At 45.2% G+C, this 576,716-nt stretch overlaps 2 protein-coding genes across 2 annotated transcripts; one reads left to right on the top strand and one right to left on the bottom strand.

Moving 5' to 3' along the window:
- The first annotated feature begins 135,198 nt into the window (after positions 1-135,198).
- NPHS1 (NPHS1 adhesion molecule, nephrin) lies at positions 135,199-427,122 on the top strand. Its single transcript, XM_078653831.1, has 28 exons — positions 135,199-135,424; positions 135,534-135,656; positions 136,058-136,189; positions 158,105-158,186; positions 160,947-161,050; positions 161,522-161,643; positions 176,351-176,522; positions 178,611-178,768; positions 199,887-200,028; positions 222,336-222,460; positions 229,078-229,267; positions 231,347-231,476; positions 241,944-242,116; positions 304,334-304,474; positions 321,274-321,414; positions 329,592-329,713; positions 332,391-332,556; positions 333,529-333,685; positions 335,101-335,252; positions 337,851-337,962; positions 348,163-348,344; positions 359,060-359,119; positions 360,659-360,775; positions 377,481-377,505; positions 379,750-379,873; positions 417,205-417,319; positions 418,836-418,993; positions 426,238-427,122. Exons 1-28 carry the CDS (start codon positions 135,199-135,201, stop codon positions 426,373-426,375), a joined length of 3,789 nt encoding a protein of 1,262 aa, XP_078509957.1. The 3' UTR covers positions 426,376-427,122.
- An 86,200-nt stretch (positions 427,123-513,322) lies between these two features.
- Positions 513,323-567,744, bottom strand: NFKBID (NFKB inhibitor delta). The gene is made up of 12 exons (XM_078653830.1): positions 567,681-567,744; positions 559,238-559,347; positions 556,248-556,281; positions 554,348-554,613; positions 542,915-543,150; positions 534,641-534,746; positions 530,600-530,746; positions 528,898-528,952; positions 528,034-528,191; positions 518,430-518,546; positions 514,468-514,632; positions 513,323-513,551 (listed from the first exon to the last, which is right to left on the bottom strand). The coding sequence occupies exons 1-12, from the start codon at positions 567,742-567,744 to the stop codon at positions 513,486-513,488; spliced, it is 1,524 nt and encodes a 507-aa protein (XP_078509956.1). The 3' UTR covers positions 513,323-513,485.
- Between the last annotated feature and the right edge of the window lie 8,972 nt (positions 567,745-576,716).

Genomic DNA, 576,716 nt, shown 5'->3' with positions numbered 1-576,716 from the left:
GGTATTAGTTCTCATATCTCCATTCTCTTGATAAGAGATTTCGGAAAGATAAGGATGTATGGCAGTAGGAATGAGTGTTTGACTCTGGTGCCACTGGACCGAGCCTGTTGGGTAAAGGAACTTGGAGTTCTGGAAGGGTGTGGGAGGATAGGAATCAGAGGGAAAGGACCCTTTTGGGAGCGGATTCATTGGAATGGGGAACGGATTCGTGGGGATAGGAAAAATGTTTTTATTTGTATTTAGTAGATGCCTGTAAAAGTAGCCCAATGGGAGAAGGGTTGTGTTAAATTCCCATGTAGAAGGTGAGGGGGCCTTAGCTAGTGTTTTCTCGGCCCACTGTGGATTTCTGAAGGTGATCACTACACAATCCCCCTCGAATTTTTTCCGTAAGGGGCCTATCCAACCTACTCTTTGGGTATGGGTGACTTCCCCAGCGCATTCTATTGGAAAGTTACAGTTCAAACTTAACCAATGTATTGTTTTGTTTTTCAGGGACGATGTAGTTTCACTCTGCTCTCGTTTGAGTGTCGGTACATTTACCAATACAATTACGTAGGCTCCACATTCAGGGGGGAGGGCAATGCGTGTAGGGATCTGTCGTGACCTATATGGTTGTTCATATGATGTCTGCGGCTGTTGGCTCTTTGCAGCCGTATGAATAGATTGCGTTGGTACCTGTGACCCTTTTTGGGGTGGTATGTGAGAGTTCCCTAGCTGATTAGTAGGTGTATGGATATTCGTTGTGGGAGTGAAAGAAGAAGTGTTTGGTAATGGGGGCTTATTTACAACTGTTAGATTATTGCTGGAAGGGTTCTGTTTTGAGATAGTTACTGGACCAGGAATAGGTTTTGGTTGGGGGATAGTCAAATTGCTGCTATTTGGTTTAGGGTTTCGCGGTACAGTACTATTTTGGGGCACAATCAGTGCTGGTTTTGTGTTTAGGGATATTAGCTCTTCAATTCGTTTTTCCAGTCGGGCAAGCCTAGTTTCGACTGGTGACAAGTATATACTTAATAGATCCCCAATTCGCTCAATCAGGTGATCGCTGCCTATGGTAGTTTCGTGCTTGTCCCTATGTTCCTCCCCTACATTTATATCTGTAGCCCCCGGAGGTTGATGTGTTTCATTGGATGCCTCCCTACTTTTCTGCTGTCTCACGCGTTGGCGGTTCTTTGAGGCCCGAGGGACGGCTAAAGTCAGTTGATTACTTGATTTCGGAATCGCTCCCCCTTGTATGTGAGTTGATTCGTTCACTTGTGTATCGTTCACAGTTTCAGGTGTTGAGGCCACATTGAGGGCTGGGGATCTCTCTAGGTCTGTACTCAGATCGCAGTTAGTAGAAGTATCTGACACTGAGAGATCAACTTCATTTGTTAATGTCTGAGGGTCATTTTGGGTTTCTTGAATAATGACTGAGTTGGTTGTGTTAGATTTGGCAGGTGTGACAGCGAGTTGAATGCTTCCTAAAGAGGAGCGTTTAGCAATACTCAAGTCATGGGATATTCTTTGCTGTAACAATGAGATGCTAAGATCAAAGGCGTCATGTGTTTTGGTTATAAAACTGTCTATTGGCCCTATGACTGCCGCTGCTCCCACGGCGGTCTTACTTCTGCTGCCTCTCGTGGTCATATTACAGGTAGTCAAATTTCGGCAGTTAGATATAGTTACTTGTAAATCTCAATGGCCGATAGTGGGTGTCACTGTTACTCCTAAGTTGCACATTTAGGGCTAAGTAAAAAAAAAAAAAAAAAAAAATTAATATTCAAATATTGTGTCCTACTTGATACGCTGGCTGAAATGGTAGGGCGGTGGACCCAACCCGACCTCTGCATCCTCGGACGGCCACAGACGGCCCGCCCTTTGTCCGGGCTTCGTCCGGGCGTCCCGCTCGCGTCCCGCGTTGCGGGCGTGACCCCGTTTTGTAGCGCCACCTGGCGCTTGATGATGACGCGCTCCAATGCGCGCTGACACGGCCCCCTGGGAAGGCGAGTTTCTCTCTACTGCGGCCGCTGTTGGGATTGCAGTGCGGCGGCAGGAGGACTCAGCCTGTATGCAGCAGCAGGGCGGAAGCTTTCGTGGGACTGCTCAGGTCACTGGGGGCAGAGGTGAGGACCGGCAAGTCTCCTGGAACTCTCGGGGGTTTAGATCACTGTCCCTCTAAACATAAACTCAAAATCCTGATTGTTGAATTGTTATCCCATGAATTTATTCATTCATTTGTTCAATAATTATTCCATTCGTTCATGTATTCATCATAACTTGAGCAGAACGGAGAACTTTTTACAAAACCCAATGCATTTCGGGTCCTCTCGACCCTTCCTCAGGAGTCTAAGGGATAAATACAAGGAAAACCAAATCACAACCATATTTCATTACCAACAATGTCATTGCATAATACAAAATTCATTGATAGCGTGAAGGTGTGCCAGTGTGAGAAGTGTACTCTCTTGAACTGCTTAGTGAACCGCACTCTATGTCATCCCACTCTCAGAAACCACCCAGGGGTCTCGCGTACCTTTCATCTAGTCACATTACATTGACAGCGTTTTTAACTGTGCCATAGAACCGATGTTAAAAAACATGAACGCGCCACTAAGCCCGCTCTTAGGAACCCCCCAAGGTCTCCCAATGTCTTCTGAGCACTGGGGGGGCATATTACCAAGGCAGGCAATATGTGCGTTTTCGCCAGCTAAGCGGCGATAATTCTATCGCCCTATTAGCAAGCTGTCGCTAACAGCAGTTAGCGACAGCTTGTAGGCGATAGCGAGCGGTTTGGGGCCCGCTTTGCAATGTCAGCGATATTTATCGTTAATGACATGCAAAGTGGGCGTACCCAACCTGTTAGCGACGAAACGCAGTCGCTAACGTCGCTATCGCCTATTAGCAAGGCAGGCATAGCGATGGAAATATTCGCGCTAATAGCGAATATCTCCAAATACCAGTTCTTAGCCATTATATCCAATGGGAATTGGATATTATGGCTAAGTCCTCATTAGCAATAATGCGTGAATATCGCTGGATTACCAGCGATATTCACGCATTTCGCCATTAACGCCGGCTGTTATATCCCTTTAGAGATAAACGTTGCTAATAGCACGTTATCTCTGCGATAATATCCGGCGATGCTTGGTGTTAAAAAAATACTCGCTAAGCCCATTTAGCGATAAATATCGCTAGTTGTTGGTAATATGCACCCCGGTTTTGTAAAAAGTGCTCCGTTCTGATCAAGTTATGATGAATACATGAACGAATGGAATAATTATTGAACAAATGAATGAATAAATTCATGGGATAACAATTCAACAATTAAGATTTTGAGTTTTGATTTGGAAATATTGGAATTGAGAATAGAAACGCCTAGTTTCAAGTAAAGTTGCACACATCCACGGGACGGGCTTCGCCCGACCCATGTAGTTTTGTATGATTTATTGGCACTGCTAGACACAGTGTAACGGATGTGGTAGCACACAACGAATCAAGCGAACTTTGAATAAACAGTGAAATTTGAAGTGCACAGAAAAAAACAAATTGCATGATAAGTAATTACATATGCATAGAGGGTTAAAGAAAACTCCAAGGTTTTAATCAGAGAGGAGGGTCAAGATGAACCAGGCAGAGGGCTGGATGCAGAGGATAAGCGAAAGGAGATTACCTCAGTTTTGGAGGGGATTAAAAGGAGAGACCTTGAGGGAAGTCCGTTGTCAAGGAGTCTGCCACAGGTGTGTTATTGGAGGTGAGGTGAGGGTGGACAAGGACAGCCACAGACCCATAGGTCTATCATGTATTGAGACACTAGGATCCATCTTCAACCCACAGACCCAGAGGTCTGTCATGTGGTGAGACACTAGGATTCATCTTCCAGCCACAGACCTAGAGGTCCTCATTGGGTGGGACACTATGATTCATCTTCCAGCCACAGAGTCAGATGTCTGTTTTGGGGTGAGACACTAGGAGCCATCTTCCACCTACAGACCCAGATGTCTGTCTTGGAGTGAGACACTGGGATCCATTTTCCAGCCACTGACCCAGAGGTCTGTCATGTGGTGAGACACTAGGATCCATCTTCCACTCACAGACCCAGAGGTCTGTCATGTGGTGAGACACTAGGATCCATTTTCCAGCCACTGGCCCAGAGGTCTGTCATGTGGTGAGGCACTAGGATTCATCTTCCAGCCACAGACCCAGAGGTCTATCATGTTGTGAGACACTAGGATCCATCTTCAACCCACAGACCCAGAGGTCTGTCATGTGGTGAGACACTAGGATTCATCTTCCAGCCACAGACCCAGATGTCTGTTTGGGGTGAGACACTAGGAGCCATTTTCCAGCCACTGACCCAGAGGTCTGTCATGTGGTGAGAGACTAGGATCCATCTTCCACCCACAGACCCAGAGGTCTGTCATGTGGTGAGACACTAGGGTCCATCTTCCAGCCACAGACCCAGAGGTCTGGCATGTGGTGAGACACTAGGATCCATCTTCCAGCCACAGACCCAGAGGTCTGTCATGTGGTGAGACACTAGGATTCATCTTCCAGCCACAGACGCAGAGGTCTGTCATGTGGTGAGACACTAGGATCCATTTTCCAGCCACTGACCCAGAGGTCCTACTCGGTGTGGAACATTAGGATTCATTTCCACCCACGTCCCCTACATGATTATCTTTTGATGAACACATGGATTCTTTTAACTCGCACAGCACAGACCAGGCTGACTCGACACTAAAAGTTTGGATTTAGGGTAGTGGCATGTGTTTCCTAAGTAGCACAGGGTCGGTGTGTTAGTTACTTACTTACTCCCACGAGGGGAATAAGAACCCACGACCCTACAGCTTGTTGAGCAAATAAATTAATAGGGGTAGTGACTGTTCACACTGCTGAACTGTACGGTGAACAGACGCTAGAGAAGCAGAAGTAAACAAATCATCTATGGTGCAGGCAGCAAGACTTGAGCTGGGAATCACCTCCTGGGCTATAACTGCTTGTAGGGCCCTTGTACATTTTTGGCAGCGATTGGGAGCAGGAGAGTTTCTTAAAATCTCCCAATGGGCCAAGGAGGAAATAGCCACTAGCGAGCTACCCTGGGCAAAAGAGACTAGAGCTTCAATAAGTAATGCATATGGGGTGCTTGACCTGAAGGTATGTCCGCCGCAAGACCTTATAACTATTGGTAAGAAAGAATTAAGGCTTCAAGGGGCCGATATGTCTCGTATCTATGATTGGGAGTACCTTTTACAAAAGACCTCGGTAGCCCACATGTCATTGGCCTGGGAGAGCGACCAACATTTCCCCTATGTGGACCGGCTACCAAGTTATAGCTTAAGGCGGGAAGTTTTAAAAATGCGAATTGGTATAAACCCAAGTTATGCGAATAACGGGGTTCGAAACCTAATGATAGGATGTAATGGTAAATGCACTTGCACATTAGGCACCATCTGCGATATTTTACACATTTTACTAGATTGTTTGAGGCTTTTAGACATACGAAAGGAGTTTTTATGTCCGATTTTTAAAAAGTATAAGATTATGAACAGGATGCAAGCCCTTAACCTTTTGGTGGAAATGGGGAATTTAGATATAGCCTGTCCTTTGGGGAAATATATTAACAAAGTCAAGGTGTTCCTCAAGTGCACAGAGTAAAAACTAAAACAGCCCCTCCTTAATATCACATAAAGGTGGAACAATTAAGGGATAACAGTAGTACGTGCTGCATGTTGAAGGAGTTGATGTATAGGAATGAATTAAGTGATTTTAATAAATGTCATAATACTCAAATTTTAAAAAGAAAGTTAAATTATATGTATTTTTGAGGTGTAATATGTGTTGTGATACCGCCGTGTTACGTTTCGTTGTTCTTCTTTTTATCAGTATAAGAGGTAAAATGTACTTTTATGGTTGTAACAAACCAAATAAAGTTTTGTTTGACTGACTGACCATCTTCCACCCACAGACCCAGAGGTCTGTCATGTGGTGAGACACTAGGATCCATTTTCCAGCCACTGACCCAGAGGTCCTCCTCGGGTGGGACATTAGGATTCATTTCCACCCACGTCCCCTACATGACTATGTTTTGATGGACACCTGGATTCTTTTAACTCGCACAGCACAGCCCAGGCTGACTCGTCACTAAAAGTTTGAATTTAGGGTAGTGGCATGTGTTTCTTAAGTAGCACAGGGTCGGTGTGTTAGTTACTTACTTACTCCCACGAGGGTAATAAGAACCCACGACCCTACAGCTTGTTGAGCAAATACATGAAATGGGGTAGTGACTGTTCACACTGCTGAACTGTACGGTGAACAGACGCTAGAGAAGCAGAAGTAAACAGGTCTGTAGGTAACATATGTACCTTGCACTCAGGCACAGACACTTATCACAAACTCACATATCTAGCACACACGCACTCTCATCTCACACTACACTTACCCATTAGTTTTCACTCACACACATGACAGATGTATACGTCTATCACACACTAATCACACTTTCATGACTTTTACACATAGACATATCTGACTGCATTCACCCGCTCTTTTTATTGTCTCTACTACACAACGCACGTGCATCATATGCATCGCAGACACCACAAAAGCCACTACCCCGCACATAATAATATTCATGATTTTCAAGTAGTGCCAAAAGCACTGTTCTGCCTTTTTAAGCACTATAAATAACAGACGTTTCTATTCTCTTTTTTAAGTCCCGCTCAGGGCAGCAGCTGCTGTGCTGACACTAGGACCGCTAATTTATTCCTATAACTACAATTTTAGAATGCTTTTAGGAAGCGTTATAATAATTTCCCACCTATTAAATATCAGTGTTTACAGTTGTAAATTAGGATCGCAGCACAATCCGGGGGTTGTTGCTCATATGAATAATACCTAGAAATAACATAGTTGAGCCTCTTCTACCAGGACGTGAGCTTGTGACCTTTTAATCACCGCCGATGTCAGCAGCGAGTGCTAATTTACTGAGCCACAATGCCAGCTACTTTACTTGTACACTTTAATTATTCACATCTATCACGCGCACATATGTTCAAACGTGTCCCATATGGTTACCGCACTCTGACACTTGCATCGCTGTCTCACCCACACATTATTCACACATACTCGTATCACACTTTGACGTGCTCACCAGACTGTATGCAAACCTGCCTCACATTCACACTTTTATCTGATTCTCACACATTCTTAGCACACAGCCTAGTTTTATAACACACACACACCCTTTCCCCATAACTTATCGATTATTATGAGGACCGGTCATTGACCGTAACGAAGTGTGTAATTAATATTCTAACTCCACCCGCAATTTCATCGTGGGGAACGTCACAGAGCGAACCGAGGCAAATCTAACTGCGGTTTCAGTTTTGTAATGCACTCGCTGGAAAGTACCAAAAAACACTACTACGACCGGGCCTCACAACGCTCCAGTCCTCGCAAAGATAGCGTTTATTCGGTTCTGACCATGCAACCAAAGAGCTTACAATGTCTATATCAGGTTAAGTTAAAAAGTAAGGGCCTCATTTATGAAAAGAGACGCACCGCTTTGTGTTATGTTGTTATAATGTCTTTAATAAAATTCTTATGAACTTTAAACAGCGATGTGTCACTTTTCACTGCGCCCTCCTTGCGACACCAATGATGCATCATATTTACAGTATGACGCATCATGGCGCAAGGAGTTACAGATACGTCAGTATTTCTGACGTATCTGTATGGCGCAAAAGTGACGCATTGCTGGAGTGTGTCACAAAAGTGAAGCAACTCCAGCAATGTGTCCTTTCACATGGGGCAAGCCTCATGTGAAAGGGCCTGCGTCAGTCTTACGCCTGCTGTAAGAAATTGACGCATTTGCGTCCTAGAAGTGGCGCAGTGAAATCTTATAGATTTCACTGCGTCACTTCTATAACCCTTTCTTGCTCCAGAACGCCCCCTTGCATACATTATTCCTGGTGCAGGTATAATATGGCGCAGGGGTTTACAAAGTGACGCATCTACCTAGATGCGTCACTTTGTAAATTTGGCGCAACAAGGCACATTTTTTACGCCGCTGGTGCATCACAAAAAGTGGTGCACCGGCGGTGTAAAAGTGACGCACAGCCTCATAAATGAGGCCCTAAATGTTTAACAGGAAAATTGACACACCCCTCTGCAATCTCTCTTATCCAGTACATTAGTGTACCATTCTGTTTGGTGTGTCTATAAAGTTATCCTCGGAACCAAGACAACCCAAACATCTGAGCATAATATCTAAGCAGCTCAAGGTGGTCAGTATGGTTTTCTTTAGGACTAAAGTTGCGTATGCTCTAAGGCATGAGACAATATCACAGTGCATACCTTACAATTTTGTCCGTGTTTTACTCCATTTGAGTTTCTGTGTGGACTAAAAAGGGAGAAAAGCATCATATGGTACTATGGTAGACGATACATTCAAGGTAGCAAGGGCACAGCACTTTGTGTGCTTACACCATACACATAGTCCCCCGAAAAAGAGCCTCCGTGCCCCTGAATGAAAATAGCAGAAGACTGCTCTCTGTGCTCTGCATTATCCCATCATGCATACAAATCAAAGGCACAGACAGGTTCCTGGCCTGTGACGTTCTGCAGCTCAATGTGATTCTGCATGCTCTGCTGTGTAATGACAGAGTGACGTATTTGAACATGCATCGCATTGAGTAATAAGGCTCATAAGGATTGTTCTCAAAGTGACAACGCACACAAAGTGGTGTGTAGAAAAGGCATGCAGATCATGCTGTATTTACATCCGTATTACTCAGTATTGTATTGTATTGTACTGTAAATGCATTTATATAGCGCTTACTACCCCTGACGAGGCGTCAAAGCGCTTTTTCGGCGGGTAGCACGCTACTCCGGAACCCATAGAGGATTAGTGTTGAATTAGTATAGTGAAACATGCAAGTACATTTTAAGTGGTGGATTGGTTAGTCAGTTATTTGGATTTGGAATGATAGCAGGAGGATAGTGGAGGAAAAAGGTTTGTATTTATTTATCGCTCGCTTGTTGACGCACACTCTTCAGGAACCCTATAAAGGATTAGTGGTGAATTAATATGGTGAAATATGAGGTAATTTCAGTGGTGGATATTAGTCTGTTACTTGGAGTGAGAAGGATAGCGGATGGATAGAATGGGAAGAAAGATTTGCATTCATATAGCACTTGTTACCCCTGATGGGTGTTGAAGCGCTTTTCTGGCGAGTAGCACGCCACTCCAGAACCCATAAAGGATTAGTGTTGAAAATTAGTATAGTAAAAATATGAAGTAATTTGAGTAGTAGATATGTTATTCAGTTATTTGGGCAGTATATTAGTATAGTTGAATATGGAATATAAAATTTGAGAAGTGAACATGTTAGTCTGTTACTTTTGATTGAAAAGGACAGTGGAGGGATAAAAGAGTGAAGGATTTTTTTTTAGGTCTTAGCAGTAGGAAGAGGCTTTGGATGAGTAAAAAGGAGTTTTGGAGGGAAGGAGTCAGAGGGGAGAATTTAGAAAGGTTTGTTTTAGGGGATCGGTATAGTAAAAAGAGGTGTCAGATGATGCAAGGAGGGGTAGAGTAGGAGAGAGTCAAGAAAGGGTTATTTTGGCGATCATAGTAGTGGTATGGGGTTTGGGATAAATGAGAGAGAGGATGTAGAGGATATATTGATAGATGTATAGGGTGAGAGATAGGGTAGTGCATTAGAAGGAGTAGTAGAAATAAGTTTGAGATGAGTCAGAAGGTTGGGCTAGAAGATATATTGAGCGAAGTATAGGTTGAGAAATAGGCTAGTGCATTGGAAATGCTGAATTAGAAGAAAGTGATAAATATATAGATCCATAAGTACATTGAAAGTATATAGATACATAAAGGAAGTGAGTATATTTAGATTAAATATATTCATAGAGGCACAGAGGCACTTCCTGGACTCTGCTCACTGCAATCTGGGGCACATGTAGGCTGCAACTCACAAGATGGAGGAGCATGATTTGGGGTACACTCAGCAAGGCCTTAAGGGGCCTGGGCAGGTATGAGAGGAGGGCTCAGACTTGCCTGGTAGCTGAATAGCCAATGGTCTGCTGGCCTGGGGTGGGGTCTGGCCAGCTGCTTCTCCTGTACAGAATCTCCTAGGAGACAGACAGGCTCAATCCACAAATATTGGATTTCTGCAGGTAAAAGGCTTCACTAACTCGAAATCTAACAATACTGTTTGAATAAAGCTTTACTCCCCCTGCTGACCAAAAAACGAAGTGCGCAGGCCCCAGTAAATACAGTTTAAACAGCTCACAGAAGCACCCTCTGATGTAGAAAATCCCTGTTGCTGGGGGGTGGGGAGTCAGGGGGCTGGCCTCACTGGCTTGTGAACACAAAATGGTGGCTGGGGGTGCACTGTTTTAGCACACAGGTCTAAGCACAGAGCAAAGGAGAAGTTTGGAGGGAAAACAGATTTGTCACCAGGAATGAGAGGGACAAACTACAGAGGTTGGACTGAAAATCCCACAATTCAACACACTAAATGGAGGCAATCATGGGCAGGGAAAACCACACATTTAAAACACAACACAGGTGATAAAATATGCAATTACAGGCAGGCTAAAACTAAAATTTTTAACTGTAACAACTACAGGCATAGACAGTAGTTCCTTGCAGCATGGAGGCGCCCTGGGGGCGAGCCCTGCAGTCACACACTGTTAGGAATCATATAGTTACCGATCCTTCCATTGTTGCGGATTTGCTCAGGGAAAAAGGATTCAACTGCTCTAACTGCCCAGCCCATACTTACTTCGTCAAGGGTGACCGCCCGTGTTGATACCTAATTTGTGGCCTAGGGAGCCCTGTGCCTTGCCTCTGCCCCAGCCGCTCTCGCCTAAATAGTTGGCACGTTGACATGAAGCCACATGGGCACGTGGCCGTGTCGGTAGCATCCTAGGCAGGCCCTTCCGGGTACACGTCACGCACACGTGGGCATGCCTATGGAATCTGCTGATAGAATCGCTATGAAAACAAAGTAGGATCCATGCTGGGACTGCTGCAAGCGTCCTTGGCTAACAATAACAAGCATTAAAAATGTAATAGGTCTCGCCTTTGATTAAGTTAAAGCCGTTTGTTTTGCTATACAATACCATTAGCAAAGCAAATGGCTTTAACTTAATCAAAGGCGAGACCTATTGCATTTTCAATGCTTGTTTATTCCTGTTTTACTCCCACTTAGCACCCTTAGCATCCTTCTCTTCTCCCCTCTGCCCTACCACCCCCGATCGGTGCTGACTGCTCCTGGTGCAGTTGTGGTTAGGTGTTGGGAATTCAATCCGTAGCGGCTTGCTTTGAGAAATCTGTGTGCTCTGCAAAGACCTTGGGTACATCCCCCTGAATGAAGAAGGTCGGGCCTTCTGTGTCAGTGATAGGTGCACGTGGTCCGCGAGACACTGCATCTGTTTCAGAAACATTTGTTGTGTCCGCTTGTATGTGGAGGGAGATGACGTGTGTTTACTGTAGGGAACATTTAGTGTTTGCATCCATTTTCAGTGGGAGTGGCCAGCTGTAACACAACTCAGTGCAGGGCATTTTCTGTCACAACAGCACATTGATATTAGGTTATATTCCTACCTCTCCCTCCAGCATGTGTACACTTTAGAAACGATCTATGGCACAACCCTGCACACAAGACGGCAACACCAGACAGTTGGCTTTTAACCTCAAGAGCACATGATCTGAAGCGCGGAGATGAGACGAGACGATGGTGCCGGCCAGGAGGGGGCACTCCGTGCCAGCAGCAGGGTGACGCTGACGAGCGCGTGTACATCTTCTGTCTGTCCGTACGTGTGCACATCTAGCTGCGGAATCCATATCAATTCCAAAGGCCCTCGCATGGCGAGGGCAGCGCATGCGCGCTGCAAACGTTAGGCGGGACCTAAAAAAACCTAAAGAACTTTGCTAAAGGATTGCAGACAAGACTGAAAAAGTTGGTAAAAACACTGCCATATTAACCAACAATACCACAAAAGTAATAAAAAAAGGAAATGGTGCATAATGCACAGTATTTGTGAAAAAGGGAGGTTGGGACAGAGGGGTTTGTCCCTAATTTGTTTTACCAAAGTGCATTGGAATTATGCAACATTTTGTCATTCCCAAATACGGTGGAGTTAGGATCATGTAGTTTTAGGCTTTCATGAAAAACCAGGGCACACCTGGCAACCAGTACTTGGCAATGTACATACATGCCAACATTCTAGGATAGGGACGTGAGAGTTTTAAAATAAAAAATCGGGAGAATGAAAATTTCCCATTGACTTCTATTGTAGAAAATGCAATTTCAGGCGGGAGACAGCTAAAATAAAGCCATTTTTTATTGAAAAATCGACAGTCCCCTGCCTGAATCGGGTCTTTTGGCATGTATGACAATGTAGTAGTTGCACAGTCCAAATGTTTTTTTCATATACCATAGAGAGTTAAAGGTTCATAATTGTGAGAAAGGGCCCTCTTTTTGAATGGTCACCCCCACTTTTTGCCAAACTGTTATTGTACTTTGACTGAGTGTGCCCTGGGTTCCTGCCAATCAGGTACCCAGTGCCTATGTTCTTTCCCTAAACTGCATTGAGACCAAACCCAATTGGCACTCTTTGGCCAAATGTCCCTTCTTGTAAATGTTACCACAGGTACCAAGGGCTCTGTGGCCAGGGAAGGCCTCTAAGGGTTGCAGCACTTATTATGTCATTGCAGGCTGTGTGTTTTGGTTCAGAACAAAGGGAAGAGTCAACATGGCACACATCCCTGTGTGCAATGCCTACAACCCACTGCCCTGGCATAGGTCAGACACCCCTCTAGCTGGGTGCACTATACCAGTGGTGAGGGTACAGGTGATGAGCCCTATACCCCTACAATGCCTAAGCCAATTCTTAGACATTGTAAGTGCAGGAGTGCGATTAAGAGCATATGGTGCTGGAAGTTTGTCATTACGTACTCCACAGCACCATAATGGCTTTACGGAAAACTCGGAAGTTTGGTATCAAACTTCTAAGCATATTAAACCCACACTGATGCCAGTGTTGGATTTAACGAAAAATGCACTTAGAGGGCATCTTAGAGAAGCCTCCTGAAAAAAGACCTAACACTAGTGTCCTGGCCGAGTGGCTGCTTGCCAGCTGCCACCACCAGCCATGTTTCTGGACCCTTGGGTCAAAAGCCTGCTGCTCTCGGGGGTTTGGAACAATGTACATCCTTGGTCGAGGTGCCAGGCCTCCTCCCCCAGGATGAGCAGGGTCAACAAAGGGGATGCTTCAAAGGCTTGCCACCTTTGTGAGACACCCCAGCCATTTGCTGCTTCCAGCAACTGGCCCCCACCGGTTCTTACCCCCACGTTTGGGTGGGAGAAATGGAGGGAAAACCAAGTGAGGAAGGGAGGTGTGCCCACCTTTGCCAACCCCAGCCATTAGGTGGGGGAGGGGAGGTGAAGCACAACTCTCAGTCCCCGCCATCTTGCAGATGGGGGGACCCAACCAACCAGAGGGAGGCATATGCCCCCCTACCACTGGAGGGTGGCATAATAGGGGGTGTACGCACCCCAAGGAAGGGACCCATTGGTCCTGACCTTTACTTACCTGTAATGCCCCTAAATCTAGTATTTAGTGGCAACCCTGAACTTTGCCTCCTCAGACAAGAACTGACGAGAAGAAGAGAAGAAGAAGGACCAAAGAAGTCATGCTGAACTAGAAGAGGAGGACTCCCACTGACTTGTCCCCAGCCCTACCAGCCTGTCTTCACCTCAAACCTGCTCCAGCAAAATCCCAGTGTGTCCTGCGGTCCTCAAGAACCCGAAGGATCTGCCCTGCCTTCCAAACCAAAGGCTTTCTCTCCTGTGAGCATCGGATTTGCTCACCCACAGACTCTGGCCCAAACCGTGAGTCTACACCATTCCGCATCCGATACCCACGGCCCGCGTTCGAGTGGCCCAACACCATGAGGCTATCACCTCGGCCATCCAGACTGAAGATCTGGTGGATCTCTGATCTGCCTCGAATCTCCATTCGACGCCTGCAACTCCCTTCTTGAGGATCCCCACAACGCGACCTGAGCTGGTAAGAAAACCTGATGCCTAAAGATACCCCTGCATCCGACGTCTCACGGCCTTGGGTAGCCCAATCGACAGTGTCCCAGCATCCCTAGGCATCCCAACTCTCCAACCAGTGGTCACCTCCAGAAGATCTTCGTCTCCAAGCCTGCAGTTTTTGTTGCAACAGAGAATCCCCATTTAAATCAACAGGGCACCCAAAGCCAAAACAGTACCCTGCACCTAGCCGCCCCTGCGCTGCTGCGGGTGTATTTTGGGTGCTAACTCGGATGCCCCTTTGTCCTAAGCCTAACACCAGGAGCTTTGCTCCCACAACCATGGGGCCTGCCCTTGAGCAGCCACCAACCAGAGGTCTCCTATCCCCCATAGGATAACATTGGGCATCAGCACTCTGCACCCGGCCGCCCTAGTGTCGCTGAGGGTGTTTTGAGAGTGCATCCTTGACCCTGGGGGAACCCTGGTTCTACTTCCAGAATAACAACTCCCACAAATAACTACTTACCTGTAAACCGATAACCCTATTTCCTCCCATAGGATTGCATAGACTGCTTTTCTTGAAACTGTTTTAACACCTTTAATGCTAAGGCAATTCCCGCTGGGTGCTGAGCATCCTGGAAACCCATTGTTCATGACAAGGTCAGCTCGTCATAAGCACAGCTCCAGTAAACTGCATGACGAGCTGGCCTTGTCATTAGCATGGAAGTGGTTAAGAGTGGAGTTGGTGGAGGAGGAGTCACGTGGGCATCCAAGATGGTCGCGTGAGCACAGTGCTCCCCGGACCTGTGCCACCCCTCCCGCTTATCCTGACTACATCCTGATTCCGTCAACGGGCTTTTGTTCGCTTATCCTTGCTGATCATCGAACACTTTGGATTTTCGAATTTGGACTTCGGGATCCACTTTTACGTGGTTTCTACGTTCTGGGGCCCACCCCGAGGCGGACCGGGGGTTCGGTTTCGGGACTAGCCGTGGAGTAGTTGAACAACAACGGCTGCCAGGGTCTCCTTCTGACTTTCGGTTTCGATTCTGCTCCCGGCTCCACTGTTCAGGGTGCTGCCTTTCACTGTCTTCGACTGGCCCGTTGCTCTCCCTCCTGACGGGGGCTGCCTGGCTGCCTGGTTACGGCTCGTTCTAACTTGTGCCTACGGAGTTTGGACTTGGTCTTGTTGATTGTTTGGACACTTTCCCCCGGCCATTTTCACCAGGTCGCAGGGACCCCTTCGGGGTCCCTTTTCCAATATGGCCACCGGACAGCCTCTCGAGAAGCGTAAGACTAAGGCGCCTCTTCGTGGCGGTCAACATCAGACCAACACCATGGACCACTATGCACATGCCAAGGGATCTCCCGGCGCTGTGTGCCGTGTAACGGACACTCCTAAGGCCCTCTTTCCGGTGTCTTCAGACCCATCTTTGAAGGACATTATGGGAGCCATCGCCGCCGTGCAGACCTCCATGGGGCAGCAGTACGAGGCCTTGGCCACTAAGATCGACACGGTGGCTATCGACATCACGCTGATTAGAGCGGATCTTTCGAAAACCAATGAGAGAGTGGAATCGTTGGGCTTGAAGACTTCCAGTCTGGTCGCTGATGTCTCGGACGCCCAAGCCGAAATTGACACTCTTCGATCCTCGTATGACCAACTTACCCGTCGTCTTGAGGACTACGAAAATAGGGCTCGCCGCAATAACATTCGCCTTATTGGTGTTCCGGAGGGTTCCGAAACTGAAGGAGCTGGCCTCCTGGTTGAAGACTTGATTATCAACCATCTGTCTCCCGCGGGGCTTAGTAAGTTCTTTGCGGTTGAACGGGCTCATCGCGTACCCGGCGGGAAGGCTAAGCTGGGTGCTCAGCCTAGACCCATCATCGCCAGGCTGTTCCATTTTCGAGATCGGGACGCAGTGCTGCAGGCTTCTCGAGATAAAGGACCGGTGAAATTTGAGAACGCTTCTATCTCCCTTTATCCGGACTTTTCACCGCTTGTCCGAAAGCAGAGACTTGGTTTTCAGGGGGTCAAACGGAGATTGCGAGACTTGGGCCTGAAGTACTCCTTGTTGTTCCCGACCAGGCTGAGAATTGAATATCGGGAACATACTTTCTTTTTTGACCGCCCTGATGCGGTCAGTGACTGGCTTGATACACTCCCTGAGGGACTTGATCGTACCGGACACCCTGGCGGCGCCGAAGGGGGTGCGGCCGAGTGAGGACTTCGCTGGTGGATCCCAACGCCTGGACTTTGTTTGCTGTATCAGCTGAGTTTGGCCTTGGGACTTCTTAGGCCTGGATCTGCCCGGGGGTGGCGGGGGGTGAACGGGGACTCTCCCTCCTCCTGGGTTCTTAGCGTAGTTTAGTTTAGTCATGGGGCGACAGGCACAATGCAAGTTGGGGTGGCTTTTTAGTCTTACGCAGGGGTGCAGGGCGGGGGGAGTATCATGTTTCTGTTTTTTCACGAGGCATTGTCTTGATTGTGGTATTCTATGTGGGTCCTGCTCCTTTCCTACATCGGGGATGGGGGGCGGTGAGTTGAGACTTTTATCCTGGAACGTCAATGGTTTGGGGGACAGAATTAAGCGGGGTATTGTTTTGAGGTTCCTCAGGCGCCATTCCCCCGACATTGTCCTCTTACAGGAGACTCATTTAATTGGCAACGCATGTCAGGCTCTTAATCGACGTGGTTACCGCCTAGTGGCCCACGCGGGGTTTACATCTGGGTCTAGAGGGGCTGGCATTCTTCTTCGGTCCTCTCTCCCTTTTGCAGTTGACAATATTAAACTTGATGACAGGGGGCGCTATGCTGTGCTCTCTGGCAGATGGGAGGGGAAGACCTTGTCTATACTTTCTGTGTATGTTCCTCCGGGTTTGCAGTCCTTAACCTTTGCTGACTTGTGTGGCGTTCTTTTGGGTCTTCCTGAAGGGCTTCTGATCCTGGGTGGGGACTTTAATTCTGTTCTCTCTGGCGCTTTGGATCGGCATCCACCCAGGGACCTTCCTAGGGCGCACAGGTGGCTTAGCGACTTTCTGGAGACTTTTGGGCTTGTAGACGCTTGGAGGCTGCTACACCCCACACAACTGCAATACTCTTTCCACTCTGGGGCCCACGGTAGTTTGTCCAGATTGGACTACTTTTTATTGCCTGCAGTTCACTCTACCTCTATCAAGGAAATCCGCCTGCTCCCCAGGGGGATTTCGGATCACTCCCCATTGTGGCTCAGTTACGAGGTTGGCGTGGGAGTCGAGGGTAGAGTGGTCCCGATTAACCCGTGGTATTTTCATAATCCTAAAACCCGCTCCAGCCTTGTTGAAGCCATTGAACACTATTTTGATGAGAATGTGGGGTCTGTCTCCTCGGCTGTTTCATTGTGGGAAGCGTTTCAAACTGTTATACGTGGGCAATCCTTATCCCTAATAGCTGCTGCGAAACAGGCCACTGCTAAGGAGGTTGTGCAGGTTGAATCTGAGATTGCTGCTTTGGAGGACGACCTCTGTCTTGGTGTAACTAGCGCCAAGCTGCATTCCCTTGCTTTGAAACAGGCGGACTACAAGGCTCTCGTTACAGATGCAGCGAAAGTGATGTTCAGAGAGCAGCAGGGCAGATTGTATTATGTGGGTGATAAAGCGGGCAAGTTGTTGGCGTGGTTGGATAAGAAAGAAAGAGTGCATCGTGTGGTCCCAGTGGTTGAACGGCTTGATGGTGAGTGTGTTACAGATCCCGTTGGGATCGTTCAGTGTTTCCCGGATCACCTTGAGACGGTGTATACCTCAGTCTGTGATCGAGATGAGGAAGACTCTCGTTCACTATTACGGGACATTGCTTTGCCTCGCCTTTCTGACTCGGATAGGGAACTCCTGGACGCCCCGTTGTCGGTGGACGAAATCGCAGTAGCGATCTGCTCCCTCCGCTCGGGTAAGGCGTTGGGCCCCAATGGTTTGCCCATTGAACTCTACAAGTTGCGACCCGACAAAATGGCGCCCCATCTACGGGACATGTTTCTCGAGGCTCTTGAGTCGGGATCCCTCCCCCGGGACCAACGACTTGCTACCATTGTTGTTCTTCCTAAAGAGGGTAAACCTCGGGACCGTTGTACCTCCTATAGGCCTATCTCATTGCTTAATGCCGAGCCCAAAATTTTGGCGAAAACTCTGGCCAACCGTTTGGTCACTGTGATCGGAGACCTGATCCATACGGATCAGTCCGGTTTTATTCCGCACCGCAACACCGCTTTAAACCTGCGCAGACTTAACGGGGTTCTCGCGAGAGCCGGGACTCTTTCGGAACCGGCCATTTTGGTTTCTCTCGACGCTACCATGGCCTTCGATACTATCGAATGGCCCTACCTATGGGCGGCCCTCTCCAAATTCGGGTTTGGGCCAGGCTTTATAGCCTGGGTAAAACTTCTTTATGAGAAACCCTTAGCCCAGGTAGTGGTTAACGGACGAGTTTCTTGCGTCTTTGAGCTGGGACGGGGAACCCGGCAGGGCTGTCCGCTGTCTCCTCTGCTTTTTGCTCTTGCTCTTGAGCCGCTGGCGGAATGGCTCCGTTGGGAACCGTCCATGCGGGGCATTCGATGGTCCCCTGATTTTGAAGATCGAGTCTCGCTGTATGCGGACGACATCCTCCTATATCTTACCTCGCCACGGAAGTCTCTCAACGTACTTTTTGATGTGCTTGCTTCCTTCGGCAAGAACTCTGGTCTTGTTATCAATTGGGCTAAATCCTGCGTCTACGTTTTGGCGGGAGATCTTCCTCCGCTGCCGCGTAGATTTCCAATTCAGGTGACGACGACCGGTTTCAAGTACTTGGGGATTTATGTTTCTCTTGACCCCGCTGTGCGCTATAGCCTTAACCTGTTGCCTCCCCTTCAGCGGCTTAAACTTGATGTAGCTCGCTGGCGTAGGTTGCCACTATCGCCCCTCGGCGGAGCGGTGCTCTTTAAAATGATGTCTTTGCCCCGTTTTTTGTACGCACTACAGAATTCCTTTGACCCGATTGCTTCCGGCTATTTCCGTGGAGTGGAAAGTCTGCAGAGGCAACTCGTCTGGGACGGGCGTGCCCGTATCGCCCTTTCCAAGCTTACACTTCCATGGTATGATGGCGGTATAGCCCTCCCGGACATCAGACGTTATTACTGGGCGTCCCAGCTCAGCGCGATCAATCATGCGACATACACCTTGGGCCCTGCTCCGGCTTTTTCCATGGATAGGCTTATTCTTCCAGGAGGGTCTTTTAGTAGAGCGTTGTACTCTGGTGGTCATCACGGAACACTGACCGGTCCCACTAAGATTGCGGTGCGAGTGTGGCGTGATGCGACTATGGCCCTGGGCTGGAATGATAGATTCACTCTGGCCACCCCCCTGTATGACTCGGAATGCTTGGGTTCTCTGTGGCGAACGAAAGGCTTTGATAAATGGGACATGATTGGTATTAGCAGAGTGGGTGACCTGTGGTCGAAGGGGACGGTCAAGTCCTTTGCTGCGCTGCGTCTTGAGTATGAATTGGGTGACACTGAATTCTTACGATATGCCCAGGTCCGCCACGCTTTGCTGTCGGTGTTCCCAGCGGGCGCTGACATCCCTGAGTCCTCCCCTCTGGAGGAACGCATTCTGGATGGTCACGTACCCGATAGTACGATCTCCTTAATATACAAAAAGCTTATTAACAACAGAGCTGATTTACTGGTTCGTCTTAGAGATGCGTGGTGCTCTGATGGCCTGGAATTGGACGACGAGGACTGGCAATCTGCTTTGTCCTCGCCCAGGGAGGTTGCTATTCCCGCCCGCTTGCGGTTCGTCCAGTTGAAGATACTTCACAGAGTGTATGTCACTGGGCCAGGTTTGGTTCGGATGGGGTTTTCAGCGGATGGGTTATGCAAGAGGGGCTGTGGTATGACTGGCACCTTTCTCCACATATTGTGGGAATGCCCGGATATGGTACGATTCTGGGCCCGAGTGCATGATGTCATGCAGAGTGTTACGGGAGTGTCTCTGCTGCCGAAGCCAGGCGTTGTCTGCTTAATGTTTGGGAGCCTAATGATTACAACTCCGCGCAAATTACATGGGCGACCCTTGGTAACATGGTCGCCAAGAGGGACATTGCCCAGCTTTGGGGTTCGCATAGGCCACCTACCCTGTCCACGTGGAAAGACAACATGGATTGGTGTATGTTTCGAGAGAAGACTGTGTACCTCTCCCGGGGCCGTCCCAAGAAATGGGGTCGTATTTGGTCTCAATGGAATGCATATCGGGGTAATCTTTGTATTCCCCCTCATGATCTGTCCTCCGAAGTGTCGTTATCCCCCTAATTGGCGTTCGCCTGTTATTGTTGATGCGTTTATTGCTTGTCTCCTTGCCTGCCCCTACCTCCATCTTACTCGTTTGTAATATGTGAATTTTGTTTTTGAGCTCTACCCGCATGGATCCAGGTCGATGTACTGCATTGCTTCTTGCCTTGTGAAGTGTGTTGTTTTTGTATGTTTGTTATTATTCAATAAAAATAAAAAAAAATAAAAAAGAGTGGAGTTGGTTTGTATGCAATATTGAAAAGCTGCATATGTACTAAAAGTGAATTACTTACCTTTTGTCTAGGGGATGTCTCAGTGTGATATCTAGGCATATCACACTGATTAGCAAAAGTAATCTGAAAAGTAATGTACATAGTAATCTGTAAAGTAACTAAAAAGTAATTATGAACTGTTGACTTACCTGTAATTCAACCAACTGCATTTGAACCTGCATTCAACTGTAAAATACTGCATGAGATTTTGCAAAGCATTTATTTCACTTACCTGCACCAGGCTTGGCCAGGTTCTAGAAATAAAATAACTAAATAATATATTTGATACAAACAAATGTGTGTGAGTTCAGTCTTTGAGTGTGTGACATCAGTTCTTGCCTGAGTTTGTACAACAAATGCTTAACACTACCCTCTGATAAAGCCTTACTGCTCGCCCACACTACTACAAATAGAGAGTAAGGTGCTATCTACTTTTTCCTCTGCCTAACTTTGGGGTTCCTCTGGACTCTGTGCACACTGTATCATTTTGGCATAGTAAATACAGAGCCAGTTCCCTACAATAATTGGATGCTGTTCCATGGAATACAGTAATTTAAACCGGATTTTTGTGTAGAAAGCCAGTATATCCAGTGCTGTTCCTTATCGAACAGCTATTTCCTTGTGTTGCTGTTGTTGTCATCCAGTTCCTCAATTATGACCCATTTCATGTTGTTGGTAGTTAAGCCTTCTCTAAGAAAATGCTCCGTCATTTTATTTGTATTCCAATTGCAACGCATGTTGCTGCAGTATTTTGAAGGTGCATGTCTTAATTATCCTGGTTGTCATGCCAACATAGTGGAGACAGCACGGGCAGGTTATTAGGTATACCACATTGTCAGAGTTGCAGTTAGTATGTGTTAGACCTGTCAGCCCTAGGGTGGTCTTTCCCTATTTTTTTCGCCCTTGCCTCATTTTTTCCCACCTTCTTTTTGTTGGCCTTAGGTCTCTGGGCACCTTCCCATTGCTAATCAATGCTAAGGTGCAGGTGGTGTCTTCTTCCAACATGGCTGCCACTGACCCCTGCTACTGCGGCGTGGTCTTTTCAGGCGCACTCTAGTTACCAGGAGCTGGCTGGAATCCCTAAACATTGTAGCAATACCAGCCTGCCTTGCCTGCCCATAGCTAGACCAGGGAAGCTCCTGGAACCTTCCGGAATGGGGGCGTGGTCACCAACTGCCAACTGCCACTATAAAAGAAAAGGGAGGGAAACTTTCTAGTCAGTTGGGGCATCACTGACCTGGGGGACCCTACGCAGGAGACTTAGGCGGTAGGGCCTAGTCAGAAACCTATACCACTGGGGGTGTCAGGGTTTAGGCGCTGCCCACCAAGCTGAGTAAGGAACACTGAACTAGCCCACTGATCTGGCCCGGCAGGAGGGGAACCCAGGGACCACCTGAAGTGACCTGCTGAGGAAAGCCTTCAACTCAACCCCTCCCCTTTCTCAAGAAACCAAGAGACTGTAACCTATCAAGGGCGCAGGAACCATCAAGTGCCAGGAACAAATCCAACTGCCAGGTCTACTGGGGATTAAACAGGTACCGGACTGTGTCCCTTCTGCGCCCCTCATCTGGGCCTGCGCTGACCTGCCTAACCTCCCTTTGCTGTCCTACATCCTCTTCCATGTGGTGCTGCTTGCCCTGCCTACCCAGCGCCCCTCTACTGTGCCCCTTTGAAAGCGCTGTAATCTGACTCCAAGCGCTAGACTGTTCAAGAATGGCTGTGCCGGAAAAGCGCTGGGCTGCGTGAGACTTGCCTCTTTCCCCCCGAGCGCAGTGGCTGGAGAGCTTGCTGCCGATCACCACAGCCCGGCCCGATTTTGAAGGGATCCCGCGGCGGCCTCCGGAGCTTGAGGAAGGCCACCGCGTATTTCAGTCAGGCCTCGCTAGGTCTGAAGCTTCTGCCGACCTGCCTCACGTGACGGGGGCATCGGAAGGGACACCGCCCCCGCCGCGCTCCTATTGGCCGCTGATGACACGCCCCCGCAGGCCACACTGCTATTGGCGGCTGGGGGCGCACCTCCTCCCTGCCGCCGCCTGATTGGTCCTGGTCCCTCGGAAGCCTCTGTAGGCCCGAGAACGGGAGAGGAGCCGGCACGAACGCTCCAGAGGAGCCCGAGAGCCCCCACCTGCCAGCTCAGGCCCCCGGAGGGCCTGGAAACCACCGGAAGGCCCACCGGAGGGCAGGGGGGCCCTCCCATCCTGCCAGAGCCAACGCAAGGGCTCCGTTGGGGGCTGAAGAGACCAGGTAACCCCTGGGGAGGCGGGCGTAAGCCCAAAGGAGGCCCCGAGTTCGCCCCTCCCCTGGGGCACTTTGTTGATGGGCCCGTTTGGCCCTTGTTAGCCCAAAGAGAGCCCCCTGAACTGGGCCAAGACTTTAGTAGACCCCTGGATCCGGGGCTAGTTAAGTTAACCCCTGTCTGGGGTAAAGCTGAACACCGGACCCTGTGGCTTTATGAGTGGTCCATTCTGGAGATCTGAACTGCTCCTTTTAGGCCGGATAGGTGGTTTACTCATGCCTGATGCGATGTTTATTTCTGCCTAATGCATGGTCTGCTCACCTACTGAAATGGTTATTCTGGCCTACTACAATGTTTTATGAATGCCCACAGTTATCTCCTAGGTTGCTCCTGTGATGAAATGTTTATTGCTCAGTAAAGAAATGTTATTCGAATGTCTCTTTAAGGAATTCCTTGCAGGTGCTGACTGGGAGCAAGTCTGATGCCAGGCTTACAGTTTTTTACTATTTAATATTTATCTATTTATGTATTTATGGCTGAGCAATGCAGAATATGTGCTTTTAAGAAAAGGTAATGAGTTATCACTACTGTGATTTTTGATTGCCCTGATCTTGCTCTTAGATAAAACTTATGTATTTGAATCAAACATACTGGTGTGGTCTCAGTCTTTGCGTGCATTTGTTGTCTCAGTGGATGCGTGTGCTGTGCAGTCGCTTAACACCTAAGCTTTCGGGTGCCTACCCGCTCGAGCCAGGCTACCCCCGGGGATCTGGTGATCCCAGTTCCTACAGTATGTCTCCAGGTTATGTATTGATGGTAGTTGTTAAGTGACATACTCTGCAGTTCCCACAAGCATAGTGTCCTGTGACATTGGGTATCTCCCAGTTATCCATTACAGTGGTTCTGATTTCTGGGTTTTTCAAGGGGCTAGTGGGCACCAAACTGTCCTTTAAGCTTCTTAACTTTTGGAAGGAAAAGAATGGGTTTTCCCACTTTAGCTTGCCCATTTTTAGTATGCCCCAGTATTTGTTGATAACCTTATTCACCCGGTTGGAAATTATGTCATAAGAGGTGACACATTAGCGGGATGCTGGAGTTGATACATGTATGCCTATCCAAAAGAGCTTCTCTATTTTGGTTGTTTGCCCATTTCTGTGTAGTTACAACCCTTTTTGGGTAGTTGTTGTCTTGCAACTTATCTGTCAATGCCTTTGCTTGTTGATTGAAATCGAACGTTTTATCACAGATTCACAGTAAAAATGTGGTGTGTCCATGTTGTGTTTTGGCCCATTTCCTGTCACGGGCACTAAGCCTACCTACACATGTGAGGTACCATTTTTATCTGGAGGCTTTGGGGAATGCGGGGTGGGTGACATTTTGTGGATCAAAGCAGATTCAAGGACTTTCCATCACAGAAATGTGAGGAAAATGTGTTTTGGTTTTTACAAAGTTTGAGGTTTGCAAGGGATTCTGGGTAACAGAACCTGATGAGAGCCAATCAGGTCACCCCATCCTGGATTCCTCTGGGTGTCTAGTTGTCAAGAATGTATAGGTTTGCTAGGTTTCCCTAGGTGCCGGCAGAGCTATGGTTCAAAATCCACAGCTAGGCACTTTACAAAAAAAAAGGTCAGCTTTCACTGTAAAAATGTGATGTGTCCACGTTGCGTTTTGGCCCATTTCCTGTCACGGGCACTAGGGCTACCCACACAAGTGAGGTACAATTTTTTTGGGAAGACTTTTGGGACTGTGGCGAGGGTGACATTTTGTGAATCCACGCAGATTCCAGAGATTTCCATCACAGAAATGTGAGGTAAATTTGTTTTTTTTTACAAAGTTAAGGTTTGCAAGGGATTCTGGGTAACAGAACCTGGTGAGAGCCACTCAAGTCACCCCTTACCGGATTCCTCAAAGTGTCTAGTTTTCAAAAATATATAGGTTTCCTAGGTTTCCCTAGGTGCCAGCTAAACTAGGGTTCAAAATCCACAGATAGGCACTTTGCAAAAAAAAGGGTCTATTTTCACTGTAAAAATGTGGTGTGTACATGTTGCGTTTTGGGCTATTTCCTGTCACGGGCACTAGGCCTACCCACACAAGTAAGCTACCATTTTTATCAGGCTCCATTGGTTTACAAATTAGAACAGTCTTCCCTTTAGGGGCGAAATGTTCTAATAGCCTTAGAGTCCTCTGTAGCGGGCTGCACCGGCCATTAAAGGTCCGCTCCCTTGTTAAAGGCCCTCGCCTTTGGCTTGGGCTTTTAACACTGGAGCGGGACTTTAATTGCCAGTAGAGCCGCTACGTCGTGCTCTAAGGCTATATTGAAAGAATTCACCACCAAAACCCACCTCAGCAATGATATCAACTTCTTTGGCAACTACCAGTATGTCACAACATTAGTTGCCAACAAGATTGCATCTCCAAAACTCAAAGAAAGGTCATCTCATACCCACATAGTGAGCACTTCCCTCTCAGTTACAAGGTCTCCTCTCAAGTTTCATGCTCAGCCACCAACAAGACGTATGGTGCATTGTATTATCAGGAGGTTAAATTATGCTCAAAATGTATGAAGAGTGCTGCCATTCTTAGACACTATAAGGTAAGGTATAGGGACCTTTAAGGGCTACCAAAGGGGAGCCAGTAATAAAATTATTAATGTAGGAAATCCTTCACTAAACCATCAACACATAACTATTTCATTGTCAATTTCCCATTTGTATTTTAACTTTATTCTAGTGATAAAAAAAACTTTATTTTCTGTACACTCCAAATCGTCTAACAAAAATAATTCCTTCAATTTTTCGCAATTTTTGTCACAGTTGATTTCCCTCCACAAATTATAAACAAGTCATCAGAACTTCTAGTATCAGTTTTCATTGTTTTGTGTAGTATAAACCACCACAATGTGACAAACATAAAGTTAACATCCACAAGTGCAGGATAGAAAGTAAGCTGTTCTTCTTTATGTATAATTCTATCTTTAAGATGCTCATCAGACCCACTGAGGACAGCCAGGCCCGGGCAGCTTGGTCTTTTACCACATTCTGCTGGCTATTTCTTGTATCTTTCATCCTCCTATGCTGTGCTAGCATTGCAATGTTTGAGGACCTATTTTGCACCTCAAAAGTACACTGAATCATCACACGTTAAATTCTTTATCTTACGGGGCATGTTATGCAGAAAGCATCATTGTTTGTTTTGGTTTTCACTGCAGCAGACATTTCTTTAATGTTTTAGTCAGGGCTCAAAATACAAGCTAGGCCCATTGCTTTCGCAGATGCTTGTTTTCATTTTGGATCTGCTTATTACCAAGAGGATCAAGACCTGTCTCTTCAACTGAGACTTGCAACAAGCGCCTGGGTACCCTCTCGGGTGACCAGCCACGCTCTACCATTACAACTTGATTGGTTGATTATAATATGTGACTGAGGATGTTTTGGCAGTTTGCACGACTCTATTTAATTCATAGATGCCAAATTCCATATAACTGAACTAGTAAATGGTTATCATGAAAGCAAAATGTTGTCACACATACCTATCTATTGTTGTTTTATTTAGGAAGAACCAAACAAGTATCCTGGAGCACTTGATAGATTTTTTTGGGTCGTTGGAACATTGATTCTCTGGTTTCTACAGCATAACACCAGAGAAATTGCACCAGCATCAAAGAAATTTCTAAAAGAACAGCCTGTCGCACTGAGCCTGAGGGTGATGGCTGTTCTATTGAAGTTACTTATTTTTTCCAGGCGTAACTAGTTTACAGCTTTTATTGTTCAATCAAGTTAATTGGTACCCCTATTGTCATAAATGTGTGTGAACTGATGAGTCGTTTCTTTATGCAAGTCATAAAGATGTTTACTTCATATCCATTTCCTACTTATAACATTAGCAGGTCATCAATGTGCTTTTCATGAAGATGAATCTTTTCAACTGCAGAGATAGTACTAAACATAGGAATTTTATTTCAAACGAAACAACATACAAATATACAACATTAGCAGTGAAGCCACCTCATGATGATGTGCCTTGGATATCTAACTCATGAATGTATCAGAAATAATTCTGGATTATGGTGAGAAGTAGAAGTGATATCAGATAATCAGTACAAACGTTCTCAGGTGAAAATCCTGGATCTGGGTGATCAGGGAATTTTTTTTTTTTTTTTAATGACTTTTATAGCGCACGGCTACTCAGTGAGTGTCCCGGCGCTTTATTGACATCCTGAAAGCAAACATAACACATAAAGAATACAGAAGGGGACACAAAATAATTTAAAATCTAAGAAGCAAACAGCCAGGTTTTTAGAGCCTTTCTGAAGGATAGCAAATTGGAGTTGCTTCGTAACGCGAAGGGCAGAGAGTTCCAAAGCTGAGGAGCCCGAAGCATAAAAGAACGACCTCCCAGTCGGGCCCTCCTCACTCGGGGAACAATGGCAAGAAGCTGCGATTCTGATCTCAAGGATCGCGACGGACAGTATTGCTTAAACCTCCTCTGCAGGTATTTAGCCCCGGTGGAATAAAAGGCCTTATGGGCAAGAGTCAAGGTTTTAAAAACTATCCGCTGTCGGATAGGCAGCCAATGAAGTGCCTGTAACAGCCCAGAAACATGCGCTCGCCTGTGCAGACCAAAAATGGCGCGGGCCGCCGCATTTTGGACCACCTGCATCCGCTGCAGGAGGTATTTGGGCAGGCCAAGATATAACATGTTAGCATAGTCCAATCTTGAACCGATCAAGGCCTGCACCGTAATCCTCCTGTGATCCTCTGAAAGCAGCGGAAAGAACTTCCGCAGCATGCGGAGAAGTCCAAATGTGCCTGTAAGGGTAAGGATCTGAGATCTGAGGGTCAGGCCGTTGTCAATTTTGACCCCCAGATTCTTCGCCACCTGTGAAGACTGGCTCGGAGGAGACATGTCCGTCGGCCACCACATCTGCCAGTCCGGGTCGGATTGACAGCCGAAGAAGAGTACCTCCGACTTATCTGAGTTACACTTGAGGCTGTTCAGTTGGAGCCATTTAAAATCAGCCCCAAGGCACTCACGGATACTCTCTCCGTCAAAGTCCTCCCCTTTCCGGCAGGTGAAGAGCAGCTGGGTGTCATCCGCATAGGATACGATCTGGGCTCCATAGGACTCCGCCAGAGCCGCCAAAGGGGTCATAAAGATGTTAAACAGAGTCGGGCTCAATACCGAGCCCTGCGGGACTCCGACTCCCAATGGCGGCATCTCGGCGGAAGCCGAGGAAACCCAGACCGACTGTCGGCGACCAGCTAGAAAAGATGTAAACCATCTGAACACCGTCCCCCTCAGACCGATCTCATGAAGTCTGAGGAGGAGACCCTCATGGGGGACGGTGTCGAAGGCCGCCGACAGATCGAGCATGATCAACATCGCTCTACCACCCAGATCTAACATCTCCTTGATGGCCTCAGAAACCTCCAACAACGCCGTCTCCGTGCTCAGATTAGGGCGAAAGCCCGACTGAGTGGGGTGAAGCAGGTCGTTGGTTTCCAAAAAATTGGAAAGCACGCTGTGAACATGCTTCTCCAGGGTCTTGGCTAAAGCCGGAAGAAGAGAGATCGGCCTATAATTGGCCAAGACCTCAGGAGCCAAACCGGGCTTCTTAATCAAAGGAATGACCATGGCCCGCTTCCACGCCAAGGGGACCTCACCTAGGCTAAGGGAACGATTCAGGAGAGGGTTGACCAGCGGGTTAACTACCTCCGCCTTCCTCGCCAAAAATTTGGCCGGGCATGGATCGAGCGGTGACCCAGATTTAAGATTGGCCAGCAAAGCCAAGGAGGAGGCCATAGGTAAAGGCGGGAAGTCTGACAGGACAGGTCCCGAGGGAATCGGTGGAACAGAGCCAACATCGGGCCAGGCAGAACAGCCGCCGGCCGCGGTGGAAACGACTCCTGTATCGTCTTGATCTTCGCGGTAAAGAAGCCAGCCAGATCCGAGGCCCACTTATGAATGGGAGCGGACTGGTCTTCTCCCTGAGGTGTTTAATTTTTTTTTGTTTAATTTTATATAGCACAAACTAGACCCGAAGATATCAGTTATCAGAACGCTTTACATGAGCACCAGTTTCGTTACAGATGGACACATTCAATTTTTGTTAGGCACGGGGAGATGTAGGGGCATATGTATCAAGCCCTTTTCCCATTCCCAAACGGGCCAATTCTCAGAACTGGCCCGTTTGCGAACGGGAAAAGGACTTTTGGGATATATCATCCCAAAAGGGCATTGCAAATTAGAGATTCGCAAAATTTGCGATTCTCTATTTTGCGATTACATTTAAGGAATCGCAAATTGCGATTCCTTAAATGCGATGTAGAAAGCACCAAAGTTGTGCAAATTTGGCATAAGAAATCGCAAATTACCACCACTTGACCGTTGGTGGTAATTTGCAAATTCTTTAGAAAAAGCCCTTTTTTGCTTTTATCAAAGTGCCTTTGAACTGCACACACACAGGCTGTAATGGCAGGCCTGAGACACAATAAGAGTGCAAATTTTGTGGGTGGCAGAATCAGTTCTACAGGCCCACTGGAAGTATTTAATTGACAGGCCTGGGCAAATGTTGTGCCAATTTACTAGGGACTTACATTAAAAGTGCCAATTGGGTATAAGCCAATGTTACCATGCTTTAAGGAGTGAGCACATGACGTTTGGCTCTAGTTAGCAATGGTAAAGTGTGCCGTGTCCTAAGGGCAACAAAAGCAAAAATCCAGCAATAATTGGGACTCTCAAACATGCCTGGAAGAAGCACAGTCTCTGCACTTCTCATATAAGCGAAGAGCACTGCTTTTGATAAAAATCTATTCTTAGACGTCCTTGTCAGCATAACCCAACAGCATAACCCAACAATATAAGATAAACTTCACTGATGGTGTGAACTGTACAGGCAAACAGCCAAACACATCCTGCAGGTCATGAATTGTGTTTACTACTTCTGCAGTACAAAGGCAGAGTTGCTGTCACCAAATACCATTTAGATAACAGTATGTTGTCCATTTCTTAGCAAAAGTCTCCCTTATGACCATGTAGAGCAGGAATACACTGATATCAGAGAGTAATACTCAATGTTTTAACTGAGTCCTTTCTTGGAAGCTTGAGACAAAGAACAGGACAGTGTGACCGGACTGCTGGAAAGGAGTTTGCATGCTGGAAAATGAGATAGGTAGAGAAGTGAGGGGAATAATAAAAAGTTACTTGGAAAAGCAAATTCAAGAAAAAGGTACAAAGAAGAGAATTAGGAGCAGGAAACAAAGAAGCAAGAATAAGTAAAAGGGCTGAATGAGCAAAGGAAATAAATAAAAGCAAAGTTCTCTACAAGCACTGGAAAAACATAATTCCAATGATTTTTTACGGAGCAAAAAAGATTAACCGGTGATGACCACAGATTTATTCCAATTTTTAAAACATTGTAAAAAACCTCACCAGATTTAAAAACAAATAGAAACTAAAAACACTTGGAACACTGCAGTCAATACATCCACCGTGTTTGTGAAAAAAGAAGTCAAACCCAACCCCTAGCAAAGTGGAAAATCATCCTGGGGATTATGCCAATCAACCTGGGGGTTATGGCCTTGTTTTGATAGCAGGCGGTCGGACTGCCCTATTAGGGCCGCCGTGCTGACGGTCCGAAAGTGCTCTTTAACGAGACGGCTTGTACTGAGGCTCAGGAAAAGGGCCACAGCATGAGCTGCAGTGTTAAAGAGCACTTTGTGCACATCCATGCACTGTGTGCCATGCTGCATAGATGTGTGTGGGGGCACTACATGTGCCTCAGGGCCACTTTTACAAGCCACATCGCAATTTGTTTTTTGTATGTAGTATTCAGGAGCTCCAGATGTTGATAGAAATTGTATCCATTGTACATCAACTAATGAACAATTACAATCGGTGTTGTCTGTTTGGGTGTTCACTGTCGATATGATTGAAGTATGGAAGTGTGAGTGTCAATTTATGAATCAATAATAATAAAATCTGGTATATTGTACAGTGAATTTCTGGCCGTGGGTTTGTAGTATGTTGTGGTTTTTAGCCTACCTGCCTCTGCCTTAATGTTGAGGTCTAGAAAAGCAATGTTCGTGGGGCTGGCTGTGCTGGTAAATCGTAAGTATGGATCACGGTCATTGAGCCAGGTGTGAAAGGTGCCTAAGGTGTCTTGTGACCCAGACCTGATCATGAAAATGTCGTCGATATATCGACGCCACAGATTGATGTTGTGAGAGTGAGGGTTGACAGTTGTTAGTATGTGTGTTTGCTCAAAATGATGGATGTACAGGCCCGCTACACTGGGGGCAAAGACGCTGCCCATTGATACTATTGGTCTGAAGGTAAAATTCACCCTCAAACTCGAAATAGTTATCTTTTAGCGCCAATGTGGCACATTTCAGGATAAAGGCCCTCGGGGTGGTATACTCCCACTGGGTCTCCTTCAGGATGTTGTGGAGCACTTGTAAGGTGGCATCTTGAAGGAGACTAGTATAGACATTCTCTATATCTAGCTCCACTAAGAGTTGAGAAGTGGGGTCAAACTGCTGGTCTTTTATGACGTTGAGAAGATGTTTGGTATCTCTTATATATGTAGATGCTTTTTGTACCTGTGAATTTAAGAAGAAATCGCAGTACAGGGAGAGGGGTTCAAGGAGGGTACCGATCCCCGAGACGATAGGCCTACCGGGTGGTGGTCTGGTCTCTTTGTGTATCTTAGGGTTGGTGTAGAAGTATGGTACCTTGGCGTTGCCAACGCAAAGGTAGTCTGCCTCCTGTATGGGGATGTGTTGATTTTCTTCTGCATTTTTAACTAGAGATTTGATAGTTGATTGTAGGCAATTTGTGGGATCATCTCCCAGGCGTCTGTAGTTGCGAGAGTCACTAAGTAACCTTCTGCACTCCTCATTGTAGTCCTTCTTCCTTCTTGTTCTGAATTACAATGTTGTCCCCTTTCTTGGCTGGTTTTATGGTTAAGTTCGGGTTGTCTTGTAGCTTGCAAACTATTTCCCTTTCTTCTTTGAAAGGTTATTGTAGGTCTTGGGTTGTTCCATCCTCTCGACTTTGTTGTATACTGCTTGTTCAAATGTGGTAATTTCCATGGGAATGCTAGTTGGTCGTGGTAAGAACGTCGATTTAGGTTTCAGGCCCGGTTCCTTATTGTTGGTGTTAATGGTAGGCTCTGTGGCTGATTCCTTTTCAAAGAATGCTCTCAATTTGACTTTCCAGGAGAATTCAGCCAGTTCGGTGTGTAGTTGAAACTTGTCTAGCTGTGTGGTAGGTACAAAGGACAGTCCTTCATTGAGCACGTATTCAATTTATCTTCAATTCCCCTTACACAAAAAGAACTTGAGCAATTTATAGTTTTTTTATTCATCATTTACTTTGTCTTTGTATCTGTTTTCTCTGTTTGATTGATTTACTTATTATTATTATTATTATTATTATTATTATTATTATTATTGTTTTTATAATTTGTTATTTCTTGTAACTCAATAAAAACGATTTGAAATCAAAAAAAGAAAAACACTTCCCTTACTTTTTGTGAAAAGACAACCTTCTTGGGGTGGTTAATTCTGAGAGTTGAAAGAGTCTTATGTGTTGTTTAACGGAGGGAGGAGCAGACAGCTAAACAAGCCTTCTTGCAAGGGTGCCTGCTTCTCTGAAGTGTAAATATGCACACTGGTTCAATCTGAAAATGTAAAGGGTGCTTGAAAGACAGTATTTGCATTAATTGATGGAAGGGAGCTACCAGCTAAGTTGTGAAATGTGTGCTTTCAAAAGACAATTATAAAACAAAATTACACTATGTACAATGTTGCAACCTGCATAGAATGGATCCATGTTCTGGTACCATGGACCAACACACCAAGAGTCCCCAAAAATCTGTTGTTTTAATGGCTGTTAGTGCCCTGAAGTAACTAGCATTTACATCCAGATCCAGTTAAATGCCACCAGAACACTGCGAGCGTGGACCGCAGCGCGAACAGCAAAGCTCTAATCGCAGGCAATACAGCTGAGTCTCCAATGTCCAAACGGCTTTCAGCAAAGCTTGCACAGCAAAGCCCCGCCGTAAGCATAGTGACCATGCTCAGCTGACATGGTGAGCCAGACATCGTGTAGGCATGCAATGGCAGGAAAGAACAAACCAGCGCACTTTATAAGTTGAGTAAAAATCCACAGTGGTTTGACAAGAAGACTTGGAAACACCAGAACATGTAGTCCCATATCCATAACGACGTAGAATGAGAATGTGGAAGTAGTGAGGCATAACTGTCCTTATATGAAGTCCAATGAAGCATTTACAAGTTGGGGCTATTTGCTGACAAGGACATAGGTGGATTGCTGAGGATAACACAAGCTGTCGTGGAAGCAGGAATAGGCAACCCTTTAGCTCCAAGAAGTACAAGCAGGCTGGAGCTGTCCAATGAAAAGGACACTGGTAGGGCTGACATGCCTTGTACTTCAGACTGGAGGTTTTCTTCTTAGTTTCTGAAGGATTCTTAAGAGATTTCTTGTATCAGAGTCCTTTTTTTAAAAAAACGCGTAGTTTCGTTTCAAGAATCGTTGCCAAAAATCTGCAGTAACGGGGTCGGTAGCCAGGATGTATATTTAAGTAGTTTTATTGAGTTCAGTTACAAGTAGATGAGTTGTAGAGATGCAGCCCCACCAGGAGCAGTCTTCGTGCTGATCAGCCCATACTTCAGCTGACACACTCAAGCATCCAGGCACCTAAACATTCCACTCAAGACTCTCACACCAACATTCCATGCATCACATTCACACTGGCTGAGCAGCTAGGGTGTAAGTAACCAGATAAAAACAACACACGATAAAAAGGCAAAGAAAAAAGTGAGAGGCAAATGTAATGAGAGTTTTGAAGGAATGAAAGAGTAATAAGTAAAGAAAGCAGGATGGAAGTAAGAAAAGAAGAATGGAATGAAGGAAAGAAGGACAGAAAGGGGGAAGAGAAAAAATGCAAGAAAGAAAAAAGGAAATGAGAAAAGGGAAATACAAAGGATGGAAATGAAGGGGGCAAAAAAAAAGAAGGGAGGAAAAAAAGAAATGAAAATGTAAATCTGGAAAGGAAGAAGAAAAAGAAGGAAAATAGAATGGAATAAGAATAAGAGGGAAAGATGGAATGAAAGAAAGGACAGAAAGAAAAAAGATTGGAATACGAATGAATAGAGGAGAAAACCTGGGCATCTGGTTCGATGAAAAACTCTACTTCGATTCCCAGATTACTGCCCACGTAGGAAAATATTTTGGGATGCTGAGATCCTTGAGGAAAATCCCCGATCTCCTACCTCTATCTGACTAAAAAAACATTAGTCCAAGCCCTGGTGAGATCCTGCCTGGACTACCTAGGTGTATGCCAGTCCGTCTCAACACGGTTCAACAGGTCCAGAACGCTGCCACTCAGGCACTGCTCAAGCTACCCAAGCGGGCCGCTGTCAGTCCCCCTCTGAGAAAGCTGCACTGGCTGCTGGTGAGGCAGAGTCACCTTCAAAGTGCTCTGCTATTGCTATAAGGCTCTTTCCTCTCAAGGCCCCTATTATCTTCGGTCGATTGTGAAACCTTATGTATTATCTAGACACATAACAACAGGTGAAGCAAAACAGGCCATTATTCGAAAGTTTCAAAAAGGCCAAAATCTGGAACTCTCTTCCTGTGGAAATTCGGCAAGCCCCATCCAAAATCCTTTTCAAGAAAAAACGAAAAACCTGGCTTTTTGGATCTGGCTTAGAAACTTCTCTTGCGCTGGGTAACTTATCCTTCACTTGAGTCGGTATCCTAGCACTGGGATACTTCATAAGGAGTAGCTATACGCTCTGTAAATTGCATTATTATTATTATTATTATTATTAAGAAGGAATAAATAGGAAAAGAAAGAAGGATAAAGAAAATGGAAAATGAAGAAGATAGAAAGAATGAAGGATTGTAAGAAGAAAAAAAACTGAAAGAAAGACTGATTAATGTGTATCTTTTTGAGCATCTTCTTTCAAAATTTTGCTATAAATGCATCCTTCTGGCAAATTTTTCCCCAAAATGTCCTACGTAGAACAATTCCCACGTGCATTTATAGAAAGGTTAGGGTACACTTACTTTGATTTGCTCATTCACTGTCATATGCCCAATGTCAAACATGACGTGGGTCTCAGTAAAGCCAGAGCAGAGGCTCCTCCAGCAGACATGTGGTGTCCCCAGCTCTAGAGTTGGGGGAACTGCCATGTGACAGAATACCCTGACAAGGGCTGTCTCTTCCCAAGACAAAAAGTTGTTTAAAAAACGATTTTCACTTTCTGTGTTTACTGTCTATGCCTGTGGTTGTTACAGTTAAAAATTGTAGTTTTAGCCTGCCTGTAATTGCATATTTTACCACCGGTGTTGTGTTTTAAATTTGTGGTTTTCCCTGTCCATGATTGCCTCCATTTAGTGTGTTGAATTGTGGGATTTGCAGTCCAACCTCTGTAGCCCCCCTGCCTCCCCTCTCAGCGACAGGGATTTTTTCTACATCAGAGGGTGCTTCTGTGAGCTGTTTAAACTGTGTTTTACTAGGACCTGTGCACTTCGTTTTTTATCCAGCAGGGGGAGTAACGTTTTTATTCAAACAGTATTGTTAGATTTCAAGTTAGTGAGGCCCTTACCTGCTGAAGTCCAAAGTATGGATTGAGCCTGGCTGTCTCCTAGGAGATTCTGAACAAGAGAAGCAGCTTCCAACTCCCTGGCCAGCAAACCTTGTCTGAGTTCGCTGGGACCTTATATGGTCTGCTAGTGGTAGGTACATGTCTACACTGATTGGTGGTTGTATCTGGTGTTTCTATTGGATTAGGGTTAATGTCCTCATTGGTTGGGTAGTTGAGGGTTCTGATTGGTTTCTGGGTCTGTGATTCAATCATTGTAGGGTTGGGACTAGGGCTAGGGTTAGGATTTCTATGGTAAGTAGGCACTAGGGCTAGGGTTAGACCTTTAATTGGAAGTAACGATTAGGGCTTCTGGTGTGATTGGTTGCTGGACTAGGTGTGGGACTTAGAGTAGGGTTAGGCTTTCTATTGGAAGTAGGGACTAGGGCTACCTGTGCCATTGGTTGCATGGACTTGTTTTGGGACTACTGGTAGGGCTAGGGCCTTTATTGGACGTAGAGATCAGGGTTTTTGAACTGATTAGGTGCTTGGACTATGGCTAAGATTGGCTGTAAGGTCCTGGTCTCCTATTGGTTCCTAGATTGTAGGGCTAGTGTTGTGATTGGATAGTGTTAGAGCTAGGGTTACCATTGGCTGAAGGGGGTCCCCTGATTACTAGGGCTATAAAAAAGGCCAGGCTTAAGGCGTCGCAGCCCGGGTGTCGAGGCTAAGGGCGGAGAGGACAAGGGCGGAGAGGACAAGGGCAGTTGCCTGTTTGAGCCTGTTAAGGGGGGAGAGGACAAGGGCAGTTGCCTGTTTGAGTCTGTTAAGGGCGGAGAGGACAAGGGCAGAGAGGACAAGGCCAGTTGCCTGTTTGAGCCTGTTAAGGGAGGAGAGGACAAGGGCAGTTGCCTGTTAGAGCCTGTTCGAGACTGGTCGGGACTAGGGCCAGAAATGCCTTTTTTCTCATTTAGCAATACCCAGCCCACACCATCCACATCCACAAAGAGAGCAACACACTCACACCAAATGTACACCACGCACAACACTATGCACAGATTAATGTACCAGCCTGCACTACAAACCCAACCAAACCACATCTACACACCCTACTATTCCAACTACCACACATATACACCATCACCTACACACAGTACACAACTCTATCCTATACCACTAACCAATACACTCATCACTAACACAACACCAATCATAACCATACATAACTACATCCCATTCAGACACACTTTCCCTGCTGTAATTACACCTAACAGATCTTCCATCAGTTGTCCAACAAACATCCTCCTCTCCCTTCTACCATAATAACACTAACGCACAACACACACACTGCACACCACCACACTTTGTAACTCTTGCAACACATATACTTTTCAATGTAATTATGGATCTACATATTTATCACTTTCTTCTAATTTAGCATTTCCAATGCACTACCCTATTTCTCAGCCAATACTTTGCTCAATATATCTTCTAGCCTAACCTTCTGACTCATCTCAAACGTCTTCCACTACTCCTTACAATGCACTGCCCTATCTCTCATCCTATACATTCATCAATATATCCTCTACATCCACTCTCTCATTCATCCCAAACCCCATACCACTACTATGATTGCCAAAATAATCCTTTCTAGACTCCCTCCTACTCTACCCCTCCTTGTATCCTCTGACACCTCTTTTACTATACCGATTCCCTAAAACAAACCTTTCTAAACTCTTCCTTCTGAGTCCTCCCCTCCAAAACTCCTTTTTACTCATCCAAAAGCCTCCTCCTATTGCTAAGACCTAAAAAAAAAACATTCACTCTTTTATCCCTCCACTATCCCTTTCAATCGAAATTAACAGACTAACATGTTCACTTCTCAAATTCCATATTAAACTATACTAATATACTACCTAAATAACTGAATAACATATCCACTACTCAAATTACTTCTAATTGTATTTTACTATACTAATTTTCAACAGTAATCCTTTAAGGGTTCCGGAGCGGCATGCTATTCACCAGTAAAGCGATTCAACACCCATCAGGGGTAACAAGTGCTATATGAATGCAAATCTTTCTTCCCCTTTTATCCCTCCGCTATCCTTCTCACTCCAAGTAACTGACTAATATCCACCACTGAAATTACTTCATATTTCACCATATTAATTCACCACTAATCCTTTGTAGGCTTCCTGAATAGCGTGCGCCAACAAGCGCTATATAAATACAAATACAAACCTTTGTCCGCCCCTATCCTTCTGCTATCATTCCAAATCCAAATAACTAACTAAGCTATTCACCACTTAAAATGTACTTGCATGTTTCACTATACTAATTCAACACTACTCCTCTATGGGTCCCGGAGTAGCGTGCTACTCGCCGAAAAAGCGCTTTGACGCCTCGTCAGGGGTAGTAAGCGCTATATAAATGTAATTACAATTACAATTACAAGTCACTATTTTCCTCTGCACCAACCAGGATTCCATTTGGTGGCTCTCTGGTTACCGACACAGCCCTCTGCAGTACATTAACTAATAGAGGTTTCATAATCTACTATAGTACATTTTCCCATTGATTAACACATTTTTATTTACATTTAATTTAAGCTGTGCGCTAGTTTATGTGTAGTTACCCGATGGTGAAAATCCCCCAAAAGTTACAGAATATTTTGTTTTTTTAGCCACACCTTTGACCACACCCCCACGCTCACTGACCCCACCCCAAATGCATGCAGCATCACAGTTTCCATGCTATTTTAGGAAGCATGTGAGAGCATGTGCTAGCGCAATGATCTCTCTTGTGAGTCACTGTTGTTAACAAAAAGGGCTTGGAGCACGCCCATTGCTTACCATTTGTTGGCTTGCCTGGCACTCTTCTTTACAGCCTCGTAATTCATCAAGTCAGGCCTGACATAATTTCTGTTCCTCTCTGTCAAGCAGGGACCAAACACTGATTGATTTAACTTAATCAGTGCCTGTCTGCTGCTCCCAACGTGATTGAGGTTCTATTTTGTTCTGTTTAACTTTTAATGCCCTGAAAACAGAAGGCGTGTGACTCGCAAAAAGATGCCCAGCAGGACAAACAAAATGGTGAAGATTTATTTTCTATAATAAACTTTCTTTTATTTTGCCAAGTCTTCTTTCTCACTTTGCACTCATGTTTTCTTTTGTTTTTGCTTGTGGGCGCTGTTCTCAAAAGATGATTATCTTATTACAAAGTTACATTGTTTCTTTCTTATATGTAATTTCTGAAATGTGATGTTTTAACACATAATCGTGCAGTACACCCCAATCCAACCCACCCCACTGCAATCCACACCAATTTGCCCCACGTCACCTCACCCCACACCAATCCTCCAAACTAAATCCAACACACCCCAGACCAATCCAGTCCACCCCAGGTCAATCCTAACCACTCACCCCGATCCAAAACATTCCAATCCACCACACTCAAATCCTCCCAACCCACCTCTTTTCAATCCGCCCGACTCTAATTTGCCCCACACCTATCCAAAACTATCTGCCCGCTCCAATCCAAAACAATTTGCCCCACTCCAAAATAATCACCCCATTCCAATCTGCTTAACTTCAGTCCAAAACAATCCGCTCCACTCCAATACAAAACTATCTGCCCGCTCCAATTCAAAACAATCTGCCCCACTCCAATTCGAAACAATCTGCCCCACTCCAATCCAAAACAATCCACCCCACTTCAATCCACCCACCCACTTCCTCCCCAATCCACCCCACTCCCATTCCAATCCACTCCCTCCACTCCGAAACAATCTGCCCCACTCCAATCCAAAACAATCTGACCCACAAAAGTCTTCCTCACTTCAATCCAAAACAATCTGCCCCACTCAATGCAAAACAATCTGCCCCACTCCAATCTGCACAACTCCAGCCTGCCCCACTCCAATCCAATCCACCCCACCCCACTCCAGTACTTCTCACCCCAATCAAATCCGACCCACTCCAATCCAATCAACCCCAATCCAGCGAAATCCAATCCACCCCTCTCCAATCGACCTCACCCAACTCCAATCCACCCCACCCCAATCCAATCTACCCCACCCCATCCCAATCCAGTTCAGCTCAATCCAATCCACTTCAATCCAATCCACCCCAATCCAGTCCAATCAACCCCCTTACAATTCAATCCAGGTCACTCCAATCCAATCGACACCACTGCTATCCAATCTACCCCTTGTCAATCTCCGCCCTTTATACCACCCCACTCTATTCCTCCCCACTCCATTCCACCCAACTTTACTACAATCCACCCCACTCAAATCCACCCCAATCCAATCTGGTGTTAGCGACAGCTAGGTAATAGGGCAATAAAATTATCGCCGCTTTAGCGGCGATAAGGCCCTTGGTAATATGCCCCGTAATATTTAAATATCTCCGTCATCTCATGAGTGATAACTGTATCTGGCAGAAGTAAACACATTTCACGCCTTCAACTACAGACAGGCCTCACACTCATCGTCTCTTTAACGAATGAGCATATTATGCTTAACTGCTTAAGGCTTCGAGCACAAACATCTGTTTCTCCATTCCAGTTCTTCATCATCTTTGGAAAAAGTCGCTCACAGCCATTCCCAGCGTTACTGAACACCCTGTTTTGAATAATACATCACATATGTGCTGCCATTTTCAGCAGAGCCCTGTGTAAGTGAAGAATGTCCCGCCTCTGGCCTGGTTCCACATTTGCTCAGTCAAGAGGAAGAGAGCTGGAACCGAGGTGTCCAACATAGGTCAACACAGGACTGGATCCCAGGATCACCATGGAATACTTTTACATATATTTAATCGAGACCTGAGTGATATTGTATTTCTGCCTTTGCAATTTGTGGAATTCCCAGATTTTGTCCTATTCGAGTTTTGCATTATACAAAATGTTGCATTCTGTGATTTCACCGAACTTATTTTATCTCAGTACTCACCTTAAAAAGACCCTGCAAGATACCGCTGAGGTAAACCAGCATAAACTAATTAAAGCGGGATACTGGCAAGAAGCATTTGGTCACGAAAGCGTAACTTTATGACATTTTCCTGGAATTACATAAAATTCCATTACAAAAAAAATAACGCAATTTCGCACGCCCTTAAATTGTAAATTATTTACATGACCATTGGTTATCCTGAAAATCTTGTCTGAATTCGGTCCATGTGGAGAGAGTAGGACACCCTTTCCTTAGAAAGATCTCTTCTTTGAGAGTGCCCATACGAGCCCGACAATGGGACTGTACTCTCCGAATTAGAATTTAAAATCTGCAGTGGCCCCTTGGAATAAAAGTACTTCACCCGGGCTCTTTGGCTGCTAAAAGCAGCGAAGTGGGAGGTCATTTAACCAGCAAAAACATATGGAAATCGGTGCAAAACACTGAATCCTGTGTATTATTCCCTAAAATCCTAGGATCAGTGTTTGCCCTGCCCCCCACACACCTCCCCCACAGTCACAGATGTCCCTAGTTTCGAATGATAATGGTAAAAAACCTGCCCCACTTCCTAGATGAGAAAGAAAAAGACTTCCTGCTGTGTTCCCCTAACCTGCTTTGTCTGTGCAGCCAATGGAAACGCAAAAGCTCATTTATATGATTGTACTAGTGACTATCAACCCCTAGAATATGGTAGTACAAGAATATTGAGGATAGAATATTGAAGTACTAATATCAAAAGGTACATACATATAGAAAAGATATAGCTTTACTTTTCCTAGCAACACGTCTATGGATCTTAAAGATGTATGTACCACTTAGGTACGTAGATGGGGAGTTAGGTATAGAAAATCTAGACTTACCTGTCAGTATTTATTTTCCCATATTTTGTTCCTCCATATTGTCCCAACGATATTCTGAGGTCCATATTCAAGATGCACTCCTAGTAAGTGTCCACCCAATAATTGCACTTGAGGATCTGTTGGTTTAAAGGCGATAGATAAACCATTTACATTCCCAAGGCATTGCGACCAGAATGCACAGAGTAACACAGGCTATCTGTGGCATATGATCCTAATTAACTGCAGATTCCCCCCAAAACATAAATCTGAATTATTCATCTTTTTCTATGACAATCAGCCAGATGCTCTTTTTCTGATGGAAACATGGCTTGAAGATTATTGTTGGCCAGACATAGCAGTAGCACTTTCCGTCAACTACTCGATCGCAAGAAGTGACAGAGTTGATAAGATTGGGGATGGGTCGCAATATTTAACAAGCATTTGCAATGCAATAGTGATAGAGATCGCAGGTCACCCGACCAATAATTACACCTCTTAGGTTTCGGGCCCATCTACTTCACTTCACCATATGCATTGATCAGATGACCTTACAATCCACTACCAATAATCATTGAGTCCCTTTCGATTATTTCCAGTGTACCCGACTTACCATCCACCGTTACGGGTACCTATGACCACGATGGGTCAGGGAGCTAGCTGTAAAAAGGAAAGGCAGCAAAATACAAAACCCAATTTAAATAACTTTTATATTCATCAAATGACCACAGACAACTGGGAAGTTTTAAGAATTTTATCTAGAAATCAGTTTCGGAAATTATAAGGTTCACAGTTAAAAGGCAGTCAATAATCAAGATGACGAAAATCACATATCCATAAAGGAACAAAGTAAGGGTAAACATTTAGGTTTTCTAAATGATAGTGCAACAGGGAATATGCTATAAATGGAACTTAAGAATAGACATCTTTAAAGGGCAAGTATATGCAAGAATACATTTATACTACGGGAAACATATTTCATGAATATGAATGGGAAATTAGGAATCCTAAACAACTAAATAAGAGTGAAAAGTGAAATACGCTATAACTCTAGAAATTTACTTCAGTTAGTTTTATATGAGAAAATTAAAGACCACATCAGAAAATTGCAAACTGCAATGGAGAAAATGATTTCTAAAAGGTAGGGTAACATAGGAACACGCTATGAAATTTAATGCAAAATGACATTAGGATATGCAATGGTTGCGGAAAGTATGGAAAACTTTCATATGCAAAGGTATGTCTTTATTGAAGCAAAGACAGAAAAATAGAAAGGTGCAGTTTTAGAGTTTTCGGCAAGATATTTACCTAGACTGGTGTGAAAACCAACCCTGGCCACGGGTCAGTTAAGGGCAGGAAATACCCACAGGAAGGACAGACATCAACGGGACAGCAGGTGCAGACTGGACACCCCAGGACAGGACAGGAAAACCAGATTAGGATCAGGACAGGACCACCAAGGCACGACCAGCACCCGCAGTTTGGAAGCAACGCCTGCGCTCCACCCTCTCTGCATGCGCACCCTTTCCCTCCAGAACTCCAATTACGTAAAGTCACGTGAGTGTGACTAACGCATGCGCAGAAACAGATCCTAAAGCAGCGGCCATTTTTAAGGACGAGGGTTAATCGTATTAGTAGAACACATAGGCAAGCATCACTAGGATACACACGCACATTCAAAATTACATAAAATTAGTAAAACGTACAATTGGGATTACAGGATTATAACAGATTTCGAGGTTCTTGACTCGAGCAAGTCGCGATGCGAAATCTTGCTCTATCAATAGGTCTCGCATTTGCCAAAGTTTGAGCTATTGGCAATGTAAATGACAATGCCTTTTATTTATATGCTTTGAAAACCTGTAAGCAGTGTGTGAACACTTTGTACTTATAGTTGTTGCTTACGAGAAGCAAGGCTAGCAGTAACGGCACCTCTTTTGCTGCCAAGCTTACTTCTCATAAGCAAGGACTATAAGTACAAAATGTGTGTTTACGCACTGCTTGCAGGTTTTCAAAACACATAAATAAAAGGCACTGTCATTTACAATGCCAATAGCTCAAACTTTGGCAAATGCATTGCAAACGTTTCTTAAAAGTGTCTGTGGGCGGAGGAAAGTGGTTTAGACTAGGGAGAAACCCGTTTTTAAAGTAATTGCATAATGCACTGTACACCAGATCCCGAAAGTTAACAGAGTTTGGTTGCTGGTGGGTAATAGCCGTTTTATATGCCCTATACACCACCATTGTTTCTGGTTCATGGCATTTTAAATAACAGCTGTTTGTATCAGCCAATTCATTAGTGTACATTTATTCAAATGGAAAGCTGCATCAGTTAAGTAGGGATTCAAAATATATTTACTGAAGAATTGAGTAGACACACACACACATACACATACACAAACACACAAAGGTATACACACACAGTTGTTCAATGTTCAGTTTTATTGTTTTTGGCTTTATTAATGTCATTGTTAGATTTGGGGGTCTCTAGTTGGCACAGGTAGGTACCTGTGACAAATAGGGACCCTCTCCTCTAGTCAGGACAAGGGGATTACACTCCTCACCCTCTAGGCTGCGTGGCGCGAGCAGTCAAGGCATATTTCAGAGGCGATGTAAGTTAAGCAGTTGTGACCAGATACAGTAACCCAGTGACAACACTACAAATGGACACCACACAGGTTTTATATAAAAAATAAGTAGACTTTATATAGAGTTACCACAAGACCATAAATGACAAAAATACACACTATGATTACTTTAAGAAGGTAGATTTAAGCTTAGTTCAGTTCAGTTCTTAGATGAGACACTCTGCGTCAATGTATCTTAAGTTGCGTTGCAGTTCCACGACAAGCAATGTCGAAGCGATGGGAAATGCGGCAAAGTCAGGTGCAAAGAAATAAAGACGTGAAGATCTTCCAGATGCGGCGCGCTTCTCGGGGATGCGAGAAACTCTCGGTTCGATGCGTGGACTGCAGCAGCGACACCCTTAGGATGCGACGGTAACAGCTCCAGCGGCGACGCTCTTCTCCACGATGCGTGAAGCTTCCACTCGATGCGACAACTACATCGGCGACATCCAAGATGCGACGACAGCAGCTCTGACGGTGGCGCGCTTCTCGGGGATGCGAGGTGCTCTTGGTCGAAGCGGTGCAATGCGACAGCTCCAGCGGCGACACCCTCCTGCTTTGGAGTTGCGACGGCAGGCACAGCGACGGCGACACGCTCCGACCTCGTTGCGGGATTCTTCTCCTGATGTGGTGCAGTGCGACAACTACAGCGGCGACACCCTCCTTCTTCGGAGTTGCGACGGCAGCAGCGTCGGCGACACGCTTCCTCTTTGTTGCGGCACGCTTCTCTCCGATGCGGTGCAGTGCGACAGTTCCAGCGGTGACACTCTCCTTCGGATTGCGATGGCAGGCAGAGCGACGGCGACACGCTTCTTCTCGTTGAGTCGCTCGTCCAGCTCCTTGCGACACGCAGTCCCTTAGAAGGCCCAAAACAGCAGCAGGCACTTCCACAAGAACTCTGGGGAGCTGGGGGGTATAGTCTGTTGTCCCTGAGACTTCAGCAGGAGGCAAGCTCTTTTCCAAGCGCTTGGAGATCCTTCACAAGTTGAAAGCAAAGTACACAAAGTTCCTTTCCCCTTCCTTTGGCAGTAAGGTAACCACTACAGGCCAATCTCCAAAGCAGCACTTCAGCCTGGGAATAGTCTCTCCTCAGTTTCTTCAGGTTCCTCTCCTCAGTATAGGTTTCTTCTTGTAGTCCAAAGTGATCTAATTTCATGGGATCAGGGTCCCAATATTTATACCCAGAAATCCTTTGTTCTCTGAGGGGAGAGGGGCCTTTGCCCAGTCCAAACCAGTTCTGAAGCACTCTGTTTACCAGACTTCTCCTTTCCTTTCACAGTGCAGGGCAGAAACATCAGACGCCCCAAAGGAGGTGGACAAATAATAGGGCGACCCAATATTCCCAAGGAACTGGGTATGATCAATAACAACAAAACAATGTTCCTTAGGCAAATTATTTCACATTAACTTCACAGTTATACAATTGTCACTACAGTGAGCATACATTTAATTTTTCAAGAGAAGGTACAAATCTTAAGTCATTTGCATTTATTTAATCCGGAGAATATATGAACACATTATATCTCAATCCACTTTCGGCAACACAAAGAGGTATACTGTTTTTTCAATTTGTGGCAAAATATATACAGTACCAAAAGACACTTTTGTAAAGAATATGGACAGTGTTGGCGTATCTTCCATATATACATAAATTTTGCAGAGGTTATATACAAAATTATAAATCACTCAATGTTGATGCTGTTTACAAAGAAGTGCCGTTGCGTCGACGTTTCGGTCTCATACAAAACGAGATAACGAGACCATCATCAGGACATAGGTTGCACAATGGACCTATAGTGAAACAATATAAATATCAATCACAACTAAGTCTGTACATAATCTTGAAAAAACAACAGATTCATAGGTCTACCCACACCGAACCAAGTGGTGGAAGAATACTGAATAAGAAAGTGTCAACACTTGTGTCCAAAGATTAAAATGTCCTATTTACAAGTATACATATGTGCATAGTGGTCATGTCCCAAATCGACATGCACCCACACCATAGTACCACCGTGAGAGAAAATAGATTAATACATAAATAAGTACTCACTGAAAAACCAATGGGGAGGATTCTGATCCTATTGGAAACACAACAGATAGCGAACAATGTCCAAACTGGCCAAAATGAGCAGAAAGGAACAAGACCGTATTATACATTAACACCAGGAAAAACGGAAAGGTCCTACCTTAAGTAGTGTCTTATAAATCACTAACTTGTGGGGGCACTTTGGTCTGCTCAGCTTTATCTGTGATAAGACAGAACCAAGCGCAACAATCAGCTATTTGGTATTATGTACGGTTTCGTTTTATTAAACAACGAAAGAAAATCAATCACAAGGTGATTATAAAACAGAATTTACTTACTGGACAGCGAGTAAAACAGCTTCCAAATCAGTCATGGTCGGTAAACACACGAGCCGATTCTGGCGTTTACCCAGAGTATCAAGGGAGAGCTCGCGGTCACATGATGCAGCGTGACACGTCATGGCGGCCATTTTGGGATAATAATTACGCCTGACTATACCTATAAACAATATTAGGGGTCAGGCAAGCCATCAATAATACGATCCTGGCATTACACAGAAGAGCTCGCGGTCACATGATGCAGCGTGACGTCTCATGGCGGCCATTTTGGGATAAACATGTCGCCTGACTCTACCTATAGACAATATTAGGAGTCAGGCAAGTCATCAATCATACACTAAATCAATCCTTGATAGTGCGAAAGTATAGCAAAACAAATGAATCACACTAGTCATAAATCATTCCAAAGATTAGTATCGATTTCAGTTATAGCGAGGGTTGCATTAAGGGAAGTCTGGCTCACAAATTGAAAGATACATGAATGGTAAAGACATGGAACTCGAGAATTTACATATATAATATCAGTGCAAAGTTGCCAGAACCTGCCATTCAACATAGGAATTTAATCCCTTGGACACAGTATTTGCTGACCAAATCCACCTGTTTTCTTTCTGTGTGAGTAGACGGTCAATATCGCATCTCCTTTTTGACTGTTTTACACTCTCCAAAACAAACCATTGCATATCACAAGGTAAATGTTGTTTTTGTAAATAGTGTTCCACTAGAGAGGCTGTTTCTATCTTGCATCTTATTCTGGACTGATGTTGCGTAATTCTTTTCCTTACTTCTTGTGTGGTTTTACCTATGTAGTATAGTGAGCAAGGACATTTGATGCAGTATATGACATTTTTTGTTAGACAGTTGGTATGGTTTCTTAAGGTCCAGTTTCTTCCATTTATGCAGCAAGTCTTAGTTATTGTTGTGGTTTGACACGCGGTACATGAACCACAGGGAAAGTGTCCCATTACCGGTGGTAGGCCCCAAATGTTTTGGATGGTACTGCCGATCGGTTCTTTGTATGCTTTTACCAAATGGTCCCTTAAATTACGTGCCCTTTTGAACGCAAAGCGTGGTAATGGTAATTGTGGTTCAATTTTTTGGATCAGATGCCAATTTTTTGTTATAATTTTCTTGATACGGTTGGAGTCTGATCCAAAAGTGGTAACACATGTTACTATGTCGGGAGCAGGATTTGGTTTAGTGTTTCCTTCCAGAAGTGACTGTCTGTCATAGTACCATGCTCTTTTCATTGAGCGTTTTACTAGACTATAGGGGTAGCCTCTCATTACTAGTTTAGTTTGTAGTATTTTTGCCTCTGTGAGATAATCATTGCGTTTGGTACAGTTGCGTTTTATCCTTAAAAACTGTCCAAAGGGCAGATTGTCACGCAAATTACGTGGATGATGGCTCGTATATTTTAACAACGTATTACGTGCTGTAGGTTTAGTGAAGAGACTTGTTGATAAATGTCCCTCGTCATCCCAGATTTTGAGATCCAAAAAGTGGATAGATTTTTTATCATATTCAATAGTGAATTGTAAATTGCTGTTCTGTAGAGTCAACCAAATGTGAAAGTCCTGTAGTTTGAATAATGGACCGTCCCAAATTAAACAGACATCGTCTATATATCTTAGATATTCCAAAATATGATTCTTAAATGGGTTATCATTGTAAATAACTTTTCCCTCAAATGCGGCGACATAGATTAGCTATGTCGGGGGACCTTTCCGTTTTTCCTGGTGTTAATGTATGATACGGTCTTGTTCCTTTCTGCTCATTTTGGCCAGTTTGGACATTGTTCGCTATCTGTTGTGTTTCCAATAGGATCAGAATCCTCCCCATTGGTTTTTCAGTGAGTACTTATTTATTTATTAATCTATTTTCTCTCACGGTGGTACTATGGTGTGGGTGCATGTCGATTTGGGACATGACCACTATGTACATATGTATACTTGTAAATAGGACATTTTAATCTTTGGACACAGGTGTTGACACTTTCTTATTCAGTATTCTTCCACCACTTGGTTCGGTGTGGGTAGACCTATGAATCTGTTGTTTTTTCAAGATTATGTACAGACTTAGTTGTGATTGATATTTATATTGTTTCACTATAGGTCCATTGTGCAACCTATGTCCTGATGATGGTCTCGTTATCTCGTTTTGTATGAGACCGAAACGTCGACGCAACGGCACTTCTTTGTAAACAGCATCAACATTGAGTGATTTATAATTCTGTATATAACCTCTGCAAAATGTATGTATATATGGAAGATACGCCAATACTGTCCATATTCTTTACAAAAGTGTCTTTTGGTACTGTATATATTTTGCCACAAATTGAAACAAGCATTGGAAATGCAATAGGTCTCGCAATAGATAAGTTTTAGGTTTGGATATGTAAAATGTCAAAGTTATTTTGTTTTGTGTGAGTGGCGTTGCGCGGGTGAGTGGCGTTGCGTGGGTGAGTGGTGTTGCGTGGGTGAATGGCCTTGCGTATGTGAGTTGATTTTGTTTTGTGTGAGTGGCGTTGCGTGGGTGAGTTGCGTTGCGTGGGTGAGTGGTGTTGCGTGGGTGAGTGGCCTTGCGTGTCTGAAAGTGGTGCTGTGTGGGTGAAAGTGGCACTGCGTGGACGTGAGTGGTTTTGCGTGAATGAGTGGCGTTGCGTGGGTGAGTGGGGTTGCATGTGTGAGTGGTGTTGCGTGGGTGAGTGGTGTTGCGTGGGTGAGTGGCATTGCGTGGGTGAGTGGCATTGCGTGGGTGAGTGTGGCGTTGCGTGGGTGATAGTGGGCTTGCGTGGGTGTGAGTGGCGTTGCGTGTTTGAAAGTGGTGATGTGTGGGTGAAAGTGGCACTGCGTGGGTGTGAGTGGCTTTGAGTGAGTGGCGTTGCGTGGGTGAGTGGCGTTGCATGTGTGAGTGTTGTTGCGTGGGTGAGTGGCGTTGCGTGGGTGAGTGGTGTTGCGTTGGTGAGTGGCGTTGCGTGAGTGAGTTGCGTTGCGTGGGTGAGTGGCATTGCATGGGTGAGTGTGGCGTTGCGTGTGTGAGAGTGGGCTTGCGTGGGTGTGAGTGGCGTTGTGTGTCTGAAAGTGGTGCTGTGTGGGTAAAAGTGGCACTGCGTGGGTGTGAGTGGATTTTCGTGAGTGAGTGGCGTTGCGTGGGTGAGTGGCGTTGCATGTGTGAGTGGTGTTGCATGGGTGAGTGGCGTTGCATGTGTGAGTGGCGTTGCGTGGATGAGTGGTGTTGCGTGGATGAGTGGCGTTGTGTGGATGAGTGGCGTTGCGTGTGCGAGTGGGGTTGCGTGGGTGAGTTGTGTTGCGTGTGTGAGTGGTGTTGCTTGGGTGAGTGGCGTTGCGTGGGTGAGTGTGGCATTGCGTGGGTGATAGTGGGCTTGCGTGGGTGTGAGTGGCGTTGCGTGTCTGAAAGTGGTGCTGTGTGGGTGAAAGTGGCACTGCGTGGGTGTGAGTGGCTTTGCGTGAGTGAGTGAGTGAGTGGCGTTGCGTGGGTGAGTGGTGTTGCATGTGTGAGTGGTGTTGCGTGGGTGAGTGGCGTTGCATGTGTGAGTGGCGTTGCGTGGATGAGTGGCGTTGCGTGGATGAGTGGCGTTGCGTGTGTGAGTGGTGTTGCGTGAGTGAGCTGCGTTGCGTGTGTGAGTGGTGTTGCTTGGGTGAGTGGCGTTGCGTGGGTGAGTGTGGTGTTGCGTGGGTGATAGTGGGCTTGCGTGGGTGTGAGTGGCGTTGCGTGTCTGAAAGTGGTGCTGTGTGGGTGAAAGGGGCACTGCGTGGATGTGAGTGGCTTTGCATGAGTGAGTGGTGTTGCTTGGGTGAGTGGCATTGCGTGGGTGAGTGGTGTTGCGTGTGTGCGGTGTTGCGTGTGTGTGGGGTTGCGTGTGTGGGGGGGGGTTGGGTGTGTGGGGGGGTTGTGTTTGTCGGGGGGTTGTGTGTGTGGGGGTGTGTGTGTGGGGAGTTGAATTATTATTTACCTTGCAACCGAGCAGCTTCTGTTCACAAGCTTGAAAGCAGCAGTTACATAAATCGAGAGCTGCAGCATGCCCATGGCTCGCCAGTGCATGTTGCAAATGAAACAAAGCATAATGTATTCGGATCGCATTACAAAGAAAGCCACATGTAAAATCCAGACCCTCTCTTGCCACAGTGTATTAAGGCAGCACACAGAGAGGGAAAGGGGAATATTTTAACCTCCTCTGGGCTCATGGAAGAAAAAAAATGGGAATCAAAAGGCGCGTGTCCCATGACATACAAGCCATTTCGTGTGAAAATGCATCAGCTAAAAGGCAGGGCACTGACAGAAACACGAACTTGCCAACAAACACGAGCCTGCCAACCAAATGTAAATATTCTGCGTGCAGTGGAGCGCGAAGAGCAGCACGAAGAGCAGCATGAGTCTCTGATGTAAAATAAATACGCTGTGAGTAGTGAAGCGTGAAGGAGACCTCGAGCCTTCAAACTGAAAGGGAAAAGGCGCGAGGATCAAAAAGCGACGAATATCTCAGGCTGGAAACACATTATATTGACAGCAGGGGAGCTCGAGCCTACTAATTAAATATAACAAAGTGTTTAGGGAGTCACGGCCTGTGGCCGTGAATAAGTGACGGCGGGGGGGGGGGGGTGGGGAGCAGAGCCTTTGATGTGGCCTGGCGCAGGAGAAATGCTGCTGCTGCTAATTAAATATAAAAAGTGTTTAGGGAGTCACGGCTGCCGAGAGTAACAAGGCAGTGCTGGGAGGGGGGCTGCGCACCAACTGAAGTGCTCTGGTTGCACGGCCTGCGGCCGTGTGAAGTGATAAGCCTTTGAAGTATGTCACGGCGCCTGAGGGGAGCAGAGAGAAGAGAAGGCTCGTGCGAGGAGGTGTGGGAGGAGTGCTGCTACGGCCTGGGGGAAGCTGGCTGGGGAGGGGGAGGAGAAATGAATGTAAGGCTGTGTTTGCGGGGAGAGAGAGGGGAGGTGCTGGAGCTGGGGAACAGAGTTTATGGCCCAAAAGCGCATGCCTGTGGCCACGTGAACTTCAAGAAAACCGCAGGAACGAAGCCCTTGGTTTGACGAGGATTTCGAGCACTTGAATTCTCGCTCCCTCAATGCGCTTGCGCGCATTGTAGGTCACGAGACCTAAAAACAGTATACCTCTTTGTGTTGCCGAAAGTGGATTGAGATGTTATGTGTTCATATATTCTCCGGATTAAATAAATGCAAATGACTTAAGATTTGTACCTTCTCTTGAAAAATTAAAAAAAAAAAATAATTAAAGTTATGCTCACTGTAGTGACAATTGTATAACTGTGAAGTTAAGGTGAAATAATTTGCCCAAGGAACATTGTTTTGTTGTTATTTTCCAAAGAAGGTGGAGCCAGCATTGCGGAAGGCAAATACAGTCCTGGAGCACTTTGTTGACAGGACTCCTTCTCTTCTTTCAGTGTGCAGGTCAGAGACATCAGCCGCTCCACAGGGGGTGGAGCCAGCATTGTGGAAGGCAGGCACAGCCCTATTCAAATTTCAGGTGCAACTCCTCCCTCCCATCTAGATGCGGATCTCTCTATTCACCACTGGGTGACTCAGCCTGTCTCCTGGAATTCCCCAGCCTTGTCACTCTCAAAACAAGACATAGGAATACACAACCTAGCAGAGGCAGGTTTGAATGGTTAGACAAGCAAATACTTACTTTCTAAAAGTGGTATTTGCAAACACAGAATATTAAAATAAACTTTACTAAAAGATGTATTTGATTATTCTGAGTTCAGGCATTCTAAACTCGAGTTTCCACCCTGTTCTCTGAGACAGTTAGGATTATAAAATGTAATAACTCTAACAGCCCATTCTGGCATATGGAGAACAGGTAGCCTTGCAATAGTGAAAAGCGAAAATGGCTGTAATTCACTATTAGGACATGCCACACACACCAGGGCTTGTCCTACCTTATACTTACAATGCACCCTGCCCTTGGGCCTACCATAGGGGTGACTGATATGAAGGAAAGGGAAGGTTTAGGGACTGGCAAGTTGGTGCACTTGCCCAGTCAGCATGACAGCACCAGACTGCACGTAGGCTCTGCAATGGCAGACCTAAGACACATTTTACAAGGCTGCTTCTGTGGGTTGCACAACCAGTGCTTCAGGCCCACCAGCAGCATTTGGATTTACACGCCCTGGGCACACTCAGTGCACTAGACTAGGGTCTGACAAGTAAACCAAATAGCCAAACATGGAACCACTGATTAGTACATCAATTCAAAATAGGGAGCACTTGCACTGTGGCACAGGATAGCAGTGGCACAGTGCCCAAAGCATCTAACACCAGCAAAAATACATGAGGCAACAGCAAAAATGGAAGGGAGACCCACGCCAATGGTGCCAGGTCTAACAGTCATCTATTCCTTTACGGAGTCTGGAGATATGACCATTTGATTTTTCTTCACAAATTGAGAACGTTTTACAAAAAAAAGAACTAACACAAAAAAAGGACCAACACTGGACCTTGAAATCTCACTTGAAGGAGTTCAGCTGCTGTACATGAGAATATTCACTAGATGGATGGAAGAAGGGAAACAAGATAGGTTTGTGTATTAAAACTAAAGTAGTTCACAATAACAAATCATGATTCGAGGCTTCTCAGAGCACACTGCTTTAGCAGTACATGGTGGGATAATTTCGGGAAAAGTTTGAAAGTGACATTTTGAAACACACTGGGACAGACAACTGGGCAAAACTGGGGAGGATGTTCAGTAATATGATGAGGGACTATCGTGATAAACCAGCAAAATAATTTAGGGATAAGATTTGTAGTAGATGGTGAATTGTGAGGCATGTCAATGAGTTTGTTCAACCCAGCTCGTAATGCCGCATAAATACAGCGCTTACAGGCCTTTTGACTAATGGTCCTGTCAGCTGTTCTTCCTTCCACATCTTGCCCCCAGCATGCCATCCTCTCTCCACTGTCCCAAGCAGTGCCATCAGTCAATCCTTCAATTACAAAAGCTCTGAATTGTTACTCACAGGTTAATACTTCGCGTAAGACACTGTTAAGGTTACGCTGTTCCTCCTGGAGCCCCTGTGATTATTTGGTCTAGCCTTGTGATGGTCCAGTCAATAACATTACTAGTAGCAAACATTTGTTAATACAGCTTCATTGCAAGATGTGCCCTTTCTTCCATCAAAACTGAACGTACATGTCCACTGCATAATGTCAGAAAGCCATTATAGCAAAAATATTTCTGTTTTCGGTGGTGGGTGGCTGGGGGTATGGGGGTCGGGAGCGTGTGAATAATAACTATAGCAAAGATTAGGGACGTTCTATTGCGAGTAAGTAATAATTACAAGAAATAAGACTGAGCGTAGGTCCCATTCAAAAATGGGTAAGGCCTGTCGACTCTGAAAATTAGTGACCCAAATAGTTAAGTAACAGGCATTATTTCTGAAGACCGAGTAAGGACAAGGTGGGGCGGGAGATCTACAAATCTGACGATGGTGTGAAAATATGCCTTTAATACACTTGCAAACAGATACTACGCCAAGAACACAGTACCCTTTTCGTTTCCGTGAAGGAAGTAACAACAACAGGGACAGCCTTTCAGTGCTTAGAAGTGTCCGTTTGGTAGCGCTGAGGTCGTCTGCTAGCTAGGTGCGCTTGCGCTAGGATGCTTTCCCTTTCTCCCCAAAGCTGGTGCAGTTCGCCACATTGTGCTGGACTTCAGTATTTCCACGATAACCATCAGTAGCTCATTCATTGTACTCACCATAGTCGATTGCATCGTCACAGTGACCTAGAAGTAAATTCCTGCGGCTTTTTCGGTTTGTCCGTAGTTTTCAGAAAATAGTGAGTGCGGAATTCAGTTCCATGTATGATGTTGCATAGGAGACTAAGGGGCATATTATCAAGGCGGGCGATAAGAGATTATTGCCGCTTAAGCGGCCGCTAAGCAGCGATAATTCTATCGCCCTATTACAAGCTGTCGCTAACAGCAGTTAGCGACAGATTGTAGGCGATAGCGAGCGGTTTGGGGCCCGCTTCGCATGTCAGCGATATTTATCTCTAATGACATGCAAAGTGGGCGTAACCAACCTTAACATCGCTATCGCCTATTATCAACGCAGGCGTAGCTATGGAAATATTCGCGCTAAGCGTGAATATCACCAAAACCTAACGCCTGCTCAGACCAGTTCTTAGCCTGTATATCCAAAGGGTGGTGGATATTCAGGCAAAGTCCCTGTTAGCGATAATGCCTGAATATCGCTGGATTTACAGCGATATTCACGCATTTCGCCGCTATCACCGGAAATGGTATCGCTTCAGAGATAAACGTTGCTAATAGCACGTTATCTCTGCGATAAAATCCGGCGATGCTTGGCGATAAAAAAAATGTCGCTAAGCCTATTTAGCGATAAATATCGCTAGTTGTTGATAATATGCCCCTTTGCTCGAACCCAGTCACCCTATGGGGCTTTGCAGAGTACTGACTGCAGGGAAGTAGACAGAGTAGCTGTTCTGAGGACTGGCGAGACTCGCAGCACAAGTACAAAAAAGGAAAATAAAAAGAGCATCGCGAGTTAACAAAACAGTAGCGCTGGTGAAAAGCATAGCGCTCTAACAAAAAATAACATGCCAAAGGAGGCGGCACCCCATATTACAAGCAAAAGCACGTTGTGTAGATACCTAACTTGACCCACCAAAAAAAAGTAGTCCTGAGTGGAATACTTTTAAGACTAACTTTGTAGGGAGATAGTACTTGAACAGTGCTGCATAGCTAGAAAGCGAAAACAGAAAGGAGGGAAAAGAGGAACAAGAGCCCAGTAGAAAGCAAGGATTTCCTAAGGACAGTGGCATAGACAAATAAAAAGCAAGGGCAATCAGTGGGTGGAGTTTAATTCAACAAAGCATCAAGAATAGGTCGCTAAGCGACAGTGCAAGCGCTGTTACGCTCGACCTAATAATGACCTTGAATGCAAGTTAGCCTCAGTCATAATCTCTGGATGCGAAAGTCTCCCACTCTTGATCAAATTTTCACACACTTACATGTTCTCGGGGCTGCTCGTCTATCGCCCTCCAAGGGCTGCCTCAGAGTTTGTACAGGCCATGTCAGAAATTCTAGCTTCATAAAGCTACCTTTACGCTATTAGGAGACCTAAGTATTCATTTAGAAGATAAAGCATGTACTTGTGCCTCTAATTTTCTGCAGGATCTATCAGAAGCCATGTCTGGTGGCTCAGTGGACTAATGTGTCCACTTCCGGTGGCTGTTTTTGACCTCATGGTCACAGGTTCAAATCATGGTGGGTCAACTCAGCCTTTCCTCGATCTGAGGTCAGTAAAATGAGTACCATTGAGTTGGGTAACAATTAGCATCTGTTTTTCAGCACCAAGGTGCCTATGGGTGAGCGTGTGCTTTACAAATACACATGCTATGTTATGATATCAGCAATCCAGCTCTCCCAACTCATCACATGCCACACACACATAAGGATCATTTACTAGATCCCATTTCTAGCATTACAGCAAACGTCCACCTGCCAGTTTCTTGGTCAGATTACTTTGTGATCCCTTTTTCCATCCCAAAAACAGGAAATAAAGGCCCACATGCATCAAGCATTTTTGTAGTCGCAAACGGTGCGATTCCTTAAAATCGGCCGTTTGCGAATGCAAAAGTGCTTTTTGGGATGCATGAAGCAATTTTAGAATTCGTAACATGTGTGCGAGTTCTAAAATTGCGGGTGCTTTTAAGAAGTCGGAGATTTGCGGTTTCTTAAAAGCAATGCATCATTAAATTTAAAGCTGTAAATTCGCAATTAGGGTGCCAAATTTACCGAGTGGTTGAACCACTCGGTAAATTTGGAAAAAGTGTTTAAAATGCTTAAAATGTTTTTTTTTCAACATTCATGTTTCACACACACATGTCCTTAGGACATGTGTGTGTGAAACATGATGCGAAAAATACATTTCAGGGGTGCATGGGGGGGTCCTTTGGACCCCCCCCTGCACCCATGAAATTTTCAAAGTGCCACTCGCAATTCCCATTGACTCCTATGGGCCTTTTGGCCCACAGGAATCAATGGGAATTGCGAAAATTAACTTAAGAATTCGGTATTCATTTGGGATTCGGTAAAAATTGCGATTTTTACCGAATCACAAATGAATACCGAAAATAATGATGCATAGCATTTTGCACTTCTTAATTTGCGATTCCTTATTTTTCGCAAATTAGGAAGTGCAAAATGTCACAATGATGCATGTGGGCCAAAGAACTTACAATAGTGCAATCAAGTATTTCCCGCAGTGGTCCAAACTGGACTCTATAAGCTGGGAAATCTTCTTGAGCAACTCAGTCTCAGTACTATCTGGAAATGTCTCCCACATTGTATATTGCTTTGGAAGAATGGGTCAACACCACCTTAGACTGGATTAATCCCTTTAAAAACCAAAAGAAAACTCGGCCATGTGAAAAAAACAGTGGTTCTCGTCAGAGCTAAGAGAATTAAAGAAAGACTGCAAACAATGTGAAAGGAACTGAAGGGTTAACTACGACGACATTGAAAGCTGGCCTTCAAAAAAGCCTTGAAAAAATATCACCATGCCATCTGCAAGGCTTGGATGGATAATTTTGTGGTTAGGACCAAACTCAAACTCCTTGATTGTCAACTCCTTTTTAAAAGCTGACACTTCAGGTGCAGACCCTCCCCCCTCTGAAGCCCGATGTGATCTACTTGCTAATCACTTCCTTGGTACAACTCAGGTTCATCTACGCCGCTCTGTCAGGACCACCAGATCATAATAACAGGGCCAACGCAAAGTCAAGAGCCACTAAAACCAAGGGCGAGCTCTCCACCTTCCCTCAAATAGGTAAAAATGAAATCTTATCTATGTCAAGTACGGTGAAATCAGGCTCTCTGCTTGACCCTGCTCCATAAGACATCCTAAAATGTGGGGTCACTCCCTGTCTGACAAATATCCATTAGACATCCTCCTGAAAGGAAGGGGCATCATTCTCTCAGCCCTGACAGTCATATAGAACTCCTCCTTGGATGCTGCAGCGTTCCAGATGCATGGACCCATGCCATCATTCACCCCTTATTAAAGAAACCATTGCTGGATCCTGAGGTGATTGAAAATTATAGACCTATCTTGCAACTTCCAGTTGTCAGTAAAATCCTCACAAAAGTGATAAATAGCCATCTTTCGGAGTCCTTAGAATATAACAACAACCTACACCCCACTCAAACCAATTGCTGACCAGTCTGCAGTATGGAAGCAGCACTCCTGATTGCAATGGGGGATCTTAAAAAAGTCCTTGATCAGAGCAGTTCATCATTGCTTATCCTCTCTGATTTAAATGCAGACTTTGATATGGTTTCCTATCCCACTCTCGTATGCAAACAGGAAAAAGTCTGCATCACATGTAGCTCATTAAAATGGCTTTCATCATTTCAAAACAATAGGAACTTCCAAGTTGGCGAGGGGCCTTTTCTCTCTACTAACGATCTTCTAAAATGTGGAGTGCAGCAGTGCTCATCCCTCAGCCCCATGCTCTTTAAATCTACATATCTGCCCTTTATCTGACATTATTTGTTCCTTAGGCTTTACCATGGCTACGTACGCAGAGTCATGAATGATATGCAGATTACTGTCTCTCTCTCATCTAATATGTTATGTTATGTTATGTTATTTATTCTTTTGTATAGCGCAACGGTTACTCAAAAAGAGTGTCCCGGCGCTTTGGGTAAGGAGAACTAATTCAGACTAACATAACACAGTAAAAAAGAGTACACGACAAACAGATAAAACAGGACTGCTGGGAGGACTACTGGGTAAACAACCAAGTTTTAAGACCTCTCCTAAAATCAAGAAGAGTAGTGGCCCCCCGAAGTGGGAGTGGAAGCAAGTTCCACATCTGTGGGGCCAGCAGGCTGAAGGAACGACCGCCCAGGCGGGCTCTCTTAACTCGAGGGACAGCCGCCAGGAGTAGAGATTCTGACCTCAGAGAGCGAGCCGGATGGTAAAAGGCCACTCTCTTTTGGAGATGCTTTGCCCCCACCGCGTGGAGTGCCTTGTAGGCCAAGGTCATAGCCTTAAAGGCAATCCGTTTGCGGATGGGTAGCCAGTGCAGCGTCAGCAAAAGCCCCGAGACGCTAGTACGTCTACTTAGACCAAAGATGGCCCTGGCCGCCGCATTCTGCGCAACTTGAAGCCGCTGTAGCAGGTACTCTGGTAGGCCCAGGTAAAGAATGTTGGCATAATCCAACCTGGAGCCTACCAGGGCCTGCACAGTCAGCCTCCTGTGCTCCTCCGACAAAAGAGGCAAAAACCTCCGCAGCATTTTTAATAGGCCGAAACAGGTGCCGGTCACCCCAAGGATCTGGGCTTTCATAATACAGGCTCTATATCTCAAAAACTAAAGATAAGTTTCAAGCAGGTCACTAACTGGATGGCAGCTAGCTGCTGGAAACTAAACGGAGACATAATGGAGGTCTTGGTAGTTGTAATCCATCAGTATGGGACCAACTTAACTGGCCCCCTTCCCTAGGTGATCGCCTGGGTGTCACACTGGGCATAGTGGTGTACAAAAGCCCCCACAGCCCCTGTGGTGGGAGCAGCCCTGAGCTCCTGGAGCCCCCTCTGCATTGGCAGGTCCCTGACCTGGGAGCCCTGGAGACTGGGTCAGGAGCATGCGGGCCGTCTGCATGTACATTGGAGGGGAGCCCTCTCAAGATTCGTTAAGCCACTGACTGGACAGACATCATACCATGGCCTCTTAGACAAAGAAGGGTGTACAACTGAATGATGCATGATAAACTAGGTGCAGCAGAATATTCCACCTCTAGAGCGCCCTTGGGAGAACGTTCATCAGCAGCAGTCATCACAATACCAGCAGCCTATGAAGATTTGAGTGAGACGATTACATGCTGAATGCTACATGCTTAATGTAGTAAAGGAAGATGCACAGTCCACTGTGTATGTCAAGATCCTTTATTGTAAGTTCCTTCCAAGATAATAGGTACAGATGTAAAACCCCACCAGGAGCCAGCTGTTAACAGCTCAGCCTGAGTTGACCAACTGCCACAGTCAGGTAGAGAGATACACTGTGAGCCAGAGAGTCACCCAGGCATTCTATGATGTCACAGATGTCATAGTACAGTCTATCTAGTGAAGAACAGTGGAGAGGACATTTACTACACATCCTCTTCCCTTATGGAATAGGAACAGAACAGAGAACACAATAGGCAAAATACCTCAAATGCAACATCAGCAGAAAAGTACAAGAAAGAGCCAAATGAGATGTTCAAAGATAACATTAGCATGAGGTATCATTAGCAGAAATGTGAACAAAGAAAACTAAATTTAATACTATATGCCTCATTCCCCTCCCTTGATGAACCAAAGCAGCTAAGCTAAGTGGTCACACTCATAACCTCCCCACACACATGGGTACACCACAGGGTAAAGACCCTAGAACAAAAGTGAGTGTAGACGGAGACGCTAGAGAGAGACACAATAGGGGTAAAATTCACTCAAGACAACCCTAAGAGAGCAAACCCCTATCACAAAAATTCGCCAAAGAAAAACAATCTTTTAAAAAAACTAGAGCTTCCCCTGATAAAGACGTGCTGACACTAAAGATATAATAAATTCACAGCTCAAAGTCTTACCAACATGAAACCCTGACCACGAGTTACAAGAAGATAGACGTAGACCAGAACATAGTGCACAAACAGTCTCCACCAAAAGCAGGGGACAGCGCAAAGTATGAGGAATGGGCTACCTGCAAACACCAACCTCCCCTGAAAAGGGTACATCGCAGGACAGTAATCCTGGGAACCAAAAATGGGGCGTGGACTACCCGCAAAGACTCAACCTCCCCTGAGAAGGGTACACCGCAGGACAATGGTGCTGGGAACAAACATGGGGCATGGACTACCCGCAAACACTCAACCTCCCCTAAGAAGGGTACACCGCAGGACAGTGGTCCTGGGAACAAAAATGGGGCATGGACTACCCGCAAACACTCAACCTCCCCTGAGAAGGGTACACCGCAGGACAGTGGTCCTGGAAACAAAAAAAAATGGGGCATGGACTACCCCCAAATACCCAACCTCCCCTGAAAAGGGTACACCACAGGGTAAGGACAATAACCCTGGGAATAAAAATGGGGCAATAACTACCCACACACACCACTACATGGGGCATGGACTACCCGCAATAACCCTGGGAACAAAAATGGAGCAAGGACTATCCGCACACACCACTACATGGGGCATGGACTACCCGCAAACACAACTACATAGGGCATGGACTACCCGCAAACACTCAACATCCCCTGAAAAGGGTACACCGCAGGGTAAGGACAATAACCCTGAGAAGAAAAATGGGGCATGGACTACCCACAAATACCACTACCTTACAAATGGGAATTGACAAAAAGAAATACACAAACTCCCATAGATAGACCACCCATCAACACCAAATAGGGCACACCCACTGGAAAGAAGAACAACACCCTAGAAACAAGATGGAGCGTAATTTGACCTCACAACCTCCCCTGATAGAGAAGATCTTAGTACAACAAACAGTACAAATAAAACTCATGTTGTAGTTCAGACGTAACCTTTGAAGACAGAGCGTCAATCAGCATAACAATAAAAACAAAAGCAACTCCGGTGAGCGATCTCCCACCCGGTATCTCTGTAGACATACAAATGCAACTCCGGTGAGCGATCTCTCACCCGGTATCTCTGTAGACATACAAATGCAACTCCGGTGAGCGATTCCTCACCCGGTATCTCTGTAGACATTTCCCCTCAGACGCAGTTGAATTTCACCAGAAAAATAGAATGTCATCCAGACTATGAGGAAAGACACTTTCCCTCCGCTGCTCCGCACTCTCTCCAAACGATACATCTCGTTTGCCAAAATGAAGGAAGAGCGATAAACAAACATGTACCACCAATTCCAAAATGGAGGCACGCTGCCTCACGTCGTGCCGAGTTGCTCACAGCACGTTAGAGCAGTAGAATGTCGATCAACATAACGTGAAGAAAGGAGAAGGGTCACTTGAGATGTCACGAAGAGAGCATGACAAAGGTAACAGCGCGCGCTGTGGAATGAAAGCAAATATTTGAAAAGTACAGCTCGCGCTGAATCTGAAGATCAAACCGCTACGCCACAAGGAATTTCTACCTGCGCCATGCGCAACATGAAAGTTACCTTGAAGACATTTTCCAGGCTACGCAGTAACAGTCACAGTAACTGCCCAGTGTGTGTTGTTCAACCACAAGTGTTCAGGTTGTTCCGATTCGTTGCACCACACCAGAAACAGGACCCTCGCATGACACCAGACTTTGAATGCACTCACCGACAATAGTGCAGCGCCCACTTGAATCCGGTAGTCAAGAACAACGCCGGTCCCTGAATGCAGTGACACAGATCTGCGCTGCCAATAGATCTGGCACTCACCCAGGCATTCTATAAAGAAAGGCGCCGGTCCCAGAATGCGTTCACTAAGAATAGCGCTGCCAAGCAAGTGAAGTAGATGTGACATCTCTCACTAGACCGAAGCTTTTCTCCAAAGTGTAGGGCACAACAGTGATGCCCAAACACCAGCTTCTGCACACAAAGCAGAAAGAGTTTCCAGATGACAGCAGAGACAGCCAAAACGACAAACACCAGGTCATAGGCTGTCCATACACGAGCAGATACCAAATAAAGACACACGCCCAAGGTGCTGGCTGTCCAGGATGAACAGGACACTGGTGGGGTCAGCTGGGCGTTACTTTTTTTTCGCTTATGTATAATTTCCAAATGTCTTTAGTTCCTTTTCTTGTAAAAGCTTCCTCAGTTCACGCGTAGGTTCATCCTCTTCAAAATGTCGCCAAGTTGTAGTAAAGGAAGATGCACAGTCCACTGTGTATGTCAAGATCCTTTATTATAAGTTCCTTCCAAGATAATAAGTACAGAAATAAAACCCCACCAGGAGCCAGCTGTTAACAGCTCAGCCTGAGTTGACCAACTGCCACAGTCAGGTAGAGAGAGAGACACTGTGAGCCAGAGAGTCACCCAGGCATTCTATGATGTCACAGATGTCATAGTACAGTCTATCTAGTGAAGAACAGTGGAGAGGACATTTACTACACTTAAGCTGTACAAATGTGTTATGTGAGTCTGTTTTCACTTTTAAGGTACCTGTTGCAATGACTGTATAGGGGTGTGAATGCATGTATCATTACTTATCAGGGTGTGATTGTGGCCCTTAACTTAATAGTAAATATATTTATGACTCTACAAGTATATTTTTTAACATATTAGAATACAATTGAAACAAAACAATTAACAAACAAACATAAAATACATTAACTATTTACAAGTACACTAGCTCACTGAAACTTGAACTTTTACAACAAAAAGTAGTACCATTGGAAAAGATGAGATGATTCATAGAAACGTAGAGCAAGAAATAGGTAAAGAGGTACAAGGAAGGGGTAGACATGCTCCTGTGTATAAATGGGAGTGCAGTAATATTTATATTATTGGCCAGGAATCAATTGATACAGTAGGACCCCACAATATACTTGCAGACCTGCTGTCTATTTACTTTACCTCTGCAAATATTGGGACAAATGAGTACCAAAATCAGGTTCCATACCTTGGCTCGCTGCGGTCAAAAAAAGTTTAGCCAGTGTGAAGTTGGAACATATTTTTTTACATCCCCTAGCCCTAGAGGGTATAAGCAAAAAATTACTTATGGTGACGCTGTACGACCTGTACAATAAAGAAAGATACAACACTGAGCGCCTTAAACCATTGGTTGTTAGGTATATGCCCCTTTTGAAGGTACCGGGCATTCAACATCATATGCCACGCAAATATCTCCTGAAGAATATAGGGCGATGGAAAAGGAGATTACTTTTTCACCTTAGGGATGGCAGTATAAAATATCTACTCTGTTTCCCTTTGGGATTTAATAGCAACCTTGAGCAGATGTGCTGCCCTTGCAGCATTGGTAACAAACAAATGGTGATACACTTTTGACTCTTCTGTAAGTTTTATGCAAAATACACTGAGCAGTATTTGATTCCGTACTTCAAAGCATCGGCTATTTCTGATTTTAAATTAGCACATTTCGCAATTTTACAGCTTGGAAGTGACGATTTGATTTTTCGTGTAAGTGCATTTTTACAAGCTGCGGTACGCTCACGTGCCTCTATGAGTGAATCTTAATGTGATAAACGCACTTAATACTGCTTAGTGAAATACATTTATTACCGCTTCTTTTTCCATATATTAATTTATCTTATGTCGTTGTTATTAATACTGCCCATATACAAAGCACTTTATTTGATTATGTTGCCACCAGTACTGGCATGACCAAGAATGGGGGATATAATTAATCGTATCTGCACCTTGCTGCTAAATGCTGCTACATTTATCGCACCTTATTGCATTTTATTCATAATATGCTGCTGATTTTGTATTTTGGCCTAACTTTATATTTGCACTATGTTGTCAATGCTGTTAGATTTTGTATGCCCGTCCAACCACTTTTTTAATGTGATTATTATTATATCTGGAAATGTATTGTCCCAATATTACATTTGTATTGGACTATAATGTGGATCTATGTGTTTTTAAACTTGTATTGTATTTTTCCTGCTGGTGGTGATGAATTGTGCTTTTATGGATACTTCTATCCGAATAAGTCAAAGTCAAAGTCAAAAAGCTTTATTTCGATAAAATTTCGTTATCATAAAAGCAAGTTAATAAAATTGGTGACACATATCCAGTTAATAGCAAAAGGTAAAACATCACTAGAATGAATATTCTTTAAAAAAGGATTAAACAGAATATTTAAGCTTCCTGGCTCGAATAGCCCAAGCCCAGAATAAAAATTTTGCTAGGGCACAAACATAGGGTACATAGCTGTCCGAAACAAGTATCCTAATTGCCACATCATGGCTCCTGGTTCCCAACTGACGGCATAAATTCTTCAGCCACACCCTTCTTGGGTTAGCATATTCCTTACAGACAAATAAGAAATGGGCTAATGTCTCTGGGTGGGCAGAACATGATGGACACAAGTCAGTTTTGCCTGTACGGGATTTCCATGTTTTAGTAAAAGTATTCAGTGGCAAAGTACCCGTTCTAAATCTAAAATACAAAGACCGGGCAAATGGTTTCCCGATTATGTCTAGGTAGGGTTCTCGCCTGGGACAGTCTTTGAACATCAAAAAATCCTCTGTAAGCCTGCCAATGGATGTGCTAGAATGTCTTTGGGAGCAAATCCAATCCCGATAAAGCTTTTTGAGTACTTGTTTTGGAGGTGAAGTTCTGTTTGACCAAGAATCAAATAGGCCCAAGTTCAACAGTAAAGTTTTCATGTCTTTTAGCCATTTGATTCTGGCCCAATCTGGTGATGCCATTATTTCTTCCAGACCTCTGGCGTAGCCACTAAGTTCCTCTACCCGCCAAATACGGGCCCATAGTAAGAGAGGACGAAATTTCGCGATTTCGCCGATCTGGGTACAGCCAAGGTCCATAAATAAGGGTAAGAGTGGGGTACTTTGAGGGAGGGACATTATTTGTCTACAGAAATTGTTCTCGGATTTTTGTAGAGCTTCGGTAGATGCAGAGCCCCAAAGTTCAGCTCCATAAAGGGCAGAGCTGACACCTTTTGCAGCATAGATCTCAAGGACTGTTCCTATTGGTTTGAACGAACTGGAACGTTGCTCCCTCAATAGGGCACCTGAGATCCTTTTATGGTCTAACAGCATCTTGTCTAGATGGGGGGTCCAGTCCATTTTGTCTGAGAGGCGTATCCCTAAGTAATCAAATACTTTTACCCTTTCCAGGGGCTCGGTGTTTAAAATAGGGGGACGCACTTGCTGTTTAGGGGAATTAAGGACGAGGTATTTTGTTTTATTGGTGTTTATTACCAGGCCCCGATCAGTACAAAATGATTGGAAATTATCCAGGAGTTTCTGTAGTCCCATTGGGGTTTTAGAAATTAGGAGCGTGTCGTCCGCGAAGAGGAGGGTCGGTATACGTACCCCAGCCAGGGATGGTTCGTCAGATGGAAATTTAAGTAAGTACTCAACAACCCCATTGATGTACAAGGAAAAAAGGGTTGGAGCCAGAACACATCCCTGGCGGACCCCTCTCTCGACCGGAATACAGTCCGTTTTCTCCCCTCCAGAACCCCACCTGATTTGGGCAAAGCTGTCCTGATGGAGCCTAACTAATAAGGATAATAAATACTGTGGCAGCCCCATGTTGGCCAGAACCTTCCATAACAAGTCCCTAGGGACAAGGTCAAAGGCAGTCTTTAAATCGATAAATGCGAGATAAAGACTGCCCTTGCCTATCACTACCACCTTCCAGTAAATCATCATAAGCCTGAAGGCCTGCTCTATCGTTCCAGTACCTACTCTAAAACCAGCCTGAAAATCGGTAAGTATTTTGTTTTCATCTACCCAGTTGAGTATCCTGAGTAAAATAACTTTACCGACAACTTTCTGGCTGACATCTAACAAGCTAATCGGCCTATAATTGGACGGATCATCCCTTGGGCCTTTCTTGTGGATGGGAACCACCTCCGCCCCCTTCCATGACACGGGAATGGGGGCTCCCCTACAGATGGCAAGAAGGAGGGAGTGGATAAGTTTGCCCCATTTAACGCTATCGGATTTTAGCAGGTCCCCGGGGATGCCATCTGGTCCAGCAGCTTTTTGTGGAATGATGGAGTTTATAGCATATTCTACCTCCTTCAACGTAAAGTCGGGATCGCTAGGGAAAAACATGTAGTTGGTGTAAGGAGAGGATTGAGCAGACCCTCTGTCATTCGGGCCATTGTGGCAGGAGTAAAGTTTGGAAAAGTGAACCTCCCATGCCTGTCCCGAAATATTGCAGGTTACAAGGTCACTATCCGGTCTGTTTCGTGTCCTTATAGTGTCCCAGAAGGATTTGGAATCTTTTTTTATACTTGCTTCCTTGAGGGTTAACCAGTAGGCATCCTCCCAGGCCCTTTTAGCTACCTGCAGGGCCTTTTTATGATCTCTTCTGGCAATTTGAATTAATGGGGGGGACTTCCCTTTGACTGCCTCTATTAGGCGAGATTTGGCCTTCCTGCATGTTGCCGAGTACCAGTCATGTTTGCCTTTAGGTTTAGAAGGAGGTTTCTGTTTCCCTGAGGACGATTGTACCCAAAAGAGGTCCCCTATGGTTTTTACGGCAGCTTCAAAAATAGCGGTGACCTTGGCTGCTGCTTTAGTTAGGTCAATAGAGCCAATTTCGGCTTGCGTGCCCTTAACCACTTCGTCTATGGTGGATAGTTTGTCGGTGTTACACATAAACTTGCTCCACTTTAGACGCCTGCCACAAGAGGAAACAGTAATCCCCTGTGGGCGGATTAGTAGGACTGGCAATAATTTAATGGGCCAGGGATTTTTTAAAGATAAGGAGAGTGGATTATGGTCGCTCTCTATGGTAGTAGTAACAACCATATCATTAACATGACTCCAGAGGCCCCTATCCAGCAGAATATAGTCAATCCGTGTACAGTGACCAACTCTGTTGAATGTGGGGGCACCCAGCAGGTCAGATCGAGTGCGGCCATTGGCAGCTCGTAATCCAAACTCCAATGTAAGTGCATTTAGATGGATTGCACTGCGTGTCCAGCGCTTGATGGGTGGGATAGAGAGGGTAGGGATACCCCATCTGCTATCCTCTTCTCCTAGGTCAGATATTCCTTCTAGGGGGAGTGGCTCGTATGTACAGTTAAAATCCCCTGCTACTAAGATATGTCCAAGTCCACTCTGCTCTCCTAGCTGGGCCTCAAGCTCCATCATTGTAGGTGAGATGCGCCCATTTTTTGTTCCCCTAATATAGACATTGTAGAGGTCAACAGATATTCTTCCCTGTAGGCCCAATAGGGAAATACCAAGAATATCCGGTGTTCTTGCCTTCTTAGTAATCAACCTGCAATTGAGCAGGATACTTATCCAAATGATAAGCCCCCCCGATGGCCGCCCCTTCCCTGCCTTTGGTTTTACTGCTGGTGTAAAAAAAGTGACATACCCAACCCGATGCAGTGGTTCAGTAGCCCATGTCTCTTGAAATATACAAATTTTATGGGCATCAACCAAGGCATTCCACTCCGGGAGGCCTAGTTTCCTTAAGATCCCAGCAAGGTTCCAACTGAGGATTTTTATCTCGCCATGTGCTGGATTTCCGTCGGGGATCATAGTACATTGGGGGTTAGATGGATCTACACTGCCCCTAATTAGTTTAGGTGGTAACACCTCTAAGTTTGTGGGGAGAGATGTGCCCAATTCTGCATCCTTCGTAGTGATATTAACATAGGGGAGGTTAGTAACTAAACCTCCCTTAAGAGGAAGTCAATCAACCTCATCTAGTACACAGTACCTATTTGAGTGGGCAAACTGTGAATAGGTGGGGTTAAAGGACAAAGACGAAGACGGATCCTGCCATGGCTGTTGCCATTGATGATTAGCAGAAAGTGATGGCTGAGGGAGTTGTTGCCACTGCTGGGCAGGTTGGAAAAAAGGTGGTGAGGGGTGGAGAGGTTGTTGCCACTGAGGGCCAGCATGATGCGGGACAAAAGATGGAAAATTAGGCAGCTGCTGCCAGTGGTTAGGGGCATATTGTGGGGGACGTGCAGGCCCTTGATTACTTGGAATAATTGGCCGGTGGAAGTTGGATCTTGGCAAGTTGGGGAGGAAGTAAGACAAGGGGAGTGGTTTAATTTGGGTGGCAGGACCACTGTTAGGTGCATTACAGATGAAACTCGCAGCTCCCACATCCCTGAAATTGACAGTAATTACATCCCCTGATATTGTTTTCTTGCTCCTACCCACCCAATCCCCTCTACGCACAGTAAGGATTTCCCCACTCATACTACTGGGTAGGGGTCTGTGTAGTTGGAGCCACTGGGCACATTTATTTCTTAACTCTACATAGGTCTCTTTGACTCCTTCCTTCAGTGGGGGGACAGCAGTTAACACAACCACAAAAGGAGAGACTTCTGGCGGCAAACTAATAGATTTGAAACGAGCCTGCCTTGGCTTAGGAGCTTCAGAGTTATTGGTAGAGTGAGGGGCTGGGATATTCGTAGGTTTCCCTTTGGAATCCTTGGCTTGGGAGATGGTAGAATTGGTACCAGCGGCTAATTGCTGCACGGATGAAGGATCGCTCGCCGCTTTTGAAGTGGAAATAAGTGGCGGTTGAAGAAAATTGTTCCCTGAATGAGGAGAGTGTGTTCCAAGTTGGTGGGGTATTTTCGCCTTATCGGTTATATTCTTAGTGACCTTAGCTGGGGGTTGGGGATTGAGTGGTAATTCTCTGTGCCCCTGTTGCTGAACAGGCCCAGGCTCATTAATCTTATTAGGCCATTTTGTATTAATGAGCGATGTTAGCCTATCGAGTTTCGAAATCAATGGTTTGATTTGGACTGCTATTGTAGCCTCAAGATCATGCTTGAGGTCCGTAACCATGTTTTCGACCCAGCAAGGAATGCCAGACGCTGAGTATGGAGTAGGTGTTACCAAATTATGGTTACTAGCTTTGGCTTTGGTCTTCTCCTTGGGTTTAGACTCCTTGGGTTTAGGCTTAGGCACTACTTTTATAGGTATAGAAGTAAACTTACCCCCAGAGTCACTGGGCACAAAAGGGGTCGACTTGGCGGTTAACCCAGACAGGCCCGGTTCCGTCTCTCTTGGTGTCCGGCAAGCTTCTAAGTCTGGAGTCGCCTCCAGATCCACAAAGGACGGGTCCGAATCCGAACAGGTAACCGACAAGTCGACGGCACTCGGTACTGTAACAGTGCCTGTGGTGGCCAAGGGCAAGGGCAAGGAGCAATTGTTCAGAGCTTGCTGGGAAGGTGAGTTTGCATTGGCAAGGGAGCCCAGGGAGGAGCGTTTGGCATTCATGAGGTCCAAAGAGACTCTTTTCTCTAGGAGTACAATACTCTTGTCAATTGTCTCATTTACCCGTGAGATGAAAAGGTCAATGGGACCAGTCACTTGTGCTACCTCCATGGCTTTTTTGGTACAGCTTCTTGTCTTGTGTCGCATAATTGACTTTAATAGGGCTGTACCAGGTGTTGGCTGGCTGTGGCCTCACAAAAAAGTAAGCGACAATCGGCCTGCCTGGATGGTGGTTTCAGGGCGATAAGACAGGGATTCAGGGCCTGGGCCGTCCTCTGCCGTCCTTGAACGGCCTTAAACGGCCCTCTCTTTGCCCGGTCTTCGCCCCGGCCGTTGCCCCGCGCGCGTCCCGCGTGCGCGTTGGTCTGCACGATGTTATAGGAGGAGCAGATGGAGGTGAAGGGGGCGGGAAGAGGACCAGCTGCGGCCAATCAGCGCCGCGCTGCACGCTGGTCCTCGCAGTCCCGCCTCGAACAGAAGGGTTGATGAAGACTCCCTGGAATCGCGTTGGTGCTCCTGTGCACTACCAGGTATCCTTGGGCGAGTCAGGCAACAAGAGTCTTGCCTTCGAGCGGCTCCCGCGGAGCGGGGGCCGCGAGGCGTGGCGCTGGAAACAGGCGCTGGAAGCAGGGAAGAAAAGGCTAAGAGGCAACAGGCAGCACTCTCAGCGTCCCAAAGGCAGAACCCACACTGCTCACACACCGCTAGGTCTTTATCGGTGGAGGGGGCGGGAAGAGGACCAGCTGCGGCCGATCAGCGCCGCGCTGCACGCTGGTCCTCGCAGTCCCGCCTCGAACAGAAGGGTTGATGAAGACTCCCTGGAATCGCGTTGGTGCTCCTGTGCACTACCAGGTATCCTTGGGCGAGTCAGGCAACAAGAGTCTTGCCTTCGAGCGGCTCCCGCGGAGCGGGGGCCGCGAGGCGTGGCGCTGGAAACAGGCGCTGGAAGCAGGGAAGAAAAGGCTAAGAGGCAACAGGCAGCACTCTCAGCGTCCCAAAGGCAGAATAAAGATTATTTGAATTGAATTGAATTGAGTACCAAAATCCTTCTTTGCTGCATTACCTGCTGCTGCTTTGGGGCACAAGAGACCGCTGCTGGGGCCCCATTCACGCCTGTCCACCGAGGATCATCGCCGCTGACAGGGGACTACATCCCCCATCACTCTTAGCGGCGCGCACGCCGCGCACCGCGTTTTGAGCGCCAGGGCACCTCTTTTACCTGAAAACCACTTCGGTTGGTACGCAAACTGAGATGACCTCACACTTATCAGTGTCAAGCACGGTTAATACCAAGGCAGTTATGACCGAGTTTGAGGCAGGAGTGAATGATCCAGGGTTGGGAGTAGCTTTAATTTATGTCTGTGATTTGGTTGAAAAAAACTTTGCCTTACTATGGGATAAAATTAGCCTCCTGGAATCTGCAATAATAACCTTAGGCTGTAATAATGTGGGTCTGCAGTTAACTAGATTGGAAAGGGATGATTCAAGGTCAATGGTGGGTAGTTGTTTATCATTTTATCATTTTAGTTGTTTATCATTTTATCATTTTTGCATGATGGGAAATTCGATAGAAATCCTGTCAATAACCCCATTCCTAGCAATAGGGAAAGCAATTTGGAGGTATTACCCGGAGGGTTGAACGTGGTGGGCTCGTAGGGGTCAAAAAATGGACATGGGACATCTTTCACTAGGGGAGACGATGTGAGTGCCCTTGCTAGTAGCCTGAGAAATGAGAAAGCTAATGACTCTTCGATTCCTAACATGGAGGTACTACATCTTCCTCCGGCTTCGTGCCGTTATGTTCTGATTTTGGCAGGGGTTCCCACATTAAGGGTTGGGCAGAAAGAAAATTGGAATGACCTAAGGAACAAAACTGTAGACTGGCTGACAAAACATAAGAATTTTCATCCTTCGGATATTGATGAAATCTTAATGGTCCGCAGAGTAGGGTGGATAGGGCAATCTACTAAAAACATAAGGGGTGATTGCATGTGGTTAACTTTCGCAGACCAAAGGTGGTTCAACCTTTTGCTCCTAACACTGGGATTAGTGCACTTCCTCTAGGATATTTCTACAAGCCGCAAGCAGGGAACAAAGTCATCAGATTTTCACCAGTTATGACATTTAATAGGTTCCAAGCAATGTCAGACTTGGATCACCAGGACTGACAATCACAAAAAATTCAGCGGGGAAGGATACTGGTAACTGCCCCTAAGGCTCTGAGACCTACAATTACTGACAAGGTAGCGGCAGGAACTCACACTAGTAGTAAGAGAGCTAAGAGAACTAAGAATGAATACCTGTCAAAGGGACCGGACAGCTAACCTTAATAGGAGTCAGAATTATATAGTATGTTGGAATTCCGAAGAACTACTAAAATGCACGACAGATGAAAGTAGTGTGGATGCTGAGACAGGTTTATTAGTTCAGTGTAGCAACGTGGTTAATATAAATAATGATAATTCTACTGCTAACTTTGCTAATGATTGTGAGGAAGACCTAAGGTTAGGAAATGAAGTTGAACGAATAACACGTGAACAAAACATGGAAGAACGTAAAATAGAGATAAAATTGACTTCATGGAACATTGCAGGGGTTAAGAGAAACCAAAGGGATGCGGTATAGCAGGAATACATCAGACAAAGTGAAATAGTACTATTCCAAGAAACTTGGGCCTTGGAAAGCCCATACAAGGTAGGCTTTAAAACCTTTAGTACTGCTGCTATTCCCTCAGTTAGAGGAAGGCCTTCGGGAGGTCTTGCCATTTGAATAAAAAAAAACTCTAGGTGTCGATATTAAGAAAATCGATTCCCCTTGCTAAGATATTTTGGGAGTAAAATTTTTAGCGCCTGGTAAAATGGAAGTCTACATTTTTAACATATACAGTAGACCGAACGTAGCAAACAAGGAATCGGAAGTTGTTGAACATCTGGATCCACTCTTAACCACAATCAACCAAAGTGCTTTGATAGCTGTGGGGGGCGATTTCAACCGCAAATTCGAACCTGTGATTGGATTCAAAAATATTTTTTAGGGTGAGGATTCGGCCAATAACATTCCATTACTGGACAGCAGGCCAGCAGTACCGTGCACATGTGCCGTTGCACAGCTATTAAGGCTGGTTTCAGGCCATGGTTTATGCACCTGTAATGGACGTTTGCCTCCTGACAGTCCAAATTCACCAACATTCAATCAGGATAGTTTTAAAAGCTGTATAGTTTATATATTGGTATCCCTTGTGGCCCATGGTATGTGATTTAGTAATTGAGGATAGAACAGAGAGTGACCATTACCCCTTATGTCTGACACTTGAAGCCTCCCTCTTCCAGTTAAGTTACCTAAGGAACAGTGATCCCAGTTATAGTCCAATCGAGCCATTTCTAACGAACAATCATAGAGCACTTAGATGGCCGCTGATAATGGGAAACAAAATGATTATTAAAAAGATTTATGACACCTACGTAGAAATAGTTTCCCCGTGCATAATCCTACCAACAACAGAGATCCCAATTATGGAAATGAATGGTAGGTTGGTAGAAGAATTTGAACCTATACTTAGTAAGGTTCACAAAGAACCTAAAAAAGGGGACCTCTGAGGTTGCCACACTAGAAAATCAATGGTATAACAAAGAATGCCGCAATGCAAAAAAAGATTGATTCAGGCAACCAAGATCAAAGATATAGTAACCCTAAAGGAAAAAATAATTCATTACAAGAGGGTACTAACCCAGGCTAGAAAAAATTGGGAAGACAACATTTGGACCGAGCTAATTGTTGCAGGCAAAACAAACGACCATTTAACCTTTTGGCGTTTGATATCCAAGGGTAACAAAAAGGGGAATTGCAATAAGGACTTGTTCCTAGATGCAAATACTTGGGTAACCCGTTTTCCCGGCTCTATTCAACCTCTAGTAATGATATTGTATATAATCTAGAAGATTTTGAAATTTGCTCACATAGTGCCCCACTGCATTTTAGTATGGAGGCAACAATAGCAGCAAAAATGCAGTAAAAGCATGGAAGGCACCTGGACCGGATAAGTTACCAGGTGATCTATGGAGACATGAAATGGAGGTTTGGGCTCCCTACATTAATCTTTTATGTAATTCCATTGCAACAGGTGCACCAATTCCAGAAACGTGGAGGGGGGCAGAGATTGCAACCATTACCGACGGGTTAGTTTAATTGATGTTTTACAAAAAATATATGCATGTCAAATTTTAAATAAATTGAGTAATTGGATTGGCAAGCACATTATTTTATCCAAGTATCAGGCAGGTTTCGGAACCGAAACTAGCACAATTGACCAGGTTTTTAGATTTCTTTGCATAATTTGGAAATATATTACAGTCAAGAAAGCTCACTTGTACATTGCCTTTGTGGTTCTTAAGGCAACTTTTGACCTCATCCCCAGAAATCTCCAGTGGAAATCATTAAAAGATCAGGGTGTTCCAGGGGAAATCCTTGCGCAGATTATAAGATTACATGAGGACAACTTTGCAAGGGTTAGATGGGGTCCAAATGGTGAATTTACAGATAACATACAGGTAAAAAAGGGGGTAAGGCAGGGATGCGTGTTGGCCCCCACCTTATTTTCGTTGTATGTTAACGACATCCCTGAATACCTCTTGGGCTGCAAACATGATTCTCCCAAGTTAGGGGGGGTGCCAGTACCGGCACTTTTATTTGCCGACGATACAATTTTAATATCACAAACCCCCAAAGGTCTGCAAAGCTTATTAAATACTCTCGAAATTTATTGTGAAAATAAGGGCCTGGAAATAAATTCTACCAAAACAAAATTTATGGCAGCTAATCCACATAAATATTTTTTTAAAAAGCTAACTGTCAAAAATGAGAAGATAGAATATGTGCCAAATTTTAATTATCTAGGAATTACATTGGACTCTAAAATGAACTAGAGACCACAGCTGGAAAAAATTTGAAGTATACTACTCCAAAACTCAATGCCAATAATAAGGAAGCATGAGAATGGTTTGAGTAAAGCTCTCTCCCCTGCACTTGAGTTATATAAATATAGGGTGCAATCTGCTTGCTTATACGGGGCCGAACTGTGGGGTCACGCAACAAAGAATACTTTTATGGTGGTCGAGAATACATTTTTTAGAAAACTGTTAAGATTACCTATGCGTACACCATTAATGCCAGTAATAATGGCTTTAAATATCCGTCGTACTGACCACCAAGCAGTATTACGGCCACTACTGTTTTGGGTCCACCTGTGGTCAACAGATGAACTTTTTCATTACAGAGAAGGCCTAGAGGAAATTCTTAGAATTAAAAATGGTACAAGGTTGCCATAGTTAATTAACATTTGTGATTGGTTTTATAAAGTAGGACTCAAGCAGTTTTGGGATGACTAAGGGTGGGCGTAGTTTGCGAAGTAGCGCTACGCGTAGCTACGCAAAGTGCACTTCGCACTACGCGAGCTACGCGTAGCATTACGTGAACTGTGTAGTAGCATGTTCGCACTGTGCAAGATGCACAGTGCGGACAAGCATCCGGCACTGTGCAATCATTGAAAACGGCATCTTGCACATTGCGAGCTGTACTTTTCTGCTGTTCGAGTAGATTTTTACTCGAGCTGCAGCTTTCTCAACGCCGACTGGTAGTTTCTCATCGCGAGCGGCCGCGAGCATGTGCGACCACTTGCAATAAGAAACCTGACCTCCCCGCGTTGAGAATCTCGCTGGGAGGTTTATTTTCCACGCTCGGGATCGGCAACTTGATGTTGTTGATCCCGAACGAGGAAAAAGTTTCGCGAGGATGTCATTTTGCTTGTTCGCGGTAGCCAAATTGACGTTGAGGACCGCGAGCAAGCAAAAAATGACCGCTGCACTACGCTACGCATGTGTGCGCTGTGCTACTTGCAGTTCGCGTCGTGCGAAGTTGCACAAACTTCCCAAACTACGCGAGCGTAGTGTAGTGCTTTGCCCAGGGTTAGGGATGACCCTTGCGTATTGTCCACGGGCTCAAAAAAATTGCTGAAACTAACTTTTTGGGCTTTTAATCAAGACACTCTGTCCCACTGCTGAAAACTAGGCACTTTGTCCACAAGGTTCCTTTCAATAAAAATACATGGGAGGTTTGAGTCCTTTTTGGACGAAATACAACCACAGCTCGCTAAATCTCTCTACTTGAAATTTTGCTACGGTGTTTTACAGATAAATGCAAACACAGTAAAATGGTCCCATAGCGTTGGGTATACAAGCGATGGTTGTTGTGTTATCTTCCATACAGATGCAAAAGAGAATGAACTGCATGTACTATTCTTCTGCCCAGCTTACATATATCGCAGGAGGAAATAGATCAAACCCATTTGTCTGCTCTTGGGTATTAGATCCTGTTATGAGGTGGCAAAAATACTGCAATCAGATACGACACAAGCAGTAGTTTTCAGTGTCAGTAGATATATTTTTGGGGTAGATCTAATAAAAAAGAGAATAGGTCTGAAATTTTAGATATTTATAGAAACTTGTGTGTGTTTTACTTGAATTTATATTCAATCAATTAATCAATCATATCATTTGTAAAGCGCACTACTCAAGGCGCTGGGGTGGGGAATGCTGCTACTGCTCGAAAAGCCAGGTCTTGAGGAGTTTTCTGAAGGTCAGCAGGGCTTGGGTCTGCCGTAGGTGGATGGGGAGGGTGTTCCAGGTCTTGGCGGCGAGGTGGGAGAACGATCTGCCACCTGAGGTCGCTCTTTGGAAGCGGGGGACTGTAGTGAGGGCGAGGTCGGCGGAGCGGAGCTGGCAGGTGGGGGTGTAGAAGCTGAGTCGGCTGTTGAGGTACGTTGGTCCGGTGTTGAGGAGTGCCTTGTGTGCGTGGGTGAGGAGCTTGAAGGTTATCCTCTTGTTGACCGGGAGCCAGTGCGGGTCTCTCAGGTGGGGTGTGATGTGGCTGTGGCGAGGGATGTCGAGGATCAGGCGTGCAGAGGCGCTCTGGATGCGTTGGAGCCATCTCAGGAGTTTGGCCGAGGCTCCTGCATAGAGGGTGTTTCCATAGTCCAACCTGCTGCTGGCAAGGGCCTGGGTGACTGTTTTTCTCCTTTCAGTGGGGATCCACCTATAGATCCTATGGAGGGTGTTCAAACAGGAGGCGGAGACGGCGTTGACCTGTTTAGTCATGGAGAGGGTGGAGTCGAGGATGACCCGTAGGTTGCGTGCGAAGGTCGGTGGGTGTTGAAGTGGTTCCCAGTGCGGTCGGCCACCAGGAGTCGTCACCGGGGGAAGGGTTGGTTCCGAGGATGAGGACCTCCGCCTTGTCCGAGTTCAGCTTCACTCGGCTGTTCCTCATCCATTCAGCAACGGCCTTCATCCCTTCGTGAAGGTTGGTTTTGGCGGTGTGGGGGTCGTTGGTGAGGGAGAGTATCAGCTGGGTGTCATCGGCGTAGGAGAGGATGTTGAGGTTGTGTCGAAGGGGGACGTGGGCTGATACCTTGTTGGTCCTGTATTAGAGGGACATTAGGTGCATGCCATCAAACTTTGTATAGTTTTATAGATCTATTAACAGATTAGAATTGCTAAATTATAAAATATGTACTTGTTTTATGATTGTTTTATGAATGTATGACTCTAATTACTGTTCAAATGCCATCCTATTACTAAATGCAATTATTGACGGGATTTTACTTATATTTATTCTTTTTTAATATCCAAGAAAGGTCTTGCATTGGGACATCGATTCTCAATAATTGCGTACTTGCCTGGCGGGATTCCCTTCGAAATGTTGCAATGTGATTTTTTGTTAATTAATTGAATGTACTCTTTTATGGTTTTTTAAATTGAAATAAAGATCATTGAATTGAATTGAATTGAATTGAGTACTGGTATTGTAGTTATGTAGAGCTTACGTACATGTTGTGCAATTTAGGAACACTATCTTGGTTTTTAACCCTGAGTTGTGCAGAATATCCATGGGATCACTTACATTTCTTTCTGAGAGAAGCAAACTCTAACATTAAAGGTATCATCCCTTGAGCTTCAGAAAGGGCTTAACGGTACAGTTGTGTATTTTCCTTTAGATGTGAAACACAATATTGAAACTATGGGTGTAGATAGAGATTTGGAAAAAACACTTGTTATTCTAGTCAATGCTGTGCCACGAAAAACAACAAAATGTGACAGGAACTAATGGATGTAAATACATTGAGGAAAACGACAGTATATCTTAAAAACAATAATGTGTACTATAAATATGTAGATGTCCTCTAACATGGAAGTCGCATGAAGAAAGAAATGGTGCCTTGAAGTGGACAGTTTGAAAAAGTGGACATGAGCATTACAATATCCATCCACTACATTCAAAAGAGATTATGGGGATGCTGTTGAATTGTATCAGATGAAACAAGTTAACAGAACTCCAATGAATGTCTGGAGAAAAAGTTCCTTCTTCTCAGCTCTCTTTGAAAAAAAAGAAAGAGTATAAAACTGTTAAAAACACCTTCTTAAAACAAAACAATACTTTTACCAAACACTAAAAAAACTAGCCCATAAAATCCTCCCAGCATTGTGACAAAGTTTCTGACTAACACTGAATTTCAAACTGCACTCCTCTGGGGTTAATTCATACTTATTGACAAGGACCTCCTTTATAGTGGGCTACCTCAATGTCTTCCCCTTCTCTAGAGCCAACGTGGTGTTGGCAGCGATGTAGGAGAAAGAGTGGCCACAGCTATGACTGTGACAGATACACAGCGTTTTTTTGAGGGTGAATGAAGAGTAGCCCATGTGTCTAGCAGGTTGGTGGACGTTCAGTCGGTGGTTGAGGTAGTAGGTCCTGGGTCTTGGAGGGCTTTGTAGGCGTGCATGAGGATCTTGAACTGGCATCTCTTCTAGATGGGGAGCCAATGGAGCTCTTTCAGTTGGGGTGTGATGTGTGTTCCTTTGTGTGGTAGGCCGTGGAGTTGATGTGGTGGTGATGGCTGCTTTCTTGGCTTCTTTGATGTGCCGGTGATAGTTGCTGGGAGCTGTTTTCTGAGCTGCTCTGTTGAAGGGCTTCTTGCTGGTGTACCATTGTTTCTCCAGATGGTGGCAGTTGTGCTTGTTGGTCCTGAGTTCTGGGGTGTCCCAGCTGGCATGTTTGGCGCTCTTGTTGGATTTTGTAGGTTTCAGTAGGGCAACTCTGTCTGTGCTGTTGGTGATCCAGGCGGCAAAAGTTTTGGATGGACTGGTTGAGCTCAGTTGAAGCCTCGGGTTGGTAGGTGGTGAGGGCCTATGCCCACTGAGTTTCGGTAACCTGGCTTCAGCAGCGGGTGGAGGAGATCTGACTTCTGGTGATGGTGTGCTGGGCATCATTGATGGTGAAGTGTACAATGGTGTGGTCAGTCCAGGTGAGTTCTGTGGTAGGGCTGATTTTAATTCTGTTGCTGGAGGTGAAAACAGAGTTCAGTGGGTGTCCTGCTTTGTACGTACATTTGGTGACCAGTTGGGTGTGGCCAATGTTGTTCAGTTTCTCCAGGAGTGCGATGGAGTTGCCGGCATTGGGGTCGTCCATGTGGAAGTTTAGGTTGTTGAGTAGGACGTAGTGGTGAGAGTTTATTGCTATGGGGGCGAAGAGGTTAGGGATGGCGTAGCAGAATGTTGCTCGGGGTCCCGGGGGTCTGTAGGCCACAGTGCCTCTTAATGTGCTCTTTGAATATGACTCCAAAGGCACCTCTACAATCCTCCTAAGATATCCTCTGTACCACTACAGCCACTTCTTATGCCATAATAATCCATCCATATCAAACTCCTCCTTAAAGTCAGGCACCGAGTTTCTGAACTCTTTCTTCTGCACTGGACACAGTAGTGGAGCGCACACCTTTTTTGTCTCTAACAGCTATTTAGCCTTCAAGTGCACCTCCTTAACACTCCAGCCAGCAAGACCCTTTTCTCCTCCAAGGTTCTCTTAGCCTCACCTTTTATCTCCTCTGCACCCAGCTGGGTCAGCTGCAGCCTCAGGTCCCACTCAGCCTGTCTGTTCTTGAGGTCTTCAGAGGACTGGGTTTGGGAGGAGACAGTACAACCTGCATTGCATCCAATAGAGAAGTTTCTCTCTGGGGGATCACCCCTCTCCTCTGGAAACTTTACCTACTCACTTCTCCACTCCTCTCTCTCCTTCTGAAATATACTACCCTTTGGGACCTTGATTCTGAGGTCAACTACAATCAGGGTTCTCCCTTTTCAAGAGTGCTGTGGTAGTTTTCTTCCAACTCTTTTTGTGGTGCAGACTGCATTCTGTGCATGTCCTCCCAAGCTCTAAGGGCCAACTAGTACTCAAACTTGGACAGTAGGTGAGTAATTCAGTGTGTGAATGGTGTGTGACTGAGAGGTGCAGTGACTATCCTGCTATATGAGTGGTGAGTACAGAAGTGCTTTGTGGGAGTGTAACTGGATATGTAAGTGCCTGCCTCACTGTGTGAGCATGTGCAAATTGCATGCTAATAAAATATATACCATAAGTAAACACCCAAATCTAATTTCTAACACATTCTTTCATACTGACTTAACACAATTACTGTACTTTCAGTATATCAATTTCTCTTTATCCTTTCCTGCTCACTGTATTTTTAGTTAATGTTCTCATCTAAGCTCCCTTCTATTTTGCATTGCAGTACAGTGTCCAGAAGGTACATATTTTCTTTCACCTTACATACACTCACAATGCTTTATATAAATATCCTTTTATATAATACAACCTAATTAACATACCAGTAAAACCTCTTTGCTGTTCTCCCAGTTTTCTTTCTATGTCTAGTAACATTTGTTTTCATTCCAAATATCCATTTAGAACTCCTGCAAACCACCTCCTCTCTCAGGAGAAAAGCAGGTAAAATGGTTAACCCTCACCATGTGCTTTTACTTATGCTGCTCTAGTTATCAAATCACAGACTTCCTTTCATCTTTCTTTTTTATTATACAACTTCTAAAGGGGTCAGTATTTCTTTAACTCTTTCTATGTTTCCTGCGGAGAAGCACAATTTGGTTGCTTTTTGTTCATGAATCCTCCGCAACGTTGAGCACGGCCCCTCTGTTTAACTTTGCGGCGAGGTTCAAAGATTTCCACAAGGGGTTGCGCTGAGCTCGTCGGATCTCGCGAGTGACAAAAAAAAAAGTTTTGAGACATTTTACTACCCAGTACACATGCTTATCCCTCATTTTTAACACACACAAGGGGTCAGGACACCTCTCATCTGACCCCTCCATTCACAATACATACAACTTTTCAGCTCTGGCAACCGTTCCCAATAAATACAAAGGTGGGTGCAACTTTTCTGTGAAGGTGCGACCAGCCAATCAGGACCATAGTTTGGTTCCTGAATCTGCTGATTATCCACGAGTGGATTTGCAGAGGGTCCGCACCCCCAGATATACAAATTTGGCTCTCATTTATTATCTCCAAAAATGATTAAATGGATTTACACCAAATCACAAAAAACACGCTTTCTGGACCAAGAGCTAGCTTTCCGCCAAATTTGGTGTAATTCCGTACAGCAGTCCAGGCTGCTGTGTTCAAAACACCGATGGGAATTAACATGGGGAAAATGCATTTTGGGACCCTCCCCCTTTTTCTCTGCCCCCGCTTGGCGCACCCCCACCCCCCAAAACTTTGAACACTGCATTTGAACTGAGCTTCATATTAGTTTTGAAAATCATGTCACTGAAACACTGAAGGTGAAAGTGGCTTTAGAACTGAAATGAAAAAAACAAAGGTTACGTTGGTATTATACTTATACATGTTAAATTACATCATCGGTGAAATCACTGATGGCAGCCAGCCACCCGCTGGACGTGGACTACAGCCTGCACAATTGTAGTAGGCTGCAGGGTCTGGTCTATGACCAGACCCATGTATTTTTTTCAGTGGTACCAGGGGTGCCATATTCGGTGCCACGATTCCAGGTGCTGGTACTGCTATAGCCTGATTTTTTTCAATTTGTCATAAGGAGGTCCCTTAGGCATCTCTTCCATCTAGGGGTCAGGTCAGTGTAGTCCTGCTCTGTCCCATTGAGGCTTTCCGTTTTTTCAGGACTCAGGGACTAAGTCCCTGAGTCCTGCAATGGTAAACCCAACATTTTGTTTACAGTTGTGGCCATCCAATCACATTGCTCAGTACCACAGTACCAGGTATGTCTTTTCCAAAATGGCTAATGAGAGAAAAAAAGCTCCCTCGGCCAATCAGATGGCCTTAGTTTTTAGCACCCACAGTGCCAACTATCCAGATATATGTTATTTTATGGTTTTTGTAGAGCTCGCTTATTACCCCAGGAGTATGTATTATCCGTGTATGCAGGTGCTAAAGTGGGTGAGCAGGCCATTTAGGCTCCTAGCTATAGCTAGGTCTTCAGTTTCTATCAGAATTTGAAAAAGGATGTGGCGGTCCTGATGTGCTGAGGATGGTTGTTTCCGGATTTGGCAGCAATGTATGAAAAAGAGCTTCTTCTTGGCTTACTCCTGCGGTTATCGGGTACTTGTGGGAGGAGGAGTGAGACTGAGCGCAGGCTCAGTGATGATCCTTGAGGGACACTACAGATGAGGTTCTTTGGTTCGGAGGGAGGAAGCCTGATTCGCTGCGTCCAGTTGGAGAGGAAGGAAGCTAGCCAGCTCAGGGCAGAACCATGAATTCCAGAGTTGTGGAGTCTCATGATAAGCGTGCCGTGTGAGACGGTGTTGAAGTCAGCAGAGAGGTCGAGTAATATGAGTGCGGTGGTTTCTCCTCTGTCCATGATGGTCCATATGTTATCAGTTCCTGCAATGAGGGCGGTTTCCGTGCTGTTGTTGCAGAATCCAGACTGTGAGATGTCTAGCAGGTTGTGTTGTTTGAAATGATTGGAGAGCTGTTGATAGCTTTCTCCATGAATTTGGATAGGAAGGGCAGGAGTGAGATGGGCCTGTAGTTGATGAGGTTCTTTGGGTCTGCTGGTTTTTCTTTTCAGGAAAGCTGTGATTTCTGCATGTTTCCAGTTGTTCAGGAAGGTTCTGCTTTGGATGGAGATGTTGATAATGGTGGTGAGGTGGAAGCTGATCAGAGTTCCTCCAAGGTTGAATATTTGGTGATGTCAGCGGTCAGTCGGGGTCCTGTAGTTGATTGTTCCCATGATTTCAGCAGTGTCTTCTGGGGAGAGGGGTTTCCAATTTGTGATCTGGTGGTCTGATTTGGTGGAGGTGATGGGAAGATGTTTAATGAGTTCTTGTGTCATTGAAGTTGCTGTAGATGTTAAGGATTTTGTTGTGGAAGAAATGGGAGAGGTTGTCGCAGAGTTCTTGCAAAGGGGTGATGGAGCTGGTGGCAGTAGAGTACTTGGAGAATTTCTTGACTATGTTGAAGAGCTCTTTGCATTTGTCTATTGGAAATGTTGGTACTGGCAGTAGGTAATATATATCACTCAATGGGGGGCCACTTTGTAGTTATAGTTAGATCAGAATTTCAATGGAAAGAAAATCTTTTGTTTTGCTAACAACTTTTCCCCCTTTCGATGAATCTGGAGGAAATAAATTTCACTCACCTCAGCTCCTTCATGGAAATGTTTGTGCTGATCCATCAAGCAAGAGCCAAGAAAAAGGTGGGTCCCAAAAGAGTGATCCGTGGTACAGTAAAACAGCTGAATGGAATTACACCAAATTGAATGAAAATTTAGAACTTTACTCAGAAAGCTTGCCTTTTGTGATTTGGTGTAAATCCGTTCAGCTATTTCGAATTTAAAAAGGGCATTGGGTTGGCTTGTTCATGCGCTCCTTTTTCTCGCCTCTTGCTCGCCCTCCTCTCCATCCTTTTTCTCTTTCTTTGTGCCCTCTCTGTCCTTTTTTATTCTTTGTGCTTGTTTTCCACTTTCCACTCTTGGTCTGGATCCACTTTGTGTCCGTTTTCCACTTTCCAGTTTCTCTCTTAGGCCTCTTTGTCCCTGTTTTCCACTCTCCACTCTTGCTCTTCGTGCCTTTTTGTGCCTTGTGTTGTCCTCCTTTGTGACTCTTTCTGCCCTGCTTTTTCCTTCTTTGTGTCTCTTTGTGCCCTGTTTTTTCCTTCGCTGTGCCATGCTTTTCCTTTGCACCTGTTCTCCTGCGTTTTCCTGTCTGCCGCTGCCGTGATGGATACAGTGGGTGTGTGAGAGGGCAAGTGAAGTGGATCATAGGTGGCTAGAGGCTTGGTGGAAGTTCAGTCAATGATTGACGTAGGCAGGTCCTAGGTCATTGAGGGCTTTGAAGTTGTGTGTAAAGATGCTTGCTGCAGGATTCTGTATGTTCTGGAGTCTTCTGAAGAGCTGGCTGGAGATGCTGGTATAGAGGGATTTGCCGTAGTCGAGGCAGCTGGTGATGAGGGCCTGGGTGATGGTCTTTCTGGTGTTTGTTTGAATCCATCTAAAGATTCTGCAGAGCATGCAAAGTATGTTGAAGCAGGAGGAGGCAACTGATTTAACTTGTCATTTCATGGTCAGTTGGCTGTCGCGGATGATACCGAGATTGTGTACATGGTCGGTCGGTGTGGGTGTGGGTCCGAGTTCTGCAGGCCACCAGCTATGGTCCCATGCAGAAATGTCCTTCCCGAAAATCAGCACTTTGGTTTTGTCGGAGTTGAGTTGGAGGCAGTTCTCTCTCATTCATTTGGCAACATTGCTCGTGGCATTGCAGAAGTTGGTGTTGGTGTGGGAAGTGTCCTTAATGAGCAAGTGGATTAGTAGAGTTTTGTCTGCTTCACCACGAATATCAATCAAATAATCAATCAATCATTCTCCCTCTTAAAAATTTCATGGCAGGATGAAAAGAAAGGAGGGAGAGGACCAGAAATGCCCAGGTTGTCCTTGCCTGGAAGAATCCCTGGGCCATTTCCTCTTTGCATGTAAAGCATACAAACAGGCCAGAGATACATGGTTGAAGCCAGTCTGTAGAAAACTAGGAGTTAGGGACCATAGATCAGCCCTTCGCATTATTGTTTCCGACACCTCTTGCATGGTTATTGTTTGCGGGGTTGCCAAGTTTTTGGCTAGTGCCTGGATTATCCGGTTAAGGTTGTTGTCTCATTCGTGCACAGATCATGACTCAGTATGAATTTTAACTATGTTATTTTTCTTTAGTTTTAATTGTTTGTAATGTTGCAACGCTTTTAGGAGGACTGTAATACCTGAAATCTATGTATGTATTTTTATGTTTGTACTTTTATGATACATGTATCGAATAAAGTATTACAACACTCATTCAAACAGCATTTGTAAAGCGCCACACTGTCACCCCTAGGGGTATCTGGACACTGTGTCTCAGTCGAAGAGCCAGGTCTTGGGTCTCTTTTTGAAGTCTGCCAGCGAGGGGGCTGTATGGAGCTGGAGGGGAAGGTTGTTCCAGGTCTTGGCAGCAATTTAGGAGAAGGAGCGGCCACTGCTTCGACTGTGACAGATGTGGGGAGTGTGTGCGACGGTGAGTGAAGAGGATCTCAGATGTATAGCGGGTTGGTGGTCATGGTAGGCAGGTCCTAGGTCATGAATAGCTTTGTAGGCGTGCAGGAGGTTCTTGACCTGGTATCTTTTCTGGATGGAAAGCCAGTGGAGGTCTCTCAGGTGGAGGGCTATGTGTGTTCATTTGGGGTGGTCACGGATGAGTCTGGCTACTGTGTTCTGCATGGTCTGGAGTCTTCTGAGGAGCTGTGTGGAGATACTGGCATAGAGGGCATTGGTGCACTCAAGGTGATTTGTGACGATCGCCTGAGTGACATTCTTTCTAGTGTTGGCTGGGTTCCATCTGAAGATTCTGTGGAGCATGCGAAGGGTGTGGAAGCAGGAGGAGGCGACTCCATGTACATTTTCTATTTCAAGGTCAGGTGGTTGTCACGGATGATGGCAAGGTTGCGTGCATGGCCTGTGAGTGTGGGTGTTGGTCTGAGTTCTGCTGGCCACCAGCTGTGGTTCCATGCCGAAGAGTTCTACCCAAAGGTCGGGTGCACACAACTTTATATTTTGGAAGGTCTTGTTTTTTCTGTGTTTTCTTCGCTCACAGGTTGACATGCTGTTTATAATAATTGTTACAGTCATTATTAGTACTGGAGGTTCAGTTAACTGGAAAGTTGGGCGCACTACACTTAATGTTACTAAGGATGTGCAACTTGGGTGAGAGGTCGCTCACCGGCATGTGTTTTCTTTAAAAAAAAAAAAAATAATACTGTTTTGGGGGTTAGAGTTTGCATTGTCTTAACGATTATTAGTTTTCTAGCAAACTGTTTATTGTTGGCACAGTTTTTGCATCTGTATACCTTGGTGGTATGTCGATTGGTGTATGTCACCCCGCGCATCCCATTTTGCTGTTGTGTTTATAGTCACTATGTGTTGTGTGCTATTATTCTACTGTGTGTGATAGTCACAGTGTGCTTCACATTTACTTGTTTGGAATGGGGTATAGCCCCATCTCCACGTTTTTGTCACTTTTCCCTTACTTTAGGGGTGACTTCAGGGAGGTTTTGTAATGGGTTTCTGTCCCATTTACATTCTGCCTTATGGGTTGTTGCTCCATTTTTAGAATGTTTGGGTGCGGTCCACCCATAATAATTTGGTGTATGTTCATGGGTGCGGTCCACCCATATTTCGGTGAATGTACATGGGTGCGGTCCACCCATATTTTAGTCTGGGAACATGGGCGCGGTCCACCATAACTTTTAAGTATGTACATGGGTGCTGTCCGCCCACAGCTAGTAAGTACGTAGATGGGTGCGGTCCACCCATAGTGTTTGTTATAATTGTATGTTGTATGTACATGGGTGTGGCCCACCTATAGTGTATGTGTTCTGGGGGTGTTCCCCCTCTTGTCTCGTCACTGTGTAGAGTTCCTGTAGTCTTTTTCCTAATGTGTTTCGCTGCACTTTTGTTTCACATGTAGTTGCATGTGATGTTTTCTCACTTTTTTCAGTGAGCTCAACGTTCTCTGTTCTTTCTGTTTATGTTTTTAAAGGAGGAGGATGGTGATAGTTTGTATTTATCTTTTCACCTTTCTTCCTTCCTTTGTGTAGTCTGTTTCTCTCTCGTTGTATGGTTTTACCCCTGGGGTTTAGACTATTGATCACTTATGTATAGTTTGTTTATAGTTGTTTAGAATTTTAGCATGGTTTGATTTATTTTTAATTTTTAAAGGGAGAAGATAATGTAATATCTTCATGATATGTTTATAGTGTTCCCCTTTACCTTGTAACTAGCTGCTCAGCCAGTGTGAGAGTTCTCTGTTGAATGCTGACATGAGTAGAATGCTTGGGTGCTTGGGTGTGTGTGAGAGAGTTGGGAAGATGGGCTGAGCAGCTAGCAGGCTGCTCCTGGTGGGGCTGCTTTACCTGCTATCCCTGTTACCTTTGATGTTATGGAGTTGAATAAATACTTGAAAGACACCACCTGGCTATGTCTGCTATGTCACCTCTACATCATGGACCAGCTTGCTTAAGATCGGTATTTCTGTTTCGTCAGAGTTGAGTTTGAGGCAGTTGTCTCTCATCTATTTGACTACGTTGGTCATAGCATTGCAGAAGTTAGTCTTGGTGTTGGAGGGGTTCTCAGTGAGCAAGGGGATTAGTTGAGTGTCGTCTGCGTAGGAGGTGATGTTGAGTCCATCAGATCTGACAACGTCTGCAAGGGGGGTCATGTAGATGTTGAACAGGGTGGTTCTGAGGTATGATCCTTGGGGTACGCTGCAAATGATGTCCTTCCTTGGGGCATGCCACAAATGATGACTTTGGCTCTCACGGGCACTGACTCGCAGTAGCGCATCATTTCGCCCCCTTCTGCTTCACCGGACTGCCCCTCCGCAGCCGATTAGGTGCTGCCTGGGGTCCGGACTACGACCCGCCATCTTGGGTGAGGATTAGGGCGAGCAGACTAGTGCTCGGCCCCTCCCGCCCTCGAAAGCAAAAAGTCCAGGAAATACTAGTACCACTTGATTGACATCGTGGATGAGTGTGGTCTTGAGGCGAAAAGCCGGGACCTGGTGTGTGTGTTTTGGCAAGTAATCTCTGCTATTTTAAAACCTACACTTTGCGCCGATTTATGGTGACACTCACATCATTTTAAAAAAAAGAATTGGTTAAACTTACATTTCGAAACTTGCACAATACTTTGGCTCTCACGAGCACTGACTCGCAGTAGCACATCATTTCGCCCCCTTCTGCTTCACCGGACTGCCCCTCCGCAGCCGCGTAGGTGCTGCCTGGGGTCCGGACTACGACCCGCCATCTTGGGTGAGGATTAGAGCGAGCAGACTAGTGCTCGGCCCCTCCCGCCCTCGACAGCATAAAAGTCCAGGAAACACTAGTACCACTTGATTGACATCGTGGATGAGTGTGGTCTTGAGGCGGAAAGCCAGGACCTGGTGTGTGTGTTTTGGCAAGTAATCTCTGCTATTTTAAAACCTACACTTTGCGCCGATTTATGGTGACACTCACATCATTTTTTTAAAAAAAGAATTAGTTAAACTTACATTTTGAAACTTGCACAATACTTTGGCTCTCACGGGCACTGACTCGCAGTAGCACATCATTTCGCCCCCTTCTGCTTCACCGGACTGCCCCTCCGCAGCCGATTAGGTGCTGCCTGGGGTCCGGACTACGACCCGCCATCTTGGGTGAGGATTAGTGCTCGGCCCCTCCCGCCCTCGACAGCATAAAATGGATCCCCGATCTAGGAAGCGCAGCGTACGAGCGCAGCGGGCCCGCGCCACGGCAAGCCCGTCTGTGCCCATCCGCGACCGGCCGGGACAAGGGGCCACAAACCCTGCCTCGTTTATCAGTGATAAGTCAGATATATCAAGACTGACATACTCCAGAGGCAACCTCATGAAACTCAATACTAAAGTCCCACACGGTCACATTCGATGTGCTAAAGCGGAGCCTGCCAATACCATGGGTCCCTTTGGATGTCGGATTTGTAGATGGGATAGTAATCCCATAGACTATTCAACACACAGAAACTCTCCTAACCTTGAAATTTCCTGCATTTATCTTAACGCAAGATCCCTTCCTAAGCACTCTATTGAAATATGGGACACCCTTTACCAAATTAAACCCGACCTAGTGTTCTTCACAGAGACCTGGCTTGATACCCACAGTACCCCAGATATCGCAGCAGCACTTCCCATAGGGTATAAAATCTTAAATCTGAATAGATTAAACAAGAAGGGAGGAGGGGTGGCCTTACTATTTAAAGAAACATTCACTTGAACTTAAGAAGTACCTACACAAGAAAGTAAACATGAAGTCATGATTTTCTCAGTCTTTATAGACACCCACTTATTGCTGGGAGGTGCAATCATGTATAACCCTCCGGGGAGCACAGTAGAATTCAGCACTCAGCTTCTTTCCCAAATTCTCCCGACCTGCCTAAAACACAAAAATGTTTTAGTATTAGGCGTTTTTAATGTACACTATGCGTTGTGCACCAATACACTCACTAAGCACCTAGCAGACAATATGGAAATTCTGCAATTAACACAAAAAGTTAACCAAAACACACATAGAGAGGGACATAGGCTGGACCTGATTTTTACGAATATAGAAAATACCACTATCAATAATATTATGTCTCTGACATGGACTGATCACTACAGGATTGAATTTACTATTACCCTACCCATTAAAAACATGAGACCAATTGCACAGACTTCAGTCACAGCTAGAAACTGGAAAATATTCTCGTTGGAGAAATTCCAGCAGCACTTTCATTACAATATTGACTCGGGATCCTCTACTGAACAGGAAATACATCACCTGCAAAAAAGTATTGGGAATGCACTTGAGCATTGTTCAAAAAATGGCACCTACCACAACTCTAGACGAACATTGTCGGAGAAATGGTATGGCTCAGACCAAAAGATTCTTAAAAGAAAATGCACCACACTGGAACATAAATGGAGGCTGAGCAAAACCATGGATGATAGTCTTACCTATAAAAGGGAGTTGAAAATCTATAATGCAGCTATAAGAAAAGCAAAAAAAGACTATTTTTCAGGGCAGATATTGGAAAATAGGCATTCCTCCAAAGAGCTCTTTAAAATTGTTAGAGAACTCTACAACCCCCCTAGTCTTACATCAAGCCTGTCACCCTCACAAGAGGGATGCAATAAAATATGCAACTTCTTTTGTGAAAAAATAGATAAAATCTATACATCTTTCTCCAATAATAATCAAGAACAGGCTGAGCATCACTTAGACGTAGATTCCACCTCGTCGGTCAGTTGCTCAATCTTTGGCCCTTTTTCAGAGGAGGAAGTAAGTAAAGTAATGCTGGAAATTAATTCAGGATCCCCACTGGACCCATGTCCACATCATATCTTTTCACAATTAACTCCTTTAATCAGTCCAATAGTGACGCAAGTATTAAATGTATCACTTGACCGAGCTGAATTCCCAGCTACGTGGAAAACTGCAGTAGTTAGTCCCCTTTTAAAAAAAGCGGGTGCTGATATAAATAATCCTGCCAACTACCGGCCCATCTCACAGCTGCCATATCTCTGAAAAGTGCTGGAGAAACTGGTGAATAAACAGCTGTCCAATTTTTTGGAAACTAATCACCTATTGGATGCCTCACAGGCAGGTTTTAGGGCGAACAACAGCACCGAGACAACACTCCAGGCAGTGCTGGACGACATCAGAAGGCAGGTTGATGAGGGTAAAACGGTCGCCCTGATACTATTAGACCTATCAGCAGCATTTGATACCGTATCCCACAACCTTTTAATAAGAATGTTAGCCGCAAAAGGTATACAGGGAAAAGCTTTGACCTGGCTGAATTCCTTTCTGTCTGATAGATCGCAATCTGTCGGACTAGGTAATTTTACTTCCACACCCCGGAAGATCAAGTACGGAGTACCGCAGGGGGCATCATTAAGTCCGACATTATTTAATGTTTATGTATCAACCTTAGCTACCATAGGGAAGAAGTGGGGCATCAGCATCTGCTCATACGCAGATGATACACAACTAATGGCTGCCCTGAACGGCGAAGAGGACTCCAAAAATAGACTAATAAGCTGCCTTACTGAACTATCCAACTGGATGCACAGCCACTGTCTGAAATTAAACGCCGATAAATCGGAAATCCTCTTGTTTGGCGGATCCCAACAGCTCTGGGATGACACCTGGTGGCCCAACACTCTTGGCACACCCCCTAAACCAACCCAGATTGCTAGGAACCTGGGAGTCCAAATCGACAATGCACTGTCGATGAAAAATCATGTAACAACAATTTGAGGCAAAAGCTTCGCGTTACTAAAAATGCTAAGACGCGTCTTTCCTTGGATTCCCGTGGAATGCAGAAAGATTTTAGTCCAGTCACTACTAATGAGTAGACTCGACTACGGGAATTCCCTATTTGTTGGCATGGCGGACTACTTATTTTCAAAGTTACAGCTTGTCCAGAATGCGGCAGCAAAAGCCGTCTGTAACAAAAAAAGTACGACTCTGCAAAGAGCTGTTTGAGAGCGTTACAATGGCTCCCAATGAGGCAAAGAGCTTCTTTCAAAATGTTATGCATTGCCCACAGAGTGCTGCATAACACTGGCCCGAACATCCTAAAAAACTGAATTAATTTTTACGTACCGAACCGCAATCTTCGCTCCCAATCCACTGCAAGAGCCGCCACCACCCGAATAAAGAGTCTCAGGATGGGCGGTCGTGCCTTTTCACATCTGGCTGCAAATTTGTGGAATAATCTACCAACAGATTTAAGACTCACAGATTGTCACCTCACTTTCAGAAAAAAACTTTAAACCATATTGTTCCCCAAAGCAGACTAAATCTCCCAGGCACATGTGCTAGCTCACTGTACACCGTCAATCTCAGCGCCATGATACCCTTTTAGGATGAATATTAGCGCTTTAGAAGTACTTTAACATAACATAACATGTCCTTGAATGCGAACGGGAAGGGAGGTTGTTAAATTGCTCTGTGTGTGTCCTGTAATTAAAGCGACGATCCACTTGAGGGCGTTTTGCTGTATGCCAATGTTGTTGAGACTGTCGATGAGCACGTGGTGGGAGATGGTGTTGAATTCGGTTGAGAGATTGAGGAGGATCAGGGCCAAATTTTTTTACAAACAAGGAGAGTTCTGATGTCATCTATGACAGCAATCAGGGAGGACTCAGCGCTGTGTTTATCACGAAAGCCTGTGAGTGATCGAGTGTGAGTATTTGTTTCAGGTATTCAGTGAGCTATTGGTTGATGGTTTTCTCAAGTACTTTGACTGGGTAGAGGAGCAGGGAGATCGGTCTGTAGTGTTTGAGACCACCAGAGAGTTTCATTAGGAGGGGTCTGACCTCTGTGTGTTTCTATCTGTCCAGGAAGATTGCTGTGGTGATGGCGGTGTGAGGGTGATAGTGAGTTTGGATTTACCCCACCCAATTGAGTGACTTTATAAGTGTAACTTCCTGATTGCAACTGGAACACTGAACTGCTGTGAGCAAAACTGTTGAAAGTACATATAAAATGCACTCTTTGATGACATGTATAAAAGCCCACTTTTGATGTTATGTAATAAGTGATACATAGTGCCTTGAAACCCAGACGGTCTGGGTCTATCATGTGTATAAGTAGGACATGCCTAATATTGGCATGCACATTCCTGGAGTGACATAATATAAAAGCTCCTTGAATGCATAGATTATGAAAGTCCTTTACTATGTGAAAAGCCAAATTGTGAATAAAACTCATACTTTCCATCGAGCAACTTGAAAATAGCTACATGATTCATCACCATTAGCAAAAAATCTAACTCAAAGGCGAAGATAGATTTTTTGTTAAATAGCCTGCAAAGATGATTTTATTACGACACACTTTTCTTTGCTGCCTGAAAGCCTGGACAGAAATTATTTCAATTCAGCCATGATCTCTCTTCTCTAATGAAAGAATGTAACTCTTTGATAAAGTGTGTAAAGCCTTGCCGGGAGGCAACAATAATCTAGGCCTGTCAGCTTTTATCTGGCAGAAAGGCAGGGAGAAATCATTTACACATGATCCACACCATGTTATCCTGGAATGTGGGAGAGGGTAGTGGGCAGGAACAGCAAATGTTATACAAAAGAACAAGCTGGGGTCTGATATATGGCATGGTGGTAGCACAGAGGGTCCTAGTGCAAGGGAAATATTTGGTGTTGTTGTTTCGTTTTCAGCCAAGGTGTCCTCACCAGCAAAAGGAGGGGCTCATTCATCAGAAACAGACAAGGATGGGTTTCTAGACAGTGACCTCATTTCATGAGGTCAGTCCCTGAGTAGGAATTTAGAATTCACTTGCTGGCTCTGGGGTCCTGCCATGCTGAAAGAGCCCCAGATCAGGCTTCCTAGAATTTGTCATAGTGAATAACAGAAACGGTTGCAAAACAGAGTTGGCTGTGCTGAGCTAAAGTCCTTATGGTTGGAGTAGAGGTTCCCGTCAATCACTGACTAGTGACCCCTGTAAGAAAGAGTTCAAAGCACAAGCAGCTCAGAACACTACTGGACTTGGAGGAAGAACATAAGAGCACCAGCCTGTGGCTGTATCTGTCTGGAAGAGGACTGAGGTGTGGCCCTGTGCCAACCTAAGTCTTGGGGTGTCTGGAAGAGGACTGTGGTGTGTACCTACACCAGCCTGTGGCTGGCTCTGTCCGAACGAGGACTGGGTGTGTACCTACACCAGCCTGTGGCTTTCTGGAAGAGGACTGAGGTGTGGACCTGCTCTCCCATGTACTCTAGTTCTCGTAGTGCTTCCCTAGGGTTAGACCAGCTGGTATTCTTTATCCTCAGTGAAACCAGGGTAACTTATGGTGGAAGTCATGATTGGACAGAGTGGGTGCACCTGCCTCACACTCCTGACTGTGGCCTGAGAAAGTGCTTCTCAGCAGTTGGAGCTGTAGGAGTGAGCAGAAATATGGGTACCACCAGTACATATTCAACGCTTAGACAAAGTGGGGACATGAATGTGACGAGCCCTTGCAACTCCTGCAGTGCATGGGGCCCACAGCCCTTAAGGGGCCCGGCCAGTTAGAGGGCCCTTAGTAAGCCCAAGGCCAATGTATATATGTGATATATGAGTGTGTCAAGGGCCCCTCACTACATTCAGCATGGGGGTCCCATCATAAGTACTCAATACAGAACACCCTGGGTCTACACAAGGAGAGTGAGAGAGAAGTGAGTCAGCCAAACGAAGCAAAAACTAGGGTACCAGTTTTTCCGAGTGGGAGCGAGATATCCTTCTACCAAGACCCATCAATCACCCAATGTGATGTCTCATCATCTGGGTTTAGGTACCATCCTATCAAGGAAAACCAATCTTGATATTTGATCGGAGAAAAACCTTGACTGATAGGAAGACTACGGGATGACTGATCACCCTACATAGTACTTGCTCACATCTAGAGACTCACTTGAGAAGGTGAGAGGATCAGAAGGGTATAGGTAAAGTGCAGCGCAAAATAAAGTGAAAGAGGTGGTGTTCTAAAAATGACTAAGGAGTACTTATAACAACTTTATTCATCAAGTCCCCTTGCCATTGTTAAAAAGCAGGATGCTGACGCTCAAGATTTTCAAGACGTCAAACAGGGTGAAAGGTCGACATGTTTCTGCCCTCGCGGAGATCTAACTGTATCGGGGCATTCTTCAGGACCAGGCTATAAACAAATACAGCTGCTGCTACAAAAGTGTAAAGTATAATAGTGCAAAATTATAAAGTACATATACTCCACCGGTAATGTCCAACTTGAGTAGTTTACGGATACATTAACCGGAACCTGTAATAGACAAACATCATGTGTATATCAAACAATGCTCCTTAACTGCACTCACTCTCAATCACACTATACTAGCGTCGAAGAACGCTTATGCATTTCTAGTTATGTGGTGATACTCATAAATGGTTTATCACTTACCCATAACAATTGGGTGTTGCCCTCACCTCTACCTGGCTCATTACTCAGGGAAGGGGGCCCGCTCTAAAATAAGGACAAAAAAACAGACAGTGATGTGCCTACACCACGACTACGAACGTCTTATATTTACTAAACTTGCTCCTGGCTAGGGCCAATGGTTAGCACAGCGCCTCCGGTCTAATCCTCAAGGGGTACCCATCATTGAAATGAATGGAACCTCCACTTGTCAACGGGTGGTGTCCTCTCCATGGTAAAACACATTTCCCCACGTCACCCCTCTTAGTATCTCATAACCCCACACTATCTGAGGTATCCTGATGTTAGGTAAAAGTAAGGTAGCGCAGTCTAAAAAACAGAGAGAATTTCAGGGAGAATGCTAAATGGATTTATAATTAGGCATTGTATTCCCCGCTAGTGCTCTCAGCGCGCGCCTGCTCAATCAATGAGTCTAAGCATCTCTCGCCGTCAGGACTCACCTATCCGTCGGTACCCCGGGCCGTCAGGAGTAATGTCCGGAGGTACCGACGTTCTTTTCTGCAGTGGTTTTATGTTGGTTGGCGGGCTTGCCAGCGTCGCTGGGTCCTGATTGTACAGGGCGTCCGCGGCTAAGCCTGTAGTGGTTCTATTGTCACCGCGCATGCGCGTGGCGACATAGACTATAACGAGCATACTCAGCCGTCGCCGCGCATGCGCGAGGCGACATATACTACAACGGACACGCTCAGTAGGAGGAAACAAGCCTATCTCTCACTGAGTATGTCCGAGTCTGAGCCAGTGTTCTCTTTGCCTCATGTTTTAGGATGCAGACATATGCTTAAAGGTTCCTGTTTGCTTTATCGGCATCATCTCGCTACAAGAGTGTGGGCAGGCTCAGAGAGGGAGGGACAGGGATTCCCTTCCTCAATAAGAGCAAGCCCAAACCCGGGCCAAACATTACAACAACACTCACTAGTCTATTTGTTAAGTCGTTATTGTTGTGTGGATATGTTTCTAAAGTGCACATATTGGTTCGCTTGCTAATATGGCAAGTCATGGGTGTTGGAATAATGCCGAGTGTCTAGCGGAGATCTGGCACTCGTTAGGCTAGCAGCCTACCGATCGTGCAGTGGGCGCTACACGTCTCTCTGTTTTATTAAAGGCGCTATGCCTTTAGGTAACTATAAAAGCTAGCGATCCCTATCAAGAGGCCCAGTGTTGTATCACTCCTGATTGGAAGGAGTATACTACTCGGCATAGGGACACACAGATGGTTTCATCACCTAGCCTTCTATTAACATTACATTATTGTAACCAGGAGGTTACTTTATGTGAATACCACCCCAGTTCATATTATTCAAATACCATGTTGATGTATACAGGTACTGTGTTTGTTCTTCTCATGTGGGATGGTGTTGTTTTAGTGTAGTGCCAGCCACGGAATATCTTCGTTGAGCCCATCCACATCAGTATGCAGTCGGAACACCCAGGGCTGTTCACGCTGTAAGAGAAATTTCTGAATATCCGTGATGTGAGTAGGAATAAATGGTTTCTCTAAAATCACCCAGTGTAGTTCTATATCAGAGTGTCCTTCCTCTATGTAGTGATTGGTAAGTTTAGTGGCACTTTTTTTACACCGAATAGTACTGCGGTGTTCGGAAATTCTCACCTTGATCTTCCTAGATGTCATCCCTACATACCTCTTATTGCAGGGACATGTGATGAGGTGCTACAGTTTGTGTGTTTGTTTAGGGTCCAGGGCCTAGTAGTACCTATGTCTACCTCAGTGGTATGACTAGTTAGTGGGCATACCGAACAGTTGCCACATGGAAAGTGACCCATCACAGGTTGTGAGCCCCATATTCCCGGTTCTGTGGGGTCAGGTTTAGGTTTGCGTGGTCTGGTGTGTACCAACTGATCTTTGACATTCATACTTCTCTTGAATGCAAACAGCGGAGGGGGTAATGTCTTCCCTCCGATTTCCAAAATTCTCCAATGTTTAAGGATACTCTTCTTCAGGGCATTTGAATGTCCTGAGAAGGTAGTTAGACACGTCATCCTTTGTATACCCGTCTCATCACTTGGTGTTAATCTGGGCTCCAGTAGCGCATCTCTATTATTATTGGACGCTCTTTTCAATGAAGCTTTGATTGTCTTTTTCGGGTACTGCCGTTCCCGCAATTGCCCAGAGAGTGCTGCTGCATGCTCCTTGTATTTTGCACTGTCGGAACAGTTCCGCCTGACTCTCAAAAACTGTCCAAAGGGCAGATTTTCCCGAAGTGCCTGGGGGTGATAACTCTGAAAATGTAATAGTGAGTTCCTCGCCATTGGCTTCCTATACAATTCAGTGTTCAGATACCCATTCTGAGGGTAGATGTTGACATCCAAGAATGGAAGATTCTCCTTGGAGAATTCACAGGTGAAATTTAGGAATTGGTTCCGATGGTTCAACCAGTTGTGAAATTCATTTATAGTCTCAGCTGTTCCTCTCCAAATGACTAGAACGTTATCTATGTAACGTTTCCAGGTCACTATGTGGCCCAGGAATGGATTAGTGTTGCAAAGTACATGGGTCTGCTCAAATTGATGGACATACAGGTTCGCCAGCGATGGGGCAAAAACACTGCCCATAGATGTACCGGACACTTGGAGAAACAGGTCTTTACCAAATTGGAAAAAGTTCTCTTTCATGGTTATGGATGCACATGCCATAATAAAACTGACCGGAGTCATGCTGTCCAAATCAGTCTGTAACAGGAGTGTTTCTATCACAGAGAGAGTTTCGTCCTGTGGTATACATGTATACAAGGACTCCACGTCGAAAGATACGAGGAAGTCCTGATCTTCATCATATGGCATGGTTGTTAGTGAACGTAACAGATCTTTGGTATCCTGTATATACGTTGGCATCTGTTTTACTAGGGGTTTTAGGAAAAAATCCACAAATGTGGACAGAGGTTCCAATAAGGAGCCAATCCCCGAGATAATTGGCCTTCCAGGAGGAGGTGTAACTCCTTTATGTATCTTGGGTAAGATGTAGAAATATGGAACCACAGGGTATGTGGTAACCAGATAGGCTGCCTCCTGATCCGTAATCCAATCCTCCTCTTTGGCTTCTTGTACCATTCTCTTGATAACAGCACTGAGCCTATGAGTGGGGTCCATTTTTAAAGGACGATAGAATTTCTTATTATCCAATTGTCTCTTGCACTCATTGTTGTATGTGTCTGTGTCAAGAATCACGATAGCTCCCCCTTTGTCGGCGGGTTTAACGACAATTGACTTGTCATTAGCCAAAGTTGAAAAGATTATTGTATTGTTGATGGTTTGTATGAAAGATCCGTTCCGTGTCATTTAACACTGCTCTTTCGAAAGTCAGAACCTCAGGTGGAGTGAGACTCTGCGGCGGATTGAATGTGGACTTGTTATGTCCCATCATAAGGTCATGCATAAGCAGCACATGCACTGTCTCTTCGAGGCAAGCTGATATCAACTCTGGGGACTTTCGTCACACCCATGCTTTACATTTGTAATCAAATTTCCTTTGATTTTTTTGGTGAATCCTTCTCAATTGTCCCTCCATTTGCTGTTTTGTTGACCCCCTGTAGTCTGCCCTGTTACATGCATTATTTTTTCCTTCTTTCTGATTTGTTTTGTCACCCTATTTTTCTTTTTTAGTTTGCTTTACCTTGTGTTTACAGTTCCCTTAATCAGCTTGTTTTTTGCAATTACATTTCCTTATCAACATTCCTGATTTTTTAATAACTATCGTCATGTATTTTTTTAGTAACGATCTTCATGTATTTACATTCTATTTTTTTATGCACAGTTTTACTGACGCGGGATCGAACCAGGTTGAGTAGTTGCAAAGTCGGCAGTTATGTTATGTTATGTTATGTTATATTCAATTTATACAGCGCACAGCTACTAAAAGTGTCCCGGCGTTAACTCCAGAAATATTAATCCACACTCAGAACCAAAGCTAAAAGAGCAGCGCTTTAAATTTTTTCCTGAAAAGCAATGGGTCATGAACACTCTGAAGATCCAACGGTAACAGATTCCAGGCCAAACCTGCTTTGCGGACAAAGGAGTTCCCGCCTAGCCTAAGGCAATTGAACCGAGGGTTCAGCATTAATAGCTGATCCTACGAGCGAACTTGTCTAGTACGTTTGTGAAAGACAAATCTCTTCTGCAAGTAAATGGGACCTAGCCTATAAAGGGCGCGATGAACAATAGACAACATTTTGAATTTAAAAAGAGACTCCACTGGGAACCAATGCAAGGTACGTAAATGGATACGAACACTCTGTCTAGATGAAAGTCCCAGTAATAGTCTTGCTGCCGCATTTTGGACCACTTGCAGTTTCCTAGTCAAGTATTCAGGGCAACCGACCAAAAGGGCATTAGCGTAGTCCAAACGGGACAAAATCAGAGCCCGGACCACAGTCTCCTTAGCGCTGACTGGCAAAAAAAGAAGACATTTCTTCAAAATGTTTAGGGTACCGAAACATGTCCCTATCAACTTTTTTATTTATTATTTTTTTTTTTTTAAATCCTCATATTGCAAAAATTTTATGTATATGGAAAATTTGGTTTCTACCTCTGAGGCTTTGTGTACCGTCACTGCCCAATGGTCTCTCTTGTCATGGGAGTTTTCCCTTTTCTTGTTTGTTCAGAGGAGATCCCTTACCATTTACATATAAGCATATCTGTAGTCGGGAGGAAGGAGGAGCTAGCCACCTTGGCTACTCTATGAGTATCATACTCATATTCCAGATTGTACTTTCGCTTTAATCATGGGACAGTGTGTTCTACCCTCTCCTCAGAGTTTAGGTGTTTTTCCAAAATTTCCCAATAATTAAATCTCTTACTAAATTTACCCCTTCTGTCTAGTTTATTTATCTTTATAGCTGAGTTCATCCACTCTCCATGTGTTGGAGGTGATGGCCCCATCCACTTAATGCATATCTCCCTTCTAGCTATCACCATTAACACAAAAAGTAGCTTTACTTCCATTACTGTTAATTTTACTTGCTCTGTTGAGTTACCAATCCCAAAAAGAATAAGGGTTGTACTTACTTTTAGGTGTTTTCGGAAAATCAAACTTAACGTCTTACCAACTTCTTCCCAAAATATTCTCAGCAATGGGCAGCTGCAGAACATATGGACATCATCTGCCCTTTCTTCCCCACATTTAGGGCATTTTTTGATCCCTGCATTTTTAAATTTTGAAAGTTTTTTCGGTGTCCAGTAGGCTCTATGCAGGGTGTACAGATGGTTTCTTTTCAATGCCGCTGATTTTAGTGTTGACCAACATTTCTCTATTGAGTCTTCCCATAGATTTACTAGGTCTTCCATTTCCAGGTCTTTCCCACAGATTTGCCTATCAACTTTTTTACCTGAGTCGAAAAATTCAGATCTTCATCAAACCAGACCCCAAGATTTTTGGCAGTGCCCTTGCTCGCGGTAGGGCGGGGGGAAGTCTGGAAGCCATAACCTGTCTCTAAAATGCACTGGAAATGAGCCATACAGGAGTACTTCAGATTTTTCTTCATTGCACTTCAACTGTGCGCTCGCCGGCCAGTGAAACACCGAAGATAAACAGTGCTACACAACATCCACCGAGTCCTCTCCCCTCTTCCAAAAGAACAGGAGTTGTGTGTCATCCGCATAGGCCATCACCTTAGCCCACAGTGACTCCGCAAGGTAAACCAGCGGAGTCACATAGATGTTAAAAAGGAGAGGGTTAAGGGATGACCCCTGTGGAACACCAGTAGACAAATGCATCGGCGCAGAAGCACAAGGAGGAAGCCACACCTGCTGAGATCTATCCTCCAAAAAAGATCGAATCCAGCTCAAAGCCGAACCCGAGATACCAATTTCCATTAGGCGATCAAGGAGTAAAGAATGAGGCACCGTGCCGAATGCCGCCGAGAGACCAAGTATAACTAAGGCAGCTCTCCCGCCGGCATCCAGACACTCCCCTATCGCCTCTGTTACCTCCAAAAGTGCTGACTCCGTGCTGTAAGCAGCACATAACCCCGATTGGGCTGGGTGTAACAAGCCTGCCATCTCTACAAAGTTGGTGAGCTGAGATGTCACGACCTTCTCATGAACTTTAGCCAAACTTGGCAAGAGCGAGATAGTTCAGGATGTTACGCAACATCCCCTCTTCTGCTGGGTATAAGCTTCAGCGTATTTAGCTGCAACTTTCCTAATCTATGTTTTCTCATTTGAGGCGAGCTTCTGGTGCAAAGCTTGCTTCCCTGGAAGCCAGGCCCTTCCCCAAGAGTGGGCCAGATGGTGGCTTCTAACATTTTCGACCGCTTTACCGTACATGACTGCATTGACGCTGTTCTGTTGCCAAGACCTCTGTGACTGGACCTATCACTGAGACCCCTACAGCCCCTGCAGACATTGCAGACAACAGAAGCAGGTTTGTTTACCTCTGATGAGCCTTCGTCCGAATCTTTCCCCAAACGCCCGGTCTGCTGTGTCCAACAATCCCTGCTGCAGGGGACCTTCACTTCTCCTTGGCTCTGACCCTTTTCTGGCTCCGCCCTACTTTTTTGTGTGCTTCAAACCTTGAGCTGTCCCAAAAGGAGGCATTTGTTTGCATCCTTTCCTTTTACTGGTTCTCACGTGTCCTAGCTTCCCTCGCCTGCATACTGCTCATTAATCCCTTTGCGGAGCCCCATTCTGAAGCCTAAAGTCACTTTGCGGTCTCTGCTTAGCGCCTGGTTAGAGCAGGCTCTCCTCAGGGGTCCTCCAGCGAGTCCACCTGCTGCCTCCATGTGTGCCTCTTCGCACCCTGTTCTGCTTCCTCGACCAGCTTCCTGTCCCTTCTCAGTGCTCCTTTGCTTTCGATCTTCCGTGTTCACTTCAGCATTCTGCTGGCTCTCTCTACCTTATTTTCTATCCAACCTCATTATTTTGTTAGGTCTCGTGCCTAGCGTTGCAGTGCGCAGCAGTACTCGTGCAGCGTGCGACTTTTTGTAGTGGTTTTAACCTGACCTAGGAATCGCGCACACTTGTGCGTGTGCTTTTCCTTTTGGGCCACACTATTGGCCTTTGCGTGCATCTTTTATTGAAAGACAGAAAGCAATTGGCCAAAGGCAGGCGCATTACATCGTCCATGGCCTATTGGTGTCTATTATGCGCAGCGCTGCCATGTGGTTTCAATTATCGTGCCCAGACACGGGAGCGATAATTGAAACCACATGGCTCGCTGTGGCACGCGCGCGAACACCACTCGCCGCTGCCATAGTTTCGGTTTCTTATTTAGTCATGGCCGGGGGAGAGGTGGAAGAAGATTCTCTCGTTGCAGTCTTTCTTACTCGCTGGTGCCCTTTTGGTACCTCGCATATGCTGCCGTAGGCTTTCAGAGCCTGTGACGCTGCGGGGCTTCAGATCACAAAGGGAATATGTTGCCCGGCCTATGCATGCTTGTAGGGCCTTCTTCTGCGTGCTGCCTGTCAGTTGGCCGCCTCTTGTTGTGGATGTGGGATGTATTGCATCTGGCAGGGTCCTAATGCCAACCTGCGGAGTCCTTGGCCATACCTTCCTGGCACTTTTGCTGTTGGGCTTGTGCTGCCGTATTAGCATCCCACAAGTGCTCTCTTGTTTCTTCCACCTCCCCTGTTGGGCCCCTCTCATGATCAGAATCTGCCCGATACTGGCTGCTCATGCGAGGGGATCTTCAGCCCTGTCTGTCCCAGCCTCTTCATTGTGTTACACTGGGCTTCAGCAGGCCCATGGCCTTGAGAGTATGTTGTTAAGCTTCCCTCTGATGTCAGAGGAGCACAAACAGACGGGGGTGCTCAAACAGTTAAAATACTAGACTTTCCCTGCTCCTTCAGAATGGCCTGGAGAACCTTCAGTTGGAGAACTCACTCACGGATGTGGTACTAAAAGGAATTCTGTTGCCACGGTGTGGTCCTGACGGCAGCCAGCCGTTATTTCCGGTGAGTTGTCCGTTGTATCTTAAATATTTGCAAAAAGTTATGATTTAATATGAGTTTTTGATTTCATAACATATAGCATATTCATTTGAACGCAACAATCCACTAATGGCTACAAAAACCTTTTTCTGGCAGTGCGTGAAACAAATTACAAGTAAGGTATTATTGGTCAGAAGCATTGTAACAACTTTGACTTCCTGCTGTTTCTGTAGTCTGTCTTAAAATATAATACCTCTCCGTTGTTTATTGAGACTTTATAATAAAGCAGCAGAAGCTGCCTGTTTGTACGATGTTGGTCACTCTACAGTCCTGCAGTGCACACTGTAGGAAGGTGGATATCTGACTATGGTTACCCCCAAACTTTTTGCCTGGTGTTTAGCTGATTTTTTACTTTAGTTGGCCTGGGACCCTGCTATTCAGGGCCCCAGGCTAATTGCTCTCTCCTTAAAATGGACTCCATGTACCTTAGGTACATACACAATTGGAATTGGTTCACCTTATTGGCCCCTGTAACAGTGTACCCAGGTACCCAGGGCATAGGTGCTTCCAAGGCCTACCAGGGGCTGCAGCACGTATTGTGCCACCCCTGGCCTGGCCTCCATATTTGACACAACTGGCTGATCACTCGGCTGGGGTAAGTCGGTGTAACCACCCCTTACTTAGGTGTAGTATGCCTATACCTAACCTAAAATGGACACATATGTTCCTATCAGTCACTCCTATGGAAGGCCTCACCAATCCTGGAGGCAGAGTGCTTGGAAATATGTGAGATGGTGCTCTGGCATGAGCTGAGCCTGTCTGCAGCTTTCGGAACCATGTCCTTTAGCTGTTTCATGATACTACCATACCATATACTCTTAAGTGCATTATAATCCTCGCGGTTAAATGCTATCTTGGGTTTGGCCTTATCAAAACATGTCGAGTAAGGTGTCATACGAATTGGAATACTACCCCCTCGCCAGTTCTGGCGACGGGGGTAGCATTCCACCCTTCTAGAGGGACACGACATGTACCTAACCTGAACCCCGGTTAAAGTTAAACAGAGCCTCAGCATCACAAAATCGATGCTGCCACCACAGACACAAGTCTGACCTCCTGTTGCTGGGAGTCCTTCCAGCGAGGTCAGCTTGGACAAAGGGTTTCCTGCCTTGGGAGGTGCTAGCACCACCCCAGACAGGATTTTGTGTATTGGGTAGGACAGGGCTGAATAGAATCAGACATGCCTGGGGCACACAAGGTGTCCCTGTGCATAGGCCAGTTCAAACCGGTGCTGGGGCCTTCCAGCCCCAGTCCTGGCGCGAAACTGAACAAAGGAAAGGGGGTGTAACCACTCCCCTTCCTGGTCCCACCCAGAGGAGGGACCTAGTAGGTGATCCGGCCCCCCAGATTCGAATAAGAGTGGGAGCTGTGTCCTGAGACTTCAGATCATCCTGAATCAACTTGAAACTAAGAAGACGACTGGACTTCGACATTCTGCTGCACAGAAGACTGAAGAGCATCTTCCTTGTGGCCTAGGAGTGGCCACCCTGTGAACACAGGCACCATCCAGCAACTCGACGTCTGCTTTGCCGCCGCCTCCCGCCGGAGCCCGAGCCCAGAGCCTGACAAGACCCAGACTCCCAGACTTCTCACAGCCCGACCCACAGTCCCTGCAAAGAAGGGACCCGTGGAGGCACCGAGAGACGTGGGACCGGACCTCTTGAAAGACCCCCGAGAAGCTGACTGCGCAGCACCCGAGGCACCCTCGACGCTGTGCTTTGGGGTTTGAGAAGCCCCAACCTCGAGCAGCCCTTGCACCAAAGATCAGCCCCCCAGCATCTCCACGATCTGCGTGGGGCCCTTTTGCACCCTGCCACTCGACGCCCCATCCCGGCCACTTGCCACATGGCTAGCGGCCATCTTGGCAACGAAAACGACAAACTACACCGCTGGTCTGGTTGCTCCAGACTGGCCCTTGCTCCCCTAAAAAGGAGCACCCGCTCTGACCTTTGAGGAAAATGAAATTTTGCCTGACCAAGATGCCCCCTACGTATACCCTATGTTACATGCATATTTCTCTTAGTGGCCTGAATCACAAGGCCTCTGCAATCACGTCCTGCATTAAGGTGCCTGTCATCAAGTTTCCCAAACGTTAAGCTAACATGAAGGCCCATGTATTTGCATTGTGCACTTTTAAATAAATATCGTAATGAACCCTTTTTGTGGTTCAGCCTGATCCACTTTCAGAATTAAGGGTTTTTCATGACTCCTGACACACTGAAGGCTGCAGTTACGTATCTCTGACCTCGCATGCTTCTAGCTCAGCCGAAAGAAGCCCAGCAAGGGTTGCCAAGACAGTATATTTTGCTTAACAGTTATCTGCATGCCCGGTGAAAAAGTTAAACAGAACCCGTCCGCGGAAGATAGGGCCTAGCCTCTCTGTCTTCATTAAAGTAAATCACAGTGCTTGCATTTGTAAAAAGCTACCAGCCCCCATGTAATGAACGAAGAAATATATGCTTTTTCTGATTCTTAGTGATGAGCAACCTTTGCTTCAGATAATACATCCCCTGACTTAAGATATCAGTTAGTACCAGACGTGCTGGTCGCCTTGACACTAAAGATCTCTCTACTAGACTGAAAGTCAGCTCTCCTCCCAGTTACACGTCAATTGCACGTCATGACCAAATTGCGTGCACAAGTAGGGCAAAGTTCCAACCTGCCATGCAAACTCCTCCTCTGTGTACCACCCACCTATGACACCTACCTATCACCTACCTATGACTCCTCAAGCATACACCCTCATGCACGCCTACATGCTCTTATCTCATTTTCTTTCTTGCTCTGCCTGAAGCGCTCCTCCCTATGTACAAGGAGTAAAACATATATATGTTGTTCATTGTTATTAAATGTTAGAAGACCCTTCCTGATCCTCAGTGGAGATGGAACAGATTCTCCCTTAACTCGAGTTATTGGAATAAAGCCCTTTTAACTTGGACACCACGGACTCTCTGCCTCTCATTTGATACATGCTAATTGTTAATGCCTAGAAATTATGCCAGGGTAATATTTTATTTACCACATTAATCTGGCGCCCGAACAGGGACTATCCCTTTCCCCACGCGCCGGCGACGAAGGTCCAGCCTTTGCCCCCTTCTACAGCCGTGACGGACTTTAAAGTGTACACGCAGCGGGACTTCCTGCCACTCCCTCAGGCCCACGGAGGAGACGGACTGCGACCAGGCGTCCACACGAGGCGGTGAGGATTGCGGATCATCCCAACCAGAGCCCATCCGTGAGAGAGCAAGGTCCGAGGTCTCCGAAGCCCACCAGTTCCAAGGCGCAGGCGCTGTAGTAGCGGTATCAAGTTTTCGAGGCCTTCAAGTCCTGCTTCCCGGTGAGTACCACTATGGGGAATGCATCAAGTTTCAAGACGGGTTCATTTTATATGAAAACGGTCAAGACGGGTCCACTGTAAAAGGTGGAAACGGTCAAGACGGGTCCACTGTAAAAGGTGGAAACGGTCAAGACGGGTTCACGTTATACGTGTTCACGGTAAAGACGTGTCCATTCACATGTTCACGGTAAAGACGGGTTCACGGTAAAACGTGGGACGGTAAAGACGTGTCTCATTTCTGAGACCGGTATGGCTGTACTGTATTTCAGTGCATAAAGTTTTTCAAGTACATGTTTAGCTCTCTGTATCAGTTTAGGTTGTAACTGTTTTAGTGTTTATTATTTGTTTGTGTGTGAATGATTGTTGATTGTTTCAGTCTATTTTTGTGAATATTGGTTTCAAACATGCCACTGTTTTCAAAGTTGCGTCAGATAGGGACCAGAAAAGGTATACTAGAAGAGTCAGTTAACATCCCGCCTAAAGACACACCTGGTCATTATATGTATAATAAGCATGGGTTAGACGCCATTTTGTTTTGGGATTTCTGGGTAGACTATACAAAGGACTTGGAGGAAAAGTATAGATGACCTATCTCGGGAACATGGGGTTCTGAATGCATTATGAGAGTAGAGGAAGCGCTATGGAAAAAGAAGTCAAGACCCTCTCAGAAAGATGCCATTGAATTGTGGCGCAAAGAGTCACATAGGAGAACAGAGAAAGAATTCAATAAAGCAGATAGAACTAGACAAGCAGGGGAAAAAGCCAAAGAAAAAGAACTACGGGAGGAGGGGGAACGGGTCAAAACAGAACAGACTGATAGAGAAAGAAATGCCGTCATTACTGTTATTTATCCCGTCCTCTCGGAAGAACTAGCTAGAGTGACCACCTCAGAAACACCCAGTAGGTCACGAACGCCACCACCTGTACCATTTAGAGTATGTAGAATAAAGCCGACAGCATCAGAGGCTTTTATTTCCTCCTATCTAGAAGAGCCCGCAGATTTACCTCTGCCCCCATCGGCCAGATAAGTTTACTGTGGAGTTCCTTGTAAATAGCTCCTTGTAAATATGGTTTATGAAGAGCATGTCATTATTATGACTTGTTGAGTTTCTTGTGAATATGGCTTGTGAATAGCGCCATGTGTTTATGGTTTGTGAAGAGCATGTTATCATTACGTTAGGCAGGAGAGAGAGCTGGATCTCTTTCAAGTGCTTGGAGAAAACGTTTTGTAGATGTGCGTACGTGTTATGTGATAACGTGGAGAAATGAGTTCATGACTTTCCCATGTACTGCAGTCATTGGGGAATGATTGTGCTTCAGCTGCCAAAGGGTTAATATCTTGTATTGAGAAGGCAGTATTTGTTTTAACATGCTGTTTAACATGCATGGTTATGTGAGCTGACAATAAAAGTCAGTGGTTTGGTTTGATGGTTTGATTTAACATTTTTCATTGGTTGCTGGGTCTGCCTATGTGCTTTGTCAGCTTGCAGACTGAATGGTAACATTTTGCATGGAGAGTATAGAAGTGTTCATTTAACATTCTATCCACGTATTCGTGTGGGTTTGCCTTGGAACACTTGATTTAATGTGTTTGACTCAGAGGTCGGTAAGTTGTAAATAAAGCAGTCGAATTGAGATAAGGGTTTGCACAGAGGGTGCTTTAATGTTTTCACGGCTGAGGGTTCCTTTCAAAGGCACGGTTGAGAAGAAAATATAAAACAGACCCATCATAGAATGTGCTGTTAATTAGTGTAATGCAACCGTGTGCTTTTTTTAAAAATAGAAATGTGTTCTACAAAATATACATTATTTATCCCAATGCAAGCTGCCCTTTAGAATAGCGTGTGACAGTTAATCCACCCAATTAGAAAACATGGCTTTTAAAAAAAATTATGAATCTGGCCCTTTTAATAGGTAGAATAGAAGAGCTTGCACACTTAATTATGAAAATCTTGGTTATGCAATGCAAAATTATGGTGTTTCACATGTTATTTTCAAAAAGTAAAATGTGGTGTGTTTCCATGCCATATTGTTCTGTTTCTTTTTTCCTTTGCAGCTAGTATCAATATTTTATGATATAATTATTTTTAAATGCTAGCATGTGTCTAAACTACGAAATAAAAAAAAAAATGATTCCTTATTAATTACTGATTTTAGGATGCTTTTTATCACGTTTTAAATTTGCTTCAGTTAAGTTAGAGAATGTTGGTTAGCCCTGTGGCCTGGGTACAGATATGTTTTGAATTACACAGAATGTGTTTTTCGACCTTGAAGTGGCTCAGGCTGAACCATAGTTCAGCAAGGCCCCGTAGTGGCCTGGTTCTAGGGAAAGATATTTTGTGAAGGGAGGGCTTTTCCCTCTTGGAGAGCAGAGCAGTGCCTGTCTTGTTATGATTGGCCATACTCCAATTCCTTTCCGCGGAAGAAATGTTTATATAAGGTGGGGGTCAAGTTGCTCTTCCTTACAGTCAACACTGGAAGCTTCATTGACTTCAAGAAAGTGCATGCTTGCAAATGAATAGTTTTCCCTCGTAGTATGAACAGAATAATTGGCAGGAGTTTCGCTCTTGTAATGAGCCCTAGCATTTACAGTCAAGCATTGAAGAGACAGCTGGACAGTATTTATATGCCTGCCAATACAGCCCTGATTCAGTACGTAGACGACATCCTAATTACAACATGATCTGAACCAGACTGCGAAAATGCATCACTGACAGTTTTACACTTTCTGACAGACAAGGGGCACAAAGTGTCCCCTTCAAAGCTGCAATTCTGTGAAAAGCAAGTGGTGTATCTTGGACACTTGCTTTCCAAGGAGGGTTAGACAGCTAACACAAGAACGTATACAGCTCATTGCCAACCTTTCACAGCCAAAGACACAAAAGGAAGTACGTGCCTTTATTGGCCTCACTTCATACTGCAGGCAATGGATTCCCCAGTATGCATATCTAGCCAAACCACTCATACAGTTAACTACACAGGAGGCAGCCACTCCGACTGTCCTCCCTTGGACACAAGAACATACCTTGGCATTTGAGGAATTAAAAAGAGCATTATGTCAAGCGCCAGTTTTAGCGACTCCATGTTACAGTAAACCTTTTATGCTTTTCGTAACTGAACGAGATGGAACAGCGTTATCTGTCCTCACACAAGATCAAGCAGGAAAACACAAGCCTTGCGCTTACGTTTCTAGTACACTAGATCCAGTGGCCCAGGCTCTGCCTGCGTGCCTGAAATCAGTTGCAGCAACAGCCCTAGCCATAAGACAAAGTGACTCGATAGTGCTAGGACACCCTCTGACAGTACAGGTTCCACATGCAGTGGAGGTTCTCTTAAACAGGACACAGACACAACATTTGACTGTAGCAAGACTGACAGGATATGAACTGACATTATTTCAACCACACATAGAGATCAGACGTTGTAATATTCTGAATCCTGCAACACTTTTGCCCTCAAGTACAGTAAATGCACCACCACATGACTGTGTGGAAGTAATGAATATAGTGACGAAACCAAGACAAGACCTGACAGATATTGCACTTCCAGACCCAGACTTAACGCTCTATGTAGATGGATCATGCATGAGAAAGAGTGCAGGAGAGTTAGTAGCAGCGTATGCCGTGACCACAGCTACTGAGGTCATAGAGACACAGAAAATAGACACACTATCAGCACAAGCAGCAGAGCTCATCGTTCTGACACAAGCCTGCATAAGAGCTAAGCACTTGAAAGTCAACATTTATACTGACTCACAATATGCTTTTGGCGTTGTTCATGATTTCGGGGTACTTTGGAGGGAGAGAGGTTTCTTGACCTCCCATGGGACCAAGATTCAGCACGGCCAGCTTATTCAAGCCCCGTTAGAAGCAATACATTTACCTACAGCCATTTCTATCCTGAAGTGCAAAGCTCACACCAAAGTTACAGACACCATTTCCCAGGGTAATGACCTGGCAGACCGAACAGCTAAACTTACAGCCCAGACAGCCCAGACACCAACAGACACGACAAGGACAGAGGTACCATTACTGACAACATGTATGACAGTCAGGGATCCCACTCAAGATGTACTCGACATACAGACACATGCCACTGCAGATGAGATAAAGAAATGGACTGAACAAGGAGGGGTCCAGACTGAACAAGATTGGATGACTAAGGGAAAAGGCTCATGGTTTCTCCCAGATTCTATGGTACAAGTAATCATAAACACAGCACATAGTCCAGCACACTTGGGAGAGAAGGCAATGTTAGACAGCTTACAGAACATCTAGTGTAACAAGCACATGCGTGCAGCAGCGAAACAGAAAGTACGAACTTGTATGATTTGTTGCCAGTTCAATCCAGGTAAAGGTATTCCGGTGGAACAAGGCGGATTTCATCCTCCTGACCACCCTTTTGAGGTTCTCCAGATGGATTACATCCAAATGGACAGATGTAGAGGTTACAAGTATGTCTTGGTAATTGTATGTGCACTATCTAGATGGACAGAAGCATATCCAGTTCCAGATTATACTGCTGTGACAACAGCCAGGCAATTAGTGCGCGAGTACTTCCCCAGGTATGGATTGCCTCGGGTCGTATATTCAGACAACGGTCAGCCATTCTCCTCTGAATTAATGAAACAAGTGTCTCTTCTGTTAGGATATACCTGGAAGTTCCATTGTGTGCGACACCCAGAAGCAGCGGGCCTTGTAGAAAGACATAATCAGACACTTAAGACAAAACTTGCAAAGGTCTGTGCAGAAAAAGGCGTGGATTGGATGGTAGCCTTGCCGGTTGCCCTCTTTTACATGCGTATGGTAGCCCATTCCAGAACAGGTCTATCTCCGTATGAAGTAGTCTTCGGTAGACCGCCAAATATGTGGGGTACGCCTATGCCTAAAAGAATAACTGATGTTGACAGTAACATGCTGACAGATTACCTGGCTTCCTTGATGTCTGCACTACTCTCTTGTCGTTCACAGGTTGCTGCCGCCTTCCCTGACAACACCCAGGTCAAGGAGCACGCCATATCACCTGGGGATTTCATTTGTGTCCGAAATTTTGATCGTTCAAGCCCCCTTGAGTCACGTTGGAAGCTGCTGAAGTTAGTGCTACTGACCACGAGGACTGCAATCAAGGTCGAGGGACGCAAAGGCTGGATCCACGCTCAGCATTGCAAAAAGTACTTTGGACAATCTGGAACTTTGATAGACAATAAGGACAATACAGACTTTGCGCCGCCTGCGCCGCCCTTGCTAGAAAAAATTCCCCAGAAAGAGTATAGGTCCAAGTTACGATCTAGTAAGTCAGACGTAGTTTAATTGTTTAAGCCCACCCGGTGGTGAATCGGTTAGACTAGATTTCTGACATGTATAAGATCACAGACAAGAATAGCAAGAAAACCCAAATGAAAGCTAAATACTGCAAGTTATTACGCAGTAGATGTATAGTTACTTTGATCATACTTTTTATTCTGTGCATTGTTACAATCTGTGTCAGTTTATTGCTACATGTTTTCTTTCCTATTTCCTCACATATACACTCTTCCAGTAACAGCACCATAGAGCATACATTTAGTGAATTGCCACCTCATGAATTGTCATATCGACTTGCCTTGCGTAACAATACTTTTATTCGAATGTTACACCATTCTCACCAGACCAGCAATGCAACTGATTGCTGGGTATGTGGCCAACTGCCCCCTTATCAGAAAACGAAGGGAGTTCTGCCATTCTATCCCTTACCGTTCTCACACAATGGTTCATGTGGAGCATGGTTTGCCTTAATGACCTCAATAGATAGAAAGTACATAGCTTATCCAGGTGGCTGGATATATGGAAACTTGAATAAAGTAATGAATAAGGCATGTTTCCCAGACGAAAAAGGGTTTCCCCAAAGGAAAGGCACTGATCTAGAAAATGAAGAGTATGAGCAAGGAAATGCATCCGTTAACTTTATAATGTTAAATGTTCAGCCCAAGCAAAATACAGGTCCACCGTTTATTTCAGTTCTACCAGCAAAAGGTGATTTATGTGTTAGTAAGAAAGGCTCAGTACATATGGGGCACAGCGAGTGTAACACTGTAGTAGAGTTTAATGATAAAGGACTTTCTTCTTTCAAAACATCACGCCATACCTATTTCATTTGCGGTCAGACAGCCTATGTACATCTGCCCTTAGACTGGGGTGGGACTTGTTATATAGCATTCTTATTGCCACCTGTATTCTTGGCCCCATCCCATTATCATAGAAATTCACGACTAGAACATGTTAGACAAAAGAGAGAGACAGATGCCTCAGGGATTGATCAGACTGAAATAGCTTGGGAGCAATATACAGATTTCAACAAAGGTTTCTTCTTTTTCATAGGTCCCGTCCAAAACAGTAAACTGATACGCAAGTTAACAAGGACTCTTGAAGCAGTAGTGAATGTGACTGCATCTGCCCTGGCGAACTTGACCCAGGAACAGTCTGCTATTAGACTTGTTGTTCTTCAAAATCGCCTCGTTCTAGACGTCATATTGGCGGATAGGGGCGGAGCTTGTAGAGTAATCCGATCTAGTTGTTGCATTTTCATCCCAAATAACGCACCATCTGTGTATGCAGCGATAACAAGGCTCCACAAGATTGCTCATGACATACATCAAGACCCAGGCACATGGACTTGGTCCAGTTGGCTCTGGGGTGTGATATCTGCTTGGGGATGGAAAGTGTTGTCCTTCCTAGGAATGATCCTACTTATGATATTTGGTTGCTGTCTCTGTCTGCAGTGTGGCCCGGCCATTTGCGGCCTGTGTGCAACTGCATGTGTTCCACATCCAAGTATACAAAGGGTTAAGGACGAACAAATGATGCTGTATGATCAACTATACGGTCTCATGAATATAGATGTATCCTGAAGGGTTAAGTAGGGGACAAGGAGGGAATGAGGAAAATGAAATTTTGCCTGACCAAGATGCCCCCTACGTATACCCTATGTTACATGCATATTTCTCTTAGTGGCCTGAATCACAAGGCCTCTGCAATCACGTCCTGCATTAAGGTGCCTGTCATCAAGTTTCCCAAACGTTAAGCTAACATGAAGGCCCATGTATTTGCATTGTGCACTTAAATAAATATCGTAATGAACCCTTTTTGTGGTTCAGCCTGAGCCACTTTCAGAATTAAGGGTTTTTCATGACTCCTGACACACTGAAGGCTGCAGTTATGTATCTCTGACCTCGCATGCTTCTAGCTCAGCCGAAAGAAGCCCAGCAAGGGTTGCCAAGACAGTATATTTTGCTTAACAGTTATCTGCATGCCCGGTGAAAAAGGTAAACAGAACCCGTCCGCGGAAGATAGGGCCTAGCCTCTCTGTCTCCATTAAAGTAAATCACAGTGCTTGCATTTGTAAAAAGCTCACAGCCCCCATGTAATGAACGAAGAAATATATGCTTTTTCTGATTCTTAGTGATGAGCAACCTTTGCTTCAGATAATACATCCCCTGACTTAAGATATCAGTTAGTACCAGACGTGCTGGTCGCCTTGACACTAAAGATCTCTCTACTAGACTGAAAGTCAGCTCTCCTCCCAGTTACACGTCAATTGCACATCATGACCAAATTGCGTGCACAAGTAGGGCAAAGTTCCAACCTGCCATGCAAACTCCTCCTCTGTGTACCACCCACCTATGACACCTACCTATCACCTACCTATGACTCCTCAAGCATACACCCTCATGCACGCCTACATGCTCTTATCTCATTTTCTTTCTTGCTCTGCCTGAAGCGCTCCTCCCTATGTAAAAGGAGTAAAACATATATATGTTGTTCATTGTTATTAAATGTTAGAAGACCCTTCCTGATCCTCAGTGGAGATGGAACAGATTCTCCCTTAACTCGAGTTATTGGAATAAAGCCCTTTTAACTTGGACACCACGGACTCTCTGCCTCTCATTTGATACATGCTAATTGTTAATGCCTAGAAATTATGCCAGGGTAATATTTTATTTACCACACCTTGCTGGTCCGAGTGAGAAGCTTGAATCACTTCCTGCGTGGCTTGCTTTAGCCAAGGCCTGTTTGCTCCAATCAAGTTGCCGACACCGCCATCAGCGAGAGCCTTCGTGGGACAGCTCGTGACCAACGCATGGACGTCCTTGACCTCTTCGTGTCCACGTGGCTGCAGAGACAATCTTCATGACAGCACCTGTTTGCACCCGACATCGCCTGGTTCCGTCCTGGTTCCACGGTAGTCACTGGCTAGTGACTTTGAACATTGTCCCCTCTGCTTTCAGGTCTTCACCTCTTCAGATCCACCCTTGGATCCACCGGAACTCTTCACATCGAGCCGCCTGCAGCATCTTCAGCTGCAAGCACCATCGACCAGCGTGACGAAACCCGACACTACTTCGACCCTATGCACCCGCTTCCTGTGGGTGAGGTAACTCAGCTCCGCCGGTGTTCCCACACTGGTACACACCTCTAGTGTCTGTGTCTAAAGTTTCATCCTTCTAGGTCACTCGGAAGGTTCCTTAATAACTAACTTTGTAACTTTTACGCACCATTGACATTGCATTGGTATTGCGTGCACTTTCCGCACTGCACCCGAGTACCGCGGGCCTTTCCCGACTTCATCACTGCTAGTCTCGAATAGCTCCAGCGATTCCCCAGGCCCTAGGCCTCTTCACTTTCCCCATAGTGGCTCTTATACCACTATTTTTGTATATGGTTTAGGTGGCCCCTAGGGTTCATCCATATTCGTGCAACTTTTGTATATTTAAACTGTGTTTTTTTTAAACGCATTTGCTTCTGTGCTCATAAAGAGTATAGGGGATATTTGTAGAAATAAATCTATATATATTTTCAATATATATCTGTGTGGTGTCCTTTCATTTGGTATTCGAGGGGTTGTGTATGGTAAAACAGCTTGCTTCACATGCCTTTACAGAGTTTAGCCTAAGACTGCTTAGTCCATGCTACCCCTAGGATAGCTTCTCTATAAGGTTGACTTTACAACCTGCACCATAAGGGTTGCTTGGCATGGTACAAGGTGATCACTAGAACTAGTGAGCATCATATACCAGGCCAACTTCTCACATTGGTGAGCAGCGGATTGGGATTTGAGCTTGCTGTTGTTTTACCATTACAATCTTTGAGAGTATCATTTGAAAGATCATACAGGTACCTGATAGGTACACTAAAACAAGACTAGTATACTTAAGTTCTACTGAACTTAGTTGTTGTAGAGGATAGGGAGTAGCACACCCTGACTACAACTACTAGATAGGTTTTGTAGGAAAACACCAGTGTAGGTAGATTGCAACACATCCACCACACTAGAGCAATGTCTGGAGCAGAGGGATCCACTGGACCTATCTCTGTTGAGAGTGACCCTCCAAGGGCACCATCCAAATTTGCTATCTTTCCTTTTAAGGAACTGAGGCAACTGTGTTCCATGAGAGGAATCAAAACAGGTCCTACTCCTACAGCAGGGCACCTCAGAGAGCTTTTAGACCAGTCTGAAGCTCTAAAGAACTCCAAACCAGGCTCCTCAGGGACTGTTGATGGAGGTTCTCCTTCTGAAGAAGAAAACACTGATGCCCCTGCCCCTGTCATCCACATAGATGAGGAAGACCAGATCACTGGAGATACTCAGCCAGAGGATGAGGAAGAAGAGGAGGAGGAGGAGGAAAGTGGGTCTGATGATGAGAGAAATAGCCAGGTGTTAGTCAGCAGGCTTAACCAGGCTAACCTAAGCTTATTTTGGACTGAAGGTGGGTCCAACCCATTCAGACCCCCAAATGGACTTAACCAGGAGCATAGGAGGAGGAGGAATCACTCAGGTGAATCCAATACTTCCCATGTTTCTAGAGGTTCTCATGGCAACTCCAGAAGGGAGTTGACTAGCCCTCAGAGAAGGGAACATGAGGCCAAAATGAGAGAGGCTGAACTTAGGATCCAGAAGCAAGAATTAGAAGTTGCCCTGGCCAAAGAGAAACTTGCTAGAGCAAGGCAGCCTAGAGAGAGTGGATTAGGATCCACTGGTGGCAGCACTATCCCTAAGGATAAAGACAGGTCCTATGACAATAGAAACCTGAGTAAGATTGTGCCCCCCTACAAAGTTGGCGATGATATCCACAAATGGATGACTGCACTTGAGAGAGCCTGCAAAGTACAGCAGGTCCCTCAGGATCAGTGGGCAGCAATCTTGTGGCTCTCCTTTGAAGGTAGAGGCCTAGACAGACTCCTCACAGTTAGTGATGGGGATTCTAGAAACTACCTGGTCCTGAAGAGTGCTCTGATAGATGGGTTAGGCTTAACCACTGAACAGTACAGGTTAATGTTCAGAGATACCCAGAAGACACAGACTCAGGACTGGTCTGAATTTGTTGAATGTGCCACTAAGGCTCTGGAGGGCTGGTTGCTGGGAAGTAAGGTTACAGACTATACAGGATTGTATAATTTAATTATGAGAGAGCAAATCTTAAGTAATTGTCAAAATCAGCTTCTACATCAGCACCTGGTTGACTCTGATCTGACCTCCCCACAAGAATTGGGTAGGAGGGCAGACAAATGGGTCAGAACCAGGATCAGGCCTTAGAACCAGGGTGGTGACCAAAAGAAAGAGACTACCAAGCCTCAAGAGAAGGGTGGGGATAAAAGTAAGGAAAAGACTTCCCCAGGGCCCCAAAATGCCAAGGATGGGGGTGGGTCCCAAGACACTTCTTCAACCCAGAAAAAGCCTTATTGTCATGCCTGTAAACACGTTGGGCATTACAAAACCGACAGCTGTTGTCCCAAGAATGGCAATAAAGAGAATATACCTCCAAAGCCAGCTCCAACACTTCCTGTTACTGTCAGCAGTAATCCCCCAGGAAGTGGGAGCACACCCAGGAATCTGGGTGGGTTTACTTTTGGAGGACAGGTGGACTCTGGCCTATCCAGGTCCCCTAACTCAGATACTCTTGTCTATGAGACTGGCATGGGGTTTGCCAATTTCACTGATTGCCCAAATACTTTGAGCAAGTACAGACAAGAACCCCTCATCTATGGCTCGAAAGTTGAGGCCTTTAGAGACACAGGGGCTAGCATCACCATGGTGGCTGAATGTCTAGTCCCCTCAAGGCAACTTTTACCTGATGCCAGATATCAGGTGACAAACATTGATGGAGTTCAGAAAAACCATCCCATAGCAGTGGTAAATCTCAGCTGGGGAGGAGTCACTGGCCCAAAGAGAGTGGCAGTGTCCCCAAACTTGCCTGTAGATTGTCTACTGGGGAATGATTTAGAAATCTCAGCCTGGGCTGAGGTTGAACAACAAACCCATTCTAGAATGGTAAATCTCCACGGAAAGGTTAGTGGGGCTGTGATGGCTACAGCCCCAATCCAAGATGTCCTTCCTGAAAAGGTTGGTAGGGCTGAGCAAACCTCAGCCCCATCTTTAGCTAACTTCCCTCCTGAAAAGATTAGCAGGGCTGTGATGGTACCAGCCCATACCCAAACTGAGTCTCCTCCTGAAAAGGTTGGTGGGGCTGTGATGGCCACACCCCAAACTCAAACTGATACATGTGTTGTGAAGCCTGAAAAGATGGATCACTCCACACAAACAGAGAGCATTGAGGAGGAAGAGAAATCTACCTCCCACCAGACTTTAGGAAAGGATCAGCCTCCTCAGGGAACTGATCTTACCCCTGATGAAGGAACTGCCCCAGAGGTAGTCAGGCCTAGCCTGACAGAGCCTCTGCTGCCAGTGGACCCTTCTCAGGTGGGACCCAGTCTGGAGCAGGTAACCTGCCCCTCTCTACCTTGCCTTAGTCAGCCCAGGGCTGCAGAGGACAAGAAGGACAGTGAGCCCCAAAGGGCCCCCTGTCAAATAAAGCACCCCCATCAACAGATTAGGGGCACCGAAACTAGTAGCCCAAGTGAGGTGAAAACTTTAAAAACTCCTGAGGGAGCCCCCTTAAAAGTAGTTAGGGACCTCCCACAGATGGATTCTGTTGGGCACAGCCAAACCTGGGACCCCAAGGGCCCAAACCTGAACTGTCCCTCCAGTAAGCCAACAAGACGGACCCAGCCTCCAGCTTTAGGTAGCCAGAGGTTGACCCTGAGAGCGCAGTGCAGCTCAGTCAAAGAAAGAAAGGCACACATGGTGGAGAGTGATTGGAGGAAGCTGAGTCCTACAGAGGAATCTCACTTCAGTACTCCATCCCAACACCAGCCTTTAACTTTGCAAAGACACACCACAGGTAGAGATTCCCTATGGTGGAGACCCTCAGATACCCTTAGGGTGAGGGATTGCTTAGTGGACCATGAGACAGGGGGTAACCAAGCCAGAGCTGGTACTTCCTTATATGGCCACTTAGGCAATATAGGCTTACCTGGTCAAGGATAGCCTTATCTCCTTTCGTTTGGGGGGGGGGGGGGTTATGTAGGAAGGTGGATATCTGACTATGGTTACCCCCAAACTTTGTGCCTGGTGTTTAGCTGATTTTTGACTTTAGTTGGCCTGGGACCCTGCTATTCAGGGCCCCAGGCTAATTGCTCTCTCCTTAAAATGGACTCCATGTACCTTAGGTACATACACAATTTGAATTGGTTCACCTTATTGTCCCCTATAACAGTGTACCCAGGTACCCAGGGCATAGGTGCTTCCAAGGCCTACCAGGGGCTGCAGCACGTATTGTGCCACCCCTGGCCTGGCCTCCATATTTGACACAACTGGCTGATCACTCGGCTGGGGTAAGTCGGTGTAACCACCCCTTACTTAGGTGTAGTATGCCTATACCTAACCTAAAATGGACACATATGTTCATATCAGTCACTCCTATGGAAGGCCTCACCAATCCTGGAGGCAGAGGGCTTGGAAATATGTGAGATGGTGCTCTGGCATGAGCTGAGCCTGTCTGCAGCTTTCGGAACCATGTCCTTTAGCTGTTTCATGATACTGCCATACCATATACTCTTAAGTGCATTATAATCCTCGCGGTTAAATGCTATCTTGGGTTTGGCTTTATCAAAACATGTCGAGTAAGGTGTCATACGAATTGGAATACTACCCCCTCACCAGTTCTGGCGACGGGGGTAGCATTCCACCCTTCTAGAGGGACATGACATGTACCTAACCTGAACCCCGGTTAAACTTAAACAGAGCCTCAGCATCACAAAATGGATGCTGCCACCACAGACACAAGTCTGACCTCCTGTTGCTGGGAGTCCTTCCAGCGAGGGCAGCTTGGACAAAGGGTTTCCTGCCTTGGGAGGTGCTAGCACCACCCCAGACAGGATTTTGTGTATTGGGTAGGACAGGGCTGAATAGAATCAGACATGCCTGGGGCACACAAGGTGTCCCTGTGCATAGGCCAGTTCAAACCGGTGCTGGGGCCTTCCAGCCCCAGTCCTGGTGCGAAACTGGACAAAGGAAAGGGGGTGTAACCACTCCCCTTCCTGGTCCCACCCAGAGGAGGGACCTAGTAGGTGATCCGGCCCCCCAGATTCGAATAAGAGTGGGAGCTGTGTCCTGAGACTTCAGATCATCCTGAATCAACTTGAAACTAAGAAGACGACTGGACTTCGACATTCTGCTGCACAGAAGATTGAAGAGCATCTCCCTTGTGGCCTAGGAGTGGCCACCCTGTGAACACAGGCACCATCCAGCAACTCGACGTCTGCTTTGCCGCCGCCTCCCACCGGAGCCCGAGCCCAGAGCCTGACAAGACCCAGACTCCCAGACTTCTCACAGCCCGACCCACAGTCCCTGCAAAGAAGGGACCCGTGGACGCACCGAGAGACGTGGGACCGGACCTCTTGAAAGACCCCCGAGAAGCTGACTGCGCAGCACCCGAGGCACCCTCGATGCTGTGCTTTGGGGTTTGAGAAGCCCCAACCTCGAGCAGCCCTTGCACCAAAGATCAGCCCCCCAGCACCTCCATGAGCTGCGTGGGGCCCTTTTGCACCGTGCCACTTGACGCGCCATCCCGGCCACTTGCCACGTGGCTAGAGGCCATCTTGGCGACGAAAACGACAAACTACACCGCTGGTCTGGTTGCTCCAGACTGGCCCTTGCTCCCCTAAAAAGGAGCACCCGCTCTGACCTTGCTGGTCCGAGTGAGAAGCTTGAATCACTTCCTGCGTGGCTTGCTTTAGCCAAGGTCTGTTTGCTCCAATCAAATTGGCAACACCGCCATCAACGAGATCCTTTGTGGGACAGCTCGTGACCAATGCCTGGACGTCCTTGACCTCTTCGTGTCCACGTGGCTGCAGAGACAATCTTCACAACATCACCTGTTTGCACCCGACATCGCCTGGTTCCGTCCTGGTTCCACGGTAGTCACTGGCTAGTGACTTTGAACATTGTCCCCTCTGCTTTCAGGTCTTCACCTCTTCAGATCCGCCCTTGGATCCACCGAAACTCTTCACATCGAGCCGCCTGCAGCATCTTCAGCTCCAAGCACCATCGACCAGCGTGACGAAACCCGACACTACTTCGACCCTATGCACCCGCTTCCTGTGGGTGAGGTAACTTAGCTCCGCCAGTGTTCCCACACTGGTACACACCTCTAGTGTCTGTGTCTAAAGTTTCATCCTTCTAGGTCACCCGGAAGGTTCCTTAATAACTAACTTTGTAACTTTTACGCACCATTGACATTGCATTGGTATTGTGCACTTTCCGCACTGCACCCGAGTCCCGCGGGCCTTTCCCGACTTCATCACTGCTAGTCTCGAATAGCTCCAGCGATTCCCCAGGCCCTAGGCCTCTTCACTTTCCCCATAGTGGTTCTTATACCACTATTTTTGTATATGGTTTAGGTGGCCCCTAGGGCTCATCCATATTCGTGCAACTTTTGTATATTTAAACTGTGTTTTGTTTTAACGCATTTGCTTCTGTGCTCATAAAGAGTATAGGGGATATTTGTAGAAATAAATCTATATATATTTTCAATATATATCTGTGTGGTGTCCTTTCATTTGGTATTCGATGGGTTGTGTATGGTAAAACAGCTTGCTTCACATGCCTTTACAGAGTTTAGCCTAAGACTGCTTAGTCCATGCTACCCCTAGGATAGCTTGTCTATAAGGTTGACTTTACAACCTGCACCATAAGGGTTGCTTGGCATGGTACAAGGTGATCACTAGAACTAGTGAGCATCATATACCAGGCCAACTTCTCACACACACTGCCTGTTTGTCACAGAGTGGTTTTAAGTTCCCACGGCGCTTGGTTTACCTCTGCATATTATGGATGTTAAGGTCGATGATTTTATCTATCTGCCTTCCTTTACACCTTAGCATTTATAATGTGCTGCTGCTTAAGCAATTTGTTTTTTTTACTCAAGTTTTATGTCCCTAGATACACTGAGTCCTTTTTTCTGTCACCCGGTACTGTCATCAAACACTTGCGGAAGAATGCTTTTGGGGTCCTTAGCTGTGACGCCTGACACTGGATAAAGTCATTTCTTTAGGATTAGAGGGGATAGGAAATCTTCTAGTTGAAACTAGAAATCTGTCCTATTTAACTGTCACAGAAGGTGGGCAAGTGCGATTAATTTCAATGAAGTAGAGACCTCTGGGGTCCTGTACAGTGTGAGCAGTCCCTTCTCGTGGGAATTTTGAGATGCGGGTTTCCTAGGAGGCTGCTGTGCGCCTTCAATCTTTAGAAAGTGGATGGGAGGCATTTCTGGAAATCAAAATAGAGGTGCAATGCTTTATTTTCTTTCACTTTGCACTCTGCTACCTTCCATTTTGCGGTTATTTGTCTGAAGCATTCAAGTATCAGAGATTCTACTCATTTGATTTACTTGCAGAAGATTTAGGAAAATGTACCTTCCGTTGGGGCTGTGATTTGTGTTTATCGGCAATGTTCCTTTCTCTGTGATCTGTTAACACTGCATTGTCTGATTTAATTCACTTCACTGTACCTTGTTACGATTTACTCCACTGTTGTGTGATTTCTACACTTCGCTGCTGTGTGCGTTGTGTCTAATCTACTTCATTGCAGTGTTCATTGTGTCTGGTGTACTTGCCTGCACTGTATTTAGTCCCTATGCTTTTCATTGCAGTGCTCTGTCACTCACTGGAGCTAGCTTTGTGCCGGATGTATTACGCTTCTGTATGCTTGCTTTGTGTGACCACTAAGCTTCCTTGCAGATGCGCTTGGCTGCAGTCGGCTCAATCCCGATGCTCTTTAATGCAGTGTGTTTTGGCCTAATGTCACTATCCTGCGCTATGCTCTTGATGCACCTCACTCCAATGGACTGTGTGCCTGTTCTTTATGGCAGTGTTCCATTCTCTGTCTCCACTGCAGTGTGTTCAGCCCTGATACTCTTCACTGCAGCGTGTTTTATTCTGCACAGTGCTCTATACCCAATGCCTACTATGCTGCTTATAACAGATGCAGGGCAGATTTTATTTCTCTTATACACCTGAGCGTCAGTATACCCATAGTTGCTAAGGTTTTAGATTGCTTATGAGAGACATTTTCTGAATTTCGCAATCCTATGGGATCATGTGGCTTGAAGTACTTTTCCTGAATCTTCAAAATTTCTGATGTGTATTTCGAGCATCTAGATGATTTTTTGAAAATGACTGAAACCGGGGGTCAATGGTAGTGAAAAGTAGTAAGAGCCCTAGGAGCATTTACGGGAAACTGGGTTTGTGGGGAAATTTTAGCATGAGTGTTAATCGATTTCTGAAAATGCTTTTCTTCATAGGTATGTTTTTTGGTTTAAATTGCCCCTGGTACTGTAGATTGTTTGATAATAGACAACTAAATATCTCATACCATTTAATAGCGCTCTTGTTCTTTATCTCGGAAACATGAAAGGCAGAATCGACCGTACCGGGTTCTCATTCCTACATACCTGCCCTGGGTAAAAAAATAAACATTATCATATACAATACCAATCGCTCAAACTGGAATAATTGCGAGACTTATTGCATTGCAAATGCTTGTTTATCCTGTTTTAGCCTGCAGCCATACTGCTTCTGTATATGACTGCTAGGACTCTCATATCACATGACACTCCGATTATGAGGCATTGCGCCAATATCACTTTGCATTATGGAGCTTGTAATTTCCCTATTTTCTAGGGAAAGCATTTTTTTTTAACTTCATTCACCGAACACCATATATCACACACATTGTTGCAATTCTGTGAAACACAAAGCGCCATCTTTAATGCTGTATTTTAAGCTGTATTTTGTTTGTGTTACCAATTTACCCATAAACGGCAGATGCCTTAAAACTGCGTCTTGGCCCATGTTAAGTTGACAATATAGTAACTCTTACGTATGTATTATGTTGGAGCTTGGGCAGTGTGGTGTTGCGACTTGGCCTTGCGGCAGTATTAAAGGAGACCACACGTGTGTGCTTTTAGTGGTCAGTCAAGTGCCTGCCACGCCCAGGGTCCCGGGCCTTTTATTAACTGTAGAACGTGCCCTCCGTCTCTACGTCGGCTGGAGCCATTTAACATACGCCTGGGGGGGAAACCCAAGTACATTGATACTGTTCATTAGTAACGGTGGTTGCGCCCACCTCGTGCAACACTACATTCCTCCTTTACCCTAAAGGAATAAAAGGAACATGAATAACATAACTTCAAGTGTCAGCCTTATCAGTTTACAGTCTCTGAGGCTTTCAAAAACAAAAAAGGAACAGTCTTACTTATAAAGTGGTTGCGGTGCATCTCGGCTCTCTCAGCGTCCGCAACAGGCCACGAAGTCCTGATACTTCTGGGATGGCTTCGGGCATGGGCGCAAATTGTACCTGCTCTGGCTGCGCTCGCCCGACTGGGTGGGAATTAGTTCTTCAGAGTCTTTGGCCACAACAGTTCCGGGGTGATCCTGGGGTGCCTGCGGTCCATGTTCCTTCCTGCATGGTGTGACCGGGCCTGGTGTGGCTGGGCCTGCTTGCTGAGTTTCTTCTTCGCTAGGGGCATCCTCTCTGTCCAGTTCTCGTGGGCTTTGGGTCAGCCTTGGGTATTGCTCAGCTGATTCCGGGAAACCGTTGTCTTCCCTATCCACCAGTCTTTTGAAGAAAGACACGTTTCTGGTGACTGTTTCTCTCCCTTTTTCTGCAGTGATCATGGTGCCATTTACGCTGGTGACAGTCCACGGGTGTAACTCGAACGGGAGGCGGAACTTCCCCCCCGGGTGGCGATCTTTCACTAGCACTCGGTCGCCTGCCTGAATGGGGCTGTCTGCCGCTCTCCTCCGTCTTGACGCTTCCTTGTTAGACTTGGTTCGCTGTTCCATGGACCGGTTGTTCGGAGGTGGGGCCGAGGCCCATATAGGATGGTGTGGGAGAGTATCCACCACCGCTCTGTTGAAGCAAAGGCGGCTTGGAGGGATCCCGGTGGTGCAGTGGGGTGTCAGTCTGTACTCTCTTAGAAACTGGAAGAGGGCTAATTCGAGGTTTTGGCCTTCGGCCATGGCAATTTGGATGGTCTTATTCAGAGTTCTCATCAGTCTCTCGACCTCGCCATTGGCTTGAGGCCATCTTGGGGTTATCTTCCGGTGTTTGATGCGGTGTGATTGTAGATAGTCTGCCAGGTCACCGCCATTAAAGGGAGGTCCGATATCAGTGCGTAGTTCCTCTATGAGGCCATGGGTCGCTATGATTTTCTCCAGCTTTGGGATTACTTCGGAGGCTGCGGTGGAGGGCAAAATTTAAATTTCGGGGTATCTTGAGAAGTCGTCTACCACCACAAGCATGTACTTCCCGCCCGGGAGGCTGCCGAAGTCTGCGCTGGCTCGTGCCCACGGGGCGGTCGGTCCTTCTTCTGTAATTACCGGTGCTGGAGGGTTGGGCAGGCTAGTCGCTATGCACACCGGACATCGTTGGTTGACATCTTCGACCTTCTTGTCTAGTCCTGGGAACCAGAGCTTGGTTCGAATGCGATTCTTCGATTTCACAATGCCTTGGTGAGCGCCATGGGCTAGGAGGACCGCTTGCTGGGTGAGGCGGTCGGGCAGAACTAGGCGGGGCCCCCTCAAAAGGCAACCTTCTGGCGAGATGGATAGCTCGTGCTGCACTCGGTAAAGTGCTCTTAGTGTGGCCTGGGCTTCTAGGGTGCGGAATGACGCCGGGCTCTGTAGTGGTTTCCAGTTTCCCGATTGGATGGCCTGGATGGCAATTTGCAAGCAGTCGTCGTCCTTGGTGGCTCGTGTCACATCTTCAAGGGAGATTGGCAGCAGCCTCGACCGCTCCACGATCATCCTAACATACTCTTCAGTGGCGTCGGCTTCCGCGGCCTCTGTTTCAGTGACTGGGCGAGCATGTCGTGACAAATAGTCGGCGGGGTTTCTGGAGCCCGGCCGATACTCCACGGCGAATTGGTATTCCTGGAGTTGGAGCACCCATTTTTCGATGCGTGGAGGAGGCCGTGAGGAAGACCCTTGGAACAATGGGAGAAGAGGTTTGTGGTCTGTGATCACCACAAACGGGTGCCCGTACAAGTAGATGTGGAAATGACGGCACCCCCACAGAATGGCGATGGCTTCTCTTTCGATTTGTGAGTATCTTTGTTCTGTTGCGGTGAGGGTCCTGCTTGCGTACGCGACGGGCGCCCACTCTCCACACGGTTGTTGCTGGGTCAGAATAGCGCCGAGGCCGGTTGGACTGGCGTCTACCACGAGTTGAGACTCGTATCGAGGGTCGAAGTAGGCCAGGGTCATGTCAGCGGAGAGTGCCGCTTTGGTCTTCTGGAAGGCCTCTTGCTGTTCTCGTCCCCACTCCCAGGTGGCTGTAGACTTTGTGAGGTCACGAAGAGGGCCGGTGAGGTCGGACAGGTCTTTAATGAAACGTCCACAGTATGTCACCATTCCAAGAAAACTGCGGACAGCGGTCACTGATGTTGGGGCGGGGGCCTCATGAATGTCTTTGACCTTGTCTGGGTCCGGCCCAACGCCCTGATCGGAGAATCTGTATCCGAAGAAGCTGATGTCTCTCCGGAGGAACTCACACTTCTCCCTGTGAAGGGTCAGACCCCTCTCTTGCAACCTGGCGAAGACAGCCTGGAGGCGTAGGATGTGTTCGTCCAGCGTCGCCGCGTGGACCAAAATGTCATCGCTCACGTTTAGTACGCCGTCTAAACACTGCAGGACGTTTTGAATGATGTTCTGAAACACTTCGGCTGCACTGGAGATCCCGAAGTTGAGTCTGGTGTATCTCCACAGGCCTGCATGGGTGGAGAAAGTTGTTATCGGGCGGGAGTCTGGGTGCAGAGGGATCTGGTGGTATCCAGACCTCAGGTCCATCTTCGAAAACCACTTTGAACCTGACAGCTCTCCAATGATGTCGTCTATGGTTGGCGTCAGGTGGCGTTCTCTTTTGATCGCAAGATTTGGGATGCGCATGTCCACGCAGATCCGCACGGCGTCTGGTTGCTTCGGTTTTTTGGCCACTACAATGGGTGACACCCACGGAGTGGGTCCCCTGACTCGTTCGATGATTCCGGCTCTCTCGAGCACACGTAGTTCTGCCTCTACCTTGGGTCGTAGGTGGAACGCTATGCGCCGGTGTCTGAGGGCCACTGGAGCGACGGAGTGATCTATGTGCAGACGGACGGCGGGTCCTCTCAAACAGCCGATCCCGTCGAACAGTGAGGTGTGTTGTAGTACGAGATGGTCGAGGCTATGGGCTTGGACCGTAAGGGCGAAGTGGATCAGCCTCAGGTTTTGGTCGGTCCGGCAGCCTAGGAGAAACCCGGACCCTTCTTGCGACACATAGATTTTAGTGTGTACATGTTGGGAGTCGTGTGATATCGTTGTCCGGAATACACCGCAGAGGCGGAGGGGTCGACTGGTGCCGTAGGCGTACACCTGCACTCTCGTGGGATGGAGCACTGGTGGTTCGCTCAAAGTCCGGTATACGCTGGCTGCCATTAGGTTGATTGTAGCCCCGGTGTCGATGAGGGCTGCCACTGCTTGATCTTGCACGTTCACTGTGCACTTAGGTTCTGCGGATGGTGTTGCCGCTAAGGTGTTCAGCATTCGTACCACGTGGACGGAAGCTGCGTCAGCTTCGTCGACGTCCATGTCGCTGTCGGCGGCGGTCTCTAGCATCGGTTCTATTTGTCGTACTCGTCGGGGCGGGCCGTTGGACTTTTTCCTCTGTGAAGATAAACACACGCTCGCGAAGTGATTGGCCTTTCCACAGGCGCTGCAGATTTTTCCGTGTGCAGGGCATGCTCCGCTGTGGGGGGTTGTTCCTCCGCACCACATGCAGGGGCGGTCGTGAGGTGACTGGGCTGGGCTTGGCCGAGGTCTTCGGGGTGGCTTCGTGCGCATGTCGGTGGTGTTCGTCTTGATGGTGCACACGGGTTCGACTTTGACTGCGACCGTTGGTTTTGGCTCCATATGTGCTGCTCGAGCTTTCGATAGTTCTTTGGATCGCCCGAGCGCTAGGATGTCACGCATGGGCATGTTGTCTGTCTCTAGGACTCTCTCTTGTAGCTTTGAGGAGGCGTAGCCTTGTATAAATTGAGCGCGGATCTCATCGTCCATATCCGGGAGGGTGCACGTGCTGGCTAGCTTTTTGAGTCTCGCATAGAAGACATCGACGGACTGCTCTGGGAGCTGGCGGGCTTGGCGGAGTAGGAATCGTTCGTAATCCGCGCTGGCGAAGGGTTCAAAGTACTCCGTTATGGCGTCGCGTAGCGTGGTGAAGTTCCGGGGCGGGCCGGCTTCCACCACGTCCTTCGAGATATCGTGAATAGCCTCTCCTCCTAGGTGCAAAAGCATTGCACGCCGCCGCTCGACTGCGATGTCCGCCGCTACAAAGTAGTTTTCCAGGCGTTCCACCCATTTCCTCCACCGGGCAGCTTGGGAAGGAGGCGTGCCCGTGACCGTGAAAGGTTCCAGTGGCGGTACCGCGGTCATGGCCATCAGGGGATGCGGGAATGGCCGGCTGCAGGGAAGAGCGTGGGCACTAGTCGTTCAGGAGGTCAGTAGCACGCCCGGGGCGCTTGCGGGGTAGTCCTGGTGGAAGCAGCGAGGCTCAGCAGCGTTGCACACGAAATGCGTGTAAAACGGCAGGTGCACCTCACGCGAAATGCGTGGGAGACAGCAGGTAGGTCGCAGCGGTGCACGCGGGATGCGTGAGGGATAGCGCGGGATGCGCGCGGCAGGCCAGGCAGGCAGGCGGGGCTCCGGGGCCTGAGGCAGGGGAGCTCCGGAGACCGGTCGGGGCACAGAGGCAGGTGGTGCACGCACCTGAGGCCTTGAGGCCGATCTTGCTGGGCGAAGGCGGAAGGCTACTCTCATGCAGGTGAGGTGGCTGCTGATGTGCACGCCGGACACCGCTGCGAGGCAGGCGGCAGGGCGGCAGGGCGGCAGGGTGCCGGGCAGTCGTGGCTGGGCCTCCGCTCGGCGATGGAGGGAGCAGGGTGCAGGGAGGCCGGGAGAGCTCCGTTGGAGGGCCGCGCCGAGGCAACAGAGCAGGCCGCACAGCAGGGGCTCGCCCGATGCGGAGGGCGGCACGCGGTGGGGTGGCGAGACCACCTCGTCGCCAATGTGGTGTTGCGACTAGGCCTTGCGACAGCATTAAAGGAGACCACACGTGTGTGCTTTTAGTGATCAGTCAAGTGCCTGCCACGCCCAGGGTCCCGGGCCTTTTATTAACTGTAGAACGTGCCCTCCATCTCTACGTCGGGCGGAGCCATTTAACATACGCCTGGGGGGGAAACCCAAGTACAGTGATACTGTTCATTAGTAACGTGGTTGCGCCCACCTCGTGCAACACTACAGGCAGCACCTTTACTGCTTTTCTGTTGCTTCAACAATCCAAAGTGACGCAGAAGAGGAAAGGCACGTGGTTTTATAATATGTTGCTTGTTTTTGTTAATTGCATTCTCGTCTGTGTTGTTCTTCTGTCACTGGAGTTGTGCTACTAAGCAATATGATTGACTGACTGCATGGATGATCAGTGAGAATTCAATGTACAGATGAATGAGTGAGAGCATGGATGGAAACATCAAGGCACTGTAAGTGATAGGCCAGACCCACTGGCTTTGCCTTTGTTCCACGTAACGCAGTGTAAGATGCTTACAAACCATAAAGTATAACTAAAAAACATTTTCATTTACAACGTCAATAACACTAACTTTCACATTCACACATGCGAGACCGACTGCATTGCAAATGCTTGTTTTGTGTTACGCCACTGTAAGGGCGGTATAGTAACTGACCCAAGCTTACCCTGCTCAGGTGGGGCGCAAGCAGGCTGCAGTTAACATCATTTCTGTTTTTTAGCGCAGGAGCGCTCTCTGGTGGCTGCTTTTAGTAATGCACATAGACTACAATTGATATTAAACTCTATTATATTCTTTGAACGTTTTTTCACGTGACCTTCGCATACCTTCATTCATTTTTCCAATTTTACTTGCTTTGATCTTGTTTTAATCCATTAATTGTTCACTTTACTAAATTGGTCAAGAATTTTACGATTGATTACTTGATTTTAATATTGATTAGGCAGAGCAAAAGTGAATCTCACATTCACTTTGATGAAAACAGAATTGGCTCAAAAGTTAGTGTTGTGGTATTATATTCTCCTTTTCCCAAAGTAACATTCTTACATCAGTGTCATGTCACCAGTGTAGTCCGATGAGTAGGTGCATCTGTTCTGGGGGAGAAATCTTGCAGTTTTGTATTTTGCAGTGCAGAGGGAAGTCCGGCATACTCATGAAGCTTCATTTGTTTCTGAAATTGTAGGTATTGTGTACACTGGCCTAAAGCTCTTTGTAACCGCATAGTGTAGTATATAAACAGGCCAGAAGCTGTATCCAACTCCATTCCGTACGTAGAGTGTATCTAGTAGGCATTGAGGGAGTTTAACTATTACTTTTATGCATGCCTTACGCTTTTTCTAACCACCTCCTCTATAATGCACTGATGCCTACAGCTCCTTCACTCATTCGTTGTCTTTTACTTGTTTTAAGCTGCATCTACCCTGACGCTTGTCTCCTGTACACAAACTATAAGTGTTTCAGCCCTGTCTTATATTGCAAACCACAGTCACGAGCTGCTGTGATTCTCGTATGTGCACTGCCCTGACATGTAGCTATTCTCCTGTACCAGTACCTGATGGTGTCTTCCCCCTTCCCAGGATCTTGTTGTCAGGCCTTTATCTGCTTTTAACCCCTGACAGGTGTCAGCTCCCAGGCTGGAGGATGGGCTTCAAGATCCAGTGGACTCTGAGACAGGAGTCTGCGTCTCTCCTCGCGATCCTACTTTGCTTATGGTTCAGAGGTGAGGCTTCTGCGAAGGAAATATAATCCACATCTTACAGCATTGCTTCCTAAATGTCTGCCTCCTTCTAACGGTGCGAGAAATCCTTCAATAAGCAACAAATATCCCATTATTCATTTTCTAATTCCACCATTAACTTTATAAATATCACTGTACTCGCATGTTCCACCACCAGTACTCATGGAAGCTTTCTAAGCTCTATCTATCAAAGCTTTCTCGACCTAATCCACTGATCAGATCCTTGTAGCCAGTGCCATGTTCGATGAATTTATTATCCCACTCCCCCTGCCAGCCCACTCTGTCCTTCGCCCTGGCTACTCATCCAACCCTTCGCTCTTTTGAGCTTTAAGCATTCATCTATTGATCCATTCACTGTTAATTCTCAGCTGTCTGCAGGCCTCGAACCGCTACATCCAAACTTCACCCTATTTCACCTGCATCACTTACCCTGACAACAGTTTGACTTTCACTTTTTTAAAGAACTCTCCCATGCAACAGCCTTTGGAGATCTGTCAATATTTCCAGCCTCCCCGTGAGCAAACTGAGTACAGTTTATGTCCCTTCAACGTAATACCTTTCTAAGCACATTTCATTCATCAACCCCTTCACTACATGCAATGCCAAACCTAGCTGTAGGAATGCAACCAGTTCTTCCAAGCAAAACCTGGGGTTGGATTCTGAACCCAAAAACTTCCACTGAAGTCACTTGTGGAGGGTCATTGGACCTCAGTCGCAACATCTGGTGCAGTTTACCTCTGGTGTCCGGGGGCAACAGTCCTATTGGACCCCAGACTGAAGACCCAAGTGCTCCTCTTTAGCACTTGACTCTCTCAGGATAGTGAGGCAAGAGGCCTTACTCAAGGAGGTGTTGTGGGGTAGACACTCAGTACATAGTAAAACGCAACACCCCATGATAGCTGTACTTTATAGAAAGACAAGTACTTCAACTAAAATGAAGTGTACATAAAATGATGATAAAAAAATATATCTTTCTCTAGCTCCTTTCTGGCCACGCAAGGGATCACAAATTCTAATAAAGTGGTTAAGCCCTAAGTGATGAAAGAAGAATTAACATTGGGGGGTGGGGGCAAGGGGGAGTTAACCATGGAGAATAGTATTTATTGGTTCTTGCGAAGCCTACAAAAGTGTGCCTGCTGCAGTCTGGCTGCCAAACGAGCAGCTGCCAAAAGAGCAACACAAATTTAAATAGCTTACTTGTTGCAATTCCAATTGCCACCAGTTTTGGTGGCTGCTTTTCAAAGTTAAAATGTATCACTTGAGAGATTTAAGCAGCTTGGAAAAGATATAATTTACTAAATTCAGTTTGCAGGAACTGGAAGTTTTACATAAGCTTGGTATCTCTTCCCCAAAACTGATAAGAACCAAGCAAGGCCCAGGAACCCCCTCAAAAGGTCTGAAGTGTGCACCCAAACCTGATAAACAATGGTCACTTACACGTGTTGGGGTCATGTCTAGTGCCCAGTGGGCGCGGACACAATCCACCGGAGTTCACTGGCTCACCTGCTAGTCTCTGGGGGCCACAGCTGGTCCTGGTGCATGTAGACCAGAATCCCAGCCATGGAGCAAGGCAAAGCCTTATGTCTCAGGAACTGTTCATTGTGGCTGGAGGTTTGTGGTAGGATAAGCTGCTCTACTACCGGGGAATCGATTGTGGCCAACAAAGTCCAACACAATAGACCGAGGGTTCAAAGGTGAATATCCCAGAACCAAGCAGCTTAGCAGGATGTAGAAAACAGCTCCCAATTCAGCGCGAGTTCCCAGGTACCTTAATTACCAGCTTCCCAGGCTAGGGATTCAGGCTGAGATCATCCTCATGGCCCAGATGGAATATTTAGTCAACTCAAGTATAAAGTGTATTTGGTCCCAGATTGTGTGCCACACTATCCAAAGATGCAGATTGTGGAGAAAGAAGGGGAAAGGCTGGGATCTCTCTGGTAGAATCTTTGCACAATTACAGAGGTTAATGGCCTTCCACCCCTATCCACAGAAATACTATATTAAGGCAGGAAAAAGGGAATGTAAAAGAGACAGCTCCCAGATCAGCAGATAACTGTGCTCCTCCGCGCAAAGTGTTCCACCACTCTCAATTGCGTACCACCCGAGGTCTAAATGGCCTCCACCATGTACTCTTTCACACATGTTTAGAGGCCCCTCACTCAACCACAACACTAATAAGCATATGACCCTCAGTACTCAACTGACCTACTTATATGAAGATGAAGAAACCTCGGTTGGGGGACACTTGGCAGACCTTTTACATGGGGAGGCCAGCAGGAATCTCCTGCTGCGTGGAAAAGGTTAAAGGCCTCCCTCTCCATTACAGGGGAGCACCAGAGCGCAGGCCAGTATGGCTTCCCTGAACCATGCACTCGGCATTCCATTCCAACACTGAGTGCTTCTGTCAACTAGCAAGTTAAGCTCTGCCCACTCACCTATCCCTTGGGCACACAACCTTTCTCCACTGAAACCAGTTGCCTACGTCTTTAGTCCTGCAGTGTTCTACCATCACTCATCTATGCTGTTCCTCCTTCACTCATCTATGCTGTTCCACCTTTACTCATCTATGCTGTTCCTCATTCACTCATCTATGCTGTTCCTCCTTCACTCATCTATGCTGTTCCACCTTCACTCATCTATGCTGTTCCTCCTTCACTCATCTATGCTGTTCCTCCTTCACTCATCTATGCTGTTCCACCTTTACTCATCTATGCTGTTCCTCATTCACTCATCTATGCTGTTCCTCCTTCACTCATCTATGCTGTTCCACCTTCACTCATCTATGCTGTTCCTCCTTCACTCATCTATGCTGTTCCTCCTTCACTCATCTATGCTGTCACACCTTCACTCATCTATGCTGTTCCTCCTTCACTCATCTATGCTGTTCCTCCTTCACTCATCTATGCTGTTCCACCTTTATTCATCTATGCTGTTCCTCCTTCACTCATCTATGCTGTTCCACCTTCACTCATCTATGCTGTTCCTCCTTCACTCATCTATGCTGTTCCTCCTTCACTCATCTATGCTGTCCCCCCTTCACTCATCTATGCTGTTCCACCTTTATTGATCTATGCTGTTCCACCTTCACTCATCTATGCTGTTCCTCCTTCACTCATCTATGCTGTTCCTCCTTCACTCATCTATGCTGTTCCACCTTCACTCATCTATTCTGTTTCTCCTTCACTCATCTATGCTGTTCCTCCTTCACTCATCTATGCTGTTCCACCTTTACTCATCTATGCTGTTCCTCATTCACTCATCTATGCTGTTCCTCCTTCACTCATCTATGCTGTTCCACCTTCACTCATCTATGCTGTTCCTCCTTCACTCATCTATGCTGTTCCTCCTTCACTCATCTATGCTGTCACACCTTCACTCATCTATGCTGTTCCTCCTTCACTCATCTATGCTGTTCCTCCTTCACTCATCTATGCTGTTCCACCTTTATTCATCTATGCTGTTCCTCCTTCACTCATCTATGCTGTTCCACCTTCACTCATCTATGCTGTTCCTCCTTCACTCATCTATGCTGTTCCTCCTTCACTCATCTATGCTGTCCCTCCTTCACTCATCTATGCTGTTCCACATTTATTCATCTATGCTGTTCCACCTTCACTCATCTATGCTGTTCCTCCTTCACTCATCTATGCTGTTCCTCCTTCACTCATCTATGCTGTTCCACCTTCACTCATCTATTCTGTTTCTCCTTCACTCATCTATGCTGTTCCTCCTTCACTCATCTATGCTGTTCCACCTTCACTCATCTATGCTGTTCCTCCTTCACTCATCTATGCTGTTCCTCCTTCACTCATCTATGCTGTTCCACCTTCACTCATCTATTCTGTTCCTCCTTCACTCATCTATGCTGTTCCTCCTTCACTCATCTATGCTGTTCCACCTTTATTCATCTATGCTGTTCCTCCTTCACTCATCTATGCTGTTCCACCTTCACTCATCTATGCTGTTCCTCCTTCACTCATCTATGCTGTTCCTCCTTCACTCATCTATGCTGTCCCTCCTTCACTCATCTATGCTGTTCCTCCTTCACTCATCTATGCTGTTCCACCTTCACTCATCTATGCTGTTCCTCCTTCACTCATCTATGCTGTTCCTCCTTCACTCATCTATGCTGTTCCACCTTCACTCATCTATTCTGTTTCTCCTTCACTCATCTATGCTGTTCCTCCTTCACTCATCTATGCTGTTCCACCTTCACTCATCTATGCTGTTCCTCCTTCACTCATCTATGCTGTTCCTCCTTCACTCATCTATGCTGTTCCATCCTACCCTCCTACTTCCACACCATCCCATCATTCCACAAGGAGCTAAGACCTGGCTTTTATAGTAGTCCCACTAGACCCTGTGTGTGGCTGCACTCACACCTGCTCAGTCCCAGGACACCATCCCAGGTGATAGAGTGTGCTCCACATCTGCATTACAGAACATCCAACACTTTAGTTAACACATCTCCTCTGAACTGCTTATTCAACAATCGTTGCAGCCACATCGACTTATTTAAACTTCCATCACACAAACATTCTGAGCTGGTTGAATAGCTCAGGTCGGTGAACACTTGCTGCTGACAAATGCGATTATCTGAAGGTCACACGTTTGATTCACAGCCAGGCCAATTCAGAATTCCAACCTTAAGAGGTTAGTAACTTGAGTACCACACATTGCACAGTAGTAAAACCTGTTCAAAGGACAGACGTGTGGTATGAAGACCTATATAAAAATAAGCTGCTATCTATTTACTAAAACCACTTCATCAGTATTGTCCTCATAGAAACAATTCACTTCCCAGCTTTAATGGTCAACAGTGTCAGCCAAACCATGTCCCAGCTTCATCCTCATATATAGATCTACCTTCCACCCAACTTCCCTGCAGGCTGAACCAAACACTCATATCTGTCATCAATCACTCTTCTAACCCTTAGGAGCCCATCTATCATATCTCCTCTTGCTTCATTTATGTATGCATTATATCCCTCCAACTACTATATCTGTGCTTCAGATGCTGGAGAGTTGAGGAAAGAGGCAGACTTGTAAAAATGTGCTGTAATGTAGAATATAATACTCACTCATTCACTCACCTTGTCATTTGGTCATCCATGTTATGTACTATCCTCTATTTTAAGTTCATCACAAATTATTCTCATTCTTGAAGAATCACCTACAGACACACTACCAGCTACTATTGTGTCTATGTGCCACATACATCAAAAAAGCATTTTGCGATTTTTAATGAATCGCTATTTAGTAATCCAATAAGTCTATGTATGTAAGGAATCGCCAAAGATTTAGTGATTCCTTAATATTACCAAATAGTGAGTCGGTAAATAGGTGATCGCTATTAGGTAAGGGAATCACAAATTGCGATTCCCTATTTGTAGTCGATATTTTAGGTGACTGCTGTTTTTGAGATTAGCTAAAATTGCAACTACAAAACCTTTCATACATCTTGAAAGGCTGTTTTACATTCGCAAACGGCCCAAATTACTTCTTCGCACCATTTGTAAATGCAAAATTGTTTGATATAAGTGGCCCTAAATGCTTGACTGTCTCTCCTTCCACCATCCATCACCAAACTACACTAACCCAGATGTCTATCAACTAACCTTCCATGAAAACATGCACTTATTAATTTCTTGCTGCACAGGTTTCTGGTGCCAGCAGCAGGCCTTCCGAATCCAGCCAAATAATATCACTGCGGTGGCAGGAAGTGTGGCCATCTTGCAGTGCGAGGTGGAGAACCCGTCGGGGTCTGTCCAGTGGGTGAAGAACGGGCTCTTGCTTGGGCCCGAGAGGGTTATTCCTGGCTTTCCTCGATACACCATGTTTGGAGACCCTACCAAAGGTAAGAAAATAGCATTTAGGCCTTTTTTTCTGATGAAGTAGATGTCCAAGGGCGTTTAAGCCTTTGGTTCGCAGGCATGCCGTTGACCTGTCCCCCATATCATTGTCAGGAGAGCACCATTTGCAGATCACCGGCTGTGAACTGCAGGACGACGCGGCATATGAGTGCCAGGTTGGACGTTCAGAGACAAGCTATGGGATTATCTCTCGCACAGCCCTCCTGGACGTGCTCAGTGAGTATTGTGGTCTTCCGCTATAGTGTCCAGAGTCCCTATGATTATCAATGCTGTTCACGCCTTTAAAGGACTCTTCTTCACTCCTTCCCTGTAAAGCTCCATAGTTGCTTCTTCCTATGCCTTTTTTTTTTCCTAGCTACTTTACAGACTCAATTCTCCGTCATTTCCTTCGCTCTTTTCATTCCCCAGTGTAGTCCTGAGTATTTATTATCTTTTCATTCATTCTCTTGCTTTCATCCTGCCTACCTGCCTCCCCTCATTGTTATTGAACCCTTTTTTCCAACCATCTCTGCCTCACATCTCTGCCCCCTTTCCTATCTTTCCATATCTGTGTGGGGAAGAGGGTGTGTGCTGTTTCTTAAAGCACCCTGTCCATTTTCTCTCTCTCTTCTTGGCAGTCCCTCCTAAGACGCCATTGCTGAAGGAGTACCAGGCAGACAGCATCGTGACCTGGGTGGCCGGACTGGAATACACAGTGACCTGCAACGCCTTGGATGCTAAACCTGCAGCTGAGATCACCTTTACCAAAAGTGAGTTATGATATAAAGTCACTGGGATGAGAGAATGAGCTGGTTCTGAGAGGGCCAGGAGTCTTGAAGACAATGACCACAAGCAGAAGGGACCTGGGTACCAAAGAGCCAAACATCTAGATGAGACTGAGAGGAGCAATAGACTGCATTGAGTACTTACCAGTAATTGCATTACTACGAGTCCATCGCTAGCTTAGATTCCTTATGTAGGTGAGGCCTCAGTGCCTCTCCCGACACCCGTCCCAAGCACAAAAGTCCTCCCCACTTCCTCACTTACTGTTTATTCAGCATGCCCATTAACATATAGTGGGCATGGTTATACAGGGTGGGATGGAGGGATTTAGGAATCTAAGCAAGATTGAACTTGGAGTAATTCAATTAGTGGAAAGTAATTAAAGCATTATCCCCTTGTCCCTGTCGTTTAGATTCCTTACCCAAGCAAAAAGAAAGCCAGGACAACTGTGTTGATTGCAGAAACAACATTATATATTGCCATATTGTAGACTATGGTTACTTCACCGTAGACAGCACCCTTGAACCAAAGAGATCTTCCACTGCAGGACCCTGTGAGACTCTGTAGTGTTTAACCCGTTTACCGCGGCGGACATTCCGCCACGGTGGGGGCGTTCCACGTTCCGAACAGCATAATCCCTTCCATGGAGAGCAGCCCCATGGGGGGTTCCCAGGTGATAGCAGGGGGTAGGCCGCCGCCAAAAAACTTGTGCCACCCCTTCCACCCCCCTAGGTACGCCATCGGGGGTCCACACTTTGGGCAGGACCTCCGCATTGCAATTTTTCTTTGCTGAGGTTCCGCCACGACTGCTGGACCTACGCCTCGATTGCGGAGGCCCTTTGTGATTCGGCCCTTGGGTAGTAAGCTGTGATGGGTTAGAGGAATTAGCTGGATCCAGGAAGAGGACTGGTTGGAGGTAGCAAAAGTCAGCAAAATATAGTGAAGGGTTTTGGAGCTGAATGTTCTTGCAGTGGAAAAGGTTTTGCAGAAGAAAGAGCTTGCAGCAGGAAGGGGATAAGCAGGAAGGAGTTTGGAGCAAGGAGGGACACTGCTGGAAGTTACACAGATGAGACAGGATATTTGAGCAGAAAAGACAATAAAAGAGGAAAGAGTTGAGCAGAGAGCGGCCTAGTGCAGGAAGAGCACTTGAGCACAGAGAGATTAGGAGTAGAAAGACGCAGGAATGCCCTGGAAGCACTTAAACGACTGAAAGAGTAAAAAGAAGGGAAAAGGTTGTTGGCATGGAGCTGGCATTGGTAGAAGGGCTGGAGTAAAAATTAATAAGGAGCAGGAGAGGGGAATGTCTGGAAGAAAAAGAGCTAGCCTACCAGTAGCTGATGCAAAGAAGGAAAGGCACTGCAAGCAAAAAGACGATCAATAAATATTACAGTATCCCCATGCTGGTACAGTGTACCCCTGAGCGGAATGTAAAAGATACACCTATGTTGATGTGCATGCCCTGATTGCTTAACCCAAACTAATTAGGAGTCCAGTGCCTAACTGGGGGGAGGGGATGCTTTTGTTTGTAAGGTAGAGTACACTGAAGGCAGCATCAACACCACCAGACCATGGTTAGGGAAAAGATATAGAAGCTGTCTTAACTAAGGGACAAAAGGACAGCCAAGATTGGTCCGCTGGCCCTGAGGACAAGTGTCTATGTCCAGTGGCTCATGAGGGGTATTCACCTTCCCTACTTCTGCCATTTGGGCGTTCTCCCATACTTAGAGTACTTGAGCAAAGTAAAACAGCCCTAGCATCGGTGTCACTTCAGAGCTGGAACAAAACAACGGTTTACATATGTGTACCAACCCCTAACCAGACCCTGACTCAGGAGCAGCGTGAGATACACTCACATCTAGCCAAACTCCATGAACCCCAATCTCATGCCGCATGTGACATCTTCCTCATGCGGCATCCTTCATACCCACTGAGATAGTCTCCTTGGGCAGATTGTGTCCAATAGTGCCGTGAAGAAACCAAAGAGACCACAGACTGTCATCCTGACCTATCCATTCAGGTATCTATCCATCCAGCCATATGGACCACATCGGTCCAATAGAACTGATTGTTGCGGAGGAGAATGTTTACACTGCCCACTTCCTGGTTTGACCCGAGGGGGACATTTTGGAAATTAGCGCTCTAGTTATTTTGACTAGAGATGCTACTTCAGAGGAATGAGTGCGCAGACGTGTCAAAGGCAAGCCTGTCTGCACATGCTTGCGTCCTGACTACACCCGGCCCCCGGACCCCTAGTCTTGCTGGCCCAGAAATGACCCCACTCACTGTGTACTCTAGAGAACAACTACTGAAGCTATGGTGGGAGGGTAAGCCTATTTTATGCATGCCATTTGGCTTTAAGAAATGTATAACTCAAGACCTAGCATGAGCAACACCTGTGGTTTTAGGGCATCTCACTTACCCGCTAGCTCACCATAGAACATTCAGAATAGGGTGAAAATTGCCATGACGCCCGAGGAATCAGTGAGGCCAGAGGTCAAAGTTAAAGGTTTCCTAATCAATGCTAGGTCAATGATACGACTTAAAGTTGAATTTGCAGAATGTCTTTCTGCTCAGGACCTTGATTGGGTCTTCATCATGGAATCCTGGGCTAATGATGCAGCAGGCCCCCATCTAGTAGATGCTATTCCTCCAGACTTCTAAATCCTCAGACTAAATAGAGTAGGAAGGCTAGGAGTTGGTCTGGCGGTGGTTTATAAAGCATAGTAGCAATATAACCTAAAACACAATTTATGTAGTAGTTCGTGTGAAGCCTTTTATTTTAAGAATTTTTTGTAATTTGTTTTTTTTATTTTGTGAAGTTTTGTATAGCGCTAACTAGACCCAAAAGTATCAGAGCGCTTTACATGAGCACCAGTTACGTTACAGAGGGACACATTCATTTTTGTTAGGCACGAGGAGATTAAGTGATTTGCCCAGAATCACAGGATGTTAAGCGTCCCTGCAGAGACACGACCCGGTTCCCCAGTTCCGAGGTCGGCCACCCTAGCCGTTAGGACACATTCTCTCCTACTAGCTCTTTTTCTGGAATGTTAATCTACATGCCTACTCCCCCTACCCCCCCCCCCCCCCCCCGGACCCAGAACTTCTTTCCCAATTAGCTACAAGCAAGCAAGTTTCTTAATTTAGATATAACACAGATATCTTTAAAAGAGAATTACATAATTCACATTATATACTACTGTTAAAAATGAAAACAGCAAAACAGTCAGTTGACCAGCCACGATAAAAATAAAAGTCTTCCGCATCCTCACCATCCTAGGTCCGTAGGATTTTTAAAAGAAAGATAAAAACCAGACAAAAAGTAGTACAAAGGTTTAAAACCTAATATACGAAGAACTTAACCCCTTTTTCTTTACTCTCGCTAACTTGGATATCATACATCTGAAAGACGACCCAATTTTCCTAGAGGTACTACTCATATTCTTTTCATTTCATCCTCCCTAGAAATTTGGGGTGTATCATAGGGTGTATTAAGTGATAAAAAGAGAGGTAAGAGGGGGGATTTAGCAGGACCTCTTTAGCTTGAAATTGCAGTATGCTTGCTGGATGAACTTTGTTAGTCTTATATTTAAATCAGTGTTTTCAGAGTTCAAAGCCACAATGATAGCTTGCCTGCAAGTTCGGGTGCCCAACCTGTTCCATTCGGCTTTTAGTTTGCACTTGCGTTGGGAGTTAAAGGCTGGGCAAAGGCAAACCACGTGCAACAATGTTTCGGCTGTTTTACCGTACCCTCTACAAGTTAGATCTTCCGCCGTGCGTCTCCAGGAGGGTAAGTCTTGCAGAAAACGCCAGTCGCCGATTCTAATAGCTATAAGGCTACGTTTTAGGTACAATGAGTATGTACAGGAAAGGTAAGCGGCGGGGAGTAGCCGACTGTAGGAATTTACAAGAGCCCAGGAATGACTGCGTTTTGAAAATAGTGCTTTGTCTGTGATGAGTGATCTTATTCTCACACATTTTTTGATGGCGATTTTAAACGCTGTCTGGCTGGGGTTAAGAGCCCATAGATCGCCTTCTGACATTTGTTGGATATAGTCCTTAAAAAGGCGACCAAACGTTCCTCCTGGGTTTTTCTGGGAGATTTCTTGCCAGACTAAGGATTCTAATGAGCCTGGGTCAGCCTGTCTAAGCTTCTTTCCCAATTGAAATATTGAACCTTATAGAGCCCTTTCATGGTGGCAAATGGCAAACATACTGTTTTGGTGGACTTTCATTTTCATTTTGAGGTTAGCGCTAATAGAGTTTCTATTGCACTTAAAGAGACTTTGACCTACCTTGGACTTCCAAAGCTAGTCACAGTCCTCTCGCATGTGACAGGACATACCCTTGACTGCCTTTTCTAAAAATACCCCCGGTGGTCATTTCAGTCTGTGCTTCCCCTCAGCTTGTCAGATCACTCATCAGTCTCCTTCTCACTCACATTGCCGCCTCTCCATGGGAGGGACACACTTATCAACAGCTAGATGCTCCGTAAGGATTGGAAGGGGGTATCAGCTGAAGCTCTCTCTACGGCGTTAGTTAGCAAGCCCTTTGTTGCACAGGAGAACGTGGAGAAAGGGGCGGAGGACAACTCAGCGTGGCTTTGTGGGCCATTGACATGGTTGCTCCCATATAGGAAGTCAAATGGAGGAGAACAGTGCCTTCGCCCCCCTGGTTCACAAACTGATGTTGCTCAGGCAGGCCTGCTGCCGCCAGGAGCGTGCCTGGAGAAAAAACTACGAGGTGCAGGAAAGGACTGCTTACAAGACAATGATTAGAGAATATAATGTAGCCAATGAATTCACAAAACGAGAGGCAACAGAAATGTAAATTTAGTATAAACTGATGATCCCGAGTCTTGAATGTTGATGCAGAACTTTTATTTAATATATATTTCCAAACATGTGCAGCCAACGTGTTTCAACTTAAGAAAGGCTTCATCAGGGCCAAAGAACTAAGCCTTTGTTAATGCCAGAACAATTGTAGGTGCACCTTGATCTGTTTCGGCATTATAGACTGCACTTGTAGTTTAAAATTAGTTTGAAGTCATATAGTTCACAAACCAGTGGTTCTTGATGCCACACTGTATACGGCATGACGAGTAGTGTCCTAACTCCCATAACATCCGGCGTTTTTTTAGCCGGACAAGTTAGCATTATCACTGATACATCTCTTTTGGGGGCTACCCTCGGTTGTGGAAGGAAGCAGTAGTGAAGCCACTTCTTAAGAAGCCCAACTTGGACCTTAATGACCTTAAAATTACCGCCCTATCTCTCTTCTCCCAGTTCCAGCTACGATCTTGGAGAAACATCTCAATAGCCACTTGGTGGCATATGTGAAAGAACAGAGTTGGTTGGGCAGGTCAGGGTTCGGGTTCCGAAGAAACCACTGAACTAAAACAACGTTGCTGTCTGCTACGGACTGTATTCGGCAGCTGGTAGCTGCAGGGTGCGGCTCTGATCCTGCTGGATCTGTCTCTGGCCTTTGACACCATCTCCACACATCTGTTGATTAAACACCTGCGGGAATTGGGTGTCACAGACAGGGCTTTGAAACTACTCTCTTCCATCCTTAAGGATAGATTTCAAAAGGTGACTTTGAACCAGTTTCAATCTTACCCATTTTGACTGATTTGTGGGGTGCTGCATGGCTCATCATTGAGCCCTACGCTCTTTAACCTGTACGTCTCCTCACTTGCCAGGTTCATACGTTCCTTTGGACTACAAGAGGTCTCATATGCTAATGACACCCAGATCATTGTATCGATTTTGAAAGATATTGCAGCTACCGCAGCTAACTTTAACCATTCTATGACTGCAGTAGCAGGATCAATGGAAAAAGACTTCCTGAAGCTCGATGGGGAAAGACTGAAGTTTTGTTCTTTGGAACACAAGCCTCTATTTGGAGTAATAACTGTTGGTCTGAGACACTAGAGACCTTAAGTAAGCCAATAGAGAGGGACAAGAATCTATGGGTAATCCTGTACTGCAAGCTCTCACTGGATCGGCAGGCCAACTGAACTGCGTCAACTTGTTTCTGGCCAATTAAAATGCTGAGGAAAATCTTTCCTTTCATTCCCCTCTTGGCACGGAAACAAGTAGCCCTGGTGCTGGTCATGTCACAAATTGACCATTGTAATGGGCTTTACTTACATACCAATAGCAGCTCCCCAGTCAAACTGCAGATAGTCCAGAATGTGTTGGCTAGGCATACTTTGGATATTCCAAATCGTCAGTCGGTGTCCATGGAGATCACATGATCTGCACTGGCTCCCAATAAAAAAGCGCATTATGTTTAAGGTCTTCTGCATAGTGCACAAGGCCCTCTACCAGATCAGCCCATGGGAATAAAGGCAATGTGTCACTGGTATATATCCCTAGAAGAAACCTTAGCTCAACTCACTTTAACTTGGTGACAGTACCTAGAGTTCAGAAGAAGAGATGGGGATGCAGAGCTTTCTCAGTTGTGGCAGCAAGACTGTGGAACTCACTTCCTAATCATCTAACTTGTCTCTTATTGCACTGTCTCTTCAGAAAAACTTTAAAGACCTGGCTTTGTACTCTATAGGTAGATCCTCCAGCTCATTTTACAACTCTGTTAATCAGCTTTTGCGCTGAATCAGACCACTGAGACTACAGCGCCTTGACACCTATGGGCACTTGCAGCACTTTATAAATCCTGCTCAAATCAAATCCTATGGCTATAAGGGAGACAAATGCATAAAACCAGTGCTCCCCTGTCACCAGGTACATCACTCACAGTGGGTGGCTCAAGCCAGACGGATCTCACTCCCAGACATGCTGGCCCACTCAAGTGGCTCCTGAAAGCAGCGTTTCACAGCTGTTTGGCGACAGTCTCAAGAAGTCTCAACACATGCTCCTGAGGGCCGGTGCCCGCTGATGGTGGTGCCTTGGCATACCTTACTGAAATAACATTCCTAAGCAACTTGGGACCATACGGGAATCAAGTCCTATACATAGTCAGATAATATCAACAAAGGCTCAGTGTACTACCAAAATCAGTTAAAAATATTTCATTTTATTCATATATATTTTTAAAATCTGACATAAACAGCCATGATAAAACATAAATAGCATCACAGACAATACAACAACATATACACTGAAATAATCAATGCAACAGATGACTAAACATTACTCAAGACAAGATCAATATTCATGTGGTATAAACCATAAGTGGCTGAACTTTGTAGGTGTTTGTTATTTTCTCTAGGCTCGTTTCGGCGTACGAGACGCCGTCTTCAGGAAGAGCCACATAGATGTCTGCATGAGAAAAAAACACACATAATGCATATAGGACAACAGTACACTGAGTCTGTGTAGGGATATGGGCTGTACAGTAAACATACACACAGGAGAACTCCATAAACATACAGAATAAAAGTGATAATGTTGTCAAGAGAAGAAGTATAAGATATAGAAAGACAAACCGTGCATAGAATATGAAAGTGAGAGAAAACTACCCATACTTCTACACCCAATGTGGTGATAAAGAATGCAGAGGCAGGAATAATAGTGTGAAATGGGGTGTAATCAATAACATCTAGTGACCCCTACAACTTACCAAAATGAGGAATGGAAGCTGAATGCTGGGTGTAAATCTTAAATAATAAGCGATTCTGCAAAAAAAGACCAACCAAAGAGGACTGAAAACATAAGAAAACTAAGTGGAAACTGATGAGCAGCCAGGTATATACAGATAATTACCTGCAGATTGACACTAAGTCCACGTGATATGTAGACAACTGTAAGTATTGGATGAACCAAGACTGATGAATAAATCTAAAGAACACAGAAGAAACCATACATTAAAGAAATATATACAAAGATAAAGTGTAAAGAATTACATTAGCGCCTAATAAGTGATAATTCACCTGAAGATAATTGCACAGGTCTTAGAATGAAGAAACAATGGTACTGGGGTGACGCTTGAGCCCAAGTCATCGTACCAACGGGACTTCAGGGGGAAAGAAAGCCCCCTTCACAAGAGTCTGCAGGGGGTAATATATACCCCGTTGTGAGCCTCAATGTAATGTATAAACGATGGAATTTAAACTGCACATGCTAAGAGTGGTAATACCTTAGACGCTATGGTCTCAGTCTTGATGCAATGACGAAGGATACATGAATCACGATAAGGTTGTAAAAGGAAAGACTGTTAATTCGTAGTGTCTCTCTGATAAAAAGAGTAGAGCAACATAGCAAATTAAGACAATATTTGCATTTCTACAGCGCTCTGAAAAATTCATTCATTCAAGCGTGACTGCAGAGCGAACTCCAATAACACCAGCATTGAGTTTCCCAATGATATGTATGTAAAAACAATCTTACAAGGGTATATCGCAAATGTAACCGCACTGGCGCAGCATGCTCAAAGGGAGCTGTGGTCAAACGGGTAATTTCAATACAAATGTAAATGTAAATGTAGTTGAGCTTATATAGCGCACAGCTACCCGCAGTGGGTTTCCCGGCGCTTGCTTAGGGAACCCTTCCTGGTATTCCCCTGTGAGATAGCAGGGTATCCACAAGGTGAAAGTCAGGCATCCCGCCACGAGGGGCCGTTGTGGAGATTAAGCAAGCTATTGCCCAGAGTTGCAGAGTGTGAACCCGTGAGTCGAGGAGGCACCGGGGCGAGAATTATTGAGTCTGTGGAATTTTTAGCCCAAGACCCGCCAAGGCGGGGAATTGAACCCTGGTCCAGGACCGATCTCAGCTTCCGGGTCTGCCGCCTCTAACCCCTGAGCCACACTTCTCCACAAGAGACTAAACATGGCGAAAATCACTGATCTCTAATGCATAGTTGCTGAAGTTATGGAGCATTGAACACGGCCAACCGCAAACACATGTTATGCTATGCTAAGGTGTCTTGTATAGCGCGAACAGCTGCCCAAGCAAAAGGGCGTCTCGGCGCTGAGAGAAAAAACTGACACAACACAAGGCAACACCAGCTAGTTAGTAGGGAAGAGAAAAGTCTTGATAGCCTTCCTAAATTCTAAATAGTTGTTAAGGCCCCGAATCTGTGCAGGAAGTATGTTCCATAGCATGGCAGCTCTGTAACAAAAGGAACGGCCACCAGTTCGGACTCTATGGATCCGAGGAACCACCACCAAGTGCTGGCCCTCTGACCGAAGGGGGCGTGATGGAACATAAGATGAAAGAAGATTGGCCAGAATAGGCGGAGTGGCAAATTTCAAAACCTTAAAGGAGGTACATAAAGCCTTGAACTCAATGCGCCTGGCCACCGGAAGTCAATGGAGTCGACGGATGGCACTGGACACAGAGCAGAACTTCCGCAAGCCTAGGAGGGTTCTGGCTGCTGCATTTTGTAACTTTTGCAGTCTCTGAACCTCTGCTTTATTAGCCCCTAAGTAGAGGGAACAGGCATAATCAAGATTGGACAAGACCATCGCTTGAATGATGAACTGACGTGTAGAGGCATCAAAGAAGCCCATCAGTGGCCTAAGCCCCCGTAGTAGCCCAAAACAGATCCCTGCTGTTTTTTTGGTTTGGGCTCGATAGTTTAAAGATGAGTCCAACCAAACCCCAAGTTCTTTACTTCTTGCTTAGGGGAAGGGGGCACAGACTTGCTGGCCACCAAAGGTCACTCCACAGACCATGGTCTCTGCTTACCACCAATACCTCCGACTTGCTGGAATTCATTTGGAGGCAGTTAGCGGTCATCCACTCGGCCACTGCCACTAGATCGCCCCGAAATTTGAGGGCGTCTTGCTCGGTGTTATTGGAGGGTGCCACCACTAGCTGAGTGTCATCAGCATAAGAGACCATAGTCAGGCCCCTACTCAAAGCTACAGCAGCCAAAAGTTGAACATAAACATTAAAAAGTAGGGGACTGAGGGAGGAACCCTGCGGCACCCCTTGTCTGATACAGTATTTACTGGACACAAACGGGGGAGCTGATACTGAGAAAGACCTCTCATGAAGGAATGAAGCGAGCCACTCCAGTGCCTGATCTGTAATTCCTACCTCTGCCAAGCATCTCAACTGAATGTCATGCGATACTGTATCAAACTTGGCGCTTAAGTCCAACAGGATCAGCGCCGATGTTTGCCCCGCATCCATGGCCAACCAGTGATGTTCTGTCACAGCCAGGAGAGCCGACTCCGTGCTGTGACCTGGCCTAAAGCCATTCTGGGAGGGGTCTAGTATATTGTTGAGAGTAAGAAAGTCTGACAAGAGGGAGTTCACATACACCTCTGTGATCTTAGCTGCTCAAGGGAGCCAAGAAATGGGCCGATAACTTTCTGCTTTAGTTGGATCGAGGGTAGGCTTTTTAAGCAGCGGCATTACTTTGGCCTGTTTCCAGACCCTGGGCACGGTAGCCGTACTCAGAGACTTATTAATTACCTGAGTCAGAGGGGGTAAGATGGTTGGCAATACCTTCTTGAACTGGTCAGGTTTAAGAGAATCAACAGGAGAGCCTGACTTAATCCTGCTACCCAGCAATTGCAACTGATCCACCGAGATTGGGGGAAAGGTGTGGAGCGTATTCAGTTGCTGGCAGCAAAATGCCGCCAATGGATTGCCGTGTGCGGAAGGGAAAGAGCCGTGGATATCCTCCACCTTTTCACAAAGAAGGTGGCCAGCTCCTCACACTGCTTGTTAGACTTAATAGTAGAGCCCACGTCATTATGCTGAGATTGCAAGCTGGCGAGTATAGAGAACATGCTCTTAGCGGGTGTTGGACTTGGCCCTTAGGGCAGGTTCACCCCTAATCTTTTTGCTTTTGTTTGTGACCCAGAGTTAGTGATTTTTGGGTCTCTGCGCACTTTTTCCCTGTGTCCCAGAGTGAAAGTGCGTGCGTGTAGTATGGCTGGCCTGCCCTCCCATAGGAATGCATGGGGAATGTGTGTGTCCCTGGTAGTTCCTGATGTGTGGGGAGTGCAGGCACGAGTTTGGTATGTTTGAACTCGTGAGAGCGAATGCTGCAAGATGGTGTCTGCGGCATGTATGTGTCTAGAAGGGAAGTGCTACTTCTGGACATTGATGTATGTGTGCAGTGAGGGTGCTGGAGCGTGATTGGCTGGAGCTGGCTGGCATGCCAGGCTCCAGGAAGTCTGGATGGGTCTGCCCGGTGGTGAGTGTGAGATCAGCATGAGTGATGTGTGGGAGGAGTAGATCTGTGTCCTGGATGGGCTGGGTTTTTCCCCACACAATGCTGGCTCCGCCCCCCTGTGGTTCGTCTAACGACCCAAGCCTCCCCAGTGAATGAAAGGGGTGGTTGGGCCATCAAGGGTACTCCCAAGCCAGCTGCAACTGGTTTCCCCCACCCTGCACCCTGAAGACAAAGGAATTTATGGTATAAAAATGGGGCTGTGTCCCCACAGAAACTGTTCTCTTCCAGGATCCTTGCCAGAGGGGGCTGTTGCTGCTGCTGGGGCCAGGAGGACCGCCACTTGGCCTGTCTCCCTGCCTGGAGACCCAGTGTGCTGGCTCTGGCCCTGCCTTGCCCCCCTGCCCGCCTCCAGACCCTGCTGGAGCCTTTGCTTCACTCTTAGCGCTTGGGGGCGCTTATTTGCCCACTAGCGCTGTGGAGCGCTTTTCCTTTTACTCCTAGCGCTGAAGAGCGCTTTATTTTACCCCTAAGCGCTGGGTGCGCTTTATTTTGATTCTAGCGCTTTGGAGCGCTTTGCCAGGCCGAGCGAGTGCCCACCTCGCTTTATATTTAATTTGACGCCGGTGCCCACCCGGCATTGCCCCGTTGTTTCACTGCCGCAGTCCCAGGATCGAGGAGAAGGCGAGAGGAGGCAGCCGCTGACGTCACGAGCTGGGATTGGCCCAGCCGGCGGAGATTCCCTCGCGTCATAGGGCAGAGGCTCTGTGATTGGTCCCGACCTCAGGGACTCCCGTAGCGTCATCCCGGGCCCGCACAGGGATTGGCCAAGCCTCGAGGGCTTCCCCGTGTGCACCCAGGAGACAGCCAAGCCGCCCAGAAGGAGAGCCGACCGAGAGTGAGAAGCGCCGCCCGGGAAGCAGCCGGTGAGTGCGGGGGCGTTCCTCTTTGTTTCCGAGCGGCCCCAGTTGGCAGAGGGCCGCTCCAACGTGGGCAGCATTTCGTTGTGGGAGCCAAGGGCTCCGGGGGCAATTGATCTTTGTCGAGCCTGCGAGGCTCCCGCCCTATGTATAATTTGAGCCCCGAGAGGCTCCCGCCCCTAATTTGGTTTCACGAGTCCCGAGAGGCTCGAGTGCCGGCACCCTGGCCCATTGAGCCCTGAGAGAGGCTCTTGAGCGCCCATCCTTGGTTTAAAGCGCAGAAGCTCTTTAGTGCCAGCGCATTTGTTTTGTGAGCCCTGAGAGGCTCTGGGGACACGAGTGTGGTCAGTAGCCCCGAGGCTCCCACACAGTGTCTCCTCCCCACCAGTGTTCTTGAGCCCACGTGGCTCCAACGTTTGCCTACCTGCTATTTACAACTGTCCAGCACTTAGTGGACAGTTGCTACGTTTAGGCTTTGTGTGCTGTGCTGCCTGCGCAGCCTTCCCTGACATTGAGACTCAGGGCATTCCAGCCCTTGCGAGGCCAGTTGGCCTGAGGGACCTTTCTAATGTTGTGCCATGTGCACCCTGCGCAATTTATGATTCCTGCTTATTTGATTTCTGCGCAAAAATTCTACCTGCACCTCTGAATGTGTTTTAATGTTTCATGTGCAATTGTTTGTTTTATCGCCTTTGCTAAAAGTGACCTGCTTAGGTGATTTCTTTATGTTTTTATTCCCCTTTGCTAAAAGTGACCTGCTTAGAGGAATGTTTTGTTTTACCTTTGCTAAAAGTGACCTGCTTAGGTAATTGTTTATGTTTTATCCCCTTTGCTAAAAGTGACCTGCTTAGAGGATTGTTTATGTCATTACCTTTGCTAAAAGTGACCTGCTTAGGTAATGCCTTGTGTTTTTATTCCCCTTTGCTAAAAGTGACCTGCTTAGAGGAATGTTGATGGTTTATTGCCTTTGCTAAATGTGACTTGCCTAGGTGATTATTTTAGGTTTCCTTCCCTTTGCTAAATGTGACTTGCTTAGGTGATAGGTTTTCCTTCCATAGGTCCTGATGATAAGGTCCTAGTTCCCTCGTGATTTCCCTACAGTGTTTAGGGTGGCGTAGGAGGTATTTTCCCTTTACCAGTAGTTACTGGTTGTATGCTACATTTTCTATTTCTGTGTTACAGTCATTATATGTTGATGTGCTTAAGTGTTATACCTACAAGTATTATTTCTAAAAGTGCATACCCCTGACAGTGGTCCAGGTGGCCCTGTCCTGTACATAATCCCTTGTAAATCTTGCCCGTGCCTGTTGGCACATTGTAAAGTGTGTGTCTTATCTAATGTGTTTTTATTATAATACAAAGGCTATTTTTGATATAACCTTGTGTGGAGTTTCCTTTGTGGTGGGCCTAGGGTGTTGCTGCTGGGGTGCGCGCGCAAACGCTTTACACATCGCCTCCGAGATTAGCCTTGCTGCTCGCGCCACGTTACCTAGAGGGTGAGCGGGGGTTATCTTGGTGTGTAACTCCCTTGCCCTGACCTTAGAAATGGTGATCCCTGACTGACGTTGGCGCAAGCCTTGGCCAGCCAGAGATCCCGTTTCTAACATTGGTGGCTAGCGGTGCGGATTGGACTTGCGTTTGCGCTGTACCACAGTGGCGACAGGCCACATTACAAAACTCTGCAATTTTAGATAACCACATTTTGGGGATTATTGTTTTTAGGGAAGTTCAGTTTTGCTTCTCCTGAAAGGTGTCATTTTGTGATTTGTGTCCAGTACATTTGTTCCCCGCCCTGCTTCCAGAGTTTGGTACCTGTGTCACTTGTGGTCAGGTTGAGAAAATCAGGGGTGGTAGAAACTGCCTTACCAGTCCGAGGGGAGGGTGTGTGTGAATGAGTGGTGTGTTATACTGGATAGAGGAGTGCAAGTTCCCTGAGATAGGAATCTTGCTGATTTTTGTAATTGTATACTCCTGTTTAGCTCAGACCCCCAGGTTCCCTGTGTCAAACTCTTCTTGAGAACGTCCGCCAAAATGGAGCCTGTTTTTGATCTCTGTTGTCTTTTTAGGTACAGTAGGTCAGAGCTGGTCAGATTCTGTGAAGAGGGAGGCATGGAGGTGAGTGAGTCGGATACTCAGTCCCAGCTTAGGGACAGCCTGATCATATGCCAAAAGGGTCAGTGGGATCTTGAGCACAGTGAACGAGAGAGGGCCCGGGCCGCACGTCATGAGGATGGTGAGTCTGTGGAGAGCCCTGAAGAATGTGAGTTGTATGATGATGACAGTGGATGGATATCAGCAGATAGTGAGGACCCCATAGATAGGGAGTCCCTTGCTGGGTCCAGTGTCAGTACCAGCGCCCCATCCCTTTCCCTGTCCCCAGAGGATTGGTTAGATAGGAAGGAAGAGAGGGAGCATCAGCTAGCGATGGAACAGCGCATGTTAGAGCATGCCCAGGCTATGGCGCAGCTGGGTGTCAAGAAACAACAACTAGAGGTCGAGAGAGTCCTAGCGTGGGAGAGGATAGAGGTGGAGAGGAGGGCCATCATCCGTGAGAGCGCAGCCCTAGAAGATAGACTCTCCCCTGCCCACAGTTGTAATTGTCTGGATTCCCCAGGGAGGGTGGAGTCCAGTGGTGGCAGCTTTTTAAATATAAGTGTAGACAGTCCCACTCCCAGTTCCCCGAGTATGGTACCTGTTTCCTGAGAAGAGGAGTGTCGGTTGAAATTCAGGAACCTGAGGAAACTGCCTCACCAGGATTGGGAGGAGTTTGTGGATGACTGTCCAGATGCGCAGTGTGATTGGCTGGCATCTAGGCCGGACCAGAAGTATGGGAAAGCAATGGATATGTTTCTCCAAGAGCAGTTGCTCAGTGTTGTGTGTCCAGAGTTGCGCCAGCACCTGTTGAGGTTGGAATGTTTTTGTCCTTGGGACCTTGCAAAGGAAGCAGACCGATGGGACAGTGCGAGAGGTTCTTTAGAGTCACTAGTGGGTGATTCCAACAATAGTGGGTCAGGTGTCTTCCAGCCCAGTGTGGTGGAGGAGGGTGAGAGTAGCCCAGCTAGGTCCTTGGTTAGTGAGAAGGGTGTAGGGGCTGACTGCCTGTCTCAGTGGAGCGGGAGTGAGTGTGTGACCGAGAGTCCCCAGACGCCCGAAGCCCTGTCACAGAGCCTGGATGGTTTCTTTAGGGAACACCAGGAAGGGAACCAAGACTTGCCTGTTAGTTCACTTGAGGGAGATCTCCTAGTGTGTAGAGGACCTGGAGCATCTGTAAGCGGAGCTTCTATGGTTCTAGAGTCTGGCAGTACCGCTCCAGTAGGGAGGGTACAGGAGTCCAGCGAAAGGAGTGATTGGGGAATAGTATGTGAGTCCCCAGAAGTCCTGGAGTGCCAGGCATTGGTTCCACCAAAGGTTCTAGACCAGAGGTTGGAAGGCCAGGTTCAGGATCCGCCTGACCTGAAGGGTGGGACTACTGTAATCAGTGTCCTGACCAGTTCTTTTTCCAGAAGTACCGCCCCGGTTGGGAGGGAGCAGGACTCTGGAAGGGGGTGCAGAGGGTGGGAGAGCCCACCTCTGACCCCGGTGCAACCTAAGGGGTTAAACCCTAGGTTGGGAGAATGTTGTTTAGAGGGAACCCCTCGCAGGAGGAGGAGGAACCCGAGAAGAAGAGGTAAGGGGAGGAGAGCCTTCCCTGAGACTCCTGGTCCGCCTGAGGTTGTAGACCCTAGGTTGGAGAACCAGTGGCAGTCTAGCCCTGTCGTGCAGACAGGAAGAGTGGAGCATGGCTATTATGTGCCAGGGGTTACTACCCCCCACTTTGTGAGTAGGCAGGATCCAGTGGTACCTGGGTGGCCTAGGGCCTGGTCCTGGCCGAGGGCAGCTGGAGAGTACCAGTGGGGTACCCCAGTTAGTCCCTACAGTAGTTTTAGAAGGAACCCTAGGGGTTCACCGTGGAGTAAAACAGGAGGGTGTCCCTGCAGTTGCGGGCCCGCGTCCGTGTTTTATCGCCCCAAGCGACCAAGCAGACCATCACGGTGGTGATTGGTCTGCCCTGCGTTTTGGCTGGAAGGGGGTCGTGTTGGACTTGGCCCTTAGGGCAGGTTCACCCCTAATCTTTTTGCTTTTGTTTGTGACCCAGAGTTAGTGATTTTTGGGTCTCTGCGCACTTTTTCCCTGTGTCCCAGAGTGAAAGTGCGTGCGTGTAGTATGGCTGGCCTGCCCTCCCATAGGAATGCATGGGGAATGTGTGTGTCCCTGGTAGTTCCTGATGTGTGGGGAGTGCAGGCACGAGTTTGGTATGTGTGAACTCGTGAGAGCGAATGCTGCAAGATGGTGTCTGCGGAATGTATGTGTCTAGAAGGGAAGTGCTACTTCTGGACATTGATGTATGTGTGCAGTGAGGGTGCTGGAGCGTGATTGGCTGGAGCTGGCTGGCATGCCAGGCTCCAGGAAGTCTGGATGGGTCTGCCCGGTGGTGAGTGTGAGATCAGCATGAGTGATGTGTGGGAGGAGTAGATCTGTGTCCTGGATGGGCTGAGTTTTTCCCCACACAATGCTGGCTCCGCCCCCCTGTGGTTCATCTAACGACCCAAGCCTCCCCAGTGAATGAAAGGGGTGGTTGGGCCATCAAGGGTACTCCCAAGCCAGCTGCAACTGGTTTCCCCCACCCTGCACCCTGAAGACAAAGGAATTTATGGTATAAAAATGGGGCTGTGTCCCCACAGAAACTGTTCTCTTCCAGGATCCTTGCCAGAGGGGGCTGTTGCTGCTGCTGGGACCAGGAGGACCGCCACTTGGCCTGTCTCCCTGCCTGGAGACCCAGTGTGCTGGCTCTGGCCCTGCCTTGCCCCCCCTGCCTGCCTCCAGACCCTGCTGGAGCCTTTGCTTCACTCTTAGCGCTTGGGAGCGCTTATTTGCCCACTAGCGCTGTGGAGCGCTTTTCCTTTTACTCCTAGCGCTGAAGAGCGCTTTATTTTACCCCTAAGCGCTGGGTGCGCTTTATTTTGATTCTAGCGCTTTGGAGCGCTTTGCCAGGCCGAGCGAGTGCCCACCTCGCTTTATATTTAATTTGACGCCGGTGCCCACCCGGCATTGCCCCGTTGTTTCACCGCCGCAGTCCCAGGATCGAGGAGAAGGCGAGAGGAGGCAGCCGCTGACGTCACGAGGGGGCCGCGCTGGGATTGGCCCAGCCGGCGGAGATTCCCTCGCGTCATAGGGCAGAGGCTCTGTGATTGGTCCCGACCTCAGGGACTCCCGTAGCGTCATCCCGGGGCCGCACAGGGATTGGCCAAGCCTCGAGGGCTTCCCCGTGTGCACCCAGGAGACAGCCAAGCCGCCCAGAAGGAGAGCCGACCGAGAGTGAGAAGCGCCGCCCGGGAAGCAGCCGGTGAGTGCGGGGGCGTTCCTCTTTGTTTCCGAGCGGCCCCAGTTGGCAGAGGGCCGCTCCAACGTGGGCAGCATTTCGTTGTGGGAGCCAAGGGCTCCGGGGGCAATTGATCTTTGTCGAGCCTGCGAGGCTCCCGCCCTATGTATAATTTGAGCCCCAAGAGGCTCCCGCCCCTAATTTGGTTTCACGAGTCCCGAGAGGCTCGAGTGCCGGCACCCTGGCCCATTGAGCCCTGAGAGAGGCTCTTGAGCGCCCATCCTTGGTTTAGAGCGCAGAAGCTCTTTAGTGCCAGCGCATTTGTTTTGTGAGCCCTGAGAGGCTCTGGGGACACGAGTGTGGTCAGTAGCCCCGAGGCTCCCACACAGTGTCTCCTCCCCACCAGTGTTCTTGAGCCCACGTGGCTCCAACGTTTGCCTACCTGCTATTTACAACTGTCCAGCACTTAGTGGACAGTTGCTACGTTTAGGCTTTGTGTGCTGTGCTGTGCTGACTGCGCAGCCTTCCCTGACATTGAGACTCAGGGCATTCCAGCCCTTGCGAGGCAAGTTGGCCTGAGGGACCTTTCTAATGTTGTGCCATGTGCACCCTGCGCAATTTATGATTCCTGCTTATTTGATTTCTGCGCAAAAATTCTACCTGCACCTCTGAATGTGTTTTAATGTTTCATGTGCAATTGTTTGTTTTATCGCCTTTGCTAAAAGTGACCTGCTTAGGTGATTTCTTTATGTTTTTATTCCCCTTTGCTAAAAGTGACCTGCTTAGAGGAATGTTTTGTTTTACCTTTGCTAAAAGTGACCTGCTTAGGTAATTGTTTATGTTTTATCCCCTTTGCTAAAAGTGACCTGCTTAGAGGATTGTTTATGTCATTACCTTTGCTAAAAGTGACCTGCTTAGGTAATGCCTTGTGTTTTTATTCCCCTTTGCTAAAAGTGACCTGCTTAGAGGAATGTTGATGGTTTATTGCCTTTGCTAAATGTGACTTGCCTAGGTGATTATTTTAGGTTTCCTTCCCTTTGCTAAATGTGACTTGCTTAGGTGATAGGTTTTCCTTCCATAGGTCCTGATGATAAGGTCCTAGTTCCCTGCGTGATTTCCCTACAGTGTTTAGGGTGGCGTAGGAGGTATTTTCCCTTTACCAGTAGTTACTGGTTGTATGCTACATTTTCTATTTCTGTGTTACAGTCATTATATGTTGATGTGCTTAAGTGTTATACCTACAAGTATTATTTCTAAAAGTGCATACCCCTTACAGTGGTCCAGGTGGCCCTGTCCTGTACATAATCCCTTGTAAATCTTGCCCGTGCCTGTTGGCACATTGTAAAGTGTGTGTCTTATCTAATGTGTTTTTATTATAATACAAAGGCTATTTTTGATATAACCTTGTGTGGAGTTTCCTTTGTGGTGGGCCTAGGGTGTTGCTGCTGGGGTGCGCGCGCAAACGCTTTACACATTGCCTCCGAGATTAGCCTTGCTGCTTGCGCCACGTTACCTAGAGGGTGAGCGGGGGTTATCTTGGTGTGTGACTCCCTTGCCCTGACCTTAGAAATGGTGATCCCTGACTGACGTTGGCGCAAGCCTTGGCCAGCCAGAGATCCCGTTTCTAACAGCGGGATTGGTACTTTCGTGTATTTGGTTGGAGAGGAAAGCTGCTCATGCTTGGTAGATGGCTTTATGATATTTTTTGATTGCTGCTCTATAGATAGCCTTAGCCTGCGGGCAGAAATCCCTTCTCCAAATCCGCTCCAGCTTCTTGCAACCCTTACGCAAATCAGCGAGGTCTGTGTTGTACCAGAGTCTTGTTTTGGATTCACGACAACCTGACCATTTCATAGAAATGAGACTGTCTAATGGTCGCCTGATCCATTCAGAGAATAGCCCGTATGCCTCATTGATGTCCTCCGGCAAATCGGGACACGTGGCCAGGAGGCCAGCCTCAAATTGATCCCAGTCTAGTTTATAGCAGGGTCGCTTCAGCAAAGTCAGCCACCTCTTAGGCTGGGCAGGAGTGATTCCATACAAAGACATGGAGACCAGAAAATGGTCCGTCCAACTCATCCTGACCGGCGCATGCATGATGATATAGGATATATTGGTGAAGACCGGGTCTAATAAATGGCCAGCAGTATGTGTAGTACCTATGACCAATTGCAACAGTTGGCACGCTGCAAGGTCGGCTATGAAACTCGCTATATCTGAATTCTTGGTGTTGTCTAAATGGAGATTCAAGTCTCCCAGCACTGTGAAGTTAGCAGAGTTCGCTGCTAGGGAGTTCACAATATCTACAAGGCCTCCCTTAAACCTGAAGAAGGTCCCGGGGGTCGATACACCAGGAGTCCTGACATCGTATAGGTTAGACTCAAGGTAACTTTGAAATAACCACTCTCGCAGCCGATAATCGAGTGTCTAATAAAGGAGCAAGGTTAGCCCAATTTATAGATTATCGCTATGCCTCCCCCCCAAGATGCTCTGTTTAATGACAGAATCTTATAGCCCACGGGAGGCGCCATGCTAGGCTCAGCTGTTGTGACATCAGAGAGCCATGTCTCTGTAAGAAAGAGAACATCCGGAGAAGCCTCCTCCAATAGGTCATAAACCTCAGCATGATGTCTGACTAGTGAGCGGCAGTTCAGACTGAGAATACACGCATGCAGCCCAGGTTTAGGCGTGGAGTGACATATGGGTGAAATATATGTGGCTTGAAGGTCACACCTTAAACAGCAAAAAGGGCCTTCAACAATGAGCCCATCAACCAGCATGCACCACCTTACAGCTGTCCGCAGCTCAAGCAGGTCCTCACGGGTATAGGTGATAATACCCCTAATAGGAGAGACAGCGTGTCTGGCGTCTAGCTTCGTACTGGCGTGGTCGGGCGCAGACGGGCTTGCCTTTGGCGCCCCGCCGGCGTGCCCGCTGCGTGCATCTGCTGCGCGGTAGCGCCATAGATGGTTTTATAGAGTGCAGCCGCTGCTGAGGGCTATATCGGTTGTTAAAGGCCCCCCCGAGTTACAGTCCTGAGTCGCAGATGAGTAACTATAACGAGGGAGACGGCCTTTAAAAACTGTATAGCCCGAACCAAAAGGTCTATAAGGCTATTAGAAAATTCCAACCACTAAGGGTAGAATGTTCTAAATTAAAAATGGAGAAACATGAAGACAAACATTAGAATGATGGTGGTCCAGGCTTATATCAGCCATTAGAAGCCTGGAGCCACTCCATTTTCTTCAATGGAGCTCTCAACATTCCAATGGACTAATTTTATGTTATGTTAAATGCCACTTATATAGCGCCTAATTACCATCAATCTCTTAGCGCTTATCTACGGGTTTACAGCCTAGCACCAGCTATTGCGTGTCAATTTTTTTTTTGATCAAACCACAAATGATCATTCCTAAAACCAAACAGGTACTCACCAAAAATTGTAAATAAATTCCTTCGGTTTTATGCGTGACTCTTGCCAGTTGGGCGGTGCCTGCTTGGTACACTATGGAGTTGATGTGATAAACTTTTCTAGTGTTGCCTATTTTAGCCCAGCATAGTAGACAATGTGGGGAGTGGGTGGCTAATGAGAGTTTGTGAATTCCCAAAACTCATAGATGTAAATACGCATGTAGTCCACGTAAGAGTATACATTTTGGGTTTTGATTTTGAATTAGGCCCTTAAACGGGCAATCTTCAGGCTGAGCATAGTCTTTTCACCACCCTCCCAATTTAGACCGTGTTAATCTTTGGTTAAGTTGTGCTTATGTGATAGGCTTGAGGAAAGTGAGTAAGAGGAGACAAGGAAAATGATTGTGGAGAAAGGGAGCAATCACTGAGGACAAAATAGTCAGTTTAATTGAGCCAACTGATCATTTTCAGGAGTGATTTTGGAACATGCACTGATGGGAGAATTTGAAAATGTGTTAGCCCTACGCAAGATGGGTGACACTTATCAGGGCTGAAGACAGAGTAAGGATACAGAAAGCGGGGGATTGCTGAAAGGTGGATACTCGAAAGGATAACATGCTAGATCCGGGAAATTTACAAGTGCGTATGACTCTGAGTGCAGAGAAAATCTGGTTAGGGACACATCCTTGGAGCTCAGTTCCTCTTTGAGGGAGCCGCCATGGTTTCACGCTTTTCTATGTAACATTTGCCCACGGGAGACTGTTCGAAGTGAAAATCTCTTGAGATTGAGGCTGTGGCAGCAACAGTTTTACAAATTGCACAAGGCTGCTTCTTCTCAGACCAGTCTCCAGCGGGCGTAAATTACTTGGAAAAGCGTAACCGCTGGTATGTTGTGCGATATTTGTATGCGATGCATGCTCTTGCATACAATTGTCATGGAGATGATTAGCGAAACCTGCTTAATGGAACACAGTAAGTTTAGTGAAAGTTTTGCTTATAATAACATGATAAAAATGCAATTTCTCCCACCCAAAACCTATGGGTCAGTAGTTAGAGTGGGCTACACCCCATTGTCTGGATATAGCTCATTTAATCCTCCTGTCCTAAATCTCCTTTCACAGGTGGCAGCGCCCTCTCTGGGTTCACGTCTGACATCCGAGCCGGCTCCAAAGAGAAGCTGTCCCACACTGAAGCCATGGTGAGGTGAGAGAACCTGCAACTTCTTAGACCATGGAGGACTGGAAGTGTAATCCTGTCCATGGGCACCAGGGATAAATGGCATCTGGGGCACGTGCACATAAAAACATGAGTATTAAGAGCACATGGGCGTTGGTGATATGTTGGCAGAGTATCTGAACACATTGGCATCAACAACAGTGCACAACAAGGCCATTGAAGCATTGAAGATGCAAGGGGGGTAAAGGAGGTGAAGGCAATCTGTGGAAAGGAGGCACAGAGTAGCATCAGGGGAGATGACAATATATGAGAGAGATGTTATTGTTAATACTGGATATGTGAAGAACCGCCTGCCTTGAACTCTAAGATGATGAATGTATGAGTGAACAGTGCTAGATCCCTCTTCAGCTAGGTCTGGTCTGAACAGGTCCCACTGCATAAATACCTACAAGCTTCATGTGTTTGACTAGTGCCAAGAAGAAGCTAGGCATCTTTGGCAGTGATCAAGATGTGCATTCAAGCCATGAAGATTTAGCCAACATTAGTCGAAAAGTTAGACCACATTCCTATTAAAAGTCTATGTTTGCCCCTAACCAAACCTTTGCTTTTCCAGTGCCCTGCAAGTGGAGTATGCAGGTTTTTGGCGTTTGTACTAACTTAGTGTACTGCCTCATATTTGATACCCAATGTAGAATTTGTGTTACTGGATCCAAAGGTCCTTGTCATGGTCTAGTGTTTGATAGTTTTATAGTCAAAGAAGGAGTTCCTGTCCCTCAGTACATTCTGAGTCAAGCAGAGCATTTGAATAGTAATGGTTGTCAATCGGGAACGAATGCAGATATTGAACACTGGGTTTGATATGTCCCTTGATGTAAAGCCGTAATTAGGTTCACTGCTCAAGTCTGACCTACCTAGGTTCGCGTAATGTATTTTCTTCTTATTGGAGATTTTATAAACCTTTGCAATACTGCAATTTGTGGAGCAGCAGCTCTTTATCTTGGTTCACAGTAAGATGTAGCCTCATTTCCCCCTGAAGAAGAAGTTTCCAGAGATGCCCTCTGAGATGGCATTGAGTAGTGGTTGGGATGGATGGGCAGAGGCAAAGAACAGTCAGTCACTGAGAGTCAAGCTGGTTCATAGAGACCGTCAATGGGAAGTATTTCTGATTAGCCATGAGGTACCTAATAAGACATATTTCATTTCTACCCCATCTAGACTCAGGCAGATGTTTTTATGATTGTCATATTGTGGCTCAGCTGACATAGTCCCAGGCTTAGGAAATGTCCATGTACATTTGTATTTGGAGACTCGAGGCCCAATGCGCAAAGTTTCCAATCACGAGGAGGTGTGAGTCACTACTATACACTGAGGAGTAAGTCATAAATAGTAAACAGTAAGCCACCCGCATACACCGAAAACTCTTTGTGAATGCAACCCTGAATGGCATGATGTTGGTGTAGGAGACAGTAAAGACTAGAAGTTCAAACAGGGTGCTTTTGTGTCCTGTTGCTCAATAAGGATTAGCTCCTTATTGTTGAAGCTATCTACAGTGTGTTTCTAAGATTTGGTCACTTTGAGATGTATGATAAGAGGATGAGTGCCATCATGGGAAAGTGTCAGGGATACAGCCATGCGCCTGTTGTATTTTGTGGTCTGATTTCTTACTATTGTGTGCACACTGAAAAGAGATCCCGCCTGCTGTACACTAATCATACCAGTCACTGCTCTGAAAAGGACCTGGAATTTACCTTACAACAGACCTCTATCTCAAGCACACCTCTAGCAGTCCAAGGACCATGGAGCATCTTCACATATCTGGAGATCCAGCACCTGCTGGAAGCATGCCAACACCATCTAAGCACATAACATATGCTCCACTAGCCCATCCCTCTACAATGCTGCAGAAGCCACTCGCCTTTACTCATTGTCACTGCATATCAGTGCTGCCACACATCACCTCTTGTGTGTGTCTCTCTGACACTATCACCATCATGACCGTTCATCTTTGATGCCCTTCCCTCCACACACCTGTCTCATTTCTGCCTTAAGGGCTAGACCCTTTTAGTCCAGATCACTATCCTGACCCTCAATCCTTTACTTTACAGCCCCACCCCAGGTCCTCACTTTTTGCAATTCTTCACACCATATCTCCACCTTGAGTGTCTCACTATTATAAGTTGTCCTTCCATCTCACTGCCTTCAGGTGTTCACCTTTGACCTCCTGTACTCCACATTTCCGTCTCCTCTCGTCATCCCATGCTTCTTTAACACATCACCATCCAAGCCCTTTCATTCTGCCTCTCTGCACTAGACCTACCCGCCTAGAGCCCCTTCCCTCTTATGTCTTTCATTCCACATCTCATGCCTCAGCCCCTCACTACTGGAAGCTTGAATCCACATCCTCTCTGTACCCTTCAAATATTTCCCCCGTTCTCAAACCCTCACCCATAAAGTCCTTCCCACATATCACCACAGCCATGTCTATCCTTCTTCACACCGCATCACAAGGACAAGACCACTGGCCCATGGCAAGTCTCCACCGCTGCCTTTTATATATATTGCCCTTCACATCACAATACACTTACCTCTGGCGTTCTTCATTCCTTCCATTCCTACCCATTTACCTCTGGTACAATTCCTGCACTCCCTATCTCAGCACCACAACCTGTCTGTTGAGAGGTGGCCGATATGCAGCTACTGAATCTATCACATTCTAAAGCTCCCATCAGCAATCTATGCTACTTTCTAGCTCCTGCTTGCATTAAGACTCATCTCGTGCTATTGCAGGGTGACCCCACAGAGCTCCGACAATGGGAACAGATTTGCGTGTGGGGCCAGGAATGACGCTCTCACCACTCCTGCTGTGGCTGGCTTCATCATGAATGTTTTGTGTGAGTACCTCTTGGATAATATATTCTCTCACGCTACAAATCACTCAGAGTTGGGTCAATGTCAAGAAAGCCAACTGAAACGGGGGTGGAAGCGTGCTCCAGAATATGGAAAATAGGAAATATAGTGGTGAGATCTAGGCATGAAGAAAGAGAGTGCCTAATTAGAGGGTTGTCATACTTTAAGGAAAAGTAGGAAGGTATGGGGTGGCCATGAATAGGAACCCAGCTTGACCAACAAGAGGTCTTATCGTTAGACCAGCAACGTACGCTTGCATTGGTCCCTAAACTCGTAATTTTGATCCACTACTGAGATGCAACTTTTTATTAGTAAGATCTTTCTTTGTGGACTATCACAGTTTTATAGGACATTTGGGTGTAACTTTGTTCACTGTGTAGAGACCCACCCTTTGATGAGAGGAAGTTCATTCAACACATCATCTCTTCAACATTCATGTCTGTTTCGTTTTAAAGTCCCCCCACAGTCTCCCGTCATTGAAGGATACAACCAGGCAGAAGTGAAGGCCGGAGAAAACCTAAAGCTGACATGCACGTCCACCAGTGGCAACCCACTGGCCACACTACAGTGGTCCAAGGTAAGTGGCCGACTGTCATTCCTCGATTTATTAATGATAAAGTAAAGAGTCCAAATAAAAAAGATTTTGCTTCAACCAGTAAATGTATTCTTATCTAGAGGAGGTAACAATATGAGTAATCAAGACCGGTGAGCTGGAACAGCTATGGTCTATATGGTATGCTATTTGGGCATATCCAAAAAGCAGAGGTTACTAAAGGTTGTAAGGTAGCAAAACACAGAGCACTTGGACAGGTTGTGCCAATTAAACCATTGCTCAGGTAATCTTTATGGCGAGGAAGTCATAAAATGCCATGCCTAAAATGTTAGAAGTCACTCCGCTCTGTTGGTAGTCTGAATGCGTTCAATTTTGCAATTTGGGCGTAGACAATTATAAAAAAAATTGAAGTTAATCCTTAGGTGGGATTTCAGACAAACTTTTCCTTGTCCATATTTTTCAATTCTCAGAGAAAAGCAGAAACAGAGTGGCTAATGGGATTTGTAAGAGCCACAGTATATGTTCAGGGACTAGAGGGAGTGACTTGTAAAGACATTGAAAGGAAAATAAGCATTGGATTAAAACATTTAAAAACCCTGCTCCACACACAAAAAAAACAAAGAAACATCTACTTTATAAATTTTAAAAAATTGAAATAAAGAATTTAAAGTGTGCTAATTTAGTGTACCTTTGAGATGTAAAATAGCCCCTCATGCATTACAGTGCAAACACTGAATAGGGGACGGAATGATACACTAAACACCCAAAAGACCGAGATTAGAGTGAGATATTTTGGGACAATGCCCTCTCTAGGTATAGTTTAAAGTATTGGTATCACTATGTCTTGCGGATAGTTATGCTGTGAAGTCAGCCCTAAAAATGAAAGCCTGCCAATTTTAGCATACTTCTGGGGGTCCAAACCCCGTAATCTGTTGAGGCATGATGCAGTCTATGCACGCATATTTGCAGTTTTTCTGAACTTTAAAAAGATTGAAAAGATTTTAATTCAAGCACTACATTTCACTGCAGAATCCAATGTTTTATGCTTGTTATCTTTAGAGAACACACGTTTCTGTTTATGCACAGATGGCAGGGCAGAAACATCAGGGCGTTTACAGATCGTATGACACAGCATCATCCATGCAAACCCCAGTGCTTTCTATTAGTGTGTCAACAAATCAAAGGGCTTTAAGGTTTTCAGAGAGGACAATGCAACACAACCAAGGTTAACAAATCCCATAGCATACTATGTTTACAAGGCTGGTAACAAACTGGGTATAATGCACACGTAAAGCATGCAGCACAGTAGTGCCGACATGTTTACTAGGCATACGGCACACACACACACACATCAGCGTGCTTATAAAGCTTATGGCACATTAGCAACTGTGTGTTTTCAAAGTATGTGTCATACTAGCAGTACCCGTGTTTACAAAGCAAAGGGACTACAAATATCGCAGTGTATAAAAAGCATATAGCACACTAGGAACTGTGTGTTTATAAAGTATATATCACACCAGAAGCATCTGTGTTTACAAAGCAAAGGGCACACTTACATCTCTGTGTTTACAAAGCAGCTTTGCAAATAGCAACTGTTTGTTTACAAAGTATGTGTCACACTAGCAGCACATGTGCTTACAAAGCATATGGCACATATACATCACAATGTTTACAAGGCATATGGCACACTAGCAATTGTGTATTTATAAAATACATGACACGCTAGCAGCTGGGTGTTTACAAAGTATGTGTCACCTAGCAGCACCTGTGTTTACAAAGCATAGGGCACACACATCACCATATTTATAAAGCATATAACCCACTAGCAACTGTGTGTTTACAAAGTATATATCACACATGCATCCCTGTGGTTACAAAGCAACTGTGCAACTATCAACTGCGTATATGTTACAGTAGCAGCACCTGTGTTTACAAAGCAAAGGGCACACATACCTCTTTGCGTTTACAAAGCAACTGTGCAACTAACAACTTTGTGTTTACAAAGTATGTGTCACACTAGCAGCACCTGTGCTTACAAAGCATATGGCACATATACATCAAAATGTTTATGACATAAGTCACACTAGCAATTGTATATTTTTAAAATACATGACATGCAGCTTGGTGTTTACAAAGTATGTGTCACACTAGCAGCACCGGTGTTTACAAAGCATAGGGCACACACACCACCATATTTATAAAGCATATACCCCACTAGCAACTATGTGTTTACAAAGGAGGGCATTAGCCGGGGTACACGCGGGTGGAGGGCGTCCAGCCACTTTTTTCACAGGGTGGACGCAGTCCGCCCTGCCAAGAAGTTGGGCCCACTGATAAAGATGGTGTAATTTCCAAACACCGGGCCACTTTCAACAGCGCCTGCACATTGTTATCTGCTTTTGATCCGCAACAAATTGCAGGCAGGGATGGGATAGGGCTCTCTTATTTCTGACTCCTGTTGGGCTCATAACAAAGGCCGAATCTGAGGGGTCATCAGTCCTCCTTTTGTGCGAGTCTCCTGACTGGCAGCAGTCAGCAGCCTCACACCTAGCATCAAATGCAGCAAAAGGGAAACAAAGGCTCACACCTTGTTAGCACTTCTCACATACCTGAGAGGCAGCTTTTCACTTTGTTCAGTCCTTGTTTATGAGATATGCATGCACTGTAAGAATGCCACTTTTGTTGATCTCTCCCAGTATTTGCACAAAATAAATAGCATTTATATAGTGCTTACTACCCACGAGAAGGCGATGTAATAATTCAAATATCACATGTTTTTCTTTTAAAGCACTATAGCTAGAGGAAGCTTTACACTGACAAAAGGCAACATTGTTTTATGTGTAGCGTACAAAAGTGTGAATCTTCTGCCCAAATCAGGAGGGTTTGCAAGTATTCTCGAAATGTGCTCAAATGTACTCATGATACACCTACATGTATGTGAGGGCTTAAGATCTGATGTCACTTCTTGTGATGCCACTTCCTGTGATGTCACGCGCCTCACGCTCCATGATGTCGTGATGCCACTTGCGTACTGATTAACTAGGTTAGTCCCCCCAATTCTTTTTTTAGGACTTGTTCCCTGTTACAAAGTATATGTCACACATACATCTGTGTTTACAAAGCAACTGTGCAACTAGCAACTGCGTATATGTTACAGTAGCAGCACCTGTGTTTACAAAGCAAAGGTCACACACACCTCTTTGTGTTTACAAAGCAACTGTACAACTAGCAACTGCGTGTTCCTATCACACTCAAAACTGACCTCAAAGCTCTCCTCCTTCAAAGACACTTCCAAATGTAACTCATGCCTTCTCTATTATCCGTAGGAAGCCCTTCCATTTTAGAAAAATCTACTGTACATGACTATGGAAGTGTTTTCCCGGTGTGTTCTTGTGATCTGAGAGTCTGCCATTTTGTGCAGTACTATCTTTCTACCTGTGTCTGGTACTCTTGTGTATCTTTCACCCGTCACTTTCTCTTGTAACACACTGTTTTCTACCTCCTACAATTGTTTATTTTTGATACCTGTACTAGTGCCACTATTCCTTCTTATTGGTTCTTGTGCTTGAGTGCCCCCCATGTATTGCAGTATTATAGCTTTATGTTTACTTTGTATGCTTTTGTAACTTGCACACGTCACTTTTTCCTCCTGTAATGCACCGTTTGCTACCTCTTTTATTTTGTTGGTTCACGATTGTCACTTTTGTAATGCACCGTTTGCTACCTCTTTTATTTTGTTGTTTCACGAGTGTCACTTTTGGAATGCACCGTTTGCTACCTCTTGTATTTTGCTGGCTCACGATTGTCATTTTTGCTTCATTTAATGTAACGTTTGCCTTTTTATTTGGTTCACTTGTATTGTTCTCATGTACCAGTCCTGTTCCTATTGTGAAGCGCTCTGACACCTTCGGGTAATGTCCGCGCTATATAAAAATGCACAAATAAATAAATAAATGCACAAATAAACTAGCAGAACCTGTGTTTGCAAAGAATAGGGCACACATATATCATAGTGTTTATAAAGTATATGGCACACTAGCAACTGTGTGTTTATAAAGTTCATGTCACGCTAGTAACTGGGTGTTTACAAAGTATATGTTACACTAGCAGGCAGCACCTGTGTTTACATAGCATAGAGCACACACACATCACAGTGTTTATAAAGCATTTGACACACTAGCAACTATGCGTTTACAAAATATATGTCACACTAGCAGTTCCTGTTTTTGCAAAGCAAAGGGCACACATACATTTCTGTGTTTAAAAGGCAACTGTGCAACTAGCAACTGTGTATTTCCAAAGCATATGTCATACTAGCAGCACGTGTGCTTACAAAGCTTAGGGCACACATACATCAGTGTTTATAAAGCATATGACACACTACTAGCAACTGTATGTTTATAAAGTACATGATATGCTAGCAGCAGGGAGTTTACAAAGTATGTGTCACACTTTGCAACACCTATGTTTTCAAAGTATAGGGGCATACATACATCAGTGTTCATAAAGCATATGGCACACTAGCAACTGTGTTTACAAAGCTAAGGACACACATACATCTCTGTGTTTATAAAGCATATGGCCACCAGCAACTGTGATTTTACCCATCGAATGACAGACCAGCACCCAAAATGTTTAGCAAACATATTCCCTACACTTTGTTTACAAAGCAGATGGCACATTCACAGCTCCACTTTTACAAAGTGTATGGCACACTGTTACCGGTCTGTTTACAAAGCATACGCCTCACTAGCATTAGCCTTTTTGCAGGATATATAGCACACTTTGTGCACAGTGTACTAACATAATTTGTCTTTAGTGTATGTGCAAAGTAGAGCGCAGTAGCATCCACATGCTTAGCGACTAGAGTAATTTATAACCTCGGTATTTACAAAACAGTACAGAGGAAACTAAGCCCTCTATTTCCAAAAGAGAATTGGAGAATCAAATACATGTAGATTTACTGTGCTAACACATTGAACGGTACCACATTGGAGCAAGATACACAAGAGGGGGCCAGCAGTCAGAACGGCCCATAGTTGTGGTGTAGTCCCTTATGCAGTTCGATGCAGGCACTGGAGTGGAGGTGGAATGATACACCCAAATAGTCAGTAGTATTAGCTGTGAGAGAATACTTCACTGGCTGAGACAGGACATGATTGACAAAGTCCCAAGCCAATGGCTGGTAGAGGCTGTTTGAAGAATGGTTGAAAGGGGCACATATCCCATTCTTAATAATAAAACAAACCCTGATGTCTAGTGTGCTTTCTGCTCTTACCCCCACTAGAGAGGGCAGTGAAGGGGTTAAATCCCCCAGTCTGTCCACCTAAGCATATTGTAAACAGAAGGGTTCGACCCATGTGGTCAGTGGGACCTGGGTAATAGATTGAAGTATATGAAAGGGTCCCAGACCAAAAGAAACAGTAAACACTTAATCTTCAAACAGTTAAATAAGATCAAAATCAGAGAATAGTACAGGTTGACAGTGTGTTTATTTTCACTGAACCTAGAGGAACCGTAAATGGTTAAACATTCGCTGATATAAAGCACAAAATTTTTTTAAGTGCGCCCACACGGGGAGGGGGGAAGAGTGCAGAGGGAGGGGGGGGGGGGGTTGGTGATTCAATTAGTTAACATCACTAATCAAACAAATACATAAAGCACATATCCACAAGATGAAAACATCATTTTCAATGATCCATGGATGAGGGATCAAGACAGACACATGTTAAATAAAACATTATACATAAACCAGAGACTCCTGTGTTGATTATTAATATCAATCTTGGGGTGAGGAGTTCGTATAGGTAGAAGGTGGTCTACGTTTCGACCCAGTGGTGTAGGACATTGGATCCTTACTCGCGGGTCTTCATCAGGACGTGGGGGGGTGAAGGGGGAGGTGGGGCCAAATCCTAAATGTAATGTGAAAAGATGCGCATTATTTAAACCGGTCTCAAAAGAGTCCCGACAGTCATAGATTAAAAAGCCCAAAGGGCCGTCATAGGGGGAGTTAGAAAAGTTAAAAAAGGAGAGTAAGATACACGAGGATGGAACAGAGAATTACCTGACAACGCAGGTAGTCAAGGCCGAAGGCCTGCTGGGCGTGTTGCGTCTCCAGGCAGGGCCCAGTCCAGATTATTATTAAGGTTGTCTGCAAAAAACACACATGAGACCAAAATTTGGTACAGCGCCAAACCCCTGTGGTTGCCTATGTTAAGGCCAGTAAAGGCAAGGTCGACAATGGCCTACCTTAAAGTGATAGGGACAGCCAATGTGGATGGCCCGACGGGTGAGGTCCCTCAATTACGTTAAGGCACTCCCCAAGGCGCTCGTCTGAAAAAACGAGTGGATATCAAGTATCAAAATCAAGATCAAGCAGGCAAACAAACCGCATTGACAGAAAAATGCAGAGCTATGACTCACCCCAAGGGAATTATTTCAACCGGGAGCCGTCTCAGCGTTTCCCCGTGAAAATGAACTGTGCCTCCGTAGCCTGAGCGTCAAAGTGCTTCAGACCGCCATCTGAAATAACGAGAGGATGAGGAAATGGATGGCTCGAGATGGAGGGGTTTAGCAAACGCGGCAGATTACAGAGAACTCACCCGTGCTAGGAGCCAGCGTCAACGCGTCTCAGCCTGGAACCAGGAAGGGTTGCCATGGCTACGCGGATCGATTAAGTAAACTAATGAAGAAAGACTCAGACGCGTTGCTGAGTAACCCAGTGGGTTCCCTATGTGAAAAAAGACTAATACAGAGTGGTTTGTACAGAGGGTGACGAGGTATATTATTATGATATAAAACTGTAGGAGAAACAGTTCCCAACGGGCCCCAACGAGGGACAATAAATGAATTTCAGACAGCAAATGTTGCGGGAGGCAACCAGGCTTGGTGGTTTTAGCGAGCAGTGTCTCAGAACCGTGTAGAACGGCTAATCACATGGCGTGACCACTATCAGCAAGATTATTAGAAAAATTAATATATATGTGAGCACATTCAAGGGTAGGGCAATCGTATATATAAATAAACCAAAATATACCAAAAAATAATAATAAGCGCGGACCAACCCAGCATGGTAGTCAAAGCGCACATGGGTCAATTGGATATTGTAGAAGGAATTGTATTATACAAAAAATATACAAACATCAACCATTGTATAATCTGTCATTATTGGTATGTAGCACATGTACTCCATGGTCGCGGACCAACCGTACAAGGTAGTCTAGCGGCTAAGAGTCAGAAACAGGTCAAGTTGGCAATAATACGCCTAATTCCCAATGCAGCCCATGTTAAGTATAGCATGTGACCCCAAAGCGTGGGCCAACCGAAAAAGGTGGTCAGACGCCTGGATTCAGTGGAAAAACCACACAGACTGGAAAATACAGAGACAGAGGCGTAAGAAAGTCAGATTATTAGTATGTGAAGGCACCGAGGACCTGATTCACAAGGTGGCCATTTGTGCGAAACTGCTTTCTGATTCATTCAGACCCATGGACACTGAGTCAAAAAGACGAATCCATTTGATTTCCCTTACGTTGAGGACGGGTTCAATGCTGCCGCCCCTGGGGCCCAGACGGACCTGTTCCAAAATAGTCCATTTCAGGCTTTCAGGAGGGTGGTTGTGTGTGTTGCAATGATCGACCAAAGGGGCTCCCACCACCTTACATCTCACTCGGCTGCAGTGCTGCAGAAAACGTACCTTCGCACGTTGCTGTGTCTGACCCACATATATCTGGTCACAGGGGCATAATATGCAATACACCACATTGGTGGAGTTACAATTGGTGTGTCCAGGAAATCGATGGGGGCGGCCTTTGCTCCTGATCTGGCCATTATCTTCATGTCTATGTCTATGTATGAAGATACTTTTGTACTCACCAACGCCAATCCTTTCAGATCCCAAATACATTTTTGGATGAGATACATAGATGACGTTATCTGTATCTGGTCAGGCACTGAGGATGATATCACCCACTTCTTCAACTGGCTTAATGATAGATCACCAGATATTAAGTTTACCATCAAATTTGATAAGAAATCCATCGATTTCCTGGACCTAACTATCTTTGTGGAGAATGAGATCCTCAAAACAAATTTGTTCAGGAAACCCACGGAGAGGAATTCGCTCCTTCTGTATTCCAGTCACCATCCTAGGGGCCTCCGTGACAACCTCCCCTTCGGCCAGTTCTTGCGAATTCGCCGTAATTGCAGCAGGAAGGAGGACTACATGGATCAATCCTCAATTCTAATGGGCAGACTACTTACACGTGGATACCCTAGGCGGTTGGTGAGAAAAGCCATGAAGAGAGCATGGTTCAATCCCAGAGAGACCTTACTGGAACCAGGGGATAAACCTAACAAAGATGAGGACCGCCTGATCTGCTTTACTACTTTTTCGACCAAAAGTAACAGGATCAAACATACCATCAATAAGTACTGGAATCTGATATCTGAGGATCTCAACATGAAATGCCCTCCTCTCCACGCATTCAAAAAGGCAAGGAATATTCGAGACCATGTGGTGCGCTCTTTCTTAATGAGTCCAGCTGAACCATCCATTACAACCATGTGGAACCTTCCTCCTATTGTGGGACACTATCGATGTGGGTCCTGCAAAGCCTGTCCGTCGACCATCCAGACGAAGATCTTTACTTACAAACAACATCAAGTTTCCCTCAAGTCACACACCAATTGTAACTCCACCAATGTGGTGTATTGCATATTATGCCCCTGTGACCAGATATATGTGGGTCAGACACAGCAACGTGCGAAGGTACGTTTTCTGCAGCACTGCAGCCGAGTGAGATGTAAGGTGGTGGGAGCCCCTTTGGTCGATCATTGCAACACACACAACCACCCTCCTGAAAGCCTGAAATGGACTATTTTGGAACAGGTCCGTCTGGGCCCCAGGGGCGGCAGCATTGAACCCGTCCTCAACGTAAGGGAAATCAAATGGATTCGTCTTTTTGACTCAGTGTCCATGGGTCTGAATGAATCAGAAAGCAGTTTCGCACAAATGGCCACCTTGTGAATCAGGTCCTCGGTGCCTTCACATACTAATAATCTGACTTTCTTACGCCTCTGTCTCTGTATTTTCCAGTCTGTGTGGTTTTTCCACTGAATCCAGGCGTCTGACCACCTTTTTCGGTTGGCCCACGCTTTGGGGTCACATGCTATACTTAACATGGGCTGCATTGGGAATTAGGCGTATTATTGCCAACTTGACCTGTTTCTGACTCTTAGCCGCTAGACTACCTTGTACGGTTGGTCCGCGACCATGGAGTACATGTGCTACATACCAATAATGACAGATTATACAATGGTTGATGTTTGTATATTTTTTGTATAATACAATTCCTTCTACAATATCCAATTGACCCATGTGCGCTTTGACTACCATGCTGGGTTGGTCCGCGCTTATTATTATTTTTTGGTATATTTTGGTTTATTTATATATACGATTGCCCTACCCTTGAATGTGCTCACATATATATTAATTTTTCTAATAATCTTGCTGATAGTGGTCACGCCATGTGATTAGCCGTTCTACACGGTTCTGAGACACTGCTCGCTAAAACCACCAAGCCTGGTTGCCTCCCGCAACATTTGCTGTCTGAAATTCATTTATTGTCCCTCGTTGGGGCCCGTTGGGAACTGTTTCTCCTACAGTTTTATATCATAATAATATACCTCGTCACCCTCTGTACAAACCACTCTGTATTAGTCTTTTTTCACATAGGGAACCCACTGGGTTACTCAGCAACGCGTCTGAGTCTTTCTTCATTAGTTTACTTAATCGATCCGCGTAGCCATGGCAACCCTTCCTGGTTCCAGGCTGAGACGCGTTGACGCTGGCTCCTAGCACGGGTGAGTTCTCTGTAATCTGCCGCGTTTGCTAAATCCCTCCATCTCGAGCCATCCATTTCCTCATCCTCTCGTTATTTCAGATGGCGGTCTGAAGCACTTTGACGCTCAGGCTACGGAGGCACAGTTCATTTTCACGGAGAAACGCTGAGACGACTCCCGGTTGAAATAATTCCCTTGGGGTGAGTCATAGCTCTGCATTTTTCTGTCAATGCGGTTTGTTTGCCTGCTTGATCTTGATTTTGATACTTGATATCCACTCGTTTTTTCAGACGAGCGCCTTGGGGAGTGCCTTAACGTAATTGAGGGACCTCACCCGTCGGGCCATCCACATTGGCTGTCCCTATCACTTTAAGGTAGGCCATTGTCGACCTTGCCTTTACTGGCCTTAACATAGGCAACCACAGGGGTTTGGCGCTGTACCAAATTTTGGTCTCATGTGTGTTTTTTGCAGACAACCTTAATAATAATCTGGACTGGGCCCTGCCTGGAGACGCAACACGCCCAGCAGGCCTTCGGCCTTGACTACCTGCGTTGTCAGGTAATTCTCTGTTCCATCCTCGTGTATCTTACCCTCCTTTTTTAACTTTTCTAACTCCCCCTATGACGGCCCTTTGGGCTTTTTAATCTATGACTGTCGGGACTCTTTTGAGACCGGTTTAAATAATGCGCATCTTTTCACATTACATTTAGGATTTGGCCCCACCTCCCCCTTCACCCCCCCACGTCCTGATGAAGACCCGCGAGTAAGGATCCAATGTCCTACACCACTGGGTCGAAACGTAGACCACCTTCTACCTATACGAACTCCTCACCCCAAGATTGATATTAATAATCAACACAGGAGTCTCTGGTTTATGTATAATGTTTTATTTAACATGTGTCTGTCTTGATCCCTCATCCATGGATCATTGAAAATGATGTTTTCATCTTGTGGATATGTGCTTTATGTATTTGTTTGATTAGTGATGTTAACTAATTGAATCACCAACCCCCCCCCCCCCCCCTCCCTCTGCACTCTTCCCCCCTCCCCGTGTGGGCGCACTTAAACATTTTTTGTGCTTTATATCAGCGAATGTTTAACCATTTACGGTTCCTCTAGGTTCAGTGAAAATAAACACACTGTCAACCTGTACTATTCTCTGATTTTGATCTTATTTAACTGTTTGAAGATTAAGTGTTTACTGTTTCTTTTGGTCTGGGACCCTTTCATATACTTCATGTCCACCTAAGCGGCAGAAAAACAGTTGGAGCTTTCAGAGTGGGAGGTGCAGCGAGATGTCACGACAGGCTGGTCCGAACTCAATTCCTTAAAAAAGATCTCTGGTTTGAAGTGACCACAAAGGAGTGGGCTACTCACTATCCTTGCCTCTCTTCTGGGAGGGCACAGGGGCTAGTGTGTTTTCTGCCACTGAAAGCCCATGGTGAAGAACGGATGGGGTAAATCCTCCAATCTGCCCCCCATTGAGGCAAAAAGATTGTTGGGGCTTTAAGGTGTGCAGCTAATGTCAGGACAGACAGGGCTCCACCCCATTCTGCTTTTTAATAACTAGTTATCTAATGTGCTTAGTGTCATTTCTGCCCCCCTGTAGGGAGGGTAGATTTGGGGCTAAACCCCCCAAAACAGTGTTGGGGATTTAGAGGTGGGGGATACGGCCTGATGCCATTCTACTTTTTAAATAATAAATTGTTGACAGATCATTTTTGTACAATTTGTCAAGGATGATGAAAAAGAAAATAAAGTTCATAAAAAATAAAATACAATAAAATAATAATAAATCTCTCCCTGGTATCTCATGGAATTTCTGCCCACCATCCCCTATGAAGTGAAGATTCTAGGTAGATCTCTCAATCTAGCCCCAGGTGGCAGAAATACTGTTCAGGCTTTTGGGGTTGGGGGTGTGGACCAATACTAGAATGGGCCAGCTTCTCCCCCTCCTTTTCAAAATATATACATGCTTGGAGCCTAGTGTGCTTGCCCAGAGAGGGCAGATTGGTGGTAGATTCCCCAATGTTCCTAAGAGGAGAGTAGAAAAGCAGTTTGACATTTAGCGTTGGGAGATATTGCCTAATGCCATGAGGGGCCACCCAGTTTCTTATATAACACAAAGAGTCCTGGGATCTCAAAGGCTTTCTTCCCTTTACAAGGGCATACTGTGGGTAAGCCCCCAATATACAAAATTTTCCATTCCCCAAGTTTCATGAACCCTGGCGTTTACTGCGTGGATTCCTCCTGGGTGGCATTCCCCCTGTGGCGTAACATCAGGGCCGGCTTTAGGGCAGTGCGACTGGTGCGGCCTCACTGGGCGCTGACCTGTGGAGGGGACGCTGAACTCAAGGGGGTGCTCTGTGTAGCAATAACTTATTATGGGAGAGATGACAGGCACTTTTGCCTTGTGGCAGTGAGAGAATCCGAGGAGGTGGTCATTGGGTGTGGGGGCGCCAAAAATGATTGTCGCACCGGGACCCAATAGTGCTAAAGTCGGCCCTGTGTAATATTAACCCTCACAGCCTCTGAGGTGGGAGCTACCTCCAGCCGGGCCCCCTCAGGCCCTTTGTGTGTAGGCAGCGGGCCCCAGGCCTGAAAGCTCCTGACTGGGTCGGGGCGGAGAGGTTGGACTCCATGTACTTTGCAGAGGGGCCACCTCAAGTTTCATTAAGCCACTGTGTTCACCAGCAGTGATTGAATGTGGAGAGAGGTACTGTAGGGCAGGAAGCTGTGAGAAGAAAGAAATAGGAAAGTGGGTACATTTCATAGAGGGGGTAAGTAAGGGAGAAAAACCTTGGAGAGAAAGAGAGAGAACCTAAATTGGGAAGAGAATGTATGAGCCAGTGTTACCTGTGAGGCCTGGTTGTGGAGAAGATGTGAAGGGGTGTTAAAGGGCCACTGCAGAGATAATGGCCTTTGGGGAGATCGAGGTGAGTGTCTAGGACAAACCTGGCGAGACTGAAATAAAAAAGGAACAGGACCAGAGTTTGAACATCCACAAGTAAGCTACATTGCTATACATGTAGTACTTCTGGCTAGGAACGTCACTTCTGGTGAACAGATCTCAAGACAGAAAAATGCGAGACCTATGGCATAGGAAAGAAGTGTCCACTATTGTCGCGCTGAATTTAAGCAAAGCACTTCGTATCTGCTTTAAGAGAAACTCAATAAAGGAAATAGTGCTTACAGGCTTAAGAACTCGTTACGTGTAACAACCACAGTATAAGGGCCAGTCGCCATGGGAAGTTACAAAAGAAACAATGCGGTACTAAGAAGTGACTAACAAGCCTATTTACGAATCAGAAGCCAACACTTACGAAGGACAATGACACAAGCCAATGACAAATATGGGCGGAGAGATGGTGGGGCTTCTATTCCATACTCCATTACAACAAGTCTTGCAGAGCAGCACATGTGCGCTGACCCTAGGCTCGACCTAAAACACAGTTCCCTGTATTTCAACTTGGGGAATAATCGGGTCTGTCCGCTGTTTTATAGTCACATTGTTTTCAGTGCGTCCCATGAATAAACTGCTCTTTCTTCCCTTAAACACCAGCCCCTTAGCAGTAACAGCAAGAGGACTAGCAGGTGGGCACAGGCAGATAATCAGGAATGGTACAAGTGGTGTGGCCGTCTCATTCGGGAATAAAGCGCCAGCGCAGGTGCAGCTAGGCGCCCTGCTCCTTCCACTCCAAGGGAATCAGTATCACGGCCACACCGCTAACTGGGGACACAGCCAGCACGGCGAGAGGTTAAGATCTTCAAGCCCCTTCAGACAAATCCTAGTAGGGGTCAGAAAAACGAACTCTAGGTTTAACTAGGGACCAAAACTTGGAATAGGGGAGGGGCGGCCCTCACAACTGGAGGCACCAACGAGGGAAGAGGCCCATTGATAGCTCTTTGGAACGATTTTTGAGGCTTTCTGCTAGGGCACTGAGGAGGATGGCTCCTGGTGGGTGGTTCACAGGGACAGCTAGAGCAGCGCTAGGAAACAGATGTTTCCAGCAGGGTGAGATAGAGTGTGTCCTTTTTGGGAGGTAGACCTTGACGGGTGAGTTGGAGGTCTCTGAAAGTTCTAGAAAGTACTTTCAGGAGGCTTCATCGAATGGTGTCTCTTTGTCCTGGGTGATGCCTGCACCACGCTGGCCCTGGTGTTTGAGCAGCTGGTTCAGTAAAACCAGCTCCTGAGGGTGAGGTCTGCAGTGTTAGACATCGCCACAGGGAGGAGAAATAACACTCAGTGATCTCACTCCTTATGGACTGGATCTTGGGTTGTTGTATAGTATCCTAGGCAGTGAACTGCCACAGACATGAGGGAAATCCGAGTGACGTCAAGACACAGTGACTGGACAGACCATGTGCACTTTGTGTACTGTGACCCGCATGAGAATAAGATTGAATCTTGCTCTTGGCATAAGTAAATCTCGGAATATTTCTAGGTTGGGAAAAGGATTAAAAATGGATTCTGAATGTGAGCAGCCACCAATGCGAATTTTGTTTATGCTTAGAAACTACTAGGGTATGTGCATAAGAGAGCCGATCTATTCTCATGGAACCTCAATGTGAAAAAGTGTTTTTGCAAGTGCAAAACGGACTTATGGGACGTAGAAGTTTGTACTAGAAAAACGTTTTGACTGTTCAAGACAGACATATACAGGTAAACAGCATAGTAAATGAGACACATGGTGTGTACAGAAGTCAGGGAATACAAATCACACTATATTTACTTGCTGAGGACAGAACAAATCAAAGTTTACTCAATTAATGTGATTAATACAAAAGGTTGACTCTTGCAGGAAAGACTTATAGAGCGAGATAAGGCGTCAGCATATGTTTATTGCATTGATAATCTGTTTGGTACTTACCTATGCTTTTCCACAGAACGAGGCAGTCATTTCCACCAGCTGGGAGACGGATGAATCTGCAAGATGTGCACGGAGTATAATCTCCCTGGATATCAAACCAGAAGATAACATGGCGACCCTGAGCTGTGAAGCGCTGAACCAGGTCACCCCGCTGCCCCTCAGATCCAGCGTCACCCTAAAAGTGGTCTGTGAGTACTGTTAGCAAGCTCAAACCCAAGTAGCAAGGCTTGCAATGTTACCTTTCAGTTGAGCATTCTTACACCATCCTCCAAGGAGATGTTTCCTTCTCCATCTGCTACAACTAAAGCTCCTACACTCTACTTGGGAAAATTACATCTATCACAGTACTAGCTCTGCCACCCTTCTTCCCGCCTCTGACACCATCAAACACACAAAAGGGGATGGGAGGATGCTTACAATAAGAATAATCCCACTGGCAATCGCTGGAAGTAGAATTTCATCCCATTGTTTTTTGCCCACCATGCCACCTCAGTTTGGACCCAGCACGTGCAAATCAGTCTTGACCCTGCTCCAATAGGGACAGTTCAGCCCGAACTGCCAGGCCAGGTCTTCTCTGAACAGGAACATAAGCAAACCACAAGCAGTTTCACCCTGCTGGCGGCTCTTCAGTCATGTGTAGTTTGGTTGCAGTGGCAGAGTGAGCAAGGCAGCCACATCTGGGTATACCCATGGCTACTTAGGGCGGCACATCAAACACACAAAAGATGATGGGTGGAATGCTTGCAATAAGCCTAACCACTGCAATCGCACAGGGCAGCATACCAACCCATCATTCTTTTGCCCACCATGCCATGCCAGTTTCTAAGCAGCCATATGCAAATCAGTTTTGACCCTGCCCATTAGGAATAGTCCAGTACCAATTGCAAAGCCAGGTCCTCTCTGAACCGGAACCCAAGTCACCGAAGACCGGTTTGACCCTCTTTGGTGCTTTTCAGTTGGTGTAGCCTGACACCATGCTATCATCAACAGTCTACTAACACCACCCTTCCCATCCAGTCTACCACCATCTAGCAAATCTAGTGCTCCTACATTAACTACAACAAGTCAATACTCCTACAAAGCCCTTCACAGTCAGTGCACCAAAACCATCCTCCACAGCCAGCACTATTACAGCAATCCCAATAAGCTGCATTCTGAGACCCCTCTTCACAGTCTCCTTGCTTCATAAGACACATCTTTTAATCCTATACCATGCTCCATAGCCAGGATGTCTAAGCCCTTCTTCATAGCAAGCTCCCATACACCACTCAGTGCAATTAGTGTTTTCACACTAGCTCCACAAAGTGGTCCTAATGTATCCCCCACACACGGGTATGCTACAACATCATGCACACCATGTTCCACAGCCTGTAGCACCTCCTATAGTAAGTACTCTCCTACCGCCCAACACAGTCTTCCTACACTATTTACTACAGCCAAGTGTCTTACTGCTTTCATCACAGACAGTCTTTATGGAACTATCACCAACAACCAGCACACCCAGACAACTCGCCACAGCCACAAACCTTGAACCAGCACACCCAGACAACTCGCCACAGCCACAAACCTTGAACCAAGGGTCACATCAAAAACCCATACACAGTTGTCCGCAGACCTTTCTAATGTGCCACAAACCATCTACTTTTGCAACAGGTAGTACTTCCACACTATCCTTCAATGTGTTTTTACACCACCCCGTACAGATGCCACACTTACAGCATTCCACATCGTCAGCGATTCCACATTACCCACCAGTACTATGACTCTTGCACAGTCCCCTCCAGCCAGCACATGAAGACCTCTCCATCCAGCCAGCAGTCATATTCCACCAGGCACAACTGGGCACCGTGCCCCACATTCAATGTTGCAAATGGGAGGCATATATATAGTTGGGCAGCTGAATTGTTTAAGTAGGAATTTGCAGACCTGCTAATTACCTCTGCTTTGATAACTGTTTCAAATCATGTGACCTTTGCCAAACCACTTCATCTATCTGTGGCTCGAATTGTGTGATGTGAAAAACAACTGTACAATGTGTCCTTGTTAGTTCTCTTAACATCCTTGTCAAATACCCACCCCCAGTCTTTTCACACCAGCACAGACAGCTAGCCACATTGATCGTTATTAGTAGTCCCTAATGTACTGGTACTGATGCCATGATTTTCTTTGTCATTCCATCCCATTTATTTGTTTACCCCTTTGTTCTCTTCCCTTCCCCTTCTCCTTGTTTTCCTCCCTCCTCTCCACACACTCCTACTCACCTCTGCCTCCCTCAGTTCTTCCCACAAAGGTCACTATCTTGGGGTCGTCCAGTGTTCAGGAGCACAAGGAGATCTACTTGTCATGCTTCACGGCGGCCAGTAACCCTCCGGTGCAGATCCGCTGGTGGCTGGGGTGGAAGGAGCTTGTGACCACCGAGGTCACCATTACAGATGTAAGTGCCCCCTTGTGCATTCGTTAGCAGAGAGAGCATGACCACACAAACATAGACATATATCCCTTGCAAGAGTACCCTGGTGCACTCCTGGACAGAGAGGGTGAGGGAGCATGTTCTCCAAGTCTATTATCACTGCTATAAATGTCCTCCATGTACAGTGTACACATCCCTGATGAAGTTCTGTTAAATATCATAAGAGGGTAAAAAGCCTGACACCATGCTATCCTCAACAGCTCACTGACATCACCCTTCCCAGCCAGTCTTTCTGCACCATCTAGCAAATCTAGTGCTCTTACATTAACTCCAACAAGCCAATACCCCTACAAAGCCCTCCACCGTCAGTGCACCAAAACTGTCCTCCACAGGCTTGAACCACACTGTACCTTTACAACGTGGGTCGAAACATGAACACATCTTTATATTGCATTCATTTCCCCGCAAGTCGTTGCAAAGACTTGCCTTAAGGCATGCGTTGTTGGATTGATGTTGGACTATAAGTCCTACACTTTTCCTACTGTTACACAGACTGGAGTTGGAATAGTGAATTATACTGTTCCAACTCCATCGCTTTCCCTAAGGCATGTTGTTGAAACGACTTGCGGGGTAGTGGAACATGTTGCAAAGACGCATTTGGGGTTTGGACCACGTATAAGGCATGCAAAAAAATGTATGATTCCAACATATATCCTCATAAGAGCCCTCAGCGTTTTAAGGGAGGCCTGAGGCTGACCTCGGAGCCACTAATGTTACCATCTCAGTCCTATGTTGCTCTTACACTGTGGTAAGACATTGGCTAGAACTCATACCCATACTAAGCCATCAAAGATAGAATTTAGGGTCATGGGGTCACCATCACTTCCACAGATGTTTAGAGTGCCTACTGGGCATTTACTATCAAATCTAATGCCCTCATACATTGAGAGGTCACCATCTCTGATGAATGACACTACTGGGCAGACAGTGTCACTCAGGTCACTGGCAACAACATAAATGCCATACATAGTCCTTGGCACAAACCAAGTTCTAGAAGACTAGAACAACTTTCACGTGAGATAATGGAGGATTTTGCCAATGACATGATCCATAAAAATCATGGATCAGAAAAAAAATATTTGAGCTAATGATTTACTGAAAAACATCCGATTTGTCATCAAAAAGGGTATTATTTTCACCAGGTTTTCAAATGTGCTAAATCTATATTTAAGGATACTTTTTCAGGTTCAATAAGTGGAAAACAGAGTATTTTCAACTTTTTAAAAAAGTGGTATTTTGAAATAAAACTGCAGTAATTTCCACATCATATTCCAATTCCCATTGCTGTAATATCAGCAATGAAATGGCACAACGTATATCCTCAGTGATTGACTGAAAATAGCAAATGACAATAACACAAATCAGGCACCTGTGGTTTTGGGGACAGTTCTTTATCAAAGATGTAGTAACGCTGATTAGAAAGTGACCTTTGTTTCCAGTACTGTCAGTCAAACGGATCAGAAATGCCCCAAAGCCTTATTCCAGATTTTCCTAAACTCCACGAGTACTGAAGCGATTTAAAAAAAAATTGCTGGAGTGATGGATCTGCTTCGGAAACTACTTTGAAAGGGACACTAGTTCAAATGGGGAAATAAGAGCAGGGACCATTTTCTCTGAAAGTCTTTCTGTATAAATAAATTGTGTATTATCACAGTTAATCCTGGTGTCTATGAATTGGGGCCAGTCCTTTCTCTAAGATGTGGTAAAGATAAATAGAATGTGACCTATGCTTCTAGAATGTGAAACCAGGGATATCCATGTATTTATCATGCGAGAACTGCTGGCTTACATTTGGGCGACCAATCTCTTCAGACTTTATTTGGGGAAACAGATTCTTACTAAGGACTGACCACAAACCATTATTCTGTATGTTATCAGTAGGAAGCAGATTGATTTAAATGGCTAGAATTGCTAGATTAAGCTCCAATTCTTGGTTACTGTTGCACTGTGTCTTTTCTACTAGGAGAAAGCACCGCTGTGTTCCTCCTACTGTTACCTTGTGCCGTGTCTTCCAGTCTTAAGGAGAATGAGGATATTAATGTTGAACCATTAGTATGTGAAGTTTTCAATAGTACTTTTAAAGGGTAGCCTGAACAAGAGAGGGAAAACCCTGAACACAATTACATTAGAATTGGTCTGGTCAATGATTACAACACTGACAGATGGCCTTCTCGGACAAGTTTAGAAAGTTACCTAAAATCCTTTGTTCACACAGCTTACGAGCTAAGCATGGTTGTTAATTTTCATATATGCAAAAATAAATTGGTCCCACATGAAGTCATTTAAATTCCCATTTTCAATACTGATCTTGTTAGACCTGTCAGCCTCAGGGAGGTCTTCCCCCAAACTTTTTGTCTTATTCGTCTTGTATTAACTGAATTTGTTTTTGTTGGCTTTAAGAGTCTGCACACTTTACCACAGCTAATCAGTGCTAAAGTGCTTGTGCTCTCTCTTTAAAACATGGTAAAATTGGCTTACATCCACTTGGCACATTTAATGTACTCATAAATCCCTAGTAAAGTTGTACCACATGTACACAGGGCCTTAACATTGAATGCTACTAGTGGGCCTGCAGCACTTATTGTTCCGCCCTCTTAAGTTGTATTTTTAAACATGTCTCAGGCCTGCCATTGCAGAGCCTGTGTGTGCAGTTTACCTGCCTTTTCAATCTAGCAAACAGACCTTTTGCCAGGCCAGCACCTTCCTTTTTTGTACGCATAAATCACCCCTATTGTAGGTCATAAACAGCTCATAGAGCAGCGTGTAGTGTATTTAAAGAGTTGGGCATGTAGTTTTAAGTTCTACATGTCCTAGTAGGGAAACACTCTTGAATTAATTTTCACTACTGCACGGCCAACCCCTCCAATAGGATAACACTGGGTTACCATATCACATTTAATGAGAGATAACTTGCAATTAGGAGTAAGTAGGGAGGTTGAGTTTTGTGTCTAAAGAATTGTAACTTAAACCCCTCTTTAATGTTTAAGTTGTATTTTAATTCACAATTCTGAAAATATCATCTTCTGATAGTTGGTATTTTCTTGACCTAACCATGTGCCTGCAGCCTACATCCTGGGTCACATGAGTATGTGTAGCTGGCATTTGGTCTTGTACATTACTCTCACACAGTGAGACAAAGGGAAGATAAGTGTTTCGCAGGGTGGGACATCTCTGACATAAAGGGGGAGGAGCTGCCACCCACCACACTGACACATCATAAAAAGACTCTGCCCCAGCACACTCACAAAGGGGTTCACACTCGTTTTTTGTGCATATCTCTGGTTTTACTGATACAATTATTAGCGCTTTGGTGAAAAATTATTTCTCACATTTTACTCTATTCATCTAAATTTGTGGGGAATTTCTGGTGTTGTTTTTTCACTTTATTTACTGTTGCTGCATATACACTTTACACATTGCCTCTAAGTTAAGCCTTACTGTGTTTGTGCCAAGCTATCAGAGGGTTGAGATAAGCTTAATTTGGGGTTTGCTTCTGTTTCACCATGACAAGAATTGTGGTTGCTGCTTCAGTAGGGTTTCACCTCCCACTCAACCAGTAACTCAATTTCCTACAGGGCTCATTAGGCACATGGGGATGTTATCCCTGAAATATTTCATCAGAAGCTTTTCCTGGTGGCAGGGATAGGATAGGCAAGCTGATCAGTGTTTTGGATCTTGTGAACTATCTAAATTTAGTAATACGAATCTCAGAAATGCCTCAGATCCTTCATGTCCAATCCCGTAGCCAGAGCTTGTTAAGAGTGAATGAATATAGGCCTTATAGAGCACGAACTTAGCCCAGGGGTATCAAGGCGCTGCGGATAGAGATCATAATCAGGGTTGGCCATAGAAGAAGGCTTACAGATTCATATTAGTGAAGAGCCAGGTCTTCAAGGCCTTACGAAATGAGGAGTGTTTTTCCAGAATCGAAATTGAAAGAGGCAGGGAGTTCCACAAGTTCAACGTTCAGCGTAGGGTTATTAGAGTGTTCAGAAATAGGATGGCGCTCTACAGATAGTGGTTGTAAGTTGGATTTTGTTAGTAGTAGTCGGTGCTGCTGATCCAGCGGCCTATAGAAAATATATCATAAACAACGCTACCCAACTTCATAACCTATAAACAAAATTCTATACTAAAATTTGGACCCATTTATAAACCTGACATATTTTGGGCCTACTGAATCAGGTGGTCAAATTAAATCTATATGCACATTATCTACAAACTATATACATTTTTATACATCTGCGGAAAGAATATTGTCATTAGAATAAAACTTAACCATTTAAACGACCACCATTGGCGACGTGATCTAGCTAATAGTAACCTACACTCCTGAATAACCAAGACCAGCTTGTTTGTCAAAAGTAAGATTTTATTTATTAAATTATGGTATATAAGTTGATAGTTTTATAAATGAATTTTATTAGCAATAAAGCAAGCATGTTTGTAAAGAAACGTGAGTAAAATACAATTTAAGCAAGTGAATTAAAATTAAAGTAAATATATAAAGTCTAGCATTTCTAAAACCTAATTCCCTAACTGAGCTAAATAGATAGAAATTAAAGTAAAGTTCTTTGAGGATTCTTACGTGCTCCACGCAAAGTTCGACAGCACTTCACCCTCATCGGAAAGTCAGAAAGCAGCAGCCAGCCCATCCCTAGGGGCATGACTTTTTATACCTTTCTACGCTAACTAAACTACGCAAAGGAAAGTTTTCATAAATTTTCGACGTCCCATTGGTTGAGAGTGACAAGTGACATGTCACCCACTTTTCAAAACTTCCATTAAGTCACTTTTCTTAGAGACCATTGTCCCTTCCGAGTGCAACCAGGAGCTTCCTAGGATTGCAACATTTGTATAAAGTCGTTCTCGCAGCGTCCACTGACTTCCAATTGACTTCCGCGGATGCCAAGTTAAGGACTGACAAAATGTTCTTTTTCGACCTTGGCCATGTCCGACAGAATGATGATAGCACGTCAGTCTTTGCTTTGTGAACGCAGCTTTTGACGAACAATTTATTTCAGAATGGGCGTCTCAGCACTTTTGCAGAAGTAAAATTCAGCATATTGTAGTTCGGGCAGACAAGGCCCAAAAGCAGACAACTTATGTTTTCTAATATAAAACAAACACAAGAAAAGTATTAATGTAAGAAATAATGTAGATTCTGTATCCACCCCATGATTTACTAATTAATTAACCCACCCGATTAATCAATGTTACCTAGCCAATGCAAACAAATAAAGCAGCGTTTATATCTACCAGTCTCCGTTACTCCATGAGACTTATATGCACCTAGAATAGTAGAAATGACATCACACAGACAAAGAAAAGCAAAACAAGCACATGCTTCTTTTAAGTTTGCAGCAGTTAGTAATGACAAAAACGAAAACAATAAATTATTTTATTATTTTGCACGAACAAAAAGATGCAACAATTATGCACGTTTATGAGCACACATGTTAGTCCCCCCATGTGTAAAGTTTAATCTAAGTTGTATTAGCACGACATATCACAAATCATTATTATTATTACTCATGTTATGGAAATGTGACTTCACGAGTTTAAACAAAATTTTGTTTTCTATCTCGCTCCATCAACTCCCTCATCTGGTGATTAACAAATCACCACACCAGCACTCAAAATTTTGATAATTTAAATTTCTAAGAAATCGATTCAAATTCATTTGTATCAATAAACCTAAAAGTCTGTTTCTGCATAATCTTTGGAATTAGCATAACGCTCTCTATGTAACTCCTGTAATTCGATCTCTCTTTCTTCTTCTTTTCTGAGTTTATAGATTCTTTTCTTTTCTTTCAACTGTTTCTTTCTTTTATGTAACAAACAACCTATTTTGGTCAAAATAAAAATGAATACTATTATAATCAAAGGTGCCAGAATCTTGCCAAGAATTGAACTTCCAATATCATGAAACCAGTTTTTAATTGCTTGAAACCTTTTTGAAAGTTTCCCTGTAAAATCATCTTCTTCTAAAGGAATTATCTCTGAATGCATTTGTGTAATATTCTTAATATACATTTCAATATTCTTACTTTCATCAGGTATATATGTACAACAATGTTGTACATGTAAAATGCCACAGACTCCTCCCTCTTTTGCTAGGAGTATGTCTAAAGCAAGACGGTCTTGAATTACCATGGATCTAATTGCAATAACTTCAACATTCACTAATTGAAACCCATCAGCTGTGTCAGTTGATAATCTATCAACTATAGTGGACAATTTTCTGATTCTCCCTGCATTTAGGGTTATACCAACAAAAGGTATTACAGCTTGAAAAATATCTCCCAGAACTTCAGTAAAAGTTTCTCTTTTAACTCTATTTACATAATTATGAATTTTAAACAATCCTTCTGAATCTCTGTCAACATGAAACACTTTAGGAAAAACAATACCCACATAACAAGTTCCATACCAGTGGTCTGGAAGATTGTAGTAGGCTTTGTCACCACAAACAAAATAAATCCCAGGAAAGATAGGATCTTTTCCACCTTTAAATCCCCAACCTCCCAAAATCTGATAAGTATCTTCACAGTTACTTGCACCTACAAAATAATTATCAAAAAGTGTATTATCTCTTCTAATACAAAGTTTACCACTAACTGGTTTGTCTATGTGAATTGCAATATTTTCAAGCATTTTGCCATTTAACTTCTCATCCTCTTTTTGCCAGAAACTTGACTTAGTCTGCTTGACTAATTCATTCCTCTTATAAATTGCTCTTCTCTCTTCAACCATATTCAAAAATTTCTTTCCTTCAGCACTTAATTTGCATGTTAGATTATTCTTGTAAGCATACTCGTAAGTGAGTTCGTTAGTAACAAGGAAAAATTCTCTCATTTGTTTTGCTTTCTTATGCTTATTTAAAGCATTATCAATCTTAATATTTGCAAAAATTTCATCATAATTTGAATAGTAATATTCTAAACGTCCAGTTTGATAAAATAAACTAGTTAACACACTACATGTTACAGCATAAGTGAGAGGAAGCATATTATATGTTACTCCCTCAGAAACAGAAGCAGGTAATTTAACGCAGACGTAGCAGTCTTTTGCATCCATTACCTTAACATATTCACTCAATAGCTTTGTGAATGTATTACTTGAAAAATCACCAATTGATTTATCTTGATGAATGTTAGGCTGATGATCAATAACTTTTGCAGACGCACTATGTTTAGTTTGACTAACCAGAGCTTTGCTTGTTATGTTAACTTTGTGTAATTCTCTATTCATCTCCAAAGGGATAATCACAGCTAGTACCAACCAGAGCAGAATTAAAATGAGCAGACACACCAGAGTCATCTTACAACATCTTTTAAAAACAGAACACTTTGAAGTGCTCTCCTTAACATAAGGCATTCTTAGTTAATTTTAGCCTAAAAAAATAAAAATATAAAAATAAATTTCAAAATTCCAAATTTATATTTACACCCCCCTTTTAAAATATTTTTTTTTTTTTTTTTTTTTTTTAAAACCCTAGACAAGATTTCTTCGACCTTATGTCATACATAAGTTTTCTTCAACTAAACAGTTTTTCTTCAACCTTGTGTCAACTAACAAATTTTCTTCAGCCTTTTGCCAATTTAATATTTCTTCACTTCAATCATTGTCACTAATTTCTTGGATTTCGTTTTCTTCTTCACTACTATCATATATGTCAATAACAGGTGGAATTACTAAGTAAGTCCACTCAGGAGACTTGTATTTTTGGTTTGGTCTTATTATTCTCTTCCCTTTTCTCGATATCACTTCAATTTTTCTTCCAACTCCAACTTCTTTTCCAGGACTCTTTTGACTACTGATTTCTTCAACTTGTTCTTTTGGCTTCTTGATCAATCTAACTCTCAATCTTCCACCTGGCCAGTAGTCTGCTTTTCTCACGTACTTCTTCTTTGGTTCAGAATTATTTGATTCTGACTTCCAAGTCCTTTTCTTTCTGTTTTCACTTTCACCTTCCACGTCACTTTCTTCAGTTTCATAGTCTGAAATTTCAATTGACTCAGGAACTTCTCTATTTGGCAATTTCACTCCTTCAGGAACTTCACTTTGTCTTCCATCACTGGTACTCGGTAATTCGTCTTCCTCCTCTTCCTCAATTACCCCCAACTTCCCAGATTTCGGATTTCTGTTCCTTACTTCAGAGTTTGTTCTCTGCCTTTCGATACTCTCCTGATCTGAAACTTCCTTTTGTTCTGCTTCTTTGTTTTCAATGGAGACAACCGAATCCTCAGTTATCTTTCCTTTTAACAGATTCTCTTCACCTTCAGAATCTATTTCAATTATTTCCAAGTCTTTTCTTGTCAAATTTCCATTCACTGGCACAGTTTCCAGATGTCGACTTTCTTGTCGATCTTCAGAATCTGGAATTATTTCACCTTCTGTTTCGCCTTCTGCTTCAGAATCAGAATCATCTGTGGTATCACTTTCAACATCAGAACTCTCAGGAGTTGGTACTGGAATAGTATGACTAGGATGAATCCAACGTTTCAATCCTCTGCACTTTACAGCATTAGTAGTGATCAAAATTATCTGCCTAGGTTTCTGCCATCTAGGAGCTAGACAATTCCTTCTCCGATGTACTTTCGTTCTGACCCAATCGCCAGGTCTCAGATCATGTGTCAAAACTTTTTCATCTGATTGAGCTTCAGTTCCCACCTGATTAGACACAGAAGTTACCATATCAGATAACCTTTTACAGTAATCCAAAATAGCACTGTCATTTATGCTCAACAGTTTACCTATAGGTACAAAAGCTTGCCTCATAACTCTTCCCATTAAAATTTCATGAGGACTCAAACCTGTCTTTTTATCTGGTGTACTTCTTAATGACATCAAAATAAGTGGAAGAGCATCAGTCCACTTTACACCTGTTTCAAGACACATTTTTCCAATTCTGTTTTTAATTGTTCCATTTATTTGTTCTACTACTCCTGATGCCTCTGGTCTGTATGCACAGTGTATTTTCTGCTCAATGCTCAAAGCTTCGCAAATTAACTTCATCAGTTTGTTATCAAAATGGCTTCCTCCATCACTCTCAATAGTGACTGGAAAACCGTACCTTGGGATGATTTCTCTGAGCATTAGTTTTGCCACTGTAATTGAATCACAATGTCGTGTAGGGAAAGCCTCTACCCATCTTGAAAATAAGCACACAATTACAAGCACATATTTCAAACAATTGTGTAAGGGCATTTCAATGAAATCCATTTGTAACCTGGTAAAGGGACCACCCTCTCGACCAATTATTCCTGTCCCCACCACTGATTTTCTGTTTGGGTTCATTTGTTGGCATGACAAACACCTTTGACAAAAAGATTCTGCAATAGTTCTAAACTTGGTATTGAACCATGTTTCTCTGAAAAGTCTAACCATAGAATCTCTTCCCAGATGTGCTGGACCATGATATAATCTGGCCATGTCAGCAATCAAACAATTTGGTAAAACTACTCTACCATCTTTGTAAACCACACTCCATCTTCCTCACGTGGTCTACAATCTGATCTTAACCACAAGTCTTTTTCTTCATCTTCTGCTTCATTTTGTAAATCTCTAATCTCATGCCATGTTTCTACAACAGTTGTTAGCATTAATGAATTTGAATCAGTTTCTTTACTCCTCTCCCGATTGTATGAATAATTTTTCCTTGCGCAGTATTTAGCTGTTTCATCTGCGAAGGCATTTCCCTTGGAAATATAATCAGTTCCTCTAGTGTGCGCTGCACACTTAACAATGGCAATTTCTTTTGGCAATTGTATTGCTTCAATCAATCTCCTAATGAAAACTGCATTTTTAATTGGTGATCCTGTTGATGTCATGTATCCTCTCTGTGACCAGAGTTGTCCATAATCATGCACAACTCCGTACCCATACTGACTATCAGTAATGATGGTAACTCTTATATCCTTGGATATTTCACATGCACGAATTAAAGCAATTAATTCAGCCACTTGTGCTGAACGAACTCCTTCAAGACATGATGCTTCTTCAACATCTACGACTGTACAAACTGAATATGAAGCTTTTAAGACACCTCCTTCGGATCTTAAGCATGACCCATCTACAAAGTAGACAAAATCCGATTCAGACAAAGGTCTGTCTTTGATGTCTTTTCTTGGTTTAGTGCAGAATTCCATGACATCTAAACATTCATGTTCTGTTTCAATGTCATCAACAATTTCAGAATCAGGCAGTAATGTAGAAGGATTCAGATTTAAACATCTTGAAATCGAAACATTATCTGCTCCTAGTATGATTTTCTCATACTTTGTCAATCTGCTACTTGTTAAATGTTGAGTCTTACCTCTTGTCAGCAATATTTCAACTGAATGAGGCACAAAAACTTTCACAGGAAATCCCATAATGATCCCCTCACTTTGTTCGAGACTGATACTTGTAGCTGCAACTGCTTTCAAACAACCTGGTAATGCTTTTGCAATTGGATCAAGAACTGCAGAGAAGTATGCAATAGGTTTCTTTAAATTTCCATGTCTCTGAATTAACACAGATAATGCACATCCTTCTCTCTCACTGCAATACAGTTCGAAATCTTTCTCATAATTTGGCATACCTAAAGCAGGAGCTTGGCATAAGCTCTTTTTCAGGTTCTCAAAAGAATCCATCTCAGCATCATTGAGAATAATTGGATCTTTTACATCTGACTTTGTCAGTCTTTGTAGTGGTTTTGCAATTACTGAAAATCCACTTATCCATTGTCGACAATAACCAACCATTCCCAAAAACATTCTGACCTGTCTTTGTGTTCTTGGCGGTAACATTTCTTGAATCATTTTTATTCTCTCTATTGTTACTTGTCTTTTTCCCTTTGCAATTCTGTGACCAAGATATTTTACTTCTTGTTTGCAAAACTGTAGTTTTGCTGGGGACACTTTATGTCCTTCTTCTGCAAGGCGATTTAACAGAATTATTGTGTCTGTTACACAATTTTCTCTTGTCTTTGCAGCTATTAATAAATCATCAATATACTGCACTAGCGTAGACCTACCAGGTAAGTCTAGGTCTTCTAATGATCTTTTTAACAATTCATTAAAGATTGAAGGACTTTCTGTATAGCCCTGAGGGATTCTTGACCATCCGAGGGTCTTACCTTGGAATCTGAAAGCAAAGATTTCATAACTGTCTGGATGTAATGGAACAGTAAAGAATGCATTGCAAAGGTCAATGACTGTATACCATTCAGCATCATGTGGAATCTGGAATAGAATTACTGCTGGATTTGGAACCACAGGACAACATGGAACGACAATTTGATTAACCTTTCTCAAATCTTGTACGATTCTAAATGTTCCGTTAGACTTTTTAACTCCCATAATTGGTGAATTACAAGAACTACTCTTCATTTCTTTTAATACACCTTGCTTGATTAATTTTTCAATTATAGGTGTAATACCTTCAATTGTTTCTGTTTTCATTTTATATTGTGGAGTATTTGGAAATTCTATTCCCTGTTTCAATGTAATTTTTACTGGATCTACGTTTTTCATCAGACCCATCTCATTTCCAGTAAAATCCCATATTTCTGATTTCACTGTTTCCTTGAGTTCTTCAGGTAAATCTTTTTCTTCGAATGCAGGAAACAATTTTGTTTCTTCTGCTTCCATCATCATCATTGTCATTCTGTATAAACCATCTTCCTCCATTGTTTGTAACTCAACTCCATCAGGAGAACAATATATTCTACAATTCATTTTACATAGGATGTCTCTGCCCAATAGATTCACTGGACTACTATTACAAACCACAAATCTGTGTTTGTCTCTATAATTTCCAATTTCAACTGGTACTGGATCAGTTAAGTCAGTTTTAATTTGTTGATTACTTACTCCGACAACTTGGATGGTATCCCCAGAGAGAGGTAGGTTTTCAATTTCTACTGATCTAACAGTAGAACGGGTAGCACCAGTGTCCACTAGAAAAGTGATGTCTACATCATTAACTTTCCCGTTTACAAAAGGACCTGACTGGTCAACCTCAAGAGTGGCTCCAACAACACACTCTTCCTCCTCTCTCGGGCACCGTCAGCAATAATCATCAGAATCGCTGTCTTGACTTTCTGTTAATAAAAACTGTTGTGAAGCATTTTGCATTTGAACCCTTTGCTGCTTTTGCTGTTTTTGTGGTTTTTTTACCTGTTCACTTCCCTGAAATCCCACGTTTGGATTATATTTTTGAACTCCCCCACAATTCGGAAAAGGTGGTTGTGGCAATTGGTCTTGACGATTATTCACCTGTTGTTGTTGCTGTTGCTGTAACTGTCGCTGAATATTAAATTCGTTTAACCCCTGTTGCATCTGTAGCTGTCGCTGCAGGTCAACACCATTCTGCATCTGTGGATTCAATAAGGGATTCTTTAAGTTTTTAGGAGGATGAGGACACTCGTCTCTCCAATGTCCAATTTCGCCACAATTAAAACAAGGTAATCTTTGTTTCAACTCCTCAATCTTTGGGCTAAATTTCTTTGGGAAATTATTACTTTTAAACTTTCCTTGTATCTGGTTTGTATTTCCAGTTTGAACAAAATTAGTGTTCTTATTACCCATGCTGGCAATCTGTTGCTCAGCCACTTTTACCTGAGCCCACATGGCTTTCTCCTTGAGTTTCTTCTGTTTTACTTCTATTTCATCACTGCAATACTTAGCTTTTCTAAGAATATCATCTACAGATAGTGATTGCCATCCGACAATACTATTTCTGATCATTTCTCCAATTTCAGGTTTTAGTCCATAAACAAATCTATAGACAAAATGGCTCATGTCTTTTTCAGCTAGTTTTTCATAACCACTGTATTGTTTAAAGATTAACAGTAGTCTTTCATAAAAAGAATGAACTGATTCTTTTGTTTCCTGTTCTGTTCTTTCTATTTTAACCCAATCGACTTCTTTGGGTGGAATTTTGTTTTTCATCCAAACAATTACTTTCTCATAGAAATCCATTACAAGTGGATTTGGAGCACCTGTTTCTTTAATTCGCTCAGGTTCTGTTTTTGGCCAACTAATCGATATTTTACATTCTGTCCAAAGATCAGATGGAACGACAATATCAAAAAATCCATCTAAATCAATCCACAGGACTTTTGACACTTTGATAAATCTATCGACTTGCCTGTACCACTCAACTGGTTTCTCCCTCAATTTCGGAAAGTCATTTGTAAATAACAGAATGTCCTGTCTCGACCAAGGGACATGAACATATCCTCCACCTGCAATTTCTCTCATTGGAAATTGTTTTGACAATTTTTTCAATCTTTCATCTTCCTTCTTTTTCGTCCATTTTACTCTCCATTTATTCAGTTCTCCTAACTTTTTGATATATACAATCAAATCTTTTATATGTACTATTCTTCCCATTGAGTTCAAACTCTCAATGTCACTTTCTGAGAAGTCTAATCTGTAATGCTTTGCAAAATTCTTTTGTTTGCTCACATCAATTTCAAGTTCAGCTGCTAGATCCTCTAGTTGATCATATTTATTTTTTGTTTTCCATTGTATGCTTTTGCAAATGAACAGTAGTTCATCATCTCGATAGTAATTTAAACTATCTGGACCAATTGTTCCAATTATTAATTCTTCAATATTCGCTTTTAATTTGGCCACATCAAGTTTTGGTGTGGTTACCCTGACTTCAGGACTCCCTATATCTGATATAGCACCCATTGGTGTTTTTGGAGATAAATCCTCATTAAAGGTTAAATCAGGCATTCTCGATTTAGAAGAGTTTATTTCAGATAAGTCTGAATAAAATTTTTCAGCAGCCTTTTGAATTTCTGTATTTAAAGGAATAGTTAATCCTGTTTTGTTTGTTTCCTTTTGATCAAATACAGGCTGAACAGGACCAATTGTTACTGGAACTGTCACAGCTTCCATGCCTTTTGTCATTCTTTTTATTAATTCTTCTTTAGATCTTAAATATTCATTATAATCAACATCTTCAACATTTCTTGCCTCCCTTGTATAATCTTTTGGAGCTTCTCTTGCTCTTGGAGCCATTGTAAAATGTCTACCTTCATTTCGAGCATTTTCGAATTCTGGTCTTCTAGGAGTTTCAATAATTTCACAATTATTTGGATAAAGTTTAGGAGCTTCATTAATTGGAGGTGCACTCGGTGAAGTTTCAGTAGAAACCACCGGAGTAGACCATGATCTAGGAGGTCTCAAAGGCTGATTCTTTCTAGCAGTTGTATATATTTCTTCCATAACTGCATCCTCAGATTCACTTTCCATAGATTTCCCTGTAGGAGTACCCATTACCATTTCATGAATTAAATACAATCCTTCACTCATGTTTCCCTGTCTCCACATTCGCAATCTATCTTCATGAGTTTCTCTTCTCCAAGGTGGATTTTTAGAAGGTCTTTTAATTCCACTAGCTTCTCTTTGTAACTGATACATTTCATCTTCCCACTCAACTAAAGCTTCAAATTGAGTTGGTCTCGGTTTCGGAACAAGAGCATTCATTTTCTCTCGTAAATTTCTTAAGACTTTTACATTAAATGAACCATTATCAGGCCAAGTTAAAACACCGTCGTTCTTAGTATAGCGTTTCCAACTATCGAACCATAAGACAGTATGATATCCATATTCACCTTCCATATACGCTGCAGGTGTTTTGTACTTATGAAGTAGTTTACCACCTCGCGTTTCGATTTTCTTGTCAGGTGAAAATAAATTCTTAAACTTCTGAAATAATGTTGGCTTTTTCTCAACATGTTTAAAATGATAACTCATTTTTAAGAGTTAAATCTAATTCACAAAATCGTTCGTAAAATATTTCCGGGATGTTCCGTAAAACAACCAATCCGTGCGCGAAACACACCAACAAGCCAATGACAGTTGAGCTACGTCACTTTTCTGCTCAACCAATAAAATTGGAGTTTTTCTGAAGGACCAATCAGCTCACAGGTCGTCAGAGACTCAAGAGCCAATCAGAATGTAGCTTGTGACGTAGGTCACCCAATCCCAGCGCGGCTCTGTGACGTACACAGCAGCTGCGGTTTCTCGTTTCTCACTCCTGGCGCTTACCCCTCCTTCACAAAATCTTTTCACAGCGCCATTTTAAGAACACTTTTCAGTGTAAATTAATTCTTAACAATGACTATAAAGACAACATCTGTTTGTTTCACTATTTAGGATAGTTTACATACATTCAAGTATCCACACTTCGGAATAGACGGCGCTATTCACACTAAGGATAATATTCAATTGTCAGTAGAGTAACCCTTACCCCACCCTTCTAACACGTATAATTATGAACTCGTTTTGCTCTGAACCCACCGCGAAGTGAAAGTTCTAAGAGTTCCACTTGAACATAAAATACAATTCAAACTCGCACTTTCACACTGAAAATTCCCTAATTTCAAACACACATGAAATCCGTACAGGACTTTCACCTGTTTATAGAAATCATGCACCGTTAGCAAAATAACGACGTTATCCGTACAGGGCTCTCACCTGTTTATAGATATGAAACATGTACCCGTACAGGACTCTAACCTGTTTATAGATAATCATGTACCGACGCTAATTTACCCTTCACTCAAGTTCGGATATAACTAATACTATTATCACAGTGAGTTTTATGGAAGGCGCTTTGTCCCTATTCTCATGCTGCTTTAATTTCTTAGAAAACCCTCACTATATAAGATTCACACCTAGCCCTAAAACTGTGCTGCTCGGCGACAACACTATGGTACACGGCGATACCTCTTGTGATACTCGGCGATATCACTACAAACAGAACAGATGGCTTGCGTGACTAATTTCTCGTCACACAATCTATACCGGTATAGCTTACAGATAGCACGAAAAACTAACTTAACATGTGTTAAAACATCGATCCTATTTCCATACCATAACGTTTTAGTAACCCTTAGCAACCAACATATTACCTTGGTTACCCTTAGCAACCATCAATTTCTGCTACCAGAGAATTGATCCAGCGGCCTATAGAAAATATATCATAAACAACGCTACCCAACTTCATAACCTATAAACAAAATTCTATACTAAAATTTGGACCCATTTATAAACCTGACATATTTTGGGCCTACTGAATCAGGTGGTCAAATTAAATCTATATGCACATTATCTACAAACTATATACATTTTTATACATCTGCGGAAAGAATATTGTCATTAGAATAAAACTTAACCATTTAAACGACCACCATTGGCGACGTGATCTAGCTAATAGTAACCTACACTCCTGAATAACCAAGACCAGCTTGTTTGTCAAAAGTAAGATTTTATTTATTAAATTATGGTATATAAGTTGATAGTTTTATAAATGAATTTTATTAGCAATAAAGCAAGCATGTTTGTAAAGAAACGTGAGTAAAATACAATTTAAGCAAGTGAATTAAAATTAAAGTAAATATATAAAGTCTAGCATTTCTAAAACCTAATTCCCTAACTGAGCTAAATAGATAGAAATTAAAGTAAAGTTCTTTGAGGATTCTTACGTGCTCCACGCAAAGTTCGACAGCACTTCACCCTCATCGGAAAGTCAGAAAGCAGCAGCCAGCCCATCCCTAGGGGCATGACTTTTTATACCTTTCTACGCTAACTAAACTACGCAAAGGAAAGTTTTCATAAATTTTCGACGTCCCATTGGTTGAGAGTGACGAGTGACATGTCACCCACTTTTCAAAACTTCCATTAAGTCACTTTTCTTAGAGACCATTGTCCCTTCCGAGTGCAACCAGGAGCTTCCTAGGATTGCAACATTTGTATAAAGTCGTTCTCGCAGCGTCCACTGACTTCCAATTGACTTCCGCGGATGCCAAGTTAAGGACTGACAAAATGTTCTTTTTCGACCTTGGCCATGTCCGACAGAATGATGATAGCACGTCAGTCTTTGCTTTGTGAACGCAGCTTTTGACGAACAATTTATTTCAGAATGGGCGTCTCAGCACTTTTGCAGAAGTAAAATTCAGCATATTGTAGTTCGGGCAGACAAGGCCCAAAAGCAGACAACTTATGTTTTCTAATATAAAACAAACACAAGAAAAGTATTAATGTAAGAAATAATGTAGATTCTGTATCCACCCCATGATTTACTAATTAATTAACCCACCCGATTAATCAATGTTACCTAGCCAATGCAAACAAATAAAGCAGCGTTTATATCTACCAGTCTCCGTTACTCCATGAGACTTATATGCACCTAGAATAGTAGAAATGACATCACACAGACAAAGAAAAGCAAAACAAGCACATGCTTCTTTTAAGTTTGCAGCAGTTAGTAATGACAAAAACGAAAACAATAAATTATTTTATTATTTTGCACGAACAAAAAGATGCAACAATTATGCACGTTTATGAGCACACATGTTAGTCCCCCCATGTGTAAAGTTTAATCTAAGTTGTATTAGCACGACATATCACAAATCATTAATATTATTACTCATGTTATGGAAATGTGACTTCACGAGTTTAAACAAAATTTTGTTTTCTATCTCGCTCCATCACTGCTTGATCAGAGATAACCCTATTCTCTGAAAAGGAGGGGATAGAGGAGCTCTACCTTCTGTTATGTCTGTATGCAAGGTCAAGCGCACACAACCTAAGTGAGTTCAGTAGTATGTCATGTATCTTTTAGTGAAAGGATAAGATCAAACTTCACTTAGACCGGTGATAATTCCAACCCGGTCCTAATCGGGTGTCAGAAAATATTTGCGGACGCGTAGGGTGTTCTTCCCACGTGTCACGTGACACGTGGGAAGACCGGTCTGACTATACTGCTTTCAGCTCATACGTCTACAGCCCTGAAGAGTCACGGGTCCACCCCGCTATTGACGAAACACGTGTCGGCTGGTTTTTCGTGTAAAAACAAATACCATCAATGGACAAAATAAATAAGAAATGAAACGATAAAAGTGAAGTTTGATCTTATCCTTTCACTAAAAGATACATAACATACTACTGAACTCACTTAGGTTGTGTGCGCTTGACCTTGCATACAGTTCCACAAGTTGGCCGCAGCCAGCGAAAAGGACCTGCCCCCCCATCTAGATTTCCTGAACCTAGGCACAGTCACCAAATTCTTGCTGGAAGATCTTAGCTGCTTACCAGGGACATATCTCCAAAACAGTTGTTTGATGCCTTCTGATCCCATATTATAAAAGGCCTTGTGTACCAAACACAGGGCTTTAAACATAATTCTCCGACCCAAAGGAAGCCAATGAAGGCTCCTAATGGTTGCCGCAACAGAATGGAATTTAGGAAGGCCCATCACTAACCTGGCAGCAGCATTCTGCACAAGTTGGAGTCGGTGTAGGGAACCCTTATTTATCCCTACATAAAGGGCATTGCAATAGTCCAATCTGGACAGCACAAGGGCCACCACTGCCTGTTTCCATGCGGAGAGGGAGAGGAATCGACATATCTTTCTGAGTGTTCTTATCATTCCGAAACAGGTTGAGACTGTTCTATTTATTTGGGGGCCCAGAGAAAGGGAGGTATCAACTATGATGCCTAGATTTTTGGCACTAGGGTCAGGGCAAGGGCAGGATCCAGGCGTATCTGGCCACCAGGGTTGTCCTCAGCCCTTCCCGACCTTCAATGGGTAGCAGGAGAGGGCGAGGGGCTGTGCCCACCCATTTCTTGACAAACGCAGCACATCGCTGGACCAGCTCTTTGTCTCCCGGTAGAGAGATTGAGGCCAGAATCACTTTAGGGTTAGACAAAGGGGTGACCCTACCCATACACTGGCTGGCACTTGGTATAAAAGTGGCACCCGCAGATCCTCTCATCAGAATTCTCCTGGTCCTGATAAGATACAGAAGAAGGAATGTCCTGCTGCTGTCTGAAGAAAGAAGACTTGTCCTACTTTCTTTGAACCCAGGATCCCAGACTCCAAGTTTCAGTTGGCTTCCTTCCTGTTTGAGCTACAGGGGCTCAACAAGCTTTCAGAGGTCTTCCCTACAACTGCACAGCTGACCAGCCTGCACCCTGCACCCTGCTGCTAGCCTCTGCTGGTATACCTCCCCAGGTCTTGAACTTTTGGCTGTTGTCAGATTGTACTGTTCCAATTTATAAACTACAAGAATGAGACCACATGTAAAACTTAAGTACACATGTACTCTTTTTAAATAACATGCACACTGTTCTATGAACCTTAATGGCCTTCCTTAGGGGTGAATTATAAGTATATAGTAGAAGATTTAGGCCTGGCAAAATGTTTATTTTGCCAGTTCGAAATGGTAGTTGTTTACAACTGCACACACAAGCTGCAAAGACAGGCCTGGAGACATGCTTTACAGGTCTACTTTAATAGGTGGTACGAGTGCTGCAGCCCACTTGTAGCATTTAATTAAAGGTCCTGGGTACATGCTGTACCATATATACTAGGGTCTTTTAAGTGAACCAAATGTGCCAATCATGTGGTGCCAATGTTACCATGTTAAGAAGGAGAGAACACACACACTTTACCACTGGTTGGCAGGGGTAAAGTGCACTGAGTCCTAATGCCAACAAAAACGGTTTCAGTTACAAAGTCAAAAGGTCAGAGGAAATGCCACGATGAAGATGGTCATTCCTAACAATCACCTGTCGAAGAACTTTCACAGGGATGGGGTTTTTTACTTCTGAATGAGCACAGCCGAATAACTGGTCAGACAATGCACAAGAGGATTATATATATTATTTTGGACATTTCTGCTGCACTCAATACCCCTTGATCTTCAACAGATTTTAATCTAGGCCTCTTAATGAATGACCACGCATCTTTTGGATTACCATTAAAAGGCATAGATGACACTTTCAAAGTATTCCAGTGACACTAGTGTTCACGGAAATCACAACATGTCCTTATAGGTAAAATTCACTCTGGGCAAGAATGTCTGTTGCCAGAAGGAAGACTTCAGAGAAATGTCTGATCTAAAAATGTCCTTTCTTGGAGGCAAATATCTTGTAGGCCAAACTAGGCTGGAGGTTTCTTTATTTCAAGAAGTAGCAAAGAACATACCTGTCAAAGAGTTTCGAGGCTCCTTGCATCGAAAAGAACTGTCTGTAAAAACTGTCTCTAGGCGCTTACCTCTCTAAACTAATAACCCAATTTATTACAATGATGAAATCAAAGAGAGCCAAGCATCTTATCCCTTTACCCTTCTTCAAACTCTTTGGCTAGGTCCTTGTTAAACCAAAGTATCATAGTTGGGTCAGACTTCTCGCCTTTATGCTATTCGATCCCTGGATTATACTGGGTAGGAGAAATTAGCCATAAATAAAAGGATAGTCCAAAATGGAACACTTTCTAGAACTGAATATACTACAGGGATCCATGTGTAATTTTATATGTTGAGACTGACTCCGTAGGGCAGGATGTGGGAAACTTCTCCATTCAACTCTGAGTAGCGATGAGAAAAACAATTTGCAGAATTTCTATACTTGGAAAATCTACCCTTCTTTTTCAGTCCACATGCACAGCAAAATTGGGCTATAAAATGGCCAAATCCACTCTGCAGGGAAACCAAAAAACAGACATATACAGGCATTTCATGCAGTTTTTGCAAGTTGTGTGATGCTCCCTGTATAGCAAAATATGGATTAGGAAGAACCACACACAGAAACTGCCCGATTTCCCTTCAAACTGGGAATTTATCAGTTCAGGAATACCAGTTGTCCAACATCATAATTTTCATCATTGGGATGCAGAAATATCTCAGCAAAATTTTGTGAATTCATGATGCTTCTGCTAATTGTGCATTGAAAACATTTATTCAGCCCCATGCTACATCTGTGTATCCAGTGGCCGTGAGAAGGACACCAATGCCATCCAGAAAGATGCTGCAGCCATTGGCTTGATGGACCAAGCTTCACATGAACATGAGCATAGTGGATGGGTGTGGCATGGCAGGTCTCAATTCTAGGTAACTGTGGCAACTAAATAGGATTGGTACTGGGGGGACTGCGCAGAGAGTGCTGATTATGTACTATTTTAAGAGTAAAACGTTGACAAGGCAGCATTCAAGAGTTCCTGTGCCCCCCTCTTCTAATAAGTTTAACCTGTTATTCTTTGTCTCTCTACCCTGTTCTTTGCCTCCCAGGGAGCCAATGGCGGAAAGATCACAATGTCCAACCTTACACATACAGCCATGCGTGAGGATAATGGACTCCAGTTGACCTGTGAGGCCTTTAACGAGGCAGTGCTGTACACCAGGATGAACTCTGTGGCCCTCACCGTGCAGTGTGAGTATAGCTGAAGAATACTGGTAACATGTACGACTGCGGGGGTTAGAGCGAACAACAAAGAAAGCTGTTCCCACGTGGATGGTGAGTAGATCGGAAAAAGAGCCATATAAAAGTAGGAAGTTCCAAATAGAATGTAACCAAAACATAAGGTATAACAAACCTCCTACATGAAGAATGAATGATGGAAATCTGACTAATCTGGATGGTGTCCCTATATTTATGTTGCGCGGCCCAAAGATGAAGCATGCCCCAAGTGGTTGGTGAGGGTTCTGCATCCCAAATGTAGGTGCACTATTCAGATTAGTCAAGCTTCCATCATTCATTCTTCATTTAGCAAAGGCTGTGATAACCTATTTTCTGGCTGTATCTGAAAGAGTTTAGGGTGGTTGAATGCGCACAAGCTGGTTGTTTGAAGATTAAAAAGTTGTGGCGTGCTACGGAGGTATCACTTTATGATCCTTAGAGTGTTAATGTAACAACTGTAAATCCCCTGATGAAGAGCCAACCCTGAGCCCGAAATGCATTGGGATTATTGATAAAGATTGTACTTTAACAGGATGATATTTCCACGTTGATATAAATTCACATATCTTAATGGCATGAATAAAGATTGGATTCAACCTGAATTTGCACGTATTCAATCAGTGTTTTAGATTTCTAACTCAAAACCTGAATTTTGCCAATGCGATTCATACACCGCAGTGCCCAGAGGGACGTTCCCTAATAGTAGAGAATGCAGGATTTACAGTTGTTATATCTGAAAGAGGCCAGAAGCAGCAGGACTGGGGTGTATCCTGGAGTGTTGCTTCCCAGAGCAGTGTGAGTATGTATGAAAGAGTATCCCAAACAAGAAGAGACAACCTCCAAACTCTCTCTGATTCTCCTTAGAAATTACCCAGGGAGTCCCTCTGTTTTTAAAAAATGACTCCCTCCCACGTTTACTCTGGTGCCATCCTTCATCATAGAGTCCTCGTCCAGATACTGCCAATATCTGGATGGCCTCTTTTGATTAGGGACAAGAACTTTAAGTTAAAGATGCCTAGAGAGTACCCTAATTGATTATTTCTAGTAGATGGTCTGCTGGCATGATTAAAAGCAGGTTTGATGCATATAGAGGCAATTATTAGCTTCAGTATCAGAACAAGGTGTACATGCCTCAGCCACCTAGTTGCCCTTAAGAATCATCTTCCTTCCTTCCTTCCTTCCTTCCTTCCTTCCTTCCTTTCTTTCTTTCTTTCTTTCTTTCTTTCTTTCTTTCTTTCTTTCTTTCTTTCTTTCTTTCTTTCTTTCTTTCTTTCTTCCTTCCTTCCTTTCTTTCGTTCTTTCTCTCTTTCTTTCTTTCTTTCTTTCTTTCTTTCTTTCTCTCTTTCTTTCTTTCTTTCTTTCTCTCTTTCTCTCTTTCTTTCTCTCTTCCTCTCTTTCTTTCTTTCTTTCTTTCTTTCTTTCTTTCCTTCCAAATAAGATCCCTCTATTGACCTAGTATACACTTAACAGTTTGCCTATTCTAATATATGTGCACACACACACACATATTCATACAAACCAGTCTAAGAGAGCTTCTCTTTTATCTGTGGGCAGAAAAATAGGAGAATATTGTTACTGCAATTAGCTTAATTTTTCAAGTACATTGTCCGTGAGTGAAACGCATGCATGTTCACTAAAAGGAGAATACATATAACTCGTGAGGTTTGCATGATGTAATTCATTGTCAACTCCCATAACATTTAGTGGTTGGTGATTGGTCTTAGAATAGTCTTTGGTAACATACTTTTGATCTTGACCTTCCTAGTTGTCATCCCTGTGTATCATTTTGTGCATGGGCATGTGTTCATGTATATTACAGATTCCAATTTACAATTTGTGTGATTCCATACAACCCAAAAGTTTTCTCAACCCAGGGTCAGTACTTTGATGAGGTCAGTTAAGTGATAAATGCTGCAATTCCCACATGGGTAATGGCTAAGGGTGGGCGGCCAGCTACGCTCCGTGCACGGAGTGCACGTAGTGCCGTCTCCTACACATTTTGCGTAGCGGGCGTAGCCAGGCGGCACTACGCGCGCTCCGCAGACGGTGCGTAGCCGGCCGCCACCCGCCTCCCTCCCGCCCTCCCTAAATACTTAAATAAAAGGATAGTAAGCTTTTAAAAACACTTACCTTGTCTGCCGCGTCCCCGGGGCTCCCTCTTGCCGTCCCGCGATTCGCGCCGCCATTTCAGATACTAATGCGCATGCGCGGGCGCCCGCGCATGCGCATTAGTATCTGAATCGGTGGCGGCGCGAATCGCGGGACGGCGAGAGGGAGCCCCGGGGACGCTGCAGACAAGGTAAGTGTTTTTAAAAGCTTTCTATCCTTTTATTTAAGTATTTAGGGAGGGCGGGAGGGAGGCGGGCGGCGCGTAGTGGGGCTACGCGGAGTGCGAGGGTGGGCGTAGTTCTGTGCCCACTTCGCGTAGCTCCGCGGAGCCCCACTCCGCACACTACGCCCAGGGTTAGTAATGGCCCACTTGTTTCGAATGCCCCCACATTTCAGTAAGGGATGTTGTATTAATGGGAACCTCTTTGATCTTGTGTGCGGCTCACAGGCTCCTGCCTCCTGTATAGGAAAACAGTAGTTTTTCATATAATAATTTTCAGGTGTTCAGTAGTGTCCAGTTTTTATCTATTATCTTCTTTCCCTTGTTTGTAGTCACACAAACCAGTCTAATATCTACTGATGCTTTTGGACTAGGCTCAATCGGGGTCTCTCTGTTGGCATTCTTGCCTCTTTTCATTGTTCTTCTGATTACTCCTTCAAGGTAGTCTCTTTGTCCAATTTGTTGGACAAATTCTCTTCTTCTTTCATAAAGGTTCTGTGGTCCTTATAATTCTTCTTTAGCAACTGGTGTTACGAAAATTGAGGGGGCCTCCCTGCGAGGTATGTAGAGGGGCCACCTCCGGGCTTAATTAGGAGCTCTCCAGACAGAGTGCAGTGCCGAGGGGGCCCCCTGGAGCTTTGGCCCCCCCGCACTGCGTGGGCTGCGGGGGCCTGTGTTAAGCGTGCCGAGGGGGCCCCCTGGAGCTTTTGGCCCCCCCGCACTGCGTGGGCTGCGGGGGCCTGTGTTACGCCCCTGTCTTTAGCAACAAAAATCGGCCATACGAGAGGTTCTCTTTCAGTGGTCTCAGGTAAAAGCTGTCAAATGTTAGGAGGTTATTATTGGCTCTCAGTGTCTATCCTATCTATCCTATCCTTCAATGGGTTATTTTCTGACAGATAAAATGTTGTTATAAAATCATAGACATAGAAACCAGCTACACTTGGGGCAAAGGTAATCCTCATGGATGTACCATGTTTTTTGTAGGTAACGTGCAGTGTTGAATTAAAAAACATATTTAGTGAATGCCATTCTAACGCATTCCGGTACAAAATGCCATGGTGTTCTATAATCTCAGGTTTCTTGGTAAGGGATTTGCCCAAGACCCTGAGTGCCTCTTCCTGTGGCAAGCTAGTGTAAACACTCTCAAAGTCAAGACCAATCAGTAGATTGTTGTCAGGGTTTGGTAATATATGCAGCTGGTTGTTTGTGTCCCTTAAGTATGTGGGTGTCTTCTGCACTATTGGGCATAACAAAAGTCACTGAATTGCAACAGGGATTCTTAAATTGGCCCTATCCCGGAGACAGTTGGGAGTCATGGTGGTGTTGAAAAAAGGGTGGCACTACCAACCAGAATATACGATCCTTAAGTATTGCCCGGCGGTGTCGCCTCTTGAACCCATAAAGAAGTTAAACTATTGAAGAGGCAGGCGCTGGAGACTGGAAGGCAGGAAACAAGATTTTTATTCTCTCCGGAGGAGAACACAACGAAACGGACAGAAGGTATCGTTCTGAGGTGCTCTAACTGCATCCCTGAGGCCTGGCCTCTTATACACAAGTTTATCTCTTTATTGCACGTAACACATTCTCGTTGGTACTTTGATGTACGGAAAGACATTCTCAGACTCCCCCCTTTCCAACCCGTTCCCACGCAAGGTTACAGTGGAAGTCCCTGCCCCGTTCACAACAGGTGGTGATCATCGCGCAGCTGGATATTCCGCCGATCCATGGAGTGTGTGGGGTTCGATCGGATCTCGTAGGGCGGGGGGCTTTGATCAACCCGGGGATCCCTTGCCGGGGGGGGAAACTTTCTATTGTACGGGGAGGGGCAAGGAACAGTATCGGCAGAGCTGGGTGTCGGCTTGGGAACGAGGAGGACGAACGGGCACACGGGAAAGAAGGGGGTTTGCATCAAAGGGCCGGGGATCATAAATGGGAAGAGGGGAGGTGTTGCGCTGAGAACAGGACGAGGGCCCGGGGCAGAGCAGCGCTGAAGAGGGGTTTTATGATTCGCGGCAGGTGCAGGCAAGGGGGTTGTCAGTATGCGGGGGATGCCGGCGAAGCTAGGAGGGGGAGAGAAGCGCGCTGGCTCTCGGCGAGAGCAGGGAAACCGTGGTGTTCAAAATGGCGGCTGTTTTACGCGCACAAAAAGGTTAAGGAGAGCAAGAGGGCGCCGATAATGTTGACGGTCTCAGCCCAACTTTCAACAGTCCCCCCTTTTCAACATATCTAGCCAACTTGCTTTACTCAATGTCAATTTTCATCAAATTCCTAACTTCGGTATCATACAATGCTCTCATGTGTTCGCTTCCAAAGTCCACAGTTTTGGGAAAAATACAACTCGCACATAAAGAACACATAGGTGGCAGACATTGAATTCCCAAGCACAGGCCACATATTACAACTACGGGAATCATGATAATGGTGAGCAGTCTCCAGCCCCAGCTTTTGACGGTGTCCCAGAACCAACCACCAAGCGACCATTCTTCTTGCTCTTGGTGAACTTCCGAAGAGAGTCTGTGAAGATGTTCGATGGCTTTGTACACTGAGGGTGAGTTGTCCGGTATGTATGTGCAACAACTGGACCCAATAATGCGGCATGCTCCTCCACGGTCCGCCAGAACCACATCTAGAACGAGGCGGTTCTGAAGAGCCACCAAACGGACCGCTTGGAGCTCGGCAGTGTTGTTGGCAAAGATGCCCGCTGTGATGTTCATGGTCGTCTCGACTGCCTGAGTCAAATGTCGGATGGCACGGCTGTTTGCCATCGGGCCCCAGAGGGGGACGAGTCCTTTCATAGCATCGAGGAACTGCGCCCCTGTTGAGTCGGCTTGTTCAATGTCTTTGGCTCGTTTTTGCCTGTGGTGATTCGCTGGGGCTACATAAGTCGGAGGAAGGACGAAGGAGATGTAGCAAGTGCCCCCCCAGCCTTTGGGGAGCCAGGTGTAGGCCTTCGTGCCGCAGATGAAATACATGTTTGGGGATGACACAAAGGAAGGTGGATCCGTGGAATCCAAAGTTCTGGTAAAGCGGCAAGCGCTGCGACCCACCAGCTGTGTCCCAAGTCCTTCTACACACATGTGGCCTGTGACGTTGATGACCGACAGGGCCACAGTCAGAGTGGCAGCCGTTCGTTTCCGCAGATAGGAGAAGGTGGGTCTGGTTGGATTGTTGAACACCTGCATTTCGATTCGTTCTTTAGCCGGGATGTCCATTTGGATCGAGTCGCTGGGGGTCAGCGGGCAGAAGTGTGTCTTTGTCTTGTTTCGCCCGGCCCCGTGAGAAGAATGTGCTGCAGTTCTGCTGGAGGTGGCATTGCCCGTATAGCTTTCTTGCAGGAGGATCAGCCAAGCAAGGCAGGAGCCGTGGACAGAGAAGGGTGAAGGGATGAATGGTATTTAATGTCCAGTGGCATGGGGTAGCAACCCACAGATCCAGCAGTTGGTGGTATTGGTGGCAAGATTGTGCTGGTGAAGTAGCTGCACGAAAGAGTTGTTCCAAAACTCCTTTCGCCTCTCTCTTAGTTGAGGAGAGAGCGAAATTAGATAATGGTCCTTCATGGTGGTAGGCTGAGCAGTGGTTAGGAATGTTTCGTGAGCAGGTGCATGTTCTTCCAAAATCCAGAGCGTGGTCATGAGGAGAAAACAGAAGAGGATTGTGATGAAGAGAGCAATTGTCTTTGAGCTATGGAGTCTGTCTGTTCTCGGATTTCTGTAGTGGGTATTTCCTGCTGTCCCCGTCGGCTTCTTGTTTGGCGCTTCCATCATCTTCTTATCTGGCGCTTCCATCATCTTCGTTTTCAAGGTGCTCGGTAGTGGGCAGGACCACAGACTTAGTTTTAGCTTCTCTCCAGGTAACCCTTGGTAGTTTGGGTCACCGTTCTGAGATCCTTTAACCTAGTCCGTGGCCTACTTAGCCGAAGCTCCCTCCTTTCGACGCAGGAAATACCCTTCTCGAGATGGCACAGTGGGGTCAGGATGTTTTGAAAGTTCAAGTGTCTCAGTATCAGGATAGCAGTTCAACGATGGTCGGTCCTGGTTCAGGAGCTCTTCTTGGGTGTTGACGGTGTCTGTCGTGGCCAGGGCTGGAGAGACCTTTTTGCAGTGATGAGCGTGCAGCCAGTGTTTCTTCCCCTCCACTCGAAGTGCGGTCCGAGTGGTGATCAGCACTTGCCAGGGGCCCGTCCACCGGGGTTCCAAACTCTTTGATCGCTGAAAATTTCGGATCAGCACGAAGTCCCCCGGCTGGATGGCGTGACCCGGACCCCTGGAAGCATCGGGGATGGCCTGCTGCACCTGCTGATGAAGGACAGACAAAGTTTCAGTCAATTTGTACAGATAATCAGACATTAGGACGTCCGGAACGTCATGAATGGAAGTTGGTTTCTGGGCAGACCAGACGCTCATGGGTCGACCGAAGACAACTTCATAAGGGGTTAAGTGATGTCGGGTGGGGGTAGAGCGCATCGATAGCAATGCCAATGGGAGGGCGTCTGGCCATTTCAGGCCCGTGGTAGCCACTATTTTGGCCAGTTTAAGCTTTAGTGTGGCATTGTGTCGTTCGACAAGCCCAGCAGATTGAGGGTGGAAGACTGCGTGGAATTTCTGTTTAATACCCAGCCCATTTAGGATGAGCTGGATAACTTTGGCTACGAAGTGGGGGCCATTATCACTCCATAAAACACGACAGAGGCCATAACGGGGGAAAAACTCCTTTAACAGAACCTTTGCAGTGGCCATAGCGGTGTTGTCACGGGTTGGATATGCTTCCACCCACTTGCTAAATGCGCACACCACGACGAGCACATATTTCAAGCCTTGGCATCTGTCTAGCTGGATGTAGTCCATCTGCAGGACTTCAAATGGGTGGTTTGGGACCCCAAATCCCCCCCGGGGTACTACAGTTCCTTTCCCGGGGTTGTGTTGCAGGCATATTAAGCATTGTTGGACCAGGCGTTTGGCGGAATCTGGGATCTTGTCATTGTGCCAAACCCTGGAGACAAGTTCGATCATGGGGGCTGATCCTATGTGGGCAGGGGAGTGTGCCATGGTTAATATGGAAATCAAGTATGAATCAGGTAGCAACCATCTGTTCGTGTCTTTTGTCCGCCAGCAGCCTTCATCGTCTTTCAATCCCACCCGTGTCCATTCAGTCAATTCGTGTTGTGTGCTAGCCGTTTGTATGTCTCTAATTGTGTCCTTGGCGTCAGTCCAGTTTTCTGCTTGTGACCTGGTCACGTACATACGTGTTGTCGTTCTATTTTCAGCTGTCGTTCGGGCGGTGATGTCGGCTAGTGCATTTCCCTGTCCAATAATGTCTGTCACTTTCTTGTGTGCCTGGCATTTGATAACGGCAAGTTTGTTGGGGAGGAGGACAGCTTCGATTAAGGCGGAGACTAAATCCTCGTGCAAAATGGGTGTGCCGTGTGAGGTCAAGAATCCTCTCTCCCTCCAGAGGAGCCCAAAATGGTGAACCACCCCGAAGGCATACTGGCTGTCGGTGTAAATGTTCGCTGTGGTTCCTGTTGCCAGGATGCAGGCTCGCGTCAAAGCAATCAGTTCCGCTGCCTGGGCAGATCGCTGGGTGATGCGGGCTGTTTCTACTACAGTTCGAGCCGTGGTGACTGCATAGGCAGCGGAAGTGGTACCATCGGAGAGTTTGATGCAAGAACCGTCCACCCACAGCTCCCCGTCGGGGTCAGGGAAAGCCGTGTCTCTGAGATCGACCCTACTCCTGGTCTGTTCGTCCGTAAGAGTCACGCAGTCATGTACGGGGTGCACATTGGGATCGTTCTCTGGCAAGGGTAACAGGGTTGCTGGGTTCAGTGTGGTGCATCTTTTCAGGGTGATATGGGGGGCAAGCAAGGTCAGTTCGTATCCAGTCAGTCGTGCACTCGTCAGATGTTGCGTCTTGGTTTGGTTCAGGAGGGTGTCGACTGCATGGGGTACCAGTACCGTGAGGGAATTCGAGAGTACAATCCCCTCACTTTGTCGGATAGAGATTGCAGCAGCAGCTACAGCTCGAAGGCAGGCAGGCAAGGCTCTGGCGACAGGGTCAAGAGTGGCAGAGAAGTAAGCGCACGGTCGTTGCTTAGGGCCGATGGCCTGGGTCAGTACAGATAAAGCGCACCCCTCCCTTTCGTGAGTGTAAAGGGAGAAGGGCTTTTTGTAATCAGGGGTACCTAGGACAGGGGCTGAGCAAAGGGCATCTCGCAGTTCTGTGAAGGAAGTTTGACACTCAGGGGTCCAAGGGAGTGGGAAAGGGACGTCTTTGTTTAGCAGCGAAAGCAGTGGTTTTACAACGAGGCTGAAGTTTGGTAACCATTGTCGGCAGAAGGAGGTGAGGCCTAATAGGGAGCGAACCTGCTTCTGGGTCTTAGGGACAGGGGTATCTAGAATGGTTTGGATTCGATCAGGGGTGAGTTTTCTTCCATCTTTGGACAAAAGGTGGCCTAGGTAAGTGACCTGGGGTAGGCAGAATTGCAACTTCTTCTTGGAGACCTTGTGGCCATTTTCCGCAAGGAAGTGCAAGAGTTGAATGGTGGCGGTAACCGCTAGAGGGGTGGTGTCGGCTGCCAAAAGGATGTCATCGACATATTGTACCAACACCACTCCGTCGGGTAACTGGATTTGGTCTAGTTGTCTTTTGAGGGCCTGGCTGTAAATGCTAGGGCTTTCCGTGTAGCCTTGAGGCGCTCGGCAAAACCTATATGAGCGGGCTTTTAGGGTAAAGCCGAAGAGATATCGGCTGTCTGGGTGGATGGGGATGGAGAAGAATGCGTTCTTGAGGTCGATGACGGAAAAGGTGGTGGCAGTGGATGGAATCAAAGTCAGGATGGTGGTGATGTCTGAGACCACAGGGTACTGGGGTACCACCACTTTGTTGATCTCTCGGAGGTCGATGATAAAACGGTATGCTTTCTCATCTCCCTCTCCCTGCTTCTTGATAATGGGCAAGATAGGGCTGTTGCAAACGTTGCTAACCACTTCCTCTACCACTCCTGCGTCTATCAGTGACTGGATAATCATTACCAATGCCTTCTCGCCCTCTGGCGATATCCGATATTGTGGGAGTTTTGGGAGTGTTGCGTCTGGTCGGACAGTAATGTGCACTGGGTCAATTAACATACGCCCTACGTCCGAATCCGCTTTGGCCCACAGATACGGAGGTAGAGTGTCAAGCAGGGACGCGTCAACGTCGTGATGGAAAACATGTGTCGGGGAGAGCAATGTCTAAGCAGAACGGGGTTGTCGTAAAGAAACACTCGAACTCCATCTTGAGAACACCTGATCGTCGCTCGGAAGTGTTTCAGTAAGTCAAGTCCCATAATGGCGTCAGGGCTATTGGAGGAAAGCAAGAACGTGGTGTCGGTGGTGTTGTTTTCTACGTCAAAGAGAATCGGGGCAGACAAAGGGTTGGTGGAGGGCGTTCCATCGAAACCTGTCGATGTTATGAGTGAGCCAGACAAGGGTGCCCTTGGAATCAGTCGTTTAGATAACGCACTACGTGTTGCGCCAGTGTCTACCAGAAATGGAGACTTGGTACCCAGGACCTTAGCAGTGACATAAGGGCCCTGCTGGTCAACATAGAGCTCGACTGGATCCCTCCCTCACCCTTGGCTGTCCTATGCGAAGGTGTGAGTGTCGTCATAGTCAGATTGTTGATATTGGTTCTGCCTGGGTCGATCGAACGTATTTGGTCTGCTTGATCTGTCGTTAGTCGCGTCATTTGGGGGCCCTCGTTGTTGTCCCTTAGGTCTCGGTCCGTTTGCTACATCCCTGGGGTCTTTGTTTCTGATCATTTCCAGAAGAACTGGGCACTGGGATTTCCAATGGCCAGTCCCTTTGCAGAAAGCGCACTGGTTTTCTCTAAGGTCTGTGCGTCCACTGTAGGAAGTCAGAGTGCGGTCCTGGGGAAATGTAGTCTTAGGGACGTTTGTCTGGTAGTTTCCCCGGTATTGGTCTCGTCCTATAGTCACCCCTTGCAGTTTGGCAATCATCACCCTCTCTTTTAAGTCCTTCTTCTTTTTCTCTGTCGCCCTATCGTTTTCATTTTTCTGATGCTCATAATATTGGGCCATTTGGAGAATCGCTGTAGGTTTGGAGGCTGCCCAACTACTCTCGCTGGCCTGTAGTTTCTGGGAGATTTCCGATGATAGGCCCTTAACATAATTCTGGACAAACAGATGGTGTCCGGTTGCAGTGGTCATGTCCTGGCCGCTGTAATCGGAGAACACCGTTTCAAACCGGGAGAAGTATTCCGATACATCCTCCTGGGGTTTTTGGCGACAGGCTGTTACTATCGACCAGTCCACTTTCTTTTCTGGGATTAGGGTTTTTAATTTCTCTACGATTTTATCTGGAAGGTCTAGAATGGATTTCAAAGGCTTTTGTCCTGGTCCCCGTTGTTTATCCAGGTCATTGAGTTGTGACCAGGTATGTCCAAACAGCTCAAGGTGGTCGACTTTCCGGATTTGCTTCCACACATCAGCTGGTAGACATAACCCGAAGAACAAGTCGATGTCAGCCAGGGTCATAATCGTTGAGCCCAGGGCTGTACCCAATTCAGTATAGAAGGCAGTGGGGTTTTTACGTAGGTCGGGTAGAGATTTCCGGAATGTCAGTATCTCTTGCCGGTCCCATGGCTGGTAGACCCAGTTGTACACTACCCTTCCCTTCGCATCTTGGTTGTTTGCATCATCGTGAGTCCCTGTACCCCGAGGAGGAACCCAGTAAGGGGCAGCCTCTCGTATCGGCATCATGGTGTTAGATTGCTCGGTTGGTGGTTCGGTCACTACGGAGGTTGCGGATTTAGCTCCCGGCTTTCGTTCAGTGAGGTGGCGGAAAACCTCAAGCGTACGCGTAAGGAGGTCCGACACATCACACTCGCCCTCATCCCCGATATCGACCTTCCGGTACAGAGTCCTTAGGCTCTCGGGACCTTTGTCTCGATATCGGTCCTCGTATGCATTCAAGACATGATAACACAGTCGTACGGTAAAATGTCGTCTGTGACTCCCTGTATACGAGCTGAACATATCTGTGATGTACTCTTCATCATCCTTCCTTTCTACCAGTGTCCTTGCTATTTTGTCGATCCCCGCTCGCTCATCTTTGTCTAGTCTGTTTGTTCTTGCAGGGCCAGCCCCTCGAGTCTCATGGTCGTCTAACGTTGTTGTTGATGCGGGTTTTAATACAAGGGGTTCGGCTGGCACAGAGGCCATTGGGGCCGACGCTGTGGCGGTACCTTCGTTTGTACCTGGGGGTGGCGCCTGCTGCGCCAAGGGTTGAGAAGGGGCATATGGAGGGGGCATGTAGATGATAGGAGGACCTAACAGCAGGTCCTCATTGGCTCGTTGTTTCGAGGGTAAATCAGTGTAGAGCATGGAGGGAGTTCTAACCGGACACTGGCTTGCCGTTTCCATTTCTAGTTTCTGTTTAGCTTTCTCTCTTTCCTTTATCTCTTTTTCTAAGTTCTGGGCAGCTAGGTGGGCTGCTTTTCGCAGCTCTTTTTCCAGCCTACTCTCAGTTTTCTTTTTACGTTGTTCAGTTTCTTTTCGCCACATGCCGAAACTGTCAAGCATAGTGGGTGTTGTCTTGTTTTTACCCAGGGCAGTTTCTAGCGTTTTTATTTTATCATCATCGAAGGATCCTATCAGGGGCCACTGACTTTCTTGACCCTTTTTCGTATATTTATGCCACAGTTTACTATAGGCTATGGCGGTCAATCCATGCTTCATGAACATGTCCTTATTAGGGGTGCCTTCCAGTGGGGCTGGATGGTCCATCTCTAATAAGCGGTCCGGGCTAAACAGGCTACTAATCAGTGGGGAGAAGACAGACATGACGGCTCGTAACGAGGGACTAAAAAGTCAGCACTGCCTATCTTATCACTAGGTGCAAAGACTGGACAGAATATTTTTATTCTACGTTGTTTGCAGGCAGTGAATACCTCATGGATCAAAATAACAAAAGACCAATAAATAACAATGGGGAGAATGAGTAGGTCCGCAAAGATCTGCGTTACCTACCCTTTTCACTGTCTGCAAAAAGGGTGGTCTCTTCCCTGTTTGCAGACAGGGAATCTCCAGGAAACAATAGTTTTGCGAACAACAGTTCAGTTTCAAGTAATTATTGAGTGGGGGAGAAAAAAATAAGCACGGCTGCTGCCCTACCTATCCTCCACTGCTTGCAAAGAGAGAGCCCGTTGTTTCTCCGTTTGCAGACAGTGAATCTCCAAATAAATAAAAAGAGCAATACTAGTATTTTAAAACAATCAAGCAATCAAGCAATCATTTCGCAACTTGTCGTGATTACACGACCTTACCCGGACCGCATGGACAGTTTCTTGTCTTCCGAATCCAGCGCCCGATCGTCCTCTCTTCTCCGTTATCCTCGCGGCACTCCTTATGGTTCCCAGTCAGGACCGTAGATCACCCGAGAGAGGTCTGTTCGGAACCAGTGAAGTTCGGATGATCGGCTGTCAGACGAGGGTCTATCGGACAGACGCGTTCCCGATCGTTGCAGTCGTTCACTTTGTCGTCAGGACCTCTCCCACTGGATCCATGGGTCGCTGATGGGCCCCACGCTTGGGACGCCAATTGTTGAAAAAAGGGTGGCACTACCAACCAGAATATACGATCCTTAAGTATTGCCCGGCGGTGTCGCCTCTTGAACCCATAAAGAAGTTAAACTATTGAAGAGGCAGGCGCTGGAGACTGGAAGGCAGGAAACAAGATTTTTATTCTCTCCGGAGGAGAACACAACGAAACGGACAGAAGGTATCGTTCTGAGGTGCTCTAACTGCATCCCTGAGGCCTGGCCTCTTATACACAAGTTTATCTCTTTATTGCACGTAACACATTCTCGTTGGTACTTTGATGTACGGAAAGACATTCTCAGACTCCCCCCTTTCCAACCCGTTCCCACGCAAGGTTACAGTGGAAGTCCCTGCCCCGTTCACAACAGGTGGTGATCATCGCGCAGCTGGATACTCTGCCGATCCATGGAGTGTGTGGGGTTCGATCGGATCTCGTAGGGCGGGGGGCTTTGATCAACCCGGGGATCCCTTGCTGGGGGGGAAACTTTCTATTGTACGGGGAGGGGCAAGGAACAGTATCGGCAGAGCTGGGTGTCGGCTTGGGAACGAGGAGGACGAACGGGCACACGGGAAAGAAGGGGGTTTGCATCAAAGGGCCGGGGATCATAAATGGGAAGAGGGGAGGTGTTGCGCTGAGAACAGGACGAGGGCCCGGGGCAGAGCAGCGCTGAAGAGGGGTTTTATGATTCGCGGCAGGTGCAGGCAGGGGGGTTGTCAGTATGCGGGGGATGCCGGCGAAGCTAGGAGGGGGAGAGAAGCGTGCTGGCTCTCGGCGAGAGCAGGGAAACCATGGTGTTCAAAATGGCGGCTGTTTTACGCGCACAAAAAGGTTAAGGAGAGCAAGAGGGCGCCGATAATGTTGACGGTCTCAGCCCAACTTTCAACAGTGGTGGGATGCGGTTTTTATGTCCTTTAGGGAGGGTGTAGAATATGAAGTGGCGGATCAATTGGGTTAATTGTTCTTCAAAAAGTCTGCCTCCTTCTTGAAGATCCAATTGCCAGTTAGTGCATCTTGCATCATGTACTCTATTTATTCTGTTGTAGGGGAGGGGGATCAGTTTATATTATCCAGTACTTTTTGTTGTCTTCTAACAGGTGAAGACATGCCTGTCTGTATGCTTGAGTTGTGTGTATCACTATTTCTCCTCGATCCGCTGGGTTGATTGCGAATGTACTGTCAGAGCTCAAGATCTCCAAGACCTCGTTTTGTGCACAAGACATTATGCAAAATCTTCCTAATGTCAACTTGAATTTTTTGTACATCATTGTATACAGCTTGCTCAAAGGTTAAGATCTTTATTGGTACAGCATGGGTTGGTAGGACAAAGGTAGACTTCTTGTGGCATTGTCCCCTCTCTTCTGAATTGTTTTTTTGGTATCTGAGAAGTAGGGTTTCAGTTTTATTCTCCTGAAGAATTCAGCCAATTTGCAGTGGAGCTAGATTTGTCTAATGTTTGGGTAGGCAAAAATCCTAGGTCCTTATTGAGAACCTTCAGTTGCATGTCTGTGACCTCCTTATCGCTCAAGTTTATTACAAGGTTGGGGAGGTGCTTGTTCTTGGGGTGGTCATCATTTGTCATACTCCTTGTCCGGGCTCTCTGTGGGTTGTCCTCCCAGTGGACCAGTGTCTCTGTTTTCTTTAGCCATGGTTGTGATTCCCAGCCTGTTCATAAAAAAGGTTGCCTCTTGTTAAGTGGATGATGGGATGGGTATATGATGTATGGGTTCATCCAACTGAAAAAATTAGGTGCTTTTTGTGGTTGGAAGACTGGGTGAGGAAGGATTGGTTGTGGTGTATTGAAAGTGATCCTTGGATGCTCCCTTTTTTTTCACCTGGGTCGTACTTGTACATTTGGAAGTATAGGCACTTCTTCTTGGTACACTTCTACCCCCCTTTTTGTTTGTGTTATTTCTGAAAGAGGCCGCAGCATGCAGGACTGGGGTGTGCCACAGCACTATACTTCCTAAGGCGGTGTGAGTTTAGCTGTAGCATACCTGCAGAATAATAATGTGGTTTCATCTGTTCAGCATGCTCCTTGCCCAGTTAGAGTGTATCTGAAGGTGACAGTGGGGACACCACACTGCTTTCCAGGGCATATTGTGTTTATTGGAAGGGACTATCAGGAGGCAGGACTGTGGGGACACGACAGCATGCTGGTTCTCCAGGGCAGTGTGAGTGTTACTAATCACAAAGAGACGGTCCCAGGGGTATATTAAAGACTCTACCTGTTGAATCCCCTGAACAGAAATGACACCAACATAAGTCAACAGTGAGTCTGCACAAACAAACAAAGTACCCATATGTACAAAATACTAAGGAGAAGTTTACCAGAAACGAGTTCCCATCAGTCCACCATCGAGACCGCCCTTCATCATCTGGGATCTCTTTTGACACATATGACTATTGCTGTTGAAGGTGAAAAAACCTGCACTGGCTGATAACAACCATGTACCAGGAAAAACCACAGCAAATATGTAGATGTGAGAAATGGCGTGTCTGGTGGAGTACTGAATAGCAGTGCAAAGAGAAAATGTGTTGTGAAAAGAAAAAGAAAAGGGGTTCTAAAATTAGGTCGTGATCAGGGACAACAATTTTAATAAACACCGTCACACTCCTAAATCAATAAAAACAGTGCAAATGAGTGGCATAACAAATAACCACTTAGTAGATATGTAAGGTCGACATGTTTCTGCATTCTAATAGAGTCTCGAGATCTCCAGCTGCTTCCTCAGGACCATTAGTGCTACTGCTAAATAAGATCAATTGGATCAAAGAATAAATAAACCATATCACCTGGATAGTGTAGGTTACTGTACAATCATCTTCCCATCCTAAATATAAGAAGAAAAGTGTATATATAAGTCACTCAAAGATAATGGGAGGATATATGGGTACAATGTAAAACATTACAAATAGCATGCAGTGTTATGCATACAAAGTAATGTAATGCCAGTCAAATACAGTTATTGGCCGGCAAATAGACCGTCTAAATCAGTCACCACTCACCATAATGTGAGTATACACATTTAAATTCACTCACCCACTTGATGAGAAGGAGAAGCCCCACCTCACCTGGCGCGAGCTCAGGTAGTGGATGCACCGCACTATGAAGAAAATAACACGAACATCGATGTAAATTACACCTGCTAGTATTCCTAAGCAAACCAGTCTCAGCATGCGCCACCGCTAGCGCCAACCAACGCATGCCAAAAAACCCACAAACTGGCCGCGTGCATCTCTTATTGTAGATAGTATGTTTTGTGGAGCTGTCAGCTTCCACATCCAGTGTGAGTGTTAGAAATGGGGATCTCTGGTTGGCTAAGGCTTGCACCAAAGTCAGGCAGAGACCACCACTCTAGTCAGGGAAAGTGAGTTACACGCCAAAGATAACCCCTGCTTACCCCCATGGTGGCTTGGCACGAGCAGCTAGGCTTATCTTGGTGGCAATGTGTAAAGCATTTGCACAACACACACAGTAACAACACACTAGGCACACCACAAAAGGAACTCCACACAAGGTTATATATACAAATAGCCTTTGTATTATAATAAAAACACATCAGATAGTAATCACACAATGTACACTGTGCCAACTGGCACGTGCAATGTTTACAAGGGATTATTTACACATGACAGGGCCACATGGGCCACTGTAAGAATTAGCCCTTGGTAAAGAATAGTAAAAGTTAGAATTAATCAGGAACTTAGAACGTAGCCAGTAATCACTGGCAGACACTATACTCAGCGTCAACCTGGGACATAAATCATAACAGGTACAGTACCACATAAGGCGAGAAATCTATTCTGCGCCAAGCTCATAAGCTAAAATAGGATGAACCATAACTCCTAAACATAACTTGCATCAGGAAATAAACTTAGTAATATAACCTGCAGTAGGGAATAAATCAAACCTAGACCACAGTAGAGAAATAAAACAATAGGTAAAACCTACTAAGCATAAAAGCACAACTATAGCATAAATCAAGGTGCATAAATCATACTACAAACATTACATTTCCTAGCACCTATAAAAATGACATTAGGGCCTTGCGCCCTACAAACCTAATAGTCCCCTAGGCCAACTGGCCATCTCTAAGGGGCTCAAATGCCCTCTGTCCACAAAGTCAGGGCTGCTGCCTAAACATCGACAGTCACAGGGCGCACTTGGTGCAAACCTAAACGTGGCAGCTGCCCACTACTTGCTGGGCAGCTGAGAGTCTCAATGAAGGCCTAAACGTGCAGCCGGCACTAAGTGCTGTGCAGCTGTGCAGGCAGAGATGGGGCAAAGGAGTGCGTCTCACTCCTAGATTAAAAACATGTCCCCTGAAATAAAGAAGTACCTAAACAGTGCAGCTGCCCACTACTTGCTGGGCAGCTGTAAAACATTCAAATGGGGCATGGGCTCTCAGTAGCCCTTTAGACAAAATGCACCAACCGTTGGAGCCACACGGGGCTCTGAAAATAAATGATACACTCAAACACTGTGGAGTGCGCTGGTGCTGTAAATAAAGAGTAGGCTAGGGCTCGAGCCATCTAAACTCTGAAAACCAATATGCCCCCCTAATACAGCAAGGGCCCCTCTGGACCTGGGCAATGACTGATCGCCAAATGTTGGGAGCCATCTAGGCTCTGGAAATATTTGGGGCTTCGTTGGAGCCCTCAGGCTCTATGAAGAATGATGGGGCCAACAACAGCGGTGCGGGACCGGGGGGCGGGCACCGACAATGTGCTCCGACACTACCCCCTACACAAAAAAGCATGGGCCCCTCTGGGCCCGAGTAAACACTGCGGAAAGCGTCGGAGCAGCCCTCTGCTAAGCGGGGCTACTCTAGAGCAGGGTGCCTTGGCTCAACTCCCCCCAACCTGCTTTTACTCACTGGCTCTTAGGCGGGGCTTCTACCGGTTGCAGCTCCGTGGCAGAAGGCAGGCTCTGGGGTGGCCTCGTCCAGCATGATGCAGGGCTCTCCCTACTCATGGTAGCCCCGCCTCACCTGCTTCACCCGGTCCCCCATCTCGGGACCGGGACTTAGTGTGGAGCCCGCGAGGCCCCAGGCTGCCGTATCCTGCTTACAGTCCTGCCGCAGTCCCGCCCACGTCACAGGCAGGCTTGCCTGATTTCCGGGGCGGCCGCAGCGGGACTGCAGCGGCAAGAAAGGAGGGGTAGGCTCCCTCAGAATAAAGATAAACAGAGGGGTGGGCACCCGCTGTTAAGATATCATCAGGAGGCGGCAATAAGCGGGCATAATGCAGGATGGGCACCTGCTTTCAAATATTAAAATAAGCAGGGTGGGCACCCTTCCCCTGAGCTCCAGCAGCAGCACGCCCCTGGCAGATTCCGGTCCAAGACAAGAACATTTTCATGGGGTCACAGCCCCTTCTTTTATTCACAGAAATCCTGTGTCTAAAAGGTGCGGGCAAGGGGAGAACGAGATGCAACTGGTTCTGGAGTACTTTGGTTTGCTCAGCCCCTCTCCCTATTCACAAGACAGGCCAGGGACATCAGACGCACCACAGGCATTCTGGAGGGAAGGCACAGCCCTATTCAGGTCCCAGGTGCAACTCCTCCCTCCCATCTACATGCATATCTCCCTATTCACCACTGGGCAGGCTCCCCCGGCTCCTGGAGCCAAACACACCAGCCAGCCCCTGTCACTCACAAGCCTGACATACAATTCACATCTCACAGCACACAGAAATGCCAACTTCTAAAAGTGTCCCTTCTACACTAGACACAATAAATCTGCGCACACCATTGCATAGCATTTATTACCACGAGTTCGCACATACCAAACTCGCCCCTGCACTCCCCACATATCAGGAATCACTACGGGAACACATATCCCCCATGCATTCCTATGAGAGGGCAGGCCACTCTCAGCACACACACTCAGAGTGCGCACACACTTTACACTGGGCAACAGTGCAATAGTGCGCAGAGGCCTAAAATCACTACCACCATGCCAAAGGCTAAAGGCAAAAAATTTATGGGTGAACCTGCCAAAAAGGCCCAAGTCCAACAGTGAGTATTTCATAAGGAGACCAGCTTATGTAGTGCTGGTGCACCCTGCTCTTCCTGGATATTGTGAGTATATATCAAGGAGACCAGCAATTATGGCTGGTAGGACACCACAGCATGCTGTCCTCCCTCCTCGCAATTGTGAATATGCATGGAGGATGCTAGCAGCATGCAAGGTGTGGAGGGGTGATTGATCAACATGCTGTCCCTCCACGGCAGTGTTAGTATGTCGGAAGGAGACCAGCAGCATTTGTGAGTAGCAGTTTAGTTCCACTGTGCAAGTTCCAGAGCTGATCTCTCAGCCTACTGCTCCCCTAGAGCAGTGTTAGTATACATGAATAAGGCCATTAGAAGGGAGGACCAGGGCACATCACAGCATGCTGGTCCTGCAGGGCAATGTGACTGCAGGGACTTACCATACGGCAGGACTGTAGGGACTCCACAGAATGCTGTTCCCCAAGTCAGTGTGAGTATATCTGAAGATACTAGCAGCAGGCAGGAATGTAGAGACACCACAGCATGCTCTTTCCCCAGGGCAGTGCGAATATATTTGAAGTTACTAGCAGCAGGCAGGAATTTGGGAACCCCACAGCCTGGTCTTCCCCCAGGGCAGTGTGAGTATATCTGAATATATTAGCAGCAGACAGGAATGTGGGGACAACAAAGCATGCTCTTTCCCCAGGGCAGTGTGAATATATTTGAAGTTACTAGCAGCAGGCAGGAATGTGGGAACCCCACAGCATGGTCTTCCCCCAGGGCAGTGTGAGTACATCTGAATATATTAGCAGCAGGCAGGAATGTGGGGACAACACAGCATGCTCTTCCCCCAGGGCAGCGTGATGATATTTGAAGTTATTGGCAGCATGTAAGATTGAGGGGGATACCACAGTATGCTGTTCCCCAGGGCATTGTAGGTATTTCTGAAAATACTAGTAGCAGGCAAGAATGTGGGGACAGCATAGCATGCTATTTCCCCAGGGCAGTGTGAGTATACCTGAAGATACTAGCAGCAGGCTGGACCATGGGGACAACACAGCCTGCTATTCCCCTGGATCTGAAGATACTAGCAGCAGGCTGGATTGTGGGGACAACACAGCTTGCTGTTACCCTGGGCAGTGTGAGTATATCTGAAGATACTATCAGCAGGCTGGACTGTGGGGACAACACAGCTTGCTGTTACCCTGGGCAGTGTGAGTATATTTAAAGATACTAGCAGCAGGCTGGGCTGTGGGGACAACACAGCTTGCTGTTACCCTGGGCAGTGTGAGTATATCTGAAGGAGGCCGGCAGCGTTCATGGCTTTGAAGACACCACGACGCTGCTCCTCCAGCCCATTGTGAATATGCATATACGATACCAGCAGCCTTAAGGAGACCAGCAACTGGCAGATCCGCCTGCTCCCCTAGGGCACTGCAAATCGATTTTTTTTAAAGTAGATCAACAGCCTGCAGAAAGGTGTGGCCATCATAGCACATTTGCACCCAGAGGAAGTTCCATGGCCACAAGAGATTGATTTAGAGATGACCACCCCACGGACTGGTCTACATAGCTCCTTAATTAGGCTGGATGCTATGAGCATCCTCTTCCAGTGATTTAGGGTGGTGCTCCTAATCCAATAGCCATTCATTAGTGGTGGGTGATGAGGTTCCCATAACTCAATGGAAATAGTAGTGCTGCAGGTGGCATGCATCTCCTGGCCTTGGCGCAGCGACGGCTGCTGCAGATCCTGTTGGTAGTCCTGGTTCCTGCATGTCTGTTGCTCACTTGTAGCACTGGGTGCTGTATGTCCTGGGGGGACCGCTAGTGCTGGTTGCTGCACGTCCTATGAGTTACCACTGCTTGTCACATAACTTAATTACAGCACTGCATGGTGCAGGTTATAGGGTTTGGTAGCTGAACTTGGTGCTGCACATCCTTTTGCTCTGTACAAACTTCACTGCTTAGTGGCAGTAAAGATTGCTGCAGGTCACATGTCTCAGCAATAGTTTTGGACTCCGAAAGCCCAGGGATTCATTGATAGGGAGTGGTGCTTCACATGCTATAACTTAAAAGAAGTAATGCATCCTGCAGGTGCAGTTGTTCAGTAGTAGTGTCAAGTTCAGCAATCCCATGGCTTACTAACACTGGTCGGTGTTGATGATCCTGAGTCTCAATGATAGAGGTGAATACAGTGCTTCCAATTGCTTAGTGGTAGTATCAGGTTCTACAGATACCATGACTCACGGTAGTACTGATGACTGTGAGTACTGAAGTGAGATGGTTATTGTGAGGACTGCAACTCCCATGCTGAGGGGTAGGACTGGGAGCTACAGATCAATGATATGGCTTGCAACTGCAGATTCAGTGGTTTAAACAGAGTGAGGGTAGTTCAGATGTGGGGCAATAGTTGTGTAGTACTCTGCAGATCCCCTAGCTCAATTGTAGTGTGAGCAGTGCAAGTCCTGCTACTCAATGGACGTACAGATCAAGATGGTCTTGGAGGTTAGTAGTTGTACTCAGTGCTGCAGTTCCCTCCTTGTAGTGTGAGTGGGTCAGGTCCTGTGGCTCAGTGGTAGTTTAGGTAATGTTGGTCTTGTGGGTTATTAGTGTTAGTCAATGCTGAAGATCCCCTAGCTTGATTGTAATGTGAGTGGTGCAGGACTTGTATCTCGTAGGTTCGTCTCTTAGGTTAGTAGCGGTGCGTAAAAGCTCATACAATGTAATTTCATTTATGATGACTGTACCTCCATAATGAAACATGGGACAAAGTGGTCAGTATGCAAGTGGTCACACCTGAAACAGTTGCTTGTGAAAAGATTATATAAGTAACCATTACATAGGTTTCTAGCACGTGTGTTAATGCAAGTGACAGTGGAATGTTAGAGGATGAAAGAACATTGAAAGAACCCTAACACTACAGCCTGCCCTCAGTCTAATTGTAAATGTAGACGTTTCTGACCTTTTCTACATTTAAGGAGAGAGGGTTGAGCATGTGATAAAGAACCTGAGGACAAAAGTCTGTGTAGAGGTGCAGAGAGGAGATAGGTATGAGAGACTTAACCCCGAGAGGGAGATTGTAAGGGAGAAAGTAAAATAGGGAGAGGCAAACATAAGCAGCAGTGTGGGAATAGTATTGGAGGTAAAGTGAGTGTAATATAGATAGAGTGTGGCTTGTGTCATCTATGGGAGTCGAGACACAGTGTAAGGAATTGTGTAAGGAGAGGGAAGTTTCTAAGAAAGAATACAAGTACAAGACTTAGTGTAATGAACTTTCTGATTGAATGAAAGTAGAAGAGGTGTGCCCTGTATGTTCTGAAAAATCTATTCATGATCCGCCTTTTTCGTCTTTCCCTCCAAAGACCCACCTCATAAGGTGTGGATTGAGGCACCTCCTCCAGAACGCCGCTTCCGCGCGGGCACTCCTGTGAAAATGACATGCTTCTGTAGTGGAGGAAACCCACCCCCCCGCCTCACCTGGCTCAAGGTATGTATTGTGATAAGAAGACACAGCGTATAAGACTGTCTTATCTGTCATCATCTCATGACCTGTCCTGAGGGGTGATTTATGTTGTGAGTGTATCAAATGGTGATCGGGAGCTGGTAAGGATCCGCAGCTTAGGGTCAGATAGCAAAGAAATGGACATGTACAGAGCGCCATGGGAATTATCGAAGGTAAAACTAGGCCGTGGCTCCTGCACTTCAGAACCACAAGAGAAGGATGCAGGAGATTCTGGAAAAATATCCTCAAAGAGCAGAGCAGAAGGTGAATGCACTTCCTATCTCACAGTATTGTCAAGGCTAACTAGGTCTACAGTAAATAGACATAGTAACCACATTTGTCATGCGCATGCATGGTTCTGTAAAAAGTAATTCACGCTTAAAGCGTGAACGATGGGAAAAGAGACAAATCTCTGATAGTCTCTTGTGCTGGAATAACACTCTCAACATCTTGGGAGGCATCATCTGTCAAGTAACATTCCTCCTGTGCTGTTTGCCAAACTCTAATTTTGTTTTTCCCCTCTGCCTGGCTAGAGATATGCCCTTCTTGTTTAATTTGATATCAGCCTTTATGAACCCTATTCAGTCTCCACAGTGATCCTTTACATATGGTGTCTTTTTTGTCCCGGTTTTCTGTTATTCGTTGTATGGTCTTTGATCTCGCGCTATCACCGAAGAATGGTGGCCATTTTTGAATGGGCTTGGTCTATAGATACCACACCAGGTCTTCTTGAATCTGCTTGGCTTAGTAAGTTCCTGTGAGAGAGGGAGATCCCTGTACTGGAATTCCCTGCTTCTTGCATCCACCCTCCCCCTTTTTGGTCTTCCCTTTTGCACACGGCTACCATCCGGCGACACAGGCGTCCGCCACCTCGGTTGCCTTTCCCTGGTTGGCTGTAAATATCCGCTGCTTCTGGCTTAGGCGTCTGCCTCTCCAGGTATTTTCATCTGGAAAGCTGTGCATCTATACTGCTCTTGGCTTAGGCAGTGGTGTCCGCTTCCCTGGTTACTCGTGATTGCTTGATTATGAACATTGAACGCAGTCCCTACAAACAGTGCATCTTTTTTTTTTGCCTGTATAATCCCTGTTATTTGGCAGCAGAGTCCACCTTCCTAGCTACCGGCTACTGACTCCTCTGCAGTCATCGGCTCTGATCCTGCTCAATGACTGGAGTTTGACTGCAGCTCCAGAAAGAAACTATTCTAAAAAAAGCAAGAATGATTCTTCTCCCCCAAAATGGATTACAAGGTCAGAGCACTGAAAAGCGTTTTCCTTTTGAATTCAACAGGGAATTGGACTTTACAGTTGAATTTAGTTTCTCTCCACACAAGCTCCTCATGCCCATTTTCGAAGAATCGGAATCTTGTCATTAAATACTTATTCAAGGAAATAGCATCTACAATGCAACTTAATTGTGGAGAGTGATAAAGGTAATAGGCGAAGAATAGAGTGCTTGTCAACCACATTGTTTAGAGTTCACTGTGTGTGGTATGTCCAGTTTACTTAACCATTGTCCTCTGTGCCTTTGTGTGCACAAAGTCGGCCTGGCATATTAAATTGAAGATACCAATCTACGTGATACGTAACCAGTCAAATTAATAATTTCAGGGTACAGGCAGAACTCAAGCTACTGAACACTGTGGAATATTCTCTCTCTCTCTATGTCATCCCTTTCCCCTTGGAATAAACCGCTTGCGCTTGTGTTATATTCAAGGGTGCTAGGGGTTTGTTAATATGCGATTGGGGTGGACTCTCCTTGCTCCAGCAGATTCTAGAATTCAGGTAAGTGGTCCTTGACAGAAAGCCAAGCCCAAGAGTGTCAATCTGCCTGAGCGAAGCTGGATTCAGTCAGTCCATTAGTCACCCAAGATTTAACTCAGTCCGTGTCTGCGATAGCTGCAGGATCCTCTATGGAGGAATTAGCTGGAACATTCTCTACCGTGCAGGCAGAATTCCAGACCCTAAAACATGAGAATCCCTTATTAAGATCTGAATTGGGAAAATGAGGACTGAGGGGGATCCCTGGAGAACAAGGGTCGGTGCTATCCCTAAGAGTAGTGCCTCTTTTTTATGGCCTGCAACTTTACCTGCACCTGACAGTAGCTTCCAGAAAGAGCTCTCAGGAACCCAGCCTAAGAGTATAACGGTTCTAACCCTGACTCCGGTATCTTTAGCAGCCCCAGAACACTGTAGTGGGGCTGATTCAAAATTTTGTATTTTTATGACCCAATGTAATTTGTAGTTTTTCTGTAGACCTGCAGCCTTTCCCGATGATGCAGGCAAGGTGGCTTTTGTCATTTTCTATCTGGTGAGAAATGTGGCCCAGTGGTTGGTCCCACTAGTTGAAAATGATGACCCAGTCCTGTATAATTCTTCGGCCTTTAAGGAACAAATGCGATGCCTCTTTGCAATGCACACATTCATACTTGCATGCTATAATGAACTACAGAGTTTACAGCAAGGGAACAAAGAGCTCTTGTCCTATATTTCCAACTTCAATAGATTAGTGGATGAAACTCACTGGCTCGAGGAAAAGAGAACATCTTTCTTTTATCGTGGGTTGAGAGATGAGTTAAAGGATGTTCTTTTCAAAACTTTGGACCGCCTGGAGATTGCTTAGAATTCATAGATCTAGTGGTAAAGTATAGGAGAAAGAAAATGCCAAAAGTGTAATGGAGATAACAACCCAAGCATTCTGTTCTTTTGAGGAAAGAAGAAGGATACGAGTGCTATCCAGTCCTATGATGGGATGGAACCAATGCAGATTGGAAGGATTTGTAGACCCCTAATATTGAAAGAAAGTATAAAAAACACAAATTCAATTTATATCTATACTGTGGAAAAGAAGACAATTTGCCCGAGAATGTCCACTGAAACCAAAGACTCTGAAAAAGACGGTGGTATTAGCAGACGTGTCAAAGACACCGGCGGGAAACTAGTCAGCTCGACGAGGGCTTGCATCATCTCCTGAAGCAACTCTCACCTTGAGATCCCCACGTTATCTTCCATGACGGTTGTGCGAATGCCAAAAAATTTCACCATAACAGTGACTTTGTTCATAACAAATCAGATTAGGAAGGTTCTTCCGATGTTACTTGATTCACATTAGCCAAAAACCTGGGTGTTCCTTTTATAGAAAGGCACTGCCAGAATCAGTAGGATCCGTGAATGGTTGCTTTTATCATGAGTCCCAAAAATGTATCCCAACTCAGGACATGAGAGAAAAGATGTTACACTAGTGTAATTCCTCACCCCAAGCAGGGGATGATACATAAGACACAGGAACTTTGTGCTTGCTGGTTCTGGTGGTATACCATGCTTAAAGATGTGCAGGCTTTCATACAAAAATGTCCTACATGTGCTTATTATGAAATTCAACATAAACCCCCTACATACCTTCTGCTGCCCTTACCCATACCACCTGGGTCTCGGGAAACGATCACCATGAATTTTGCCACTGACCTCCCTCTCATCGAGGGTTGTTCTACTATAATGGTAGTAGTTGATCAATTCCAAAAGCTGGCTCATTTCAGTCCACTTAGGATACTTCCAAACTCAAAGAGTTAGAGGAAATCTTCACCCAAACTATAGTTCAGCTCAATTGGTGATCCTCCACTATTGTTCCAGACCGGGACCCCAGTTCATAGAAAGTTTTTTGCAGGGAGTATGCATGGTTCTCCATAATTATCAGCCTACTATCCACAGACTGATGGACAACTGGATAGAACCAATCAGATGTTGAAGCAATATTTGCGCTATTAACAACAATCACTAGTAATTGGGTTTAGGCTCTGCTTTTTGCTGAGTTTGCCAATATTAAGTGTGCACTCTGCCAAAGGCATGTCACCTTTTTTCTGCAACTATCCAAGAAGCATCCCTGATTTGCCCTTTCCCAGGACTTATCCCAAGCCAGCTGTCGAGGAACACTGTACTGTCATGCAAAAAATATGGGCCAAGTCACAAAGACAACTTTTACTCACCAAAAAGCAGATGAACCGACAGGCTGATCACCACACCCGTCCAGCACCATTGTACGCTGTAGGAGACCAGGTCTGGCCCTCAACCAAGAACTTATGTCAAAATAGTCCTCAAAAACTGGAACCAGGATACATAACACCATTTAAAGTACTAAAAAGAACCAATTCTGTGTCCCTCAAGTTGACTTTACTAGAGAAATATCGTGTCCATCCAGTGTTCCATTACTTCTTGTTGAAACCCTATGATCCTTCTTTCCAACGTAGCACTCCTTGTCCTCCTGTCATCATAAAGGCCACGAAGAATGTGAGGTCAATTGAATAGTTGATTCTAAATGATGGCATGGCAGACTGTGTTACCAAGCTGAATGCTCCTACAGATAGATCCTGGGAGCCAGCCGGCTGTGTCCATGTCCCCAGATTGGTTGCTCTTTCATGTCTGTAACCCCGAAAAAACCCTGCTCAGTCAGTTAGCCTTTGGGAGCGGGAGTGTGGGTACTATCATGTCCCGTTCCTCCTGTGCTGTTTGCCAAACACTCATTCAGTTATTTCCCTTTTATAGCCAGTCAAGGGATATGCCCTTCCGGTTTAAGTCGAAACAATCCTTTATAAACCATTTCAAGTCCCCGCAGAATTCCTTAACATAGGACCTCCTACTGGTTTCTATTTTCTGTTATTTGTTGTACGGTCCGAGATCTTGCAAGATCTAGTTATCACCCAAGAATGCGTCAATTTTGAAATGGGCACGGTCTATAGATACCACACTCATTCTACTAGAATTTCCTTGGCTTAGTAAGTTTCCATGAGAGAGAGATCCCCGTACTGGAATTCCCTGCTTTCTCCATCCAAACACCCATTTTTTGCCTTCCCTTTCCCACATGGCTACTATCCAGCGGCGGCGATGTCCGCCTCCTAAATTGTCATTCCCTTGCAAGCAGTGAACATTTGCTGCTTATGGCCTCAGCAACCGCCTCTTAGGCTATCTGCACTTAGCTGGCTGTGCATCTGTACTGCTCCTGTCTTTGGTGGCTACGTCCACTTCCCTGGTTACTCTCGTTTGGCTGGCTAGGAACATTGGCTCAAGTCTCTACAAAAAGAGTGCATGTTTTCTTAAATTTTGCCTCTATATTCCCTGTTATTCAGTGGTGGTCGCCGCCTTCCCAGCTAACGGCTCCAGACTCTTCTGCAGTTGATTGTTCTGGTCCTGCATAATTATTGGAGTTTGACTATCTCTCCAGAAAGGAACTATTCTAGAAAATGGAAAATTATTCTTGTCTGAAATTGAACAAGGTCTGTGTGATACATTAAATTGAAGAAACTAATCTACGTGATCTGTAAGCAGTCCAACTAATAATACCAGAGAACTGGCAGAACTCAAGCCACTGAACACTGTAGAATGTTCTCTCTCTCTCTATTTCCTCTGTTTCCCCTGGGAATTAACCGCTGGCGCTTGTGGTATATTCAAGAGCACTAGGCGTTGGTTAGTAGGCAATTGAGGTGGGCTCTCTTTGCTCCCGCAGATCCTGGGATTCAGGTGAGTGGTCCTTGACATCATCTACGAAAGAAGGAAGGATGACTTTTGGAAATCAAGACATATTTATCCTTGTACAAGGATACTTCAAATATTGATTAACCAATGGAATCTCAGAGATTTCTACGAAGGAATGATTATACAGCCAGTTGAGAAGGGAATTGAATTTGGGAAGTCAACTACTTTGCGACACTTACAGTCTACTTAACTACACGACAAGGGTCAACAGGCAGCAGTGGAAGTTGGCGAGGAAACCATGTTTTTTTTTGTTGTAAGAGCACAATATGTGTCAGTGTGTGTCTCTCTGTCTATGTCTATCTGTGAGAATGTCTGCGTTTGTGTGTGAATTTGCCCTGCTACTGACTATGAGGCTTACCCACACAAATACACACTCCCATGAACTATGTGTGTAAATGATAACAAAGAAAGAGCCAGCCTGCAATTCTGTTGTGCTACCTCTTGCAACCACTAAACATATGTAAATTGAAATGAATAAATAATGTTGTCCAATGCATCTTAGTATCACAGAAAATGTGAGTTCAATTGTCTAGTGACTGATTAACAGATATGCAAAAAAGCATGCATTATACCTTCTGATCATTAAAAACCATCCGAGCAGCCTTCTTCCCAGCCATGGTTATTATATGCAGTGTGCAGTTTTAAATTTCTCACAAATATAATATGTACTGTCTCAGCAATATGTGGGGATAGCAAGGATGGTGCCTGCTGCCCACACATATCCACACAGCATCTCCTGCATGCATAGTCCATGCACCCCATGTGTAGAGAGCCACAACATACCTCCATTTCAGCCACACAGTGATAATTCCCTTCCTCAGTGAAGCATCTGCTACAAGAACAAAAAGTATCACTTATATTGCAAAAGTGGCACTTGCTTTGTTGTCTTCTATGTGGGCAAAGTTTGTCTTCCAGGGGCACTAGCTTTGCCCACAGCTTTGAAGTACCACTACCGTCCCAAAGGGGGCACCTATTCTAGGAGAGATGGTGATAGTCCCAATCACCATGGTGTACCTTGATGTTGTTTCATATCTCATGCACACTCCTGCCTTGAAACTTACCTCTTGACTTCTCCCCAGGATGACAGGCCACTGAAGGATGGCACCCCAGGCAAAACCATTTCCAAGGAGATCATCTCTGGCAAGATTGTTTCCAAGGAGATTGCCATTATCACAGCGCCCAATGACAACCTGGCCAGGTACCGATGCAATGCCAGCAACGATGCCAAGACGCCACCCCTCACCGCGCAAACACAACTCAATGTGCAGTGTAAGTGTTCAGAGCAAATGGGGGTGGGAATAACAATATGGATGGGATAGAATTCTCAATACTTCACAAAGAAAAGCACTGGTATCCTCTGGCGCTGAGGGAATAAAAGAAACATAAAGTGTAACAGCTCGCTGCAAATGAACCTTGTCACTAATACATGGTACCCCCAAGAATCGGAAGTACCTATGACAGCTATTTCAGCCTGGTTGCTGTATTTCTAGTCTCTACTACTCAGATGACCAGCTCGTTGCAACTTTCAGGCAAGGTGTAACAATTTATGTTTTCTACATTCACTACTAGACAAAACTAAGTTACTAACATCTTATGTCAGGGTTAGAAAACGGGAGGGGTGTGGTCCTAGGCCTGGTGAATGCCCTGAACCTGTTATGGCCATGAAAGCTGGGGACTGAAACATGTTGACAATAAACTAAGCGTCTGCAATGAACAGATTCTTGAATACACATTTGTTGTGTCCATGTGTTAGGAATCTACAAATAAAATTACCTATAAAGTGTACTTTCCCTGGCGCCTTTTTAACTTATTAGGTCCAACATACCTCACTGGTAGGGAGGCATACATATCCGTTATTAACAGCATTCAGGAGCCCACCGCGTAGACCCTCAGGAACCACAGTGAAGAGTGGTCTGATGATGAAATATCACTGTCATTGAACTTAAAGTCATCCATGTCTGTGATCACCACATCACCTCTTCCGGTTTTCCCACTGAATCTCCTATTAAGTCTTTGTTACTGATGCTGGCCACAGGACACCAGTGTAAGTTCTGTTATCTTTAGGCCTAGCAGCCTACATATGCAATTATATGTGACTTTATTGCTCTCAAATATTGCTTTGTCCTCTCTGCTGTTTGGTGGGCTCAAACAGGGGCCCCTGAGGGACTTAAGAGACTTTTTAAGACATGGGCAAAGTGAGAAATTGCCAGCGCCCCCACCCCACACCTTACAAAGGCCCTGCTTGGGAAAATGAGCGACCTCTGTCTATTCGATTTCGCTATCTAAACCCAGAGAGTACCTTCACTCCTGACTCTATCTCTCTACCACGTGCCATCTTAAGGATTTTTGGCGTTCCAGGTAAGACATATTTCAACTAAATTTAACATAATATTTAATATTTTTGTAATCATGTTGGCTTGAATTAGCAAGAAAATGGTAATATAATGTGAAAGTTTTTTCTGAGCAAGTGCCCCCACAGTATGCCTTGCCCCGTAACCCCAAAATCCTTAAAATAACACTGCAGAGGGAGGCCTTGGAAGGCCATTTGGCCTCAGCTGCAACCTAATTGGGTTACCAGACGCTATTTTATAGCATTTTATGAAATTAGAATTATGGGCAGGAATAGCTGAAAACGCCAAGTATGTACTGACACAATCTCTATTTCCATACACAGACAAACGTGAGTGTAAGTCTTATTTTTACGTGGCACGTGTTAGCACAGTTTTGCTGTTCTAGAATCACTGAGCATGCTGTCAGCCAACACTAGTCCCAGCTTAGCAAGTTGCTCCTGCGCAGCAGAGACTATGGGGCATCAACATAAGAAATTGTGATTCCTAAAAAGCGATTTTTAAGGAATCGCTATTTAGGAATCGCAATTCCTTATGCATGTACGGATCGCATTACATTTTACGATTCCTAAACATTACCTAAGAGCGAATTGCTATTAGGTGATGTCACTCAATTCAAAATGCATTTGTAAATTGCGATTACCAAATTAGTAATTGCAAATTGCAATTCCAAGGTTGCCAGGGGGCCTAAGGCACCTCTGATGCACTCCCCTGAAAAGGTAAGTGTGTACATGTGGCGCACACACATGCCTGAGGGCATGTGTGTGCGCCACATGTCACTTTGAAAAATGCACTTTTGTTCATTTTTCAAAGAATGCGCACATTACCATCAACTTGAAGTTACATCCTAGTGAAACTGCTATGGCTTTACTTGCATTTCAGAGTCAGTGGATTCTATGGAAACACAACCCTAGGAGTAAAGTCCAGCCAACCTCCTGTATCTAGCCTGGTCATGGGTGGTTGTGTTATGTGTTCTAATTGAGCATGTCTTCCCTCGCAGTCCCAGCCATCAAAGTGGACATCACCCCAAAAGCAAAGACAGTCCGGCGGGGGCAAAACATCACCCTCAACTGTGATTCAGGGAGCAGTCACCCGTTATCCACGCTCTCCTGGTTCAAAGATGGGGAAAAGTAAGTGTTGCTTAGTGTCCGACAACTAGCCTGTCTATCACAGCCAGGAGTGATAGCTAATCTGAATGTATCCACAGTAGCTGGTAGTGACAGCTCACCTCACTGTATGTACCACATGCAACAACTAACCTATCCACCACAGCCGGCACTGACAACCTGTCAATCACAGCCGGCAGTGACAACTAACCTATCCATCATTGCAGGCACTGAAACTTGTCAATGACAGCCGGCAGTGACAACTAACCTATCCATCATTGCAGGCACTGACAACCTGTCAATCACAGTTGGCTGTGACAACTAACCTATCCATCTTAGCCTGCAGTGAAAACTAACCTATCAATCACAGCTGTCTGTGACAACCTATCTATCTCAGCCAGCAGTGAAAACTAACCTATCCATCTTAGCCTGCAGTGAAAACTAACCTATCCACCACAGGCAGCAGTGACAACCTCTCAACCAGAGCCAGCAGTGACAACTAACCTATCCACCACAGCCGGCACTGACAACTAACCTGTCCATCACAGCCAGTAGTTATAGCTAGCCTGAATGTATCCACAGCAGCCGGCACTGACAACCTGTAAATCACAGCCAGCACTGGCAACTAACTTATCCATAACAGCCATCTGTGATAACTAACCTATCCATCACAGCCGGCTGTGACAACTAACCTATCCGTCACAGCCAGCTGTGACAACTAACCTATCAATCACAGCTGTCTGTGACAACCTATCTATCTCAGCCAGCAGTGACAACTAACCTATCGATCTTAGCCTGTAGTGAAAACTAACCTATCCACCACAGGTAGCAGTGACAACCTCTCAACCAGAGCCAGCAGTGACAACTAACCTATCCACCACACTGACAACTAACCTGTCCATCACAGCCAGTAGCTAACCGGAATGTATCCACAACAGATGGTAGTGACAGCTAACTAACCTCACTGTATACACCACTTGTGACAACTAACCTATCCACCACAGCTGGCACTGACAACCTGTCAACCACAACCGGCATTGACAACCTGTCAATCACAGCGGGCACTGACGACTAACCTATCCATAATAGCCAGCAGTGACAACTAACCTATCCATAACAGCCAGCAGTGACACCTAACCCATCCACCACAGCCGGCACTGACAACCTGTAAATCACAGCCAGCACTGACAACTAACTTATCCATAACAGCCATCTGTAACAACTAGCCTATCCACCACAGCCGGCACTGGCAACATGTCAATCACAGCCGGCAGTGACAATTAACCTATCCATCTCAGCCAACAGTGACAACTAACCTCTTCACCACAGCTGACTATGGCAACTTACCTATCCACCGCAGCTGGGCAGTGACAATTAACCTATTTACCAGCAACAAATGGTAGTAACAAATAACCTGTCTGATGAAGCCAGTAGTAGCAGCCTATCAATCACTCAATCAGAGGTTTATGGAGCGTGCCTCTCACCCGTGAGGGTCTCAGGGCGCTGGGGGGGGGGGGGAGGCAAGTGTGGGTCACTCAAAGTGCCAGGTCTTGAGGTCCTTCCTGAAGGTGTGAAGCGTTTGGGAGCATCTGATGTTGACCGGGAGCTCGTTCTAGTTCTTGGCTGAGATGTAAGCGAAAGCTCTCCCACCGGTGCTGTTTCTGCGGATGCGGGGGACCTCTGCCAGGGCAAGGTCGGGCAGCAGAGGTTCCTCTTGGGTATGTGGAAACATACTCGGTCATTGAGGTATTTGGTCCGATGTTATTAAGGGATTGATAGGCTTGGGTGAGGCGTTTGAAGGTGACCCTCTTCTCAACGGGGAGCCAGTGGAGACTTCGTAGGTGTTGGGTCATATGCTCGTGGCGCGGTGTCCCTAGAACCAGCCTGACTGCGGTGTTCTGGATGATTTGGAGTTTGTGCAGAAGAGTTTTGTTGATTTCGGCATAGAGGGTGTTGCCGCAATCTATCCTGCTGGTTATTAGTGCATGGGTGATGGTCTTTCTGCAGTCGGGGGGATCCATTTGAAGGTCTTACAGAGGATGCGAAGGCAGTTGGAACTGGTGGACACGACTGCGATGACCTGGTGGTTCATTGAGAGGGAGGAGTTGAGGATTATGCAGAAGTTCCGAGCATGGGTAGGCTCCCAAGGGTGGGGTGCCACCAGGTGCTGTCCCAGGCTGAGGTGTCATCGGCGTGCTGTCTGACGATGGCGGCGATGGAGGCCATGTAGATGTTGAAGAGCATCAGGCTTAGTGATGATCCTTAGGGTACTCTGCAGATGATGTCAGTGGGTTCGGAGAGGAAGGGGGAGTCTGATCCTCTGAGTTCTGCCTGAGAGGAAGGATTGGATCTAGTCGAGGGCGGCTCACTGTATTCCTGTGTCGTGGAGTCTGGCGGCTAGCGTGCGATGTGAGACGGTGTCGAAGGCTGCAGAGAGGTCTAGGAGGATGAGGGCTGCGGTGTGTCCATGGTCTTGCAGCATGCGAATGTCGTCAGTGGCGGCGAGGAGGGTGGTCTGGGTGCTGTGGTTGCTGCGGAAGCCAGACCGGAATGCGTCTAGGATGGAGTTCCCTTCGATGAAGAAGGTCAGCTGGGCGTTCACAAGTCTTTCGTGACTTTGGCTGCGAAGGGGAGGAGAGAGATGGGCAGTAGTTCTTTAGGTCAGTTGGGTCGGCTGTTGGTTTCTTGAGGAGGGGTGTCACCTCCGCACGCTTCCAGTCGTCTGGGCAGATGCCAGATCTGAGTGAGGAGTTGATTGTCGGATGTTCATCGCCAAAACCACCTCCACTCCCCACAGCTGCAAATTAACTACGATTCTTCCGTTCAGATCAGTTGGCAGGGGCTATACAACCGTGACTATCTTCACCAATGGCACAGTCCTCATACAAGCCAACAATGATAACCTGGAAGCTTTTGACTCCCTATTTCCCTCTCTCAAGTCAGCCCCTCCTACCCATCTCGCATCAACACCCTCACCACCCTCTTCCTCTACAGTCAGAGATGATCGCGACACGACCCACCCCGATCCACACACAGCCCGTCAGGCTCCCCCCCCGCCTCATCCCACCCCCCATGCCCATCCAATCACCACCAACAGGAAATGCAACTCTCACCCCCTTCGCCCTCCCCTTACCTCCCCACCCCCCACAGTTACTGCCCACCCCCGAGGACATTCACCCCCCGGTCAATAGGCAGTCCACAGCCTACGAGCCTCCCCTCTAATGTCCCCCCAACTCTCAAACATCCCCCGCCCCATCCTCCTCCCGACCCTCTCCCCTTCCCTCCCATGTCCAATCTCCCACCCAGCCCTCTTCCCACACCACCCCCTCCCTCTACCCCGATCCCTATCTCTCAACCCACTCTCCCTAACCACAACACGCTCGGCCCCACTGCAGATGCCCACAACACCCCCATTGATTCCATAACCAAACGGCTCTCAGCCTTGGAAAAACAGGTCGACTCCATCACCCAAGGCCTTTTAGAAACCCTCCTCAACCTCGGTTTTGCCTGTACTCCCCCTAAACACCCTCCCCGAACACCCCTCCTCGCCAACCCCAACATCACCCAGGGTCCCATAGTACCCCTCAGTACTCAATGTAATACTCCCAAACCTTCCAATACCCCTCCCCTAACGCCCCTCCTCGCCAATGCCATCATCACCCAGGGACCCACAGAAGCCCTCAACACTCACCCGATTGATCCCTATCCCAAGGTCCTGGCTTCCAGTCCCAAAAAAACTGAACTCCCCAGAACCTCACGGACCAAGCCTCCGACGACTAACCCATCTCACTCCCTAGCAGGCTCAAAACACCTGACCACCAGACCACTCAGATCAGAAGCCCCCATGTCAGACAGTGAAGCAGCATTACTAGCCACGACCTACGACTCTCCCATCTCAGTCTCACCTAAATCTAAAATCCAAGTAATCACTGGTTTCCGGAAAGATCAACCCACCCTCAAACGACAAAGATTACCAGTCCTCACCGCCATACCCAGAGAAGTTAAAGACAAAACCACCAGCACTCAGGAGAGAATCACCAACTGCCTCCTAATGAACTGCAGATCGGCCTCATTACATGCAACGGACATAGCTGAAGCCATCCTCACACACGACATAGACGTTGCGTTCCTCACTGAGACCTGGCTTAATAAGTCATCTCCCCCCTGCCTAGACATGCTGGTTCCACCGGGATTCTCCCTCATCTCCAAAGACAGGATAGAACAACGAGGAGGTGGAGTTGCTATCATCCACAAGGACAGCTGGAACATCACAGAAACCTCCCCCTTTGAATACAACTCATTTGAATGCCTATCCGCTTCCATCATAACCAAAGACAATGACTCTCTACTTTGCCATCTTCTTTATCACCCCCCGGGCAGAAACAATGAGTTTGGAGACCAACTATCCAACCTGATCGCTCAAGACGCTCTCGACGATTCCAATAACATAATTCTTGGTGACCTGAATCTCCGATGGAATGAATCCCATAACCCTCTAATTAGATCACTATCCAACCTCCTCACCGATAACAACCTCACTCAACATTGCACCGAGGAGACACATTACAAAGGAGCCACACTGGACGCCATCATTGCACAAAAGAATTCAATCACGATCAACCACATACTCCCTGTTGACTGGTCAGATCACCATATGATCCTATTTCACATTAATCACCCCATCATCCCGCTTAAACCTCCCCAAGACCCACCCAAATGGTCAAGAAACCTCTCCCAAGTCCCCCTAGACATTCTAGAAGGGCAGCTAAGTTCACTTCTTCTAGACAACTCCCCACACCTTTCGGCCAACGAACTCATTGACCACTACAACTCTGAGCTAGTCTCCATTCTCGATAATCTAGCTCCTCCAAAGCTCAAAAGAAGCCGCGCCACCCCATCTAGAACGTGGTTCAATGCGGACCTCAACGCAGAACGAAGAACATTGAGAGCCAAAGAAAGAAAGTGGAGAAACAACCCAACAGCCACCCTTCGCCTACAACTAAAAACAGCCCGCAAGAAGTATAACAACGATATCAAAAACAAGAAATCCAGCTTCTTCCGAGAGGCTCTAGCCAACTCCAAAAACAGACCTAAGGAGCTCTTCAACATAATCAGACATCAAACATCCAAGCCTCTGCCCTCACCCTTGCAAGCGTCCAAAGAACTTTGCGATAACTTCGCCAGCTTCTTCAACGACAAGGTCCTAAAAATTGAACTATCTCTAGACATCAGTAACGCGGCCATCCCTCAGACGCTCCTCTCTGGCCCCCCTCGCCCCCCGTGGCTAAGCTTTCGCCACGTGCAGAAAACTGAGATAATCTCGCTGATCTCGACCTCCAAACCATCAGCTCACATCTCAGACCCCATTCCTCCCTCACTAGTCAAAAAAATGAAGCTCACTTTAGCTCCCATCTGGGGCAAAATCATAAACAGCTCCCTACAAAGCAGAGTGGTCCCTGACTGTCTAAAAATGGGACAAGTCACTCCTTTGCTGAAAAAACCCGGTCTTGACTCTGCAGACCGATATCTAACCTCCCTCTACTCGCCAAAACACTGGAACGCTGTGTTCTCCTGCAACTGACTCATCATCTGGATAACATCAATCTCCTCGATCCCCTCCAATCTGGCTTCAGACAAGGCCGCAGCACAGAAACCGCGATGCTGAACATCATAGATGACATTCACGGTTCTCTTGACGCTGACAAGTGCTGCCTTCTCATACTCCTTGATCTATCTGCAGCTTTCGACACGGTAGACCATAAGCTCCTCATCAAAACTCTGCAAGCAAGAGCTGGCCTCGACGAAGTTGTTCTTGATTGGTTTTCTTCCTTTCTCCACAACCGTTCGCAAATAATAAAACTGAAGAACTTCACCTCCGAAACGCAGCAAGTCAACAAGGGTGTCCCCCAAGGCTCAGTACTTTCACCTCAGCTCTTCAACATCTATATGGAACCGCTCGCCAAACTACTCAGGAATGCCAATATCCTCTTCCACCTCTACGCGGATGACACGCAGATCTACCTGGAAACCTCTTCGCTTAATGACATCCACAGACTAAATGCTGTCTTAAAAGATGTTCAAGACTGGCTGACAAAAAACCATCTGAAACTCAATCCCGACAAGACCGAAACTCTTCTCATCTCAAACAAAGAAGACAATCCTCAAATCACTGAATGGCTGAAGTCGATCGATGCTCTTAAAGGTTCTCTCACGCCAACTGATTCCGTCAAATCTCTGGGTTTCACCCTTGACCCCAAATTAACCTTGACAAACCACATTAAGAACTCGGCAAAAAGTGCTTTCTTCAACCTCAGACTGCTGAACAAAATAAAACCTTTCATTCCAAACAAAGACCTTAAACTAGCCACCCAATCTCTAGTTCTATCTAGACTGGACTATGGGAACTCAATCCTTACAGGTATACCCAAATCACACTTGGCTCCATTAAAAACAACACTACATGCGGCAGCAAGAATGATCACAGGATGCAAAAAATTTGACCACATCTCCCCAGCACTCAAAGAACTTGAATGGCTCCCGGTGGAAATGCGTAGCTCCTTCAGAACGGCCTGCCTAACACACAAGGCCCTCCACACCGGTAAACCAGAATACTTGGCTAACAAGCTCACAAAAGCAGGCCAAAGCAGATATTTGAGAAGCTCCAACTCCCTGTTGCTCATCCCACCAAAAACCAGAAAGAAGAAAACTGCGGACTGCTCCTTCACTGGAAATGCCCCCAAAATATGGAACTCTATCCCCCCCTCATATCAGAACTCTACCTTCCTATCCGGACTTCAAGATCCAACTCAAATCCTTGTTCCTCACCCGTTCCCTGGGTCCTAGATAACTAGGATCTCCCTCTGAACTATGTGTTATCTCTGTATCCTTCTACCAAAAGTCCTACTGTTACGAACTTCTCCTCCCCCAATATTGTCTTTGAGGACTGCCTTTATTTGTTACGTATCTTTTTGCTCACCATGCCTTTCCTTTTACTGTAAAGCGCTCTGCTACCTTCGGGTCTTGTTAGCGCTATAGAAAACTTCTAAATAAATAAATAAAATAAATTGTCCGTCCTAGTTCAGGTGCGATGACAACGGTGGCCCTGTGGAAGATTTGAGGGGGCAGGGGTCCGTTGGGGCTCCTGAGTGCGTCTTCTTCATGGTTGAGGTGATGAGCACGACAGACGCAGGGTCTCAGGAGGTGATGGTATGCTTCTTGGCGTTGATGGGAGGTGTGGTGCTGTCTTCTGCTGGCTCACTGAAGTTGTCGTAGAGGGTCTTGATCTTCAGGTGGGAGTAGGAGCTGAGTTTGCCGCAGAGTTCCTGGGAGGGAGTGATGTCCGTGGCTTCGCAGATGGGTTTAGCGAACTGCTGAATGACGTTGAACAGTTCCTTGACGTTGAATGCATTGGTCTTGACTTTGTGTCTGATGAAGGTCCTTTTGGTGTCCCTTCTACACTGGTGGTAGTCCTTCAGGGCGCTCTGTGGGTGGGAGTGCTGACGAGCTGTTTCAGTCCTAGGTTGGCGAGGTTCTCGAGGAGAGTAGTGGAATCGGGGTCCTGGCTATTCTCGAGGTGGAAGTTCAGGTCCCCGAGCAGAATGTAGTCCGTGGAGGTGATAGCATGGGGTGCGGCGAGCTCGGTGATGGTGGTTGCAGGCTGGGGTCCAGACGGTCTGTAGATGAGGGTGCCGCTTAGCGTGGTCCTGGAACTGGTCTGGATCTGGAAATGGAGGTGTTCCGTGTTGGAGTGGGGGTCGCTCGTGCTGGATGTGGAGAGTCGGAGGGGGGTCTTGTGTGCCATGGCGTGGCCTCCTCCCGGGTGGTGTAGGCGGTCCTTTCTCTCGATCTTGTAGCCCTCGGGGATTGCAGTGGCGATGTCAGGGCTGAAGGTGGCGTTAGCCCAGGTTTCTGTGAAGAAGACAACATCAGTGAGAGGGTGTCGATCAGGTCCCAGATCTCTTCGGCGTGTCGGTGTTGGGAGCGTATGTTGAGAAGGATGCAAGTCAAGGTTTCAGTGAATCGGGGGGCAGGGACGCAGGGGCAGCAGCGGCAAGAAAAGAAGCAAAATATAGTGACAGTAAGTTATACAATACAGTTATGAAAATACAGCAATGCAATCACAAGGCAACAGTCACGCAACCAAATAAGGATCAGCAGGGGGAAAACACGGCAAAATACCTAGAAGGTAAAAGAGCAGCCTCGAACCCAGGAGTGAGAGGGCTCTAGACTCGGGCGTACCAGCTGACGTGCGGCGCTGCTGGGAAGAGTGCTACCTTGACCAGAGATCAAGGAATCACACCCTATCCACCATAGCCATTAGTGACAACTAAGTTACCCACCACAGCAGGCACTGACAACTCACCTATCCACCACAGTCTGCAGTGGCAATTAACCTATGCACTACAGTTGACAGTGACAACTAATCTGTTCACCAGATCTGGCAGTGACAAATAACTATTCATCACAACCAGCAGTGACAACTAACCTACACACTGCTGGTGTGACAGTTATGTGGCTGAATCTACTGTCACTAGCAGAGACACCGAGTCTCACAATGCTCCCCCAGCCGGCAATGATAGATGCTATCTCAAACCTCACCATAATCAATAGAAATAACTAACCTAACAGTACTCACCTGAGTCATTAATGGCAACTATAATTTCTGCTTTCAACACAACCAGATCATTTCATTTCACCTGTTGGCCACCAACAGAAGAAAGAAGATTATCTCTACAGACAGTAAATGTGCTTAGGTGCCAAGAGCAACTCTCCTTCCATGACTACCAAACGCACCTTCACCGCATTCTTTTCTGTCTCACCTTTCTACCTGTAACGAATCTGACTAACGCTTTGGAAGAATAGGCAAACGGCACTCAGAGCTCTGGACCTGTATTAGTCCCTTTATTTGCTTGCTGTGTTAGTTTGCCTGTCCTATAATTGTATCGGTAATTCCAAATGAATCAGAAAGATGATGCATTGAAGGTTGCTTTTATTTAATTTGTTCATTCATTTTCCATGGTTACATGTTGTAATTTTTCCAAACATTTTCTATAGTATGGAACACCTTCATTGTCAATCCAGAGTCAACAGCCAACACGGGTTTCAACCTTGAGTGCTATGGTGTTTTCAAGACAGAGGCCAAACAGAACGCATTACGTGGTGGGGGGTTGTCCACACATGTAGGATGGGCACAGGCCAGGTCTGGCAGCCACTCCCTTGCCCCACACAACTGAAGGCTGTGTGTGGCAGGAGTGGGCAGGAGGGCATTGGCTACCCCCATAAGGTTGGAGGGGCTGGCCACAGGGTCTCGGTCAACTCCATGCTTTTCAGGACTGAAGAATGCAGTAGGGGGTTGGCCACCAACACGGGTTGGCCGCAGGACCTGGCAATGCCTCTTGGCCAATGTCATATCATGCATGGACAAATACAGTGCACAGTGGGGGTTGGCAGCCTGCAGGGGACTGGCTGGGGGGCCCTCTGGCCAGTCCTGCATGACACATGGCTAAAAGCTGTCCTCAGTGGGAGTTAACTACCAGGGGGTGTTGGCCGCCCATGGGGGGTGAGAGGTCGCCACAGGCTGCGGTGCACAGAAGACTGTGTACAGCAGGGGTTAAGTCATCCATGGTGGATTGGCCACATGATTTGGCTAGGGGTCAGGACCTCTGGCCAAACTACTACTGTGCACAATAATTGTTTCATTACATATTTGTACCATACATTTCATACACTTTCTATTCTATAATTGTCTAAATCTTGCAACAACAAACTCAAGTCTCCAATAACTCGATTGTATTTTTCGTTCTTTCAGACTCCAGTTGTTCAGTCGTTTTATTCTGGCTAAATTTACACATTTCTTATATGAATGCTTCTTTCGATTAACTTTTCTATGATTTTGAGGATGAAAGCAAGTCTTAGATGTATTACCAAATTTCCTTTCCATCACCTCATCTCCCCATCTCTTTTAGTATCTACGCAACTATGATTTTAACAGTATAGGATTGTCCACAATTCCTCTAAATGGGTGATCTGTACTTCCAAAAGCCTGAGGGACATATTATCAAGAAACAGCGTTAACATTATCGCCGCTTTAGCGGAAGAAAACTGCCACTAAAGTGGCGATGATGGGCTTGATAGTACGCCCTTGTGAATTCCCATAGAACCCCATGTTCTAGTGTGAACATGGGCTTCTATGGGAATTCTCTACGGCATATTATCAAGCCCATTATCGCAGCTTCAGCTGCAGTTTTTTGCCGCTAAAGCGGCGATAATGTTAACGCCTTGCTTGATGATATACCCCTGAATTCCTACAGCCTATATGATGGAGATGCATTAAAAGAGTAAATATAGATGAATACATTACAATACCCAACTTGACTCACCAGACCTCCATTACAGATGTCAGTGCTCAGCAAACTCATTACCAGAACTGTGAATGACCCCTGACTCATGAATTCACAATCCCTGACTTTTATGGCTATGCCTGTCTTTCAGACTCAAGGGAGTGGACCTGGGTAAGAAGAAAGCAGAGTATGGAGGCATATCCACCTCTGGGAGAGTCACCCTCACTGCATGGTCTGCAGATAATGGCCGGCGGGTCACCTGCCAGGCGTACAGTGCTGTCCTGAACGAGGCTGTCCTCACGTTCCACCAGCTTAACATCCTCTGTGAGTACCCGGAGTCTAGCGATTGGTGATGGTCGGGATGTGTGGTACAGACCTCTGCCAAAGAACAGAGAATGCAGTAAAATTGTACCTGTATCTGCCATCCTCTTTCCTGATATTCTGGTGGGAGTAACACATGTATTTCTTGTGAATCAGCTGTGGCTACTGTTCCTCTTTAAGTGATGTTACCTAGCACTGCAGTCATTCTCACTTCTCACTGTTTTACCGTATTAAAAGGAGTGCGTAGACACAGCTTGGCTTTTCCTGTTCACGGAAGAAGTGGCATACCGTATGTCACAAATAAGGACTAATTTATTCAACAAATATAAAAGAGACTTCATAGGTGTCGATCTCATGTGTAAGGGAACTTAAGTGTTGTAATTTATCAAATGAAACTCAATAAGACATTTTTTGGGGAAAAACCCACATGTTTGTGTGTGCACCTCTGAGGCCGCAATGTCAATGTGGGTTCCAACACTTGGTTGTAAATCTCATAGCCCAACTACAACCCCACTGACTGAATGCAGAGTATAAATCCCTGTGAAGCTATTTCTCTGCTTGCCCAATAGGAGAGCAGCAGCACATGGGAAAGCCATATACCTTGTATGCTACACCTACTGTTAAATTGTGAAGGGGGCATGCCATTACCCCTCTAAATTGACCTCTGTAGACCATTACCTCAACAAGCTAGAAATAACCTTTCCCAAACACCAATAACTGCTTGCCATGACATAGTACACCATTAAATCATCAAAGGAACAAATAATAATTGGGAAAAAGTTAAGATAAGGTTTTATGTTAGGGTCGTTATTAGAGTAAGGGTATTCCATCCGTGTTTTAATAAAACTAGAAATAATTTAATGTAATTGATTTTAAATTACTTTAAATAATAAATATTTCCTAGAGGACGTGGCACCAGAATATCATAAATATATCAAGTTGGTGTGCAGTTTCTTGTTGCGAATGAGTGTGTTCAGGTCTGAGAAAAAGTGCCCTCACACACCTGAAGGATATCATGCTTCATCATTTATTTATTTATTTATTTATTTATAGTGTTTTATATAGCGCGGACAAGACCCGTGGGTATCAGAGCGCTTAACATATGAGATTACAAATTGGCATTATAGTAGCAATTATAGCAGCAAAACATATATGGAGGTAAAAGGCGATATGCTATCTAGGGTGATTACAAACTGACATAGAAGGTTAAAAAATTGACATTGTAGTAGCAATTAAAACAGCAAAAACAAATATGGAGGTAGGAGGCAATATGCTATCTAGGGGGTTAGATAAATATATTCCTAACGCCTGAGCACTTAGCGTTAAGCGGTGCATATGGTTTAGGTTGTGTCATAGTCATACAGTCAGGTTCGATGAGGTAGGATTGTAAATTATTATCAGATCAATATCACAGTAATTAGCAAAGAGTAGAATGGGTATAGCTAGTTGCAACGATCATAAATATTAACATGATAAGGTAGGGGTAGTATCTTTTGGTGTGAGACATAGTGCAGATAACATCTAAATATGAGGTAGCAGTAGAGTGTAAATCCGAGGCTTGAGTGGAATAGTCATTAGTCTTATTGGTCTTCCGATTGTTTATGATGACTCCAGTCCTCATATGGGCCTGACCCTCGCCGGGCACCCTGCAATGCCCAACGGGCACCCGCAAAGGTGCTCTTTAGTGGAGATCTTTTTGATGAAGCCGTTTGGTGCTTGGGGGTGTGAGGAATGAGTAGTGTAGTGGGTGCTGAGGGGTGCTTTAAAATAGGTTTAGGGAGGCCCTACTGCCTAAAATCTTTATTCCTGGGACTCACTAACCCACCTACACACAGTGTGGCCGTAACCGGATTCAATGGTCCTAAAGGGCGTGTGTGGTGTGAAAGGTGGACATGTTTCTTGCCTCTGTTAGCCCCTAACGGGTCTTTTTTATTTTTATTTATTTTATTTATTTATTTATAAAGCGCGGCACTCATCCCATCAGGATATAAATGGCAATTCATCAGGACCTGTGAATTGAGGAAAATTTCCTCAGTCCTACACTACTGCACGGATGGTACTCTGAGTAAAAGGAATGCTATAGTTACCAGCTTTGCAAGTAAATCCCAGGTCACTCTGGTAGTCGTAGGTACAAGAAGTGGAACAGGGCTCAAGGCAGGCTTCAGGCAGCAGAGCAGTCCTTCTGAAGTACACAGCAAGCCACAGCAGCAGGCATTCAGTTCTCTGAGGGTCCTTCGCCAGGCCCAGAATGTGAACTGAAGAGTGGGTCTTATTTTTATACTTGATGCTTTCTTTGAAGTAGGAAAAGTTTCTGGAGAATTTCCTTTGAAGTCATTAGGGTTTCCTGCCTCACCTGCCCTGGCTCCAGACTGGCTGCAGGCAAATGCACTGGTGTTAAGTCGTTTGTATGAAGGCAGGGCAACGCCTATTGATTTGCAAGTGTGACAGTGCTCATCACCCCTTCCCCATCCTTTAGTTGTACTTAATATGCGCCTGTGGTTTAAGGTACTCAGCACCAGCACTTATTTAACAGGGCCGGGTCTACAGATGTGTTCGCCAGTTGGTGGTGGTCCCGAATTTAAAATGAAATGAAAGATGCACCTCACAGGATGAACTGCTTGGTATATCTTCAGGCTGGCCTACATTGATCCAGGAACTAGGCAATGCTTATGAACACAGTGATCCGAAGTAGTTCTGTTCTCATCTCACTCTAGTCTCACCCATTCATCACTGCGCCTGGTGCACCCTATCCTGAGGACCTAAGGAGTAAAGTGGAATTAATTCCCCAACCAGCAGCACACCAGGAGGCGCTGCCCGGCTCCCCCACCAGTGTTTTAGATATTTTGCCCCGGGGATGTGGCCGTCCAGCGCAGCTGCAGGGGAGGCTGTAAGAACTCCCCCGCATTCCTCCAGAAGAACTATTATTACTCCAGGAAAGTGTTGGTCCCTTGGGGAGCCGCGCAACTCCTCCACCAGTAATTTGCATGTTTTGCCCTGGGGAGGTGGCGGTACAGCGGGGCTTAGAATAGCCTTAGGAGGGGTGCCCCATGAGCCCCCCTCCTATGTTTACACAATGCCCCTGAGACTTGGCCCACCTGGGGGTCAAGAACGAATGAAGCACGGGAGTCCGCACTTCATTTAAAAATGTTTTTTACCTTGCCCCTTTTCTTATTTTTTATTTTTTTATTTTTTGTTGGGCTTGGTTTAACCAAGTCCCAAGATGGCTTGCTGGTTGAAGTGTTGGCAGCCAATTACATTTCAATAGGATTTCAGTGGGGCATTGGACTCCCAGATATCTATATTTTTTAAAACTTAATTATCTCTGAAACTACTAAATGGGTTATACCAAATCACGAAAAACATGCTTTCTGGACCAACATCTTGCTTTCTGCCTATTTTGGTGTATTCTGTTCAGCGGTTCGAGCGGTAGTTGTGTTCAGAAACCAAAAATGGCTATAGACATAACATAGGGAAAAGGAGTTTTGGGGCCCCCTTCTTTCTCGGCCCCTGCTTGACAGATCACCCCGAAACATTCAACACAGCAGCTGAACCAAAAAGAGGAAGTTTTGTGCAAATTTTGTGAAGATTCGTCATGCGACACCAAAGTTATTGGCAAAACAAAAAAAGCTTTTCCTATGAAAACTTTGGTTATAACTATAACTACTTACTGGCGACCACCAGTAGGTAACATATGTTATAATTATATATAGTAGGTAGTTATAGTTAGGAGCTAGTTTCCATAGGAAATCTGCAACATTCTATTTGGAATAACTTTGGCGCTGGTCGACGAATACACGTGAAATTCTCCAAGAAAATGGCCTGCTCTGCTCCACTCCTACCTTGAAAGTTTGGGGGTGATTCATGAAGCGAGGGCTGAGAAAAAAGGTGGGTCCCAAAACGTGTTTTCCCCATGCAATTTTCCATAGGGACCTTTAGCCAGGGCTACAGCCCGAACAGATGACCGGAATTACACCAAATTTGGCAAAATGGTAGAGTTTGGTTCACAGATTACCCTTTTTTAAATGGTGTAAATCCGTTCAGTAGTTCCTGAGAAAATCAAAAGTAAAATCATAGATATATCTATAGATGAAGTACCGTACTCTGTACTGTACTCGGTACTGTACTCTGTACCTTCCTGAGCACGAGCTTCATGCTAATTGGCTGTCAACACTCCAAACCAGGAAGTGTTGGCAGCCATCTTGTGCCTCTGTAGAACCGAGGTACAAGAAAGCAGTGAAACAAACGTGCAAAACACGCAAAGGGGGCAGGGTGGTAACACCCAGACCCCTAGGCCTGCTCAGGGGGTCCCACAGGACCCCAAGGCCCCCAATTATTATTATTTTTTTAAATCACGAGGTACGAAGCACAGGACTCTGTACGGTACTCTGTACTGTACTCTGTACCTTCCCTAGCACATACTGGAGGTTCCTGGTGGGCTAGTTGGCCCCCAGGGACCTCCAGTATGCAAGGGGGAATTAGTTCCCCCTCTGCAAACGCGCCAGGGGGCTGCGTTGTAGTGAGGTGTAAAAAGCTGTGTGGCCTCATTACACCTCTCTGCAATGCAGCCCCCTAGCGCATACTGGAGTTTCCTGGTGGGCTAGTTGGCCCCCAGGGACCCCCAGTATGCAAGGGGAGTTAGTTCCTCCTCTGCAAATGTGCCAGGGGGCTGCATTGCAGAGAGGTGTAAAAAGGGGCGTGGCCTCATTACACCTCTCTGCAATGCAGCCCCCTGGCACATACTGGAGGTTCCTGGTGGGCTAGTTGGCCCCCAGGGACCCCCAGTATGCAAGGGGAATTAGTTCCCCCTGTGCAAACGCGCCAGGGGGCTGTGTTGCTGAGAGGTGTAAAAAGGGGCGTGGCCTCATTACACCTCTCTGCAACGCAGCCCCCTGGCGCATACTGGAGGTTCCTGGTGGGCTAGTGGCCACCAGGGACCCCCAGTATGCAAGGGGAGTTAGTTCCCCCTGTGCAAATGTGCCGGAGGGGCTGCGTTGCAGAGAGGTGTAAAAAGGGGTGTGGCCTCATTACACCTCTCTGCAACGCAGCCCCCTGGCGCAAACTGGAGCTTCCTGGTGGGCTAGTTGGCCCCCAGGGACCCCCCAGTATGCAAGGGGAATTAGTTCCCCCTCTGCAAATGCACCAGGGGGCTGCGTTGCAGAGATGTGTAATGAGGCCATGCCCCTTTTTACACCTCTCTGCAACGCAGCCCCCTGGCGCATACTGGAGGTTCCTGGTGGGCTAGTGGGCCCCAATGGACCCCCAGTATGCAAGGGGACGTAATCCCCCAATTTAGAATGCGCTATGCGGCGTGTTTGCACAGTGGTGAAGGTAGGGGCGGGGCTTGAGGTGATATGTGTGCAGAGTGTTGTAAAAAGGTGACGTGCCCTTTGAACACCTCTCTGCAACGCAGCTCCCTGGCACATACTCGAGGTACCTGTGGGCTAGTGATGTAATCAGTGATGTCATTTGAGATGTCATCAGTGATGTCACTGACCATGTCATGAGTGATGTAATATGTGACGTCATCAGCAGTGCATTGCGGGCGCGCGAGTTATAGTTAGATGAACGAACTATAACGGGGGAATTTCAATGGTTTTGTATGAGTGAAATGTCCAGCTAACTAAAACATGTGTGAAACCTATGGTTTTTTTCAGTGAATTTCTAAGGTTTTTTAAAGGCTAATTCCAAACTATAACGTGGCTGAAATCTATGCTTTTTTCAGTTAATTTCTAAGGTTTTTAAAATGCTAATTCCTAACTATAACGTGGCAGAAACCTATGGATTTGAACAGTTATTTATTTTCAGAAAAAGTCCACTCGCACTCACGGGTAGCGTTTTTATCTAATTCCATTTATTTCACAGGTAGCAGCATTTTTGGGGGAAAAACCCCACAGCCCAACATGTTTCGAACTATCCAAGACCTTGATCACGGGTACAAAGTGATGCCATTCAGTTTTTGTTATGTTTTACACTTTTCATTACATCACATTTCCCTCTCAGCACGTGCTTTGCATTGTGGTGATAGTAGTGATTTGTTGAAAACCTAACTCGTGAAATATTTGAGAAATATGTGAGTGAGTTAAACAAATTAATAATGTGACTATATAACTCATGCAGTTATTTGATCCCAGGCAGGGCAATTACGTAATTTGCAGAGTTTAATCAGCATTTCCTCCACTGCGGGCAGATTTACAATTTCATGTTTGATCATGGGTTGCCCAATTCAAGCATTAGTTATCCTCCAAACAATTCATGTTTTGCCAAATATTGATGAGTTACTAATAATCAATCCTGTTTTCGTGCAATTTAATACACAGGGTCATTATTCAGTCCTCCCGTCCAGTGGGCCTATTTTGTCATTATGGACTATAGCCTGTTTGTATCTCATTTTACAGATGATAGCACGCAACCTTTGTAAAAACATTTTTTCGTGTGATTTATGAAATAATGATGGCTAAAATTGGACATCTCTCCCAGGATCAAATTCAAGCTCACTGTACGCGTTTACCAAACAATGGTTTGGAAAATGTGATGCTTACAAGGTCGCACGCCAAAACTGGATTGATGAATGGAACTAGATGAAAACGCTACCCGTGAGTGCAAGTGGACTTTTTCTGACAAGAAATAACTGTTGAATGAATATATATGTATATATATATATATATATTGCCACCGTTAGGTTAGGGGTTACCTCACCGCACTCACAGCTCCGCAGGATTCCGCATTTCAAATTCAATTAATCACAATCCATTCGTATGTTGTTGTTCAAGGGTGTTTAATATCAAAAGCTTGGCAACACACCCCAACGTGTTTTGATCTCGTCCGAGATCTTGTTCTCGGGGAAAACCGACAACACAAAGCAGCATTACATTTCTCAAGGAGCTGTGAGTGCGGTGAGGTAATTGGAAACGGCTTGGTCCTGCTGTACTCAGAAACACACCACCACAGAAGCGCCCATATGGGCGGGAGATTGGGACTATGCGGATATTTATATATATGTATATATATGTATATATATATATATATATATATATATATATATATATATATATATATATATATATATATATATATATATATATATATATATATTACCTACTGGCGGTCGCCAGTAGGTAGTTATAGTTAGGATTGTTTTCCATAGGAAATCCGCAACATTCTATTGGGAATAACTTTGGCGCCGAATGAGAGATCTGCCTGTAATTTTCCTTAACTTTGCCTCGCTGTGCTCCGCTCCTTCCCTGAAAGTTTTGGGGGGATCCGTCAAGCGGGGGCCAAGATAAAAGGGGGATCCCAAAACGTGTTTTGCCCATGTTAATTTCCATAGGGCGGTTGGACTCACTTTTAGCCCGAACGGCTGAATGGATTTCCAGCAAACTTGGCAAAATTGTAGGGACTGGTACTCCGATGTGCCTTGGCTATGTCTCAAGATATATGCTCCAGTGGTTTTTAAGAAAATTAATTTTGAAACAATATATATTGGGCTACATTGGGCTATATATATGTTAGAGCCCAAATGTAGCCCAATGTAGCCCAATGTAGCCCAATGTAGCCCAAAGATGGCCACCAGAGACAAAAAAAAAACAAATGTAGCCCAAATATCAGCCAGATGTAGCCCAACTATAGCCCAATGACAGAATGTCCCAGAGTGTTCTAAAGAACAACTAGAACGCTAACAGTCTTACTTATGACAAAAGTATGGCACACCTGAAGTCATCTTGATTGGAATAAAGTGGTAACACTTAATACATTTAATTTGAAAAGGAACAAAATGAGGGGTTTCATTTAGCCATAGAAATTTTATATATATATATATATATATTCACTGAAAAAACCATAGGTTACACACCAGTTATAGTTAGGAATTAGCATTTAAAAAACCTTTGAAATTCACTGAAAAAAACATAGGTTTCACACCAGTTATAGTTAGCTGGACATTTTACTCGCATAAAACCATTGAAATTCCCATGTTATAGTTAGTTGGACTCACTATAACTTGCACGTCTGCAATGCACTGCTGATGACGTCACATATTACATCACTCATGACATGGTCAGTGACATCACTCATGACATCACTGATGACACCATCCAGTAATTGTGTGTCTTTTAAAAAAATAAATATGTGTTATATATGTATATGTAAAAGTTGATGGAAGAATAAATGTTTAAATAAGTGTTTACATGGATGTTTTAAAAAAAATTGATTGGTTAACTGGTTTATTAAGTGTATCTTAGTGAATACATATATTAGAGAGTAATGTTTAAATATTCAAATATATGTATTAGTGTTTCACTTTGTGTATAAGTGCCTGCATGGGTTGGTGAGTTGCTACATGTGTATGTATATGGGTTATTAGATGTTTTTCTTAGTATCAGTATGAGTGTTTGTATGGTTTGGTGGGGGTATTACTTAGCACATAGATGCATGAATGACTGACTCTCTGTTTGTATGTGTTTTGAAGACAGCATATGTGCAGGACTGTATGGGTGGATGAGTGTGTATATGCGTGTGTTAGTGAGTGAATGACTGTCTCACTAGTGTGTTTATCAGTAACTACATATGTTTTAATCTAGTATATGTGAAGATTGATGTATATAAGTGAGTATATGTGAGAGTGAGGAATTGTAAGAGTTCCTGTTTAAATTAGTATGTGTTTCTATAAGTGATTGTTTAAGAGAGTAAGTATGTGTAAGTTTCCTTAGAAGTAAAGTGGTAGTGTGTGTATAGCTGTATATGCAAATAAATGGATGTTCAATAGTTTATTTGCATGTGTGAGTATGTGTGAGAGTATCTTTAGGATGACTGTCGGTGTGTAAGAGGATGTATAGGTGTATCACTTCATATGAAGAGTCAGTATATGTATGAGTGACTATATAGAACTGTTGGTGAATGAGTGCATGAGTATATAGATGGTGGAATAATTGAATTGGTTGTTGTAACTGGCTATCTCCATTTTTTTTGAAAATGTTAGTTTTTATTTTTGAATATGTGTTTCAAGGGTTACATTTCAGTGAAAGGAGGTCTGTCACTCTGTCACAAGGATGGTGTCATCAGTGATGTCATGAGTGATGTCACTGACCATGTCATGAGTGATGTAATATGTGACGTCATCAATGTGAATATCAAGGGTCCCCTGCTATTAGAATAGATAGCTCTTGAGGCAGGGACAAAAACTGTGTGTGAATAACGACTCAACAGGAATTACAAAACTATAAATTACAGTGACCAACTATAGATCAAACAGGGAAAGGTACATTCAAAGGAAACTAGCACAAAAGTAAGTTATTTATAAAATCAGTTTGGTTCATTTAATAGCAATCATATTAAAAAGTAGACAGCAACTGTCATACTGACATAAACTTACATTTAATAATTAAAAGTAAAAACAAATTACATAACATACTATACTTCAATACAAATGGAGTTCACAGAAAATTAAAAATATTAAACAGTGGCAATGATTAATGTTCGACGCGCGTTTCGGCGTTGCAGACAACGCCTTCTTCAGGAGCCACAATTTCTCATCAGAAAAATATACGGTTGATCACTTGTACCAGCTTCTAGTATACCACTGGCCAGAATCTGGCCACCTTTAGCCAGAAGATTATTTCCCCACGAACAATTTCTACATCTAAAATATGTGGTAATAATGCCTCTGCCGTGAATGAGCGATGCACTTGAAGGCAGCTGTGTATTGCAGTTATTTAAATTGACATCGACTGCTCCTGATGTGAGCTTGTCTGTATCTTCAGGATAGTGATACACTGTCTGCTCTTAAATAATATCAGGCTTGTCCGCTCTGATGGTTCTTTAGTAACTCGCTGCAGGCAATACACTGCACCTTTTCCCAACGTCAAAGCGGATAGATGAACCGCTCAGGCAGAGTCGTGCCGTTTATTTGAGTGGTGCACCTTTACTTGGTACAAAAGTGGAAAGATATTCTACTCCAAGTGCAATCGTTTCAAAACTCCAATGGTGCAGAGATGCGTCCGGGTGCAGCAAGGGATAACTGCTCGCAACCCGCCGACGGCCCAAAATGATAATATGTGACGTCATCAGCAGTGCATTGCACGCGCAAGTTATAGTGAGTCCAACTAACTATAACGTGGGAATTTCATTGGTTTTATGCGAGTAAAACTTCCAGCTAACTATAACTGGTGTGAAACCTATGGTTTTTTCAGTGAATATATATATATATATATTCCACAATCCTGAAGTCGAGCTGGATGCGCAAAAATCAGGTATGGACCACAAGATGAAATAGGTCCAATAAAGTGCTTTATTCCTTCACAGACAGCAGCATGACGCGTTTCGACCGGGAAACCCGGTCTTGATCACATCATATATACACAGAAAAAAAACATAGGTTTCAGGCACTTTATAGTTAGGAATTAGAATTTAAAAAACCATAGAAATTCACAGAAAAAAACATAAAGGTTTCAGGGGTGTTATAGTTAGCTGGACAATTCACACGTACAAAACCATTGAAATTCCCCCGTTATAGTTAGTTCAGCTAACTATGAACTGTGGGCCTTTTAATTTGGGGGATAACGTCCCCTTGAATCCTGAGTGTCCCTTGGGTACAACTAGCCCATCAGGTATCTCTAGTTAACACGACAGAGCTGTGTTGCAGAGAAAATTGGCACGGCCTGCACCACCTCTCTGCAACGCAGCACAGTGGCGCTTACTGGAAGCACCTGGTTGACTAGTTGGCCCCTATGGGCCCTCAGGATTGAAGGGGAATTATTTCCCCAACTTAAAACACGCCATAGGGCGTTTTTGCACACGTCACATCAAGCCCATCTCCTCCCTTCCCCACTGTGTCAACACGCCCTGTGGCCATTTTAAGTCGGGAGATTAACTCCTCTTGAATCTTGAGGGTCCCCAGGTGCAAATTAGCCCACTAGGTACGTCCAGTAAGCACCATTGCAGAGAGGTGTAAAAAGGGTCACTGGCTGCACCAACTCTCTGCAACGCAGCACAGTGGCACTTACTGGAAGCACCTGGTGGGCTAGTTGGCCCCCAGGGTCCCTCAGGATTGAAGGGGAATTATTTCCCCAACTTACAACGTGCCACAGGGCGTGTTTGCACACGTCACCTCAGGCCCCGTCCCCTCCCTTCCCCACTGTGGAAATGCGCCCTGTGGCCGTTCAAAGTTGAGAGATTAAGTCCCATTGAATCCTAAGGGTCCCTAGCATCAAACTAGCCCACTAGGTACCTTCAGTAAGCGCCACAGAGCTGCGTTCCAGTGAGGTGTAAAAAGGGGTGTGGCCTCTGAACACCTGTCTGCAACGCAGCTCCCTAGCGTATACTATTGGGCTAGTTGACCCTAAGTATTCAAAGAGAATTAATTCCACAGCTTAAAACGCGCCACGGGACGCGTTTGCACAGTGGTGAAGGAAGGGGGCGTGGCCTGAGGTGACATGTCTGCAAACATGCCCTGTGGTGCGTTTTAAGTTACAGAATTAATTCCTCCTCAATCCTGTGGGTCCCTGGGGACCACCTAGCCCAACAGGTACCTCCAGTATGCACCGGGGGCTGCGTAGCAGAGAGGTGTGCAGAGGCCATGCCCCTTTTTACAACACTCTGCAACGTTGCTCCGTGGTGCTTACTGGAGGTACCTGGTGGGCTAGTTGGCCCCCAGGGACCCTCAGGATTGATGAGAAATTAATTCCCCAACTTAAACCACACCACAGGGTGTGTTTGCACACATGTGAACTCAGGCTCTGCCCCCTCCCTTCACTATTGTGCAAACGCACCCCGTGGAGCGTTTTAAGTTGGAGGATTAGCTCCCCTTGAATTCTGAGGGTCCCTGGGGTGCAACTAGCCCACCAGCTACCTCCACTAAGTGCCACAGAGCTGCATTTCAGAGAGGTGTAAAAAGGGGGATGGCCTCAGAACACCTCTCTGCAACACATCCCCCTGGCTCATACTGGAGGTTCCTGCAGGGCTAGTTGGCCCCCAGGGACCCAAGTATTCAAGGGGAATTTGTTCCCCATCTGCAAACGCGCCAGAGGACGCTAATTAGCATCGAAGCACGGGAGGCCATGCTTCGTTTTTTTTTTTATCGGCAGGATCCCCGCACCCTGCGTGGATTTTGCCAATTAAAAAAATATATATAATAATTTTTTGGGGCCCTGGGGATCCTTGTGGGACCCCCTAAGCAGGCCTAGGGGGTCAGGATGTTTCTACCCTGCCCCCTTTTCTTTTTTTAACCTTTTTACTGATGCCCCAAATAGCTGACAACACTTCCTGGTTTGAAGTGTTGGCAGCCAATTAGATCTCAGCATGAGCTCGGGGAGAGTCACAAATCCTCTGCGTCCCTATATATACTATTGGAAATGTATTTTAATAACTCTGCAATTACTGAACGGATTGATTTCATCCACTCATATACCTATACCCATTCATACTTTAATATACCTTGGTGTGTGTATACATATATATATATACTCATTGAAAAAACCACAGGTTTCAGGGATGTTATAGTTAGCTGGACAATTCACTCGTACAAAACCACTGAAATTCCTCCGTTATAGTTAGTTCTGCTAACTATAACTCGCGCGCCCACAATCCACTGCTGATGATGTCACATATTACATCATTCATGACATGGTCAGTGATATCCCTGATGACATCTCAAATGACATCAGTGATGACATCATCCAGTGAATGTGGTTTGATTTGTTATTTAAATATATTGTATATATATAGCAATCTGCATTGAAGAATTAGTGGATATATATAAATATCTTTCATGGAGTATTTAATAGCAGTGTGATTGACTGTTTACTTGACTAATTTATAGTGTCTCACTAAATATATTGGATTGTGATTAAACTGTGTCAATATCTGTATCACTTTGTCAGTTGTTGTGTAAACTGCTGCACCAGTTGGTTATTAGCTACGTGAAATTCTAGATTAGTTATTGATTAGTTAACTGAGTATTTGTATGGGAGAGTGAATGTTTGTGTGGTTCGGTGGGGGTTGTGTGACTGCCCAAAGACGTGTGACTAGTTGATTCAGTGGGTATATGAGGTTAAGACTGCATGTTATAACAGTTGTTTGGTTTGTAGCAGTCCATGTGCTAAGGCATGGCTCAGTGCATGGGTACTTGGGTACTGACTGAATCATTAGAGTACTTCAAGGTGAGTGCCTGGGTGAATTTATAAAGGGTTGGGTTTTGGTGCAGTAAATGGATTAGTAGTACATGGTCCTGAATGGGTCACTGGAGGAGTGCAAGGGGAGTGACAGGGCATTTGATAGAGTGTATGGATACTGACTGGGGAATTGAAGGTGTGAAAGACAAGTGTGTAGGTGGTTAGAGGACTGCATGCATAGTGGATAGGGGGTTGAAGCAGTACATGGGCTAAGGCCTGGCTCGCTGCATGAGTACTTGGATACTGACTGAATGATTAGAGTACTGCAAGGAGAGTGCCTGGGTGAATTTATAAATGTTTGGGTTTTGGCGTAGTGAATGGATTAGTACATGGTACTGAATGGGTCACAGGAGGAGTGCAAGGGGAGTCACAGGGTGTTTGCTGGAGTATATGGATACTGACTAGGGAATTGAAGGTGTGAAAGACAAGTGTGTAGGTGGTTAGAGGACTGCATGCATAGTGGATAGGGGTTTGAAGCAGTACATGGGCTAAGGCCTGGCTCGCTGCATGAGTACTTGGATACTGACTGAATGATTAGAGTACTGCAAGGAGAGTGCCTGGGTGAATTTATAAGTGTTTGGGGTTTGGCGCAGTGAATGGATTAGTACATGGTGCTAAATGGGTCACTGGAGGCATGCAACAGGAGTTACAGGGTGTTTGCTGAAGTGTATGTATACTGACTGGGGAATTGAAGGTGTGAAAGACAAGTGTGTAGGTGGTTAGAGGACTGCATGCATAGTGGATAGGGGTATGAAGCAGTCCATGTGCTAAGGCCTGGCTCACTGCATGAGTAGTTTGGTATTGACTGAATGATTAGAGTACTGCAAGGAGAGTGCCTGGGTGAATTTATAAATAGTTGGGGTTTGGTGCTGTAAATGGATTAGTACATGGTGCTGAATGGGTCACTGGAGGAGTGCAAGGGGAGTGACAGGGTGTTTGCTAGAGTGTATGGATACTGACTGGGGAATTGAAGGTGTGAAAGACAAGTGTGTAGGTGGTTAGAGGACTGCATGCATAGTGAATAGGCATTTGAAGCAGTCTATATGCTCAGGCATGGCTCAGTGCATGAGTTCTTGGGTACTGACTGAATGATTAGAGTACTGCAAGGAGAGTGCCTGATTGAATTTATAAATGTTTGGGTTTTGGCATAGTGAATGGATTAGTACATGGTACTGAATGGGTCACAGGAGGAGTGCAAGGGGACTCACAGGGTGTTTGCTGGAGTATATGGATACTGACTAGGGAATTGAAGGTGTGAAAGACAAGTGTGTAGGTGGTTAGAGGACTGCATGCATAGTGGATAGGGGTTTGAAGCAGTACATGGGCTTAAGCCTGGCTCGCTGCATGAGTACTTGGATAGTGACTGAATGATTAGAGTACTGCAAGGAGAGTGCCTGGGTGAATTTATAAGTGTTTGGGGTTTGGCGCAGTGAATGGATTAGTACATGGTCCTGAATGGGTCACTAGAGGAGTGCAAAAGGAGTGACAGGGTGTTTCCTGGAAGTGTATGGATACTGACTGGGGAATTATAGGTGTGAAAGACAAGTGTGCAGATGGTTAGAGGACTCCATGCATAGTGGATAGGCATTTGAAGCAGTCCATGTGCTAAGGCCTGGCTCACTGCATGAGTACTTGGGTACTGATTGAATGATTAGAGTACTGCAAGGAGAGTGCCTGGGTGAATTTATAAGTGTTTGGGATTTGGCGGGGCCCTGAGAAGTATTGGGAAGCGGCGTTGTGGGGCCGCTTTGTGAGTGAGGGGAGGGATACTTCATTAGACCTACCCCGTGAGAATAGGATGGCTTATGCCACATGAAGGAAGCACTGATGACTAGATATGGTTTGACCCCAGAACTCTATAGACAGAGGTTCAGAAATTGTAAGAAGCTGGAAGGAACCACTTGGGTAGAATATGTATCTTTTTTTTGCAGAGCTATGGATGGTTGGGTGAAGGGTAGCAAAGTGCATACTTTTGAAGCTCCCTATGATTTGATTGCCAGGGAGCACTTGTCTGCTAATTGTTTTCCAGAGCTACACCAGCACCATATTGATAGCAAGTTGACTAATCCTAGGAAGCTTGCTGAGGAGGCGGACCGCTGGGTCAGTACCAGGGTTCATAAGGGTCCGCCAAGGGTGGGCAGGGTCCCCAGCAGAAGTGTGGGGGGGACAAGGGCAAACAGAGGGAGTTCCAGAAAGTGCCCCAAAGTAATTCCCAAGGGAACCAAGGTAAGGGTTCCCAGCCTCCCCCTGAGAAGAAGTCAGAACCCCCGACAAGTAAACCTGTTCATAGGGGGCCTGTTACCTGCTTTCAGTGTAAACAGGTGGGTCACCATTGGTATGATCCCCAGTGTTCCCAAAAGGGTTAGTATGTGCCACCCCGTGCACCCCCGTCAGATGGTCAGTGTAGTCCTGGGAGTGGAGGAGAAGTGTGACCAAGGAGGGTGGGGTCCCGCAGAAATGTCCCTTGTCTCATTAGGAGACTTTGAGATGGTCCAAAAAAATCAGCTGCCTGATAACACTGAAAAGTACAGGCAGTGGGTGACCATCAATGGCCATAGAGTGGAGGCTCTTAGAGACACCGGAGCCAGTGTGACAGCTGTCAAGTGTCACTTGGTGTCTGAAGAACAGGTGGTCCCCAATATTGCCGCTGACAACACAGAGAGCCATTTCAAAGTGGCTCAGGTTCCCTTTGAGTGGGGAGGGGGTCTCTGGTACTCTTCAAGTAACTGTGAGGCCAGCCATGCCTGTTGATTGTTTGTTAGGCAATGATTTGGAAAGTTCCCCTTGGGCTAAGATGGAGAAGAAGGCTCATTTAGAGATGTTGGGTCTGCCTGAGTGGGCGTGTGTGACCACTCGGTCTATGGCAGCCAAGGGTGTTCAAGAGATGGAGTATGGCCCAGGAATCTGCCTTAAAGAGAAGAGGTAGGGGGCACCGGAAACCAGCCCCCATTGTTCCCATGGTCCAGGAGGAGGCAGACCTTGAGGGGGATGCCCTGGAACCTACAGGGGAGCAAGTTTCTGAAATGGGGAACGTACCTGAGCGGACCCATTGGCAGCATGAAGGGGGGCCCTCCAGGGAGGAATTTTGTGCAGAGCAGAAGAAGTGCCCTTCTCTTGAGGGTTTGAGGCAACAGGCCACAAACCAGGCAGCAGGTGATCAGTCTGGATAACATTGGATCTACTGGGAGAACGACCTCCTGTATAGCGAGCCTAAGGATGATGAGCATGGTTCAGCCCGTGTGCTGGTGGTACCCCAGTGCTTCAGAACCTTCCTACTGGGGTTGGTTCATGACGTACCTTTAGCTGGACATCTGGGGCAGAACAAGTTTATTGAAAGGCTTGTCACCCACTTTTATTGGCCCCAGATGCAGAAGAGTTCAGATACTCATTATAGGGTTTGTCAAACTTGCCAGGCAATTGGGAAAAGTGGAAGGAAGCACAAGGCTCCTCTCTAACCTTACCCTTTAGTCAGTACCCCCTTTAAACGGGTGGGCATTGACATTGTGGGGCCACTGGACCCCAGGACAGCCATGGGCAACATGTTTATCCTGGTCTTGGTGGACCATGCTCCGGGGTACCCAGAAGCCATCCCGCTCAGGACAGTGACGGCCCCGTGGTGAGACGTGCACTGATGGGGATTTTCTCTCATGTGGGGTTCCCCAGAGAGGTGGTGTCTGACCGAGGTACAAACTTTATTTCCAGTTATATGAAGTCTCTGTGGAAGGAGTGTGCTGTTACCTATAAGTTCACCACTCCTTACCACCCACAAGGTAATGGGCTGGTTGAGCGATTCAACCTGACCCATAAAGGCATGATCATGGGTCTTGAGGAACCGATGAGGCGTAAGTGGGACGTCCTCTTGCCAGGCCTTCTGTTTGCTTACCGTAAGGTGCCACAAAAGTCCCTAGGGTTCAGCCCCTGTGAACTGTTGTATGGACACCAGGTAAGAGGACCTTTGAGTCTGGTCAAGGAAGGCTGGGAGCAATCTCCCAGGAAACCTCCCCAGGATGTATACAGTTACATTCTGGCCTTCAGGAACCAGACTAGGCGATTCAGAGATCTTGCTCAGGCGAATCTGGAAGCCAGCCAGGAAGAGATGAAGTGGTGGTACGATCAGAATGCCACTCTGATTGAGCTTTAGCCTGGACAGAAAGTTTGGGTCAGGGCCCCTGTAGAGCCTTGTGCGCACCAGGACAGGTGGACCGGTCCATTTGAGGTGGTGGAGTGCAACAGTGATGTCAACTACCTGGTGAGCTTGCAGTCTCCAAGGAACCATTTGCGGGTCCTACATGTTAACCGCCTAAAGCCCCACTTAGAAAGGTCCAAAGTGGGCATGCTCCTAGCGAGGGATGATCTAATGGAGGAGGAGACCAAGCCTCTTCCTGACCTCCTGTCTGAAACAGAGCAAGATGGGTCGGTGGATGGTGTCAGCCTCTCTGCCACACTGGCCCCTGATCAGCAGCAAGATTGTCGCCAACTGTTGGGACAATTCTATGATCTATTTTCCTTGATCCCTGGTATCACAGAATGGTGCGTCCATGATGTGGACACTGGGGACAGTCCTCCTGTGAAGCAAAAGGCTTACAAATTGATCAACAAAGTCAGGGCTCACATCAAGGAGGAAGTCTCCAAGATGTTTGCTTTAGGGGTGATTGAGTCCTCAAACAGTCCTTGGGCCAGCCCAGTGGTTTTAGTCCCAAAGGCTGAAGCGCCTGGTGCCACACGTAAACTCTGGTTCTGTGTGGACTACCGAGGACTCAATTCACTCACCAGGACTGACGCACACCCAATCAACAGAGCTGATTAGCTTATTGATCGGTTAGGGGCTGCGCGGTACCTCAGCACGTTTGATTTAACGTCTGGGTACTGGCAGATGGCCATGACTGATGGGGCCAAAGAGAGGTCAGCATTCTCCAAACCAGATGGGCACTACCAATTTCGGGTTATGGCCTTTGGGATGAAGAATGCCCCTGCCACCGTTCAGAGGTTGGTCAACCAGGTGTTGGCTGGACTGGAGGATTTCAATGCTGCATACCTGGATGTCATTGCAGTGTTCAGCGCCAGTTGGAAAGAACATCTGGGCCACCTCTGGGATCAAGGCGAGTAAGTACCAGAGTGGGCAGGGTTCAGTGGTGTACTTGGCTCACCGGGTAGGGAGCGGCCAGGTGGCACCCCTCCAACCCAAGATTGATACCATCCTGGCATGGGAACCCCCAAAGACTCAGACACAGGTGATAGCCTTTTTAGGACTCACAGGGTACTACAGGAGGTTTGTCAAGGGGTATGGCAACATTGTTGCACCCTTGACTGAGCTGACTTACAGGAAGCAGCCCAAGAAAGTGAACTGCACTGACACCTGTCAGAAGCGTTTTGATGCCCTGAAGACTGCTGTGTAAACAGCACCCGTGGTTCAGGCGCCCAACTTCTCAAAAGAATTCATTGTTCAAACAGACGCTTCAGAGCATGGTGTGGGGGCTGTTCTATCACAGATTAATGAAGTGGGCCTAGACCAACCTGTAGCCTTCATCAGTAGGAGGGTACTTCCACGGGAACAGAGGTGGAGTGCAATTGAGTGTGAGGAATTGGCTGTGGTCTGGGCACTGAAGAAGTTGAGACCATTCTTGTTTGGGACTCACTTCCTGGGTCAGACTGACCACAGGCCCCTCAGGTGGTTAATGCAGATGAGGGGTGAGAACCCAAAGTCGTTGAGGTGGTCCATTTCCCTACAGGGTGTGGAATTTACGGTGGAGCACCGCCCTGGTACAGAACACGCCAACGCTGATGGTCTGTCCGGATTTTTCCGCCTTAGTGAAGAGAACTCCTAAGGGGAAGGGTAGTTCTCCCCACATTTCAGCTGGAGGGGACACGTATTAGACCTGACATCAGTGGCGTGAGTCTCCCTTCCATTTTGTCGGATTGCCTCCTCTGTGTTTGATATGTTTTTGCTGGTTTTATGCTTTGGGCACTGCACCACTGCTATTCAGTGCCACAGTGCAAGTGCCACCTATATTAAATTGATGTACTAGTTAGTGATTCCATGATTGGGTTATTTGATTTACTTGTCAGACCCCAGTACAGTGCACCATGTGTGCCCAGGGCTTGTAAATCAAATGCTGCTGGTGGGCTTGCAGCACTGGTTGTGCCACCCACAGAAGCAGGTTGTAAAGTGTGTCTCAGGCCTGCCATTGCAAGGCTTGTGTGCAGTCTGTGTCTGCCATGTCGACTTGGCAAGTGCACCCACTTGCCAGTCCCTAAACCTTCCCTTTTCTTCATATCAGACACCCCTAAGGTAGGCCCAAGGGCAGGGTGCATAAGGTAGGACATGCCCTGGTGCGTGTGGCATGTCCTAATAGTGTATTACAGCCATTTTCATTTTTCACTATTGCAAGGCTACCTGTTCTCCATTAGCCAGAATGGTCAGTTAGATTATTAGCTCTTATAATCCTAACTGACTCAGGGAACATGGTAGAAATTCGAATTTAGTATGCCTAAACTCAGAATGATAAAATATATATTTTAGTAACGTTGGTTTTACCATTCTGTGTCTGAAAATACCACTTTTAGAAAGTAGGTATTTTCTTGTCTAACTATCCAAGCCTGACTCTGCTAGGTTGTGTATTCCTTGTCTGGAGTTGGAGTAATAAAGCTGGGGGATTCCAGGAGACAGAATGAGTCAGCCCAGTGGTGAATAGTGAGATCTGCATCTAGATGGGAGGGAGGAGTTGCAATTGGGACCTGAATAGGGCTGGGCCTTTCCTCCACAATGCTGGCTCCCCCCTGGGGTGTGGCTGATGTCTCTGCCCTGCACTGTGAAAGTAGAGAAGGAATCATGTCAACAAAGTGCTTCACAGCTGTGCTTTCCCTCCACAATACTGGCTCCACCTCCTGTGGGGCGTCTGATTTTTCTGCCCTGCACTGTGAAAGGAAAGAAGGAGTCATGTCAACAGAGTGCTCCAGTACTGGTTTGGACTGGGCAAATGCCTCTCTGCCTTCAGAGAACAAAGAGAAAAGTAGTATAAATATTGGGACCCAGACCCATGAACTTTAGATCACTTCTGGGAACAAGACAAACCTTTTGCCAAGGAGAAGGCCCAAGGAAGCTGCAGGAGTTTGGACTGCCCCTCTGCCAGTGTGCTGTTTGCTGGATTGGCCTGCAGTGGTTTATTTATTGCCAAGGAAAGGAGAAGGAACTTTTAAAGAACTTTCATCATCTTGCAGAATATTATTCCAAGTGATTGAACTTGTGCTTGCCTCCTGCTGAAATCTCAGGGACAAAAGACTTCACCTCCACCTCCCCTCAGAGTTTCCTTGCTGGGAATTCTCTGCAGAAGCTGAAAGCACCACGCAATGAGAAGAAGCGCGTCGCCGCCGGAGCTGTAGTCGTCGCATCGCCGGAGAAGCGTGCCGCCACCGTATCTCCCAGGAAGCGTGTATTCTTCTAAGCTGTCTTCTGTTGCATCACCGGAGAAGCATGACTCCATCGAGAGGGTCAACGTCACATCACTGGGGAAGCGTGTCGCAGGGCCTGTCGCAGCTCCAAAGTACAGAGTCGTTGCAAGGCTGCCAGGGTGTGTACGCATTGTCGCATCAAGGGCGCCATCTTCTCGCATCGCAGCAGGATTGTTGCAACGCATCAAGGCGCCATCTTGTGCAGCGCAACCGGGCCACAGGCCGAGAACCTACGCATCACCCCCGCACCGGTAAGGATCACAACGCATCCCCTACTCTGTGCGCAATCATTGAGGCACGACGCATCATCTCCCCCGGAGCATGGAACCAATGCATCTCCCACTGCGAGCCTTTTGTTTCTTTTTGCGTTACGCATCCACGTACTTTTGTGAGAAATGTGTTGCATTTATCACGAATTTGAACTAAGTATTTTCTACCATCTTTAAGTCAATCTTAAGTACAGTATTGTGGATTGTTGTTTTTTGTGGTCTTGTGTTAAACCTATATGAAGAATACTTATTTTTTATAAAACCTGTGTTGTGTCCATCTGTAGTGTTTTCACAGTATTACTGTGTATATCCACAAATGCTTAACACACTGCCTCTGAGATAAGCCTATCTGCTCGTGCCAAGCTACCAAGAGGGTGAGCAGGGGTTATCTAGGAGTGTAATCCCCTTATCTTGACTTAGAAGCAAGGGTCCCTATTTGGACAAAGGTGAATACCATTGCCAACTAGAGACCCCCAGATCTAACACACGTTTTAAGCTGGGAAAATAATGCCCCTTCAATCTTGAGGGCCCCTGGGGGCTAACTAGTCCACCAGGTGCTTCCAGTAAGCGTCACTGCGCTGCGTTGCAGAGAGGTGGTCCAAGCCGTGCCCCTTTTTACAACTCTCTGCAACACAGCTCTGAGGCGCTAACTGGAAATACCTGGTGGGCTAGTTGGACCCACGGGACACTCAGGATTCAAGGGGACTTTATCCCCCAAATTAAAATGGCCACAGGGCGTGTTTGCACACGTCAGCTCAGCCCCCCCTCCCTTCACCAGGGTGCAAACACGCCCTGTGGTGTGTTTTAAGAGATAGTTTTTATCCCCCTGCCCTATTATGTACTAGGGTCTTACAGAGGAGGCCATGGTAATCACAGGGGTACCCCAACGCATAGTGTTCCCTAGTGTATGTAAGCATTTTAACTGTATTCTAAGTGTCTTTTTAGCATAGCACTGGCTCTTAGACTTTTTAGTCAGAGTCAGTTACCACCAGTACCCATCTTCTAAAGTTGAGGGTACAGAATGATTTTGCAACAAGGCCTCTGTCTGCTCCTCTGCTTGTTCTTTCTGCATGTCTTCCTTCTTTCTGCACTTTTCTTCATCTTTAAGGACTTCTGTTGCTTCGTTAAGCTTTTCTTTTTCTTCTTTCTGTGTGTGTTTTCTTATTTCTTCACATGTCCTACGTCTGTAGGCATAGTTAGAAACTAGCATTTAAAAAACCTTTCAAATTAACTGAAGAAACCATAGGTTTCAGGCACGTTATAGTTACGAATTAGCATTTAAAAAAACCTTTGAAATTCACTGAAAAAAACATTGGTTTCAGGCACGTTATAGTTAGAAATTAGCATTTAAAAAACATTAGAAATTCACTGAAAAAACAATAGGTTTCAGGGGCGTTATAGTTCGTTGGACATTTCACTCGTACAAAACCATTGAAATTCCCCCATTATAGTTAGTTCAGCTAACTATAACTCGCGAGCCCGCAATGCACTGCTTATGATGTCACATATTACACCACTCATGACATGGTCAGTGACACCACTCATGACATCACTCATGACATCTCAAATGACATCACTAATGACATCACTGATTACATCATACTTGTGATAGAGTGGCATACCACCTCTCACCCTAATATAACCTTTGATACACACACTCAAAAATAGAAACTCACATTTTGAAAACAATGGACATACCAATACCACTTACAACACACCTGTTCAGTAACTCCAAGATCTACTCACGCATCCATTCATTCACCAACAGTTCTATACAGTCACTCATACATGTACTCACTCATCATATGTACTCATACACCTATACATCCTGTTACACACTGACACTCATCCTTAGAGTTACTCACACACATAGTCACACATGCAAACAAAGTATCAAACATCCATTAAATTGCATATACAGTTATACACACACCGCCACACTTACTGCTACAGAATCTTACACATACTCTCTTAAACTATCACTTATAGAAACACATACTAATTTATACAGGAACTCTTCCAATCTCTCACTCTCACATATACTCACTTATATACACCAATACTCACATATACTAGTTTAAAACATATGTAGTTACCCATGAAGACACTATTGAGACAGTCATTCACTCACTAACACACCCACACACACACTCATCCACCCATACAGTTCTGCACACATGCTATCTTCAACACATACAAACAGTGAGTCACTCATTCATGCATCTATGCACTACGTAATATCCCCCACCGAACCATACAGACACTCAGAGACTCATACAAATACTCAAACAACCAAATAATAACCTATATAGACACTAATTTAGCTACTCACCAACCCATGCAGCCACTTATACACAAAGTGATAGATTGATACATATATTTATATATTTAAACATTACTCACTAACCCATGTATTCACTAAGATATACTTAATCAGTCAGTTATACAATCAAGTTTTCGAAAAAAATCATCCATTTAGACACTTATGTACCCATTTATTCTTCCATCGACCATGAGATATACATATATAAAACATATTTAATTTTCAGAAAAGCACACATTCATGGCTGATGTCATCAGTGATGTCATTTGAGATGTCATAAGTGATGTCACTGACCATGTCATGAGTGATGTAATATATGACGTCATCAGCTGTGCATTGCGGGCGCGTGTTATAGTTAGCTGAACTAACTATAACAGGAGAATTTCAATGGTTTTGTACGAGTGAAATGTCCAACTAACTATAACACCTCTGAAACCTATGTTTTTTTCAGTGAAAAAAATAAAAATATATACATATAAAGTCCTCTTACTATGTCTATACTGCCTTACAACATGTTTGTTGTAGTAAAATCGTGATGTCATATATGTTGCCTTCCAACGCGTTGTAAAACTGCATGATAACTGTGATGAACATAGTAAAAATACTGCCTCTCCTTCACAATGTATATAAATTCACCTTCACACCATTGCAAGCGCTATGCGATCAAGGCCGCATGTCTGGCGGCCAAAACGCGTCATTTGGACATCTGATGCTGTGATTAAACATCCTTAAGCCTGTGTAGTCTGTTTCCTGGTTCAGCGCTGCTGTGAAGGTTGGTTGCACTTCTGGGACTTTCGTGTGTTATATTTTGCAGAGTGCAGCTATCTCTGCTCACAGACCCCCTCTTCACAAAGTAACTGATGGGCCAAGGTGAATTTTCAAAGCCGTTCTTCTACATGAGCTCCGGGAGGAGAAGCATAATTAACGGCCCCCTGACAGCTTGATATCGCAGGCCGAAGTACCTAGGGAGTTGGAGGTGAAGAACGAGTCGGAGGACCCGACCAGATGTCTCCATACGCCCGTTGGTGAGTACGAGCCTCTGCACAGCTGATGTCAGATTAGAAGAGGATCAAGCACACGCTTCAGTTATTTCAAGCATTTTATCATGTCCAATAGAGCACTGCGTGACAGGGAAGCAGTCGCTGAAGCCCTTTTTGGGAAATCTACCCAATATTCCTACACAAACAACATATGTGGAAACTAATGCAGTCGCAGTGGACAATAGTTACAAACCCAAACTTAAAACACTGGAGAAACTAATGCGCACAGAGATAACTAAGTGGTGGGAGGCTAAATCCCTACAAAAATACAGAGAAGCAGAGCGGGTCCCCAGAGGGCTCAGAATAATGGTAGCACTCAGTTTCGAACAACCTAACCCTGACATGTTAAAAGAATGGGCTGCTAGCAATTTGGAAGCCTCAATGCGCCTAGTGATTATACTAATAATATGCTGAAATCGACAGAGACAAGATACAGCATGAAATTGACCGCATCAACAGTGAACTCAATGCCAGTGATAACAAAGAGGCAATAGCAAAAGGAAGAGAAGAGATTGACAAAAGACTCAACAAGCATGAGGAAACAATCAAAGCCCGCAAAATCTTCAAATTCGCTAGAGACAAGATGGATTATGAGTGTGGGCAAATCTTCACTTTTGCTAGAAAGTATGACTCTATCAGGACCCAAAGCATGGGCAAACAGAGCCAACAGGGACAGTCCAATCCACCACCAGCCCACACTGAGGGTGCAGAATCAACATCGATTTCTGACATAAGTTCGCTAGTGGAAAGTGGGACAGACTCAGACGACGGAATGAGATGGAGAAGTGGCAATATACCCGGCAGAGTCGACCCAAGTCCCGGCGAAGAGATGGATTTTTTAGTCTACGACAGGCGGCAGACCCTCAGGCCGAGGCTGCCGCGGAAAGAAAACACTGGCATAACAGAAAATGGCGCAAAAGGAGAAAACACAGGAAAGCCGAAACAAACGAACAGAAGAAGAGGCAACTGGAGAAAGAAATAAGCAAGGACACCAAAACCATCATAAATTTGAGCACCATTGATCTGACCGAGGCTGAAAAACAGCTCATCACACTGGGCCTCACATATTGCCCCGAAAGTATTTTTGACTACAGCAACACCAGGATTGATGTGTTCAAGTTTATAAAGAAGCTCAAGCTGATCAAGTTCTTTAAACTTAAACAACCTAACACCAACGACACCAACATACCACAAGCAGTGGCAGCTTGTGATCAAGTACTGACAGTGGGTGATATTCCCGCACTACGGAAATTAGGTGAACTTGTAGTTCCATGCACACCCAGACCCAACCAACAAGTCTTGCTAGACGAAGGCATCGAAAGCACCATCAGAATTGCCAGCCCTTTCAAACCTCGCTCCACTTTTACCCCCGTAATGCCGAAAGACGCCATTGACATTTTCAATGAGGTCCTTATCGAGGAACTAAAAAAGCTGAACGTAAAAACCCCAAGACAAACAAGAGCAGTCAACCAACGCAATGTGAGGTGTAAAGAATTGATGACGAAAATCCAAAACAACAACGAGCTCATCATAAATAAGGCTGACAAAGGAGGAAACATTGTGCTGTGGCCATGCAACCTATACCTGGAAGAGGCCAACAGACACCTCAATGACACTCTGTGCTATAGAGTTTCAAGTCAAAAGGAAGTCATTGACACCAACAAAGAGCTGAAACGTCACCTCACTGAATTCAGAACTAAAGGACAGATAAGTAAGGATGAATTTGCTTTTCTTAACGTTGAATCACCTGTTCAACCCATTATATATTTCTTGCCCTAAGTGCACAAAAATACGACCCCCATCCCGGGAAGGCCTATCATATCGGCAAGGAAAAGTGTTTGTGAAAACGTATCCAAATATGTGGATTATTTCCTGCAGGATCTGGTGTCCAGTCAACAGTCTTACCTTAGGGACACTAGCGATTTCTTGTGTAAAGTGAAAGACATTCCTTGGTGCGAAGATTATTTACTTATATCCATGGACATCACCTCGCTGTACACCAGTATCAAGCACACGGATGGTTTGGCAGCATGTAAATATTTCCTCGACAAAAGACCCATCAACCAACACAGACATAACAAACTTATTTTATTACTCATTGACTGGTGTCTGTTACACAAATTGCTCAGGGGTGTGGCCATGGGCGCCTGCTTCTCTCCCAGTTATGCATGTTTACATGTTGGCTGGTGGGAGGAGCGGGTTCTCATGGTCAAACACCAGGCTATCTATCGTGAGAACATTGTGTCGTGGTTACGCTATATTGATGATATCTTTTTTATTTGGAGAGGAGATGTGTGTAGTGCTGAGCGTTTCATATGTGAGATAAATAATAACAATCTCAACCTGGAATTCAATGCATGTAGAAGTGCATCATCCACAGAATTTCTTGATGTTAATCTTTACATTACAAACTGTACCAGGCACACCAAGCTACACCGTAAGACCACCGCAGGGAACTCTACACTACATGCTTCCAGTTTCCACCCCAGGCACCTCATCACAAGCATCCCCTATGGGGAGATGTTAAGAATAGCCAGAATCTGTAGCAACAAAGAGGATCTACAGATGTGTCAAAAAGAAGCGGCAGAAAGATTCAAGGCATGTGGTTATTCCCATAGCATCATACGCAAAGCCATAGAAAGAGCCAACACGACACCGAGAGATGAACTCCTTGAGGGCCCACCCGCTGTTGAGGTTCCAAGTGCAGCTGCCATCCTCTCTGAACCCACAAACATGGTCACTCCTAGATTAATCATTACACACAACACGGAGGAAAGAGCTTTAGGTGCCACAGTCCACAAACACTGGGGTATCATACAATCTTACCCTATATTGGACAACCTTATAGCACATAAACCTGACATTACATACAGGAGAGCATTCTCCATGAGAGATGCCTTAGTGAGGAACAGCCCAGAAGTCTCTACCAAGTCCAAATGGTTATCTGAGGTGAATGGGTTTGTACAATGTCAGAGCTGCAGAGCTTGTAAATTCGGTAAGAGCATAACCAAGGTTGAGTCGGCATTTAGACACACTGCTCTCAAAATAAAACACAACTCACCTGTAGGACCGAATTGGCAGTTTATATGCTTGAATGTAAATGTGGGCTTCGCCTCATAGGAAGCACTAAGCTCCAAGTCAACCTCCGCATACTACAACACCTCAGAGCCATAGTCAACAATGACCCAGCCTACCCCGTGGCGAGGCATTTCAAAGAGGTACACAACAACAATCTTGAGCACCTACAGTACTCTGTAATCGACTGCGTGCCTCCACTTAAACGGGGAGGGAACAGGGACAAACTCCTCAGGCAGTCGGACAGCAGATATATATTGCAATTTAACACCAAGGCTCCGGATGGCCTTAACACCACGGAGGACCTACTTAATTTTTTATAAATGACTTATTCCACCATGCTAGCACACTTTGACTGTTTTGTTAAGTTGATGTTTTTTACCAATGCCTACAAGACTTGTTATCTCACGCTGTCCTCCACTGTATATAACATTCACACATGTCCACATATCCTGTAATCTTTGAATATTTCTGATCTTAATTTATGATGCAGGTATCTAATGAGCGTATGATGCATTATCCTGTCGCTATACATAGTTTGTCTACGTATCTGTGACTCTGTTCCTTAGTTAGTTTCCTTTGTATTTGTGGCTTCCACTCACTGTTGTATATATACACCTTTAGTTAGCTACACTTTTCCAGCGCCCACACACACTTAGCCACAGCGACTAGGTTAGAGTTCAGTATTTATACCGTGATTTGCGCTCCGTGGTTGAGTTCAATACCTGATAGGTTGGCCCTTTTCTAGCTAGCATTTATTCATGTTAGTCCCAGGGAATCACGATCAGTATTTTCCCGTTTTTCAGATAAGCCACCTCAGGCACGATAGTGGCTATGAACTGAATAGTGGCTTGGTTTTCTTTTCGCTGGATTTGTGATATTTCAGACTTATGGATGCCCTACACCATTTGGTGATTTTCCTAACCCACTGTTGCTTCTTGCAGCATCTGTATTTTTTAATTCACACTTCTAGGTAGGCTGGACCCACTCCACTACCTGCGGGACAGGCTTCACTTCCACACTAATCAATGTGTATATTATCGCATTAAGCACACACACGCCAGTCTCACTCTGTATATACACTCGCACTGCACCACTCTTCATCTTCCGCCTTAATCCTTCACTTCACTATTTTTTCGAAGGTTGGCAGGCGACCTACTTTCTGTTTACATACGCTAGTTTGGTGCAATGCTACTACAGTAGATAACACGGTTTTTAGGCCTACAAATGGGGAATATAAATTTTCCCATGTTACACCAAATCACTGCCGGAGTCTCTGCATCAATGCCATATTTGTAATTGCAGTTAGACAGCGGATATTAGCTACTGACACGCATAGGATTTCAAATAGAACACTCAATGGGCATCCACAGTTTCTGCCACGCGTGCTCATAGGCGCTGATGGCTTACACTGATTGACCCCTATTCAAGCACTACGCTGATAGATCGGTCAATATTCACGCAATACACACATGCCACTGCACTTCCTGACACCAGCATTACACTGTTAAATCCGTGTCCCCACCCCGTAACTGTACATATAGATACATGAGTTCACATGAACTCCATACCACTCACCTGTCCATCTTTCCCTGCTTATGTATGGCAATCACTGGTCCAAAGCATCATGCTCAGGCTTTATAGTCCAGTCACTATGTCTATACTGCCTTACAACATGTTTGATGTAGTAAAATCGTGATGTCACATATGTTGCCTTCCAATGGGTTGTAAAACTGCATGATCACTGTGATGAACATAGTAAAAATACTTCCTCTCCTTCACAATGTATATAAATTCACCTTCTCACCATTGCAAGCGCTATGTGATCAAGGCCCCATGTCTGGCGGCCGAAACACGTCATTTGGACATCTGATGCTGTGATTAAACATCCTTAAGCACTAAGTCTTGCCTGTGGAGCCTGTTTCCTGGTTCAGCGCCGCTGTGAAGGTTGGTCGCACTGCTGGGACTTTCGTGTGTTTTATATATATATGTATAAAAGGGAAGGCTTGATATCACCAACTAAGTTATGCTTCCTACATGCAGAAAATCCTGTAATTCCATACTTGTACTTAATACCTAAAGTACACAAAATGAGGGTCCCCACATGGGAGACCAGTCATCTCCGCAATCAACAGTATAAGTGAAAACATCTCTCAATATATCGATTTTTATTTGCAGGATAAGGTGAAGGGTCTTCCAAGTTATATCAAAGACACTGGAGACTTTTTAAACAGACTCAAATTGATAAAATGGCAAGATGGTTGGTGAATGATAACTCTAGACATTGAATCATTATATACATGCATCGATCATGACAAAGGAATGGAAGCCATTAGACATTATTTGGGACAGAGAACCTGCGAATATTATAGTCATAATCCAATGCTATATGAACTGGTGAGCTGGTGTCTAAATAATAATTTCTTTATGTTTGGAAAGGACATGTGGAGACAGACAAGAGGTGTGGCGATGGGATCCTGCTTCTCCCCCAGCTATGCATGTTTACATGTAGGCTGGTGGGAGGAGCGGGAACTCAGGGCCACACCAGGTTTTAATCATGTGTGCCATTGGTTTCGTTTTATTGACGATGTTTTTTGTGTGTGGGAGGGAAATGAAAATAGTGCACTTAAGTTTGTGGAGTCACTGAATGAAAATCAACAAAACCTCTTTTTTACATCCAATATTAGCAGGGTTAAATCGGAATTTTTGGATGTAGAAATTACAATCAACAACAGTACAATAGAAACAAGCCTGTTTCGCAAAGCAACAGCAGGCAACAGTATTTTACACACCACCAGCTGGCATCCGAAACACCTAATCGAAAGCATCCCCTATGGGGAGCTTCTACGATTAAAAATAATTTGTAGTTCCCAGGAGAGTTTTGAAGCGGGTGCGAAGGAAATGGTAGGGCGTTTGAAAACAAGAGGTTACAGTGAGAGTACTTTATCAAGGGCATTATCCAAAGTACAAGATCGGCCCAGGGAATCTTTGTTAGTTGGCAAAGAACCAGAAGAATCAGAAGACAATGACACTCCTCGCTTGATAATGACATTCAGTAAGCAGGAGAGATAAGAACCATTATCAAGAAAAACTGGCCGATCATACTTACAGATGGGGTTCTTGGAAACAGAGTGTCAGACAATCCCACCATCACCTATAGAAAAGCTAGGTCCATGCGAAATAGACTAGTAAAAACCAGTCCCGAGTTAGGTAGTGGCAGTGCCTGGCAGAAACCAAAGGATGGTTTCTTCAAATGCTCGTCATGTCGAGCTTGTAAATTTGGGACCAATACTACCCATTATGCTACTCCTTTCTCCAAATATCGGACAGCGATCAAGGGCAACTATCGTTGTCGGACAGAGTTTGCTGTATATATTCTAGCGTGCACCTGTGGCCAACGGTATGTGGGCAGCACAAAGTTACAGGTGCACGTCAGAATATTGCAGCATCTCAGGGCCATTGTCAACAACAATAATGCCTATCCAGTGGCCAGACATTTTAAGGCAATGCATGAAAACAACTTGGCATGCCTAGCATACTTTGTGGTCGATTCTGTAGCACCACTAAGATGAGGTGGGGATAGAGAAAAACTATTGAGGAGAAAGGAGACAGAGTACATAGTAGCATTGGTTAGCAAATATCCAAATGGGTTAAACACAACTGAGGACCTGCACCATTTTCTATGATTTCGTTCTTTGGGATCATTTGTGTATTAATTCAGCCAATTGTAAATATGAGTTTGACTGTGTTAAATAAGTTATGCCAAGAATCATGGAGAAGCTGAAAATATAAGATATGAGATTAGCATGTGTGTATATATGTCAAGTTCTAGTTGTTATAAATCTCACGTACTCTACCAAAACTGGTAATATTCTAAGAATACAGACTTTTTGCATAAAAATTATATATACTTTTTTACATATAGCACTATAAATATGAGCACCTTTTTTTTACTAGTGAAGAGTTAGAATAATTTTTGGTACCAAGGATTTTAATATAGCACTGCTATGCACTAAAAAGCACTTTATGTACTAAAATACTAACAAAAAACAAAACAAAAATATAAAACTATCAAGATAAATTCACACTCATTCTTAAAAATATATACACTGTGCAATTTTTTAGAAAAAGTTGCGAATAAGAAGAGAAAATCAATTGCCTATAGTTCGAGTCCGGTAAAGTAGGTGTGTGAATGTGGCCACAAAAACATAAATTTGTGAACATAGTTAAGATTTAAGGCTGGGAAAGCATATAAGCCTTAAGCATAAGCAACCCAATAATGCAGAATTTTGCATATTATGCTTTGATTTGCACAATGGCAGGAGGTTTGCACATTTATTTACAAATTGGTGAACAGGTATCTGGCACTTTATAATGTTTATATGATTGTTTATATAAATGAAATACAAAACCCAAACATACATTGAAGCAGTTAGAGGGTGAGCTGAGGTTTTAATATATTGAACATGCATTTTAAGTGTATTTATTTATGTATTTATAAATGTTTTGTATATTGAACATTATAAATTTTTTAATGCAATAGCCACTTTGAATTGCGAACAGTATTGCATTTATGCAGTATATAATATGTACGAACTACAAAATACAATTAAGTATCTATAAAAATCAATTATCAATATTCTGCAACTATAGACATTGCAGCCAAAGGTAAACAAGGAAGTTCCTTTGGGCAAGTATAGTGATTTCAAGAACACCAAAAGCGCAACAGTATTGGTTCTATGTTTATGAGTGTGATCACGTGCTTCACTATAGGAGGTGTTTCTCACAAATGTGTTTAAATGGCATAGGCTGACGCGTTGACTGGTGTGTGAACAAGGGCACTTGATGCTCGAAACGTCAACGAGAAAGGTCGAAATTAAATAAAGGAATCGACCTGCCTGAAGCTGTCTGGGTCTGCTTCTTTAATTCGCCCTCGAGGAGGTTATGAGGATTTTTTTGTGCTGATATATATCGTCATTTTGGATTTATGCAGTAGCAGTCTGCAGCGTGGCGATTTTCCAAAATATATACAAACAAAAACGTGGAGTGGCAATGGGGGCATGCTTCTCCCCCAGCTATGCATGTCTTCATGTAGGCTGGTGGGAGGAGCATGTCTTCAGAAGCCAACATAAGGCCCTATATGAAACCCATGTAGCCCACATGTGGCGCTATATCGATGATATTTTTATCGTGTGGAGAGGGAATAGAGAGCAGGCTTTGAATTTTGTAGATATTATCAATGACAACGAGCTCAATCTAGCCTTCACCAGCGACATCAGTGCACACACGGTTAACTTTCTCGATATTAAAATCACAGTACAAGAAGGGGTCATTACCACCAGTCTATATCAAAAGCCAACAGCTGGTAACACGCTTCTGCATGCGACTAGCTTTCACCCGCGTCACACCATTGACAGCCTGCCTTATGGTGAATTTTTAAGAATTAAACGCGCATGTAGTACAGATCAGGCTTGGGTAGAGTCACGTGAAATTGCTAGAAATAGACTGTTAGCCAGAGGCTATAAAGAGCACAATCTGGATGTAGCATTGTCAAAAGTAAATTCTATAGATCGAACAAGCTTGCTACAACCAAAATTCCCAGTCGTCAGTGAAGATACAGCTAGGATTCCAGACACATCCACGACTGTGGAAAGTTCTACAGCGACGGCCTCATGTAGATTCATCACTACATATAGCAAACAGTCACAAGCAATTAGAAGAATCCTGAATTCCCAGTGGCCTATAGCCCTAACTGATGGTGTTTTAAAAAGTATCTTACCTGTTAAGCCAGACATCACTTATCGCAAAGCTTATTCGATGAGGTGTGATTTAGTCCATAATAGCCCAGAGATATTGAATAAAGACTATTGGGTGTCCTCTAAGTATGGTTTTTTTAAATGCAGCAGTTGCAGAGCCTGTAAATTTGGTGTAAATACCAAAACATACCGGTGTGCCTTTGATGATAAGGAAATTAAGATCAAAGGCAATTTCAACTGCAAGACAGAGTTCGCAGTTTATGTTCTATCCTGTACATGCGGACTCCGGTATGTGGGTAGCACAAAATTACCAGTTCAGGCTCGTATCCTCCAACACCTGAGAGCCACTGTCAATTCTGATCATTCGTACCCAGTGGCAAGACATGTAAAGACAATACATGGGGGCAATCTGAATGTCTTGTCTTACTTTGTAATTGACAGTGTGCCAGCAAATAAAAGGGGCGGCGACAGGGATAAGTCCCTCAGGAGGTTGGAGACCAAATACATTTTGGAGTTAGACACCAAGAGTCCAAAGGGCCTTAATATTTGCGAAGACTTGCACCATTATCTCTGAGTTTATCACCTTCTATAGGAGTTTATCTGATTTAGTATGCTTTGCAATGAATGAAATACAGGTGTATATATATGAAAAAGATTTTAAAAGCACATCATGATAGTACCATTGATATTAAGATCATTTATTTTTGATGTTTGGGGAGTTTGGATTTTAACATGAATTTACCATGAATTTATGCTTTTATCTGACTTTACTAAGCATCTGATAACAACTATGACATGTCGTGCAATACATTTGTGTATTCTTTGTATTTTTCATATTTTTCGTGTATATCGGCTGTATGTATTATTCTGATGTCAGGTAGTGAAAAAGCACTATCCACTTTAGCGCATTGAACATGGTAACCAAATATGTACAATTTCTGAATGTTATCTTGTCCTCAAAAGCTGCCAGTTCTTTCCCGTGTTAGATTCCCCGGCTGGGGAATTTATTGTATTTTGCACATGGAGGTTATGCACTTTACACTTTGCACTTTATGCACACTACAGCACTTTTTTTCTGATTTTAACCAGTGAAGAGACATATGTGATTTTTTCTACTGTTTAGATGGACTGTTTGTTAATCGGTATAGACATGGTTTTGGGTACCCGTGATGTCCATGGCGATTTATCAAAGTATTTGTACTGGTATAATGTATATTTTCACAACTTTATTTGGATATACAATGGTCTAAATCATGTGGTTTCTCTATGAGAATTGGCAATTGGCAAATACAAAATAGTATTTGAACTGAAAGAATTAACTGCCATTATCTTTAACCATATTGGTCAAAACACCATGTTTTAAAACAGTCTGTCTACTATGTTCATCATGTCTGACAATGTAGTCACGTGGTACAGAACAAAGTGCTATGATTGGTGAATTGCCATTTTTTAAACTTGTTTGGTGTGTAATGGCAAATACTCTTTAATTCCGGTGAACAAGGCGACAGGGTCGCCGAAACGCGTCCGGTCTATGGCACTTCCGCTGCACTTATCAAAGAAAATAAAATAAAACAAGAGACACTGCAAACGCTACCTGAAGTTGTTGTCCGTTTTTCTCCGTGAGGGTGCTGCAGCTCGCAGTATCCTTTGGAGCGGTTGTTCATATGTATATATATATATATATATATATATATATATATATATATATATATATATGTAGATATATATATATATATGCGGGGGTTTTTTCCGTCGAAACGCATCAGGGCCTTCTTGTGGAATAAATTCCAGTGTCATATCTCCAGGATTGGCTTCATATATATATATGCATATTTAACAAGCTTGTTAAATCTCGAGAGACAAACGGAGCTAACTTCAAATGCGATTCTTCATTCTTTACTTTATTTTGAGCACGTCAGCCATGGCGCATTTCAGCTGTCACAGCGGTCTTGTTCAAACAGTTTTGCAGCATCAATGTCAGTGGCTCTTTTACATTATGGGCCCGATTCCGATGCCTCCTAATGGCATTGCTCTTTGCAAATTGGATCAGGAACATGTCTTCCCAACCAATGCGGTTAGGAACTAGGCTCTCATAGAAGTCAAGGGGAGTCCAACCAAATTGTATCTGGAAGCATCCGGATGCATCATCTTCAGTCGGTTGGACTCTCCCGATCCGATTTGGTCGGAAACCACTTAAAAACCGATCCAATCTGGAAGATTTCTTAACCGCATCAGAATCAGGCCCCATGTGCTTGAATGGCAACGACGACAGACTCACGTACGTTTTAAGCTACTTACATTTCATTCAATTTAACAATGTGTCCTAACGATTTAAAAAATCACTCGTAAGCGTGGAGGGAGGTTTGACATTTTATGACTAAACTGTAAAGTGGTCGCGCTTGTTACACTTTTTCCTCAGGCATTACACGCTATTGTTTGAAATCGCAATGATACTGTTAAACTTCAGACTAGTGTCATTGTTTTTCAGGGTTATGTATTTCCCATGCGCAGTAAGGGTACATTACATTTTTAAACCTCATAATTGTTTTTAGACAAGTGTCTAAGCATTTCTTTTTTCTGAGTAATGGCACATCTCTATTTCAAAACAGTTTATATAATGTCAAGTGCCTATTGAATCACACAACTTATTTTTTGTACAAAGCCTCCACCCATCATATAAATCGGCAAGCGCCTGAATAATAACAATTGCCCAAATGCTACATGATATATGCTACGCAAACACACTATGCCAGCTAAACAGGGAGTCAGTTCTTACTCATTTTTAGGTCTCGCACCTGCTGTCGCAAAGCGAGACTATTGCTATCGTTTCAGCTTTCAAGGAGTAGCAAGACTTGGAGACAAGAGACTGGCACGCGCACGCAGCCTGCCGGAATCGGATCAGGTTGTGCGCGTGAACACGCGCTCCGATTCCGGCAGGCTCTTCACACACATACACACAATGGATATGGATGCACAGACAGGCACACACAGACGCACCCTGAAGTGCTTCCTTCCGCTAGCACAGCACACCAGCACAAATGAGAAGGGCTCACCCACCCCACCGCCCCACAGCACCCAGATATGTCGCAGCTCTCCTTACCTGTGTAGGTCTCGCAAGTCCAATCCCGAGTATTGCAGCTCGCGCCCGTGCCATGGGAGGCGCCACTGCGGCCCGTCATTCCACCGGCGCGTCTTCCTGAGGCTCCCGCTCCCTCCCGGCTGCCCGCGTGCCCCCCACACAACTCCTTGCTCCGCCACAAATTATTTGCCCGCGTGCCCGTCTCGCGCTCCACCAGCCTCCAAGCACAGGCGGTCGCACCGCTGACGTCTGCTGCGTCCCCGACGTCAGCCGCGCGCGTGCTCACACAACTCCCACTTGTTTATGGAGCCATTACATTCCTTGAACGAAACTGGGAAAAACAGGCATGCCTCTGGTCTCCGCTGTTGCTGTGAACCATGAGCAGGACCGTTTGTGCTGCTGCTGTTTGTTGGGACTCAGGCTCCAGATTCCCGAGCACCCAATACTTGAAATAAACCAATAAAGTGAATTCAAACATTGTGCCTTTACAATTAATTTGACTAGGTATGTTGTTCTTTATTAATTGAAGCCCTGAGAACGCTTTTTAGTTGTGTGATTCGATCTCCCTTAGAAGCCTTTAGCTGATTGAGCTTGCTACCCGTTAGTCAAGTGCAGAAAGGATGTAGCTGGCACATAGTTTGCAGTGCCGTTGCATGTCAGGCCCTGGGACATAAGTGGTAAAAGTGGTTCAGGTCCAGTTACCTCTGCTTGTCCCGTGGCCTCTGAATACATTCTGAGAGTAAGGGCAGTTAATAAAAGTCCTTTTTGGCTAGAAAATGGGCATGCACCTGTGGCCAACGGTATGTGGGCAGCACAAAGTTACAGGTGCACGTCAGAATATTGCAGCATCTCAGGGCCATTGTCAACAAGAATAATGCCTATCCAGTGGCCAGACATTTTAAGGCAATGCATGAAAACAACTTGGCATGCCTAGCATACTTTGTGGTCGATTCTGTAGCACCACTAAGATGAGGTGGGGATAGAGAAAAACTATTGAGGAGAAAGGAGACAGAGTACATAGTAGCATTGGTTAGCAAATATCCAAATGGGTTAAACACAACTGAGGACCTGCACCATTTTCTATGATTTCGTTCTTTGGGATCATTTGTGTATTAATTCAGCCAATTGTAAATATGTGTTTGACTGTGTTAAATAAGTTATGCCAAGAATCATGGAGAAGCTGAAAATATAAGATATGAGATTAGCATGTGTGTATATATGTCAAGTTCTAGTTGTTATAAATCTCACGTGCTCTACCAAAATTGGTAATATTCTAAGAATACAGACTTTTTGCATAAAAATATACTTTTTTACATATAGCACTATAAATATGAGCACCTTTTTTTTACTAGTGAAGAGTTAGAATCATTTTTGGTACCAAGGATTTTAATATAGCACTGCTATGCACTAAAAAGCACTTTATGTACTAAAATACTAACAAAAAACATAACAAAAATATAAAACTATCAAGATAAATTCACACTCATTCTTAAAAATATATACACTGTGCAATTTTTTAGAAAAAGTTGCGAATAAGAAGAGAAAATCAATTGCCTATAGTTCGAGTCCGGTAAAGTAGGTGTGTGAATGTGGCCACAAAAACATAAATTTGTGAACATAGTTAAGATTTAAGGCTGGGAAAGCATATAAGCCTTAAGCATAAGCAACCCAATAATGCAGAATTTTGCATATTATGCTTTGATTTGCACAATGGCAGGAGGTTTGCACATTTATTTACAAATTGGTGAACAGGTATCTGGCACTTTATAATGTTTATATGATTGTTTATATAAATGAAATACAAAACCCAAACATACATTGAAGCAGTTAGAGGGTGAGCTGAGGTTTTAATATATTGAACATGCATTTTAAGTGTATTTATTTATGTATTTATAAATGTTTTGTATATTGAACATTATAAATTTTTTTATGCAATAGCCACTTTGAATTGCGAACAGTATTGCATTTATGCAGTATATAATATGTACGAACTACAAAATACAATTAAGTATCTATAAAAATCAATTATCAATATTCTGCAACTATAGACATTGCAGCCAAAGGTAAACAAGGAAGTTCCTTTGGGCAAGTATAGTGATTTCAAGAACACCAAAAGCGCAACGGTATTGGTTCTATGTTTATGAGTGTGATCACGTGCTTCACTATGGGAGGTGTTTCTCACAAATGTGTTTAAATGGCATAGGCTGACGCGTTGACTGGTGTGTGAACAAGGGCACTTGATGCTCGAAACGTCAACGAGAAAGGTCGAAATTAAATAAAGGATTCGACTTGCCTGAAGCTGTCTGGGTCTGCTTCTTTAATTCGCCCTCGAGGAGGTTATGAGGATTTTTTCGTGCTGATATATATCTTCATTTTGGATTTATGCAGTAGCAGTCTGCAGCGTGGCGATTTTCCAAAATATATACAAACAAAAACGTGGAGTGGCAATGGGGGCATGCTTCTCCCCCAGCTATGCATGTCTTCATGTAGGCTGGTGGGAGGAGCATGTCTTCAGAAGCCAACATAAGGCCCTATATGAAACCCATGTAGCCCACATGTGGCGCTATATCGATGATATTTTTATCGTGTGGAGAGGGAATAGAGAGCAGGCTTTGAATTTTGTAGATATTATCAATGACAACGAGCTCAATCTAGCCTTCACCAGCGACATCAGTGCACACACGGTTAACTTTCTCGATATTAAAATCACAGTACAAGAAGGGGTCATTACCACCAGTCTATATCAAAAGCCAACAGCTGGTAACACGCTTCTGCATGCGACTAGCTTTCACCCGCGTCACACCATTGACAGCCTGCCTTATGGTGAATTTTTAAGAATTAAACGCGCATGTAGTACAGATCAGGCTTGGGTAGAGTCACGTGAAATTGCTAGAAATAGACTGTTAGCCAGAGGCTATAAAGAGCACAATCTGGATGTAGCATTGTCAAAAGTAAATTCTATAGATCGAACAAGCTTGCTACAACCAAAATTCCCAGTCGTCAGTGAAGATACAGCTAGGATTCCAGACACATCCACGACTGTGGAAAGTTCTACAGCGACGGCCTCATGTAGATTCATCACTACATATAGCAAACAGTCACAAGCAATTAGAAGAATCCTGAATTCCCAGTGGCCTATAGCCCTAACTGATGGTGTTTTAAAAAGTATCTTACCTGTTAAGCCAGACATCACTTATCGCAAAGCTTATTCGATGAGGTGTGATTTAGTCCATAATAGCCCAGAGATATTGAATAAAGACTATTGGGTGTCCTCTAAGTATGTTTTTTTTAAATGCAGCAGTTGCAGAGCCTGTAAATTTGGTGTAAATACCAAAACATACCGGTGTGCCTTTGATGATAAGGAAATTAAGATCAAAGGCAATTTCAACTGCAAGACAGAGTTCGCAGTTTATGTTCTATCCTGTACATGCGGACTCCGGTATGTGGGTAGCACAAAATTACCAGTTCAGGCTCGTATCCTCCAACACCTGAGAGCCACTGTCAATTCTGATCATTCGTATCCAGTGGCAAGACATGTAAAGACAATACATGGGGGCAATCTGAATGTCTTGTCTTACTTTGTAATTGACAGTGTGCCAGCAAATAAAAGGGGCGGCGACAGGGATAAGTCCCTCAGGAGGTTGGAGACCAAATACATTTTGGAGTTAGACACCAAGAGTCCAAAGGGCCTTAATATTTGCGAAGACTTGCACCATTATCTCTGAGTTTATCACCTTCTATAGGAGTTTATCTGATTTAGTATGCTTTGCAATGAATGAAATACAGGTGTATATATATGAAAAAGATTTTAAAAGCACATCATGATAGTACCATTGATATTAAGATCATTTATTTTTGATGTTTGGGGAGTTTGGATTTTAACATGAATTTACCATGAATTTATGCTTTTATCTGACTTTACTAAGCATCTGATAACAACTATGACATGTCGTGCAATACATTTGTGTATTCTTTGTATTTTTCATATTTTTCGTGTATATCGGCTGTATGTATTATTCTGATGTCAGGTAGTGAAAAAGCACTATCCACTTTAGCGCATTGAACATGGTAACCAAATATGTACAATTTCTGAATGTTATCTTGTCCTCAAAAGCTGCCAGTTCTTTCCCGTGTTAGATTCCCCGGCTGGGGAATTTATTGTATTTTGCACATGGAGGTTATGCACTTTACACTTTGCACTTTATGCACACTACAGCACTTTTTTTCTGATTTTAACCAGTGAAGAGACATATGTGATTTTTTCTACTGTTTAGATGGACTGTTTGTTAATCGGTATAGACATGGTTTTGGGTACCCGTGATGTCCATGGCGATTTATCAAAGTATTTGTACTGGTATAATGTATATTTTCACAACTTTATTTGGATATACAATGGTCTAAATCATGTGGTTTCTCTATGAGAATTGGCAATTGGCAAATACAAAATAGTATTTGAACTGAAAGAATTAACTGCCATTATCTTTAACCATATTGGTCAAAACACCATGTTTTAAAACAGTCTGTCTACTATGTTCATCATGTCTGACAATGTAGTCACGTGGTACAGAACAAAGTGCTATGATTGGTGAATTGCCATTTTTTAAACTTGTTTGGTGTGTAATGGCAAATACTCTTTAATTCCGGTGAACAAGGCGACAGGGTCGCCGAAACGCGTCCGGTCTATGGCACTTCCGCTGCACTTATCAAAGAAAATAAAATAAAACAAGAGACACTGCAAACGCTACCTGAAGTTGTTGTCCGTTTTTCTCCGTGAGGGTGCTGCAGCTCGCAGTATCCTTTGGAGCGGTTGTTCATATATATATATATATATATATATATATATATATATATATATATATATATATATATATATATATATATATATATATATATATATATATATATATATATATATATATATATATATATATATATATATATATATATGTAGATATATATATATATATGCGGGGTTTTTTCCGTCGAAACGCATCAGGGCCTTCTTGTGGAATAAATTCCAGTGTCATATCTCCAGGATTGGCTTCATATATATATATGCATATTTAACAAGCTTGTTAAATCTCGAGAGACAAACGGAGCTAACTTCAAATGCGATTCTTCATTCTTTACTTTATTTTGAGCACGTCAGCCATGGCGCATTTCAGCTGTCACAGCGGTCTTGTTCAAACAGTTTTGCAGCATCAATGTCAGTGGCTCTTTTACATTATGGGCCCGATTCCGATGCCTCCTAATGGCATTGCTCTTTGCAAATTGGATCAGGAACATGTCTTCCCAACCAATGCGGTTAGGAACTAGGCTCTCATAGAAGTCAAGGGGAGTCCAACCAAATTGTATCTGGAAGCATCCGGATGCATCATCTTCAGTCGGTTGGACTCTCCCGATCCGATTTGGTCGGAAACCACTTAAAAACCGATCCAATCTGGAAGATTTCTTAACCGCATCAGAATCAGGCCCCATGTGCTTGAATGGCAACGACGACAGACTCACGTACGTTTTAAGCTACTTACATTTCATTCAATTTAACAATGTGTCCTAACGATTTAAAAAATCACTCGTAAGCGTGGAGGGAGGTTTGACATTTTATGACTAAACTGTAAAGTGGTCGCGCTTGTTACACTTTTTCCTCAGGCATTACACGCTATTGTTTGAAATCGCAATGATACTGTTAAACTTCAGACTAGTGTCATTGTTTTTTCAGGGTTATGTATTTCCCATGCGCAGTAAGGGTACATTACATTTTTAAACCTCATAATTGTTTTTAGACAAGTGTCTAAGCATTTCTTTTTTCTGAGTAATGGCACATCTCTATTTCAAAACAGTTTATATAATGTCAAGTGCCTATTGAATAACACAACTTATTTTTTGTACAAAGCCTCCACCCATCATATAAATCGGCAAGCGCCTGAATAATAACAATTGCCCAAATGCTACATGATATATGCTACGCAAACACACTATGCCAGCTAAACAGGGAGTCAGTTCTTACTCATTTTTAGGTCTCGCACCTGCTGTCGCAAAGCGAGACTATTGCTATCGTTTCAGCTTTCAAGGAGTAGCAAGACTTGGAGACAAGAGACTGGCACGCGCACGCAGCCTGCCGGAATCGGATCAGGTTGTGCGCGTGAACACGCGCTCCGATTCCGGCAGGCTCTTCACACACATACACACAATGGATATGGATGCACAGACAGGCACACACAGACGCACCCTGAAGTGCTTCCTTCCGCTAGCACAGCACACCAGCACAAATGAGAAGGGCTCACCCACCCCACCGCCCCACAGCACCCAGATATGTCGCAGCTCTCCTTACCTGTGTAGGTCTCGCAAGTCCAATCCCGAGTATTGCAGCTCGCGCCCGTGCCATGGGAGGCACCACTGCGGCCCGTCGTTCCACCGGCGCGTCTTCCTGAGGCTCCGGCTCCCTCCCGGCTGCCCGCGTGCCCCCCACACAACTCCTTGCTCCGCCACAAATTATTTGCCCGCGTGCCCGTCTCGCGCTCCAGCAGCCTCCAAGCACAGGCGGTCGCACCGCTGACGTCTGCTGCGTCCCCGACGTCAGCCGCGCGCGTGCTCACACAACTCCCACTTGTTTATGGAGCCATTACATTCCTTGAACGAAACTGGGAAAAACAGGCATGCCTCTGGTCTCCGCTGTTGCTGTGAACCATGAGCAGGACCGTTTGTGCTGCTGCTGTTTGTTGGGACTCAGGCTCCAGATTCCCGAGCACCCAATACTTGAAATAAACCAATAAAGTGAATTCAAACATTGTGCCTTTACAATTAATTTGACTAGGTATGTTGTTCTTTATTAATTGAAGCCCTGAGAACGCTTTTTAGTTGTGTGATTCGATCTCCCTTAGAAGCCTTTAGCTGATTGAGCTTGCTACCCGTTAGTCAAGTGCAGAAAGGATGTAGCTGGCACATAGTTTGCAGTGCCGTTGCATGTCAGGCCCTGGGACATAAGTGGTAAAAGTGGTTCAGGTCCAGTTACCTCTGCTTGTCCCGTGGCCTCTGAATACATTCTGAGAGTAAGGGCAGTTAATAAAAGTCCTTTTTGGCTAGAAAATGGGCATGCACCTGTGGCCAACGGTATGTGGGCAGCACAAAGTTACAGGTGCACGTCAGAATATTGCAGCATCTCAGGGCCATTGTCAACAAGAATAATGCCTATCCAGTGGCCAGACATTTTAAGGCAATGCATGAAAACAACTTGGCATGCCTAGCATACTTTGTGGTCGATTCTGTAGCACCACTAAGATGAGGTGGGGATAGAGAAAAACTATTGAGGAGAAAGGAGACAGAGTATATGCTATATTTGGCATTGCAATAAACACTGCAACTTCTGAAGCATGACAACCTTGAGCAAGTCAGTTTTGGACTAAGTGTTGTTCCAGAACCTGGGAACTGCATTCCCAGACATCTGCCTCTTTGCCTTTTCCACCTGAAATTTGGTTACCCACCTGGTCAAGAGAACACATACCTGTCAACGTCCTGACTTGAAAATGTGAATGTAGTCAGGCATTTAAGAGCGTGATACCATTAAAATGAATGGAGAATGAAAATTTTTTCAGAAATTGTTAATGGTTTGAAAAGTGAGTGACCCCATTAAAGTCTATGGATGCATTTGTTTGTCAGCAAATGAATAAAAGTAAAAATCAGGTGACAGCTGCCACATGTGAGTGAGTTGACAAGTATATAAGAGCCCCCAACAACTCGAAAGCCACCCACCATCCACAAGCGCCCTCCCCCTGCGCTCAAGCCCTCACATGTGCACTCGCCAAACACCCATCCAAAACCTCGCACCCAACCCCACTGTGATCGCTCTTATCCCCTCTGCCGCTACCCATGTTACACCGAGCACCATAGCAACCCTGCTCCATCCCGACGCAGTGCCACTGTCCAGCCATACTCCGCCCTCTCCAGTCATGTACAGCGAACACGTCTGTCACCATCAACTGCGAGGCCCACCTGGTGGCACCCGGGCGCAGCCGGAGGTAGAGCACCACTGTGCAGCCCGCGATGACCAGACAGCGTCCAACCCCCAGTCCACGACCCCTGCCTGTGTGCAGCAACAAGATCCCCTGTCCCTTCGACACACCGCGATCCGAAGCGCGACCTCCCCATGCGCCAGGACCAGCACCGAGCCCTGCAGCTACCCGCACCTCTCCACCCCCCCATCACCTTGTCTGCCCAGGATCAACCACCCAATAGCGCCATGCCTGACCCCCACCATCCTGCACAAGCAAAGGCACTCTGAGCCCTCTGCCACCCCTCCATCACCGAACTGCACCAGGACCCTGTCCCCCAAGGGCCCCAGTACGAGTCTCCATGTGGCGCCATGCCACACCGCTAGTCTGCCGTGCCCGCTCCAAAGGGGCACCCCAATCCCTCACAGCTAGGCACTCACCAATGAGCAACGTCTCGCAAGCACCTCAATCATCTCTAAATGTTGCCCAAACCACCCTGGCCACGCCCAACAAGCATAGACAACCCTCCCAACACCCCCCACACACCGCCCAACTTGAGCGCCCGCAGGCACCACGGCCTACCGGCACTGCCCCTGACCCCCTGGCCCCAAAGGACGACCGGCCCCAGTGGCTCCCCAAATCCCCAAATCCTCTGAAGCCCCCTTCTGTCATCGATAGTCCGCTGATATTGCGGGGAGTGACGTACAACAAACTTTTATTTCTTTTCCGCCGTAGCCCTGCTTTGCTATGCCATACTGCCCTTGCGGTAAATGCCCCCCACCCACACAACCACACACACAACTACACACACACAACCACAACCACACATACACACATACAACCACACACACAAACACACTCACAACCACACACAAGCACACACACAACCACACACACACACACATCTACATACAACTATACAACCACACACACAACCAGACCCAACCACACACAAACACACACAACCACACACACACATCCACAGTCACACACACAACCACACACACAACTACACACACAACCATACACACAACCACACATACACACAACCACAACCACACACACATAACCACACACACACAACCACACACACACACACACAACCACACACACACACACACACAACCACACACAAACCCACATATAACCACACACACACAACCACACACACACTCAACTACACACACAACTACACACAAAACCACACACAACCACACACACCACTAAAAATACACACATACAACCACACACACAACCACACACACAATCACAAACATACACAACCACACACAGACATCCAACCACACACACACAACCACACACAGCCATCCAACCACACAACCACACACAACCACACACAACCACACACAACCACACACACAACCACACACAACCACACACAGGAACACACACAACCACACACACACAGCCATATACACAACCACATGCACAACCACACACACAACCACACACACAACCATACACACAACCACACACACAACCATACACACAACCATACACACACAACCACACCCACAACCACACATACACACAAACAAACCCAACCACACAACCACACACACAACCACAACCACATACACACAACCACACACACACACACACACACACACAAACAACCACACACACAACCACATACACAACCACACCCACGCTTTCACCAGGCACACACAAACCACCAGCCCTCAGTGCATGCTTTCACCAGGCACAAACCACCAGCCGTCAGGGAATGCTTTCACCAGGCACACACACCACCAGCTCTCAGTGCACGCTTCCACCAGGCCCACACACCACCAGCCGGCAGTGCACACTTCCACCAGGCACACACACCACCAGCCATCAGTGCACAATTTCTACAGGCACACACACCACCAGCCATCAGTGCACACATCAATTGTTAACGCATCCACAATCAACTATTGTAGCAATTGCAGTATGGTGCACTTTACTTTTAAACATATTCATCTAGAGTGCAGCATGCCAAGATTGCTACACAAATAAATACAAATTTTTTTGGCCTACAATTTATAGACTTTTGTTACAATTGTTGTTGCAATATTTAGCAATGCCAATAGCTCAAACTTAATTAATGCGAGACCTATTGCATTGCAAATGCTTGTTGGATTTGGTGATTTTTTAAATCTTTACTGGCCCACAGTACATTTCTTTTCCTTATTCCTGCTATGAGCCCTTTCTCACTTTTTCTCACTAACCAGTGTAAAGTCACAGGCATGAGTGAAATTCATCATGGTTAAGCCCTTGGGGTGTTTTACTGTTGAGTAAAAGGATATACCTTGTCTCAAGTTCACGAAGAGCCCTGACTCTGTCTCCCCCTCTTTTGTTTGGTGCAATTGCATCTATTATAACATTGGTGACTTGTGTGGGATCTTTTTGGTGTATATTTTCACAGCGGCGGGCTACCGGATATGATCTATCCATGTTTGTTATAGCTCTCATGTGTTGTAAGATCCTCCTATGCACTTGTATCGTAGTGCTCCCTACGTACGGAAGAACAAGTGCATGTCAGAACATACACTGCAAATTCCATCTTGCAGTTGTATGTGCCTCTAATCTTTAGCTTCCTGCTGTTGAAGGGGGTGGAGTATGCTGTTGTGTTTTTGCCTATACTACAAGCTCTGCACTTGCTGCACTTTTTTAATCTAGGGTAAGGGCGTAGCCATCCCGGGTCCTCATCTCTTTCTGGGCTTGCCTTGATCACAGCATCTCTCAGTAAAGACACGATAAGTGGGGCACTACAAAGCCAATACGTCCACGCAGAGCTCTGTGTTATTCTCCACAGGCCATCATAACGAAGCCTATCAATTCCGTGTAATGTCGACTCCCCCTAACTGTACAGGGCACATCCCTCCAGCATGCGGGGACTATCCCTGGACTCTGTATAACAGCTATTACGTTTTTTTAATCTTCAAAAACAATGCGGGTTTGCTTTGTTTCTCAACAACAAACTTTATTGACAACCACAGCGGGATATAATGAAGCCTCTCAACATCTTTCATTTTGCCTTCTCTCATAACACAGTTCCCGAGAGCCCTCACTGATCTCATGAGGTCCTGACTCTAATATCAAGGGGTGAGAAACATGATTTATGTTCTATAAAACAAGACAACAGTTTCTAGAGGTTTACCATCAATGGTAGGGCCGTTTTTGCGGTATTATCTATCTAGACAGCTATGGCTCATATACTTACCTTATGAATGAGCCTTTCCTTAGAGTCACATCAACCTGAATACTTTACCTAGGGTTACTGTATGAATGACAGAGTAAACGTATGAATAAAGAACTACACTGGCACAATCTAACCATTGGTCTTATACCTATTTATGTATGTCTGTCACTATGCTGAGAAAAATCACTTTTTAATTATTCACATCACTGTTGTTGTACATGCACTTATGCCAACCGATAGCGATTATACTCACGCTAAAGTAATGCGCAGCAGACCCTCCAATGGATGACCCGGTAAAATATAACATATCATGACAAGATATTAACGCTACAGTACGTTTGTCCTACACTTTTTCTCTTTACAGAAACACTACACCCTTCTACAAACTTGGAGGCACTGGTTAGTTCAGGCTCGGGTTAATTAAGTTTGAGCTATGGCATTGCTAAATATTGCAACACCAACTGCAACAAAAGTCTATAAATTGTAGGCCAAAAAAATGTGTATTTATTTTTGTAGCAATGGTGGCATGCTGCGCTTTAGATGAATATGTTTAAAAGTAAAGTGCGCCTTACTACGATTTCTACAATAGTTAATTGTGGATGTGTTAACAAATGATGTGTGCACTGATGGCTGGTGGTGTGTGTGCCTGTAGAAATTGTGCACTGATGGCTGGTGGTGTGTGTGCCTGGTGGAAGTCAACCAATCAATCAATCATGGACATTTATATAGCGCACTACTTACCCGGAGGGTCTCAAGGCGCTTGGGGGGGGGGGGGTGCTGCTACTGCTCGAACAGCCAGGTCTTGAGCTTCTTCCTGAAGGAAAGGTGGTCTTGGGTCAGGCGCAGGTCGGTCGGGAGGGAGTTCCAGGTCTTGGCGGCCAGGTGGGAGAAGGACCTTCCTCCTGTTGTCGATCTTCGGATGCGGGGTACGGCGGCGAGGGCGTGACTGGCTGATCGTAGGTGGCGTTTGGGAGCGTAGAAGTTGATGCGGTTGTTGAGGTAGCTCGGGCCTTGGTCGTGTAGGGCTTTGTGTGCGTGGGTGAGGAGACGGAAGGTGATTCTTTTGTTGACGGGGAGCCAGTGCAGGTCTCTCAGATGTCCGGAGATGTGGCTGCGTCGGGGGATGTCGAGGATGAGTCTGGCTGAGGCGTTCTGGATCCGCTGGAGTCTCTTCTGGAGCTTGGCGGTGGTTCCGGCGTAGAGGGCGTTGCCGTAGTCCAGTCGGCTGGTGACGAGGGCCTGGGTGACCGTCTTCCTGGTCTCGGTGGGGATCCACCGGAAGATCTTTCGTAGCATGCGCAGGATGTTGAAGCATGACGAGGAGACGGCGTTGACTTGCCTGGTCATGGAGAGGGAGGAGTCCAGGATGAAGCCCAGGTTGCGTGCGTGGTCTGTCGGTGTGGGTGTGGAGCCCAGGGCGGGGGGCCACCAGGAGTCGTCCCAGGCGGAGGGCGAGGAGCCCAGGATGAGGACTTCCGTCTTGTCTGAGTTCAGTTTCAGGCGGCTGGTCGTCATCCATTCGGCTACAGCTTTCATCCCTTCGTGAAGGTTGGCTCTGGAAGCGGCGGGGTCGTTGGTCAGTGAGAGGATCAGCTGGGTGTCGTCGGCGTAGGAGATGATGTTCAGGTTGTGTTGGCGTGCGATGGGCGCGAGGGGGCTCATGTAGACGTTGAAGAGGGTGGGGCTCAGCGAGGATCCTTGAGGGACGCCGCAGATGACTTCGGTGGCCTCTGACTTGTACGGTGGTAGACAGACTCTCTGTGTTCTTCCGTCGAGGAAGGAGACGATCCATTCCAGTGCCTTCTCTTGAATTCCGACGTTGCTGAGGCGTTGCACTAGGGTGCGGTGGCAGACCGTGTCGAATGCGGCGGAGAGGTCTAGGAGGATGAGGGCCGCTGTTTCTCCGTTGTCCATCAGGGCTCGGATGTCATCGGTGGCAGCGATGAGGGCGGTCTCGGTGCTGTGGTTGGCTCGGAAGCCAGACTGTGAAGGGTCGAGGGATCCGTTCGTCTCGAGGAAGGCGGCCAGCTGTTTGTTGACGGTCTTCTCGATGACTTTGGCTGGAAACGGGAGGAGCGAGATGGGGCGGTAGTTTTTGAGTTCGGTGGGGTCCGCTGTTGGTTTCTTTAGTAGAGCGCTGAGTTCGGCGTGCTTCCAGCTCTCCGGGAAGGTGGTGGTGTCGAAGGAGGTGTTGATGATGTCCCGCAGGTGGGGTGCGATGACAGTGTCGGCCTTGTTGAAGACGTGGTGAGGGCAGGGGTCGGTCGGAGATCCGGAGTGGATGGAGTTCATCATGCGGACGATGTCATCGGTGCTGATCGGAGTCCAGGCGCGGAGGTTGGTGGTGGGTGGCGTTGCTGTGGTCGTTGTGTGCGATGGTTGACTGCTGAAGCTGTTGTGTATGTCCGCGATCTTGTTGTGGAAGTAGGAGGCGAGGGAGTTGCAGAGGTCTTGCGATGGGGTGATGTCGTTGTTTCCTGCGTTGGGGTTGGAGAGCTCTTTCACGATGTTGAAGAGTTCCTTGCAGTTGTGTGCGTTGTTGTCCAGTCGGTCCTTGAATGCAGTTCAAGAAGTGTGCACTGCCGGCTGGTGGTGTGTGTGCCTGGTGGAAGGGTGCACTGACGGCTGGTGGTGTGTGTGCCTGGTGAAAGCGTGCACTGACGGCTGGTGGTGTGTGTGTGCCTGGTGCAAGCGTGCACTGACGTCTGGTGGTGTGTGCCTGGTGGAAGCGTGCACTGACGTCTGGTGGTGTTTGTGCCCGGTGAAAGCGTGCACTGACAACTGGTGGTGTGTATGTCTGGTGAAAGCGTGCAGTGACGAATAGTGGTGTGTGCCTAATGAAAGTGTGCACTGACGGCTGGAAGAGTGTGCCTGCTGAAATGTGCACAGCCTACAGCACCACTCAACCCTCAACGCCTACATCAGCACTCAACCCCACCGCTACAGCACCGCTCAACTCCCAACGCGTACAGCACCACTTAACCCGCAACGCCTACATCACCACTCAACCCGCAACGCCTACAGCACCACTCAATCCCCAACGCGTACAGCACCACTTAACCCGCAACGCCTACGTCACCACTCAACCCGCAACGCCTACATCACCACTCAACCTGCAATGCCTACAGCACCACTCAATCCGCACCACGTACACCAACACTCAACTCACAACGCCAACAGCACCACTCAATCCCCATCGCGTGCAGCACCACTCAACCCGCAAAGCCTACATCACCACTCAACGCGCAAAGCCTACATCACCACTCAACCCACAACGCCTACATCACCACTCAACCTGCAACGCCTACTTTACCATTCAACCCAAAATGCCTACAGCACCACTCAATCCCCAACGCGTACAGCACCACTTAACCCGCAACGCCTACGTCACCACTCAACCCGCAATGCCTACATCACCACTCAACCCGCAACGCCTACAGCACCACTCAATCCGCACCGCGTACACCAACACCCAACTCACAACGCCATCAGCACCACTCAATCCCCACAGCGTACAGCACCACTCAACCCGCAAAGTCTACATCACCACTCAACGCGCAAAGCCTACATCACCACTCAACCCACAACGCCTACATCACCACTCAACCCGCAATGCCTACATCATCACTCAACCTGCAACGCGTACATCACCACTCAACTCACAACGCCAACAGCACCACTCAATCCCCACCGCGTACAGCACCACTCAACCCGCAAAGCCTACATCACCACTCAACGCGCAAAGCCTACATCACCACTCAACCCACAACGCCTACATCACCACTCAACCTGCAACGCCTACTTTATAATTCAACCCACAACACCTACACTCAATGTACACTCAATCCCCACCGCGTACAGCACCACTCAACCCGCAACGCCTACATCACCTCTCAACCCGCAACGCCTACAGCACCACTAAATCCCCACTGTGTACAGCACCACTCAACCTGCAACACCTACATCACCACTCAACCCGCAATGCCTACAGCACCACTCAACCCGCAATGCCTACAGCACCACTCAATCCCCACCACGTACAGCACCACTCAACCCGCAACGCCTACATCACCACCCAACCCGCAACACCTAAAGCACCACTCAATCCCCACCGCGTACAGCACCACCCAACCTGCAAAGCTTACATCACCACTCAACCCGCAACGCCTACAGCACCACTCAATCCGCACCGTGTACAGCACCACTCAACCCACAACGCCTACATCACCACTCAACCCGCAACACCTACATCACCACTTAACCTGCAATGCCTACATCACCACTCAACACGCCTACAGCACCACTCAATCCCCACCATGTACAGCACCACTCAACCCGCAACGCCTACATCACCACTCAACCCGCAACGCCTACATCACCACTCAACCTTCAACGCCTACAGCACCACTCAATCCCCACCGCGTACAGCACCACTCAACCCGCAATGCCTACATCACCACTCAACCCGCAACGCCTACATCACCACGCAACCCGCAACGCCTACAGCACCACTCAATCCCCACCGCGTACAGCACCACTCAACCCGCAACGCCTACAGCACCACTCAACCCACAAGGCCTACAGCACCACTCAATCACCACCGCGTACAGCACCACTCAACCCGCAACGCCTACAGCACCACTCAATCCCCACCGCATACAGCACCACTCAACCCGCAGCGCCTACATCACGACTCAACCCGCAATGCCTGCATCACCACTCAACCCGCAACACCTACAGCACCACTCAATCCCCACCGCGTACAGCACTACTCAACCAGAAACGCCTACAGCACCACTCAATCCCCACCGTGTACAGCACCACTCAACCCGCAATGCCTACATCACCACTCAACCCGCAACGCCTACAGCACCACTCAATCCCCACCGCGTACAGCACTACTCAACCAGAAACGCCTACATCACCACTCAACTTACAACGCCTACATCGCCACTCAATCCCCACCGCGTACAGCAGCACTCAACCCGCAACGCCTACATCACCACTCAACCCGCAACACCTACAGCACCACTCAATCCCGACCATGTACAGCACCACTCAATCCCCACCGCGTACAGTACCACTCAACCCGCAACGCATACATCACCACTCAACCCACAACGCCTACATCACCACTCAACCCACAGCGCCTACAGCACCACTCAATCCCCACCGCGTACAGCACCACTCAACCCGCAATGCCTAAATCACCACTCAACCCGCAACGCCTACATCACCACTCAACCCGCAACGCCTACATCACCTCTCAAACCACAACGCCTACAACGCCACTCAATCCCCACCGCGTACAGCACCACTCAACCCGCAACGCCTACATCACCACTCAACCCGCAACACCTACAGCACCACTCAATCCTGACCGCGTACAGCACCACTCAGTCCCCACCGCGTACAGCACCACTCAACCCGCAACGCCTACATCACCACTCAACCCGCAACGCCTACATCACCACTCAACCCACAACGCCTACAACGGCACTCAATCCCCACCGCATACAGCACCACTCAACCCGCAACGCCTACATCACCACTCAACCTGCAACACCTTCAGCACCACTCAATGCCCACCGCGTACAGCATCCCTCAACCCGCAACGCCTACATCACCACTCAACCCGCAATGCTTACATCACCACTCAACCTGCAACGCCTACAGCACCACTGAATCCCCACCACGTACAGCACCACTCAACCCGCAACGCCTACATCACCACTCAACCCGCAACGCCTACATCACCACTCAATCCGCAGCGCCTACAGCACCACTCAATCCCCACCGCGTACAGCACCACTGATGCTTTGGAGGACACCTGTTCTTTCCTGCCCGAGGGGCTGGACAAAACCAATACATCACTAGACAGTGTCTCTGGGCTGTTATCTGACACTGTACACAAAAATGAAAGCGGAATATTGGTTTCTCCCATGCTCTCCAGACCGCCATCTTTAGTTGGGTTACGTTTCAAAGGCTGTTATGCTAAGATCAGAAACATGCTGAGGAAAACAAACAAGAGCAAAAAGATGGCACTGCGAAAGTCACATAATAAGGCACAGGGAGGCTATTCCTAGCTATGATTTGACTGCATTGCCCTCTCTGACTCCAACAGCTTAAACAACATTGCACCACTTGGCTAGCATCAGTCATTGAAGCTCTGCCCTGTATAATGTTAGGTTACAGTGATTCATACAGCACACATTCTGGTATTTTCAATTTAGGGAAACAACGGCTAATCTGCATTTAGAAGTGAACTGCTATGCTCCACAGACAATTAATACCCAATAGCAAAGAATAACTAAACACAGAATATATTTTCACGTTTCATATATATATATTGAAAAATTGGCGTCTGCTGTGAAGAGTGCTGAAAATAACATGTCACACAAATAGATATAATTTATGAAACACAGATGCCACATTCACAACCACGTGGTGCTCTGATTCCAAAGTCAAAGATAAAAAAAAATGAACTACTAAAACGCTTTGTGAATCAACAAACCTGAATTTTTTGTTATTTTCAGCTTCGTTATAACTTAAAGAGTTTTTAAAGGGTACTGAATGAAAGAAGGCAGGGCACAAGGATATGGCTTCCTATCTCAACATAGCAAATTGTTGTGTGCCACAAACCCATACAATACAGGGGGGCAGAATTTCCGAAGTCCACGCTTAGTAACATTTTCACATAATGTTTCAAAAACTGACCGGCCAGTAGGCAAGTTTCATGTTCTATGACAGTCCACACCACACTGGATGATGAAAAGATATTTTGAATCTGCACTGGTTTGTTTACAAAAATGTAAATAAACTGATGCCCTGGTCTGGTTTCAGGGACCGAGGAACGCTGGCAGACCTCCATAGGTGAGCAGTGGATTAGCAAGACATGGTGGGACCCACGAAACCTGTACTTGCTATACCGAAGACAGGATTCTCATCCCCCCTCCCCCCAACCCACCCAGTGCAGTTGGAGCCGGACTATTTTGTTACAGCCAGAATTGACAAGTCTATCATTATTAGCATATATATGCCTTGGTAGAATAAACTAATGTATACACTACTAAATACAATAATACATCTGCAACCATAAAAAGGATATTGAAAATCAAATAGCAGCCCTTCCGTTCATTTGATGTCAACAGGTTCCATAATTCAGAATACAGGTTCAGCCACTTACAAAAGCTTTCAAATACAAAAGGCAACACTTCAGCTGATTAAAGGACAATGTACGGGACAATGGGCGTATGCCTGGGGCAGGGAAGAGTCAGCATAACGTGGGTTACTGTCCCCCGCCCTCCAAACTCACAATCGCAGAAATCAGTCCTACGTCGGCAGCTAGCAGCAAACTTGGTCAGGAGCACTCTGGTAGGGAGAATGCCCAAGCAAAAAAGCAGCCAGCAGTTGGAACCAAATAGAGCCTGGACCCCTAGCAAACCAGGAACAGGTACAGTATTTTTATCTCTGCAGTGGGAGGAGCTATCTTCCAAAACCCACGGGTTCAAATCTAGTCGGGTGGTGCGGACCCTGCAGTGTTTTTTGCTATTTAGGTTTCAGGCCCGAGTATATATTCCAATTGCACGTCAGGCGCGTGACATTCTCAGCAGCGACGTTGTGCTTGCATGATGTAAAATCTAAAACGCACCCAGCACGGCCGGCGTGGAGAAGCTCACACGGGTCAGCCCGAGCGGGGCCTGTGCCTCCCTCCAGCGCAGCAGCTATCTGAACCCATCAAACCTCGTACACTCACAGCAGCTTAATAAACACAGACAGGCAGTAACAGCCACCATCTTGGCTGCCAGCAGCTGTCATCAAGAAAGAACTGCTTGCTTAACCCGGCTGGGACCCCCGAGAGCTCTGAAAGCCCGCGTTAGATCCGAGCTGCTGCACTCCCAGCACTGCAGCGCAGAACCAGGTCACTGGACGTCCGTGCGCAGCGGCAGCGCCCGGCCCTTCTGCACCGACCCTCTATACACTGCCCACATCACAGACACCTTAAACAAGCAGCAATGAAAGTGATCGCTATTGTTAAAAAAAAAGAAACGCCCGCAAGTGGTGCGAACGCGCCACTGCAAAGCATATGTCTTCAATTATCGCGCCCGTGTCAGCACGATAATTTAAGACATATGGGCTTTGGTGCGCGTAACAGACACCAATAGGCCAAGGGCGGAGCTACGCGACCGCCCATGGCCTATTGCGTGTCCTGTTAAAAAAGTACACGCATGCAAAGCCCAATGAAAATGGACCTAGGAAATGCACACGCACGAGCTGTGTGGAATTTCAAGATCCATTTTCAAAACGTCGAGAAAAGGACTCTGGCTGCGCGAACCCTGCTGCGCAGTGTATGCTAGGCCGAGACCTAAAAATGTACCTTCCCTTGGTCCCGAAGAAGCGCTCTGCATCTCCTTCAGAGGCCACATACAGCGCGAAACGTGATGAACATTATATATGTCCATTAGGGACATATACCCAGCTACAGAGGGACATAATATCCCCGAGAGCAGCATCACACATTTTGTTTTAACAATGACAGAGGGATCACCCAAATAAATAGTACTCACTCTCCCTCCAGTCGTTTTTTAACACACCACTTTAGACTTCACTGCCAATCACACCCACGCACCCAAACAGCTTCTCATCAAAAGATCTCCGATAAAGAGACCCTTTGGGGGACTCAAAGGGCATTGCAGCGCTGGCCTGACGAGGAGCAAAGCCCAAATGATGAAGCATGACATCCTTCGGGGTGTGTGAGGGGATTATGATGAGGACACACTGTCCCCCACAGAGTAGCACACAACAAACATTTCTTCCTCTTTCATTCTCTACAAGGAACAATGACTCCCTTTGTGTACCTGTTTCCCATCTACCACAGCTTTTCACTTCCCTCCCTCTAGACCGGGCAGTATAACTCCTTTACTTGGACTCAGCCCTGCTTAATGAAATAGAGTGCTACAGTTATGAGAATAATTGGATCTAAGGTTACTCGTTGGCAAATAGAATTAATCCCAAGACAGACATATATTATTAGTCAAATAAATTCATAAGTAAACAAGCATTTGCAATGCAATAGGTCTCGCATTAGGAAAGTTTGAGCGATTGGTATTGTAAATGACAAATATTTTATTTATGTGTTGGTTTTGAAAAAGCGAAATTAATAGCTTTGTCATTTACAATGCCAATAGTTTCAACTTTCGCAACTTTCGCAAATGTGACACCTATAGCATTTGTAATGCAATATGTGTTGTATTTACGTGACTTAGATGTATTGATATTACAAATAACAATGTCTTATTTTTTTTAATAATTAATACTTAAATAAAAGTCATTGTGATTTATAATGGCAATAGCTTAAACTTTTGTAAATAACTTTTGTGAAGATTAAAAGCACAATTTGTGAAAATAAAGCGTGGTACAAAATCGTGGTTGGGGCTGGGAATATGCAGAAGGGCACATCTGGAACACTCTGTCCTCCCCCTTTGTCTGGGATTGAGGCAGGAGATGTGTTTGTGTTTCCTGTATTTTCAATAAATACAACATACATGAAAAAATGCCAGTTCTGCAGCCGTCCTTATAAATGTCATGTCAGGCTGGGATAATAAACAGTGTGTGTGTGTGTGTGTGTGTGTGGGGCCGGTGATACGTGACGCTGTGCATGAGGTGCTGTTAGGATAAGGGTTCCCCTGTGTGATGGCGATGTGCTTTGTGTGCATTTCCTTATGTATGGTGTGTGTTATTGCTGGAGTGCTGCATGCGTATGTAATATGTGCGCTTTGTTGATGCGTTGTCTCTGCTGTGCATGCGTGCGCCTGGGTGATACACGCGACTGCTGTGTGCATTTAATTGGTCATATATGTGCGTTTGGTGGTGTTGTTTTTTGTGGGCAGGGTCTTTGGTTTTCGCCCGCAGTGTATGCTGTGGGCATGTTTTCTTTTATGTGTGCATGATGTGTGCGTTATGACAGAATGTGTGTCCTGTGTGTGCAAGCTGTGTTTGCAGCACGCATAGTAATGGTGTGTGCTTGTGAGTATGGGTAACTGATGTTGATACACTGCCCTGGTGGGGTGACTAGTGTATGTATTCTCTCGTTGTGTGCATTGTGCTGGTAAGTCTAGTGCTAATGTGTTTTATTCCAAGCGTGTTGGTGCTTATGGTGTAAGTGGTGTGTATTTGCTGTATGTGCGTGTGTAAGATGCGTGTGTAGTGGAGTTTCTGGCTATGGTGAAATACTCTTCTGCTAGTATTTCGCGTTGTGTGTTAATTAACCAGTGGGTGTGTTTGCATACTTGGGTGTGGTGATGGGTGAGTGAGTAAATTGCTGCTGGTGTGTTTGTCGTACTGTGTGCGCATAAGTTTGTGCTGCTGGTAATGTGTGTGGGGGAGGGGGAGGGGCATAGAAGCGAGGGGCGCAACCACTTTCTCCAGCAGATAACTGGAAGTCGTTCAGGGAAAGATTTGCTTACAAACCCAGACAGGGCGATCGTATTTTGGGGGACATTAAACAATACATGGGATCCTCCCCCTGACTTGTTCTGGAAGACAGTGAGAGATGTCTAAATCGGCAGATGTACTGAGAAATGCCAGCCAGTGTTAGATATGGAGAAATCACAAGGAGCTGTCAGGCAGTCTCAGATCCACTGCAACCAACCCAGGGCAAAGAAATGTCTGGCTGTGACAGGTCTGGAACAATCATGTCGTGTAAAGTAACATCGAGCAGTTCTGAGTTCAGACACCACCACCCCGGGAGCTTTGCAAAGATGCCCTCAAGCATCAAAAGTGCATTTTGGTACACTGAACACTCCCAACAGCAAAGGCACGTGATCGTGGATCAGTCACTCCCATTAACGTAAGTAGCTGTGGATCGGTCTCGGCCACGGAGGAGAGAGAAGTGACCCATGTACGGTTATCAAAAAAAATAGTCGTGGGGGCAGAGGAATCCGGTAGGGGAAGGATTCCTAAACCCTGCAACAAACAAATAACTCCTCTGACCCCGAGCCAGGGTTCAGGAGGTGCGTGCATTTGTGGGTGTATGTGTGTGCTGTCCCGTCGTTAGAGTCTCTGCTCATGGGCAGCTGACGGCTGGCTGACTGTACTCAAATATGGGTCTGCAAGACGTCAGCGCTTCGCCGTGAAATGGATCAAAAAAAAACTAGGGCGGGGGGACGGGACGGCAATCCGCGATGAAAAACAAGCGCCTCATTTTGCCTTTTCATTTTAAATAACGTCCACGCCCATTTATTTCTTTGACGACCTGCCTCTATAGACAGTGGCGCTGCTGCCATTATGTTAAAGCACCGAACGGGGTGCTTGTAAAACCAGCAACACAGAACAGAAAGCAGCCCGGGCTGAGTGAGAGGGCGGGGGCTGCCCGCGCATGCGCGCTCCGATCCCCGGCGCCAAAGCGGAGTGCAGCATCTGAAGTCCCGGGTCCCAGGAGGGGGCCCGGGTGAAGACCAGCGCTGCAGAGGAGATACAGAACACGCCGAAAGAGCCCGGTGAGTGGTTGGGGGGGGTGTACGCGCGTGTGTCTGTGTGTGTTCGAGTGTGTGTGTCTGTGCGTGTGTCTGTCTGTGTGCGCGTGGGTCTGTTTAAGGGGGGGTGCGTGTGTGTATGCAGTGTGTGTGTGCCTGTGTATGTGCGCATGCGTGAGTGTGGCTGTGTGAGTGTGTTTGCGCATGGGAATATGAGGCACGAGAGGGGCACGGCGCCGTGCGCGCCCACGAGGTGAAATCTGCTCTCGTGCCCCTCTCGTGTCTACATTCCCAAATACGGGCAACAATAGGTCTCGAGCAGACTACTCTGCTCGACCTAAAAACAGAGAAAAGCCGGTGTACACAGGGAGAGACAGACCAATCATGTGTATTGTTTTCATGCAAATAAACCGAAGTTGTAGGGTAAAAGCTGGTGTTGGAACTGGTGAGTTTTGAGGATGTGGGCAGGTTGTTCCAAAGGCAAGCTGTCACTGCTCCAAACTGCTTTCCGCCACTGCGGTTACTTCTGGTTCCAGGATTTGCAAGATGACTGTTTCTTGTGCAGCAGAAGAAGTGGAAAGGTTAATATTTGTAATAGTTTCCTGGACGGATCCTTCCAGGCATTGAAATATATTCACCTACATCCCTTTTCGTACAGAGAACCAGTGTAAATTGAAGTCCATATTTATCCCAACCATGTTAATGCGGTGCCAGGAACTGAGAAATGGAGCCTCTGCTGCAGTCCAGTTATTTACACCCACCTGCATCCTCTTCCAACGGATGGTACTTTGAAACAACCTAGTGTTTATTTTAGGAGCATAATATTTGGAATTAGCACAGGATCTTGGTAGGGACCATTTCGTATTAGCTCTATGAATTGATGTACCCGTTCTAAGAAGTATTTTAAAGCATTTTAGTAAGCATTTCGAGAAGGATATGAATTAAAAACTATTTATAAGAATGTTACTGAGCTTTACTGGAAGTGGTCCAAGGAGTATTTAGTGAATATTGTGGAGAGTTGCTCATCGGTATTTTACATCGTTTATAATCTTTTGGTAATATTTCCTTGATACCACTTGGAAGTATTTTTCAGACGAGTTTTTCTTCTGGCCTCTTTAAATTTTAGCAACCATGTGCATCAATTTTTTTTCATGTAGTACGTTTATAGAAATAATCTCACTAGCATAACTTCGGCCTAATTTGTTGATTTATTTTTAAGTGGTATTAAAATGAACTCCAGCTGTGTTTTAATTCTTGGTTCATCTAATAACATCTAGTACCAGCCTGAACTGCAGGCTTGTGCTGCTGTTTCTGGAGACACCTAGTAACAGAGTGCTCCCCTTCTAGCTTTTGCTGCTTAGGGACACCTAGAAGCCGCACGGCAGGCTTGTTTTGCCCAATCTTAGGACACCTAATGATTCAGCAGGCTTGAGCTGCTAACTCACAGGACACCTAGCAATTGCAAAGCCCATCGGTGTGGCTTTAACGTGGTAATGAATAAAAATAGCATATGTTTGCATATGTTAGTACATTATAGCCAGGCCTATGGGCTTTACCATTGCTTGTTTATGAAGTTAGTTGTCTCTGTTGGAAATTGATGTATCAATTAGCTCTGTCTCATTTGAATTCCAGTGCATATATACTGTTCTAGCCCGGTTATCCTTGGCATTCACGATTTCTGGACCACCTCAGCAGTGAGATACTGTCGACTATATAAATACAGTCCTCATCTTAACCTGAGCCTAACAGTGACTCAAGGCTGAGCTCAGGACATTATGCAACATCAAACAACAAGAAAGAGACATCCGACAAAAATGCCTCCATCCACATAGGACACACTTTCTCCCTTTGTAACCAAACAAATTGGTGCTGTTGTTGACTTTCAGGAGGCAGGTTCGATTGTAACTATTGTATTGTATGCGGCAAATCACTCCTAGAGTTGAAAGAGAGCAACATTCTTACATAGTCAGATTGTTAAGTGGGAAGTGCATAACACCGCGGCACATGAGGATATCTTGCATATTATCCACATGGGTCCAGTTTGCTTCCTCCCATCAACCACTTCTAACCTACTGTGAATGAGAGGCTAGTGCAGGTGTGGCATTCGTACCTCGCTACTGCATCTGCCTGTGCCCTACCAATCACCTCTGAGCCAGGCATTAGAGGCGACTGCTCAATATACATTTGGGTTTCTGACAGGACTGCCACTGAAGGGGTCCTTCACCATTCTCTTCCTTCACACTCACATGTTGATGCCACCACAGACAGGAAAGTGAGACAAAGCACTAGGCACATCTCACACTTGCGGTACATGCAGAAGTGATGACATTCATAGGTGTGGGCTGACAGGTAGGAAGACCGCTGATAAATCAACTAAGGGTTTATTATGGCACAATCCTGTAAGTGAGGAGGAGTTCAGAAAGGTAAGGTGCTGAAGATAAGTTGGGACCAAGAAGACACCAAACGTCAGTAAACATACCAATAGTCTAGATAAACCAGTGGAGGAACACTAAGATCGCCTCTTTTGGGGCAGAGGTCCTGCTCTATCATGCCACACTGACGCGGCATTACATTCTTTACAGTCTCGGTTCAAGAGACCTCACTGCCACAGACCAAAGGACCACATTTTGTAGCAAAGCTTTCCTTATGTTTTATTGTACTTTACAAATGTCTAAATCAAAGAAGATATATTTGCCTTTTTTTAAGTGACTGCTAATGACTATCCCAGCTGATGTGAGTCACGTACAAGGGGTGATAGCTTGATTCCACAAGCTGTTGGAGCCTAAAAAAGTTCTTTAGTGCAAGATTCAGAGGCATTTGATGCTATTTTACTCTGAACTGTCTTGATCACTCCGGTATGAAGGTTTACTTTGTACTGTTAAACTGAGAACTAGATTTTTTAAATAAAATTTGGCAAATATTATTTTTTTATGGAATTTTCAAAGGGTTTCTTTGTCAGTGCCTAGCTTTAAAAAGCTATATAGTTATACAACTGGTAGCTATCATTTTCAAAAGAACTGGTACCTTTCAATTCTATTTTCTCTGGTGATAGTGCATTCCATTATGGCTCATATTTTGGTACACTGACATGGAGTTTTAGTTTAACATAATGGGAGGTTTACCATGGGATAAATAGAGTTGTTTATTAAAGAAAGTTTTCTAAGATTATTTTGGGTTACATTGCATAAATCATGTAGACATTTTAATGAGAGTGGTTATGAGAATGTTACCACATTTTTACAATTTTACATGTTGGTAACGAGAACATTTAAAACATGTTACCACAACTTTCCATTGTACTCACTTAGTTGTCAAGTGATCAGAAACCTCAACCAACATGGTACTGGCAGGTATGACTCTCCACTACCTCTCCCTTAACTGTCCATTTTGTGTTTACAGACCCACCAGAGTTTTCAGATGCACAGTTGAAGGTAGTGACGGCCGTGGAGCACGGAGCAGCGAAGCTCCCCCTTTTGGTGTCTGCAAATCCCCCGAAGATCAACTATACCTGGAGCTTCAGAGGGGAGAACCTGATCAGAGGTGAGGAGGACACATCTGTGAGCAAGTGTCTAAAACACTTATCAGGTGCACTCTGGAGTTAACCATAACTAAGACGTGATTATCTCAAATATGTCAAAGGGGCTGAGGAGTTGTCTAAGTAGTGGTCTTATATCCTAATCTGTTGCTTACGACTATGTTTGGAAGTCTTGACAGAGCAAGGAAACCTCTTCCTCATCTCCTAACTATTTAAATGAGCCTTGATGTAGCAAATGGAAGTTTTCCAATCTTCGTGTCTAGCAAGGTGCAATGTGATTAATTATTCCATGCAAATATCGTGGAGTCTTTTGCATGAAACACAATATCTAAAATCTATCCTAGATAGTGAACGGCGTAAAAAATAAAATCTTCAGAAGATCCTGATAAATTTAACTTTACGAAAATTGAGTTATTAGGAGGTGAGCCCTACTCGGGTACTAATTTCCACAATCCTATCAGGCCAAACACAGTATAAAAAATGTAAACTTAGGCTTAACCCTTGGTAGATATGGCACAGGGCAGACACACTTAAGTTTGGAAAATGTGCAAAATATTTTAGCAACAGTAAAACAGTCAAAAAACAAAACAAGGCAAAAACTTTCAAGAAAAAGCAAAGTACCAACCAGAAATTACTGGTCCATGATTCACTGGGATCTAGGAGCAATTTCAGGCTGACCGCAATATATCAATACATCAAGCAAATTATCCCGGGCAAACTTTTTATCTTTTGACTTAGTGTTTTTTTATAGAAGTTGGGAAGAGGATGTAGCCTTACTGCTAGAACGGTCGACCTCGAAGCTGGGGAACGGGGTTCGAGTCTTGGCAACGACGCTCAACATCCTGTGATTAAGGGCAGATCACTTAATCTACCCGCGCCTAATAAAAATGAATGTGTCCATCTGTAACGAAACTGGTGCTCATGTAAAGCTCTCTGATACCCGTTGTCTCGGGTCTAGTTCGTGGTATATAAAACAAACAAAAACAAATTGAAATCCTCCAATGTTGCAAGGTTGAAGGTTATATCTGGCAAAATCCCTTCAAATCCGGATAGCTGCTGGATGAGGTCCAGCTGAAGACAATGATTTTAGCAGGAACAACTTTGAGCTGAAATATTCAACACCAGGGGCTACACTCACAAATCTAAATACGTGCACGCCCAACCACGGACAGCAACATTTCCTACTCCAGATTTGGGCAAGATTGTAGAGTGGGGGTCTTACAACCTCATTTGGGTGGGTGACTTCAGGCATGTCCCTGATGCTACCTGAGATAGATATCCCCAAAACTGATACCTACAGAGGGCGCTATCAGGGAAATACAAAGATGGTTGAAGACCTAGACCTGGTGGTAGGGATCAACCTAAACATCCCACAAATGCAGAATACACATTATATCCCCACATGCATAGGTATTATTAGCAAATTAACCAAATCTGGGGTATACATGAGGAAGTGGACACGTAATCCTCTGTGTCTAATGGCACTGTAGCAATCTCTGACCATGCAATGTTGGCATGGGAGGGGAAAATGTCCCTGACTCAATGTAAGAAAGCGCAGTAGTGACTTGACAATTCTCTGCATTTATTGGAAAACGTTGAAAGACGCTATCTCAAAATACATCCAAGAAAATGATTTGGGTGAGGTACCCCAGAATAAACTAGGGCACACCTTTAAAGCTGTATTTTGGGACAGAAAGGACAGACCAACATTGCATTAGCACGCTTAATAGAGAATCCCTAGAGAAAGACCTGATAATTCTAGAAGATGACTATAGAACCTTGCATCACTCAAAACTCTATAAAAGATTATAACCATCGGGGGCCAGGTTGGATTTTTCCAACAGAGAAATCAGAACAAGCATTTGCCATGCAATAGGTCTCGCATTTACGAGAGTTTGAGCTATTGGCATTGTAAATGACAATACTTTTTATTTATGTGTTGATTTTAAAAACATAAATAAAAAGCATTGTCATTTACAATGCCAATTGCTTAAAGTCTCGCAAATGCGAGACCTTAATTCGTGTTGTATTGACCTCATGTCCAGCTCCTGCCCTCTGGGTTAACATCGCGTCCTTAAGCAGACTAGCCCTGAAGTGGCAGTACTCATTGCAGGCAGGGATGGCAAGTCAAGTTGTCTGCTCGCCCTTTGATTGCAAGCTGCCTGTATTGAACACTTTGTCCCATGAGTCAAAGAGCACTTGTCTAAAAGAACAGCTTTGCTCAAGTCTCTCATTGCCTTTTTATCATGTCAAGCGTCCAACACTCTGTGCCAGTTCTGGTGACACAGACAAGTTGATACGGGAAGAATGTGAAAGCATTTCTTCACGGCTCTGGCAGTTCACATGCTAAAGTCTACGCACTAAAATATTTATTTACCAGTAGTGTCCTGTCCATACTTTGCACCGTATGTGCCACACAATGTGTTAACTCACATCTGCCTGTGGCGCATTAGAGAGAGCACAGTAACTCGGTTGGTCAATGGTCCTGCAGCATGTCGATGAAAACCAAAGGGTCAGTTTCGAACTATGGTGCTTCAATTGCAATCTCCGTTACCTGCAGTATAGCTGTATAAACATACGTTTGATTATGTTAAATTCCGTTGTTAAAAGAAAGGCAACACTTGACAAGCCAGGCCTCCCAAGCGGCATGGCGGGGTGTGTCGTGGGGATCCATCCGGCTCACAGCCCAGGCCAGAGCTCTCCTTTGGTAAGCTCTCGCTGCTCTGACTGGGACACCTGCACTCTAAACATGGCGGGGGTGAGGCACTCACGGATCCTCCTTTGATACACCTGCTTCGCTTTCGTGTGGGCAGTGCAGGAATGCCCGTGTGGGCTGCTGCACAATCGGTCCGCTCACACCTGCCTCACCTCACACCTTTCCCCACTGCCGCCTCACATCAAACCTTTACAGCTACGCATGGGAAAAAAAACACGGCGACTGAGAGAGTGAAAACACTATAAGCCTGAAGTTCTTAAAATGCATTGCGAGAGCCAAAGTGTAAGTACAGGAGTAGCAGAGAAACCAGAGATACATTAAAAATGACAAGACTCTTTAAAATTATGTTTTTTTCATGTGTCTTTCAGTTAAAAACATTAGGTTACATGGCTGCATGATGACGCAGCCTGCAGCGTTTTGTCCTTGAGTTGGAGCTGGGAGGTGTGGGGAGAGGGGTTACTGTAAAGTGAGAGAGCCCAGCACACTAAGAGAGGTGGGGGGGGGTGAGTACAGAGGGATTCGACGTCATCAAGGACACGTGCGAGCCCTGAAAAGTGCAAATTGTGTTACAGGAGAACAAAGGCCATGGAAACGAGTGGTGTGTGTGCGCACGCCACACCAAGACATCTGTAGGGTTTTGAAATCACCACACAGGAGCTGTAAAGTTGGAATACCTTTAATTTCCCGGAGCGCCGGGAGCAACTGACTGGTGGGCAGCGGTCGGCGCCAATAACACAATATGGCCGCCTTCCGCTTCCCGTCGTCTGCTTCCTGTTCCGGGGACAGAAAGACTAGACCGCCACTACATATCTCCCCCCTTTATGCATTTACCCAAACATGTAACCAAGTCCTTACTTCCAGTTCATGTCATAGTCCTTAAACTTCTCTGGTACCTTCACTCTCCTCCCCACACGGGTCTGCACTCCTTCACTGCTTCCTTCTCCTTCCGATACCTTGTTCTCTGTTCGTTCTCCTAAACCACCTCTATCTCTGTCCGTTACTTCCTCTTCACTTTCTGCTTTGCGTCCACTTCTCTCTATATCTCTTGTTCTCCTTTCTCCTTCTCCATCTGCCACGTGCTGCTCTCCTTCATCTACATTCTCTCCATACCTTCCCCTACGTTCGCTTTCGCCTTCGTCTTCTACATACTCTGCACCTTCCATCGTCTCTTCTTCCCACTTCAAGATTTTACTGCATTTCGCCATTCTGTCCAGTGACCATATCTTGCCGTCACTTAGCAAGGCCGAACGGGCGTAGGGCTCTACCACCTTCAAGGGAGGTGAAAACTTGCTCTCTCCCTTTCTCTTCATGATTGCCAGTTTTACCCTAACCCACTCGCCCTTCTCCAAATCCACTTTCTGAGTGTTCCGTCTCTTGTTGTAGTGAGCGGTGTATACCTCCTGTGCCCTTTCCAGATTTCTTCTGACCACAGCTGGTGACCACTTGCTCTGCACTACTAGTTCCCTCCATGCCGTGTTGTCTTTCGTGAAGGCCTCCCTTCCTCTTAAAACCTTCAACGGGCTGTATCCTGTGCTCCCAGGTGTGATGCAATAAGCCCAAATCATCTTCTCCAATTCTTTCTCCCAGTCCAAACCATCATCTATGGCCGCTTGTATGGTACCCATAATTACGCGATTGAAACGCTCCACTTGAACATTACCAGCTGGGTGATAGATTGGTGTGTGTTTCACTTCAATTCCATTTCTGTTGGTAAAGGCAGTCCACTTCGCTGAAGTGAATTGGGGCCCGTTGTCGCACGTAATTATCCTTGGGATTCCTTCCCTGACAAACGTGGCACGTAAAAAACGTACCACAGCTTCTGTGTCTGCATGTTCCACAATCTCTATTTCCGGCCATTTCGAGTATTTGTCGATGATTACTACTGCGTATTTCTGAGTTCCTGCTTTGTCGAGGACTGGGCCCATTATGTCCACTGATATCATTTCCCACGGTCCATCCGGAACTGGAAATTTTCCCAAGGGCGGTCTCAGCATGCTCTGTGACTTGTCCGCCTTTGCACATGACTCGCACTTACGCACATGACGTTCCACTTGCGCATCGATGGCCGGCCACCAGTACGCTTGTCGGGCAAGGGCTTTCGTTTTCGTTATTCCTTGGTGCCCTTCATGTAGTAGTCACATCAGATGATCCAGAATGTTCTGTGGTGGAACCACCTTGTCACCTCGGAGTAAGAATACAGGGTTCTCCGCCAGAGACAGCTCGTCCCTGACCTCCCAGTACCTCCTCAGTTCTTCCTTCAAGTGTCTTTTTTCCGGCCATCCATGGACGACATACCCTTTCACTGCCTCCAGATCAGTGTCCTCTTCGTATGCTTTTTCCCATTCCTGAGCACTTATCACTTCTTCTGTGTCTTGGATGGTGGCCACCACATATCCTTCCCATTCCTGTCTCTCTCCGCTGCTCGCTTCATCCATGGCCGCTGCCCTACTCAGGAAGTCCGCAACTTTGTTCTGCGGTCCCAGAATGTGTTCTACTTCATAGACGAAGTCTAACAGTCTGAGAGTCATCTTGGCAATCCTGGGTGTAGCGTGATCATGGCCGCTGGATGTCAGTACACGGACCAGTGGTTTGTGGTCTGTGTTCACTAGGAACTTGGCTCCCCACAAGTATTGCCTAAATTTCTCCATCGCCCAGACAACCGCCAGCATTTCTTTCTCCACAACACTGAACTTCTCTTCATTGGAGGCTAGCGAGCGAGAGGCGAAACTGACAGTCGACAGCTCTCCGGATTCTGACTTTTGCATCAGTACTGCCCCAAGGCCACGGTCACTGGCGTCAGTAGTGAGGATAGACCCTGCACTCGGGTCGAATCCCTTGAGGGGAACGGCGGTGCTCATCTCCTGCTTGAGTGCGTCAAATTCCATTTGCTCGTCTTTCCCCCACTGGAACCTATTCTTTTCCTTGAGTAGTTGACGAATAAAGTGCGTTTTCGTGGCGAAATGGGGAATGAATTTGCTGTAATACTCGGCCATTCCCAGAAATGACCGAACATCTTCTTTCTTCCCAGGAGTGGGTGCCTCCAGAATGGCTTTCATGTTTGTTCTCTTAGGAGTAATCCCTTGTCCACTCACCTCGTGACCTAGGTACGTGACGGATTGGACTCCTAAATTGCATTTGGACCACTCAGCAGTAAGCCCATTGTCCTGCAGCCTTTGTAAAACTTTGTGGAGTTTCTCATTATGGTCTTGCTTCGACTTCCCCATCACTAAAATGTCGTCCTGAAAGAATAGGACATCCTTTAAGTCTTTTAGAAGTCTGTGCATAATCTTCTGGAAGACTGCCGCGGCAGAAGCCAGGCCGAAGGGCATCCTCACAAATTCGTAGCAACCAAAGGGTGTGATAAAAGATGTGAGATGGCTGCACGACGGATGTAGTTTCACTTGATGGTAGGCTGACGACAAGTCTACCGTGGAGAACCATTTGCCATCTTTTGTTTTCGCCAGCATTTCATTGATTCGTGGTAGGGGGAATTTGTCTATGACGATGTTTTTGTTCAATTCTCTGAGGTCTACGCAGAGCTGTACCTTGCCGTTCGGCTTTTGGGCTACCACTAGGGGTGAGAGCCATTCTGCACTCTCAATCGCCCTGATCACTCCTTCTCTTTCCAGTCTGTCCAGTTCCGTTTGCACTGCCTCTCTACTGCGGAAAGGGATATTCCTCACTTTGTGCATAATGGGCTCCGCTCCCTCCTTTAGCTTTATGAGATGCGTGTATTTACCTAGTTCACCAATCTGGCCGTTGAACACCTTGGGGTACGCCTTCTGCCACAACGTCACATCTTCCATGTTCTCCATGTCCATAAGTAAGATTTTTTCGATTCCTCCCGGGTTGAGTTGGATTCCCAACGCTCCCTGGTCCTTCCAGCTCAGCACCGAAGGGCCTTTCTCTGCGACATATAGTTTACAATTTGCGTGGCGGCCCCTGAATTCGAACAGGAGAGGACAGTACCCCAACATGGGAATCTTTTGTCCGGTATATGTGACTGGTCTCACATCCATAGGTAGAAGGTTCTCTTTGATCCTTGGCGCGAATCTGTCTTCCCAAACTTGCCTTTGAACGATGGATATGGGCGCCCCACTGTCTGCGATCATCTCCAGTGGTATTCCCCCGATGTGCATGTCAAGTCTGGGTTTATCTGAGTTCGAACCTTCCATTTCCAGTACTTGGACATCTATGTAAAGGAACTCCTCTTCTTCCACTGTGTCTTCTTGGTCGCTTGCGTCTTCCCGCTGTCCTTGGTCCACGAAACGTACCATTGCGTTCTTAGGTTTTCTGCGACACACCTTTTCGTAGTGTCCGAAAATGTTGCAGTAAGAGCATTTGGCCCTGAACGCAGGGCACGCCTTGTCATTTCCCAGATGGGCATTGCTACCACACCTGTAACAGTGGGGTCTACCTCCTTTGTTGGATCTGCTGTCCGTCTGGTGTTTGGTGAAGTTGTCAGATCTTCCACCTCCCTGATTCCTCCGCGTGTCGCTCTGCCTCGAACGGTCATTTCTGGTAGGCATCATTACCTTGCATACAGTTTGCGACTCCAGGGCTTCTTTCTTTGCTGCTTGAGCGCACCGTCTTGACAATTCTGCTTTCTTGACCATCGCCCAGATTTCTTTGAGTGGAGCATCTCCATTCACCCACAACTTTTCCTGTATCTGAGAACTGGAAGTGTGCATGATAATCTGGTCCCTGATTAGTTCATCGTGCAGCGTCCCAAACTTGCACGTGAGGGCCAACTTCCGCAACGCTACGACGTACTCATCCACCGTCTCGCCACTTTTTTGCTTCCTCTGAAAGAAGTTGAATCTGTCGATCGCGACGCACACCACCGGTCTGTAGTGTGCATCTAGGTCAGCGATGGCGTGATCAAATACCTCTGTGTCAGTGGCGACTCTCTCACCTTTGACTATGGTGTCGTACACTCTGATCCCTTCCGGACCCAAGTTATGTAGTAGGATCTTCTTCTTCCTTTTGCTCGAGAACGGGGTATCACCTTCTTCTTCCAGAGCCTCCAGGTAGTTAAGGAAATACCGCTTCCAATCTTCCCATTTCATCTCCGGTTCGCCGCCCTTTGTCAGAAATGGTACCAGCTGGGTGAGGGACGTAGTCTGGCTCGCCATTCTGGGCTCTCCCCTCCTGTCTGTCGCAGTCTTGATCGCCCGACTGGGTGGACTACCCGGCGTGTGCTGCTGTGCCGTGTCCTCTTCACTGCACTCTCCGTCACTCTCCCCCTCCTTGACTCTCCTCGTGGGGCTCGACAGTCCCAGGTGGTCCTCCTCTCTGACGTGGTAGGAAGAGTCAGGCGCCTCAGGCACTCTCCGCTGTTCTGCCAGGGTGCCTGACTGGAGTCACGGCACTGAGGGTGGTTCAATTATAATTGCCTTGACTTTGTGTGCCTATAATGCCTCGGGTGAGCACTGTACCTTCTGATGTCTGTGTGCACTGTTTTTTTTTTTATGGCGATGGCAGCACTGGAGGGGTTAATGTGTTCCTCCCCGCTCTGGACGCTGGTTACGGTGCAGTGATCTGCACTGCGGGACGCCGCGCAGGTTTTCGCGCCTTTATACTGGGCGCCCGACGGCTCCTCTGCCGCGCTCCGGGAAACTCGGCTTCCGCACCAGCAAGATGCGTGATGCACGTCGTCGAGTGCGCGCCGGTTGTTCACACTCCGACACTCGTCGCCATTGTAGGGTTTTGAAATCACCACACAGGAGCTGTAAAGTTGGAATACCTTTAATTTCCCGGAGCGCCGGGAGCAACTGACTGGTGGGCAGCGGTCGGCGCCAATAACACAATATGGCCGCCTTCCGCTTCCCGTCGTCTGCTTCCTGTTCCGGGGACAGAAAGACTAGACCGCCACTACAACATCTGTTTCCTATTATCGCACTCATCTCTGTGCACGATAATTGCAAACAGATGTCGGGCCTGCGGGTAACCGACACCAATAGGCCATGGGCGGAGCACTGCGCCTTTCTTTGGCCAATTGCCTGCTGTCTTTGTTAAAAAGATGCACGCAAAGGTCAATAGCATGGGGCAAAACGAAAAGCACACACAGGAGCGAGTGAGATTCGTAGTTTAGTTTTAGAAGCCCCTACAGCGAATGAGGGCTGTTACTGGCTCGACCTAAAAAGTGCAACTTTACTTTAAGCTGTGATTTTATGAGCATTTGCGAATAAATCCAGGTCACTCCTACGCAAACGTTTACAATTTTAGTTAGTCTCAAAACGTATCCCCTCACTTCAGCGCCCATACATCACCATTCTTAGTTACCATGAGGACACATTCAAGGCATTCCATACATTTTATTTAAATCTTTACCTGGTTGACTTGAAGGAAGTTGAGGCTGTCATAACTGCGGCAAAACTACTGATACTCAATAAGGTTTAGAGATAGTCTGGAACTCCCCATCACGGCTGACGAAGTAACTCGAGTCGTTCATGAACTGCAACCAAACAAATAAACAGAACATGATGGCCTGACCAATTGATTTTGTAGATAATTTGAATTGGACCTGGCACCTTTTTTAGTGACACTTTTGAACTCTATAGTACAACCACAAATTGAATTGTATTGATGACTGCAGCAAATTCCTCTGTAATCCATAAACTGTGCAAACTTGATAATAAATGTGTCATATGGGCCAATAGAACTCCTGAATTTGGACGTAAAGTATACATGAAAGTGTTTGCTAACAGATAATCAACCATTTCTTGACTTAAGCCTTCCCAAAAGGCCTTAGTTCAAACAGCTATTAAACAATCGGAGATGTAGGTCCCAATCTGCCTGTTGGCAGTGCATATTGGGTGTTAATATAACTGCATCACATTTCCAAAGCTTTGGTCTCATATTATCTTCTTATGCAAAACTATCCAGAAAAGAGAATAAATCTGAAGCATATGACAAGTTGTCACCTCAACCCCACTGAAATTATTAGAAACAGATGTACAACAATACTGATGGTATGTGCTGGCGGGGTTGTGGGCAGGGAGTTAGGGGGATGTGTGTACCTGCTCTCAGGTGTGTATATTTTGAACAGAGGTTCTTAGCCACATAAGTGGAGGTGGTGGGATACCTGATAAAACCAGATCAATGACTTTTCCTATTGGGCCTTCATTCTACTGGAATTACAAATCTTTCCCTATCTGACTGGAGACTTAGCTACAATATGTTACTTGTGGCTAAACAACCGTTTGCATACACATAGAAGTCTACAGCTATCCTGATAATACAGGAATGGCCAGGAAAACCTTGGGCCTTACTGGCTTTTGAAAAATTGACTAGGGAACTAAACGAAAGGGGCTACATATTTGATAAACTATGGTACCTTTTAGTGGACTATCTATCAAATGGAGGAATTCTACTGTCCTGCCCTAAGACACTGAGATGGCTGTGCTTGAAGATACTGTCATCTACTTGACTAGGTTGTACTTTGTAAGATCTTGAAGAGTACAAGAAGATGAAGCCAGGGAGACATTAAGTAGAGAAGTATTAAATAAATATTAAAAACAGTGGTTGAACCATCTCTGTAGCTTATTCCAAACCAAATATACAAAAATAACTATACAGTAGCTTTTTCTTCATAGAACCAGCTACAGCCCTAACAGTGAAAATACCTTTTGGAGGCTAATAATGATAGGAACATGCAAACATTATAATCTTACATGTTTCACTTTTAAATATCAGAGCTCCCTACTTTGTGGGTTGCAGGCCTACTGAGGGAGGACTTACTTAAAATGTAAAAGTGGGGTATTCTTCCTGGCAAACGGTTTATTTTGGCAGATCTACTTGCAGGTTTAAACACTGCAGAAGCAAGGCTTCACATGTATACCTGAAGCCATGTTTTCCTTGTCTGCATAGTGAATGGCACATTAGGTGCTGCAGTCAACAAGTGAAATCTAATTTTCTATGCCATTGGAGTATTTTCCTACACCATATACTACGGCCTTAGTAGAAAGTTAAATATGGCAATTGAGGATTAGCCAACTTTACCATGTTTGAGGGGTCGAGCAAATGCACTTGGGACAGGATAGCAGTACCACAGTGCACAAAGTTAAAAAACCAGCCGCATCAGTCCACGAAAAATTGGTCACTAACATCTCCCATATTTTAAGCATGTTCCTACTTGTTCAGAAGTTTAATGAGGTCTCCTAAGCACATTGTGTGAGAGTAGATCCTCCTAGGGTTGTGTGTTTAGCTAGAATTAGAGGCAGATATGAACTTCATATTTCAGCTTGACAGCCTTAGCTGTCATAGACAAGCTCCTTTTCACTCAAGAAAGTGTAAACATTCCTCTGCAGTGATGAACAATTTAAAGAGGTAGGGATGAGAGAAATCCAGGTCTTTGGTTGCCAACTTTGCCTGCAAAGATTACAACATAAGAGAATATTCATATTGAGAGGAAATCAGATATAGTTCAACTATTTATACATTACCGTTAGACTGTTGTTAATGTTCATATACTGCTATGGGCCCTAACAAATAACTGTGTGCCATCATTGCTGATATACCTTACCCATGACCGACCATTTCTAAAACTTACCTTTATTGAGAGCTACAATTATTTTGGGACTTACTGCAACTCTATACACAATGTTTTTAATTCCTTTACTCCAGTTTAGTTTTGTACGTATTTCCATTTTACATTGTTGCATATTTTTTTTGTTACCTATACATTTACTTTTCAGTAAGAGACATTTTGTGTTTTAAAAAATGTCTATTGTGAATCTTCATTACATTACGCATAATTTAAATGGAATTATTATGGTTACTGTTAGTATTCTAAAAATATTTTTTTAACATTACATTCAGACACCTTTCATTTATGAAACTGAGGTTAAGTAAAAAAAACATAAAACTGCCATCATTATTATCAGCAACATCAACAATTTAAAATTTTCCCTTTTATCCTATTAAAATAAACATAATTTACAAATACGTAACTCTCACTTCAAAACATTGTGTAACGTTAAGCATGAGTTACAGATTAAAGTGCAGTGTAAGAAGGCTCAAAGTTTACAAGTGTATGTATTAATCAAGTGCTCGAATGGGAATAAACGTATGCAAACGTACAATCATCTTGAGTTTCCTTATTTCCATATCACATGGCACTGCATTTTTCAATTGATCTTTATTTCTTTCCCATATCTTAAACAGTATCTTAATAAATGTTACAGTTTTAGATAAATTTGTATCATGTTAAAACAACACCTCCCTGGTAAGCGTCTTTGTACGCCCTGATGTCTATATAGTCCCAGATAGGGATTTGTAGCGGCTTCTTGTTGTTACTATTCATTTCTCTATATAACTGTCTAGCTGTACACGGCCACGCGTTGCTGTGGCTCAGTCTGGTTAAATGGAAGAGAAAGAAAAGAGTAAGCGCATGTTTCTAATATGTTTAAGTTCACAATGCTTGTGGGTATACAATATGTTTTTGTCCATCCTAATATATGTAGACTATTGTCTATATGCGTCCTTTGTATTTGTTGCGCAGCAACCAAATCAATAGGGTCTGTTTGGGTTGCAAAGTGAACCAACTCCTCCCCCTCCCTCCACCCACTTCCCGGTCTGCCATCCTGACAACAACTGTCCATCCTAATATATGTAGACTATTGTCTATATGCGTCCCTTGTATTTGTTGCGCAGCAACCAAATCGATAGGGTCTGTTCTGCCTTTCGATTAAAAACACGCGTGTATTGGACATGTGCGTATTCGAATTCAACATTGTGTATATATAAACACGCGCTAATGTTGCAAAGTGAACCAACTCCTCCCCCCTCCCTCCACCCACTTCCAGGTCTGCCATCCTGACACCAACTGTCCATCCTAATATATGTAGACTATTGTCTATATGCGTCCCTCGTATTTGTTGCGCAGCAACCAAATCAATAGGGTCTGTTCGGACTGCAAAGTGAACCAAAACCTCCCACCTCCCTCCACCCACTTCCCGGTCTGCCATCCTGACACCAACTGTCCATCCTAATATATGTAAACTATTGTCTATATGCGTCCCTTGTATTTGTTGAGCAGCTACCAAATCGATAGGGTCTGTTCAGCCTTTTGATTAAAAACACGCACGTATTGGACATGCATGTATTCAAAACCAAGGTTGTGTATATATAAACACGCGCTAATGTTGCAAAGTGAACCAACTCCTCCCCCCTCCCTCCACCCACTTCCCGGTCTGCCATCTTGACACCAACTGTCCATCCTAATATATGTAGACTATTGTCTCTATGCGTCTATTGTAGTTGGTGCGCAACAACCCAATCGATAGGGTCTGTTTGTCCTTTAGATTAAAAACATGCGCGTATTTGACACGCATGTATTCTAATCCAACGTTGTGTATATAAAAACACTTGCGTATTCGAATGCAACGTTGTGTCAAAATTTCAAATCAATCTGTGAAGAACTTTCGTAGATTTAAGATTTTTATCAAATGCACATTGACATTTTTATGTGTCTGTTTGTGCTTTCGATTAAAAACACGCGCGTATTCAATGTTGTGTCAAAATTTCAAAGCAATCGGTGAATAACTTTCGGAGATTTGAGATTTTGAACGAACAGTTACATTTTTATTTATATAGATATTGACATTAAAGTTCTATCTACGTATGCATTTTATTTTTTTATTTTTTTAAATCTATTTTAATTTTATTTCTAATCAGGCAGTATTTTCAAAGTCACAATTTTTAAAATTGCAAATAGTTAATATTGCCACATTTCACCTCCAAACCAGTCCTTCTGTTTTAACCAATAATAAAGAATCCTAATTTTAATGTTTACAGAATATTTATGTTTTAATTAATCATTCCAAAATGGAAACCTTTACAGCCATATCAACTAAACAAAGTTCAAAATGTATTCGTATTAGTTTAAATTCACATTTGACATAAAACTGCAACTATCATGGAATTCACTAAGGTTTTCAGATCTCTAGTCAGTTACAGATTCCCAGGAGTACTTCTGGAATTCTTTGTGAATTCCATGTCATTCCTCTGTATAACCAGTTAATCATGTGTAAAAGTTGCCTGTGTACAGTACATGAGTTTACATGTATGGTAGAAGTGTATTTGCACTTTAACACTTAGGGGCTTAATCCAATGTCGGTGGTCCTGCCACCAACATGCTGTCGGTGGCGGGCCCACTGACATTTACATGAGCAGTAGGCACTGGGCGGGGAAACCGACCGGTGCTTTTCCCATCGGTGCAGCGAGTGGACAGTAATCCCTACAATAGGGGCGGTGCCTGCTCAGGCACTGCCGTAGGGATTACAATGCCCTTTTTCTCCGCCTTTTCATGGCAGTCCAACTGCCATGAAAAGGCAGATGGAAAGGGACTTTGAGGCTCCTAGTAGCCCCCCCCAAGCCTCCGCTATGTGGACTGGGGGGCAGAGCATGCATGCACAATGTGCCAGGCATAACATGGTGCTGGGCACAAACAGGCTTGAAAGTGTACAATTTGCCTTTTCCAATTGCAGCTGGTGCTGCTGCCCTTTTTCAGGCCGTGGAACAAGCTGCAATAGGAAAAAGCATATTTCCGCCCGTGTGCTGACGGTCGCATCGGAAAACTGGGAGTGGAACCGCCGACTTCTAGTCTGGCGGTTTCACTTTCATCGTGATGTTGGTCGGACGCTTGTTCGACCAACATCGGAATGAGACCCTTATTTTTTCTTCACTTCAAACATATTGTACCATATTTTGAAAAACAATTTATTTATTTATTTTGTGAATTTTATATAGCGCACAGCTACACCAACGGGGTGTCCCGGCGCTTCTGGGTATACTAAGCTGGATCAGAAACTGGGAAGAAGTTTTTAGCAGAAAAGGAAGGTTTTGAGCGCTCTACGGAAGGGGAGTTCTTCCTGTATCATCCGAATGGAGATGGGAAGTCTGTTCCAATGAGAGGAAGCGGAGACTTGGAAGGTTTTCCCTCCAGAGCGTGTTTTTTTTAATCTAGGTGTGGCGAGGAGATGTTTAGAGCTAGAACGGAGAAGGCGAGCATTACTGTAGGGGCGGAGGCAGGAGACAAGATATGCAGAGCCCTTTCCTTTTTTTGCCCTATGGGCGAATGTGAGGGCTTTGAATTCTGCTCTTTTTTGGACTGGCAGCCAATGTAGTTTTTTCCGGTAGGGAGAGATATGCTCTCGTAGGGAGATGCCACAGACCAGGCGGACTGCGGCATTTTGGACTGTCTGGAGACGGTGGAGTAGGCCAGAAGACAGACCTATGTACAGGCTGTTGGCATAGTCTGGATGTGACATGATTAAAGCTTGAACAATTGTTTTCCTCATATCGCTGGGAAGAAAATTGATACATTTTTTCACCATCCTGATTTTGGAGAAGCATGCTGCGGACACCGTCTGGACTTGGGACTGAAATGTAAGGCTAGAGTCCCATCTGACTCCAAGATTTTTGACAGAGTCCTTGGGTATGGGGGCTGCACTTAGGTCCAGGGGCCACCAAAGGTTGGAATCCAGTGGCGAGGGCTGCTGAAAGAAGAGGACTTCGGTTTTTCCGGCATTTAGCCGGAGGAAGTTGCTGTCCATCCAGCGGGCAATGTTGCGGAGGCAATCTTTTAAGGGATCGAAAGTGGTCTGGGAGACGCTGTCATAGGAAAACAGAAACTGAATGTCGTCAGCATATGATGTGGCCTTGATTCCTGACTGGGCGATAATATCCGCCAGAGGGGAGAAGTAAACATTAAACAGAAGGGGACTCAGGGAGGAGCCCTGAGGGACTCCCCACCTGAGCGGTAGGCTGTTGGAGGTAAACGGGGGGGGGGTGAACACGGCCTGTGTCCGATTTGAGAGGAAGGACGCAATCCATTCCAACGCCTTGCCTTGGATTCCTTTTGCGTGGAGACGCTCGAGCAGGACGGGGTTGGAGACGGTGTCAAATCCCTCATCCATTTTCCACCGCACTGAGTCTGCCATCTCAATGAGTGCTGACTCGGTACTGTATCCGGGTCTGAACCCGTGCTGTGAGTCGTGAAAAGTACCATGGGCTTCAAAGAATTTGGCCAGTTGCTGTTGGACTAGCTTTTCAAGCACTTTGGGAGGTGCGGGGAGCAGAGAGATGGGACTGTAGTTGGCTGGTTCGTTAGGTTCTGCATTGGGCTTTTTAAGGATGGGAACCAATCGAGCGTGCTTCCAGGATTCGGGGTAGATGCCTGTCTGCAGGGAGTCGTTCCAGATGTCATTGAGAACGGGGTTGAGCAGGGGCGCCAGGGATTTGTACTATTTGGCTGGCCAGGGGTCTGTGGGGGAGCCAGATTTACACTTTAATAATTCCGCCAGGGAGCGATCCCGGGGAATTGTGTCAAATTTCGTGAGGGTGTGGACGGGCTCAGCCTGTGCTCTGTGTGTATTGGGAGTGTCTAAGCATGTCTTGTTGGGAAAGGAGTCGTAGATTGTTGCAATTTTGTTTTCAAAATAATCAGACAGGCGATCACAGAGGGTCACCGGGAATTGTTGTGTAAGGGCCTGAGGGTTAGTGAAGGTTCTGACAGTATTAAAAATTTCTCTAGATGAGCCTTGAGCTTTATTCATTTTCTCCTCTAGGTGGGTTCTTTTGTGGTCAATAATTCTCTTCCTGTAATCCTTTAGGGCAAATTTGTACTAAAGTTTGCTATCGCGTGAATAGGATTGTCTTGCACTCGCAGCAACTTTGAGTTTCCCAACCTAAAATGAATTTATTGCAACCTCTGTCATGTATTATTTATAAAATGCATTATCGTCAAGGCTTCTTTGCAGTCGAAGGACACTGCAATCCAATAATTTTGAGGGTGATCATCTATCACAGATTGAATAACTAGGTCTTCAATTTCTTTCGAAGGATTGGACTGTAAAATATCTTTCACAGTAAAATGGGTGACTTTTATGCATAATAAATTCAGCTTGCAAATGTTGGTAGGTATGCAGATTGTACAAGTCATGTTATGAGAGAGTAAAGGATACATATATTGTTGATTCAATAGTGAAAACAATACATGTGAATGTTTGGCAAGTCCCTAACATGAGTAGATTTATTTGATTTTTGATTGCTCAAATCTTGACCTGGTCCCTCTTTTTGTAGAGGGAGCACCACGCCACCACCTGCGAGATGGAGGAACACTGGAGGTCTGGAACCTGACACGAGCAGATGCTGGTGACTATAAGATTCACTGCAAAAATGAAGAGGGCGAAAACCAGACTGTAATCAAACTGGATGTCCAATGTAAGTCACAAGGGGTTTGTAATGTGTTAGCCCAAGTACCATGGTACTGTGCAAAGAATTAGTGGCTGGAATTCACTCATCTTTCCCCCAACTCAAAACTAAAAGCTATAAGCATTGCAGAAAGCCACCCAGATACGGAAGCTCAGCGGGAACACACTTCTTCAAAGAGTATAATATTCTTAACAATCATGGACATTTCCTAGAACACTCACTCTTAAAATAAATGCAGATTTTCCAAATTCTCCTCTCAAGATGATTGCAAACCTTTTCATATCCTTTAGTGTTATCGGCCATATATTATCTGTAGGCCATTGCTACGGGAGATGTGTCAAGGAATCTATACCACCACCAGTAGCCGTAAATAGACTCGCTAAGTACAGGGTGTATATTGCATAATATTCTCCGAATAGCAAGTGTTAACAGAAAATCTATATTTTTGGGGAAAAGATTACATCTTCTGGATTATTTCCAGACGAGTAGATCCTTCTCCCTAAGTCTGAAGTTGAGGGCTGTTTCCACTCTTCATATATGTTTTTCAGATGAATTAATAGATTGTGACAGCAGAAAGTGTACCAGCCTAAAGTAATGTTACTGGCATGTGTGGCTGTAGATGCACATGCTCTGCATACTCCCGCCATCTAATGTTGGGCTTGGGCATTTGCAACATGGTTTTCTTCTAAGATGTCTTTTGATTCGGAAGGCATAGTGACTCCTCCCTTAGTTGTCAATGCACATGGGCACCTGCTCCATTGTTAGATTGTTTTTTCCCCTATTGATCAGATATGTACTGACCAGGCTCCTAACAGTGCAAAAGACCCACTCAAATACCCACTCGAAGTACACCGCATACAGAGCTTCTCAGACATTAGATGGAAATGATGGTCTCTTGTAGCATTACTGACTATGATGACTGCTGCTTGATTCATGAGAATTGCCATTGACACCACATTGTAATTAGGGCCCTCTTTAATATTTATTCTAGGTGCCTAAGACATATACCCACATCCTGAAGAGACCTGACATATATTATTTAGGGTTAAGACGCTGAAATTACACCCTAAGCATATTCACGATCTTCTCATATTAATAACACTAAATTACTAGATTGCAGGATGGACTGTGTCTAATAGTTGAATTGTTGCTATAGGTGGATTTTCAGTGTTTTGATGTATTTTTGTATATGTATATGGTTCATTTCTTTGAGCATTGCGACGTCTGCCCTTAAGTCATTTTCCAATACGCCTGTTTGGATATTCATACAAATTAGTGCTTCCCAAACTTTTAAGAACCACAACTCACTTTTTAAAAGGACAAACTTTTGTGACCCACCTAGCTTTAGTTGAAGTGTGGGAGCGGACTGTCATTTATAGACAGTCTTTTTCCAGTGGAATGGCAACTAAATTTGCAGACATACAGTTTTACTGATAAAACATTATTGTACCCAAATGATAATGTATGGAAATCAGGTTTCAGTGAAAATGTATCATTTGTGAATCACCAAGCCAAGTGTCTTGATTTGTTTTGATCCTATTAAAGTATTTGCTTCCATCACACTTCACAATTACAAAAATATGCTTTAGGTTTGCTTACCTGCCGAATGTGTACAGCACATTTACTGGTATATACATTTTTTTACACAAAATGACATCCTACACTTTTTCCATTCACAATGTCTGTTCCCAATAAGATTGTCACATAATTCTCTTTCCTTTTCTTTCTCTGAGTGAGAGGAGTTAGCAAACCCCAGTCCCCAATTTAAAAAATCAGCAAGTTGTCAGAAGACAAAGCCTGATCTTTGAACTCTGTCTTTGAAGGGCAGCAAACGTAACAAGATAAATACAGAATTTAAAGGCATTTTTACATATTGCTTCAACTTTTATGACCTAACAAATGTCTGAGGGTTGTGACCTACAGTTTGGGACTCACTGATATAAATAATGAATTCAAGTGATATGTAGAGGCCCGGTGTTTATTTCAAACTATTGTCTGTATAATTGAAAGATTACTCACATCAACTGTTTTCCTTGATTTATACATACTACCTGTGATCCTTGACACATGGTATGATTTGAAATAATCCCACTGGATCAATGTTGTCCTATCAGCTGCAACAGCAGACGACCTACCACCATCAGTCAGTTGGGCTACTCTAGAAGGGCCTACAGAGACATCAACTGCAGGGGTCAAGGGATACGGGCAAAGGAGGCTTAGGCAAAGCAGTGACTCCCTTCACCTCCCCTAATCACACAACACCTGTTGAGGGGAGGCTTCTTTCTCGCTGGAAAGAGATCACCTCTTATCAGGGGGTATCTCTCCATCATAGAGCACAGCTACTGCTTCAAGCTTACCTCAATGACTCCAAACATTCCACCCTGCAAATGCACCCAGTCCCGAACACCAGTACTTTCTTCAAGTGGAGGTTCAGTTGCTCATCTCCAAAGGGGCCATAGAGCCAGTAACACTACCATACCAAGGCAAGAGGGTCTACTCCCTATACTTCCTTATCCCTCAAAAAGATGGAACCTTAGGGCCAAATCTAAACCTCAGGTCTCTCAATACGTGCATCTACTCAGAACATCTCCACATGGTCACTCTGAAAGATGTCATCCTAATGCTGCAGCAAAGCGACTTCAAGACCGCACTCGATCTGAATGTTGCCTACTAACATATATTCATCCAATCTACTTATCACCAAACACTATGTTTCATGGAAAGCGGTCAATGTTAGCAATTCAAATGGGTTGCCATTTGGTGTCACCATAGCCTCCAGTGGTCTTAACTAAATGCCTAGCTGTAGTAGCGGCCCATCTCAAAAGGGTGGAGGGGGGGCACTCACATGTTAATATTGGCTGAACAAAGGTGCAGACAAGAACACACCCAAGCCACTATATCCCTCCTCCACAGGTTGGAGTTTGCCATAAATGTCGCCAAGTCCCACCTCCAGCCCCTTCAGATCCAGCCCTTCTTGGGGGCCGTTCTCTATACAGTCACAGCAAGACCTACCACAGTGAAGCCAAGGTGCAAGCAATTCAACAGATACTGCATCTTTTTCAGCCAGATCACCAACTCACAGTCAGAGCAGTTATATGCCTCCGTGGGATGATGACCTCATACATACCCATAGTCCCCCATGCCAGGCTGCACATTTACCTGCTCCAACAGAACAATAGTCAAAATTGGAGGGTCACTTGAAGATGTAGTGCTGATACCAGCTGGAACCCATCGCTCTCCGCACTGGTGGAGCAGCACAATCTGATGCAGGGCCATACCTTCTCTGACCCTGTTCTGCAGGTGATCTTCACCATGTACACCTCACTATCAGGACAGGGAGTGTATCTTCAACTACTAATTGATCAGGGCAAGTGGGCACAGCATCAGAGGGGTTTCCACATACATTACCTTGATCTCCTGACCCTCTAGCTCAATCTCAAGAACTTCTTTCATGAGATTCAGCACAAAGTAATCATCATAAAGACAGACAACAGGACCCGCATGTACTATCTCCAAAAGCAGGGCAGCCCACACTCACTGAAGTTGTCAACGGTGGTGCAGAGCATGTGGCACTGGGTGATAAATCATCGGATACAGCTCACGGCAAAGGTATCTTTTGGGAGTGGACAATGACATTGCAGATGTGGTCAGAAGGATGCAGTAACAAGTCCACAAGTTGGAGTTCAAACCACAAGTCCTATGACTGTACTCCTGCCATTAGGGGGAGGGGTACCAGAGGTTGACCTCTTTGCCTCTGCCCAAAACAAAAAATGACAAAACTTCGCCTCCACGTTCTCACACCCACAGTCCATGGGAAATGCTATATGGATACATTGGTCAGGGATCTGTATTTACGCTTTTCCTCCTCTCCCCCTCCTTCTTTATCATGCCTTCTGTATTTGGTCCTGAAGCTTCAGAAAATAATCCTCACTCTCATTCTCGTGGCTCCTACGTGGGCCAGCCAGTCCTGGTTCTTGACCCTCCTCAAGATATTCAATATTCCCCAAGAGAATCTCCCCAGCAGACTGGTCCTTCTCACTCAGAAGCAAGGCAGAATTAGGCACCCCAACTCTAGGCAGCTCGATCTAGCAATTTGGCTTCTGTGGTCCTAGAGCTTGGTTATTTCAATCTCCCTGAAGGATGCATGACCACGTTGAAGGAAGCACGCAACCCACTACGCAAACCTGTTATGCTGCCAAGTGAAAAAGATTTGCCGGTAACTGCATTTTCAAGGACCTGGATCCCCTTAAATCTGTAGTTTAGGATATAATCAGTTAACTCATCCACCTACACAAATAAGTCCTAGCTTACACTTTCATACACCTTCACTTAGCTGCTATTACAGCATACATGCAGAAAAGACAAAACTTTTCTTTATTAAAAATTCCTATCATCAAGGCATTAAAGAAGTACTCAAAGGTGCTACCACACCCAGAGATCCCCCTGCCCCAATCTGGAACGTTAATGTTATCCTTAACAGACTCTTGGGCCCTCTTTTTGAACCACTACACTTGTCCCCCTTACAGTTCCTCTGTTAGAAGGTCGCCTTCCTTGTCACTATTACATAATTAAGACGAGTTAGCAAGCTGCTGCCCCTCACTTTAGAGCAGCTCTTCTTCAATGTTCATAATGGCAGGGTGGTTCTGAGGACTAACTTAGATTTCTTCAGAAGGTGGTGTCCCCCTTCCACCTCAGCCAGACCATATAACTCCCTGTATTTTCCCCTGAGCTAGACTTGGTAGCAGAGAGGACCCTTCACACCCTTGACACAAGCATGCCCTCAAGTACTACATTGACAGAGCAAAACCCCTTAGCAAAACACAGCTACTTTGTGTTGCTTTGGCCAAATTTCACAAAGGACATGATTTGTCAAATGTGGACATGATCTGATGGATATCGCCAGATGGACTGTCCAATGCATCCAAACCTACCACATTAAGGCTAAAAGTACTTGGCCTGCCCTGCCTAGGCCACATTCCACAGGTAAGCTTCCTTTGGTACTAGCCCCATAGCTGAGATTTGTAAGGCAGCTATATGGTCCACTCAACACACATTTACCAATCATTACCAATCAACAAGCTAGATCTGGTCAGACTTGTCTAAGTTTCAATCTTCCGTACCATCCACTGGCTTATGATCAGTTAGGGGAGTACTGCGTAACTGTCTATGTAGAATATGTTTAACTACAGCCACACAGGCTACGTGCGGAATACGTTATTTACCCTGAAAGCATCAATTCACAGTGTGTAGATTCACATGTGCCCAATTGCCTACCTGTAAGCCTTTGGTTGTTCCAGTTGTATACTTCATTAATATATTTAAGCTCTTCGTATATAATAACTTCTTGCAGGGTCAGCAAACTTTCCAATCAATGGAGCTGGTGCCCATGCGCATTGCCAACTAAGGAAGTAGTCCCTCATGACTCAAGAGACTTCTTTGAAAAAAACAAGATGCAAACGTCCAATCCCATCACTAGATGGCAGGATTACACAGAGCATGTGAATCTACAGCACTAAATGCCATGAACAGATGCTTACAGGAAAAGTGATATATTACTTATATGCGGAGGCCCTCCAAATAGCTTTGATAAAAGTACTGCATAGGACCTATAAATTATATCTTTTTCCTAGATAAATGAGGTATTCAAACCTTTGGAACTGAGTTTTAGCCTGTATTTTTGCACTCACTTAATAATTAAAAGAGCCTCAACTAAATATGCTCTGCCTGCAGATCTCATCTCCATTGTCCTTGATTTGGAAAATAACAAATGTGGCCTAAAATATCTCCAGCTCTATGATTTTACACTTGAGGATGCCCCATGATATTCGGGCAAAATGATTATGAACTATTATGACAGATACACGGGCATAGTTCCCTTTAGAAAAGAAGGTGAAAACACAGGGCCTCATTTATGAGGCTCCTGTCGCCTGCTCAGGAGCCTGTTCCATATTTACGAGGCAGCACTAAGCCATATTTCTTGGCTTAATGCTGCCTCATATATATTGTCACCTTTAATGCAGTTTTCTGCATTAAAGGGGAGTGCAATGGGTGTTGCTGGGGGCGTTCCCAGAACATTCATGACTTTTAGACCTTACCCCAAATTTATGAAAAATCTCAAATCTGAGGCATCGCCAAAAAGGGGGGCATAAGGGAGACACAACGAGGAGAAATATCTTTATCTCTCCTTGTTTTTCCTTTTTCTATGTGTGCTGCATTCTGCCGCACACATAGATAAAGGAAAAGCCTCTTGTGATTGTTTTTGTGCAGGAAGATTTCCCTCACAAAAACAATCATACCCCTAATGCAGGCACCCTTGCAAATGGTGAAAGGTGTATGCATTGACGCACGGCAGCTTATTGTGAGCCGGCGCAGGCGGAAAGGACTGGAATGCGCCATATCTCATAGATATGGCACATTCCTGCCCTTTTTTTTGCCGTATGGCAGCGCAGCAGGAACAGGCCTGGACTGGCCTTGCGGGCACCGGGCAATCCCCCGGTGCGCCACAAGGGTGGGGGGCGGTTTTGGGCCCTGGGGGCCGTTTTTGTTACAGGGCCGTTTTTGCAGCATAGCTGCAAAAGCGGCCCTGTAACAAAATCGGCCGAAAACCGGCGCCAGCAAAGAGCTCGGTCGCACCCCCAGGGGGCCGGCCGAGCACTTTGCCAGGGCCGGTTTTGGTTCTCAGTCCGGCCCTGAGCAGGAAGTCCTGCTGTGCTGGCCTTCCTGCCTCCAGGAGACACAACAATTCTGGCCCATTCAGACATGAGGCCAAAGCTAAGTGGAGATCTAGGCCTGCTGTGAGAGTTTTCAGAGCACACTGAATATTCCTCAAAATCATATTTTGAGCACACAAAGAAAGCTGATAAACATTAGCAAACGTATCTCAGGAGAATATAAATACAGACAATGTAGCTGATGTCGCTAGCTCGCTCTCTACTGACATTGCTCATGAGGACGCTGTAGCGAAAGTGCTGCCTAACACCAATCTTTTGCGGACTCCTGGAACACTGCAAAACATGCTGTTGCAAATGTACGAAATCATTACTTTATTTTACTTTGTAGGGTAAACTCATGTCCTTGGAATCAGCCATCAAAGACATCAGTTCATACCCAGCGAGAAGAATGTGCCACAAGCTGGAATGTTAAATTCTTTCTTAATTAAGTCTAATGTTACTGGTCACAATTCTGACCATAACTACAAGCTAGATCATGCTAAGCCAAATCCTATACTGGAAGTAATCAATGCAGGTTCTATTTCTGAACACTCCAAGTTAGTGTGATAAGTATTGCTAATAAAGATACCACATTAAATAGGAAAATTGGAATTGTGTACAGCCAAGCCATATGAGACGCCCCTGTTTCATTAAACCAAGTGCTCTGCAATGGCAATGTGGGTTCATCTCGGTCAAAAGTAGCAGTTCTGTATTTTTCATTGGGGGGGGGGGGGGGGTTGCCTAAAATAATTAAATCATTATTGACTTTTCCATATTGGCTAATAAGCATGAGTGATAGAAGCTTTTTCCCCCAAAAGAGCTGAATTCTGGAATGCCTTTCCAGAGATCGTAAGGTTTTGGATTCATATACCCACTCAAGACATACTCTTTTTTTGTAATTTATAAAGCTACCTTGCTGTCTCCATGCCAGCAACAGGCAGAGTACTTTTCAGCACCTAGATGCATAGAATGTAGAGGCAATATAGCATTTGTCATGAGCATCATCTTTATTATTATCAGTAATTTATATGTTTATGATACACAATTGTTTTATGTAGTCCCTTTTAGAATATCTTGTCACCCTGTACTTTCTTAAGTGATATAGCGAAAAAGGATCTGGGAGCGGCTTTTTCAGATGTTTGCAGATCCGAAGTTGTTGATACAGTCCATGGAGAGACTGACATAGACAACGTCAATCTTAGATTGCTTGTCCATTGCACAATGCCCTCATCTCTTTGCACTCATATACCGTGTTTTACTGTTTAACCCCTTCCATGCTCATGACGAGCTCAGCTCGTCATGAAGCACACTGGAGCTGTGCTAATGACAAGGTGAGCTCGTCATGAAATAAAGAGATTTAAGAAATCTCAGCACAGGAGAAAAATACCCTTAGCATTGAAGGTGTTAAATCATACTCAACATGTTTCTAACATCCTGGGAACATCTTTCCACACTAATGGTTATTTCCTCTTGTAGATTCTCCGGCAATCAAGAGCATTGGCGATCCAACAGAAGTGGACCTGGGAGGGACGGCGGAGATCTTATGCACTGTAGATGCCAATCCCATCCTGGACAGCATGTTTCAATGGAAGTGGCTGGTATGGAGTTCACAGATGTCTGTGGGCATCTCATATGCTTTCATCTCTCTTTGAAAATGATGAGCTTTGGACGTTAGGATAAGCACTTTGTATGTTAAGGGTTCATGATTATCTGTCAACAGATATTATCATTCACTATCGGAGGGGACTCACATCGCCCTTGAAAGTCTAGATTCACATTTGGGGATCTAGCATCATGAGTGGTAGGCTAGTATTGCCATTCAAGCTAAATAATAAAACTGAGCAGCAACTACTGTCCAAGAACCACACTGCAAAGAAAGTCCATGTGCTTTTCATGAAAGGAAACAGACATCCCTCCAGTGATTCCTTGGAGACAAGAACTCCCAAGCATGCCTCTTCAGATTTTTAGTGAGCAGGGCAGCTACGGTGCTTGGGGGGCCTAGCAGATGCTACTGCAAGGTAGTCATCTGTGTCTACCAGATCACTAACTTGTAGTAGGAAACTGGTATTTAGGACAAGGGCCAATGGCAGATTCCAATATGGGGCAACCCACTAACCATAAGGGTTAGACAGATAATTCCACTGGCTCTTGCCCATGGCCGAGAATGAAGAGGAAAATTCTCGGAGTCCCTATTTGGGTTCAAGGTGTGGCAAATACAAGCTCCGATAAAGTCATATGATGTGGGATTAGTCAGGGATGATTCAGGTTCACCCCAATTTTAGTCCTAGAATGCTGTTTGTCAATCTCTATCTTTTTTGTTCATAATCCACAGGACTGTAGGGGAACTTCTAGCTAGAGAGGCTGACAGGTCTTTAAGACTCTGTGGTAGTTATTCCAGTTTTAATTCAGCTGAGCTTTGCTGTTTGCCAAACTGGCCATGAACCAGCTCCTCTTCATGTGTTAGGCATGTGGACATGGACCGGTTCCAGCAGTAAGACTTCTTCCAGAGTCCTGGCATGGAAGGTACACGGTAGAAGGGATATGTGTTTCTGGGGTTGTCCACAACATCCTCTTTATAAGACCAGATGAAGCATTAACTCTCAATTGAGGGCACTACCAGTATTTCATGACCCACTACAACAAAAGCCAGTCTCAAGTCTAGACAGAGTGCTTCTTCTGAAATGTTTTACTTTGAGCTGGACTTTTTGGAAATACAAGGGCGAGTCCGATTTTACGTGGTCATGCTATGGGAATTAGTTTGATGGAAACCAGAAAGTGTGTCAAGTTCTCAGGTTAGAAGACATTGCCCAGCGCAGAACAATAGAAAAGAGGAGCTCAGAGGCTGCAGTTGGGAAGATGCAGGAACTGGAGGTCCACTCCCAAAGGTCCACCACACACTAGTGGGGTATCTATAGGGATTAAGCAATGGTATCAGGCTTTATTGTGGGACAGAGACAGCCTGAAAACCATTAATTATGTAGAGTTCCTCGCTGTGTTCTCAATAAACCAGCCCTTGATCTCCCAGCAACAATGTAAACTCTCACACACATGCACACAATTACACACACACATGCGCACAATCTCACATGCACAGCACGCTGAACACATGCCATTCAGAAAGCATTGTCCTATAAGAAGTATCAATTTACCATGCCTTAAATCAAATCTTTGTTAGGCGCAGTTCCTTAAGTCTGGAACTCTGCCCCTTTCGTACTCTGACCGCTCTTAAAGATGCCTGAAATAGTTTCTGATAAACCATCACCTTGCTCTTTCAGTATTTTCCCTCCTCACTCCCTCTATCAAGATGTGTGCCCCTATTAGAAGCTCTATATTTATTACTACATCCCATGGAGGTTTACTATGTTTCCTTCTCTATGACTTTATTTTTATCACATTTATTTTTATGATCCTGCATAGTCCCATGCATGCTTCATTGTTTGGCTCTGGGTCATGATGCTCACTTTTGTTAACTTTTCAATTGATTATGATTACTTTTGTCATTCTGTGTCAATGCAATGTTCCTGTTCCTGTCGCTCTTCTTCCTCATGTCTTTGTCTCACAGTTGTGTGTTGCTCTGCCACCAATTTGTGGTCTGGTTCCTATCTGATATAAACATATACAATGAAATAAATAGTAAATCATGTTAGAACCTGAGGAATGGAGAATGAATGATTATAGAAGGGATGGCCGGTATGAGGCCTCTTTTCCAGGAAGAAATATAAAAGCATTGTCTGTAGGTGCTCGTATGTTGGCTGGGGATCAGCGAATTGCTCAGTCTCCAAGGTCTTAAGCTACTATGGAAACAAACAAAGTATGAACATACAAGAAACTCTGGACCATGGTGGGAAGGACTTCCTGTCAAGAACAAGCACATTAAAAAGATGCTGTTGCATTATTCATTTGGAAATGGTGTGTTCATCCATTTGACCTGAAAGGTAACCACTTCCATAGCCAAAGAGAGATGGACACGTGTAGTCCGCCATGATGCCTTAAACTGACCCTCCTTGGGTGGATGTATTCAAGTCAAGTGAATACACCTGAGTGCCTTTTCCTCCTGCTCGAGGTTTTACCAATACATTTACCATGACAACAATAAGGCTTCCAGTTGGCTGGAGGGTCCTCTGAAGACCCCAGGTAGTTTCAGCCCTGACTTTACTTGATCTGACTGCTTCCTCTAGTTCTCTCTAAACTCCAAAACTATTTCAGCTGATGGAAAATATTTCACCTCTGATGACCCCTCTTTTGACATCTTGCTTTTGTCTGCTCTATCATCAGGGTGAAGATGAGAGGGATTTGGCTTCATTTGAGAAAATTGTTGATGGAGCCACCGGGAAGTTGGTTATCCGAGAAGCCAATCGAACTGATGCAGGGAGATATGAGTGCACTGTTGACAATGGGATAGCGCCACCTGTAAAAAGTGATGCCAGACTCATTGTGCGCTGTAAGTATGATCCCATTAGTACTGACCTGATTTATTCTACACAGGAGAGGTGGCTATGCCAGGGTTGCAGTTCGGGAACTCCCTACTCCTGCGGAATTGCTGTTGGAGGCCTTGTCTGGCATAGGTGTCGCAGAAAGTGAAGAGGATGGAAAAACAAAGCACCAATATATTTAAATGGTTTATGTAAGATAATGGAGCTATGATTATAGAAATGCAGAGGAGATCACATATGATTAGAGGAGGAGGGTGGGTCATCTGTAACTAGAGAAGGAGGGTAGACCATCTGTAACGGAGACAGGAGAGCAGACCGAATGTAACTAGGTGAGGAGAGTAGACCTTCTGCAACTAGGGGAGGAGAAAAGATGACTAGTAACTAAGGAATAAGAGCATTCCCCTGTAGTTAGGGGAAAAGAGCATATTGCCTTTAAGTAGGAGAGGAAAGAAGAGAACATAACAAAGGGAGACTAGCAGGTGATCTTTGAAAGTGGGAAAAGAGCAGATGGCCTGTAATGATGCAGGGAGCAGCAGATGAACTTTAACCTGGATACTAGAGCAATTCACCAGTAATTGGGGAGGTTAGATCAGCTGTTGCTAGGTGAGTAATTCACCTATGACTAAGAGAAGAAAGAGATCATTGATGGCTGTGGGAAAAGTGCAGATCACTTAATGGTGAGCAGGTCAATTTAAACTAAATTCTCAGATTATGACAAAGATTAGTGCAGAGAAAAGTGTGGAGAGCAAAATCACCAGGACAGAGAAGAGTTGATCGAGCTTACCTACCACTCGAATACCTCATTCGAAGACTGACGGACCGTTCAGAGTCACTGATGATTCCCTCTAGAACAGTCTGTCTAGCAGCTACACATACTTACTATGTTATAGTCAGAGACAGCAGAAACCTTATGAATGCTCATATTGCATTGACCTCATCCTGCCTCAGTGTGTAACTTAAATGTCTGCTCTTTCACACAGTTAAGCCTGAGATCCAGAAGGGAGTGCATCTCAGCAAGGTGGCCGCGACTGGGGATGGAACCCAAGCTGCCGCCCTTGTCTGCAAAGCCGAGGGGATCCCCAATGTTCAGTTCAGCTGGGCCAAGAAGGGGGTTACCCTAGATTCCAGCAGCCCAAGGTAACGTCAGATCTCATTGATAACTATGTAGAGGTAAGTCTAGGCTTGCTAGAAAGTAGGCCTGCTTTCTCTGGGAGACTGGAATGCACAGGGATGAGTCAGCTTGTTTTCTCTGGACAGAACCTGACAGGTTTCAAAACCTGCACTTTTCTTGAGTAGGATTGGCTGGAGGGGGAACCGTGTTTTAGGCACAGCTGACATTCACAGGAGCAGACACTTACGGCAGCTTATGTATTGGGTGGGCAAGTTTTATGGATGCTTTCCCTTATCTGGATTGGGATTGGCACAGAGATGGGAAGGAGAAAGTCTCTGCATTCATGAGCCATCACACATTCAAGGTGCTATCTCAGAGCGCATTAGCACCAACTTTGGGACTTTTTAAAGTGATACTTACATACATCAGCCCAGGCTGCTTTCCTGCCACCGGTTTTAGCACCTTCTTCTCCATAACAACTCACCTCATTCATGCATGACCATAACTAGATTAAGTTCCGAAAGTGCTCATATAGTCCTGATATATTACCTTCCTTATACATATATACCTTCCATGTATATATGTATATATATTTGTATTACTTTACTCCTACGGTGAAAAAAAAAAGAATTTATTTGAGCTTCTCCAATGCACTACCATATATTTCTTACTATACCTCTCTCAATATATCCTCTAAATCCACTCTTCGACTCATTCCAAACCTCATTCTACTGCAATGATCTCTCAAATAACTTGTTCCTCCTCGTAGCACCTCAAACCTCATTTTACTACTGAGAGCTCCCAAACAATCCTTTCTAAATCCTTCCCGTTTGTATCCCTCCTTAGACTCATCCGAGACCTCATTTCTTTCCCTAATCCACTCCTAGACACTCTTCCCCCTGCATCTCTTCTTTACACATCGAAAACTTCCTCCTACTCCTATGATCTCCAAATAAACACTTTCTATGCCCTTCCCTCTTCTATCTCTCCATTATCCTTTTCAATCCATCTAACAGACTCAAATGTCCAACGCTCAAACTAATTCATATTTCCCTATACAATTTCCCACTAATCCTTTTTGGATTCTGGAGTAGCCTGCTACTAGCCGAAAAGTGCTTTGACGCCTCGCCAGGGGTATTAAGCGCTATATAAATACAATTACAATTAAGGCAATGTACTTAGTCAGACATAGCTATCTCCACTTTCCATCCTCAAATATCATAGCAGCAGTGGCAGCTGGGGTTTCAGGGTGAGCCTTAGATTCACTGCTGTGCATGCATGTTTTTGGGACAGTCTGTGTCTTTTCCAAAGTAGGGACTGAGAGAGGCAAATGGCATGATGGGAAAATGGAAAGGACCTTCTGATAATAAAAAGCCACAAAGGTGTATGTGATTTTGTTCTTTGTCCTGACATGATACCCTCTCAATATCTTGCTTATCAGGTACTCTGAGAAGACGCTTCATGAGGGTTCCATCCACACCAGCACCCTCATCATCGTCAACGTGAGCGCATCACTCGACTACGCCCTCTTCACATGCACTGCCACCAACCCACTGGGTGTGGACAGCTTTGACATCCAGCTTGTCAGCACAAGTGAGTGAGCTAAATCAATAAAGGGACAATGTGGAAACGTCCATGCACTCAGCCGTGTAGTGCTGCAGTGAAGTAAATAAGCAAAAAAAGAACTGCAGGGACTGTCTGATAAACAAGGCATTCTGGGAGTTGTGGCAGGTTGCCACTTAAAGCAGAAAGCATTACAGGTTAAACACATTATCCCAACTGTTCCATGCAGGTGCTCTTAATAGTCACTTGGATGCTAATGACAAGGGTAACTCGTCATGGAGTGCCCATTCATTTCAATGGAAATTAGAGTAAAAGCCTAAGAGTGCCTTAGCATCCAAGTGGTTAAGCAGTTGGATTGGAACCAGCCCAGTTCTTTGAAATCCAAATAGTCTCTGTCTAACCCCCTGGCCCTGTAGTATTTAAGGCAATTTTAGCGAACTACCTTGGATGTCACCAGCTATTGAGCACCAAATTGCTCCTAGAAGCATCTAACACAGCACCATTTCCAGGTGCAGGGATGGCAAAATATAAACTATAATTCACTGATCCTGCTTATGGCCCTGGTGTGAGATGCAGGTACTCACTGTTTCACTACTCTTTGGGAAATGCAGGTACTCACTCTATCACATTAATGCCGATCTTGTAGAGAAGCGTGGGTACTCATTGCCTTACTGCTCAGCAGAAAACTGTAAGTGCTGACTCTCTCAAATACCCGTATAATGGAGAGTCTATCATCATATCAGAGCCCTATGTACAGGTACAGGTAGTCGCTGTCTGACAAACCTGAAAATAACCTCAGAGGCCTACAGATAAGTCCAGGTTCTTGCTGTGCGGGCCCCCTGTAAACTGGGGCTTGTCAAACTGAGCCCAGAAAGTGAAACAATGCAGTTGAACCTCTGGCGACAGAGTGACAATGGATTGTGGAAGAAGTAGTACTTTCAGCTAGGGACTCTTCTGCATCCTCCCATAGCCATACAGACCAGGCCGGTTGCTTGGTTGTCACACGCTGGGGGTGTAATGAAGAGCAACAGGCACCACCCCCACGACCCTGCCACCACTTCTTAGATGCACTCCTTCTGCTCAGTCCTGCCACCTGTTATAGACAAAAAGGAGGAAACAGTGCATGTGCACTTGTGTACTATAGCGTGAGCTCTACAGTAATAATAATAATTAAAATACCAGCATTTGTAAAGTGCACAGCTACCTCCGGAGAGGTGTCCCGGCGCTGGGGGCCATCAGGAAGATTAAGCAAGCTATTGCCCAGAGTCACATGGTGGTGGGCTAACCTGCCGCCAGCTCTGGTGATCGAACCGTGAACCTTGTGGTCTGGAGTCAGGCACCCTGGCCACTGCACCACACCTCTTACACAGTCTGAAATGCAGTGCCCTAAATTTGCTCAAAACATCAACATGCTTTTCAAATGGTGCAGGTGCAGGTGTAGGTCTTGTCTACAGACAGATTTAGCTGAATGTTGCCAATGATCTATTGTGCAATACATAGAGTGGACTTTGGGCAGTGCCTTGCTTATGATTGGATGGCTTTATTGCCTATCATGGTTTGATGCTCCTCCTTCTGCTTGGTTTTGTCCCACTACTGAAGCAGAGCTTTTTACTATTGTTTTGATTGGATATGTTGGATCTTTCCACTTATATCCAATTTTTGTCTCTTCTGTTTTAGGATTTTGTGGAAGGCAATGGCTTTCCTGGCTTGCTTTCCCATCCATTGTGTTCCTGATTCCCACCAACGCCATGTTTGTCTGTGGCTCTCCAACCCCTCTCCTTCCCACTCCTCATGTTATTTTTTTTAATTATTATTTTTGTATCTGTACCCTGTATTTATACCCTGCTACTGGGCCAGTTGCTTTCATCTGTTTAGCAGCATTCTCACTGATTTTATTTCCTAATTTGCCATTCCATAATGGTTAATCGCCATCTTGGAACCGTAAATTAATTATAAATCATAAAAATAAATTCAATATATTTGTCGTGGCTGAGCCTATATGTAAAATGCACCAGGGTCCATCTTGGAATGATTTTTGTTGTACTTTTGAAAAAAAAACTTCCCATGATGGCTACACATTTTTATCTTGATGCTTGGGCCGATATCTTGGATTTTTTTCAAAGTATAAATAATCATTTCAAATGGCCACTAGTTCTTTTGCATGCATGCGGACACATCAGCGGCCATCTTGAATGGTTTATTATTCTCCTTAAACAAATACATTCCAAGTTAGATACCCTACAGGCAGCTATATTTCAATGACTTTAACCATAAAGTATGCCAAACCAAACAAGCACTGACAACGCCAATAGCTTGTTACCCACGTTTTGTGGGGCTTGACCTATTGTCTTTGCCGGTGTTTGTTTTTTCTACTAAATCAAATTAGTCGGCTGGCCTTGGCAGGATCTGCACCCTGGAGGAAAGCCTGAGAGCCACATTGACAGCTTTCTACCTCACAGCTCACTAGTAAAGTGGAGTGCAGATGGAACTAATATCTTTCAATGCACAGGTAAATCTCCGCTTATATTAGATTCTGTTCCTGAATATGCTGAGCGTGCCAGTACTCTGCTCGGAATAACGGTCCTTTGACCTCCCTCTTATGCCTGTCTCCTTTCCACTTTCATACAGGTCGCCCAGACCCACCAACTAACCTACAAGTGGTCGGTTTCACACACAATTCGGTGACGTTAGCATGGAACTCTGGCTTTGATGGCGGATTGGAGCAGAAGTTCCGCGTGAGGTGAGTGACCATTTCAAGGCAAAAAGGCAGCTTGGAACATGAAATGCACTTAATAGATGAATGATTAGTTTTTTAATTTAAAACATTTATAAGGTGCACTGTGACTAAACTGGTATCCTGCGTTGTCAGACTCACCAGGGTTAAGAAAAGAAGAGGGGGCAAATGCTGCAGCTAAAAGAGTATTGAACTCCACCAAGCGGTGGAGTTCAATGACATTAACTTTGAGGAGCAAGATGGCGGCCGCAGCGTTGGCCGTGTGAGTCGTTTGTGCGCTGCTCTCCCATGGCTCTCACCTGAGTGGATACACCCGACTTAGATGGACTGCGGCTAGCCGCTAGGGACCGACTCCGTGGCAGGCAGTCTGCCGATTATTCCCGCTGATTTTCCCCCGCAGACTGTGGCTCTAGAGCGGAGGTGGCGTGGAGGCTGGCGTGGCACCCATGCCGGCGGGTGCAGAGCGCGGGGTTCTTGACCGATACCTCGGCATAGGGGTGGAGCACATCGTGGAGCAGAGCAGCGATCACAGGTGGACGCGGAGGTGGAGGTAGTGGACGTGGAGCCGAGTGCTGAGTGCAGCAATGAGCAGAGAAGTGAACAGCAGATTTTTTTGTCCCGCGTCTCTCCATCTCCTAGGCTGGTTCGACCCGAGGGGGTGCCGCAGGTGCCGCCGCGGCCACAATAATTGCTGGAGCAGCAGTAGCAGATGGTGGGACTGTCTCAGCGGTAAACATGGAGGCAGCCATCACCCCACATGGCGATAGTGCTTGTGGAAGCGGCAGCGGGGCAGTGAGACGGAGGCAGCCTGAACAGCTACCTGGTTCTCCGGGGGCAGGTGAGCATATGGATCCCGGGGCTCCGGGATTGAATAAAAATCTAGCGGTAGATGCTAGGTGCATGCAGCAAGATACCCCTGGTAGAAACCTCACTGTTCCGGCAATCTTCCATAAAAAACCCACGCAAAAAGCTAAGTCAGATGGAGATGTGACTTTGGTTAAAGCTCGATAGCCTCATCTGCACCCCCATCTGTAGGTGGAGTCGCTGTTAATAATACACTACCAGCTTTACCTGCAGATATCGCTGGCGTGGTGAATGTCAATGTTAAGCCCACTGAAATGTCTACAACAGGGCCCGGCGAGACTTCGGATGGCCTTACCACGAGCAGGCTACTAACTTTGGGCAAAGATTTGCTAGCCAGTCTAAATACAGATACAGATAGTACTGGTGGCAGTCTTTTGGAGAAAGGGAATGATGTAGAGTCCGCCAGCTCAGGGGGCAAATTTTACTCCATTTCAGATCTGTCCATGATATCAGAAAATGAGAATGAAAACAATAACATCAGTACAGTTGGGGATTGGGGGAAACACAGGACGAAGATGACAATTCCTGCTTAGAGCAATCCTGGAATCAGGACATCGTGAGAAAAATTCATGAGCTTGGTGATCTGCCACAGCACGAATTGATGAACCCAGTTGAACAACCTAGATGGTGGGTCACCACCTACGCAAGCGGCAGCATTCAATATGAATAATCCGGAGGATGAAGACGTTGAAGACGGGTGTGGTCACTTTGGATACAATCTATGAGATATTCATGGCCCACCGGGCTGAGACGAAGGCAGAAGGCTTGCGAACACAGGGGGCGGTTCGTAAGTTACAAAATACTGTACGACGTATCGTGAAGTCTTGTGCAGAAATTACCACTAGGGTGGTGGAGGTAGAAGAGCGTATCTCAGGAGCAGAGGACTCTCTGGTTAAACAACAGGCAGCTATTGATGTACTGCAAAAGACCACGGTAGATGTCGACTGGAAGTTAACATATCTTGAGAATCGATCAAGACGTAACAACCTCCGCGTTTTGGGGATACCTGAATCGAAAGAAGGGCAAGACGTGAGACAATTTGTTGTCGATATGTTCAAGGAGGCCTTCCCTGATTTGAAGGATTGGAACTGGAAAACCGAGGTCATTAGGGCACATAGATTTCCTTTTGTTCAACGCAGGAGAGCTGGGGGATCCGGAGGCGAAGGGAATGTCCAACCTAGGGCGATTTTGATATGCCTCTATATATACAGGCGACGATTGGGCAAAGGGTGTGAATTTTTTGTGCGCCCTAATTTTTGTCCGACTACGGTGCAACAACGGTGGAAATTGAGGCAGTTAATCTCACAGTTTCAAGCTAAGGGGGGGGCAGGCATTTCTCCTCAATCCCGCCAAGTTAAAGGTGATTTATAAGGAACAGACTCAGTACTTTACATCAGAGGCTGTGGCGCAAGAATTTCTAAAGACAATGGGCAACCAATAGCTCATAGTACTTGTTATTTCTCTCACTTTGTAGTACTTCAGCTTGCTGGTTTTTTGTAGGTTTCTGTTTTTCACTGTCTCTTGTTTTTTTTTATTGCTCCCCTCTTCTGGTATAGGAATAGCTGGAGCACGAGTTTAGCATGAGTGTAACATTAGGACATAAAAGGTGTGCATTAAAGTAGTTAGAATATCAAATGATTATAAATGTTATGTTGTTTTTCCTTTTATTCGTGCAACTGTGTATGTACATAGATAATGATAATGTGGCTATATAGGAAGAGGGGCATACAATAGTGGCAGGGATGCTGAAGTGCTGTCGGGTGGTATCTGGGTGGTGGGCCATGGGGGGTGGGGCGATGCACAAATAATACTCTCCATCATCAAGGACATGGTCCTTACGCTCTGTTCTGGGTGGTTTGCGGTGGGGGTGTGGTGGACAGGTGGGATGGGGGAGTGGGGTGGGAGGAGGGAGGGGATAAATATAAAAGCAATACATGAGTACATTTCTGTTTATTGTAAGCCAGTCAGATATGACAGGCACACGCTTTCATTTGTTTTTGGTTTGGTAGAGATAGATGGCGGTTAAGGGTATTAGATTGGGTTCGCTGAACGTCAGGGGCCTGAACCATCTCAATAAAAGGCAGCGGGTGGCAAGTGAGCTACAGATGCTCCGTTGTGATGTGATGTGTCTCCAGGAGACCCACATCGCATAGGCCAATAGAAAAGTATTATCAGAGCTTGGGTATACCGTAGTGGCTTGTACCAAACAGGCTGGTACAACAAGGGGCGTTGCAATACTGGTAAAAAGCCATATTGTTAACACGGGTAGGATACTGACTGATGGATTCGGGAGATGGGTAGTAGCAGAGTGTGCGGTAGGGGCACTGAAATTTACGCTGTGCTCTATATACGGTTCTAACTTGGATGAGGCAGCAGTTTTAGATTTCCTGAATCTTGAGCTCGCGCTATGGCCAACTCCTGTAATTATATCTGGTGATTTGAATATAAATCTTCTACCTAATTCCGTGGGCAATGACAACTATAGGTATACCGGTGGAGAAGTGTGGCTCAATGGTTAGAGCGGCAGACCCTGATGCAGAGGTCTAGCCCGGGACCAGGGTCCAATTCCCCACCTCGGCGGGTCTTGGGCTCAAAATTCCACAGACCTGATAATTCTCGCCTCGGTGCCTATTCCAATCATGGAGTCCCACTCTCCAACTCTGGGCAATAGGTTGCTTAATCTCCACAACGGCCCCCACAACGCTAAGGATGCCTGGCCTCCACCTTGGGGATGCCCAGGAGTGGACACCTCACAGGGAAAGCCAGGATGGGTTCCACAGTGGTATTCGTACAAGCGCCTTGAGACCCTTGCGGGTGAGTAGTGCGCTATACAAGTATCAATTTACATTTACATTTACTGGTAGAAAGCCAAAAGTGTTTAAAGCATGAAGCGTGTTGCAATCGCTGATATCCGCTCATGGCTTGGCAGATGCTTGGGCCGTACTGAGGGGAAGTGACCCTGGATATACTTGTTTCTCCTGTCCTCACCAAAAACTGGTGAGGCTGGATTACTTCTTTGTTCCACATCATTTGTTGAAGGATGCTCGAATTCAGGTGTATCCAAGGATCACTTCTGATCATGGGCCGGTAGTGCTAACTTTATTATCTATCGAGGTAGTAGTTAAGCCCCGTGGTTTTTCTTTTGATCGGAAACTCCTGTTGGATCAAAATTTTGTATCTTATATGAAGTAATGGATTGTGTCTTTTTTCCGCATTAATCGTGGCAGTACGGATACTGGATTTGTCTGAGATGCTTTTAAAGCCGCTTTTAGGGGGGAAGGTTTCAGCTTCGGGCTATTCACACAAAAGCAACAGGGGTTAAAATTGCAGGAATTATGTCGGGGTCTTACACTGGCTGAAGAGAGGCTCATGCGGGGCATACATGCTGGTATTAACGTTGGAGAGCTCACCACAGAAGTAGCTAGGTGTAAGGCAAAAATAAATCTTCACTGGAGCCAAGAGGCAGCTAAGAAATATTTTACTCTAGCGTCAACTGAATTATGAGTATGGGGAGGCCAGTGGTAGATGCTTGGCTCAAAAATTAAGATCAAAGGAAGCTGCTCATAGAATTAATGCTATTTTGGACTCCAGTGGGAGGCTAGTGGAGGATGACATTGGTATATTGGATGTATTTAGAGACTTTTATGTAAATCTATATGCTGGAGAACAGTATGATGGTCAAAAAGGAGATGTACTTCTACAGCGCTTTTGTGAGCAGGACCTGGGGGGCGCTGAGGCGGAGAGGCTGGAAGCCCCTATAACTATGGCTGAGCTAAAGACAGCTATAAGTGAGTTAGCTGCCGGAAAGGCGGCATGGCCTGATAAGCTCCCGCTGGAGAGCTATAAAACGTTCTTTGGTGTCTTACAGGAGGATCTGTTAGCTACATTTAGAAGTGCTCAGATTGGGGCGCCTCCTAAGTCATGGGACGAGGCCAGCATTGTCGTGTTCAGAAAGAAGGACAAGCCGGTCGATCTTCCGGCATCATATCGTCCGATTTCTTTGTTGAACGCGGACGGGAAAATATATTCGAAAATCTTGGTAACAAGGCTGACGGAAGTGATAACTCCATTGGTGTCGCTGAGACAACATGGATTTATTTCAAAACAAGGAACAGCTAATCATGTAAATAGGGTAATAACACTGTTTGACCATGCTAATGTTAGCGGCAATACGCATAGCCTCGTTTTATTAGATGCCGAGAAGGCTTTTGATCGTGTTTCATGGGGATTTTTATGGGCTGTTATGCGACGACGTGGGTTTAGGCAATTGTTTATCAGTGCTCTACAGACGTTATATCGCCAACCTGTTGCTAAGATTTGTACAATGGGGCTTGAATCCGAGCCGGTGAATATTAGACGCGGGACTAGACAGGGGTGCCCCTGTTCCCCACTACTATTTTCATTATATATAGACCCCTTTTTAAAAATGATAGAAAGTAACTCTCGGATTCAGTCAGTAATTCTGCAGCAGCAACAATATCGTGTCTTTGCTTATGCTGACGATGTGGCCTTGGTGTCCGCTAATCCAACAGTGGCAATGCATGAGATAGAGAAACTGGCCGTAGAATACGGGGTAGTATCAGGCTACAAGTTGAATACATCTAAAACACAAATCTTATGTGTCAACACGGGATCATATGCTGACCAAAGGGTCTTAGAAAAGGTGACTTACCTGGGGATTAGGATAAGGGCTTGCTTGCTTGCCTGCGCTGGTTGAGTCTAATTGGAGGAAGCTTGTGGAGGGAGTCCGCAGACAACTGGATCAATGTGAATGTTTACATCTATCCCTGGTAGGAAGATGTAATGTTTTGAAGATGCTGATTGTACCGAAAATGCTATATTTTTTTAGATGTGTTCCTCTGGAGGTACCACGAGCCAATCTTGCACAATTACAGTCTATCTGTGCCAGATTTATATGGGCACGAGGAAAAGCTCAAAGAGCAATGCGCTACATGGTCTTGCCAAAGGCACAAGGTGGTTGGGCTGTCCCTGATTTTACTTTATATTACTTAGCGTGTATATTACAACATATGAATATATTGTTTATCGGGGGAGGACCAACTAATCTGGCTGAGTCGCCTTCTATATATCAAATGCTGCTCGGCAGTGAGGCAAAAAATAGATTGTTCTTGAATTTCGATTGGAGCTACTACAAACGTACGAGATTTAAAACCCTCACAGCTGCTTATTAAGTATGGAAAGTTGTCAAGAAGATGTAAGTGGTAGAAAGAGTTTCTTGGTACACCCCACTAACAGCACCAACGTTTCTCCCAATTGCATTCTGGGATCGGGTGGTATATAATTGGCAGGCTAAAGGACTCTCCATGGTTGGTGATCTATTTATGGATAGTGGGCTCAAACCGTTTGAGCAGCTCAAGGCGCAACATCAGCTTTCTCGGGCAGATTTCTTTAAATATCTACAAGTTAGGGATTATTTACTGAAAGCCCGCTGGAATATTCAACCTAATCCTTTTATTGAAGCAGTAAGGAAGGAGGCGCGAATTGGTACATTATATACCTTAATGCTAGGTACAATGCCCAATGACTTGGTAGCCCATAACTGTAAATGGAATAATTGATTACGCAGTCAGGGTAACAGCAAAAGAGTACCTCTGAAAGACCTATATATTTTTATGCAGTGATAATCTTCACAAACACTTTCAAAGAAAGGATGCTAAATATATGAAAAAGACTTGATATTTATTCAAAAAATATATATTTTTATTATTTTTTCCATTTATTCATTCATTCTACGTACGTACGCATCTAAGACCCTTTTATTAAAAAACTTAATCTGACATTTGTAAAGAGAAAGAAGCAACAATGTGTTTATAAAATGAAAAAGCGACTAGTTACAGCACTTCTCTCTCGCAGTAAATCTATAGGGGTCTGCCATAAACAATTCACTGTATGTTTTATGTCTTTTTGCTAATTATGTCTATTTCTGTCTTTTTAGAGTATGTAATGAGAGTAGAAGTATGTATGAAGGAATGAATGTAATGAGGACAAGATATGTAGCTTGGGTTTCTTTTTCTTATGTTCAATCAAATTTCACTTAGACTGATCAAACTGAACATGCCACTTCCTCTGTGTATGTAAAGAAAATGTTAAGTATTTATCATGAACAAAATAGAATGAATGAATAAATGGAAAAAATAATAAAAAAATATATTTTTTTAATAAATATCAAGTCTTTTTCATATATTTAGCATCCTTTCTTTGAAACTGTTTGTGAAGATTATCACTGTATAAAAATATATAGGTCTGTCAGAGGTACTCTTTTGCTGTTGCTTTTTTCCTCTCCCCACTCTGGACCTCAAATTATATTGGGAGAACTCTTCTCTTTAAACTTTAGGCAGTCAGGGTATACAATTGGAGACTTCTATTGCTCTGGCTGGACGACTCTTTTTGTCTGCCAATCTCTATGCTCAACACTATAAAACAATTTTTAATTTATATTATACACCTGATAAAATTGCTAAATGGAGGGGAGGCAAGAGGGAGAATGTTTTCGCTGGGGACTCCTCGCTGCTGATGTGGTTCATGTTTTCTACTCATGCCAGCAGTTAAGTAGGCTATTTGAACATATGGATAAATTCCTTACTGAAATCTTGGGGGAGCCTGTACACTTGTCAGCTATGTAGACTTTGTTGGGAGTAGAGATGGGGGCAGCAGCAGACACGGTACCTAGTAAATCAGTTTATTTAATCTTTGTAGCCACAGCTGTGGTTAGGCTTTGCATTGCATCTAGCTGGCTGCAAAAAGACGCCCCCTCATTTGAGGCATGCAGGGCAAGGTTCCTGGCTTTGTTTAACATGGAGTATAGATTATATGCTCTCAAAGGAAGGCGGAAAATGAAACTTGGGCGGCAAATTTGGTAGGCAGTTATGACTTATATGGATATATAAATCTCGGCTTGAGTATGGTTCGCTGCCCAGCTTTGTTAAATCATCTTCAAATTGTTGTCTATTTCTGTACGTTATTATCCCCCGTTCGTTGGTGCAGATATATATTAACATTGCTGCTCTATTTTTATTTTGAACTGTTTGGAACTAAAATGTCTATTTTTTTTTTTAAAAAGCGGTGGAGTTCAATACAAAAATGCCATTCACTGTGATTTTCAGTGCCAGATGCTTGTCCACACTGTGCAATCATTGCGAACGGAACCTTGCACAGTGCAAACGAGCGTTGCTTTCCTTGTCTGCCGCTCGAGTAGATATTTACTCAAGTGGCAGCTTTCTCAATGCGAACCGGGAGCTTGATTTTCCACACTCGCAGTCGCCAACTTGATGTTGACGATCGCGTACAAGGAAAAATCTCGCCAGGAGGTTGATTTTCCTTGCTCGCGCTTGCCACTTGATGTTGCTGAACGCGAGCGAGGAAAAACACTCACGCGTAAGTCAGAGTGCAGAAAACGCCTCAAACTCTGCGAGCGGAGTGGAGTTCACCACCCAGGCTTAGAAAAAAGGTCCTGTATTCTCCTCAGAGAAAGTTGGGAACCTTATTACTAGCCTCAGTACAATAGCAACGATCTACAGGATGCTCAGAGAGAAGGACAGAGTGGAGAACAGGCACTGACAAAGGGAACAGTTTTGTTTTTATAATGAATATTGAGCGGAGTATCCATTATTACTGCCTGGGGCCCTATTATGTATAGGGTGTACTTTCCCTGTTTGCGCCCGACGCACCTTAAAACAGGTACACCAGGCGCAAACAGAGAAAGTGTGCCCTATTACATAGAACGCGCTGCCCCAGGTGTTGCTCTTTTATACTTATTCTCTAAAGCATCTTTTCATGTTGAACTGCGCTGTCAGCCCCATTAATAAACAATTGCACATATGTATCTTGTTAATACACATGAACATCATTCGCAAACTTTGCAAGACTTTGTTGTCGTTGTTTGGTCTTCTTATGATACTACTGATGCTTAGTCCAAATTAGATCATCTATTGCATTGATTGCCTGCAGTCATTTATTTCATGAAGATGTAATTAAGCAAGTAGATACACATATATGAATATTACATCATATATCATTGATTAACCTCTAAGTGTTTTTGCATAAATGATTCACTGGGGACTATTGTTCACATATTTCTCTCTTTTAAATTTCCAGCCACAACCATGGCACAATAGAAGGTGTTGTTATTTTTTTTTTTTAAGCAGCAGCCCAAACAGGGTCCTCTTTCCAATGTGTGGTATATGTTATGTTCTGGTGGTGACACAAGCAAATTTGATGGAAACAAAAATGTCAAATGGAATATAGCTTGCATAGAACGAGCTTTCTTCCTGACTATGGTGTTGTGGTAACAAAAGGGTGCAAGTATCAGAGTCAAAAGCTTGCAGACTCACCATTGTATCTTGACTATCAGCTGCCTAACTCTGCAGCAAATTTGACTAATTGCTTACCTGTTTGAAAGACATGGGTGTTGCAGAATTTTAATCACAAAAAATACTCCAATTGACCAAACAGTGGTCAGAGTTGCTAGTATATAACCCGTGTCAAAGGACAGGGAAAAAAAGAAAAATGAGGGGTGCCTCTCCAGTGGAAGGTTGTGCTAGTCACAACCTTGTGTCTGGGAAAGAACACTTTTTGTTTTAATTACCCTCACACACCTTGGTGGTGTCATGCTTCACCATCGAGTCACCCCGACTCCTAAAAGTCGGGGTGGGCTCAACCACCGTGTTGGGAGCTCTTTGGATAGATAACGGCCAGGGGGGTTAAAGATTAAAATACCTCAGTCAGACCCCGGTTTCCCTTTATTCTTGGGTCTGTCTGGGTCAATACAAATCTAAAAGCGGGTCTTGTTGCAGTATTATGGTCCTAAGACCCTAGTGCCGACATGTTTCAGTCCTATGAGGCCATAAAGGTCCTGGACTTTCTTCAGGGCAAAAGGAGAACCCCCTATATGAGGAGTACTGCAGGATGGGACCGGGGGTCTGACTGAGGTATTTTACCCCCCAGCCCAGTTCTGAACCTATCTTCCTATGTACCCCACTCCACTCACACCGCGCACTTTGTACTTTGAGGTATAGTTCAAGTTAAGAAATGACAGGTCGTAATCTGAGAAGATTGTCAGCCATCATATCTGGCAAGCATAGATGGACTGGTCTAGATAGAAACTGGAGGATAAATCAGCATGCAGGTGCCTCTTAAGCGCTAATAGGCCAGCGAACATTACTCCCAGTGAACAGAAGTGAGCGAGTGACAGAGGAAATCTTTTTGCAGTTGTTCTTCCATAATGTATGTTCCTAGTTAATACTCTTCCTGGGATTAGCATACCAAGGTGCCATTTTGCCTCGGACGCTATCCTTTTTGACCCTTTGTATGCTCTCTCTGCAGGTACTACTGGCAAGAGGCCCCCAGCTTTATGTACGTGGACGTCTTCCCACCTCAGGCACCCACCTTCACAATCACTGGTCTGACCCCGGGTACACCGTACAATTTCTCTGTCAACTCTATCAATGCCTTTGGAGAGAGTGACTATGCTGATGGTGGCGCCGTACTGACTGTCACTACAAAAGGTAATGCATGGACGTATGCTTAGCTTTACCAAAGAAGGTAATATGAGTGGAGAATGTGCTGACTGACACTCCTAGAGGGCTCAGAAGGCATGCTGACCATCAGTAAATAAATAATTTGGAGAAGAGTATGTTCACACTGAATGTAATATAGAAACAGCACACTATAGGTAATGAGGACCTCCTGAACATCACCACAGAAGGTAATGGGGCAGGGCCCGTTGATAGTGATAGGGTCCATATGCTGACTATCAGGAGGGTGGAAGCTTACTGGTCATGGTTACCTAAAGTAATAGAGGGGCTTGTTTGAGTGAGCGTCACCCCTGATGGTGCTCACCCTCTTCACAGGTGGTATTGGTCAGGTTGTGTATTATGTTCTTCAATATTTTAAATAACCAACTGGAAATCATTACTGGTAAGTTTCTTTACTGGTATAACAATGTGTTTACATGTATAAAGGACCAGACAGCAGCTGCCACTTACACACCCAACACTATAGAACAAAATCAGAATGTCAGTGTTCAAGCAGAGAGGCTGGACGCTAGGATGACAACCTTTACCATTATGCAACATATCCCCCTTCAATATCATTGACAAAGCATTAATGCATATGCAAATATATTCCACCTTCGATAACACTGACAAAGCATTAACTCATATGCAACACATCCCACCTTCGATATCATTGACAAAGCATTAACGCATATGTAACATATCCCCCTTCAATATCATTGACAAAGCATTAACGGATATGCAACATATCCCACTTATATATCATTGACAAAGCATTAACGCATATGCAACATATCCGCCTTCAATATCATTGACAAAGCATTAACGCATGTGCAACATATCCCATTTCGATATCATTTAAAAAGCATTAACGCATATGTAACATATCCCCTTCAATATCATTGACAAAGCATTAACGGATATGCAACATATCCCACTTCGATATCATTGACAAAGCATTAACGCATATGCAACATATCCGCCTTCAATATCATTGACAAAGCATTAATGCATATGCAAATATATCCCACCTTCGATAACACTCAATATCATTGACAAGCATTAACGCATATGCAACATATCCCCCTTCAATATCATTGACAAAGCATTAACGCATATGCAACATATCCCACTTCGATATCATTGTCAAAGCATTAACGCATATGCAACATATCCCACTTCGTTATTAATGACAAAGTATTAACACATATGCAACATATCCCACCTTCGATAACATTGACTAACATTGAAAAACATTAAATCCACTTACAATACAACTTCCGTATGCGTAATATTTCAATGTTTCGTATTCTATTTTCATGGCCTCTTAGTACACCCAGTATACATTTTTCCTTTCATTCTACTTTACCTTACAACAAAACAACATGGGACTCTACAACATGGAAACCTACTCTCACCACATACTAAGCAGCAGAAAATCTTGAAGTCCCTTTTTAAGTTTTAAAGGATTTTATTGAACACAAAAGTGCAATACATAAACAATAAACTCTAGTATCAGCAAATATCATATTGCAAGAGAAGAAAATGTAAAAATGAAACTGAGGGGAGGGATAAAGAAAGGAAGGGAGGGGGAAAAAGGGGAGGATCAAATAATATAATAATAAAGCTTTGCATTCAAATCATAACAATTAGAAAGTGTCAAAACGTTCAATAACACCTTATAAGATAACCTAGAGATAAAAAATATTAAAGAACAAAACAATTAGCATTTGCCTCAAGGAGGTTTGGATACTTCTTCATTACAAGGAATATGTACGGGTAGGGATTGAGCAGATATATCTAAGAAGTTTGTAATGGGGTAACCACAATAAATCTTGTTTGATGGCTAGGGTAATAGGGTGAACATAAGCTCTATCTAATCTGTGATTATAGCAAATATCATACCACCAGGCTTGAAAGGAGACATTTGAGGAATTCTTCCAAGATCTAGTGATTTGCTGAAATGCCACTGCGATAAGTAAGTCACCTATAGAAATGTTACTATTTGAGAAGGACCATATTTCAGAGAGACTATCTAGAAAAATGTGAGTTAGAGAAAAGGGGAACTGAGTAGAAAAAGTTTTGTTAATTTTTTGCCATACCTTGGACCAAAATGAGTAAATCAATGGACAAGCATATGTTTGGACAAGCATATGTTTAAGATCCGCCACTGTTGCGGAGCAGGACCAACAGGCAGAGGGAATAGAAGGATCTATTGCATGTAATTTGGCAAGAGTGATCAAGAGTCTGTTATAAATAAAAAATAAAGTTTTTGTGGTATTAGCTGCTCTAGAAGATTTCCTTATTTTGGACCATATCTTATGCCAAGTTAGAATAGAAAATGATTCCTCTAAGTCTAATTCCCAATCTTGCTCTGTTTTAGACTTATCTCTAGTGGCAGAAATGTCCCGCAGTTTCTTGTAAATTTGGGATGCGGAGGAAGAGGATAATACAAAAGGAAGATTGAGAGGAGAAGATTCACTTTGAGAAGAGGAAGGGGTGAGGGAGTCATAAGTATTCTGTGCTGCTGCACTCAGTAGTTTATATTTGGGGTAGAAGGATATCGGGAAGGAGAAGCGAGACTGGAGAGAGGAAAAGGGAATACAAACACCATCTTGAAAAAGCTGATGAGTCCAAGTGAGACCAAGATCCTTCCAATCTTTCCAGAAAAGAGTTCTATTTCTGACTTTAATAAGTGGGTTATACCAGATAGGAGATTGTAAGAAACGTGAGCGATCATCCAAACCATCTAGGAACAAGGGAAGAAAGATTTTCCTAGAATTCTTAAGAATGGGGAGAGACATTTTCTGTGGAATATGTGATAAATAAACACATTCTACAAAAGTAAAAGGATGAAAAAAGAGGATTCAACCTCTACCCACAATGGGAGAGACGAAGAATCAGACAAGCGTTCCGATAACAAAGAAACAGAGTGAGAAAGAAAAAATGAAGTGTGATAAGAATACAAATCTGGAAAATTGACTCCACCTAGATGTTTAGGACATTTGAGTTTGGAAAAAGACATCCTAGCTTTCTTATTTTGCCATAAAAATTGAGATAAAGTGGAGTAGATATTTTTGTAACAAGATTTTGGGATATGAACTGGAAGGTTGGAAAGGAAAAATAAAATTATTGGAACTAACATCCTTTTAATAGAGTCCAATCGACCCCACCAAGATAAGAACAAAGGAGGCCATCTTGTAGTAGAATCATTTAAAGTGGTTTGCAAATTTTTTAAGGTAAGTGCCACAGTATCTTTAATCGAGGAAGTGAACCATAAACCTAAATATTTGATTTTAGTAGGACTCCAATGAAAAGAGGAGTACACAAAATACGTATGAAAACAAAACTTATTAAGAGGAAGAATTTCACATTTAACAACATTAAGTTTATAACCTGATACCACTGCAAAACTCGAGACTTCTGATAGGAAGGCTGGGATAGATGATTGAGGATTGGAAATAAATAAAATGATGTCATCTGCGTAAGCAGAAAGTTTTAGATGTTTATCACCATAAAGGAATCCAGCAATGTCTTTATTCATTCGGATTTTTGTTAAAAAAGGCTCTAAAGCTAGAATAAAAAGAAGAGGAGAGAGAGGACATCTTTGTCGGACACCTCGGAAAAGGGGAAACAAAGAAGAAACAAGACCATTGGCAAAAGTAAAGGATCTGGGAAAGGAATACAATAGTGAGATATAAGAAAGAAATTTTGGGCCAAAACCAAACAAAAGGAGAGTTGAAAAAATAAACTTACAGTTAACTCTGTCAAAAGCTTTTTCAGCATCTAGTGCCACAGCGGCCAATGAGTGGTTATAAGATTGGGTTTTACTAAGAACATTAAAAAATCGACGTGTGTTGTCAGAAAGATGACGGCCCTTGATAAAACCACATTGTTCCTTACCAATCAAATGGGGTAAGATTTTATCCAGACGAAATGCAAGAATTTTCGCAAAAATGTTATAATCTAGATTGATCAGGGAAATAGGTCTATAATTTTTACAGAGAGTATGATCTTTATTTTCTTTGGGCAGTAGACAAATCAAAGCCTCCTGGAAGGATCCTTCAGATTTCTTAGAGGATATAAAAAAATCAAAATAACTGATGAAGCTTGGGAACTAGGAAATTAGAAAAATGAGAGTAAAACTCTTTTGTAAAACCGTCAGGGCCAGGGGCCTTACCTTTTTAAGAACATGAATAGCATCTAGAAGTCTATGGGAAAAATACCCTTATCCAAAGAGGAAAAATCCACATCAGGTAATGAGGGTGAGGGAATGGAGGATAAATATTGATCAATGTCAGCTGATAGGGGAGGAGATTCCGGAGTATACAATTGTTAATAAAAATTAGTGAATTCAGACAGAATATCCTCATCTTTATGGGTGATAGTGTTAGTAGAAGTCACAATAGATTCAATTTTCGTACGTTCCTTTTTAACTTTGAGGTAATTTGAGGTTCAGTCGCCCTGGCCGCGGCGCCACACCTCTTCCACAACCATACCATATCTAGCATTCAGATTGCGCAGTGCAGGTCTCATCTCCAAGAATCTTTTCCGACACTCCGCAGTTACTTTGGCATAATCTTGGGCGAAAAAGAGAGAAGTACCATTCCAGATAATCTTTCCACGTTGTTTGGCAGCACGTAGGACTTTAAGCAAATCAGTGTACTCTAGAAAATACAAAATAACTTTTCTAGGTTTTGTAGGAGATGATGTAGAACGAGAAACCTGACCAAGACGGTGCGCCCGTTGAATATTCAAAGATGGCGTATCAGGGAGACCCAAAAGGGTTGGCAGGAAAGTTTGAAAAAAGGAGATGGGATTGGGGCCTTCAAGACTTTCCGCCAGGCCATAAACGCATAAATTATTACCCCTGTTGCAATTTTCCAAATTTTCAATCTGTTGTTAAACACCCTTGCATGCGTCGTCACGGTGGGCGTGTGCGGAGGACGGCCGGGGGCCGTCCGAACCACGCACACGCCATAAATCACCCGTACCGCGGCGAAATTTGCGCCGCGGTGAAGGGGTTAAGCTGTACTATTTCTTTGGACATATGAGGGACTTGATTTGTAAGTCCTTGCACAACATCAACCCAGGACTCTAATTCTCCAACTCTTTGCTCGGTGAGCGACCAGTTGGACTCTAGATTTTGCAGTTGGGTATTCGTTTATTCCATATGCGGTTTAAGAGCACGGATTTCCTCAAGAATGAGCTCCATAGATATTGAGGATGATAAGTCAGTAGGTGAAGGTGGATTCACTTTTACGCGTTTGCCAGATGAAGACATCGACGTAGAGGGTATTTTGGTCACTTGTTTTGCCCCCAGTCAGGAATTAGATGAGACAGGACCTTTAGAACTAGCAGAGTCACACATAGTATGGGATCCTGTAAAACATTAAACGGGTAAAAATCATCCAAACCCGCGTCCTCGGAGTGAAGTGACCCCCTGCGATTAGTGCGAGGCAGCGCCATGAAGAACAACAAGAAAAAAACCACCTATACCGAATAAAGCGACAGGAAGAAACTTAGAACCAACTTGGTCGCTAAATAAAGCAGATAAATGGAGCCTGGAGGCAGCAACATAAAGGAAAGAATGTTGGCAGTCCAAAAAGTGAAAGAACCAGTCAAATACCACGAAAAAATAGTGCCATTATAAGGAACGAATAATTTCTGTGAGGAAACACCATCTCACAGTGTTCCGGCCGCAACGCGGCACTAAAAGGATCAAAAATAGAGGTCCTGGGCTCACCCTGCGGTGTTGTTATGCCATCCTGAGGTGCAGCGCTGGTTCCGACGGCTGGTTTAAGCAGTTTCACGGTCCAGAGAGAGAAATATATGCCCAGAGCCGTCCTGAAAGCTCACGGCTCGACGGAGCTCCCAGGAACAGCGGCCATCGCCCAAGGCTCCAAAGCCACGCCCCCCCTTGAAGTCCCTTTTTAACTCTTCGTCCACGTTGTATAGGTATCCAATCATTCACCTTAAAAGGATCCTGTCCTTCTAGAACTGCCTGGGCCTGGAGCTTCCTTTATTTGTTAACATATCCATCCGCATCATTTCCATTGCATCCAAAAATCCAACTACACATTGATTCTGAACGGAAATCCCTTTCAAATTTATGTGTGAAACTGCTTTTTTTTGATTTGGGTAAATGTCACAGCAGACACGACTCTGGCCTGCATTGCAAGGCTTATATCACTAACACTCAATACTAGGTACACTAACTTTCCTAAATATTCGTTGATTATGGACCATTTCCAGACCATATGATAGCATTTGGCCCTTGTGGCTTTGCATAGTGAGCATACGACCCCAGCACTATTGAATATTCTACCAATGTATGTATGGGACAGGCAGAATTGGTGCAAATAATTAAATTAGGTAAAATTAAACCTGGAATGACAGGACACTTTTTGGATGCTTTCTCATGATTGCATCCACTCATTATCTGACAGCTTTCTGTCGAGTTTTGAGTTTCTTTGTTCTCTCAGTGCTGTAATATGTGTCTGAAATATCGCTGATAGTGATCTATAAAGCAAGGGCCCTGTTTTTCTTACCCAGCCCCACTGGTCCGTATGAGTTGTAATATATTAGTTGTTGCGGATGTGATCATAGCATTCCCCTTCTTCAGAGGAGCAGCTCTTACTAGTGCATTATGAGCCATAAAGTGACCTGTAGTGCAGCAGCCGCCAGTGCAGATAAGAGCGGTGGGGCTGGGTAAGGAGGGGGGGGAGATTTTGACAGCCGACAATGAGGGAAATTTAATTATCTAATTTTCTCTCGTGGTCGTCTGTCGAATCCCCCCACAACCCGGCCCCACCACTCTTACCTACACGGGCGCTCCTGCTGCAGGGATGCCTGAAGATTCTCTTCCGATTACAAATGTACAGATTGAGCCACTACGATATAGGACTCCGATATTTATAAACCCCACATTGATCCAGACGTGCTTGTCTGTAACCAGCACCTTTCTTGGAAATGCTGCATTTCTCAAACATCTATGCCAGCAATGTCTGGTAACAATCAATGTTAACAAGTGAGTGCTAGGCCTTAGTCTCCATTGACTGCCCCATGTAAAGTGTCCGCAGTGTGTTCAGCCTCCAGGTTAAGTTGTTCTACCTTCTTCCCTACCTGACATTGGAATATTGAAGTAAGGGCATTGAAGCCGGGCTGCAAGATAATATAGTCCCTAGTTTGGGAATCTCAATCCTCCCTTCCCTATTGGCACTTGTAATTTGTCCAGGACCACTGTTCTCCTGCCTTTACCCCAGATGAAATCAGATAGCAAGGCGTGCATATCAGAAATGAATATTCAGAGGATGATTAACATTATTGGAGCCATGATACACAAAGGTCAATGAACTATGGCCATTTTAGAAAGTGCACTCCTCCAAAAGGAGAGATTGTTCAATAGAAATAAACAGATTTATGAATGGACATCATCAACTGGCCTAGTTTGCCCACTGGTTTTCTTTGTTGGGGTAGTTATGAACACCAGAGTTACCTGCAAATGTTTAGGTTCCAATGAAATAAAGACCTTTTCAGTTGCAATTGTTCCTCATCCTCTATTTGGTGTAACGTAAAAAGACAAGGGGACCGATTCACAAAGGTACCCTGGGATGAAACTCTAACTTTATGACTTTCGGTATTCACAAAGGGCATTTACAAGTAGTGAAGATAGACTTTTGTCTCAGTTAAACTTGAATTTTGATCTTAAGTTTAGCTGAGACCACAAGTCCTTGGTCTCAGTTAAACTTAAGACCAAATCTTAAGTTTAACTGAGACAAAAGTCTAACTTTACTATTCATAAATGCCCTTCGTGAAAACCGAAAGTCGTAAAGTTGGACTTTCGTCTCAGTTTGCCTTTGTGAATCAGGCCCAAGATTCCTCCTAGTTTACCTCTAGGTCTTGTACATTACCGAATTCTGCTAGGGAATCCAAAAATAACAAGGATTTCCCTCCTTGCTCTGTTCAGATAAAGCAAAGCATCAGCTGCGTACAGCAACATAATATGGTGCCTGTTTGACAGTGGTGTTCCCCATATTGGACTATTTGTTGCAAAAAAATATGCCAGGGCTTCATGGCCATGGAGGATAATATGTGTGTCGGGGCCATCCCTTCCAGGGTATCCCTTGTCTTTTGAGTACAGTCCACATATGAATCACTGGTGCATACCCTGGCAACGGGGGATTCATATACAGAAAGTCAATCCATGCTAGAATTGCAGTATCTATTTTTGTCCTAGTAAAAATTGAAAATACAGAGAAGACATTTGAAACTCTCCAATTACTGTACTTATTTGTAGAGGCCGCCAACGGCGTAGGAGCATTCTTAGAGATTACATCCATGTTATGAAATAGCCGCCACAATTTGAAAGTTTTGCAGCTGGGACAAGTCCTTTGGCCAATACTTTCCCCAATGTTTTGTAATGTAAATCTGACTTCTATGGTGTCATGTCCTGGCTTTTTATGCACCATTACAATTTCCTTTATGATTGCTTGATGAAGGAAGGAAGCCCTATTTTACAAACTCATATATGGAGAATAGATGTATAACTAATTTTGTGGCATATGAGGCACAACATTTAAGTCCAAACCAGATGTCTTATGCTGAACAAGTTCATCTCTGGCTATTGAAGTTAAGGGTCAATCTCAGCATCCCGTTGTTTCTGTGATATGACAGGCACTCTATTGGATTCCAGATATACTCTGATTCCCAATGCCATACTGTGTGTTAGGGGTACTTAATAGAGTTGTCTACAATAGACAGTGAATTCTCCATGTAGGCCACCCTGTGAACCGGCGGGTATTGCACACCAGGCCAGCAGCTCCATGTCCTATCACCATTTTGAGTAATGTTTTCTTGTGTATTCTTTATAGTGACAACATCCCATTGTGTCAAAAAGGTGTAAAGTGACATCGGGTACATTGTAGGTGTTGGGCAGTCTGAATTTCACCTGATAATATATTGTCTAATTCTCTTAGGGGCTTTTTGCGGTGGAATGCTTCACCTTTTAGGAGCCTCTTTCCTCTGTCAGAAGTCTTATTGTATATCCCAAAGCACCCCTTTGGAGGCCTCTCGTTTGGCCAATGCGTACGGGACAGAGCCCTCGTTGTCCTTGAAATAATTAACTATACCTGCTCTTATACTACTTTTGTAAGCTGAATTCTGTAGACCACTAGTTGACAGCCTCTGTGAGGGCATATCAGTGATTTGTGACCCTCCCCAGCATCATTAATAAAGGATTATAATCTGGTAGTATACAGTTCAAGTACTCTCAATTGTGTGTTAGGAGAACTAGCACAGTGGTACCATGGAAAATAGAGCCAAATTGATGTGTAGATGTGTACTGCAGATGTGAAAGAAAATACACATGTGAGGTATCTTCATCTTTGCCATGCATTCTCTCCTTAGTGTTATGTGCCCTGCTGCTAAGCCAGAGTAACACTGATGTAATTTAAATGCTGGTGTGTTCATGGTTTGAGAGAACAGACAGTTGAGTGCGTGAGCTAAGCACAAGAATGCTTCTCCCAGTGTGGCTTCCTTCATACCTACTTTGCCTGTAACGTGAGACTCCAACCTTATGAATAAACCTGATCCTGTTTCATGTTACCACTGGATACCCTGCATCTTCATTTATCACACAATTCTCCTGTGGGCATGTACCACAATGTGTCAGAGTTTCAATCACTCTTCAAATGAAGAGCATGTGGTTTGGGATACCACATGGTGGTGGGGTGGTCCTGTCCAGCTCCACATCGTGTACTCAGCTATAATTCCACCACCATCCCCCACCATAGTCTGGGTATGTCTATCTTGTGTTGCATATTCGGGGACATTAGCTCAAGGAATATTGTTTGATTGGTGTTAGGAGCATATATGCTCTCTATTGCTATCAAATTCTCATTCATTGAGTCTTCCAAATTAGTGTTCCGCTAACGTAGTCTGTGTGGAATATGCCAAAAAGCCTTTCCTCCAGAAATGTTACAGTCTGAGTGTCATTATATTCCCTATCCCAGTGTCACTGCATTTGTTGTTTCATTGTTACACTATTCCCTATCCTAATTTCAATGTATTCCCTGTCCCAGTGTCGGTGTATCAAGTTTTACAGTTTTTCCTGTTTTGGTGTATCTGTGTGTTTGTCGTCTCTGTGTCACTATATCCTCTCTGGAGCGCCACTGTACCACCCTAGCACGTTCTGTGCTCCAGTGTCATTGTAATCGCTCCAGGGTCAGCTTATGCCCTGTCTCGCTGCTCCTGTATTCTCTGCCCCTGTACCGTTGTGATCTCTTTTTCAGAGACCAAGGATATCTCTGGTATGCACATCTTTTATCTGAACCCTCACACATATCTAGCCAAGTGGGTGTGCAGCACAACCTCTTCACATAAAATTGTAGTGTTGGTTTAAGATCTGGCTCCCTTGGGAATGGAGTGCAAAAATGGCACAGAGGTTTCTGTTCTACAATAGAAATTTCTAATGTAGAAGAAACCCTCTATTTTCACAAAAATAACCACTCTTCATGTTCTCAACATGATCTAATATGGCGTAAATCAGGAGATTCTGCTAACAGTAACAGGATTGTTCTGTTTTCTAATTAAAACCCAAAATGCATATGCTGCATTTTCGAAATAATAAAATATTAAGGAAAATATGTGTATCCACTTGTAGAATTTCATTTATTTTCACATTATTCCTTCCTCTTCTTTGTCAGAACATTTCGTGATCGGTCCAGGGATTGAAGAGCCCTCCACGCCAATGGGTCCACCACCAGGTAAGCAAAGAAGTAGCCAGGCTGAGATGTCGAGGTTGGTACTGGGGGTGGAGTGCATAGGCATACTTAACAAAGGTTCAATCTTTAACTAATGATTTTTTTAATGAGGGTTGGCCATTACCCATCAATCGCTTGTATGCATGACCTGGTGGCCGTCCCCCTATCTCTCGTACCTAGGACATGGCTCCATAAGTTACAATAGGACATATCCTGCCTAGCTCTAGTAAACAGGACCTAGTATTAGAGATGCTGTAAGGATACGTCCCGACATGCCCAACACTGGTATCTTGACCTGTGGTATAGAATTATAGTAGGCCATGCCTATGGTAGGATAATGCAGTTCCAGCAGAAATGATAAATAGTATTTCAATTGTAAATACATGCACAATGGCGATACATTCGTAAGGGACAAGGATAATGCAAGTGGAAAAATAAGTTCTCTACACAGTTAGACTTGATAATTATTTATATATACACAGTAGAAGTATAGGTGTACAAGTATAAATCACTTTCTTAAATTCAAAAAGCAGTATACTTTGTGCAGTGAATCCCCAAGTGAAGTATGGAACCATAGGTGAATATATGCAGTGAATTGTGTAGAACAAGGTTTCCATATGTACAAGAAGCGACCATTCAGTTGAGTATAATAGAGCCTGAATGTGTAGTAACATTGGCTGTATCAGATTGTTTCAAACCACTGGAGGCACCCCTGAGGTTTATAGATATGCCTCTCGTATGTAGCTGGCCTGAAAAGTTCTGCAAACCACTACTCATGTGTAGGAATGGCAGGTATACTCCAATGTCTTAGGTTATAAATAATCAGCTCTATAAGAGCTGGGCCCATCCACCCGCACTAATGCGGGGGTGGGTCTTCACTGTCAAATATGTCATGCAGAAGAGCCAGTTTGGCTAACTTCACGAAATATTTCTACCACTCATATATGGGAACCATTAAGGCAATGGTTCTTAAGCTGTGGTTTGAGGACCCATGGGGGTCCACAAAACCTACTCAGGGAATCCAAAATTGTTTTACAAAAATAAAAAATATTAAAATGACTCTATTAAAATTAATAAAGTATACACAAATAAAGAATACAATTTGAAAATTTGAAAACTTTATGTATGTTTGATTGTGAATTGCACAAAATATTTCAATTTGAGCAATTGTTTGGTGTATACTTGTTTTTTGTACTTTTGTTTTATTGTTTTGAGGTCCAAATCATAGAAATAGCTTCGGTCGCGGATCCCCAGCTACTTATAATGATTCAGTGGGGGCCCTCGGATTCTAGTAAGGATTCAGTGGGGATCCACAGAAGTCAAAAGGCTAAGAACCGCTGCATTAAGGGCACCAGTACATGTTCATGACCCACAGACAGGAAGTCAGAATTGAGTTAGACACAGGAAGCTCTTAAAAAAAGGTTGAGAGTTGAACACGTTGGTGTTTGGTTGAGGGAACCTTGAGATATTTGATCAAGGGAGGTGGCTCAGGGTTTTGGGACATTCAGATCTGCTCTGATTATGACTGTGTTTCTCCTCCAGAAGCCTTTGCGCTCCCGCTCTACCTCATTGTAACCCTGGCTGCCATGGGGGCGGTCATCCTCATCTCGAATGCCACGTTCATTGGATGCCTGATCCGGAAACGCTGTGCCCGCACAGGTAATGTATGTTAAGGGATACCACACCTGCTCACTCTGCTGAAGGCAGATTACACTGGCTGGGCCTGGTAAGGAAAGCTCAGACTGCAGGAGGCACTGTTGTCAGGGACATAGAAGTTACTCCTTTTCTGATGATTTGCTGTGGCAGTCTGTTGTCAAGATCACAAGGGTATTATAAATCACAATTGGAGCCCAGAGGGGGAACAGGCAGGGTCGCCCTCCACTCAAAAGTCATAGAACAATCAACAAGACCCTGTCCAGGGGCGTCAATACGAGTCAGTAAGGGAGAAGCACAGTCATATAGTACTGATAACCACTCAAGCATCACACAAATAGTGTGGAGGTGCTTTACTGCTATGCGCCAGAGTACTTAAAAGACCACTTTTCCTTGACAGAAAAACAACGAACACCCAGTCGTGTGACCCAACTAGGTCTAACACACACCTCCACCTTCAAAGTGTGGAGTCACATTCTCCTCAGAAAAAAATGTGTGAAGGCCAAGTGACACCTCACGGAAACACCACCAATGGGGTAACTAGTATGAAATTTCCAGACAAGCCCCTGTCTCATCATTGGTCGTCACTTGGTCCTCAAAGAAAGAAGGAAAAGAGTGTCCAAACACAAACAACACAAAAATGTGACAAATTGTGAGAAGCAGAAACAGTCTGCTAGTGACAAACATATAACATAAAAAAGTGCATAAAACACACAGCAACTAATTCCCTTAAACAACTTTATTCATAGGGACAATTTATAGGTGCTGTGTCAGTAAAAAGGCTGGTAGCTAATCATGCATACCATTACCTAGTGCCAGTGCCGACATGTTTCACTGCCATATTCTGTTGGGCAGTTTCATCAGGGCTGCACATTCTGCTGCCACTTAACTTTGGACACTTGCTCTTTGTTTACTGTCAAGGAAAAACAAGGTCAAGACCCTCAGACCACCTGGTTAATCATACCGGTTGCCTAAGGGATGAACGAGATACGTGGAACTCCGGCTGGAGTGATTGTGGAATCTCACGTCCGGAGTACCACGTATCTCGTTCATCCCTTAGGCAACCGGTATGATTAACCAGGTGGTCTGAGGGTAAATATGTTCACATCAAGGACAGCACTTCATTTTTGCTCTATGGGTTTACATGGTTTTAATTTTTCCTTGACCTTGTTTTTCCTTGACAGTAAACAAAGAGCAAGTGTCCAAAGTTAAGTGGCAGCAGAATGTGCAGCCCTGATGAAACTGCCCAACAGTGGAAGGCTCCTCCAGAAGTTTCAGACAGTGCTGAAGGACCCCAAGCATACTCTTGAAAGGTCCTGCCAGTGCAATAGATCCCCAGCAGTGAAACTTCCATACAGAAGTTCCAACCAGCACTAAAGGACCCCACCACTGGGACCATCCCCCAACAGTTTCCTGCCAGTGTTTTTGAATCCCTAATAGTAAGACAATGTTGGGGGCTGTTCACACTGGTGGGACCATTGGCGATTGATGGAACTGCTGAAGGAGGCCTACATTGGTAGTGATCTATAGCACTGGAAGGATACTGTTAGGAGATGCTTATTGTAAAGTCCTTGCTTCCACACTAGAACTGTATGTTTACTAGTACAAGGGTACACAGATTAACACAGATCTCCCACACTAGCCTCATGATAACTGGCAGTCACAGAACCCTTACTACTAGTAGCGCACTTCACATTGGAATTATCGGCATGCGGAGCAAACCGAAAAATTCTGTAACCATAAATAAGATACAATACATCTATTCCCTTTATATAAAAACAAGTGTAAACTCGAAAATAACAATGGAAGATAAAACATCCCACAAACTTACATATAGAAAGAAAACAAATCTTGCTGCACATGTTACTAAAAATACTATTTGACAAAACATGATAAATACTACGCATCATATACTACTACAAACACTGTAAATATTGCACGGCACCACAGAGCACTCTATCTTACATAATCTTTTAGGTACTCTGGAGGCCTCCAACACCTTTGAACTCTCTCCCTCATTTGGATATCAGGAACAACACCCTGTGCTCCACTAGTGTCCCCTCCATTTCTTTTTGCTACAACCCTTCCGGTCACCACATCTCTAGCCAATAAATCCTCATCATACATTAGTAAGAAACAACTACACCAGTCATGTTCTCAAATAACCTAGTAACCATTGTTAGCTATAGAAAGCCCCCCACATTTAAAGATCAGCATCATAACTTCTTTTAAAACTGCATCGCCATCCCATCCTCGACGCCAGTATTATAAAGTAGTTGCCTCCACACTGGAATGGTTTAACTGTGCCTGTATTAGTATAAGGGAACACAGATGAACACAGAGCTCCCACACTAGCCTTGGGATAACTGCCAGTCATAGAACTCTTACTGCTGGCAGCACACTCCACCTTGGAGGATACCGAGAATTCTACAACCATAAATAAGTTACAGCAATGCTCCTAGTGAGAGAAACTGCTGGAGGAGGCTCTCACAGGTAGGGGCCTATAGCACTGGAAGGATACTGTTAGGGGGTGCTCCTAGTAGCAGGAACTGCTGGAGGAGGCTCTCACTGCTGGGCTACTGTCCACTAACAGGATGTTGTGAAGCAGAACCTTGGAGATATTTGTATTTAAATTACATTTCTTTATTGACTTTAATCCAAGTACAACGTCGAGGAGTTAAAAAGAAACCTCTTCTCATTCCAGTGCTCTGTCGTCTGGTGACCTCATCATATTCCACAGCTCAAGGAGAGACTCTTTTCCATCCCCAGATAATAAAAAAACACAAGCATTACACAGGATCTTGAAAAGGAGAAACCCCCCAAAGCTAAAAAGTATTAATAGGAACAGAATACAAGGAAACCCAGTCAAAGAGGCACTACCAAGCAAAGTGCACCAGCACAGGCCATGAAGTGCGTAAGAGGACATGGGCATCAGGTTTGACAAATGTCAGTTATATAATCATCCAAACGTTTAGGTTTAACACAAGTCCTCCCAGCTCTAGTGACCTCCCCACCCTTGATACCACCCATCTGTCCAACTCCCACACAACTTCCCTCCTCTGCAACATTTGAATTTGCACAACTTGTGATTTTCGGTTTAACAGACAGGGAACAAGCAAAAGTACTCGAACCCTGAGGAGAACGGATAGGTGAAAATGGAACATTAGGATTGGTTTTCACAGTCGGCTCTTTGTCAATAGCAACAAACAATGGTCCAGGGGTACAAACGCTCCCTTAAGAGGAAACATATTCAATCCAACCATACTATGAAGGACGCACATTTGTTCCCAAATGACATCCAACATCTCTGACGCTCACAACTGAATCCATGCCTTTAAACAACGCTATCCTATTAGCGTGCCATACCTTGGCATCACTGAGCACAGCAGAATTGCACAAAATCTTAACAACTTTAAGAGGAGGTGAAAATCTACTCTCCCCTTTGTGCGTCATTCTTCCCTTCTTGACTTTGACGATGTCGCCAACACGTAAGCACATTCTCTTAGTCCCATGAGTCCGGTCATACCTGTCCTTATACTTCGTTTGAACCGCCACAATTGCGTCTCTTACTCTCTTGGGAGGATGTATGACGTTACAACGCAGGCTATTACAACGCCTGCCTTTACAACGCGGTTTTTACATCGCAAACCTTTACAACGCATAGCGCTTAGAGGTGCTGGATAGTGGTAAGTATAATTTTCTATTCCAACCCCAGTCCCCGTGGACACTAGGGAAGGTGTTGGATAGAAAATTAAACTTATTCCCTATCCTAGAGCGCCCCCCAGCGCAATGCGTTGTAATGGTTTGCGTTGTAATGACCGCGTTGTAATGGTAGTGCGTTGTAATAGTTTCGTTGTAAAGGTTGTTCACCTCTTGGGAGACCATGAAACAGTTTTGGTGCTATTCGACCACCCTATGTTGTCCGTGGTGCTTGGGGATATACCTATCATCACCTCAAATTGGGAATGCTCAGTAGACTGACAACACGTGACCCTGTAAGCACACACATTTTTCCTTAGTTCATCTTCCCAATTCAATGGTTACTAAAAGACAGATCAATAATACCTTTAAAGACTCTATTAAAGCGTTCAACGCAACCATTTCTCTCTGGGTGATAGAGGGAAGTGTTCCTGTGAACTATACCTGCCTCTTTGATAAAAAACTTTAAAATGTCACTAATGAATTGTAGACCATTGTCAGAGATTAAATCCTTGGGCAGGCCTTCTCATCCAAAAACCTCTGCCAAAAAAACAATAACGTTTTTGAATCAGCCTTTTCCACAATCTTGATTTCTTATCACTTAGAAAAGTGACAAGAATGTACTTTTGAAATCCATTGATGTCTCTCACAGTGCCAAAGACATCAATTCCTTCTCTCTCCCACGGCATGCTCGAAATAACAATAGGATGTAAGGGAGATCTGTGGGTGACCAAGCTCTTATCAGAATTGATACATTGAACACAATCCCTGACAACTCTTTATTTATTTATTTATTTATTTATTTAGTGTGTTTTGTATAGCGCACAGCTACCCCAACGGGGTGTCCCGGCGCTTCTGTGTGTATACTGGGTCTCACTCATGGGGGGTTTAGCAGAAGAGGTGTGTTTTCAGTGCTTTGCGAAAGCACAACTCCTCCTGAATAAGCCTAATGGAATTAGGGAGCTTTTTCCATTGAGAGGACTCACATACCTGAAAGGTTTTTCCCCCAGAACGAGCTTTTTTAAATCTGGGGGTGCATAGCAGATTTTTTGTGAGGTTGCCTTAATTCCTGACTGAGCAATGAGCTCAGCCAGGGGGGAAAAATAAACATTAAACAAAAGAGGACTCAATGAGGAGCCCTGAGGGACTCCCCATTTTAACGGTCGACTTTCGGAGGTGTTGGGGGGGGTAAACACCGCCTGTGTTCGATTAGATAGAAACGAGGACAGCCAGTCCAAGGCTTTGCCTTGGATGCCTTTGGTTCGGAGACGGGGTGAGAGACGGTGTCGAAAGCTGCCGACAAGTCAAGCAGCACCAACACCGCTCTCGAACCCCCGTCCAACTTCCACCGCACGGAATCAGCCATCTCTATCAAGGCTGACTCGGTGCTATGGCCTGGTCTAAACCCGTGTTGGGAATTGTGAAGTAAACCATGGGTTTCTAAGAAACCCGCTAGTTGCTGGTGCACTATCTTTTCAAGAACCTTTCTACATCCTTGTCTACACCGGGCCACCAGTAAGACTGTTTGACCCTGCACTCACTCTTAACAATACCTAGATAACCCTCATGACAGAGATTGATAACTTTGTTCCGTAAATAAATCCAGTGGTGGAACCAATCTGCCACTCCTAAGTAAGTGGTCCTCTTCCACTGACAACTCATTCCTGACTTCCCAAAAAGTCAGCACGTCACTACTTAAAAGAGCTTTCTCAGGCCAACCTACACAAATGTAATTGATAACTGACATCAAGTTCTCATCTAGAAACAAACCATTGGCCCATTCATTGTGAGAAATGCTGTGCAATTCTTCACCGGAAATGGACACAACAAGCCGATCATCCCATTTATTCTTTGTATCCCCACTGACTAGTAAGGGGCATCTGCTGAGGAAATCTGTAATTCTGTTGCGAACGCCAGGTACATACCTGATTTCATATACAAAGTCCAACAATTGTACAGTCATACGGGAAATCCTAGGAGAAACATTGGAAGTGAGCGCCTTAGTGAAAGGCTTGTGATCCGTTCTCACACTAAAGCACGTGCCCCAAACATATTGTCTGAAATGTTTGAGTCCCCAGACACATGCCAAAGCTTCCCTCTCAGTAACGGAGTACTTCTCCTCTGTGGGAGTGAGGGCCCTGGAAGCGAATGTCTCCACAGATTCCATACCATCCTCTTGCACTTGGGATAACAGCGCACCTAGGCCCAGATGTAGGTAAAAAATATTTACCGATTCTTAATTACCGAATTTTACCGATTCGGTAATTAAGAATCGGTAAATATGAAGGGTGGACATGTAGGTCCATCCAGATGTGTATTTTACCGATTCGGTAAAAATCGGTATTTACCGATTCGGTAAATACCGACCGGTAATGCTCCATTCATTCCTATGGGCTTTGAAGCCCATAGGAATGAATGGGGCATTACCGGTCGGTATTTACCGAATCGGTAAATACCGATTTTGACAAGGGTGCAGGGGGTGTCACTTTGACACCCTCTAGCACCCCCAAAAAAGGGTCGGGGCCATATGGCAGGCAGACCTGCCCTAAGGGCAGGTCTGCCTGTCATATGGCACAGGTGTGCATGCACACATGTGCATGCACACCTGAATCGGTATTTCACCATCAAATTGAATTTGATGGTAAAATACCGATTTCTTAGGCCTTGTGGGACTCATAAGAGTCCCACCTACATATCAATTTTACCGAATCTGTAAAAATACCGGTCGGTAAATTTACCGACCGGTATATTTACAGATTCGGTAAAATTACCGATCGGTAAATTTACCGAACGGTAATTTTACCGATTCTGCCCCCTACATCTCAAAATACTTTTACCGGTCGGTAACGGCCGAATTCGGCCGTTACCGACCGGTAAAACCCTACCTACATCTGGCCCCTAGACCCTTACCACTGGTGTCAGTAATGATGACATTTTTGAGACCAGGTTCAAAACCTTTAAGTGCGGGTGCTGAGCAAATATCATTCTGGATACCCTCAAATTGAGTTGGCACTCTTCAGTCTAAGAGAATTTTCAAGCTTTCTTTAAAAGTTGCCTGATGGAAAACATCTTCACTGAAAAATTATGGACACATTTAGAATAAAATTTGTTCAGACCTAAAAAAAGATCTGACCTATTTGTTCTGAGCGACAGAGGCATTCCTAATGCCATCCACTAATTTAAACTTTGGACAAATTCCTACTGAACTGATTTCGTGCCCCAAGTATGTCATACTCTTTCTTCCAAACTTGCACTTAGATTCTTCCGCAGTCAAACCATTTTGCTCCAGGATTTGAAGTATTTCAACCGGGGTACTGTTGTGTTCAACCTTATCTGACCCCATGACAAGGACGTTGTCCTGTAAGAAGACCCCATTCTTCATGTCCTTAAATTAGATGCATGATTCGTTCGAACATGGAGGCGGCAGATGCCAAACCAAACGGAACTCGTTTGAAATGAAAAATAAGATGGGGGTAACGAAAGCAGTCAAATGTCTGCAACTCTTATGTAAGGGTACCTGATGGTTGGTAGACGTCAGGTCTATTGTAGAAAACCATTGCATGTTCTCACCAGTAGGCACGAGCTCACAACACAACACAGGACACTGTTGAAGATGCTCACACTGGTGGGATCCTTTAGTGCTGGCAGGAGCCGCTGGAAGCAGCATGCAAAGCAAGGGCCATATAGCATGGAGGGCACTGATGGATAACGCTCAGTCTGTGTTTTTCAGCATCAACAGGGAACTCCTGGACGATTCTCACACTCAAAAAGTTAATTCTGTGTACATCCAATAAAGCACGCAAAATACTTATACAGTAATATAATAACATGAAAATTCAAAAGGATAAAACAGTAGTAATCGTCACAATCCAGCCTCCTGTTGCCTGATAGGCCTGCCACAGCAGTCACCATCTCACATGTCTGGGGAATTTCAGTGTCTTCAGAGCATTTTACATTTTGGGCACTTGTGGCTTTTAGATGGGGTAGCCACTATTTACATCTTGGGCCGGTATATGCTGAACAAAGGAATACAAAATGTGCCTTATTTTCAATGACGTCAGTGCAAATTTAACAACAAAGAAAATGAGAAGGAAACGTGGCCCTTTCAGAGATAAAATGGGTCAGTTTCAAAATGTTAGTTATAAATTTAAAAGAAAGAGCTTTGGCTAAAACCGGAGTTGGATAAACTAGAACAGGCCCAGATTTGGGGACTTGTTTGTTTTGTAGAAAAGCCTTGGTCAAGCTGCCATGGTGTGCATTGGGCAAGTGTCTTCACATGGATCACTGCTTCTATGCTAATGTTGTGACTAATTCACTATCACACATCATCATGTTAGGCTGGTCCTCAAGATGTAAAATACCTATTTTCCCCAATGCATTGTTAACACACTCTATGCAGCCCCAGGGCTGCGCTATCCGGGAAACCCAGAATATTACTGAGAGCAGCGCTGAGGTTGCGTCTCAGACTCTTAGCCAATAGAATATGAGTCTGAGTTTAGCATGGGAAACTATATTTGTAATCCCCATGTCTAGGTAGAGAAGGAGAGGTGGGGTACAGGTAGAAGCCTCAGCAGATTTTCAGCACCATACAGAACAGCTCTGTCACTGTCTGTGCCTTGTACACTTCCAGGGCAGGTGATACAAAATGGCCCCCATTTTCTGTAGCAAAGCAGTCCATGGCTACAGACCTTTGCGCCAGAATATCCCTCATTCTGGGGACATGTGCTGTCCAAGAGGTACATGTTGACAGGGTCATCCCTAAAAAAGGAAACATGTCTTCCTGTTCCAAACTAGAATTGTTCAGGGTGAGGTTGATTCTCACACCTTCACGTGGTCTACACATCATTCATTTTGTTTTGTCTGTGATAGTTATTAGTCTACTTTTGTTGCAGAAGTCGGAAATTTGTTTTAAAGAGTTTGCAGACCCATAGACGATTTGGTTACCAAACAAGTATAATACACAAACAATAAAGTGCCACCTAGGCAAGGATAATCATTAATGCACTGGATAAGTTCCCAACCACTCATTTATATACAAGGTAGTAAGGTGGGGGGCCAAAGGGCATGTTGGGTGGGCACCTTTGTTCACCACAAAAGGCTGCACTTTTTCCACTGTAGATCCTCATATAACAGTGGCCACATTTGTTGTCATGGAGACAAATCAAGATGTTTAGTAAATCTAGTGGACCACCATCTCCCGAAGATAATTCCATAGAAGATGCCTCAGGATATTGTCAAACACGGAATGACGGTCCACAGATACAACCTACAAAGGAGCTCTCTTTAGTTTGACTAGTTGTTCCAAAATTGAATGGAGTTTGAAAACCTGATTAATGGTGCCTTTCTTTTTTCTAAACCCTGCTGGATTATAGATAGGATTGAGTTAGTGTTGACTAGTCTCTCAAGCCTAAATAATAGTGCTGAAAAATAGTATTTAATGAATATTTGACAAGGCTAATCAGGCGTAATTGGCAGGATTACATCTAATGACCTTTTTATTTATTTATTTATTTATTTATTTATTTATTTATTTCGGACGAATGGCCATAAAAGACACACATATATACTTACATAGAACAAAAAATCGTAACAGTATACATGCATCAATTCATTTAAAACAACCAATTCTATAATAAAGTGCGGAATTAGGTTTCATCAATCAATTTAAAACATCATTCATTTAGCAGCAAGGTTCAGTCTTTAAAATTAGTCCAACTTAAAGCATCTGTCCCAATCTCCTTCGGACAATGTACACAGAGTAGAGGAACCTACTAATGCTGAATACAATAGACTGAGCAGTATTAGTTTTTAAGATCCTGTATGCTGTTAAACAGGATCTGGTTCCTAAAAGTACACACATGGGTTTAAGCCATCTTTTTCGAGCTTTCAGATACGCTTTACATATAAACAACATGTGGACCTCATTCTCCTTACATAAGTCTGAGCACATAGGACATCTCTCACTTGTACTATTCAGATAATCCGGTTTATTCTTTGACCAACGCTCTATGTTGGAATTCAGCATGAGGTTCCCATACCTGAACTTCAAGAAGAGAGTCTTAGCAACAGGGGGCTCTATTTCGTCCAAGAAGGATTCAAAACAAGGTTCGTCTTTGAAGGATAAAAAGTTTTGGGTTAGAGTGCCAATTCTGCTTTCATGAGCATGCCTATTATTCATAAAGGACCAGTAGGCTCTTTTTACCATGGGTCTAGCAAAGGAAGGTAGGTTCTCTGGGTTTTCCCAGAACGAATGCAAGCCCAGAATTACGAACCATTTTTTAATATGCCCGAACCACCGAAGGGAATTAAAAGAATCTAAGTTCATTACTTCTCTGAGACCATTCCTGTAGTCTATCAATTCTGGGGTGGACCAAATCCTTATCCAGAACATTAACGGTCTTAAAGTAGTTAGATGGTCGGTTCGTTTAAAATTCAAATCGAGCTGAAGGGGAATTAGCGGTGTACTAGTTGGGACCCTTACAATTGTTCTCATAAATTTATTATCCAGGCCTTGAAAACTCTCCCTGGCCCAGGGTCCCCATATCTCAGCCCCGTATAGGGCGGCAGATTGAATTTTGAATTTAAAAAGTTCAAGTACAGGTGTTACACTTTTACTTGTACTAGCATTCAATCTACAGATTATTGGTTTGGCATTATGAGCATATGACACCTTACTTTTCTCGATTTGGGCCTTCCATGTTAACTTAGAGTCAAGTACTACCCCCAAATAGGTGAAGTTTTCCACGGTACCTAGAATTTCCCCGTTCAAGATCAGGTTCCCTCTGTCCGGCCTACTAGGATTCAAAGCCATACATTTGGTTTTATCAACGTTTATTTCTAGCCCTTTGGTCACACAGTAGCTACTAAAGGAGTTTAAGAGTGCCTGGAGGCCCTTCTTGGTTTGGGATATTAAGATGGTATCATCCGCGAAGAGCAACGCAGGCACCCTTTCTCCATTGAGCTGAGGTGAATCATTGCTACAAGCATTAAGGTAATCAGGGACATCGTTGACAAAAATAGAGAACAAGGTGGGGGCCAGGACGCATCCCTGTCGGACACCACGCTTAATCGGGATGTCACGCGTCAGTTCGCCATTCGGACCCCATCTGATGTTAGCATGATTTCTAGCATGTAGCTCAATTATGTGGACCAAGAGGCTTCCTGGCAGGCCGGCTTTGTTTAAGGATCTCCAAAGCAAGTTGCGAGGAACAAGGTCAAATGCCGCTCTCAAATCAATGAAGGCTACATACAAATGACCTTTCCTAATGTGAACATACTTCCAATACAGACAACAAAATCTAAAGACCTGGTCTATGGTGCTGATCTTAGACCTAAAGCCTGCCTGAAATTTGGAAAGTATAGATGACTCCTCCAACCAATCATTTATCCTAAATAGCAAGTGTTTGGCATAGAGTTTTTGCAGAATGTCCATTAAGCTAATAGGTCTGTAGTTTGAGGGGACGGATCTATTCCCCTTTTTGAAAATTGGGACAACTTCTGCTGCACGCCAACTATCAGGAAATTTGCAACTTATGGACAGAGCATTAAACAGACAATTAATATAAGGGGCCCAGACTTCAGATTCATGTTTATAGAGATCACCCGGTATTTTATCCGGGCCGGGAGCTTTGTTATTTTTTAATTCATTGATTGCCCTATTTGTTTTGTCCAGGGTAAAATCAAGGCATACAGGTAGGGGAAGTGAACATGGGAACTCCTCATCACCACTGTCATATTGTTTATACAAATTGGTAAAATGTATCACCCATGTCATTTCATCAATAAACGTGTCCTTCACAGGCCTTCCTGCATGCCCCCCATTTGCAACCAACCTCCAAAAGCCAACATTATCATTTTGTTTTGCAGCAGTCAACATGTCAGCCCAAATTAACTCTTCCCATGTTTTTTTCGAAACTTTTTGAACATGCTTATACTCATCCCTAGCGAGTCTAACGTCATCTTGGGATTTGTTTTTAATAGCATTTAAGAGCTTCCTCTTGGCCATTTTACATGTATGATCGTACCAAATTTTCCCATGGCATCCCACTCGCACATTTTGCTGTTTCTTCCTTGGCATTTTGGACATATAGATTCTTAGTTCGTTAAAAAAAACCTTGTGTAGCTCAACAAAGTGATCACAGCTATCAGTTAACAAAGGTTGTCCTACTAAAGGTGCAAAAATCTTATCAAACAGTGAGTAGACTGCTGCTAAGGTCTTACCTTCAGTTAAAAGATGCGGCCATTTTAGAGCACGTCTGTTATTATTAATTATATGTGCATGTTCGCATAAATCATCAGTAACTATCTCACTTGACGTAGGGGCGGGGATATCTCTAATCATGTGTACGTCAATATAAAGTTCCAGAGGATAATGATCACTCTCGGCCCTTGTTGATACTTTAAAATCGATCATGAAATGCCAAATATTTAGTGAAACGAAAATAAAATCTAGCCTACTTTTTGATTTCCCAAAGGTTGGTTGTTTGGTTAGGTCTGAAGGGAAGCGACCATTACATGCTCTAAGACCGTGGTCAACTGTTAACCTCAATAGTTGGACCGCCAAAGTGGTACACGGGACATAGTTCGAAGTTTCAAGCTGAGGAATATTATAAGCTTGATCTTCATCTTGGAAAACATCAGTAATCCCAAGAATCGGTTCGAAATTGCAATTCAAGTCACCTCCCAATATCACAGGGACTTCGCCCACCACCCTTTTCAAAAAAGAGTCCAGGATTTCCAAAGTGGGCGAGACCCTGGAATGCCCTGTGGGTCTGTTGTAGACATTAACAATGTAGTATTCACCACCTTTTGCTGATGCGATTTTTAAAGCCAAAATATCAGGGGTTCCTGTATCTATGGGTTCAACCTTTATAGCTAGGGTAATTTTAAGCCATATGATCAGTCCCCCAGATGGCCTTCCCCTATCAGACTGGATGGCCTCAATGCCGAAGGTTTTATATCCCATCCTATGTGGAATATCCATTGCCCAGGTTTCTTGTAGTAGGCAGAAATCACTGGAATCGACATAATCTGCCCATTCTGGATCTTTCAGATTCTTGCCTACCCCTGCAATATTCCATGACAGGAAGAACAACTGTGGGGTTGGCCCACTACCAGAAGAATCACATTCGGCAGTAGGCGACACTGGTGCCAAAGGGGGAACTACTCTATTTTGGTATGGGTCATCTATTTTGATCTCTTCACCAGTAATCAGAGCACCTGTAGAAGTACTGATTTTTCCACCAGTACAATCCTCAACTATGTCGATACATACTAATGTCAAAACTGAATGACTTTCCATATGTCCGAGACTATAATCAGACACTACGGAGAGACTATCAGTAAGCCCTGCAATCTGGGGTAAGGAAGCCGTTGCCACTACGTCAACAATAGGTTGCCTTGCAAGTCAGTCTACCTCCTCAAGGCTACCAAACCTATTCAGGGTAGATAGACCATTCCAGCACACAAAAGGATCTTGGTAATTGGAGGGATGAGTCCTCCATGCATGCCGCTGTACCAGGGACCAATCGTCTTCCCGTGGCTTTTTGGGAGGTGGCGGATAGAAGAAAGGCAAAAGTCTAGGAATGACACGGGAGCCTTCACCGGTGGGGCAAGAGCAGATGTGACGTGCTGTATGTGGGTCCTCGAAGGTCACCACTATACAGTCCCCAACCGTGGTTTTCTTTGTGGGACCCACCCAGGGGACACGACGCACCATCAGGACTCTGCTTTTCCGACCATTGGGGATTGGACGGTTCACATTAAGCCAGTGCATTGTCTTGTTCTTCAAAGACCAGTGGTTCTCATAATGGCCGTTTTCAATCTGAGAAACGCCCGTTAGAACAACCACATAATCATTGGCCTCTGGGGGAAGATCGATGTAACCCCCTCTAAAGTTATTCTTAGCAAAAGTGCCCTGGGAGTATTGCTGACGAGATTCACTGGGGGGAGGTTTGACAGGAGGGCCTGTAATAGGCTTTAGAGAAGGTAGGGGAAAAGAACGGGTGGGGACCTCAGATTTAAAGGAAGCAGTGATTTGGTTCACACCCAGGGTTCGCGGCTTGGAAACCGGGCGTTCAGGTGGTGGTACAGGGGGAGGAAGATGTAATGTTTGTGGAATTGGGTCCTCTACCCCGAAGCCCTGGTTTTCTAGACTTCTCAAGCCCAGAGTGGCCAAAGCAATAATGCTTTTCTCCATCTCCAGCAAGCTGTTTTCAATGCATGAGAGTCTTAGAGCAAGGGGGGAAAGAAGTTTCTTGAGTGTTTCCCAAACTATACCTATGAATTCCCCATCCTTCCCCTCCCGAGCCTCAACATGTGAGCCCCCCTCCTGTACTGTGGTGGTGGTAGAAACAGGATCTGTCCCCTCAGAAACCCCCTCTCGATATGGCTGATCCCTAGGGATTGTCCCTTCTGTTATATTGGGTAATGGTACACTGGGCAATTTCGGTTTCTGGGCCACCGCTACTCTTGCCTTCTTGCGGTAATAAGTATACCGGGAAGTCTTTTTCCTTTTGGGTAAATTACTCAGATTTGTATTAATCCTAGATGAATTAAAAATTACTGGGGCGGGGAAATTAGAGCTGGGATCCTGCTTACCAGTGAGTGATTTTAGAATTACTGGGGTAGAAAAGTTGAAACTGGCATTCTTCGTGGGAGACAACACAGGCAGGATCGAGTCACCTGCATCGGCAGCTGGCCCTGGGGCTGGAGAGGGGGGTTGTAAAATCGGGACCTGGTGAACTTCTGCCTGCAAGACTAAAGAACTAAGATTGGCAGGTCGCTCCGGGGTAACAGCAGTAGCTATATGCCCCAGTGAAGATTTTTTGGAGACTGCAATTACCTCCGATAATCTTCTAGCGGCAGCCAATTCAAGAGAGACACGAGTCTGCAGTTTGGAAATTTCCTGGTCAATCGCAAGATTAGTACGAGTGATAAAATCATCCATTGGACCACTAGTTGATGTGCCTCCCTTACCGGCCTTGCTACGAGTTAACCTCGTGGACATAGTTAAACAAGAACAAGAACCCGGGTAATGCCACCTAGGGAATGCGAGAGATTACAACATCAATCCCAATTAGTCAATAGTGGAAAATGGGCGAAAGAGAGTAGGCCAGTCCAGTCCTCTCAGACCTCAAACGGCCTCAAACGGCCTCAAACGGCCTCAAACGGCCCAGTCTTTGCCCAGTCTTTGCCCAGTCTTTGCCCAGTCTTTGCCCAGTCTTTGCCCAGTCTTCGCCCGGGCTGCGTCCCGCGCTGCGGGAGGCGGAAATTGTAATATAGGGGGCGTGGGGGGCGGGCCAGCAGGGAGAGCGGACCGGAAGCTATTCCTCGGTCTTGCAGGGACTTCTGGGAATTGAAGTCCCCGCACGCTCGCAGCCCCGCCTTCGCCTCGCGCCCACAGCCGCCTTACCGCCACAAACAATGCCCCAATGTCCGCTACACAGGTCGAAGCGGCACCTGCGGAGCGGGTGCGGCGAGGAGTGGGCCGGTGGGACGGTGCGCTAGAATGCTGATTAAAATAATGCTGCCTCGAAGGTTGGAGCCAGGAACCGCCGCTAAAAGAAGTGAGTGTCCCCTTTTTAAAAATTGATACTATCTCTACCCGAAGCCAAGTTGGTGGTATTGCTTCCCCCCTAATATCTTCATTAAAAATAATAAACATATAGCTGCATCATAAAATACGGTCTGATTTGTACAGGTCAACAAATACTTTATCCGGGCCAGCGGACTGGTCCATCTTTAGTTTTTCAATGGGAGCCAAAGTGTAATTTAATGTTAACAGCTCAGCTGCTGCAGGCAGCTCTCCACCATCCTGGGGTCTAAACCATTCTGTGAGGGTGCTGTGGAGTCTAGGTACAGCCCCGCAAAATGGGCATCCCAACGGTCTTCAGGGATGAGAACTTCTTGGTTGGCAGAGTAATGTTTCCTACTTTGGGCAAAATAATTTAAAATAGTTTGGGGGTCTTTCAAAATGGCCGCTTTCAGAGGACCCTTCCATTTTGAAAGCTCCCAGTGTGTAGTAGGTCCTTGTACTTTGCTCTACTATGTACACTTGTGCCTCTAATATTGTTTTTTAGAACCTTAAGTAGCAGTCACATTGCAGCTCGACAGTCTCTATCAAATCACAATTGTTTTTTAAAGTTGGGGGTTGAAGGGTGCCCAATAAGTCTAGAGAGCAGTTCAGAATAGGTTGTAGAAAATAGACAAATTAATTTTCAGGAAGCCAAAACATTATCTATTTTATCGTGTATTGGGTTGACAATGGATTTAGATTGCACCAGTTCCCATTTTATTCTTCTCCTAATGGACATAATATGTGTATCAGTGTGGCTCAATGGTTAGACCGGCAGACCCTGATGCCATGGTCTAGCCCGGGACCAGGGTTCGATTCCCGCCTCGGCTGGTCTCGAGCTCAATTTCTTCGGACCTGATAATTCTCGCCTCGGTGCCTATTCTAATCATGGGTCCCACTCAGCAACTCTGACAATAGCTTGCTTAATCTCCACAATGGTCCCAACAACGCTAGGATGCCTGGCTTCACCTTGGGGGTGCCCAGGAGTGGGTGCTTCACAGGGAAAAGCCAGGAAGGATTCCACAGCGGTATGCGTACAAGCGCCGAGATGCCTCATGGTCATTCGTGCGCTGTACAAGTACTACACATTTACATTTACCCAGAGGTTTCCCAGTCAACAAGATGAAAACTTGCGATGGCAGATGTAGAGCTGACGGACGATGGTCACTTTTTCACACTTCTGGGTTGACCTCCCGGAGAATTCTCATACTTAAAGGATATGTTAGTTTAGACAGGGCACTGCTGGAGGATGACCTCCTATCATGGTGTGGCAGTGGTGGGGCTTACACTGCTAAGTTTATGAAATCCTCAAAGGGCATTGCTTTATCGGGCACTGTTGGATGAGGCTGATACTGTGGGGTTTATACATCACTGGCAACGCAGAGGAGCTAACAGTGCTGGGAATAACCAGCTATATTTTTCTGTTTCTTTCAGTAGGTGAAGAAGTGACGAAAGGAGAGAGGTAAGACTTCGGCTATGTATAGATATGTGGGGGACAGCGAACAGCAAATGTGGGACTTGTGAGTAGTATTTGCCAGCTGTGTTTTTGAGGTGCTTGGAGTCCCCATGTCTGTCATTACCAGTCAACTCATCAAGAGAATAGTATATTGGAGCTTTTATATGTTTGTGAGTGAGCATACAGCTGAGAAAAGCACCAAGTGCCCTTTAAGCTCTATCTCAAGAAGAGACAGAGTCACACTTTGCCCTACTAAGACCTCTTACTTTTAGGGGTTTCTGTGGGTGAAAGGTTGTTCCCATTGCTCGCTCTAAGGAGTACTAAGGACCTCTTTAAAAGGTCAGGTCAGTCACTAGCATGCAAAGGTTATTTTTTATATTGAATATATGTGCATGGTCTATGTGTATGAAGCTGATTCACAGGGGAGTGTGCCTATGTATCTGAGCATGTGCGTTCTAGGATGTGCCATGAGAGGGTCTTGTAGAGCAAGAGTTACAGTGACAAGGCTTGCATTGACATCTTTTGGTGGGTAGAATGAGGTAAGTGTGGGGCTTTTCGGTACTGAAGTGGGGATTGTAGTGGAAGCTACATTGGACGAGGCTGGGTGGTGGGTGGGTCTGGTGAAGTCAGCAAGAAGCAAGCTTGGGTAAGCTGAGGTTGCAAAGGTTTGTGAGTAAGGCAATGGTTTCAGGTACAATAGCAATCGGTTAGACTAAGGTAGCATGGATCAAGTGGTTGCTGTAATGGTTGTGCTGGTTGGAGGTTTAAGACAAACGTAGAGTATGGTACTTAAGATAATGGGATGAGTAACAGACATGAATAAAATTGGCAAACCTTGGTGAATTGGACAAGCAGAACATTGAGCTAAGCTGCTGCAGGAATAGATAAGATGTTAGAGGTGCAATGATGGTGCAGCCAACACTTCAGTTAGTCTTTTTTGGAGAGGAATATTTCCAAATTCCACACCTAAGTATTGGAAAGCTGCTTCATTATGTTTAAAGGCTGAATGATTGTCATCATAAAAGCTGGTTGGTTGATGAGGTACCAAGCAGTAGCTTATGTTGTTATTTTTTTAACTTGATGTCATGACAGTTACTTGGATTTGTAAGGGTCGTGATCTTGAGAGAGCGATCGGAGGAGAGGAATCAGTCAGACCTGCAAGGAAACCATCTCCGTCAATCATTAGAAGAACACCTGTGATGGTTCATGGCAGGACATGAACGGCTTTGACTTGTTTATCTTTACTTTATAGAAGTTATTGATCTTTTTCCTTATTTTTCCATGTTTAAGAAGTGACCAAAAGAGACTTAGTTATCCATTGGGGCATCTGCATTTTTAGGTAACATGAGGTTTCAGTTTTAATTGGGACAGTGTTGAATGGGACTGGTAGTTGCTTTTTTAGGGCAGCTTTGATATGTAGTTACACGCGTAGGGTTTGCTTGGCTGAGTGGTACAGTAGTGTTGGAAGAGTTGTTAGAAGTCAGTTAGGTAAATTATTTCTCAAGTGGGCTAAAACTCTGTTAGAGTTGTTGTGCTCCATTTTGATGTAGGCAGTTGTGTCCTCAGGTGGATATGCTAAGTGTAGCAGAGTTTGAGTAAGTCAGTTAGGAGGAGCAGCATCTAAAAGCTGTACACTTGGAAGCAGAGGCAGAGTTGTGACAGCAGGGCCATTTGAAACAGTGGCATTGCTGGGTGAGGCGCTTGAAAGGTTATCTTGAGCAATCATATGGTTATTTTAACGAGTTGGGGAGGGGAATGGGGATTGAGATAGCAATAGAGCTGAGTGAGCTGGTATTGTACAATCTTTTTGTCAGTGGTAGAGTTTGCATGGCCTAGTTGGTGCCGCAGGGTTGAGTCAATGTTAGTTGTCTGAGTTGTGGGCAGAGTTGGGATGGCACCATTTCATGAGGCAACAGAACAGTTAGATGTGTTACCATCAGCACAGTCAGAATGAAACCCTGGGTGTGGATCCATGCAGGGTGTAGGACTCGCACTATAACTAACTATATGCACAAATCCATTTAAAGAGGTCAGCTTGGGGTCATTGAAATAATGGGAAAGTGGACGTGGCAGAATGCAGATGAATGAGGATTATGTCCTGCCGTGGGATGTTCCATAGTCCTTCATACATTGTATCATGTAAGGGTTAGTCTGAGTCAAGGTAGCATCCCTCAGGCATCCTGACCATGTATATAGTTTCAATAAGGTCTCTACAGTCAGAGTCACTGATTATGTTGTGTTCTTTTTTAGTGCTCAAAAAGTCGCCCTGAATGAGTATGGAGAACTCATCAACGTTGGGGCAAAGAAAACCCTAATAATAGACAGCGGCTCTGAGATCAGCTCTACTACCTATGACAGCTACAGCTACCAGGAGGTGAGAGGGGAGGGGAGTCAATTGACGGAAAGTAGGAGGGAGGGCGTAAAGGTGGGAAGAGATAGAGATGCAGCACCCACAATATCCACCCTCAGCGAGGTGAAGGAGGGTCTACTGGAAAATAGAGAGCCTTAATGTTCGAAAAGAACAGGATGTACATCTCCAAATGACAGCAGATCCCAGTGATGAGTGGTTGACGAGACGAGGAATTATAGAATAAGGGAAGAAGGAAAATTTCAACGAGAGATATTGTGAGTTCAAAAGGGTGGGAAGAAGGTGTAGAGAGGAAGCACTTTCAGAAGGTAACTAGAAGGGGAAGAAGGAAAGAAGGATTGGTGGAAAGAGTGATGAAAAGAAAGGAAAGATAAGACATCAATCCATTATCTGTGAGATCAACCAACAAATGAGGCGAGGGGAGGACGTGAACATAAGCATGTAGAGAAAGAGGAGTGAGAAGAGGGAGGACCTCTTCACTACATGCGCACCTCTCCTTATTGAAGCCTGCTGTGACTTGTGGCAGTCATGGAAATGGTGAAAGATCTGAGGCCTGATGTACGACCATTAATTTTGCCTGTCGCAAATTGCGACGTTTTGCGACTCGCAAAATGGAATGTACAACAGTGTATCAGACATTACAGACCTACCTCATTATGTTGAATGAATTAGGACACAATTTGCGACCCCTTAGGCATCTCACATATCACTGGGATGGTGGCCTGCTGGGGACAGCAGACCATCATGTCTGTGTTTGCTTTTAAATAAAGTTTTCTCTTCAATTTTTAAGGGCAACTAATATTTTTGCATACATTCACAAAGGGGAAGGGGCCACCTGTGGACCCCTTCTTGTTTGAGACTGGCTTACCACCTACTTGAAGTAGGTGCTCTCTGCAATGATTTTGCAACCCCATTTGTGGTCACAAAGCAATCGTATATACTAGAGCGACTCGCTGTTAGGAAGGGACGCCCTTGGCACGTCCCTTTATAATAGTGACTCACAAACTCTATTTTGAGAGTCAGTAATAGGTTACGACTCGTAAAATAGGGTTCATACATACCACAAACCTTTTTATCGGTCGCAAAGGGGACGATTTCCCATTTGCGACCGCTAAAAAGTGTCGTACATCTGTCCCCTAATTTTATTTTCTTTATAATATGACACTTTGGAGCATGCCATTGTGTGCTTTGGATCACTTTCCTTGTGTGGAATAGGTTGCCATGTTTATTTTGCTGGGCCAGGTGCCCTAAATAACTTTGTGTCTGACTGACTTTCTTTTCTAGAAGCAGAGACCAGAGAAAGAAATATCTATGATGAATTATTTGAAATTAACCGCACCATAGGAGTGCATTTATTTTCTTGCTCTCTGTGCTTCTACCCATTCTCTTTTTTTCACCCCTCCATCGCTGTCTGTGTTGCTTCCCCCCACTTCCCCACCTCATCCTCGTTCTCTGTTTTGCACCCCTGCCTCACCTCCTGGCTCGTCTGTTACTTCCACCCCATCCCTGGATTTATGCAAATGTTGCCTCTCACCTCTGCTCCTTTGTTGGTCCCTGATCCTCCCGCTAGTCGCCCTCATACTCCCACCAACCATATTTTGCTTTTCTGTCACTTTTCTGTTACATTTCTGTGCCCACCATGCTATCTTAAGGTATCCATCTTAAAATGGTGTTACCCATTTCAGGATGGCTGTCCACCAGTTCACATGCATTCGCGACAGGCATCAAGAAATGAGTTTGTAATATTTGAATGAATGTATTCAAAGATGGCAGCCGCAAATGCATTTGCATACACACAGCCATATTTAAAGGGTTTCTTCAAATATTACCAACGCATTCTAAGGTGGCCACCATAGATAAGCACAGATCCACCGTTACTATCCTTGAAGGTGTTTGCTCAAACAATACGGATATGTGGATGCGTGTGCTTTCATGGTGACCATCTTTGAATGTATTTGTAATTTTTTAACAAATCTATTTAAATGGCAATATCCACAGGAGCTAATAAACAAATCAAAGCATTGGCAAAGCGAGTAAATTGCTCTGCTGAGACCCTTTTCCTTTGCCAGCATTTGGGTTTTTTGGGTTTCGTTTTGCTAGACTTCCTCACTATTTTCCTTAATAAACTAACAAGGATGAGGGAAGGCATGATTGGGCAGTTTGATGGTAAGACTGACCTTTCAGTTTGACTAATTGACAGCATTTGTCATGGTAACATGCCAGAATAGGAGTCTGCTCTCTTACAGATCTAATGTCTTTGCCGGGGAGACCCACTGAGATTTCTGTGTGTACTTCCATCTGACAAGCCATCAAGCCAGTAAATGTTCCCTGCGATGCGTATGACTACCTGGGTGATGTCAGACCCTAAGCTGAGAACCGTACCATCTGTGTTTGCCACTTTTTTGAGCTGAGCAAGGTTATTGATGGTAAATTAGTGCCTGATCTTGAGATGAAGTTAGAATCCCGGAATAGAGCCTTGTCTTTGTGAATTATGAAATAGAAACTTCAGAGGCAACCCTGACTACAGCTGTGAGTTTCACTAAGAATACTGCTGTCATGCCACTGCTGGTGTGAGCAGCCTGGTTTCCTTGTTTTATGGACAGCCTAGTTTCATGGAGGGACTGGAGAGTAACATCTCTATAATGGCTCTCTTTACTGGAAATACTAAATCCAAAAGTCTCATGCAAAAATCAAATTCATTGAATTGCGAACTGATTTCAAAGGGACCTATCTTTCATTGGGAGCAGATTTCAGACATGCTGACTTGGGCTCCAGGATACAAGGGATGTCATTTGTGCAGTATGTTAAAATTACATGAAGAGACTTTGTGATTGTGATGAGAATTATTTCCTTGTGTGCCATCTCTTTCGTGTTTCATTTTCTCTTGCGCCTCACCATGTCCCACGATCTGACACTCAGTTGGTCCCTTGGAACCCCCAAAAAAACCACACTCCCATTGTCAAGTTGTGCAAGAATCAATGGACCAACAACCAATGACCACTCCTCCTTGAGGACAAAAGGAAGAATTTTCCATAGAGTTTGCTGTAAAAAGAAGCAAGACTACGTTTTTGGATTTGACAGTGGAAGCTGAGGTCATTGTCAAACCAGATTACTAAATTTGTAGCACCCAACAGGGAGGAGTTGTGGCCTAACGTCCGGAGCTACTGACCTTTGAACTGGGTCCTGAGGAAACCATTTGGTGGTTTGTAATTCCGCAGAACTGAAACATGGTGATGAAAAAGACTGGGTGTTCCAGCCACATCAGTTCCTCTGAGCCTCTTGAGCAAGATGGAGTAATCAACTGGGCAGAAGTGGCTGATAAGTCAAGTAGCACCTCGCCAGCTGGACAACCGTGGTCTTGAATAGAGGGATGTTTGTCTAATGTGGCAACCAGCATTGTCTTAGTGCTCAGATGTTGTTCCGTGGTCTTCACTATGACAGGGAGAAGAGAGATGGGCCTCAAGTTCTTAAGAGTCTTTAGGATCTAGGTCAATTGTTTTTAGGAGGAGCAGAGTGGCAGTCTTCCTTTAACAGAGATCAGAGACCTTCCCTTCCTTGAAATAGGAGTTGATATTGTATATCAGCGTTCTGAGGCTGTGGCCAGTAAATAGAGAAAGAAGACTAGACAGGGGTCATCTGGAGAATGTGAAATGAGACACAAACTCTAACTTCTCCAATGGATAGTTCAGGCAAAGATGCAAACATCTCTGAGGCAGCTCTGCCATCATCCATGGTGGGGAAAGGTAATCGGCCGAATATCAGCATGGAAGGCTCAGCCAGATTCAGATGATGGGAGGAAATGATTTCCTCATAAATCAGATAAATGTTTTCATGGAAGTGATCCACAGGTCTTTCATATCATGCCTGAGATGTCATGCTGTCAGAAAGGCCACATGCCTGTGATGTGAATCACACACAACAGAGAATATTTCCTAGGAATAAGAGAAGTGAAGGGGTGATTTTTTTTTCGTAAATGAAATAGGCTTTGCTGAAGTGCAAAAGCTCCTTATATTGTTCTCACTGGGCATTGAATTGCTTGAGTAGTTCTACGGAATCCTCTCCTAGGGTGGTGCATTATCTGTTAGTAGAGTTGCAGGCTGGATTGAGTGGCAGGCAGTGGGGTAGGCAGAAAGTGATCAACTAAAGCATCGATATTTTTATTAAAGAGGTTGAGCCTCTCTTGCATGCAGTTTCCTTCAGGTACAAGCAAGCCCTGTTATCCAAGATGCTGGCCAGGGCTGCCAAAGTATCTCTTTCATGCCATAGTTTGTGCCTAGATTTGGGATTATTTCTCAGAGAGTTTGTGGCTGGCATCCTAGCTGAAGTGTATTCAAAAGTCCCCGGAGACGGGTCTGCCTGGTCAACAGGGAGGTTTTGAAATGGCCATGAATGGAACAAATATTTGATGTGTGGCTTATTCTATGAATGGGGGTGACGTGTTGGACTAAATTTTAAATTGGCATGATTTTGGTCAGATGCATCATAAGCATGAAAGTTAAAACTGTCACACAAATTATTACTTGTTGGAAGAATGAAAACTTCAATTGACAAATCTAATAGATCCCCAAACCATTCATATCTGGAGTTTGGATGACAGTAGAAGAACACTGTTAGGGTAGAGACGTTTGGCAGGGATAAGAGGCAGACCACACTGTCAGCAGAGAGTGCTTAAAACTCTCAGCTGCAATGAGTGTAAGGGAGTCTTCCAAGATAATGGCACCTCCTCCACCCCTCAGCTATAATCTATTCTGCCCCAGGGTTTTTATAGCCTCCTGGGATGACTTTCTCCATTTCCGGATTAAAGCGGTTGCTAAGCCAGGATTCTGTTAAAAAAACAGAAGGTTTGGATTGGTCACCTCCAGCAGATAGCAAATTTGTAATCCATGTATTGGGAGAGATCTCATATTTAGTAGACCAAGGGACAGGTACTCCTATTGCAGTCTAATATACAGAGGATTAGAGGCTCTTGTAATGGGCTCATTCTACACTGCATCATGAAAAACCCCTGAAGAGGAAACAAAGCTGCCTGTGGTGTGTAGCAGTGAGACGTGGGCCCAACAAAAGTAACTTTTAGAGGCATTTTAAGTCTTAAATGTGCTGTTAACCTTTTTGTTGAAAGGAGAGGAGAGTTTAGCTGTGTAATGTTATGCTCTTCTGATTATGAAGTTAGAGGTGTGATCAGCAGAACATCCCTCAGGAGGGGTCATTGGAGGATTGTCTTTATTGCTCCAGTAGCATGGCCAGACAGCGTCCATTCTTAAATATGGCTCCTTCAGGGGTTCTACACATGTTAGGACACTAGACCATCGAGTTCTCCTAAGAGGGTGCACAAAAAAGAAAAGACTAAGACTCAGAAGAGAAACAGCCCTGACAGGTCAGCAGCCCAAGAGTTAAATAAGAGACACAAGAAATGAAGACAAGCGAAGGAGAAAGGAAATACAAGGTGAGAAGTAAGAACAATTAAAAAATAGGGAAAGTAACAGAAAAGAAAGACACTAAGAACCCCAGAGGACAAAGCAGGACGAAAACAATCTCTCAGGCCACAACAGCAGAATATTCAGCACACCCTGTGGGAGTCATGTATTGATCTCAAAAAGTGAAAATCATCTACCTAGGTCTATGATGGTAATGAATCTATAATGGCTTGTGATGGACCTGTGTGATGTGTGTATATCATGTCTATGAATCTAGGTCATGTACTAAAGTCTGTAAGTCATCGTTGAGTATCTATGTCTGCATGTGGTGGTTCTATCTACGCATCTATGTCATGAGTATGAGTATATATATATATATATATATATATAAATATATACTTGCTCCCAACGATACACCAGCCTGCTGCACTCACGAGCGGGTGCTCCCTTAGATGGGGGTGTGCCCATCCGATAGATTCTTGCTGCAAATCCAATACGCAATCCTGCGAAATTAGAAACGGCACTCACAGGGGGGTACAAAGCCAAAGATTCTTTATTTGGCTACCAGCACACACAAGACGCGTTTCGGCGATGAGCCTTCGTCAATTGCAACTTGGAACGCGCCGCCATTGCTTTTAAAACACATACAATGCAATCGTCACAGTGATGGCATAGACAAAAACAAAGGACTACTCGAGGGCTATAATGAGCGCCATTTTGAGAGTACATTTGAGTTGTGAAAAACGACAAAGATATATATCACTCGCTTTTCCTATGGTTAGGGGTATGAATACATCAAATACATATTTGGCCATCCCCAAACCATGTAATACAGCCCTGAATGGGCATATATTTTATCCACAAATAATTAAGCCCTTGGATGGGCTTATACTCTGCCACCACTTTTTGCTGACATGATTACATACACACATACTAATTAAAAAGGCAGTTTTATGAAGCAGATCAAGTTCTGATGAAAACACATAAAGAAACAATATAGATAAAAAAGATTTTTAAGGTGAAAAGAAAAGAAAAGAAAAGGAAAAGCAAAGAGAAAAAGAAAAACACACAAGAAGCACAAGACCAGTTCATTAGTGTTTCAAAAATTCAGTGATTTGAGATATCTACATAGTATTAATATCCTAAATGGACTGCTAAATCCTCATGTGTATTAAGTCCATGAGGACTCTTACTCTGTAGGTCTATAATGTACCGTGACTCTAGCCGCCGTAATTTTTGTAGGCGATCACCCCCCGAGGTAAGGGTGGAACACTATCTAGACAAAAGTAGGCCAACAGATCCCTGTTGCGACCATGCATTTTGTCGAAGTGTCGTGCCACAGGATACGACTCATCTAAATTGCTGATGGCACGCATGTGCTCCAAAATACGTAATTTCACGGGATTGATGGTACTCCCGACGTATTTTAGTCCACATGGACACATCAGACAGTAAATGGCATAGGGTGTTGTACATGTTAGAAACTTTTTGATGCTTTTTGGGGTTTTTAAACCTGGAATTTCATAAGTGAGGGTCCTTTTACTGATTTTACAGGCCTTACATCGGCCACATGGAAAGAAACCATTGAGAGGTATCTTATTGGATACATTGGATTTTACCGTGAGATGACTATGCACTAAATCATCTTTCAAAGCTCTCGCTTTGCGGTAAGTTACCAGCGGATTAGTAGGTAAATCTTCCCTGATGACATTGTCCGTTAGTAAAATGTTCCAATTCTTTTTCAGAATTTTCCGGACCTGTTCTGAATTCTGTGAATAGGTTGTGATTAATCTGAAAGTTTTGAAGTTCTGTTTTTTACTTTCTTTAGGTTTCAGTAAGTCTAGTCTGGATCTTTTCTTGACTTTATTTAGAGCTTGTCTGAGCACGCCCTCATTGTACCCCCTCACCTTAAATCTATTCATGCATAGTTTCGCTGCCTTTTCAAACTCTGCTTCGGTGGAGCTGTTTCTTTTAAGTCTTAAAAGTTCCCCGTAGGGAATACTTTTAATAAGTTTCTTAGGATGATGGCTTGTTGCGTGTAACGTACAGTTCCCTGCTGTGGCTTTCCGATACAGCTTTGTATGCAATGTATCCCCTTCCACAAAAATGGTCAAGTCTAGAAAGTTTACCTCTGAGTCACTTATTTCACCACTGAATCTCAGATTCACGTTATTCTCATTTAGAACCCCCACATAGGTTTTGGCTTCCTCTATTGTCCCATCAAATATAATCAACAGATCGTCGATGTAACGATTCCATGATTTAATTTTCCCATTCCATGTATCATTTTTGTCATTCCAGGCTATCTGTTCCTCCCACCAGCCAACGCTCAAATTCGCGTAGCATTGTATTTGTAATTGTGACGATTGCATTGTATGTGTTTTAAAAGCAATGGCGGCGCGTTCCAAGTTGCAATTGACGAAGGCTCATCGCCGAAACGCGTCTTGTGTGTGCTGGTAGCCAAATAAAGAATCTTTGGCTTTGTACCCCCCTGTGAGTGCCGTTTCTAATTTCGCAGGATTGCGTATTGGATTTGCAGCAAGAATATATAAATATATATATATATATATATATATATATATACATATATATATATATATATTACCTACTGGCGATAGCCAGTAGGTATATATAGTTAGGATTGATTTCCATAGGGAAATCGCAACATTCTATTTGGAATAACTTTGGCGCCGGTTGAGGAATCAGCCTGAATTTTTCAGCAACTTTGCCTCGCGGCTCTCCGCTCCTTCCCTGAAAGTTTGGGGGGGATTCGTCAAGCGGGGGCCGAGATAAAAGGGGGGTCCCAAAACGTGTTTTCCCCATGTTAATTTCCATGGGGCAGTCTGTCGCACTTTTAGCTCGAACGGCTGAATGGATTTTCACCAAACTTGGCAAATTGTAGGGACTGGTAGCCCAATGTGCCTTTGCTATGTCTCAAGATATGCGCTCCAGAGGATTTTGAGTAATTTAGGTTCAAAAAAATGTATATATCTAGAGCAGCTTACCCGTGAGCTTACCGGTACGCTTACGGTACGCGTACGTGCGCGTACGGTACGCGTACCTCTAGAGCGCGAGCTGCATTCTGATTGGCTGCCAATGCCTGTCAACACTCCAAAACAGAAACTGTTGGCAGCCATCTTGTGCCTCGGTAGACTGAGGCACAGGAAAGCAGAAAAACAAACGTGTAGAACTCAAAAAAGGGGCAGGGTAGAAGCACCCGACCCCCTAGACCTGCTCAGGGGGTCCCACAAGGACCCCCAAGGCTAAATTTATTATTATTTTTTAATCGCGGGGTACGCGTACCGTACGTGTACCGTACGCGCACGGTAAGCGTACCCCGACATTTACAAAAAAAAATAAAAAACATTTTTTTTGCCTTGGGGGTCCTTGTGGGACCCCCTGAGCAGGCCTAGGGGGTCAGGGTGATTCTACTCTGGCCCCTTTGCGAGTTTCACACCTTTGTTTCACTGCTTTCTTGTGCCTTGGTTCTAACAAGATACAATTATCACACAGTGTCCTGAAAGGTAAAAGTCAGTAGGCAGTTATAAATAGCATGCACATAGCATTACTTAGGTGAACAGGAAGGAGATTACTAATTTTTTGAATCAAAAGATAATTATTCATCTTTATGTTATAACATTCATTTTATGGTTGGAAGTACACAGTTAAGAACAGCACTGCATAGGCTGTTGGGTCGACGGCGTTTCGATCCGGACCATTTCGGATCATCATCAGGACTGGTTGTCTGAATTGCCTAATTAACAGGCGCACTTCTTCCTAGTGGCTTCAAATCTATTAAATTAATTGTGCCCTCCGTGCTATCACTATGTCACACGTGCCGTTTTTAGCCACTCACTGTACATAATTTGCACTTTAAACACAGTGCGCCAACCACGCTGTTCTCTGTTCTCTCTCACTTGCGTCGCCACTTGCACTATTTATTCACGTTTGTTGCACCAAGTTCCCTGTGGTTGTCATTACATTCTATGCAGTGCTGTTCTTAACTGTGTACTTCCAACCATAAAATGAATGTTATAACATAAAGATGAATAATTATCTTTTGATTCAAAAAATTAGTAATCTCCTTCCTGTTCACCTAAGTAATGCTATGTGCATGCTATTTATAACTGCCTACTGACTTTTACCTTCCAGGACACTGTGTGATAATTGTATTTTACCTACCCAGTCCTGGCTTGGTCTATGGGTTATACTCCTGTCTTCTCTACATTGGTTCTAACAAGGCACAAGATGGCTGCCAACACTTCCTGGTTTTGAGTGTTGACAGACAGTGGCAGCCAATCAGCATGCCTTCCCGAGAAAGCTGCATGGTCATTGGCTGTCAACACTTCTAACCAGGAGGTGTTGGCATCTATCTTGTGCTAGTGTTGACAGACAGTGACAGCCAATCAGCATGCCTTCCCGAGAAAGCTGCATGCTCATTGGCTGTCAACACTTCTAACCAGGAAGTGTTGGCATCCATCTTGGGTCTTAATAGACTGAGGCACAAAAAAGCAGAAAAACAAACGTGTAGAACACAAAAAGGGGGCAGGGTAGAAACACCCTGTCCCCTTAGGGTGCTCAGGTGGTCCCACTAGGATATTAATACATTTAAACGTTATCCGCTAATAGAATTAGCATTTAAAAAACCTTTGAAATTCACTGAAAAAACCATAGGTTTCAGGCCATATATAGTTAGGAATTAGCATTTAAAAAATCTTTGAAATTCACTGAAAAAACCATAGGTTTCATGCCTTATATAGTTAGGAATTAGCATTTAAAAAACCTTGCAAATTCACTGAAAAAACCATAGGTTTCAGGCCTTATATAGTTAGGAATTAGCATTTAAAAATCCTTTGAAATTCACTGAAAAAACCATAGGTTTCAGGCCTTATATAGTTAGGAATTAGCATTAAAAAAAGTCTGAATATATAAAAACGTTATCCGCTAATAGAATTAGCATTTAAAAAACCTTGCAAATTCACTGAAAAAACATAGGTTTCAGGCCTTATATAGTTAGGAATTAGCATTTAAAAAACCTTGCAAATTCACTGAAAAAAACATAGGTTTCAGGCCATATATAGTTAGGAATTAGGCACAAGAAAGCAGAAAAACAAACGTGTAGAACACAAAAAGGGGGCAGGGTAGAAACACCCTGACCCCTTAGGGCTGCTCAGGTGGTCCCACTAGGATATTAATATATTTAAACGTTATCCGCTAATAGAATTAGCATTTAAAAAACCTTTGAAATTCACTGAAAAAACCATAGGTTTCAGGCCATATATAGTTAGGAATTAGCATTTAAAAAACCTTGCAAATTCACTGAAAAAACCATAGGTTTCAGGTCATATATAGTTAGGTATTAGCATTTAAAAAACCTTGGAAATTCACTGAAAAAAACATAGGTTTCAGGTCATATATAGTTAGGTATTAGCATTTAAAAAACCATTGAAATTCACTCAAAAAACTATAAGTGTTAGTGGTGTTATAGTTAGCTGGACATTTTACTCATACAAAACCATTGAAATTGCTCCTATATAGTTAGTTGGACTAACTATATTTCGCGCACCCGCAATCCACTGCTGATGATGTCACATATTACATCATTCATGACATGGTCAGTGACATCACTGATGACATCACTGATGACATCTCAAATGACATCACTGATGACATCACTGATGACATCTCATTTGACATCACTGATCATATCACTGATGATATCATTCATGTGATAATACGATGCACCTCCTCACACTCTAATATAACCTTAATATAACCTAGGTCTACACACACATCCACTCATTCACCCATACAATCACTCATGCATACAGTCACTCATCAATACAATACTATCATATGCACTTATACACCTATAGAGACACTCACACACTTTCACTCATCCATGGAGTTTCTCACACACCTAGTCAGTCATGCAAAGAATCAATCACACTCCCATTTCCTCATCTATACAGTTATACACACAACACCTTACTTATTCAAACATATACTAACACATACTTACTCTCTTAAACAATCACTGATACAAGTACACATTGATCCATACAGCCACTTGCATAATCACTGGCTCTCATGTATAGGCATTTATATATACCAACTCTCACATGCACTGTGTTTTACATATGTACTTACTTGGACATGTAGCACTGAGATATACATTCACTCACCAACACACCAATGCACACAGTAAACAGCCCATACAGCTGTTTCCACACCTCCCAGTCACCCACACACAGACACAGTCTCATATACAAATACTTGGGCAACCAATCAATGACCCATATAGCCACTCATATAGCTACTGATCAACACATACAGCATCTTACACAACAGCAGACATACTGATGCACACATTCAGACAGTTTAGTCACTAACCCACGCATTCAGTAAGACACATTTAATCACTCACTCATACAGTCAGTCACGCACCTACTAAATCCTTCATCCAGACACTTATACATCTACTCCTTCTTCAATATGTAAAACATATTTAAACTTTACAGAAACACACAGTCACTGGATGATGTCATCAGGGATGTCATCAGTGATGTCATTTGAGATGTCATCAGTGATGTCATCAGTGATGTCACTGACCATGTCATGAATGATGTAATATGTGACATCATCAGCAGTGGATTGCGGGTGCGCGAAATATAGTTAGTCCAACTAACTATATAGGAGCAATTTCAATGGTTTTGTATGAGTAAAATGTCCAGCTAACTATAACACCACTAAAACTTATAGTTTTTTGAGTGAATTTCAATGGTTTTTTAAATGCTAATACCTAACTATATTTGAACTGAAACCTATGTTTTTTTCAGTGAATTTCCAAGGTTTTTTAAATGCTAATACCTAACTATATATGACCTGAAACCTATGGTTTTTTCAGTTAATTTCAAAGGTTTTTTAAATGCTATTTCTATTAGCGGATAACGTTTAAATATATTAATATCCTAGTGGGACCACCTGAGCAGCCCTAAGGGGTCAGGGTGTTTCTACCCTGCCCCCTTTTTGTGTTCTACACGTTTGTTTTTCTGCTTTCTTGTGCCTAATTCCTAACTATATATGACCTGAAACCTATGTTTTTTTCAGTGAATTTGCAAGGTTTTTTAAATGCTAATTCCTAACTATATAAGGCCTGAAACCTATGGTTTTTTCAGTGAATATATATATATATATATATATATATATATATATATATATATATATATATATATATATATATTACCTACTGGCGGTCGCCAGTAGGTATATATAGTTAGGATTTTTTCTCTATGGGATTTTTGAAAATTCTATGTCTAATAACTTTGGCGTTTGTGGACGGAATTGGCTGAAATTTTCAGGAAAATGGCACATTTTGTTTCTGAGCAGCCCCTGAAAATTTTGGGGGGGTTCGTCAAGGGGGGGCCGAGAAAAAAGGGGGGTCCCAAAACGCGTTTTTCCCATGTTAATTTCCATAGGGCGGTTGGCCTCACTTTTAGCCCGAACGGCTGAATGGATTTGCACGAAACTTGGCAAAATTGTAGGGACTGGTAGCCCGATGTGCCTTTTGTAGGTCTCAATATATGTGCTCCAGTGGATTTTGAGAAATTAACGTTTAAAAAAAGATATATATCTGTAACAGCGGACCTGGCAGCGTCCCAGGACGCGTACTTTTCGCGCAACGGAGCTTTGTGAAGCGAAGCTGATTGGTTCTCCGGCGTCTGTCAACATTCCAAACAGTCCGTAGCGGCCGCCATCTTGTCTCTCGGTAGGATCGAGAGACAAGAGGAGGCGAAAGCGAAGGGGCAAATGACCATAAGGGGGAATAGTAGATCCTCGCTGACCCCCTAGGTTTGATGTGGAGGTTTTAAAAGGGCCCCGCGGGGCAAAAAAAAATAAAATAATAATAATCGAACGGCTGAATGGATTTGCACGAAACTTGGCAAAATTGTAGGGACTGGTAGCCCGATGTGCCTTTGCTAGGTCTCAATATATGTGCTCCAGTGGATTTTGAGAAATTAACGTTCAAAAAAAGATATATATCTGTAACAGCGCTCCGCTTCGCGTACTTTTCGCGTTACGGAGGTTTGCGAAGCTGATTGGTTTTTCGGCGTCTGTAAACATTCCAAACAGTCCGTAGCGGCCGCCATCTTGTCTCTCGGTAGGATCGAGAGACAAGAGGAGGCCAAAGCGAAGGGGCAAATGACCATAAGGGGGCATAGTAGATCGTCCCTGACCCCCTAGGTTTGATGTGGAGGCTTTGAAGGGGTCTCGCAGGGCAAAAAAAAATATACAGTTTTTTTAGTTTTTTTGCGTGGAGTGCGCCCGGTTCGCGAACCGGGAAGCGTTCTGGGGAGCGTACTTTCTTGAAAATTAGTGAAAAAAGTTAGAGTAAAATAATAATTGTGAGTGATCAGATGTAGGGTAGCTCTGAGAAGAGCTTTTGGGTTTATGGTACATTTAGGTACTTATAAGTAGGTACCAATGCACATTCTTAAATTCAGAGTGAAAACTCTGTTGCCCTCATCTGAGAAGTGAACTCCATCTCCTCTGTAGATATCTTGCATGTAGTAACGCAAGTTATTGTTGTACAGGGAGCCCATTCCATGGTCTCTCATGTAAGCTGAAACAGATTTGTTTACATGCTTCCTCGACTTCTCAATTTGTGGACAAAATTGGTTCGACCACCTCCATTTCTGTCTTTGGCATATATTTGAATATACCAAGGCAGTCTGAGGAAAAAGTGCCATCAATTGCTCAAAGGTGTCCTTTAAAAGCATTTCCAGACCTACCCCAGTCAAAGTGCCCAAATCATTACCTCCACAGTGCACAATTAACAGGTCAGGTTTTGGCAAATGCATAAAGGTTTTCACCAATGGTATCAATTGGTGACATTTTAATCCTCTGTGGCCAAACCACTTAATTTCCACATCTTGTAAATTGAGGTTAGGTAAATTCCTGTTTTCAGCGTACCTTTGAGCCCAATATATGTAACTATGTCCAACAATCCAGACAGAAAACATGGTGAGAGAAGGTTCTGCTGCAGTCAGATGAAGTGTGGCAATGAAATGGCAGTTGAAAAAATGAGAGTGTAAAATGAAAAAAACTGAGGAGTTTCTGTGTTAATGAAGCAGTAAGAGTGATTGGTGGATTTTGATTGCTGAAAACAGAAAGTTAGTGTGCATGGATGAGTTCGTTGAAAGATGTATTTTGAGTGGCGAAGAAAAAATCATTAAATGAAAGAATGCTCTGGATATGCAGGTGCACTGAGAGTTCAGAGTTCAATTGCAACATTGTTGTGTGAGAGGTCTTGCAAGAGGTGGTTGCTATGCAGAAAAAGCAGAGAGGGGGCAGAGGGGGGAAGGGTTTTGCTTTGAAAAAAAGTGAGGGAAGAGTTTTGATTGGGTGACATGAGAGATATGTGTGAGGAATTACAGCATTTCTGTGCTTTTGATAGCTGCAGACTCTGGAGTGCATACCTTTTGCTGTGCTGAAGACAAATTGGTGTGTTTCTGAGACTGTTTTGAAACTCAAAGTATTTGCTAAGGTGAGAAAAGATTTCTTTAATTTAGATAGAAAATAGTGTGCTTTAAGGAGAAAATTATGAAGAAAGTTGTGTTTTTCAAATGTTGCTTTGTCTCAAGTGTTTCACAAATAGATTTTGTTTCTTTGAGAAATTGTAATTGGAGAAAATGTGAAGTATTAGTACTGACAGGGCTTTTATGTGCATAGGAGCTGTGGAGTGTTTTCAAATTATGACTTGTAAATCGTTTTTGAGAAAAAGCAATGGTTTTAATATTGATGAGAAGGACATAATGGTGTCTGCTTCTTTATAAGGTAATTGAGAGTCTCTGATGTTATTTTTCCCATTTCAATGTAAGAAGTTTGTCTGTGGAGCAAATTGCTTGTAAATATGCTCCCACCTGTGCATGGCAAATTTAGATTTTGAATGTTTCCGTTACATAGGCATGTTAAAGGTGACTGAAACATGCTGCAAAGGCAATCAAAAAATGCTTTTATGTGTCTTAAGGACATTTTAAGTCATTTCCCCATGTGCAGTGTTTTCAAATTATGAGTTGAAAATCGTTTTTGAGGTAAAGGAATGTTTTCAAAATTTATGTGCGCCATATGACCCCAAATTTCTTTTTCAGGGGTGCAGCAGGGTGTTCTTGAGACACCCCTGCACCGTCGGAAAAATTCGTAATTTGCGATGAGGTAATTGCTAATCGCAAATTGCACCTTCATTCCTATGGGCCTCCTGCTGCATGGAAATGAATGGGTAATTTGTAATTAGCAAATAGCTCATCGCAAACTAGGAATGGTAAAGAATCGCTATTTATTCCTTAAAGTTCGCTATTTAGGAAATGCAAAAAACTTTGATGATACATATGGCGGTTTATCTCTAACAAGATAAGAAGCATAGGGATAGATTTATGATGACTGGCGCATCACCAGGGATGTGTTAGTCATTCTGTGCCGCTGTTCCGTCACCTATGGTGTGCTGCATTTACAATGCGGCGCATCATGGGGCAAAAACAGCACAGATGCGTGACGTATTTGTGCCGTAAAGTTGGCGCATTGCTGGAGTTGTATCGCAAGTGTGATGAAGCTCCAGTAAGGTTGAGGGGTGCCCCTGTCGCAGGGTTTCTGTTCTGACACAGAACTGTGGACAGAGGATTGGAACCTCGGCGAATTAGGGTGTCCCAAAACTCACCTTAGTAATCAAAACCCCTTAGCAAGCTAGGTACAGTGTCACATTGGATATAACAAACTCTCAATGTTTAGACAATCCAGAATATGAACTTATAGTACCTCAGGATACGTGGAACTCATGAACAGTCGGTCGTTATATATTTCTTAGAAACGAGAACATGGAGTTAAGAAGAACACATGTGTATTTGAAATGTTTATTTACTAATGCCGTCTTCTCAGGCGTAGTATCTTAGATTATACAAGTACACATATTATCAGTAGCATAGTCAATAGTACATAAAAAGCGAATGGTGACAGTATGTTAACATGCTGTAAATGAATAAGAGTTAGCAACACTTATAAGCAGCCGCGGGCCGTGGAGGGAGTTACGGTGGGCAGGGAGGCGGGGAGGGGGAGGGGCAGGGTGGAGCCTCTCCACCCTGCCCCTCCCCCTCCCCGCATCCCTGCCCCACCGTAACTCCCTCCACGGCCCGCGGCTGCTTATATCTCACCCTCCCTAATACACATAATATATTATTTGCTAAGAAGGTCTCTTTGTGTTGGTTTAGGGCGTGCCGATACTTTAGTGTCTTAGATTTGAAGGAATCACATCAGCATAGAAAAGATAATCCATATGCCGTGCTTAATATCGCCAACGGCATTGTGCCATAATATTCTAGCATGCGATTGCGGAACAGTGTCAGCAGCTGCAGGGCGGGAGCTTGCACAGGAGGGACATCCATATTTAAAAATGTAAAAAAGCACAAGAGCGTCCGCTGGTAATGCAAGTAAAAATGGGAATCCACGAAGCAGAGTGGAAAAAATAGAATGTAAGAAAGCAGGGATGACTCCAAAGATTTTCTCAAATGAAGTCACGAGACCACTGGTAACAATTTTAAAAAAGTGCGCCAGGCCCTTTGTGGAGGACGCGTTAGAGATAGTCCGAACCATCTTGCTGAAATGGAAAGGCGAATCTGTATTTAAAAGGGTCTGCACCTCTGTACGGGTGTTCGCTGTGTGAAGCACGAAAGTTTCACAGGCCGAACTCAAGGCCACCTCTCTCTGAGACAAAATAGCTCTTATTCTTGCCATGCCGTTGAAATGTGCTGCCAAGGTTGGTATTTGTGGCCAGATTGAAAACTCCCTATGTTCATGTGTGGGAGGAAATAGAACATTTCTGCAGCAAATAACCCGTTCATTTACTGTTACGATAAAATGAATACTTTTAATTAACCCAGAACAATCTTCATTATTGAGCATCAAATAACTACCATTTTCCAAGAACTTGAACGTGGGGATGATAGCAGGAACTGGTGTGCCTTGCAACACGCAAGCCATATTTGGTCGGTGTTTGTTGCATGAACCGTGTAACTGTATGTGCCTACACATTAGTGAATGATCTGGCGTCTCATTGCATTCCTCTCCATTCAGATAAAGTTCTTGATCATCTTTGAAAATCTGTATGTGTATGGAAGCGACCAGACTTCATGAAGAAAACCACTACCTAAAGGTTAATAACGACCTATTGGTATATATTTCATACAATTTGAAAACTTATATAAAGCAAAAGGCAGCGTTATTAAACCGTGGATAAGGCACGTTGCCAAAGCAGTCAACCTTTTGGATTTATACTGGAAATGTTAAAGGAAGAATTACGGAGTAGGGCCTGTAAATCTTTAATAGACAACGAGTAAAATTACTCCAACCATCATATTCCTCTAACTCCGGGATAGTAGGGGTGTTTAATTTTTTAGAAGTAGCCAATCCAAAGCATTTGGTCTGGGAAATTGTTTCATTCACAAACCACATATGTTTTGGGATGAGACATGCACGGTGGAAAGCCTCAGTGCCTTGTACCTGCCAGGTTCGTGAACCCCAAACTGATGTAGATCCTGGATATTTTTACTCTGTATTACGTTAGCATGGTCTCATTACTGGTTTAAACGCCATTTTTCCTTTTTTGTAACTTCTGCACACGACACTTAGTTGTTGCTTTAGCTTTCAGCCTAACTGCGTCAAGATCTATGCCTGCTTCAAGCAGGCGCAGGGTTTTGATGTAGCTTTGTCCTATCTGATTGTAAATGCGGCACACCGTGGGTGGCAGAGCAGCGGTGCACGTTAACTGGTGCATCCCTGGGGATGTGCTAGTTAATATAAATCTGCCCCTTTACATTTAATTATGTGCAGGGGACACAGAGTAGGTGAGGTTTATCCAAGGTTAAGAAGAGATGAGTCCTGTTCAGTGAAAAATTGGAGATAGGCTTCAGTATATTATATACTTAAGTAGTGTGTTAAGTTTTTGATGACTGTTATTAATTTACTGTTGGGTAATAGTGGTTAATAACATTTTTTATTATATTTTACCACAGATTCAACTGCAGATTATTTCAAGATTTTAGGATGCCTAGCAAAGAAAGAGTAAGAAAGGCTGCAAAACGTCAAAGACAGCAGGACCATGGAATAATGCAGCAGTCCTCTAACAAAAAGATGTGTCAAGTCACCAAGAAAGCACCGGGTAAGAGTCGAAAAACAGTCATAAGAAATATGTGTAGTAAAAAAAATATTACTACAGAAAATGTTTCAGTCCAGAAAAGGAGAAAGAATTCAAATGGTAAGGAAAGGCCAATGAGAAATGTTACTGCTAGAGTAAGAGATAACTCTATGCATGAAAGTAGAAGGAAACAACAGTTTAGGGATATTCGTAAACGAATGTTCCGCAACAGGATAATTGGGAATTTGTTAAAAAATATTAAGAAAGGTCAGCAGAAAGTGGTTTTTTATAAGAGAAAAAAAATAGTTGAGAAAGTTATTGATCAGGCATTTGAAATTAAACGTAAGTTATTTATTTTGACAATCAATAGAATTAGGAAGCTAAACAAGGTAATTTATGATTTCAAAAGAAATAGTAGATGGAAGAGAATAGTTAATCGTAGTAATTTTTGTGAAGTTTTTTCTGGAGAATGGATGCATAGTTCAAGCTCTGAGGCATTTTTTAATGAGGAGAGTTATTTCCAGGATAATGATTTGGTGCATGCAGTTGACACCAGTGGTCGAGCTTATGAAGTGAAAGATGGTTGTCCAGTTGAAAAAGAAAAACTTGTGAGAACAGAGATAGAAGAGGTGTTAGGTAATGAGGTTTTAGGGAGACGTCCTAAGGGTCCTGTGTACACCTGGAAGTGTAGTAGTATTTGCAGTGTACGACAGGATTCCATCAATTTGCTTTGTGATTTTATACGGTCATTTAGTAAGAAAAGTTTGAAGCAGAAAATGAAGTTGTTGCAAGAATTAGATCCTTGCAGAGTGAGAGAAGTGATAGGTTTGCATGGTCATTCACTGGCTTGTCTTTCCAGGAGAGTATGCCAGAGTGTTTTTCATCATTTCAGGATGCTAGCAGTGCATCATAATAAAGTGAGGAAATTAGTTAGAATGTTGTATTATGCTAAGAGTCCAGCAATTATGCTTAAACAATTATGCGCTGCTCTTTTGCATGGTTCTGAAATAGATGTGAAGAATATATGTGAAGAAATTGAGTTTTGTTACTTTGGAAGTAAAGAGGAGAATGTTGAAATTGACCAAGAAGAAGAGAGTAATGTGGAAGATAGTGTACAGGTTTCCAGTACAGATAATTTCCAGAGGGAAATTGCGACGTTTGAGGTGAAATCAAGTGAGAGGCCAAATTTCACTTGTGTGTGTTGTCGACGCACTTATTATAAGAATCAGACTAAGTTAGTGGATTTATATGGAAAAAGTGAAAGGGAAAATAATAGTGAATGGAAGGATTTTACAACATACTTGATGGTAGAAAATTGTTTTGATTTGGGATTGGATCAACGTGTGTGTACTTATTGTTGTAACAAATTAAATCAAAACCAGATGCCTGCTAGAGCAGTTCATAATAATCTGGAATTGGTTGAGATTCCTTCTGAATTGAAGGATTTAAATACTTATGAATCTATTTTGATTCAAAGTATCCATCCCTTTCAGGCTATTGTAAGAATGGAGCCAAAGACAGGGAAATTGCCTCCATCAGATTTACAGAGAGGATTAAAGGGAAGAGTTGTTTATTTGCCTCTAGATTTGAAGAAAAACATTAACACAATTGGAGTAGAAAAAGTGGAAGAGGAACCTCTTGTTATCTTAGTTAATGGGGTTCCGACAAAGAATAAGAAAATATGGCAAGATTTAGTAGATGTTAGGAAAGTCAAAAGGGCAACATTGTATTTGAAAAAATATAATAAATACTATAAAAATGTATATGTTGCAGAAGAGGAAGTAAGTGAGGAAGAGGATAGCGATTTGTGTGCTGGTCAAATTGAGAAAGTAGAACCCTGTACTAGTGAAGAAATATATGAACATTATAGTGTTCATCCTTTGCATTCCAAGGAAGTCATGGGGAATGCTATTGAGTTGTTTCAAATGAAACAAGCGAAAGGGAGTCCCATTAGTGTTTGGGAGGAAAGTTTGGAAGCTCGGTGTTTCCCACAGCTTTTTCCAACAGGTCAGGGAGGAAGATATGATGAGCGACCTCATCAAATTCCTGCTTCTGAATACCGGACTTTGCGATTGTATGCAGGAGATCCTAGGTTTCGACAATGCATTCCTTATTTGTTTCATCTCCTGTTTGAAAGCGATCTGTCTGGACTGTCATATGCAGTGAACCACATCTTGAAAAGTGGTATACACATGCAAAACATCTCGGCAAGTGACTTTATGGATAAAGTCAATGTCCAAGACAGTATTTTGGATTCTCACCTGATTAATCTCATGGCGTGTCAGCGTGGTACTAATGAGTACTGGTACCGTCGTCATGGTGATTTAAAATGTATGCTGAGGAACTTAGGAACTCCCACATGGTTCCTCACTTTGAGCTGTGCTGAGTATGGCTGGGAAGACTTACTTGAATTTCTACGAGAGGCAAATGCTAACGTAGAAAACATCGAATTCAAGACACCCGGAGAACTGTGCTCTTTGGATCCAGTCAATGTATGTAGGTACTTCAATCATAGATTTGAAGGTATGATGTCTTTCATCATGAATAAGAAGAATCCACCTCTTGGAGAGGTGTTGGATTTCTTCTGGAGGAAGGAGTACCAAGCAAGAGGTGCTCCTCATATACATATGTTGCTGTGGATCAAGGATGCACCTAAATTTGGAACGGATGCAGACGACTCAGTGATGAGTTTCATAGAACAGTATTCTACGTGTGCTGTTCCAAACGCAAAGGAGAAAAAAAGCCTAAGAGAAAAAGTTCTACGTTTCCAAAGCCATCGATGTGGAAAGTACTGTCGTCGTAAATTCCGGAACAAAGACAAGTTCTACACCAAATGTCGTTTCGGCTTTCCACGATCGGTGATTTCTAAAGGAAGAGTGAACAGTTTGATGTCTTCGCTGCAACATAATGTGATGAAGAAATCACCTAAAAACACATACAATTTGAAGAGGAACGAAGAGTCTAAGTACATCAACGACTATAACCCGGTGATTTTGTCCATGTGGAATGCTAACATGGATATACAGTTTGTGGCTGATAACTGTATGGCTGTGGCTCGGTATGTGACATCTTACATCACCAAAAAAGAGAAGACAGAATTGAAGGATATGTGGGAGGACATTTCCCATGAAAAGAGCCTCAGCAAGAAGTTGTACAGTTTCAGTCTGAAGATGTTGTCGCATCGAGAAATCGGAGCTTACGAATGTTCTGACCGGTTGTCTTCAGCAAGTCTCTATGCCAAGTCCAGGAGTATCGTTTGGGCGAGTGTTGGTCTTGCTGCAACGCGTAATCGAGTTCTGAAACCTGTGCGGGAAATTGAGTATTTGGCGGAAAAGGAGCCAAACAGTACCGACATTTTGAAGAGCAACATGTTGGATACATATTATCCAAATCGAAGCAGTCACCTCGAGAATGTTTGTCTGTATGAGGTTCTGCAAAATTACATATTCAAGAGGAACATCAAAGAAGATACTGAGAAAGGAGTGTATGCTGTAATAGGAAGTGAGGGATGTCTGGTCAAGCAAAGAAAATGCCACTTGATAAACCATCGAAAATTGAGTGGCGAATCTCCTGAAAAAAAGGAGTTTTTCTATTTAGCACTTTTGCAACTTTTTAAGCCTTGGCGTGCAGAAGAGGAACTGCTTGGAGATTTCCTTTGTTACCAAGACTCATTCAATGCTGCCAAGGAGACCATAGAATGTCCTGCTTTTCCCAAATATGTAGAAATGTTGAATGTGGAAATTGAGCAGGAAGCAACGATTGCAGCCGAGATTGCCAGAGACAGTTCTCAGGACAGTCAGAGTTCTGCTTCATTGAGTCAGGATCCACTAGGAGGACCTCTTATCGAAAATGAAGCTGCCACTGCTATGAATGAAGTGGAAAGAGCCATGGCACATGCTCAGGAGGATGTGGTTAACTTAGAAGAGTTGGAAAGACAACTCAACGTTGAGCAGAGGAAAATATATGACGAACTTACCATGCAAATTGATCATGGATTAAGTCATGACAAGAAAGAGTGCTCATGTACGTCGTTGAAGCCTGTCCGACTGTACGTGAGTGGAGAAGCGGGAACTGGAAAAAGTTTCCTTATTAAAGCAATTTCATGTTATTTGCAGGAAAGGACAGAGTCATCGCTGTCTTGTGTTGTCACCGCTCCAACTGGACTGGCAGCACATAACATTAAAGGGATTACTTTACATCGTTTACTGATGCTGCCAGTGGAGCATGACAACAAATTAGAATATCACAAGCTATCTGGAGATGCTTGTTTTGAAGTTTCAAGAGTCTTGAGGAAAATGAAACTTCTTATCATTGACGAAGTAAGCATGGTTTCCAATGTCATGCTTGCCTTTGTGCATTTGAGAATGCAAGAAGTTCTCAAAACAGAGTATGATGTGTTATTTGGTGGCAAACACATCATTGTTTTCGGAGATCTTCTGCAGCTGACACCAGTGAAAGGGCAACCTGTGTTCAAAATGCTCACGCATGAAGATACCAGGAAGTGCTTAGGGAGTATTGGCAACGTCAATATATGGTTAAACTTCAATTATGCTGAACTGCATGAAAATATGCGTCAGGCAAAGGATGAAGTTTACAAGACTATTCTACAAGATGTTAGAATTGGAAAAGTGACCGAGCATGGGAAAGAAGCTTTACATGCACGATTACTGACAAATTTATATCCAGACGAAGATGTTGTGCCTGAGAATATTTTTCAGAAAGTTACTGAGAAAAAATCTGGAATATGTTTGATGCCAACTCTTGCAGAATGTGCCAAATTCAACAACAAAATGTTGCATTTAGAAAAGCAAGAGATTGTGAAATTGGAAGCTATTGACAGAGTAGAGCATATGGGATCAACAATTATTTTGTCTGAGAATCTGAAAACAAAATTGGATTCATTAGAGAAGAGTATATCTAAAACTGCGGGTTTTGAAAAGACTCTGAATGTGTGCTTGAACTGCCGTATAATTTTAAGAAGGAATTTACATGTTGAAAGAGGTCTGGTAAATGGATCAATGGGTAATGTTGTTGATTTTGTGAAATACAGAAATAGAGATGGAATTGAATTTTTAAAAATTAAATTTGATGGCATTGAGGAAGTACAGCTAATTGCTCGTTGTTCTGCTAGATTTTTGCTTGTAAAAGACTTATATGTTCGTCGTAAGCAGTTTCCTGTTTGCTTGGCATATGCGGTGACAATCCATAAATCGCAAGGTTTAAGTGTAGACTGTGCATTGGTGAATATTGGCAGTTCTGTGTTCAAGGAGGGTATGGCATATGTGGCATTGTCACGAGTTAGGACTTTATCGGGATTGTACTTGATTGAGTGTGATGTCACAAACATTTGTGCGGATCTAGATTGTGTTAAGGAATACAATAGGTTGAGAAGAGAGTATGCGCCACATTTGCCTCAGTATCCTTTGTTTGAGAAACGTGTGGTAGGCCGGAAACGAAGAAATGTGACCAATACTGGGGAGGTTGTAGCAAAAAGACGAAAAGTCGATGAACCTGAAATTATAAGCAGAAACAAAAAGGATTCTGTTGAAGATGATGTTGGTTTTCAATTTGAAAACAGTTCTGGTGTCAACTGCTATGCTAATGTAGTGGTTAATGTTTTGTTTTCTCTACAAAATGTAAAAGAAGAGATTGTGGTCAATTCTGATCAAAGATTTTGCAGTTTGTTAAATTCTGTGTTAGAGAAATGTAGCACTGATAGAACAAACATAGAAAGTGTGTCTGAAATTCGAAATCTGTTAGACAGATGTTCAGGCCAAACACAATTCTCTCAAAATAGTCAGCAAGATTGTCAGGAGTTTTTAATGTATATGCTTGATGTATTGTATGCTGAAGGTGTAGATGTAGATCATCTGTTTGGGCTTTCTTATCAATGGCAGCATTAGTAATCAAAACCCCTTAGCAAGCTAGGTACAGTGTCACATTGGATATAACAAACTCTCAATGTTTAGACAATCCAGAATATGAACTTATAGTACCTCAGGATACGTGGAACTCATGAACAGTCGGTCGTTATATATTTCTTAGAAACGAGAACATGGAGTTAAGAAGAACACATGTGTATTTGAAATGTTTATTTACTAATGCCGTCTTCTCAGGCGTAGTATCTTAGATTATACAAGTACACATATTATCAGTAGCATAGTCAATAGTACATAAAAAGCGAATGGTGACAGTATGTTAACATGCTGTAAATGAATAAGAGTTAGCAACACTTATAAGCAGCCGCGGGCCGTGGAGGGAGTTACGGTGGGCAGGGAGGCGGGGAGGGGGAGGGGCAGGGTGGAGCCTCTCCACCCTGCCCCTCCCCCTCCCCGCATCCCTGCCCCACCGTAACTCCCTCCACGGCCCGCGGCTGCTTATATCTCACCCTCCCTAATACACATAATATATTATTTGCTAAGAAGGTCTCTTTGTGTTGGTTTAGGGCGTGCCGATACTTTAGTGTCTTAGATTTGAAGGAATCACATCAGCATAGAAAAGATAATCCATATGCCGTGCTTAATATCGCCAACGGCATTGTGCCATAATATTCTAGCATGCGATTGCGGAACAGTGTCAGCAGCTGCAGGGCGGGAGCTTGCACAGGAGGGACATCCATATTTAAAAATGTAAAAAAGCACAAGAGCGTCCGCTGGTAATGCAAGTAAAAATGGGAATCCACGAAGCAGAGTGGAAAAAATAGAATGTAAGAAAGCAGGGATGACTCCAAAGATTTTCTCAAATGAAGTCACGAGACCACTGGTAACAATTTTAAAAAAGTGCGCCAGGCCCTTTGTGGAGGACGCGTTAGAGATAGTCCGAACCATCTTGCTGAAATGGAAAGGCGAATCTGTATTTAAAAGGGTCTGCACCTCTGTACGGGTGTTCGCTGTGTGAAGCACGAAAGTTTCACAGGCCGAACTCAAGGCCACCTCTCTCTGAGACAAAATAGCTCTTATTCTTGCCATGCCGTTGAAATGTGCTGCCAAGGTTGGTATTTGTGGCCAGATTGAAAACTCCCTATGTTCATGTGTGGGAGGAAATAGAACATTTCTGCAGCAAATAACCCGTTCATTTACTGTTACGATAAAATGAATACTTTTAATTAACCCAGAACAATCTTCATTATTGAGCATCAAATAACTACCATTTTCCAAGAACTTGAACGTGGGGATGATAGCAGGAACTGGTGTGCCTTGCAACACGCAAGCCATATTTGGTCGGTGTTTGTTGCATGAACCGTGTAACTGTATGTGCCTACACATTAGTGAATGATCTGGCGTCTCATTGCATTCCTCTCCATTCAGATAAAGTTCTTGATCATCTTTGAAAATCTGTATGTGTATGGAAGCGACCAGACTTCATGAAGAAAACCACTACCTAAAGGTTAATAACGACCTATTGGTATATATTTCATACAATTTGAAAACTTATATAAAGCAAAAGGCAGCGTTATTAAACCGTGGATAAGGCACGTTGCCAAAGCAGTCAACCTTTTGGATTTATACTGGAAATGTTAAAGGAAGAATTACGGAGTAGGGCCTGTAAATCTTTAATAGACAACGAGTAAAATTACTCCAACCATCATATTCCTCTAACTCCGGGATAGTAGGGGTGTTTAATTTTTTAGAAGTAGCCAATCCAAAGCATTTGGTCTGGGAAATTGTTTCATTCACAAACCACATATGTTTTGGGATGAGACATGCACGGTGGAAAGCCTCAGTGCCTTGTACCTGCCAGGTTCGTGAACCCCAAACTGATGTAGATCCTGGATATTTTTACTCTGTATTACGTTAGCATGGTCTCATTACTGGTTTAAACGCCATTTTTCCTTTTTTGTAACTTCTGCACACGACACTTAGTTGTTGCTTTAGCTTTCAGCCTAACTGCGTCAAGATCTATGCCTGCTTCAAGCAGGCGCAGGGTTTTGATGTAGCTTTGTCCTATCTGATTGTAAATGCGGCACACCGTGGGTGGCAGAGCAGCGGTGCACGTTAACTGGTGCATCCCTGGGGATGTGCTAGTTAATATAAATCTGCCCCTTTACATTTAATTATGTGCAGGGGACACAGAGTAGGTGAGGTTTATCCAAGGTTAAGAAGAGATGAGTCCTGTTCAGTGAAAAATTGGAGATAGGCTTCAGTATATTATATACTTAAGTAGTGTGTTAAGTTTTTGATGACTGTTATTAATTTACTGTTGGGTAATAGTGGTTAATAACATTTTTTATTATATTTTACCACAGATTCAACTGCAGATTATTTCAAGATTTTAGGATGCCTAGCAAAGAAAGAGTAAGAAAGGCTGCAAAACGTCAAAGACAGCAGGACCATGGAATAATGCAGCAGTCCTCTAACAAAAAGATGTGTCAAGTCACCAAGAAAGCACCGGGTAAGAGTCGAAAAACAGTCATAAGAAATATGTGTAGTAAAAAAAATATTACTACAGAAAATGTTTCAGTCCAGAAAAGGAGAAAGAATTCAAATGGTAAGGAAAGGCCAATGAGAAATGTTACTGCTAGAGTAAGAGATAACTCTATGCATGAAAGTAGAAGGAAACAACAGTTTAGGGATATTCGTAAACGAATGTTCCGCAACAGGATAATTGGGAATTTGTTAAAAAATATTAAGAAAGGTCAGCAGAAAGTGGTTTTTTATAAGAGAAAAAAAATAGTTGAGAAAGTTATTGATCAGGCATTTGAAATTAAACGTAAGTTATTTATTTTGACAATCAATAGAATTAGGAAGCTAAACAAGGTAATTTATGATTTCAAAAGAAATAGTAGATGGAAGAGAATAGTTAATCGTAGTAATTTTTGTGAAGTTTTTTCTGGAGAATGGATGCATAGTTCAAGCTCTGAGGCATTTTTTAATGAGGAGAGTTATTTCCAGGATAATGATTTGGTGCATGCAGTTGACACCAGTGGTCGAGCTTATGAAGTGAAAGATGGTTGTCCAGTTGAAAAAGAAAAACTTGTGAGAACAGAGATAGAAGAGGTGTTAGGTAATGAGGTTTTAGGGAGACGTCCTAAGGGTCCTGTGTACACCTGGAAGTGTAGTAGTATTTGCAGTGTACGACAGGATTCCATCAATTTGCTTTGTGATTTTATACGGTCATTTAGTAAGAAAAGTTTGAAGCAGAAAATGAAGTTGTTGCAAGAATTAGATCCTTGCAGAGTGAGAGAAGTGATAGGTTTGCATGGTCATTCACTGGCTTGTCTTTCCAGGAGAGTATGCCAGAGTGTTTTTCATCATTTCAGGATGCTAGCAGTGCATCATAATAAAGTGAGGAAATTAGTTAGAATGTTGTATTATGCTAAGAGTCCAGCAATTATGCTTAAACAATTATGCGCTGCTCTTTTGCATGGTTCTGAAATAGATGTGAAGAATATATGTGAAGAAATTGAGTTTTGTTACTTTGGAAGTAAAGAGGAGAATGTTGAAATTGACCAAGAAGAAGAGAGTAATGTGGAAGATAGTGTACAGGTTTCCAGTACAGATAATTTCCAGAGGGAAATTGCGACGTTTGAGGTGAAATCAAGTGAGAGGCCAAATTTCACTTGTGTGTGTTGTCGACGCACTTATTATAAGAATCAGACTAAGTTAGTGGATTTATATGGAAAAAGTGAAAGGGAAAATAATAGTGAATGGAAGGATTTTACAACATACTTGATGGTAGAAAATTGTTTTGATTTGGGATTGGATCAACGTGTGTGTACTTATTGTTGTAACAAATTAAATCAAAACCAGATGCCTGCTAGAGCAGTTCATAATAATCTGGAATTGGTTGAGATTCCTTCTGAATTGAAGGATTTAAATACTTATGAATCTATTTTGATTCAAAGTATCCATCCCTTTCAGGCTATTGTAAGAATGGAGCCAAAGACAGGGAAATTGCCTCCATCAGATTTACAGAGAGGATTAAAGGGAAGAGTTGTTTATTTGCCTCTAGATTTGAAGAAAAACATTAACACAATTGGAGTAGAAAAAGTGGAAGAGGAACCTCTTGTTATCTTAGTTAATGGGGTTCCGACAAAGAATAAGAAAATATGGCAAGATTTAGTAGATGTTAGGAAAGTCAAAAGGGCAACATTGTATTTGAAAAAATATAATAAATACTATAAAAATGTATATGTTGCAGAAGAGGAAGTAAGTGAGGAAGAGGATAGCGATTTGTGTGCTGGTCAAATTGAGAAAGTAGAACCCTGTACTAGTGAAGAAATATATGAACATTATAGTGTTCATCCTTTGCATTCCAAGGAAGTCATGGGGAATGCTATTGAGTTGTTTCAAATGAAACAAGCGAAAGGGAGTCCCATTAGTGTTTGGGAGGAAAGTTTGGAAGCTCGGTGTTTCCCACAGCTTTTTCCAACAGGTCAGGGAGGAAGATATGATGAGCGACCTCATCAAATTCCTGCTTCTGAATACCGGACTTTGCGATTGTATGCAGGAGATCCTAGGTTTCGACAATGCATTCCTTATTTGTTTCATCTCCTGTTTGAAAGCGATCTGTCTGGACTGTCATATGCAGTGAACCACATCTTGAAAAGTGGTATACACATGCAAAACATCTCGGCAAGTGACTTTATGGATAAAGTCAATGTCCAAGACAGTATTTTGGATTCTCACCTGATTAATCTCATGGCGTGTCAGCGTGGTACTAATGAGTACTGGTACCGTCGTCATGGTGATTTAAAATGTATGCTGAGGAACTTAGGAACTCCCACATGGTTCCTCACTTTGAGCTGTGCTGAGTATGGCTGGGAAGACTTACTTGAATTTCTACGAGAGGCAAATGCTAACGTAGAAAACATCGAATTCAAGACACCCGGAGAACTGTGCTCTTTGGATCCAGTCAATGTATGTAGGTACTTCAATCATAGATTTGAAGGTATGATGTCTTTCATCATGAATAAGAAGAATCCACCTCTTGGAGAGGTGTTGGATTTCTTCTGGAGGAAGGAGTACCAAGCAAGAGGTGCTCCTCATATACATATGTTGCTGTGGATCAAGGATGCACCTAAATTTGGAACGGATGCAGACGACTCAGTGATGAGTTTCATAGAACAGTATTCTACGTGTGCTGTTCCAAACGCAAAGGAGAAAAAAAGCCTAAGAGAAAAAGTTCTACGTTTCCAAAGCCATCGATGTGGAAAGTACTGTCGTCGTAAATTCCGGAACAAAGACAAGTTCTACACCAAATGTCGTTTCGGCTTTCCACGATCGGTGATTTCTAAAGGAAGAGTGAACAGTTTGATGTCTTCGCTGCAACATAATGTGATGAAGAAATCACCTAAAAACACATACAATTTGAAGAGGAACGAAGAGTCTAAGTACATCAACGACTATAACCCGGTGATTTTGTCCATGTGGAATGCTAACATGGATATACAGTTTGTGGCTGATAACTGTATGGCTGTGGCTCGGTATGTGACATCTTACATCACCAAAAAAGAGAAGACAGAATTGAAGGATATGTGGGAGGACATTTCCCATGAAAAGAGCCTCAGCAAGAAGTTGTACAGTTTCAGTCTGAAGATGTTGTCGCATCGAGAAATCGGAGCTTACGAATGTTCTGACCGGTTGTCTTCAGCAAGTCTCTATGCCAAGTCCAGGAGTATCGTTTGGGCGAGTGTTGGTCTTGCTGCAACGCGTAATCGAGTTCTGAAACCTGTGCGGGAAATTGAGTATTTGGCGGAAAAGGAGCCAAACAGTACCGACATTTTGAAGAGCAACATGTTGGATACATATTATCCAAATCGAAGCAGTCACCTCGAGAATGTTTGTCTGTATGAGGTTCTGCAAAATTACATATTCAAGAGGAACATCAAAGAAGATACTGAGAAAGGAGTGTATGCTGTAATAGGAAGTGAGGGATGTCTGGTCAAGCAAAGAAAATGCCACTTGATAAACCATCGAAAATTGAGTGGCGAATCTCCTGAAAAAAAGGAGTTTTTCTATTTAGCACTTTTGCAACTTTTTAAGCCTTGGCGTGCAGAAGAGGAACTGCTTGGAGATTTCCTTTGTTACCAAGACTCATTCAATGCTGCCAAGGAGACCATAGAATGTCCTGCTTTTCCCAAATATGTAGAAATGTTGAATGTGGAAATTGAGCAGGAAGCAACGATTGCAGCCGAGATTGCCAGAGACAGTTCTCAGGACAGTCAGAGTTCTGCTTCATTGAGTCAGGATCCACTAGGAGGACCTCTTATCGAAAATGAAGCTGCCACTGCTATGAATGAAGTGGAAAGAGCCATGGCACATGCTCAGGAGGATGTGGTTAACTTAGAAGAGTTGGAAAGACAACTCAACGTTGAGCAGAGGAAAATATATGACGAACTTACCATGCAAATTGATCATGGATTAAGTCATGACAAGAAAGAGTGCTCATGTACGTCGTTGAAGCCTGTCCGACTGTACGTGAGTGGAGAAGCGGGAACTGGAAAAAGTTTCCTTATTAAAGCAATTTCATGTTATTTGCAGGAAAGGACAGAGTCATCGCTGTCTTGTGTTGTCACCGCTCCAACTGGACTGGCAGCACATAACATTAAAGGGATTACTTTACATCGTTTACTGATGCTGCCAGTGGAGCATGACAACAAATTAGAATATCACAAGCTATCTGGAGATGCTTGTTTTGAAGTTTCAAGAGTCTTGAGGAAAATGAAACTTCTTATCATTGACGAAGTAAGCATGGTTTCCAATGTCATGCTTGCCTTTGTGCATTTGAGAATGCAAGAAGTTCTCAAAACAGAGTATGATGTGTTATTTGGTGGCAAACACATCATTGTTTTCGGAGATCTTCTGCAGCTGACACCAGTGAAAGGGCAACCTGTGTTCAAAATGCTCACGCATGAAGATACCAGGAAGTGCTTAGGGAGTATTGGCAACGTCAATATATGGTTAAACTTCAATTATGCTGAACTGCATGAAAATATGCGTCAGGCAAAGGATGAAGTTTACAAGACTATTCTACAAGATGTTAGAATTGGAAAAGTGACCGAGCATGGGAAAGAAGCTTTACATGCACGATTACTGACAAATTTATATCCAGACGAAGATGTTGTGCCTGAGAATATTTTTCAGAAAGTTACTGAGAAAAAATCTGGAATATGTTTGATGCCAACTCTTGCAGAATGTGCCAAATTCAACAACAAAATGTTGCATTTAGAAAAGCAAGAGATTGTGAAATTGGAAGCTATTGACAGAGTAGAGCATATGGGATCAACAATTATTTTGTCTGAGAATCTGAAAACAAAATTGGATTCATTAGAGAAGAGTATATCTAAAACTGCGGGTTTTGAAAAGACTCTGAATGTGTGCTTGAACTGCCGTATAATTTTAAGAAGGAATTTACATGTTGAAAGAGGTCTGGTAAATGGATCAATGGGTAATGTTGTTGATTTTGTGAAATACAGAAATAGAGATGGAATTGAATTTTTAAAAATTAAATTTGATGGCATTGAGGAAGTACAGCTAATTGCTCGTTGTTCTGCTAGATTTTTGCTTGTAAAAGACTTATATGTTCGTCGTAAGCAGTTTCCTGTTTGCTTGGCATATGCGGTGACAATCCATAAATCGCAAGGTTTAAGTGTAGACTGTGCATTGGTGAATATTGGCAGTTCTGTGTTCAAGGAGGGTATGGCATATGTGGCATTGTCACGAGTTAGGACTTTATCGGGATTGTACTTGATTGAGTGTGATGTCACAAACATTTGTGCGGATCTAGATTGTGTTAAGGAATACAATAGGTTGAGAAGAGAGTATGCGCCACATTTGCCTCAGTATCCTTTGTTTGAGAAACGTGTGGTAGGCCGGAAACGAAGAAATGTGACCAATACTGGGGAGGTTGTAGCAAAAAGACGAAAAGTCGATGAACCTGAAATTATAAGCAGAAACAAAAAGGATTCTGTTGAAGATGATGTTGGTTTTCAATTTGAAAACAGTTCTGGTGTCAACTGCTATGCTAATGTAGTGGTTAATGTTTTGTTTTCTCTACAAAATGTAAAAGAAGAGATTGTGGTCAATTCTGATCAAAGATTTTGCAGTTTGTTAAATTCTGTGTTAGAGAAATGTAGCACTGATAGAACAAACATAGAAAGTGTGTCTGAAATTCGAAATCTGTTAGACAGATGTTCAGGCCAAACACAATTCTCTCAAAATAGTCAGCAAGATTGTCAGGAGTTTTTAATGTATATGCTTGATGTATTGTATGCTGAAGGTGTAGATGTAGATCATCTGTTTGGGCTTTCTTATCAATGGCAGCATGACTGCGAGAACTGTAGGGTATCAAGTAGTACTAGTGTAGACTCAGAAAGATTTATATATTTATCTTTGCCAGACAGTAAATCAGTCTCTTTTAATAAGCTAGTAAAAGCAGCTGATCACAATATGGAGTGTAGGCAATGTAAATCTGTAATGATGTCCACATTATTTATACGAACATATGGCCAGTATGTCATTTTAATGTTCCAACGATGTAGGCCTGATGGAACAAAATTGACAACTTTAATTAAAAATTTTGTGGCTTCACAGTTGTCAATATCAGGAAGGACTTTTGTAACTGTAGCAATTATATATCATGATGGTTCTTCAATAACATCAGGACATTATACAGCTTATTTAAAGTGTAGAAATGGCTGGTCATTCTGCAATGATTCTGTTTTAATTTTCAAAAACAAATTGCCATATGACCTTAAAAACTCTTACCTGGTGTTTTTAAAACCAAAATTTTAGGGAAAGAATCTCGGGATGTGCTCTGAGGAATTTCAAGAAGTTCTCATGGCTCCTACACTATTTGGCCTTGAAGATAAGTGTAGTACAGAGACATAACTTTTTACCATAACACTGGACGTTATTGAGAAATACGTGCACTTTGAATGAGTTCAGAAAAACTATTTCTTTTTATAAGCTAATTGAAGCAGCGAATCAAAACATGGAGTAGAGGGAATGTAAGTCTGCAATGCTGTCTACTGTTTTACATTGCTTTGTGATTAAAAGTGATGTAGAGAATTCAATAATTGTACTAGTCATAAAGGTAGTGTAAGTCTGCTTCATAGTAAGCAGTATCAGTGTGATAGGAAATGTAGAACATGATTGAGCAAGAAGGGGAAGATATTACTAGTCCAGGATTGTGTAAATGATCTTCAACATTTTAATTCTGAAAGTTGCGGAAATGCGAAAAGACGGGATTGGCTAACAAGAAATCCAAGAGTTATACATGGCTCTGACAAGATTTGGCCTTGTGGAATCTTGTGGTAGAGAGCAAGAAGTCATTTATTGTATGTAACATGTTTTTGAAAACGATGGAGGTTTTCTTTCAGAAAGTGGCGGGTTGAAAGTAATAACAGCACAACAGAGTGTAAGCTGTTCATAGGACATCCTTGGCCGTCATGGAAAGTAAGTTAACTTTAAGGAGTTCTGAATTCTGATTTCTAATGTTGTATGGGTTTTTTAAACACAATCATTTTGATTGTGTTTTTTTTTCCCCGCTGTTATATGATGAATACCTTCAAGTCACTGTTTTAGTGAAATTTGATACATTCTGAGAACAGCAAAAATAAACCATTTAACATGTATAATTAATTCTGTTCTGTTTGCATTTATGATGTACATGTAGAACTGTGTAGGAGGCATGGAGAAGGTGAGGCTTCTGTAAGTGTCAAAGTTGTTGCATACAGTGCTCATATTCTACGTAGTCTTTTATATTTCATTACTTTCACTGTTTCTGACTGATCTAAAAAATTTTTTTTTAAAAGAACAGTAAGTATAAGGGAAGGAAACAGACAGTTATGTTAAAAGAAACACAGCTATAGGGAATAAACTAGGGATACTGTTACCCGCAATCCTCTGCTGATGATGTCACTGAGCATGTCATGAATGATGTAATATGTGACATCATCAGCAGTGGATTACGGGTAATAGTATCTCTAGTTTACTCCCTTATAGCTGTCTTTCTTTTAACATAAGTGTCTGTTTCCTTCCCTTATACTTACTGTTCTTTTTTAAAAAAAAAAATTTTTGGTTCGCTTCCGGTTCGCGTACCGGGGAGCGAACTGGGAAGCGAACTAAGAGAAATAGAGGTTGGCACAGTTGCAAATATTGTACCAATTTTTTAATAACGGGGAGGTAGTTCTGAAAAGAACTTTTTTTTAAATTGTTTTTGTTGTTTTATATTTTTTTTATTATTTTTCTGAATTTTTTTTTACTTTTTTTGAATTTTTCTGAACAGTTTTATATTTTTTTTTTTTTTTTCGGAGGGGGCAACGAAAACGATTCATTGTAAAGGGCTCAACAGGAGCAAGAAAACAAAAAAAAAGAATTTATTGTTTGGGGAGTTTCGGACAAACATGAGCATGATTGTCAATAGCTCTGTTGATCAGAGTGATGCTACTTTCTCCGTAGCAAATGAATCCACTGCAATGTACGCAGACTTGTTTTACTTCACGAAATCTCGTTTGTATATTTGGCACCATCTCCCTGCCCTCTGGTCCCGTTACTTCCGGTACAACAGATCTTCTGGCCATAATAGGGAGATTATCTAGGTCGTCCTGTTCCTCTTCTTCCTCTTCTTGCTGAATTATAACTTTAGCAGGTGGTCCACTCTTCCTTGGATGTGGTGGAGGTGGTGGGGAAGCACCAGCTGAAGCTAGTAAAGAAGCCATTGCTCACTGGTAACAAAGGGTCTTTCTCTCACAATGATGAAAGTCAGAGTGAGGAAAGAAGGAGGGATTTTCACCATTTGGGAAAAAAAATAGTTCTCAACCAATGAAAAGTGTTCATTTTAGATCATATGACCTAGTCTTACATCATTAGGAAACCGAAAGTGAAATGAACCAATGAAAAGTGTTATTACCAAGTCACATGACCTGCTGTGTTTACGTTACGCGCTTTGCAGGGCCTCCCGGTTTGCTTCCAGAAACCTGTGCTTTGCGACTCGGTAAGCGTACGAGTTCGCTAACGTAGCACGTCATATGACGTATCACGCGACAACGCGAAACGTCATGCGGACGGGAGGTGTCACGATGTTGTTTTCTAACGCGGCAGTTGCGGTAAAGAAACGTTTACCGGCTCGCGGTCTATTTCGCGGCATCAAGGTCAGCTAACGGGAAGCTTCCCGATTCGCGAAGCGGGAACGAAGAAAAAAAAAATATTTAAAAAAAAGTTATTAATAAACATATAAAATATATTTTTGGATTTAAAGAAGAATACATTTTACAGCTACAGATATTAGCTGTTAAAAAACCAATGAAATTCACTGAAAAAACCATAGGTTATAGACCATATATAGTTAGGAATTAGCATTTACAAAACCTTGAAAATTCACTGAAAAAACCATAGGTTATAGACCATATATAGTTAGGAATTAGCATTTAAAAAACCTTATTTTACTCACACAAAACCATTGAAATTCCATATATAGTTAGTTGCACTAACTATATATCGCGCACCCGCAATCCACTGCTGATCATGTCACATATTACATCATTCATGACATGGTCAGTGACATCAGTGATGACATCACTGATGACATCTCAAATGACATCACTGATGACATCTCACTTGACATCAATGATCACATCACTGATGATATCATTCATGTGATAATACAATGCATCTCCTCACACTCTAATATAACCTCCGTTACACCCAGTGTTAAATAGAGAGTATCATTTTTGAAACCATTGACACACCAATACTAGTTACTACATACGCACTCACTGATTCCTATGTCTACACACACATTCACTCATACAATCATTCATACATACAATCACTCATCTTTACAACACTATCATATGCACTCATACACCTATACAGACACTCACACTCTGCCACTCATCCATGGAGTTACTCACACACCTAGTCAGTCCTGAAAAGAATCAATCACACTTCCATTTTCTCATCTATACAGTTAAACACAGAACACCTTACATTTTTGAAACATATACTAACACATAGTTACTCTCTTATAGAATCACTGATACAAGTACACATTGATCTGCACAGAGTCACACACCTCCCAGCCAGCCATACACACACTCAGTCTCCCATACAAATACTTGTGCAACCAATCAATAACCCATATAGCTACTTATATAGCTACTGATCAACACATGCAGCAGCTTGCACAACAACAGACATACTGATGCACACTTTTAGACAGTTTAGTCACTAACCCGTGCATTCAGTAAGACGCATTTAATCACTCACTCATACAGTCAATCACGCACCTACTAAAACCTTCATTCAGACACTTATACATCCACTCATTCTTCAATATGTAAAACATATTTAAACTTTACAGAAACACATAATCACTGGATGTTGTCATCAGTGATGTCATCAGTGATGTCACTGACCATGTCATGAATGATGTAATATGTGACATGATCAGCAGTGGATTGCGGGTGCGCGATATATAGTTAGTGCAACTAACTATATATGGAATTTCAATGGTTTTGTGTGAGTAAAATAAGGTTTTTTAAATGCTAATTCCTAACTATATATGGTCTATAACCTATGGTTTTTTCAGTGAATTTTCAAGGTTTTGTAAATGCTAATTCCTAACTATATATGGTCTATAACCTATGGTTTTTTCAGTGAATATATATATATATATGCCTGTTTGGGAGTGTTCAAATGTTACATGTCTGTGTTTGTGTCATAAATACGCATTCAGTGCACGAGGTGTGTTTATCTGTGGAGCTTCTCTCAATGTGTTTCCTTTGTCTTTTCTAGGACAGCTCATCTGATGCTGGGCTTCATTACTACCCAGCGAGGGACTACAAGCCTTCGCTGTTTCCTCACTATGAGATCGCTGAGGGGGGTACCGATGACACACCAAGCATCGCAGGTAAGAAGGTCCACTTGAAAGAATTGAACTATTGGCACTACTCTTCCACAGCAGGGTCTTCCTTCCCCTCCAAACACAGAGATGGCAAGGTGATCCAGCAGTCTTTAAATGCCACTGAATAGCATATTTGCTAACATGCGGTTTTTCGGTTAGAATCCTCTATGAAAGCTACAGATAAGATTCCTCATTTAACCCCTGTACTAGTGATCGCGACTGTATTTTATTTATTTGAGATGGCAATCAAATAAGAATGTCTTGATTCTGAATTACGTAAGCTGATGCTATTTGGGAGAAGAAGGGCACTCACATTAGGTCAATGAACTGAAAAGATATCTTTCCACGTAAAATTGAGAAACGTAAGTGGAAGATTAGGTTTGTTCATGAAAAGTACACCTTATGCATTAGAGCATGGCTAAATAGTACAGTGCTTATTACAAAGGGGACCGAAGGGATTACCGCACTTATTCAATGTATATACCGCCTTCACTGAGCCAGCAGTGAGCTATCTCACAGCCTTGACTTCAGCAGTGTTACCTATTCTCACGAAAACACTTGATTCTGCTCATCCTACTTACAAAATATTCTTTTAATTGGATTTGGAGGTATATGAATAGCAACATCTTCTTAGCATGGATTCAGAGGGTGTCAATAAACAGATTCGGCTCCATTTTTTATTTGGCGGTTGGCCCATCTTCCGCCAGGGTGAGTGAGTAAATTACTAGTGGAAGTCCGGACAACCAACTGTTTTATATGTCCGTTGGGCCGGCAGACATTTCAAGCCTTGACATGAACCGCTGTTAAGGCGGCTTCTGCCAGTGTATTGTAACTTTGCAGTACAACTCTGTCAAACATGGCGGAGGCATAGGGTAAATTAATTTTTTTTTAATCACAAACAAAACTTGACAGAGGAGTGATTTCCCATGGGGAGGGGAGCACATTACAGTTTTCACTGCCCCTTACTGCCTGGGTTTTCCTGGTGGTGACGGGCAGTGAAAAGTGACCAGTATGTCCGTCCATTTAAACTTGGTGAGTGGACATACAGATCAACATCCAATGGCCTTTACCACATCAGGTCATCAGAGGGGATACCACATCAGAGAAGGAGTAGTCTTCACTCCCATTACTCCAAAGATATGCCTACATTTAAATCGGGCTGGCGCGCAATTATGTTGGTGGAAAGGGTACTTTATCGCCTCTGCCTAGTCATCTGAGTACAAATTATTATTTTCACAGATCAATTCAAATTTGTTTAAGAAATGCAAGATTTTCTCTGCATTTAGGAGAACAATATGAAGAGATCACAGAAATTTAACATATGGATTACACATGACAAGATGTCCTTTTTGTTGAATGAAAAAGTAATTTGTAGACATACAATATACCTGGGGTTTGTTTTGAGAAGTTCAAAAAACACAGCATCTTCTCTGGGCAGTGGTGAAGTTGCTTTATAACATGAAGACAGTCATTCTCACAAATAGATGAGGTGCACAGCTGCAATCACCATTTTATGTTTTAGACAGCAGGTTCCGAGCTCCGTGGTTGGATTCATCTGACCTGCACGAGTATGAGGAAGTGAGAGATCGCAGCATCTACGAAGAAGTGGGTGGATTTTATCCACAGCCCCGCTCCGCTACCTATGCTGCCCGCGGAGAACAGCCAATGGAGGACTTCATGGTAAGAATAAGCAGACAATAATCGGTCTTCAACTAGAACTGTCCTTCTGTCTTTTATTTATATCTTGTAGCTAGTACAGTAGCACTCCAGAGCATATACTACCTAAATAAGAGGTCTGAACGGAGCTTGACATACCCCATACAAGCCAAAGATGTGAGGGCCTAGTATTAGCATTGTTCATTTGTTAGATTTTAAAGAAATATGGAGAGACCAACATTCTAATTTAAGTGATTTGAAATGCTATTCCTACTATTTCCGAAGATGCTTTATATTTATTGTGATCATATGTTTCCTATTCTGCTTATTGATCGTTGCAGTAATTTATTTAGCAATGGTTTGTCTCTCTCTCTCCTCGTCACCTGATCTCACCAGATTCATCAATGTGGTGAGGATATATATGATACACAATCAGGCAGCTGATGAGCTAGTTGTTAGTGAGAATAAAGTATGTAGTTCCAGTATAGGATAGAAGATCTCACATCTGAGATGGACATATGAGCTTTCGACTTGTCTAAGGTTGAAGCAAGAAGGTCCCCTCTTTTTCAAAGTTATGAACTTCCCTCAGGCTTCACAGGACCTCTTAACATTCCAAGCAGTTATTATATAAACAGATAATTGATTTTTATTATTTTCTAAAGTTGAGGCACATTAAACTATTATAAATGAATATCATTAGGAAACGGAGCCAAGCGGTGAGTCAATTGACCACTTTCTTTTTAGCTATTAGCCACTCATTACCTGAGTCTTTCCAGCAGTCCCCATAGCCTGTTTCCCTGTCATTCGTTCCTTGATTGTGGCAGAACAGCTGGCAGGGCAGCAGCTGCCAAAGTAATGGAAAGATTTACTCTGCCCATAATGAGCAGCTGATGGTGTGCATCCTGGGTGCAGGATTGAAACCAAGATGGCTTCGGTGTAGGGCACCCCTCGTCTGTACTGTTGTCGACAGACAGACCACCTAAGTACGGGGCTGAACAGATGCAAAACCATGGCCTTTTCTAGCTTCTCGGGCATTGGAGACATGGAGGCAAGGGTTTGGAGAGGTGAGGAGGTACTTCCAGGAGAGCAGCAAAAAGGGGTAACCCTGTCGGAGTCTAGCCACCATATGTCAGCAGTGAAGATCTCAAGTGTCAAATCATGTCTGACAGAGGCAAATAGAAAAAGAAGGAATTCTTCCAGCCTGACCTAAGGAGAAATAAAGAACAAGCTGCAGGAAGTGAGAGTAATGTATCAGTGGAGAATTAGCTGAGGGTTAAAAAGGAACAGTGGCAACCCTGCATTTCATTATGAAAAAAATAGAGAAGTGTGAAATGCCCTCTGCTGCAATTTGAGCACATCTAACTGGATGGAAGGCAAAGTGACTAAGGTTGGGTTCTCATGAAAAAGGTGAGATGTATAGTGTTTTAGATGGAGGTGAGGCTTGTTCTGTTTTTGCAAAACATAAAGGTGCAAGAGGCACATCAGGGGAGAAAGTGACTAGTTTCTTGCTGTCACTTGATGGTATGGTTGAAACACTTGATAAGCTGGCAGTGTATGGCTTGGACTAATCCCTCAGTACATCTCAGTACCGCGAGTCCCGGGACGCCTCTTCGGAGGCAGCCGTGCACTTTATGAATTTTATTGTATTAGATTGTATGGCTTATTTAGGGTCCTGAGATACATGGCATTTCCTCTAACAATGCCACTGGCAGAAGTAGTGGGTATGTAAACTGTGTTGAACAAGACTACTTGATTGGATTATCACCTAAAATTTCTCTTGAGTTTGGATGGCCACTTGGGGAAATAGAAGAGACTCTGGGCCTTATTACGAGTTTGGCATTCTTCATCTGAGACCACCACCGCTGCGGTCCCAGGAAGACTTCCAAGCCTGTGGTGCACCTGTCCACTGATATCACAAGTTTAATTCAGGGCGGGTGGGCGGGCGAACAGCAGCGGGTATGTTAGATCCATAGGAGCGCCTGCTGCAAGTATGTGCACTGCATGGCATGCACCATGTCGTGCATGCCACAGTGCGTGCACAAAAGTGCGAATGTAAGGGCGCACAACATGTGCACTCCAAATGCCCCCCCATGGGCAGATTCACTCGGGAGCCCTGTTAGGGCGCCCTTACCTGCATTTCTGCAACCCTTTTGAAATGGGCGGTAGAAGTGCAATTCGTAATATGCTTGGCTGTATTTCATCGGCCCCAGCAGCATATTCAATCTCCTTTCCGCACCGCCATAGCCGTGGGATCCTGGATCCTGGCAAAGGCAGCAGTCTTGTGTCAGTTCCACAGCCACCATCGTAATATGGGGGGCGGACCATCAGGGTGATGGTGGTCGGATCACCACTGAGAATACGGTGGTCCCAAGGACCGTCGTACTCGTAATAGCCCCCTATGTCAGTTGGTGTGACTTTTTACATCGAGAGGGATAGTTTTCTCTGTGCATCTCTTTCCTTCCACCACCTGCATACCCCGCTCCTCTTCATTGTGCATCTCTTTTCTTCCACCACCTGCATACCCCCTCTTCTCCTTTCCTAGTCACCTTCACAAGCCTCATGCAATAATCTTTACAATGGGACGGCTAATTAGATGGGAAATTATAATACTCGTTTGTGGTGTTCTAACACTGTTTGGTCTAGTGGACCATGTTATGGTTCAAGATTATGGTTTTGTTTAATAGAATCTCTATGCGGTATCCATTGTAATGCTATCCGCTAATCTACATTTGAATAAAACAATGGAAAGCTATAAAATGCATACCTTTGAGCTAAGGAAATACATTTGTGAACGAAAGTACGTTGAGATCTAAGAATTTGCCAAGCCAGTTTTAGGTTGGCTGATTTGTAATAACTGTTTTAATGTCTCCCAAATATGCTAAAGGAACACTACAATGATAAAAAAAAATTAAGCAATGTAGATGGTCAATAAAAACTGCAATCTATTATGGAATCCCCTTCATTTTTTCAGACTATGCAATGAATATATTTATGGTCTCTTCAAGTACAGATACAAAGATCCATTCAGAATTATAGTTAAATGATATCTACCATCTAAGCCCCTAAAGTGACAGTGTATATAGGAATTATATAGGAATTGAAGCAATCTAGATCTTTAAGCCTTAATGATATCTCATGTCTTCTTGTTGGGAAGACAAATGGTTCATTTGATGGCGTGTCCCCATTCACTTGATTAAAGGTGACAGTGTATATAGGAATTGAAGCTCTCTAGATCTTTCAGCCCTAATGATATATCATGTCTTCTTGTTGGGAAGACGAATGGTTCATTTGATGGCGTATCCCCATTCACTTGATTAAGTCTTTCAGAGAGACCCTGACTGTTGCTTTGGATCAAGTTCTGCCAAGTAATCTTGTTAATAGCCCTCCCAGTTTGCAAGAACGGATAGCTTTAACCAGTAAACTGAAGATACAGAGAGCCACATGCACATGGAAAAAAGGCTACGGCATGGATCACAAGGCATTTTACTGGCTGAAGTCCAACAAACACAAAGAACATATGGACGAGTCAAGGACAGTCACTCAGAGTAAATTGGCAAGACTCTTAACATGACTCTTAACATGTTAGAAGAGCTGAACAGTTTGCAGTCCTTAGCAGGTTCTAGTCCATTCAGAGAATCCTCATTTTTGCAAAAGCCACAGATATTGAGAACTAAATCATGAAGAAGTCAATCATCCGCGCTTTCTCATTCTGAATTCTGAAGTTTCTCCAGAAGGGACTCCAACAGACTAAATTATCACAGAGACCATGCTGTCTAAACTAGTCAAGGCTAGTTGTCCTTAAGTTCGCCTCAGAACCTATGCCTATCCGTATCGCTGAAATGTGTGATACATATTTTACCTAAACATCTGACAATTTCTTTATTTATACAATTGCCACAGGCCTTGTACCAAATGACTGGGAAATCCCTGTGGTCCAACCACCTTGGAAAAAGCTCACTTTGAACCATAAAGACAAAATCAACTTCACACTGATTGTTTTATTTCAGGCTGGATTTTAGTTGTGTAGGAGCGGAAAGTTCCATTTGTGTTGAGTGATCGTAGAAGGAAGGTTGTGGATACTGGTATGGGTCTTTAGTTATGCTCGACATAGTGATAGCCTTTGACATCATTAACCATTAACCTGACCGAATTCTAAAGTGATTTGATTTGATTAACTTATGTGGGATTTAAAGGCAAAGTCCAGTAAAGGCTTACACCTTTCTTAATTGGGCATTGGGCATTCATAAATGGTTTCCCTTGTTCCACACCATTCATAATCTTAAATGCAAAATTGGGTGCACCTCGGCACACATTTTTTTCAAATGATGGCCAATCTGCTATTTAAAGAGGGGGTCACATTCTGTATGTTTGTGGAGGACACACAGGCTATGTTCCAACTGCAAGATATGCCTACAGGTATTGCCAGTGAATCTAAATGGGGGTCCTTGGCCCTGTCCAATTATCTGTCCATCGCAAAAGATGTTGCATACAATGGAGATCAAACCGGAATCAGCTGTATGGGAGGCTGCCCTGTGTACCATCTCAATGGAACAGTGCCCCACTCATTCAAAATAATTCAATACCTTGGTACTGCTGCAACCCCTGCTAGTCGTCACCATTTTAGATGTAGTAAATCTCTACACAGTACCTTCCATGCTAAAGTAGTCAGAGTCTCCATCAACTCCCAGCTGGAATACTGCAATGAAGGTATAAAGTAACCATGAGTGATGAACAAACTCATTAACTAAATATAACAGAGTATGTGTAAATAAGTGTAAGTGAATACTTGTGTTTACCTAAATTAACCTTCAATGGATAAAGATAAATGCCACTGTACAACCCCTGTTGCACCACCATGCAAAAATTACCCATGAACATACTATTGTGTTTTAATAGTGAAGAAGACCCTCTAAGCAATTCCAACTCTACCTCTCTGACCACCTTTCCTTGCCTAAATAGAAAACTTTTTTGCAAACTTGTAAACAAAGTAAAATCAGGCTCCCCCAAAGAGGTATGCCCTCTCCACATATTAAAATCCATCTATCTGGCTTTTTCAGGCACTATCTTTGACCTCTTGAACCTTCATCTTACCCAAGGTACTGTGCCTTCAGTCTTCCAAGAACCAGTGGTCACCCCATTGCAAAAAAAGCAAGGCATTGACCCTCATAAGCTGGATAACTACAGACCTATATCTCTCCTTCCCTGTCCATCTAAATTATTGGAGACATATGTAGCCAGTTCTTTTAGTTCCTTCTTAGAGGAAAACAACTTGTTAGACACCCATGAAGGCAGGTTTTCGCCCATCACACTCCCCAAATCTGTCATATTCTCTGTTATAAATGATCTAAAAGGTCAGGCGGATGTGGAATACACTCAGGCCCAGATTCTCTTGGACCTGCCTGCAGCCTTCGATACTGTCAACCACAAAATACTGTTGGATCGTATTGCTGCAGCTGGTCTTAAAGGCACTGCCTTGAGTTGGTTCAGATCGTTTTTAGAGGGCTGCAAGCAATTGGTGTGACTTTCACCCTACAAGTCCAACACTGTAAACATGAGTTGTGGAGTCCCGCAAGGCTCCTCTCTTTCCCCGATTCTCTTCAATGTGTATACACGCCTACTCATATCCAGACTCCGTCAGATGGGGATTAAGATTTATAATTATGCTGACGATATGCAGATAATTTTTACCATTGAAGAGTCAATTAAATCAGAGGAATTTCTTAGGAACTCAATGCTATTCATCAAAAATTGGATGAACAGCAACCAGGTAAAACTGAATTCGCAAAAAAACGAAACCATTATTCCCAAAAACAAACTCCTGCTTTGGACTCCCGCACACTGGTCTCTGGAGTTAGGCAGGGCACCTCTCCCTGAGCCTGTGATTAAGAGCCTGGACATACAAATAGATTCGGATCTCTCAATGAGCTCGCGGATTGGCTCAGTTACCTCTGCTTGCTTTGTCTAACTTTGGAAACTGCGAAAGATCAGAAGATTTTTTAGTAGAGAGGACAGCATCCAAATCATTATCGCTTTGATTCTTTCCAAAATTGATTACGGAAACGCGATATACCTCGGCCTCCCGCAAAATCAGAAACATTGTCTGCAGATGATTCAGAATCAAGCAGCCAGAATTATTTACCAACAAGACAGACAATGTCATATTAGACCGCTGCTGAAAGAGATTCCTGGTGGAGCAGCGCTCTCTGTTTAAAACAGGATGTATCCTGTTCAAAGCCATACACGGTATGGGTCCTAAATGCATATCTTCGAGAATCCTCAATTACTCCCCTCAGCGCACACTAAGATCCATGCATATGAATCTACTGGCAGTCCCAAGATTCAGACGCAAACGCACAGTCAGGTCACGGTTCTCCATACTGGGCCCGAATTTGTGGAACTCTCTGCCTATAACCATGAGACTTGAAGAAGACTACCTGCGCTTCAGAACAATGCTAAAGACTTGACTTTTTACTCAAGCACACAATTAGACTGGACCTGTGTTGATCTCTCCAATTCTAAACCCAGTGCCAAGAGACCTGCAGGTGAACAGGCGCTTTAGAAATTCACAATTAACATAACAATAACATAACAATCTCTATTAAAACCATATTGCCATCTCTCAATAGTTTTGAGTTTATCAAAACTATTGAGAGATGGGAATATGGTTTTAATAGAGATTTTCACACAATTGGTTTGCTTAAATTATGGCAGCTGACTACTTCCTTCACAGTAAGGTCTAATGTGGAAGCAGAATTTTAATTAATTCACAGAATATGGTATTGAATTATTACATCTGGGCTAGCTTAGGTGTAGGGTTCAAGTATTATGGTGCATATTTCCTCAACAAAACATAACGCTGGGGTAGTTCCTCTTAAGGGTCAGTTCCATCCCTAATTGGAGGGGAATCAAAAGACCTGACCAAGAGGTTCACAAGGGATACCGGATGGTCAGATCATAATCCATGGAGCCCAAAAATAAATATTAAAATAAGCCCAAAAAATGGAGTACAAGACAATCTTGAGATTAGTCAAATAATTTGTTGTCCAAGGTAAAGTGATGCAATCAAATTTTGTAATCTGATCAGTCATTATTAGCATGGGACAACATGACAGATGAAATTTAATAATGATCTAAAACCGCAGTATTGTGCGTTACTGCATGCTGGGGATCCGCTAACTTTCCAAAAATGTGACACCTGCAAGTATTGCTTGGAAGACATGCGGGTGACCCTTCCAATTCATGTCTTTGTTACTGTTCTCTTTTAATAGGGAGTTTATCACAGAAGAGGGCCACATCTGGATGAACACGAGGTCCCGATGAGAAGCTACAATGAAGGGACAGACTTCCATTCCTCAGGAAGGGATTACGAGCCTGTGCCCTATGAGATGAGAGGTCAACTGGTGTGAACACTCAGGCGTTGAAGAGCCAAAGATATTAGACATGGAAATATGAAGCGCTCGTCCTTTTTTTGGAGAAGAGGTGTTGATGTTGAAGGGTGTGAACAAGGTGTTGAGGAGATAATGAAGCTTGGAAAAAGACAGGAAGCATTATATATGGTGCCTAAAGAGGACTAATTATGGATTTACAGCTGAGAAATAAAAACAATTTTTCTAATTTTATCATTGAGTCCTGGGCAGTCTGCCCTTTGATCTTCTGCGTGGTTTTTCCTGATGCTTAATTTGGCCTTTATTCTGATTGCCAGTTTTACTCCGTGCATTGTTATACCTATGGCAGTACCCCCAAATTTTCTTCTTGTATCCTAGCTCTCTTCCTCACTGTGTGCTACCTATACTTTGTTCTGTTTCACATGATCTGAGTTCATGTCTTCCTACTATGCTTTCCTTTAGTTATTTTTCATTTTGTTCTTGCTCTTCCTTTCTCCCCATTGTTCCTATACTTGGTTTTCCTTTCTGCATCTTGCCCAACTCCCTTGTTCAAGAGGCCTTCCTTTTTTGTAACTTCTTGTTTCTTCGTCCAGTCCTTACTCTAAACACCCTTTTTTCTCAATATTAATGCTCTTTTCTTATTCTTGCTTAAATATTTTCCTCTAATTCCAATTTTTTCCTTCTTGCTTCCCCTTACCCCTGCTTTATTTGCTCTTGTTGTTAGTTCTCCTTGCATGTTCCAGTCTCTATTGCCCATTCGTGTTCTTTTATTTCCCATTCTTCTCCGTCTCACATTGAGAAAATGAGTGTATAGTTTTGGTTTGGTGCTTAACAGATTTGTAAAGAGAACAGCAAATTCTGTTTCTCCACCCTCCTAAGATGTACAAGAAGAATAAAAGTCCACACACAGTACCAGCTATTCCACAATACTTTTCCATCCGAATGAAAAGATTGGCCAGAAATCAGACCAGGTGCTCAATACGTCCTCAATCTCCTAGCGGCGGTGGCCACGGAATCAGTCAAAAGCTCACAGCATGTGGAAAGACACCCCTTAGCTCAGCCTGCATTGAAAGAGGCAGCACCTGCTTATCCTTCCCAGATCTGCATTGCTTGGAAATGGCAGCTGTGGAGGAGAGAAGCGGTCAACACAGGTGAATTCAATTAGACGCAAAGATGAACGAGCCTCATGCACTCTCCAGTGGATCCATAAAAGGTGGATTCCAGAGCAAAGAGAGGCTTTAATACCGGTGCTCTTTATTTCATGTGTTTGACGAATTGATGAGGTAAACTTGCTGTTCAGGTTCATCATTCATGCGGGACCCTTCTTAACCCCAGATCTTTGTAAATCTGGGAGATGGAGTGGCGGTGAGCTTGGCGCTAGGAGATGAGCAGCTGCTTGGACTCCTAAGAGTCTTAAAATACATTTTTCTGGGGTAACCATCGTTCTGTTAGCATTTAAAATGTACCTTAATACCCTGAATGTACTGCTCTAAGAGATGGCTCTGGGAGTCTCTTTCCATTACTGAGTTGCTGTAGCCCAGATTCTTTCATGATACCTTAGATTCAACAGTATGTAAGGGATTTTTGGGGGATATGACCTCCCAACTGCAAACCCCAAATACCTAAATGCAAAAGTGCACCTCCTGTTCATTAATGGCCCAAAATGTGAGAATTTGCAAATGGAATTCTATTTCAGAGACTTTATGCATTCACCAAGCAGATTTAATATCATTTGCAAAGTCTGGATGGGCACCATTCATTCAAAATGCAGGGATCTAGACCAGAAAATAACTAAGAGGAAGCTTTAGTGAGCTCTGGAAGGCAGGATACTGCAGGTCAAACTGCTAGAGGCTTAAGACACATTAGCGGCTATGATACCAAGATCAGAGGAGCCTATTATTTTATTCACTTCCCCTTAAGTAGTGCTCCTATGTCAGTAGCAGTAACCAAAATGCTAAAACCCGGAATATCATGACATTACTAGCATTCCCAAATCCATGCTTTTTATTCCTGCTCTTTACACAGATGGGCTGTGTTTTCAGTTTGCTACTGAAATTGAGAAAAGTATTTGAGGACATGGGGGAGGGGATAAGTAATATAGGGCACATGCATCAGGCGAATTACCGGACGCAAAGGGGCTGATTCTTTGAATCAGTTCTTTTGCGAATGGTAATGAGCCATTTGGGATGCATCAAGCCCAATCGCAAAATAGGTAATCTCAAAATTTGCGACTAAGTATTTTGAAAATGCATTTAGGGAATCGCAATTTGCGATTCCTTAAATGCAATGCAAGAAGCAATCTGACATTGCGATTTAGCCAAGCTAAGCTAAGGAATCGCAAATTACCACCAACTTCAAGTTGGAGGTAATCTGCAATTCCTTAGAAAAATACTAGAAACTAGGGCATGTGTGTACGCCACAATGGCACACATGGCAGTTTTGGGGGTGAATCAGGGTGGCCTTTTGGCCCCCTATCACCCTTGAAATGGCATGCGCAATTTACGATGACCTTTTTGGTAATCGGAAAATGTGAGTGGTTTCCTTTTCCTTCCTACGGGCCTCCAGGCCCATGGGAATGAATGGGAAGGCATACCCTATTAGCGAATCGCAATTTGTGATTCACTAATAGGGAAGTTGTAGGAATCGCAATTTATTTAGCGATTCCTATGTGCATAGGGAATTACGAGTCATTAATAGAGATTATTTAAAAATCGCTATTCAGGAATTGTAATTCCTTACATTGATGCATGTGCCCCTTATGCATTTTGTATTGTTTCTATAAGTCTTGCTTTGCTTTCAGGTATTAATGGTGAATATTGACACTGGCAAATAAATGTTTTATTAAATGGATTACATGAGGTGCTTATTACACCTGTGCTCACAGCTGTGCTGGGAGCTAACCAAAGATAACACTCCATCAGGAAAATATGCAGCGCTCCTTATGCTATCAGGCAGAATATTGCTGGAAGCCACGCTTAGCGCACTGGTAAAAGTCCTGACCACCTGGACGTTTCTGGCACTTCCGCACCCGTAGCCAAAAGGAAGGGTATTCAGTGAGCCACGCAGTGCTTAATTTGAGCTGGCGGTTTCCGGTGCTCGGCACCGGCACTTAATTGCTAACACTGTTACTTATGGCAGTCTGCCACATTGTGGCGCAGTTTGTCTACGTTTAAGATGAGCACACATTAGTTATTTATTAATCAAATAAACGTTCAAAATGACTAATACCAGTTGCCTAAGCCATTCTCATAGTTTTGGGAACCTGGAATACTCTAAATTGTCACTCTTGTACGATTGTGATGGTTAGTAGTTGTGTTACTATTGCCGCTGACAGGGACAATGGTTGGTGCAAGTTGCAGTGTCCTCCTGAGAAGTGCCCTGGCACTTCTTTTTTTACAAATTAAGCTCTGGAGCTGCATGGAGCATGAGTCACGAAGGATGGTGGTGGTGGTGCTGTGGAATTTAGTACTGGGCACAGGATGTCACACCGGAGCTGCTTCTTCATGTTCCAAACAGACACTGTGAGTTTCAGGAAAAGGGAGACACCAAGTCTTATGAACTGCCTTTTCGTGAATGGTGGTCTGGCCACAGAACACCATCCAGCGCTCCCAATAAAAGATTAAGTAGGGTTTTTTTCTGTCATGTCACTTCCTGCCTAAACCTTGGGTAAAGACATATTTCCAGGTTTGCGCCACACATGTCGCATTTAGGGCATCAACTGTGTGTGTCGCCCTAAGTGGGATGGGTGTGCCGTGGGTCCCTTGCACACTTTGTCACTATATCCAAGCTATACTCAACTTATGAGCCATTGGCAAGGCAAGACCAGGCCTTGGTTGCTTGTGTTCTGGTTCAGGGAGGACCTGGCCTGACAGTTCAGGCTGGACTGTTCCCATTGGAGTAAGGTCAATACTGATTTTCATATGGTGCCAAATTGAGGTGGGATGGTGTGCAAAATAACGATGGACTGGAATGCAGCCCAAATGATTCCCAATGGCTGCAAATAATTAAAGCATTCCGTCTATCACTTTTTTGTATACTTTAGTGGGTTGTCCTAAGTGGGAAGGGTATAGGCAGATGTGGGTCCCGTGCACACTATGTCACTGGAACTAAGATACACCTGGCTGATGAGCCCATAACAAGGTTGAAAATAATTTTGGGTTGCTTGTGCCGTAGTTCAGAAAGTCCATGGCCTGTGATTTCGGGCTGGACTGTTCCTCCTAGAGTAGGGTCAAGACTGATTTGCATATGGATGTATCCAAACTGAGGTGGCATGGTGTGAAAAATAATGATGGCTGTGATTACCAGTAGCTGAGATTAATTCAAGCATTCAATCTGTCACGTTTTTTGTATACTTTCGTGTGTAGCCCTAGGTGGGACAGGTATGCATAGGTGTGGGTCCTGTGCACACTGTATCACTGGACCCAAGATATACCTGACTGATGAGTCCATAACAAGGACAAAAACGGTGAGGGAGGACCTGGATTTGCAGTTCAGGCTGGACTGTTCCTATTGGAGCAGGGTCAAGACTGATTTGCATATGGCTGGTCCCAAACTGAGACGGCATGGTGTGCAAAATCACAATGGCTTCAGATGAGGCCCAAGTTATTACCAGTGGCTGAGATTAATTCAATCAATCAATGAGGGGAGGAAGAGAGTCTGATCCTTCAGTCTCCTATTATCAATCCAACTAATCAATGGGAAAGGATCACTTGTCCTGCATAAACCAAGGTATGCAAGACTCGGGTGTTGTGTCTCCAGTAAAAAAACCCTCATGCACGTGTTGGGTGAGTCTGGGTAGCGGTATATCTTTGTTCTCCTATAAGACACGTGTGTGCATAATCATGGGGTTCGTTTTGGATATGCAGCCTCCACCAGGAAGATCTTACCCATGGTTTAAAAACAGTAGTGACCCAGTGATGTGGACAAAGTGTGAATTAAAAATACCCGTACAGCCAGGTTTTGAACTTTATTTAATCTGGATTCGGGTAGACCCTGATTGGGGAATGCTGTAGATGTGCGTTCTATCGAAAATTTAGGAATTCAGAGCGCACTAGCATTTAGTGAAATAAAAATGGCCGACATGTTTCAGCCCTGTTCCCGGGATCCGGACTTACGGGCTTTCTTCAGGACCAATCTATAGGAATGTGAGAGTGGTGTGGGTCTACAATAATTATTGCAAACTCAAAACAAGAAATAAAAGAAGGGAAATTGTCAAACTGTTTCTTTTCTTGTTTTCGGTCTCAATGTACCTGAAGTGTTAAATTGGAACACTTCCGGGTCCATAGATTGGTCCTGAAGAAAGCCCGTAAGTCCGAATCCCGGCAACAGGGCTGAAACATGTCGGCCATTTTTATTTCACTAAATGCTAGTGCGCTCTGAATTCCTAAATTTTCGATAGAACGCACATCTACAGCATTACCCAATCAGGGGCTACCCGAATCCAGATTAAATAAAGTTTGAAACCTGGCTGCACGGGTATTTTTAATTCACACTTTGTCCTCATCACTGGGTCACTACTGTTTTTAAACCATGGGTAAGATCCTCCTGGTGGAGGCTGCATATCCAAAACGAACCCCATGATTATGCACATACGTGTCTTATAGCGGAGAACAAATATATACCGCTACCCAACACGTGCATGAGGGTTTTTTACTGGAGACACAACACCCGATTCTTGCATACCTTGGTTTATGCAGGACAAGTGATCCTTTCCCATTGATTAGTTGAGATTAATTCAAGCCTTCTATCCTTCACTTTTTGTATACTTTAACCTTCTAAAATAGGCATTTCCAAAATACGTTCAAATCTGACTTTACAATTGAAGAGGATTTTATATTACGATGAGTGGGAAAAGAACATATCCAGCTGTTTCTAAACTTAATTTAGCAGGTATTAAATGTAATAAGGTAAACTAGTTTTAGTCTAAGGGAAGCTCCGACCCTCGGTCTAGGTCCACTCTCTCCCGGCAGCTCTGCTGTACCGTCTCTTACCTCTAGACCCGGCCTCCTCCTTGGGAGGTTCGAGGCTGCTGTCCACTCCTGCGCCTGCTCCAACTGGGACCAGACTTCTTAAACCACTGTAACCTTTATCAGCCGTTTTTTTTCTTAATTTTTCCCTGTTGTGCCACTGCTATTGTGCCCGTCTGCGTCTTGTTCTAATTCCACCACTGTTTTTATTTTCTCATACCTGCCTGTTCCTTTTGCCATTCACCGCTGCTGCCCCTGTGGCCCCCCCAGCCTCTCTTCCCTTCCACCTCCCCTACTTAATGGCGGTCGCGCCACCGGCGTGCCAAAGGCAAGCCCATCTGCGCCCGTCCGCAACCTGACTGTGGCCAGCACCAGGAACCCTGGACCTCGCTACGACACCACCACCCTCCTCGCATTCAACCCTGGAAGACTTAGAGAATGCCAACAGGCCTCCCCGAACATGACCCACTACCAGTTCTCCTGCCTCCACTGCCGCCAGACCTTCACCGTTACCCCGGCCTCCAACACCGCAGACGCCAGCACCGGTGACACCCTAAAATGCATCCTCCTCAAAGTACAATCCATGCACACACACCATGGAAATCTGAAACCTACTCTACTCTCTCTCACCCAACATCGCCTTCTACACAGAAACTTGGACCAAAGCATCCACTGCCCCTGACATCAGCAACGCCATCCCAGACGAATATAAGATCTAGAGGAAAGACCGCCCCAAGCACCCAGGAAGGGGCTTTGCCATCCCCCACAAAAGCACTCTCTGCCTCACCTCCTCCAGCAAAACCATCCCCTCCGCCAAACAGATCCAGACTCATCCAGCCACACTCCAAGGAACCCTAGTCTACAGACCACCGGCCCCCAAACGCCCTTCGCCACCACCATCACCGACTTCATCGCACCCCACGCCATCACCTCAACAAACTACATACTCATTGGAGATCTGAACTTCCACCTCGACAACCCCACCGACCCCAACTCCACTATCCTTCGTGACAGCCTCGCCAGCATCGGACTTAAACAACCCGTCAACACACCGACCCACAGAGCAGGACACACCCTCGACCCCATCTTCGCGGCAGGAAACAGCATCCAATTCAGCCACACAATGCAGCCGCCATGGACAGACCACCACTGCGTACACTTTGCCATTAACAACCCCAAGGCACCCAACCCAGCCCCACCACAAAGGAACTGGAGCAAGGTTACCGACGAGCAACTTAACTCCACCCTCATCCTAGACAACCACACCACGGCACCCGACAAAAATAACGAAGCCAGAGAACTCCACACCTGGATCTCCGACTGCGTAGACAAGCTCTCCCCACTACGCAACCCCAACAGACAACACCCCAGGAAAGCTGCCTGGTTCACCACAGCTCTCCAAGACACACCTGCGGATGCCTGGAGAAGAACTGGAGAAACACCAAGACAACCGAAAACCACATCCCCTTCAAGGACGCCATGACAGACTCCCATAACCAGATCAGAGCCACCAAGAGGAACTTCATCCACAGCAAAATCCTGGCCAACTCCAAGGAACTTTTCAGTGTCATTCAAGAATTCACAAACCCACGCAGCGAAGCCACAGACATCACCCCATCCCAAGACCTCTGCAACAAGCTTGGAACCTATTTCCACCTCAAGATCAAAAACCTCTTCGACAACTTCATCGACCATCCACCAGGTGCCACAGATGGCCCCCCGACCCCAGAAACACCAGCCAGCCCACCATCTCCAACTGCACACCAATCACGGCTGAAGACACCACCTCGACCATGAAAAGCATCCACTTGGGGGCTCTCGAACTACAATGCACCATCAACACCACCAGATGACTGGAAGCGTGCAGAAGTCAGACCTCTGCTCAAAAAGTCCACAGCTGAGCCCACCGACCTCAAGAACTATCGGCCCATCTCGCTCCTCCCCTTCACAGCCAAAGTTGCAGAGAAAACAGTTAACAGGAAACTGACACGATTCATTGAAGAGAACACCGTCCTCGACCCGTCCCAATCCGGATTCTGAAGCAACCACAGCACAGAGACCAACCTACTCGCTGCCACAGACGACATCCGCACCCTCCTGGACCAAGGCTACTCCACAGCCCTCATCCTACTCGACCTATCAGCGGCCTTCGACACCGTCTCCCACTGCACACTATTCACAGACTACACGACGCAGGCATACAAGGAACAGCCCTGGATTGGATCCGATCATTCCTCTCTGAAAGAAGCCAAAGGATCAGACTCCCACCCTTCCTCTCCACCCACACGAAAATCACCTGTGGAGTCCCACAAGGTTCATCCCTGAGCCCCACCCTCTTCAACATCTACATGGCCCCCCTCGCAGCCATCGTACGACAACACGGCCGCAACATCGTATCCTACACCGACGACACCCAGTTCATCCTCTCCCTCACCAAAGACCCCACCACTGCCAAACTCAACTTAGAGAAAGAAATGCAAGACGTCTGGATAACCAACAGCTGCCTGAAGCTCAACGTCGAGAAAACAGAAGTCCTCGTCCTCAGTACCGCCCCTTCTGCATTGGACAACACCTAGTGGCCGACCGCCCTCGGAAGCCCACCTACCCCCTCAAACCACGCCAAGAACCTCGGCATTGTACTCGACTCATCACTCACCATGCACTGACAGGTCAACACCGTCACCTCCAGCTGCTTTAACACCCTCCGCATCCTTCGCAAGACCTTCAAGTTGATTCCCCCTGAGTCAAGGAAGACAGTCACCCAGGCACTCATCACTAGCCGACTGGACTATGGAAACGCACTCTACGCTGGCATCAACAAGTCCCTACTCCGTGAACTTCAGACACAACAGAACACCACCACCAGACTCGTCCTCGGCATGCCCGACACAAACACATCAGTCAACACCTACAAAGTCTCCACTGGCTCCCTGTGGAGAAAAGAGTCACTTTCAAAATCCTCACTCATGCCTTCAAATGCCTACGCAACAACGGACCCAAATACCTCAATGACAGAATCAACTTCCACGTACCCAAAAGGAAACCTCTGATCTTCCAACCTCGCATTGGCTGAAACCCCGCGTATCCACAGAGCCAGACCAGACGGAAGATCCTTTTTTGCAGCCAAGACCTGGAACGAGCTACTGGCAGACATCAGACGCGCCCCCTCTCATAACACCTTCAGGAAGACCCTCAAGACCTGACTCTTCAGCTAAACAGATCTGCGGACCCCCCTCAGCGCCTTGTGACCCTCACGGGTGAGTAGCATGCTCAGCTCCGGACCACCACCCCCTCCCAGACCTTCAAAACTGACCTCAAAGTTCTCCTCCTTCAAAGACACTTCCAAAGTTAATTCATGCCCTCTCTATTATCTGCAGGAAGACCTTTTAGGATAGAAAAGTTCTATTCTCCAAGACTATGGAAGTGCCTTCCCATTGTGTTCTTGTGGTTTGAGAGTCTGCCATTTATTGCAGTATTACCCTCTTACCTGTGTTTGGTACTCTTTTGAAACATGCACACGTCACTTTTCTCTTGTAACACACTGTTTGCTACCTCTTACATTTTGTTTGCTTTCGATACTTGCACAAGTGCCACCATTGCCTACGTAACGTTTGTTCTTGTGTTTGAGTGTCCTCCATATATTGCAGTATTATACCTCTACTTGTACTTTGTACGCTTTTGTAACCTGCACACATGTCACTTTTTCCCCCTGTAATGCACCGTTTGCTACCTCTTGTATTTTGTTTGCTCACGATTGTCACTTTTGCCTCATGTAATGTAACATTTGCTTTTGTAATTTGTTCACTTGTAAGGTTCTCATGTATCAGTTCTGTTCCTATTGTGAAGCGCTCTGACACCTTCAGGTAAAGTCCGCGCTATATAAAAACGCATAAATAAATAAACAAATAAATAAATAAATACAATTCCCTGATTGATTGAGCCATGCCACATTAAAAAACAGACCTTGGAGGAGTTTTCCTTGCAAGGACATGTAAAACATTGAATATACATGTCCTACCTTTTAAATGCCAGGCTATGAGCCTTTCAGGCCTACCTCAGGAGTGACTTATAAGTATTAGAAAGGAGGGTTTGGGCCTAGAAAAAGATTTATTTTGCTAAGTCAAAATGGCAGTTTTAAAACTGTACGGCAGGTGGCAAGGGCAGGCATGAGACATGTTTTAGAGAGCTACTTTAGTAATTTACAGGTCCTTTGTGAGGTAGTAAAATACACTAGAAACTCCTAAAATAAATGTGCCTATCATATGTATACCAATGTTACCATATTTATAGGGAAGAGCACACAAACGTTGCCAACTTTTAGCAGGTGTAAATTGCACAGAGTACACTGGCCAACAAAAAAGGAGTTCAGCAGCATAAGGCAAATATTTAGAGCAACCCTGCAGAAAGGACACATTTCCTATAGCTCCCCTGCAAGCAGGCATCTGGGGAAAGTTAAAACACATTTCTCTTATTATGATATCTTTTGAATTGACTTTCTGATTTACATTCTAGCATGCATCATACATAAAATAATGCGTTTTTTCAGAACCCAAAACTAGCTAGCACAGATATTGACTAGCATGGTCAAGACTGATTTGCATATGACTGGGTGTAAAATGGGGTGGCATGGTGAGAAAAAGAACAACAGATTTAATCCAGATGTCTTGACTACGGGTGAATGTTTTATTTGTGTCACATTCCGTCCATCATTTGTGTCTCTTTTGCTTTCTCACCCTAAGTGCGCCAGGTAAACCCAGACATGGGTCCCGGGTTCACGGTGCCACTGGATTCAAGCTAGTCTGGCTGATATGGGGTGATACCCTGAAACAAGTCCCAGGATGCTTGTTTCTGATCCAGGAAAGACCTGGCTTGGCAGTTCGAGCTGGACTGTTCCCATGATTTAACCCAAATCTCTTGACTGGGGGTGAATGATTGACATTCTGTCCATCATTTTTGTGTCTTTTGCTGTAGACCAACTAGTAGCATTTCCTTTACAGGTCCTTGGTAAGGTAGTACAACACTCTAGGGACTTTTAACTAAATTAAATGTGCCCATCATATGTTATGTATACCAATGTTACCATATTTATAGGAAAGAGCACACACACAGTTTAGCCGGCGTAAAGTGTACAGAGTCCACTGGCCAATAAAAAAGAAGTTCAACAGCATAAGGAAATATTTGGGGCAACCCTGCATAAAGGGTACATTTCTTATAGGTCCCATGAAAGCAGGCCTCTAGGGAAAGTTACAACAAAATTCTCCTACTATGATCTCTTTCGAATTGACTTCATTGAGTACAGTCTTGCTTGCATCACAAATAAAATAATGTTTTTTAGAACCCAAAACTAGCTAGCACAGACATTGACTAGCTCTTTTAGAGTAAGAACAACCTCCTCCTTGAAACACCAGGATTGAAGTAGGCAACATTTGTATACCATGTTTTCTCCGTAATGGCACCAATGGTGTAGAACTCCATTCACCAGATCTAGGACAATTCCATCCACGACTGTTTTAAGAAAGAGATGGTAAGTCTATTTTATTTCCATTTTAAATTGCGACAGTCACTCTCTTTTGCTGTTTATGTTCTGGCCCTACTCTACGCTTTTCACATTGAATATTGATCAATGTAGCTGTTACTATGTTATGTTAGACAACTCTTTGTTTAATTCTATGTATTATGCTTAAAATTACTTTCTTTTACTACTTTTACGAAACTGGTCATATGTAAAGTGCTCTGCTATCAATTGGGTCCCCACTGTATGTAACTGCTAAATATTAAATAAATTAATACATATAACATGTCTTATTATGTCTGGCACTTTAGGCCGCGTTACTAGTAGCGTAGTTTCATTACAGTGAGATGCTCTTGGTAGAGAACCTGAGTCCTGAACCCCTAATTCAATGCCTCGTGGAGAGGACGCTCTTTGGCAGAGCAGGTCGGAAGGGGGTTATTAAGTGATGATCCACATTCTACTTTTAATTTCTGATGTGTAACAGCTTATGATACATTTTGTAACCTAAAACAGTTGTACCAATGTTCAACTCAGGGAATGGCATATGCAAGCCTTGCACAAGTTCCTGCAGAACAGTGATAGTGACTCCACCCCATTATGTTATGTTTTGTTTTTAATGTGTCTTGAATATGTGTTTGTGAGTAGTTTGAAATAAGTATGTTTGTGTATTGAGAGACGGTAGAGGTCACTGAGGTGTGGTGTGATGTAATATCTGTGCGGAGGTTGAGTATGAATCTGGCTGCCAAATTCTGGATGGTTTGTTGTCTTCCATCGAGTATCTTGGTCGACCCACACATAGAGGATGTTCCCATAATCTAACTTGCTGGTGACTAGGGCATGAGTGACAGTTTTTTTTAGTGTTACTTGGAAGCCTATTGAAGATTTTACTCAGTATCTTCAGGGTCTGTAAGCAGGATGCACTAATGGTGTTGACTTGTGCGGTCAAGTCCAATTGGCGGTCGATGATTACTCCAAGGTTCTTAGTGTGGGTGCGTGTGTGGGTCCAAGTTCGGCTGGCCACCAGTTGGAGATCCATGGTTAGATGTTCTTGCCGAACATCCCTACTTCTGAGTTGTCGATGTTGAGCGTGAGAAAGCTAGCTTTCATCCAGTTAGCAACTTTGGTCAGGCAGGCAGTTAACTTATTTCTTGTATTGAAGGTCTTGTCCAAGACGAGAGTATGAGGAGAGGTTGTTGATTTCTTGTGTGTGGATGACATTGGCCAGAGGGATCATGAATGCAATGAAGATGGTGAGGCTAAGTGATTAACCGTGAAATACTCTGCGGGTGAGTTTTTTAGGCTTCCGAGGAATAAGGTGCCAGGCTGACAGCTTGTTTTCTATCTGTTAAGAAAGAGCGGAGTACAGGAGATGCCACTCTCATACACGTGCCAGATGAGGATGGAGTCTGAGACCATGGCAAATTCTGCTAATAGGTCTAGGAGAATGAGGGCTGTCATGTCTCCTCTGTCAAGTATCAAGAAGATGTTGTCTGTGGCAGCAATGAGTGCCGTTTCTACACTGTAGCTAGACCTTAATTCAGACTGTGTGGTGTCAAAGAGCTGGTGGTTGCTGAGGTGGTCGGTGAGACATCGGCTGATTAGTTTCTCTAGAATCTTTGCTGGGTATTTTAGGAGGGAAATGGGCCTGTAATTGGAAAGTGTGGCTGGGTCTGGGGATGTTCTCCTGAGCAGGGGCAGGACGGTGACATGTTTCCAGGTGTCCAGGATTGTGACTGAGCTGATGGAGGTTAAGGATAGGTGTTAGTGCTTCGCTAATCACTAGGAGTCATATGGTGTAGGCATGGTGGGGCAAGGGTCAGTTGCCTCCAAGTGGCTGATGTTCATAGTATCAGTGATTTTGATGGTGGTGATGGCAGGCAATGAGGCCATGATCTGTTCTTCATCAGTGATGGGAAGCTGAGTTGCGAAGGTGATGGGGTACCATTGAGAGCCAAAGTGGCCTACATGGAGGTGATTTTGTTACAGAAGAATTCCAAAATTGTTGTACATTTCTTGTGAGGGGGAGATGTTGCTAGAGGCGTCAGGAGGCACAGTGAAGTCTTTGAGGATGGCGAAGATTTACTTGCTGCTGTTAGCACTGGTTTCTATGTGATCTGCAAGAGCTGTGAGATTGGTATCAGCTGGTGTTAGAGTTTTAGGGCTGATTTGAAAATATCTTCATCTATGGCGCCTTGACTTATTCAGGGTTTTCTAAAAGGGTTATGGAGTTTGGATCATTGTGGTCTTCTAGGTGAATATTAAGGTCTCGGAGGAAGAGGAAGGGGCTGGCATGAGGGGTGCTACTATTTCCATGATGTTACTGATGAAACTGGTGCGGGGTCCAGGTGATCTGTATACAATGGTTCCGTCCAGGGACAAGTTGGCTGTTATGAGTATCTTCAAAATGAGGTGTTCCGTGTAGTTGGTGGGTGTGTCCATGTAGATGGCAGCTGATGGCATTTTGAATATGATGGCAATTCCAACTCCGGGCTTGTGCTGATGGTCTTGCTTGGCAATCTTGTGACAGTGAGGCTGCCATCCACTGTGTTGAATGAGCTTGTTCTGAACCTTGATGCTCAAGACCAGAATAGGACATCTATCTTAATTCCTTAATCCAACAACCCAGTGTAGAGAGGAAAGAATTGCCATCTTTAAAGGCTTGACTAAAATTCTCAAACATTGCATCACATTTCCCGTTATCAACTGACCTTCAGAGGTAAATTATGAGCACTCACACTACCTCTAGTTGAGTAGAATAAAAATAGCTGTCAGAATTATTTCCTGCATCTTGCAGAAAACAGAGTTTCCCATTGGCACAAACTGGGGTCTCAACCTCAAAAATATTGAGTCCTCAATTATCATGAGATAAAGAGGGTTACATATCAATGTCATCAAAAATACTTCTTTAAGTATCAAAAACGTCAGAGGAACCTCATTTAAAGGATCAAATGGGGCTTTCTGTAGAGTTTTTAGAACTAAAAGAAGGTCCCTAATTGGAAACATGTTTCTTGCCCTAGGCCTCAAAAGCTTGAAGCCCTTAAAGAACTTTGAAATCCAATTGTCAGCTTCCAAAAGGAGACGCCAAAGTGCCGAAAAGCTTTATTAGCTGCACACTGCAATTTCAAAGTGGAGATCGACCAACCATTATCTAAGCAGTCTTGCAAAAAGTGTAGTATATTGTAGTGTAGTTCCTATATTCCCAATAGGCTCTGCGCATTGGAAGAACACATACTATAGTTTAGATATAGGACTGAAGTCGACTAGGTCTCTATCATATATATTAGACTTAATTGTGAGTGCCAGCTAGCTCAGAGGTCACTAGAAACTTTCTCGAATTCACAAGAAGGGATTCGTTTCTGACAACCGCATAAACATGACAACTTTGTTTCCCAAGAATAAGAAATCAATCTCTAGAGTCGCGGAAACAATAGATAGCTATTTCACTCAGTCAATCGTGCATGCTTCGTTTCACCAGAGGTGCTGAGAAAATAGAGAGACGGGCGTTTTCAATAAAAGTATTTATTGAACAGTCTTCTTTCTCAAGCATAAGAAATGTACTGCTACAATCGTAATACCGTTAATGAAGTACAGAGTATATAATACCAACAGTATTATAAAGTAGTACTGTAAAAGCATGATATGGTTTCTAAGCCATAAATGGCCTTAAAACGGATAAAATACATACAGTGTTAAAATGATGGCTAAAAGTACTCAACTGGTGCTTCTAAAATACGCCTACCCCTGACCTAAGCCTAGCACAAGGGAAGAAGTAAGCGAGGAGTAGTTTAAGTTTAGTATTTTCTGCCAAGAATCCAATCAAGAATTCTCTAGGGGTCTAATCAGCTCCGTACCTTGGTTTAGAATGAAGGAGGTCTTGTATCTCTCTCTCAGGACTCGATTTCCCAGTAACCCGCAAGGGTAGCCTGGAAACACTGGAGCTGGATTTCTCGGCAGGAGAAAAGACAGTGAGTCAGCTGGAGGGTCGGCTTCCTTCGGCACTTGCTGCTGCAGGCCATCGGGCAAGTAGTTAGTCGATCTGCTCCAAACCACCGTGTGTCTGTCCGGGCAACTCTAGGCATATTTATACTTTGAAGGTGCCGAGTTTGACGTGTGATTGGACTTAATAACGTCATCAAAGACTCAGTTCTTCGAAAACTCCATGATTTCCTAGATAAATTAGTATTCGGGCAAGGGGATGTCCCTAGCTGCTGAAGCTGGGTTTTTCAAAGAAATCGTTGCTGATTCTTGGAACATAGTGGAAGTAGCCATGCCATATTTGGGCTGCATAGGCTCAGTCTAAATATGGTAATGATTTCTATGCCTATATAAGGACCGGATAATCTATACCTATATAAGGGCATGAATCGGGAACATTTACACTAGGGTCCGAGATTCATTTACAACAATATTCTGTGGAGGGCAAAGAACTGGAGAAAAATCACAGTTTTTACACCATCTTTAAAATGAAGCTCAATAATGAACATATGCTTGGTGAGTGGAATTTCTTCTCGAGGCTTGGATAGACCCAATTTTATAAACAGACAACCCTAATCTCCTAAGGCCTTCTCTTTCAACCTCCAGATACCATTACCTAGCCCTAACATCTGAAGACATGCAAGAGGCAACTGAGGAGGAGAGACTAAAAGTCATGGATTGAGAGGACAAAACCACAGCTGTGCCATTACCGTCTCCCTGAGTAGTGGAAACCAAGGTCTCCAAGGCCAAATTGGACATTCCAAGATTACCTCTGCTCTTCTTGCTTTGAGACACGAAATCACTGAAATCTGAGGAAAGACAAAGATTTACACTTCAAAATATGCAACTAGAGATTCCTGAAACCTCAAGAAGAAGAGGGAAAGAAGAGCATTGTGACACTGACAAAGGGATGTATCAAAGACTGCAAAACCTCAAGCAAATATCTTGAAATCCTTAAATTCTGAGAAGGTGGAAACCAGCCGCGGTCCAAGCAAGTAACAGCGGTGGGCCAGGCAGGGGGGATTCCGATGGACGATGATGAGGAGAAATTAAATAAATAAATAATTTTCCCTCTGCATTGTCCCTCGAAATACCGCCCATCACCCCACCGATGTTACCTTCACGGACCGCGGTTGGTGGAAACACTCTGCTAAGGGTGTCTGCCAATACCCTGAGAAACAAGAGATTTTGTTCCACACAACCTACTCATTTTTCAACCAGTTGATTCAGTGAAGTTGACCCAGCACCGCATTGTCTGTTCAGGTAAGGCATAGCCATTGCATTGTCCATTCTTGCTACCACATTTCTCTTTGTGTAACATCTGAAAAGCCTTACAAACTGCTCTCTCCAACTCGAGGAGAGAACCTCTTTTGGCATTACCAATGCCCCTGAGAAGTTCTTCAGTTCATCACTGCTCCCCAGCCCTTTTTGCTGCCATCTGTTGATACTACAACAGAAGGCTGAGTTGAGAAGGAAAGCCCCTTTTCCAAATTGCCAGGAACCACCCACCTCTGCAGTTGTTGTTTCAGGCTGTGTGGAACTGAAATAAGGAAGCAGGAGTGGCTTGAAGCCGAGTCCCAGTACTGAAGAAGACCACCCCCCATATCTGCAGAGCTAAAGCTGATGGTTGCGTTTTCTTGTATCTCACTCCCAAAGCCTTGAACGACCTCCCCCTGCACATAGAAGTCGCCTTCTCAGTCCTTGAGTTCCGCACAAAAAAAAAGACCTAGCTCTTTCCTAGACCATATACGTGTCCAGCACAGTCACCTATTTATCTAGCATCTGGATTGTACTACTGAATATCGACACCCACAATATTGTGGCATACAAATATCGAGGAAAGAGTACTGAGGGACTAAATATCAAAAGGTAAGTGCAATTATGGAAGTATAGATTTACTATTCCTAACTTCACATCTACGTATCTTTAAGATATACGTACGGCATAGGTACATATAACTCAAGATAGGTATAGAAATGCAAGACTTAACTGTGAATATTTTGTTTTTGAATATTCTGTCATCAATATTCTGTACCTTCAATATTGCTGATCGGATATTCAGGAGGAACACCAGCACCTGGATACCCTCTCAGGAGAACGTGTGCTCTGCAAGTAACAAGCATTGGCATAGCCAACAGGTCTCGCCTTTGGACCCTTATTAGTGGTTAGCCATGCAGCACATTATCCTGGGTGCTGTGCCGCCAAGGATTGAAGAGCTATACAATTACTACACACTGGGTCATGGGTGTGATTCAGAAATTCATGCTTGCCCCAGGAAATATTTATGGACACATTCCAAGGCTTTTTAACGCCCAAACAGAAATACAAGTGCCTCGATTCAAGTCAACAACATTATAACATTCTGTGTGTGACTGCATCACTATAGTATTGAACAGCCTATGAAAAACAGCAGTGAAGTACTTTTCAGTGGCAGAGACGCTACATCCCTTCTCCCCCAGGCATCTATTCACCAGACAGCCTTCTCCAGAGTTTTCAATTAAGAAAACACTGCTCGCACCATCTGTTTACCAGCAAGCCCCTGTCCCACCCTCTGTGCCAGCCCCCTGGGAATAGGAGCCTGAACATAGCAACAACAACAAAAGGGTCCCATTTGTCAGGCAGAGGGGAAATAAAATGAATACACAGGGATGGTGTTGGCATCACTTAATCCCCATACTCCTAAAACCAGAAAAATTAACTAGACCTTGTGTACTGTAACTGCTGCTTTTATAAAGCGTTCCAATACCTTCGGGTCAGTCGAGTTTGCGCTCTATAAATGCCCCCAAAAATTAATCTGACATTGTGTAATGTAACTAATGCTCATGTAAAGTGCTCCAACACCTTTGGGTCCCTTGAGTTCACTTTATATAAACAAGCGTCTAAGAAAATGTGATGGCAGTTGCCCGAGCATTGCCTCTAACTGTGCCCAAGCATTGCCTTTAACTGTGCTGTGGGGTTTAGCTGCTGAAGGTCTGGTGACAGAGGCTTACTAAAGCAACAAGCAGAGAATTGGGAGGGGTTTAGGGCAAATCTTTGCATTTTGAATTCCGAGAAAATTAAACAGGCAATTCTGAAAACAGCGTCTGAAACGTCTGACATTTCATCTCAGTATTTGAACGGGACATGGAGATTAAGTGACCGGCACCAAAGCTGAACCACCAAAACGGGCAAACAGCGACACGAGCAGGAATCAAAGAAAAAATAGCCCTCCAAATCAACATATAAACACAGAAGCATAATGTGGACAGTACTTGGGTGGTGCTTTGTGGGAGATACCCAGTCACAAAAAAGAAGGACTAATAGGAAGGATTAACCACTAGCAAGCAAGCATCTTTGAACATGCACAGGATCCCTGAGGCGGAAGCTCTCTTCGCTTTTTTAAAACTTTTTAAAACAATACTTGCACTATTTGTCTGTATTTGCACTGGAGGAACCTCTTTTATAATACTTGTTGCCGCGATTGTGCCGCACTTGTCCTCACGCTTCCCTCTCACCGCCGCAGCCGAGTTGGGTCTACAGTCAGGTGGGGGGTCGCCATCTTGGACGAGGAGTGGGTCGGCAGACTAGTGCTCGCCCCTCCCGCCAATCCCCTGTATAAAAGACGCGCTGCCACTAACGCGTGTACCTTACATGCACAGGATCCCTGAGGCGGAAGCCAAGGAAGCTCTCTTCGCTTTTTTAAATCTTTTTAAAACAATACTTGCACTACTTGTCTGTATTTGCACTGAAGGAACCTTTTTTATAATACCTGTTGCCGCGATTGTGCCGCACTTGTCCTCACGCGTCCCTCTCACCGCCGCAGCCGAGTTGGGGCTACAGTCAGGTGGGGGGTCGCCATCTTGGACGAGGAGTGGGTCGGCAGACTAGTGCTCGCCCCTCCCGCCAATCCCCTGTATAAATGGCCACGCTTACCAGGAAGCGCAGCGGACGAGCGCAGCGGACGTGCCGGCGGCGCGCCAAAGGCAAGCCCGTCTGCGCCCGTCAGCGCCAGACCGGGCCAGGGGCCTATGTCCCATATGTCATCAACTTCGTCCCTCATTAGCTACACACATGAAACCCTCCTTCAGCTTAGGAATACCATCCCGTACATTGCCTGCGCACGATCTCCCTAGAAGATCGACAAACGAGATGCCATCACTGTTCATATACCTTAAATGCCCCCACCTCACCAAAGAAGCACTGGGCCAAGATGGCCTTACTCAACTGAAGGTCCTTACCCAAACATAGCACAGAAATCAATCTGCTCCAGGAGGAGACAGAACTAGAGGTGCTGTTCCTCACAGAAACGTGGCTCACCCCAGCATCCGACCCTGATATAGTCCAAACACTGCCACCAGTATATCTAATCAAACGCCACGACAGACTCTCCGGGATAGGAGGCGGAGTCGCGATCATTTATAAAACTCATCTGTCCTGCCGCTTTATGGACAGCCCGATTCAGGACTGCGAAAATATACATTTTTCTATTCAACTTTCCCCGTTAAAAACATTCTCAGGCATGCTTGTCTATCGCCCGCCAGGATCACAAGGACAGTTCTGCAATTCCCTTGTGGAAACTACAACCTCCTATGTCTGTCTATCCCCCAATTTCACCGTCTTAGGAGACCTAAACATCCACTTTGACGATCTGTCAGACAAAGCAGCGGAAGATCTTAAGGCAGACCTATCCTCCTATAACCTTCACTTAAAAAACCATCAGCCAACTCACACTAAGGGCCATCTTTTGGACCCTATTTTCTCGAATGTTCCCGAATTGACTGCAGAAGTGCCCCTTCCCGTCCCCTGGTCGGACCACTACATAATCCCCTTTAAGTATCAAATTTCCATCGACATCCCAGGCAGACCCCCCCCCCCCTCAGGCTCCTTCCTGCCCATGGCCAAAATTAGACACAACAGCCTGGACCTGCAAACTTGCATCCACTGCTCCAATCCTCGATTCAGACCCGGCGATAGCGGATCAACAACTCCGCACCTGGATCGAAAAATCCCTCAATTCAGTCCTGCCCAATAAACCTCTCCCCAGCAAGAAAGGAACATTTAAATCTCCTTGGTTTACACCCGAGCTGCGCGAATTAAGGAAAAACTGTAAAAAGCTTGAACGCCTATGGAGAAAGGACTGGGCTGCAAAGAGTCAAGGAGAATACCAAGCAGCCATGAAGCGCTACAAAGCCAGCCTAAAAAACACCAAAGCTGCGTTCTTCGAAGAAAAAATACAAGCTGCAGCCTACTCCTCTAAAGAAACCTACCGCATCATCCGTTTATTGACGAAAGTCCCTGAACCACAGCCTATTGCTGATCCCTCAGGCTCCAGATGTAATCAGTTAGCTGAGTACTTCTCCTCCAAAATTAACAACATCTTAAAAACCCTCCCCACTCTCAACATCTTCCCAGACCCGCCATCCTCTCCTATGGCTTTAAATGCCCCTTGCCTTGACTCCTTCTCCCAGGTAACCACGGAGGTGTTTCTAGCCACCCTAAATTCAGTCAAGAGTGGAGCACCGACAGACCCCGCCCCCTTGAATAAACTAAAACTGGTAGCCCCCACGGTGACTCCCCTCTTCACCAACCAAATCAATTCCTCCCTTAACCAAGGCATTGTCCCCCCAAATTGGAAAAGGGCCATGATCAGATCTTTGCTGAAAAAACCCCACCTTGACCCCTCAGATCTGGCCAACTTTAGACCGATCTCACTTCTCCCCGGTATCAGTAAGGTGGCTGAAAAGATTTTTAATCCACAACTATCCACCTTTATGGAGTCCAATGATCTCCTGCGTTTCTCCCAGACAGGGTTTAGACCAGGGCAGGGCACAGATACCGCCCTCATAGCCGTGATCGAAGAAGCAAGAACCATCTTGGATGCAGGGGGATCAGTGGCAGTGATCCTCCTGGACTTAAGCGCTGAATTCGACACAGTAGACCACGCCATCCTCATCTACCGGCTTAATAGAGCAGGTGTCACTGGCACCGCCCTGGCCTGGCTCAAATCTTTTTTGGAGCATAGAACTTTCAAGGTAGCTGACGGGCATGCTCATTCCAGAGCATTACCCCTTCAGTGTGGGGTCCCTCAGGGCTCCTCCCTGAGCCCCACACTTTTTAATGTGTACATGTCCCTGCTGGAAGATATCGTGACACCTTTTGGCATAAAGGTAGTCATGTATGCCGACGACACCCAACTTGTCGTCTCCCTAAATCAGTCGGCCCAATGCTTGGACAACCTAGCCACCTGCCTTCAGAACATCTCGAAATGGATGAGCGACTCTCGCCTTAAACTTAATGGGGAGAAAACAGAGATTTTACTACTTGGCGACGCATGTAAACTCCCTACCACACTCTTATGGCCGCCCTGCATGGGAACACCACCCACCCCCAAAAAGGAAATTAAGAGCCTAGGCATCTGGATTGACCAAGACCTCAATTTTAAAGCCCAAGCGAGGAAAACCGCTGGAACATGCTTTGGCCTCATGCGGACAGCACGGAAAATCCTCCCACTAATTCCCTTCCAGTCCAGAAAACTCTTTATTCAGGGCCTAATCATCTCAAGATTGGACTACGGAAATGCCCTGTACCTAGGGTCCCCAAAATTGGGTATCAAAAAACTGCAACACGTCCAGAATGCAGCAGCCAGGCTCCTCACTGGGACAAAGCCCACATGCTCCGCCAAACCTGCTCTCACATCACTACATTGGCTCCTAATTCAGGAAAGAATTATCTTCAAAACCCTCTGTATTTCGCACAAAACCCTCCATGGCAGAGGCCCCCCCATACAGAGACCGCTCATCAAACCTCACAAAGCCAATAGACAGTTGAGATCAAGTACCCTCTCCTTGGCCAGTGTCCCCAGAATAAGAAGAGCACGCTCAGGGGGACGCCTCTTCTCATATAACACCCCAAAGCTATGGAATGCCCTTCCCCTTAATATCCGAAGGGAAACCAACCTATTGGCCTTCCGTAGGTTACTAAAAACCTGGCTCTTCCCCTGAACATCCGCCCCTCCCTGGATCTAGGATGCTTAGCAACATCGCTGGGACGCCTATGGGTAGCTACGCGCTCTAGAAATCCGACTCAAATTCAAATTCAAACGACAATTGAAAGGATGAATAAAAAGGCAAGCCCAGAGAGTGAATACAACATGTCTCGAAGAGACAGAGCATGATATGCCTAGGCTCGACCTAAAAAGAATATGGCGTACCAAAGTGAAGTTAGACAGGGGCTGAAGTAGGATGACCAATTGTCCAGCACTCTATGCTGTTGTAGACAGAAGCAAAATGTGAATAACACAACAGACCAAGTGATTATGTAATTATGTTATACATACATATAATTTTATTAAAATTCAAAGGTCTTGACCTAAAAAAAGAAGTCTGGTAATTAAAAATGGGCCCCTGCACTATCAATAATAACACAGACTTCTGCACTGTGTAAAGAAAGAGGACTCATTCTGGAGCAAATAGGATGTTATGGAGAGACCATGTTCATTTAATACTTGAAGGGGGTGGCACCTTGTTTATAGAAAAGGGACGTGCTTGAACTGTATTGTAGTTCCTATATTCCTAATAGGCTCTGCGCATTGGAATAATATACACTATAGATTTGACAGAGGACTGATGTCAGTATGTCTCTATCGAGTACATTAAACTTAATTGTGTGTGTGCCAGCTAACTCAGCGGTCCCTAGAAACTTTATCGAATAAAGAAGAAGGGATTAGTCTCGGATACCCGTATAAACATGACAACTTTGTTTCCCCTAGAACCGAAACAATATCTTCAGAGTCGTGGAAACATTAGATGACTATTCCACTCAATCATTCGTGCATGCTTCGTTTCTACAGAGTTGCATAAAAATAGAGATGGGCGTTTCAATAAAAAGGGGTTTATTGAACAGTCTTATTTCTCATGCAAGAGATATGAACTGCTACAATCGTTAGACAGAATGCGAAATAGAATATGTACAGCGTTAAGCAGTAATATCAAATAATATTGCAATAGCATGGTTTTGTGGCTATCACACATTCATTAAAATACATACATAAATAACATAGGCTAAAAAACTCAACTGGTGCTTCTAAATATGCCTACCCCGTGTACCTAACCTAGGTCTAGTACGAGGGAAATAGTAGGTGCTGTTTAGCTTAAGTTTAGTTTTGCCAAGAATCTGCCAAATGATTCTCTAGGTTCTAATCAGCTCCATACCTTAGAATGAGAGAGGTTGGTATCTCTTGCCCGGGACTCGATTTCCCAACACCCCGTAAGTGGAGTCAGAAACACTGGAGCTGGATTCTCGACTGGAGGATGACAGCGTCTAGTCAGTTCATCATCTGGAGAGTTGGCTTCCTTCGAGACTTGCTATGGCGAGCTAAGTCATGCAAGTAGGTAGTCGAACTGCACTGAACCACACCGTACTTTGCCATAGCAAGTGAAGGTATATTTATACCTTGAAGGTGTTTAGGAATGCCAGTATTGACGTAAAGTCGGGCATATGAACGTCATGAATGAACCCCTAAGGAATAGATGTTCACGCATAATAAATGAGTTCTTCGAGAAATCAATATCCAAGCAAGGGGCAGTCCCTAACGGCTTAAGAGTCTGGTTTTCCAAGAAATCTTTGTGACGTAGGTGAACGGATGGAAGTAGGCATGCCTGTATTTGGGTTGCATGGACTATGCCTAAATAAGGACTGGATTTCTATGCCTATATAAGGGCAATGTGAATTGTACCTATATAAGGGCATGAATCGGGAAAATTCATACGGAATCTAAATCGACATACAACAGAACGGGGTGCCTGGAGTGAAGCAGGGCCTCACAACTATATTAGTAAGTGGACGAGGAATAGGGATTAGGAGGTAATGTATTTGACCCAGACTGACCACCTTCCAGCACGCCATCTGCTGCACCCCAGCCCGGCTGGTCACAATCCCGCTATGTTTTTGTTACAGTCCGGCTTCTGTCAGCAGAACAATTACATTTTCAAAATTCTGGCTATGATAAATGGCGAACTCATGGCCTCCAATCCAAACTCAAAAAGGGGTATTGTGTGACCGTGGGCAACCCTATTCATAGCCTCCTCTGTGTTGCCAAAAAGTGCAATATAAATATGGCCTGCGCCTATGGCACTGAGTTTGCATAGCACTGTCTTAGACTATTGAGTGCTGTAATTAAAAGTGGTCTTTCAGTCTAAACAATTGTATGTCACAACATACACATTAACGCTGCCTAATTTGTCGAAGGTAGAGAAGCTGATTCTACCCTGACAGATTCACGCATGCAGAGAGGCCAAGCAGAAGACTCTTTAACCCACTGCATCTTATAGTGCTTGCTCCCTGAAGTCTGGTCCACAGGGCAGTCAGTGAGTTAGATGGCACCTGCAATACGACGATTAGTGGAGTGAGGGTGTCACACCTCCTCTGAATTAACACATGCTGTTTGCCTGCTTTTGTGTGCTTTTGTTCACTTGGGCCTGGAGCTAGGAGGTTGTGTATGGAGGGGGAAGCTTCAGTGACCAGCTGAGAATTTTCAGCCAAAGATCAGAACAAACTTGCTATGTTTATGTTATGGTTGCATGCGCCCTGCTATGCTGTATTATGCCATACTAAGTTATATTAGGTGTCCTTTATGAAGTCTATACAATGCTTTGTAATACTATTCTGCTATGCCCTGTCATTGTGTAGTATAATATGCTTTCTTATGTATGCCTGCTATGTTCTACTGCGTTTTGCTATTTACGTATGCCATGGTATGATACGCTTTGCTAATGCTTTGTCATGCAAGTTTGTTAGAGAATGTTTGCTATGCTATTTTCTTCTGGGCGTTGATATGCAAACCTATGTTATGTTATGCTATGGTCTTGTTTAATGCAAAAACAACAGTTGATGGACAGAATGCAGAACAATGTCATACATTCACCCCAGTACAGAGATCTGGGCCTAAATCCATCGTTTTTTTGCACTCCACACCACCCCAGTTCAGACATGGCCATATGCAAATCAGCCTTGACCCTGTGCCTCATGGGAACAGTCCAGCCCGAACTGCCAAGCCATGTCTTTCCTGGACCGGAATCAAGTATCCTAGGACCGGTTTCTGGCTATCAGCCGTCATCAGCCAGGATAGCTTGACTCCAGTGTTGTGGAGAGCATGGGACTCACGTCTGAGCATACCCATCCCTCTAGGGGTGACAAATGCAAAAACAACAGTTGATGGACAGAATGCAGAACAATGTCATACATTCACCCCAGTACAGAGATCTGGGCCTAAATCCATCGTTTTTTTGCACTCCACACCACCCCAGTTCAGACAAAACAGCCTTGACCCTGTGATTCATGGGAACGGTGATGGATTAAACCCAGATCTGTTGACTGGGTGTGAGTGTTTGATTGGTTCAGATGCTCCGTCCATCACCACCCCCTTTTGTACCGCCATGGTCTCTTTTAAAGCACACAAATGCCCTAGGCTTTCCAAACATCCTAGAACATGATTTTAGGAATGTCAGTCAGTGTTTTTAATGCTGCTCACAAAGCCACATAAAAAACGTCATAGTTTTGTTTTCTTTATATCAGTTTGAATGAGAAGCAGCTAGACCTCTTCTTTCATTGCCAAGAAGCAGCTGTTTTGGAAGAGTTGTCTACTGCCTACATCTGAAGGTTCTGCCTAACAATGCTCTTCTAAGGCCCTTAGGTCTGAAGCCCTACTCAATCGTGCTCTTCTAATATCTAGAAGACTATGGCCCTGGCCCTAGCTAACCATCTTCTGCTAAGGTCTTGAAATCTAAGGAACTGCCAAACTATGTTCTTCAAGGTCTTGCAGTCTAAGCTCTTCCCAATCGTAATCTTTTAGGATCTTGAAATCTAAGGTACTATCTAGCCATTCTCTGCCAAGGACCTAAAATTTAAGTTTCTATCCAGCCATGCTCTTCTATTTATTTATTTCTGTTTTCCTGATGTACAACTCACTTCCGGAGGAGTATCTCAGCGATATGCTTATCAGAAAAGCTAAGACTTTTGAAACAAAACAAGTTTTTATCATCTTTTCAAAGTTTAAAAAATATGGGCAGCTACGAAGATGAAGTTTATTCCAGTGGTATAGAGCAATGCATGAAAAAGATCTACCTCCAAATCTTGAGGTGCTAATGCATGGGGTCAGCAAGAATGCTGTATTTGAGGACCCTAGCTGTCTGAGGGGCTGATAGTGACTAAGGGGCCAATAACAATCTCGTGCGGAAAGCCTCCGACCAACAGTCGGATTCCCCTAGACCACGTCAGAACCCATCCGCTTGACTCTGTCAGAATTTAATCCGCCCTACTGGTTATAATGTACACAGTCGTAAGGGTAACTGTTCAGTCATCCCGAATCGGTTCCTAACCGGCTCTCAGAGAATCCGTGTCGGATGATGCTGAATCATACAGCTCTACGGACAGGGTTTTCAACAGAGCGATTACGATGTCGGATTCCAACAGCCTTTCCGACTCAGACTGTCTGACATGAAAAGGCTGTCGGAAACTGACTTTGGGGCCCCTGGCAGGCTCCCCTTCATCCTGAGGCCGTTGGTTGGGCGCCGTGGGGGCACCCAGGGAACCCCCATGTAAAACCATGCACTGTGTGGCAGGCACCATGTGGTGCCTGCGACAGGGTGCAAGGTTTTCCACAGACCACCCATTTCCCCAGAGGAGCCAGTGTTGTCGGTCGGAACACAGTCTCCCATTGAAGTCAATGGTAGTCCGACTGAATGGTGTTCGGTCACATCATAATTGGTCGTGCGGAACCGCCGATCGCAAGTCAGTCAGAACTGATTCCGAGAAGGAGTCAGGCGGAAAGTTTCCGAACAACATTGTAATCGGCCCCTAAATCGTGAGTACAGATGGACGTGACGGGCCTTTTAGAGTGCCTTGTGTGTCAGACAGCAGAGTTTAAAAACAACATGCTTTCTGATAGGTCCCAGTGCATTTTTCCTAAGATAAGGGTAGAAGATGACTGTGCAGGTAAATTGGAGCTAAGCCGTGCAGCTGTGTTCTGTACTTCTTGCAGCTTGGTCAATAGGATGTCATTTACTGCTACCAGTAGACTGTTCCCATAGTCCAGGTGACTGGTTATGAGAGCCTGGATGAGGATTTTCCTGGAAGTGTCAGGGAGCAAAGGAAAATCTTTTTTTAAGTACCTTCAATGTGGCAAAACAGTTGTCCAGTGTACCATTGACTTGATATTACATGGACAGTAAATGATCTATTTTCACTTTTAGGTGCAGGACCTGGAGGTCTTGAAGTCTGACCTTCTGCTTAATCATGCTGTTGTTAGATCTAAAAGTCTCAAATTCTTATTTACCATTCTCTTGTAAGGTCTTGAAGTCTACGACGGCAGTTCTTAACCTTTTGTCTTCCATGTACCTCCAAAGAATCATTAGTGGAAGCTGGGGACCCCTGCCTAAACAATTTCTAAGACGTGGACCTAAAAAAATACAGGAAACTACAGAAACAAGTATACATCAAACAAATAAACAAATGATGAAATATTTTCTTTAATTCACAAAACAAAAATCGAAATTATCATTTTAATGGGACTGTTGAAGCTTTTTCAGAATTTGAGTTTAATGCTAAAAGAAAAGAGGAAGGCTATGGTCCACCGTATTGCTTTGTATTTTTTACCTTTAGTGCATACTATATTTTTGTCAGAGCATGATAGTACTTCAATTGATTACTAACTAATGGGGAAACCCAAAAAGGTCCCTAGGACCTGGGTGGCATATAGTATATATATATATATATATAACAATGTGGTCCTACTAGCAATGATTCAAAACGAAGCGCATTATTCATTTGCATCGTAGAAGAGCGAGAAAACACTTGGAACACATCACACTTAAAGCTGTTTCCAATCACAATGTAGATTTTATATTTTCCAAATCATTTGCAACATATACATTTTTTACGGAGTTCCTCTATTCATGGTTGCTCCAAAAAGAGTGTAAATAGAAGTGTTTATAGAAATGCTCATGGGCGTAGTGATCAGAGAACAGAAGTAGCCCCCAATCTTAAATTCTTTCACATTTACAGAGCATTTACGATTTTTCAATTTAGCTTAGTTATGTGTATGTATGCTTATCAATCTTGGGCCAGCATCAGCACTGATAGTTGTATGTCAATACAACGCGGTGTTTACACCGCACTACCATTACAATGCTGATTTTACAATGCAAGTCGTTACCATGACTTGCGCTGTAGGGTGCTGGACTTAGGAATAGTAAGATTTACTATTCCAACACCAGCCTACGTACAGAAGGGAATGTGTTGGAATAGTAAATCTACTATTCCTTAGCCTAGAGCGCCCTCCAGCGCAAGTCGTGGTAAAGACTTGCGTTGTAAAACCAGCGTTGTAATGGTAGTGCGGTGTAAACACCCCGTCGTAATGGATGTTCCCCGCACTGATGGCGGCCAGTGTGGCAGTCTTTGTTGACATCCGTACGAGCACTCTTTTTTCATTTGATTATCTCAATTACCCCCTACAACAGTGCCCTTCCACTCTTTATAACCCCTCTCATATATTTAATGATTTTTGTATTAGAGGCATTCCTCCTAACATAGGGGGTCTGAGTTCTTTACATAACACACAAACACACACATATTATACAAAGATCATGAATCAAGTGTGTATGTATATCAGTGTATAAGAAACGAGTGCTGCAGTGTGTATGCGTTGCATATCATCCATACTGTTAGCAATTGAAAGGCTGGGGTTTCTTGGGGTTGCTTTCTAATGCAAAATTACTATTCCTCCACAAAGGCACCCTTTTTTAGCAACCTCCCAATAAAAATGATTGAGGGGGGAAAACAATTAGTTTATGAACCAATGCCTTGACCTTTGCATTCAGCTGTTTAATGCCGGTTACCGCTGTGTATTACAGAGATTGTATTTTATGCAATCTTAACAAACTTGGTTATCTACATGAAATACAAATCTATGATGAGCATGTAGAACACTGTGCTTTGCAGCAGGCACATTTATTCTCTTTTGTTTGTGATGAGTCAACGTTTCCACTAGACCAGACAAAACTCAGATCTCTCCAGCAAGTATATTAATCACCACTTTAACTTGACATTTTTATTATCGGCTGATAATTGCAATTCTAACGAATTACTACCCAGCCATGTTCTTGTTCCAAGCCAGTTGCAGCCTATTTTTTCCATATAGAAAACTTTACTTCCTTCTCCAACACTGATTACTGTTTCTTAAAATCACCATTCACTTGATAAAACACATGAAGCCGAGCCCCATTAAGTAGCTGTTGAGACTCTGCTGCATTTCATTCTGGGTGTTCCTACGGGGATGATGACATTATGTGGCAAAATATCATTGTCATGGGCCCCAGAGTTTGATGTAATCTAGTAAAAGCAAGGTAATAGTCCCTCTTATAGAACTCACTCCCCAAAAAACTGAGCTCATTGAGTATCTTCTCAGAACCACCAGAGGTTGTGACATTTATTTTGAGTAAGAGCTTTCTGTGGATCCGCAGCTGATTAGAAATTAAACAGAAATACTATCCCCGGAGCACATCTTCTTCACTATGTTTGATTGGCTGACTTGTGTTCTTCCTCTGCTCACTTTTAGGGAACTACTTTTTTCTTTTTGGTTAAGCAATCCATGAAAGAGCATGTGTTTTCCAGCTCTATCCCTTATTCCCTTATGTGCGTCATTCATACCCCTGCACGCCATATCATTTACTACCTTGTTTTGTTTTCTCCACCATAGCCCCATGATTTGTGTTATCTTGTGTGCTTGTCCCTGCAACCTCCTGCCCCGTACTCAATTTTGCCCTGTCCTTTGAGTTACCCCCATTAAACCCTGCCACCCTCACACTCTGTGTTGCTCGTGTGTGCTTACTTTGCGCCCTCCATGCCCTGCGCCCCACGCTGCTTTCTTGCTCATTCGCTTCTTCCCCATGCCAGACACGGCATATTCTGTGTTGCTCTGCTTATTTTACGCCACAAAATACACTCCTGCCCTCAAACATTGCTTGTTGCTCTCATAGTTACAATGGTATCAAGGAATTTCAGATGAAGTTTAAGTTGTTGTTACTGCATGAAATGGCAGATGCCTTCTTAAGTCAAAGCTTGCCGTGATTGTTGTCCTTATCAGCATTGTTGCAGCATTCTGTGTCGGATTATGCATAACTTTCTTCACTTTTTATTCACAGAAAGTTCAAAGGTAAAAGTAAAAACACTACAACAATACTACAACTCCCATGAACCACAGGGAGTAACCATGGCCATCAATAGCCCAATCAAGTAACAGTCCCTTAATCTATATAACACAGATCATGCCGTAGTCCTTCCTCTTTCTTCACTGCTCTACGTCAGTTAAGTCGCCTTTTTTTTCCTTCCTGACTCGTAGTTAGTGAGATCATGGGGTCTTCTGGCATAGTATTGCTAATTGGTGTGCTTAATCTGCGTGTCATCGAGCACTCGCTCCTCATTTCACGTTATAGCTTGACAGCAGTCAGATTCTACCCACGCGGCAGGCGAACCGCCCAAGCGTGTCTCTCCTTTACCGCGTGGGTGCACTAGGTGGCGCTTTTTTGCACTTTCCAGTGCATTCCTCCTGCTGCTAAATAGCTCTGTCAGCGCTCCAGTGGCCGCGTAGAACTGAGGGAGGTAATGCGGTCTCCCGCTTTGTGCCTCTTCCCTCCAACCCTTGCCTGACACCGAGGAGGTGGTGAGACTGAAGGGCTTAGCCCAAATCCTGATTTTGGGTGGTGGCGCACTGCGAGTGCTGCATGAGTGGCAGGCTTACCACATTAAAAGTTAATCCTACCTTAACCATCAACTCAGAGCACCAGCGAGGGGGCTGCCCTTCTGTAACATGTGCAGGGCACAGTGGTGCTCCCACCCTTCAAGATGCACTCCCTAAGGGACCACGTGGGGTGACCTCGGTCCCCACAAACAAGGCCGGCAAGTGTGACCCGGTGCACCTGGGGGACTTTAGCCCTCTGGCTGAAGTTTTCCAAAAGAGTGCACGCATGCTGAAGGATGCATCCTACCAGGAGGAAGAAATACCCGGGGTAATGGGTGATGACATTGCAATGTATTTTGACCCCGAGGAGGGGTTCCCTGAATTGTGGGAGGGTGACTTAGAGGATGATGACGTTTCCTCCGATGAGGCCCAAGCCTCAGGCAGATTCTGGCGCCCACATTCAGCCGACTCAGTTTCATACAAGGGAGACCCTTCCCCTAGTGACATGATTGATCCAGAGGCAATTTATCGACTGCGTTCTGTGGAGTGAGTCTCTAAGAGAAAAGTAGCAGAGTATGTGGTGAGCAAGAGCCACCAGCCTCTAAGTAAGGAGGTTAGGGCCCGCTCTACTGGGCATAATGCCCAGACCATCCTTAGGCGATAAGGTCACAGCAACCCCAAATATTGATCCCAAATTATGCACCTTTTTCACCAAATACATGAGGGATCCCAATGTAGGGATAGACAGGTCCTGGCGGGTGTGCCAGGACAAACTTCTGAACTTAGTGGGGTCCTTAACTAAGATCATCAAACTGATGGAACAGCCGAAACAGTCAGGGAGACCCCTCCCCACAGACGACGTAGCGGACGGGGCGCATGGGCGATCTGCCTAATTGGCAACGCTAACTGCACCCTCTCGGTGGAACAACACCGTTCCCTGCTGATCAAGATCGACCACAAGCTGGGGGAACTTTTATCCTCGAAGCCGGTCCGATAGCGCAGGGTATCTCAGGAGAACGGTTGTAACAACTTTGGTGTTGTCAAAATTAGATTATTGTAATGGCCGGTACCTCGGGCTACAGAAACAACATCTGAAAAAACTTCAGATGGTGCAGAATGCTGCAGTCAGGCTTTTACTGAACATACCTAAGTATCAATGAATCAAAGAGGAGATTCAGAAGCTCCATTGGTTGCCTGTGGTGCAACGTATCAAGTTTAAGGAACTCTGCCTTGCCTATAAAGCATTGAATAATATAGGACCGTACCTTTGAAAAACCTCTTCTCATGGTACCACCCAGGCAGACAGTTAAGGTCTACCAAATATAGATTAATGCTGGTGCCAAGGATCCGAACTGCGAGTTGAGGAGGCTGTAGTATTGGTTATTGCGCGGCCAAGCTATGGAATACACTCCCTGCACACATGAGAGAGGCCAACTCTCTCCTCTCCTTCAGAAAAGAATTGAAAACTTGGTTATTTCTAAATTAACTCCACCTCCTTCCTACCTTCTCAGGGTTTACGTTCTAGTTCAGCGCCAAGACACCCCAGGGTATTCGCGCGCTTTAGAAATCATATTAACATAACATAACATAACGTACCCTGTTTGGCGAACCTGTAATCAAAGAACTAGGAAATTTCATCTCTATTGTTCTCAGCCATTGACAAGGCTCAATCTTCAATGAAGAATCTCTTCCTGGAAAGGTGTTCGGAGGGTCAAGAAAAGGCAGGGGTTGCTCCTCCGGCCGCCAGTCCTACCAAGGCCCTAACAGAGCCCAAGCAAAGAGGAGCAAAGGATGGCACGATGGCAGGCAAGGAACCCTCTATCCCTCCCGCTGCGGTGGTAGAGGGAAACGTAACAGATCCCGAGCAGGAGCCAACAGCAATGGATACATCAGTAAGCCCCGTTCTGTCATCAGCTCTCCATTTAGGGGGAGGTTACGCCTATTAGCACACAAATGGTCAGAGATAACGGCAGACCAGTAGGTACTGGAGACCGTCCAAGGGTACCACACAGAGTTCTATGGAACCCCGGCACAGACAGTGAGACCCCGCCCTCTGTCCTTTTCCACCCAAGAGATGTCCCTGATAGACCAAAAGGGGCAGGACCTTCTGGCCAAGAATGCAATATGCTTCTCAGACCTTCACCCCAGAGGTTTCCTCAGCAATCTGTTTCTGGTCGAGGAGAGGGACAGGGGGATTACACCCAGTAATCAACCTCATGTCCTTCAATGAGTGGCTGGTTTACCACTATTTCAAGATGGAGGGTATTCACCTCCTCAGGGATCTGCTTCTTCAGGATGTCTAGGTAGCACGTCTACATCTCAAGGACGCCTACTTGATGGTCCTCATCTTCCTGCCACATTGCAGGTATCTCCAATTCAAAAGAAGAGGGCAGATCTTCGAGTTCTGGACTCTCCTATTTGGCCTATCTTCAGCACCTTGGTGCTTCACAAAACTCCTCAAACCAGTAGTGGAATACCTTCAGACTCTGGACATCAGGTTAATCATCTACCTGGACGACATCCTGCTGATGGACCAATCACGGGACCTACTAGTAGCCCACCAGAATACCACTATATCTCTCCTGCTAGACCTTGGGTTTGCCATAACCCAACAGAAGCCGGATCTGACGCCTCAACAGACAATGACCTTTCTGGGATTCCATTTAGATTCTAGGGCAGCGACCCTGAGATTGCCGGACCAGAAAATAAACAAGATCAAGACGGAACTGAAGAAGGTTCTCAGGAGGAACAGAATTTCCCTGCAACAACAGGCCAGGGTTGTTGGCTTATTATTGTCCTCGATGCAAGCCAACTTCCCGGGACCACTGAACTACAGAGCCCTCCAGAGGTTGAAGGCAGCTCATCTTCAGAGTGGCCTTACTTATTCGGAGCTGGTGACCTTGACATCAGAGACTGGGATGGAGATGCAGTGGTGGATAGACTACATGGAGGCGTGGAATGGTGGGCAATCTTCAGCTCCCATCAGACATGGTGATAGAATCGGATTCCAGTTGTCTGGGGTGGAGCGCAAGATGTGGCTCGATCTCCATGGGAGGCAGGTGGACGGAGGAGGAACTGACTCTCCACATCAATTGTCTCGAGCTACTGGCGGGCTCATTTGCTATTCAATCCCTCACGAGGGACAAGATATCATGCTGCATACTCTTGAGGCTACACAACACAACAGCAGTGCAAAATATCAATCGCTTAGGTGGTACCTGTTAACGTGTTCTGGTGGAACTAGCCAAGGACTTCTGGCATTATTGCCTCCAATGGTTGATTTAAGTGACGGCAGAATACCTCCCAAGAGCGATGAATTGGGTGGCAGACTTGAACTTCAGGTACCTCAGGGGCGCCAGCGACTGTAGACTCTGTCCGGGAGTATTTCAAGCTCTCATGTCACTCTGGGTCCTTGCCAAGTGGACATCTTTGCCTCCAGATAGAACACCCAGCATCCGCACTACGTCAGCTGTAGACTGGGTCGGGGGGCGGAGGTGGTGGGTGCCTTCCTGCAAGATTGGTCGACAGCTCAAGCTTATGCCTTCCCTTCCTTCCTATTTATCCAGCGAGTGGTAACTCAGGTCAGGCATCAGCGGGCCTCTCTTGTGTTGATCACTACGGTCTGGCACTTACAAGCATGGTTCCCTTCTCTTCTAGAGCTTGCATGGGCCGCCAGTACGCCTGCCATCCTTTGCCCGGAACCAGATGGATCCCGTGGGCTATCCACATCCTCTGGTCCTTCAGGGCCACCTTCATCTCATGGCATGCTGGATTTCAGGCAACGCTGGCAAGACATCAGACTTTCTCAGGGAGATGAATTCCTCATCCAACAGGCATGGGCCCCTGGAATACCAAGAGGTGCAATTTGGCTTGGAGAAGATGGGTTTGTTGGTGTGTGGAGAAACACCTGGATCCTGTGGGCAACAGCGTTACTGGCATAACTCTTCCAAGAGGGTTTGGCATACCGCAAAATAAACTCCTTCAGGTCAGCTATCTGAGCGAGCCATATTCCAGTGAAAATGTTCCATTGGGTGAACACCTATGGTTAGGTAAGTTCCTCAAGGGTATCAGGATGTCTCGTCCCCCGGAGCCCAGATATGCGGGCCTGCGGGACGTCAATCTGGACCTGCGCTTACTGACATCCTGGCAAGACAATCAGTACCTTTCTAGGAAGGAGATATCAGCGATGCTGGCAATGTTGATCTGTCTCATTTCCTGTAAGAGAGCTTCGGATGTGCGGGCTCTAGACCTGTCAGCTAGAATTTTTACCCTGAGGGGGTCACCTTCAACATCTCCAGGATAACAAAGATGAGTACCAAGTCGGTATCTTATCCAGCCTTTCCAGAAAACCCCAAACTGTGTGTGGTCAGGTACCTTAAGACATACGAAGACATGACAATGGAGTTTGGGTCCCTCAGAAGAACGCCAACTCTTGATTGCCATAAAAAATCCTTAAAAGGCTGTGTCCTCTCCGACCATCGCCAGATGGGTGAGATGGGTCATGGTAGAGGCCGGCATTGATATCACTGATTTTGGTGCTCATTCCACCAGGGGGTGCTATTGCTCCAAGGCTGTCCAGGTAGGTGGCAGACTCGAGGATATCATGAATGTGGCAGATTGATGTTCAGGCTCCACTTTCAAAAGGCTCAATTTTAAACCAATCTGCAACGTAGCCGAACTGGTGATAAGTAAGCTTTAAACATGCATAATCCTAACCTCCAGCCCTGACATAGAATGAAACATTTCGTAGTTAACATGAAGGAAAGTTTTAATTCTACTAAGAACGTGGAGGCAAGGATTATCCCCCGTGGCATGTATCTCCATGCTACCCGCCCTTGGAGGAAAATGAGGACTAACTCTACCCTATGCTGGAACTTAGTGATCTGGATTCCATGTCTAACAGGAAAGTATTTTGGATCTTACTCAATTTCAGTATACTGTTGTGTGCTGTGGTGCCAAATACAGTGTTTTTTCTTTCTCCATGACAAACAAACAATTTGTGTAAAATGTTATTTAACAATGGTAGTCAAACTCATAACAATAACAGACTAATGGTGTGTTTATTATTGTTACTTCTCCTCATATGGTTTGTTGAGCTGTGACCTGTTATACCATGTTTAGTGGACGATACGCTTACTTGGAAAGTAGTAACGTTTTCCCATATCCTCTAAGGTTCGGATTCAAAGAAGGAATGAGGTCCCGAACGCTTAACTTCCTTAAGTGAAGAAGTTCTGCGCTATATAGACTCTCAGACTGTTACTTGATTGGGCTATTGGTGGCCATGGTAACTCCTTGTGGTTCATGGGAGTTGTAGTATTGTTGCAGTGTTTTTACTTTTACCTTTGAACTTGCTGTGAATAAAGAGTGAAGAAAGTAATGCATAATCCTCGCCTCCGCATCTTGAAAAGAAATTAAACTTTCCTTCATGTTAACTAGGAAATTATTCATTTTCCTGGTAGTACAGATGCCAAGATGGCACCCAAAGCACTTGAGGATGAAACAAAATGATATTAAAAGAAATTGCGTGAGACTTAGAAATTACACTAAGGCTTCAGTAGCGGTGGCCATCTTGAAAGAGAAGTACCAACAGTTGGAAACCACTTCCCAAACAAGTCTCAGCATGGATTATTTGTTGTGGTAGGAGTTTTTTGGGGCCACTCAATCCTCTGGATATTTTCTCGAAAGATTATTTTGGAATCTTGTTTGCCTCTCAGGGTCTGGTTGGCCCTCTTGGTAATAACTCTGATGTCCTTGTACTCACCAATGTCCATAGGTAGGATTTAAATAGTTCTCATCAATCGTGTTGAGAAAGGATTGTTGTCTTCAGTTTTGAAATCTCGTTATTGTTTTCTTGAACTTTTGTAGGTAGGTATAAAGCAAACTGTTGATGTTTTATTTTTCTTGAAGGGTTCCCTGCATGATAAGGGTAAGGTAGAATTTCATTAACGATATTTATATGTATCTATATTAAGTTGGCATATGACCTATTCTGTAGGAGACTAATTTGAGTGGCACATAAGAGACATTAGCTGAGTTAGAGATGTTAATCAAACAGGTACCAGAAATTACCTTTCAGAGATACTAAATAGTCCAGTGCGTTGGTTTTTTCAGATGTATTAACCCCTTCCATGCTGGTGACGGAACCACGCCATCATGAGCCACGGATGGCGTGTGCTCATGACGGCGTGGTTCCGTCATGCTGCGGCCGCTCCGCCCACGTGGCACTGATTCCCCGTCTGTGGGGGTGAATTCGTGAGTGGGCAGAGTCGTGACGGAACCACGCCGTCATAAGCACAGCCCGCCCGTGGATCGTGACGGCGTGGCTCTGTCACAAGCATGGCTGCGCCGCGCGACCCTCCTCCCCCCCAGCATCGCGACGGAATTACCGCCGCAGCCAAGGGGTTAACAGAGTTATATTCCCTTCTTATAAAATAAGACTCAAACTTCATACTGTAGGTTCAAATAGTACTGGAAGATGTCTGCAAAAAAGGAAAGCAGCCAGGTTGTAGGAGACTGCACTACCTGGATCTGTCACGTGGTGTGCTGTTATTGCCCACCTCAAATGATCAACTGCCTCTTGATTATAAATAGAAACCTGCATAGAGGGTGGATGAGAGGCAATATGAATGAGTAACAGGTGAAGTGATGCAAAGTATAAAAGTTGACAATCAAAAGTCGTTGGTTGAAATCTTTGTGTAGCTTTATTTCAGGTGTGCTTGGTTTGCATGCTTTGGAAACAGCCAACACGTTTCACCCAAACAAGGGCTTCTTCAGGGCAGTGACGGCATACAATATACAAGTGTTATAAAAACTGTAGATCAAAGACTACAGTGTTTAGTGTGTGAGTTGAAGAAGATTTTAAAAGGAGAGTAAAAAAGAGAGCAGAAAGAGAAAAAAAAGAGGGAGGAATAAGAGTGTGATTGGGACATCCGTGATCCTGAGTGATGGCTGAATTGGGAAGATAAGCCCGTACGGTGAGTGCGCAGTGAGAGGAGACAGAGAGAATGGCAAGGAGGACCAGTGAAAGAGGGAAGGAAATCAACAAATCCCGAAAGGGTTTTTAGACCACAAATATAAAAAATATTTCTCAAACACCCAGGTGTCAGTGTGTGAGATGGTTTGTAGAGCGTCTCATAGTTGGCCAGCTTACCGATTGATGACGGCGTGTGTGTTTTGCCAAGCATACCTGAAATAAAGCTACAAAAAGATTTCAAGTAACAACTTTTGATTGTTTTTCATGTTGCATCACTTCACCTGTTACTCATTTGTATTGCCTCTCATCCACCCTCTATGCACAGTACTGGAAGATATTCCAAACCAGTTTTTCATGTCTTTTCCCATTCCCCTTTCCCTCATTGCGTTTAAACCCTCAATGATGAGTTTTATTGTGGACAACTGAACAAAGAGATCAGCTGAATCAGGCTACACTGTATTCATGGCACGTCTGCAGAAGACGTGCCATGAGTAATTGACGTTTGTGAGTGTTGCTCTCTCCATATTGTGCTTCCTTCTACCCTGCAAGACACCCTCTACCTCTCTGTGGCTCTCCCCCTCATTTTCTTTTATCGTGCCAAACACTTCCCAATCCCCATGCTCCCTCCTGCTGTCTCCTGTATTTGCTTCTCCCCACCAAATACTCCCCGCTTGCACTCTGTTTTGTAATCTTTTTTACCTGCTGCTTTGCAGCATCGACACAAAGCTTTGGCAAGACCCACTGACTTTGCAGATGCATGTTTTTGAGCCTTGCAGCAGGAACTGTGCCACCTTCTTAGTGACATCTGGTGCCAGGTCAAAAGAAACTCTACTGCCTCCTTTTTCTGAGACACTCATTCTGTTTGGTTGAGGCGGTCTTATTCAAGACATCATCCTTAGAGCATTTTTCGGTTCAGATATTGGAGGTCATATATTGAAGAAAGATCAAAGTAGCAGACTGCTGTCAGAATTAGGCTCCACTTTGATTTTGCACAATGTAGTGTATTTAGATGTTGATGAAAGTTTTCCTTCCTTTGCTCTGTTTGTCCTTAGATATAACTGTAATCTGTGCCAGGACAGAGGATTGCTTTCTAAGGAATTGGATTCAAATTCTAAATGTCATCTTTATGATATTCATTGCCTTTGACCTATAAACTAGTGATGTATGGCTTCCATTTTGCCAATTTCATGGGAAGACAGAGCTCTCTCACCCTGGATTTTATGCCAGCTCCTTCAGCCAGCAGGTTATTAGTAGTTCAGACATGGTTTCCTCCCAAGCAATCTCTATCACTAGTTGGTACATGATTTCCTCCCAAGCTGTTATCTACAAGTTTGCCCCAATTGAATGAATGAATGAAAGGTTTATAAAGCATGCATATGCCCATGGGCGTCTTGGAGCTAGCGAAGTGTCTGGACTGGATTGGAACCCTGCAGGAACTTTTAGTCTGTTAACAGCCAACAGCCAGGTTTTGAGCAATTTCCTGAAGTGAGTCAGGTTAGACGAAGATTTTAAGTGCAGAGGTAATCTGTTCCACATTTATGTGGTGGATAAGATACCTCCCCAAAGTGCCCTTTTAGATTTGGGTATCACTATATTCTTGGAGAATGTAGATCTGATATAGATTTAGTCACAGGAAAGAGCAGTTAGACACCTCTGACTCGGTCCTGGATTAGAATAATGCCAGTTAGGGTGCCTAATACCCAGATACCCCTAGGGGTGACTGTGCTGCGCTATACAAATGCTAATTCATTGAATAATACAGGTAGGCACTTTAGCAATAGCAATATTTCCAGGCAGGAAATGGATTATGGATACCCAACCCTAGTAATGTTTGAACTTCATGATTCTTGAGTTGGTCTTGCTGGCTACATCACCCTTCTTGGAGGTAGTAGGTAGACTGGATATCCAAGTGAGCTGCACTAAGATGGTTGTGTAGCCCCTTCTCCAGCTTGAAGGCTTCCCTCTGTGGCCAGGAGTTGTGGGAGCCTCCACTGTGTTATCTTCCATGCCTCAATGATAAGGACTGGGTGTCTTTCTGTTAGACCTGTCTGCATCTGGGGGTGTTCTAACCATCATGATTTATTTTTGTCCCCCTTAGCCTCCCAGTGTTTCTATTTTTATTTTTTATGTCCACCAGGATTTTTCAGTGCTGTCAGGGGGCTAGGTGTTCCTTGACTATGACGCCATTTTCCCTTCATACACTGTGAGGCCTAGTCTAGCTCCTGGAAAATCTAGGGACACTCATGAACCTAAAATGGTGTCCACCAACTGCCATAACGGACATTACAGGAGGACAGACCCATAGACTAACATGAGGAAGGTTCCAGAAACATCTAGTGGCTTCCAGAGGTCTCAGGCCACTCTATAAAAGGCCAGTGACCAGCAGCCATTTTGTGCAGTCTCAGGAGTGACTAGTGAGGAGAGAGGCGACTTGTGGAGGAGAATTGCGCACCAGTGGTGACCAGATCGACCTGTGGGCCGGCTGTCGCGTTATTGGGAAGTGCCCCCTTTCAGGCTGACCAAACCCCACTGTCACGTCATCCATTAATTGTGACCAGAGACATTGTGACCAGATTTCAAATCACCGGGTCATGTGTTGAAAAGACCCTCGCAAACTGCTGTAAAGCGACCCTTGTGGGTGACCTGAACACCTGCCCTGAAGGCTGTGGGCGGAGCAGGTGGACGTCGATCCAGAGCTGTATTGTCTGGCTGAGGAGTGAGGACAGCCACATTCACCCCACTCGAGACCAGCTCTCACACGGTGGAGAAAGGCGGTGAGATCGGCTGAGGCTCCTACCTGTGTGTAGCGCCGTCATCAAGCCTGACCCACACGCGAGTGAAATGCCCAGCTGTCCCGTGTGTTGACGGGAGGAGTCGTCGTTGGAGGTGAGGCGGAGTCCGGAGCCAGGAGGAAGGACCCGGCGCGTCAGAGGAGGTGCGCCCGAGGTGGAGCTTCGGCCTGAGGTAACGCGGAAGGAGGCAGAAGCGCCGCCACGGAACCGCCAGAGAAGCGTCCCCGTCTATAGTAAGCCCTTCCCGTTTTCCCCGCCCCGACGCCGACTTCCTCAGAGGCCCCGCCGTCAGCACTAGGAGAGAACAACCGAGCGCGAGGACATCTCAAGCCGGATTGCCTTCAGACAAAGTAAGCGGGGGAGAAACGAGGGGAAGCGGGAGGCGGCAGAGCCGGCTGACACAGAGCATTGAAGCGGCAGTGTTGGGAAAAACTACTGAAAAACTAATGAACCGTCAGGAATAGAAACGTGAGGAACTTGGCCATCAACCCTCTCAGTATATTAGTATCCGTTAAGACCAAGCTAACAACAGGGGGAGCAGTGACAAAGGGAAACGAAGCATGAGGTTCTTGTGCCTTGCGTAGGAGTGGTGCAAGTTGGGCCATAGGGTGCCGGTAACGAACAGAGCTCAGTCACAACAACTTCCCAGGCAGTTAATCACTCGGAGTCAGTTCTATTACAGGAGAGGAGTAGCCGTAGAATAGTCCCAAGGAAGCCTAATTAATGTACCTTGTCTCCTCTTTAACTATATAGTTGGCTGTGGGCTTTGTGAACAACGCTGCTGGGGGTAGAAGTCTGACAAGCTTGACCTGGGCCCTGAGTGCAGATGGGTAATGTACATGCCAAGATTGTGTAAAGCGAGTTTTCCCTTCTGTAACAACAAAGTGAAGAAGCATTCTGTGAAACTGATAGTAATTTACCTCAAATGTGATGTACCTTTGATTGATCTGCACTGAATTGAGAAAAGTATTGAAGTTGATGTGATATATATGAAATCTGTACTGAACTAAAAGTGTACTGCTTTTGCCTAAGAAAAGAACAAAAGAGAATTTTTATAAAAGGTACTGGTATTTTTCTAAACTGGTGTAGCGTCTTTTATTTTTAGTGGTCAGTCATTGAGTTACTGTGAGTGGGTCCTGTAAGCACTTAACCAACGCCTTGGAGTTTAGCTGTTTCCCCTACTGTGCCAGGCTACCCTATGTAGTCTAGGATACCCTAGGTCTAACATAATTGGTGTTTCAGCGGTGGGATTGCGGATTTGTGCTTACACTCACTTAGTAGTAACGCAGTGCTTACCACGGGACTACACCTGGAGTTTTCTCCCTGCGGCCCTCCTAATCTGAATTTTGTTTTTTTCTAAATTTACTCCTGGTGGTGGGTGGAGGTGACCCTCAGAGTTTCCTATCCTTGTAACTTACTTCGGGGTGGTTGTCCACACTTTTCACTGACAAGATGGAATTCGAAATGTCAGAGCTGGAGACCTATACTGTGGCACAGCTCAAGGATTTCTGTCAGGAAAGGGGAGTGTTCGTTAGGCGAGGGGCCAAAAGAGAAGAGCTCCGTACTAGTCTGCGAGCCTGGGTGGAAGCGCACACGGAGGGAACGGTAGAGGAGGAGGAATCGGACAGAGGTACTGTCATTGATAGGACTGCGGAATGTCCCCCGGGGGTGGGTGAGATGTCAATCAGCCCCAAGGCAACCTCAAGGGAGGGCAGCAGTGTGTCATCGAGAGGGTTGTCAGAAACCGAGTTAGCTGACAGGAGAGAGGAAAGACTGTTAAGGTGGGAAATAGCAAAAATGGAGTTGAAAGAAAGGAGGGAGGGGAGGAGGTTGGAACATGAGTCCAAGCTGGAGATGGAAAGGAAGAGGTTGGAACACGAGTTCAAGCTACGAGAACTCGAATTCCAGGCCCCTAACATCACTCCAAATGGTGGCAGCGAAACCAAGGTGAACACCAGAGAACCCAGACCCTATTTACCCAAAGATGTCATGGCTAGCTACGTACCAAGTGATGATATTGCAAAATGGCTAGCCGCCTATGAGGTCTCATTGAGGGCCCATGGGATCTTGGAAGCCCACTGGGGGGGTGGGTTGTATAAATACATGCCGCCTGCTGGCAGGGATACCTTGTTGGCCCTGGAGCAGCGTGAGCAAACCCACTACCCTGCTATGAAGGTGGCGCTGATAAGGAAGTTTGGGCTAACCCCTGAGAAGTATAGGCAGAAGTTCCGGGGTAGCCACAAACTAGGCACGCAGGATTGGGTGGACTTTTTGGATTACGCCAGGAAGGCATTGGAGGGTTGGGTGAAAGGCAGCGAGGTAGGGGACTATGAAGGTTTATATGACCTCATACTCAAGGAACACCTACTCGAGAAATGTTTTCCCGAGCTGCGCCAGCATCTGGTGGACAGCAAGCTGACCAGCCCCAGGAAGCTTGCTGAGGAGGCGGACATCTGGGCTAGTACCCGGGTGTCATCGAAGGGGACTGGAGGGGATTCCCAGAAGTCTGGACAGGGCGCCCCCCAGAAGAAAGAGGGCGGGGATAATAAGAGGGAGTTCTCAAAAGGTCCACAAAATACTTCACAAGGAAGGGGCAGAGGATTCATCACTAAGAGTAACCCCCCTCGCAACCCTAATCCTGGCCAAAGCCAGCAGCCAAGGGTTGTTCATTGTTTCGAGTGTGGTGGTGTGGGACACTATAAAGGAGATGTGAGATGCCCAAAAAGACCACCCCCTCCCACTGGAGGAAAAGCCCCGGGAATAACTAGTGTAGTGCTCGGGGAGGAGATGCCTTTGGGTAACGGAGGGGAGCGGGCGGGTGTCACTTTAGTGTCCCTGGGTGATAAGGAGATGGTGCCAAAGACCCAACTGCCCTCTAATACTACCAAGTATGAGCAGTGGGTCACCATCAACGGCCGTAGAGGGGAGGCTCTGAGAGACACAGGAGCCAGTATGACTATGGTAAGGAGTCAACTGGTGTCTCCAGAGCAGGTCATCCCAGATGTACTCCATCCCGCCGTGATGGCTGACGGCAGATTGGGCCACTATCCTGTGGCCGAGGTTCCCTTTGAGTGGGGAGGGGTTGCAGGCCCACTTCGAGTTGCCGTAAGCCCTGCCGTGCCTGTTGACTGCCTGTTAGGAAATGATATGGAGCACAATGCTTGGAGGAGGGTGGAGTACCAGACTCATTCTGAGATGTTGGGACCCCCTGACTGGGCCTGTGTCAGCACAAGGTCCGCGACTACCCGAAGGGGGAGTTCACTTACGCTGGAGCCTGGAACAATGGCCCAGCCGGCTGCCAGAGAAGAGAAGGACAGGAGGCCGGAGGACCCTGCCTCGGCATCTCCACCTCGTGAGACAGACAGGCCACCTGCGGAGGTGGATCTGGAGTCCACAGGGGAGAATGTTGCTTCCTTGGAGAACCTACCCATCCCTACTGAATGGCATGTGGAGGGAGGTCCTTCCCGGGAAGAGTTCTGCAAAGCTCAGAAGGAGTGTCCTACTCTTGAGGGGCTGCGGCAACAGGCCAAAGCCCAGGCAGCAGGGAACATTGTAGGGAGCTACCAGATTTACTGGGAGGATGGACTCCTCTACAGTGAGCCCAAGGCATCTGGACATGGTTCATCCAGGGCCTTGGTGGTCCCTCAATGCTTTAGAGCCTTTCTTTTGGAACTGGCTCATGAGATACCATTGGCAGGACACCTAGGACAGGACAAGACCTTTGCCCGGCTTGTCCCCCACTTCTACTGGCCTCGGATGAGAGTGGCGTCCGATACATATTGTCGGACGTGTGTGTCTTGCCAAGCCAGTGGGAAAACAGGGGTGAAGCTAAAAGCTCCCCTGGAACCACTACCTGTCGTTAGCACCCCCTTTGAGAGGGTGGGCATCGACATTGTAGGGCCATTGGATCCACCAACTTCAGCTGGTCACCGGTTCATCCTGGTTTTAGTGGATCATGCCACACGGTACCCAGAGGCAATACCTCTAAGGACCATCACTGCACCCGCAGTGGCAAGGGCCCTGATGGGGATCTTCACCCGAGTGGGTTTCCCCAAGGAGGTTGTGTCCGACAGGGGGACTAACTTCCTTTCAGCATATATGCGGGCTATGTGGAAGGAGTGCGGTGTTACCTATCGGTTTACCACCCCTTACCACCCACAAACCAATGGTCTTGTGGAAAGGTTTAATAAAACCTTGAAAGGCATGATAAGAAGTCTGCCTGAGAGCCTGCGGAGGAAATGGGACGTCCTCCTACCCTGTCTCTTGTTTTCCTACAGGGAAGTGCCACAGAAGGGAGTGGGCTTCAGCCCCTTCGAACTTTTGTACGGGCACCCTGTACGGGGTCCTCTCAGCCTGGTGAAGGATGGATGGGAAAAGACTCCCAGGAAGCTTCCCCAGGACGTGGTGAGCTACATGCTGGCCTTCCGGAGCCAAATGGCCAAGTTGTGGAAGCAAGCTTCTGACAACTTGGAAGCCAGCCAAGCAGTTATGAAGGAGTGGTATGACCACAATGCTCACCCAGTGGAACTGGAGCCTGGACAAAAAGTGTGGGTGATGGAACCTGGAGAGCTAAATGCCCTCCAGGATCGTTGGACAGGCCCCTTTGAGGTACTGGAGAAAAAGGGTAAAGCCACTTACTTGGTGGATCTTAAGACCCCGAGACAGCCCCACCGGGTGCTGCATGCCAATCGCCTCAAGCCACACCATGAGAGGCCCGAGGTTGTCTTAATGATGGTGACCGATGGAGCAGAGGAGGAGGAAAGTGAACCTCTCCCTGATCTTCTCTCGTCTCAAGAAAAGGATGGGTCAGTGGAGGGAGTGATTCTCTCACCATCCCTGACTCCTGAACAGCAGAGAGATTGCCGTCAGATCCTGGAGCAATTTTCTTCTCTGTTCTCCCTTGTCCCGGGTAGGACCCACCTGTGTACCCATGACGTGGACACAGGAGACAGCCCACCTGTGAAGTCTAAGATCTACCGGCTGTCGGACAAGGTGAAGGCCAGCATCAAAAGTGAAGTCGCTAAGATGCTAGACCTAGGAGTCATTGAACCTTCTAGTAGCCCTTGGTCTAGTCCGGTGGTTTTGGTACCGAAAGCTGCCCCGCCGGGCACCACACCTGAATTGAGATTCTGTGTGGACTACCGAGGACTAAATTCAGTAACCAAGACAGATGCTCATCCCATCCCTAGGGCGGATGAACTTATTGACCGGCTGGGAGCTGCCCAATACTTAAGTACCTTTGACCTAACTTCAGGGTACTGGCAGATTTCCCTTACTGAGGGGGCGAAGGAAAGGTCAGCCTTCTCTACACCTCAGGGACACTACCAGTTCTGTGTGATGCCCTTCGGGCTCAAGAACGCCCCTGCCACTTTTCAGCGGCTGGTGAACAAGGTCCTTTCTGGTATGGAAGCTTTTTCTGCTGCTTACCTGGATGACATTGCTGTCTTCAGTAGCAGCTGGGAGGATCATTTGCAACACTTGCAAGTTGTTCTTCATGCCCTGCAACAGGCTGGCTTGACAATCAAGGCCAGCAAGTGTCAGATCGGGCAGGGGTCGGTGGTGTACCTAGGCCACTTGGTGGGCAGAGGGTCGGTGCAGCCCCTCCAGGCAAAGATTGAGGCTATCATAGCCTGGGAGCCCCCCAAGACTCAAACTGAGGTCCGAGCCTTCCTGGGCCTCACTGGATACTACAGTCGCTTTGTGAAGGGGTATGGCACCATTGTGGCACCCCTCACTGAACTTACTTCCAAGAAACAACCCCGACGGGTAGTCTGGACGGAGGCTTGCCAGCGAGCCTTCATGACCTTGAAGCAAGCATTGTGTACTGCTCCAATACTCAAGGCCCCTGATTTTGCTAGAGAATTCATTGTCCAAACAGATGCGTCAGAACATGGCATTGGGGCAGTGTTATCGCAGCTAAATGATGAGGGCTTGGATCAACCCGTGGTTTTCCTGTCTAGGAGACTACTCCCCAGGGAACGGAGGTGGAGTACCATTGAGCGAGAAGCCTTTGCGGTGGTCTGGGCTCTGAAGAAGTTGCGGCCATACTTGTTTGGTTCGCACTTCCTGGTTCAGACTGACCACCGGCCCCTTCGTTGGCTGATGCAAATGAAGGGGGAGAACCCCAAGTTGTTAAGGTGGTCCATCTCCCTACAGGGAATGGACTTTCAATGGAACATCGGCCTGGATTGGACCATGCCAACGCAGACGGTCTATCCAGGTATTTCCGCCTTAGTGATGAGAACTCCCAAGGGATTGGGTAGCTCTCCCCACTTTCAGCTGGGGGGGACGAGTGTTAGACCTGTCTGCATCTGGGGGTGTTCTAACCATCATGATTTATTTTTGTCCCCCTTAGCCTCCCAGTGTTTCTATTTTTATTTTTTATGTCCACCAGGATTTTTCAGTGCTGTCAGGGGGCTAGGTGTTCCTTGACTATGACGCCATTTTCCCTTCATACACTGTGAGGCCTAGTCTAGCTCCTGGAAAATCTAGGGACACTCATGAACCTAAAATGGTGTCCACCAACTGCCATAACGGACATTCCAGGAGGACAGACCCATAGACTAACATGAGGAAGGTTCCAGAAACATCTAGTGGCTTCCAGAGGTCTCAGGCCACTCTATAAAAGGCCAGTGACCAGCAGCCATTTTGTGCAGTCTCAGGAGTGACTAGTGAGGAGAGAGGCGACTTGTGGAGGAGGATTGCGCACCAGTGGTGACCAGATCGACCTGTGGGCCGGCTGTCGCGTTATTGGGAAGTGCCCCATTTCAGACTGACCAAACCCCACTGTCACGTCATCCATTAATTGTGACCAGAGACATTGTGGCCAGATTTCAAATCACCGGGTCATGTGTTGAAAAGACCCTCGCAAACTGCTGTAAAGCGACCCTTGTGGGTGACCTGAACACCTGCCCTGAAGGCTGTGGGCGGAGCAGGTGGACGTCGATCCAGAGCTGTATTGTCTGGCTGAGGAGTGAGGACAGCCACATTCACCCCACTCGAGACCAGCTCTCACACAGTGGAGAAAGGCGGTGAGATCGGCTGAGGCTCCTACCTGTGTGTAGCGCCGTCATCAAGCCTGACCCACACGCGAGTGAAATGCCCAGCTGTCCCGTGTGTTGACGGGAGGAGTCGTCGTTGGAGGTGAGGCGGAGTCCGGAGCCAGGAGGAAGGACCCGGCGCGTCAGAGGAGGTGCGCCCGAGGCGGAGCTTCGGCCTGAGGTAACGCGGAAGGAGGCAGAAGCGCCACCACGGAACCGCCAGAGAAGCGTCCCCGTCTAGAGTAAGCCCTTCCCGTTTTCCCCGCCCCGACGCCGACTTCCTCAGAGGCCCCGCCGTCAGCGCTAGGAGAGAACAACCGAGCGCAAGGACATCTCAAGCCGGATTGCCTTCAGACAAAGTAAGCGGGGGAAAAACGAGGGGAAGCGGGAGGCGGCAGAGCCGGCTGACACAGAGCATTGAAGCGGCAGTGTTGGGAAAAACTACTGAAAAACTAATGAACCGTCAGGAATAGAAACGTGAGGAACTTGGCCATCAACCCTCTCAGTATATTAGTATCCGTTAAGACCAAGCTAACAACAGGGGGAGCAGTGACAAAGGGAAACGAAGCATGAGGTTCTTGTGCCTTGCGTAGGAGTGGTGCAAGTTGGTCCATAGGGTGCCGGTAACGAACAGAGCTCAGTCACAACAACTTCCCAGGCAGTTAATCACTCGGAGTCAGTTCTATTACAGGAGAGGAGTAGCCGTAGAATAGTCCCAAGGAAGCCTAATTAATGTACCTTGTCTCCTCTTTAACTATATAGTTGGCTGTGGGCTTTGTGAACAACGCTGCTGGGGGTAGAAGTCTGACAAGCTTGACCTGGGCCCTGAGTGCAGATGGGTAATGTACATGCCAAGATTGTGTAAAGCGAGTTTTCCCTTCTGTAACAACAAAGTGAAGAAGCATTCTGTGAAACTGATAGTAATTTACCTCAAATGTGATGTACCTTTGATTGATCTGCACTGAATTGAGAAAAGTATTGAAGTTGATGTGATATATATGAAATCTGTACTGAACTAAAAGTGTACTGCTTTTGCCTAAGAAAAGAACAAAAGAGAATTTTTATAAAAGGTACTGGTATTTTTCTAAACTGGTGTAGCGTCTTTTATTTTTAGTGGTCAGTCATTGAGTTACTGTGAGTGGGTCCTGTAAGCACTTAACCAACGCCTTGGAGTTTAGCTGTTTCCCCTACTGTGCCAGGCTACCCTATGTAGTCTAGGATACCCTAGGTCTAACACTTTCCAATAATAAAAAGTTCTTTTAACCCTTTCGGTGCTCATGATGGAATAGTTCGTCATGAGCACCAGTGCTCCTGTGCTCATGACGGAACCATTCCATCATGTGCACAGGTGCACTATATCCCTCTACTGCAAACAGCAGAGGGATTTCCTTTTTTTGTGTTGGGCCTTAAGAGGTGGGGGAAAAGCTTCCCAACCTCAAGAGGACTGTTTTTTATTTTTAATGTAATGACAATCACACGCATGGCGCGCTGATGTCATTACATTGAAAAATGAAACCAAAACTTAGCTTCAGTATCAATGCTTCGGTGCTCATGTGGCTACCTCAGCCCCAAGCACCGAAACACTTGGGACAGGTATCGTTGGAAAAGGGAGTATCTCCCCTTTCCAATGGTACCCTTCCCTTCCCTTCCCCAGTGGACCCAGGAGGGGGATCCCCAAGCAGGGATCCACCCACTAGCCACCAGGGAGGGGGGAGCGACCCCTTGGGTAAGGGACTTTGCTTCCCCCAACATTCGGGATGGGAGCTGCCCAGAATGGGCATGTCAATGCCCCCAACTCCCCCCAAAAAATGCCAGTCTTTCTGCTCCCACCACCCCAGAAGGCAGATGGGGCAGTGGCCTCTGATCTGCCGCCCCCCCCCCCCCCGGGGTAACACACAAGGCACCAGGGATAATTCTTTTTTTTATACGCAGGGGTGGGGGCTGCCCAGCATGGGCATGTCAATGCCCCACCCCCAAATAATTGCCAAAGTCTTTCTGCCCGCCCTCAGGAGGTAGATGGGGCAATAGCCCATTATCTGCCTTCCACTGGGGGGTAGAGAGCCCACTAGACACCAGGATTTTTTTTTCTCAAAGTTCGGGGTGGGGGCTGCCCAGAACAGGCAAGTTAATGCCCCCACCCTCCCAAAAAATTCCACTGTCTTTCTGCCTCCCTCAGGAGGCAGTTGGAGACAATACCCCCTGATCTGCCCCCCAGGGGGCAGAGGGCCCACTAGGCACCAGGGATTACGCTGCCCGTTTTGATAGGGCTGGGGGTTGCCCAGAATGATAATTAACAAAAGGGGGGAGGGAGAGGGAATAGTGGATTCTGTCTCCCCTGGCAATGCTCATAAACAAAATGGAATCCACTCGGTGGAGTACGGTTGTTACCACAATGGTGGGGAGCAACCAGTGTTGTATAAATACCCCTCACACACCAACAGGCCCCTTGGTGTCATGCTTCATCATCGGGGTCTTCGCAAACCTCTACGGGATGCGGCGTGCTACGACTCACGGCTACGTAGGAGCACTATCTGTGAACTATGTGTTGGTGTGTGTGGGTAAATAATGTGAGTGGTGAGGTGAAAGTGAAAAATTAAAAGATACCTGGCACGTAAGTACTGAAAATTTTTTTTTTAATTAGTCTCCGGCTGGTATCGTTAAAAGAGTGCTAGAGTGGTTGTTATTTACTGATTAGGGTAAAACAACCATGTTAGTGCGTCGACATGTTTCGGAGTTAGAAAACTCCTTCTTCAGGACGAGGATGTGCACTACTTATCCCCACCTTACTCACATGTATGTAGATATAAAAGTGTGCTCTACAAAAATAAGATTAGGTGAAAATGTACCTATCTGTGTTAAATGTTGTAAGGTCCGTTGCGCCCAATTGGCGGATTAAGACACCTGTAAACAGAAAAGGTCTGGTAAACCATAGTGTAATACACTTATTAAACTAGTGCTGTGTAAATACACAGAAGGGTAACAAGGATCAAAAAATGAAGGTCCAGGAACCCTATAAAGAAAAGAACTTATAGTAAAGAGTCAAATGGCCTCATGAGCCAGAGCGTTCTGAGGGGGTCCGTTCTACCCGTTATGGCAACCTGTGAGGTATTCAAGGAAATGAATTCCTTGAATACCTCACAGGTTGCCATAACGGGTAGAACGCTCTGGCTCATGAGGCCATTTGACTCTTTACTATAAGTAAGCAATACATCAATGTCATATCCTCTCCTCCAAGGGCCTTACCAGAGACTATGAATGTGTGTCCCAGTCTTTATGTTGTTCGTTTTTTTCTGTTTTTTTCTTTTCTTTATAGGGTTCCTGGACCTTCATTTTTTGTTCCTTGTTACCCTTCTGTGTACAGATAGGTACATTTTCACCTAATCTTATTTTTGTAGAGCACACTTTTATATCTACATACATGTGAGTAAGGTGGGGATAAGTAGTGCACATCCTCGTCCTGAAGAAGGAGTTTTCTAACTCCGAAACATGTCGACGCACTAACATGGTTGTTTTACCCTAATCAGTAAATAACAACCACTCTAGCACTCTTTTAACGATACCAGCCGGAGACTAATTAAAAAAAAAATTTTCAGTACTTACGTGCCAGGTATCTTTTAATTTTTCACTTTCACCTCACCACTCACATTATTTACCCACACACACCAACACATAGTTCACAGATAGTGCTCCTACGTAGCCGTGAGTCGTAGCACGCCGCATCCCGTAGAGGTTTGCGAAGACCCCGATGATGAAGCATGACACCAAGGGGCCTGTTGGTGTGTGAGGGGTATTTATACAACACTGGTTGCTCCCCACCATTGTGGTAACAACCGTACTCCACCGAGTGGATTCCATTTTGTTTATGAGGGTTGCCCAGAATGGGCATACCAACCCCTCCACGCAGATTGCAGAACTTTCCATCACCGAAATGTGCAAAAAATTTGATTTTTTAACAAAGTTCGGGGTTTTCAAGGAATTCTGGGTAACAGAACTTTGTGAGAGCCACTCAAGTCACCCCAACCTGGATTCCTCTGGATGTCTAGTTTACAAAAATGTATAGCTTTTCTAGGTTCCCTAGGTGCCGGCTGAGGCGGGGTTCAAATTCCACAGCTAGGCACTTTGCAAAAAAGGGTCTGATTTCACCTTGAATATGTGGTATGTCCACATTGCATTTTGGGCCGTTTCCTGTCGCGGGAACTAGGCCTACCCACACAAATAAGGTACCATTTTTATCGGGAGACTTAGGGGAACACAGAATTGTAGAGCAACTGGTATCACCTAATGACTTTCAATGCATTTCTGCCATCCAAATGTAAGACAATGTGGAAATAGAAGTCACTTTGAAAAAGGTTCTATAATTTACACACTAGTATGAGTACCCACAGTTTCAGAGATGTGCAAATAGTTACTGCTTCTAAACTCTATGTTTTGTTCCCATTTTAGAAATAAATAGGTGTTCTTGATACGTATTTTTCATTCTTTACTATTTACCAAATGAATTGCTATATACCCGGTACACAATGAAAAACCATTGCAAGACGTGGCTCAGTTATTGGCTCTGGGTTCCTCGGGTTCTTGGTGAACCTACAAGTCCTATATCTCCCCACAACCGGAAGGGTCCAGCAGATATAACAGTATACTGCTTTAAGACATCTGTCATACTTAGAAGAAGTTACAGGTGAAAACAATGGCACACATGGCTGTTGTTTCCAACTAATTTTCAATTTTTCCTATTTTTAACTGTTAGTTTCTATTGAAAAAAACCTTGAAGGATTTACACAAATGACCCTTTGATGAATTCAGAATTTTGCCTACTTTGTGGAAATGTATAGCTTTCTAGGATCCATTATTGCTTTCACACCCATTTCTACCACTAACTAGAAAAAGGTTGAAAGCACAAAAAGCAGCATAAATAGGCTATGTCCCAGTAAAATGCCCAAAATGTGTAAAACATTTTGGTTTTCTGACAAAAGTCTGTCTGTCCCTGAAAGCTGGGAAGATGGTGATTTCATCACCATTAACTGTTTGTTGATACCAATTGCAGGGATAAATAAACTCCCATTCCATAGGATAGAATGGGAGTTTATTTATAACATCTTATAAATATAACTTTTCTTTGGGACAAGATAGAGGAATACAGTTTAGGCTCTCTGAACTCAGAATTTAATAACACATCTTTTAGTAAAGATGGTTTTTAAATTGTGTATTTGAAAATGTCACTTCTAGAAAGCCTGTTTGTGTATTGACTGTCTGGTTTTGGAGTGACAGAGGCTGGGGATGTGCATTCACTGTAGACAGCCACCGGGGGGGTTGAGATGTGCTTGGCCCTTTGTGGATGACTCAGAGCTGGGCTGAATAGACCCTTGCTGAATTTAGTGTAGTTAGAGGAGTTTTCCTTGTACCTGAATAGGTCCTGTCTCCCTTGCACAATGCTGTCTCCACCAGCTATGGTCATGCTGCACCAGTGAGGACAGAACTGCTTTGAACTGGGCTCAGAGACCCTTGTTATGTTATGTTAGTAAAGCTTATATAGCGCTCAGCTGCCCCAGCTAAGGGGCGTCCCGGCGCTCAAAGGGAAGACAGACTTTTGGGGGGTATACGTATTAGACCTATAAACCCTGAACTTTAGACTACTTCTGGAATCAAGAGGAACCTTTGCCAAGGAGAAGAGCTGGAGAAACTGAGAAGTACTGACACTTTTCTGTGTGCTGTATAGGGTTGGCCTGCAGTAGCTGTTTCAGCCATGGAAAGGAGAAGAACTTTGTTGTGTGATGTGTGCCCCTACTTGAGGAAGATCTCCAAGGGCTTGAGGAGAGCTTGCCTCCTGTTCTGAAGTCTCAGGGACACAAAGACTTCACCCAAAGCTCCCCTGAACTTCCTTGCTGGGAGTTCCGACCTGCCAGGAGGAGCCTGTGACTGTGTTAGGCCTCTGTTCCTGCAGTTAGGAGCTGGAAAAGCAACAAAACGCATCACTGCACCGCTGCTAAAACCGACGCAGTGCCTGTCACCGCTGCAAGAACCGATACATTGAGGGATCGCAGCTGAAGAAATCAGTGCAACGCTGCTCGAAGCCACCACATCGATCTCCGACGCATTCCAGATTGCTACGCATCCTACCTCTGCCGCAACTTTTTCCGACGCATCACCCTCGGTCCAGAATCGTTTTGGAGTCGAAGCATCACTTCCCCCTAAAGACCGGACATAATGTATCACTTCTTCTGCGTGCAGCAGAACTGTTGCATCGCCTCTCCATGGTCTCAGGAACTGACACATTTCTTTGTGTACTCGACGCTTCCCATATCTGAGGCAGTTTGGCCTTGTAAATTTTGTCCAAACTTCAGGTACTTTGAGGGAAATCACGCATCCATCATTTTCAATTGACCCAGTTGCTTAAAATCTTTTTAAAGTCATATTCTGATTACATGTATGTTGGATTTTTGTCGTTTTGGTGTTGTTGAGTTTAGATAAAGATTCTTTATTTTTCTAAAATGGTGTGGTGTCCATTTGTGGTACTTCACACATTGCCTTTGGGATAAGTCTGTCTGCTTGTGCTAAACTGCCCAGGGGGTGAGCAGGGGTATCCCGTTTACCCCGACTAAAAGCAAGAGTCCTTATTTGGACAAAGGTACCTACCTCTGCCAATTAGACACCCCTATTTCTGACACCTCAAAATCGGATAAAGCTCCTGGAATCATTGACACTGGCAAAGACGTTTTTATGTGCCTCAAATTGAGACATTTATGGTCTCTTTATTTGTTTAATAGTATTTGTCTATGCAGAGAGGTAAAAGTCTAGTCACAATTGTGAGCTCTTTCTCGAAGACACTCTCCATGTTGCTAATTATGTTATTTTAAATAAGCTGGTCCGCTATTTTCTGAAGGATTAAAGTTTTGATGATGAATGGATGGGTGTTTTCCAAACCCTGCGCAAACCCTGTTTGTGCAGGGGTCAGAATTCTGAGTTGTCTACAGTGCTTTAAATGGAAATATAGAAGTGCAGGTACTCAGTATTTAGAGAACCTTATTGCTCCTGAGAAGTGCCAGAACTCTCCCATGAAATGTACTGCATCTCGGCTGGGAAGTGCAGGTACTCTCCTTTCCCAATACCGATTTGTAAATACCGAATCCAACACTGAATCGGTAAATACCGATTCGGTAATTCAAAAAATCGGAATTTGATGACTCAGCCAATCCTGTGCATCCCAATTACCTCCCAAACAGGAAGTGGCCACATCCAGGCAGCTGCACTGAACCTGGAGCTGACTGTGAGGCAGGTAGCTGAGCAGAGGAGCCAGGAGCAACACAGCCTCTCTTTTTCACCAAAAAAAAACAAACCTTGGAAAATGGCAACCCAGGAGAGAGAGGGAGCAGAAAGAAAAAGGAAGATGAAGTTCAGTGAAAAGGAGCTGGAGGTCCTCATTGAAGACGTCAGCAAGGACCATGAAAAGCTTTTTGGCAAGCAGTCCCTCCATGTGCCAGAGTCTCAGAAGAGACAGATCTGGCTTGGGATCCAGAGCAAGATAAATGCCATTGGGGTCACCCAGCGCTCCAATGAGGACATTAAGAAAAGGTGGTATGACCTGAGGAAGATGGCGAAGGCAAGGATGGCGGAGAGGCAGAGGCAGGCCAGCAAAACTGGTGGAGGGAGGAGCAGAGCACCTGAACCAACAGCTCTGGAGCTCATGGTAGAGTCCACCCTCCAGCCGGAGAGTGTGAGTGGGATTGGTGACGCAGACAGCTCTGCCAGAGCTGCCAGCAAACAAGGTAAGATGCATGCCCAGCATGCTGTGCTTCCCCCTCCCCAACCCCAATCCCCAGAGAGGCTTAGGGACTACCACTCCAGTCCATGTTTTACTCATAACCTGCAATGCATCATGGGAGATGTAGTCATAAGAAACAAATGTTCGGAACGGTCAGTCTAGCAAACCCAATAGCATGTGACAGCAATTAGCAAGCAGATGACAGTCAGTGTGATTGGCAGGCATAATGTTTAATGCAATGCAAATGCTGCCAGATAAGTGAGTATATCTACATTCTGTCATTATAGGCGAGACATCTCGCATTGCAGCAGAGGGGAGCAGAGGGGAGGCACCAAGGCCACAGGGGAGACAACAGGAGGAGGAGCAGTTGCCTGCAGGGCACACAACCACCGCACCACCACCACCACCAACAACAACCTCTCCATCCCCACAGCTCCAGACAACGCCGCCATCACCACCAACACCATCCCCACTGCCACAATCAACACCACCACCACAGTCAGGCAGGAGGCATGCCGTGGACACCCTCCAGCAGATGGAGGTGTTGGAGGAGGAGAGCACAGGGGGACAACAGTCACCAGTGGCTGAGGACGGCAACATGGAAAGATCCGAGACCCCATCAGAGCGCGCCCACGCATCCTCCAGACGCCGCAGGGCAAGGGCAGCCAGTCCTACAATCTCGGACCAAGGTGACAGTGTGTTCGCTGGGCTGGAAGGCAACATGCTGAAGGTCCAGCGCCTGCAATGCGCGATGCGGTCAATGGAAAGGGAGATATCACACATGAATGCGCACATGCACAGAATTGAAAAGGGAATCAGTGCAATGAACAACACCATGTCTGAGGGCATGAGTGACGTGGCGTCGGCTGTGAGGCAGCTCTGCAGCAAGTTCGAGGAGGACTACCTGTCTAGGCGCAGGGAGAGGCAGAGACTTGATGCATACACCAAGGCGGTAAACCGGCTGTCCAATGCTACCTACCTCATGTGCAGACGGTCAATAGCAAGGCAGGAGGAGATGGCACAATGTAGTAGGGATGTGGCTAGGGGGATGGTGACAATGACCTCAGCACTGGAACTGCTGCAAAACGAGAAGGTGGTCACTACAGCAGAGGGGGGGGGGGACAGTGAGGCGGCTACTAGCCGTAGTAGCAGTACTCCCTCTCCCACCAAGACAAGGAGGCGCAGCGAACGCCACAGCGCTGGCCAGGAACATACTGGCAGTGCAGACAGTGGGGCCAAGGAACGTGGCAGTGCAGCGCGTGGGCGCAGGAAATAGAGCCAACTATGATATGGTACTTAGATGGGTGATGTAACCCATGTCTGTATGGACACTGGTTTTGATCTTGGTGGTGTTCTCATTAAACACATCACACAAATACAGTAACTGGCTATGTCTCCTTACTCACTCAAAAATAGTTGCGTGTTATCTCAGCCCGTCTGTGTCTCCCATCCGGTGCTGCTGCCACACCAGCTGTGCAGGACTCTGGCTGTGGATTGTCCTCACCAGTCAGTTAGTTCCACTGCTGTTCCTTTCTTTGTGGCAAGGTTATGTAGCATTGCACATGTTGCTATTATTTTGCAGCAGATGATGGGGTGGTTCTGACGTGCACCTCCACTTTTGTGGAGGCAACAGAACCTGCTTTTAGCAGTCCAAAGGTGCGCTCCACAACGTTGCGTGTGATTTTATGTGCCACATCGTATCTCCTCTCGATTGGGGTGGATGGGTTGAGATATGGGGTTAGTAGGAAAGACCGGAGGGCATATGTGCTGTTACCTAAATGGAACCGACCACCAAGGCTATCGAGGAACATATAACCTCTGTTACTGGTAACAGTAGGCTTCACCTGACCGGGAATTGCTAGCCCCGCCCCCAGCAATGGTGTTCCCTTCTGTCGTCTTGCAGACTGGCGTTCTCGGTAAACCTTGCCGAGTGATTGCTGTTCTCTTTATCGGGACTCAATAGCAGTTCTGGGCCGGATATGGAGCGTTTTCTACCTGGAGGATGCTTTTACTCCTGCTTGATGCCTTGGCGTTCATGACGGCAAGGCTCCCCGGGCGGCTGCGGCGGATTACCCGCTACGGGTTCAGACAACGTCTGTACAGCTGAGGAGGAAAGAGGTTTTCTCGAGCAGCGGCGACCGCTTAGATCTACGAGTGCCGGGAACAAGTAGCAAGCTGTGAGACCCCCGCTGATGGTGAAATTCCCCTAAGTCTGTGAAGAGACAAAGGGAGGGAAAAAAGAAACCGACCTGTTTGCAGTACCCTGGATGAACTAGTGGAATGCTTTTTAGCAGCACCAGAAAGCTCTGCTGTGAGTGTTCCTGTTTTAGAATCCCCGCCTAACCCCCAAGCGCAAGGACGCGATGAAGACAGTGGTATTCCATCTCCTTCATTAAGCACATAGCCGCATGTAACTCCTCCTGCAACCTGGAAGACAAAAACAACATTACTATTGCCCCCTCCCCACTTCCCCCCTTCCATCGGGTGAGCGGTAGGGAGGGGAGTGAACTTGCGGGCCTCGCGTCCGGCGTTGTGGGGGAGCGGAGGGGGCTCAGGGCCTAAGGCTGGGCTGGCGAGGACAGCCGGGAGCGACCAGCGGGGACAAGGAGCAGCAGCAAAGAGGGCGCCAAGGGGCGAGCGCGCCCCATATAGTCAGACAGGAAAAGGGGGGGGTGGCCTGGATGTCCGGCCCCGCCCACCCACCCTCCCCAAGGCGGGCCTGCGGTTCCCTGCGCACTACTACGGGGTTTGCCCTCCTATGGGGTCCCCTGCAGGGACCGCGGGCCTCCCGCATAGTAGTTGCATCGGTACCCTTGCCCCACAACCCTCCACCCAAATAATACACAGACAAGTATGTTTGGGAATAAAAAGTTGCAGGTTTATTTGTGATACAAATAACAGAGCGGGTTAACTGACAGGCGACCCCTCCACCCCGCAACCCCTTGTTGCAGGGCGCCTGAAGTAGAGCCAAAAGAAGCAGACACTAGTGGCCCCTGGCCACGTGTCAACCGGGGAGGCAAGCCTCCCCCCGGTGGACCTATCGTACACCTGCCCCGCCCACCTCTGAACAAGGGAGAGTCAACTCACACCTTGCCCAGCTAGGAGGGGCGTTATTAGCAAACCCCCGGTTGCTCAGGTTACAACCGCCCTAAGGACTAACGGGGTGCCGTTGAACCAAGTCCCCAAGAAGGGCCCCTTGGCTATGTATGACTCAGTATGGTGCCTCTCGCACTGCGGCTTCAGGTCCTGTTCCTGCGCCTGTCCTGTATGGGGGTCGCCTTTCTTTTTCCACAGCCCTGGGCGTGGCACCCGCTGCGCCCAGAGCCCCCACTACCTAGCCCTTAGGTCCCTCTCTATCTACATCCAGCTCTTTCTAGCGCTTCCCCCAGGTCTAATAGGAAAATCGCCATCCCCACTTTGGACAAGTGAACCCCATCGGATTCCCAGCAACCAATAGACTTGGCATGCAGCAGGCCATGCCTGATGAAACCTATGCCTCTTTGTTCGCTAAATTTGCGCATTGCCGCGTTTACGCGCCTGCGTGTTATTTCCAGTGCTTCCCGTGATATTGCCCCATGCCAAATTGGTCTGGGGGAAATCTCTGACCAGTAGATGCTGCACTGTCCTAGCTCGCCACTCAGGGTGCTCAAGTCTTCCTCATTATGTCTAACAGACGCCTTTTGCCTAATGAGACCAGGTCGTTCCCCCCCAGGTGTACCACTAGAATGCTCGGCCTCCGCTTGTGCTCCTTCACTAATCTACGCAGCGTCCCTAACAGTGCAACCCAGTGCATCCCCGGGAAGCCAAACCATGATATCTCGGTGTTGGTGAGCCCGTGCCTCCATGTGGTGGCATTCACCCATCTCGCCATTCTCGTGACATAGGAGTGCCCCAACACCCACACCTCTTTCCCTGCAATAAAACACAGTGTGTTGAAAATTGTATTTTATTGACATACTTCAAAAGGCATTGTAATGGCAACACACACCACGTGGCCCCAAATTGTGAACCACCATATTACTTAAGGCATGATTATTGTTATTTACATTATTTACATTATGTCGCATTGTTAACCACCTGTCTGCTCACCGGGTGTATCACATTCAGTGGTCGGACATACCTCCTGTAGCAGTTGGAGTCCCAGCGACCCATTTTTTTAATCCTTTCATCAGGGAGGCCTGCCCTGAAGGCCGTTGTGGCCGCGCCTATCCTAAATGAATGTGTGCTAAACTTTGCCCCTTCAATTATGTATCCTGCCAAGAACAAGCACCCTTGCATCACGTGGTCCACTTGATACTTGGTGACTGGGGAGCAATCAGAGTGGATGAGTAGCAGGCCCTCTGACTGAGGGCGGAGCGCAAGGAACGCGGCCAGCAGAGCCACTGGGCAGTAACTGTCATTCCCCAGGCGCTGCAAAGTGATGGTCCTGCCCTTGCCTGTTTGGTCTGTCTTGGAGGAATGCAGGAAGATCTCAACTGACTCTGCTGTTGCGCGGGTGTTCCTAAACGAGATGGCCCTGGAGTTGGACTCTTTGTTCGACCGTGCCACCAATTCGCTGATCCTAAATGCACCGAAGAATGCTAGACTAAACGTTAATGCAAAGAGGGCTGCCTCATAGGCGGAGCTCGTAACTGCCGGCAAGGCATCTATCATGCTTTTCAGGGTGTCGTAATCAATGGGGGCCCTCTGATCTGCCAGTGTGGGCATGACCCTAGCCCATCCTTTGAGTGCCGCCCTGGTTGTGAACTCTGTCGTGGGGTCCTTCTGACCTGACAGGCGAGCGTGGTGCCCGATGGCGGACAAGTGCCCGGCCATCCAAGAGTGGCTCTTCCCTTCGTCTTTCGCCCAGACCATGAACGCTTGCACTTTCTTGCACTGCCTAGATTCATCCCGCTCCCAAGGGCCCATGGCTTCACAGAATGTCCTCACGCATGTTTGGTATCTCCTCATCGTGCTAGGTGCTACTGACATCTCGCCTAGCTCCCTGATGCGCTGCGCCACCGCAGCAGGAGCCATAGTCGAGCCGGGAAAGGCGTCATCTCTTCCCTCGCCCTGGGCCACGCCTCTCGGAACCGCTGCCAATGGAAACGGGAAAGTGCGTCAGCAGCCGTGTTTAAGGCTCCCGGAATGTGCTTAGCCTTGCATTCTACATTGTTATATAAACAAACTTTGACCAGTTCCCTTAATAGACATAACACAAGTGCACATGATGCTGACTGGGTATTGATGGCTTGGACTACCGCCATATTATCGGACCATAAAACCACTCTCTTTGCAGACAGTAAGGCCGGCCAGAGGTGGAAAGCCACCACAATCGGGAAAAGTTCTAAGACCGTTATGTTGGAGGTGATCTTCTTCTTCCTCCAAGCATTAGGCCACCCTGCCGCGCACCAATCTCTGTCCAGAATTGCCCCGAAGCCATCCCTTCCTGACGCGTCAGTAAACAACGTCAGTTCCTGGCTGCTAGTCCAGGGTTCCCTCCATATCACTGATCCATTGAAGTGCCCGAGGAACTCCCCCCACACCTTAAGATCCTCCTTGACCCCAAAACTCAACTGCACCTGGTGGTGCCTGCGCTTGATTTTCGCTGCTGTCCTAGCCAACCTGCGCGCGAAGGCCCTGCCCGCGGGAATCACCTTTGTAGCGAAGCTGAGCCTCCCGTGCAGGCTCTGGATGTCATCTAGTGATACCTTGTCCTGCCCTAGCACCTGTTCAATTTGTGCCGCTAGCTCTGTGACCTTGTCTGCCGGGAGCCTGGCCTCGCCTGATAGCGTGTCAATTTCTATCCCCAGGAACACTAATGCCTGCGCTGGACCCACGGTCTTCCCTGGCGCCAGGGGCACTCCCAGATACTTTGTCATACTCTGGAATTTTGCCAATGCCTCTGCGCAGTCCTTTGACTCCGCACCGCCTACGAACAGGAAGTCATCCAAGTAATGGGTGACGCCTAGTACACCTTCCACGCTTTGCAGTACCCATTGTAAGAACGTGCTGAAGGCCTCAAAGAAAGCACAGGAAATGGAGCAACCCATGGGCATGCATCTGTCGTAATAGTACTCGTTGCCCACCCGGAACCCCAGTAAGTTCTGGCTGCTGGGGTGTACAGGCAGGAGCCGGAACGCAGACTCAATATCAGCCTTTGCTAGCCAGGCCCCTTTCCCGGCCCTGCGCACGAGGTCCATGGCCACATCGAATGAACAATATGAGACAGAGCATACCCCTTCTTCCAGGTTGTGATTAATTGACTCCCCTTCTGGGTATGACAGGTGGTGTATCAGCCTGAAGGCTCCTGGCTCTTTCTTTGGAACTATTCCCAGTGGAGATACCACGAAGTTGTCTAGTGGAGGTAGCGGGAAAGGGCCAGCAACCCTCCCCAGCTCCAGTTCCTTCCTTACTTTCGCTCTTACTACCCCCGGGTTGTCCCTGGCCGACTTCAAGTTGTCTGCGTCCCTGGCGGCTGGGGGTCCTACATATGGGATAATGAAACCTTCTGCAAAGCCCCCCAAGAGCAATCTCCCATCAATTTTGTTGGGGTATCTGTTCAGCAATGGCATCATTCTTTCCAATTTAATCGGGGAGGGCCCCTTCACAGCGCTTAATTCTGGTGTAACTAGCGGACATACAAGGGCTGCGCCTGCCGCGGATGCTTCGCTAAGTCGCAGGATGCCTAGCGGGGGGGGGTGAGGGGGAAAAAAGGGTACCGGGGGGGGGTTGGACGCGCTGAGGATGGGAGGGGGTTACTTGTACTGCCCACCCCTGCCCCCGTGGTGATTGCCTGGTCTTTGTCCTTTATTGGACCTACAAGACCCCGCCTGATGCTGTCCTCCACAATTGCTACACGTGTGCGTGAATCTACAGGAACTCCCCCAATGGCAATGTCCACTATTGAACAATCTACATGACCCAGTGGATGACCCCGTGGATGACCCTGATGGAGGTTTCCCGCTTCCCCTCTTCTGACCTCTCACCCTGTGGCCCCCTCGAAAGGGCGGCATCTTATGCTCTTGCTGGGTTGTGGAGCTAGTCTTGTCGTTGGGTGACGCCTGGCTTTCCTGTGTCTTACTGTTAGTCGTCACCCCTTGGAGCGCCCTAGACCCCATATGGTCCATCCACAACTGGACCTCTTTATGGTCCCAACGCATGTTCGTGGATCTAGACATCTTTTTTCCGAATTCCCTATCATACTCCAACCAGCCTACACCTCCCCACTTTTTTGCCTCGTTGTGTATGAGCCTCCCATACTGTACCAGTGCTGGACCTTGTTCGCTAAACTTTTCCATAATGACCGATGACAGAATAGCAAAGGCCTCCAACCAATTATCAATACTCTTTTCTGGCCAAGGCTGGTATCTCACCTTTTTCTCATCCTCTTTTGCCCCAGCCTTGCGTGCATCTGCCCCCTGTTGACCCAGCATCAGTAAAGAGAAGATATCTAAAAATTCTCGCCTCCATATTAACTCCTTTGCTGCCTGTGGTACTTCCCAGGACAAACAAGAGCGCCCTGATAATAAGGGGGCATCGAATTGCACATCGTCCTCGCCTGGCAGCGCTGGGGAGGGGGGTGTTGGCGTGGGATCAGGTATCGCTGTGTCAGGAGGGGAAGCTGGCGCCGCTGGGGGGGGGGGCTATCGAGTCTGGTGCCTGCAGTGGCAGGGGCGCCGGCACCGACGGAGTTGCTGGCGTGAATAGCGGACCCCGGGCATCAACGGGGTGTGTCGGATATGCCGGTGGTGCGCTGGGTGGGCCGGTGCCCTCTCGCCCCCTCCCAGTCTCACCTGATGTATTGTGTTCAACACCGGCTCCCCAAACATTGGATGGTAGAACTCCCCCCCCGCTAGGTCCAGACCTCACACTTTCCCTCATTTCTTTCATGAATATCTCCAGTGTGGACATCATCTTACCCAGATCACTTCTGGTAGCATATTCCGCCACCGGGGGGATGTTAGCTGGCAAGCTCGATGGGCCAGGGGTCTCCTGGGCCCTGGATGACGCGTAGGAAGCGGCCGGTACGTCATGCACAACAGCTACTGCCGTGCTAACAGTGGCCTTCTTTTTAGGCGGTGGCGGGAAGTCTTTATTCGTGGGCACCTTAGCTCTTTTGGACGCCCTCACGTGTTCTGTACTATTGTTCTCCTCATCTTCCACTGCAATAATGTCACTGTTCACACTTGAATTCGCCGGGTTAACCTTCAGTAAATTGGTGGCCCACGCCACCCCATTCGTCTCGACTAACTGGAGAAAAATCGCCGCGTGCGCCGCCTGCGCCTCGGTGACGGCCGTCCCTGCTCCTGACATCGTGCCGCTTCCTGAAAGAAAAAACGTCGTGACTAATGGGCCTAACCTCTACGATTTTGGCCAGCTGGGGTTTTTCCCCGGTCCAAACACACTCAGGCCCCTGTGAAGTAACAGTGAGCCACCTTAACCTTCGACATTACACTCTATCACTTTCTAATACTTACTTTGAGTTAGCCTTAGTAACCGAGGCGAGGGCACGCTGTTCCTTGACTGCGACGCAACGAATCGATACCTGTCAAGTGTCCTGGCCCTGTAAATAGTGCACCATTCGCCACTATTACATTTTTTCACCGTGGCAACTGCTGGCGCATCCGCATGACCCGTGACCTCTCCCTAAGGGAGGATGCGACTTATTTAACCTTACGCGCAGTGCTAGCGTAACTCCTGCTGCACACAACTTGTGTAAGCCACCGACCCCATGTGCCCTACACTGCCACTAATCACTGCTGCTGTTGTTGACCATCGGCGCTAGCGCCCAAGCGGCCATTACCAGCCGCGTTGTGCCGGGGGGGGGGGGGGCGGTTGGTCGCGCTTGAAATTTAGCGGCCGGTGCTTGCACGCCCTGCACTGTATTTAGTGCGACAGTCAGCGCTATTGCTCGGTCGCGGCCATGACCCGACCAAGTCGTGCAGGGGTGACGGCGCATGAGAAGGGCCCGACAGCGGCCGAGTCCTGCGTGGGTTGGTGGCGCATGAGACGCTGCTGGGGCGCGCTGCATTCAAGCGGCTACTCTAGTTGACCATGATGCCGCCCTGCTAGACGTTTAACCTTAAAGCCTTAAAGCGGCCTGGGCGCATGAGGGGGTGTTGGGCCTGGAAGCGGCGCGCTGTATTCAGCGGCACTGGCACTCTGTTGACAAGCATGTCGTTCGCGCCCCCCCACGACGATGACGCCTTACAACGGCGTATTTCCCGGCCGCGTGGAGAGGGTGATGGCGGCCGCGTTCAGAGGGTAATGGCGGCCGCGTGCATGGGTGATGGCCTGCAGAGGGTAATGGCAAGCCATATCTTCCAAAAGCCCAACCTTAATCAGGAGTAGTTTCTGTCCTGTAACTCCAGTTCTGTAGTAGGGGTATCTCTGTTATAGTCATAATCTAGTGAATAGTCCCGCCCATGTGCGTGGACCCCGGAGCAATCAAAAATAATCTCTTACAGTGTCAAAAAATGCAGAAAATGCATAGACACTTAAGAGAGAATTTAAAGACAGATAATGCAGCCAAAAGGCTACACTGTCCAGTACTTCAACTAGAAATTTCCACCATAAAATCCACAAAACAGCAAAGCCTGTACAGATTTCCCTTGCTTAACAGCAAAATCCCTCAGGAATGATAGAGAGAAGAACCTGGACAGACAAGCCCCATAGGCTGCCATTATGTGGCTTAATTAGGATACTGTGCCTTTAAGAGAACCTTCCAGAACCTTCTCTCAGTATCCCAGAATGCATAGCAGGTCCAACTTAGCCTCAGTTCTTTTCGAGGGCGTAGGAAACGCCAGACCTGTAGCATTATGATCATGAACAACACTCCACCGGGGAGGCGGGAGGGCACTTATGACTATAACAGAGATACCCCTACTACAGAACTGGAGTTACAGGACAGAAACTACTCCTTCTGTAGTAGGGGATCTCTGTGTATAGTCATAATCTAGTGAATAGAATGGCAAGCCCATCCCCACACCAAGCGGCGGTGGAGAATAAAATAACGCCACTACTGTGCGAACAGATTCCGCAGCGAAGCCTGCCCAACCTGAGCGTCTGCCCTGGCATCAGTGTCCAGGCAGTAATGCTTAGCAAAGGTATGGACCGACTTCCAAGTGGCCGCCTTGCAGATCTCTGCAATGGGAACATTACGGAGCATAGCTGTCGTAGCAGCTTTGCCCCTGGTGGAATGAGCCTTAGGCTTACCTCCTAAGGTCTTATTAGCTTTGTAGTAACACAACTGTATGCAGGACACAATCCACCTCGAGATGGACTGTTTAGAGGTAGCAAGACCTGTCCTGACTGAGCCATAATTGACGAACAATTGGTCTGACCTACGAATATCTTTAGTCTTATCAAGATAAAACTTCAGCACCCTCCGCACATCCAGGGAATGTAAAGACCTTTCCGCCGGAGATGAAGGATTCTGAAAGAACGTAGGCAAAGTGATAGTCTGATTGATATGAAAATCAGAAACAACCTTGGGAAGAAACTTAGGGTGAGTACGCATAACAACTTTAGCATTATGAAATACAGTATAAGGTTCTTGGCAACACAATGCCTGAATCTCACTCACCCTGCGGGCCGATGTAATGGCCACGAGGAACGCCGCCTTCCAGGACAGGTGCTGCAACGAAGCCTTATGAATGGGTTCAAAAGGCTCCTTCATCAATCTGGACAGCACCACATTCAAGTCCCATGAAGGCGAAGGAAGCCTGACAGGAGGGAACACTTTCTTCAAGCCTTCCAAAAAATCTTTGATCACAGGGATCTGGAAAAAGGAAGTCTGTGAAGGGCCTTTCCTGTAGGCAGTCAAAGCAGCCAGATGAACCTTAATGGAATGGACATTAAGGCCCGACTGCGCCAGATGAAGCAGATATGGAAGGATGACATCTTCCTTGCATGACGTAGGGTCATAGTTCTTAGACTTGCACCAGATGCAAAACCTCTTCCACTTGTAAGCATAGGAAGTCCTAGTGGAAGGTCGCTTAGCCTCCTTCAGTATGCCCATACAATCCTCTGGGAGATTCAGATGGCCATATTGCACTATTTCAGGAGCCATGCCGCCAAACTCAAAGACGAGAGGTTGGGGTGCACCATCCGCCCCCCGAACTTCGTGAGAAGGTCCGGCCTGCACGGCAGCTTCATGTGAGGAAGGAGAGATCGGTGAAGCAGGTCCGTGAACCACCACTGTCTGGGCCATTCCGGGGCAATCAGAATCATTCTCGCCCTGGATTGAGACAGCTTGATGAGAACCGCCGGAATCAGGGGAATTGGTGGAAAAGCGTACAGAAAGCTGTTCGACCAGTTGATCCATAACGCGTTCCCCAGCGTCCCTGGCTGGTAGTACCTGGAGGCGAAGCCTCGGCATTTGCTGTTTTCGGCGGTGGCAAACAGATCTACGTCTGGAGTTCCCCACCTTGCGAAGACTTCTCCTAGTACTTCGTCGTTTATGACCCATTCGTGGTTTTCCTGCACGATTCTGCTCAGTTCGTCTGCCTGAACATTCTGCACACCTGGCAGATGGGTGGCCGTTATCGACAGTCCTCGAGCCAGAAGCCAGTGCCAGATCGCCTGCGCCTCCTGCGACAGAGTGCGCGATCTCGAGCCCCCCTGCTTGTTGAGGTAATACATCGTAGTCGTGTTGTCCGTCTGAACAAGCAGAGAGTTGGTCTGAAAGGACGGATGAAAGGCCTTCAGTGCCAAGTGAACAGCTCTCAGTTCCAGGAAATTGATGTGGTACGTGGACTCCGTCGGGGACCACGTCCCTTGAATTTGCAGATCTCCGGAATGCGCCCCCCAACCTTGGAGAGACGCATCCGTCACGATGGTCTGTGTGGGAATGTCCTTGTGGAAGGGAACGCCTCTGAGGAGATTCTCCTTCGAGCACCACCACTTCAGAGACTGAAGAGCATGTAGAGACAGTCGTATCCTGTCGTCCCAAGAACCTCTCCTCTGGTCCCACTGATCCTCCAAGCACTCCTGCAGAGGACGCATCTGTAGCCGTGCGTGAGGAGTGAGAAAGATGCAAGAGGCCATCGATCCCAGTAGAGAAGACACGGTCCTCACAGTCGTAGACGGAGTTTTCATGAGAGCCTGAGCCTTCCGAACGAGTGATAAACGTCGCTCTTCCGAAGGAGACACGCTTGCTGACAGCGTATTGATGGAGGCCCCCAAGTACTGGATGCACTGCACCGGAATCGGGACCGACTTGGACATGTTGATGTGCAACCCCAGCTTGTTCAAGAGAACGCACGTCTTCTGGAAGTGTGCTCGGGCTTCCGAGAAGGAGGAGGCTTTGATCAACCAATCGTCCAGGTACGGGTAGACAAACACCTTGTTCTTCCTCAGGTGTGCCGCTACCACTGCCATACATTTTGAGAATGTCCTGGGTGCAGACTTCAGTCCGAAGGGTAGCACCGTGTACTGATAGTGATTGGTGCCGACTTGAAAGCGCAGAAATTTTCTGTGTTTGCATGCAATGGGCACGTGGAAGTATGCGTCCTGTAGATCTATGGCACACATCCAGTCTCCCCGTTGCAGCTGAGGGTAGATCTGATGCAACGACAGCATGCGAAACTTTTCTCTGCGAATCCACTTGTTTGCCTGCCGCAAATCCAGAATGGGCCTGAACTCGTTTTTGTCCTTCTTGCGGACAAGAAAGAACCGAGAGTACAGACCTCTTCCTCTTTGAGACAGAGGTACGTCTTCGATCGCCCTTTTCCTTAGCAGAACGTCCGCCTCCGTCTGAAGCTCGCGCAGTTGATACTGCGAGCTGACGGGAGGAATCGATGGAGGAGGGCTGGTGAAACGTAGACTGTATCCATTGCAAACAATATTCAGCACCCACTTGTCCTGAGTAATTTTTCTCCACTCTGCCAGAAAAAATTGAACGCTTCCCCCCACCGGAGCGGGTAACGGACGAGGGGGAAGTAACAGCTCAGGGACGGGACCCCGCCGGGCCCTTGGTCGCGGTAGAGGACTGTTGACGACCTCTACCACCCTGCCGCTTCTGGAAGGGCTGCCTGTACTGCTGCTGCTGCTGCCGCTGTTGATGTTGACCAGCAGACTGCCCCCTTCCACGACCCTGCGCCCCAAACCGACGCTGGTACTGTCGGAAGGGTTTCTTTTCCTTGGGCTTTTCCAGGCCCACTGCCGTCAGGGTCTCCGCTTCGGCCTTCATCCTGGCCATCTCATCATCCGCGTGCTTCCCGAAGAGGGTATCTCCGGAAAACGGGAGATTCGCCACGCGTTGCTGTGCCTCCGGTTTCAACGATGTCAACCTGAGCCAAGCATGGCGTCTCTGGTGAATCCCGTGGCAATATCCGTGCGCGGACAGCAACGATATGTCTGCTGCGGCGCCGATGGCCTGATTAGAGACCAACATCCCCTCCTTGACGATCTCCACAAAGTCCTCCTTGCGGTCTCGAGGGACGAGATCTGCGAACTGCTCCATCGAGTCCCAAAGGGACCGGTCGTAACGTCCCAGCAAAGCCGAGTCACTGGCTGCCTTCATGGACGAGGCGGATGTCCCACACGCCTTGCGACCAGCAGAATCGATCCACCGGCTCTCCTTGTCCGGAGGCACCGTGGACGCAGGGGAGGTGGCATGAAGCTTCCGAGCAGCAGTCACGATGACCGAATCCGGTACCGGGTCCTTCCTCAAGAAGGCTGGGTCTGAGTCCGGAGCCCTGTACTTTTTCAGTATCCTGGAAGGGACAGATTTCACCGTTGCCGGCGTCAGGAATAGCTGTTCGGCGGGCTCAAGGAGCCCCGGCACCAGAGGTAACAGGGGGCGAGACAAGTGCCTCTTGTGTAAAGTCTCAAAGATTACCGAGGTAGAAGCCGTAGGCGCTTCAACCTCAATGCCCAACTTCGCCGCACCACGCAGGAGAACCTCCTGAAATGTGCTAATATCGTCTATCGGAGACACCCTAGTCTCCGGCGAATCGGACAGCGTGGGCGAGTAGGAACGGGTCCCAGAAGGAGAACGTGACCTGGACCGACGTCTCTTGTGATGATGCCTGGATCGTGATGAAGATCCGCGGCCACTCCTCGATTTGTCCCGTCTCCCCGAGCGAGACCTCGACCTCTTGGGCCTCGGACGCTCCTTCGGCCTCCCAGGGTCAGGAGCTCCAGGCTTCTTAGGAGTCTTCTTCGGAGGCGTCGGGAACTTAGGCATCGACACCTCCCTCGGTGGGATCGGGGGTGGAGGAGCAACCGGACGCGGGTCCCGCGGATCCGGCTTCGGAGGCGGGGTAGGGGCCTTCGGAGGAGGACCCTTCGGCACAGCCGGCCGCGGAGGAGGCGTAGACGGCTTCATTGGAGTATCCACCCCGGAATGCGCCGGTCCCGGCGAGCCATCACCTCTACCAGAGAGTGGGGAGCCCCCCACAGTCCTGGGCCTGTCCTTAGGACCTCCAGACGCTGAAGACCGGCGTCCAGACGACGACCGATGTCCCCTCGACGTCGAACGGTCCTTCGGCGTCGACCGAATCACACTCCTCGACGTCGAACCGTGTCTCCGTCTCGACGTCGACCCTGACCAGATCGACGAGCCACGAAACCTCGACGACGGGCGATGGTGCCTCGACGGCGACCTCGACCTCTTCGCCGGTCTCGACGTCGACTTCCTGGATCGCTTCGACGGCGACCCTTTGGACCTTCTTGACGTCGACCTCTCCGACCTTCTCGACGTCGATCTCCTCGACCGTCTCGACGTCGGCCTTTTGGAATGCTTCGACGTCGACCTCTTCGGCGCCGGAGATGCCTTACGTCTCGACGGCGACCTTGACGACGAGGATCCCCTCGACGACGATGTCCTCGACGGCGAACGGCGGTGTCGCCTCGACGGCGAGCGCCGACGCCGGGCCCTCCGATGTCGATCACTCGACGCCGACAGCGACGACGAGGATATCGACACCGGCTTCGACGGCGGCCGGAACACGTTCCTCGACGTCGACGGGCGACGTTTTCTCGACCCAGAGCCCTGGGGAGACCTGGAACTGGCCGTTGACCGTCCCCTCGACGTCGTGGTCAGCGCAACTGACCCAGACGGAGACCTTGGGCGCGGGCTGGTCTTCCTGCCCCTGGGGAGCCCCCCAGAGGCCTCAGCATGGGTAGAAGGAGCCCCTCCTGACCCACCTCGTGCCTTCAGCTTTCTCTCCTCAAGGCCCTGAAGCCTGATCTTCTTCCTCTCCTTCAGGGTCCTTCCAGAGAAGCTTCTGCAGATCCTACACTCCTCAGGGATGTGGGAAGAGGGAAGGCAGAGAATACAGACCTCATGGGAGTCTGTCTTGGCCTTCTTTCTTGAGCACTCAGGGCATTTGTCGAATAATGCAGGCATTATTGGACAAAAAAGAGTGCAGAAACACAGAAAGAAAGTCACCAGAGTACTTTAAAAGTACCATAAATCGAAATCAGTGTAAAACACTAACAAAAACCCTTGAAAGGGAGAGCTCAATGCTCCAGGGTCCTGCTTGCAGGAGCCGGAAAAAAGAACTGAGGCTAAGTTGGACCTGCTATGCATTCTGGGATACTGAGAGAAGGTTCTGGAAGGTTCTCTTAAAGGCACAGTATCCTAATTAAGCCACATAATGGCAGCCTATGGGGCTTGTCTGTCCAGGTTCTTCTCTCTATCATTCCTGAGGGATTTTGCTGTTAAGCAAGGGAAATCTGTACAGGCTTTGCTGTTTTGTGGATTTTATGGTGGAAATTTCTAGTTGAAGTACTGGACAGTGTAGCCTTTTGGCTGCATTATCTGTCTTTAAATTCTCTCTTAAGTGTCTATGCATTTTCTGCATTTTTTGACACTGTAAGAGATTATTTTTGATTGCTCCGGGGTCCACGCACATGGGCGGGACTATTCACTAGATTATGACTATACACAGAGATCCCCTACTACAGAACTGTAATTCCCAATAAAGCGACGTCCTAACTTTGCATGCAATTAAACATATTAACGGAAATCGAGGGGGTAATGGCGGCATGCAATTAAACATATTAACGGAAATCGAGGGGGTAATGGCGGCCGCGTGCAGGGGCGGCCGCGTGCAGGGGTGATTGCCTGCAGAGGGTAATGGCAAGCCATATCTTCTAACAGCCCCACATTAATGCCTGCGATTCCCAGTAAAGCGCTGTCCTAACCTTGCCTGCAATTAAGCGTATTAAACGGAAATCCAGGGGTGATGGCCACACCCGCCACACGATGCATGGGCAAGCCATATCTTTCAAAGGCCCAAATTAAAAACTGTGATTGCCTCTAAAGCGCTGTCCTAACCTTTGCCTGCAATTAAACAATTAAAAGTTTGAAGCTGTGGCCAATGGCGGCGGACCCACACGCCGATCCCCGCCACTGCAGCCCCTTTCACCCCGAAATCGTGGACCTCACAATCAATGGAGCCACAATAGCCAGTTCCCCGCCACTGCAGTCCCTTTCCCGCCGAAATCGTGGACATCACATAATGGAGCCACAATGGCCAGTAGCGGCGGACTCTCCAATGATCCCGCCACAGCTGATACCAGGCGTACGACTCATCTCCCGTAGATAACAATAACCTTGACGGCGGACCCACAAGCCGATCCCCGCCACCAGCATCGCATTCTCCCGCCTCGCGCCACAACTACACTTCCGCGACAGTCAACCACGTCGGCGCCATTGGCCCCCGCGCTGAAGACGCGTGCACGCTGCCACACAAGAACATCGGACCATGGGCTCCCCCGTGGTAAACCACGCAGCCCTGTCGACTCGGCTATTACCGAGGACGGGGCTCGGGGGGAGGCCTTAAATGGTCCCTTACCTCAAGATTCGAGTGAACTTGCGGGCCTCGCGTCCGGCGTTGTGGGGGGGAAGTGGGGGAGCGGAGGGGGCTCAGGGGTTAAGGCTGGGCTGGCGAGGACAGCCGGGAGCGACCAGCGGGGACAAGGAGCAGCAGCAAAGAGGGCGCCAAGGGGCGAGCGCGCCCCATATAGTCAGACAGGAAAAGGGGGGGGTGGCCTGGATGTCCGGCCCCGCCCACCCACCCTCCCCAAGGCGGGCCTGCGGTTCCCTGCGCACTACTACGGGGTTTGCCCTCCTATGGGGTCCCCTGCAGGGACCGCGGGCCTCCCGCATTCCACCAGTACGAGCGAGAGAGCGCTACTTCTTAATCTGGTGCCCCTCAAGCACAAGGAAGCGCTGTCTTCATTTTTTTGCCACAATCCTCACGAAAGCGAGATAACTTACACGCTGCTGTCTTCAATTATCTAAAGACGTTAGAGGTATAGCGTGAAGCAGTGATGAGCTCTTGATTGTATTCTCAGGGAGCCGCCGCGTTAGTGCTTTGAAGGACGAATTCACCAGAGGGACTGCAAGTCCCAGGGGCCCTGTGTGTTGATCGCACCCGACCGCACCTGAGACTGCTTTTGTCTGCAGAGGACGCCTAAATAACTCTTTGACGCTCCCGCTCCCGGCCCGTTTGAGCCCGTGGAGAGCGGGGGAGGCTGGGCTGGTCCCCCCTCTGACTCCTTCGGCAGCACCAAAACTTGGCACTCTGCGAAGTAAGTGGCCATCTATTGTAATTTGCATCTTGGAACTTTGTATTAATTCTGTGCGAGAATCCTGCCCAGGAAGGAAAGGGGAAAAAGGTTGCTGGGGCTGGTTACATAGCTGGTACACTCAACCAATTTATAACAAGGGCCTCGTCCGTTCGGACTCATGAAATTGCCATCACAGAACGGCGCCTCTCTATGGACCCTGCTTTCAATAAACGTTCATTCTTGAGAGGTCTAATGAGTGCACGAACCCCAGATAGAAACCAACAACTAGCCTCTATCCCGAGTGTATTCATTGAAAACACTTGCCAATTGCAAACCATGGGTATTGAACTCCCCAACTCAGGCGGTGACCCTGTGCAGACAGCCTCTATGTTGGGTGGCCCAGCACCGCAGTAAACCAGTGGCCCCGCTACGAGTGCTATAGATGGCAATAAAAACACAACACAACCCACCCGAGCAGACGCAGGGTGCAATTCCTAAGAGGAAGCGAGGGGATACACAACAGAAGGGAAGAAACCCCAAAATCTCCAAACCAAAGAAGTGTAGCAATGCGGTAACTGTGGAATCCTCTGTTACTGAGACAGTCCAGGATAGACGCCGTGTTGCTAGAAGTATGAACGAGGCGGATATTCTTAATGGATTGCCACAGACAGAGGATATATACTGGCAAGGAATTAGCGGTCTTATTGTATCGTCCCTACAGCCTCTTATGGAAAGACTTGTGCTAATTGAAAACAAACTTGTAAAACTTGAGGAATTGTCGGCGTCCAGCGCGGGTGGTATTAAGAACATTATGGCGAGCTGTGGCAAGACTAATGACATAGCTAAAGAGGGACCAAGGGGTACTGTGGTGTTTGTTAATTTTAAGTTAAATAAGGGTGCGCAATCAACGGTTCCCATTGAAGGGAGGGATCAAGCGCAGGGTATGAATGGTTTACTAGATCCAGAGGTACTATGCGATAGGTGCAGCATTCATGGGGAACCACCGGCTGGAACTGCAAAGGCCCAGGAAGTGGCTACTGCCCCTAAGGGAAGCCATATAGGGTCAGCTGTAAAGAACTCCCATTCACATCTAGACTTACCCCCTGACTGTGCCCCATATGTTGCAGCCTTGACTGGCGTCCCAGAATTAGAACAAGGAAGAGCTGAATCATATGACCGACTAAAAAATAAAACGATTCACTGGCTAAACAATAATAGACCCCTCCCTAGAGAGGTCCAATGCCAGATTCTATTTGCAAGAAGAGTGAGTTGGGTGGGATGTAGACCAAAAAATTGTGTAGGAAACTGCATTGTTATTAATTTTAAGGACCCCAAAGTAGTGGGCCATGTTTGTGTGGGCTCAACAAAATATTCAGGTTCCTCCATCCAGGTTCACAATCTAAGCTATCTTTACTCTCCAGCAGACCCCACGCTCAACTGTGGCCAGCACGAATGGATTAGTGGTAGGTACAGTGGACAACAGTTATCAGTACCGCTTAGCAATAGATTTAGCGTACTGGATCTGGTGGACAGACTGATATCCAAGCCTACCTGTGTGGGTATAATGGCTAAGCAAAGTTCAATCACTAGGGAGGTAGGGGGTGGGGACCTAACCACTTACATTTGCACCCACCATGAGGAGGAGGAGATCTTAGACAGAATACCATCAACGTCTAATACAGTGGGGGAGGTGGTGACCCCCACTGTTATAAACGCACCTAATTGCGACAGTGGTGGTGTGGACCAATGCTCTGGGGGAATAGTGTTAGACACCAATGGAATTGGTATACAGGGACTGGCTAATAAACATGAGGGAAAAATCGGCAAGGCTAAATCATTGGCTACCGGCGGCTCAAGAATTCTATCGTGGAATATCGCCGGCCTCGTGGCCAAAATGGACCAACCAGATTGGGGGGCCTATGTTGACCGCCACAACATCTGCCTATTCCAGGAAACATGGGCTGTAGACCCCCAGTATAGAGTGGGTTTCGTGGCATACTGCGAGGTGGCCATCAAGGGATCCCTGGGGAGACCATCGGGGGGACTATGTATATGGGTGGGTTCCCACCTAGGATGTAAGATAAAGCGAGTAGACACGCACTCCCCAGACATTACGTGTATTCTACTGTCACATAGTAATCTCCCGAAACTAGCGATAATCAATGTTTACTCAAGGCTAGTCCAGTATGCTGCAACCTCCCGGACGCTAGACTCATTGGCAAATTTTCTAAGTACATTTGAGGGGGGCACCCACTTTATAATTGGTGGGGACTTTAATTGCCATTTCGAACCCCTCAACGGCCTCACACAAGCTATAACTAGTGATGAGGATGCTGCATGGTCAATCCCTCCCTCTAATATTTATCCAACTAGGGGGTGGACACCCTTAGTCCACCAGTTAACAACACTAACCCTGACTTACTCCCTAAGGGCCTGTAATGGACGCTTCCCGGGAGATAACCCGGGGCAACCCACTTTTGGGGCAGCTGGCCGAGCATCAACAATTGACTATTTAATGCTTAGTGTGGAGATCTGGCACAATGAGGTTGATTTCAGCGTAGAAGCACACTGTGAAAGTGACCACAATCCCTTGATTACTGTGTTGGACTTCCAGATGGGGGGTATAGGTCATGCCAGAGATACTTTACAGGAAAATAATTTGGTTGTTGTACAAGGAGGGAGACGGATCCAGGGGGCTAAAATTAACCAATCACCAGAAACCATGTCAGAATTGTATACAAGCATTATACCGTTGCGGAGAAAGCTAGTTTTATAATTTCTGATAGATCGAGTATGGGCCCTAACAGCGAGCCAGGAAAAATCCACCTAGAAATGGTCCAGACCTTGGGAGGTTTCTTTTTTAAGAGCGGGCCCAATAATCTCAAACAAGGCAGTGATAGAAAATCCTGGTATAACAGGGATTGTAGTGAAGCTAAACAAGCTTTGTTGCTCTCACTTAAGGGGGGTGACAAGGACTGTATTCGGGAAGCAGGAGGACAATCACAAATGCTAAAACAGATTGGGAAGTAGATAGATGGCAGGCTATCAAGAATGCCCTAGACCAGAAGGACAAATATACAAAACACAACTTGCCTGGACCACAATCATTTAAAGGAAAAAACCTTTTTTGGGGGAATGGAACAAAATGTATTCAATCCAAAACCCAGCAATTTTCATTTATTGCCAATTATTTCATTGTTTTTTGAAGCAATAATGCTTCAAAAAACAATGAAATAATTGGCAATAAATGAAAATTGCTGGGTTTTGGATTGAATAAATTTTGTTCCATTCCCCCAAAAAAGGTTTTTTCCTTTAAATGATTGTGGTCCAGGCAAGTTGTGTTTTGTATATTTGAATAAGGCCCAGCTTGAACCACGTATATATAGGCCTATCTCCTTAGGACTAGACCAGAAGGACAGCAGAACATTTTGGAATTTGGTCCACTCGGGGAAAACTGAGGGTAGGACCACTGTTGACCCAAACATAGATGAAGAATCCTGGCATCTATATTTTAAAGAATTATATTCAAGTCTGTGTACTGGCTTAAGCGCCAGTAAGGCTCCGCCATGTGATTTTAATCTCGACCCCTTATGGGATATACCGTTGTGTACAATGGGTGAGGTAACACTAGCTTTAGGGAAGCTACAACCTAACAAAGCACCAGGATTGGACAAAATTCCGGAGGATTTGTTAAAAAATTAGCAGTCAGTGTGGGTCCCATATCTATTGTCACTTTTTAATGCAATTCTTCATTGCCTTGCAGCGCCACGTACTTGGGCGGGTGCTGAGATTGTCCATATTTTCGAAAAAGGCTCCCCGATTGAGCCTGCGAATTATAGGCCAATCAGCCTTATTGACGTCACGCAGAACATTTTTGGGAGGGTATTATTAGGTAGGCTCCAAGAATGGATGGAAGACCGCGAGGTATTAACCCCGCTGCAAGCATGATTTAGATCTAAAATCTCAACCGTAGACCAATTGTTTAGGCTCCAGCTAATTTACTGGAAGCATGTGGTCTTGGAAGGTGGGAGCCTCTATCTCACTTTTGTGGACCTGAAGTCCGCGTTTGATATGGTGGACCATGACCAGCTGTGGAGTATTTTGCTGGACATGGGAGCTCCACAATATCTGTGTTTCCGACTCAAACGCCTCCACGAGGGCACATATGCCAGAGTGAGATGCGGCAATAATGGTCAATTAACAGCGCCCTTCCCTGTTGGAAAGGGGGTAAGGCAAGGTTGTGTCCTTGCCCCAACCCTCTTTTCACTATTCTTAAATGGTCTTATTGAAGATCTGCTTGCCGCAAAGGATCTGGACTCCCCAAGAATAGCATCATGTAAATTCCCCGCACTAATGTTTGCGGATGACACCCTGCTCCATCAATGGGGATGCAGCGAGTGTTAAAGGAGTGCAACCAGTTCTGCAAAAAAAGGAACCTCATAGTTAAGATTAGTAAAACAAAATACACGGACTTCAATGCTAACTTCACCAATTGCCCTCACCCGTTGATGGATGATAGGCCACTTGAGCGGGTTCATATCTTTGATTATCTGGGCCTATCTTTAAATGATAAGATGGGATGGGGACCCCAAATGGACAAGGCCAACTTGAAATTAGCCCAGGCAATAGGGGGAATTATGAAAGTCCAAAAGACCTGTGCTACGAGGGCTATAAGCCCACCGCTTGAGATCTATAAAATACAAGCCAGGTCTGCTTCCCTATATGGGGCCGAACTTTGGGGACATTGTTCATCTAATGCCCTGACGCTTACTGAAAATAAGTTAATCAGACAAATCTTGGCTCTGCCAACAAATACACCCCTAGTGCCGTTATGGATGGACTTAGACATCCTCCCCATGGTGATCTAATCTCGACACGACCGCTGCTATATTGGCGATGGTTGTGGAGTACACCCGAGCTGAGACATTATAGGGAGGAATTAAAAGTGGTAATGTCAGTATTGGGGGCTGTGCGCAGTATACCTTGGTTGTCTTTTGTCAGGGACACCTTTCTTGCTATGGGTAGGGAATATCTATGGGCTACCCCTGAGAATCGTGCGTAGCCACCTCTAAAAAACAACTTGCTAAAGCAGTGAAAGATTATAAATATACTAGTATGATTCAGGCAGTTAAAACTACTAGTCTAACGTATGGGTTCTTGGACTTTAAGTCTTATTATCGATTTGAGCAGGTGCTAGACTCAATACAGCCTCCCTTAGCAAGGAAGTTGTATCTGCAATTCAGATATGGGTCGCTCCAGCTCTTTGCAGTAACTAATAAGTGGGCGGGTGTTACAAAGTCCCTCTGCTCTGGATGCATAGTAGAGGAGGAGGAAACAGTGACCCATGTAATGCTTTTCTGCTCTGCATATAAGCACTCCAGGTCCAAATGGATCATTCAACTGTGCAGAAACGTGGGTATTAGGAACCACTGTGAATTTTTCAGGATCCTAAAATCTGACACAAACCCAGTTTATGTTGTTGCAAGTTCTAAATTTCTCCTTGCTATGTGGTTAAAACGAAGGTATCTGCTAAAGAACAGCACTTAGTTACTTGTGGCTGTTTTTATGAAAGTCTAACTAATGTGACAGCAACATTGTGGAAATTGCCTCTGTGTGAGAGACAGAGCGATTGTAAGCTGGTAGCCTCACTGAATACGGCCTTTTAACTTTTAATATTTCTTAAATGTTTTTATCTCTAAATTATTGTTTTTTAAAATCAATGTTTTTACATGAAATTGCCTTCCTTGTCTTTCTGCCCTGACCTTCACTCAACTTGTAAATGCCAGTTTAATAATGAAAATGAACTTTCTATTCCTGCTACTGATATATTTTAATGTATTTTATTGTATTTGAAATGCTTTTATGGCTGAAATAGCCGCAATAAAGTCTTTTGATGAAATGTAAAAGAAAGTGCCATTAATTTGTGTCACCAATACTTTAATCCAAGGTATATATCAGGGTGTGTCACATTGATTTACCTAGTAGGTATCCTTCTCCGAATTCACCAGCAGCCAGACGTGTATAGATCCCACTGTTCCTGAATATGTAGGAGTCGTGGGTACTCCCTGGGAATTTAGCAACAATGTCAGTGATGATGAAGTCTGCAAACACATATCACCTGCACGTTGATGGAGTGAGTGGTTTTGTGGTAGCGGTAAATGTATTCTGTAGCTGCTGGAGGGCAAATTGGTATGTGGGTCCCATCGATGCAGCCTATTACATGTGGGAACTGTGCCTTTTGGTAGTATTCCAGCTTGGTCTTCTGCAGCTCCGCCTGTGTGCTGGGGAAGCTTATTTAATGATACATTCTGTCCATCATGGCGTCCAGGAAGGTGTTGAAAACGGGATATGCAGCTCTGTGACACCACCTGATGCGGCTATCACACCCTGGTAACTTCCTGATGCCAGGAGGTGCAGGCAATAGAGCACCTGTACATGGGTGGGTATTGCGTGCGCCCTTGGTGTCTGGTGCTCCAGGTATGATTCCAGGTCCCGTATCAGGTCAAGGATGGTGTGTGGATGTAGCCTGTACCTGTCATGGATTTCTGGCTCAGTCAATTGGAACAGTGTGACACGCAGTCTGTACACACGCACTTCCCGTCTCCAAAACCTCACTCCTGCCGCTCGCAAATGTAGCCACCTTGCTGTGACGTAGAGGCCCGCCATTGTGTCCACACTGTTGCATTTTGGGGCTGTTTTTATGCACTGCACCTGATTACCACTTGCTCTGGGTCAGTGGTAATTAACGATTCTTTAATACCGAATTTGGACAAATTCAGTATTACCGAATTGCTACATCGCAATTCCGAATTTTTACCGATTCCTTATTTACTGATTCTGTATTTTTTTGTTTCACCTGCCAGAATTTAACATGGTAAAACAGCACAGTATTTAATGTAACATTCTGGTTTGAGTGTAGTTCACAAAAAACTCTGAATAGGTGCTATTTATCATACCCAATAACTCAGATTTTGTCTGGTGTGATACACAGCGCCTACTTCTCCAACGCACTCATAATTGGACTTATGTGTTACTTGACGTTCCTCAGATCTTAACATGATCCTGAGTCACCCAGACCCTCTCGTCACTTGATAAAATTGTACTTTTTATTAAAGCAATGAATTATTTTTCTTGGTTCCTTGCCCCATGAAAGATTTTTCACCATTGAACGGAGATTATATATATGTAAGGACCACATTTACACTGGAGAGGTAATGGGAAACTGGATAAAAATCAGAGGACATCCTGGCCGGCCCACTCTCGGCCCCACTAACTGGTGGTGAGAAACCATCTAGTTTCCAATGCAGAAGCCTAATCAGGGCCTGCTATAAGACAGACCTTCCTAGCAGCCCCGTCACTGCAGAAACACATTCTACAACCTAGGGGAGGGCTTCTGACATTCTTTCTGCCTGTGACTCCCATGCAAGTCCTGGCGTTCTTGCTTGAAAAATAGATAATCACCTAATCCTTCATGGATATTTGGTCTTTCTTTTACAGCAATAACCTTCTGCTTTGGGAGTTTATTTCTGAAAAACAAAAAATGCCATCCTATCCATCATTCCTTGGCGGCCCACGATTCATCGAAAAAGTGCACTGTCAGGGAGGACTTTCCTTAAACATTTGCACAGTTACATGGGGGAACTATAAATGTAATGCCAGGTCCCTGCCGGGCTTATTGAGGCTGAACCTCTGCCACCTGATGACCTGCCAACAAGACCTACATAACCCCCTAAAACTTACTGCAAGAGAACAGAGATATTGGGGGAGAGGATGTGGCTGAACTGCTAGAGTGGCAGACCTTGAAGCTGGGGAACCAAGCTCGAGTCTGGCGGAGGCTCCAGCATCCTGTAATTCTGGGCAAATCACTTAATCTCCCTCTGCCTCAAAATGAATGTCTTTGTCTGTAACACAACTGGTGCTCTTGTAAAGCGCTCTGATACCTTTGGGTTGAGTTCATGCTATATAAAACTCAGGAAAAAAAGTAAATAAAAATAAAGGGGGGCAATGATATGGGCTCCTCTGTGTGAGAACATGGCTGTAGCCTTTCTGAAGCCCAGATGTTACACAAACAATGCATACAAAATGCAAAAACTGAAGGCTTTTTATTGGCAAGACATTAATATATATATACTATTTTATTAGACACAAAAGAAAAAATACCAGTGTGTTATTCCGTGCAGAGATTTTTATTGCTGATTAGACAACATCGCAGCCACCTCTCTGTGCCAGCCCATGTTCTGGCACCAACACTCATGACATTTGGAAAACAGCCATAGAAACACAGATAAAGGCACAGTATCAAAGTAATGCGTGGCAGGTTGTGTCCCATGGTTCGATGCCCCCAAGAACTAAACTCAAAGCTGCTAAAACCAATCAGCTGCATCCTTGGTGTAGTTCAAGGAAAGTTCTGGACAGGTTGTAACTTGTAAGGCCAAACAATGAAACATTTTTAGCACTTAGAACATCTTCACAAATTCCATTTTAATAGCCAGATATCTGCGCATCATAGTTTTGCTCCTGCGGGTCGAGTGCATTTTAGAATTTTTGTGATTCACAATACTCAGAAGTAGTTACAGATACGCACGCAAATTGGTTGCATGCACACTACTTTTCCTGTACACAAGCTGCTGGTGTAAGAACAGTGGAACTACGCACGTGCACTCCTCTACACAGGGAAATATTTTCCTAGTGGAGAATCACCTATTTTACTGATATCCAAAAAATTGAGGTGGCTTGGTCTATTTTCTAACAGCAGGTGACTTTTTGCTGTTGCCTGCGATTCCTAGGGGTGATTGTGCGCTTTACAAATGTGGATTATTATTATATGTGATTTATTTTAATCCGGCGTGTCTTAAGAAATATGATGGGGTTCATCGAATATCTTGAATTCACCCCAGTCAAGTGAAATCCTAATTTACTTTCTGAGCTGCCTAAAGTAGGTAAAACCTTCAAAACTGCAGATGAAAATTAATTTGGCCAACTCAAGAATGTTGGCTATGTATTGGAGGAATAAAACCATTCTTAGACCTACATTTGCAATATGGATGACTTCACTTTGGACGTTTCTGAGGTTTATGCAAAGTTATCGTGATTTTAACATGAATAAATGTAATATTATTGAAAAAAGTAAGTGGTTGAGTTGAGGATCGCTTTTATGGGTAGATCACATAGGATCTCTTCTGGGAATCCTCTACACAGCGGTAAAGATACAAGAGGGGCAAAAGAGAGGACTAGGCACAAAAATGTACTAAGCCTACAAAACCTAAATACTTTGTGGAGACTGTGGATATGTATGTATGAGGCTACAAGAGCCCATTAGGCATAAGCCAATATAAAGAGTCCTTTGATGTTAAATATCCCAAGAACCCACGTGAACAATGATGTTATTTCTTTTGATTGAAATAAACTGTGTAAGCTGATGCATATCTATACCAGAGTATCAACCCTTACATTCAGTTCTACAAAATGTATCAGCTATTTTATAAATTGTCCGGCTTATACAAGATGGTCTCCAGGCAGCGTGAAGAATGTATGTCCTGCAGGCATTACGAAGGTTTTTTCGAGTAAACTGACGTCAGGTGATGTGACGGATACGGCAAAGCCTAATTATTTTAAGTTCCTTAGCACTTAAAGTTTTTATCAAAATTCAAAGAGGAGAAGTCTTACAGCTTTAAAATAACAAAACAACATGAAATTATTGACAATCTAAAGAGCTGTACTATTGAACATGGGTCTCTTAGAGAGTTATGATTAAATTGAGTTATGCACTGAATTAGTGGAGCATTTAGAAAAATTGTTGTATTTATTTTATTCCACTTTTTACCATAAAATAGTTCAACTACTTTTTGTACCACTTAAGGAATACATTTACCTATGATGCATAATCAGAGAAAGAAAGTGAGCTGATGCAGAACACTGTTTTAGTTCAAAGCCCTACTTAACTGGGCAGAGATGATTTTCTGAGGAAAAGATTTTAAAAACTTGAAAAGTTTTTTTTATCAAAAGAATAAAAAGATTATCTCATTCCGGTAAATTTGGTTGATGTTGGTTTTTGATGCAGTGCGCGTAGATTTGTATGTCAATGCGGGGATTTTATGGAGACGGCTCAACAAAATATTTAAGGCATTGCTTGATTACTCAGTGTGGCCACATTGAAAAGGTTCCAGATTATTAGTCGAAAAACACTTTCAGAACTCCTATGCTTCCTGCTGTGGAATCCAGTTCTAGCTTCCACAGAACGTGTACTAGAATGAGCAAATATTGCTCTAATTGCCTCAGATCAACCGAGTTCCTTAATATGTTACAGGGGGGGCGAGGACCTGCAATTCATTTACAGATTTGATAATAAAGACAGCTGATTCCAAGGGCGCAGGTAGTCTGAGGAGTTAAATAAATCAGTTTCAGCTTCTAAAAATAAATAAATAAATACATATAGCAATATTCAATATAGGTAGAATGCAACATGAACCGTGCTGACATGTAAGTTCACTCACAGGAGCGTAGTGGAAGACATTGCAAGGTACTCAGTGGCTCCATTTGGGGCTTTAAGAAACCTTGGGAAAATGGAGGGGTGAAAGTGGAGGGAAAAATGAGAATAAAAGGAGCTAGAAAGAGTGGTAGAGGAGTAAGAGAGAGGAAAGAGGCAGAAAATAAATGTATGCAGCAGGTAGAAGTGATTGATCCACTTCAGCGCCTTGCCAAATTTTAACTTATCTACCTTAATTCATGGTGGGAGTTAATAAAATATTCTGGAAGGTACAATTAAAAAGCATACTGCCCCAGTAGCGAAATATCGCATGAGCATCAAAATACCCATAGGTAAAGAGAGAGGGTGATCAATAACAGCCTTTTGCCTTCCATTACATAGCCTATCCTAGCAAGCAGCGGGCAGAAGCAGCACATTTTGGGATCTGTGATTGGTGGAAAAAACACCAATAAGAAGGCCTGAAACAGCACAGATGGCATTCCTTACCTTTAATCAGGCATAAAGGCTGAACGAGGTGGCACCTGTAACAGACTGATTGTGGTTTTGATCCGTTTAGGCACTTCCCAGGGCAAAATAAAAACGTTCGGACCAAGACTAAGAGGGGATGGGACTGAATGAGTAGGGCTGCACAATAAGGCGGGTGATGGGAGAGAAACTGAAATCTAACAGGAAGGCTGCGGAGCAGAATGAGGCAGAAGTTTGAGGGGGAAGTTGCACAATAAGGTGGCGATGGGAGAGAAACTGCAATCTAACAGGAAGGATGCAGAGCAGCGTGAGGCAGGAGGTTTGAGGAGGACGTTGCACAATAAGGTGGCGATGGGAGAGAAACTGCAATCTAACAGGAAGGATGCAGAGCAGCGTGAGGCAGGTGGTTTGAGGAGGACGTTGCACAATAAGGTGGCGATGGGAGAGAAACTGCAATCTAACAGGAAGGCTGTAGATCAGAGTGAGACAGGAGTTGGAGGGGGAAGTTGCACAATAAGGTGGCGATGGGAGAGAAACTGCAATATAACAGGAAGGATGCAGAGCAGCGTGAGGCAGGGGGTTTGAGGAGGACGTTGCATAATAAGGCGGGTGATGGGAGAGAAACTGCAATCTAACAGGAAGGCTGTAGAACAGAGTGAGACAGGAGTTTGAAGGAGGATGATGAACAATAAGGTGGGTGATGGGAGAGAAGTTGAAATATAACAGGAAGGTTGCAGCGTTGAGTGAGGCAGGAGTTTGACAAGGATGTTGCACAATAAGGGGGATGATGGGAGAGAAACTGCAATCTAACAGGAAGGCTGCAGAGCAGAGTGAGGCAGGAATTTGGAGGAGTACGTTTCCCAATAAGGCGGGTGATGGGAGAGAAACTACAATCTAACAGTAAGGCTGTAGTGCAGAGTGAGGCAGGAGTTTGGAGGAGACTGTTGCACAATAAGGAGAGTGATGGAAGAGAAACTGCAATCTAACAGGAAGGATGCAGCGTAGAGTGAGGCAGGAGTTTGATAAGGATGTTGCACAATAAGGGGGATGATGGGAGAGAAACTGCAATCTAACAGGAAGGCTGCAGAGCACGGTGAGGCGGGAATTTTACCATTCATTTAAAACAAGTGAACTGATAGGCCTCAAACAAAAGGTTTTCAAGAGGAAGAATGAGATGAAAACATTGCGTTGTACCAGCATACAGCGATTTGGTTGCATATTGCTGTGCAATACTTGAATCATAGCCAACATCTACATGTACATAAAGGGAGGCTATTAATTAGCCTTGGTGCCACATATACCTCACACACAGAGTCCCACCTTACAACACAGGGGTGCCAAATAAAATCTCCTCATGAAGGCACATTTAATTTCCTGTGGCCTGTTCTACCTGAGGTGGTCATGTTGGTGGTAATCCTTGACTTTGATTGGTAGAACTTTTAAACTAACAATTATATGTACATTCACTATGTAGGGGGATGGAAATGCAGAGATTGATATAGAGGTTTATACCAAAACTATGACCAGAGAGAACAGAATGTGCTTAAAGAGGTGGGTGATGAAATGTGAAGAAAAAGACTACATATGTAGTGTAAGAGAAATGCAACATGTAAGACAAGTAGAATCAGTAAAATAGGAAATAGATTGAGGTAAAGAGTGTGAAACTGAAAGACAGGTAGGAGGAAAGGCTGGGTAGGAAAGGATGGATCAAATAGGATTTAATGTTGGTACAATCAACAAGGTCACCCCAACGTGGTCATCTCAACACATATACAAATTGGGAGTGGACACTTTGCAAAAGAACAGCTGTAGATTGTCAGTGGGGTGAAAGATGAATTGAAACAGTTGTGCTTGTTGATGCACCCACGTCAAACTGCCCTTGTTGGTTTCACCCGAATCATGAACATCACAACGCCTGAATCAAAACAATCCCAGGCTGATCACAAATCAGTAACCAAGCTGATATTCACACAATCCCACACTGATGAAAGAGAACAGAACCAGCCTACTCCCTTGTTATCCTGAGGCATGTTAAAAAATGGTGCAGGCAAACATTTCACAGAAATGATCACATGTCGCAAGGATGAGGCGATTTCACAGAAATCATATCTTTGCAGTGTGCAAGGGAGTCAAGAGGACAAAAGCTCAGCTTGGGAGATGGTCAGGAGTAAGTTCTTTGGATATAAGCGGCTGGGGAGTTTCTTTTTGACTGACCTAAGGCGTTGCTGAGACATGCCACGTTAGTCCTATTTCTGTTTCCTTGATATATTATGTATCTCTATCTGTCTTACTAGAGACAGGAGCAGACTCCTGCTCACTTATTACACTAAGGGCCTGATTATGAGTTTGGCGGACAGGTTACTCCATCACAAACATGACGGATATCCCGTCCGCCGTATTACGAGTTCCATTAAATTCTATTTGATATAATGGAACTCATAATACGCCGGATGGGATATCTGTCAAGTTTGTGATGGACAAACCCGACCGCCAAAGTCATAATCAGGCCCTAACTGTGAGCGTAGAGATGGGCATATTCTAAAGGTCTAGTCTGTTACATATATTGTCTTTTCAGTATATGATATTATAATACGGGCCCAGTAAGAAGTATTTAATATAAATACTTTTGCAGACTTTGTCATAGAATGCATGTTCTGCTGCCCCATTGGTGGTGGTTGAGGGTTGCATACGGATGTCTATTCCCAGACTGAGCTGTTGTCCTTTCGGTTCCTCTCGCACATCCAAGCTCATTTGATTCAAACAAGCAGAAGGAGGTCACAGATGACAATGCAATATGTTGCTCCTACGATGAATCTGGAAAATACAGATGTGATAAACAGTGCAAACTAACATTCAGCTCCTTCCAAGGAGATACAACAATATCCTTCCAACCGCAGGAAGGCTGGGCTGGGACTAGAAAAATAGTCCAGGTCTGGGGCGTTCCTATAAGGACACAGACCGGTGTCGAGATGATGACATCGCACGGCTTCTCTTTAACATGTGTCTGATCTGCCAAAAGATACAACAAGAGATTAATTATAATTATAATGACATTATAATGCACAGCAAGAGTGAAGCTTTGGAAAAGGGTAAATTTGACTCTGGAGATAATATACTGCTCATCCTCAGGAGATGGACACTGAGCGCTAAAACCATCATTGGATGAGCCATCTCAAAATGTGCAAGATAGGAAGGGATGGGGATAAGTCTAACCGGAATGGAAATAGAAGCCCTTTGTTTGTTCCACTACAGGAGTAGAGTAGGATATTCAGCACTGAAGAATACATCCCTGTGCTGAGGCCAAAGACAGGGGTCCAGATTCTTTCCCCTACCCTCCTCCTGTTCCGCCCTTTTTTATTGGGGCAAAACACCACCCCAACCACCCTTGTGTATCCAGCTTTAAAATTAAATTATGTTATAACTGATCCATGTTCTTCTTTTTTCCACGTTTTTTTATGGGAGCCCCCATGTAACCTCATTTCTCCTCTTAAACCCTTCCCTTCCCTTCCTCCCTCTTTCTTTTTTGCCTCACATTTTTTTTGCTGCTTCAGTATTACAACTATGTTCACGGACTGCGATTTCCTAAGGGGGCACACATTTTAATCTTTTTTTCTAGCAATGTTGTGTCTACTATTTGTGACCAACTTTTATTGCTGTTATTTTTGCACACAATGTTGCAGAGAATTTTGGTTTTTGGAAATTGTTTTCAATTTCTTTGTTTATTTTTTTTGTTTCTCTCTGAATTTACAAACTACATAACCTACACATTTTGGATACATGCACAACTTATAAGGATTAACTACCATAGTTCCATTGGGGTCAGTATGAGAGATTTGACCAGTTGCCATGGGTTCTGAAGTTATGGCGAGAGAAGGAGAGAGAGAGTGAGAGAGACATTGCTTCTCAGATTGTTTTCTCGGATTACCTGCTCTGTGGCTGCTCCAGGTGGAAGTAAATGAATGGGTTGTTCATTCTCTAGGTTCCGGATACTGGCATCAGCTCCATGCTCCAGTAGTAGCCTGATCATCTCCTCCTGAAAGATGTGGCCGTTCAGGCCCGCTGCCATGTGCAGAGCAGTGTTACCATGAGCCTGCCCAAAAAATACAAGACAATGTGTCATGTGAGGTGACAGAGCACCAAGCATAGTGGGAAGGGAGGGACTGGGAAAAGTGACGGCGCCTGAGAACGAGAGACGACCTCAAAGCTTCAGAAGAAAGCTAGAGATGCCTGCACATGAGAAGAAACAGAGTAATGCTCTAAGACCTAAAGAAAAGAGGGTGGATAAGAGATTTAGGTAGAGAAAAGAGGAGAAACAGATAAAGATGGATCTAAAATGATGCACAATGGAAACAAGATGGAGACGTAAGAATAGGGACACTAAGACCCACCGTGGATACAATTAGAGTAAAAATTCAGAACTTTAGATGAGGAAGATAAAATGAAAAAAAGAACCACAGAGAGAGAAAGACTAGGTGTGGTTGAGAGACACGTAGCCAGGAGAATAAGAGAGGCAAAGAAACCAGAAAATACCTTGAGATGCAGAACAAATACTTCAGAATTGACAGTTACATTTTCTATGACCTGAATCTAGGAACTCTACATCTAGCTTTACCACTGGGAGAAACAAATCTGACCTCCTGTTCCACTGCCTACCAAAAGCACATACCCACAGATTTTGCATGACTTGCTGCTATTTCCAGATACTTGTCTAAAAGAAAGAAACTGCAAAATGCTTTACTAATTAGGTCGAGCCTAAGCAGTGTGCATGCACTGTATTCAAGACATGCTGTATTAAGTTTGTGGGTTTAGACCCCACCCGTTGCTTTTCATTCGTTCAGTTCTGTGTTGTCTAAAATGCCTAGCTTCCAAGTGGCAATCTGTACTTTTAGTCCCACCTTTTCATTGGTTTCCACTCCCCTGGAGCAGCGATCTAGTACTTAAATTATTCCGCATGTTCTATCTTATTTCCGGGCTCAGGAACTTTTATTTTACATTCCGGATGAGCATTTCCCACTCATGGCCACCGAGCTTCCTTTTAACCGAGCACTTCCCTCAAGTGTGTATGTTTTTGGTATTGATTAGCACCCTAGCAGAGGTCGAAGGCTGTCGCACACTCAGCGTGCAGCAGTCATTCTGCCCCCTGGGCTGACTAACAGTACGGTTTCGAGGTGTGGGGGGTGGAATCAGACAAGGGGGTACACAGAGTTACTGAACACTCTGTGAACCCTTTATGAATGTGAAAACAACACCAGCTTGTTAAGCTGTTCCAAGCGGAAGCAGGGCAGCTACTTTCTACGTGTCTTTAAGTTCATATCAGACACTGTTTTCGTATGTGTCTTTATTTTCTTTCTCTGACTTCAAAGTTAGAGGATTTCCTAGTTTTGCTTGAAAATCCCCAAACCCACTACCTCTTTGTTGCTTGAGCTATGCTGGTTTTGCTTGTCCTTTATCTCTGTCTAAATATTTAGCCAAGCCCCTGCATATCTCCTTTCTCGCTGCTCTCTCCTTTGAGTTAAAGCCTTTACGGCCTTTGAGCTTTTACTTCTGCGAAAGAGCATGTGTCATTTCAGACATTTTAGGCCCCCAAGAAGCCAAACACATTTTCTCAAAGGTATATGTAAGTTTGACAACAACAGCTTCAAATGAGCCTACCTTTCCAGTTATTAGATAAGTGCTGTCTCATTATTTGGATTGCATATCTTGATGTAGCCATCATTGCTGCTCTGAGCCTGTAGACACGTGCCAGTTCTACATCACAGTTCTTTGGCGATTCACTTTCTTAATTTGTCAACACATTTTGTGGTGCCTATATTTCAGTACAATGTGATTTCTGTCCATATGCCTGCTTGCTTTTTATTATATTATTTCATTCAAACATGAAACTCTCCTGTGTAAGAAATTACCTGGGTGCCTGCGAAGCCGGACTGATGCATATTCAGCGCGAGGTCGCTGTGGTAAGGAAGACGGAGTGTGAGGAGGCTTCACCCTTGCTTGGCCTTCAGCATGATAGTCTGCTCACAATATTCATTAATTTGCCCTTGGGTTAGATTATATCACCTGTCTATCCCTAGATTATATCAGGCGATTGCATGATAATGAGTTTGTGATGCAACGCCTTTGCTTGGAGTACACTCCCCGCACCCCGACACATACAAAAGCAATCTCTTGCATCATCCCTGCCGCATGAAGCACTCGTTTTGATTCAGTTGGTCTGTCAAGTAAGTAAAATGCAGGCATAAAAGGGGGTCTTTCAAAGAGTAAACAAAGGAAATGCTTTTTCCTTGACTTTTGTCTGTCGTAGAAGCACACGTCCCAACTGTTTTCCTCGCCGGTCTCTAGCAAACAAAGCGCTGTTTTGTCGACACACTCAAATCTCAGTCTTCTCTACCAGTCAGTGTTCTGTTTCTGAACTGTTTGGCACAATCTGAGGTCCACGTCTGTTGTGTTTAATCATGAGTCCTTTGTGGAAACCATCACGTTCTGAAAGCAGCAGCTCTGAGTGAAGAACGCAGCATGAGAGAACGCCTTGGTTTCTGTGTCTGCAGCTCACTGCCGTTCTTAACCAGACCTGCATATTTTGTTACATTGAATGAGGGTTGATGTGACGCTTTTCAATGTTCATTGTGTTTGAGTTGCATCCACTTTACTTGCCGAATGTGGTTTAGGGTAGTTACAGCACTGCAGTGCTTAGTTAGTATAGCCAATGAGAGTTAGAGTGGAGTACCAAGGATCCCATAGGCCCTAGTGGAGGCATGCAAAATGGGCCACTTGAATAAACATGTTGTCTAGTAAAATCACCAATAACTATGGTGCAATTGGCCCCTTATTGTACTGGAACTCTGTGCCACAGCACCTGCAGCAACACAGATAGCCACACACCTGGCCACTGTTCTGCACTAATGTAGACAATGATAGGTGCACAGTATTATATTGTCATACCAGTGGCACGTGAAGTAACAGTAGATGTTGTAGCATCTAGGATAATGTGCTGCATGGCTAAATACTTATAAGGCAAGAAGTGTTGGCTATGCCAATGCTCGTTTTTCATTTACCTCTACCTTCGTTCCAGAGGTCGCAGTTGGAGACTGTGCTTCTGTAGTTATTTGGAAGAAATAAGACCGCAGTAGTCACAGACTTAATGTCTGGTTGGGAAGTAACAGAGAATCTCCTGATTCCTGGACAATGTTTTACCACTCGATTGGGGAATTGCACTGACGAATAACTGATACATAGCTTTCTGACCAGTAAATAGGAAGAAACGCCCCCTTCATGTACCCCTCCTATTTCTCATAAAGGAGCTATTGGACATTGTAAAAAGCCAGTGTAGAAACCCAAACCCTGTGATTTTGCAAAATGCAGGGTTTTAAATCACAAAGGGGCGTACTTTCTATGTCTGGTCAATAACTTGCTAAGTCATCCTTGCTTCTCTTTAGGCATGTGCTACTAAAGTCAAATGCCACCTTCATAATGTGCCACATGCATGTGGCAGGCCAGGATAAGAGTGTGCCAGGGAATAGAGCTGCCCCTGCCCCCTGACTTTAGTTTGGTATCTGAACTAGTATCAAGTCACGGTAAGCAGCACTCTGATGACATAGCACTTGCGTGTAGGAAAGGGTTTATGGGGAGAAGGGCCAGCATCTCTCTGAGCAGCTAAGTGGAATACTGGTTACCAGTGAATATGGGGAGCCAGAGATGTACATGGTCTGGGTACCTCATCGGGGAGCGGAGAACAAAGGAAGGAAAATCATATTTGCAGATATAAGTTACACTATACGAAAATATAGAAATGTGCCAAAGGCAGGTTCTCTAAAGGGCAGGTAGTATTGGGGCAAAGTCTGTCGCATGCCAGTCAATTCATCTTGCTTCATTCCACCCTGAAAGGCTCACCTTCATGTTCACAAAAGTGTGCTGGTCCTGTTTGGGCAGCTCCAGGAAGTATGTGACCATTGGCAGGTTTCCATCTTGGATGGCAAAATGAAGCACTGTCTTGTTGCTCTTCATGTCCTAGACCAAGGATAAGGAAATTATACATTTAAAGACAGTTGTATCAGGGTTGCCTACAACCTTTGCACGGCCATCCTCTCAGTATGTGACTCTCGTCTTCTTCGGGGTACTCGCTAGGCGAACTAAAGAGGCTGAACTGATATGACTGAAAGCCTGGTCTTAGAAGAGCTAGAGGCAGTTGGCAAGAGACAAAAGGAATTTGGTGGACAGATTTATGAGAGCCTTGTGTCACGTTTGCACCACGCAAAGTGGTACAAGCGTGATGCAAGGCTATGAGTCAGATTTATGAATCCTTGCATAAGGCAACGGAGCGCAAATCACTGCATCGCCTTACTCTGCGAAAGGGAGGTGTTCCAAAGGCTTTGTGGTGGGTGTTCCCACGCAACTCCCCTGGGGTTTGATGCATTCCCAGATCTACAAGGACTTGTAACTTGTAACAGAACACACTAGTTTAAGTTATAGGTGGGCGAGCTTTGATACTCTGATGGTGTCCCTAATGTGGGAGGCAGTGGGTGGGAGCTGCTAGATGTTTGTGTGTGTTATATTGCTTAATGCACCTTAAATTATACTGTATTGTATCTTTGTATGTTGTAACTTTGCAAGTTTCACTTTGCTTCAATTTTACAGTCTTTCCTTGTATTTTTCTCCCTCTTGTCACCATCTGCATATCCATGGACAATTATCCCTGGAAATAGTTTACTCCTATTGTGTTAAAGCCAGAGAGTAAATCTAATATCAGCAGAATAAAAATCAGTACTCTAAAAAGGACAGTGCCATAAACATATATATAATTTGTTTTAAACATCAGTAATAATCACAAGGCTTCTATCATGATCAAAGTACATAGGCAGTGCATTTGAATATATTATCAATCGATCAATCAATCTGGATTTGTAACGCACGGCTAATCACCCATGAGGGTATACCAGCGCTGCCATCAGTTGAAGAGCCAGGTCTTGAGTCCCTTTATGAATTTCGTGAGAGAGAAAGCTTTTTGGAGGTGGAAGGGGAGGTCATTTCAGGGCGTGGCTGTGAGTAGGAGAAGGAGTGACCTCTGTTGTAGCTTCGGCAGATGCGGGGAGTGTGAGTGAGGGCAAGGGAAGCGAGTGCAGTTGTCTGGAGGGTTGGCGGTAGTTCAAGTGGTGGATGATGTATGCTGGTCTTTGTTCATGAAGAGCCTTGTAGGTGTGTATCAGCATCTTGAATTGCCATCTTTCCTGGGTGGGGAGCCAGTGGAGGTTCCTGAGGTGGGGGTGATATGGGTACATTTGTGGAGGGTGAGGATGAGTCTGGCAGCTGAGCGTTGTACCACCTGGAGTCTTTTCAGGAGTTGGGTGGTGAGTCCTGCGTTGAGAGAGCTGCTGTAGTCGTGACTAGGGCCTGGGTGACGGTTTTCCAGGTGTTGATGGGGAACTATCTGAAGATTCTTTGGATCAAGTAAAGGGTGTGGAGGTAGGCGTTTTATGGTGAGTTTGTTGTGCAGGATGATGCCAAGGTTGCGGGAGTGGTCTGTCGGTGTGGGTCCGAGTTCCACAGGGAGGCGTTGTTATCAAAGATTAGCACTTCAGGCTTGTCTATTTTGAGCTTCCGGCAGTTGGTCTTCATTCAGTCGGCGACGTTCCTCATGCAGTTGTGGAAGTTGGTCCTAGTGGTGGATGGGTCTTCTGAGAGCGAGAAAATGAACTGTGTGTTGTCTTCATAGGAAATGCGATTGAGACCATGGGCTCTGACGATGTCAGCAAGGAGCGTCATGCAGGTGTTGAACAGGGTGGGGCTGAGGGATGAACATTGTGGGACGCCGCAGAAGATGCTCTTGGGTTCTGACATGAAGGGAAGCAGGTTCTCTGGGTTTGCCCTTTGAGAAAGGATCTGATCAATTGAAGAGCATCTTCCAGGATCCTGAAGTGGCAGAGTTTCTTAATAAGTGTGGGATGGGATATGGTGTCGAACGATGCTGAAAGGGCGAGGAGGATCAGGGCTGATGTCTCTCCCATGGTCGAAGAGGCTTCTGATGTCATCAGTAGCATTAACCAGGGGGGCGTGGCTTGCACGCTGAGGGTGATGGCGGCGTGAGCCCGGAGCTCCGCGCCTATTCCCCAAACTTATCCTGCCTGCTGCTGCGGAGAGCCCGGCGCTGTGCCTGGAACTCATCGGGCCGAGCGTGGGCGTCACTGGTGCAACAGCGGACGCTCGAGGGGCCGCCGCGAGGTCCGACCTCCGCCACACTGCAGAGCCGCCGGGGCCAAGCCGAAAGAACGCCCAAAATGGCGTCCGCAGTAACGGACCCGAGCAGCCCGGCTGCCTAATCTGTGGGCCGACACCTGGGGACACGGCCGGGACCCGCCGAGGTCCGAAACCGGAGAGGAGGCGCCCCTTTCCCCCCCCCCCCCCCCCCCCCCCCGGGGGCCCTGAGGAGCTCCCTCCTGGGGGAGCCGAGGAGCAGCGGAGCGGCCGCGACCGAGCGGCCCGGGAGGCTGCGGGGAGAGCGCTGCGCGCTGAGGACATCCTGAGGCCTGACGGCTGCGGCGGGGGCCCGGCGCACCGGAGGAAACCTGCATGCTCCCCCCCCCCCCCCCCTGGACTGTGAGGTGAGCCGCAAATCGGAGCGACACGGAGGGGGGGTTGAGAGAGAGGGAGCCCAAAGTCCAGGGGCGCCCTGTTTGACCGCGAGGGAGGCAAGCACGCCAGAGAGTGCTTGGGGCTGCCTGCTGGAGGGCCACGAGAGCTGGTGAACCTTGGGCCCCGAACAGTAGCGGACGACGGCTGGAGGGGGACCTGCCCGTGGCGGCGCTGCGCAATTGGAGCCGCGCCACTCACGGCCTGGAGCCCCACGCTTGTGCCCCCTGGAGGCTGTCCCCTGCCCGGCGACACTGGCTGCCAACGCTGGAGGCCTAATCAAGGAGGGTGGCCCGGCTTTGTGAGTGCTCGCGCCACGCTAGCGGAGCAGTGAGACGAGTGGGTGCTGCACCGGGCCCCGAGACCACGCGTGGGCCATTATGGGGAAGCCTAGAGGCAAGCAAGAGGAGGCGACGGCTTCGGGAGCGGCGGAAGGAGACGGGGGGGAGCCCACGGACCTGCAGAGGCTGCAGGATCGGATCCTGGAGGCCATCACAGCAACGAGAGAGGCGCTGCATGACGACATTGCGCAGGTGGCGTCGGGGCTCGGCCTGCTCCGAGCCGACCACGACAAATTGAAAGACAGAGTGGCGGAGACTGAGGGGGCCCTGAAGATACTAGCACCGGCCCACAAGACACTTGAGGGGAAACTCACGGAGGCTCTGGACCGGATTCAGGTATTAGAACGTCGTGCAGAGGACGCGGAGAACAGAAGCCGTCGCAGTAACGTGCGAATCGTAGGTGTGCCGGAGAGCGAAGGGGGGACGGACCTACTGGCCTACTGCGACAACTGGCTAAGGACTGTGGTGGCGCCTGAGGGCTTGTCGCCCTTCTTTACCCTAGAAAGGGCTCATCGGGTCCCGTCCGGGCCACCTAAACCAGGCCTCCCACCGAGACCTATCGTGGCTAAACTGCTACACTACAGGGACAGGGACCTGCTGCTACAGAGGGCCCGAGACGATGGCCCGTTCCAAATCGCGAACAGTAGGGTTACGCTGTTCCCTGACTTCACGTTCGAAACGCAGAAGCAGCGGGCCTCCTTCCTGTCGATCAAGAAAGAGCTGCGCACAGAAGGTATCCACTACTCGTTGCTGTTCCCTGCCAGACTCCGAATTGTGGTGGACGACAAAACAATGTTCTTCAACCTGGCCGCAGACGCTTGGGACTGGTGGGAGTCCTACAAAGCGGGTACGGATGGCGCCAAGGTCCGGGAGGAGAAGGCAAAGGAACGGGAAAGAGCACCGGCGGGGCCGCGCCAATCGCAGAGACTGCGCAAGCGACGCCGCGGAGCCGGGAAACCGACCGCTTCACAAACGGAAGCCGAGCGCAAAGCTGCGCTGCAAGCGGTGATTACCATTGGAAATGGGGGTGACTCTCAATCCACACGAGGCACGGACACGGAGACGATCATATCGGCTTCGGGCTCGGAGTCGGACCTGTCGGGGCTCCATGATGCCAAGGATCCGGTGGTGACGCCGCAAACGGCAGAAGAAATCCTGAACATTTGATTTGGACCTGTTGGGTAAGGGGACTGGGCCTTATGGGAGGTCCGCCTGCTTAGCGGGGGGGTTAGTTCCAGGCGCGGGCGCTGGGTGACCGATTACGCGCTGTTCTCCGTAGTGGGGGGATGGCGGCGGGCCTGGGTCACGCAGCCCCCTCTTGGGCGAGGCCTCGCTCCGCACGCCCTTAAGGCGATTGCAGCTTCGGCTGTGAACTAAATACCTGGGGGTTCTGAGTTCAGGGTGTTTGGATGGGGTCTAGTATCTTGATATTGGGGCCTGTTCTGGGGGGAGGGGGAGCACCACAGTTGGGGTTTGGTGATGGGGGGATTCTGCAGACGCTGATTTTGATTTTCTTGAGGGCTGACCAGTTGGGAGGTTCTGTTTTGGGACGGGGAGGGACCATCATCCGCGGGAGTGTGACCAGGGAGGGGGAGGAGAACCGTGACTCATGGGACAATGGCTAACTCGAATGTTTTGAAATGCATGACCTGGAACGTGAGGGGACTCCACACAATGCAGCGCAGGCATACAGTGCACGCCTACCTACAGAGGAGAGGGATACACATAGCGCTCCTACAGGAGACACACATCACGAAGCAGGAAGGGGTGGCACTACAGAGGAGATGGCGAGGGCAGGTTTTCCACACCTCTTACTCGGCCTACGCAAGGGGCGCTCTGATCTGGGTGAGGGCGGGGACGCCTTTTCAAATGACTAGACAGCTGATAGATCCGGAGGGGAGGTTTGTGGTAGTGGAGGGCAAGTTGCGGGGTAAAGCTATAGTCCTATGCAGCGTATATGCCCCGAACGTAGACCAATTAGCCTTTTATGCGAGCTTGTCGGGGACACTGGCGCACTTCCTGGTGGGTCCGATACTCATGGGAGGGGACTTTAACTCCGTGGCGGATGTACGACTGGATAGGTCCCACCCTCCCCTGAGAGATTCCCCGGTGTACCGTATAGCTAAGGGTAGACATGAATGGCAAGAGAGCTGGGGGTTGACCGATGCATGGAGGGCGCAGCACTCAGCAGACCGAGATTACTCGTTTTACTCCGGGGTACACGAACTCCACGTTAGGCTGGATGCGATATTGTGCACACGAGACGTGCTGACGCAGGTTACCTGGTCGGAATACCTGACGAGAACGGTCTCGGACCACAATCCGCTCCTGATCCATTTAGACTGGATGACGGAAAAACCTAGGGTACCAATCTGGAGGCTCCGGCCGGAGACTTTGGAGGACCCGATATTCGGAGCGGCCCTGGAAGAGGGGTTGGCACAATACTTCGCCAATAACGAGGGCTCCACGGGCTCTAGAGCGGTGGAATGGGACGCCTTCAAAGTGGTGATGAGAGGGCAATGCATCACACAGTTCGTAGGCACGAGGCGGGTGTTGCTGACCGACCTAGAGAGGGCAGACGCCACGCTGAGGGCAGCGGAGAGGGACCGACCAGGCAGGCCGGAGCTGCAGGACACGGTGAGCTCGGCCAGGGAGGCGGTAGCGGCTGAGGTGGAGAGACTACGGGCTTACGATTACCGAGCATACATGCTGAGATCTCATGTAGAAGGCGACCGATCGGGCACTCTGCTGGCATGGCTCTCCAACCCCACGAAACGCTGCGCCCCTATCTTGCAACTTGCCGGGGAGGGGGGTAATATGTCCTACACCCAGTCGGCCATAGTGGACGGCTTTCAGCGATACTATGAGACGCTCTATAGTAGCACCCCGGGCGACCGGGAAATGGAGGCGGAGGCTTTCCTGGATGACCTTACCCTACCGCGCCTGGAAGACGAGCAAGCGACGGACTTGGGAAGGGACATCGAATTAAGGGAAATCCGAACAGCTATTAAGTCCATGGCCCGTAATAAGACGCCGGGTATAGATGGCCTGCCCATCGAGTTTTATGGCAAATATGTTGACGCCTTAGCGCCGCGGCTTCTGGCTGTGTACAAAGAGGCAAGGACCGCGGGTCGCCTCCCCCCATCGATGCGGGAAGCGATAGTCATCCCGCTACTGAAACCTGGCAGGGAAGGTAGTAGTCCGGCCTCCTATAGGCCGCTCTCGATGCTCACGGCCGACTATAAAATCTTGAGCTCAATACTGGCATCGAGACTCCTACCGCACATGACCGCCCTGGTCCACGAGGACCAGAACGGCTTTATCCCTACCCGGAACACGACGCTGAACATTAGACGGCTTATCCGACACATGGAAGACCTGCGGGAGGGGAATGGAACTCCACTTGCCCTCTCGGTCGATATCGAAAAAGCATTCGATAGCCTGGAGTGGGATTATCTCTATGCAGTTATGGCGCGATTCGGGCTGGGCGCAGGATATATCCGGTGGACGCAAGTGCTTTACACGGCGGCCGTAGCGAGAGTGCGGGTTGGATCCCTGGTGTCCCACCAATACCCAGTGGAGAGGGGCACCCGGCAGGGTTGCTCTCTGTCCCCGTTACTGTTCGCTTTAGCGATCGAACCGCTGGCTATGGAAGCCCGTAGGGGGCGATACTTCGCAGGTGTGCAAACTGATGACGGGCGACAGTTTATCTCGCTGTACGCCGATGATCTCCTGCTGTTCCTGGACAACGACGCGACTGAGCTTGCGGGGGCGGAGGAGCTGCTAGGGCGTTTTGGAGACCTCTCGGGCCTCAGAGTTAACTGGGCGAAGACGAGCCTCTTCCCACTGAGGGAGGACGTGGTCCGCCCAGAACACAAGCCGCTACTTCGTTGGGAGCCGACTTGTCTCCACTATCTTGGAGTATACGTCTACCACACAGCGACGGCTTTATTCGAGGGCAATGTGGAGAGATGCGTCAGGGGGCTGAAGGGCAGCATGGCGTTCTGGGCCACACTTCCGCTATCCATTGCTGGTAGGATAGCGCTGCTGAAAATGGTGGCCCTCCCGAGGCTGCTATATTTCTTCCGAACGCTTCCGATCTGGATCCCCAGCTCCTTTTTCCGCCGACTTCGCTCCCAGCTCACTTCATTCCTGTGGGGGACGGGCAGATGTAGAGTGGCGCTGGCGACGCTCACCCGCCCGAAAGATGAGGGCGGCTTGGCGCTCCCAGACTATGAGCTCTATTATCTCGCTGCCCAATTGCAGTTCTTCACGCAGGAGGTGGCTCGGGTTTACCGAGGCCCGGAGGATACACGACAGCGGGGCACGCCACGACACATTCTAGCCTATATTGCGCTAGGACAGAAACTCGCCACCCGGGATCTGTCCCTTGAACAGGATACATTTCGGCGTTGCTGGAACAGGGCGCGGAGGCGGGCAGGGATTCAGCACCCCTATGCCCCGGAGATGCCACTGGGCATGCTGACAGCATTGCCCCATGGAGGCGATTGGTCCCGCCTGCAGCAGTGGGAGGAGGTAGGCATACAGGTGATAGGGGACCTCTTCGAAAACGGGGAGCTCCTCCCGTACTCGGCCCTCCAGGAACGCTTTGACCTCCCACGCGGGGGCTATCTCCTTCATGCTGCTGTGACGAGAGCAATGCAGAAGCACTGGGGACTGGGACTGGCGGAGCCGGAGACGGCCATGGCGTGCCAATACACCATGATGGCGGCGGGAACGGTGAAAGCGGTATCTTGCTTATACAACAGAATGCTCCACGAGCGCCTGCCGCCTCTCGATGCACTGAAACTCAAATGGGAAACTGACCTAGGTAAACCCAGCCCAGACACGACGTGGGCGCAGCTGGTGCGGAGGGCACGCAATAGCACGAGGAATGCTCGTTTCCAAGTTATCCATTTTTACATACTGCACAGGGCGTACATGACCCCTGGGAGAATCCTGAGATACTTTGGTGCGACTGAAGCGAGGTGCCCCCGCTGCGCGGCTGATGGAGCCGAGCTGGTGCATATGCTCTGGTCATGCCCGGCCCTGTCGGATTATTGGCGAACCGTGGGGGAATCCATGAACGAGGTGACGGCCCGGACGGTTGACTTTGATGCAGCGGCGTGCATCCTGCATTGGTTTCCACACACCCCCAAAAACAAGCTCTCGAGCAAGTTCATAGATATGGGTTTGATGGTAGCCAAGCGCGAGATAACCAGACACTGGAAGGCTAGGGCGAGCCCGACGTATAGGAGGTGGTACAATGAATTCCTGAAGTGGGCGGCCTGCGATAGCACGCATAGGTATCAGATGGCGCGCAGAACAGCCAATGAGAGAGCGCTGGAACAAGCAACGGCCTGGGAGGTGATGGTACAAGGCCTCAGGGATAGTGGGATAGAGGATGACGGGGAGGGCCTAGACGCGGCAGGGGTCAGCACAGTACAATAATCTGGTGTTAATAGGACCGATGAAGGGGAAAGCCTGGTACCTGAGATTGGAGTTACGCAACGGGAGGCTCCTGAGCGGATGATGGGGGGGAGGAGGGGAGGGGGGGGGAGGGGTAAGGGGTTTGGGGACTGAGGGGCAAGTTGGGGGGGGAGTTCGGGGTTTCATTAAGGCGAGGACAGAAAAGTAGGCACACACACTAATCCGAGTCCATACTCCTGAGGAAGACCAACCAGGCATGGGGGTGCGAATTTACTGCCGCCGCCCGGCCCCCGGGATGTGGGCCTGCAGGCTGTGTACACGAGAAGTGGCTGAACCTGATTATAGCACTGTGAATGATGCTGAATATGTGCGACTATTGGCCTGTGTAAAGTGTGTCTACAATAAAAATTACTTTAAAAAAAAAAAAAAAAAAAAATCAGTAGCATTAACCAGGGCGGTCTCTGTGCTGTGGTGTGGTTGGCGTGAAAGACGGCCTGGAAGGTATCCAGCAGGTTGTTGTTCTTCTGGTGTTTGGGGAGTTGTTGGTTGATGGCCTTCTCGAGGAGTTTGGCGGGAAAGGGAGCAGAGAGATGGGTCAATAGTTCTTGAGTTTGCTGGGGTGACGGAGGGTTGGACGTGTTGAGGATGGAGGTGAGTTTATCACTGATTTCCTTGCTTGCAAGATTGAAGAAGTGTTTGGTGGGTACTCCAGAGTGGATGGAGTTCATGATGGCCATGGTGCTCTTTGAGATGAGTTGTTCCCATGCGGAGAGTTGTGGGTGGCATCCATCAGTCAGCGTGAGGAGGCTGTTGAGGTTGGTGGATTGGGATTCAAAGTTACTGTATGTATGCAGATGATATCCAACTTTATTTGAAAATATAATCTACTGTAAAATGCTAGTGCACATAAATCAATGGTATGTTATATGAAACCCTGTATCTGAACCAATGTGATGAATTTCAAACAACATACTGAACTTGACACAAATATTTTAATTATTAATTTCATATAATTTATGGTGAGGTTTTTAAAATGCACCCCTTTATGGTTTCTGTAGAAATAAATGATAATGCACCTTGCTAGGTGCACATGTGCCTACCTGAATGGCACAGTTGGCACCCAGTTGAAGCAGGAGATGGATGCAAGTCTGAGTCTCCTGGTTGCGAAGCTGAAGCTGACCTGGGGCAATAAATCCAGCCACCAGTTTCTTGAAGGTGGAATTCTGGGCGATGATGGCACAATGCAGCGGGGCGAGACCTAGAAGTGGGAATGAACCAGAGACAGGTCATGATAAACTGAAACAATAACATATATCTCTATTTAAAGGCATGTCTCCCAAACACATGATTCAAGGACTCACCTCCAGCATCTAGGCTTCAGTACATGCATGAATCCCTCACTCCATCCAGCAACTTTGTCCTGATGTGTCATTTGAAGACCCCACTATTGTTCATAGAGAGGGATGAAGAGCCTAGACTCTGTCCTATAAAACCCGGGACATATAACCATCTGAGCTCCCTCTCACCTAGTACCACTTCCTATTCTGCCTCATTCCAAAGTAAATAGAGACTGCTAGAGTTGTGACATGTTAACCAACTCACAAAAAAATGGGGAGGAGGATGTGACCTTACTTGGACCTCCTCTAGGTAAACCTCATCACACATAAAGAAGTAAGGACTATAGAATCGAAATTTAGAGAATAAATACAAAGTATAGCAAAGTGCAATGCTTTGCAAAAACTGCCCTCACCCACAACAAGTTGTGGCATGCTTCATCATAGGGCTGCTACGACACCTCTGCGCAGACCAACGCTAGACATGTTAAACCTTTGAATTCCTTGCTGCCACCATCACGATCACTCTCTGTTGTCCATTCACTAGAAGGACCAGCAGAGCCATCCAATTAACCACAACCAGCACCGTGGACTTATCCTCATCTCTACCATCTGAAGTGGCTTTCTCACCTTCAAAGTTGCGTGCATCCACGTTGATATTCTGTGGCCTCCGTGCAGCGATGACCTGGTCCAGAAAGATGAGGGAAGACAAAGACATTAGGAATTAGGTCATAGGAAAGCACAGAGTGCACTAGGCAGTTCTAAGATATACAAGCTTTCTGCCAAAGAGGGATGGCTCCCACTCTGTGCTAGCTTTTACAAGGGGCTGATGAAAAAAGTACAGACACTTTTCTTCCTTGGAATGGGAGGCAGTGTGTCCAAGTCGAGCTTGGTTCTGCTTAGTGTGGTGTTGCAACCTTTCTAAAAGGCACCTGAAGTAACTTTGTTGTTCAAAGGTACTTCTGCTCTAGATAAGCCACAGAGCTCAAAGGCCTCTGAGTACCAATCAGGGCCTACAACACTCAATAGCCAGCAGGAACTAGTAAAAATACCCAAGATACCCGACAAGGCCACCAAATGCAGTAGTCCAATTCCTCAACACTCAAGCAGCAGTGGTACCATCGAATTTCATTATGTACCCACCATATCACGCGTCCCAAAAGCCCCGAAAGGTGGCCATGGAAGAGCAATCATGTCTGCTGGGTTTTAAATGCCGGAGAGCACTGGAACTGCCCTTCGCAGTTCACGAGTGGAAAGTCACTAGATATGTCCTTCACACTCCGAGGCAGGCCATGGTAAGCATCTTTGTGTTCCCAATGTGGCCGTGCGGTAGAAAGGTCTTTGATGGTTGAAGGTTGGAAAGCACTATATATGATGGAAAGTTGGGTAAGTATAAAAGCTGTACTTTGCAGCACACTGATGGAAAGGCATTGGATTCTCTAGGACTATTAAATGGTTGTGATAGCAAAGGAGCTCAGAGAAGGCTAGGATAGCTATCAAGCTCAGATGTTTAATATTGTAAAGGAAATCACAGATGGTTAGGAAAGTCATGGCTCTCAAACCTGATTAGACAGTTATGAAGCTCATATGTGTGTAAGAATATTAAGGGGAGCAGTGAAAGTTAGTATTGTTAAGGTTCTCAGGAGAATAAGGATACCCTAGGAGCACAGATATGTGTGAGGGTGCTCAGAGGTGGTTAAGAAAAGTTTATGAACTTAGCAATGGTTAAGACAGTGATGGGACATAAAGAAGCTTTCAGATAATGGAGATAGTTAAGGAACTTAATTTGGGTAAACAATTAAAGAGTTCAAAGTTGGTTAGGCTTGTCATGGATCTCAGACATGATTAGGATGGCCACAGATGATTAGGGTAGGCCCAGGGCTCTGAAGTGTATAAAAAACAAATTGTGCCCAGAAAGTGTTAGAAATGCCACAGGTCTGGATGAGTCAGAGTTATAAAGCTCAGAAGTGGTTAAGATAGTTGTGGAGTTCAGAACAGTCAGATAGTCATGGAGCTCAGATGTGGGTGGGACCGTCACAGGTCCCACATACGTCGGATAGCCATGGACCTCCAATATGGCTAAGAGAGTTGTGAGGTCAGAATAGTCAGATATTTAAGGGGCTCAAAGAAGGTCAGTTCAGTCATTTAGCTTCACAGATGATTATATAATCCACAAAACCAGAGATGGTTAGGATAATAAAGGGATTTAGACATAGCTATGAAAGATAAGAAGGCCAGAAATATTTGGAGGAGCCAGCTTGCAGGCTCATTAATAGTTCCCAAAAATTTAGCCCGCCTCGTGTATTCACACTAGACATTAGTAAAAAATCACCTTTATAATGTCTGGAAACCCGTAGCTTGCTGCCAGGTGCAACGCCGTCTGCCCTTTCTGATCCACCGCATTGACGTCGGCTCCAAGGGTGATGAGGTCATGTACGATCTCAGGCTGGTTAGCCGTAGTGGCAACCAATAGAGGAGTCTGTGTTGAGAGACATAAGAGGAGCCCAGTAACGATTCTGAAACCTCTAACTCTGAGACATTTACAAGTTTGTGATTTACAGGATTCTTTGATAGGTTAGTAAGTAAAAAGAGCTTTCACCTACAACTTGCTCTGCCTCACCCCCTCTTTTTGTACCTCTTCTGTGAAGTCTCTCTAATCTGAGGTCTCTGTCCTTCTCAGATGATTTCTTAACTTCCCTCACTCAGTGCCAGTCATCCCCCTATTTCTGAAGACACTTCAATGTTCTTGCTCGCAGAGTGCCTCATTTTGTTAGGATCACATCACCTCCATCTAGCATCCTCCATTCATCAAAGACATCTTCAAGCCCCCACTCTCAGCACACTCCCATTTTGCTCACATTATTTCTCCCACCATACCTCTTTAAACATGCTGAGTCATCATCTTTCAACACCTTGAGTCATAGATTGGTCACCTATTGCCTTCGGGGCAGCATGTGCTGTCGCACCGGGGAATTGTGTAATTGAGTAGCCGGTAAGTCACCAGGTCAGTACCACTGAGCAGAGGGCTCATGCTAATAACCCAACAGAATAAGAGACAAAGAGTTTAAACAGTGCCACAGAGCTGCTCTGTCTTGTAGATCAGACTGCCTACGGTGTGATGCTAGTCTAGAAAATGAGGGGCCTGGTGGGGCTGGACTGCTTAAAGACTATGGAGGAAAGAGTGGCTCTGTAGCTCCTACAGCTGTGAATCCAAGACTACCCGCTTCTCTGACCCGCCATCATAGCCAGCTTGCACCTAGTACAACATATGAGAACTTTTAAGAGTTTTCAGACCTGCTTTTTCTCTACAGGGTATTCTCAGAGGGAACCCCATATCTTTCACACACAAGGATGGGGGGGTGCTGAGGGCAGGTACAGGCCTTCCTCCGTGACGGAACCGCCAAACCATTAAACTCCTGAGACTACCAAACGATTGCATTTTCTTCAAAATATTATTAAGACGGTGGCCATGATTTCCATTTCACCAACTTGTGGCTCCATTTCTGCCACAGCTGGCCCCTTAGGTGGCAACTCACATCAAGCGTTTGCTATCACCAGTAACCGCTGCGCCGCTTTTATCCTTCTAGCTCTGCCACGGGAAAGGCTTCAGTCTTTTCAATCTCTGTGCACCCTGCCAGAACACTATAGTGCGTCCATCTCTAATTTCCTTATTTGAGTCGAGTTGTGTCCACTCTAGTCAAGTGTAATAAGAAAATGACATAGCTACTGAACTGTAATAGCTCATTACAGTTGAGTTCTAACATCATAATGCCTCCTGCCAGAGGCATGAGTCAAAATGTAAGGCAGGTCACGGACCATCATTACAGCTTCAATTTAAACAATGAAAATGGGAATTAGATCTCCTTCTTCTAATCTGTTTTTTTTCTTAAAACAAACAGTGATCAGAGAAAATGAGAGAAGTATTGCAGTGTGTTTATTTTTTGCACGTAGATCATGTCAGGAAAAAAGAACCTCCCCCAGAATATGACTAATACCATTGACCCTAAGCTACAACCCTTTTAAACTGATTAACATTAAATAGATTCTACCATGTTGTGGTAGTGTGGCTGCAACCACACTATCTCTTTAAAATAAAGGAGCAAGACCTAAGGATGTATGAGGTTTATTAGAAGAATGATGGTGTGACCATGTATGATAAGGAATAAAGTACCCTCTGGAGTACATCGAAACGATGTTGTAAGTCACCTCGCAGCTCCTTGACCTCATAAAGGAACTCCGCGGTGACCTGCAATAACCTTCTAATGTACATAAGAGGTTACTTTATTGCATATGTATACTTCTCTTCCTTTCCCTCTCTCACTTAACTCTCAAAGGCCGCCATTCACTTTGCCTCACCACAGACATCCACCCTCAGAAAGGTTTCTTCAGTATTCATATATTTACCTGCTCACCTTCAAGCAAGATTTTTGCCACATATTTCTGTTGCTAACTGAGCACCACATCAGTGGCTCTAAAGCTGTTGCTCCCTTAGATAGCCACTAGGTGACTCGCCTAATTTGAGATGTACAGGTAATTTTCAAGATACTGGAAACCATGCAGCAGGTACTAATTAAGGCTAGGTGTACTCAGCAGGCAGCAGATGTGGCTGGGAGAGGCCGAGCCTGCAATAACTGGGGTGTGGTAGTAGGCTAAAGTTACCGGTTGGTACCTGGTGGTACAACGCTGGCAAAATTTGGTCTTGGTGGTAAAAACTAAGCATCAATTCTGAACCTGGTTGGACAAATCATGTACCATTTGTGGCTGGAGGTGCCAACCAGGAAAAGGGGGGAGGAAGGGGTGTGCTTGGTGGTAAAGAGCAGGCACCAGGTTCCGGCCACATGGGGATTAGTGGTATAGCCCAGGCATCAAGTCTCTGCTTGTTGATAAAAATGGTTATCATTTGAGGCTGCATACTTAGAGCCGGCACAAGGTGTAACTAGGTGGGACAAAGCAGGCAGTAACTTGAGATTTTAGGCGTAGGGCGAACTCCAATCTAGGTTTGGTGGCACTACACATGCAGATGGGAGTTAGTGTTGGGAAAGCAAGCTTAAAATGTTGCCCATATTATGCTAATATAGTCTCATATAGGGCAAGATGTATCAACGCTTTTTGTGATCGCAAAGGGGCCGATTCATTTTCCAATGTATCAAACATTTTGAATTCGTAACATGGCTAATCGCAATTATTTGCGATTACCTAAATTGCAAATGCAGTTAGGGAATTGCAATTTATGGTTCCCTAAATGTAATTCATGTATCTATCGCAAATTGCGATTTTGCATTAAGGAATCGCAAATTGGTAATTTGCAAATTCCTTGGAAAAATGCACTTTTTTGGATTTGTCTAAGTGCCATGTGGCGCAAATGCATGTATGTGCGTCACATGTGCACACATGCATATTTCAGGGGTGCATCAGGGTGGCCTTTTGGCCCCCTTACACCCTTGAAATTTCCTGCGCAATTTGCGAGTACCTATTGGGTACTCACAAATTGCGCATGCGATTCCCATTCATTCCTATGGGCCTATCGGCCTATAGAAATTAATGGGAAGCCATTCCTTATTTGCGACTCGCAATTTGTGATTCACAATTAAGGAATGCGCAGGAATTGCAAAATATTTGCTGAAAATTGCATACATTGCATTTTGCGAGTCTATAATAGCGAATCGGTAAAATTCACTATTATATACTCGCAAAATCCAATTTTGGAACATCTGGCCCATAATGTGTTAATAACTACACATATAACCCCAAATATATTAACAATTTGAATTAAATATGGATTACGTTTTATATTAGTTCAAAGATTTCTGTATTTTTGAAAGTGTTTGCTAACTTTGATGACACTAGTAGGCTCACAAGGAAGAAGGGTGAGAGCTGTACCTTACTCATTTCCTAACAGCATCACCTTGCTTTCAAACCCGGCAATAGGAGCTGGATTTTGTGGGAATAATTAGGCTAGTTTTGCGCATATGAATGGTATCTACCCCTCAAGGCCAGTCTGCGCTTTCTCAGGGAGAAGATCCTATGTCTACATATTAGATAAGTTTTCCTGAGAGTAACACGTTTCTGTCACATGATTAAGTTTCATTGCGTTGTAGTAAGAGAAAACGTATTATTGATTTTCCATGAATTTTGGCTCTTTCTTCCCAATGAGCATTTTCTAGTGAGAGTCCTGATAAATTTAAACAACAATTGTCCTTGACCTTATGCTATGCTGTTTGCTTTTTTGCATAAATGCAAGTTGGACTTTAAGCCTCCCGACGTATTGTGTTTTATTTTTAACAGCAGTAAAAAACCAAGTGTAATCTGAGAATCTGTTCTGGAGAGACTTAACGTTAGCTTTTTCTGTTGACTCCTCAGCCATGTCTCTCACCTTGCCCTTATGCTCCTTGATATCCAGCTGTCCGAACTCCTGGAAGTGCTCAGCCAACACATAGGCGTGGCAGCGTAGTCCCTTGGCCGCATAAAGATGGAGAAGTCTGAGGGTGAAAGGAATGAGAAAAATATCATGTTGAGTCTGGGAAATGCCACAATTGAGCATACATTAACCACCAACAATGGTCAGAAGAGGCAGGTGAATGATAACCACAGATTTCACCTGTACCTGCATATGCATACATGCAGCCCTCTCAATCCTATAAAGATTCTCACATGCACAGTATGCTTGCAAACAAAACAATATTTTTCTACAGAAACAACATGCTTTGTACAGGCCCAATATAACCAATGGAGGTAGAATCTCATTCTATCCATGTACACTTGTGTGAAAGTGCCCCATTCCACAGCTCATGATATTCACATGTGTAACCCCATTACTACCTCCTATGAGCTCTACACATACAGTTCATGTTAGGGTTTGTCTGAGCTAGTAGAAGATGGAAGATTGGAAAATGCTTTAACACACATGGGTTTTAGTCTTCTAAACTTGCTCTTCAAGTCCACATCCTAACTCGAGAGGCAGGCCAAACATCTGGGAAACTTCTTCATGAGGGAGTTTGTAGGATTAAGTGTGACTTGATAACATCACACATGTGTGGAAATGGTTGGCATACACAAATTCTAATTATATTTATCCTTTATTTCTTAAACTCATATAACAATCAACAACAATCTACCCTGCTAGTCATACTGGTACTCCACAGAACAGCGACAATATTGGATTGGGATCATTGGATAACATCCTATGGACAGTGTTAGAAATGGGGTATCTAGTTGGCAGGTTATTACCCTGTCCAAGTAGTGCACCTTCTTCCTAGAAAGGATAAGAGAGTTAGACTTCCCAAATAACCCCTGCTCCCCCCCTTAGTAGCTTGGCACAAGCAGTCAGGCTTATCTAGGAGGCAATGTGTCAAGCATTTGCACACAGTAATACCGTGACAACATTACAAATGGACACTAGACCAGATTTATAAAAACAGCCAATATTTATCTGTGTAAAAAAAGACCAAAAACAGTTCCTTGAAGTCGATAGCTCTGTCCATAGCTATCAGTGTTATGAACCAAAAAATCCAACAGTTCTGGCTGACCGCGGCATCGTGGGCCAGGTACAGTGTCGAGAAGACCCACAAAACAGTACCTTGGAAAACGAAGGGCGTCAGGGGCCACGCAGTGAGCTCCAATAGCCGGCGTCAACAGGCGTCAGTTCCAGAGGTCGGTGCAGGAGTCGTCGGGCCCTTGAAGTCACACACAATGCATGACAAACTCCGTGCAGTTGGGAGTGCCGGCGTCAACAGGCGTCGTCCCTGCAGTGCTTAGTCCAGTGGTGCCGCATGCAGTGCCCTCAGGTTATGGTGCAAGCAGCTGCTCAGTGATGGCATCCAGCAGCATCGGTGAGACCAGGGCTGCGGTGCGAAGTGAGGTGGTGCTTGTTGCGGTGCTAGCAAGTCAGGGTGCAGGCAGCAGTGTCGTCATTGCAGAAAAGCTGTCGTCGGCTGACAAACCGGAGTTGGATGTGCAGATGTCAGTGGGCCGAGGCTGCGGTGTGGGATGGGGTGATGCATTGTGTAACGTACGTTTGGGGCCTCTAAACCACAGTACAGGCAGCGGCGTCAATGTCAGCATGGAGCATCGTAGCCAATGACCCTAACTGCTGCAACACTCAACAGTGGTCTGGCTGGGAACTCAATGACTCAAGACTGCTGCCTTTGTGCATTACACATGTGTGGGGCCAAGGTACGAATTAGGACTCACAGACAGCACTTCTGGCTAGCCTACAACATCTCAGTAGAGAGGGTGTGATCTCCCTGCCAGGTGGCTGAACTGATCCTACTGGAACTGATCCACTGTTCTTATTAAGAGTGAAAGCTAAAACCTGAGCGCATTGATTTCAGGAGTGATATAACTGCCCAGGAGCCATGCTCCCTGAAAGAAATTGGGTTACTGGTTCAGTGGGGTGAAATCTTACACAAGCAGCAACTACAATCCTTGTCAGGGTGAGACTTAAGCCTACCCTAAATTAACCTGTGCTCAACCCTCTAGTAGTTTAGCACAGAGCACCTAGGCTTGATTCAGAAGCAATGTGTAAAGTATTTGTGCAACACTTCAAACAGTAAATAAAGTGAAAAACACCACACCAGTTCAGAAAAATAGTTATTTTTAATAGATAAAACAATAAAACAATAACCAAATGACAACAATCCATTTAGTAGAGCCAGCAATATGCAATTTTAAAGATTTCAGTGAAAATAGAGGCAAAAAAGACAAAGCCCCAACTGTGAAAACCTGGTTGCACCAGACCGGGACAAAGTCACAAGTTCAGGCTGACCGCAACGGACTGTGAGCCAGCTACAATAACCAGGTAAGGCCCACTGAACAAAGAACCTTAAATCCTGGTTTTCAGAACATTGTGAGGGTTTGCGTCATAGAGGCGTCCAGCAGCCAAAGCAATGTGTTGGTTCCCAAAGTGGGGAGGGTGCGATGCAAGGGCTGCGTCGTCGTCCAGCATCCAATCGAAGGGGCTTTTGATGCGAAATCCAGCATTGAGGATGCATCACTCAGTCAAGGTGAAGCATTGGTTCCAAGGAGCGGTGAGGCTGCGCTGCAGAATCTGGTGATCACATCAAGGCTGCCATCAATGAGGGATGTGAAGGCCTGCGTCGAGGATGTGTCACGCATCGGGGATTCTGAAGAGGCTGAGGGCCGTGATGCAATGCGGGTCTTTGCAACGGCCTGAATGATGCATCGGCAGCAATGCATCGGTTCTGTCAGGGTTGCATCGTGCAGCAGACGAGATGCGTCAGTTCTGCTAGATCCACAGAGTCTGGCAGAGCACCTTAAGCTCTTCCAAGTGTCCAGGACTGGTGTGGCAACATTTGGCAGGGTAGACTTAGATGGCAGAATCCAGGTGCTGGGGTCGAGGTTGCTGGAGACGTCTGTCCCTGACGCACAAGTCAGAAGGCCAGCCAACCAGCCCTGGAATCACTCTGATCTCCTGGGTTCAACAGATGCAGGCCCACTCCTTTTCACCTAGGCAAAAGGTCAGCAGGACAGCACAGTATGGCAGCAGTTCTTCAGAGCAGCAGTCCAGCAGAGTGGCAGTCCTTTCAGGCGCAAAGCAGTCAAGGTAGAGTATCCACTGATCCAGAAGTGTACTGAAGAGTTGAGGCTGAGGTCCAATATTTATACTGGTGCCTTTCCTCTGGAAGGTGGAAGACGCTTCTAGAACTTCCCCAGGCATCCTGCCTTCCCTACCCTGTGTCCAGATTACCTACAAGGGTTATGTGGTTCTTTGTGTGGAGGCAGGACACAGACTATTGAATCGCCAGCAATGGCCCATCTAGGCACACATAGGCTTTCTATTGTGTGTGGCTGTCTAGGAGGAATACACAGAGCCCAACTCCCAACTACACCCAGTCCTGTGACCCAGAGAAAGGCTGCAGGCCCCAAATGGCTAAGGCAAAAAACTGCCACATTTCAAAAAGTGGCATTTTAAAAATTGTAATTTAAAATATGATTTCACAATAAGTTAGGATTTTTCTTTACAATTTCAAAGACATCAAACATGGACTGGTTAATGGTTCTCCTTTGGAAATTAAAGTTTAATAAATGTAATAAGGTAACTCCAATTGTATCCTATTCACAGGTGCATCCTATTGCAGTAGTGAAAAATGAATTTAAGGGTTTTTCACTACAAGGACATATAAAACTAAAAAGTACATGTCCCACTTTTTAAGTACATTGCACCTTGCCTTCTGGGCTGTCCAGGGCCTACCATATGGGGTGACTTACATGTATTAAAAAGGACGGTTTGGCCATGGCCAGGTCGACATGGCAGTTTCAAAACTGCACACACAGGCTGCAATGGCAGGCCTGAGACATGTTTAAAGTGCTAGATAAGTGGGTGTCACAATCAGTGTTGCAGGCCAACTAGTAGCATTTAATTTACAGGCCCTGGGCACAGGTAGTGCCACTTTACTAGGGTCTTGCAAATAGATTAAATATGCCAATTGTGTATGAGCCAGTTCTACTATGTTTTAAGGAGAGAGCACAGGCACTTCAGCACTGGTTAGCAGTGTTAACATACTCAGAGTCCTAAAGCTAAACAAACGAAGACTGCAAAACTGGAGGTGTGTAGGAAAAAAGTTAGAGCAAAAACCACGCCAAGGAAGCCAGGTCTAACAGTCATGATACTTCCTCATATTCGATAGAGAAGACAGGTGGGGAGACCTAGACCTGAGGGAAACCGAGCCTGGATCAAAGGAGAAGGTTGAGGGGCATAGAGGTAAGGGGCACTAAATTACATCTTGTTATTATAGTAAGTGGTATTCCGCGCCAATGTGCATTAAAGTTAAAAGGTTAGCACTGATGGACATTAATTTATTGAGGTGTTAGGAGGCTGTTGAGCTCAGCTCGAGTACTCCCACACTACCTCCCTGAGAAGCCTGTGATTGCTTGGTATCGATACCACTGAACGCCAAGCGCTCAAGGGGCTGTACTTGGTCAAGTATGCAGAGCCAAAGTAGCATGCTCCTCAGGACGTCAGAGGCAAATGAGCACAACTCTTGCTTGTTACTTGACCTCCCGAACGCACAACAATTTTGAACTCTTTGGAATTGTAAGTAGAGTTGAGATTCCCTGATCTGATGACTTTTCTAGGGATATTGTTCCACAAAGGTGAGAACCTTTCTTTATAATACCCTATGAGTAACACAGAACGACTTAAAGAGAACCGGTTTCTTCATTGGAAGTTATAATGTCCCTTGTATTCTTGCAGGTACTGACAGAATTCCACAGCTGGTGTTCCTGTGCATAAATTAAAAATTTTCTTTCAACCTGAATATATTTCAAGTTACTTCTTATCCCATTACTCACTTGCATGGAGGTATGTTACCTTTCACGGATTGATAAATGGTTTCCCTGCTGGGTTTAGCTATACTCAAATATGTATCAATATGTTTTCATATTTCACGGTTTCATTTTGAAATGGTGATTCTCCGAAACACAAGAGTGGATAAGGATGTCCAGAAATAATAAACATGTGATGACCATAAAATTAAGGTGCATCAAAAATACCTTCCTTTTTCCGATTTTGATGTGTTTTTTTTTTAATCAATGAGCAGGTTTGAAAGAATGCATGTATTGATGTTGGTCCACCTGTTTTGTTCTGACCTTATGTGAACAATAGATACATCAGAAACATTGGGTATATCTGAACCATTACACGCATAAATATAACTGTGTTGACTGATTGTTGCAAAACCTTGCTTTATGAAGGGAACATTTCTTCTTAACGACCTGAATAAATGTACGTAAGATCCCTGTTGTACACATTCATGTTTCTTCACAAAGATTTTGTATAAACTTTGCCATAAGAAATTGTGGCACTGCTTTGTACTAAATAAATTGTCAATTTATTTAAGTAAACAGTACAAGATAGGGATGGTGTGACATATACTGTTTCTAAGGCTCCAATGCACAATTATAAGCTGCTTCAGTTTATATGTGATTGTTTACACATGAAGGTTGCTTGATGGTACATGAGGATACATCTCATCTACATAATGTTCTTGGTCCGAGATTCTGGTTCTAGCACCAGTTTCATTTCAGGTTTTTTGGATGTGAAATCTCTGACATATATTGTGTAGCTCAGAGAGCACCAATAATTGCTATCCATAGTAACATTAAAATCAGCTGGTAGCAACAATTTACTCTGAATATGGATCATAGTTATAGACTTTTTCCGGCAGGCTTTTTTGGGGGGCAAAAAGTATTCAGCGACCCTTTAGGACTTCAGGCTGTTACAGCATATTAGTGCTGAGGCCTGTCCTTTCTGCTTGGCACTTCGACATTTAAAATCGTATTGACTGGCACAGTGATGATCCATCTTCAGGGCACCATTTTCTCCTACTTGGACTCTACCTTAGAATGTGACTATGTGAGTTCTTAATCTTAAACACGCTTTTACTAAGGTTAGCCCAGAGTCCATAGGTCAAGTAACATAGTCCATTAAATCTCCATCTGAGAATAGTCAGCTCACAACACTACTTCTGTGTGGTGTAGATTGATATAACAAGTATATCAGGTTAGCTTCCTGGCCTGTGTTTACTTTGAGGTTGTGGTCTTATCTTATGTGCGTTGCATGTTTGTATGTGGCTGATGGACCAGAATCCACAGTACTCAATTTCTTTTCCCTAGCGGAAGCAACAAAGGTACAAAGGTAGGACCAGTGTTAGTGCTGGGTATTTCAGACAAGATCCAGGGTATGGCCATTTCAGCAAAGATATTAGTTGAGATGGATGAGGCAGGAAGGTGATTGGGCTCCATGGCACAATCAAGAATAATGATGATGCATCATGCTTGATGGACAATGTAAAATGCAGAAGTTGGGTTGTTGGCTTCACCCTCCTTCTGGCATTGCGAGAAAGACACTGATTAGGTACTACATATATTAGGTCAGTGTAAATATGCTCCCCCCCTTTCGCAATGATGTATGGTCCACATTCTCTAGAGTTATCTTCCCAAATCTAAAAATAAACCCAGCAGTTGCTTTAACAGTTTACAAATCTCTAAATCCCATGAAAAGGAAGTTCTGCTTGAAGACTCATGGTGCAGAAGACTATATTTTGATTGAATGCTGTCCCTTACTGATTGAATGCTGCCCCTTACTGATTGAATGCTGTCCCTTACTAGCAGGACTACTACATTTCAATGAAAGCAAGTAAAATGATTTCTATTCACGTGCTGGGACTGATATGTCAAGTTCCTAGATGTTTACCACATTCAGCCATCACTGATTGATATTCAGGGTGGAACTGGTCGGATCGGCACCTCTAGCTACCCATAGCCAATTACTTCGCTTACAACTCAATTAATGTCCCAGAATTCATGCACTCATTACTTACCTTCCATCTCTTTAAATGCCTAGATATGTTCTCTAGTATGGAACTGTGTTACTGCCTCATCAGGCCTAGCTGTTCCTACTGATCATCCCATAAATGTGTATTGTTTGTTCTGTTTTAGACCATATTTTTATCCATAGTTGTCTTAGGGCCTTACGAATTTGGTGGCGTGGCAGCAGGCTGCCATGCCAGCACCCTGCTGCCACACCACCAAACCCATCCGCTCACCACCCTCCAGATTATGAGTTGTAATACAGGTATGCCATTCTGTTTTGGCGGTCTCACGGTGGTGACTTTCAAGGCTCATATGTGAGCCTTAGAAAGGCACCACAGCGGCACCACCAAAGTGCGTTCCTGCACAGCATGGACTGTGAAGGACCTTAAACATACTGTGGAGACATCAAAATTATCCATCACAAAGCAACCTTGTTTTGCAGGGAGTCACCTTGGTTTTTGGCGCGGGTATTGGCGGCCATCTAGGGAAACCCAGACATTTCTGAAAACTAGACAGCCAGGGGAGTCAAGGGAGGTATGACTTGCGTGGATCCTACAATGTTTTCCTACCCAGAATCTCCTGCACACCTCAAATTTAGCTGAGAAATCTCAATGTTCACACATTTCTGTGTGGAAAAGTTGTGGGATCACTGGGCTGACATAGATTTCCTACCACCCAGCGTTCCGCCAGGACTCCCGATAAAAAACAGGTTGTTTTGTGATAAATAATTGTGATGTCTCCACAATACGTTTTGGGCCCTTCCCTGCTGCAGGTACTTGGCATAACTTGGGTGAATAAAGACAGGGCAACACACCATGTGCCCCCTTGCCTGCACCCTCAGGCCCTGAGGCAACTGGGGGGCCTTTTAGGGCCCCCTTAGTTTCCTTTCTGTCACACTTCCCATGGGGGGCTTACTGCCATGATATCTGTGGCAGTGAGGAAACTCGTAATATGCTTGGTGGTGCATATTGCGGCCTCAGACCGATGTGCCACTGCCACAGGATCAGGGATCCCTGGCGGTTGCAGCAGTTCTTTGGCAGTCCGACTGCCAAAAAGTTATAATACAGTGGTCGGTGCAGTGGTAGTTGCACTGCCACCGCGGGTTTGGCGATCCATTGGACCGCAAAACTTGTAATCAGCCCCTTAGTCTTTTGTGTTTTGTATTTGGCCAGTGTGAATGATGTATAATTAATCTTCTGATTTTTGATTATTTCCTAAGCAAAATAATGGTTTAAAGAATTTGTTGTCACAATCGACGACTTGCTAGCTATATGAAAACAATAAAACAAAATTAACTGAAAAAAAGGTAACTCACGTGTCGCCATCCTCATCTTGGTTAAGAAGTCTTGTACTGTCCAGATTTTGGATCTCAGCCCTCGCTTGTTCAAGCTCCACAAGGTTCATCTCTGTGATGAGGGGCCCAGATGGAGTCAGGAAAGGAACTGGACCCTGCTCTGAACATAGGGCACTAGGGCTCTGCCAAGCCAGCTCAGAAACCAGAGGATCTGCAAACATGCTGGCTTCCAGATGTTCTGGGGAATATGCTGGTGTCTACGGAAAAGTTGAGAGTTATGTTCAGTATGTTGAGAAATTCATATCTTCATATTCAATTTCCCAGTAATTAAAAAGAATTGCCTACATGTGTATACAACGAGGAAAATAGTTATTGAATTGGGTGATGAAAATCCTTAGAGAATTAGTATCAATGTGAGGTGTTCCTTTCGACAACCATCTATATGTTAGGAGAAATAAAAAAAAACAACGTTTCATTTCATAAATAGAGAAAGGTGGAAAGGGTTGGTGAAAAATAAGAAATTCCCAGAATAGAGATGATGATTTTGATAAATACTTGTACAGTGCACTGTGACCTTTAAATAGGGTGGTAAGGGGTCTGCATGTTCACTAGAAGAAGCATTAGGGTTGTTGAACGCTAAGATTTTAGGTTTTTGTCTAATTTTAGTTGTGAGGAGAACAGAAAGATAAGGGAAAGTGGCCCATGCTTTGGATGTCAGGACCAACAAAAAACGACCACCTGTTCTAGTTTTATTGAACCTCGGTCCAGCCAAAGCCAAGAGCTCGGCTAATGGTGCATAAGGAAAACTATGATGGCTGAAAAAGAGAGGTGAACTGTTTTGTAACAGAAACAAAGAGATTTAAAAATAGCCTTTCTGGCAACAGGTAGCCAATGAAAAGATTGGAGCTGGGAGGAGATTTGAATGTGTTTGTTTATGCGCTAGACTAAAAGAGCAGGAGCTTTCTGGTTGATTTGAGGTTTATAGATTTAATGCAGAGCATTGATGTAGTCAAAGCACAGAGAAACCTCAACCTGAATCAATGTATTTTCGGAGAAGAAGTAAAATCTCAATGAGAACTTTAAAAGCAAAAAAAGGCTTGTGGCTACAACTCTATCCACACGTGGACTGAAAGAAAGACTATCATAAACTAGGCAGAGACCAACCATATGCAATTCAGCCTTGATCCTGCTCTAGTAGGAAGAGTCCAAGATGAACTTCGAGGCCAGGTCCGGTCTGGGCGGGAACACAAGCAAACCCCGAATCAGCTGTAGCCTACTTATGTAGGCCTCATACTGCTCATAGAGGTATAGGGAGGAAAGATCAATGGTTCTGAAGACATTTCTGAGTTGCATACATTGAATAGTCTCAAAGCACCAGTCCACTCCTAAAATCTGGTGTAAGTCAATGCAAGGCACTAAGGATGACTTCCTCGTATTTCTCGCTCCCCTCCCCCATATTCTGAGGAGCTAGTGGTGACCGTGAGCTGCAGACAGGTCAGTGGAAGGGAACTCCAGCCTTGGGTTTTGAAGCAGCGGTCCTCCAATGCAATATTAGAAACAGTGATGGCGGCCTGGGAGGGGGATGGTCGTTCACCAGATGGTTCCTCTGAACGGATGGAGCAAAAGGGAACATATACTGAACTTGGCAAGTGGCATCAACCTTATCCAGGATGGCTGTATTCCCAATACCTTCTGGAACCACCAAGCAAACATGGTCTCATGGTAAAGAAGAGATGCGTTGTCTGACTCTTGGACCATATGCTTTCTGGAGGAGGAAAGGCTCTTGCGCTACAGGATTGACCCTATGAAATGGATCATTGTGGATGACACTACGGAGAATGTGTGGTAGTTTAATGAAAGCCCAAAATTGTAGAAGGACCTGAGATTCAGGGCTAGGCCAGTCTCTGATTGCTGCCTTGTTGCTGATAGAAAGGGGGAATGGTCCTGATGTGGACAGCATTGGACTTTCTGCTGCTGCAGAGAATTCGCTACAGAGCCTGGATTTTTGTAAAGACAGGAGGGGCAGCATTCAGACTGAAATGGACTGATACCAGAAATGTCAGGTGTTTCTCACTGTAGTAGAAAGACACTTAGCTGTACGCATCATATAGTACAACTTAACTCTGATATTCATTTTAAATAGCTGAAGGACCTGCGCCAAACTCAGCATCCAGAATTTCTGCATGGAAAATATGATTTTGATCACAGAGGATTACATGGGGCTGAAGACCTTGTGCCTTTTTCCTTAAAAGGAATTATTGGGACTAATATTCCAGTCCTGTTTCTTGTGGTGGGACTCTCAGTTGCCCCTAAAATGAGGAGCTTCTCTATCTTCTTCTGAGGTTCTCTGCATGCAGACCGGGTTTGTGCTAATGGAGACAGAAAGTAAAGCATTAATTAGCACTGAATGGCTGATGCATTGATGGTTATCTGGAGAGAAAACCTTTCATCCTCTTTAAACAGAGGCTGTACCACCCCTGTGAAAGACAGATGGAGGTGAGGTTGCTCTCTCTGACAGTGGAAGTGTATTGCTGACATTCCTGAAGCTGGATCGAGGAGACCTACACACTGAAGTGACAGGAGGAGAAACAAGGCTCCTTAAGAAAGTCCATTAGGCATTTTGCTAGCCAACTGCTGGTTAGTCTTCCTGAGTACTGCCATTTATTGTATGGTAGAAGAGAGAGGTGCGACTGTAGACTCTTGTACAGAGATAAGAAACTTTAAGTGAGGCCTTCCCTATTTTGTTTCTCTGATTACTTCTTCAGTGGCTGCATCATTCAGAAGTCTGCTGTCATAACTGCAGGTGCACACTGTCAAGAAGTTGCATATGCACTGAGGACATCCACTTTTTAGTGTCATTGCATGTACTGTCGTGGTCTGAGGTTAGCACACTGAGATACCAGTGCAAACCAAGATGGTGCATCGGATGCTTAATTTGGGCCTTGGTACATTTCTTGCTGTCTGTATTCAAACATTTGGCCTCTTTGTTCATGCAGGAACAAAGCCTTCACACCATATCTGGGAGGATCCCAATGGCGGCTGCTACGGAAAGTGTGTGGTGAATCAGTGGAAGGGTAGGTTAAAAGAAAAAAAAACCTGATTATGGACAGACCGTCTCCTCCATCCTCCTCTTCCTGGCTCCCGGCAGCACATAAGCTCCCCTAAGCCAATCACGATGCTGCTGTCATCAGCATGACAGCAGGGTTGTGTTTGGTCTGAGCGGCCTATTTGGCTGCCTAGACAGTGCCTGGGAGCCTTGGGACTGTTCTCCACACGGCTGGCTACACAGCCAGGTGGAGAAATGCTAAGTGCGCATGAATGTTTGGCCAGCCCAAGACGGCCAGCGAAACTGCCATGCGCACTTATGGTTGGAAGTGTTTGTCAACTCTTGGTTCAGATGCCCTGCTGTTACACTAGTGATGAGGACACCAATGATTAAACATCTCAATATTGGAACTGGAAAATCGACCTACACAATTGTTGCATCCACAATACTGAATAACACTACATTGGTAGGATACATGTAAGGGTTAATATATACTATAACCTGTTGGGTCACCTCTCAAAATACTGTTCCTTTGGGTGTCTTAACGGGGTCAGGCTTCTGCATCTCTTTACCTCTCCTATTTGTGCATCCTGTGTTCTGAGGAGAATGGACTGTGTGTGTGCCTGCACACTGTGGAAGTCCTGCTCAAGAACTGTTTCTTGCAGAGAGGCTCTCAGCTTCCCTTTAAACTGACCTGCAGGAGCTGCGCTCAACCTGGAGCACCACGGAGGAGTCAGGAGATGGACCTAACTGGCAGGAGCGGCTAGTTTCAGGGAAAATCGGCGGGGCGGAGGCAGGGGGCGTTGGGACAGAGGAAGTCGGTGACAAACAGAAAAAGAATACAACAAAAACGTACCTGCTGCCCTTCAGCATCACATTGCGCTCTTGTGCTCCTCTTCACTGCTGGCAGGCTCAGGTTCTCAGTCTGCCATGCGGCCAATCCTGAAACTGCTCTCATGCGAGAGCAGTTTCAGGATTGGCCTGAGCGCCGAGGGTTTGCGCTCCAGGACAGACTGGAAATCTGAGCCTGCTCTCTCTCCAACCTTGCAATGCAGCTGGGGTTGTAGAGAGCTTCACTGCACATGTGGGTTTGTCCGGCCTGAGATGGCCAGTCAAACCCGCATGCGCAGTGAAGGCAGTTCCCAGCACTCCCCCTCCAGCCTGTCACCACCCTGCCTCAGCAGAAGGAAAAAGAAAACAATGATAAAACGGGGTTTAAACCTGTTTTATTATCGTTTTATTTTTCAAATTTTTCAAAGTGCTGGCAGGGGGGCGACGCGCCTCTGCCATAGTGGAGGAGCCGCCACTACTGCGTGGTCAGACAGGGATTTGGTATGATTTTACAATTTATATAGCCCTTGAATGGCCTGAGTATTGGTGTTGCTTCAAGCCCAGGTCTAATGCCTTAAGTTCCACAAACAGGGAGCTAGTAGTTAAAAAAGCCAGTTTTTTAATGACATGATCAGAAACTATCCACAGGGGGAGCTGGGCTTGATTCCCAGTGAAAGTGGCCATGGTTACCAGAGTGAACTGAGACTTGGCCTCATTGCTCACCCTCAGTGAGGGAGATTCACTTAACTTTTCTGTGAACCCAACAGGTCTGCAGCACTGAGCCCAGGAGAGTGGGTCAATTCTCTCGTGCAAAGGCGGCTTGAGGCCTCTGTGCTGAGGCGAGGAGCTTGGCTCGAGCCTTAGGGACGCCACAGAGTCTCCCGCGGGAGAGACTTTGATCCTCATAGGACCTTTGGCTCCCAGGCACTTGTCGCCCTTTCTTTAGACAATGACAACGGGGTCCAGTTAAAACAAGTAGCCTGGTCCCATGAAGGTGACCCGGGATTCCTTAGGGCGAAGTTCGTCGTCACATCACAGGGAGAAAGGGCAAACTGCAGTGCAGAGTTTGCTTCTTTCTTATGAAACCCAACATATTGTGTGGGATGGGATCATGGGAGCACCCTTACTCGGCATGTAAGAGGTGGGGTCTTGTCAGTGGCAGTCCACAGAGCGCAGCAAGCAGCGGATTCCTGGTACCAAGGAAGAGACAGAATGATAGCCTGTGCCAGAGACTGCGAAATATCAGTGAAGAAAGAACACAGTGTAGATATGGTCATTGTACCACAAGCTACCCAAGCTGAACGAAGAACTAACGAAGAAGGGGTGTAATCAGTGCCTAATTTGAGCCGGTGCTTATGACAGTCTGCCACATGGTGGCTCTGTCTGGCTAATTTAGGTATGAGCACAACAGCAGCCGTTTATTAGTTCAATTTACATTTACAGTGACTAAAATCTGCCTCCCAAGCCATTCTTATCGCTTTGGGGGCCTGGAATATTATGAACTGATACACATGTAAGAGTGTGATGGTTAGTAGCTATGTTTGTAGTGGCATTGGTATCTGACAGGAGCAATGTGTGGTGCAAGCTGGAGTGGCCTCCCGACGAGAGCCCCTGCACTTATTCTTTTACGAATTAAACACTGAGAGTAATAGAACATTTTAGGAAAAAATGGAAAGGTCCAAAGTATATCCGGGAGGTAATCTGCCTGAGGAAATTGCTGAGCATGAGGGAAGCAAGTAACGATCCACACTCCGTGTCGTAAAACAGAGTGAGCAGGCAAGGCGAACATGAGCGCAGACCATTCTACTCCCACATACATTCCAAAAATGTCATCACACAAAAAACATAGTTCAGGAGCATTTTCTAGTTCTGCCGCTAGGTGGCAGGATATCACAATTTAGAATGGGAAATGGGCAAAAATATGAGTTCTAAATCTTCCAAGATTGCTATTAAATACTGAGAGCTCTTTGCAAACCCAGCAGACCAAGGATGCTGATCGTTGCAGGGAGATACTAAGCAGTCTAAACAATGGGTTGGGTATTTTAACAATAGTAGAGTATTGGTTAACTAGTTGCTTATGACATAGTACAATTATTATTTTTTATGCAGTTTTGTATAGCGCAAACTCGACCCGAAAGTATTGGGCGCTTTACTCCAGCACCAGTTATACTACACAAGAAGACACATATTTTTGGTAGGCACGAGCAGATAACACAGCATATGAACAATACTCGGCCCAGATGAACAGTACTCATGCTGGACAAAATCCTGCTTGTCCTTTTGAGCGAAAGGTTCTGTAATGAGAGCCCTTCGAGTAGTTCTAGAGGTCAAAGCCCCCATTATGCCTGTGGTAATGCCATGAACGGTTCAGCCCCAGTGATGAACGTCTCTCTATATCTCCCCTGCCTTTTTGGCTAGGTTCGTACTACAGAAATACCATGAACACAGGGCTTTAAGTGGGATGAAACAACTGGGGGGGGGGGCGGGGTGTCTCTCAAAGGGGCGTGGCCAGTGTAAGTAAGGGCGTGGCTTAAAAACACGTAAGCTAAAAATCTGTACTTAGCCTAGTGTGCCGCACGACTTGTATTTTGAGGTTTCTGTCATTGCATCCAGATATACGATTCAACAAGTAACATCATACCTACAACAAATCAGGACTATTGGCTTTGCCAATGTTTGTTAGTTGTATAAGATACATAAGCAGCAACTATTGCTTGCATATAATATTGAAGAAGCTTCCACTTAAAGCCATGGTCACACCACGACAATGTTGCTGCTCCTGAGTTTCAAAAAGAGAAGGGAAATCCAGAGAGAAAATGACTCTGTTTAAAGGATTTCTCTTCCCCTGCAACACTCACCTGGCATGACGTCATGGAGTAACTTCTCGACTAGTGAAAAGTGAGCAGTGTGAGCATGGGCACATGATGTGCCTGCTGTCACCAGGGCACAAAACAGAGCCCGATAGAGACTCATTTCAAGGCTCCCTTTAAAAAACTGCTGGTGCCCCGCACCGGTGAGACTCAGCCTACTTAAAGCCCTGCATGTACACACATATATACATACATATCTGCTAAGTTTTCTAAGCCATCCAGTCCGAGACTTGAAAGGCGCTGAATTCCAGTGCATTTATTCTTAGACTCACATCACAGATCCTCTGCAATTCTAGATTCAACCCAGTGCTTAACTGGGCCATGGTTTCATGTGCTTGGCACCAGCACTTAATTGTCAACACTGTCACTTATGACACCTGCCACATGGTGGTTCTGTCTCTCTCATTTGGAGTTAAGCAGAACTGTTTATTAATAATATAATATATAATTAAATTGACTAATAGCTGCCTTCCAAACCATTCTTACAGCTTTGGAGGCCTGGAATAGTCTGAATTGTCATTGGCAGCCCTGGCAGGGGCAATGGGTGGAGCATGCTGCGGTGGCCTCCTGATGAGGGCCCTGGCACTAAACCTTTTACAAATTAAGCACGGATTCGATTGGAATTGTTTCTAGCAGAACAGAGAATTGCAAGGAATGCAGGAATACTACAAAAAATGCATGAATACTGCACACCTAGTAATCCCCACAAATATTTTACCCATCAATCACATTATAAGTAAGACCATTGCTGTCCTTATTGTGATATTTTTCAAAGTGACGCGCAACTGGGTACCTGCGATCCCCATTCTTTATTGCACGTAAATGCTGCAATATCCGTTTATGGACTTCTAAGATAGTGCTACCCACGTACCTCAGGCCATAGACAGCAAAATCTGTCTTACATGAGAATTTTCCTTTGATGTTTTTCATATCTCTTGATAACCCTGGTTTGTATTGGGTAGTGTTCACTCCATAACCACAGGCCTTACATTTAGGGCATTTTAGAAACCCATTCTTTCTTGTTAACCAGGTTTCTCTAGGTTGTTTTTGTTTTAAGGTGTTATTACCAACATTTGTTTTAATGATTTTACACATCTAAAAGTCAGTTGCGGCCTTTGCGGCACAACTTTACCCAAAATCGGATCATTTTTGATTATGTGCCAGTGCTTGTTCAAGATGTTCCTCAGTTTATCTTGTTGGACACTGAATTTCATGAGAAGGCGGTGATTTCGCGAGGGAGAATTGTGAAAGAAATATATATATATCGTGACCAAGGGAGTAATCCTGAAACACGTTGAGTGTTCCTGACACTCTGCATGTCTTTATGTTAATAAATACTACTGTTTGAATAGTCCGTTAACGTGTTCGTGGTTGCTGTGCTTTAATGGCTGCGGCGTTCGTCGGACATATATATATATTTATATATATATATACATATAAGACTTTGCTGTACAAATGGCAAAAGACTTTGTCCATTTCTATCTCGGCGTGGATAGCACTGTGCTAATCCTATGCTTAAAAAATTTGATAGACAAGCAGACATTTGAGGTGAGAAAATTTAGAGTGTCGCTAGTGTTGAGGGTGCTCTATACAGGAGCTGCCTTCCACCTAAACTTGGGAACTACCCAGAGTTCTCTCCTTCTTTTTTGCATAATTTATGGATCACTCTATGCCTGCAGGGGTATTGTTTTGACTTATACTGGGTGCTCCCTTGTGTCTGGACAAAGCTAAACCTCTCTGAAGAGCTGTAATGACAGCGAAACACATGTCAGGGGTTGCTTTTACTCATTTCAGGTTGGCTTGGATGGTATTTTACCAATTCAAAGCTGTAATATTGTGCATGGAGTGATAAATGGCTTTTGTCATTTTACAGCTCGACGTGGATAGCACTTTCTAATCCTATGCTTAAAGACTTTGCTGCACAAATGGCAAAAGACTTTGTCCATTTCTATCTCGGCGTGGATAGCACTGTGCTAATCCTATGCTTAAAAACTTTGATAGAAAAGCAGACATTTGAGGTGAGCAAATTTAGAGTGTCGCTGGTGTTGAGGGTGCTCTATACAGGAGCTGCCTTCCACCTAAACTTGGGAACTACCCAGAGTTCTCTCCTTCTTTATATATATATATTTATATATATATATATATATATATATATATATATATATATATATATATATATATATATATATATTACCTACTGGCGGTCGCCAGTAGGTAGTTATAGTTAGGATCGTTTTCCATAGGAAATCCGCAACATTCTATTGGGAATAACTTTGGCGCCGAATGAGGGATCCGCCTGTAATTTTCCTTAACTTTGCCTCGCTGCGCTCCGCTCCTTCCCTGAAAGTTTCCGTGGGATCCGTCAAGCGGGGGCCGAGATAAAAGGGGGGTCCCAAAACGTGTTTTCCCCATGTTCATTTCCATAGGGCGGTTGGACTCACTTTTAGCCCGAACGGCTGAATGGATTTCCACCAAACTTGGCAAAATTGTAGGGACTGGTACCCCGATGTGCCTTTGCTATGTCTCAAGATATATGCTCCAGTGGTTTTTACGAAAATTAACTTTGAAAAAATATATATTGGGCTACATTGGGCTATATATATGTTAGAGCCAAATGTAGCCCAATGTAGCCCAAAGATGGCCACCAGAGACAAAAAAAACAAATGTAGCCCAAATATCAGCCAGATGTAGCCCAACTATAGCCCAATGACAGAATGTCCCAGAGTGTTCTAAAGAACAACTAGAGCGCTAACAGTCTTACTTGTGACAAAAGTATGGCACACCTGAAGTCATCTTGATTGGAATAAAGTGTTAACACTTAAAACATTTAATTTGCAAAGGAACAAAATGAGGGGGTTCCTTTTGCCATAGAAATTATGATTAGTGCTGAAGAAAGAAAAATTAGGGCACATTTTGAGTGACTTCTCAAATCCTCTTATATTTCATTAAAAAAATTCTGATATGCAGTCTCCCAAGATGGCCACCAGAGACAAAAGAGCCCAAATGTAGCCCAAATATCAGCCAGATGTAGCCCAACTATAGCCCAATGACAGAATGTCCCAGAGTGTTCTAAAGAACAACTAGAACGCTAACAGTCTTACTTATGACAAAAGTATGGCACACCTGAAGTCATCTTGATTGGAATAAAGTGGTAACACTTAATACATTTAATTTGAAAAGGAACAAAATGAGGGGTTTCATTTTGCCATAGAAATTTTATATATATATATATATATATATATATATATATATATATATATATATATATATATATATATGTATATATATATATATATTTATATATATTCACTGAAAAAACCATAGGTTTCACACCAGTTATAGTTAGGAATTAGCATTTAAAAAACCTATTAAATTCACTGAAAAAACCATAGGTTTCACACCAGTTATAGTTAGGTGGAAATTTTACTCGCATAAAACCATTGAAATTCCCACGTTATAGTTAGTTGGACTCACTATAACTTGCGCGTGCAATGCACTGCTGATGACGTCACATATTACATCACTCATGACATGGTCAGTGACATCACTGATGACATCACTGATGACATCTCAAATGACATCACTGATGACATCATCCAGTGAATGTGTATCTTTCTGAAAAATAAATATTTTCTATATATGTATATCTAAAGGTTGATGGAAGAATAAATGGGTAAATAAATGTCTAAATGGATGTTTTTGTTGTGTAAAATTGATTGGTTAACTGACTTATTAAATGTATCTTAGTGAATACATATATTAGCGAGTAATGTTTAAATATTTAAATATCTGTATCTGTGTCTCACTTTGTGTATAAGTGGCTGCATGGGTTGATGAGTAGCTACATGAGTGTATATATGGGTTATTAGTTGTTTTTTTGAGTCTGTATGGTTCGGTGGGGGATATTACTTAGAGCACAGATGCATGAATGAGGGACTCACTATTTGTATGTATTTTGAAGAAAGCATGTGTGCAAGACTGTATGGGTGGATGATTGTGTGTATGGGTGGTTTAGTGAGTATGTGTTTTTATAATTGATTGTTTAAGAGAGTAAATATGTTTCCGTTTCTGTAGAAGTATGTGTAGTGGTGTGTATATAGCAGTATAATCAAGTAAATGGTTTTTTGATAGTTTATTTGCATGTGTGAATTTGTGTGTGAGTAACTATATGGATGAGTATTAGTGTGTAACAGGATGTATAGGTGTATGAGTACATATGATGAGTAAGTACATGCATGAGTGACTATATAGAACTGTTGGTGAATGAGTGGATGTGTATGTAGATGCTGGAATTACCTAATAAGTTGTTGTAATTGGTATTGTTTTCTCCTTTTTTAAGAAAATGTTAGTTTCTATTTTTGAATGGGTGTGTCAAAGGTTATTTTATGCTGATAGGAGGTCTGCCACTTTGTCACAAGGATGTTGTCATCAGTGATGTCATTTGAGATGTCATCAGTGATGTCATGAGTGATGTCACTGACCATGTCATGAGTGATGTAATATGTGACGTCATCAGCAGTGCATTGCACACGCAAGTTATAGTGAGTCCAACTATCTATAACGTGGGAATTTCAATGGTTTTATGCGAGTAAAATTTCCACCTAACTATAACTGGTGTGAAACCTATGGTTTTTTCAGTGAATATATATATATATGTATGTATCTCCTCCTCCTGCAATGTGAGGGGCAACAATTAAAAATACTCACGGTAAACTGGCTGGCAGTGCCCAGGCTGTGGGAACAGTGGGTATGTTGTGCCATGGGTTGGCTGTGCTCTGCTGCTGCCACACTTTCATAGCCCAGTGGCGTGTGATAGGGGGACAGAGGGCCTGCAAAGTCGTCGGTTGGGGAGTAGCGGTAGTGATACTCAGTCCACCGGGGGCCACTGGGGGCTGCAGGGGGCCAGCTCATAAAAGGACCTGAAAACTCTGTCGTCGCAGGGGTGCCCACGGAATGAGAAAAGGGAATCCGGCCTGAAACAGAAAAGGCACAGTAAGAAAACATGTCCTCAGCCAGGAGTGCTACACTTTCGGATCTGAAACACAGAAATCGACTTTGTATAAAGAGAATGTGCATAAATCAAATGTGCATGAAGCCATTGTGGATATGGCGAGTGTGCATTACAGTGTGAATACAGCAAATAGGCATAATGCAAAAGTGCACACAGCAATTAAAGCGAATATGCATTAAACGACCATGCATAAATTGCCCATGCCTCCAGCAAGTGTAAGTAAATCACACAAGAGTAAAACATAGTAATAGGGAGAGTAAGAAAAAAGGTTAATGAGCGAGAAGATCTAAAAACAGTCAAAGCAGAGAGGTAAAATGGGGTAGAAAGAGAGAATAAGACCAGGGTCATTGACCAGAGATCGGAGAATGAAACAGGATTTCTTAACAATGGGACTACTCATGTGGGAGATTCTCTTGCAAGATCACCGACTTCACAAACCCTGCAGAGACCACAAGATCCTGATTCCACAGGAAGCGCAAACTCAGAGCTAGCGATAAAAAGGGAGCAGTGCCCATGTCAACCTGCAACACCAGCAAAGAAAGGAAGAAAAGAAAAAAGGAAAGTAAAACACAGACAGGATTCAAGTGGAGAGAGGAAAACATCAAAGAAAGACATGAGGGAGAGAAAGAGAAGAGTAAAGACAAAAGAGTAAACCGACAGGAGACCAGAGACAGTCTTTCAAAGAAAGTGTTTAAGGGTGGAAAAGAATTGAATAGAGTGAAGGAGGGAATGCAGTGACGGGGGGCATGAAAGAGACACAGGCAGCAGGATGATGTCAGCTTGTCCCCACCTATGCCCCCCTAACCCCCCGCGAAGAAGCAAGCTCACTTTTGTAACACAGCTGCAATATCCATGGAGCTGGAGAGCTTTGGTAACATGAGTAACTTCTTAAATTCGTACCAATAAAACATTATCGAACCTAACGTGATTTGGACAGAGAGAGAATGACACTTGGAGAGGTAGGAAGAGAGAGAGAAAGTCAGAAGGAAGGATAAGCAGTGCACCCAGAAGGTTAAAGAGAATAAATAAGAAAGAACGACACAGAGGGAGAATGAGAGATGAAAAGAGAGGTAAAGAAAGACCATAACAATGAAAGGTCATGGGGTAAAGAGATAAGGACGTGGAGACAAAGGGGAGGAACAGTCAGGGGGAGGAGTGTCAGCAAAAGAGAGGGAGCGAAGAACGGAGGTCAATATGAGAAGAAAGAGAGAGGGTGAAGAAAAAACGTACAAGAGATTTAGATTGTGAAGCAGAAAAGAAACAAAAGGTAGTGGGAACAGGATAAAAAGTCACACAGGTAGCAGATTAGTTGTCAGTATGTGACGCCGTCACAGAGTCAACATTGGGTTAAACCATGTGAATCTGCAAAGCGTTGTTTAGACTTGTAAACGTACACAACATCAAAAAAATACAAGGAACAGACGACTGATGAAGGCGAAGAGGAGCAGTGACCATGAAAGAAAGCGACAGAGTGTGAATGAAGGAATTGAGAAGCAGCAACTGAGCACGGATTGACGCTTAGAAACAGTGTGAGAGACACCCCTGCTGTCACAGCGAAGGCTGCAGGTTACAGGTTTCATTTATGCTTCCACGCACCTGATCCGTTTTCTTCCTTGAGCAGGGGTTGAGCCTTAAATGAGAAAATAGGAAAAAGTCCTTAGATATATTGAAACACATCCAGCAGTGACAGTGAGTGAACTTCTCTATACAGCCAAGGGACATTGGGGGTACCTGTACCCCTCTACATAGCCATAGGACAACGGGGATGACTTGACGTCTCTAAACAGCAATGGGACAATGGGCATGTCTGCACTCCTCTAGGTCATGGGGCAGTGGAAGCATCTGACCTTCTCTACAGGACAGTGGAACAATGGGAGTGTCTTACCTTCACTAAGGGGCCGTAGAACAATGAATGTGTCCGACCTTCTCTACAGGATCATGGAACAATGGGAGCGTCTGACCTTCTCTACAGGGTTGTGGAACAATGGATGTGTCTGACCTTCTCTACAGGGTTGTGGAACAATGGATGTGTCTGACCTTCTCTACAGGGTTGTGGAACAATGAATGTGTCTGACCTTCTCTACATGGTCATGGAAAAATGGGAGCTTATGGCCTTCTCTACAGGGTTGTGGAACAATGGATGTGTCTGACCTTCTCTACAGGGTCATGGAAAAATGGGAGCTTCTGACCTTCTCTACAGGATCATGGAAAATGGGAGCGTCTGACCTTCTCTACAGGGTTGAGGAACAATGGATGTGTCTGACCTTCTCTACAGGGCAGTGGAACAATGGGAGTATCTGACCTTCTCTACAGGGCAGTGGAACAATGGGAGCGTCTGACCTTCTCTACAGGATCATGGAAAAATGGGAGCGTCTGACCTTCTCTACAGGGTTGTGGAACAATGGATGTGTCTGACCTTCTCTACAGGGTTGTGGAACAATGAATGTGTCTGACCTTCTCTACATGGTCATGGAAAAATGGGAGCTTATGGCCTTCTCTACAGGGTTGTGGAACAATGGATGTGTCTGACCTTCTCTACAGGGTCATGGAAAAATGGGAGCTTCTGACCTTCTCTACAGGATCATGGAAAATGGGAGCGTCTGACCTTCTCTACAGGGTTGAGGAACAATGGATGTGTCTGACCTTCTCTACAGGGCAGTGGAACAATGGGAGTATCTGACCTTCTCTACAGGGCAGTGGAACAATGGGAGCGTCTGACCTTCTCTACAGGATCATGGAAAAATGGGAGCGTCTGACCTTCTCTACAGGGTTGTGGAACAATGGATGTGTCTGACCTTCTCTACAGGGCAGTGGAACAATGGGAGCGTCTGACCTTCTCTACAGGGCAGTAGAACAATGGGAGCGTCTGACCTTCACTACAGGGTTGTGGAACAATGGGAGTGACTGACCTTCACTACAGGGTTGTGGAACAATGGGAGCGTCTGAACTTCACTACAGGGTTGTGGAACAATGGGAGCGTCTGACCTTCTCTACAGGGCAGTGGAACAATGGGAGCGTCTGACCTTCACTACAGGGTTGTGGAACAATGGGAGCGTATGACCTTCTCTACAGGGCAGTGGAACAATGGGAGCGTCTGACCTTCACTACAGGGTTGTGGAACAATGGGAGCATCTGACCTTCACTACAGGATCATGGAAAAATGGGAGTGTCTGACCTTCTCTACAGGGTTGAGGAACAATGGATGTGTCTGACCTTCTCTACAGGGCAGTGGAACAATGGGAGTATCTGACCTTCTCTACAGGGCAGTGGAACAATGGGAGCGTCTGACCTTCTCTACAGGATCATGGAAAAATGGGAGCGTCTGACCTTCTCTACAGGGTTGTGGAACAATGGATGTGTCTGACCTTCTCTACAGGGCAGTGGAACAATGGGAGTATCTGACCTTCTCTACAGGGCAGTGGAACAATGGGAGCGTCTAACCTTCTCTACAGGATCATGGAAAAATGGGAGCGTCTGACCTTCTCTACAGGGTTGTGGAACAATGGATGTGTCTGACCTTCTCTACAGGCAGTGGAACAATGGGAGCGTCTGACCTTCACTACAGGGTTGTGGAACAATGGGAGTGTCTGACCTTCACTACAGGGTTGTGGAACAATGGATGAGTCAGACCTTCTCTACAAGGCAGTGGAACAATGGGTGTGTATTATCTTCACTACAGGGTCATGGAAAAATGGGAGCTTATGATCTTCTCTAGAGGGTTGTGGAACAATGGATGTGTCTGACCTTCTCAACAGGGCAGTGGAACAATGGTAGCGTCTCACCTTCTCTACAGGGCAGTGGAACAATGGTAGCATCTGACCTTCTCTACAGGGCAGTGGAACAATGGGAGCGTCTGACCTTCACTATAGGGTTGTGGAACAATGGGAGCGTCTGACCTTCACTACAGGGTTGTGGAACAATGGCAACGTCTGACTTTCACTACAGGGTTGTGGAACAATGGGAGCGACTGACCTTCACTACAGGGTTGTGGAACAATGGGAGCGTCTGAACTTCACTACAGGGTTGTGGAACAATGGGAGCGTCTGACCTTCTCTACAGGGCAGTGGAACAATGGGAGCGTCTGACCTTCACTAAAGGGTTGTGGAACAATGGGAGCGTCTGACCTTCACTACAGGGTTGTGGAACAATGGGAGCATCTGACCTTCACTACAGGGCAGTGGAACAATGGGAGTGTCTTAACTTCACTACAGGGCCGTAGAACAATGGGAGCGTCTGACCTTCACTAGAGGGCCGTAGAACAATGGATGTGTCTGACCATCTCTACAGGGCAGTGGAAACAATGGGAGCGTCTGACCTTCTCTACAGGGTCATGGAAAAATGGGAGCTTCTGACCTTCTCTACAGGATCATGGACAATGACAATGTCTGCCTTCACAGAGTTATGGATCATGAACCGTGTAACCAATCAGTAATGGGGAAGAGGCAGTCGTGGAACAAGCCCGCACCCCAGTCAGTAGGCAGAGGATTGAAGTGTCTGAACTATTATAAGTGAGTGTGTGTTCATGTAGGTGTGGTGTATGGGTTTTGTAAGAATGTGTGAGTTACTCCATAGGTGACACTCCTCACCTGAGAGGTTGAGGCCTGTCCATTGCCGGTCTCGCGCCTCCGCTTCTGCTCCAAGAGCTTCTTCACAGTCTGCGGGGAGTAGCAGCTCGACCTCTCCTGCTTAAAGGCTACTGGTTTAGGGGCAAGAGAGGGAAGGGAGGGGAAGGGATGTTGAAAAAGAGGATGAAGAGATGGGGAGAAAAGCGTGAAAATATGGTTCTACGTTATGATCCTTCCTCCAACTTCAAGGTGCTGCCCCAGTGGCGCTCGCACCTGTTCATGCATTGCTGAAGACTAATCTTGTCCAACCTCAAAGCACAATCCATCAGCATACCCTTCTTACTGCCAGATGTTAGAGGGATGTTCTTGTGCATGTTCTGCTTGTTTAGGGCCTTACATATCAAGCTGCATCAGCGAAAGCTTCTTACTGCTAGATGTTAGAGGGACGTTCTTATTACAGGCTGTTAGTTTGAGCCTTATGTGACAGGCTCTGTCAGCAGAAGCTTCTTACTGCTGGATGTTAGAGGGATGTTCTTATTACAGGCTGTTAGTTTGAGCCTTATGTGAAAGGCTCTGTCAGCAGAAGCTTCTTACTGCTGGATGTTAGAGGGATGTTCTTGTGCAGGTTCTGTTTGCTAGAGTCTTACGCGAAAGGCTCTGTCAGCAGAAGCTTCTTACTGCTAGATGTTAGAGGGACGTTCTTATGCAGGTTCTGGTTGCTAGAGTCTTATGTGAAAGGCTCTGTCAGCAGAAGCTTCTTACTGCCAGATGTAACAGGGATGTTTTTTACAGAGACTGTTAGTTTCAAGCCTTATTTGGCAGGACCTGTCAGCAGAACCTTCTTACCACTAGATGTTAAGAGGGACGTTCTTATGCAGGTTCTGTTCGTATAGGGCTCTTATTACAGGCTTTGTCAGTGGAACCTTTTTACTGCAATATGTCAAAAAGTTGCTAGCGTTTGTGGGGTGCTGGGGCCTGGGACCCAGCAATATTCTGGCTAAGGGGCTCCACGTTTGCAAGAGCAACACTTTACAAGCTAAGTGTAGCACGTGAACTTGCACAGACGTGCATCTCTGGAAGAGAGACGCCAGCAGAGACTTTCCTTGTCCCCTTCGGACATATTAAGCTGCTGTTCCTAAACATGTGACCCGGAACCGGATCGGTCGACGCGTTTCGAACCCCAAGGACGAATGACATCAAGTTCAGTTGTACCGCATCCGATAAATCTATCACATTTCTGGATGTTAAAGTGGTGTCATATGAAGGGGGTCTAAGTACTACCTTATTCCGCAAAACCACTGATAGGAATAAAGCGCTGCATTATACGAGCAACCACCCTCGGAGTTTAAGACAGAACCTACCGTTCGGTCAATTTCTTAGAATTCGCAGGAATTGCTCGGAGAAGGAGGAATACTTCAAACATGCCAATGAACTCAAGGATCGCCTCAGTCAAAGAGGATATCCAAAAAAGCTACTAAAAAATTCCCTAAAAAGAGCATGGTGGACGCCACGGGATACTTTGTTGGAGAAGAAAGTAAAACCGGAACTTAAAAGGCTGGTATGTGTTACAACGTTTTGCCCTGCAGCTCATCAACTGAAAAAGTTGATAACATCCAATTGGCACCTACTTAAAGATTTACATGATGATTTCACAGCCCCACCTTTATTTGCCTATAAAAAAGAGAAATGTGTGGCAAATCACATTGTACGGGCAGCCCTCCCCATCGAAAAAGCCCCCACACTGAGAAGTCTGTTTGGACTACCACCAGTGGCAGGTCATCACAAATGTGGCACCTGCACGTGCTGCGAAGAAACGATTGAAAATTCAGTGTTCACATTCGAAAACATTCATTGGAAACACGAGATGTTTACTAACTGCAAGACCAGGAATGTTGTGTATGCAATTGTTTGTCCATGCCCTATGTTATACATAGGCAAAACAACTCAAGAAGCAAGACAGAGAATAACGGAGCACAAATCAAGAATTCGCAGACTGGTGGAGAATGCCCCATTGGTAAACCATTGGGTGGCTAAGAATCATGACCAAAACGATTTAAAATGGACAGCACTATCCAAGATAGACAGGGATCCTCGAGGAGGTGATTTGGATGCACGATTAAGCCAACAGGAGGCGCTGTTGATAATGAAATTCAACACTGCAACAAGGGGGCTGAATGAAATTTCAGAGATTTATAAATCTAATATATAAGAACCTTTCTGAGTTATTGCACCACTTTTAGCATATATGTCCAATGACATTAGTACTTTAAGCCTTTAATACGACTCAATTCAATCACCACTCCCCGCCTAATCCGTTTACCGAATAGCGTATGTGAAAACTACAGTTCCCAGAACCATTAGCCGGAAATTGGCAAATATACAGGAAGCAACTTGTGCAGACACCACAGCGGTTCACAGACCGAAGGTATTGCATCGAGTTTACATGGAGGATTCGAACACCGGCTGACTCGGTAAGAATGGCGCACTGACTCATTGCGGAGGAAGTCGGGACGGTGAGGGGAGAAATACCGCGACTTATGTATGTCCTTCTCCCGCAGTGATTGAGTGAAAGAAAGTACCCGCAGCGGCCGCCATTGGCAACAAGGACAGCCTTACAGCTGACGGTAGGCAATGATCCTCGATATTAAATTTTTGAAGGGGCTCTTGATGCAAACCATTTAATAATGGTGTCATATTGCAGGATTTGAAGCGGCTCAAACCAGCAGGGACCCGCACACCGAGCGGGTAAGTGGATTTAGAGTTAAGCTGGCGACAATGAGTATGAAGGCATTATTGTCTGTTAAATGTTATGTCTAAAAGTGGTTCATGTCTCTTTCTAGATCCTTCCTGGTTTGAATCTGGGAGTGCAACCTTTGTGACATACAGTTGTTGAGCTTTGACCCAAGATTGAAGGTAGGACAGAGGGCAGCAGGGTGCTTCACAGTGAGTGGCTACAGGCTCTTAGACCAGAGTAAACCTAAGCTTATGTTTTTTTGTTTTGTAGTGAAATTATTGGTCCTGAGGAGAACCCTTTACTTAGTGGGGTTCGAAACGCGTCGACCGATCTGGTTCCGGGTCACATAAAATATAAGGCTGTAATTATGATTGTAAACAGTAAGAGGATTTTCCCCTAATCGAAACATCAAAAACTGTAATTTGGATAAAAACGTTGTCCTTATTTTGTATTCTTGCAGTTTTGCTGACACCGGGACCTTTGTGTGTGTAAGAGTGGACAGTGGCAGTGTGGTATGAATGTTTGGCCAAGAGTGTGGGAAATTGATAGTGTGTCGTAATTTTTTGTTTGGTAATAATTGTATTGTATATAAATGTATATAGTCTGTATGTTTCATTCGTATTTCCATGCACAAGTAATTATGTGTCAAAAATTTAGTGATGTTTAAAAAAGAGTAATAAAAGTGTATTTTTACAGATCAAAAAGCAGGTTATTATGTTATGTTCATAACAACCATTCCCCCCGAAAAACAGCTTAAGTTTATGTCCTCAGCACTGGCAGTTGTGTTGTTTGATTATATAAGGTTGGCTCAGCCTTGCTGAGTAAAGAGTCAAGACCCTTAGTGTTGTCTCACTGTTGTTAGAGTGTCATTGCTTAATCATTAGAACTATAATTCACACCAAGGCAACTCCCAATTGTACAGATGGACAGGGTATACCGATAAATCTCTTTAAGTCAAACACTATGCGACTGTGCAGCATAATGTGCAGTCAGTGTTAACCATGTTGTGGGATACCCCTTGCTATGCCTTACCTGAACCTAAAAAACCCTTGTTTCTCCTGAATGGTACCCTTCTCTGAATCCTAAAAAAAAAAACCTTACTAGCCTTTAACACTTCCCTTATCTGAATCATAAAACCACCAAAATATGACTTAATGCTACCCTTCTCGGATCCGTAATAACTTTTTACTACCCTATATGCACCCTTATCTGAACCCTAAAAAAGTTACTACCTTTTAATGTTACTCTCTCCTGAACTCTAAATCCCCCTTACCACCCTTTAACTCTACCCTTCTCTGAACCCATAAAACTTCTTAGTGGCTCTTAATGCTACCCTTCACTTAACCTTAAAAGCCGTTGCTGTCCCTTAACAGTACACTTCCCTAAATATAAAAAAAACGTATGTCCCCTTATTGATCAGCTTCCCTGAATTAAAAAACAAGTAATACTCGTTAACACGTCCCTTTCCAGTTCCCTAATAACTCTTACTACCATTTCACACTAACATTCCTTAAGACCAAAAACCCCTAACTACTTCTTAATACTAGTCAGATAAACTGGACAGTGGTATTAGTTATAGGTAAACGGCGCCACATAGAAAATTAACACAAATTATTTAAATGAGCCCTGTATTTGACGGTGCTATAGGGTAAGGAGAACCACCTCTGTTCACAGGCCACAGCCTTCTAGAACCAAAAACACTCCTTTCTGAAATGAATATAGGACGCACACCATTAGTACAGTATCACTCAGAAGTTCTGTAAAAATGTTTGCAGCGCGGATGAAGATTATTACAAGCAAACCCAGATACGTGAGAAGCCAGATGATAAATCAAAGACGCCTCCATTTGAACCCCTATGCGGGTTAGAATTATCACCGCATATAAAGTAAGTTCAGTTCAACAACACAAATCATTAGAAAGATGGTTAATATACCAGCTAATGGAGTGACGTATAAATATTCTCTCTATTTGGTTTTCAGAACGATCTTGCCAAACAGGAATTAGGTATTTATACATGCCCACTACAGATTTACTCTTAAGGGTGTGTCTATAAAAATCCTCAGATCTCACTATTTTAGACAACCTTCACCTTTTACTGCACATTTTAGACAATTAGATCTTAATCACAAGGAGTGTTTCACACCACTCATGACTTTTTCCACGAAAATAAGAAGATCAATAGTACCTAGTATATCCGAATAAGCACGCACATGGTCTCTCCAGTCCAATTAGGTTCATAGACCTACTGTTTTCACAGAGGTACTTTTCTGTGTTAATCAATAACAGGTTATTTGTGATAAGGTTTTTTTATTTCTGTATTCTGATTCTCATCTCACCACCATTTTGTGACACACTGGGTTGGTGACTTTACCAATACTGTTAAGTATGGGTATTTGTGTTGCATAGGGGACTATAGATTAACCCCCAGATGCAGCAAGCATCCATTTTGCGATTCCTTATTAGCGAAAAATAAGGAATCGTTAATAAGGAATAGCAAAATGCTATGCAATAAGACATCACATTAAAAATAGCGATTTCTTAAAATTCCTTAATTGCGACTCGTAAATTGCGACTCGCAATTAAGGATTACCTCCCCATTCATTCCTATGGGCCTAGAGGCCCATAGGAATGAATGGGAAGACATTCTCAATTTGGGAATCACAATTAGCGAATCGCAAATTGAAAATGCGATTTCAAGGGTGCAGGGGTTTCCAAAGGACACCCTGTGCACCCGTGAAATTGATCTGTGCACATAGGTTGCGCACACACATGTCCTTATGGCATGTGTGTGCGCAACATGAAACTTTGAAAAATGTACTTTAGGGCATTTTTCAAAGTTTTTGCAAATTACCATGAAGTTGAACTTCATGGTAATTTGCGAGCCCTATTAGAGAAATCGCTATTTTTTAAACTTTCATGCATTGCATTTAAGGAATCTCAATTTGAGATTCCTTAAAGGCAAGTAATCGCAATTTAGCGAATTCTTAATTTGCGAATTTTGCATTTGGGATGATGCATCCCAAATGCAAAAATACCGGTCGCAAAGGGGCAGATTCTGAGAATCTGCCCCTTTGCGAGCGGATTTTACCTTGATGCATCTGGGCCTAAGTCGCAATACATATACAGTTTCTCTTTGTGTCTTTTCACTTTATACAGCCTTGAGAAAGTCGTGGGACGATTTCCTTCAAACGACGAAACACGAGTTGGCTGTGGAAAACTTCCTGAAAAATCACATAGAAATAAAGTGATCAACAAAGAAGAAAAGATACTGATTTCTTCTACCTTATTGCATTAACTCTGTGGAAACACGTTATCTACTTGTGTTAAACTATATTGCTACGTGTGCTAAGGAGTGTTTTTGGTACTTATTAATACTAACATTGCCTGAAGCTAAAAACCCTTATTCCTCTAATCGTTACCCTCCCCAGGACCCTAAAAACCCTTACTACCCCTTAACACTGCCCTTCCCTGAACCCTAAAAGCTCCCAACTACCTTTTAATGCCACCAACCCCTGAACCTATCAACCTCTTACTACCCCATAAAACTACTCTTCCCTGAATCTTAAAACCCCCTCACTAGTCTCCCATCCCCTGCCTCGCCTCACTGTACATGCTCCTCTCTACTTTAACAGAAGGATGCCTCCTTGCCCCTGATTCATTACACTAATCAAACTTACTTTTTGCCGCCACCGCCAAGAGTCTTGCAGAGCGGAACCAGGGTCTTGCCGCCGCCGCCGCCAGGAGTCACGAAGGGTCAAACTACCGCGCCGCCGCTCCGGGGACTACTAATCCCGGCAGGCCACGCGGCGGCGCAGAGGAACTGACGCCAAAGGCGGGGAGAACGCGCCAGGAGGCGCTGATAAAGCCCCGAGACCCCGGCAGAGCGGGGGAACAAACTTACTTTTTGCCGCCACCGCCAAGAGTCTTGCAGAGCGGAACCAGGGTCTTGCCGCCGCCGCCAGGAGTCACGAAGGGTCAAACTACCGCGCCGCCGCTCCGGGGACTACTAATCCCGGCAGGCCACATGGCGGCGCAGAGGAACTGACGCCAAAGGCGGGGAGAACGCGCCAGGAGGCGCTGATAAAGCCCCGAGACCCCCGCGCCGCGGGACGCCCGGGCAAAGGGCGGGCCCTCTACGGCCCTCATCGGCACGAAGAGGCAGGGCAGGGCCAGAGACTCTGCAGGACTAATACTCAAGTAAGCTATATTGTCCCATTTTAAATAATACTAAGTATTTTAAGTCATTTTACTGCTGGCTGTGAGTACATTGAGCAGCATGCCTGTGAAAACAAAGGAACCCCCACAGAATACCCTTGATAATTATCTTGTCCAGACAGTTAGGAAAATTAACACTCAAAGGAGAGACTCTCTTGGGTTAAGTCAATCGCCAGACCTTCGCTGTTTGTCACCTACTGCTTCTACTATGATTGATGACACTATTCTGCAGGAAACTGGTCAGGAGAATGATATTGGCGGCCCCATTCTCCTAGATTTAAGTAGTGCACCTGAAAATGCAGTCATGGCTAATGAGCCCCGTAACATACAGATCGAAGGTGGTATTGATATCGACATTGACTCTGATCAAGAGAGACAAGTACAAGCTACACCCGAGGAGAGGACACCAAAAGGACGTGCAACAAGGCCAAAACGTTTATGCACCAAAAATCCTCCTAAGCAGAGTGGCCCGCGTATAGGGGCAAGAAAGAAAAGGGTCATCACTCCAAAGACTAAACAAGCGAATGTTGTGGAGGACAATCAGAGCCACATTTCTGAGGATGCTTTTTTTGAAAGGATCTCTGACTTTTTGGAACAAAAAATTAATGCCATTGTTAAACCCCTAATATCTAAATTAGATAAGTTGCAAGCTGAGGTCAAGAGGTTGGGGGGCTTAAGTACCTTGGTTGTAGACGGGGTGGAAAATATTACCAAGTTGGTCACAAATTTGCCCAATAATACAGGTGGAGATGTGACTAACGAAGTTTTTTGTGACAGTGAAGGGACTCAGTTACCTGTTGAAAATTTGTTGCCCCAACCATTAATACCTTTGTCTACCACCACTGAGGGCTCTCTCTTAGTTACCATCTCAACAGATGATCTCCCCTCCGTCAGACCACCCCTAGCAACTACTCATACCACGGCCCCTCTCCAATTCTTAGTCGAGGCCACCCCTGTGGTCTTGGTGCTTGCAAATGTACCCCCCTTGGAAGGGGGAACATCTGAAAGCCCTACCTCCCTAACAAGTAAGGCTCTGCACTGGCTAACTAACAACATGCGGTTAGCACCAGGGGGGAAAGAGCATTTGGCAAATGTCATTAAGTCTGCGTCAAGGGTCCCCTGGCTGGGAAACCGCCCGAAAAAGTTTAAAGGGGATTGTGTGGCAGTGACCCTTTCGAACCAAGATGTTCTTCCTAACATACTGGCCAATCTTTTCCCCCCCCAACGCAGACAAGGTACTGTTGTTCCTCTAACTCTGAAGTTTTTTTATGGGGAGCAACATAATGTTACTTATCCAAGAACGCCAGCGTTGGGGTGGGATAGACCCTGGGATTTTAATTCTAGACGGGGGCAGGATATAAGGCATAATTCTGTAGCCCAATATCCCCTTTTACCACAGCGTAACTCTTTTGCTGAACCTCTCCAGTTATTCAATCGCTTTGCCCCACTGTCCTTCATGGACCAGAATGACTGACTCATTCCCCCAGAAGATACCAACAACGAGGGTTTCTTACCTGTTTCTTTATCGGCCCCTGTACTTTCTGACTCAAAAATTATCAGTAACAGGGTTTGTTCCATCTTGAGTTGGAATGTTGCTGGTATTAGTTCTAAAATCAGTAATAAGAACTGGTTGGAAATGGTTAGATCATATGATATTCTTGTACTTCAGGAGACCTGGGAGACGTCGGACGGATTTGCCTTAGACGGCTTCTCCCATTTCTCCGTACCTGCTGTTTCTAGTACATCTGGAAGGGCCAAGGGAGGCTTGGCTATATATATTTCCCTAAATGTTCAAGGAAGGCCAAGACAAATTAAAACTAATTCATCAAATATATTAGCGGTTGAATTAACTGCACTTAACTCACAGCCTATTTTATTAGTTAATTTTTATAATTCTCCTGTCAGTCAATTGTTTAACGAGCACCTGGTAACTTTAGATGATTTCCTCTCCACCCATAGCGAAAATAGTGCCCACGGCTATGATGTGATTCTCTCGGGAGATTATAATATCCACCCATGTAGTATGGACTGCCGTGAGGAATATGAAGATTTTCCTCCCTTCCTTTGTATTCCGCACTTTGAACACTCACCGCGAGGGGAGGCTTTGGAATCACTCTTAGCTACTTTTAATTTGTATGAATTTTCTAGTAGTAGCAGAGACTTGAGGTTACCAACATTTGTGGGCAACAACTCCAGCACAATAGTAGACTATATTTTTCTGTCGTTTAGTATTTTGTCTGCGGTTTCAACCTATAAGGTAGTAACCTCAGTCTTCAGTGATCACAACCCAGTAATTTTAGAAATTTTATCTCAGGGAGTTTTTGGAAAGAGAGAGGCTGTAGTCTCATGTGCGACCAATTTAGTCCTGGTAGACCAAAACCGTAGGCTGAAGTGGGATCAAGTCACCCCGATCACTTTTATACAGGACACCTTGTCCAAGGTTGAGGGCGAGGTTGCAATTTGTCTGGATAATAATAATCTGCCCACCACCCTGATAGAAGCATTTAACACCATCTGTAAACAGGTTGATATAGACCTGACTGTAAGGAATAAGGCCCGGACATCTAGGGCCAAAAAGTGGTTTAACTCAGATTGCTCAAAGGCTCACTCAACTCTCCTAAAGGCTTTAAAAGCTGAGCCTAGAGACAAAGTACAGATAGCGTTGTTAAGGAAAAGTTACAATGACGCTATCAGGAAGAGAAAATCAGAGATCAAATATGAGGCCTGGAATGACTTGTTGTCGCCCGATACTCAGAGAGATAGTTCAAAATTCTGGGCGATAATTAATCATCCCTTTTTCGTCGATCTAGATAAGCAGAGAGCAGATTGCATTATACCGGACGATCAGTGGGTCACACACTTCAGTAATATCTACAGTTGTCCTGATAATACACCAGGCTGTGGAATGCAATCCACACAAACTGCCCCTCCCATTTCCCTTTTTACTATAGAAGAGGTAAAAAAAGCTATTAGCGACACACATTCTAAAAAGGCTCCGGGCCCCGATGGGGTTCCCGCTGACTTCTTTAAGACCGCCCCTGAACTAAGCGCCAAGATTCTTACCAACATTTTTAATGCCACAAGAGACTTTGTTTTTCCTACTAGCTGGTCGAAGTCTACTATTATACCAATTTTTAAAAAAGGACAAAGAACAGACCCAGCCTGTTATAGGCCAATCTCCCTAATCGATTCAAGTGTTAAGATTTTGGGAAGAGTCCTTTTAGGTAGATTGACTCAGCTTTTAGAGGGGAAGGGCATTTTATCAAACGCACAATATGGTTTTAGAGCCAAAAGGGGAACCTTAGATCAGTGTTTGAATTTAGAACTGATCATAAGTAAATATGTGGCTGCCAAGGGGGGCTCTCTGTACATGGCCTTTATGGACCTCTCCTCAGCTTTTGACCTGGTCAACAGGGCTAAGTTGTGGGGGGTCCTTTTGGCCATGGGCTTTGACGCCCCCTTAGTGGGATACTTGGCAGAGCTACATAGAGACCTCAAGACGTCGGTCAGAGTGACTAGAGAAGGAAGATGTACCTGTCATTTTGAATCAGGGAGAGGGGTTAGGCAGGGATGTATCCTTGCACCCCTTCTCTTTACACTTTATATTAATGGTCTTGAGGCAGTTTTGGCAGGCTCCCATACTGACACTCCGCGTGCAGGAGAAATTAAGATACCTGTTCTCCTGTACGCGGATGATGCGGTCATCCTGGCTCGCTCTGGAGTGGCACTGAACAAACTACTCTCAGTTTTTGGGGAATTCATGTCCTCTTTGGACATGAAAACAAATGTAGAAAAATCCCATGTAATGATAGCAGGACCCGCAGGCAGGAAAAGAAAGTCTAAAACTTTCTTTTGCTCGGGGAAGGAGGTTAGGAGAGTTCCGTCTTTTCCCTACTTAGGCGTGATCTTTGATGAAAAAGGTAAGTGGGGTCCCCAGCTTATGGCAAAAGGCAACGCAGTAGCTAGAGCGGCTGCTGGGCTGCTTGGTTTTGCCAAAAAGCTCGGTGCTCGCCCCATGGAAAGCATTATGAAGGTCTATAAATCCAAATGTTTATCGGTTGCCCAATACGGCTCTGTTATCTGGGGGTACACTAGTCAGGAGTATGATAAAATCCAGAAAGTTGAAAATAAATTTTTGAGAACTCTGCTTTCTGTCCCCCAGTCAACCTCCACATACATAATACACACAGAGCTTGGTTTGGGCTACATTACCGACGTTTTAAAGGCTGCCCCAGTTATTGGTTGGTTGAAAGTGTGGCTTAATCAGGAGCTCACTCTAAACCATCATATTCTTAAAGATTGTTTAGCCTTGGATAATGTACATAACATCCCTTGGCTAAAATATGTCAAGACGCAGTTAACTCTAGTTGGCCGTCCTGAACTTTTCTCCTCTCCACACTTGATAATCTTAGAAGACGTGAAGATAGTGCTCAGTCAAAAGATTTTTGACTATGTCTTGGAGAGGGAAGCCACAGAGCTGAATAAAACTACAGTTAGGAAACATTGTACGATAACATCGATTTTAGGCATGGAACCATACCTTTTCTCGGTACATAAACCATACCATCGGTTTCTCCTAACAAGGTTTCGTCTTGATTTAATTCCTTTTATTCTGGGCAATTTTAAAAAATGGACTAGACCTGAAAATGCTGATCTTTGTGATTGTGATTATTTTTCTATTCAAGACACGACGCACTTTATCCTGTTCTGTGGCCATTATAAAGAGAGTAGGAAAAAGTTTTTGTTGCCAATTTTGCGCGATATGGGCTTTACACAGGTAAAGCCAGCTATGCTATTCCTGCAACTTTTACCCAATCTAAAAGTGGCATTTCATGTTGCTAGTTTCTTGGTTGCTGGCGCACGTATAAACAAATATCGCTTTAGCACTAGACACTTTGTTCCCGATTAACGATTACCCTCTATATCTTATTGATTTTAATGGTACAATTTTATTTGTGTATAATGTGTTTTTAGGGTTTTTTAAATTTGTTTTTTTTTTTTTTTTTTTATATTTGTTTTTATAAAATTGTTATAAATTTTAACAGATTTTCTGAAATGTACTATTGTGTGTCATGATGAAATGTTTCCATGTATTGCTCATTCTTTTATGATTTTAATTAATCGAATAAAGAAATTTTGACTGACTGATTACACTAATCTTTGCCCAATAAGGTACGAATTTTTTGAAAACCACAACCTTTTTCAATCTATTTTCTCAATAAACATTTTTGACACAACTTTTTTGTCTACTTCTCCCCCTCCCACACCCACCCCCACCTCCCACTGCATTATTATTTAAGGCAAATCATGTCAGTGGAACATTCTCAGGGTGGCAGAGGTTTCGAGGACCTATGTTTCCTTGGGCTCTGCTTCATCTTAGAAAGCCTCCGTTGCTTCTGCCCTTGCCTACGAAGTGCAAGGCTGCGCTTCCCGCTGCTGACGTCACGCCAGGGTGGAAAGCATCCCGTGGAACAGGTGACACGTGCGGCTGTGGTCAGTGACACATAGCCTGGAAGAGAAAGGACCCGGGTCGAAGGACGGCGGCACCGAATTACGCCATGGGAGCTCTGGCGCAGCCCACTTCCTGCCTCGCTCGAGTGTCTCCGCTCAGTTTCCTCTTTAGCTTTCTATGAACAAAGAGCAGAGCTCAGGCACAACTGCTCTGCTCAGACTTAGCTGTCAAGAGTACAGCAGGGGTAGTGGCACTGGAGATCACTGCACCCAATCATGGCTGTAACTGACTACCCAACTGAGTAGTTAAAATACAAGATCATGTAAAAATAGAACCACTCTACTCAAGATATGAAAATACTTGTGTACACATTTTAATACATCTCTAGGCTCTGTTAAAATTACAGATCAAATTGTTCTACGTTCTAAAGACAAAACTCACTGCCTTGTGTAGTTTTCTTTCCAGGGGTTGAATTTATTTGATGCATTGTGTACTCACTGAGCAAGTCAGAAGTTTAAAAATTATTTTTATTTTTTTGGTATGATGCTATACAAAGTGCACTGTATTTTATAATGTATATTTATAATTTGATGTAAAAAAATGTAAACATTTTTTTTAATTGATGTAGTAAAATTTGTACATAAGTACTTTCATATCTTGAGTAGAGTGGTTCTATTTTTACATGATTGCAATTGGACTGGCATGAAGTCGGTTGCTTGACATTAAGGAAAAAGTGTTATTTTGAATATGTTGAATAGTTCCAAAGGGAATCTTGTCTTTTAACTACTCAGTTACTTTGGTGCTCTGTCCCTTTGGACTCTAAGAGCCACTCTCCTTGGTTTCAAAGACTGACTACCCAACCACTGTACTGGGTTGATCTTCTCTGTGTCCATTATGCCCAAAGACACCACTGATACCAAGTCAAGAATAGTCCAAACAACCATTTCCATAGACCCAAGGCCAGACTTTCATTAACGGTCACAGAGATAGCCCTATGCCCCACATGCTCCCAGGTGGGTTGGCTGGAGTGGGCTGCTTTCATACCCACAAGGGCAGAGGTATCCGCTACCAATCAGGCTGCAAAGGTAAAGCTCAGGGAAGAGTGCACACTTTTACTATATGCCCTCACGATTTGCTAAGGTGCAAACACACCACTATATATATATATATATATATATATATATATATATATATATATATATATATATATATATATATATATATATATATATATATATGTATATATTACGCCAGTAGGTAGATATAGTTAGGACCTACCTTCCATAGGAAATCACCAACATTCTATTTGGAATAACTTTGGAGCCGATTGACGAGTCTTCGCGAAAATTTCAAAACTTACGGTTAGCTCTGGTCCGCTCCTATCCTGAATGTTTCATGGTGATTCGTCAAGCGGGGGCCGAGAAAAAGGGGGGGTCCCAAAACGCCTTTTCCCCATGCAATTTCCCATATGACCTTTAGCCGCAGCTACAGCCCGTACTGCTGAACGGAATTAGACCAAATTTGGCAAAGAGGTAGTCCTTAGTTCAGACTCGTGCCTTTTGCTTAAATGGTGTAAATCCGTTCAGTAGTTCCTGAGAAAATGACATTTAAAAGTACGTATATATCTATGGCTGCGCAGGATCCGCGTACCCTAAGCGCACCCTGCCGTGCACAAGCTGTATTCTAATTGGCTGTCAACACTCCAAATCAGGAAGTGTTGGCAGCCATCTTGTGCCTCGGAAGAACGGAGGCACAAGAAACCCCCCCAAAAAAACCTTGCAAAATGAGAAAAGGGGGCAGGGTAGAAACACCCTAACCCTCTAGGCCTGCTCAGGGGGAACCCCAAGGCCCCCCAAAAAATGTCTTTTTTTTTAAAAAAAAACGTGAGGATGCACGCAGGATGCGCAACCTGCTGATAAAAAAAAATTGATATTAAGCACGGGCTTAATATCAATTAAGCCCACGCTTAATTGATATTTAGCCCCCGGGGGGGAGTCCTGGGGGCAATGGATTATATGTAAATGGGGGCCACCCCCGGGGCTTTATTAAATTATGTTGCCACTTTGGGTGCTATAGGAGATTATAGCGCTCTTGAAGAAATACACTAAAGTATCTAGATTTGCAAAATCAAAAATCCGGCTGCTTACAATGTAATATTAGAAGAAAACACCCCACTTCCCTCCGCGTAATCAACAGATTAGGCACAATTGAAATTAAAACAAATATTGTAGCACTCCGCTTATCAGAAAAGTCTCTTTTTGTTTTTTTAGTCCTTCAAAATATAAAACAATCCAAAGGCTCTTGAAAATTTCTTCTTTTATTTTTTGATTCCAACTCCAATCCCATGCCAACGCGTTTCGCCGAGGTTAATAATAACCTTCCGGCTTCATCAGGGCTCAGCTTTGTATTGTATCCTGGAAATGTAATCCTCTCCAGTATTCTTATTCTAATTGGTAGGTCCCAAAATAAATCCGTTCACAACAGAAATCCTGTGTATATCAGGCAGGGCGTGTAATACGGCGCCACAAATTAGTTTTCGGATATCCCAATCTTATTTCAAACTTGTAAGTAATCCATCTTCACTCGGCCGGTTTCACAAACAGACCTCGTGTTTCGCCGCCGCCCGTTTACAATGTGATTCTCCCTCTCGCGTTACGTGTGTCTCCCGAGTACAGGCAATATTAAATTATGTACGGGGAGCTCTCAGTCCTCCCCATCCCCGGGGACCGCCACCACCCAGGGCTTATTAAAATTGGGTGGGGGGCTCTCAGGCCCCCCCAGCCGTGGGGACCGCCATGCCCCGAGGCTACAAAACATTGGGTGTGGGGGGCTCTGAGACCCTCCCAGCCCCGGGGACCGCCACCCCCCGGGGCTTATTAAAATGGGGGGGTCTCTCAGGTTCCCCCAGCCTCGGGGACCGCCACCCCCGGGGCTTATTAAAATTGGGTGGGGGGCTCTCAGGCCCCCCCAGCCCCGGGGACCGCCACCCCCGGGGCTACAAAAAATTGGGTGTGGGGGGCTCTGAGACCCTCCCGGCCCCGGGGACCGCCACCCCCCAGGGCTTATTAAAATGGGGGGCTCTCAGTCCCCCCCAGCCCCGGGGACCGCCACATCCGGGGCTTATTAAAATTGGGTGGGGGGCTCTCAGGCCCCCTCCCCAGGGACCGCCACCCCCCGGGGCTACAAAAAATTGGGTGTGGGGAGGCTCTAAGGCACCCCTAGCCCGAGGACTGCCACCCCTTCTAACAAATGTGGGAGGGGGGGCATGCGGCCCCCCTCCTTGAGCCTTGTACAGGCCCTGGGGACCGCCACCCCCCCAGGGCCGGCTCCTGTAGTGTCCCGGGGTGCCCACCCCCACGACACTGCTGTTTGCAACAGCAGCCTCGCAGCTCCCACCCTGCCATTGCAAACTGCTTTGCTTCATTGAAGCAAGAGAAGGGAAACCTGCTCTCGCTTCAATGAAGCAAAGCAGATTGCTTTTCCATATGGGGAGCAGCATGTTAGCTGCTCCCCATGTGGAAAAGCAATGCCGGCTCCCGCAGGAGGCGGGGAGACGGCTGGGACCGTGGGGGGATTGGGGAGCACCCACGGTCCCCAACGAGAGGCCAGGCCCTGGGGTTGTGGTTCCCGGGGCCATAAGTAGCCAGGGAGGGGGGCCACGCGGCCCCTTCCCCCATTAAGAAAAATAAATGGCTGGCCCTGGGGGATGGGGTCCCCGGGGCCTTAAGTGGCCTGAGGAGGGGGGCTACGCAGCCCCCGTCCATAAAAATATTTTAAAATGTGGCCATGCCCCGGGGGATGGGGTCCCCGGGGCACGGGATTGGCCCCCTTCCCGTAACAAATGTTTTTAATTTTAATTTGGGGGTGAGGCCCTGGGGGATGGGGTCCCCAGGGCCCAAAAAAAGTAAGAGGAAGGGGGGCCACACAGGCCCCCTTTCAAAAAAAAAAGGCGCTCTTGTCCCTAGGCCCCACCCCCTCACAAACACACACTGCAAACGCGCCCTGTGGTGCGTTTTAAATTGGGGAATTAATTTCCCTTCAATACTGGGGGTCCCTGGGGTCCAACTAGCCCACCAGGTACCTCCAGTAAGCGCCACAGGGCTGCGTTGCAGAGAGGTGATACAGGCCACGCCCCTTTTTATAACTCTCTGCAATGCTGCCTTGTGGCGCTTACTGGAAGTACCTGGTGGCCTAGTTTGACCTCAGGGACCCTCAGGATTCAAAGGGACCTAATCCCCCAACTTAAAACGCGCCACGGGCGCGTTTACACAGTGGTGAAGGTAGGGGGCGGGCCTGAGTTGATATGTGTGCAAACACACCCTGTGGCGCGTTTTAAGTTGGGGAATTAATTCCTCTTCAATCCTGAAGTCCCCTGGGGGCCAACTAGCCCACTAGGTACCTCCAGTAAGCGCCACGGAGCTGTGTTGCAGGGTGTTGTAAAAAGGGGCATGGCCTCTGAACACCTCTATGCAACGCAGCTCCCCGGCGCATACTGGAGGTACCTGGTGGACGAGTTGGCCCCCAGGGGACCTCAGGATTGAAGAGGAATTAATTCCCCAACTTAAAACGCTCCACAGGGCGTGTTTGCACACATGTCACCTGAGGTCCCGCCCCCTTTGTTCACCATTGTGCAAATATTCCTCTAAAATCAGCCGAACTACGAATTCCAATTTACTCACCTGATATCAGGAGACCTCAGTGCTGCTTCTTTGAGCCCAGTACTGATCCTGAAAAGTAATTCTAACCGTACTTACCAGTAACTTGTATTTCCTTCCATTGGAATCCATTGTGTGGTTTTCACCAGAAAAGTTTCTAAGTGTCGATTTTTTAAACGTACAAATATTTATCTAAAATCAGCCGAACTACGAATTCCGATTTACTCACATGTTATCATGAGTGACCTCGGTGCTGCAACTTTGAGCTCCGTACTGATCCTGAAAAGTAATTTTAACCGTACTTAACAGTTAATTGAATTTCCTTCCATAGGCTAATATTGACTGCTTTCACTTGGAAATTCTTCTAAGTGTGGAGTTTTGAAACTTTAAAATATTCCTCTAAAATCAGCCGAACTACGAATTCCGATGTACTCACCTGTTAT

Source organism: Lissotriton helveticus, chromosome 7 (genome assembly GCF_964261635.1).
Source record: "Lissotriton helveticus chromosome 7, aLisHel1.1, whole genome shotgun sequence".
Classification (NCBI taxonomy): domain Eukaryota; kingdom Metazoa; phylum Chordata; class Amphibia; order Caudata; family Salamandridae; genus Lissotriton; species Lissotriton helveticus.
This window is presented reverse-complemented; position numbering and strand designations above follow the sequence as displayed.

What these genes read in the sequence shown, in the direction of transcription:
- NPHS1 (XM_078653831.1), top strand. Translation starts at nt 135,199, where the DNA reads ATGCACTTATTAATTTCTTGCTGCACAGGTTTCTGGTGCCAGCAGCAG. An exon ending in CTAGATTCCAGCAGCCCAAG is followed by an intron (nt 333,686 to 335,100) that starts GTAACGTCAGAT and finishes CTTGCTTATCAG; the next exon opens with GTACTCTGAGAAGACGCTTC. An exon ending in GAAACGCTGTGCCCGCACAG is followed by an intron (nt 360,776 to 377,480) that starts GTAATGTATGTT and finishes TTCTTTCAGTAG; the next exon opens with GTGAAGAAGTGACGAAAGGA.
- NFKBID (XM_078653830.1), bottom strand. Translation starts at nt 567,744, where the DNA reads ATGGAACAAACCCTGTTACTGATAATTTTTGAGTCAGAAAGTACAGGG. An exon ending in GACAGGCCTCAACCTCTCAG is followed by an intron (nt 556,282 to 559,237) that starts GTGAGGAGTGTC and finishes TTCTCATTTAAG; the next exon opens with GCTCAACCCCTGCTCAAGGA. An exon ending in GTGCCAACTGTGCCATTCAG is followed by an intron (nt 518,547 to 528,033) that starts GTAGGCACATGT and finishes TCCTTGGTCTAG; the next exon opens with GACATGAAGAGCAACAAGAC.